This window comes from Ammospiza nelsoni, chromosome 5 (assembly GCF_027579445.1).
Source record: "Ammospiza nelsoni isolate bAmmNel1 chromosome 5, bAmmNel1.pri, whole genome shotgun sequence".
Taxonomy (NCBI): Eukaryota; Metazoa; Chordata; class Aves; order Passeriformes; family Passerellidae; genus Ammospiza; species Ammospiza nelsoni.
This window is the reverse complement of record NC_080637.1, coordinates 66759911-67336626: the sequence shown is the minus strand read 5'-3', so window position 1 is coordinate 67336626 and position 576716 is coordinate 66759911. Positions and strand designations below refer to the sequence as shown.

The window sequence follows — 576716 nt, the reverse complement described above, 5'->3', positions numbered from 1 at the left end:
TGTGGGGTAGACAGGGTGCAGGGTACTGATAGAGACAAAAAGGTGGAAACGTCAGTAGCCATCCTGCCTCCCAGCTCCTCTCAGAGTTCACCTCTCAGAGTTCTTCACTGTCAAAAAAGTACAATTTGAAGGCCTCTGTTTCTTTCCTCCTCAATGTCTCTGCATTTGGTATATCTCAGCAGTTCACTATTTTCCTTTTTTAATACCAGCTTGTCACTGCTGAGCCTCAATCTGGATACCACCCATGAAAATTGATGTAGGTGCCAAGTCCAGCGTGGCGTTTGCAGAGCAGAGCTGCCACATCAGGCTTTCATTGTGACCTCTGTTGTGACCCTGTGTCCTCAGGCTCTCCCTGGCAGTTTGCTGCTGCTGTAGCACGAACCACTGTGGGAGGAGCTGCCCCTTTTTTTGCAGCAGAGCTCTGCTCTCCATGAGGAACGAAAAATACCAGCGGTGGGTTCCAGTATGCCTGGCATGAGGGATGTGGCTGCCAAGAACAAAGGCTTGATCCTCGTGTTCCACAAAAAGAACAGCTCAGTATACTTAGCACATTGCTCCAAGTGATTAATCCAGAGAATAAAGGTGGGCTTTTTTCCTGAGGCACATGAATATTGTTTAAAAGTACAGTTTTATTCTCTTGGAGCAGCAAAGCCTTAGAATTGAATAGCCTAATTTTTACTAGTGCTATCATGACTTGTGATAAGGAATGGAAAAACAGTATAAAATAGTAGCCTACTGTATCAAACATATTCGTTCAATAATCTTTTTGATATCCAGGAGCTTATCAGAAGCCTTGTGTCAGGTACAGACTGCACTGGGTACAACCTGCTGTTCTTCTGGAGCAGATGAAGGCAGATCAGCTCTGCAAATTCAGAAAACTGCACATACTGCAGGAAGCATTAGGTATTTTCATACATTTGTATTATCAACTTTTCTTTTAATGTAGGGTTTGTCTCTTCACTCCAAAGTAACTCAACCTAGAGGCTATTTAGTGAAGAGCCTTGCTGGATTCAGGCCCACTGGAAACTATTTATCACTGTTTACAGAAGAGAAAAGCAGGGCTGCCAGATTAGCAACCAAATCTAAAACTGCCTTCAAAGTACATTCTCCGATAGCACAATACACATCTTTCAAATTTATGGACATGAGTGGATAGCTGAGAAAAACATGAAATCATCATTTATCCAAAGACAGCCTGACTTTCATGAGCCATGGGAACAAAGTAAATGTGCGTACCTTCCAGAAGCATACACTGTAGCCAGGTCTCAAAGGTAACTCAAATCTGACTAGATTAATTTAACATCTGTTAGCTGTATTTCTAAATCAAAACATCATTAGTGTAATATACATACCAGCTGTAAAGCTTTTATTTCTGGAGTGAAAAACCAATATAAGAACTAGAGACAGAAAAAACAACAAAAAATGGTTGGTTGTTCCACTTGGACTCTCCAAGGATTTGGAGTTTAGGAGAAAAAAATCATCATTGTATTTTATTTTTAATCAGAGATTCACTGGGTCTGGATTAAGTACATTTTGATACCAGCATTCCACTCTGATTTTTGAATGTCTAGTTTACCTTTATTTGGGTAATAAACCATATTTTTGTGCATACAGTTCATGGGATTGATAGTGGGGTAATGACTGACTTGAGTCTTTCCTCTAAGAGCAAATCAAAGTTGCTAAAATGTCATAGGACCTTTAGCTATGTACAGGCAAACAGCACTTAACAGAATTGAGAGAAATGGTAAGATTTAGCCCCAAAGAACTGAATAGTCAGGTAAACAGGAGCAAGAATTAAGTATAATTACTTTAGAAGTAGTCAATGAAGAGTTGGCCAGTTGGAAAAACAAAGTTTGCAAAAGAAATAGGGCTTGAAGGGCTATCCTTTGTATCCTCTCTTGAAGGATACAAAGAGAGCAGGCGAGAACAGTGTGTGCTTGTGAAGAGGGACATTGATCCAATCAAGGGGTTTGAAGATGGGGGAAAGATAAAAGGAATAAAACTAATACTCATGCAATGGGAAACCAAACAACCCACCAGGGATTTCAACCACTCTTTGATCTGTTTTTTAATATCTGGAGAAAGAGGATATGGCCTTTACCACCTTCTTCCAAAGTATGGTTTAACAAACAAGTGAACTGATGCAACACCTTACAGCTGAAAGGGGGAATATCTCCCTTCTCTCCTGTCCCAGTGTCCTCTCCTCACCCTTATCCCTGCTCTGCTGTTCCATGGCTCCCAGCTGAGGCAATGCAAATCCCTGACCTGCAGATAACTAGCCAGTCTTTTGGGGGGGTTTTAAAAAGGACATGAATACTAAAGCCCAAAGAGGGTAAATTGTGGAACCTGTGCCTGAAAGAAGGGGTAGGAGGAGGGAATGTGGTTTTCCATTTTCAGCAGTGCTACTTTGATATTACCCCAAAAAGCTCCTCTGCTGCCAGAACACCGTGAAATGCAGTTGTGTGACACCTGGCTTTGAGGCTTTCTTCCTGACTCAGTGTCCACTCTGAACACTAGCCCATGGCATTGCCCTTGATAAGAAAAAAAAATCACTTTTTCACTTTGTGTTGTAATTAGTTTTACTGGGTCAAAAAGAAAAAAACAAGAGGCTTGTGTTTGTTTTTACTTAGGCTGGTGCTGGAGCACAGTCACAGGTAATGGCTAATCTAACTGTAAAATCTGAGGAGGCACAGCTCCTGTAATTGCAGGGCCAAGCAATCAGGTGATGTCAGCACACCCCAGGCTGGCTGGTGTAACCTCAGTCACCCTGAGCTCCCAGAGCAGCGCCCTGCCTTCCCCGCGCGGTGCCACGCGTCCCTCGCGCTCTGCGCGGCCTCTGGGGCCTCCTGCGCGTGGCCGCGTGCCCTGGCACGGCTGGTGACGTGTGGCACGGTGACAGGGCACTCACCTGCTGCGCTGCTCCGAGAGGCAAACTCCCAGAGTGTAAATGTGAATGAGATGTACAGGGCAGGCTTATTGACAAGATCTTTTTTCTTTGCAGATTAAATAGAAATAAATTGGAGGAATACTGAGATATCAGAAACATTTGAAAAAACAAACATTTGTAATGCTGAAGCTCAGGATAAACAGCAAATATTTTGTGTTCTCTAACAAATATTTGCAGAGTTGTACACAGATGAATTAGGTAATCAGGGCAACTGCTGTCAGATAGCAACTCAAAATGGGTGAAAAACTATATGACACAGCTCTAATTAAACACTCTTGTTCTTGTTCTTGGAGGCTCCCAGAATGGCATCAGTGATCTGCCTGTCCTGTTGTCAGCATTTGGGAATTTCTGGGGTCTCCAGCTATGGCTGTAGAAAGGATGAAGCTAGATAACCAGTGTGTGTGCACCCTGAGAGGCAGGCAGCTGGCAGGAGACCAGCTTTGGTGTATTTGCTGCTCTACATTCAGACCTTATGGATTTTGTCTGCCAGTTTCTAGAGCAAAATGTACCTCAAGACATAAACAGGAGGTAAAAAGGGAGAAAGGGAGAGAATTATATTAAGACATGCAAAAGATAGTAACAATTTTTTTTTTTTTAATGGGGGAAAACCTGTGAAATAATTCAGTTAAAAACAAAATATCTGATAACAACAGTACACAGAAAAGAAGACTTCACAGGCTGCTCCTTAGACAAATTCTTGTTCTTGCCTCTTTTAAACCAAATATCCAATTTTTTATTCTGCCTCTTGCTGCATTTGGAGTGAATGAACTGATATGAAAAAGACAGTTTCTTCACATTTTTTGGGTTTTTTAACTGGAAAGACATTCACTCGGGGATTATTATGAGAGAAAAACTGTTTGGAAAATATGCTGAATATTGCAGATGTCTAGCTTAGAAAACATGCTTGATTTTCATCTAGTTCTGAACACAATTTCTATTTGCACGTTCAGCATCAAATCGTTTTGACAAGGTCTTGAGGTTTTCAGGAGCAAATGGAGCATTTCAGTCTTGGTTTCACTAAGGAGAGATGGGTCTTGCTACACAAGGATCTGTCATGTGCAATTTTGTTTACTTGGGACTGTTTGCTAACCTCCAGCTTCAATGAGTCACGGTATTTTTACTGCCATGCTGTCCATTCCATAGGCTTTAACACACTCCTCCACTTAATTATTAACAAAGTCCAAAGGTATCCACCCCTCTCCCACACAGATCTTCCAGCTAAACACAGCTTTGAAACCTCTTCTTATTTAAAATTGTTCTTTACGGTTTGGATAAATACAGTGTTAGCAGTTGATGCTTTCGTGTTGCTGCAATGACGTCCTTCCCCACGAAGCTCCTGCTGCTGTTTACATTCCTTATGCCCAAACAAGCCAGACTTGCCCACACTCCAACAGATATCCTCTGGCTTGGCTCCTCATGATCCAGCTGAAAATCACCTCCTTTCCCAGGATTCCCTGTAGTCACTGAAAGAAGCTCTTCCCTCTATTTCCTTATCCCTCAGGTTCCTTGCCACAGTCGCCTTTTCCATGTCCTTGGTGAGGCTGGACCAGGGTTTGGTGCCAGGCTGATTTCCAGGGTAGTGTAAAGGACCAAAATTCAGCCAGTGCTCCTCCTGGATGTGAGGCACATGCCATGAATTAGATAATGAAGTTATTTTTACTTTCTGCTGCTATCTTCTACTATTTTTCTGTGGAATAGGTTCCCTGATCTGGTTCACAGCACAGCCCTGCAAAAAGCTGGAATTGGGAACATTGAGGAGTGATGCAGCATGGCATGAGGACAAATAAGGTAGCATTCAATGCTGGGATGTTTCTGAGGCCACAGGATCAGAAAATTGTGACCTTTCTTTTGCTGGCCTGGGGTAAGCCAATAATGAGCTTGTTGTTAATCTTATAACAAAGTGTTTTCAACTCTCATCTGACCTCCCTCTTCTATGTTTTTTAACATTTTGTGTACAAATTATTTTATCAAACACTTTAAACAATTTAGAAGTACAGTCTTGCTTTAAAAAAAACCTGTCCAGGACTTGGTTATGAGCAGCTCCTATTCACACAGCAAAGCTGCTCAGTGTGAAGAGCAGTGAGAGGTATGTGAGCAAGAACGTGCACAGTCAAAGTTTAAAAGAAAACTGGTACCTACAAAGCAGCAACCCCATTATCTGTGCTTTTGTTTTGAAGTGTGACTTTTAGATGTGCAATGATTGAGCAGAGAGTCCCGAAATGAGCTGTGTGATTGTTCATCCCAAGGCAGCTGTGGCTGAGGCCCGGTGTATCAGTTGTGAGCGCTGGAAAGGGCTGGGTGTGTATCACAGCAAGGTGTTAATCACAGCCTGCAAACCGGCTAGGAAAACAATCTAAGCTCAATGGTTACTCAGCTAATTGCTTTGACTAAGTCTCACATTTACACACCCAAAGCACCCAAACTCAACATTTTTACTTGACAGTAGAAATACCTCCCCTTCTTCTCGAGGAGATAAGTACAAGCAGTACAAGGGAAAGGAAATGCTTGCATTAAGGACCCTGGAGAACTGCAAATCTGTGATTAGATGAGCTCTGGAAAATGCACTGGTGTGGACACACAGCACCACTACCAGCCGGGAATATCCTACTGTGTGCCACATGCTGCCAGCTCCGGAAACGGCAGCAGCCTGTACTTTCCCTTTGATTGCCTCAGCTAAAACCAAACAAACCCAAATCGGCTTAGCTTTGAGCTCCCCTTCAGGAGCCGCCGGACTTTGCACCAAAACAAGCACACATGCACGATTGGCATCGCCTCTCCTCAGCTGCTCTGGAGGTCGTACAATGTGTGCACAACCACTGCAGCTCCTTGGGTGCTCTGGCAGCAGTACAGCCTGTGCAACCACTGCACACCTTGCTAAAGGTGTGCTTACACCTCTGGTGCGTGAGGTGTCCAGGGTATGGAGGCAAACAGAAGCTGCAACTTCAGTTTTCATTTCTGCACTTGGACTGAATTATTTACAAAGCAAAATTATTTAGGACAAGCTGATATTTTCACAGCAATTCCTTCTTGAAATCTGCATAAAACACGAGTGAAGGCCCAGGAACTTCTGCAACTTACATTAAGGGTACAACTAAAGCTAGACAAGGATAGATAAGCACTGATGCTGGGAAAATTGACCAGTGCCAGCATAAGCTGATCAAGGCATGCAAGGGAATAAATACACACTGCAGAGGTGCATAGGAGGACACATTAAAAAGAAAACCAACCAGAAATTGCTAATAATTGTATTAGGAAACACAATCCACCAAACATTCTGTCTTGCTTCTTTTTGTGCTGTGTCATGCTCATGTACAGGCTGTGCAGGGAAGGAGCAGTTTCCTGCAGCATTGGTAAAGGACAGTAGAGAGTGCACCGGAGGTTACAGGAAAGGAGAGTTGGGAATTGGAAGCAGACATCGAAGGGGGTACAGAGTTGACGTAAATAGAAAAGAGACTTGAGAGGGGACAGTGAAAGTTGTTAGCGTTAGCTGGAGACAGGGGAGAACGAGGGCCAAAAGATGTGTTGCAATAGGCACTTGTGAGTAAGGTCTGAATCACCGTTATGGGGGGACAACAGGGACAGTTTTAAGTACATCACCCAAGAAGAGAATCTCAGTGACATGGATAAAACACCAGCTGGGAAACTGAGACTGGGGAAAGGGGGCAAAAAAGGCTTCACTGAGCCAACAAAACAAAAGTGGGAAACCTGGATCAGAAAGAAGCTCTTTCTTTGAAACAGAAAACATTCAAATAGTATTCAGTTCAAAGGACTGGAAATACAGGGATAAATAAATTAAAATGCTTTAAACAATTAAATTAAGAGTACATTTATTTCCGAGGATAATAGGGAAAAATCTGCCAAAAAAGGAGGAAACCTTTTCCCTCAGTCACACTATGGCAAGTACCACATTCATCAAAGAAAGGAAGGAGCAATCCACCCCAGAAAGAGAATAACAAAACTTCTCCCCAGCTCAAGATACCAAGCAGTGATTTGTTTTCTAAAAATGTATACATTTATTATATTAACCTTAACTGATTTTTTGCAGTTCTTGGAGACCAAAAACAAAAGGACAAATAAATCTGCTAAATCCTGCTGAATCTCGTAATGCAGTGTCCAGCACAAAAAGAAATGTATAGAAAAGGAATATTTCACTGGAGAGAGAAATTATTCAGATGAGAAGGTAGGGCAAATTTGGGAAAGAATAGCACAGCTGAGTTTTAATAGTAATTGCTTATTTCCATAAGGTGTTTTCAAGTCAGTAATTCTCTCTGCTTCCTCCCCATCCAGCATGGGCTCCCCCTCAGAAAAAAGATTTGGGACATCCTGCTTTCCTGTAAGCAAGAAAGGTGCTTGCTCTGCTAATAGTTTTCTTTAAAGAATTTTTTTATTAAAACAAAGAAATTAATCACACTGGCTGTAATAATGATGAGGGGGTAAACACTAAAAAACCTTAATTCACCAGTTCTCAACCTGGCTGGCAATCGTGTCATGAAAACCCATAGTGACAATGACAGCAGCAGCATAAAGAGAAATGAGAAAAATTCTAAACATTTTGTCTTAAGAAGGGTTAATAAGTTTAAAGCACCATGATCTTACATGCAACTGCTCTGAAATCTTTTTGACACGGGAAGAGATGAATGGACACCTGCAATGTTTGATCTTGACACTCTGACAAGTTATGAATTGTTTCAGTAAGTGAAGAGTAATGAGCGAAGTAACTTTCAAACATGAAAAGAGATTATCTGGATGACCAGAGCTATACCTTATATAGATGGGATGGCATGGTGAACATCTCTAACAGAAATTAAATATAAGTAACAGCTTCATTGCTTATTTTGTTGGGAAATATAATCTCATTTTAGATTTTTTTTTTTAATTGAATGTCTAAATAGTTTTGTGGAAGAGTAGGCTTGTGTAAACCTGTAAGTTGCATCCTGCTTCCATCCCAAACCTGTCATAGTAAAATGAGGCAGATGAGTCTCATGTGACTTATCTAAATGTTTTCATTTATCACCTTTAGCCTTAGAGCTTTGTTCTAATACAGGAGAGAGAGATGCATCTAAAAACAACCAGCCCTCAAATCCAGCTTGACTTAAAACCAACAGCAAAACAAAGCAGCACAGATATTTCTGTACCCAGACTGCTGTGCTCAGAAAGAGCTTCATAAGGAAAGCTCAGGGTGGATACATCTCACTGTGTCCTCTGCTTCACCAGTTTTCTTGGCTGTTGTTTGGGGCTTTTTAAGGGGCTTGATTTAATGAGAGAGAATTGTGCTTCTAACAATGATTTGCATAATGTGTATATTAAATAAATCAGATTTAATCCTCTCTTGTTCATTATCACATGGAACTTTTGGCTTTGACATATTTTGACCAGACATAAAGGGGCAGGATCCAGCATGCACAAAGTTATACAGAAAAAGAATCAAATTACACTCTGGCAGTTTTCTAGACTTCTGCTAGTGACCTCTGCTCATAAAACTTGTTGCTTTGTGATTGTCCAGGCTCTTCTATTCTTTTAATAAAAATGATCCAAATATTAATGTAATTAATTTTCCATTAGTACATGTTAGTTCTGTAAGGCTTCAGTAGGCACTCACAGAGAAGCAGAACCCTATGTATGCTATTTCACTGATAAAGTGCTGGCTACGATACCGAGTCTCTGCAGTTCCCACTTCCAATAAATACTCAAATGGGAAGGCTCTATGGCTCTACCAACTTTGTAGTGGAAATATTTCACCATGACCCAGCAAAACCAGGGCCCATTGTCTGTTAAAATCTCTACCATCAAACCAGCAAGAGAAACCACAGCAAATATTTGAGCGCAGGGTCAGCCACTTCCTGCATTCTACCCGTGGCTGGAGGAGGTGGTGAAGGCACTGCCAATTTTCCCTGGTATGGTCTGTCCTCCCAACTTGTGAATGAGTCTGTGCTGCCTTGGAGCTGCTCATCTGCTCCCACAGAATTGTTACGAGAGACTCCATATCTGGCCTTTAAATAAATGAAAAGGCATTTCTATTTTGTAAATGAAAATGTTTTGTGATAGAAATGCTGTGCACGGCTGTGCAGACCTCTGACAAAGCCAACTGGCTGCTGGAAAGATGGAAAATCAACAACTGCACAAATCTGGCTGCTTCTTCCACAACTGTCGAGCTCTTAGGCAGTTGTAATAAGGTTATTGCATATTAATAGAATATAACACTAATTCAAGGTTATTCCAGCTAAAAACCTAGTAGATAATCTAACTTCTGATTACCAAAAGCTTGCACATTTAAATAGCTAATGGATTTTTATATTTAGTATGGGATTAAGATTTGAACTGTGATATTTACACAATCAAATCAGTAATCTACACTTTAAAAGCTCTTTCAGTACAAAAGGAATTACTACAGTCTCGTGTGCAAATATTTTAAACATGGAATAGATTCTCCTCCTTTACCGCTTTCTGCATCACCAGTCATTTTCATGGACAAAATGTTTCCAAGTTCTTCAGAAGAATCACTTCCAGAACAGGGGTTAAGAGAGCTCTCCTCCATGCCTGGAGTGACACAGCCCTCCCTGCTGCAGACAGAGCTTGCTACATTTGGTGTGGGCTGAGGAGGCCACAGCTCATAAACAGGAAACAACCCACAACTCATTTTGAATTCCAATAAATATTTTGTGTTTTACTGCCTTTGGGACAGCGCTTGTGCATGAGTCAGGGCAAGATGAGGTATTGATAAAAAGCTGAGTCAACCTGGCATGCCTCTCACTGGCAGCTGTGGCAAGTGCCTCAAAACGTGCATATTCCCCAGGCAAAAGCCTGCATCCATTCCAACACCTTGCTCTAGAAAATTCTCCTGCAGCACTTGCATCATGTCACCTCACCTGTGGTGAAATATGTAGGTGTTAAACTGGGAATTAGCCTGCTAAATCAACTGATTCTTGTGGCATTGGGTGTTGGCCAGCTTGGGACAGACTGTGAGCAGCTGTAGTGGTTGAGAAGTCGAACTGTGACCAGAACCAGTTTGAAACTGTTTGAAATGCTTTAAATCAATATAAGGCTTTTATTTAGCTTCTGTTTTGCATGGTCAATATTGCCTTTTGCTGGCTGGTCCTGAGCCATGCCTTTGGGGGCTTTTCAGCCTCTGCTGTTACTGCTGTTTCTGCACCAAGTGCTCTGCTATTCAAACCCAAATTTATGAGAAATGTATGGAATTAAGTGTCGTGCTTGCTGCAGTAGTATGGACCAACCACCAAAACAGTGCTCTCTTCCCTGTCTAGGCCTCATTTAACTTCCCATTGGAAACATCTGAAGCGAGTCTTATTTTATCATCCCAGTACTGTGCCATTGACTACTCAGCTCACTAATTAAGTGAGATTCCTGATTAAATTTTGGGTTTGGTTGGTTGGTTGGTTTTTTTTGTCTTCCCCACATGGAATGCAAACGTGAAAGCAAGCACGCATTTATATGATTTTGAGAAGTGTTTCGTAGGGCATAGATGGATGGGCACAGCCACGGCCCCTCCTCGCCGGCCCTCAGGCAGCCGGGCCGCCCCTCCGGCCGGCGGGGCTTTATGCGCCCCTCACCGAACTTCCGGGGGGCTCAGGCTCGACCCGCTCAGCCCCCTGTGCCGGTAAAAATGCGGGGGCACGGAGGGAACGGGAGCCGGGAGGTTGTGAGGGGAGTGAGGGGAGCGAGAGATGTGAGGGCACTGAGGAGTTCAAGGGCAGTAGAGGGATGTGAGGGCAATGTAGGCAGTGAGGGGTGGGAGGGATGTGAAAGGACTGAGGGCAGCGAGGGGTGTGAGGGCAGTGAACGGAGTGAAGGCAGTGAGGGGTGTGAGGGCAGTGAGCGAAGGCAGTGAGGGGTGTGAGGGCAGTGAGCGGAGTGAAGGCAATGAGGGGTGTGAAGGCAGTGAGGGGTGTGAGGGCAGTGAGGGGTGTGAGGGTAGTGAACGGAGTGAAGGCAGTGAGGAGTATGAGGGCAGTGAGGAGTGTGAGGGCAGTGAACGGAGTGAAGGCAATGAAGAGAGCGAAGGAAATGAGGAGTGTGGGGGGTGTGAGGGCAGTGAGGGGTGTGAGGGGAGCGGGGCCGCCCCCGCCCCGCCAATGGCGCACGGCCGCGGCGGGAGGTGTGTGCCGACCTCACTTCCGGGACCTGTCACCGGCCGCTCCCGCCCCGCTCCCGTTCTCTCCCCGCTCCTTCCCCGCTCCCGCTCCTTCCCCGCCGGCAGCCGGGGACACGGCTCGGCGCGGCCCCGCCCTGCGCGGCCCGTGGCAGCGATGCACGGTACTGCCTTAGGGGCGGCCTCTGCCCGCGCGGTGCCCGTGTCCCGGCCGGGGCGCCGGCAGGAGGCGGGAGCGCCCGCCCGGGGTTGGGTGACGCCCCCGGCTCGCTAACGCGGCGGCGGCTTTGCTAATGACCTGTCCTTTCCTCTCCTCCCCTCCCTTGCCATTCGCTGTTACTTATCTCTCCGGCGCCGCGGTGTGAAGCCCTCGGCCGAGCGGCGGCGGACAGCAGCAGCAGGAGGTAGCCGGCCCGGGGAGATGCTGTAGCGGCTCCCGCTGCTCGCTCGGAGCGGAGCCCTGGCCCGGCTGCGGGAACGGGGCCGAGGGGCTGCGGGACGGGCAGAGCCGGCCCGGCGCAGGTAAAGAGACTCCCGGGAAGCCCACGGGGAGCGGGGTTTCAGGGCGCTGGAGGTGGGAACGGAGAAGGGGGTAATGCGAGGGGCTGTCACACGAGGGGCTGGTTGGCAACTGTCATGTGTCCCAAATGGAACATCTGGATGCCCTTAACCTGGAATGAACTCGGGCACGAGGCAGAAAGTGCGCGCTTGGAGGTGCCCGCTGCTGGCTTGGCTCGGTCCGGCGGGCTGTGCTGTTCCCGGCCGGCTGGGCAGAGGAGGGTCCTCTGTCCCGAGGGCGAGGAACAGGTCACTGGGAACGCCTCCGGGGCTTGCTTCTGCGGTTTGCCGCCTTCTTGGTTGTCCCCGTGGGGCTGGATACTTGCTTTTCAAAAAGCATTCCAGGAGTAACAAAGGAAAGGAGTGCGAAAAGGTGTTGCCTTGTATTCATATTAGGATTGGCCCAGTCTCACTCAATGACACGGGAAGCTGTTCCTAAGCTCTCTGATGGAAGTATGAGCACAGGATTCGTCACACAGGATTATCTGGAATGATAATGTTTGGCACTTTTGGCATTGGGTGTCTTAGTAGTACTGCACTAATAAAGGTGTTGCATAAGTTTTGTTGTGAAGGAAAATCGTGGTCAAACTCCTTGTATTACAGAACATGCACGGACTTTTCTCATTGGCATCTGGCACTGCTCACCTATTAAAATTTGCTTTGCAGGCAGCAAAACGGATCAGCTGTAAAAACGATTTCCTTTGTAAATTCTGAACCACTGACTTAGCACTGAGGCTGCTACCTGGTCTCGTGCTGAACTGAGGCACTTGTGGTTCATGTGATGTGGTCACACGTCTGCTGAACCCAAACCAGCACCGTAACTTCTGTTGGCTGGCATGAGCAGCCATCAGCTCCCAGTGACTTTGAGTGGCAACTTTGGGAATTTCAAGTAATACAATGTAGTGTGTGGGAAGGATGAGGGCATGCAGACCTTACCAGAGGTTTGTGGAACTCCCCAGACTGCATGCCTCCTGTCTTTTCCCATGTTTGGAAGGAACTCTTAGCATGGTCCAAAAAAACATTCTTATCAAGCTGTTGGTGCTTTATATTGACTGTCATCCTCTACAGTCAGGTGCATGGGGAGTTTTGGCTACCTGCTGGAAACACCTTGTGGGTTTGTCACTTGCTTTCCAAGTAGTTCTTTAGTGTCCTCATTTTCTGTTAATATTGTAGTCCTCATAAAGGGTGTAATGAATTTTAAACCATGGAGAGAGGGTTACACTTCAGCTGTGATTTTGTGCTGTTATGCTTTTAATATTTCGTGTGCAGAGTATTATAAAAATATAAGGGACAATAATGTCCTACAGGAGAGTAGGATATATGGCCTAAGATGCTAATCTTGTTCTAAAAAATGGATTCTAATGCTCACTGTTGTCCCAAGGAAACATAACTTTTCTTATTATTTTTTCAGAAGCAGCTTGAACTTCAGAATTACAAACAGCTCTATTCTTGTCCTTACTTTTCTATAGCTTTCCTGATGAGATTTGGGTTCTGACTTCTGCTTCTGTTGCACATGTCATATTTTTGCAAGGGGGAAAGCAGAGAACACCATACTTACCTTGGAAAACAAATGAAGTTGAATTCATATTTCTTAAATGTACAACCATATTTTCTTACATAATTTTGGATTTTAAACATTTTTTAAATCCACTTTTTCAAAACCTCTCTGCAGCTCTAATTTGTTTGATATTTTTAGCTACATATGCTTTTTTATAAATATATAGACCTTATAAAGTATATAAAACCAAAATCTCTACCTTTGAGATGTAAATCCTCAAAATAAAGGTCAGTTGCAAAGTCATCTCATGGGGCTGTGTGTGCACATTGGAAACTGTAACTGCTCTAAAGGTGTCCACAGAAAGACTTTGTGAGAATGCTCTTTAGAAGTAAATACTTTTACTTTAGAAGTAAAAATATTTTACTCTATAACAGATAATTAAAATAGCACAGGGCTGTCACCATAGTGTTCTCAGTTGAGTGGTTTTGAATTCTTTTAGTATGAAAGAAAAAAATCTGAATTATATTGGGATATACCAGTTATATTCCCTAGTTAGCTAGATGTCAGTGTGGTCCAGCTGTAAAACTAGGGACATATTAAAAAAACTCAATCATTTAAAAATTATCTTAGCCCAAGAGAAATGAAAGCTTTTTTTTCAGAAGAAGCATAAAGAAATATTTTTCTTAAGTGATATTACATCATAGCTATGCAAAATCAGTATTGTAAGCCCTGGGGAATTTTATTGACACTTTTTTTTTTCTTTTAAGAATGTCAGCAGCTTTTTATTGATGAAGAACTCCTTGTTAACACCAATCTACACATGAAATGGAAGGGGAAAAGATTCTGGAAAACAACTTCTGTTTCAGCCTTGCAAGATGCTGCTTGAAGGGGTGAGTACATACATGGACTGGGCACAGAATCTCTGTAAAAAGTGATTAATGTATAGTCAAATGACAAGGAAAGAAATCTGAGCATGTAGTGGCAGTAAATAGTTGATAAACGGAAAATAGTAGTACAGTCAGGAGAGCAAAGTCAAACTTACTTATAGTCTGATATCTTATAGTCTGATATCTTATAGTCTGATATCTTCCTTATAGTCTGATATCTGCTGCTGTCTTAGGTGCTAGTCAGTAGAATTCTGAATTCTTAATATTTTAGAAGTATAGTGCTCAGCATTTCAAAGGACCAGGTCTGTTAAATTAAACGTTGAATGACATTTTATGAAGTAGAAGGCTGAATCCTTCACTGAGGTGGAAAGCCTGGTAAAGTTAGGCTCTTCATCATCACAATGCTCAAAGCTAAAATCTCTCCAAGAGTGTGATATTTGACGTGTTGTAAAGATACTCAAGTAATGTGAGACTGTTGTGTGACCAGATTGCATGTGGCATTGAGATGTTGCCAAATCTGACTCCACTTCCTCATACCACTTCTCATAGTTTCTGCTTATGAAACAATATTTATTTATAAGTGCATTGCACGTGTCTTTAAATATCTAAGAAGTGTAATTTCTGTGTCCAGTGAATCTTCTCGTGCACAGATTACTATAAATTATAAACCACGGCTCCCTGGCACTCTAATCCTGACTGAGGCTGGAGCTGTTACATGACTGGTTTGTGTTTAAGGCTTTGCTAAGTCTTAAAATGTGTGTAAGGTGTTAAAATATTTCATACTTTGGAAAGATGCAAACTACAAAAGAGGCATAGTTTGTCCTGTGGTGCTGTGTTCATCTAAATTTCTTGGTTTAAGTTCAAGTTGTCTCATGCCTGTGGAAACACTAAGGGTAGGAGAGATTGACAAGCATTTGGCAAATTACCTATCCCTTTCTAAAAATGCTGATACACTGTCATGGGTTTTAAAAGATTAATAAATTGAGAAATTATTCCCTAAATCTTTCCAAATAGTAAAAGAAACTTGTTCCAAAATGTGTCTGCCTTGAGGAACTCAGAGCAGAGAGCTGGAGTTGTACTGAGGTAGTGCAGCTCTTTGGCATGTTTCCAGACAGATGAAATACATGTGAAAGCAAGTTAGTCCAATATTTTCATATTTCATATTTTTGTATCTCATGAGTTTGTTTTCATTTTGTTGAGAAGTATGTGGAGGGAAACCAGAGCTGCTGTTTGGAGTGCTGGTTGTGCAAATCCTTGCTCATTTTTGAGTGTATAACATCCTGCAGCTGAGAGAACTTATCATGGTGAATGGTTTAGAGTTTGATGTACTTTAAATGGAAAAATAATTCTGCAATGACTTAATATTATCTACATTTAACAACAACAAAAGAAATCATAAAAGTGGATCATTTGAAACTATTCTACAGCCTGTGGTTAAGATCTGGAGGCAGATCTTACTGTTTTGTTGTGTATATCCATACATCCAGCACTCTTATGCTGAGTAAGTTCTATTACCTGAATACAGGCTTGTATTGCCATTCTTTGTTTTGTTTTGTTACACAAAGAAGTGCTACATGCCTGCTTTGTTTTAAAAATTATTTACAGGAAATGATTGATATAACAAATCACAGAGCAAACCACTGAACATGAATGTTCAGAAGGTAAGAACAGCTCATGTTTTATTTGCAAAACCTTACTTGAAAGTGAAGGCTTGAATTACTGATGATGTTTGCTAGCCTGCTGTCAGTGTTACTGCTTCAGGAAGAGTTGTACAAAGTACCTGACACTGCAGTCATGGGGCAGGTTCCCATTAAACAAAACCAAACAAAACCAAGCCAAACTCTCTGGCATCTTTAGTCAACAGGTGTGGAAAACATTCCCTGGAGTAGTAAGGCTGAAGAATATAATGTGCAACCAATTGGATGTGCAGGGGAGGAGAAGGGAGAAGGTGGGTGCTGTGTCAGGAGGCTGCTTTGGAGGCTCTTGTTAATTAGTGCCTGGTGGCTTTTTGTCCAACAGAGCAGAGGAATCCTCCAGTACAGCTGTCAATTAATTCCTACACTCTGATATTAAAATACAATTAATTGCAGCCCACGGGACTGTTGGCTCATTGGCAGTTTTCAGTGGAAGATTACCAAATAGCCATATATATATATATATATATACATACACATAAAATATGTAAATATATATATATATATATATATAGCTACATATATTTATATATACATATAAAGTGCACACATGCTGTGTGCAGTTAAGCAGGCCAGTGTGATCAAATCAGGTAGCAGCTTTGTAAGTAAGAGACAAGCTTTAGTACCTAGGTGAGTGAGAGACAAGCAGCACAGGGTTACTGCCTCTGAACAAAGCAGCAGCTGTACCTGTGGTTCTGTGCTGGGGATGTACAGATGAAACTGTGCATAAACAGGCCAATATTTTCAGGATAAATATATGCTCTGGGCACCTGATTTTCAGCATGTATGAATGAACACATAAATGCAAAAAAGAATGGAATGTCCTCTGTCGGTGGTTCCTGACAGCCCTGCAAAGACAGGCTACAGCAAGAAGTGTGGCTGCACAGCATGGCTGGATCTGATCTGTGCTCCTTTCCCTCTCCCATCCGTGCTCCTCTGTCCGTCCCGTTTGCTGCCCCTCGGTGGGTCTGCTCAGCTCTCTGTAGCTGTCCGTGGTTTTCCTGTGTTACCGATTCAGTGAATGGAGCTGCGTCTGCGCTGGGGAATTAAACCGGCCAGGGACTGTTCCCGGAGCTGGCCCGGAGTGTCGGGAGGCAGGGAGGCAGAGCAGCGAGCAGCGAGCAGCGAGCAGCGAGCAGCGAGCAGCGAGCAGCGAGCAGTGCCCCGGCCGGGCGCTCTCCTGGGAGCCTCTCAGGCCGCTCCGGGCCACAGCGGTGTCGGGCAGGCTCCGGGGCAGCTCCGGCCCGGGGCATTCGCGGTGCCAGCGGGACCCGGCAGCGCCAGAGCCAGCGCAGGCGCCGGGGAGCAGCGTGGCTGGAAGGACAGAGGGACACGGCAGTGCCAGGGAGCTACTGAAGGGACATCCTTTTGATGTGTGTTACTTAAGCTGACTTGGCTAGGTACCCTTAAAGTAACCTTATTTTGCAGCCAGTAACTCTGCTTGGGAGAGGGACTGTGTGCTGTGTCCCCCATAACTGCTCTTGCAATGTCTGATTCAAGGCAGCTGAAATGCCTTACAAAGTGAAGTAAAACTGGAATATGAAAATACATACATGGCTTTAAAAAGAGATTTTATTTTCCTGGCTCTTCCACTGGACTCATATTCTTCCTCCACCTTTCTGCAGTTCAGATGCTTTCTTGCTTAGAAGGAGTGGGGTGGCAGATGTACAGCAGTGCTGGTATTGCTGTTAAACTGGGCACCAGATACCCATCACATCATAGAGGATGAGCAGGGAAAACATGGCAGGAAAACAATTGGGTATGGTTTGGCACTTTTTGATCATGCAGGAAAACAATTGGGTATAGTTTGGCACTTTCTGATCACGCAGGAGTGTGAGGCTTGTGATCTGTACACTGTAGTGAGTGACCTGATTTAGAGCTGTGAAGTCATGTGTCCCAAGTATATCCTCTATCTGACACTTCAGGAGCTTGCAAGTACAAGCACTTGATGTCCATTTGCCAAAAAATGTAGATTAATTGCATTCATGCCTGTTGCCAAGGCTCCTGTCAGTAACACTAGCTCAGTGTAAACTTTGGTTTTGTGTGATACATTTATCACAAAGAAAAACTTTTAAAGGTAGGGATGTCTGAATTGTCAGAGTAAAACTGAAGGCCTTTCTCTTAGCAAAAAAAAGCAAAACCACAAACCAAAACCAACAAAAAGCCCAGCAAGAAAAAGTGAAAGAATTTTGTTTTGCATTCCACTCTAGTTGTGGCATGACATTAAATTGAAGTTAGTTTATTTTTAGCAGGTTTCATTTGTTTATTTACTTAAACGTAATAGCTGAGCAACAAGAGGAAAAGTATTTCTAATGAATGAGTAAAATTTTAGCACAATAAAGAATAAGTGAACTAAAAACTTCAGGTGCTAGTTACAGATGACATTGGATTTTTATGTGCAGGTAGAAGAGTGTAAAAGTTAGCCCATTGGAATGACTCAATTTTCAGAAAGACACTTGCAAGCAGAAGAGGCCTAAATTTGTAACATTTTGTGAGGGTCATTATTTTTTAAAGGATATAAATCCCTCTGCTAAGCTGAATTTAATTTATCAAATAAGTCATGTTATTATGTCTGCACAAGGGAATAAAGTTTATCAGGGAAATAAAACCACTGAAAATACACAGTGGTGGTGTTCTCTGCTAAGAAGGCGAATTCAGGCTTCTTGAATGTCTTCCAGAAACAGATGTAAATTCCACTGTAGCTTTTCAGCCAGTGAATAATCCTGGTCTGTTATGGTTGGTGATGAATCATGCAAGGAGCTGCAGATGGTGAGGGGGGTGCAGCTGTGCAGATGCTGGAGGAGCTGAGATGGGAGACTGGAGCACCAAGGGGGTGAAGGAGGTGATTTGGGATGGGTTCATATGGGTGAGAGGGGAGAGGGAAAGACAGCTGAAAGAATATTGAAAAGGACTGTCACCTGAGATTTGGGATGGGGAGTGAGCTGGTGACTGAAAGGAGGTATTCTTGAGGAAGAAACATACATTTTTTGGAACAACATTTTTTGTTGTTATTGATCTTGGAAGCAATAATTGCAGTATCACATACCAAAGCAACTTGTCTTTTGTCCTGAGCCAAAAATAAGGAGCCCAAGCCAGAAGTTTAAGCTACCAATGAAAAGAGAAAACTAAGAAAGTTCATGTTTCTTTTAAAGGAATACTGGTCTTAAGTAGGAGAGCTTTTGTAGAAAAAGGTACAGATGCAAAGTTGTGGGCTTTTTTATTTCTATTTTTCTGAGCAGGACATGTGTAATGAGATCAGTGTGGCAAAATTTGGGAGTTTGTCAGATGGAGAAATTGTATCTGTCTAAGTCAAAATCCAGTCAAAATTTAGTCCCACGAAAAATGGGAGGTTGCAAGGTCTAATCACTAAATGGCAGGTAAGACTCAAATGGAACTTTTCACAGTCAAAATTTAGTCCCACTAAAAATGGGAGGTTGCAAGGCCTAATCATTAAATGGCAGGTAAGACTCAAATGGAACTTTTCACAATCTTAAATCAATATGCTAAACACATCTTTCAAATTTTTGAATTAAGTAATTTCAATTTATCTTTTTCTTATTTTCTTCTCCTTTCAGATTGAAAGTTTTGTTCCAAAACAATAGCTCTTTATTCAGGAAGAATGTTGCCATTAAGATGTCTGCAGGAATTAGGGGGTGGTGCAGGCAAATGTCCAGATCAGTCTTGGAAGAGAGTTTTCCTCCAAAACTGAGAGCAATTTTCAGGATTGTTTTCTTACTCTTGTGGTCTAGTTACCTGTCAGGTTATGCAGTATGTCTGCTGTCCTGTGCCCCCAGCCCAATAATTCTGAACCTACAAACCTTCTCAAATTAGAGAGAGCAGTAATGGCTGCCAAAGGCACTAAAGTTCTGTCATTTTCATGGAAGTTGTGGCTGGGAAGAGGAAAGGAAAACACATTACTGACCCTGCTGAAGAAGCGATGCAATGTGAATTCAGCAATTGTCTGTTCTGTTTGGCTCTCAGTTTCCAGCCAGCACAGGGGAACAAGCAAGCTCAGGCTGAAGCAGCCTCAGTGTGTTTGTGATGCTTTGGGGGTGCCATGTGGGCAATAGTAAACACCTGTGTGAATGGTGGCTCTCAAATCTGGGCACTGCCTCAGTGCTCCCAAACTTTTATGGCGCTATTTAAACTCACAAAACCACATGCAGCTGCAAAAATTTCATTGCCAGTCAATAAACTCAAAATTAATTGGCATCTGTCATATATAATGCATGGCCTTGGATGAGGTTGTTGTATTTATGAATGAGTTGAAGTATTTATGTCATAGGAGCAATCCATTGCTCTTCTTTTGAAGAATAAGCAAGGTTGAAATAATACAGGAAGGTTAAATATGCTCAGAAAACAAAAGATAATGTCATTATTTCTTATGCTTCTTTTATAACATTTCAGCTAAAGACAAGTATTTTTATTTACAACACAGCAAGCATTCTAATTTCAAAACAGTATGTTACTGCTATATGTTATGTTATAATATATATTATATATATATATGTTGTGATAACATACTAAAGAATATGTTATTATCAAGAATACATACCACTTGCTATCACACATAAAGTCTGCAGATAAAAGCCAAAAGGGATTTCTAGATCCTGTTTTGTAAGAACATTTGAAGTTATCTGTACTTACACATGAACCCTAAATATTGTTGAAATACCATCAGTTTCAGAAAGTGCATCCAAGTGGTTTTTTCACCTTAAGTTAGTGGCAATTGGCTTTTTCTTTTCCTAAATATAGTATGTCTGAATTTGCACATTTGTAAGGAGGAGTTACTAGACAGTTATGCTTGTAAAAGTTATGATGTTTTCATTGACAAAACATTCATGTATGTTATGTTTTTGTGGGTTTATTTGGTTTTGGGTGTTTTTATCAAACATGTGAGCAAGTAAATCTTCTGAGTGAGAGGTTTATGTAGCAGCACCATCAATAAGCCAAAAATTTTGCCTTGCACTGCATCTGTGTATATTAGATTATAATTTTAATTGACAATTTCAGTTGCACAGATGTCTTTGATTTGTTACCTTATGAAGTTTATTTTTACCATATGTAGTGAAAATGTATTCTGTAAGAGACTTAGCGAGGGACTTACATTTTATTTACTACAAGAATTGATTATATTGGAGATAATCATTTAGGCACCACTCTAAAATGCAATTTCTATTTGCCTGTTACCCTCTGATGTCTGTGTCCTTCAACAAATGAGGTCTCAGTGGAATATCAGGGCATAGTTAGAAAATTGTTGAGCACACACTTTTCATAACCTGAGATGCAGTAATCACATGTGTAAGGAAACAATTGCAGCATTGCAATTTAGTCTGAAGGATCTGGTTCCCAGTGAGCAGCATGTTGGGGCAAATGCGTGGGCTGTTTGTAAATGCTGGACATGTTGTAATCAGCTTTGACTTCACCACTCAAACTTATTGTTATGTATTAATTTTAGGAAAAAAACACCTGACTATGGCTTAGGGCATCTCATGTATGCCTGCAGTTCATAAGATGCAGTTTTTGTGGGATTTTTGGCTTGTTCCTTTTTCTTAATTCCCTTAATTCCAGCCATACATGCAACCAGATTTAGCCTCAATCTGAGCTCTGATCTCTGAAATGAAGGTGTCCCTAACTGTTAATCAATTCAAAAGCTTGGCTTATGTAATTAGCTCATCAGACATTTATACAGTATTGCAAAACTTGGAAAAACCTGGCAACTTCCAAGTCAATGGGCAAGGAGTTTTTGGGACACACCAAATAAATGGGCAAGGAGTTTTTGGGACATGTGAGGAAAGTAAAATAACTTGAAGTTCATCAAGGGGGTAATAAAAATAAAGCAAACACTCAGATGACACATTTGTGTGAACGTGACCTTGGCTCTTGGATCAAATAGCAAATACATGTATGTCGTGTTTGTCTGAATGTGACCTCTCCTTGGTTCCAATATCAGTCATAAATCAGAGCCCAGCTTTTGATGTGCATGCAGCAGGAGCAGCCTCTTAGATGATGCACCAGATCTGCATTTCTCAGCAGTTGTGGTCTCCACATGTCAGTGCTCAGCACACACACCCAGCATGTGTGGCAGTGTGTTCTCTCAGCTCCATGGCCTGCCAGGTGTTGTCACAGAGGCTTTAGAATCTGTAGAACTTAGAAGCACAAACTGTTGTGAATAGCACGTGTAAACTTTGGAATCTTCCTCAAGCGTGGAATAATTTGACTGGAATATTGGAATATATTCTCTTCAAGTCTGTTGGAATATAGACTTGAAGAGAAGCTGACATTGAACTGGACTGGATAAAGAGCAAAAGCTGGGGATTCATTTGGGAGGGGAAAGGAAAAGGGGGAGTGTGTTGCAAGTGCAAAGTGGTAAATGTAACAGTGGAGTGGGGTTTTCAGTAGAAGTTCTGGTGAGCTGTGAGCAGCATTGGTGGAACTGTAGTGAGCCTGAGAGGCAGCACATGGCAGAGAACACAGACTGCTCTATAACATAGAGGTTACTAAGATGATGCCATGGCTTAGCTTCTGGCAGAAAATAAATTCTTCTTGTCCTTTTGAGTCTCTTGTTAATAAAATATACTTTCTTCAGTGGTTATGCCTCAAAAATACTGGATATTATGAACTGCAATATGAATATTTGCTTTAAGTGCATTAACAACTAATGTAAACTGAATAATCTTCCTTCATACTGCTTTACAGGCTGATTTTTTTTAAACCATATTAACAGTAGTGTATTGATTCTATAGATTAGGCTGATAGTCAGTTTGATTATAAAAATGGAAACAGACACCATTACAAATTGAGAGGTTTTTAGGCCTTCCGTGTATCTGGACTATAAAAGTTGAAGCAAGACGAAAGACTTTTTTAACACAAAGTTTTTCACTTGAGTCTTTGGCAGTGCTTGCTTGGGCTTGGTACTGTCTAAAATTCAGATTGAATTATAATGTAGTTAAAAAATACAAAAACCTAGGAACTCAAAATACACAAAGCAAACAACAACAACAACAAAAAAATCCCCGAAGCCCCGCAAACAAACAAAATCCCAAAGCAACAAAGACCCCTCCAAAAACACTTCTTGAAGAAAACAGTAAATTGAAGGAAAACATTACAGGTTTTTCAATAACCCTGAGTATGGTATTATATGGTTTGTTAATTTATATTACTCTTGACTTATGCTGAAGTTCTGAGTAGACAGCTCTTTAAAGGATTCAGCAGACATAGATTTAAAAGAGATTTGAAAGCTTTACTTTGACATGCAGCTATTTCTGAGTCTAGTTTCAGTTCAGCATTCACTAGACAGAAAAGTCAAGTCTTCCTATTCCCAGTTACAGAAACCTCCAAAGCATTTATTTTTTGGATATGAGACCTCACATTTAGAGGAGAAAAAAACAAACCAAACAACCAAAACATCTCAGTCATGGTGGCATTCTCTGCAGACTTGAACCTATTTGAGCTTGAAGGCAGTTTAAACAACACCTCAATCTGCCCTCTTTACAATATGGGATTTTCCTTTATCAGAAGGGCCTTGATGCAAATTTGATTAATGCCATGTTTGATGCATCCATTTGTGTGGAAGAAAGCAAGCATGATTGCTGATAGGTGTAAACTTGAGGTGGCAGACCTGTAAGTCTTGTCTTTGGAGCCTGGAGGCAAAGGTTGCAAAACCTTCCTGTCCTGCTGCTGATGAAACCAAGTGTGGCTCCTGCTGCCAGAGGGATTGCAGGGGCTCCTTTAAACGCAGGCTTCAGATCCTACTGCACCCATACCCAGGAGCTGTGGTCTGCAGCTCAGCTGTCTGGTACAGGCTGGCTGTCTAATGGTGTGCATGAGATATGGTGCAATCTGTTTTCTTGTCTAATATGAAGCCAGTGTAAACATAAAGTGTTCTGAACAGAGTTCCTAGTTACCAGGGTCTTGAGGGGCTTGTTGAATTCAAAATTCTCCTTTAGAAAGCCACTTGATGCTGGGATGTTGCTTTATTCTTTGCCAGCAGCTGAAGTCTTTCTTTGAGCTAGATTCTACTCTCAGCTTGAGTTTCCAGCACTGGAACTTTAATTTCATTTTTGTAATTTATTTTTTGGATCGTGTTGTGTCACCTCAGAGTAAGTGCCTGGATCTTCAGGCATTACTGGATTTCAGTGGCAATTTTACAGCTGGAAGGTGAATATCTATGGGATGTGCACATAGCAGCCTGCATGACAGTTCCACAGCCCTGCCAAAAGATGGTAATACCCCTTAATGTAATAGAGGTGCTGTCTGATCTGTAGAGCAGTTTTCACCTCCCACAGGAGACCAAAGAGGCATTGGCTTCTTCACCTCAGGCAGTGCAAGTGCCTGCTCTGCAGACCCAGCCTGTCCACATTGGAGTCTGCAGAGGGGGTTCAGGCTCCAGTTATATTTTGGCCATGCAGCACGTGTGTCCCTCTTCCCAGCTGCTTATTTCTACTCTCTCCATTGAGCCAGCGCTAATATTTGTAAGGCTTTGCAGTGAACTGGATCAGGGAAGTGGTTGGGTTGAAAAGTACCTCGTTTTTAGTGTGTAATCATGGCCTCCAAGATCAGTCATGGCTCTGGAAATTCCATTGAGCTCCACTCAACCCAAACATGTTAAGTGAGCTGTTTGACATTAGGTGAGATTAATTACCTCTCTTATTTCTGTTTGCTGAAAATTAATTTCCTCTTTGTAGTTTTTTTTTCCATTAGTGACTGCATCTGTTGTGTGAAAGTGAGAGGGTATGATATTTGAAAGAAATAGTTTCATTATCTCCTGAATAATTTTGTTGCTGCCCTGTTATTAGTTAGTTCTTAAACAGTAATCTTGGCAAAACAAATTTCTAAAACTATTTAGTGTATAATAAATGTGTTACATAAGTGAAAAAGGGAAATAGTGAATATATAGTCTTGAAGGTCTAGAAATCAGCTGAAATGTTTAGTAACATTGTGAAGGAGGGTTTGAGTGGTCCTGTTCAGAGACACTGATCTGTAACATACACTAGCCAATGTAATTTAAAATCCATTGGCACAGAAAATCCTGGGTCCAAAGAAACAAAGCTTCCTAGCTCAGTAAGTTCTCCTTGAGTTTGGCTGAGCAAAATAAACAAACAAACAAAAAAATTTCCATGTTGTTTTTGTCATTTTGGCTGGGCTTAGCCCCAGGAGGCAACCAAGCCCCACTTGCTCACTCACCTGCCATGGGGCTGGGGAGAGAATTCAAATCAAACTTGCATAGAATTTTTCCTTATGTGACTTTTAAGATCCTGACTTTACAACTTTGCTGTCAGTTTTCAAAATTAGGGTATGTGAATTTTGATTTCTTTTGAAGGCAAGGATACCTATAAGTTGCATATGGTATCTTGGAGTACAGCTGAGTAAAGGGAAGAATGATGACATTTTTCTGGGTGAGTGTTTTTGAAGATGGGGTGTGCAACTGGCAGTCTTGATGAAGGAGTAGCTTACAAAAATTTTTCATCACATGCATAGAAAATGTTCTCTGACTTATGTTGTTAATACTTTTAAAAACAAAAATAATACAAGTATGTAAAGTTACAAACTATGAAAATTGAATAAATTATCACATGATAAATTAGAAAATATGCATCCTTTGCCGGGTGGAAGTCTGGGTGTCACACTGTAGGTACCAAATCTGTTTTCTATTTTTTGTGTTGAATCAGGATATTGGAAATATTCTACATATTCAAGGCTCTTACATATGTACATTCTTACATATTCAAGGCTCTTCCTATCCAGTGAAGTTTTCTAAAAATATCTATTGCAATCACGAGTTTACATGTGCTGTTTTCAACCCCAGCATTCTCCAAATGACCTAGAGGTAATGGCTGTTTCAACTTTAACCCTGGTATTTGCAAGCAAGCCCTTTACACGATCAATTTGTTTATGCAGAAAGATCAGACTTTGTTACTGTTCCCAGAGACCTTTGCATCTCAGAGACCTGTTTCCTTACAGAGATTATCCCTGGTGAGGCAAGTATTAAATGTGGAAGGGCTGGAGGTTTAGTATCCCTCCATCCCTTGCCAAAAATGAAGCAAGTAACTGATAGCTGCATGTTGAGGTGTTTTTCTTTAATAATCTGACTGATTTCTTTGGGACTGATTTCAAGTTGATAGGTAAGTTACTCAGTGGGTATTCACAGTGAGGTGGTGGGAAAGGACTTCTTGTGAAAATAGACATATTTCAGAGATAACAGGATGTGAGAGAGTAAAACCTGTTTGACCTTAAAACCATAATTACATGAAATGGGGTCCTTATTCTATGTTCCATTATCTTGTTTTTGGTTTGTGTGACTTGGGGATAAGAAAGGGGTTATGGAGACTGAATTATGGTGTGGGGAAACTGAGAAAATCCTCTGCCAATGTCTTTGTGGCACAGAATTTTTATCAATACTTAGAAGACACAGATCTTTGAGTGGAATCATCATGCTGCATCTACTACATCTACTGTTGCAACATGTACAGGGCTTTTTGTAAAGCTAAATTCTTTCTGTGAATATTAAATGAGCTTCATACTCATTACCCTTTTTTATTTTAGGAGTTTTTTTTTCATTCAAGCAAGGATCAATGCATCTTATGTGAAACCTGCCAGTGAAAGCATATGCATGTGCAAACATGCACTGAACACAAGAGAAGCCAGAAGGCACTGTACTGCATAAATACTAGGCATATTACTTACAGATTTTCTGTGCTTATAAAACAATTAATTGTCAGTATTGTGAATATTAGTATATTTTGAGTCTTCAGAAATTGTTATGTTGTTGCCATGCTTGCTTAAGTACCAGTTAATCATTGACAAGGGTGCTAATGATTAAGCAGCTGTAATTTAATTGTAGTGTTTGAAAGTACAAAAGGGTATGTAATTTAATAGTTAAAACAAGAAGCACTCCATTTATGTTTCACTAGCTATTAGGTTGTTTTTACAGAAATTTAACTAAAAAGGCTGCTGAATTTTACATATTGATTGTAGACCTGGAAAGGTATGGTGTGGTTTGGGGGATACCAGGCAGCTGTTGCCATGTCCAGAGGTCAGCTCTCAAGCCTTTCCTTTGCTTTCCTGACAGATAATGCCTATTTTGGTTGAGGGTAGACTTCAGTTTTCTCTTAATCTTTTCAAAATATGTGTGCTGGATGAAGAAGTGGTACTTGGAGAGATGTGTATGTGATTCAGCAGGGAACACTGGGTGCAAGAAGCCCAGTGCCTAGTGGAACCTCCCCAGCTATCCTGGGGCTGAGTGTCTGCAGAGGAATACAATCCTTCTGTTTTCCCCCATCACCAAATAGATATATCACACAGATAGGAATTTAACTTTATTTCCACAAATTACATACAAGGGATTTCTCTTTTCTGAGTATGTTCTGGTTATGTCAGGGATGTGAGTAGATAACCAAGAGCAAACAGCACAGTTAGCTCCAGGTGTTTCTGGGCTGTTCCCTGCTGTGTGTTCAGCTCTCACCCACCAGCACAGTGGGCACCGTAACATCCCTGTTGTCTGTAACTGGAAATCATGGATAAATTCACATACTAACTCTCCTACATATTCCTGCTTGCTGCACTATGTGACATAGAAATGATTTTCCTTTTCTGGATAAAACTATCCTGTTGAAATTGAGCAAATTGGGCAAATAGAGAAATTGAGAAATTGTGCAAATAGATCTGTACTAATGTTTCTGGTAGAATGAGATGGCAACTTAGTAATAGTGACAGCATTGCCTTTATTTCTCCTGCTCAAGAAGAGTGAGTAGAATATTGATGTTTGTTATAAGTTTTGGTGGGAAGTGCATAATGCCTTCTGTAGAAACACTTTTCTCAACAATGGAGAGAAAACAACCATCTACAGATTGACCTTGTCATAACTTTCATTCATCTTGAAGTCTTTGGGGGAATTTTCCCCACCCTGTGCTCTTGATGATTCATGTTGCATAAAGCTTCCAGAGCAACAGAATGTTGAATAATATTTCACTTTGTATTAGAAATCCTGTATTCAGTGTGCTGTAACTGATTCAAATATTTTTTTTTAATATCTGTTTTGGTTTTTTTTTAATTATTCTTTCACCAGTATAAAGAGGTTTAAGTGACTGCTCTACTTGATCAAAATGGTGGACACTGAAAACCAGCTCTATCCCCTCACTCCCTTGGAGGAGGAGGATATAGACAGCCCTTTATCTGGAGAGTTCCTACAAGATATGGAGAGCATTCAAGACCTGTCCCAGTCTCTAGGTGATGATAGTTCTGGAGCTTTAAGTTTAACAGAATTCCAGTCACTGGGAAATGGTCCAGGATCTGATGGATCTGTTATAACAGGTAAGAGTTTGGTTTAACATAAAACTTTCTTTTATAAATAGAATGGTAGAAATTAATAACTACTTTAATGCTGTAATTATTGTTTATGATGAAGTGACACTAGAAATATATAAGCTGATTATGGCACAATCTTAAAATACTTAAGGCTAAAGTTAATATATTAGACAAATATCACTGAGGAATGATTTAATATAGAGTTACATAGCCTTTAGTCAGAGGCTTTGGGAGATCAAAGTGGGAATCACTGCAGTGCTGTAGGACACTGGAGTTCTCAGTAAGGTTTTCCTGTTGAATCTGGGTGTTTGCAAGTCTTTTAGCAGGAGGACCATGTGAAGCAGTTTACTGTTAACCTTTTGGTTAGTTTGCATTATGCTTTGTTTTGGGGGGTTCTTACTTTAGATCAATTCCCAGCTTGTGATCCCTATTTCACCTTGGAATAGTAGAACTGAGGCAATTGAACAGTGTGGGTTTGAGGGGAATGGGGAGAGCTGCCTTCTGGCACTATGGACTGAAGGAATGTTTCTAGAACTATGATTTTGTTCCCTTTTGGTTGCAGACATTCTCATGAGAGAGATGCCTTGTACAGGAAAAGTTATAATGTGCTTTATGTGTGTATTTGGTTTTAACATGGTCCTTCAGGGGCTTTACAATTATTTGAGTGTAGGTGTGTACAAGGCCTACAATAATTCAGATCACCTTCTACTGTCACCTTCTCATGGAGTATTCCGTGCTCACTGCAAAATGTGCTGGTTTTGTGGTCAGAGAACATGCAGAATGTAAGCTTGCAAGGCTCAAATTCCATAAGGCAAGTAAAATGAAATAGCACTTTTAAAAAATCCTGGGGTTTAGGCTGTTCTTGATGACTCTGATGCCTGTGGGCTTGGCAGCACTAGCAATGGAGACTCTGAGTTCCGTGCCAAGGTTTTTTTTTCCAACATAATACTTGCTGACCTACATTCATGAGTGTTTCTTAATCTGTCTGTTAAAATAACACACCCATTAATTTGCTGAAGTCTTGTGGTGCAAGTTGCAAGATGGAAGATAAAAGAAATTCTGGCCTCAGAAAATATTTTCCTCAAACAAGGTGGAAATATTAATTGAAATAATTAAGGTTGGAACGTGTTTGTTTAGTAATGTGTTCATCCACTGGTGGCACGTCTGGTGAGTTTATTTCATTGTAGGATTCAGAAATGCTTTACCCATTAGAAGAAAAACACAAAATATCTGAGCCAGGTTATTTTAGAATCAGGCATTTGTGTTACCTTCCTTTTAACATCTGTTCAGCCTTTCTGCTGATGTGCAGGGCTCTTCCATCTGCTTTTCAGCCCTCAGTTTAGATTGTCATTTAAAATTATGAGCAGCTTTTCAAATGTCAGGAGTCCTTACATGTATCTGAAGTGTATCTGAGTGAGGTAAGAATGTGTCTCTTGTGGTGCTGCCACAAGAGATGCCCTGCTCATCCCTGCAGCACAAGAGATGGAAGATGCAAATCCAAGATGAGCTGTGCACAACCTTTCTGCCAAGAGCAGTGGTGTGGTGTGGTGTGTATTTATTGGATCCATTATCACCCAAATGGTTCTTGTTGCCAGAGTCACTTCAGTAAGGCCTTTTCCTTTTTGACATCCCATGTCACATCAAAATTAGCAAGGTACACCCTGTATTCTGTCTGTGTTTGCACTGGAAATATGAATTATTTTTCAAAGAATTATGATTAAACTGTTAGTTTACTTAATAACTATTAACACAAGATTATTTTTAGAATAAGCTCATTTTTTGTGTGATTGTTGGTATAGAAATTGTATCAATCTTGCTTATGAAGTGTTCCTTTTGTTTTAGACACCCTTTCACCAGCATCCAGTCCTTCATCCATTAATTTTGCCACAGCTCCAGGTAGCATAGATGAATCATCCAGTGGAGCACTAAACATTGAATGTAGAATTTGTGGGGATAAAGCCTCAGGCTACCATTATGGAGTACATGCTTGTGAAGGTTGTAAGGTACAGTCATCATTTTCTTCTTAAGAACCTAAATCATGTTACTTTATTTATGTTTATATGAAGATAAACATTTGATATATAAATGTTTCATTACTATATCTCTAGCCATTACAATTCCTGTCTGTGGTCTTTTTTTCTGAAGTAAGTCATGCAGATACCATAACTCAGACCTTCATCAGGCAGGAGCAATTCACAGTGCTAATTTTAATGCTGCTTTTCTGTGATTAGTTAGTGAAATACTAAAACAAAACACTAAACTGTGACAAAAAAAAAATCAAAACCTTCTTGCTCCACTACCATTTTGTGTTGGGAGTATGGCTAGGAGGAGTCTAACACATTCCTGTTATAAAACCAACAAATCCTGAGTTTCTCACCTCCACCACATGCTGCCTGAATCCCTGAGTCTTGTACTTCTTGTAGTTTTGGGGCCAGGGCATGTCTCTAGCACAAATTACTCTTATCATTAATGCATAATTCTTGAGATGATATGACCCATGAATTATAAGATTCTTTTCTTTTTCCTTTAATGTTTTAGATTTCCATCCTTTTCCTATATTAGAAGGTAACATGAGAGAAATAACAGTCTTTGTGTACAGCTTTCTTTCATGCATCATGTCAGTATGATAATTTGAATGTAAATCTTATGGAATAATGCAGAATATCTATTAGAGATGGGCAACCAGATCCTAGCCAGGTGTGTCCCACAGCCTAAATGACATGTTGCTCTGTGATGTGACACAAAATGTTGAGATGGCTCTGGATTTGCTGTCCCTGTGTGTGAGCAACCTTGCACTGCAGACTGGAGACATCCTGGAAAGAGCATTGGAGGTAGAGGCTGTTCTAAAATAAATGGTAAAAGAAAAAAAAAGAACTTTACCTGTATGATTGAAGCTTAGTAATCAGCACTCATTAATATTACATATTGTTTTTTTCAAACTTTTTATAGGGCTTTTTTAGAAGAACAATTCGTTTAAAACTCATCTATGATAAATGTGATCGCAACTGCAAAATTCAGAAAAAAAATCGTAACAAGTGCCAATATTGTCGTTTTCAAAAGTGCCTTTCAGTTGGAATGTCACATAATGGTAGGTAAGAGTGCCCTTCATTTGTTTGTTCCTACCCAGAGTCTGCTGCTGGAGGCAGGCACTTGGATAGCATTTTTACTTCACACACATGAATTGAACCTCAGATTTTTTATGGGATAGGTCGCTGTGGGGGTGCCAGTTTCCCTGGTGGGTTCATGTGGTTGATACAGAGCTGCCAAATGTGCTGTTATGAGCTTTACACAGTTGTACTACGTCTCATTTTGTCCATATGAATGTTCATTTATTTGCTTTCCTCACCCCAGAACTTTGGCACCAGTACTGCCATTGAAACAAATTTCAATCCTGGAAGAATTCTGATTAAGGGTTTTGTAGAAGAGTAGGAGGAGAACAACTGCTTTCATTGTGAGAGGGAGTGATGTAGGATAGAAATCTGTAGGAAAGCAGCCTTCATTATTTTTCAGGTTACAGTGCAACAGCTCTTGGGCAGATGGTTCAGAAAGTGGGGAGGGAGGGCAAAGGTCTATGCTGACTGTGCAAAAGGAATCTGGTAGGTTGTTTGTTAAACAGAATGGTTTAAAATTCAGAGCATTTAGATATCCAGTTTAAAAGTTATATTGTTGTTTGTGCTAGTGATTTAAGATAAGAGTGGCAAGCTTGTGGCTTACAGACCAATTTCAGCCCACAAGGCAGTTCTCAGTGCAGGACAGAGCTTGCTGAGCAGCACCAGTGAAGAGGGAGAGGCCAAGCCATGAGAAGCACATCTCACCTGGCCAGATGACAGTGGTTTTCCCTGCTTGGCTCTGATATTGTCCAGGCTGAACCTGGGGGAAGGTGCAAGGTGAAAGTAGGTAAAAACACTGGGTTAGGTGAAAAGCTGTGGGTTAGGACACAAATTTCCTAAGGAAACTATGCAGTTGGGATGGGAACATGACTGGGGAAGCTGCTTGTGACATTGTAGTCTAGAGTCCCAGCAGGAGGCATTGGGAGAGTTTACCCTCTGGTTCTGCTGGAGCCTGGCTCTCTTGTAGTGAGCCTTGACTGAGATTGAGGTGCATTGGAAGAGGGTTGGTAGTGTCTGCAAGACTGGGCATAACCATCCTCAAAAAGTGTACTGGGCAACAAAGTGACATCTCAGGCTGGGAGCTGAGCAGGGAGCAGTGCTGGTTGGCAGGAACTGACATCCATGTGAAGCTGTTTCATCCTACTAAAAACACTGTGGCCACCTTGTGCTCCATTTGAAGGGCATAGCCACAGTTTTATTGCAGCAAACATGTGGGAAAGGGAATGACTGCTGACTTGCTGGCAATACTTCTCAGGAAAAGCACTACAACTGAATTTACACTTATGTGTAAGGTCTTAAAACTGTAAGTTTTAGTTTAGAGCAGGTATTGTTCCACTTTTTCAACATGTTGATGTGACCACCTTAAGGGGAAGGAAGCACCTAAGCCAGATTCCAAACAGGCTTTCCTTGTTGGGCTTCCATTGAATCCACAGCTGTATTTCAGACCATGCCTAGAGTCACCTCCTTATGTCGTGCGAAGATCCCTGGGCACCTTGAAGGGCTGATGGTGTTCATGCCTTGAATTGGTCAGTGTAAGCAGTGAGGTCCTGTCCTCACTGCTTGGAGGCTGAAATGCAGTACAAGCAACTCACTGTATGAGCCATCTCAAACCCTTGCACACCTCCCAAGGGTCAAATGGGGCTGCCTTAGCTTGAAACTGAAACTGAAGAAGTGCCCATAAGTGGCAAGACCACTTGCCCAAAAACCAGGAGACCTCCATACCCAGAGGTGTTTTAGCCTTGCATCTTCTGCCTCTCAGAAGAATATCCCAATGACTGGATTGGATATTCAGATTGTTCTCTCCAGTCCTGAAGGGTTAGTCTGTTGGGAAAGCAGTATGGAGTGTGGAAGGTAGAGGAGACTTTGTTGCCTTTGAGCTGTAAATGCAGGTCTTTGGGGTTCCCACTGGCAGTACAGATGTGTTGAGTGAAGAACTGGATGCCCCTGCAGTGGGATTCAGGCTCCATTGCAGCTCTCCAGCTCATGTGTGTGCTTTCTGCCAAGCTCCTGTCACGAGTTTGTTTAGTGTTTTAAGAGCTCCCAAGGTGGACTTTGAGTTTCACACTGGGAGTTGTAGAACTCAGTAAGGAGAAAACAAAATACAAGTATATTTAGGTAATGCAGAAGGGAAAAGGAATGTGTTCTAGCCCACTGCAGATAGCACTTTCTGTTCTGAAACACCTGATTTCCTTCAGTTTAGCATATTAGTCACTGACTGTGTTGGGAAGGGAGTGATGTCTTCACCTCTTCACCTCTACCTGTTTTTCTAGACAGAAAAATCTTACTGCTCTGATCAGCAATGGTAAAAGGCTTAAGTTCTTGTATAATTTGTGCTTGTTTTACAATTATATCTTCCCATCAGCAATACGTTTTGGACGAATGCCGAGGTCTGAGAAGGCCAAGCTCAAAGCAGAAATTCTGACAGGTGAAAATTATGTAGAAGATTCAGAAATGGCAGATCTCAAATCACTTGCCAAAAGAATTCATGATGCCTACCTGAAAAACTTCAATATGAACAAGGTTAAAGCTAGGATCATCCTTGCAGGGAAAACCAATAACAATCCAGTAAGTACTTTTTCTGTTACTTTAAAATAAAACTGACAGGTGTATAAAGTGATTGAAATAATTTGCTAGACACTTTAGCAAATCTTTTAGAAAATAAGTATCATGGTAATACAGACATGAAATATTCAAAGGAAATATCTGTAGTAAATATGGTTGCTTTTAACCACTATCAGAATAATAAGAAACTATAGGAAAATCAGGTGATTTCCTTGTAAATGAAACTCATAACCCTAAATTATTGTTCTTAATAAAAAATGAAGTGATATCTGAATGTGAATACCTCTTGATATGTTCAAGAGGTTCAAAATTATTTTCCTATTATGACAGTGAAAAAAATGCATTTTTCTGTCACAAATGCCAGGATAAGTACTATTAGCTTGTAGCGTGTACAGGTGCTCTGCATGACTTTTCCTTTAATCAGAATAATATTTATAGCAGGAGGGGAAAGAAAACTTGAGTTTGTAATTTTTTGTTCACAGTGCTGGCCATTTCCTCACCCAGCCTTCCTGGTCTTTTCTGTAGGGTTCCTTTGAAAGGCAGAAGCAAGCAAGGTTGTGAAGACACATTTGCTGTAGAAGTTATTTTTCTTTCAGGGTAATTTAGCCAAGGTCTACCTAATTTGATCAACTGCTTTTTTTTAGTAGTGCATGGGAGAGTATAATCAATGTAAGGACTTTCTTGTTTCACTTTATGCATATTTATTAAAGCTCTGCTGTGATCTATGTTACTTTTATGTAAAAGGTAATTATCTTATATTATCAGTAACTTCAGTTTCAGTAAAAATGTGCAGGGAAGAAACTTTACATATGGCATAATGAAAACCATGTAAGTGTGGGGATGAGTGTTATCAAAATGGCAAGCAAGCTGTCTTCTGCATTATGGAATTTGGCATATAATAGTCTAGTCTAGTCTAGCCTACAGCTTTCTGCATTAGCAGAGAGACACATGAATTATCCCAGCCTTTTTCATTGCACTGAGAGGTGTGTAAAATGAGGCACAGGCTTAAACATTTTAGGGGTACAGGCTGACATGAGCCTACAGTAAATACCACCTTTAGCTTCTCAGTGAGTGGGCTTCTGCAGAAAATCAGTTTTGTGCTTCTTACCCTGTATCAGAACCATAAGCCACAGCTTGTGTCACACATGCAGGGATGGATCCTAGAGCACCTAATCCAGGTTCTTGTATTTGAATGTGTCCCACAGCCAAGGGACTGACCAGCCAACAGTAACCAGCACGTGTATGCCTGGCTGAATATGCACAGAAAAATCAATGAAGAATCAGCCCTAGGATGTTGCAAACAGGCTGCTGTCAATTTTTTCCATATGCAGGGAAGAGCAAAGGGGTTTTAGACTATTTCATACTCTCTTAAGAAAAAAAAAATTCTTTTTCTTTTGATTTTTCAGCAGAAAAGCAAATGTTAAAATAAGGTGGGTTTTTTGTTGTTAGCAACCCACCTGTTTCAGAACTGTGTATTAACAGCTAATTTCAGTGAATCCTAATTTTTGGCACCACTACAATTAATTTCAGAATGAATGAGCATTTTTCATGATGACAAGGTGTCATTTTTTAATTTAGCTCCTAAGTCCTTAGCCATGCCTCTTTTCTGCATCCTGAAATGATAATTTTTTTTTTAAGTATATAAGATAGCGTACGTCTTTTAAAGGTTTAGAGATGTGTTGTGTTTCTTGCTTTGCCACTTTCCACTCATATCCACCTTCCCATGGAAAGTTCTGCTCTGTGTAACTGTGCTGGAGTGAGATGGAATGTCCAGTAGCCATAAACATTTTAAAATGGAAAACCATAGGAACCTGACCTGTTGGACAGTTTTCTGAAGGAAACAAGTGAATCCTCTGAGTTCCTGACAGAACCCATGTGTTCCCCATGCTGTTTAATCTGAGCTGAGCAAAGCAGCACAAGGAAGGTGCTTGGTGTGTGTGGAACTGAGTTTCTGTTCAAGGTCAGTTGCTGTGAGTTTGCTAGGCTGGGAAGCAACTGGGGTTTGTTGTTTTTCTTTAGTGGATTGCACTTCATTTTGGTTGTTGCCCTGCAGATATATATCAAAATATTTTTGAGTTCTGATTGTTCATAAGAAAGTCTGAATGCTGCTTTTGATAATGATGTTTTAAGAGAGTGGCTCATCTGTTTGTAAAGCATGTACCTTTCAAAACAAATGGGATTATGGGATTTTGTGCTTTGCATTCTAGTAGGATTCTCTGTTTGGAGATGACTCAGTACCAACTGCAGCTAGAAAGTTGGGACAATTGGGACATTGTCTATGAGAATCTGATAATAAAACACAAGAGAAGTGCAGGGTTTACATTCTTAAGCAAATATGCTGCCCTGTATTGAAATTACTGCCTGTAATTTCCCCCTAGGGGACTTCAGGAAAGCATCATGATGTGCATCAAGTGTAGTTAGTTTAGGAATCAATAGGAGTGTAGGCAGAATAACCTGGACTTCTGGACAAGGTAATCCAAGTCTTTTGTGAACCCTCTGGGACTGGCTCTGAGATGGATTTGTGCATCCCAAGCACAGGAGTGCTGGAGCTTCACTGTAACTATTAGATGAAATTAAATTAAAGATATGCCATACATCTTTACATCTGACTATTTGCATTGCTGCTTGCAGGGCTGACTTGTTAGGTATTGCAGTTTGTCAAACACTGTCTTGATGACAAAGTGATAGTTGAGGACTGAATAGCATGGAAGTTAAAGTTTAGCAAAATTCTTATTTTTTAGCTAGAGAATGATTAATAACCATTATTTAGTGACTGAACTAGTGTTTTTTTTCTCTGTAGCCATTTGTTATACATGATATGGATACCTTATGTATGGCAGAGAAGACCCTGGTGGCAAAGTTGGTGGCCAATGGGATTCAGAACAAGGAAGCAGAGGTTCGAATCTTCCACTGCTGCCAGTGCACGTCTGTGGAGACTGTCACAGAGCTCACAGAATTTGCCAAATCCATCCCTGGCTTCTCCAGCCTGGACCTGAATGATCAGGTGACACTGCTGAAGTATGGGGTGTATGAAGCCATATTTGCCATGTTGGCCTCTGTGATGAACAAGGACGGGATGCTGGTGGCTTATGGGAATGGATTTATAACCCGGGAGTTCCTGAAAAGCCTGAGAAAGCCATTCTGTGATATAATGGAGCCAAAATTTGATTTTGCAATGAAATTCAATGCACTGGATTTGGATGATAGCGATATTTCCCTTTTTGTTGCTGCCATTATTTGCTGTGGAGGTAAGCATGACCCATTTGTTCTCTAAGGTAGTAAATTTTAATACTTCCCTCTCGTGAATTAAAAATTTTAATGGAAAAGCTTCTGTCCTCTGGAAGATTCAGTTCTACCACTAACTACACTTTGAGGAATCATTATAAAATTATGACATGTATTCTTTTGCTTGTTTTGAGAACAGATCGTCCTGGTCTTGTAAATGTAGGACACATTGAAAAAATGCAGGAGAGCATTGTGCATGTACTGAAACTTCACTTGCAAAACAACCATCCTGATGACACCTTCCTCTTCCCAAAACTTCTCCAAAAAATGGCTGATCTCCGACAGCTGGTCACAGAGCATGCTCAGCTTGTTCAGATAATCAAGAAGACTGAATCTGATGCACATTTACACCCTTTACTACAGGAAATCTACAGGGATATGTATTAAGGACTTTTAGTATTTTTTTCCACAATATTTAAAGACAGAGAAATACAGATGGGAGCAAAACTACTTGTACAGTTATGGGCTGTTCACTCAGCCCAGAGCAGGAAAAATCTAAAACTGGGGAACTGGAGTGTTACATTTCTTTTGGTTTGGGATCTTTTGTCTTCTTTTGAAAAAGTGCTGCAGAAAAATACTGGTCAGAGTGCTCAATGAAGGGTCTTACAATGGTTCTTTTATTTGGAAATTTGAAGATTGGTAAGGAATACATATTTGTATAATAAATCAGAATGTTAAGTAACAGAAATGAACAAAATTGTATTTCCTCTTGGCTTAGTCATTTTAGTATTAATGTAACAAATTCAGCACCTTCCTTCCAGGTATCTGCACAATCAGAAAGACAATGCACTTTTGCCTAATGGTAACTACTGAGAACCAGCTAACACTTTTTCTTAAAGCATTCAGTCTAGGTGTAGCAAATGGCTAGATATTACTGTCCATACACTTCTAAAAATTTGGAAAGATCTTTCATCCATTGTTGCTTTAATTCCATGAAATGATGTACAGCTTCATCTACTGTTATGTTGGCATACTTAGGGTGAGCAGGTTTAAAAGAGTTCTCTTATGAAATTAAACAAAATCCAAAGAGTCATCTAAAAGACAGCAGAGATGCTCCAACAGGTGTGTCTTGAAGAGTAAACAAGATAAACTGATGGGACCTTTTTGTTTCAAAAGTCTGTTAAGGAAATGTGAAAATATCACTGATGAGAAAGAGATTGTATACCCTGTATTTTTGTACAACTTGTAATAGCTCAGGATACAGTTTTGACATAAAAATACTATTTTGAATTAGCAAGAGTTTTGGAGAGACTGAGAAATCTGATCCTACCCTAGGAAAAAAAAGAATTTTAACTTTTCATCAAGGATACTGCACTCTACTGCAGTGATAATGACTCCAAAGGAATGATTGGATAGGAAAGGCACTGGCTTCCTCTAAGTGTCTTGGCAGTATAATTGTTTGGAGCTGTTTGCTTTTCTGATGAATGCACTGCTTCATTTTTTACCCACTTGGATATATTTCTATTCCTTCTTTGGCCTCATGGATAGAAGTATTTGGTACTTGTTTTCACCAGATTTTGTCCTTGTGGATAAGGTGACGGTAACACCAAGAGCAGCGTTTGTAGGTGTCAGACTGTGTCATGGAGTGGAAGGCAGCACAGCTGAGAGTAAGTTTATTGTGTTCCTAGGAGTAAACTGATTTTTTTGCTGTACTCCTGCTGCAAAAGCAGCCACAAGGAAATGGCTTCCTGACTTTGCCTCTTCATGGGCTCTTTTCAGAGAGCTGCCCAGAAGTGCCCAGAGCTGCATGCCAGGCACTCTGCTGTTTCCCTTTCATTTCTTTGATACAGTAACCTCGCATTATTACCACATAATTTTACTTTCTGTTTCACAACAACGAGGTCTCAGGAGCAATGCCAGCATTTTCACTACAGTAAAGCTTTCAGTGGCACAGGAGGACACTTTGTATTTGTTTTATTGTAGCACATTTGAAGGCACCAGAATCTTCACTGCAAGGATTGAGTGATGAAGTGAGAACATCACCTTGTCATTCCTATTTCAGTGGCAATGCTTGTTTCTGTCCAGGCACAGCTGGACACTGGAAAAATTACAGATTTAAAGGCAACTTTTTGGGGTTTATCTGGGCAATGATTGTGGCAGAAGTTATAGATAATTACAGATATATTTAGTGTAAAATATTGAAGCACAGGCCTCAAATTTGGTGAGCATCTAGGACAGGATAGAAATAGTAACTGCATGTGCACAAAACTTCCTCCCCTTCCCTGTTGCCAGCAGGAAGAACACTCAAACACTCAGAGAGGAATGTTGGTCTTGCCAGGAACCCTCAGATGAGAAATGGGCTGCCTTTTGTGTCCCAGAGCAGCACACAGTGTGCCCTCAGAATTAGAGGATTTTAGGAATGCTGCTGCTTTATTCTTCCAGCCAACCCTGTTTCACTGAGGGGGTTTGGGCCATGGAAATAATTGATCTGAGATATTGCTGATGCAAGAAGTTGTCAAAATAACAGCCATTCTGGGATGCTGTTCTGAAACTGTAGGAGCCAACTGTTAGTTTATCCTCTTAAAAAGGATAACTTGAAATATTTTTCCCCCAAAGGTCAGATTTTTTGCAAAGGGCAAATTTCAAAGTTGTATCCCATAGTTTAAGTGTACTGTAGGTTCTCAGGAAAAATCAGACACCGTCAGTGTGCATAACTATTTTTCCAGCTCTTGTTCTCAAAAGTGGCTAAAACACTTTAGTAACACTTTAAAACATGGAAAATTAATAATAAATACTTAAATTCTCAGCAAAGCTATACAGAATGGCAAATAGAGTAACTCAGTGAAAAATATAATATTTAGCAGTTTTAGCAGCTGCTTGTAACAAAGTCCTGTTATTAGTATGAGAAAAGTGAATAATTTTTTTGTTATTTGATAACTAGCAAGAAATTTTTGACTACTTCCTTGGACATTAAAGGTTTGATTTCTGTTTTAAATTAAATTTCAGACCCTGAATGAAAAAAAAAAAAAGAAAAAAAAAGAAAAAAAGAGAGCACATCTCTGAATTACAGAAATATGAACAAGATGTTAACACAGCCTAAAATTCTGGATGGATTCCACTGCCCACACTGCTGTCCCGTGCACATTCCCACAGTCACTTCAAAGAGTGGCACAGGGCACACAATTCCCTTCCCAAGAATTAATGGGCAAAAGAATTTCTCATTTCTACATTGTGCTTTTAAGGAATTACATTTGCTCCTTCAGGAGATGACTACAGCAGGTTTTGGCCAAGGAGATTTTAAAGTTACTCAGTTTATGTCCACTTTTTTTAAAATTTGGAATGCAAAATAGTCTCAGATGTATTTCTGACCAATTACTTCAGAAGCTCCTCTATGTGCAGATAAACTAATATTTTAAATACCCCATCTATGGAGGAAAGCAAATTGATCAGATTTTAGGATTAAAATGGATTAAAGATTTGCTGGCTCATCAGGTACAGTTTGGATCTGTTTCTTGCCAACATAACTCATTTTACTGTCATAGCATGGAAGAACTCTGGTTAGCAACCAGACCCCACAAACAGCTCAAGGCAAGAGACAGCAGATGGATAGAGAAATACCCTGGGAAACAATGGTAGGGCTTAAGTTTTCAGCAAACCTACAGATTACTCACTTTTGAGCATTGTTTGGAGGGAAAATATTTATTTATTTATTTATTTGTTCTGCTGCCCTAGGTACTTTTTGTCAAAAGCGAAGGGGGGAAGAAAAGGAAGGTTTTGTGCCAAGTATTAGGGAAAATCTGAGGTTCATTCTTCTCTCCTCCTTAAATATTTCCTTTAAAGCTGCTGTTTAAAAAAATTAGTTACTTTGTACCTTCCAAAATTTCCGATCCCACTTTTGCTTTAAACACAAACTGTCACCTGATAGGAAAGTTTCCATTTACAGCAACGACACCTTGCATTGCATTTAAAGAAAGCACATTTTGTGTTAGCTGCCATTTCCATGTGCCTTTGTGCTCTGGTTCCAGCAGCTGCTGCAGAGCTGAAGTGCTGCCAGCCAGCAGAGTTTTGCATTATTCCTGCCCGTGCAGATCTCGGAAATACCAGCAGTTGCACTAAGCCTGTTCTCATGAGAGAGCTGGCACAGGGCTGCACATCAAAGAGCTTATAATAAGCATCCAAACATTTGTTTGTTTATTCAAACTGCTGAAACCTGTGGAGATTTATTCATCACGAGAGCTGGGTCACATACGACTGAGTTTGAATTTCCTCATTGCTGACGGAAAGCCTGGACAAAGTTGGGCCCCATCTGAGGCAGAGCAGCTGGGGGATATCCTGCTGTGGCTGCAGAGGAACAGTTTCAGTCTCTCCTAAAAGCTCCCTGGGACTTCACTGAAAATCTGCAACTGCATTTGACAAATGCATTTGCAGCTGTCATGGTACTGCTTAAGCATAAGGTCTGCAAATAATGGTCCCTCTCAGAAACCCCTCGTCCTTTAGGAAGTGTTGGAATGTAAGGTGGAGCGTGGTATCTGTGCTTGCTTCTGTCCCAAGTGCTTTCCTGATAATCAGTTGCATATAATTTTTGTATTTAGGTTTAATCAGCTTTATTTTCCTTCTTTTACTTGAGATTTAAATAATATGTGGGTTTGATCTAAGATTATTGATATTGTTATGTGTTGTGGGATTTTTTTAATTTAATGTAATACCATTTCTTCATGTTTCAATTTTTAAAATACAAGAATATAAATGCAAGGTATAAACTTTCACTAAATTAATTACAGAGGTGCTTAAAGAAAAATGTGTAAATTATTTAATTTAAATATTTGTTACATACTTTATCTTGTGAACCCTTTGTACAGTGAGGAAGTATTTCCTTTTATGGGCTAAGAATGAAGGGGCTGATGTCAAAGACAATTTGTTATTTATTCCTGTCTGGTCTTTATTGCTGTATCATTTGTGAAGAACTATCACAAATTCTTCAGAGTTATCAGTGTTTGGTGTTGACCATTATAACAAAACTTTAAAATATATTTTCACATAGAACACAGACTTCCTTTTATTTAATTTTAATAAAAGAAAGTCTAGTTGAGAAATAGCTGCAATCCCAAAATTGAGTTTTTAACTCAAGTTCACCAATAGGAAAAACCATGTGTAGAACTGAGTTCATCTTTGTTTTGCAGCATGGTAGCTCATTTTCCTTTGAAAAGAGCTAAAAAGAAGCTGCATTTGGTTTGTGCACCGATGCTGGTGTTTTCTGTGGAGCTGACTTGTGGCTCACTGGGAATAACAACGTGTACTCAGGATTATTCCCTGCCATCTCCCTGAGGGCAACCTGCTGCTTTTATAGATGTATTTCAAACATGATTTGGCAGCACAAAACAAAACGTTGAAATGGCATTATTGGCTTCCCTGCAGGAGGGATTTGAAATAGAATTCAGAGTCTGCTCATAGGGATTCTTTGTCTGGTACATGCAGGTGTGACAGTCTGTGCCTACAGCATCCTTCTAAGGAAATCTGATATAGGAAATAAGGTACATTTCAAAGGTATCTACCTTAAATTTTGCTGTGTGAATCACCAAACACAGTAGGTAACACAAGCACAATCTATTACAAATGTTCTAGCTATCATTTGTACTTACTTGCTTTTTATTTGTAACATGTAACACTTTATTTCCTCAAATTGCTGCAACTTGGCATTTTCACTTCATCAGTGTCACCACACAGGTATGTTGTCCCCTGAGGTGTTTGTGTCATGTTTGCAAAAGCTCTGCTGGACTTCCCTGTGCTGACCTGCAGCCACTTCCTTTACCCTGTCACCTCATGTGACACAAACCCACTGTGTAACTGAGCCCACCCTAAGGAAGGCTGTTTCCTCCTTTCTTTTTCCTATTGTGCTCACAGGTTTTTTTAAATCTTTTTCTGTTTCTGAAGCTGGGCTGTGTTTTTTTCTTGAGCTCCTTTATTGCGTCAGTCTCGCCAGATTCCATTGCTGCGGATGTTTCGAAACAGAATTCCTGTTGCAAGGACCTCAATTGCAGATGAGCTGCTTCTGCCAGGGGATAGGCAGCGTGCACAAGAGACTGATCTGATTACAGGCTGGACCTTAAATAAGGACTGCAAGATCAAGCATGAGGTACTTGAAGTAGCAGTAATATTTTGGTGTATTTTCTCACGTTGGGTATGCAGGTGATCCCTGTTGTGGTAAAGACACCAGCCTTGTGTTCAATGCCAGGAGTTTCATGGCATTCTTTCCACGTGAAAGAAAAGAGATTGGCAGGATGGGGAAGTCCTGAGCCACTGCAATCTCGGAGACACAGCAGTCCTGCGTGTGTAGGAGTGCAGTGTCACCCAGCAGCCTGTGTGGGACGTGCTGCAGAGCTGGGAGCAGGTCACCACCCTCCTGCAGGTGACTCACCTGAGCCACCCCTGCTCACCTGCAGGGCTCCCATGGCTCATCCCCACACACACAGCAGCTCTCTCCATGGAATCACAGTGCCCTGGCCCTTGGGCAGAGCAGAAACCTGCATGGTTCAGTTACTGCTTTAGTAGTAATGAACCTAACCAATGCTTCAGTGTGCTCCAGAAACCTCAGAGTGGTTTGGCAAAGTCTGGCTTAGCAGATTCTCAGGGGACCTCTCTCCTGAGCAGCTCCTGCTGTTCCACAGCTCCTAAAACAGTTGCTCAGAATTTTCTCTAGGAATGCAGCACCACAGGTTAAGTGCCCCGGGATGTTGAAACCCTTCCTTGCCTTTTAAATGGTCTGTTATCTGTGTCTCTTAGGACACAAAAGAAGCACAGTGTCGTTAATGTTGCCAAGCCCTCATCAATAGAGCCAACAAGTATTTCATTAAATCAAAATATCAATATTAAAGAGAAAACAAAATAGTTATTGTTTCCAGTCAGCTGTTTTGGGGACATTGGACTTCAGTAAATACAGAACGTAGAAGGAGCACATTTCTTGCAAGGAATAGTCAAACCTAATTCTCATGGAATGCTTGTTTCCCAGTAAAAACCACTAATTCAAGCCAAGTTCCCAAGTTTGTCTCTGTTAGAACAATGCAAATGACACTTCCAAGGATGAATGGATGCCCTGGTCTCACAGGGATTTTTAGGAAGGACAACATATCTTGTACTTGTGAATGTTGAAGTCACATCTAGCTACACACGATGATGCATTCTCAAACGTTACCAGCCTACTGATCTAGGATGAAAAAACTTGAACTAAACTTTTTTTTTCTTTTTTTACATTCTGATTTTTTCTGCCTTCTTTATAAACAAGAGGTTGAATTCACAGTGTTTGTATAGAGACTGTAGGAACCTATGTGCTTTAATCCTTTCAGACTGAATGTAAACCAACTTAATTTGAAACACGGTTTTGCCTTAATGGTTTTAAAAAAATAAAATATTTTTAAAAGTGAATTTAATGACATGTGATGATCTTTTATCTCCAGGAAAGGAACTCACTGCAATGAGACATTCAGAAGGCAGCCTATTTGAAGCATCTTCATGTACTGATGCTTCCCTGTGCTCTGTTAGATGCCTTTTGAAGCAGGAGTGGTTGTGTAACATACCCAGAGACGTTGCATATACATTTATTTATATATATTTCATAAGTTTGATGTTCATCCATCATCCAGCTGTGATCTTTCACATTCTCATGGGTTGTATGGCTGGTTTGAGACATCCATGGAATTCAACAAGAGCACTTCTGTGTGAAATGCAGCACTGACTAATTCAATGACCACATCTTCAATTAAATCAGGCAAGTATGTCACAGGTAGTTGTTTTCCTTCCAGAATCTGGGGATATTTTCAGCTGGTAACAGAGTGCTGAAGTGAAAATTACAGCAGAGGAAAAAGACTCCGGTTTCTTCATAGCTGTGCTCAGGAGCATGGAAGACCTGATGCTGAGCAGCAGAAAGTACTTGAAGACCCCAATGAAAACAACCTGTAAAGGCTGTGCATCCATGAAGAGCAGAAAAGGCTGGCCATGGTATCATTCAGGCTGTGAAATCACATATATACCAAAATATGATGATACTGAGACCATAATGCTCATGTTCAGTGGGAATACAAGAATGTGGGATAACTAAGTTCTAACAGCTGGGCACAGATAATAATCCATTGTCATTCCAGGAAATACCAAGCGGAATGTAGGGCAGTCTCCTTTCCCTAAAGCATAAACCAGAGATGCCAGAACATATCTGCTGTCCCTCTGTGGTACCTGCTGGCTTTTCTGCACCTACCAGGTCTTCACTGCCAGGTAACTGTGAAGGAGAGGCATCTCTGATTTGGTTTTCCCTGCTGCACAATAAATAACTGAGCTGTACTGAGCCAAATTAAATATTATATAATTTTGCTCTGCGGTTCTGCTCCCTTTTAACCCTGAGTCCTTTCACCCTTCAGTTCAACATAACAAGTTCTTAAAGGCATGGAAATTTCTGAGGGCTTTAAATGACTCCTCAGTCATATTGTAAATGCAAATATAATGGTTGTGAATAAATGAGATAACTGCTTGTGCCTTAAAAGGGCACAGAGGAAGCTGAGCAGGAGGGAAAACAGGTCAGAGAGATGAGATCCCAAGCTCACTGACATTGGAACTGCACTAGGCAGGCTTTCAAAACCTGCTTTTAGGAGTACAATCTGTCATGAACAATGGGAAATCCAGGAAAAAACATATTTCAAGGTTTGCTGGTGTAAACATATCCTGTGGTCTCACGTAACCATGTTGCTTTGGGAGCTTGATTATAACACTTCAATTCCAAGGTGGGAAAGTGCTCTCTTCAGTTGTGGGTTTAGCACAGGACATGCTCTGGTGTTTATACAGAACAGATACAGACACACCACAGCTTTTAAACAGTGTTCCTAATGTGAAACTGAAATATAACACCACCCATCTTACATAAGTTTAGTATCACTTTCCCTGAAAGTGTAGTCTTTTGTAACTGCAAAAAGGAAGCTGAAATGTTGCCTCATAACGTGGATCTTTTTTTCTGCATTTAGAGACATACATATATTTTATTTATTAAAGCACTTAGGGCTTGAAAAGGCCACTAATAGGTCCAGTATTGCTCCTCCAGTCACTGCAAGAAATTTCAGTCCTGATCAGAGAGCACCAATATAGTAAGTTCAGAAAAAAGAAAGATTTTAGGATACTTCAATACAACTCCTTGAAATAATGTTGATTTCTTTTAACAAACACAGGTTCATTCTACTAAAATGATGGATTTTTGATGGATTATATGGATGGAAGTGTGGGAAAAAAGAGATGTTCACCAAAGCACTAACAAGTTCTGAAGCAATGACCAGCATTTACTTGAGTAAAAAAGGTGATTTTGTGATTAGGGAGCATTCTAGATGTATCCTCAAGGCATGTGACTTGGGTTTTACATAAAAGCCACCATAAAATCTTAAGAACAGTCAAAAGAGATAACTGAAGAAACTAATTTTTGAGCTAAACAAATTGCTGTTTCCACTGAGCTTTTTACCTTTTTACCTGAAACTGTGTTTCTGACATCCCTATTACAGCTGCAGTTTATTTGTCTGGTTCAGGAAAGAATTGGGCATATTAATGGAACTTTTCTATTTCCAGATTAACTGCTTTGAAAGTGAAAAAGAAGTCACCTTTATTGTAAAGCATAAGCCAAATGTATTCAGGTTCCTCTCCAGCTGCTGTGCTGACATGGACTGAAAGGCTAAGTGAAAAGTGACTGCAAGTGCAAGGGACTTCTAAATACTTTTATTGATTGCAGAAGCACCAACCTTCAAAGTCTCAAGTCTCAATGCTGTGATAGCACTAAGATTACCATATTGAGAAATGTAGGTATTATATTTAGGACATTTTCTCACAGCACTTTTATTTTGGACTTGAATTCCCTGCCTTATGTAATCTTACAGGCCAGCACTGCCAGATTAACAATTGGTGTACACTGACTTGCTTGGGTATATTCTGAATTAAGCCAGACCAATCTGTTTTGGAATTTCGTAACCCTGTAGGGAGTGTCAAGAGCAACACAAGGCACTAAAATAGCAAATGTGGAAACCTGGACACGGTTCCTGTGTCTGTGCTGTTTGGTTTCTTGCTGCAAGCATTCCACATGGTGACAGGAGGCTCATCTGCCTCTTTTCTGGCTTCTCATCAGCTCCGTGGCGCGGCGGGCGCTGCACGGGGATGTCTGAACCCAGGCCAAGGGCAAGGAAATGTGCTGCTCTCTCCAGTAGTAGTGAGCTGATGAAGGTCACTTCTTTAAAAGGAGCAACATGATAGTCTCCAAGCAGAGAGGAGAAACCCCAGCCAAAGAACTGTCACTCTTGGACCTTCAAGATTTATGCTTCGTATCCGTTTTTTTTGCAGGATTTCTGCTGGGGCTTCCTTTTATCCATGTCTTCTTGTATTTCCAAAGGGAAGGCCTTCAGGTTTTCTTTCATACAGGGGAGGCAGAAACTTTTGGAGTAGAACAGACTACAGTTCTGTGAAGAAAATAACAGTTCTGTAAGGAAATAACTAGCATTACTACACAAAATGGAAATGCTTACATTCCAGTCTCATTAAACTGCATTTATATTTATAATTCTACTAAAATGAATTATTCTTCTTCTGGGCTGAAATATTCCAGCAATTCACAACTTTTTCTTACTCAATAATTCTAACATGTGGTTAGAGCCAACTGGGTGAAAAATAAAACCCCCAAATCAACTGTCCCACTGCTCCTATTAAAGTGACCTTCACCAGCTCCCTGCTACAGGGAATAGCAACACCCCTCCTTAAGCTGCCTTCTCCTTCCAGCACCATGCATGGGTTTCCTGGCCTCCTCACTGGATTCCAAATAGGATTTCATGACTAAGCTGCAGCTGGTGTTGCTGATGGATTATACCTGGAGAGTGAATAAAGGTGTAAGAGAACCCATGGGTTTTACTGAAACAGCAGAGTTTTCCTCTAAGTCTTGCTTGATGAAGATTTCTACCTCTTGGGAAGATCTTCCAAATTCCTGCAATGGAGTGTGAGACTTGGAGCCTCAGCACACTCTTCCTCACCAATCTCCACAAAAATGGCCTAAAGACCCACACAAGTACCAAGTGCTGGAGGCTCTCACAACAGACCATCGTTTCTATAACTCCCAAAAACCTATTCTTATTTCCATTAACCCATGCACTTGTATTGTCCTAGGAGACTACTAAAAAGTATCACTATTATATCAATATCACAGAGCTGTCCAATAACCAGAGTAGTTAAATGAACTCCATTCATCTGAGACAATTCAAGTGAGATTTCATCCCTTACCCTCAATAAATGTACTCACTGGTTAAAACCTAGAACCACACCTGGTACTAAAGCTTGAGCTAGTGGCTCTCCTCTGAACTCTTGGTGGTAAAATATAAAAGCTGCTGTGCACAAATATTTTTTTTGCTATCCCTGTTCTGTTCACAGCTCATACAGACCCAATATTTTTTTTTCCCTGGAGCTGTAACAGGATGTTAGTAATTGAATAGAAAGAAGCAAAACTGACAGAACATTTAAATGTATTTGCAATACAGAGTTTGGACAACTGGAAGAGAAACTAATTAATGTATTATTCCTTTGCTCTGCAGCAAGACTTGACATCCCTGGTTCTCTTGATGTGCTGATCACCAAATTCCAAATAGGATTTCATGGGTAAGCTGGAATTGGTGTTGCTGATGGATTATTCTTGGGGATTTAAGAATGAATAAAGACATCAGTTTAGACAGAACTGGACAAATGGATTCCCTGGGTCTTACCTAAATAGTAGAGTTTTCCCCTTGCCATTGTCATTTGCAGCTGGCCTTTCTCTGGGAGCTAGGCTTGGCTATCCCTGTGTTCCTCTCCTTGTTTTTGTTTCTTATGTCACTATCTGGGTTTTAGCAGCAGACTCAGATGATAATTATATCAAAATCACAATCAGCCTGCTTCCATGTGACTTGGAAGCTTGGGGAACAACTTGTCTTCATCTATTGTCCTTTTCTGCATTGACTGCCAGGCCCTTCATCCTCAGGAATGAGTGTGAGGCCTCAGTCTCTGAAAAGCCCTGAAAGTGGATTTCAGTTGCACAACCTCCAAGCCTATTGTTTTTTGTCTCTTGGTATCCTTAATACATTAAGCTGCCAGTTTAAAGGGGGAGATTAGAGTTTCAGCTGGCCTGGCTATTGTTGCTTGCATTGCCAAATGGCACACAGGCCCCAATGTCCCAAAGGTGGCCACTGGGCCATGGCAAAGGGGGGGAGAGGCAGGGATCCCCACTGTCAAAATGTAGCTCCTCACAGGTAAAACAGGTGCTCAGCTTGCATTCTTTTGGCTGAAACGAGTTGTTAGTGCAGATTTTGGCCACCAGGAACTGGAGAAATCATGACTATGAACCCCTGAGCATGTAACCATAGTCCTGCTCTCTCTGTCCTGGGATTTTCAGCCTAATTTTTCTTTCAATGCCCTACAAATTAAACTTACCATGTAGAATTGAGCCCTTCTTTTAAACCCTTATCCTGATACAGTTCTGTGTTTAATCAGATGATTCTTTAACGTGTTTTCTCCCTTCCATGACCAAGGCAGGAGGGGGCCATTTCAATTCCAAATTTAATAGTCCAATTCAGGCAAAACTGCTGCCAAAGCATGCTGCCGTAGTTTATTTCTGTTTTGACATGAATCATGGCTGAAAGTAATATATATATAGGGATGGTATCTACCACAATACGTAAAGGAAAGGCTCTGCCTGTCCCTGTCCAGGGCTGACCCCACATGACTGGAAGTTGAGTGGGAAGCAGCTGTAGTATTACATTTATCACTTAATGCCTACAATCATGTGCTCAGTCACCTTCTGCTGAGGTGAGCAATAAGGGATGAAACTTGCTCCCTTTCCTCCTTTCTTCTCCAAAAGCCACCTTTTTTCCATGTCTTTAGAAAGTGTTGCAATAAAACAGAAGTAACTATTTTAAATTACTAATATGGTCAGATTACATAATTTCCTCTCCCCTTTTCTGAAGGAGTAATAGGAAGAAGGGCACTCAACCTGCCCAAAGACGTTTAAAAGCATTTTTATTATCTTCCTTTTTGTGTGGTTTTGGCATGTTTTAAGACATTACAAATAATCATTGGAATTATTCCCAGCTGGATCAGAACTAATGGCACTTACCAAGGCACTCTGATAAAGGACTTAAGCAGGGTGATACAGGCTACAAAATGATTGAAGTAAATTGAGTAAAGCTTCAGAGGATATTTGGAGATATTTAAGTTTATGAACACTATACAGAACAGCTCTAATTCATGACTTTTACTGGCACAATAAAAGGAAATACACTTCAGCTGGCATGGGTTGTCTCATGAAAACCCTAAAATCTGATCTGTCTCTCAAGGTCAGAAAAGTCTTAATTTTGCCACATGTTAGGTTAATTCTATTCTGAATTACCACAATTTAAAAAGCAACCTGTCACTAAAACCTTTCCAACTGGTCCAGCTTCTTTGCAAAGAGGCCCAAGAAAGTATAATTTTCTTCAGCTTCAATTCCTATGTTTTAACATTTAACTCAGTTCAGGAGTGAATTGATGTACTTGGGTCAAGCACAAGCAGGAATCACAGCCAATACAAAGATATTATTCTACCTTTGTCTCTCTCTATTGCCTTGGATAAGTTTTTCCTTCTCTGAACTTTATTTTTCTTACATGAAGAGGAATAGTATGTGTTTGCTTACTTTGTGGTGTGGGTGTTTAAAGCACTAATTATCATTTCTGCAGATCTCTTTCAATGTTACCTAAGCAGTATTGCTAAATTCGTTTTGAAACCATAGTCATATGTGTGATTCACTATCTGGCCTGGCCAGTTTGGTAAGAAATTCATTCTCAATTATTTACAATCAATGTTTTACTTTGAATGATACCATCAGGGGAATCTTGAAAACTCAGGTAACAAGCAGCAAATGACTGACAGATTTCCACAACAGGCAAAATAAGCAGGACTTTCAAAAAGATTAGAAGCTTCTATTAGCTCACTGCAAGTATCTTCCATTCATTGCCAAGGCCTAGGTTAACTGAAACAAACACATCTTTTCAAAGAAAAAGCCCCACCTTCATTCAGAAAATCACAGTGTGTGCAAAGACCCTGAGAGGCTGAAATGCTCTATTTCTGACAGTTGGAAATATCTGCTGAATCCTCCCTAAATTCAAGAGACTTGATTTGGGAATGAGAATAGTTAAATGTGCTCAAGTTTGTCCCAGATGTGTCTGTGTTCCAATTCCTCTGCTGTTAAAAAGGAAGGATAAACCTGGCATGTCAGGGCAGGAATAAAGCCCCTAAGCCCAAATTCTCTGAGTAGCTGCTCTTGGCTCCTCGTTGGGCTGTGTGGGAGGGAGTCAGCCCCTGCCACAGCAGGGACAGCAGGGAAGGTCCTGCTCATATCAGCTTTGCCTCCACACAACTGCCCTGAGAACCTGGCTCTGGAAACTTGAGCCCAGCCACCACGGCCACAACCAGAAAGTGCTGGCACTTCACCTAGTCACAGCCTACTGGTAGCTCCAGAATAGAAAAATCCAAACCAAACCTTCTGAGCTGCAGTCACTTTTGGTGATTTTCAGTCATTTAAATGTCAGAAGAGACTTCAGAGATAGGATGCTGAGAAGTACTCCCAGTGCAGGTAGCTCCCATGCCAGCTGCACACTGTGCCATGGATGGCAGGAAACAACTGGAGCCCCCATGCCAGGAATGGGCACAGATCCCTGCCCTAACAAAGGGCTCAGGGCCCTGCATCACAGTCTGGGAGAGGACTGGTCACCCTGAGACTCTGCAGGAGCCAGTGAGCAGCAGGAAGACCCCAGACCCAAATTTCCCCATGGGATCAGGTGCACAGACTGTAGGGGTATAAAAGCCCAGGGGTTTGGGGCCCCTCCCAGAGGAAGCAGCCTGAGCTGTTCCTGCTACTGCACAATTCAAGTATTAAACCTTTTTTTCCTGAAATTGGACCTGACAAACCTGGGTAAGAAGTTTCTTTAACAAGGAAATAAACCCAATCAGGAGAAAGGTGTTACTGCATGCTCCTCTCAGCCCATCCTTGGTGCTGCCTGCCACAAGTCAGAATAGCAACTAAACTGAGCCAAGTGTGCCAGAATCCTTCTGGCTGTGCCTGCCCAACTCCCAAAATCTGAGACTCACAGCAAACAAAGGGGCCAGTTCTGCACTGAGAACAAGGAATTAAGACAAGTAATTTTACACCACCTTTCTGGACTGCACTCAGATTTCACAGTTTAAGGTTTCCTTCCAGCTGCTACTTAAATTCATTCTTCCTCAGAGAGCAAGCATGGCATGGTACAACTCTCTTCCCTGCTCACTTTAAACATTAACTTTTGCAAATAGGATGAAGCCCTGTGCTGTGAATCTAAACCTAATAATCCCTGGACATTTATATTCCCTTTATGGAAAAAAAACCCCAATCTACTACTGTGTGTGATCTATACTATTACATTTCCTGGTGCTAAGAAAGTAGAAAAGAGCACTCCTTGTGCTTGAGAGGCTGGACTGTGCTTATCTGTAAGTAGAACACTCACAATGCTGATCATTTTAATTTAATACTGAGAGCTTCATCTGGTGGAATCCACAAGAACATACAATTGTGTGCAATTAACATGCAAATACTAGTAGGACAAAGGGAAATGGTTTCCTTTAAAAATTGATTGTTTGGGATTTTGCTGCTTGATCTTTCTCTGACAGTTCACCGGGACTGGAACAAAAAGAAATTATTGAAGTAGCTTGTTTTGCTTGTTATTTACTGTACCAACACACACTGCTCTGCTACACAAACTGCAATGAGACCTAATGATGAGGAACTTGTCCTTGCCAGGGGTGAAAGGATCCCTCATGACACAGGCTTCTTGCAAAAGCCTGCAAAAGAATAATTTCGGCCTTTTAAGTGTATACTTCACACTTGTAATTGATTTGCTCCTCTTGCTGTTGTGCATGAGGCAATGCAGCAGCTCTGCAGCTCCTTTTCTCTTCAAAACCTTCAACTCTGCAGCTGCCTTCAGACCTACACTGTACTTCCTTTCTTTTTTCCAGAAGCAGAGCAACTGGTGAGCCTGTCAGTGTCGTCTTACTAAGCTTTTCTCAATGCTCTACCTTAACTATCTTCCATTTTTTGTAACAGGTATTCCTTAGCATGGCCAACTTCAGTATCTTCAGTACCTTGTCAAGTTACCATTTCAATTGCACAGCTTTTAATCAGAGGTTCTCTTCCAAAGCTGTGTGCATGTGAGTATGAAACACAAAGGTTTTTTCTCTTGGTTATGTTGCTGCTGTAAAGCTGAGGTCCCCAGCTCCTGAGAGCAGAAGCTACCAGCACAGAGCCTTACAGACACCTCCAGTGTGCTTTCTTTATGTCACAGACTGTACTACTTGCTCCAGGGTGTTGAGGGAGTGCATTTAATAATAATTTAGCAACCTGCTTGGGAAAAACTAAAGCTTTATTTTTCTGGGAGCTCCAGGCAAAATAATACAGAAGCCAGTTGAGCATCTGTCTGCACAGGGCACACAGCAAGGCTTCCTCCTGGGCTTAAGTAAAAATTGGATTATGGGAATAATATGGATAAAAGGTAATCTGTCAACTAGTACTGCCTTCTCCTTGTCTCCACACACACAGAAGTGTGTGCAGGAGTGTGTCCAGCACTGTGTTCCTCTCTCCTTTTTCTGTCCACTCAAACAGAAAATGATTTGCCCAGAGCCTTCCACTGTTAGGAAAGATCAGGCATCTTATCATGGCAGATCACCCTGTCAACAAGCCCCTGGGATACAAAGGCAGGATTGTGTTTGCAAAGTTCCTCTTGCAGGATTCCCAGCCCTCATCAGTGCAGAGCCATTTGACAAAGGCCCCTGTCCAGCACATTTCCTGCAGCACTGCATTTGGGATGTGAGCAAGCCAAGAAAGATGGGGTGTGAAGCTGTTTCTTAAAGCCATCTAGAGAAGTGTGATGCTTCAGCATTATTCTTTTGCTTTTGGCACCTGAGCAATCCAAATAAAGCTGGGTGTTAACTCTGATTTTGGATAACCTAAATTAAGATTCACATTCAGACCCTTCAGGAATGGACCTGATCAAAGGTGAGCCTTTGCTCTGCTGAGTGGGAGAGAGAAAACAAGTAGCACTGTGGGGTTTGGAATGATAAAAAGACAGCTGCCCAAGGACAACAGCCCCAGCAGGTGGTGATTAACAGCTGTTTCCATTCTTTAAGAAACTGAACAGTCTTATTGGGCTGAAATGCTGAGTACATGCCTGACTTCCAGAGAATTCCTGAACAAGTCATTGTTGATCATGATGGCCTCCACCAAGCTACTCTTGCATTTAAAGCAAAGTGTTTTATTTTATGGGGAGTTTAATGTCTGCAGGCAAAGCTGTAACTGCATAATTCCTGGTCAAACTATCCCTATTTAGCAGAGATAGAAAAGGCTTTGGTCCCTGAAAATATAAATACATTGTGAGCACTCACACACCCTGATGCTGCATGGTCAGACAAAGGATTGTCCAATCCACACAAAAAGCACTGCTGGTCAGAACTCCACATCATGCCAGAGAGCTCTAATAAGTGTTTTTGCCATATATATTGCATTCATGCTGTGTGTATATATTGCTCAGCTCAGGGAGGCTCAGTGAGGGAAGGGCTATTCCCAGAAATACCAGGCTGGCAATCAGCAGTGTTCTAGCAAGAAAACATTGGTAGAGTAGTCAGGGAGGCTAGGAAATGGGTTAAATACAGATTTCTGCATGGTATTGAAGCAGGGCACAAAAACTTATTGTTGTTTTTCCTACCAGCACTGACAATTTTTAACATTCCTTCCCCTTGGAAAAAAGGAGATCACTTTAAGCACCAAGCCTCATGTTCAGGGTCAGTAGAGCACATTATTGAACTCATGTAGTGCACACTGCAAGGATTCTAATGCTCCTAGCAGAAATGAAGTCTGTGATCTCAGAGGGCACTTACACAATTGAGTGAGAGTTTGGTGACATCTGCCCATAATTTGTGTACAACGCTGATAACTCACACAGCTCATATCTGAACTCTCCTGCTGTCTGAACTTCTTTGGGAGCATCCATTTTTAAGCTACCTGCAAGAAACACACACACAAAAAAATCTTTTAGCCTCAAAATGCAATGCTGGGAACATATCTGCAAGAAGATTAAAGTGACCTGAGACATCTGGCTTTGCAAATTAAAACCCAAAGGAAAAGTGACAATTGCAAACCTTGATTAGTAAGTATTTTCTCCCAAATTAAGTTCATTTCCCATGTTCCAGTGAAATTTTCAAATTCCTTAGACAGGTCTATAAACTGCAGACTGGGAGCCTAACTATAAAGTTCACCTATTAATTTGGAAGATCCATGAAATAACTCTGGTGACAAAGCACAAGGCTGTGATCCCAAAAACCCTCTGCTCAGCTGAGGTCTGCACACTCTAAGTGCTTCCCAGGACACTGCTCCCTATCTGCTGCCATGCAGAATTCCAAGCCAGTTCTGCAATGCCCATCTCCTCCCTCAAACTGGGGCCAGGGAAGGGTTTGGGACCTCACTCAGGAGGAGGTACCAGGAAGGTGTTTGCAAAGAAAAGACTGTGTCTTTTTCTTTGCTTCTGGTTCACCTTGGAATAGAGTTTTGGAAGTTTACTCCTGCCTCCCTGTTCCCATCTGGCTTTCTAAGGAAATGAGGCCAATGGAATCATCCTATACTTTGATAAGGTGTTGGCCCATTCCAGCCACATGGGACAAAGGAGCAGTCACCTTTAAAAGAGTTTAGATACTATAACTTTGATGAAAACAGGCAGAAGGAGAAGACTGCTTCATCCTCCTAGAGAAGACCCATATATTTCTGGTATCCAACACCATGGTCCATGGTTTCTGTCTTACTAAATCACACTAGTTACTAATGCAGTAAGAAAAAAAAAAAAACAAACTTTTTCATTTTCTTCTTCCAGTATTTTTCCCCTTATTGCTTTTAATGAACTCAATTGGCTTGCAGAGGAATCCAACAGCTGCTAACAGTAGCACAAGGTGAGAGGCAGAACTGCAGCACCAGCAGAAAGGCAGGGCTGAGATGAGGGACCTGCACATCCCTCTTTTGGTGACAGTGGGCTGCTATTTCTGCTTGCCCAAGAGAGTGAAACTGAATCCTCAGAGCCATCTGCTGACAAGGTGAACTAGGGGCAAGGTGAAGCAGAGCTGGGACTACTTGTCATCTAATGCTCCAGAAGAACAGGGAGATCCTCAGAGGCTTCATGACAGGCATCCAATTCAGAAAGTCCTAGCCTGTTAAACCCTGAAACCTAATTTTGGAAATAATTTCCCTTAGCTCATCACTCCTTTACCACCAGCCTTTCCACAGCCATTCCTGGCATTTCAGTAGCACAGAGTTCTTCAGATGTAACACAAATGGGGCTGGACACTGGATTTATAAATAAATTCACCTTGAGAACACCTTAGGAAGCTATTTTTTCACAAATTATATGACCCTTGGATATGATGTGCTTTCCCTATCTCACAGGGATGATGGAGAGCATTTAATTAACTCAAGTGCTTTCAGATTTGTCAGTTAGTTGTATGACATGTACATGCTACCCATTTCTTCTCCCTGTATATTGTAATTCAGATTCTTCACACTATGAGCTAACTCAGTTAAGAAGTCTGCTTTTTGAACCCTGCATTTCTGTAATAAGTCTCCCTTAAAAAGGAGAAATCATTAACCTCAAAGAAGTAGAGTATGGAAAGTCGTTTGAATCAAATTGAGAAGACTATAATGCTGATTTTTTCTTTAAAATTGTGCAAAACACCAAGAACCACAACAACAAAAAAAGAAGTATTTATGGCAGTGAGGGTCATAGACTTTGGAATGAATGTGTCCTGATCCCAAGTTAAAATAACAGCCCTGGGTTGAGAGCTGAAGCACATTAGATATAGAAACACCTGCTCTCTCACAGACCATGGCATGTAGAACAGAATCTGTTCAATGCCTACCACTGGGAAGGAATGATATCTATGTGCAAACACATTTTTGGCTATGCCAGTTGAAAAGCATATGATCCTGCTTGCAAGGCACAGATGAATTTATGATGCTTTCCATCTTATTCCCAGCTTACAAGTCACTGGTAGCAGCTGTACCAAGTTTTATTTCACTGGGAACATCATTTGTCCTGAGAGCATGTCTACACATCAGCATTTGGGAAAGTTAAGGTTCCTAATCAAAGCTGAGGTCAATGAATGCACAGAGTTCAGAGTTAAATGCTCACATTCAAAAGTAAAGTTTGCTGTACAACAAAGTAAAGACATTTCCTTCTGAAGAAAGATATTTTATGTCAAGTTCATGCATGTGCTTCACACCTTTAGTCTAAATTGCCAGGCAGACAAGTCCTGAGATGCACTTTCTCACAAAGAGTGGCTTCCAAAAAGTTCATTTGCTTTGAATAACCATGGCTTTATGCCATAAACCCAGCTGAGCCAGACAAAGGTTTATCACATTGGTCAGCTCATTTGTTTGGCACTACATGCCATCCTAGCAGGATGTGACGGTGTGCCAGGTGTTTGTCTGCCCTCCAGACATGTGAAGCAGAGTGAGAACTCATTTCTCTCTAGCAAACCAGCAGCAGGATAAAGGACCTCTTGAGGAAAATGTCCCTTCTTAGTAATGACAGACAAATTTGTGGTCACAAGCAGCCCAAACCATCACCAGGTGCTACCACTATGGGGTTTTTTCACCTTGGAATGTTCTGAAGCAGCAGCATTTCCCAGTATCACATCACAAGTCCGTCTGGCTGACAGGTCTTTGACAACAGCTTGTCTAGAACTGAATTCTGCCTGAGCACTTTCCACTCTGACTGGAAGCCACAAGGTATTTTAACACTTCTATACCTGACACACATGCCCAGCTCTTCTGGAAAGAACACAGATATCCACATGCTTGGGTAACCACTGAACCAACAAGCTCTACAAAAGCTACTGAACTAACATGCTCCACATGCTAGGTCAAGCCTAGAGTGCTGCAGGATGTGTGTGAGGTTGGCTCACATATCCTGGCAAAAGGTGAAGCTCACAGATTTCAGTGCCATAGTAAGGAAATAACTGCAGTAAAAGAAAGGCACAGGTTGGGTAGTGCTGAAGGAGTGTTTCTCTGCAACTGATACCTGATAAAGACATGGGGAAATGGCTCTCAGTCCAGTTCTCTGGAGACTCCTAAAGATTTAAGGGCAATTCGGGTTGGAACACACTGCTCAGAGGCCTGGAAGGCATGCCAGAAATCATAAATCACCCTTAAATTGTCAGGGTCAGTGGCAGTAGCACAGATAAGTAATCTGATTTTCTTTGCTTCAAACCTCATTAGCACAAGTATTTACAATGCATAGGATAAGCCCCTCTTAATACTCCACAGGAGACTCCTGTATTTCTGAGTCACTGATAAACTAGAGAAACCATAGAAGAAACAAAGTACCTTTAAACAGATGCAGACTTTGATTTGAGAGGCTGTCAGATAAAACCAACACTGACACACCCTTAATCCTCTTCTATGAAACCCTTGTTTCTTTTACCTGCCAGGATTTTCCTGCAGAATTCACTGTTGATGACAATAATCTATTAAAATATCCACAACTCGATTTTCTACATGTAGGAATGCTCTCTAGTAGAAGGGCAGTCCATACCCTGGCATGTGTCAGTGTTTTGTGTGACAGATTTTTAAACACACTTCAGCACCACCAACTTTGCCTTCTTCAGAAAATCTGCTGCCTAATTGATCAGGCAGTAGATAAAACAGCAGAACCTTCTGACTTGCTAGTTAATCCCCAGGTGAACAACTTTCTTCCTCCTGTTCCTTCATGCTACAGCCCTGAAGGCATGTTCAGGTCACCTGTGGCTGCCTCCCTGCTCTTCCTTTGAGGTGACTTACCTTGGGTTCAGCATGAATTAGCCCAGAACTGCAATTTCACAAGGTGTGAACAATCAGAACTTTCATCCTTACTCCCTCTCCCAAAGATCACTTGATTGAATTAAACCTTGATTTGTTGCAGCACCCTTTTCCCCCAGGCTGGGGAGTTGTGCTGGCTTTCTCTGCTTGGAAGGAACAGAGATCCCTGCAGGCTTCCTTCTAGCCATGGGACACAGAGCAGCAGGATAAACAGTCTAGGTGGTCACAGATGTGAAAGCCAGTGTGTCTTCTGAACAGTTGTAGGGACAGAGGAGTAACACAGACAGGCAAATCAAACCCCTTCCTTAGGTATAAAGGCCTCTATACCTAAGATCCAGGATTTCACAAAGCTGAGAAACCAACACTCAACAAAAACTAAGCCCAAGTGCCCCTTACTCAGAGATGCCTACTCTAAATTAGGCAGCATTTAGTAAGAATCTTAAATTAGGTGAGAAGGTAAAGGTTCACACAGGAAGGCTGCACAAGGCATCATCTATCCATAACACAAGAGATCCAAACATGAAGTGTTGCTGAAGTGATCATCAGTTCTGGATCACAGAACAGTTATTCTTTGCCAAAATGGAAAAAACAGACCTGAGGTCAGATTTCATTAAATCTCCTTCTGGTTCAACCATGATAAAAAATCAACCTACAGCAATAGTAACCCTCTGTTCTGAACTCATTTTGTCTCCCTTCCACACTGCAGCTCCTTATTAGAAATTTGTTACATTAACAGCCATAGTGGGGAAGAGAAAGTTGCTCTATTAATATATAAGTGATCACCATTACTTTTTAAGTTGTCCTTAAAAAAAAGTTAAGTGCATGGCCACACAGGTACCACTGAAAGTATCAGCTTGGTTAAGCACAACCTAAACTTAGTGCAATACTTTCCAACAGAGTCTAAAAATAGGAACACCAAGATTTTGTGGAAATACAGGAGGAGAGGCTAACACAGTATTTCAGGAAATAAGTCACTGCCATTGGACATAATCCTAAAAGGAATAAATAGAGCTCCAGTGATTCATCTCCCTACAGAAAGCAAAGTTGGGACTATAAGGAAAGACTCAGCCCCACGACATGGTGTTGCATGTGACAATGTCCATGCTGTGGAGCTGGTGCCAAATTTCTCCTGTGACCAGGAAGATGTTCAGCATTAACATACCTGGGAAAGGGAATTTCTTCCAATGAAGTGTGACTGCAGCTCTCAGTTTGTTAGGACTGAGCTCGAGTTGGGAACTGCAGAATGAAGCAAAAAAAAACCCAAAAGAAACCACCAACAAAACTATCCAGAAGGAAAAGCAAACAAAACTACCAGAGGAGTGAAAGAAAGCCTGGGAATAAAGATAGGCATGTCCCTGCCTAAAACTTCTGCATGTACATGGCCCAGCACACCTTCTGCAGCCATGCTCATTTCCTCTGGGACATGCTCCTCAAGGTTTGTTATCCCATCTGGTGTGAACAGTGAGCACAGAAAAGCAGCAGAGAGATCCTCTGGCAGCATATCTGATGGAGCAAAGCCCACCATCACCCAACCCTTCAAAAGTTCTTTTCCCAGACACTTGCTGGGAATTGTCAAAAACATTTGCAGAGTTCCTTGTTTCACACCTTCACACCAACCAAACCTTCATTGGTTTCAGTTTACAGTGGAGGTTATGAAGACTTTTAGTCAGGAGTTAGCAGCTTCCAAACCTCCTGACATACACCTGTGTCAAATTCCTGTCTTCTAGCCAAGCAGCAATATGGAACAAGGTGAATCCAGGCAGGCACAAGACTTCCTGAATTTTTAGCAATGTTTTCAGGTTACTCTGTTTGCCCCTGTCAAAAGACTTGGCTTCCCAACTAGTACTTGGATTACTTTGCCCAAAAACCATGCAGGTACTGAAGCTGCACTTCTTTCAATACCTGATACATCAAACAGGTATCAAGGCACATATACAAGAACTACGGTTTTCTGTAGGACACAGAGAAATATTGTTCTTAGACAACTGAAGACCTATCTTATCACTGAGTGCCAGGCCATTCCTTTTGTGCATGCTCTGTACCCTGCACAGTCTGTTCTCCAGAGGGTCTATATTTATGCTCTTTCCTTCCAGAAGTTCTTTTGGACAAATTTACTTCTCTGTTCATCACAGGTAAAACAGAAGAAAAACGGCTTTTTCTCATATGACAAATGTAATCATGGCTGGAGATGTGTGGATCCTAGAATTCACTAAAACCAGAGTGGACTGCTCCTCCTGGGTCCCATGTTAGGAAGGCAGACACATAACATTTTCACAGTTCTGACCTTTTACCCAAGCAGCTCAAAATTCACTAAGAATTGGCAGCATCCTCATGTCACAGATATTTAATAAACTTTTCTTTGGCTTTAGATCTCCGTCTGTCCAGTACACACAGACAGGTCTGACCAGGATTTCACTGAGGTCCAAAAAGAAAGTGTAGGCTCAGAGTAGAGCTAATTAAGCAGCAAAGCTGATGGGGTCTTGACAGAAATTGTACGTTGCCCATGTTTTTCAAAGTTTTTCAAAGGTCTAGGAAGAGAAGGCTTAAAAACACTCTGATGTTTCATGCCACATTTAAATGTGTGCTTCTCTTCTGCACATACACATGACTCCAAGCATGGTTAATGAGTAATTACTTCACTCATGTTGGGAAAATTATGACAAAATGAACAAACAGCTGGGGGAGAAAATGTAGTGCAAAGTTATTATGGCCTGCAGTTAAAAGCAGACTTCAAGGGAGGCACCATGGTTCAGGTGTTAGATGGGCAGCAAAAAAGAAAACAGAGCAGGTGAGGACGTCTTCACCAGGCTCTGACAAAAGGAGCAAAAACCACTTGCCACTCCTTGATTTTTCCAGGCCTGGACTGAAGAATAAACAAGCCCAAACCATTGCAACCACATAGATAATCTGCTCCTTTCTTAATCCAAATCTCAGGTTTTGCCTATTGGGAATTTTGGGGCTTGTAACACCTTTTTTGGTGTAGTGATTTTTGTAGTAGTAAAAACACTGATTTAGTCAACAGATCAGTGCAAAGGTGATGCACAGGCTAGAGAGCTTGGTATCTCAACCAGCCTGGGGAGCACATCTCTGTTACAAGTGCCTTTATCAGCAGAATCCAAGTAGTTTCCTACAACTCTCCTCAAACAAAAACCATCTTTGGTCTGAACAACCTCAGACTGCTGCATCTGGGCAGAATAAAACTTTCAAGGGAGCCTTCATGTGGCTCTTGACAAAACCTTGTCATATTCGTAGAGATAACAGACTGTGTTTGAAGCAGGACACAAAGTGAGACGAGGTATCACTAATGCTTTTATTGTAACACGGGAAGTTAAGGCACGTGGAAAATATTTCTGGTATGGCACCCAGAAGCATGAAGGTCTTAAATTTTGTTTACATAAAGCATGCCACTTCAGTTGTAAGAATATAGTTCTATATCCTTACTACCTGCTAATGCACAGATCCACTTCTTAGGCTCAAAGGTGCCTGGAGCTGGAAGACAGCGACTTCTAGCTCGGGAACTGTGAGTGTCTCCCCGTCAGCAGTCCCCCACTCCCGGTTCCCCCGCCCGGATCCCGTTCTCCGCCCGGTCCCCCTTTGCCCCACAATTCCCGGTTCCCAGCTCCCTCAGGCTGTCCCTAGGTCCCCATTTCCACCCCTACGCGGAGCTCCCAATTCCTTTCGCCCCGTCTCCCATTCCTCGGTCCCTCCTCAGCTCCCTTTGCTCCCCATTCCCGGTTCCTCAAGCCCCCATTTCCCGCTCCATCTCGAGCTCCTGTTTCCCTCCCGATTCTTGTTTCCCGCTGGCTCCAGTTCCCTCCAGCGCTCACTTTCCACCCAGTTACCGGGGCTACCCCTTTTCCCCGTTCCCGCTCTCGTGTCCGGTTCCCGGTTTCCTTTCCCCGCTCCCTCACAGGGGGCGCCAGGCGGCCGGCAGGGGGCGCTGTGCGCCCGCGAACGCCTCCCGCCTTCCCTCATGCCCTGCTCCGGCTTTGGGGACATCCTGGCGTTCCCAGCGTGTCCCCAGCCCTCAGGACGGACACCCCGGCGTTCCCCTCTGTCCCCAGCCCTCAGGACGGACACCCCGGCGTTCCCCTCTGTCCCCAGCCCTCGGGATGGACACCCCGACGTTCCTCTCTGTCCCCAGCCCTCGGGATGGACCACCCGGCGTTCCCCTCTGTCCCCAGCCCTCGGGATGGACACCCCGGCGTTCCCGCGTGTCCCCAGCCCTCAGGACGGACACCCCGGCGTTCCCCTCTGTCCCCAGCCCTCGGGATGGACACCCCGGCGTTCCTCTCTGTCCCCAGCCCTCGGGATGGACACCCCGGCGTTCCCCTCTGTCCCCAGCCCTCGGGATGGACACCCCGGCGTTCCCCTCTGTCCCCAGCCCTCGGGATGGACACCCCGGCGTTCCCGCGTGTCCCCAGCTCTCGGGATGGACACCCAGGCGTTCCCGCGTGTCCCCAGCCCTCGGGATGGACACCCCGGCGTTCCCGCGTGTCCCCAGCCCTCAGGATGGACACCCCGGCGTTCCCGCGTGTCCCCAGCCCTCGGGATGGACACCCAGGCGTTCCCCTCTGTCCCCAGCCCGGGGGATGGACACCCAGGCGCTCCCGCGTATCCCTAGCCCTCAGGATGGACACCCCGGCGTTCCCGCGTGTCCCCAGCTCTCGGGATGGATACCCAGGCGTACCCAGTGTGTCCCCAGCCCTCAGGACGGACACCCAGCCGCTCCCAGTGTGTCCCCAGCTCTCGGGATGGACACCCAGCCGCTCCCAGTGTGTCCCCAGCTCTCGGGATGGACACCCAGCCGTTCCCAGTGTGTCCCCAGCTCTCGGGATGGACACCCAGGCGTTCCCGGTCCCGGGACGGACACGCCGGTGTTTCCAGCCCTCGGGGTATTTTTTTTTTCTTTTTTTGCTCTTACATCAGTATGTGCTCAGCCAGAGGTGAGAGCCATGCTCAACACGGGCATCACCTCTGCGAGCTGGGCAGAGTTGATAGTGCACGAGAAGCGAGGTCATGCTTAGCCACAGAACTTGGGTGGGAGAAGTATTTTGAAAGCAGCTTCTATTCAGGGACTGGCTGTAGTGGAAACTGTTGGCATTCTCAGTGGAATATGCAGTGGGAAATTCAATAGCAGTGATAAAAAGACAAGGTGATGGATGAAAACTTTCATGAAAATAAGTGCATTTATTTTAATTTTTGCCCTTCTCAGCAAGTTTTCGTTCATCAGCTTCCAAATGCTGATATTGCTTGGTGCCTCTGACATCAGCAAGTTTCAGGTATCTTTCTCAGTTTCTTCAGCTGTGTTAATCTCTACAGGCTTTTCCTGAGTTTCCATTGTGGTATCTTCAGAGTATCTTGGATGAACTGTGCTCTGAGTTTCTTCAGCTGAGTTAGTTTCCACAGGGTTTTCCTGAGTTGCCTGTCCGGTATCTTCCGAGTTTTTTCGAGGACCTGTGCTCTGAGTTTCTTCAGGTGAGTTAAACTCCACATGCTTTTCCCGAGTTACCCATCTGATATCTTCACAGTATCTTGGGCGAATTGTGCTTATAGCTGTGAAAATTAAGGTTTTCAGAATTGAATTGAAAAACACGTTCTGAAGAAAGGAGGTTCCAGACGCTATGAGCCACTCCCGGGAAGTCTGGTAGCCATAGGACAAGCCATAGAGCACGATGAAGAAGGATGAGAGCACGGTTATGGTCAGAACCAGGACCCAGGCCACAGGGACACACCACCAACACAGCAAGGGTTCACTCTCCGGGATCTTGCGGAGCCGCCTGATGGTCGTGCTTAGTCTCCTTACTTTGGACAAGATGCTCCCTTCTAGGATATTGGAACCTGGCTTCTGGGACTTATTACCCATCTCAGGGGAACTCTCAGGTGTCGTCTCCTCCTGTGTGTCAATTACATTTGCATCTTTTTCAGATATTATGCAATTATTCCAGTACCTAGAATCTACCTTTGGGTACATCTTAGTCACAACAGGAGGAGGATCCTTCTGGGAATACTTAAATAAGACAATTATTAACATTTCCACAGGGAGGGTAAGCAAAGCACATTCAATTCCTACTGCTATTGATCTCACATACCTCAGGTATATTGGAGCTTCGTCATCCTTTTCAGCATTAAAGAACATAATGTTAACAAGCATGGTGAATAACAGCACTGCTAAAAATGTACACAACCTTTGGAACCTGGTGAAAGCCCCAGCATTAACAGGAGCAAAAATTGAGATCCACAGATGGTACTCTGTCAGTCTCCTGTTAAAATGAATAAGGAAATAGTCAGCTTTGGGTAGAGGTGTCTGGGGGTCTGTGACAGAAAATTTCAAGGCTCGTGAGGGATGGTTCTTGTCAAGGGAAAGCCATTTTCTGCACAGGAAGAACCAGACCTTCCTGGTGGACATGTCCTCAACTTCAGCTCTGCTTAAGAACCAGGTTGAAGATTTGCCCTCATTATTGAGCCTGATCTTGAAGGAACTAATATCTCCCAATTTTTTTTTAGTAGTTATCAGAAAGCAATCAATGTTTCCCCGTTGGAAAGCTGGAGAAGGCCGGTGCCACAAACAACGGAATTTACTCCTGCCGTACTGGCCGATGAGCTGCAGGAAAACCTCTGCTTTGGTCCCAGCATTACAGCGACTGCCTGTGTACAGAGTGACCAAAAAGCTCCCATCATCAGAGGCCTCATTGTCTGGCAGAACAATAATGTACTTGATCTGCCTCTCAGTCCTGTCTTTTCTTATAGCCCAGCAGCACAAAAGCAAGAAGATGATAAAAATACAGAGCAGTGTTACGAGGGTCAGTGGGTTTTTAGGTATGTCTGCTATCAGGTTTCTCCCCAGATCTATTGTGTTGGGAAGAACTATTACTTTGGCTGCCAGGAAGCTGATGCTGGGTGCTGCAAGGGCTGACACACTCCTGCGGTATCGTGTGGAGACACAGATACAGTGCACCTGCTCCCAGTTGGTCAGGGGACCAATCACGCATGTCTCTTGGCTCCACTCACTTTCAATCCCATTCAGAAATAGGCACTGGTCATTAAAAATGTATATGCTCACCATTTTCTGGTTTGGGTACCTTAAGATATAGTGTGTCTCCAAGATAACAGTGATGTTCTGAGCACCTGCACCACTTTTCTGCATGATGTTTTCCAGCAGGGACTTTGGGAGACAGACTATATAGGGACCTTTAACGCTGCAGTCATCAATGATTGTCTCATTTTCACTTGCAATTGTTTTCCTGTTGTGAAAAGCAATAAATGAGGCCACGGGCTGAGCGTCACTAAGATTGGTACCTGTAAATATCAGCACCTTGAAAGTAACTTTTAATTTTGTCTTGATCTGGAAGTACACACTCGTGGCAGTTTCATTGATCTCAAAAAGAAATCCTCCAGTTGTGTAAGTTTGTGTTTTATCGGGTCCCATTAGTAAATTAAAAGTTGCAACTCCACCTTTCCTGGCAAGAAAAATGTCTGATCTTTCAGGCATGAATGGAATTAGATCCCCATCAGTCTTAGTCTCTGCCATTTTAAACCCCATGACCATTGATATAATATCTGATGTGTAACCTAACCATGGGAAGGGGCTCTCATCAAAATCAAAAACAGCAGTGGAAAACACAGTGTCCGGCGCCACTCCTGAAACGTTTCCTTTTCTTATAATTGGATAAAAACAATTGTGGCAGGTATCTATTTCAGGCAAACAATTTGTAATGTTCCAGGCTTCATTTTTCTTCACAGTGATATTCCAGTGTCCTGTTTCTATTAGAGTTTCTATTTCTTGAGGGACTTTTCCCCAGAAAACTATCTCTGTTACACCTTCCATGATGGAGAAAACATGTTGAATTCCATTTGCACTGACATTCTTGAGATGCAGAAGATCAGCTCTTAGGACATTGGCCAAGCATCTTAGTATTCCACTGGTCTGAATTTCTGCTCCCTCAGACCAATTGATCTGACTCCTCTGTCTCTTCAGAATTCCCGTTACTTCTGTCAGTTTCCCAATGGCAAGGTCTTGTGACCTAACATTCATTTTCTCAATTGACTCTGTGATTTCAGAAATAACAGCCACTACTTGGTTGATTTCCATGATGCTATTTACTGAAATATTCAAGGCTGCTTTAACCACAGTTTCCCGAAGGTGAGCCTGGGGGAGCTGGACAATTGGTGTGGTTTTAACATAGTTTAAGAGTGAGGCCGCAAGATAAATCAAATAACCACCTCTAAGACGATCGCTGAGCTGCTGAGCAGATGTGGACACGCTTAAATGGCTTGCTGAATCCAGCAGGTCATGAAACATACGTACAAGGGATTGAGTGCTGTGTGGCTTCCTCACATAGGCACGTAAACTCACCTGGGTAAATGCCCTGAACGCATCACGGACTTGAACATGAAGTATCACACGGTACCAACGAGAGGGCATTCCAAGTGGGAGAAAAGATGGAGGAGTTTTAGGCTCAGAACCAAAGTACAGAATTGTGCCAAATGTGTTTTCCACCACAGAACTTACTGTGGTAGTTTGGGGTACGTTGGAAGCTACTATCACTTTATATGTCAGAGGTAAATGGCTGTCAGAAAATCCTCTACACTTAACAACAAATTTTGTCTGAAAGGCAAACCCGTAGCGGGGTCTGATGTTACACCTGCCAGCCTTAGGTGGAGTGTTTACTGCAAAGGGTTTTCTGAAGGATGCAGACCTACCATCCCAGGTAGTTACACTTAAGTGAAGTACGTAGGTTGGATATTCAGGCTTCATGAAAGTCAGAGCATGTATAGACAGGTAAGCCCCAGACCTCCCCGTTGATGTTTTGGAAGCCCAATCAAAATCAATTTCTTTAGAGGTGTCTGAAAAAAGGGACCAGTAATATAGTGGCTTGTTGCTCGGTTTACAGTTTGAGCATTTTCCAGATATGGCAAATCTCTCTGTTGGAATTAAACTGGCACCACAGTTTTCAATGCATTTAATATCCAGAATGAGTGGAGGGCCAGGATCTATTTCTATAACTTGATCAGCATAAGCCATCCTTCTGCCCTTTTTAATCACCAGGCGAAAGTAGTATAAGGTGCTTCCTGGGAGGTATTCTGGTGGTATTGTTTGAATGGGACCTGAGGATGTTACCCATCTCAAATCCTTCTGCAATGGATGGCATCTGTTTTTCCATTTGAATCTCATGGTTTTATAGTCTGCAAAGTCTTTAGTGCAGTACCAAGTAAATATCATTGGTCCTTCCGCTGCATCAGGATCAGAGGATCCAGAACCATCAAGAGTCCATCTGTCAGAAAATTTCACTGTGCGGACCGAGCCTCCTGAGATATTTGCCACTAGATCAGCTCTCTCAACCTGAACATAAACCATATCATGGGCCTTGAGGACTGTTGAGGTCCTAATTAGGATTACCTCAGCAGTGAAATAAAACAGATACAACCCATAATCTAAACTATTAGCGGCAACAGTTAAATGTATCATTCTCACACCAAACATGTTAGAAGTGTCTACTGGGTTTGACCAGTCCGGGTCAGATTTTGTGTCCGTAGCAGGATAGACTTGCCACTGAGGCTTGATAGATATGCCAGTGTCGCACTCTATGTCCAACCTGACAAAGAGGAAAAATTCTAATGCCCTTTTCTTGTACAAGATATTGGAATTGGGAGTAGGTCTCTGAATCCAACACCTGACTATCCTACAATTTTTTTGCGCACAAACCACTGGTGCTTCTATGGTTTTTGCAGTACGGTTGTTGAGCCTGACACTTAAAAGAGCCGGTATAGGTGCACTGCTGGTGCAGTTCACTTTTGCCACAAACCCCGTGTATTTCTCTGCATCAAAGGGTAAAGCAGAGCGACGGACAAAACGCGTGGCATTTTTTACGTGGTCATTGTATGTGTACGTGCTACTCTGGACAATATGGTCTTTTTTTGTGCCAAAAAGCTGCAGATAGAAGGTCCACTCACACTGTAGCATTGGATGTTGGGTAGGGATAAACCACACTAAATAACTAAAGTTCTGCAGAACAGAAGGACGGGCACTGCTGAAAACGTGGACGTCAAGGTCTCTTTCTGCCAGTGACCTAATCAAAGCCCTCTTCTGATTCATATAAAGGTACATTTTGAACTTGTACCACTGTAAGGCCAGAAACTCTATGGTGAGTAAGTAGGAGAGCTCCTTGTATTGGTAGAACACAGTGTGTGTGTTAGGACGATCTGTGGAAAAAGTGCTGTTGTTGTCTTTAGATGTGTAAAATGTTCCCTGGTTGTACCTGAAAACGTAAGTGCTGCTGTTGGTCTTCCCTGGACAAAGGTTGACATGTATGGGAGTTTCTTTGCCAGCAGTTAAGCTCAGGGTACCATTGAGCAGGTGCAGTTCCCCCATCAATTCCTCAAACCTCTTTCCCTCAACATGGAAGTAAACGCTGGCCACCACCATCTCATCCAGGCTCTGAGGTGTAGAAATGGCACAGAAGTTGCTTGGCAGTGTAAATGAACTGTAGGAGCACAGCCACCCTCCTATAGCCTGTGTGTCCACCAGTCTGTAGGCAAGTATACTCAGGGTAAGGGGCTGAAGCCACCAGGACAAGCTGAGGGGCTGCTGAGGAACACTGAGGAGCTTGGAGCTGACACTGAGGACATGCACCAAGTCAGGCTCCACCTTGAGAGAGAGGTTGAGGCTTATGTGGGGCATCTGCTCAATACTGACCAAAGCAACGTGGATCCCGGGGTGCCTGTAGCGCACAGTCAAGCGGTAGCTGTAGTAGGTGGCACAGGTCTGTTCCAACTCAACTGTTGGATAGACAGCAGGTGATGTTGTGTCCTGGTGCTCACTGCTGGGAAGGAGAAGGCTCGAGGGGACACCACCCCGGCTGCTGAAGCGGTACTGCCAGGCAGCGCTCTTGAGACGTGCACACCAGCCCAGCTCCACGGGCTGCCACGCTTGGATAACGCGTGTCTGCGGCCAAAGCACGAACAGCCGCACATCCTGCTCCGCCATCTCGACGCTGACGTTGCGGTGAAAGCACTCGGGTGCAGCGCAGGAGGCAGAGGAGCACTGCACTGTAACAAGGCTGGAGGCCCCGGGCGAGGGAGCTTCTGTCTGCAGTACCACCCGGCCTGACCAGCGTGAGATGTTCCTCAGAAAGGCCGCGTTCAGGTACCAGAGGCAGCAAGGTGGGGATGGCGGCTGTCCCTCCTCCTCTACCTCCAGCACTGCTCCTGGGGCGGGCTGGTAATGCAGGGTCACGGTGCTGTTCCACAGGCACGACACCCTGTGCTCGTTGTCCTGCCGCTGGAAGACTTGGCCGTGAGGGCCCGGGCAGCTGACCCGCAGGGGTGACGGCTGGAGACGGACAGGGGACGCCACCGAGCCCCGGCGGCAGCAGGCGAGCAGCTGCATGAGGAGGAGGAGGAGCGCGGCCATCGCGGCCAGAGGGGACGGGGCGGAGGACGCGCGGCCTGCCGGGGCTGCTCGTTGGGGTGGCCCAACGGCTGGGACACCAGCCCGAGGGCACCACAGCCTCCTCCGCAGGGCAGCTGGTGAGAACGCTATTTAACCTCGGACATCGGGCCGGGCCGGAAGAAGGAACAAAGATTTGGGGGTCAATAATCGCCACCGAGCTGCGGCCTGCGTCCCTCAGGGACGGCGCGGGGGCTCCGCGCGCACCCGGCACGCACCGCCCGCCGCTCGCGCCGCTGGCGGCCCCGCCCCCGCCCCCGCCGCGTCGGAGCGGCGAGATTGCCCAGGGACCATGGCTGCGCTGAGGGACTGCAAGGTGAGGGCTGGGCTGGGGGGCGGCGGGGGGACCATGGCTGCGCTGAGGGACTGCAAGGTGAGGGCTGGGCTGGGGACTGCGGGGCGACCATGGCTGCGCTGAGGGACTGCAAGGTGAGCGCAGGGCTGGGGACTGCGGGGCGACCATGGCTGCGCTGAGGGACTGCAAGGTGAGGGCTGGGCTGGGGACTGCGGGGCGACCATGGCTGCGCTGAGGGACTGCAAGGTGAGCGCAGGGCTGGGGACTGCGGGGAGACCATGGCTGCGCTGAGGGACTGCAAGGTGAGGGCTGGGCTGGGGACTGCGGGGCGACCATGGCTGCGCTGAGGGACTGCAAGGTGAGCGCAGGGCTGGGGGGCGGCGGGGGGACCATGGCTGCGCTGAGGGACTGCAAGGTGAGCGCAGGGCTGGGGGGCGGCGGGGGGACCATGGCTGCGCTGAGGGACTGCAAGGTGAGCGCAGGATGGGGGGCTGCAAGGTGAGGGCAGGGCTGAGGGGCTGCAAGGTCAGGGCAGCGCTGAGGGGCTGCGGGGGAACGGCACCGCTGAGGCGCCGAGCCAGGGCGGCTCGGTCCTGCCCGTGCCCTGCGCCCACGGGTGGCGGGGGCCTCCGTGGGGTCCCGGAGGCTGCCGGCCGGCGGGCTCACTGTGGCTAGAGCTCAGCCTCATACACTCCGGTGGGTGGGTTTCGGAGGAGGGAAACTGCTGTTGAGATCTGGGAAAGGGGAAGAAGGGTCGCTGCACTCATCTCTTCTACTGGGGAAGCAGAGCCATGTGTGAGCATTTCTGGGTCTTGTTCCCACGGCACCCACCTGCCCCCTCCGTGGGCCTCAGAAGTGAGTCAGGCCTTCGATTAACTCTAAATCAGCCGCGGGTCAAAGGGTGCAACCTGCGGGAGCTGCTTACTGATTAAGTAATTTGAATGCTTTCTTTCTGATAAACTCCTTTTATGGTTGTGTTTTGGTTAATTAGGGCAGTGGCAAGTTAAAACAAAGTCTCGAAGATTGCGTGAGACAGGTGCGTGACTGACAGAGCTTTGGGGATCTGTCACGCAAGGAGTTCAGCAGGTGCTGACTGCAGCCTACGGAGAGCACAATTCTGAAAGCCAGCTAAGATTCTAGCAGGGGAGAAAATACAAATAAACAGTTGCCAGATCTCATGACTGAACTCTAATCTTAGAGCAGGGGAAAGGACAGGGCTTTGGTCTCACCAAGAAGCAGTGAGGAGAGCAAAGGCCATGACTGTCTAATACAAGAGGCAAGACTCTCTCTCGGAGTTAGAGAGAGGGCTGTGGGAGATCAATATAAGAGAACCCAAAGGCAGCCTCTGTGGGAAGGGGAGCTGATGAGCCTTACAGATTCTTGAGGCTGATTTTTGCCCACTCACACTCCCTCCTGGATTTCTTCAGTAACAGTCTGAAATCTCACTAGAGAGAAGCCCCAGGACCTGAGTGTCCCGAGTCTGGGCGGGACCCCTTATGTATGTCCTAGGGGACAGGGGGTGCTGCCTTTTCTGTGGTTCCAGTAATTCTTCAGCTCTCAGTTGGCAATGACAGATTAGGCTTGGAGTACATCTTTTACATCTCTTGGGAGCCAGAAGCTGCTGTGGCGTGGTTCTGCCCTGTAGCCCATTGTCCTGATGTGCTGGTAGTGGCACACAGTAGTGGCATCCCTGATGTGACACAGTCTTGCTGCCATTCTCCTGTTGCCAGAGTGGGAGTTTTCCAATGAGGAGTGAGTCAGGTGGGCTGCAGCCATAGCAGGACAGAGGCTTTCCAGAGGGGCTGGAAATAGCACATACCTCAGCTAGATCAGCACTGTCCTTAGAGATAGAGGCAGACACATTTTCCACTAACCCTTGTTCTGCTGGTTTGTTCCGGTGCTCACACACAGACTTCTCCATTTTTGTGAATCTGCATCAAGTCCCCTCAGAATGGGACATCATTTTCTGCTTGGCAAGCACCTCAGGCTGTTGTGTAAAACAGTGAAACAGGCAGTGATGTAGAGTCCTGCTCCAGAGGAAGCTTGTTTTTGATGACTGATGCTGAGGGTGGCTCCTGGCCTACTTTGCAGGGCACCATGGAAGACAGCCAGTAAGCAGCAAGCCTAACCTTGCTACCTGCTTGGATTTTCTCTTTATTCCTTTTCTGGATGATAAATGACATAGAGAATAAAAATTTTCAGCTCCCTTGAGGTTGCTGAATAGAGCTTAAAGACTAACTGACAAAAAAAGATGAAGGGGGGTATATATATGTGTATATATATAAGGTAAAGCTTTATATAGGTATATATAAACCTATAAAGGTATATTTATAAATATATATATATAAAAGATAAAGGTTTAAAGGTATGCACACAGAATTATAAACATGGCTGGAACCAGTGGAGAAACAGATAAGAAGGACTGCAGTGTTTTTTTTGGCAAGTTACGTAACACAGAAACAGCAGCACATGTCCAAAGAAAAAGTTCAAGGAAAGGTCACTTTTAATATCAAAGCATTCTGTAAATATGTCCACCAGAGACCCCTTTTTATGACTCTCCAGGGCCAGAAAAGAACTTCCCATAGGAGGAAGATGCATGCAAATTCATTCTAGGAATTAGTTCTGTGTATTAGATAAGAAGCATGTATTAATAAATATGTATGATTATGATGGATAAAGAAAGACCTTGTTGCAAAGTCTCACCAGACCCACAGAACAGAGTGTGTCCTATGCAGATAACAAATGCTTGCTTCCTAGTGCTTCAAATTGTGTTAGGAAGTTTATTCCAGCCAGTTTCAGTGTCATGGATATAGTATGAATTGTAAAGAAAATGGGTAATTTTAGATTCAGGTCTAGTCCTTCAGGCATGTAATTTGAAGACTCAATTGCTTTAGCTGTTGGAATGTGAGCCTTTAATCCAATCACAGTGGGAAAGCTTTAGGATATATTAACAAAGTTGTCTTTGCCTGGTTACTTAAAATTTTTGACAGATTATTATAGCTAGGAAATGCTTTAAAGTGTAAAATGAGAAGAGCTGAATTCTTGCAGCATCAGGAAGGACTAAGCCCCGTTAGGAGAAGTCTGAATTAGCTTGCCCCAGGTCTCTTTTTATAGTAATCTATCCTCCATATTCTGTGTACTGCATTAAAGTAATGCTGGAGTGATTGGGGCAGCTTCTCAAATGAACTCTGCTCACTTGCCAGCAGCCAGCCAGGAGATGTTGTGCCTCAGTCATGTTATCTTGCTAGAAACTATGGCAGCCCAATTCTGTTTTGCTTTTTAGCTTTATCCATTTCCCATGTTCCTGTTGTTGTTAGGCTTGTGTATAAATGATCCAAATTTTCAGTTGGTTAACTCCAGAGACTGAGTGGATTTGCTCTGCCAGGCTGTTTGGTCTGCAAGTTGATTCAGAAGAACATTATTGTTTGAAGAAGATTTTACAGATTATAGGATTTACAGATTTAGAGATTATAGGAGAACAGGGTTTTATTTTACCATGTCTCTACTTCACACAAGGTGTGCCTGTAGCAGAGGGACTCACCAGCAGCTCTAATGAGTTCAGAATGGTGCTGGGCAACCTATTTGATTTTCTTGGTAATTGTTGGTTTCTTTAGCTCCAACTAATTGAGTGTTAATGTAACTGCAACTGAACAAAAGGTTTGTTTCTGCCTCACACTGTACTTCCAGCTTTTCTTTTTAGAAGTGCCCAGCTGATGAAAATACCAGAACCCATCAATGTGAGCATCTGTCAGTGTCAGGAAGATGAGGGTGTAACAGGAGCACGTTTGTGTTTGTTTGTTGTGCAGGCCTGGCAGGATGCTGGACTTGTCCTGTCCACGACCAGCAATGAAGCCTGTAAGCTCTTTGATGCTGTGCTCACACAGGTATGACTGAAAATGGGATTTGAAGGGATTCATGCATGGAACACTCTTTACTGCAGCTGATATTTAAATTCCTCTCCCAGCCTCAAAATGAGGCCACCACAGGAGTTCAGCCTTTAGCTGGCTGCAGGAAACCCTTTTAGCAGAGGGCTGTACCAGATGCTGCAGCTGTGGTGAAAACCTCAGCCAGTGAGCTCATTCCACCTGGACCAACAAATCAGCCAAAAGCCCTGTAGAACTCCAGGGTAAATGTTTCTGCTGGTGACTGAATTAAATTAAACCCCAGTTTTTCTGGTTTTCTACTACACTAAACCTTCCCAAATGCAACATTTGTCTTTTAGTCATTTGCCTTGCTGTTGAATTTTAAGTGTGTGTGAGAACAAAAAGAAAAAATCCTCCTTACCATAGAGGATTTCTCCACCCTGTCTTTCTCTGTCTCTCTTACAGTATGCAACTTGGACCAATAATGAGAGCCTTGGAGGTATTGAAGGATGTCTCTCCAAGCTAAAAGCAGCAGATCCAAACTTTAGTGAGTATAACCTTTGATTCTGAGCATGGAAAGTGCTGGGTTAATTAATGCTTGTTGTCTTGGTATTTAACTGACTTGGTTGATGCAAGGGCAAGGTGATAATTTATAGAATTCTGTAAAACTTCCTCAAACTGTAGAGCAGGCAGAATGCTTTTGTGTGGTGTTTTTTTCTTTTAATTTCACATGATATTTGAGTGGCTGTCATGAAAACCTTCTGAGAACTTTAGGCTTGGGAGGCTTCCTGGACCCCTGTGTCCACAAGTGAGTTTTATTGGAAATGCTCAGCTCCTCTGGTGCTTTGTGGAGCTGAAGGCTGTGCTGTGGGCTCAGCTGGTGCTGTGCTGTTTCCTGCAGCCATGGGACACGTCCTTGCCAATGGCTTAGAGCTGATTGGCACTGGAAGGAGCGTGAGGCTCGACAGGGAGCTCGGCAGCGCCGTGACAGCCATGGTGGCACTTTCCAAGGCACAGCCACTGACAGAGAGGGAGAGGCTCCATGTGTCAGCGTTGGACGTGTTTGCCAGGGGGTGAGTCCTGTGCCACCCCGCTCAGGGGACTGGGAACAGTTCCTCTGTCTGCTGCAGGCAGAACTGAAGGTTGGCAGTGGTGGTGTGTCATGGTAGCTGACATCTAGCAAAGGACCAGGGTGGGGTGTCACAGATTGTCCCTGAATTTCTCTCTCCACCCCAAGTGCCATGTCTAGCTGGGGAGCAGCACTGTAGGAAGTAAAGTGCTCTATTGCCACCACTTCCTAGCATTAAGTACTCCAAGTTTAAAATGTGCAACAGATCCATCAGTTTAGAATTAGGAAATGAAGTATTTGGCTACTTCAAGTAGGGTCCAGACTCAGATGCACAGACACAAAATTACAGACTTCTCTCTCTTGTCTCCCTATGTCAAAACCTATTTCCCCTGTAAAACAGGGAGATAAGAGTGTCACACTGTGTGCTGTAGAGGCACACTGCTTCATTCCATATGATAAATTTGTATGAACTGCAGAACATATGGGCTAATGATTCACTCTCATTATTTGTTTGCCAAACAATTGGGCAAGCATGGGTTTGCCTCCCATCTCAGCAAAGGAAATGAGTAAGCTACTGAGGCCCTGCCACTGGGTTTGATTCCTACAAAAGGAGAGAGAAGGTGTCTTTATACATACAAAGTTCCATTAATTATGATGGGTCCCTCTAGGAACTATTCAGCCCTGGAGGAAAAGTTTTAGATTTATGGTTTAAGCTTGTTTCATTTTCCTTGTGTGTTACAGTGATTTGGTGTAACCCAACACGATTTCTTTCATAAGATTTCTCAGAAGGTGCCAAATGAAGATAATCCTATTATTATCTTAAAAAAGACTAAAGAATTCCCTCAAGGAAGAGAATAAGTCATTTGGTGCTGAATTTTCTATTTTTCAGCATAGTTTGAGTTCAGGACTAACAGTAGGGGCAGGCGTGTGTGCCTTCTTTGGTGATGGAAATAATTTTTTTATTTCTAGCCAACTTCCAAAAGCTTGTGAGCTATGGGAGCAGATTCTGCAGAGCCACCCCACTGACCTGCTAGCCCTCAAGTTTTCCCATGACACTTATTTCTACCTGGGGTACCAACGCCAAATGCGAGATTCTGTTGCTCGTGTTTATCCTTTCTGGACTCGTGATGTTCCTCTGAGCAGGTGAGTCAAGCTTCACTTGGAAATTGCTCTTTACCTGGTGTGCAAGGACTATGTGGTTTTTAAGTTCAGATTTACAAGTTGAGATCTTTTGGAAACAAGACCTGTAGACAAAAATCAGGAGTCTAGAAATTAATCAGACTTGACCATGGATAGAACATGTATCCCTCTTGACACTGTTGGTGAGGGATTTTTCCTAAGTGAGCTGTGTCTCACTGCTGTCAAATATAGCACATGGTGTGTAATACATAGGATAAAATCATGTCCTTACCCAGAGCAGTGGTAAAATTTCTTCATTTTTTCCAATAAAAATACTATTCATCTTGATCCATTAAATCAATAAGGTACACATAACATCCCTAATTTTTCTTTATTTTTATGGCTTAATTGGATGATTTACAACTAGTTTTAAGGGGCCACTTCATGTAAAAGTATCCTCCTGGTGTTTTGTGGGCACTGGGGAAAATGTAGATTACCTTGGAGATGCTCAGATAGCTTTGGTGACAGCAGTGTCTCACTTCTAGCCTTTTAATTCTGCATCTTGCAGCTGTTATGGAGATCAGCAGCTGGTTCTGTGTAGCTGGTGATTCCATCTCATGCAGAGATGGAAATGTCCATTCTGATGTGCATCTTGTCTCTGTTTGCCATACTGGTGTCTCAGGGTCACTCATTTCCCCTGGGAATTAGCTCGGTAGTTCTGTATCCTGTGAGCTCGAACCTTGTTGTAAATTGCTCTGCAAGGACTTTTTTGAGTTAAATGCTCTTTCTAGTGTGTTTTTTCAGTCCTGGACTAAACCTTGTTATAAATGGATGATGTGTTCTTTTTCCCCCTTCTGTTAGCTATGTGAAGGGCTACTACTCTTTTGGACTTGTGGAAACAAACCTTTATGACCGTGCTGAGAAGGTTGCCCATGAGGTAAACTGCCTGCTGTTGGTGCTGAAAGGCTTGAGGATTCTCACACAGGGTGTTGGTTCCTGCCAGTTGTCAGTCAAAGCAGCAAAGAGATACAGCTCACATGGAAATGCTCACAGACCTTTGTGAGACTTGTTGTGGTGACTCTTCTCACATCTCTGTCCCACCAAGGCAGTTTCACTGGGCTGTATTCCCCTCACTTGCTTATGAGCATGCCCTGTCACATGGGGTCAGAACACCCCTATAAAATCCACATATCAGCCACCTGCTGCTTCCCACATGTATAATTGCCTGTTTGCTCCTATTAAGGAATGTTGGATTGTTTTGACATAGTCTGCTCTTAACAATCACTCCTGCTTGGCTTCCTGCTCCCTTTTGTTTTCCTAGATGCTTGTTCCTGGATTATTGAACAATTAACTGTAACAATGTTCCTGGGGATCAGTGTCAGCCAGCCTGTTTCCTTTCTATGAAGATAGTAATTACACTTTCTCCAGTCCTCAGGGTTATCCCTGTCCTCCAGGAGTCTCAGACACAATTAATCTCTAATGGGTATTCTTGGCAAAACTTCTGTTACATCAAATTGCTGAAAGTGAAAACAGAGACTAAACCCTAAAATTTGACCTTTACTAGGTTCATGACAAACTTTGCAACATGCAAAAAGCCTAGTGGGAGTTTTGGGCCAAGGAAGAGGAATTGGCCATTTTTGGAAAAGGAATATCTGCAAGGCACTATATAATGGAATATATTGTGCCTGCAGTTCTTTCTTTGATGCATGTCTGTGAAATAGATGTCATTTCACAGTCATCATCACAGCCTGTGTTTTAAAGTTTTGCAGGTGTTGATCTCCCTGCAGCAGAAACTGGGAAGTGAAGTGAGCCAAGAAACATTCTCTTCCTTTTCTGTCCAAATCAGACTTGTGGACTGTGGTTAGTTGGAGTGGTACAAGGATGTACTTAACATGCAGCAAGTAAAAAGTAGTCTCTTGTTTCTAGATAAGCAGTGATAAATGTCTGCATTTGCAAGTTTGTAAGGCTCATTGTGTTTTCCTGTTTTTCTCTCACAGGCTTTGGCTATAAATCAGACCGATGCATGGTCTGTCCATACCATAGCTCATGTAAATGAAATGAAAGCTGAGGTGGAGAAAGGCTTAAAATTCATGAAGGAGACAGAAAAGAACTGGAAGGTAAATGTTTTTGTGGCATCTCTGAGGAAGCTATTTTTAGTTTTTCTTTAATTCCTGCAGCCAAGTTCTTGAGTCAGGCCTGCAGACCTGTTACAATCAATGCAGAGTTTGCACGTTTGAGGAAATCCTCCTTTGAGGTGCTGCTACTCTCCATGCAGCTTTTAAGCAAGAGGCAGGAAGAAGTGGCATGTTATGAGGGATGTGACTGTCCCCATTTGTGATCTGTTTGTGCTTATAAAAGTAAAGTGACCACTGATCCTTTCAAAGGCTTTCTACTAAGGCTGATGTATGCACAGTCAGTCATTTGAAGGACCTGGCTAAATCTCCTCATGGGACCTAAGATGAGATGAAAAATGACACAGTTAAATCAACTGTTTCAAAACACTAAAATACTTGTTTGCTTCTGGAGGGGGAGGGGATTTTAAGAACAAAGAAAAGAGAAATTATGCTCTTATGTATTTTCTAATGTACTAATTACTTTCTAGTGTGTCAGTTACCTTTATATATCCAACATGTTTGATACCATCTTTCAGAGTACTGAACAGGTTAATTAGTCTGTTATGTGGTTCTTTGCTGTAAATTAAGTTTTATTTTGTGTTTGATAGCATTTACCCAGTGATTAAGTCTGTTATATTGAGAGCTGGGAGCTGGGAGGTTTGCCTTTGCTAGAACCCACAAGAGTCTATTTTAGAGTCATCTGAGCTGGCTGTCCCACCTCACACCAAGAGCAGGACTGGATAGTGAGACTAGAAAGGCTGGGTTTGTGCTTGTTTCATTTTTTAAGTTTAACATTCAGATAGTGGGCTTGGAAGTGCAGACAGAAAACTCTTGCTTGAAGTTCACACCTGTCACATCCCAGAAAGCATTTTTTCTTTTAATATGTTAGTTTTAATGAAACAGTGATTGACAGTTTGGGTGGTACCTTAAAAACCCCAGTCAGTGATTTTTGGATCAATTTTTTTTTAAACTCTTGGTTCTTAAAATAGTTGCATGTCTCTGTGATTCTTACTCTTTATCCAAATAAAATCAAGTGCAAGCCCACTTGTCTCTAGCAGTTGAATCTTTTTTAGAACTCAGATTTAGCAGCAGGGAAAAGGTTATGCTTTATTTATTCAGGTAATTCCATGATCTTGTTTGTATGACATTTGGAATGGCAGTATGATATTCAACTTGATATTATCAGTGTTTATGCCAAGCACATAACTGCTTCTGCTGCTTGGGTTTGGTTTATGATTTAATATTAAACAAGCAAAGATTACCAGAATGTTTATCTTAGAAGCCCTGACATTTATTGGGAACCTTTACCTTTGTGCTTCCTGAAAGTGCTTGTTACAGCTGTCAGAATGACAATAAAGATGATTTTTCCACTTGTGAGACCATTAAGTTTAACTACAGAACCAGGAGAGAGTGAGAGGAGAGGGGTGAACCTTTCTGGTATTTTAATTTTCACCAAAGGATTATGGAATTACATTTGTCTGTTTTTAATGCATTCACAAAAATGAGCTGCAATTGCCTTGAGCTGCAGGCTGGGGAAGGGGATTTGAAGTTCTGGTGCCAGCTGGAAAGGACAGTGTGAAATTGGGGCAGTTCAGCAAAAATTCATCTCACCTGATGAGCTGCCAGTGTGTTTGGCATCTCTTGCAGCTTCTGGAGCCTGTAGTAAAACTTGTTTAAAAAGTGATTCCTCTTTGTCTGAGGTAGGTTCTAAATGGCTGGGATGAATAAAGCCTCCATATCCTTCTCTCTCCTCTATCTGGCCAGGTTATTTCAGACAAGATGCCTAAATTTTAGATGAGACAAATCTTACTCTTCTTAGAGATGTGGATTAAATTTCTTTTTTTAAAAGGGTGCTGAAGAAAGGTGAGTTCTGAGGCATCCAAGTGAAACTCTTAAATGATGCGGGGGAACCTTGGGTTTGAGATGTTGCCCTGAGTAGCTACAAGTGTACCAAATGAGAAAGTGTCCTGGCAGCTGATTTAAATTTCTTGTCTCTTTTGTGTCTCCTGAAGTACTCAGTCTTCCTGAAGGAGGAAACAGAAATCTGACCAGATAACTTGGAAAGGGGAGTTATTTTGTAATTATTTTTTTTCTCTCCAGAGCAGTGATATGCTTGCTTGCCATAATTACTGGCACTGGGCTTTATACTACATTGAAAAGGTATGAGATATTTTCATAAATGTGCTTAAAGGTCTAGATAAGTCATCTAAAGCTCTTTAAAAGGCAGAACTAACATTTTCTTGGGGGTTCAGCTATTTGAAGGGCTGTTTTTATAAAATAGCACAATTCTATATTTACAAAGTGGCATAGTCCTTTATTACTGTCATTATTTATTATTATTATTATTTATTACTGTTATTTTGAGAATTTTAATTGCATTGGTCAGCATTTTCAGGATCTTTCTAAGAATGTTGAAATATTGCTTTGAGATTATTGCATGTTTGAAGATCCAGTAGTCTCACTAATTACATTTAGCACAGTTATTTGATACCAAGATGAACATAGATCTCTAATTTTGAGACAAAAATTAACAGAATTCTTAGCAAATTCAGTACTCATTTTCTGGCCCAAAAATTTGCTGACTATAAAAAAAGAGGCCATAATCTCTAAATTGGGTTGCCAATGCTGTTATTGTCAATTATTGTTACTAATTCTTACTATTGAAAGCCTTTAGAAATGGTTGAAATTTTACCCAGCCTGTCAGAATTTCCTTGGATTTAATGCTTAGCACTCGTGGGGCTCAGCTTAATAGGGAGATAAATGTGGCATCCTTGAAGGCAGCATCCTTTGGCCAGAAGGCAGAGTAACACAGGAGGAACATAATTCTCCACAGGAGTCCAACAGTTTATTTTATTTTGTCACTTCCTATCTACCTAACTTTTTTGAAGGCTGCTTAAAACCATTTTTCCCCATCTCTTTGCATACACCATGGGATGCACTGATTTTTGCAAACATCTGTGAGAGGAACATTAGAATGAGAGGCAATATCTCCATGTGTCTCCTTCTTGCTCAACTTGTGCCAGTATTGGTTCTTATTCTTAGATGGAACCTCAACACACTGATCATTTTGCCTACTAAATCCAGGTTTTTCTGCTTTGAATACCTCAGGGTTTCTTTGGCTTGGTTCGTTTTGATCAGGCAGTCCTGAGGAGCTGTTATGGTGCCTGTTAATGTGTTTGTGTCTGGTTGCTGTGTCTGCACATTAACCCACAGTCCTCCTTTGCTTTTCCAGGGGGAATATGAAGCTGCTTTGACAATTTATGACAAGCATGTGAGTAGGGGCCTTTTTATCTTTACTGAGATCATGCAAGATCATGATGTGATGATGATGATGTGTGCTTTCTTCCTGCTGTGTGACATTGAAACCTATCACAGTGCATGATCTGTGTATAAATACTGTTCACATCTGTTACCACAGGCTTTTAGGGAAACAGCTTCTCAACACTTCTGGGGAAAATGCCCCAAGGATTGAGTGTTACATAGTTTGAGTGCTTGAAAGAGCTACAGTGGTACTGATTTCCATTCTGTCCATGTTTCTTATTCACACCTTTCAAAGGTAAATTAGTCAAGTCACCTCTACAAAGAACTGGTTTTGCATGTTAGGTACAAAGTCAACTGGATTTCAAAACAACCTTTGTAAATCAGCAGTATCAATTTAGATAACATAGCACATCTTTTTAAGGATTGTAAAAATACTGCAAGCATTAGGAAAGCTGCTGGGCAGATTTCTATCTGCTAACATTGATCCAGTGAAGTAATATTTATGGCAGAATTTTGGAAAAATAAAATACTGTGGTGACTCTCCATATTTACTGAGAAAAACAACACATGTAAACCATGTAAGTTTCTGTCATTGCAAATTCCTTTATTCAAGAAAAATGGAATTAGGACTATTACAAAACAAGTAATTTTGAATTAATAGAAGGATAAAATTAATTTAGAACTGTGAAAATAAGTTTGATAATCTGAGGAAGATTCTAGTGCATCACTTGGCCATCCTATGAGTACTTGTGATTACAGATTGCTCCTGTGTGCCTGGCAAGTGGAAGCATCCTGGATATAGTTGATAACTGTTCAATGCTGTACAGGCTTCATCTGGAAGGTAGGATATCCTCTGGCCATTCTTTTTTATAACTTTTTCTTTTTCCTTTCCCCTGCCATTCATGCTGGGGAAGTATTTCAATAAAATTACACAGCAAGTTCGATCAGTGTTTCAGAAGAAACTTGAGAAAAGCATCAGTGTGAAGTTCCTAATGTCCATAAGCTTTATTCTTACCAAAAGTTTCAATTTTCTATGCCAGTGTGGCATAACAGCTCCAGTGCATAAGCCTCTAAAAACCCATTGCACTTTCTGGATGTAAATTTCCACTCACATTCTTTTTTTTCCCTTTTGATCCTCATTGAAATAGTTAGTATGGACCTATCAGCCCCTGGCTTTTGTACTCCCCTCACTCATTTCCCCTTTTAAGTCAGTGTTTATACACGAAGGTTCATGACAGGGACATGATGGGCAGACAGTATTTCACACTGTTCTGCTAAAACACTAATGATGTATTGGGGTTTGTATTAAATCCATCTTCTCACTCTGTCTTGTGATTCCTACAGATGGTTCATGGTGAACAGCACCACCAAAACATTATGAGCAATCTCATAATAAAGCCAGAAGCTCACACAATGCAGACTAAAATAATGTCTTTAAACTCCTGACAGTCAAGAAACTCTTGGCCCACATAAGGCAGACTGCTGCTGAGCATTATTGCTGCATACATTTTGCTACATCAGGAAATGTTGAGTTCAGTGGGAATGCCTTTTATGCTGAGTGGCTGACAGTAATTGCAGAGTTGTACCTTCTCATGTGGCAATGTTATTGAGAGAAGTATTTTTTACTCTTAGGTGTAAAGCTTGGGGACAGGTGGAATGATCTGCTTGGGGTTACAAAGAAGCACACCAAGGATCACATTCTTCTGTTCAATGATGTGCACTACTTGATGTCTTTCCTTGGAGCCAAAGACCACAAAAATACTGAGGAACTTTTAACAACTCTGCAGGAACTTGCCAGGTAAGCAATGGAATTCCTGCACTGGGCTCAGTGAAAAGCCCTCTGAACTTCAGGGCTGTGATGTCTCTGGCTTGCTGAAGCTTCAACATGCTCCTCCCTGCCTTAGCATGTCTCCAGTTAGATCCAAATTATTATCTATTTATTGAGTTAATGTCTAGAGGGGTTCCTCATGTTGTTGAGCAGAAGTCTTTTGTGTTTGAGGTCATGGACATCACCTGAGCAGTTGCTGTCTGTTTCCTTTTAGTGGGGTGACACTAAGCTGTGTTACAGACAAGGAGTAAAGTGTATTAATAAGAACATTCTACAAGATATGTCAGCTGGCTGTGGTGGATCTTTTCTGCTCTAGTTAAAAAGATTAATAAGAGAACACTAGTTGGTAGTGATGTTCTAATGGCTACTCTTTGATGTGTTGTCAAGTCCATCTGCAGAATATTAGGTTTCAAGTACTACTAAAGTAATAATCTAGAATATTTCACTTTCAAATTAAGTTATTTGAAAAAGTTACATATTCAAGTACTGCATCCAAACAATGAAGGTTTTGTGTTCCCTTAGGTATTAAATGACTGTGAATTGCCTTGTTTATCTTTTTAAGGGGTTGATAAATAGATGCTTTTAATGCAATTTCTTCCCCCTACTAGACCCTTTTTTCCTCTGTTTAAGCATCTGTTGCTTCCTTTGCCTTTAAAAAGAAGGAAGGAAAGAGAACCTGAAATTGTCTCTATTCGTTCCTGACTATTTGTAGTTTTGAGGAATACTATAACTTTTAAGAATACTTATAAAAACAAATAATTTCAAAGCAAGCCTAAGTATGTCTCATTTAACTAAAGTAGAAAACAGCAAATATTTTTTGTTATTTATTCTATTATTTATATAAGTATGTCAGGATATATAAAGTATAGAAAACTGTCCACCAGAGGCTTTAATGAACATGTGTTCATATGTGCTTATTCTTTCACCCAGTGCTTCCTTTCACCTACTTTCAGCCTTAATAATACATGTGTATATTTTTAGCTGCAATTTGAAAAATTATAAAGCTTCATTTCATTATTTGAGAAAGCAGGCTGTGAGCTGAAGGGACTGTATTAATAATTGGATTAATTTACATCTATCAAAAATATGTAATATATAAATGATAGCCCAGAGGCGTTTTGTATGTGTTAAGAAAGCAGCGTTACACCCTGGGCACAAACATCCGGCATTGCCCCCGGATTTTTGCCTGGCCTTAGCCTTGGAAAGTTGCTGGGAATTTGTCGAGTGTCCCATGGCGCTCTCTGGTGGTTGGTGTCACAGGTTCCTTTCCATGGAAATGCTGGACAAAACGTGGAAATGAGGAGTTGTTCCATCATTTTCATCACTGGCTGTCTCAAGCTGCTTCAAATCTCTTGTGCACTTTTATCTTTCTAGGATGCCACAGTTTGTTTAAGGAATGATAAGCACATAGGGCAGTGTTGTCTCCTGGAAAATGAAGGCTGGCCCAGTGAAAGAAAAGGAAGTTTTGTAACCCTGATGTGAGAAGGAGCTGGCTTTGCAAGGTCATGACTGGGAGCTGTGTGCAAGGACTGGTGGCCACATGTGGCCAGACAAAGGACTTGCAGTAGGATGTTCTGGTGGGGTCAGCACAAGAGAAACTGCAGTTTTCTTACTGTCCTAGCCCAAACTGTTTATTGCAGAGCTGGGATGGGTTGGGCTTGTGCCTTTTGTGGGTGCATTCAGGAGGATAAAAACTGATTGCTGGATGAGTAACAAAAAGGTGAAAGTAGCATAACCACACAGAAAGATATGATCTAAGTCATGTACCTAAAACATCAGGCTTTGTACAGTAACAAAAAAATAAAAACCTGTCTGCAGGCAGGGGTAGACTGGCATTGAAATATAGCTATTTATGCTTTGGCTTATGGAAGTTAACCACTTTTTCATTCTACAGAGCACCTCATGAAGACCAGCAGCTTTCCCTGGCTCCTCATTTGGGGCTGCCACTGTGCCAGGCTTTTGTAGAGTTTGAAAATGGGAATTGTGACAAAGCTGTAGATCTGCTCTACCCAATCCGTTACGAACTCGTCCAAGTGGGAGGCAGTGATGCTCAGGTAAAGCAGATCCAGAAAAGACTTTTTGATGTGACTCAATCCCCTCTCAGCAGCCACCATGAAGCACTTACCTCATTCAGTCAAACACTGAAAAGCTGAACTCTGCTTGTGACTGAATCCTGTTTGCAAACACTTATTAGCAAATATTTATTTTTAATGTTGATTTGATTCCTTCCTGTGAATTTAACAGTTTGGTAACCAAGACACTGTAACGAGCCATACATTATAAATTAGTTACTAGTTTGTATTTTGCTGGTTTTTTTTCCAGAGAGATGTTTTCAGCCTGTTATTGATTCATGCTGCTTTAAATTCTAAATCAAAGGCCAAACAAAACCTTGCAAGGTGAGTATTTCCCCTGATAATATTTGTGGAAGTAGCACTGTTGCTGAAAGTAAGGAGTAATGAATATACTCAAAAAGTAAGAAGTAATGAATGTATTCAAACCACTAAATTTCAGGCTAAAATTTTGTGTTAAATGTAGCAACATTTAGCCAGGATAAAAAGTACAATAGCTTCCAATTCCAAAAGTCCAGTCTTTCAGCCTGGATGGATGATCTGTGTATGTTCAAGGGTAGTTGATTTTCAATGGTTCTGGATTTTCCAATGGTTCTGTCTTCAACTATAGCCTGTTGACCTTGTGTAAACTGCAACTGCAGTCAGTGCCACTGCTGACATCTGCTTTGCAGGGGTCAGAGATGTGCTCTGCCACGTGTGCTTGCCCCTCAGCACAGAGCACAGCCTGTTTGGCAGAACACACATTTATCACCCACTGCTCACCCTCCTGCCTCTCCTTTCCCAGGTGTCTCCTGCATGAACGTGACCTGCTGAGACCCAAGTCACCAATGACCGAGCGACTGATCAGGAAGGCAGCAGCTGTGCATTCCATGGCATAGGGCTTTCCTCCAGCTTCAGCTGGAAGAGCCAGGAGCTTCCCACAAAGCCTGGGAGCAGGGAGTGCAGGGGTGCTGTGAAGGAATTCAGGGAGGTACTCAAGCTTAAAAGATTTGAGAATTATTTCCTTAAAAAAAGACAGCTGTTGCATTTCTGGAGGTTGTGCCTTAGATGATTCCGCAAGGAAAGAAGAAAACTTGCTGATAATGCAAGCAAAACTTGCTGACAAAGCTTTCTGGAGCATCCCAAAGGCACTGCTGCTCTGGTATGTTTTCCTGAACATTCCTTCTGACTCTGATTATACACAGTGCAGTAGCAGTGCCTGGGTTCCAGTCCTTCTTTGGCCCAGTTTGTTAACTTGGCCTACATGTGAATTTTAGCTGCTCAGGTAATTCAAAGGGAGCTTTGAAATAAAGCTAATAGGAAGATGCAGGGCCAGAACCAGTACAGGCATGAACTGAATTCCATATTGATCTTCCAGCCCATACAGGCAGGAGTCACAGATCTCTCTGCATTCAGGATCTCTTTCCACGTGTACATTTTTAAACTTTGTCTCATAAAATGTTAAATTTTCTCCCAGCTCTCCTGGCCTCACAGGCCTGCCCCTCCTTCCTGTCCAGCTCAGGCTCTTCCCCATGTCCCATAGCCTTGTCCTACAGTTTCCTTTTGACCTAAGAAGGCACTTCCATAGCTGGCCCTGCCCTGCTCCTGGAGTTCCTGCATCGTGGAACAAGAGGTGGAAGTGCTTTGCTGACGTTTTGCTTTACCCAATCCTCCCCTGATGCAGAAATAGCTTATTTTTAAAGGAAGAATAATAAAACCATGTAAGGGATTGCATTCCTTGCCTTCAGGTGTTCAGGTTGATGAGCGTGCTGTTCAGCAGACAGCTTGTCTGCTCAGCCATGGTGGGGATGACTCACTTGGGACACCTTACAGTGGATTTTAACTATTATTTTTAAAAAGTGCACTTCAGACAACGACTTTAGACAGGTAACTTTTTACTAGAGGAATGTAACAAATTTTAAAAGGAACAAAAGCCTGAGAAAGCTCTGGCTGGCTATGCAGAGTGTGATCAATGTAATCAATAACAGCTCTACTTTCAATAGAACATGATTGAGAATTTTGTCTGCTTTGCTTTAATAAAGTCAAAGATGATCTTTGTTAAGCAAGCAAGTACATGACTTCTTTGCATGTGTGAAGCTTTTAAATGTGTTCTTCAGCCTAATTTCATAGATGTGTAGCAGTGTGCACCCACTTTGTTTCCATCACAGTGGCCAGAAGCACGCAGCAGTGGAGAGCAGCAGCATCTGTGCTTGCACAGGTCACAGCCCAAGCGTTAGGAGGAGGCTGAGGTGCCACAAGGTGGGTGAACCATTGTTTCTCTCTCATCCTCCTGCATTCAGAGTATGCATTTTCCAGCTTCCCTCCCCCTTCAGCTCAGTTACCCAGACTGCAGCTCTTCCCCCCCAGTCGAGCCCTCTGATGGAAAAGCCAAAGCCTTGTGCACCAGAGAGCTGCGTCCATCCCTGCTGCAGGGTGGGTGGGACCATGAACAGCTCTGCAGTTCCTGTACTGCTGTGTCCTCACTCTGTGCATGGTGCTCTGGACTGATCCTAAGCTGTCAGCATCTCACTGGCACCCTCCCCATCCGGGCATGGGGCTTTCTCCAGGTGCCTGATTTAGAGTCTTTAAAAGTTACTCATCTGCATATTAAAGAAGTGCATCCTTAGAACCTCTCAGTACCTCACTATTTTGAGATTTAAAGCCAACAGTTCTGCCACTACCTCACTTAATTCTTTCACCTTCTCTCAGTACTTCATTAACTGCTCAGAGCAGCTGTTTAATTACATGAAATCTAACCAAACTGCCCCACCACTTTAATATTAAACATCTCCTAGTTAGGAAGTTAACATACAGAAATATTCTCTCCTTAGCAATTAGCTGAACACCTACCCTACCATGGCAGTCCACATGTGTAGTTCTCTGATTTAGAAACACCAAAGGAACACAGGGAATGCAGGCAGGGGCTTGTTCACTCAGCATATTTAGTCTTGCCGTGTTTATGTAAAGACAAACTGCACACTGAAAGTGCCTGAACACAGGGTTTATTTGCAAATACAGCAAGCTCAGTAATTCAGGAATTCTACAGGCAAACGAGAAAGAAAGATCTTTAAAAGTGATAAAATCTTCTCCACGTGTTTTCATTTAGTTTTAAGTAATTTCAGTAAGATTTTCTGGATTTATCTTTTCCGTTCTACTTGGGAAGAACTTGCTATCTTTGAGCGATTGACAGATTTCTATCACAGATGCAAAAACCTTAGAGGCTACTGGCTTTCTGTAAAACTTATCTGAAGGTAAAAATTACTGCTCCTCTGTCCTCAGTCCCAGCTTCCCTCTGAACAGCTAAAACTGCCTGAATATGGCATTTTGTACAGAGGGCCTTCAGTTTGATCCACCTACAGACTCCCTGCTAACATCCAGTAGAAATTGCAGAGGTTTCTGACCCAGGATCACCCCCAAATCAGAAAGAGGACCCTCACTTGTCAGCACCCTGCCCCATGCAAGTGGGCAGCAGAACATGCAGACGGTACCTTGGGACAGCAGTTCTACCACTGGCCTCAGGAGAACCTAAGTGGTCTCTCTTGGTCCCATTCTAATCTGAAAAACGAAAATTACTGCACAAACAGGACAGAACATCTCCATGATCCTTAAGGAATTTCTCCTGTCCTACTGTGCTACGTGGACACACCCACTGGAAAGCCTGGCTCCTTGGGACACAGCCTTTATGTCCTTGTGCCATTAGTTGCAGCCAAACCACCACATTTTGGTATCTGCTTACTCACATGTGGTGGCTTTCACAGTTTCGGCTGAGCTCCGCTTTTGTGTAGGTTACAGCAAGTAACTGCTCATTTCCACAAAGAATCTGATCCAACAGCTTTCTGATCCATCTGCCATTGTACAGATGAAAATTCTCGAGAACTAACAACATGGATTTACAATATGCTTTTCCTTTTTTTATCATTTTAACTCAAAACATGTACCAGCATTAACAAGCAGTGCTTTGAAAACAAACTCAAGTCATTATTACCTACACTGAGTTGTTTATAATAATGATAGATGAGAGGATCAAGAACAGGTGAGTTCTGCACTGAAAAGAATTTCTGGCTACTAAAAACCTGACAGCTTCCTTTAAAACTACTGTAGTGTTAATTTTTCTTTTAACTGTTTGCAAAGAGAAGTCCTCTCTATTTTTTTAGACTATGCATTTACAATTACTTGCTCACAGCAGTCATAACATTCAATTTCCCATGCCACAATTCTGATTTTTCTATGGTTATCAAAATGTCTGTGTTTCGTTTAAGAGAGGAAGAGAAGATAAGGCAGTCACAACAAATGCAACATCTGCTTTGCCAGCCCTCCTCAATGCAGAAACTGGATTAACATTCTGAAGAACTGTATTAAAAAGAAAAAAGTCACTAAGTAGAACACCTGCAATATGAAAAACAAGATGATGGACACAAACTGCCACGTTCCTCTAAGATATGACACATTTTCTTTCCTGCTCTCTAGACCCTCTTGTTCCTGTCTCTTTTTGCGCACTTGTTCCTGTGTCTTTCTGCACACTTATTCTCTCCTCTCTATACTCTATGATGTACTCTGGGTAAATCTGGTGTTTTTCAAAGACAACAAAAACAGCAGGATTGAACTCATTATCCACACAGCTGTCATACAGCCACAGCTTGGCAGCACACTTCATTGGGGGCCGGACGTAGGCGGCGTTGCCTTTCACGTAGTCTCCAACCAGAACACGAGCCACGAACATGGAGTGTCCCTGCAGCGTGGTCTGACAGTAGGTGTGAGAATAGCAAGCATCTCTAGCAAAGTAACTTCCTAGAAAACGAGATGGAAACGTGGGTGTGAGGAGAATCTGTACAGTGACAGCACAATCTGAGCATCCCATGGGTTTTCAGGAGGTATCTGACTCAACTTTCAGGACTTCTCTTACTCGTTTAACGAATGCCACCAAAATTTTTGCAAGAGGGGATTGCATTATGTAATTTTCATTCACTATCTGCTATTTCAGGAGCCATTTTTAAAAGCTGTACAAATAAGCACAGTACAGGTCTGCGTGTTCTGATGAGAGGGACAGACAAGAAAACATGAGGACCTTCCAAGATCACACTGAGGGCATACACACCCCTCTGCTCCCTGCCATACAAACCAATTTGTAAGTTCAAATTATGATCTCAGACATCAAAAAATGCCACCTACAGCAAATCCCAAATCACTAATGCTCTTAACCATTGTGAGAAGACTTACCCCCAACTCAAAGCAAATCCTGGCCCTCTTCAGAAGGATCATAATACCAATTCTTGGGGGTTTTTTTCTCCTACAGTTAAAGACTTCAGAACCTTTGACTGCTGCACTATCAGGGGAGTCTCAGCAGACATCTCACTTTCTACATACCCTTCCCATAGTTAGTTCCATTGCTTCCACAAATTCTCCAGTCAAAGTTCTGACTGCAGATCGTTTCCATAAAGGCGACGTCAGCTCCGTGGAAGAGGCGTTTTTCCTGCACTTCCTTTCCTCCATTTTCCTTTTTCATCTTTTCTTTTTGCCTGATAAAAATGAAGGGGAGGAGAATGTGAACCATGGAAGAAAAGGGAAAGTTAGAGCAATGGACTGAGTTCATTGAGAACATACTGTGAACATACTCTGGTGCCCAAAGAACATGTGGCTGCCCCATCCCTCAAAGTGTTCCTGGCCAGGCTGGACGGGGATTGGAGCAACCTGGGATAGTAGAAGGTGTCCCTGTCCTGTGCAGATTGGATGAGCTTTAAGGTCTCTTCAACCCAAATTACTCCATCATCCTCTGGACTTGGCAATGTTAAACTCTGCCTGCTTAGCTTGATTACCTCATTGGAGGAGGAGAAGAAATATGCACTATTACATGCTTTGAAGTCTCTTATGTTTTGCCAGATAAAAAGGTTTTATGAATCAGTAGCTGATAACTTTCTGGATTCCGTAATTTTGCAGGTGAAAGCATTTATTTGAGCAGTATTTTTCTACTCCATTACCATTCCATACAGTCCTTGAATACTTAACTCTTGTTTTAAACTAGACAACTGTTCTAAGCAACAGCATCAAACTACATCAAACTAACTTGAACATGTTTGAACTCCAGCTCTAATCTGCTGGTATCCAGCTTGGCCTATGTACTTAGTGTTCAGTATCACTGATGCAGATGTTGAAAACCAGAAAGGAGCTCTGGAACTCAGAGATCATCAAGTTAAAACACAAGGATTCTTTCTCAGTGAATACTGACTTTGTTCAGCAAAACCACTGAAATAAATCTGACTGGAACAAAAAGGCCCAAGCAGCCTTTACTCTAAGTATTTCATGTACTCTAATGGATAAAGATGTGTAACACAGAGCACACATGCAGCAAGCAGTTATTGCTCCATCCCCAAGACAATCACTGTTCCACATCCCTGTAGGTATCCTCATCCCAGTTCTGCATCATGCATGTCTTTCTCTCCATGCTCCTCTCCCCCTTTTCCAAGGAGCCAGGCAAAGGGAACCTCCCCAAAGAGCATGGCATTCTGTGGAAGGCCTCAGACACCAATCTCACTCCCAAAATTCTAATAACAAAATACCAGTCATGTCAAGGCACAGGTGGCAACCTCCTTTCTTTCCTAGAAAGCACATACAGGACAACCTGTTCTTGGAGACTGCTTCCTCATAAGGATAGGGAAACGAGTACTAACCACTGAAACACCTTCCAGAGGGATGGGTTCTGAATCCTCTGTATTTTAAGGATGCTGTAATTTTTCATAGTCTGATGAAACAGCTGCTTTATTTCATTGTATTCAGAGGTTGTGTTGCTGATCACCACAGCCTATAAAATACAAACCAAAGCAAAAAAAAGGCATGAGGCTGCAGTGAGTCTGGAACATGTAGAAGCCTAACTCCAGCAGATACACTTTCAGAAGGGCCCCAAACTCTGTTTATGAAGAGTTATTAAATGCTTTAGGTCATGACTACATGAATAACCAAATACCAAGAAAATCAGTCTGTCACTCCTGCTTTGCATGGAAACCTCACCTCTCTTCAGGAAGGGTGCTGAAAGGTTTATCATCTCCAGGAGTTGACACCTGCAACTTTAAATCTCAATGGAACAGAAATTGCAAAAAGAAAATTTGACAGATTATTCCAGAGAGTGTCAGTTTTATACCTAAAGCTGATTAAGAACAAAAGATTTTAGATAACAGCATCATTTGTAACTAGACATTTGTGGGAGCTTCAGCTATTGAAGATTAAACAAACAAAACATAAATACCTTCCTGGCATTGTAGTGTCTTACCTTTTCAAAGTTAGAACTTAGCTTCACTTTAATATGGACTTCAAAAAAAAACCCTACATTTCTAAACAAATGTGACTTCCAATACCTGCTTAAACAAATACATCTCCTTTCCCAAAGTCTATTTAGCCATTATTTTTTATTTATTTATCCATACATTTGTGTTTAAAAATCCATTAAGAAATGCTCATTTTTCCCAAAGAGAATTTAATGCAAAACATAATTAAAACATTACTCGAGCTCTTCTGCTTGTTTATATCATGCATGAATTTTCCATTTTTTCTCCAAAGTAACTCATGTATTTTGTCTTCTAGAATCAACATTTATCTCCATAAACTGCAAAAGTGTGATGCTGGCAGGCTGATGTCACCTGGAGATATCAGGTGTAATACTTTCCACTTTACCACAACTCAAACCAAGTGAGAACTCAAGATTACAAAGTGAGATCCCAACATCCCACATTCCAAAGTGTTTTAAGCAAGAAAGCTGTGGCCATCCTAAAAGGTAACAAGGAAACTAACATCTTACCCTACCAGGCAGAAATTCCCTGTTTTAGAAGGCTGAGTTTAGAGAGAAAATAAGGTAGGATAAAATTTGTGTTTCACAGATACATTTAAGTACTTACTGATGAGGAGATCACCCACAGGGAAGTGTTCTAAAGATCAGCTGCACAAGAAATAACTATTTCTTTGAATTTATTTAAAAGCCTTTAAAAACTTGAGTGAAATTTCCCATGTCTCAATACAGGAGCATTTTCCAAAGCTTTACAGCACAGCACATAAAACAACCAGGATATGCAAGTACTGACTGCACAGTCTGTGGCACCACGGCCTGAATTGCTCACCATCACCTACAGGATGAAGATCACGTCTCTGTATTTTACTACTACATGTTTTATTTAGGATCACAGAATGGTTTGGGTTGGAAGGGATCTTAGAGCCCATCCAGGGAGGGCACGGACACCTTCCACTATGCCAGGCTGCTCCAAGCCCCATCCAGCCTGGCCTTGGGCACTTCCAGGGATGGGGCAGCCACAGCTGCTCTGGACACCCTGTGCCAGGGCCTCAGCACCCTCACAAGGAAGAATTTATTCCTAATACCCACTCTAAACCTACTCTCTGTCAGTTTGAAGCCACCCCCCCCTTGTCTTGTCACTCCAGGCCCTTGTAAATGATCAGCTCAGCACAAGGGGCATTCAGGAGCAGGACATGTCCAGATCTCACCACCAGCACCCCCAAGTCCTTCTCCCAGGGCTGCTCCATCTGTTCATCCCCAGCCTGGGTTGTCCTGGCCCAGGTGCAGCACCAGTACTTGTTGAACCTCATTGGATTCCCATGGATCACTTCCTCCACATCCCCTTGTATAGCCCTGTCCTTCAGGTGTGTAACCTACAGTGTTCAGCTTGGTGTCATCTGCAAATTTATTTATACATGAACAATTCCCACTTCAACTACAAATGTACTTTTGCTCTGCTGCATCCTTCAGGCTCACGGTGTGATGCTTGGGGTGTCCTGTGCAGGGCCAGGTGTTGGACTCAATGATCCCAATGGGTCCCTTCCAACTCAGCCTGTTTTATGATTCTTCTATTCTCTGATCTCTTCCTGAGGAACTGAAACCTTTCTAGGTAAAAGAGAGGGTCAGCTCTCTTACACAAGGCCTGATCCTGTAAGAAAAGTACTTCTATTTATTTTATATGACAACAAAGCTGTTCTCCTTTCCATGAAATCTTTGTGGGCTTGTCCTTATTTCCCCAAGGATGCTTCTAGTGCTGATAAAGGATCACAGCATCACAGTGCTGTTCAAGGTTGATATGGCATAACTACACAACTTCAGCATTTTTCACCTTCAGGCCTGAAAAGGAAATCCCACTGAGTGTGAGCATTTGCTACCCTGTTATCAAGGAGCAGAGTTCCCAAAGCAGAGAAGGAATCCCTGCTCTGGCAGCAATTCCCACCAGTGTATGACTGCACAAGAGCAGTAGCCTCACACCCTGAGCTCTGCTTCACTGGGGTGTTTGTTGGAAGGAGCAGGGTTGGTGGCAATGACCCCACCAGAAGTGACATCTATAAAATGGACATTCACTCTCCACATTGCATCCTGTGCCTGGTGCAGTGCAGCAATCCTTGGCCTGCACAGCCAGGATTCAGCAGCACATCAGCCACACAAAGACTGACAGGAAACCACATATCCAGTGCACAATTTTCTCAGTTGTACATTAAAGACACAATTTTAAACCCAGCAAGAAGTTTCAGGATATAATAAAATCTTTTTTTTTCCTTTAAAACATTTAAAAACTACTAATTCCACTTTGTGAAAACAAAGACAGGAGAAAGTCACGCCAACTTCCCAAACAGTGTTACCAATTCCCACTGTGCATTTTATACACTTCTTTCTACAGAACCATTCTCAATGACTTACAGATTAAGACATAGCAATACTCAAAAAATAAGCAATGTTACCAAAGCACAGATTCCCATTTTAAGCCAAGATGACTTTCTGCCTATCTCACAGGTTCCTTTTAAAAATGGATCACTTCCAGCGCAGCAGATTCTGCCAGGATTATTTGTCAATGTCTGAAGAGAAGGCAGTTCATCGAGTTGGAGCTGTCAGCTCTTACATGGTCACCACAAGCATGCAGAATCCCAGCCACTCCCAATATTACCTACTGCAAAAAAACAAGCTTAGGGTCCCACAGAAAGATTTCATCTAGCTCAGGCTTTCACTTTTAGTGCCAACAGGTATCATGGGCATTGTCACTTTTCCTTTCCTGTGAAAGGCACTCACAGGTTCAAAAGATTGTTCTTAGGTGCCAAACTGAGCTCCTTCTACTCACATATCCCCACAGGTACAACCAAAAGATACTATGGATCTGTGCACTGCATTCCAAAGCTTTCCACATTCACCCCAGTGACTCCAGAAACACCCCAACACATGTACTCAACTAAAATTCAGACAAGTTTTCAGAGCAAGTATGGGAAGCAATTTAAGTACACACAGCTCAAGAGACCTGAACAGAGCAGAGGTACCTGCCTTTCTGGCACTCTTAGAAAAATTTATGCTTTTTTGTTAAGATGCTGATAAGCCAAGGGAAGAGCATATTCCTTTGTTACTTCCACTGGGCTCCAGGTATCACAGGCAAATCTTCAAATGGGCTGCCTGCCAGATTCCCACACACTCATTATTATTTCATCTTTTCTTTATGAAAGTCATGACTCAACAGCAGGGTCTCTCTAGCAGTTTTATCTGACCCTGTCTATGCAGTAAATAATCAAGTGTACTTTGCTATCAAATCTTGTTAAACCACTGCCTCCTTCACTATCAAATTTTGTTAAATGGTGATTTTATATCAACATAACACTCCTCCTCTTTTCTAAGTGAAATGCTTTACTACACCCTGACACTGACACACAGCCACACACTGGTGCTCCTCAGCCCCCAGGGCATCTGTGCCAACACAACCTGGTCAGCTTCACACAGGATCCTGTGACACAGTCAACAAGGAAAACCTCTCAAAGCACTACACAAAAGGCCCGTGTAACACAAAAAAGCCCTTTTTTTTTTAGAGTTCTGCAGTACTTCCAAAACTGCTGCTCTTCCAGAAGGACTGCAGGACCTAGAAATCTAAAAAAACACCCACACATTTTGGTCTTGGTAGACTAAATAAGAACACAGACTTTGGGCTGATAGGGGTTGGGTTTGTTTTGTGGAAGACATCACTGCAATGTTTTTTTTATTTTATGGTTGTAGATCTTGATTTCTGGCACCTCCTGAGGCCAAGGTCTGCACTCATATCCATGATGTATGTGACAGTACTGGAGGATACAGAGATTTCCTTTCCTGAATCTCCAATCCAAATTTACCTCCTCCTGCCTCAAACTCAGTGAGTTTTGGTCTTGTTGTTGTGTGGAGTTCTGAGTTTTTGGTATGTAGATAAATGCCTGAAATGCAGTTGAAGTTCAAGACAATTCGGCACCTGTTTCATGAGCCCCTGGGAGATCACCTAGATCTTTAGCAAACCCACCCAAGAAATTACTCCTGTCCCTTTTTAGCATCCACACAATTACAGCTGATTCAGTTAAACTCTGAACTGTGCTTTTCCATCAGAATTACAAGAAGGGGAGAAAAAAAAGATACCTTATATCCGAAGTCAGGCAGTGCAGATGCATCCCAGTGACTAGGACAGCTCTGATTTGGAATAGAAGAATCCCTCTGGCTGCTTGCAAACAGAGAGAAATGAAGTGTTAGTAATTCTAGCACTGCTCCAGTCGGAGCATCCTCTTTAGCCAATCCCTGTATTTAATAATTAACAAAATAGACCACAAAGAAACTGGGAAATAGCCTCAGTCTGTAGGCTGGGCTCTGCATGCTGCCACTCAACCACCACAGGCCTCTTGCACTTGCTTTTATAAGTAACAGCTGTGGCTGGAGTACCTGCAGTAATCTGTACCCCAGGCAGCAGGTGGGGCACCACAACTGCAGTTTGTGACACAGCTTCTGCTCTTCAGTCCCATGGACAGGCTTCAGCAGCAGCACTTGTGTCTTTGTACAATTACTGCCAGCACTGGGACCAGTTTTGCCTTATGATTAATTCTAAAATATGAAACAACAACCTAAAGAGCACTTACCCTGTCTTTATCTTCTGCACATCTTCAGAAGACACGTATTTTGGTCGCCTGCAAACCTGTCTTCGAGTTTTAAAATGAATATTTGTCTGAATCATTTCTTGAGGAGAAAAAAAGAGAAGGAAAAAAAGTTATGAATAAGTCTACAAGACAGGGACATCTTGTCCTCATCAGTCATCCTTTAATGAAAACTGCATATTCACTGTCAATTCTACCTGCTGAGGAGTAGTTGCACACAGGCTGTATAAGGTTCCTGTCTCTCCTGTATCTCTGTGACTGAACCTCTGCCTATCCTGCTTGCTCCCTCAAGCCACTCAGTGCTCTTTAAACATTGCTACAGCAGCAGGAAGATGCCTAACTTGTATTTTTTACCATCTATAGTGTTAACTTACTTTCCTTAAAGTTTACTATGACTTTATGTGAAGACTATGGACCTTTACATTTCTGGTCAGATGTGAGTCTGGAGAGTGTCAATGAGTAAGGGGGGAAGGTTCCTTTTGTGAGGAATTTGCTCTGGGCCACCACTACCTCACTTCCAGTAAGTGAAACTGGTGGTGTCAGGAGAGGAAGTCATACCTTCTAAAAGCTGGAAAACTTTGCAAGAGTCTATGAAGCACTGCATAGCTGTAGACGAGAACCTTTAAAATTACTACCTTTAAAATTGAGCTCATACTGATGTTGGCCAGCCTGGAAAGGTACAATGGCACATGGATCTGCTTGATACAAATTCTCAATAATAGCAGAAGATGGTGAAGTCGTGCTGGTCCCTTCTTCCTTTGTGGGGAGAAGAGAAAAAAATGAAGGGAATGAGAAGTATCACAGTCAGGACTAAACCCTGGATAACTAGCTGAGGTAGAGGGAAAGAAGAGGCCAAGTGTAGGATGACAAGGAATCTACCCGGAATTACGGTGGCCTGGGCTGATTACTGAATATTTGTAACATAAACACAAATAAATAATTAGTAACTTTAAATTCCTGTAACAACTTGTGCTGGATTTGGCTGGGGTAGAGTTAAATTTCATCACAGTAGCTGGTAGTGGCTGTGGATTTGTTTTGGATTTGTGCTGGAACAGTGCTGATAACACAGGGATGTTTCAGTTATTATTTAGTTTAGGCATGCACAGAGCCAAGGCCTTTCCTGCTCCTCTCCCACCCCACCAGGGACAGGACTGGGGGGCACAAGGCCTTGGGAGGATGCACATCCAGGAGAGCTGAGCCCAGCTGGCCACAGGGACATCCCAGCCCATACAGCATCACTCCTGTATACAAAGCTGGGGAAGGAGGAAAGAGGGGACATTTGGAGAGATGGAGTTTGTGTTCCCAAGAGCCTGTGAGCTGTGATGGAGCCCAGCTTCCCTGGGATGGCTGAGCACCTGCCTGTCCAAGGGAAGAGGGGAATGAATGCCTTGCTTTGCCTTGCTTGTGCACACATTTTTGCTTTAGCATTTTTCACCTTCAGGCCTGAAAAGGAAATCCCACTGAGTGTGAGCATTTGCCACCCTGTTATCAGGGAGCAGAGTTCCCAAGGCAGAGAAGGAATCCCTGCTCTGGCAGCAACTCCCAGTCTTTATCTCATGCCATGAGTTTTCTCACTCTCTGCCCAGTTCCATGCCAGGGAAGGGGGTGAGGCTGAGCTGCAACCGGCTGTGATGGGTACACTCAACTCCTTATCAAACCAAAGTAATTTGGTTCAGGCTCCAAAGGAAGCAAAGGCCTAGGCCAAGAACTTTTCTAGTCTAAACACTTTTCTAGTCTAAAAACCCACAAAGGAACAGGGTGACATGGTGAGCATTGATGCATATGAGCTTGGAAACAAACACTGATGATGTGATTAATGCATGAATAGCAGGTGGTTCTTCCAAGACTTAATTTGCCAAGGAACAAAAAAATTGCAGGTGTAAGGAGTCTCACTCTTACCTTTTACTTTGCTTGTGATTTCACTATGAGCCAACCACTTCATTCCACAGATAGGAAAGCCTGAGTGAGCTCCTTGCAAGCTCTCCCTGCTAAAGAGCAGCTGGACAGCTGTGATCTCTCCTGGACCTGGGTCACTCCTTGAGGTTGAGTACTCTGTGAGGTTACTCTGAGTCTTTTAAACTCTGCTCTAGCCAGCACCTTTCTCTGTGTACTTTTCCAAGCCCTGGATCACCTTTGTGTTCTACCATTTGTGCTGCTATACTGTAAATCACATCTGTTATGAACAGATGTAGCTTCACTGCCTTACCTTACTGTCAAATTCAAGCACAAGGACTCCCTTAATTAATGCTGTTGAGAAAAGGGGAAAGGATGCAGAGGCCCCACATATTCCTGCAGAAGTGACTCAAAGCACAGGATGTGAACTCACCGGTTCTCCATATTCAATCCACTTGTCTTGGTTATTCTTCCAGTACCAAATCCACTGTGTGGTCAGCAGGAATGTGGGTTTGGTGACTGATGATGGTGTAGAGAGGCGTCGAACCAAAGAAGAAGAGCAGGTCATTGTCTGGAAATTAATGTTCTTACTTGGAAAGCTGTAAGGACAAATTCAGGTTTATTCTAGTTAGGAATGCATATTTTATCCTCTCATCCCCAGTTTAAGCTGGTGCCTTTTCTTTAACATAAAGTAACCACACCTAATTAGATCTGAAATAGGGGTATTTATTTCCCACAGCACGTGGCAGCTCTGAAAGCCATTTCCAAGCTTCAGAAGTGAACTCTGGCCTGTGAGACACCAAATGCCACCTCAATCACATGTGGCACTGCCAGCTTTACAGATAATGTCAGGCTCCAAGTACAGTGAGGCAAAAGGAACTTCTGTGGTAACTAGGTGTGGTTACAGTCTTTCTCAGTACAAAAGCAGAACGTGCAAAGTGTGTGACTGAATTTGCCAGCAAACAACTGCAGCCTATCAACTTTGTTCTTTTTCTGTGGTTACAAAGGATGCAATCACAGCAACCACAGCTGTGAGTTCTGCAAACTGTATTCATCACTGGAGCCACCTGGGCTCTTACTCCTGCAAGGCTTGAAAAGTTAAATTCCCAGGCAGGAAGACTTTGATGGCAGCCTCCTCTTGGGAATATTGCTTGTGATCTCCAGAAAACTGCCAATCAAAATCATCTGGTGCCCCAAGAGGCATGGACCAAAACTAGAATACTATTTTGTGAAGCCAAACTTGGGGTGCCAGGTCACTTTGAGTGGGACTTTTCAGAAAGGAGCTAAAAGGAAAACACACTCTTAAAATAGAATTAAAGAAGAAGAAAAAATAAATGGGCTGCTTACACAAAGGGCATTTCATAAAATGTCTCCAGGTACATAATAGATTACTATTATTGGTACTACAGATATTAGCTGTAGTAGGAAAGAAACAGCTGTAGAGAAGGACCAGCTCTGAAATGTTGTCAAAAGGCCCAACTTCATTACTGTAAATAAACTGATTAATGACCTGAAATTCTAGTATTTTAAACACTGGCTTTTTACCTTGTACAGAGTTTTACATGCAAGATATAGTTTTGTTACTTTTAGAAGACAAAACTAAAGTGGGATTTTCATGCAATCATTCTTTCTTTGCTTTTCTAAAGGGAAAAATTCTTATTTTTACATCCTCCCTTCTGAGAGGCTCAGTAACCAGAAGCTGAGAAGACATCTATCTTTAGGAAGGAAACACAAGTTTTCCTACACAGGTTCAATCACAAAACTCCAAGCAAGGAGTCCAGCATTACTACACCTGCTGTTCTTTGGGTCACAGTAGGCCTTTTCAATTTCCTCCATCATGGAAAGTTCTTTCCAGTTCAGCCCATCATGTACCTCCCATTTATATGGCAAATGGTAATGAACAGATTGGCATCTATCTGTAATGAAATCAGACATAGTCAAGAATTCTGCAGTCATTAACACAGAGAGCAAGACAAGAAAAAACCAAAATAGAACCAGCATCTCTTATACTCTGAGGCTTTCTCTCCTGGGCTTTGGTATAAGCAATGAAGACAGAGTGCTGAAAACAGAAGGGGAGTGTGTTTCTGCAGTCTTATCAAGAAAAGCAACATATATATATATAGACATATACACACTGCCAAATTTATTTGAAAGACACCTGTAGTGGTTTTGGTTCACTAATTTGAGATTTTTTGGTTAATCTACTAATTAGTGTGGTTGGTTTAGTGTTGGTTAATTACTAGTGCACTTACTAGAATGTATTGATTTATTTTTTTCTTGTGAGGTAGAATTAGGAGAAAAGTAAAATAGGCTGAAAACTTTAAAAGGGTATAAATAGAAAATAAATAGAAATTTATTAATAGTAACTAAAAGAGCAATAAGAATCAGAACACAATTTTTAGGACACTTCCCTTTACAACTTTTTTTTCTCATTGATAATGTAGAGAGACAAAACCTAAAATTTTTAGTTAGTTTACTACTTCTAGAATAGTTTTTCTTTAGTTTACTTGTTCATTTTATGGAGCCTTCTCTACAAGAAAATAGTTCGCTTGTGGCTCTTAATTTCTACAAATAGCATCTGTTTGGGGAAATTGTAATCATTAAATCTTTCTCATTTTCTATAAATTTTATCACAGTTGTGTTTATGGGCTATGTCATCTTATGGGGTATTGGTTTAAAGATGAGTTGTTTAAAAGCAGAGATTCTTAATATCTATCTCTGAAATTATCTATCTCCAGGACTAGAGATCTTTTCTTTCTTTGGGATACAGGATCTTTATCACTCATCTATCTTTTTCTGTTTAAACTTCTTATAGGATTGTAGCTACTTTAATACCTGTTTACTTTAGTATGGAGGTTTTTGCTTGATATTTACAATTTGCACACTTTCATTTCCTCATACTTAAAGTGTTATAGGAAAAAAAAGAGTCCTTCTCTATAGTTTTACAAGAGAATTTTAGCCTAAAACTAAAGGCATTTCTTCATCTTTCTTATTTGGGACTTGACTTCTTCTTCATCGACTTTGGTGTTTTAAAGTGCTTTGCCACAGAAACGTACCCAAAGCCTGCCCCCATCAAAAGGGCTGAAATAAGCTGGATTATCCAGAGGATAAAGGGTTTAACTATACCATTTGGCTTTTTTCTGATTATGTTTGTAATTCTGACAGTGTTTATTAATGACTTGGAAAGAAAAGAAACCACTGAGGAGGCACAACTGTCACCACTAGCCCGAGCCACTGAGCAGGAGTGCCTCTGCAGACAAGTCTTCAACAACTTTTCATAAAGCTTACCCTTGTTTCTGCAGTACTTCCAGACATAGAACAAACAGATCTCATCACAGTTATCTTTTTTGTTGTCCTTTGAAGCTTCATCAGAGGAACTGTTCTTTTTCCCTACAGCAAAGAACATCACAATCCATATTTGCTTTAGGAGAAAGATTCTGCATTTGGTACTTCATCCCAGAAATAACACAGATGTCAAATCCTTGCAGTAGCAAAGTCAAGCACTTTAAGGGTCTGACCATCTCTCATACAACCCAACAGAGAAGTCAGGGCTTTGTGACTGAACAGTAAGCCCTGACACTGGAAGGAGACTCAGTGAGAGACCTGACAAAGCCATATTCATTGTCTAGAGACAGCAGGCAAGGCAAGATCCTGCATGCACTGATACAATTCCATCACCTTCCTAGCTAGGAAAAAAGGTGTCCAGGACAGTACAGAGCACTGCACAATGCTTGGGCAGAAATTCCAACATGGCTCTGCTGGCCATCTGGTGCCATGGATTTCAGCACACAGCAAGGCACACACATAAGCTGCTGCACTCAACTACCAGTGGGAGCTGTCAGGCTGTGTGAAATCAAGGCTCAATGAAAACCAATGGTCTCAAGAATGGAGAATTGTAAATAATCCATACCTTTATCTCCTGCTCCTGTTGGCAACTGGTCTTGGCTGTGGGCAGGTGCAGTGCTACTGGGTGTTGAATTTGCAGACAACCCTGACATGGGAAGAGACGAGAATCTTGACTCCATGTTTCAGAAGGATGACTTATTACTTTATTTTATTTATTATATTAAAAGAAAATGATATATTAAAACTATACTAAAAGAATAGAAGAAAGGATTTAATCAGAAGGCTTGAAAGGAGTAGAAAGGAATGATAATAAAATCTTGTGACTGCTCACGGCCTCGACACAGGTGGCTGTCATTGGTCATCAAGTAAAAACAATTTCACATGCTGGGTGAACAGTTCTCCAAATCACATTCCAAAGCAGCAAAACATGGAGAAGCTGAAGCTTCTCAGGCAAAAATATCCTAATGAAAGGATTTTTCATAAAATATGTCAGTGACAACTGGGACCTGTGTGAGAAGACTGAATGAGCAGCACTGCTGGGCCACAAGCTCAGCTAGCTGATATCCCAATCTCTGTGGAGAATTGGGATATCACACGTGTGGAAAGTCACACGTGTGATTTGATATGAAACATTACACCATCCATGTGTGGAATAACTAAAAGAACCTCCAGTACTCCAGAAAATACTGGACTCTGACAAGCTTTAAAGCCAAGGTCCTTCTGCCCAGAAGAACAAGAGATTTACAAGTTGTTCTTCACTCACTGGAAGGTGTATCGAGACAACAGCTCTAATGACAAAGCTGTAGTAATTCCCTATGGACAGAAGGCAAGGAAAGATCCTGCATGCACTGATACGATTCTGTCATCTTGCTAGGAAGGAAAAACGTGTCTAGGACAGTTACAGAGCACTGCACAATGCTTGGGCAGAAATTCCAACACGGCTCTGCTGGCCATCTGGTGCCATGGATTTCAGCACACAGCAAGGCACACACATAAGCTGCTGCACTCAACTACCAGTGGGAGCTGTCAGGCTGTGTGAAATCAAGGCCCAATGAAAACCACTGATTTCAAGAATGGAAAGTTGTAAATAATCCATACCTTTATCTTTACCTCCCGGTCCTGCTGGCAGCTGGTCTTGGCTGTGGGCAGGTCCGGTGCTACTGGGTGTTGAATTTGCAGACAACCCTGACATGGGAAGAGACGAGAATCTTGACTCCATGTTACAGAAGGCTGATTTATTATTTGATGATATTTATTATATTAAAAGAAAACTATATTGTAAAACTGTACTAAAAGAATAGAAGAAAGGATTTAATCAGAAGGCTTGAAAGGAGTAGAAAGGAATGATAATAAAATCTTGTGACTGCTCACGGCCTCGACACAGGTGGCTGTCATTGGTCATCAAGTAAAAACAATTTCACATGCTGGGTGAACAGTTCTCCAAATCACATTCCAAAGCAGCAAAACATGGAGAAGCTGAAGCTTCTCAGGCAAAAATATCCTAATGAAAGGATTTTTCATAAAATATGTCAGTGACAACTGGGACCTGTGTGAGAAGACTGAATGAGCAGCACTGCTGGGCCACAAGCTCAGTCAGCTGATACCCCAATCTCTGTGGAGAATTGGGATATCACACGTGTGGAAAATCACACGTGTGATTTGATATGAAACATTACACCATCCATGTGTGGGATATCTAAAAAACCTCCAGTACTCCAGAGAGTACTGGACTCTGACAAGCTTTAAAGCCAAGGTCCTTCTGCCCAGAAGAACAAGAGATCTACAAGTTGCTATTCACTCACTGGAAGGTGTATCGAGAGAACACCTCTACTGACAAAGCTGTAGTAATTCCCTATGGACAGAAGGCAAGGAAAGATCCTGCATGCACTGATACGATTCTGTCATCTTGCTAGGAAGGAAAAATGTGTCCAGGACAGTTACAGAGCACTGCACAATGCTTGGGCAGAAATTCCAACACTGCTCTGCTGGCCATCTGGTACCATGGATTTCAGCACTCAGCAAGGCACACACATAAGCTGCTGCACTCAACTACCAGTGGGATCTGTCAGGCTGTGTGAAATCAAGGCCCAGTGAAAACCACTGGTCTCAAGACTGGAGGGTGAGAAACAATCCATACCTTTATCTTTACCTCCTGCTCCTGTTGGCAACTGGTCTCGGCTCTGGGCAGGTCCGGTGCTACTGGGACCTGTGTGAGAAGATTGAATGAGCAGCACTGCTGGGCTGCTCAGCCAGCTGATATCCCAATCTCTGTGAGGAATTATGTCCATCACACATGTGATTTTCCATTAGCATTCCACTGCTGATACCACAGAGGTGCAATTACAGTTACAAACCCCAGCTAGTCACCGTTATTGCCAGACACTCAACTGCTGTTTTCAATGCAGTACTTCAGGCAATAAAAGTGCAGCTCTCCCTCCCATATGACTCTGCCATGACTTCCTCCATTCTTGCAAGTGCATAATAGCAGAGAGGAAAAAATGTGTATATATTGCAAGAAGAGAAATACAAAAGCTGATTCCACAAGGAAACAGTTGGTACTATTATCTAGGTATTTACCTTTTGAAGGTGGCACATCCAGCATGCACTGCACTGTTTCCAAACTTGTCTTCACTTCTTTAGTCCTTCCAACTACTGGCTTTTTCAAATTATTATTTCTGTTGTTGTGTACTGAAAGCATCAAAAGGATGGTAGGGTTTAGCTAGGTAAGGCAAGAACAGTTTCTACCTCTATCAAACTCAAAATCATTATTAAGACCACTGTTTCTTGCAACTTACCATACACCTTCTTTGGTTCCCTGTTGAATTCCATATGCTTGTAATCACATATGGCCTGGAAGTTTGAAGCTATCTTCCCATCAATGCCTACAGTTTCCAACACTCTCAATGCATGGTCATCCAAGAGGTTATGGGACATTAGGCACTGAGGAAATTTACACCTCCCCTTGAGAAAATAGTAACAAACATGAAGCTTGTTGCAGTTGCTTTGATGACTGCAGTGACAACCTTTTTTGTTGTATAACTGGCAGGTCTAAAAGTGGAGAGGATACAATAAGAAATGGAAAAGCAAAATTAGAATTTTTGTTTGTCCTACAGGCATGCAGCAGAAAAATGGTGATTAAAAGTCATGTGTTTACAGTGACTTCTTTAATCCAGACAGATTTCTTGCACAGAAGAGCATGTATTTTAAGCTGACTCATGCATTTTCAGCTTTGAAGTTGTACATGTTTTGTTTCCAAGAAAAGCCAATTCAACAAGGTTAGGAGTGCCAAAAATGGATGCATAAAATGGATGCAAAACAGTTGCATAAAAGACTGGTTTACAGTTATTCTACTTTAAAAACCCCTATAGCATAATGAACAACAAAGAACAAATATCTCCATAAAAACATGTTTGCTGTGTCAAATGAGTTATCTTTTCATGGAGCTGAAACTGAATTTGCACTTATTTGTAAAGCTTATCCTGCATTGAAGATTTGAGCTTACAAAATTGTAAGGAAACTGCTTTGAGATTAGAGTACATATGGAAAAAGCAATGCACTCTTTATTCCTCTATTCACTAAAAAAGAGGTACACAGAGAATCATGAGGGATCAAATTACAGACCAAAAACTCCTTCACATTGACCACTAAGCACCACAGTAACAGTTTTGCTCCCAGAGCAGCCTGTAATAAGAAAGCTTCTTTGAGGAGGACACATAGATGTGGCAGAGAGCCCTAATGTCACACTGGGACACTCACAGGTCTTCTCCAAATCCCTCTTCCCAGGAGCCACCAACTGCTCAGGGATGATGGGTTGGGCATCAGTCAGTGGGTGGGAGCAACTGTACTGGGAACTACTTGTTTCTCTTGGGTTTTATTGATTTCTCTCCTTCTCATTACAGTTATTATATATTAGTTTATTTCAATTATTTTAGTATCCTTATCTCAACCCACAAGTTTTACCTCTTTTCCAATTCTCCTCCCCATCCCACCAGGGTGGGAGAGAGCAAGTGGCTGCATGGTACTTATCCGGGCTTAAACCATGACAATGGAGAATCCACTACTTAGCTACATCAAGAAAGCACACTGTCCCCTTGCACCGGCCAAGAAACAAAAACAAAAACCAACCAAAACAAAAACAAAATATGAGACCCAGAGAGGTGAGGGAAAGTGTGAAAACCCCTGATGTTGTGGTGCTGTTGTGTTTTTCTTACTCTGAACCCCAGTTCAAGTCAGAGAATTCCAAAGTGTCCTCTTTCTTGAGAGCTTCCTACATGCCATGTCTTCATGGCACACACAACCAGTCAGCATTTCTAAGCAGGAAACAGCCAAACTGTTTTTTACATCCAACCTCCAAATTCTCAGGTTTATGAATGGCCTTCACTGATCTCAGTTTTCTCTTCGTTTTGCCATTTTACTGCATGATAGGAGTTGAAGTGCTCAATTACTGGTAATTATTGATGCCTGCCAGGGGTGAGGGCTGAACAGATTTCTATTAATCACTGAAGGGTAATACCAACCAAGAACAGTTTCTACTATTTGCTCACTACTGGGAACAATTAGTATTCTCCTTGCTTACCACCACATTCCTTCAGTCTGCCAGTAAAACATACTTTAAAACACTACACAATTTAAAAGAAAAAAACATCTGCTTTGTCAAAGTCTAGCACTTTCACAGTGGGGAACAAAGAAACAACAGAACTGTTGTGTCAACAAATCTGTGGAGATTATAACCTGCAAAAGACAAGGGCAGTACTTTGGTAGTTTCTTCACCAGGAACAAGGTATGACTGACTTTCAAACAGCCATACCTTGAAGAGAGTACTGCCCTTATACACACATGCTGAACCAGAATGGAATGTTCAGCCAAATTTAACAAACTCAATGAGTGGCATACAAACTGGGCAAAGATTCCTTTGTAGAAAGCCAGTGTACAAAAACTCCCTGCATTTTGGAAGAGCCAGATTTGACACAAAACTGACTGCAGTCATTTGGTCATTTTCTCACAGGTTCTTCTCATCTCTTACACCCTCAAGCACCAAAATGTGTGCAGACCTGTGCAGGCCTACGTGGACTGGAAAAGGAAAGGGGCACTCACTTCCTAGTCTTCATCTCAGAGAAGAAGCAACAAACTGGGTTTTGGTCATGCCTTTAACTCAGTAAGCAAGTACAATTATTGTGATCTTTCAACTCTCTCTTGCTTATCTCACCTTCTGTAAACCTCTGGTGAAGCTGCTGACATTTCTGTTTGCTGTTTTGAGCAGCTTTATGGCCATCCTGTTGGGATAACAGAGCTGGCAACGAGATAGGCTGTAGCCTTGCTGCCCACCTCCTGCTATCAGAGGGCAGGTCTGCTCCTGACACATCCCAGATGACAGGGCCTTCTCCAGATGTGTCCTCTGGGTACTTATTGAACAGTTTTACTGCTGTGGGGGTGGTTTTTAAATTATTGTAAGTACACAGCCCTTTCACAGATCTGGCTTTTTGTTGTTTTACGTTGCCATTCCAATTCCTCCTTCATTCTGACTAAACCCATTTCATATCTTAACAGCTGGACATTAGGATCAGAACTCCACATTCTCTTGCCCTCTCCCATTCCTAATGAATGAAAACTTTCTCTTAAGAAACCTGTACAACTCACATCAGGGAGGAAGAATGCATCATTCTGGAGAAGCAGGACTTGCAGCTCATTCTCACTGAGGCCAGACAAATCATGATTTTTTAGAACTTTCCTGTTCTCTGCATTCATGATGTCATGCGAGTACTTACAAGAGCTGCAAGAAAAGACACAAAAATATCAATATGTACTCCTTTAGTCAAGTTGATTTACAGAAGAACCTCAGATAATGTACAACTTGGGAAAAGCCATGAGAGAAACGTGGCTTGGTGAGAGTCTCTGAACATTTAGATGGTGTCTGTAATTAGCCAGAAGATGGACAAACAGCAGAACTCCTCTGTGAAGTGTGGTGACCCCATCCTCCTCCTTTTAAACTCCAATGCAGGCTGACTCCAGGCATTCTTTGCCTCCAGGAAGAGCCAAGTCAAGTCACATGACCTAAACAACCCGAGGAAAAGTTAAATTTAAAGGAGTACACCAAAACTGCCAGAAGTTACAGCAGCCTTCATTTTGTGAACATAGAAGGTTGTTGTCCTAGGGATGGCAAGTAGAGAAACATGCAAGAGTCTGCACGAAACAAAAGCAACAGTGAAGCTGAAAACAACATATTTTGTTATCTTCAGTGGCTGTGATGTTTTATTAAAAAAAAAATCAAAAACAGATAAGAAAGTTTAACTTATGAGTTTTGATTAAGGAAACAAGCTACAATAATGAAGTCACTGCTGCCACTTACAAAGCCAAAAGTCTGATGAGTATGAATTAGAGAGGGAGATTGCAGGTTTTTTTTCATCTATTTGAAATGGTACAACAAATCAGTAACAGAGACATACAGTCAGTCTGTGCATTAATTTATTGCAGTAAAATGCAGCTTCCTCATGTCCCGCTCTTCAACACATAATGTGATACAGCTTTAAGATCAGACATACTCAACCAGTGAAAGTACCTGTTAATTTACCAGATTCAAGTCTATCCCTTTCTCTTTCAGCCTCTAGCTAACTCCTAAAGGTCTCCTCATGACAGTTTTACCTCAAGGTGTGTCTGCTCCAAGGTGTGTCTGTGTTTACTGATTTTTAACGCATACCAAAGTGACTTTAAATACTTTGTGCTATTGAGAGGGCAGGATGGCTGATCATTATGAAGGTAATGGCGTCATTGCAAACTTTAATTCACACATAGTCATCCATCATGAGTGTCTGCACACAAGGCATTTCCAACAGTGAACCCCATGGGAGCTTGCTCTATTGTCTGTAATGTAACAAAAAATAAGAAAATCTTATCATCCTAATGATAAGAGAGAGACATGGCTTTTCACCTCCATGCTATCCAGATCTTAGTGCACAGTGATCCATTTTTCTAGTTGCAAAGCTGGTTGCTCTTCTGCATTTGCCTTTGGTTTCCTTCATGTTTTTTAAACCAGGCACCACCTTAGGCCACCTGTGGCTAGAAGAGGCTGCCAGGCCTGCCCATCCCTATTCCAGAAACTGGGACTGATGCACCTGGGTGATCAAACAGTGCCTCTCAAAAGAAAGGGCCACAAGCCAAGCAATGACTTCCAGCAAAACTCAACTTTTGTAACTCTCTCGAGCGAAACCAGAGGGCATGTCAGCACTTTGCTTTTTCCTTCTGAGAAATAGGTGTAAACAATTCCACCCGGATGCCAGGAAGGGCTGAGCGACGCGTGCGGAGACGAACAGATTTAAACAAACAAAAAGGAAAGAAACAAAAAAAACCCAAATCGTCGGCGGGGGCAGGACACGAGTCCTTTCGGAGCAAGGATCCCCCACGGCTGATCCGAGGGCATTCCTGCCCGCTCCACCGGGGCACCAGGGCGGGAGGGCGCATCCAGCGGGGCGTGGGGTGTGGAGGGGGCTGTGGGTGTCAGGGGTTTGGGGGACATGGGGGTTGCAGGGTGTAAGGCGGTTTAGGGGGCATGTGAAGGCGTTTCGGGGGTGTGAGAGGTTTGGGGCTGAGGGCATCGGGGTCTGCCCGCGCCCCCGCGCTCACCTGGGCCCCAGGTGGCACCTGCCCAAGAGGTGCTGCTTGCAGAGGTGCAGCCGCTCGCAGCCGTCGCACTCCTTGCGGACACAGACCCGCGCGTCCGTCACGGCCAGGACCACCTGGCCGCCTTCCAGCAGCAGGAACCGCCGGGGGCCCGCCGCCGACAGCGTGTCCTGCAGCTGCGGCGCCGACAGCCCGACGTTCTCCTGCAGCTCCCGCAGCCCCAGCCGCCCGCCATGGGCGCACAGCGTCTGGGTGAGGAAGCTGGACACGGCCGGATCGCACATCCCGCTCCTCCGCCCGGGACGGGACGCGAACGGACTGAGGCGGGAGCGGGGCGGGAGCGGGAACAGCAGCAGGAGCGAGGCGGGGACTCGTCACCGCCCCTCGGCCGCGCTCGACGGGAATCGAAACCGAAGGCACGGGCGGGGCAGCGGCTGGGGGCAGGGACCTGCCCAGCATCGAGGCCTTCTTGGCTGAACGTCACACGGGAAGTAAATAATGCCAGAAGTGCCTGAAAGGACTGTGAGGTTTCCTTGTTATTATCACGGAATCACGGAGTGGCTTGGGCTGGAAAGGTCTTAAAGATCATCTCGTTCCGGCGCCTACGTGTGGCAGAGTCTCCTTCCACTAGACCACAACACTTCCAAGATGAGGCAGCCACATTTCCTCACCTTGCTAACTTTTGCATCTACACTAACACGAATCCAGTGCAGAGCGTTAAGCATATAAAGCAGGATAAAACACATAACATGCACAAATGACTCTAATACTAATTTATGTGGCAATGCCATTACTTTTCTTTCTTCCCGGCTGGCAGGGAGCTGCTGATTAGCTCTGGTTGCAGCTGAGTGTCGTGGCAGGGCTGTGAAGCTGTGCTGGTTTTGGCTGGGGTAGGGTTCATTTTCTCCAAGTGGCTGCTGTGGGGCTGTGCTTTGGATTTGTCCCAAACACAGGAATGATAACAGAGATGTTTTCATTATTGCCGAGCAGTGCTTGCACAGGCCAAGGTCTTTTCTACTCCTTGTACTGCCATGCTGGGGAGGGGCTGGGGTGCATGGGAAGCTGGGAGGAGGAAGGCTGGGACATTTGGAGTTACAGCATTTGTCATCCCAGCCCATGGTGACATGTGATAGAGCCCTGGTCTCCTGGAGATGGCTGAACACCTGCCTGGCCTTGGGAAGCAGGCAACTAATTCCTTGATTTGCTTTGCTTGTGTGTGCAGCCTTGGCTTTCCCTATTACACTGTGTTTATCTCAATCCAGGAGTTTTCCAGGTTTTACCCTTCTGATTCTCTCCCCAGTCCCACTGGTGAGGGGTGAGTGAGTGGCTGCCTGGGCTGGCTGCTGGCTGTGGTTAAACCAGGACAGAAGTGCCAGGTTTCTCTTAGTGTTTTAGTAGGGCTGAGGAGGGTCTGTGGGATGGGGAAGAAGCACAGCAAATACTGCCTCGAAAGAGGGTTGAGGATTAAATCCATTTGAGATTAAGTTTAATACTGAAACCCTTTGGAAATGTAAGTTTCAGGGACAGTATCAAGTGCTCCCTCTCGATCAGGAAGTTAACCTTGAAAATAAAGCAAGTGGCCTGTGTTGCCTATTGCTGATGGCTGATTTGAAAGGCATGTGAAACTACAAAGTCACAGCCACTGTTCAGGTCATGAAGAGAGAACCACCTCCAGGAATAAGGCCAAGATGGTAGTGCCTGTGGTATGCTGTTTCTTTGTTGTTGAAGGCTATGTAAGAACCTTTTCTTTGGGCATATTTCCCCATATCTCTCCCTTTCCTGTGAAATTTGAACCAATGAAATGATTTTTAAAAAGCAATAGAAAAGAAGAGGTAGGAGGAGGAGTTTGCCACGTCATAGCTTTAGAGAAGTAAATTGATAGTTCTGGGTTGGTTTATGCTCTAGGCGTGGATATTGGCATTCTCAGGTTGTCAACAGATCAGGAGGATAATAAAACTCAGATCCATAGTTGAGGTAGTTTCAGGACTGACTGATAAGGACAAAAATAATCCAAACATTGAGTCAGCAATATATTACCATCTTTAAACAGTAGATAATAATGAATCAGGCAAATTGCACAGTAATTTGCTTATATTTATTTGTCTTTTGTTCTTTATCCATCCAGTTCCAGTGAAAACATACATTTCTGCATTAATCCATCCAGAAATCTGAACTACTGGCCTGAGGAGTTTTGCTGCATATTTTGTTGGAACAATATTAACAGTATGGAGCAGTAAAGTGAAGCACTGCAAGCAGAAAGAAACCACAAATGCAGTCTTGGCAAGCAGGTTCTATTCTCCACTTAAATACATTCAAGAAGGGTTTTGGATCAGGCCTGAGTAAAAGCAAACAATGAAATACTGCTGGATTTATCCTGTTTGTTACTATGTTTCGCAAATGCAAATGCCCAAATGCTTCCTTAGCAACTTTAAACAGAACCAATTTGTGTGAAACAACACAACTGGGTGAGGCAAAAGGGATCACTGTATGAAAGAGTCCCAAAATGGTGTTATTTTCATGGTGGTTCCAACCTCAAGTATCAAGCCCTTTGCTTAAAGTTAGAAACCAGTGTGGCTAGACTGCTGTAACCTCTTGGTACCCTGTAAACCTTTCTCTCTGGTGGCCTCCACTTGCAGCTGTAGTATTTCCTGATTTGCCCTGACTCTGGTATTCAGCTGACTTTGTAGTAAACCAAATCAGCTTTCAGAGACTTGAGACTGCAATATTGATTGGTATGAGAAAAGTATGAATGGAAGTGGCTGTACGTAAGCCCCAGAAGAAACAGCAGAGCAAAGGTAAAAAGAATGACCTGTGTTCAATAACCAAAAGCACAGCTTCAGGCAGTAAAATTGAGAAATGAATTGTTTTTCTCCAAGTGGAAGTTTTGCATTCTGTAGCATAGACAACTTGTCACCAGAAAGTCCTACCATCTGACATGCTGGACAGGAAGATACAGCACATCACCAATAACATTTATTTCTTGTTGGTTCAACTGGGAGCAAACCACAGAACATGGAAACACAGAAAATTACCAAAGTTCCACGATGTGCATGGAGGCAGCAGCAGCGAGACTGTGAAGCACAAGGATGCCACCACAGTCAGTGCTGGGTCCCACAAGCTTTCACAGGCACTTTTCCCCTGCCAGTGGAAAATAACACAAGCAATAACAAAAGGGTGTGGTGGTTGGTGCCCATCTACCCTTTTGTTACATGCAACATGGATCCTGGTGAAACCAGCACCCCTCTGGGGTTGTGAGTATGGGGATTTGTGAGCAGAGTTGGATAAATGGAATGAATGTGAATGAAAGCTGGGGAACTGAGTGAAATGAATGCATACCTAGATGCAACTTCTGCAGGGTACAGATGGATTTTGAAAAATATGTGCCTTGTCTGATGTTTCTGCAGTGGAAGCGCAGGATGTGGTCACACACTGGATTCTGTGGAGCTGCCTGCTCTGTGTGAAGTAGAGGCTATTCCTGCTCTAAGGTTGATGCAGCCCAGCTACCCTGGTGGCTCTGAGGGCATCAGCAGTTTTTCCCTGCGGGAGATCAATAAACTATGCAGAAACACCCTGGAATGATGCTGTCAAACCGGCTTTCCCTCTTTTTTCTAGCAACTTCTTCCTCTTAATCCTGACAGCGTCTTCAGGACTGAGCGAGGCGGGATGAAGTTGGTTTCTTCTGATGAGTGAGCAATGAATTCTTTTTCTCTGAAAGATTTAGGTGTCCTGTGGCTGCTAGCTCGCTGAGAGTACCTCATTCCTCTCTTTTTAAAAAAGTATCTTACATAGCATAGTTTCTATCTTAACATTATGTTAGAACCTAAAACTATATTTAACACAGTACTTAAGAGAATTAATACAGCATTACTTTCTAACACAACACATATAATATTCATTTTAATATTTGCAAAAAGCCAATCATAAAATATGCATTTTTCACACTCCCCTATTTCACCCCTAAAATCGCCAGGCAGGATGCAGAACATGCGGGGGGAATCGATGGGAACCACAACAGGCTGGGGTTTGGGGGTGCCCCGGCATTTCGGGTTTCCATAATTTTCGAGGCTCCCTCATCACTTTTGGCGGGTCTTAAATAATTCTTGGGGTGTCGCAGTCATTTGCGGGGAGGGCTCGCTTAATTTTGGGCAGTTCCCCTGTCATTTTGTGGGGATTCCCGATCATTTTTGAGGAGTCTCAGACACAGCGGCCGTGCTTTACGGCAGCGCGGCGGGGCCGTGGCTGGGCTGTACGGCAGTGTGGCGCCGTGAGGGGGTAACGCGCTTTACAGCAGCGTGGTGATCCAGGTGGTTACCGCCCAAAAAGCCCTGAAAATTCATAAATTCTTAGGGAGGGCGTGTGTGTAAAATGCTAAATCCTGTTAAGTTTCTCGTTTATATATATATATGAACACATAATAGTAATAATTTATATAAAAATTGATTTAAAAATACCACACACACACCCTCCGCCCCCCCCCCCTCCCCCGGTACCGTATTACATACAAATTTTTAGAACATAAGAACTCCTTAAAAGATCCATAAGGCTGGAAAATGCAAATAAAACTTTTCGATAGATAAGTGAAATTAAAATTAAGGGCTTGAAAATGTGAGAATTTGTGAAGGAAACAGAAGTAGCTCTTTGTGGTGAGGAGAGGAGGAGCAGAGCAGTTGCTGAGCGTCATGAGGGGAACATTGAGGTGATCTGTAGGAGGCAGGTGGGGAAAAATTGGGAGATAAAGATTGTGTTGTAGAGAAAAAAAGAATAGCACACCTTGTTTTTATTTTGAGATAAAAACAAGGTAGTCATGGAGAAGTGGGGAAGGTTTGGGTGGTAAAATTTGATGTAATCTCTAGGGGAAAGAATGAAGGTAAATGAAGTTCTTAGTAGAGCACACTTTGGGGATAAAAATTGAGATAGGTTGGGAAAATGGGAAATGGGTAATAGTTGAGCTAATCTGTAAGGGACAGAATTAATTTATTTTGGGGGATAAAAGAGGTAATCAGGGCTAAACTGCAGGGCACATAATGAATACTTTGGAAGGACAATCTGATCTAACCTGTAGAGGATATTTTGAAGAAAGATTGAGACAATTAGGTGACATTTTGAGGGTAAATTTAAGGTTATTTTTAGGGGACAGGTAGGGAAAACCTAGGGGTAAAACCTGAGGAAATCTGTAAGGCACAGAATGAACTGGTTTTTTGTACAAGTGAGATAACCTTTAAGGGACAGAATGAACACCTTGGGTTTAATATGTCAGGTAGTCAGTAGGGGATGGAAGTAAAATTGGAGTAATCAGTAGGGAACATCTTGGGAGAACAACCTGAGGTAATCAGGGGATGTTTTGGGGATAAAATCTGAGAGAATTTTCTCAGGGACAGAAAGAACATTTTTGAAGGAAAAGCAAAGGTGGATTGTGAGGGGGAGCAGAGGTGACGTTTTTGAGACAAGTGCTGAATTAATATAGATGAAACAAAACCAGCTTTTATGAGTGCAGAATCTGGGGCACTTTAGAGAGAAAATAGAGCCTTTCTGAGAGAAAGTAGGGGACTGAATATTTTGGAGAAGAAATTTGAGGTAACCTGTAAGGGATAGAATGAGCATTTTGCAGGGAAAATTGAGGAAATTGATGTAATTTATGGAAGGCTTTGGGGTCAGAATCTGACTTAATCTACAGGGGACAAGTATAGGACATTTTTTTAGGGAAAAACTGAGGTAATGTGTTGGGGAGAGAATGCAAAAAAACCTACATAATCTGCAGAGGGGAATAAAATTAATATTTAGGAATGAAATTGAGTTAATTTTTTTGGAGAGAATGAAAATATTGAGGTAATCAGTAGACGACAGGGAAAAATTTGAGATAAAATTGAGATTATCTCCAGGATAGAGATACAGGAAGGAAGGAAGGAAGGAAGGAAGGAAGGAAGGAAGGAAGGACACCAGTTGCCACTAATATCGATTGGGACACAGAGCCCTTGGCTACAACCCTCTGGATTTGACCATCCAACCACTTTCTTACCCAGTCTAACAGCCAACTCATCAAATCCATCTCTCTCAAATTTATAGAGGAGAGTGTGGGGATCATGTCTTTACAAAAGCCTTTTACAGCTATTGTAATAACAAGTTATTACAAATGTTCATGATTCTATTTTTGTTCTTTTCATGCCACTGCTTTGTTCAGAAAAAGCTCCCTGAAATCTGTTTGATACAGGTGATGGTGAAAATCTCCTTTAACATCATCAATTTGGAGGCACCTGCCTCCCAGATAATTTATGTATTTGATCCAAACACTCCCTGTGTACACTCAAATTTTTGTTTTTAGCAGGTGTGCTGCTTTGGGTCATTTCCAAGGCTGGACACAAGCACACAGAAAGGACCTCACTGTAATAGTCAGGAGTGAAAATCATTTAGGTAAGCACAGGTCAGCCAGAGAAGACCTTGTGCTGAGAGAGTTAAACTAAAAATCAATTTTTTTTCAATGCAAATGGCATTCTCATGATTGCTGGTAGTAGGAAAAGGCAAAGGGAAATATTCAGCTCTGGGTAATGTTTTTCTCAACCTTTCTGAGCAGAGTTACTGGGGGAAAACTTAATGCAAACTTCAAGTGAAGTAATATTGAAACACTCTGAATGTGGGTATAACCTCAGTTCTAACTGCAGTCTTTTAGAAGATTATGGACCAAACTCTCCTGGAAATTCATTTACCATCCTGTTAAATAGGGAGTGCACCCTTCTCAAGCTGTGTGGAGCTGGGAGGAGCAGGTGCTGCAGAGAATTAGGCTTGTTACTCACAGGGATCTGACAGGGGGGGTAAATGGGCTGACAGTAACCCTGTGAGGGGGTTTGAATGAGTGACTGTAAGTCCTGAACCTGGAAGGGAGCAATCCCTTGCAAACATCCAGGCTGGGGCTGACTGTCTGGGCAGCAGATCTGCAGAAAAAAACCTGGGGGTTCCTGATGCTGTGGAGTCAGGGATGGAATGAAAGACTCCAGTCTTCAGAAGGTGGATCAGAAGGCAATTTAATGAAGGTAGTGTGTCTTTTATAATGTGACTTGCTAAGGTGAAACTTGACTGGTCTCAAAGTAAAAACCTCTCACACTATTGGTGAACTATGAATAGCACACTCTGGAGAAACATATCTATAAAGTACAGTTACAGAAAGAGAGATAATAATTATTTTAATTCTTTTCTCTAAGTTTCCCACAGCTTCCCAGGAAAATCCTGGGACAGCTATGACTCTCTCTGTTCAGAGGATATGTGATTACCACAGGTTCCTAGTGAACAACCAGTTGTGACGGTGTTCACAGGTGTCCCAGGATGAGGGAAGAGACGAGGATCTGACTCCATGTTTCAGAAGGCTTGATTTATTATTTTGTCATATATATTACATTAAAACTGTACTAAAAGAATAGAAGAAAGGATTTCATCAGAAGGCTAACTAAGAATAGAAAAAGAAAGAATGATAACAAAGGCTTGTGGCTCGGACAGAGAGTCCAGCTGACTGTGATTGGCCATTAATTAAAAACAACTTTATGAGACCAATCCCAGATGCACCTGTTGCATTCCACAGCAGCAGATAACGATTGTTTACATTTTGTTCCTGAGGTCTCTCAGCTTCTCAGGAGGAAAAAATCCTAAGGAAAGGATTTTTCATAAAAGATGTCTGTGACAACCCATTGCCCATCAGCCAATGCGCTTGTGGCAAAAAGCCCATTGGCTTCCTGGGATGATTTAGACAATGTAACTAGCAGACCCAGGGAACTGATCCTTCCTCTCTGCTTGGCACAGGTGAGACCACCTTTGGAGTTCTGTGCCCAATTTTGGGCTCCCCAGGATGAGAAGGATGACAGCATACTGGCACAAGAGTGATGGGAGACCACCAAGCTGTTTGAAGCTCTGGCACGTGACAAGTGAGGAAAGGCTGGAAGAGCTCAGCGTGACCAGCCTGGGACAGACAAGGTGAAGGTGAGACCTTGCTGTGTGTTCTACTATGAAAAGCATGGAGAAAGCAAATGGTTACCTGAAAGAAGGATCCAGACTCTCAATATGCACAAGGAAAGGACAAGAGGAAACAGACACAAACAAAAGATCTTCCAATTAGATATGGGGTAAAAACTCTTCCCACTGAAGATGGAGATTTTTTTTCAGCAGCCATTTTTACCAGTGGCTCATTCTCCCAGGTGGTCTTTACGAGCATTACCTAAACTGCAGCAGTTGTTAGCACAAGCCTGAATTCACAAGAGTTGATAGTACAGTGAAGACAGCATAGTGAGTCTCTTGAGCCCCTTGGATTACTTTCCAGTAATCCTCCTTGCTGTGAAGTAGTGGGATGCTGAAAATCAGCAGGAGTTGCTTGCAGCTTTTTGAGAAAGATTACTGTGACTTAGAGCCTGTGGAGAAAGCTAATAACAGAGGAAAATTATAAGAGTGTAAAGAGAAGGATTGATGAAGGTAATGAAAATGAAGCAAAACTCCAACATAAAGTAAATGTTTAGATTATTTTAAAAAAAATCCACAAAATTTCCAGTCATAAGGGATGGAAGCTGAATGAAGACATAAAATGTCAGGAGCAATAGGGAGGGCTGGGTTGTTCTCTGCTTAAAATCAGATCCACGACATTTCTGGGTTGTTCTCTGCTTAAAATCAGACCCACCACATGTCATGGTGTCAGTGCAAAGCACTTGGATCTTCCTATTCTCCTTTCCCACTCTCAGGGCCAGGTGTCTCACACAGCTGTGGTACCAGGCTGGAGCTTTTCTCCTCTGTGATGCTTCTGGGTGTCAATGCCTCAGAAAGGCAAAGGCTAAAAGACTGGTCAGAAATTAAACGACAAATAGGTGATGATGCCATAGGAAAAAGCATATCATGTCCTGGCTGCCCAGCTGCTTCTGGGCCCCTGGGAGAGGGCAGGGGATAGGAACAACCCATTTGAGAGACACAGAATATGCTGAATTGGAAGGGACTTACCAGGATCATGGATTCTAACTCCTAGCCCTGCACAGCTCACCCCAACAATCCCACCCTGTGCATCCCTGAGAGCATTGTCCAAACACTCCTGGAGCTCTGGCACCCTTGAGGCTGTGACCATTCCCTGGGGAGCCTTTTCCAGTGCCCATTCATGCTCTGGGGGAAGAACCTTTTCCTGATATCCAGTCTGACCCTCCCTGACCCAGTTCCAGCCATTCCCTTGAGTCTTGTCCTGGGAGTGAGGAGATCAGTACCCATCCCCTGCTGCTCCTCAGGAGGATGTTGAAGACCGTGATGAGTTCTCCCCTAAGCCTCCTCCAGGCTGAACAATCTGCTGGTGAGTTTGTAACCACTAGATGGAACTCAAACACTTTGCATTAATTCACTGATCGTCTGCAGGGAGTTCATCCTGGTTTTAGGTAAGGCTGTGGGTCTGGTAGCTCAATGACAACACCTGTGCTCAGTAGCAAAGGCCTTTTATGGAAATACAGCAAGATCTCCTAAAATATGGGTGAATCATTTCATTCATTCATTCTAGTGAGCAGGGATACTGAATATTTTATGTCTAAACCAAGGTAATGTTGTTGGCACCTACAGAGTGGCACAAAAGCCTCTGATGACTTGATGGAGAGCACTGGGATACATCATTCCTTAGACACACCACCAGCACATGATTTTGGGTGAGTCATTTAACCTGGCTGTGGCTTGGTTCCCCCTTTGCTGAACTGAGTTTTGAAGCTGTCTGCCTTAAAGTGTGCTTGAGCATCCAGTATAGTTATTCTTGAAGCTTTTTAATACTCCTTGGAGGGGTATATTTTGTCAGTATACAGGGGCAAACAAAAATGCAGTCATCTACACCAATCCTACATTCTGCTGTCCTCCAGTTTCTGAGACTCCAGACTTATTTTCTTACAGCCCATTAAATAAAACAAACTAAAGGACAGCTACTGTTCCTTTCTTAAAGGCTAAGGATATTTAATTAGAATTAAAGAATAACCAGTATTATAAAGCCTAGAGGCCCCAGGCAAGATCAGCTCAAGTGTTGTGCTGTGTCTTGTACAAACAGAGGAAAAGGAATTTCTTCCCTTAAGCAGGTTACAGTTTTCATAGGAAAAAATGTACCTGGGGACAAAGAAAGCAAGCAGTGCCCCAGTAACTGCAGAAAAAGCCATCACTTGACATGAGGGAATTCAGAGGTAAGAGATTAGCTCAGCAGCTGGTGTAAAGCTGGCATAGCACCATGGATGCTGTGAGTTTACAGCAGTTTATCCCAGCTGAGGTTGTGCCTCAGGTAGGGGAAGTGTCTTTCTTAATGTCAGATTCAAAGTCTAGCCTGGAGTTGATCTTCCAAATCCTGATCACAAGGCTTTGTGTTCATGCACTTGCTTCCTCACTGGGCAGCCCCTTGCTTGTCTCAGATTGTGCTGCTCAGCTGAAACATCACTGCCCACAGCTTGTGTGGCATTCAGTCCAGCTGGGATTTTAGATGGGCACAGAGTAATGTAGAGAAGGACTAGTTCAGATCTGAAACAGAGGAGACTGAAAAATTGCAATTAATTGTTTTAAAGGAGTACCAGCTGGAAGGAGAGTAGAGTTCTTGCTATTACCAAACAAGTTTTAAAAATAGTTCATATTCTAAATGATGCTTAATGATTAAGTATTGTCTTTTCTCAGCAAACACAGTATCTTTAGCTGTTATCAGATAAGTAGGTTGTGTATTAATGGAATATATTGTTCCAAATGCATTAGCCACCTTCAAAGTCAATAGAGATTATTTTCCTTACCTGCATTGAGGTGATACTGTGACTATATTAATAGTAGCAATATCCTTCAGAGCAATGCAGAGATATTTGATTTCTCAAGACACATGGGAGGCTCCAAAATATTTCTCAGTAGTTATTTTACCATTCATATAAAATTAAAGAAGCGATAATAAGGGTGACTATTCTGAGAAAAAGACTCTTCTTTATCAACTTGTATGTATAAACACCAAGAAACTAGTGAAAGTCATCAGAATATTGAAAATGGAGAAGGAAAACCTGCCCTGGTAGTAGGAGATTAATGATATTCTTATATACAGTGCTTCAGAGAAAGAAAAGACAGATTTCTTACAAGTACATTTTGCTGATTGTCCAAAGCATGCAAGGAAAGTAGTAGGGAAGTTGGTTCCTAATTTAATGTATCAATTAATTGATACATTATGTGAAATACATAAATACATAATCGATACATTATGTGAAATACAGAAATTGATAGCAGAACAATCCAAATCTGTAATTTAAAAGTTTGTACAGTGTTTTAGTCCTCTCAATACCAGGTAGGGTCACACAAAAAAGGTACAGAAAAAGAAAGAGAATGGGCACTCCCCATATGGAAAGCTCCTCCTGATTCACTGACCCAAGCTAAGAACAGTGCAGTTCCCACTTTTGGCATTTCTTCCTGTTTGTGTGGTGTTAATCAAGCAAGATACAAACCTTTTCTCAGTAGAAGGTGAGTCAAATGAGCTACTTGGATTGAGAATAGGTAGATGAGGAGTTTTTAATTGGAGTCTTGCCTTGCACATCAATTCTGAATTTCCTGGCTTTGGTCAGTGCACTTCTTCTGTTTCACAAATGCTAAGGACTGAACAAATCCATCCTCCTGCTCCAGGAAAGAAGCAGTTTGCCCCAGAGGCTTTGCAATATTCTTGGAAATAAGGACATAAACGAAATGAAGAAACAAGTGACTTGTAAAAGGGGATTAGCAGAGTTGTAGCACTCTTGGCATATGAGAGACTGTGTTTGTAATGATAAATTTTATTAACATGATATAAAATAGCAAAACTTTAAAACAGTAACTAACACTTAGCAACTCATTGCTGATCCTCCTAAGAGTAAATAATAAATGCCCATTCATCTGTTTCTTGACTTTCATAAAGCCATTTGCACTGACTATGCAGAAATAGTGTCTTCCAGGTTGATACTACTAACATGCATTCACAATTTGTGCTTTATTATAAAATCCCCATGGTCCTGGCTGAAAACAGTTTTCCTAGACTTTGGGCTTGATTATTTTGTGATAGGCAGGCATTTGTTTATGGGAGAGCACAAGTTACTGATGTGCAACATTCAGAAGTGATAAAGGTTTCACATTTTGTTTAATCCTCTTCCATCTATTTTGGCATAATTCTGCCTCCAGGAAAGGGCAAATATGAAATATGAAGTATAGTTGACTAACAAAGGTAAAACTGGAAGTTTTGGTCTGAATTGGATATCACAAAAAGTAAAAGGTGTCCCACAAGTTTTGCTAAGCTGTGGGTGACTGATGGAGCACAAGAGTGTGATAATTGTTTGCAAGCCTTTCCTGGAAACATCTTGACTGTTCCAAGACGCAGAAATTCAGTCTGAGGATGATGTAGCAGTAATCAGCATTTTACCTGAAAAATGTTACCAATGTTCTCTTCTTGGAAAGCTGAAGTGACAGGGAACATCCTTGCAGCATTTAACTCTGACTAGGCAGTGATGTTTTTCAGGCATGCAGACAATCACCAAGCCAGCATAACATAGACCAGGTTAGACCTGCAGCACAAAATTGGAATCAACATTTAAAGTTTTTACTTTTCCAACAATTTTCCTTTAGATTTTATCATTTCTTGGAAAGGTTTTAATGTATGTTTATATAGCTAAATGTCTTAAGAGCTTGTAGTTTTTTTCAGGCTGGCTTGGAGGGGTGACCTTAGCAATGATGTTGTTGGCTATCCCATGCCAGCAGTGTCTTGGGGACACTACACTCACCTGATTTTACTGATGTTTCTTGGGAGTAAGACACAGTTTGCATGCACCTGTGACATCCCACCCATAAGGGAAGGGAGCACCCAAGATTCATAGATGCTCATGGTCAAAAGCAACAATGAAAGTCAGAGGGTCTGCAAAAACATAAAAACACATTAGTAAATTACACCTTTGGCATTGAAGTTGGTAGGTTAGTCCCTGAGCTACTATATAAGCACACCTCAGTGAGGGTTGGACAAAGGGGTAAGATGAAAAGGAGGAAAGAGAAAGAGATCTGGCATTGATCCAGCCCATGGGATGCCCAGGGTCCTGGGGCACGCTGCTTGGGATTGGTGGGGATACCTTTTTATAGATAAGTTTTCTCTACCCTGAAGACAGAGTTTTATTTTCTGTGCAAATTACTTCTCAGGCACAGTCCCTTCTTTCAGACCCTTCTTGAAATGGGTAGGAGGGCTAAGGGGGTCTTGTTGGTGTTGATTCCTCCCTACACTCCATGACCACTCAGCCTCATCCCTGTGCTTGCTCTGTGCTGTGTTGTGCTTCTCTCCAGGAGCCAGAACAAGGGTGCTTGGCCCAGAGAAGTGCTGCCCTAGCTCCACATGGCCCCCTTTGCTATCCACACTTTGTTCTTTCCCTCAGCATGTTATTGTTTGCTATTTCCAGCAATCCTTGGTTGGCTCCACAGCCATCAGGCTGTCAGTGTTTGAGATACACACATTGCCCCTTCTGGGGTTCTGCAGCACTGGATGATTAACCTTGCTGGGAAAGGGAAGATTTAATCCCAGTTAAATTACTCCAGTAACAAGGTTGCAGCCTCTCCATTACCTGCAGTGCCCTGGGCATCTCTGAATGTCCCATCCTGACAGGCACTGGGCAGCTGCAGGTTGTTTCAGCCTGTCAGTGGGCAGGAAGGCTTTGCATCCAGCAGTCTCCCTCATGACTTGTGCCACATGCCAAGGTATGATATTTTTTAGCATCTCATCCATGGACAAATGTAGACTTTTGCAGTATAGAATGTGTGTGACATGATTGACTGGAGTTCTTCACAAAGATTTGCATGAATGAAGGAAACCTTTCTCCTGTCCCATAAGCTGTGTCACCCCTGGGCTCCCAGTGACACCTGCCAGCTTTGTCTGCTCACAGACAGAGTGCACCAGCCTTTCTCCAGGGCTTAGACTTTCCCCTATGCTGTAGACAGGCCAGCAAATTGGCCCCAAGGCATGGCTCTTGGCTTTCAGCCCTTGCCAGTTAGGAGAAGCTAACAGATGTTCTGCTCTGAGTTCATTACAGGTTTCCAGGCAGGGGAAATTAGCAAAGTCTCTTTAGCATCTGCCTTTTCCAGCTGAGGAGGAGTCACATGCAGAGGAGTCCTCAGCCCTGCCTATCTGATCTTATTTGGGCACAGATCCCTCTGAGTTCACCACCTAAACTGTCCCACTCTGCCACTGTGGTGGCCCCAGCTGGCCCTGCCTTTCTCTCTAGGTCAAAATGAACTGGCTGTGCTCAAGAAGTGTTGCTTCAGAGAACTTGTAATTGGTTTAGATGAGGAGTCAGAAAATAATTAAAAAAAAACCAAAACAACAACCTTCTAAGGTCTTCACAGAATGCCAGCATGGGTCAGGCTGGAAGGCACCACAGTGGTCATTGGTTCCACCTCCCTGCCACAGCAGGGCCATCCCAGAGCACAGGACTGTGTCCAGAGGGTCAGGAATATCTGCAGTGAGGAGACTCCACACCCTCTCTGGACAATCCGTTCAGTGCCTGGGCCCTGCCCAGGACAGAAGTTCTGCCTCATGTCCAGGTGGAACCTCCTGGGCTCGGTCCCTGCCCGTGGCTCTGGTGCCATTGCTGGGCCCTGGAGCAGAGCCTGGGCCCTGCTCTGAGCCTCCTGCACACAGGGACACCCAGGGCTGAGGGCCCCTCTCAGCTGGGGCTCCTCTCCAGCCTGCACAGCCCCAGCTCCCTCAGCCTTTCCCTGGCAGGGAGATGCTCCAGGCCCTAAACCATCTCTGCAGCCTCTGCTGGCCCCAATCCAGGAGCTCCATGTCCCTCCTGTGCTGCTGATCCCAGAGTGGACACAGCTGTCCAGATGTGCCTCACAGGGCTGGGCAGAGGGGCAGGATCACTCCTGACCTGCTGGCACTGCTCTTCCTGATGGACCCCAGGGTTCCACTGCCCCTCTTGTCCCCCAGGCACTGCACATGGTTCTGTCAATCAGTTGCCATGGTTATTTACTTTTCTTCAAGCTTCAGGTTCTACAGCCCAGTAATTGCATGAGGAACTTGATTCTTGCTTTAATAAAAATGATAATAATAGCTGCAGATAAAGGCATGGAGTTACTGACTCTAGCAGGCAAAATAAGAAAGGCTAAAAGTCCCCAGCAGAGGCAGATGGATGTGCAGTGAGGAGGGATGGCAGCTGGCTGGGCCATGTCCTGGGTGCCATGTCCCCACACCAAGTCTGATGAAGAGCAACCTCAGCCTCAATTCCTGTGCCCATGCCAGACTCAGTCATTCAAGGAGCAAAGAAACACCATCCCTTCTGCCAGGCCTTGCACCAAATGTGAGGAAGAGAACTCTTTCCCTCTCAGAGGGACAGGGGAACAACTGATTGGGACCCCCAGCTCTATTGATGTTTTTTTCTTGGTGTCCATCAGCAAAGGTGAGAGCAGAATTAAACCTTGTTTGAGGAAGGGAAGGGTATCTGAATTTGATATTGTATTTTTTTACCTGGAATTCTCCTTGGCCATGTTAAGTATGGTCCACTACTGTATGAATCCATAGAGTTAGGAAACTTAGGAAGTATCCAGGTGTCAGAACAAAAAGTAAGAATATCAATATGGAAGTTAATAATTCAGATTGTGTGAGTGGAAAAACATATAAATTGAACTTTGGAAAGACAAGATTAACTGTGTAAATTTGACATTACAACAGTGATCTCTGTAGAGTCAGTGACTGCTCCATACACTATGCCAAAGGCAACCCTTTATGGGCTACTTTTGAAATACTAACTGAAAGGCTTTATGGCAAATGGAAAAAGAATCCAACAAATGGTAATTAACCAAATTATATCATGGTCAAAACAAAGAAAAGATTAATCTCTCCCATTTAAAATTAAATCAAATGCCTTATAATATGACACAGATAAATACTTAACAATTATGGGATGCAACATCAGTGCCTGTAGGCAAATACAGAACAGTACATTTCTAATGGGAGACACTTGAGAGACTATTTATTTAAGCTGCACTAAGATTTATACTGTACTAATCTCATTATGACCCATACATAGGAAACATGGGCTGCAGCACTTTATAGGATAAAACTGGACCTTAAAAGATTATCACATTCATAAGGATCTTCTCCTAAACAAGGGTAGCATGACACTTTATATATTGCAACACTTGGCTCCAGAAAGCAATGCTGTTAGACTGGTTTAACAAGCAATTTGTCTTCCAGGATTCCTTTTTCAGCTGAAAATCACCATTAACACCTGCCAGATCCATTCAAAAATGTTCATCTTTCAAATCATGTGACCTGGTTTTATTATGGCTTATGTGCATTCTGAATTTGTGTCTCTGAGGGTGGTAAATTGAGTGAAAAAAGAAACCTTTTCTCCTGCTTTATGATAATATCTACTTCCCATGCTGTATTTTTCATCTGTCCATGCTCAGCTGCTTTATCACTACTTTAATTTTGTTTGGTGAGAAAGCTGTAACAGAGAGGGGAACTCAGGTGTAAATCCCCCCATGAAGGCACTGAACCCCAGGTTTTTGTGTTCTCAGGTCTCTGGAGTTGGGGATGGCACTGTTGTATCACTGCTGATGACACTGGGACAGTTTTAGGTCTGGCACTCTGGGGTTGGCCAACAATTCCAGGCACAATGGGCAAATTTATGATCAGCAGTGGGCAAAGTGGCAGCTTTGATTTAAAATCATGAGCCTGTTTAAAAGCACTGAGGAGCTGATCCTGTCTCTTTTATCAGCTGCCCATTGGCATTTGAAGGACAATTGCCCAGCTGGGCACTTCACCCACGGTGGCTCACTGCATCCAAGGAATAGTGGTATTTTTATAGAATTGTCAGACACATGATCTGTCTGTCTTCATCATGCCAGATCAGCACACTTCTGTGACTCTGTGATTGATTCTGATTGGGAAAAGAGGTGAAAAATCTCATAAAAACTAGTTTCTGGTTTTTATTTGGAGTGAAGCTTTTGTGTAGCACTCATACATATCCATAAAAATACTTTTTCTTAAGCAAACTGAAGAAAGTCTTGTCACTCATCAAGTATTCATGGCACTGACCTCTACAGTTTTAAGTGATTTGAGTTCTCTTGCACAAACTAGGAAGCAACTTCAATCAGCTTATCTTTTTGTCTTTGTAAAATAATGTGGCATTTGGCATCAAGCAAGGCATTTTAAATAGAGACAGCTGGTGGCAAGTGTTTCAGGGAGAAAGCCTGAACTTGTGATTTTCCTCACTTTCCCTCATTACAGATTTGGTATCTTTCAACCATAACATTTTTTGATTTTTTTCCCCCCATCCTTTCCTCTAACTTATGTTGGTTGGACTTGCTGGCTGGTGGTCAGCTAGAAGGGTTTGGGGCTTAATAAACAATGTAGAGGCCAGACTGTTCATTTGGGATCTCTGGAGACAGAAGTATTGTAGGGACTAGACAGGGGGAAAAATCCCCCACAACTATGCTATTTCTGTTGCAAAGATGTTTTGAGGTTTTCCAACTTTAGGAAGGTTTCAGAAAGGACTCTCTGTGGAAAGGTGTACCAAGGAGGGACATCTAGAACATGCTCTCTTCATCTCTGCTCTCCCTGCAGGTTTGATGGCAGACACTTCTACCTCTGAAGCACAAGGATTCAGCCTTGTGCATGTTTTTACCCACTCTGCTAGGGAGAGATTTGGAATCACAAAGTGAGAGAATCTAATCCCTTAACTTGGTTACGAAGAGGTGGTGGGGTTTTCATCAAATATAATAAATGAAATGGTATTGGTGAAATTTTGCCTGATTGGTGGGAGGAATGATGAGGAGGATTCCATGATATCAGAAGGCTAATTAATTACTTTATTATACTGTATTATTCTATACTATATTTCCCTATATCTAAACTGAAACTGCACAAGAACTCAACTGAACAAATCTCATGACTGTCCCCTGATCAACAGTCAATGTCACTATGGGACACAAAAGAACACAAGTGCAAACTGCTGTTCTCAAAGTGAAGAAAAAAAGAAGTTTATTTTCTGACTCCAACACTTATAGTTTTCTAAAAGTGACAGTGGATTGGAGGGTGACAGTGCCACCTCTCCAATGACACTAGACAAACTAACAGTCTATCAACTTTCTCTTCTTCTATAAAAGAATACAAAACAATGAGTTATTTACAGAAAGTGTGTGAGAAAGTCCACTACAAGAAAGTTAACATCAAAAAGCTTAGAATATCTTAAAAAACCAAAGTAACAAGTCTGGTATTCACTAGGCCCTGACAGGCCAAGGAAGCAAAATCCCATCACTTTGGGTAAACAATCTCCACATTGCATTCTACTTTGGCACAACACAGGAGAAGAAAATGAGATAAGAATTGTTTTGATCATTCTTTTCTCGGCTTCTCTCAGGTTCAGAAAATGCAATGCATTCATCTCCCAAAAGGAACACACATCATCTGAGCAAATAAGCTGAGCATGGGAAATCTTTTACTGGTAAACTTCATTTTCAATACTGGATGATCAAGTTGGGGAAAAATTGTGTGTGGGCTTTTCTTGTGTTTGGTTTTGGTTTTTTTTTGGTTTATTATTATTAATTATCATTACTATTGAATGCTTCATGTCATCAGTGTCAGAAAATGGCTTAAGCAGCAGTACCCCCAAAGTCCAGCCTTGGCACTGAGAGGCAGTAGACTTACTTGCACAAATATTGTCACCTGCAGACACACATTTACTGTCCAGGGAGGAACCACAGGCACAGTACAGCCTTGGTAGGAAGTTCCTGTGACGTTGGAATTGGTTCCCTTTCACGCACTGTGACATGCCAGTTTTGGCCATTGCTGAGTGTGATGCAAGATGCCACAGTTTGCTGTGGCTTCCTCTTCATCTGGGCAGATAGCCAGGATCTCTCTTGTAGATGGAAGTAGGAAAAATGAGTTTTTATGTGTCAAGAGCTGCTGGTTTTAATTTGGGGAAGCATATTTTTAGTTGCAAAATGGTGGGCATGGTAGATGTGTTTTTTCCTGTTAGCTTTTTGTCCTTTAAATAAATGAGCACTTGTTTATGGACAGGAGGGTAGATGAAAGGAAAAGAAGGGCCAGCTTGTTTTTGAGGAGTTTTAGAGATGCTACTGGAATTTTTTCCCCAAAGGGTAGCTTTGGAAGCTTAGGTTCCCAAAGTTCTTAGAGAGAATAGAGTAGAGTAGAGTAGAATAGAATAGAATAGAATAGAATAGAATAGAATAGAATAGAATAGAATAGAATAGAATAGAATAGAATATTTCAGTTGGAAGGGATCTGCAGTTGCCTGGAATCTGCATATGAGCAGGTGGGAGATGAAGCCACTGGCCAGGTGAGCTGGACCAGAGCACCAACACATCTGCAAGTGTTTGACCTTTGCATCCTTCACCCAGATGAGATCTCTTTACAAAAGCAAGCAGCCCAAACAGGCATTGTGTAGAGCTGCATCAGAAGGTGTAAATCACTGTCTCTCTTTACTGGGAGCTCTGAAAAGCAGCGTTTATCTCCCCTAGGTGTGCGAGGCAGATGATGGAGCTCAGAGCAGTCCTGCAGATGGAGGATGGTGCTGTTGGCAATGGCCAGAGGGTGGTAGCACTGCACAGCTCCTACTACTCTATCCTCCTCAAACTACAGTAAAACATAGCTGCATTTCCTCATTTCTTGTGAGGAAAAGAAGAAAGAAGAGGTGAGGAAAGGTGGAGATTTTTAAATGAAGAGGAACTTTTTCCTAGGCCCTAAAACATGATGCTAGCTCACACAAGGGCTGGTGGCAACTTTTTGTGCTTCTCCTTTTTCAGAGAATGCTCCTTTTGATATGACAGCCACAGGCTGTCAGGATTATAGTTTCTCTGCCATGGCACACAACTACCCCACCATGAGAGTGGTCATAGGCAGCTTCCAGGCAATTGCAGGTCCTTTCCAACTGAGATATTCTATTCCATTCTATTCTCTTTTATCTCTAAGGACTTTGGGAATGTAACAATATTTGGTGTCGTGGAAGTCTTCTGGTACACACATCTCTCCATTTTTGTCGTTGTAGGTTACCTTAATTTTTCTGCAGGTTGGAAAACTGAGAAAATTAATTGTTAAAAGGCACAAATCAATGCTAACATCAGAACTGTTGTGTGCACATGTGCTTGTGCAAATAGTGGTGTGTCTGACTGTTAGTATTATTTAGCTTGTAGTTTAAAGCATAGAGAGTCAAAAGCTCACAGCTTCCAAATGTCATTTTATGTGACATTATGTATTTTAGAGCTATAAAAATAAACTTGGGCTGCTGACTTCAATCATCTCTTCTTTTTCTCTCCTATGCCAGTGAGAACTGTGTGCCCCTGTCTGTTTACTCCCATTTCCAGTTGCATTCACTGTAATAGTTTAGAGCAGAATAATGTGTTGGCCTTGCTGTGTGACCATAGGCAGGTGGCTTCACTGCTCTGAGCCTCAGTTCTCCCATAGGTGAAACAAAGGTGATGATGCTCTGTGGAGGGCTCTGAGATCTCCAGCTGCTGTGGAAGAGACAATAGAGTGATTATAATTGCCCAGGCACTGTAAGACCCCCTGTTTGGTGGCATTTTTTTGTCTGTCTCCTGATGCTTCCAAATGCTGCCACATCTCACTGTTTTGTTCTCCCGCCCCACTGCTGCTCTTTCTCCTCTTGCTGGTACCTCTCCTCTGTCACAAAGGTCTCTCTACTTCATCTATGGACCCATTTTCCTCCTGTTGTTGGGTTCTGATTTGTCACTGCCTTTCCCTTCATAACCATTTGTATCAACAGTTCCTTCACCACCATCCGCTTTCCTGCTCCCCTCCTCCACAATTCTCCTTCAGCCCTGACACTTTCTCTAGAAACAGCCTCAGGCTATTTCTAACCTTCCTTCCCTCATCAAAGTGCTTGAAAAATCAGCTCAATTCCTTCTCTTGGCAGGGAGGCTGCCATGGGCCAGGCTGGGAACCAGGAGCTCCTGGCTAGTGATGGTGGCAGTGCCACTGAATCAGCACCCGGCCTTCAGCATGGCACTCACCCTCTCTCCTCTCCTGGCTTTAAAACAGGAGCAGTTCTTGTGTGCTTACCTCACATGGATGTTGTAAAAACTTAATTACCACTTGTAAGATGGTATCTAAGGGTGAAACATGACTTTATCTCTTGGTGTGGTAGTTGTGACCACTGCAATCTGCACTTAGTTCAGGCCCTGGCATCTGGAAGTATCTTCCACAGGCAGCTAAAGCCTTCCTTTCTCCTGGTCACAAAGGTCTCTGGGCCATAATCCTCTGACACAGAGGAGTCTCCCTGGCTGTGAGGGTAACAGGCAAGGAGGCTGAATTTCCATCCAGTCAAGGTCCAGCCTTTCCAGCCACTACCTGATCACTCTCTCCCGCTCTCTGCCCCCCTGAAATTGCTCTTGAACAAAAATCCTGCTCCTCATCACAACTGCCTTTTCCAACCTCGTGGGTTGCTTTGCCTTCCCTTCCTCTACAGCTGACAGGACTGGAGTTCAAGGTGCCCTCCCTGCTCCTCTTTCCTGGGTGCCCTCTCAGCCTGCCTTTGTCTCTTTGAGGGACAGCTCTGGTGGGAAGGGGCAGTGAAGCACATGCTGGGCAGGCAGCAGTGGTTATCCCACCACTGTCTAAGTAACAAGCCAGGGCAGGCCTTGGCATGCAGGTCCACCCACCTCAGCACCTCCTGCCAAGCTGATATTGGGGTCAGCTCAAATTTCCGGTCCTAACTACGCCACTCCCTACACGCACTGAGGAAAACCATCAGCAACCTGGGCTGATTGCTGCCTCTTTCCTGGGAGGGGGCAGTTGTTTGCTGTGATGGAGGTGCAGAATGTGCAGTGCCTGCAGAAGCTGCAGTCAGCCCTTCTGGGTGCAAGACGTGCCTTTGGGAATGGGAGACAACAAAAGAAATAAGGGCCACTTCAGATTAGGACAGTCCAAACCCAATAGGAACAGAAAAATTGTTTATCTTTTGTGTTCTTCACCAAAATGGTTTTCTTTGGAGTGTATTTGTCTGTATCTGAGCTCAAGGTATACTAGGACGTGAGGATGGAGTAAGACCTGTAAGTGGAAACTGCTGCTCAGCCAGGGAGAGGCTACTAACTCTCCATAATGCATGCACTCTAAACTACATCCATAAATGTCAGGCATGATTTAATAGGCTATAAAATCCTACATCATGATGCCACTGGAACTATTGAAAATAAAAGCAGATAAATCACAGTTCTGTGCAACAAGCTGTACTTGTGTTGCTATTTTTTTCATCTACCAGGGTCTCATTGTACCATTTGCTGAGCATACACAACTCTCAGCCCTGAGTTTCCATTTCCTTCTCTATTTCTAAGCTTGAGTTTTCACAAAGCCCACTGGCTTTGCAGCTGTGTGGTCACACTGCTGTAAGCCCTGGCCCCAGAGTCTGCAGAACTGCTCAGAAAGGTGCTGAGCTTCCACAGGCTCAATTTTCCCCTCAATACCAGGGGACACAATACCATTATGAGCAGATTGACTGCTGTTGCTCATACAATATTATTCCTCACATTAGGTTATGAGCATTAAATCTACTAGACAATTTTTATCAGGCAGGAAAACAATTTGTGTCACTCTTCTACTGCCAGTAAGACACAGAGTTACAATGACATTGATGACAGAGTGCACAGCACAACTTGGAACTGGCACGACAGCTGTAATCCTGTCACCCTGTGGAGAAAATGATGCTGAAAAATGAGGGAGGGAGGGGTGAGACTGGGAAAATATTACTAATTGAGGATTGGGTTTTTAGAAAAGTTTGCCTCACCTCTGCAGCTGAGGTGACTGAACTGAAGAAGTAAAATTCAACCATAGGACCTGCAAAACGTAAATCAATTTGGACTTACCTAGCACAGAATTTGAACCCTGTCCCTTCAGTTTCTATTTTCTTTCTTTATTTTTTAATGTTTCACAGTAACAAAATATAGCTTGATGATTTTTCTACTTTTACCTTGAGTTACATAATATAACTTAATGCTTCTTAATTTTTATGGTCCACATAATTTAATTACATATGAAATCAAAAGGCAGGTGGAAAGGCAAAAAGGAATAGAGAAAAATAACAGAGAAGAAAGAAGAAGGAATGAAAGAGAAGAAAGAAATTTTTTCGCATTCAAAATTTGTGGGGGAAGTTTGAAAACATGTACTTTACAAGACAAAATCTGGAGGCAGGAAATGAAATACACACACATACAATTCAAGGAATTTTCCAAAGTAATTTTTCCCCTGAAGATCTTGTGATTTTGAGGTGAGATGCAACTGACTCATTATTTTGAATTCAAGAGGCTGTAAATACTGACACACACTTCACTGTTCTGGACTGTGAAAAAAACCAATCACAAAAGTAATAGCTTTTTATGCCTGAAATTGGGAGCTGGGCATCTAGTGCTTTGCAGAATTGTCCTCCAAAAATCCTGTTTCTGGTAACCTTTTCTGCTTTCCCTTACTTACCAGTGCTTTGCAGAAACGATGAGCCCATGCCCACAGCAATTTCTCTGTGGTCCCTGCTCTGGCCAGCACAGCCCTGCCCCTGTCACTGCATGTCTGTGGTGATGCCAGGAAGTTCCTCACATATCTGCAGAGATTTAAATTCCATTTAAACAACCAGCCCTGCTGAAGTAGGTTGAGTGGGGAGATTTTGCCTGGTGCAGCCCAGCCTCTTGGAAGAGTCATCTTTGTTGAGGCCCAGTAATGTCAGCAGACCCATCAAGTCACATTTAAATCTGCTCAAACACTGGAAGACAAAAATAAAGCTAGTAATACAAGTGAGGCAAACAAGTGAGCACTAAATGAGTCAGTTAAGTTGTGCTGGGGAAAGATAAAGGGAAGGAAAAGATAACAGAGGAGAAGCAGTAGAATGAGTTGATAACTGGGGACTGGGAAGTAATGACTGGTTTGAAAATGAAAAGAGGAAAGGAAAAACCCTGCTATGAACAAAGTCTCCTTAATAAAAGTCAATGATTATTGCAAACATATGAGGCGTTGCTGTACACTGCTGAAACCAGACAAACAGTACACACAAAAGAAGGAATGAAAACCTTGGCTTTCAGCTCGATGGAGGTAGTCAAGTGTCAAACTCCTTTGGGAAAAAGGCTTCAACATCCTTCTGGGACATGTGAAAAGCCCCTGGTTTAGCTGCTGAGCAAGTGCAAGTAGAAGACACTGGGAGTCTTGTGGCTCTGAAAGAGGCCCAGGTGGCAGAGAAGCAGTGGAAGCTGCTGGGCAGCTGTGGACAGAAAATTATAAGTCCTAATGAAAAGATGGTTTGTCTCCTTTTCTTCAGGGTTTGCTCTGTTTTCAGAGACAATCTTTAGACTAGAAAATACAATACCAATACAATCTAGAGCCAGATCTTTCAAACCACTACAAGAAATACTTCAGTCTGTTGATTTTCTCATCCTGCTGCTGTCCCCCAGCACAGCACCCACCTTCCCTTTCTGGGAGAGCCCTCAGCAAGGTGGGTGCTTGGCCTCACCTCACAGGCCATGGCACCTTTTGCCTGTGTTAGTGTTGCTGACATCCATCCAAACAAAAAGTTAGGGGAATTCTGGCTGGAGTGTTGATGACAGGTGGCTCTGCCAGATCATAAATCCCAACTAATGGGTCCTCCCTGGAGATAAGCTCAGCAGTAGCCTCTAGGTGAGAGGGAAAGAAACTCACTGGGAGCCTGTTCAAGGTTAAATGCGAGCTAATGGACTTCCTTTCCGCTCTGTGCAATCTCCACGTGGCACAGATCTAAAGGGGAGCTGACAGCTCCAGCAGCTTCTTCTTACTTTTAAACCAGAACCACTCTCCTGCAACCACGGACTACCCTGCACACCAGGACATTTGGTAGCAGTTTTCTTCTCCTGCCCAGAGCAGGCAGGACCTTAAAGTTCTGTCTCTCAAGAGACACAACTAATGAGAGGAACTGCAAGAAATCAGGGCAGAGAAACAAGGGCAGAACCAAGCAGAAAAGCTAACACATGACACAGGGTTTGGCAGCCTTGTTCAAAGGGTTCAAAGGTGCTCTCCAGTCACCGTGTGTAGCACCTAGCCAGCATGGCTGAGGCAAACCTGCTTCTGTTGGCAAGGCACACCACAGGGTGGGGTGTGTTTTGTGCAGCCACATTTCCTTCCCAGCTTTCTCACAGCAACTTCAGTGGGATTGACTTGTGGCTGAAGAGGTGCTTCAATCATGGCTGTGGCCTTGTTCACCATTTCTATCCTTACTTTTTCTAGTTTCCATCCGTTGAACTCACATTTAGTGGAATATTGGAGAAAACAAACAGAATGAGCTGAAAGAGAATAGCTCTTGTACCACTGGGGAACAAAGTGACACAGACCCCCTTATGTGTCTTAAGGAAATCTCTTTATTGTAAAAACTGGCCCCTTTTTATACCTTTAATTTCAACCTGACATAACTGAAACCAAAGCGAGACTTAAGAGAACTGAACAGAAAGAAGGCATCCATTGGCTGGCTCAGCAGCCATGCTGCTCTCCACATGTTCTCCCATCTAATCACCTTCCTGCTCATACCCTGTCCACACATTCCTGCAGCCATCACAATCTCACTTCCAACTGAGTTTCTTCTCACTCATAAAGGCCTCTCACCTCTCAATCAACTCCCAACCATCCAGCCTGCAGCTCTGCCTTTCCCATGGGACCTTCCCATGACCATAAGCCATAGAAACTTTAATAATTATAACCCCACATCCTACAAGCTCAAATCAGGTTGTGGTCTTGGACAGATACTTGCAACCATCCACGCTGGTTGAGATGTTTGAGGGGATGGATCACAGCCTGTATTTATAAGGGCCTTTGATCAAAGTCTGAGGAAAAGCAGCTGTCAGTGATCCCAGAAGGAAGAGATGTTGAAACTCCAGGCAGAAAACTGAAACTTGGGATGCACATCTTCACCAGAATGTCTGTTGAGAAAACCAGATTGCAATGGAACTGCAAGAAGGAACACATCTGATTCAGAGCCATGTCAGGTGACAGATTCTCTACAAGCCTTTGAGGCAGCTTGGAGACAAAGCTGTGATGAGACACCATGTGGGTATCCATGGGCTGAGAAAATGATGGCCAATTGAATGGGTATCAAAGAATACCAATGACATAAGTGATAAAGTGGCTACAGGGACTGAATAATGAAAGGAGAGAAAAATAAAGGATGGTAACAAGTAGGAAAATAAGTGATACCTCTGTGTAAAACACAAACAGCCCTCGAGGAGAAAAACTGTTGAGGGGAGTACACAACGTGGGTGTAACCAGAAGTAATTGGGTGAAAGTCAATAAATGAAAATATAGAACAAATGATCTTCCTGACCATGGGACTTTCTGGGCTGTGAAACAGACTCAGAAAGAAAGAGGTGCAAGCTCCAGTTCCTGAGGCATTTAAAAGAAAAATCATACAAGTGCTGTAAATCCTCTACCATCAGGGATGCAGAGTAGATGACCTAACAAATCTTTTCCACTTCAAATTTCTATATTTGATATTAAGAATCTCAAAAACCTCCATGAGGTTTGCCATGAGACAGAGAATAATAACCCAGCTTTCAGGGAAAGCCAGTGGTAATCTCATGCAGGTAAAAAGGCAAAATGTCATGCTGATGAAACAGAGAGGATAAGAGAGGAAAGAGAAGCAATGCCCTGTATTTGGCATTCAGTTTTGGACTCCTCACATTAAAAAGGACAATGAGGTGTTGTGGCATGTGCAGAGAAGGGCAACAGGGCTTGTGAAGGGTCTAGAAAACGTCTTATGGGGAATGCCTGAGGCAGCTGGGGTTTAGTCTTGAGGGGGCTCTGGGGAGACCTCATTGCTCTCTACAATTCCCTGACAGGAGGCTGGAGGGGGCCAGTCCCTTCTGCCATGCCCTCAGTGAGAAAACGACAGGATATGGCCTTGGGCTGAGACTCAGGATTTTTAAATTGGTTATGAGAAAAAAAATGTCACAGTATGGGGGCATCAGGCCTTGGAAGGGGCTGCCCAGGGAGGTGGTGGAATCCCCATCCCTGGATGTGCTTAGAAGACATCTGGATCTGACACCAAGTGATACAGATTAGTGATTTAGGGGATACAGCAGTGCTGGGTTGACAGTTGGACTGGATGATGTCAAAAGACTCTTCCACAATTGATGATTCCATGACTCTGAACAGCAACAGCTCTACTTCAGCTGTTCACCTGTGCTGATGGAAGACAGTAAATATGAATCCTTCACTGTTGAGTTGGTCCTGTATTTAAAAAGGATCACTGGTTGCTAGGCTGGGGGTAGTACTGTCCCTCATTTAGTTTAAGGCCAAAATGAAGCTGTAAGAGGCTGCAAAGAGTGGGTCCTAGTTTGCAAAATGGACCAAGGGGTGCCTACAGCAGTCTGGCCTATTGGCCATGCAGGTGAACCAGCTCTGCATTCGATGCCAGCACACCACGCTTAGGGCAGGCACCACGAAACATGAGCTCAGCCTTGCGCTGAGAGCACCGCGGTTGGATTCCCTCTCGTTTGCCATTTTTGGTAGCACCAAATCGCTCACAGGAGCCTCCCCTATGGCAGCGCACAGCATCTTCCAGCAGCTCCAGAGGCAGCTCTGCCCTGCAGTCCTACAGGTACAGACAGAGCAGTGCCCTGCTCCCAGGCAGCTTCAGGCCTTGCAATAAAGTGGGTGCATCTAAAAACCAGCCAGGACCCCAGAAACTGCCCGTAAAATCACAGAGAGATTTGGACCAAGAGATGGCCGAGGTGTTTTTCACTTTCCCCCTGCTCTTTTCGCTCCCATCACGAGGGCTGGGGCTATACCGTGCAGGAGCCAGACAGAACCGGGCGCTGACCCCATCGCGGACGGGAATCACACACAAGGCAGGGGTGTGTGTCCACCCGCTGCGAGTGATTCAAACACATCCCTGAAACCGCTCTGGGGTCCGAACGCAGGGCCAGGCCGGGCTCTGAGCACGGGCACCGGACCGGGCCAGGCCGGGCTCTGAACACGGGGACCGAACCGGACAGGGCCGGGCCGGGCCGGGCCGAGCCGAGCCGTTGGCGCCTCACGGACGCCCCGTGCCCTCAGCGGTCGCGCTGCGCTCCCCGGCCGGGCCTGCCGGAGCGGCAGCGGAACAAAGCTCGCTGTGCCACCGGGGCCCGCCCGTCCCGCTGCCCGCCCCGGGACCGCCGCTCGCCGCTTAAAGGGCCCGCGCGGTGTCAAACGGCCCGGCCGCGCCTTTCCAGCCTCCCCCAGCCCTGGCCGACCCGCAGCGCACCCAGGGCCCGGCCAGAGGCAGCCGCACGCCCGCTCCGCCCGCGGGCCGGGGGCGCTGGGCCGGCGGTGGCGGTCGCTGCCGGCGCGGCCCCTTTAAGGGGCGGTGCTGGTGCCGGGAACCCACGTCAGTTTCGGCCCCGAAACTCCGGATCAATGAGCGGCGGCGCGGGGCGGGGCGCAGCACCCGGCCCGGCCCGGCCCCCGCTGCCGCCTTTCGGTTTCTCTCTTTTCCAGGAAGGAAAACACCGGTGGGGACCGGAGCCGCGCCCCCCGCCCCCCACTTCCCTTCCCGCGCCCTCTTCCCCTCTTCCCGCGCGCGCGCGCGCATCGCCTCTCGCGCGGAGCCGCGAGCACGCGCAAGGCGCACACGCGCGCGGGGTGGGGGGGCCTGGGCGGCCGCGCGCGCGCGCCCGCGGGGAGCGGCGGCGGCAGCAGCGAGGAGCGGCCCCGGCCCCGCGGCCCGACCCCCCCGCGCCACCCCGGCCCGCCGCGCCCGCCCCCGGCCGCCACTTCCCCTTGAGGGGACGGGCCGGGTCGGGCCGCGCCGCCGCGCCGGGAGAGGAGCGGAAAGTGGGGAAAGCCCGAGAACTTCCCGTCTGCCCGCCCGCGCCTGCCCCGTCGGGCTCCGCCGAGTCCCTCCAGAGAGATGTCCGAGACTCCTGCTCCGTGTTGCATCAAGGTAAAGCCCAGTCCCTCCGCTCGGCCGGCCCCTGTCAGCGCGGTTCGGGGCAGTGGGCTCCGCCGTGCTTTGCCCAGGGTTATTTTGGTGGAAAGAACTGGTTTTCCCTCTTCTGTTTTTCACGCGGGCGGGCGGGGGTCCTTGCCCCCGTTTGCGGGCGCTCCGGCCGCGGTGCCGCGGGCTGTCAGCGCCCTGCGCTGCCCGGGGGGGACACGGCGGCGGGCCCGGCTCGGCCGGCGTGGCTCTCCCGGCACGGAGCTGTGAGGGGGCCCCGGAGCCCGGCCCGGCCTCCCGCGGGCTCGGCTGCCCGCCGTCCCCGCCAGCAACTTCGTAGAAAGTTTCCTGCCGTCGGGGAGATGCAGCCGCTCCTGCTTCCGCCTGCAGTGGGTCGTGGGTCTTTCTTTCTCTCTGTCTCTTTCTCTCTGTCTTTAGTGAATTTTAATATTTTTCCCCTTCTCATCCGTATTACTGCTGTTTATTTTAGTGGTTGCGATTCCTGGCACCGCTTGCCGGTGGCAGGTAGGTGAGAGCCAGGCTGCCCGCCCGGCCCCGCTCCGGCAGGGGCTGAGGGATGTGGGATGTGTTTCCCCCTGCCCTGGCCTGCTGGAGAAGGGCTTACCCAGGGAAGTTTATCGTTTTAAGTGGAGGCGGCACGAAGCTGAGACAATGGAAACAAAATTGAGTTTCCTTTTTTGTCCAGACCCTTCCTATCTAGCAGCCCACTGCTTTCCTCTCGCCTTCCCTCACTCCCCGGCTTTGCATTTTATTTAGGAGTCGCTTTGTCTTCTTGCAAGCCAGGAATCTCCCTTCTGCTCCTGACTAACTGTGCCCGAGTAAGAAAGAGATCTTTAGTGGTTGTCCCTCCCTGCCCGGAAGAAAGAGGTGACTTCCAGACTCTCTCTGAGGGGAAGAGCCTGGAATAAACACTTATTCAGCATGATGCTCTTTTGTTTGCTTGTCCCGTGTGCGTACGGGGGAGTCTTGCCTTCTGGATGGTGGGAACACAGTTTGAAAACTTCTGGGTGTGTTTTCTCTTGCTGAGTTAAATGCAGTCAGGCCTGTGTCCCGTGAAGTCTCGTGGCTTAGAGTCTAGTTTGACTTTTCGTAACACAGACAGGCAAACTGGATAACGGGGTATTGTATGTGTGTTACTCTATGGTGAAATGCTAATGCAGGCAAAACGTGTTCTATTAACTCATTGGCTTCCTAAAGATATACAAAATGAGATATAGCTGCTGTTTTTTTCTGGTAAACCCCATGGAAAGATAGGACGTGTTCTCTGGACCAAAGAACACAAATATCATGAAAAGGTGGTGTCATATGAGCTGTATTTCCTTGTTTTCGACGTGTCATTTTGAAAATAGGAGGCTTCCTTCTGCTCTTACTGAAATCAACAACTATGCTGTTGATTTCAGGAACTGTAAAACTGGTCCTTACCCAGTGTCACTAAGGTATATTACAGAATTGTACTGTAAGAAATCAGTTTCCTAACTGGAGAGATACAAACTTTTCCTTCAGTTTTGACATTAACAAATGCCACATTTCCATTACATTTCAACAGTTACTGGAAAACTGATTTTTTTAAGAAGTGACTGATTGTAAACATGATCTGAGTTTATTTTTTAATGTACCTTTTGTCTACATGTAGAAACTGCTGTTACTGGCTTCTCTGTTACTGGCTATTTTAGCAGTTTCAAATTTTAAAGCTAAAACTTTGCAGTCAGAAATGTGAACTTCGAATGAAAGCATTTCTTCACCAGTGTAACCATTCTAGGTAGCTTTCCATTCAGCTTTCCTAACTATAGTTGCTTTTTGGACACTTTTTAAACCAGGTTGTAAAGGTGGTTGCATTCAGCAGCTGGATTTAAGAGAAGCTGCTTAAATGGTAGCTGATTATGTGAATGCAGCTGATAATTTCTTCAGTATTCCAGTCTGGCTCATGGCATGGAATGTGATACTGAGGCAGGGGGAAAAGCAGCACAGAGTACCCCAACTTCGCCGCCTTGCTCTGAAGGGTAGGGGAGTGTTGTGCTACGTGGGTGCCACAAAGTTTCACTGGGAGCCTGTGAACGGGAAGCAGTGGTGCTGGTGGGTGTGTTTTCTTGTTTTCTTGTTCTTTTCTTGGTTTGTTGTTGGTGTTCTTTCTTCCCCTTCCTCCTCCAATTCGGGACAGGGGTGCAGGCAGTAAATGCCACAGCACCTGGGGTGATGAGCATGGAAAGGTTCAGCAGAGAAGGTGAAGGCTGGTACTTTGTTTGTGCCCAAGCTGCTCTCATCGTGTTAGAGAAGTGCTGTAATCAGATTTGGGGAAACTTTGAGGAGGTGAAGTTTTGGTTTATATTTTATTACTGGTAATCAGTGTAAGCTTGCAGTAATATCTTGGATTGTGTTAAGTAGTTATCAGTATGTGTGTGTGATTGTGTATTGATGTGTGCTTGCTTTGCAGCAAGTATGTGCTGGCTGACTCCTGTGGGAGATGAAAAATACCCTGCTGATAGCCAGAGCCTGCCAGCACTTGGGTGTGTACTTGCCTGGCACGGCAGGCAGACCCACTGTGCGCCTGTGGCAGGCAGGTTGGGCATGTGTGTAGGGTCTAAAGCTGTGGACAGAACTCATCCTGGGGTTTAGAAGGTAAAATCTCAGGGGTGAGAGATGAGGATGAAGGTTGAGCCCTCAGTTTTTGCTATAACTTCGGGTGTCAGCATGCTCTGCATTGACTGGGAGGCTTTGGGGTTGTGGTGAGCTCCAATCTGAGAGGGCTTGAAGGCTTTTGCCTCTGAGGTCAGCTGGGAAGGGGCATCTGGTGTGGTTGTGACAGTCAGACTCTTTTTTCAGAGATGGAACATCCGTGTTGGTAGTAAACCTGCTCCTCTGATCCTGAGCCACAGTAGTTAGCTGATGATATTGTTGTAAATAGTGCCACGGTGTTGGCACTCATTACAGTACTGGCAAGTGATCCTTAGGGCCTCACCTCTCCTCCCACAGATGGGAGAACTGAGGCACCAGGGGAGTGTAAACATCTTGGCAAAGACATACACGGGAGCAAAAGCTCAAGGGGAGACAGACTAGCAGTTTAGGCACAGATGATAATTTTTGTGATTAATTAAGGTCCATGTGGTGATAAGTTCTGTTCAAAACCTCAACTGGAGCTTTCTGATTGTCAGGATCCCCTTAATTTTTTGCCTGAAATGAATATACCTTGAGAATATCACTGTGGTGTCATACAAAAATTCAAAATACAGCAGGCAAGTGGAGGGCTCCCAAAGGGCACAGTTTAATTTGTTTATTTTTTATAAATATGACACTTTCAGTTGCTTAGTCTGACTTACCATGAGACCATACAGTTGTGCTGGCACAAGTGTGGAGTTGTGTGGGAACTAAAACTGGGGATATGGGGACAGATCAGCTGCTTCAGGTCTTGCAGACCAGGAGCTCTCAGAGCCCAGGGTCCCTTGTGTGCCCTGGCTGATGCTTGAGCTGAGAGTGCTTTCTGTGGGCAGCACTGGAGGCACAGAGCCTCGCTGAAATCAGGTTTCACAACTGTTTCGGTGCAGATTTTATGTAGGTGCAAGCTTGGTGGATGTAGGTGCTCTCTCTTGTGCTGAGCTCAGTGGGGTGGCTGCAGGAGTCCTTCAGCACAGGATCTCATAGCTGAAGGGCTTCATAGAGTGCTCATTTGGATTGGAGGATTTACTTTGTAATAGTTTAATAAAGGCAGAGGAAAGAAAAGCTGAAGGGCAAGGAATCAGTGTAGTGTTTGAGTTTTCAATCTTTGTTTCCTCTGACTGACTTTTTCAATGATGGGTTATGTCTCCTGCTACCTTATTGATGCTTTTTCTCTCTCACTGAAGGCTTCCCGTGCTGAGGGACTGTTCAGCTCCTCATGGCCAGAATCTGCTGCCCTCAGCCAAGGCTGAGTATCTGCCAGTGCAGAGCATGTTCCTTAGTGTTTACTGGTGTACAGGGAGGAGGATCCTCCTTCTGTTAGTGCCAGTGACAAAGCTGTCATTAAATCCAGTAGTGGAGGATTGAATGGTAGAAGAGCAGTGTTTGGAAGTACATACTATTTAACACCTGATTAATCACTTAACTCCTTGGCACCAAGTAAATTGAATCCCTCTGAAGCAAAATTTTACTAGCACTGCCCCAATTAAACAGTGGTCATTAGCATTCACTGTGTCATTACAGGTGAAGTCAGTTTCCTGGGAGGCAACCCATTAAAAGAGCATCTTGAATCTGAAATGCCCCAGTGAAACAGAGTATACTTTAATGATAATTTATATGCATATTGCAGCGTGCATCCCAAAGTGCCTTGTGGAGGGAGGTGGCTAAACGGTGCTGTGCTGATAGAAATGATGATAAGAGGGACATGAAGTCTTCCACAGTGACACAGAAGCAATCTTTCTGCCTTTTAGAAAAGTTGAGTCCTTCAGTGCTTGAGTTCTGAGTTCTTCTGACAAAAGTTCTCCTAATAACCTGCTTACTGCAGGAAAGGGAGAGAACTGAGGTGACTGGTGGTTTTGGCCAGTAATACAGTTTTGACCTGCAGTCCAAAAATTGGCTAACTTGTTTTAGGGTTCTTTTTGCATATGTTTATTTTGGAGTATTTTGTAGTTCATTGCCTTCAGCTGAGCATCCCCAGAGTACCAACAGCTCAAAAGCCAGTGCTGAAATTGATCTGAAAGTGATTGCCTTGTCTTTTGCTTTCCCTATCTGTGAAACAAGCATAAAATAATAATAAATGTGCCTATGCAGGGCATTAGCAGGGCTAAGTACTTGTGATGCAGCATGGAAACAAACAGTGTTTACTACAGAAATCAGGAACAATGATCTGATTTGTACCTGGCTTTTTAGTTCACACAGTGCTTTGGGGGCAGGGATTTGGTGGTGGTTGTTTGGCTGTTGCTTTTTGGTGTGGACCCCCTATTTCTGCTGAGCAGCAGTTGGAGCTTCAATGTGTCCTGAGGTCTGGATCAGCCACACGTGGGCAGGGTGGTGTTTCTGTGCCCACAGCCTACATGGAAGGTGGCTTTGGAGGAGGCTGGCACGTGTTGCTGCCCCAATCCTGTTCCTGGCCCAGGGCAGGAGCGCCTGGCAGGGAGGGATGGCAGCCAGATGTGGCTGCCAGAGCAATCCCCACCGCCTTCCCCGACCACCGCCCTTCCCAGGGCTCCCTGGAGCTGGATGCAGAGCAGGCTCCATGCACAGTTGTTCCAGCTGTTAATTCCTTCCCTGGTGAGGACAGGATGATGATGACCTGCTAGCATTGCCACAATAATTAAGTTTTAAGTTGCAGTGTGTCCCTCCCAAAGGAAGGAGGCTGCCTGGAGCGGCCATGGTGGGATGTTCCTCCGGGCAGTTGTGGAGCAGCCGAACCAAACCCAGGTATGTTCAGCCTGAGCAAAGAGAGCAGAGACCAAACTTCTGTGCTTTAACAGAGGAGTTGTGCCTGTTGATTCCTGCTAGTGTGGGTTATTTTTTAGGTCTACAACCCATGCCAAATTTAGACATACTGGTTCTGATGTTGCTGACTTGTCTTCAGGCAGTGTTTTGTTGAAGCACAGAGAACTACACTCTTCATCTTCTTCTTTAGTAACATGTGGGACTCAAACCTAGATCATAGTGACTGCTTTTGGTTTTTTCTTTTATTTTCTTTTTTTTTCTTCTTTTCTTTTTTTATGCCACAGCTGGCAGGAAAATAAATGCAGAAAACTCCAGCGAAAGTTAAACTTGTTTGTGGAATGTCCTGGAGCACTGGTAAATAAAGGATTTTGAAAATGGTTAAGCTTTTCACTGATAGATGGTATCATCTGCTGTAATGCTATGAAGCTCTGGGTACAGCAGTTAAGGAAAGCCATAAATGATTTTTCATCTAAATGAATTTCCAAAGGTTATTCCTTGTTAAACCACATGCAGTGTCTTCGCTTCCGTGTTGTTCTTGTATAGTTTGCAAAGACTGTCTTGGTTAGGACAGTCTGGAGAGAAAAAGGGTGTGAAGGAGATTCTCGCTGCAGTGTGTGTTGGTGTTCTGTGGAATGTATGCACATAGAAATATATAGCATTGTAAATAATTTTCAAGATGTGTATATTGCCAAGAGTAGCATTGGGTGTAACTGCAAGAGATGTGTTAACACAACTCCAAAAAAGTACTTTGAATGTGGCAGCTGGATTTCACATATTTAACTATTAACAGCTGCCCAATATTAAATCCAGAATTTGGATGTTTAATTTTAAACTAAAGTTAAATATTATTATGAATAGGGACAATGAATGATTTCTTGGATTTTTTTTTTTTTTGCTTGTGTTTGCTTTTGTTGCAGGTTTTGTTTTGGGATTTTTCTAGCCAGCTCAAGTAGGGTCTGATGAAGAAATTGTAAATTATTCGTTTTAGGAGTTTATTCTGGAGAAACCCAATTGGCAACTACTAAGGACTGTCTTTAAACCTGATGAAATGAAGCAGAGAGTGAGGTTCTTTATATGGTTCAAATTTCAACTGAATGTAGCTGAAGTGATTTTTTTCATGATGTATTCAGTGGGATCCTCCAAAACATCTCTTAACAGAAACTAGGAATGTTTTCTACATGGTCTGGGATTCTGTGGAAATCTATGAACTTGGAGCTCCACTAGGTAAATAAAATGTCTAATAACAGTGCCAGAGATAGCAGTACTAAAATTCAGAGATGGATTTACCCAGATAGTAGGGCCACAACAAGGCATTCTGTAGCTGCAAACCATGTTTCCCCTTTATGTTCCTCATTTTTTCTTACAAAAGATTTCACATCTAGGTAGTTTCCATCATTGGTGGAGCCCCATGAAGCTTTGCTGATGCTCTTGGAGGTCAAATGCAGTGATGCCAGCATTTACAGCAATACTGGGGAGCCCTTTCGTGACCTTCTCTAAGGTCTACATCGTGATTTCCCCTCTCTATGACAAAACTAACAGTTTTTTCTCCTGGTGGGTTAGAATTGGAGATAGTTGTTTTACCACATTCCCTCTTGAATGGCTTGTTCTCATCTTCCTGCTTGCCTTGTGCTTTAAAACACAGGCAAAGCCAAGCGTTTTCTGACCTGGCCAAAGCTGAGCTTTGTAGAGTGTGAGGAACTTGAGGTTCTGGGCTGAGGCTTTTGGTTCCTCTTGTCACTGGAGGCTACTGAGAAAAACATTGCTCAGCAGATGGATCTTCCCTGGCACATCTGTGAGAGGCTGCTTGGATGTTTCCAGCGGGCACCACTGTAAAGGACTGGCTGCAGCCTAAAGCCTGCAGAGCCAAGGAGGTGGTGCTGATGGGCCATTGTCACCTGTGCCACTGCCCTTCCCCTGTCATGGTCCCAGCAGTGCCACTCCAGCTCCATGGGCACGGCTCCCTGCAGTTCAGAGCACCACTGCTGGCTTGGGCAGCCTGGTGGGGACACGTGCAGGTGTTGGATGCCCATGCCAGGCTGGGTGCACACCTGAGTGGCAGACCCACCATCTCCCTGGAGGTGAGGACATGAAGGGCTGGGCTGCTTTCACAGAGGGATGAGGATGCACTCAGTGCTGCCAGGGGTTCCAGGAAGGGCACCAACTTGCAGGAACAGGAGTGTTGATGGCTATGAATTCCATTCTCAGTTGGCAGGCTGAATGGTTGTGTCACTGTCTCGTGACTTGAGCAAATGTGCTCTCTGGAAGAGGACCTGGGGAAGAGTGTGGGAGCAGCTTCCAGGAGAAGGTTATGGGATGTAAACAGTAAACACTGGGCTCCTGTACACTGGAGATCCTGTCCCAGCAAACTGCCTCACAGCAGCTGAGTCATCAGAGCCATCCATGACTGACCGTGTGCTGGCTTCTATTACCTCCCAATGGGGACAAATTACAACCTCAAAGTGAGAAGAGAGTGAATTAATCATGTATGCAGAGCCAATTAGCACAGCCAAGTGAACTGTGTTGACAGGCAGTGGCTGCAGGCTTGGAGGAGTGGGCAGAAAGTGCAGGGATGGGGGTTTTCCTTGGTAGTTTTGAGTGGGGCACTTTCAAAACTTTATGCTTAATAGAAGCCCCAAGGTCTCTTTGAGATGTTCAGTACTGTTTGCTGACAGACCTCCCAGAACTGGTCTGGCACCTGGGATCATATTTTAGGAAATGGTTTGGTTAGTGAATGAAAGAGAAAGCTGAGCTCAGTTTTCCATTTGGGGTGAAATAGGCAAAAAAAAAAAAACATAGTGGGAAAGCAACAGAGAGTAAAATAGAAATTATCTGTATATTGCAGTTTGAATCTATTCTGTTTATCAGTTTTGATTACAGTGTGCCTTTCTGACTACTGGAAAATACACAGAAATGTGCAGTGGAGTTGCCTGGGGAAGCTTCTGTAGGAAGACAGGCTGCAGTGCCTAGGACTTTTTGGCTTGGAAAGGAGACTACTGAGGGAGATCTAATAGAAAATTGTAAAATTGCACAGCAGTGTAGGAAGGAGAGCAACTCCTGCTAGTTCATAGTTAAGAGCAGGCAATGACCTTACTAGCCAGGGAGATTAAAACAAGTGCTTCTTCCACTCTAGAGCTTTGGAGCTCACTGCTGCAGGGTTGTGTGGAGGCTAAAAGTGCAAATAGATTAAAAAAAGAGGGTGGATGAACATGAGGAAGATACTAAGACTAACAGCCTGTGTGTGGGGGAACCTCCCTCTATTTACCCTGGGGAAAGTTAGCTTTTTCTGTGTGCTAAACCTTTCCCAAAACAGAGACTTCTTTTGGGGATAAGATCATAGGCTTGCTCTGATGCTGTGTAGGAATTCAGATGCTTCCATATAAAATTTTGTACCCTGGAAGGATGGTCTTAAATACACTTCTCCATCAGGCTCTTGTCTATGAATCAAGACTGCCCCAGCAGTCTTGATTTCAAGAAGTCTAGTTAATTAATTGTTAATGAGAAGAGAGCTACGGAAGAGTTGGTGTCTGTGACTCGGAGACTCATGAAGTCAAGGTTGCTTGGACTAGCAAGAGATTGGCTTTGCTTCTGTTCTTACCCAGGTTCAGATGCCAGAAGGGAAAACTTTGAGGGAATGCACAAAACTGGAATTACAGCTCAGGATTTGAAAAAGTTTTCTGGTTTTGGGGAAGAGACAATTGATTGTTTCTAAGAGCCAAATGTGGGTTACCCATGCTTTTCAGAGGTTCCTAATTACCATTATCAGCCTTGTGAAATGTCTTGCTGAGGCATTAACTCCTTTGCACGTGTGTGACAAATGGGGTCCCAACTGGAGCTTGTAGCAATGGGCATCAGAGCTGCTGCTTTCACTGCCTGGCCAAATGTTGCAAACATTCACTCAGCTGTGTCACTTGCTAAGGAATGCTGTCATTTTTACAGACTTTGCATCATGCTTTGACTGTGTTTGTTTCTGGTGGGTATTTTTTTTTTTGTTTGTTTTTAAATGGCAAACAGAAGAATGGCCGAACAAAATCAATTCTGGTATTATTTCGCATGTGTAGTTTTTAGGTATTTTCCTAAAGAGAGAGTGATTCACAGTGTTGGATGGCCATTAAAATGTATTGATGTGCAGCTAAAAATGACTTTTAACCTAAATTTAGTTCTCCTCTGTGCTAATCTATACAATGCCCACAAATATCTATTTAAGTAATTGGATAGTCTCATAAAGATTTCGTTAGGTTTTTATTTTGGCAAATAACAAATTACTTTATTTGCTGAATGATTGATTTTTTTGGTAATAATTTTGCATGTTATTATGATTGGCTTTGCAGTGAAATGTAATTGCAAGTGCAGTGTCCAGCATCAAAATCTGAGCATTAAAAGTAGTTCTTAAGAAGAAAGAAAGGTTTACAATTGATGAAATGGAAGTATCTGGTGCATTTTCAAGTGATATTATGGAATAACAAGCTTTTTTCTTAAGCACATGAATTTTCATTTTTTTAATTGTACTGATTGTTTTCTGCAATGTTGATTTAGTATTAGTAGATTTTGTACCCTCACCTCTCACCTTTTGTTGACTGGAGGAAGGAAACAAGCTTTCTGTTTCTGCAGCCCTAAAGCATTTCCCAGCTTTGGGTGATCTAGTCTTTGTAATGAACTAATTGCCTGAACTGGAAGAAGAAAATCTTCTCTCCATATCTGTTACCAGAAGCTTTGCTCTTTGACAGGTTCAGGCTCTAGAGGTAGAACAGTGGGTCCCACTTATTTGAATGTGCTTTGGCTCTAAATATTGTGCTTGGGATTTAGCTTTAAAATTGTTTTCTCCTATTGTTGTTATACCTGGATATCAATACACTCTAGTTTCACATTTCTTAGTTTGTATTAAATAAAAAAAACCAAACCCAAATACCTTAAAATTTCAGTTTTTAAAGGAAGTGGCCTGGAAAAATTGTACATGTTGAGACACAATGCCTTGAATGCAGTGCCAGTCAGAATCTTTTTCTCTTCTCTGCGTGTTACCCTCTATACTGTTTTCATTTAATGCTTTAGTGGTGAGCTCCATCTTCAGCCACTGAGTGCTGCAGCAATGGATATCAGCTGATTTGAGAGATTCCTCCAGTTTGGCCTCCAGGTTTGGCTTTGCAAGCAGGAAGGGGAGCCGTGGTAGCTGCAGAACAGGCTGCTGGTTCCAAATGACCCAAACCCCTTATGGCAGCAGTGTTCTTGGGAAGAAAAGGCTCAGAAGAAACAGGTTTAGCTCATGTCCTGTAGTAGGGGTGCGATACCCAAAAGTCTCTGTTAGCTCCATGTTTGTGTTGTCCCTCCCCATGAGGGAGGGAGCCAGGGCTGTCCTGTCTCACAGATGGGAGCAGTGTGGCATCACGGAGTCCCTTGGTGCCCGTGGGCTGCAGCTCAGTGCCCTGTGCTCCACCACAGGGGTGTCCCCAGGCCCTTTGCCTGCAGGCTCCCCCCTCCCTGCTGGCTGGGCAGGTGATGCTCTGCTCCTCCATCACTCCTGCTGGCTCCTCCTGCTTGGGGTGACAACCTCATGGCCCTGCTGCATGTCCCCAGGAGGTGAAGGCTGATGTCACCATCGCTTCAACAAGTGGAGTTATGGGATGAACCTAAATACTGATGAAAGAGAGGTCTGTTTTCCTTCAGTCTAGACTGGGGTTTCATAATTCCCTGTTTCCCATCACTGGTCCACAGAGCACCTTGTCATATGAAAAATACCTGTTCAGCTCTGTAGGCTTCAGCCTTCTTTTTGTTGAACAAGAGAAGTCTTTTCCCAAGTAACAACTGAGATTCTGCAATTTTCCTAGCCTCAATTAAAAGATGAGCATAGGTAGACCCAGGTTGTTGGCAGATGGTTGGCACAGCAGTGAGGAAGGTGTAGCCCCTTCCATGATTTGCATATTGAGGACATTGAATGCTGGCCTGGAGTGAGGTTTAGAGCATATTTACATTTAAACACTACAGTGAGTCTATGCATATTTAAATCTCCATCTTCTAAAGAGGAAAAAACCAGCAAACCCCAAAATAAATTAAGGGATCTAATAGAGTAGAATTGAGTTGGCTGGAGTGATAACTTTTGGGGATGGAGAAAGTACTATTTTTGGGTTGCTCTCTACATAACACCTGAGAAACAGAGCCACTTTGCACTGACTGGTCCTCAAAATACTTTTAATCAAATTACTTGCTAAAACAAAAGAAAAAAACAACAACAAAAAAAGTGGTTTAGTTGGTATCTATGATTCTGGAAATAAATACATCTACTTGAAAACCAGACATTTTTGCTCAGAATTTGTCCCTGTGGATTTTCTGAGAAAACTTACCACAGTCTTCCAAGTTCCAACACACTGCTCACCTGCATGTTTTTGTGGCCACATGTTGATGGTGAGAGCCCAGGTGGGCTGTCCTGCACTTCAGGGCTGGAATTTCTCTCTTGATTTCCAGTGAAGCTCCCAGGCTGTGCTGCTCTCAGCCCACCCACCCTCACAGCCAGACACACAGAAATTTAAAGGTTTTCTGTGGCACTGCTGCAAGGTGAAGCATGGGGAGGCTCTCCACACAATTGTAGAGAGGGAGCTGTTTGAACCAAGCAAAGAGCTGATATCTGTAATCCTGTACACCTACTCTAGGCTGTGGGATTTGATGTAGTTGTAGGAAGGAAAACAAGAACCAAAGAAGTAGGGTGGGCTTGAAACTGAAGAAATTAAAAGCGAGGATGAAGAGTTTGCGATGATGAGCAGCAAGATCCATTGCAGACTCCTGTGGAAATCATAAAAAAATCATAAAAATCAATTGCTTTAGTCATGAGAGGCAGAGGCAGGGAGAAGCTGAATTGCAGAGGGTTATTTCTCATTGTATGGGAGGATCAGATGGAAGCACCTGGCAGTTTAGGAGAGTGGGAAGTCTGTTTTCATACAACATGCAGTGAGGTTCCAAAACTTGCTGCCAGCAGGTGTAATGTGGGGCCAAGCAGGCAATTGTTCTCAGCAGACAGTTCCTACTACACAGATTTATCCAGGACCATTCACTGCAAAGAGAACAGCTGTGGTCCTTGGCTCAGAAAAACCCTAACCTGTGGATGTCTGTGGGTGTGTGCAACAGAGAGTTTATTCCTTGTGCTCTTAGCCTGAGCATTTCCTGTTGGGTGTTGCTGGAAATGTGGTATTAGCTTAGACAGACCTTTGAGCTGACCAGGACTACTGTGTTTTTCCATTTTAATTTAGGACTTTCATATTTGGTGCTTGACTCTGTACAGATGCCTCTGACAAGTGGAAAAATAACAGGAAAACCTCTCATGTGAATCAGACCTTCTGCTCTGGTTCTTGATCTTGTTGTGCTGTTTCCTTAGCAGAGGTAACCTGACCATCTGAAATTCATGAGAGGAATGTTCTTCAGACTATGAAATGAATTTTGTTTGGGAAAATTCCTGGGGATTTTCCTATCCTTGACACTCCTCTTGGGCTGTGATGCTATTTATTGGCATAAAGTGCCTTGACCTATTTTATTTCTCGAGGCTTTTCTCAAGATTTGGCTGACAGAGGGTGGAAAAAATAATTAGATTGTTAGATAATTCAAATGCTGTGTGCTGTGTCAGGCACACCTCTTCTCATGTCTGATAAGTGAACACAGTTCCTTACATGGAACTTTCTTCAGATGGCACAAACATGTAAGCACATGATGAACAGGTGTTATACAATACAGGGACAATTCCAGCACTGCCATTAATTTATTCAGTTGGCATGCCTGAAACCTGCATGGGGTGACTATCTTGCTTTGACAGTTCAATCTTTTTACCTTTCAATCCTTGACTCTTCTTTTCAAATTCCTAAAAGTTGGGAAAATTGAGGAGGAAGTGTTGCTTACTGAGTGCCTGGACTTCATTTTTCTACACATAACTTAAAAAATGATCAAGCCAGCAGACAGGACCTTCTCGTGGGACTGTGTGTGCACCAAATGCTTTCCTTCAGTGCAAGTTGAGCTGTTTCTCAAATGGTGCTTGTCCTGTGCTAGTGCAGTTAGTGGGCAGCTGGAACTAGAGAAGGGAGCTGGCTAAAAAGGAAAAAGCTCAACCTGCAGATGCTTCTGTGACCTTTACAAAGCTCCCCATCTGGAATGGTGTCCTAGAGCAGGCAGGCATCCCCACTGTAACAGCCTGCTCTCACACTGTGTGTCATTGCCTGGCTTTAGGTAGGACTGAGTTGTGGTGCCTGTGAAGCACAACTTGCTCACCCCTAATTCTCCTGAGCCCCTGTCCCACTGCAGAGTCACCTCTGGGACCTTCCTTTGCTGCTCTAGGTGCTGGCTACAGAGCCTCCTCAATGTCTAAAGACATTGCACCTGCTATCAACACATTAAAACAGAAGCAGAAAGTCCCAAAAGATGCTGATAGCTGAAGAAATTCTATTTTTCCAGTGTTAAACACAAGGAAGTTAATTTTATCATTCCATACAAAAGCAAATTGAAGTATGTCTGTGTATCCAATGCAAAGTCTGGATATGCATTTTCCTAACCCACTGTGCAAGCACAACAGTAACATGACCAAAGGCTGTACTATTTGCCAGGTTTCATAGATAAATCTTTCATTTCTAACTCACTTGTACCCAACTATTTAGCTCCTGAATTTCCCACTCAGGCTTTGGGCATTGCTGGGTTCATGGTGCTGGAGTGCCATCAGTGACAGATGAGCAGTTAGTGGTGCATTCCTTAATGCAGAACTCACTTTAGGCTGGTGAAGCAGGGCTCAATTTTACCATACCTGCCTTTTCTAGTGCTCAGCCCAGCCCTTTCTCACCATTACAGATGGATAGCCCTGCACAGTCGTGCTGAATTTTTCTTCAGGTTTGTACCTCAAGTTTTACCTCACCCTTCATACTTTTGAAGCCGCAGTCCTTAAAAGGGGTGGTGGTGAGGATACTGGGAAAACACCACCCTGGGAGACTGAAGTGTTTGTTCTTCAAGTCACTTGAAATGGGAGCTAAATGATAAGCCTTGTTTTAGGAAGCAGAAGTATTCTATCTGATCTTGTCCTTCCAGTAGGGAAAAAAAAGGTGAGGATTTGATAATTTATATGGCAGTATGGTCCTAAACTTGGATTGATTTAGACTGCTAATGGAAAGTACTTTGACTTTTTAACTGTGTGGTGTCAGATGAAGGGATAATCTTGGACTGTCTGATTTCCCATTGCTGCTGGGTTGCACAGCATCTGTCTGAAATGAAAATGCAGTGTGCATGTACCAGTGTGCAAACATAGTGGGCTCACAGGGCCTGCCTTCCCTCCATTTCTCAGTCTCAGGTCTCACTGGTGTTCATTGTTAATTATTCTGGCTCTGGACTTGTTAAGAAACCCTGAAACCCAAACATTTTTCCAGGCACAAGTTATTTGTGCTGGGATATTTGTTTAACTAGTGACTGGCCTTATCTTGTTTTTCCTCTTACTCATAAGAGGTGAGGATCTTTGAGGATGATGAAAAGAAGAGTCCTGCTCAAAATATGGTGAGGCATGTGAAAATTGTAACTCCAGCAGAGGTTCTGGGACTTTGTTCTAGGTTGACTCTGCCAATTCCTGAATTATACAGCATGGCTGTACAACACTGTCACACCATCCTTGCCTGCCCTGACAGTGTCTCTGAAGGAGTATTTGCTCATATCCAGCTTTGAGTTGATCACTTCTCCATAAATTTTTAACCATTCTTTAAAGGCACTACAAAAGTGCACCACTGTTGTTTCACTGAGGTTAAAGTTTAATGAAGCTCTTAAGGTAAGGTGGTGGCACCCTGAAGGATCTCTTTCCACGCTTCCCCTTCCTTCTGCCATGGGCTGGCACAAATGGATGTGTGCATGGCAGGGCAGCAGGCCTGGGTGAAAATGGACAGCTTGTGCTAGGCAAGGCACAGTCTGGGGGGAACGTGGGGAGGGCAGGGCATGGTTTTGTGGTGGTGGTGCCAACAGATCTGTGATTAAAGCATTGATGAAACTCTGAATAAACCTTGGCTGGATCTGTGTTACATGACTTCAGAACTGAAGCTTTTAAGGATTCACACCTACTTTCTTTACAAAAGCTGTCCCTTCAGGCTAAGTAGATTAAATATAGGAAAAGTGGTCAGGGGTTCAGGAAAACTTGATGGTTCTTTTGCTGAGACACCATCTCAGCTTTAAAAAAAAAAAAAAATACACCAGGCATCTGAAGCAGCATGGGTTGCTGTTGGAGAGTGAAGGGTAGAGCTGTTTCCTGGAGGTGTGAATGAGCCTTGTGGTACCAGTGTGAGGCTCTGCCACTGTCACCTGCAGCCTCCCAGTCATCCTGTGGCTTGCTGTGTTTGAGCACACCATGGCTGAGCTGTTTCAGTTTCATTGCTTTAATAAAAAGAGGTGCTGGCATGTATTGAGCTTTCTGAGATAGACTGAGAACACTGAAAGCCAAACCTGCCTGCATTCATTGCAGATTTGTCTGTTCTGTACCACTGGTGCTGACAGTCTGGACCTGTTTAGCCATGCAGCAAAGCGTGAAGCCTCGCTGGGTCAGGGCAGGAAGCTTGTCCCAGGTGCCTAATCTACAGGGCATTTCAGAGTTTCAATTACCTCTTGAAATGATGTCCTCAAAGCGTGCAAACATGGCACTGATAGGTGCAGTCCTTGAGCTGTGCTTACCACAGCTTTCCTGGGAACTTGGTGCATGTGCCCAGTTTGGTGTGCAAGGTATCTGTGACAGCCTTTGGATAGAAAACCAGGCCAGCTCTCAGATCTTGTTTTACATTTCTTGTGTCTTCTGTGCTGGCCTTGCAACGTGGTTATAAAATACACCAGCCTGTGCATCTGCTCCTTATCCTGGACAGGAGGGTGGCTCAGGTTAAGGTCACTCTATGGAGGTACAGGAAGTTTTAGTCCAGCCCCTGCTCTGTCCCTGTATTGTCTGTGACCTTGAAGCCATTTAATGTGATTGCCACTTCATAAAGTGTTTACACCTAGCAAAATGAAGTCAGATGACTGGTAGAAACTGCTTGTGCTTCTGTTATACAGATAATTAATAAGATCTTGCCTTAATCTCCTGCTGGAAGATTAATGCTGCAGAATAGGGTTTAATAGTACTGGGGTATGGTTTTGGATAGTTCACCCCTTCTTTTTTTTGTCCCTCTAATAAAACTTTTGTTGTGAACTCTTACCTGAAAAACTCTGTAGATGCCACTGTGCTGCTGTGTTGGTTAATGCACAAAAGAAGGCCTGAATCAAGGCTAGGATAATCAACTTAGTTTAATGAAAATCAATATTGAAATCTGCTCAGTGTGGGACTAAGTTATCAATTCTGTATTACACCAAAGTTTTTGATTTGTATAAATTTTAATGGAATAGTTTCTTCCAGCTGATAGAAGTTTAGATGATGTTGTGGTGAAGACTTGAGAAGTTCTCCTCCCTCCAAAGTTATTTGAAAAGCTAAAGATTCTGCAGCTAAAGGAGAAATTATGTCATTCTTTGTGACACAGAGATTGTAAGGCAATTGTGTTTTATTGGACCTGATCTCTAGCCTTCACTGAATTCAAGAGGATTTGACTGAAGCCTGTAGTGATAGCTGAACAAGGGATGACTGATAAAGTCCTTATTAGTCAATGGCACTGGTCATAAAGAAAGTTAGAACAAGACACAGATGTTGTCACAGAGGTAACATCAGTAGTTCTAATTCATTTTCTGAAAGCTTAAATATGAGGAAAAAAGAACGCCTTTGGTTTCAAGAAAACAAACCCTTAGAAGTTGTGTATATTCCTAGGGATTATTAACAGCAAAGTCCACTTGTCTGTTTAATTACTATTGCTTTTATTTTGAGGTATTCTCATAGAAAGCAGAATGATTCAGCATTTCAGAACTCAAATAATTAATTTGTTTTTTCCTGACTCAGCTTGAAGAAGCTGACTGAAAGAATACGTTTCCCTCCAAATATAGACAGACAATAGGTTGTCTAATAATGATAATTTATGAATAGCAGATGATGAGAGCAGCAGCAGCAGAAATAGGAATTGGTGGTACTTTTTATTTTTCCTTTTTTTTTTTTTTTTTTCTCCTGAGCCTCTGCACTGCCTACAAAGTTGGAAAACTTAAATCATCTCATGTACTGAGGGAAGGTTTGTATCCCTCCCTCCCAGTAAAATACATTCAGAAGGTCTCTGGCAAATAAGAAATTGATGCAGGATCTAACTCATCAGTTTGGTTGACTGCTGTAGAAGACATCTGTTTTCTGTTCATCTGGCTGTTATTTCATCATCATCTCCTTGTGGGTACTGTAACAATTGAAGAAATCTCCAGTTATTAAATCCCTTTCAGGTTTGTTTGGAGTGGTTGTCTCTCTTGGTTTTGTGCCTTGTCCCACCTCAGAGGTATGATTTCCTCTTTATTCTGCTACTCCTCACTGAACACTTGACACAGCACAAAGAGGTGCCAAGGTAGGAGTGCAGACAGGCAGTGCTGTAGACTTGTTCAGCATGGGCTCAGTGGATATCAGACAGTGAAAAGGTCAGATGCTGAATGTTTTTTGTGAGTTTAATTTCAGAAAGGAAAGAGCCTATAACTTAACCCTTCCCTGTAAATAGATAGCCATTAGTTCTTGGGACATTATAATTAGTAGATAGAGCTAAATATACAAAAGTGAGATTTTAATTTTTTGTGGGGGGAAAGGCAGGGGAAGTGGTGAAAACAAATTATGTAAGATTAGAAATCCTTGATTTAGAAATGTATCTTCCACAGTTGCCCTGCTGAATGTCCGTGCATTGCCCTCCCTGCTTCTCTGAGTCCTGCCCTCTTCCCGTGCCCCTGCTGGTGTGGGCTCTGTTCAGGGACAGCAGCTCTGACCTGACAGGCAGCTCCCAGGCTTTATTCCCTTCCCTTTCCTTTCCTAGGCTGAAACAATCCATGTTTGCCACCTTGTCTGAGATCAGGCAGGTTTCTAAGCTGCAACAGCTGTTTGTTTGAGCTGATGCATAGAAGATTTTGGAGCTGCCCCTGCTGGGCTTACTAAAGTTTCTGAGAGTTGTTTCTGCTGTATCCATCCTTGAATTAGATCAGCTCAAGCAATGCTATTGTGCAATTTCTGCTCAGGACCAGTACAGCAGACAAGAAAGGTGTGTGTGTATGTGTGTGGGAGGTTTTCAGTCCTGTAAATAATAATAATAATAATAATAATCTCCAACTCTTCACTGGTCACTTCTTTCCTCTACCATTACTCCCAAAGAGTGTTCCTGCGTGTTTTACTGGTGATACAAGGTTTCCTTTGGAAGTTAGGTGCCAATTTGAGCTTCACTCAGAAGCTTTACCCAAAAGTTGTTGAAGTGCTGAGAGAGAGCACAAGCTCCCTTTGAGCATCTTGCCTGCCTTTGGGGTATCCCTGTGAAGAGCTGCAGGTTCTTAAATGCTTTGAGAAAGGGCAAGGGGATCAGTTCCTGGAAGAGTTTTCTTTCCCTGGGGGAATCTGGAGGAATTTTGCTTGTACTTTATATCCACTTAGCGGTGAGAACAAATGCACCTTGCTCTGCATTTCTTGGAACTGTGTCCTGCTCACCACTTACATCTCTAGTTGTGGTGCTGTGTGTTTTTGTGTACTCCTGACTCCTGTGATGGTTGTGGATTTTTTGCCTTTTGTGGTTTGAAGCAGAGTTGCTGAGGACTCTGTGTGTGTGTAGGAATAGCAGATTAGAAAATGAGAGGTTGGTAGGCTCAAAGAGCTTCCTGAAAGTGTGGGAGTGCAGGCCAGGGAAAGGAAGAGAAATCTTTTTGAAGCTGTATCAGCGCTTTCCATGGACAAGAATAGCAGGCAGAGAGTATTGACAGAGTGGTGTGAGAGTAAGTGTGGCTGCATAGCAAAGTGTTACTGCTGTAAAAATCACTGCTGTCCACTCATGAAACAGATTCTTCCAGTGTGAGTGCAGTTTTACTGGTCTGGTTGAGTCACAGCACATTCTGCTCACACAGCTGTGTTAATGTCAGTCAGACCCGGTGAGCACTGATAAGTCTGCAGGTGTCAGTAGTGTATGTGCAACCCTTAGAAAAATTATGGAGGTGATGTGAGGAGCAGCTCAGCTCACGCCTTGTGACAGCTCTGCCCCTGGAGGAGATGGCTGGGTGCTCTGTTGCAGGTCTGTAACATGTGTGGTTCATCACTGCTGCAGTGGTGTTTGTGCCCTCCCTTCAGCTTGTGGAATGTTCTTCCTGAAAACAATCCAGCTATTTACCTGAAAGAGTGGTAGTGAGTGTAGTGAGTGGTAACAAGGCCTTGGGTCCTTGGTGGAGCAAGGAAATATTTTGTTTTGTGTTTTAGCTGCTATTTCCAAAGGCTTTACAAAGCAAATCAGTGGAATTTCCTGGTTTTCTAATGGGGAAACTGAGGCAGAGAGGAGCGGGGGTGAGAAGAGAGCAGCTTATGTTGCACCTACAATCCTGATATGGGAATAGTGACCTGTTTTGCTTTAGCTTGATGCTTTGGGCACCTGTTCAGTAGAATATTTAAGCATATGCCTAATGATATGCATGGCAATAGCTCCCTTACACTTCCTCTTTTCAGAGCATCATAAACAGTGCTTGTCTGAACCCTTCTGCAGGGCTGTGCCCACTCATGCCAACCCACTGGAATCACCCAAGCTGTCAGCCAGGACACAGCTGTTGTCAACATCTGGCCTGCAGAACCTGTCTTATCATTAAGGATGCAGAAGGTGGAGCAGGGAGTCATCTGAACAGTGAGGAAGTGGTAGTAGTTGGGTTGCAGGAGATGGAAACCAGCTTGTTTGACAGGTGGCTCTTGGATGCAGTTGACTTGAGAAGAAACTCCTGAACCTCCAGGTGAGCTCAGAACAATCACACAGAGACAGCACAGGGTCACCAAGCAAACACTTTATTGCAGCAGTGTAATGACCCATGTTAACCATGCATTGAGTGTTTAAGCAGAACCTCTGTTTAAAAACAAACACCAGCCTAAACCAGCACCAAACCCCAACCCAAACGAGCAGTTACTGTTCCAATACATCTGCTTGACTGTCTTCATAGAGATTTTCAGTCTTTGCAATTATCCTGGCATAAAATGCTTCATGATTGTGCTAACAGGCAGACTTGTGTCAGCCCTGGAAGCTGCTTAATGAGCCCCAAGGTCTGACAGCCAACTTCCCTCTTTTAAGAGCAGCAATTTGTGTATCTCAAGAAAATTACCTTTTTCAGGATCTCAGCTCAGGAGGTGTTTGCAAGGTTGTGGGATTACAGTGCTTAGAAAGCATTGCAACTCTATTTGCTGCATTCTCCTCATGTATCACATGAGACACCATTCAGTTTTCTCCTCTGAGGACCAGCCTCTGCTCACTATATCCCTCTGGGCATGTTGATCATTCTGGGGCCTTTGCCACTGATTTTGGAAGGATATGATTCAGAACTTTCATCTGGGTTGGATTTTCTCGGTGAGATTGTTTATGAGAGAACAAATTTCAGGATCATATCCCAGGATTTTATATACTTTTGTTTCTTTCCATCTATAGATCCAGGATTTTTGTGAGTGTTGCAATCTTAGCATCAGGACTTAATCCACTCTGATTACAACCAATGGGAGTTTCCATTAGTAATTGCCACTGACGTAAATTCCAGCTCATAATGTATTATGTTATTGTAATATGCTGCATTAAGTGCAATATAGATTATATATATAAAATAATTTTATATGCAATATGTGTTGTTGCTTGCTACATTTACTTTTAAGTAATGTTACTTTCTAAAATTAGAGACTACTGTAGGCTGTCTAAAGAGTTAGTCTGAAGTAGGTTTTCTTTTTTTTTTTTTTTGCCCAATCCCAGAAACAGCTAGATTTTTTTATGAGTGAATCCTTGAATCCTTGCCTGTGCCTCAGTAATCCCTGCATTTAAGAAAAAAAATCTAATTTAGAAAATACTCCTCTGTTGTCTTGTGCAGCATTCAGCAATCCTCAGGCATCTTACACCACAGATCTTAGGCACAAGCCAGTAGTAACAATAGACTGATGCTATCTTTGATGTTTGGAACATGCAGATAACTTTGTTTTCACAGAGAAGCAAATTCTGTAAAGGATTGAAGAGAGTGAATTGATGTCTAAAGATGTGTAAAAAGAGCAACTATATGGAATGAGAACAAAATTGGTCACTGCTATAAAGGTGCTACCAAATTACTTGGCATTGACTTAACTAACATCTAATCCCTTAGCCAGAAGGGTTAAGATTTAACCTAAATAACATCTGCATAATGATTTTTTAAATGGCTAAATGATTTAATAAAAGGTTGAATTAAGTTTATTAAATGGTTAGCAGAAAGAGCTACAACACGAGGAATATTTTCTCATTTTTCTCTTTTGTTTTGGGAGATGCACAGGGCAGACAGAACTGGTGGTTCAGAAAGGGATTGCTCATCTCTGCAATATCTCAGAGGGTAGAGTAATAGAGCCCAGCTAAAGAAAGAAAGGAAGATACCTCTCCCCCTTAGAAACCTGCAATTTGTGATGCAAATCAAAGGGAGGCACACGTACCGATTTCGAAACTTCTCTTAGCTCACCCAAGGAATTGCCATACATGAGATTTGCATCAAAAATTTTATTAAACTCTCATAAACAGATTACCAGAGTTGTACAAAACTTCCGTGATCTAAGGTTCTGTGGATCCTGTAAATGTCTACTGAGATTTTCTGGACCTGAACTTAATTTTGGCCAAATATAAGTTGAGCATCTTCATAACTTGAGGGTGAAATAATAAAAAACTTCAGTGTTTACAGTGATGATTATAGCTAAAAGACTAGAACAACAGCTCTTGATCTGAACATTCCCAAATTTGGAAGTCTGAAATTCACATCTGGTTAGAATTTTTAGATGGAAAGATTTTATCCTTAAAAAAAAAGAAATCACTGATGCTGAAACTTAAACAATTGCAAAATACATCCCTCAGGAGATACAAAATATGGTATGGAGGATTTTTTTTTGTTTTTTTTTTGTTGTTGTTTTTTTTTTTTAAGGAATTGATTGCCGTGCTTCTCACCTTGATGCTCTCAGTTCACACTGTTATTCATATTGATTATGAATATTCCTATTAATTCATATTTTATTCAAGTTATAAAAGAGCACGGCAGCTTAAAGCAAGGTGCAGCTTGTACTTAAACAAGCTTTGGGAGTTTTGGACTGGCTGTGGGTGGGACAGCCAAGGGTTAATGGTTTGTTGTGTGAGCCCTTGGTGCAGAGATGCGCTGCTCACACACGGGAGCAGTTGTACAAGCGCGCTGTGTCTGAACGCCTGCAGGCTTGCGGCTCATTCTATGTGATTGGGGGGCTTTTTTTAGAATCCTTTTTAAAAATACACAGGAATTAAGCAATTTCCTTTACATGGTGCCTCTGCCAAAGCCCACTGAAGTCACTGGGAAGACTCCCACTGTTTTGAGCTGGCATTCAGATCCCTCTCTGCGTGTTCCTTGCGGCCTAGGCTGCGGCGAGTGTCTGTGGGGGAGTGGAACCATCTCAGTTCTTCTGGAAGGGCTGTCCTGCTGTACTTCAGTTACCATGGAATAGACTGCCCACATTACTAGCAACATAATTATTCTGCATCAAAAATACTTCAATTCCAGAATTGTCTCCATGTGGGGAGCGACTCTGGAATAAAAATCAGGCGATGACTTTGTCTGCAATAGCTGTGCTTCTTGCTTGCTTTTTGTAGGCAAGGTGTTTTAAACAGAGGTGAAAGGCACTAAAGTGAATCCCTTTTTACATCAGCACAGCCAGATGCTGTGAATCTTCCCTGAGTTGTAGTTGTTGTGATTTTTGAAATGGAACTAAAGTCCATCCTCCCCAGCCCCAGGTGTGCAGAAGTCCCTACTGTGAGCCCTGGCTACACTCCTGAGCCCACATTCAGGTCTGTGCAGGGGCAGTTCTGTGCCTGTGGCTCCAGTGGGACTCTCTATGTACAGATCTGATGACAGGACTGTGTAAGGAGTAAGGGAGCACAAATGTTACCCTTTGTTAAGGATCAAACCTATCCACTCTCACATTTTAATGGGAGCCCCATATAGAGATGCTGGAGTAAGCCGTGTGTCATTGCCTTTTCCCACCACTACAGATGAATCAAAGCACTCAGTAAATTAACTCTTTTTATAATGTGTATATAGATCCTGTGAGTGGACTTGGAGCAGACTTTAAGGTTGCGATTTTACAGTTTCTGTTTTTTTTATGGATCTAACAAGACCTGCAGGGCTCATTTTCCAAACTGCCATATTACTCTTGTCTTTTTATCTGTTCCTTTAACATCCTAACTTTTCTATTCATGTGAGTACTGGCAAATTCACTACACAGATGCAATATTAATTCCAGACATTTCACAAGACAGTTTTTAGACACTCACCCACATGATGATGTGTTAACTTTAAAGGATGTACTTCAGAAATAAAGAAGGAGTTAAGGAAAAAAAAAAAAAGTTAAAATGGAACTTATTCAGTCCCTTCTTTGCAATACATAAATTCATGTACAAATACGGAAATAGCAGGATGAGTTAGTGTGTTTCTGTGCCATTTTTTGTAACCACATGTGCTGCTACCTCTCTGTAGCATGTTTGTTACATAGAAATAGAACATGGCATTTCCCATGAAAAATGTCCAAAAAAAGGGTTTTTTTAAATATATCTTTCCTTCATGGTAGAAAAAGAAAGTTGGTTTTTAATTTAACTTAATAAAAGGAAAAAAAAAATATCTGATTTCAGGAGAAACACTTTTTCCCCCCCTAAATATAAGAACATATTTTGTTATCCAACCACAGAAAATTTGCCACTTCTCTGTATTACTTCCTATCTTTAGATCTCTCTTATCAGTCTGTCCTAAAAGCTCGTATCAATTAAAGCAGATATAGAAGCTTTTCATTATTGGACTGGGACAAATCTGGTTGAAGACCTGGTCAGACATGATGTTCTGCCTGCAATTAATCCAAACTGAAGGGGTGCTGCCTCAAGTATGTATCACCATATTATTTGTCCCTTCCACCTCCACTCCACCTGCCTACCAAAGGCTTATTTGCTCAGCTTTGCCTCTCTAGTTGCTTCCTAATCCAGTTAAATCAAAATTATCAGTTTTGTGTTGGTTTTTTTTTCCTTAATGTATTCTGTATAGCAGATGTATTTTAAGTTAGAACATTTTCATTAAATGGTGAAACTGGGAAGCTGAGATTTCCATCTCTGTGAGATTTAGCTCTCAGTGAACTTGGGGTCTGCTGTGATTTCCTGAACTAGATTTTCTCTGTCTCTGAAGCCTACTTTGTTAGTGGCATCTATATATTGAGGTAAAAATGTTTATTAGAAAGCAAAGGCGTTAGCACTGCAAACAAATTCTGTTTAAAAATAGCAGAGAATGTATTTTTCCATTATAGGAAAAAAATGGAAAGCAGATGGTGGGAATTTTTGACAGTGGGACTTACTTTATTTGTTGGTAGAGAAGGGCTTGTTTTGGAGGGTCAAGGAGACTCATCTCTTTCATAGCCTAAATTGTGCTGTGAGCTTACACACCCCTGGCATGGGGCTTGGGCTGGGTGCTGTAGGGCTGAGGGGCCATTCCCATATGGCTACGGACTGGGTTCCAGGTTCAGATAATTGAAATTAGCCCCCATCCGTGATTTCATTGCCACGGTGTATTTTGTGTTCCCAGCTCAGCTGGGCAGAGTCACTGCGTGGCTCCCTTCAGACCATGGTCCCTGTGCTGCTCCAGCACATTCTCTGTGTGTGTTCATGTTCATTACCTTGTGCTTGCCACATCTGCTGAGCTCCCTGTTCAGCCCCTCGCTGCCTGCCATGGAAGCGACTCTGCTTCCTGAAAGGCAGGGAAGGGAGGGAGGAAAAGAGGGAGAGGGCTGGTGCAGAGCAGCCCTTCTTCCAGGCCCTCTCTTTTGTACTAAATTTAGCAGTTGTGGCCGTGAGCAAGCTGGTGCTCAGCAGCAGCACAGTGCAGTCCCTAAACCATCTCTGTTTCCTGCTGATTTGATGTTTTGCTGGGAAGGATGTGGTGCAGGACGTGAGGCAGGATTGAGCAAGGAGCGTTAGTGGAATGACCCTGGGGAGAGACTGGCTGGTTCTCTCTCAACTCTGTCCAAAGGCAGGTGGCTGTGACCTGTCATGTAACAACAGGCTTTTCCTTCAGTGCTGGAATCATTCTCTTGTGCCATGCTTTAGTTGCCTCCCAAATTGCCTGATGCTGAACATTTATTAAGGACTCCATGATCAAATGTTTGCGGTTTGACAGAAGCAGCTGACACTGGTTTAAAGGGAAATATGTTGTAATATTACCTCCAGAGAGCCATGGAGGAGAAACTTTGGACAGGATTTATACTTGATAAAATTCTGTTTTGACATAGTTGAGAGAGGCAGGAAATTTCTCCTGTGACTTTTCATTAAAATGTCACCATGAGAGCAGCATCTTTCGCTTCTTGAGAATCTGTCTGTCCTTGCTGCTAATTCCCCACCTGAAATCTTAATTTAACATGGGTGACATGAGACACACTTCAGCAGCCGTGAAGAGAAGTGTGAACAGCCATTCCCATGGTGAGGATATTAAGAAGAGTCCAAGTTGTCTGAAAGCCTGTTTTTTTGCATGAAACTTGAAGAAAACGAGGTCAAGGTTCAGGTAGACTTTGGGGTTTTACAATGGAGAAGGAAATCTTGCCTCAGTGCAATTAAAATTTAACTGAAGAAATAACTTCTGGTTTGTTTGGTTGGTTTTTTTTCCTGTAAGATTTCCCCTCTTGGCTTCAAAGGTCTTTGAATGAAGAATTATATTGCTGCAGTCTAGCTGAACAAAAGCAATGAAACAGCACGTGACATTTACAGTTGGTACAATCATCCTTAATGTGCTCATATATCCCATGAAATAATCAGGTATGAATTTTTTTATATATAGACCTGAAGTTTTCTGAAGACAGAGTTGGCATTTTGCCCAAAGATTATATAGATGCATCAGAGAATCATAACCTCCAGTGCAGAGAGGATCCATGTGGCCTTTCCCACTCTGCTCTCAAGGTTCAGTCAGGTCCTGCTTCTCAGCCATCAAAGCTTATTTAGGATTTTTTTATTTGTATTGTGATGGCTCAGTGATAGTTAGCATGGGCAAGTAGTGTCTTTTGTTTAGAAATTAATCCCGTCTTTCTGGATGCTGAGGATTTACTCTTGGCCTAGATTTAGTGTTTCTTTAAGTCAGCAAAGCTTTTTTTGTTTGTTCTTCCCTTGTTCTCTGAAACAAATGTCTGAAATTTATAGGTAAAGAAAAAGATAGTTGTGTGAGTAATAATGTTCTGTAATGATACAATTGCCCTGTAAATCTGTGTCAGGGAACTTGCACCAGGGATTAACCTCATTGCTATACAAATTGGCTGGAAGAAGTTGAATAATTTGTGGATATGGGGAACATAGATATGTCAATTGTGCACATAATATATGATCATACAGATTGTATCACCTGTGCTAGATTTTTTGGAGTAGGGAAGTGTGGTGTGGGGTTTTTTGGTTGTTTTTGAATAGTGGTCTAGATTGCTTACCTTAAATAGCATTATTTAGTAGGAAGTGAGGAAAAACCGAACACCTTGAGAGACTGACCACTAAAGATTTATCCTCACTGCTCTGTCAGTACACCTGGTAACTCCCTTTCCTGTTTGCATACCCATCCTTACCTCCACTGGAGTGCTGCTTTCTTCTTGAGCTGAAGTGGTTGAAACTCCTTGTTTCCAAAGTTAGGAAAACAGTAGAGTGTAAGCCATGCCAGCTCCACTAACTCAGCAGCTGTGTGTAGCTAATCAAATTCCTCTGCTTAACCTGAGGGCCATTTTTGCCTGGGTTTGAGCCCCAGTGGCTTCAGGTGCCTCCTGGACTTTGCTCTGGGGCAGCTAAAGAGCACTCCTGCATTCCCTTTTGCCTAAACTGCTTTTGGATTGTAGCTCCTGGTGACAGGGCAGTGAGGAGCAGGAGTTAAATCCCTGCAGTTGTTCATTAAACCCAGGGCTTTGGCTACATGGGAATTTGTGGTCCAGGGTGAGTTCAAAGGATGTGATTACAACTGACTCCCTTTTACTAACACAGGAGAATATTTACTAGCCAGCAGTGACTTCAGGGTGACCTTTCTGGCTGGTTGTCCTGGGCTGATACACCACTGCTGAGATTAGTGCCATGCTGTATGTTTGCTGCAATGTCTGCTCTCATGAGTACTGAGATAAGCTGGTTCAAATTAATACAGGACAAAGGAGCTTCTAGATGACCCCTTGCATAGCAATGAGTTTTATAACAAGATTAGTGTTGAGTTGCATCTCTGTAAAGAATGGAGGTGGCTTTATCTAAGTAATTTTTCAGATGCAGCTAGTGTTGGCTGACCAAAAGAAATCTTGCAATTTTGGTTTAAAAGTTGATTAAAGTTGCTGGGGTGTGAGGGTGGAATAAAATGATTTTTCTTTTACAAAAAAAACCCACCTGCCTTCATTGTATTAATAGGACCTATATTCTGAATAGTGGAAACTCCATCTCTCCCTCTCATCTCCAGGGCTGTTCTTTAGGGCTTGCACAGGTGTTTGGATTTGCAGTTTTTTCTGAAGTCTGCATAGCTCTTGCCCTTAGAATTTGTATTTCCATGATGGGGAGGAAGGTGGGTTGGAAGAAGCCCCACCACCTTCAACAAAAACAAGATGTTTATGCTTCTTCTGACATTCACAGCTCTTGAAGGCAAGAGTCTTCGCTGCTTCTACAAACAAGGGGACTTGTGGTCTTTCCTCTCACTTCTTCTCATGGGTTTCTTGTATTTCCTTTCCTCACTGATATCTGATTCTTTTTCATGTTCTCTGCTGTATCTGTGAGATAGCATTATTTCCCATTTTTCTTTTCTCCCATGCACTAGAGAATTTGTGCCCCTAAACTTCCACCTGTCTCTTAGTAACAAGATTCCTCATTCTGTCTCCAAACTAGGAGCTCTGGGTACATCTGATAATAATTTCTGATGTGCCAAGCGTGATATGTGCATCTCCCAAGAGGATTGATGTTTTGGGGTTTTTTGGTGGTGGGTTGTGGGGGTTTTTGTTTGATTTTTTTTGGGTTTTTTTTCCCATCTGTAATTCTGTAATTACAGGTTTAGCTATGGCCAGGGGTATTACCACGCTGCAAGGTATCACAAACTATGTCATCAGGTATTGCAAGTAATAGGAGCAGGTAGTTCTGCTCCCTAAAAATTGTAGTATCTTTATTTTCCATGTTTGCAATTTCCAGTGCTTACCAAAACCCCTAGTTCTTGTCAGTAGGAATGTACATGCTTGCTCACAGGGTTTTTTTCACCTTAGTTCATGGAACATCAAATATTAAGATCTTGCTTTTATTTTTTCATACATGCTGGCTGAGGTGAGTTTCAGCACAGGTTTCTGATTAATACTATAATTTTTGGCATTAGGATTAAAGTTGAAATAGAGATATGTAGTAACATGCATCTATAGCATAAATGTATGTCCATACACGTGTTGAAAGATAGAAGAGCATTGCTTGAGAGACTGTCCACTATTTCACCTACATCAGTTAAGCCAGTAAAAAGTTTTAGGCTTACTCTGATTTTAAATGTATTAGTAGCTTTAATATTTCCATTTGGGACCTTGGATCATTGTACTGTGATTCCAGTTTGGATGGGGATAGGAAGAGGAGAAGCTAAATAAATTTAAAAATAGGTTTTATTTTTTTTTTGTGGCTCACAAAGTTATGTAATTTTAGCACTGGATTGAAGGCAGGAGGCAAACAGGGGTCTGTAGTTGACAGCATGACAGCTGCAGTTTGCTGCATGGATATCATCCCATCATGTGCCCAGTGTCTAATTCTGATTGGATTCTCCTGGTGTGAAGAATCACACTCCCATCAGTGGGATGTCCATCTGTCTGAGCCTGAAAGCAGCTCAGGGGTGCAGGCTGTAGAGGAGGAATCTGTGGGATGGCCTCACTGTGCCTATGAAGTCTGATGCACACGGTTTATAAGCATCCAGTCTGTTTTGAGGGATCCTTTCTTGCACCATGAATGCAGATATTACTGTTGAATTCCTCTGTGGTGGCCACTGAGGGAGCTGGACACTCAGTTTGCAGACATTGGAGGTGATGTTTCTGTGGAGCTTGCCAGTGTTAGGAGGTTATTTTCATTTAAGGTGATTTTAAGGACTCTCAACAGCTTTCTGATTTTAATTTTTTTTTGGTTGCAGGTGTGTAAGCAGTGGTGCCCATTCACTTGCTGTGCACTGAGATTGTCTATCCCTCACCAATTGTTTGTGAATGACTTTGGGCTCTCTGGCTGACAGGCAGGTCCTGTTAAGCCCAAGCCTCGGGGAGCTGAAGTGGCTGCAGAGCAGCAGGTGTGTCAGCTCAGAGCTACCCGTGAGGAGCAGCTGGAGGCTCGAACTTTGCCCGTTTGTTTGCTCAGGGTTTATCTCACCCTTTATTGTGCAGCCCGGTGAAAATGAGGGTTTGGTTTGTGGAGCCACAGCCCTTTCTGCTCTGGGGGAAGCTGTGCTTCATGTGCCATCACAGGACAGGACTGCTGTGGTACACTCCACTGATTTATTTCTTTCTTTTCTTCTTTTAATTTCTTTTAATGTCTATATTTTTTTGTTGTTGTTGTTCTGGGGGTAGATTTTGACATTAGAGCGCTCCAACAGAAAGCTGAACTTGCATTTTACTTTTAATTTTGCTCCAGGATTGTGCAAGTGGACAGCAAAATTAATATCAAAACAGAAATTTCTTCTGAATCAAAGGCCAAGTGGAAAGTGTACTCTTGAGTACTGCTGCACTCAAGATTGTTATTCTGAAAAAGACCAAACAAAACAACAGTCCTCAACATTTAAAAAAAAAAAAAACCCTATGTAGCAATTGAAAAGGCTATTTTTGGTGTAACATTTTGATTTTAGTCAGATTGCTTGTATTGAGGGAAATGTTTACTAACATTTGTTACCACTTCTGGTCTTCAGACCCCTGGCAGCGCACTTAGAGCCAGGCAATGATAAATAATTTTTTGCCTACTGCCTTATAGGAGGATAAAGTGGCATCAGTTTCTGGGGTTCAGAACTGTTTGCTGTTGGAGTTCAGGCATCCGTATCCCAGTACTGGTTGGGAATTAGACATGTGCAATGTACAAGTGACAGACTGAATATGCAGGAAACTAGCTGGTTGCTCAGAAGACCTGATCTCTGCCTCAGCTTACCTTGAGCAGTTCATTTGACTACTCTGTGTTTCATTTTATTTGTCAATTTATTTTTTCAAACTACTCAGTTTCCCATTTTATCTGCCATGTAACTTACCTCTTCAGCTGTTAAACAACTTAAAATGGGACTGCCACTATTCAAAACAGCTGTTCTACTTCAACACAGTCTTAATAATAAATGTAAACAACTATGGTCTTCAGATAGTCCAAATAAATTTAGGAGGATTCTGGTTAATTTTTGATTTTTCAGCTGTGTTACCAAGGGTTGATCTTTGGACCGATATAACCAAACTTTTTCCTTAGTTGCTTTCTGTTATTCTGCCTTTCGAAGGACTTTGTGGAAAAGAAAGCAGTATAAAAATCACACAACCGGTCTGGCAGGTCCTGTATAAACAGGAGAAATGCCAGGAAAAGTCTTATGTCTTTGTTGCCAGCTTAAAAAAAAAAAGGGGTTAATTTTCTCCTAATGAAAACTTCAGCTGTTGCTGTGTGTGAGGTGGACTGTGGGGATGGGCACTGGAAGGAACATTCCCTCAGATGCTGGGAATATTGTCTCAGTCACCTTCTTGGCTGTAGGAGCAGAAGAAGCATTTTATCATGGTTCTTGTAAGCAGATTTGGTTTTTTTGTTTTTTTTCCTTCCCCCATTTCCTCTGACGGTCTCACAGCTCAGCTCTGGTGTCAAACACACCCTGCTTGATTAACTGGGGGTGATTGATGTCCCCCTGTTTTGCTTTGCTTGTAGAGGAGAGAGCTGTGCTGGTATTGAAGATTGTGTAGCTGGGAGTTGGGATGGGTGAGGGAAACCTGCCTTCCCAAATGGATCTGTGCTGTTGCATAACCGTGGGAAGGGTTGGAGTGCCTCTGTCCTGATTCTTGTGGCAAAGGAGGGATGTGTTTCTGGAACAGCTTTGAAGCTCCCTTCTGATTTAGGCCGTCTCTGCTGCTGCTTGTGAGCCGAGAGATTTCAGTCAATGCGTTGACAAGGAGGAGAGTTAGAAATCAGAAGTTCCCTCCCATGAGGAGGATGTTTAAAATCAATGCTAAAATGCAAAATGAAATGCATTCTGAGAGCTTTTGCAAGTTGTCCATGTCATTTTGCTTCTCTTGTAAGTTCATCCTTCTGTTTCTAGAGCAGCAGCATAACCCCAGAACCATGGTTGTGTGGGTAGAGTGTTGAAATGGGATTTAGGAGACTTGCTGCTTCTTCCTGCACCTCTGTTCCTAACTATAAACTGGGATTCAAACTGGCCCTTCCTGTGGTGCTTCACTATCTTGAGTATTTTGGCTTTGAGCTCATCAGGGCTGCCCTCTGCTCACTATTTCTGGAACACTTTGGGCAATGGTGCAGTGTTTGTTTGCTTCTGAGTGCTGTCACTGTATAAATGTCAAGTCCTAACAGTCGAGTTCACAGCCAAACAGAGTTCTTAGGAGAACATACTGTTTTCTAAGGTGTCAAAGTAGGTTTTTCCTCAGCCTCTGTACCCTGAATGGGTACCTAATCTGTTAATGTTTTGGTCCCTCCACTTGTAAAGGTGAGTGTAATAACACTTCCCTTCATTGCAAGAAAGTGCTAAAGGTATTACAGGACATATTTAAATAGTGTAGTAATAAGGACCATGAAGAAGCCTTCAGATTGAGTCAAAATGGGCTTAAGACTTGTACTTTACTTTCTTTTTTAAATAAGTCTGAAGTTTACTCTATTTCAGCTGGCTTAGTTCCCAAGCTTCTCGCTTGTGTAGTGAGGCAATATTTGCAGGTCAGAGGCAGCCTTATGGTAAGGGTGGAGTGGCTCTCACTGCAGTGTCCATTCAGAGGTGAACCAGCAATGCTTGGTTGTGAAAACAAGCCAAAGATAACCAGAGTGAAAACTTCAGCACTTCTCTTCTGCCAGAAACAACATCATAACCAATGCTTCAGGATTATGAGCTAAAACAAAATAATAATTTGAGGAAGAACAAAAAGCGATGCAGAGGTTGAAAGGAGCAATTAAAACAATTGGGGATCTTAATGAACAGGAAAAACTGTGGCAGAAGGAGAGCAGCTAAACTGAGATTTGTCACAGGGCTTGACACACCTATGGACCTCAGCATTTATCCCACTGTCCTGTTGGCACAACCAAGGCAGTGAGGGCTGTGGTAGTGCCACAAGTTGTTTTGGAGAGTCACAGCAGGTCTGGGAACAGGCAAACTCGGGTCCTCACTGTTTCTCTTCAAACCTCTTGTGTGGAGCTTGTTTTATCCTGGCATCTGCCACCCAGCCCTGTGCAGCGCCCCTGTACAGGAGCTGATCCACTTCGTGTTATGCTGAGTGCTGGGAGTGCCCCTGGAATTTCCAGAGTGAAGGAATAAGGTCTGTGTGGGGTGTACCCTGTCACATGGACAGGTCATACCTGGAAGGCATCTCTTGTTTTCAGAGCAGTTGGGAAAGGATTGCTAATAGCTCTCCTTACGCAACACAATATTCACCTGCTTAGTTAATTACTTATTAGCTCCAGGCAGGGACATGGCAGATTTGTTAATAGCAATGGGCAAATCATTAGAGTGTGCAGCATTAATGGAAGAGAAAGCATTTAATAAAGAGCCATCACTTGACCCTGTCATTGTCCATGCAATATAGACCATATTGTTGAATTCAGGCTCTGCTCTTTGCCTGTCATCTACCACTTCTTAGAGGTGGTAGGTGTCTTGCTCAGGAACTTCAGCTTCTCTTAAAACACACATGAAAGCACATCTACTCTTTTGGATCAGATATGCAGTACCATGACCAGCTGTTTCTCTACAAATATGTTTAAAAACTCCCCTAAAAGTTCTGCCAATCCTGATGGTCCTGTGCTGGAAGGACCATGTTTTATAGGAAATAAAAGATTTTACTGTGCCTCACACTACCCCCACGTGGTTTGTTTTCTTTTTCTAAGTAATATTTTGGTGTCTGATGATCAGCAAAAAGTTCAGTTTCTTCTACTTTGCATTCTCATACTATTAGACTGCTGACTCTCCAGACCTTACAAAAGCTGTTAAATAGCTTGTTTAAAAAAAAAGTCCATTTTTTAATAGGCTGACCTGCTGCAGATTTTGTTTCTTTTTTATGTAACTTAGCTTCTTTCAGTGGTCTCCCAATGCATTGTTATGTTTTGATTACAGCTTCTTACTAGCTTATCCTTCTGCAATATGTTTTCTCTGTTTGTATTTCCTTTTGGATGTTGGGCTGTATCTGTCCTTTGTTCTGTCCAGCTCAGTGGTCCCTGTATTCCTTCCTTACAAGCTGAATTGTTGGACTCTTGTTAAACTTGCCTGTCTTGCATACATAGGGGTGGGTGTGTGTATGATGCAGAATGAAGAGCCTGCAAATGTGCAGGATGCAGTATTCTATTCTAACATTCTGAAATCCTACCAGCTGTTTTTTATATACTCTCCTTTGTCAGCTAGAGCTTCCTTTTCTAGTCACACTGATCTTAATGTTGCTCATATTGAAGTAGTTGGAGTAGGTGAAAGCATAGGGGGAGAGGAAGATTGTAATTTGATGTTTCTTCCATATCCAGTTTCTGTACAGTAGTCAAGGTCAGTGCAGGTATGGCCCTTTCTAGGAACTGCCTTTGCATTTAATGTGTTGGGAGTTAAATAATCTGAATCTTTGTGATATTTTATAGTGGCAGTCATCCATGATCCCTTGTTTTTGGACTAGCTTACTAAGGCAGTCTTTGAGAATGGGTATTTTATTTGGCTGTCTTCTCTTGTTGAGGATTCTGTTTAGTTTTACTCAAGTAGATCTGCCCATTTTTTCACCAGCAGCCCTTATTTTAGCTGTCCTATTCCCAGGCTGGCCTAGATTCTCTCTGGAAAATTGTTTTTACCTACTTAGAGGTGTTTTGGAACAAGGGGATGTGGCACACTTCCCTGCCATGCTGTGTGTGCTGGGTTACTGTGGCACTGCTTGAATCTTCAGGATTACAAACTGTAAGGTGCAGCATTAGACCTTGGCATGGCACTCCCAGGTTTCTCTGGGCATTTGGCATGTCCTTCTTCATGGAAAGTCTGCCAGAAGCCTGAAGTGTGGAGAAATGCTGTGGTGGGAATGCAGGGGTGCTGTGTATTCCAATGTAAGTAAGCTTAAGTTACAGAGAGACTGAGGCCCATATGTGGATTTTACTTCCACCAGTGTAAATCTGGACAAGAAACACTGTTTAAAAATAAATAAATAAATAAAATTCACTGAAGAATTTTGCAGGTACAGATGGGAGCAGGATCCAGCTGTGTATTGGGACCAAGAAGAGCAATTTCTTATATTTGTAAGTGGTATTTTCAAAATGTGTATTTCAGGATGTTGCAGCTCTACAGGAATTCTGTTTCCATCAGTGACTGAGGGTTAAAAGAAGCTGAGACTTTTATGTGAATTACTCTCCCATGATTTTTTCACTACTTAACTGATGGGCAGTTAGATATCCCAGGACAGTGAATAAGTTGACCTGGTCTGTGTGACAGTTCTGACCTGTGATTTGTGCTATGTAAATATTTGATATCCTGTTTTGTGAAGGACCCTGTTCACAGTAACTCTGGCTTCAGTGGAAATGTTCAGAAGGCAATGCTCAGCCATGGTAGGAAGATCAGAAATGCTGATTGTCCTTGGATGTGTGTTTGAGTGCACAGTAACATTGCAACTGTGACAGCTCAGTAATGCAACCAAGTACAAACACTTGTGCCATGCCAGCCCTGGGATGCAGAAGAGGAGCTTTCCCATAACTCATGAGAGGGCAGCTCCCTGTACACCATGTTTCCCCTTAGTCTGCCCATCTCAGTTTCATGGCCTGCAGGAGCCTTGCCCTGAAATGAGCACATGACAGCAGCAAGAGTGTGCAGGGTGTCAATTCCCACGCACGCAGGCAGGCTTGTACAACCACCATGTGTGACAGAGATGAGGCTTCCCAGCCCTGCCTCTTTTGGAAAAGAGAGCACAAAAAGTGCACTGAAATATCCCTGACGTGCAGCTAAGCCTGGAAAGTTCTTTGCTCTTGCCTTCCTTGCTTCCCTGCTGCTTACTCACTGGCCACAGTACTTCAAAGCCTCATGTGGGATTTTTTTTCCCTAGCTATACAATTAACTGTCTCTCTTGAGCCTTCTGTGGTGCTTTTTGTGGCGTGAGTGTACCAACAAATCATGGTATAGATGCCAAAGGGACCCTATGGGTTGCAGTAGTGGCCCAGCTTTTTCCATGCCCTGCTTAAACACAGGTCAGCAGCAAGTTCTGCAGAGGAGCTTTGCAGTGACAACCCCAGGATGCAAATTTTGGAGTTACATGTTGAAAAGGGCTGGGGGCAGATGGTTTCCTAATGTCAGGCAGTTGGATCCATGGCTGACTTCTGCCTTGAAGTAGTAGGTCAGGGGGCCAAGTTCCAGCTTTGCTGCCTCTCCTTGGAGCCTCGCTGCAAGGGTGGGTGCATAGATAAGGCTTTACCCCTGTTTGGGCTATGATGATTCTGCTTCCAAACTCTGAACCAGAATCTGCCTCTTGTGTATTTTCTGCTGCCTAACTGTGATATCTGCAGATGAAATTCTTTATTATAAATATAAATGATTGATCCTTTGATGAACTGTACTGAGCTTTTTGCATTAGTTTTATCTTCTAGTTTTACCTGATACTATCTGCACATAACCTGTTCTATGCTCTATTCCCCCATATTAGCAGCAAAAAAATACTTTTTAAGCGTGTGGTTAAGCTAGTTTTTTGCTGCTTTGATACTTGCTAATTTGAAATATTTTGGAGTGCTTGTACAATAATGCAGCTGTATCATGGCATTTCCAATGACAGCACTGACCTCCTCAAGCTGCCTTTTCATGGCACTCAAGTGCATTGGTATTGCTGTCTGTACAATTTTAATTTAATTAGGACAGTGGCTGTAATCACTATGGGAGAAGCATGAACTTCCCCAGTGTCTCTTTTCCCCTTCCCTTTGCGATGAACCATTGCACCACTGTGTTTGTTTTTTATTTGCTTGAGTAAGGACTGAGGCATGAGAGGAGAGCCATCACCTGCCCCTGTGCAGGGAGGACAGGCTGGAAGGAGGAGCCAGGGAGGAACTGAACTTCACAAAATTGCTGAGGTTACTGACACAATCTCTGCTTTCTGCCCAGGAAACGAGATGTTAATCTTTCCCAGTGCTGCTTTGCATAAGGTCCATTCCAGAGAGCTGTGTTTGTTTTAATTTCTCTAATTACTGATGGTGTGCTGATTAGGCTGCTATAGGTTTGACGTGAATTGCTGTATTAATGGGATCAGAAATTAGGAGATGTCTGCCATGGAAATTAAGAAGACGACAGCAGCTGGGGGAGGGGAGGGGAGTGGAGAGTTGAATTCATCCCCTGCTACTGCAGAGCTCCAGTTGGTTCATTTTGGGGTCTGAGCCTTTGTCCGTGGCAGAGGTTGGAGTATGCAAACTCTAACACTGACCAAGGTCCCCAGATGTGCCATTCAGTCCATCAGAGGCTCTGATTCCTTCCTGCTCCCTAAGTTAGACCATGGAACTCCTCTCACAGTGGTCTCTGGACTTTCATATCCAGCTGTGGTACTGCACTCAAACCACTGGTGAACAGTGCATCTGTCTTCCTTCCCTTTCCTCTTCTCCTCACTTGCTTCTCTAAGGATTGATTTGCTTGAATCTCTGGCTGATTTTCTCTGTGGCTGGTTTGCTGTCATTGTCCTGCTGGGTGCCCAGATGTTCAGGGCCTTCTGAATTTTTCCTGCAAACACATCATTTTCCCCCAACCACCCTTATCTTTAAGGCCCTTTTTCCCCCCTCTGCTTTGCTTGAGCCACCTACTCTTGTGAGGATCCACAGTGGGAAAACCAGACCCTCCCAGGCTGCCCCTGGCTCCTGGTCCCTTGGTCTGGCTTTCCATTTCATGGCACAGGAACACAGCACCCTGGGACACAAATGTGTGTCAGCTTTCACTCTCAATTCCTTTCTCCCTGTGTGGTATCATTATGTGCAGTACAGGAGAAAGCTTTTATTCAGTGATTAAGGTCAGCTGCCTTTTCTGTCCAGCACAAGGTATTTGCAGACCACATTGCCTGTTTTGGTTTCCTGAAAACTGCTGCATAGGTATTGCATTTCTTTGCTTTATCAATTTTAAAAAGTAGTTTTACTATGCCACCTATCCAGCTACTGAAATAATCATGTCAGTGGGACAACGTAAGAGCATGCTTAGCAGACTTTCTTGCGTGTTTTATTTTCATTTCTACAAAAACATGTATATTCTTTGTGCCTGCCATATGAGTGAACTTAGTAAAAGGACAGAAAGACTATTAGATTGCAAGGCTGTTGCATTGGAGTTTAGAAGGGTGCAATTCTATCAAAAGCTTGAAGCTGTTTTTATTTGCAGCCTCCCTCATCCTCAACTGCTAGACTTCTTTTCAATTTAATTTTGATACTTTGATTTTTTAATTAATATTTTTATTTTAGCAGTATGAATTATTTGTGTTCATGACAGAGAAAATTCTGTTCAGGTAATTTTTGTCAGTAAAGGATGTACCCCAATTCTTCAGACTGAAATCAGTGTGTCCTTTGATGGCTTTGGGAGTGCAGTCAGCTGTTAGATACATGCCTACTACATAGTCACAGTCAGTGCAGCTTTTCATTTACACAGGATGGCTTTACCTGTGGCATTCTCAGCAGCTGAATATTTAGTAAAGAGAAAGAACCCATATGTTCTCTTGATTTTTGGCCATGTGTTTCAGCCTGTCCCTGCTCAGTTGGGCAGGTGAAAGCATGTCCTGCTCAATGCAGACCTGGCTGCTTGTCCAGGTGGCCCCGTTGGAGCAGCAGCCACCAGAGTAAACCCCAGGGAGGGCTTTCCATGAAAACTGACTCAGTGTAGCTCCCCAATTACTGTAAGCAACGTGAAATTTCATGGTGAAACTTTCTTGACCCCTTTGAGCTGAAGAAACTGATCAAAAATGATGACAGCAAGCAATATGCCTTCTGTTTTAGTCACCTCTTTGTGGCTACTGGCAAAATGCTCAGGAGTTGCTATTTTGAAATTTCTTAGCTGGTAATTCTTTGGGGCTGAGCGTTTGGTCCCTTGTAGGTTTAGGTGTTTATAGAGTCCCCTGGCAGGTGGTGAATAAGGAATGTGGTAGTACCAAGCTCTTTCTTAGCACTCATCGCCAAAAATCTCACAGGACCACATCAAATGTGTATTGATTTGGTTTTTTTACCAGTACATTAAGCTGCAGCAAGGCTGTTTGCTCAGGAACACGCAAGGTTCATGCAGGTTCTACCAGCACTACCTATCCTTCCTCCCAAGCTGTGGCTTGAACAAGCCTACCATTCTTGGCCTTAATACAAAGGGAAATACTAAACTTGACTAGTTAGGAAATGCTTTCAATAAAAAAATTCCTAGTGGCAGAGTATCTGCTTGCATAACCTTAGAAGCATGAGACACCAGCCATGTTTTAGTTTGGTGGGTTCTACAGAGAGAAGCACTGGGCAGTCCTGGAGTTGTGGGGATTAATGCAGTCCCTTCTCAGTGGTGTGAGCACAGGAGGTGCCTCCTGGAAACGTGACTCCAGAAAGCCTCAGAGAGCCTGGAGGAGCACATGTGACCTTGTGCATGGACTGTGCAGGCTGAGCACTGCCTGTGGCTGAGCACTGAGCAGGGCCAGGCTGTAGAACTGGACTGGTGCTCGCAGTTCTGCTGCCAGCCACGTTGCTGCCCCATGCTGGAAACAGGGATTAAGCTCATTTTTTCCACAAGCCCAGTGTCTTGACCTCCCTGTGCCATTACCATTCCACACCTTTTGGAAATCTGTCCAGAGCAGCTCTTTCAGCATGCAATTGTTAAATGTATTGCCCTTGAGAGGCACATGCTGTCCTTTTTCAAGACAGCTTAACTCTGAAATTACTCAGCTCATTTGAGCTGTGCTCTTGCTGTAACTCAGGTTGTCTGTGTGTCTAATGAAAAGGAGGACTTACCTAATGTCTGTAAATTGCTTTGATATTTAGGCTAAAGGTGCTGACAGAAAAATGCAGGATTAGCAAGAGAGGGCATTTCAAAGGCACTAATAGGAATTGGATAGCTAACTCCCCTTGCTGCCTTGTAAAATGCCTTCTGCCAATAGTAATTCACACAGTACTGTGGATATCCAAGATGTGTGGGAAAAGTAACTGCAGTTCCATATCTTGTTTGGTTTTGGCTGTCCTGTCCTTATGAATACTAGGAAACAATGAATCAAATACATTTGTTTAAAACAGTAAACCTCAATGAAACTGCCATGGTATAAATGAAGTTGTGGTATGCCTTTAGGAGATTGATCAGTAAAGGCAGCACATACTGGAAGCATAATGCCTTGGTTTGATACAGCATCTCCTGGGTCTTGAGGGAAATGGATGGGTTCTGGATTTAATTTCATTCTCCACCTGCTCTTGGGCAGTGAGGAGACCCTTTGAAGCCACTTTGTCTTTGCAGTGGTGATTCAGTGAGCATGCAGTGTGACCTGAGCTTGGACTGTATCCTGCATTCTTCAGGAGGGAGGAAAAGGACTTTGGGTCTCCCACCTATCCCCCAGTGCCCATTAACAGAGGCAGTATCTGTGTGGCTGTGTTTCAGAGAGTTTCTCTTTTTATTAATGTCTCCATGAACACAGTGAGCAGCTGCAGTGTGGTTCGATATTTGTGCTGTGGATGGCAGCAGGAAATGCTGGGAAGTGCCAGGTGTCTCTGCCCTCCAGGGATGCTGTGCACCAGGGGCAGGGGTGATGTGCAGATGGGCACAGAGAGCCACCCCTCTGCAACAGGAAGCACAGAGTCAGCCACTTTGGGTCAGGGAGGGAGTTGGGGAAGCTGAAAAATCAAATAATGCCTTGTAGCTCCACAGGTGCATCTTTCATTGCATCACAGTGACCATCCCTGTTTGGTAACTGCACAAAACTGAATTCATGCTGGCTAATGGGTTGCCGTTGCCTGGCCAGTGATGAGTAGAAAGAAGCTGAGTTTGTGGGAGACAGGAACATAAGATTGAACAATTTCTCTTTAAAAAGTACTGAGCTGACAGACATAGGGGCCATACTTGCAGAAATAACAAAGTGATGGTGGAGTGAAACAAGCTTGTCTTCTCGCTCTGTCTAAACCTGTAATAGTGTGTTCTCCACATGCTGCCAGTCTTCTCTGCCATGTGGTTATAGGCTGTTGTGGTGGCACTCCTGATGTTGAGGGTAAACTTCTGGTTCTGCCTGAGCTTCTGACCAGCAAACAGCACCTTGCAAAGAGAATGAATTGGGCTTGCTTTGAAGCAGTGGCTGCACGACTTTCTAGGTGTTCCCTTTATTTTTGGATGTCACCTAATCTGCCTGCAGAGGGTTTTGCAAACCTCTCCTTCCCTTTGGTGGCAAGGGTGCTTACATTACATTCTGCAGGTGCCTCTATCAGCCTCAGTCTATTTTCCTGTCTCATGGCTGTGATAATGCTGTGGTTTGTCATGGTAGCAATTACCTTCTCTTGGTTCAGCACCAAATTTGTGTTTTCCGTTTGCCGGAGATCAAGGTCAGGGTGAGAGCCTGCACTCGTACTGTCCTGCAATCAGAAATTACCTCCTCCTGCTTCTGTGTGTGCAGGGATGTAAATCCATTCTTGCACTGGTGTGTCAGTGTTCTGGAGAATAACGTGCATTACCTTCCAGGAAGCATATAATAATAGCTTTTTTGTTTCTATAAAATTGTGGCTATGTTTATTTACAAAAGGTATATTTTATACTATGATTGGAGGCTTAGAATATGGAAGAATTTTCCCTTCAGATAACGTGAAGTTTCAGTCTTAGATTTCTCGTCAGGCACTTTCCTAGGTAAGAACCTAATTGTGACAGTTATGAAACTAATACAACATTCACAAGTTGCTCTTTAGCTCAATTTGACTGTACTTGGTTGCAAGTTAAACTACTTCAAAGAAGGTAATAGTAACTTGCTTAGCAAAAACAAGAGTACTACGTTACTTGATGGTAAATAGAGTAGTCTGGTGATGTGTTTTTCTGCAGCAATGACAAAAGTTACTGATTAATGTCTTTAAAATGGTAGGAAGGGGTATAGTGCTAAACACTTAGCTTGTTCAGATCATGACTGATTTGTTAACATAAGATTAAGTGGTTTTGGCACTTCAGTGGTACTCACACATGTATCATGGACTTGCTGTCAGATTTCCACTGACAAAAGCCCTCGGAGTCTCCCCTCTTGCATGTCACTTCCCCGTTCCTCCCTTGGCAAATTTCTGAGAAGGCCCTTGGAAATTTCGTGGCTCTCTTGAAAAGTAATCCTGCCACTCTAAAAGGTTCTTAGTCCCTTCTCAGCACTGGCTGCCAGTGTTCTGTGTGTGCTGTGGGGCTCCCTGGGCAGCTGGTGCACCACTAGTGCACATCACCAGGCACACACTTCCTTCCTTCCACCCACGTCCACCTCCTCTGCCATGGTTTCATACCTCTGTTCCAAAGTTCACGTTGTCGTCTCTCTTTCTCTCCCTCCCCCCCCACTTTCTTTTAACAGCAGGAAAGAATTTCGTACACACCTCCCGCGAGCCCGGAACCAAATTACACCTCGTCACCACTACATGTCCCGGTGCACCAGGCCATCAGGATGGAGGACGACACCTTCAGAGTGCCAGCACACCTGCGTGAGTGTCAGCACCAGGCTGCTTAAGCTCTTACACTGAGGAGGGGGTGGGACAGGGTGAGGAGTTGCTTCTGGTTTTATGGAAGAGAGCAGGGAAGTCCCTGGCTTTATACTTTTTTTGTTGTTTTAATAAGCTTTAGCTGGTTTGGTTTTCCTGGCTGTTGTTTTTAACTGAAGAAAATGATTCTTAAATACAGCATGCTGAATCTCCCCTCCCATCTCCTGCAGTCCTTGTCAAGCATTTGGGCTGTTTTTTGTGACAGGCACAAATGTGGGGCGTTTGTTCTGACAGGAAGTGCTGTGTTTCCTTCCACTTTATTGGAATGGCTCGGTTACGTTCTGCAGCACAAGGTCAGAGTTTCACCAGCTGTGGCAAGTGGAAGCTGTTTGTGCTGTGGCTATTTTCAGGTTCTGAGGGGTCTCCAATACTTGTGATGCCCAGGCTCTCTAGTGTAGAGCATGGTTGCTGCCAGAGGCAGTGGGAAAGGAGGAGGAGTGAGCTTAGCTGTGCACAAAAGGATGCTGCAAAGGAGGAAGGACATATCACTGACATTGGAACAAAAACTGGAGCTGAGGGCAAGATCAGAGCCAGGTACTTCCTTGCTGAGGTGATTTAATGTTTGACAAAGAGGAAAGGCCAAGGACTATTGGCCAGTCAGAGGTGAGTTAGGAGGGTGACAAGAAGAGTGGAATTTTCCTTTTTGGAGGGAAGCAGTTCTGATGGAAATAAAGATGTTTTAAGTAAACTTTTTTCAGGTGTTACATTCCTGGGGTACTTAAGCCACAATGAACAAGAGGGCCAGGAGCAAACAAAACTTTGTGCTTTGCCCTCTGACAAACGGGTTTGGGATTTTACGGGGGGAAGAGGGGGAAGTCCGTGTTTGTCACAAGACACCGTCATTGCTGTCTTCCACACAGACTCCTTTTCTGGATGCAGACTGTGTTTAAAGCATTTCTCTCGTCCTATGCTCGCTCCCTTGCTGGCCATGAGTTACTCTGCCCCAAGGTCACTGGTTCCCATGCTGTGTCACATGTCCTGTGTGGCCCAGTTCTCTGTGCTTCCTGGTGGGAATGGGAGCTGCTGCTGCTGCAGTGTTTCTGACTGTGCCTGGTCCCTGCCTGGGCATCCATGAGCTCCCAGGCCTGGCTGCACCTGTGTGTGGCTGCTCAGCTGTTCCCCTGCCTGAGGAGGACTTGGCTGCCACACTCACAGGGCATTTCTGTGCTTTACCCAAAGCAGGCACAAAAAAACCAACACAGAAGCAGTTTTTCTCCAGCAGTTCTTTTCCATACTGGCACTGTTCATCCCCAGATCTTGTGGGTTTTTTCCTCATTGCATGTTTACTTCTGCTGTGGGAGCCACTGTGTGTCCACTGCACAGCCAGGATCACAGCTGGGTTTCCAGTTATTACTGCCCTCCCCACTGTGTCTGGCAGATGCAGAAGGCAGGGAGGCAGAGACTCCTGATGCTGACAGTGGTGGTACAAGCTGTACCTGCTTCCTTCCCATCCAGCCAGTGTGCTGGATAGTGTTGGATTTATGCAGCTTCCTCTCAGTGAAGACTTCTCTCACAGTATTTTTAGAATGTGATCCAACCTTTCACATTGACTCTTGTTTTGGTTTTTCTGTTCTTTTGGTTGGCACATTTTTAAACTTGCAAGGCTTCTTTCCTTTCAGTATTTCCACACCAGTCTGACTTGTTGCAGTGTAAAAGCACAGATGATTAATCATGAAATATCTGTGAAATAGCCTTCCATAAAGTTAGTGTCTGAGGTCATAAACAACATGAACACATTTACATAGCCTTACTAATTGTCGTCAGTGGCAGTGTAGTATTTTGTAGCTCGGTATGCAGTCAGTATTGACACAAAACACTTGTCAATTAACAGACCACCCAAACACTGTTAAAACCACTCATAGCTTCATAGCTAGGCCAGGAGCAGACATTGTGAATTTCTCAAACAATCTCTGTTGATTTATAATCTCTATATCTCTTGTTACAAAACTTCATGCAGTAACTGCTGTGTTTAGGTCCAGCAACTGAGCTACAGCATGTGCAGAAAGATTTCTGCTCTTCATGTAAAAAACTTAAATGATGAGGAGGATATAAGGTCTCTAGATGTTCTTTTAATGCTTAATTATCTCCTTATTTGCTTTTTTTTAAGTGTCCTATTTATAGTTTGAATTAGTCAGCTTCAGTTTCCAACTATTAGATCTCATTATCGCCTTTCCTGCTAAATATTGTCAAAAGACTCCTCCTGATATAGGTGCTTTTAGGTTGTCACTTCTTAACCTTTTCTTGGCTAAACCGTAGAGGAAGGAGAGGTTCTTAAGGCTATCAGTCTTCCTGTTAAGCTTTCAGATTTCAAATTCTGTTTATATCACCTCTGTGAACCGATTGCCACTTCAGACATCCTTCTTAAAGTGAAGACAACAGACATGAAGATGATATTCCAGTAGTCTTGCTAATACTGTGTATAGAAATAACTCAGTTCCTTTTGGATTTCGTGTCATGAGGTTTTAAGAGGTATTAATATAGGGTTTTTCAGTTCCTGCATGGACTCCTCTCATTTATTTTTTGTTTATTTGTTTATTTTTAGAGTTGTGTCTGAGGTACATCTTTGATCTTAAATCCAAACTGCCTCAGAAGTCAGGCAAAGTAACTAATTTCTAATTCAGGCTGTGTGTAAAGGTTGGGTTTAGATTTGCAAAGTCCAAGGATTTTTTAGGTCTGAGTTTTTGTTATGTTCCATCCCTACAGTTGTTTTTGTTGATGGGAGATGTGGTCAATTCCTCCACTCACACACACAGATCCAATGCAAAGGTTGTCAGGCCTGCTCTCCTCCTCTTTCCAGGACATTCTGATGGTTCAGTCCCACCCCACACATCTTCATCTACCTGTGCCATAGGTGCAGGTGACCCAAGGGCAGACCTAGAAACAAATGTTTCACATGGAACACGTAGAGCACTCTCTGGATTCAGGCAGTTTTATGCCTTCTGATAAGAAATGTCACTGTTTCTAATGTTCCAGATCACTCTGAGAGCACCAGGCAAAAGTATCAGAACAATAAGTAAAGCAGTTTCCTTTGGTGTGATAAATTATTTCTCATTGCTTAGTGAGCAAATGAGCCTCGGGTAGGCTGTGCTGATTTCATCCATAATACAGAAACTGCCCAGGTATTGTGATACTGAAAAATTTAGAAATAGGTGGAAGTCTTCTGGAACTATTTACAAACCCTTTATCTATGGGGAAACACTCCATTTTGCCACAGAGAAGGTTAGTGGGGTTGTGTGGTGAGGGTCTGTGTTTTTTAAAATTTCATTTTATTCTTTGTCTCATCTGGTAAAATGTTATTAGCACCTTATTTTATGCTATGGCCTTGTAATAAGCAGCTCTTCGAACTGGATAGAGGATACAGCATGTAAGAAATGGATATTACAACCTTTTTTTTCTGTTTATTAATATGCTTTGAATTATGGAGAAAACAGCTTTTTTTCCCTTTTTGTAATACACAAGTTTAAAATAAGGTGCTTTGCTTGCTAAAACAGCAACTGTAAATGTGTGCTATGAGCTTCATGGTTTTCTTTTGTTTCCCTCAATATAAAACTTTTTCAAAAAGAGAGACAGAAGAAATCCCAGTGCTGAGAAAGGATTTGTTGCATGCTCTGGTCCTGTGCAACATCATTCCCCCTTGCATGCTTATGTTGATTTGTACAGATTGATATTTATCTCTGAAGGGCATCTTCTCTTGGGAACATGTGTGTGTTTGTTTAGGGAGAGTGATCTCATGGGCAGAGATTTCAGAGTTTTCTCTTGATACAAACATAAAAACAAGTTCATTTATTCTTCTGAACTAATTACTCTTCTCTCCTTAATGTTGGCATCCTTCACATGCCTGCAGCCCATTGTCATAGTAAGACACTCTGCACACTTTTCTGTGCACACAAAGCAATTCTTCTTGGCAAAACTAATTTTTCTTGCTGTTGCCTTTTTTGTGAACCCCCAGCAGTCTGCACTGATGTCCAGAGTGCAGTGATACACTTGAGATGTCACAGTACATGCATCTCCTCATAGCGGGGAGAACTTTTACTTGGGGGCTGCAGTGTTGTCTTGGCTCCACTCACTTTGGGGTGTAGTGGTGGTAGGGAAAGCTAAAGAACTGTTTGTAAAATCATCTGAGTGCTTTTTGTTTCAAGTGTAGGCTTGGGTTCTGGCCTTTGGTTTTCCAGTGTGTGATAGGTTCCAGGTCACAGCTGATTTGGATAAAATTCATAGAATGCAGGCCTGATCACATACACCTAGTGAGATCAATTTTTTATTTTGGTATCTCTCTGTCCTGTGTTATTATGGTCTGTTTACTTCCCTCATTAAGGACAGAAAGGAAATTTGTTTAGTTTTCTGCAAAGATTATATTGAAGGCCTTTACATTTTTAGTGAGTATTTCATAGGAATCTTTTTGCATGGCTATTTGTATTATTATTTGATACTCTGATTTGGTGAGAACTAGTCCAGTGCTTCTGTGTTGGTTTGGCATCTTTGTGACCTTGGCTGTACCAAATAGTGCAATAAAGTTCTGTGTGGGCATGAGTAGTAGGGTAGTTGAACAGGTAGTTGGGCAGTTTCTTTAAACTAAGGCATTTATTAGACCTGAAGGCAGTTTGTTGCCAGTTTCTTTCTTCTGATCATGCATTGTTGCTTATATGTATCATTTGTGTTTTAAGGGCACTAGTTTTCTTTTTTTTTTTTTTTCTTATTAAAGGAATGCAGGAAACAATTAAGAGAAGGTGGAGGAAACAACAACACCCGGGATTGCCAGGGATTCATTTTTTTCTGTATAGTGTCTATTAATTATGCTACTCCTTTTATTAATCCTTTGGCACCTGTTAATTATTCTACAATTTTGGCTAGCAGCTGGAAAGCCACTTTGAAGCATTAAGCATATTGTTGTTTAGTTACTAGAATATGCAATGCACTGAACTGAAAGTATGCAGTGAGATGGGAAAAAAAGCCCTTTACCCTAAGCCACATTTAGAGCAGCAAGCAATGAAAATATTTGCTTTGGAAGGATCTTTGTGGAACAAAACTGACTGACGCACATACAGGGAAAATAAAATAAAAGCTTCATATGACAAAGGGACTGGGAGAGGTGGCCAGAATGTCAAATTAGTGGCTGAGACTAATCCTGGTCCTGCTGAAATGAGTGGTTAAATTCCCACTGATTTTCGTGGGAGCTGGGCTGGCCTCTTTCTCAAATTATTGGCTTCTCCTGGACCTCTCCTTGCTCTTCTCTGACATTATGGCCACTAAAGCCTTGCTCTTCCCTCTTGCTGCCCTTGCCTTTTCTCCTAAGCTGCTTTTCACCTTACATGTAACCAGTACCAAGCCATGACAAAAAAAGAAAAAAATTAAGCCTGGCAACGGCACTGCTTGCTAACACCTTATTGCAGTATTTAATCTTGATGTTACATCTTTGTCTTCTGCCATGGGCTACTCTTGCACATTTTATTGTGAGCTATTTGGAGAGGGTCCATCCAGCAGTGCCTCCTGGTCTTTCAGTTTGTAACTGTTAATAATCTGCTGGCAGGCTGAGTGGAGTGTGGAAATCCCAGCCAGCCATCCTGTCAGCCTCAGAACCCCTTGCTTTGGTTAACCCCAGCAAAGCTCCTTCAGGACTCTGAGCTGTGCCCAGTTGTTGGGCAAACAGGATGCAGAGCATGCCTGGGGAGGCACTGATTGTGCCTGTGACCTAAGGCAGGCTGTTCCACAGGCACCCTCTGGGGCTCACCTGAACTGAACTCACCTGCTCCACCCTGCATCCCAGGGGCTTTACTGGGAATCTCAGGCCAGCCTCAAAGAGATCCTCCAAACAGGGAAGCGCAGTCTGAGTCACTCCTGTGCCATGGCTGGGGAGGACATTGAGATGTTTGAGTGCATCCAGAGGGGGCAGTGAGGCTGGAGAGGGGCTGGGAACACAAACCCTGTGAGGAACCACTGAGGGAGCTGGGGGTGTCCAGCCTGGAGAAAAGGAGACTCAGGGGTGCCCTTATCACTCTCCACAACTCCTGAAAGGTGGCTGCACTCAGGTGGGGTTGGGCTCTTTCTCCAGGCAGCACTGACAGAGCCATAGGACGCAGTCTCAGTCTGCATCAAGGGAAATACAGGTTGGATATTAGGAAAAGTTTTTCACACAAAGAGTGATGAAGTTCTGGAATGGCCTGCCTGGGGAGGTGGTGGAGTCACCATCCCTGGGTGTGTTTAAAACAGACTGGATGTAGCACCGGATTCCAGGGTTTAGTTGAGATGTCAGGGCTGTGTTGGACTCAATGATCTTGAAGGTCTCTTCCAACCCAGTTATTCTGTGAATATGGATGCTAATGTTTTATATGGACTGTGTTGCACTGGGAAGGGTGAAACACCATTACTCATTCTGCTGGGAAAACTGTGGTTTTTGGATCATGAAGATTCTGCTTTGCATTTTTCTGGCATGGTCTTTGTTCATAACCTGTAGGAAACTAACCCCCTTGTCACTGGCTTTGCACTGGGGTGACACAGGGCCCCTTCACTTAGCACTTTTGCAAACAGCTGGTGAGTTTAACCCTAAATCTGTTCACTCCTTACTGCTGCCTGGTGGCTATGGCAGAAGCATCTGGGTCAACTGTGAAAACACTTGTAAAGGAAGCTCACTTGCTGTGAGCTGCTTTCTGCTCCCTGAGAGATTCTAGAATCAAGTGGTTTATTTTTCCCAGTGTGCCTGGTTGTTGCCCTGAGTTAGCAGCAGTTTCCTGCTCTGACCATTCCCAGTGGAAGCGTGGGGAGGGGTAAGAGCCTTCCTGCCTCAGTGGGAACCTGCAAAGCAGTCCTGATGTGGGAGGTCAGAGAGACCTGTGCTTCAGGATCTGGAAGGCTGGCAGTGTGGGTGGGAGTCCCAGTGGTGCTGAGCCAGTCTTTTACCCTTTTGGAGAGCTTTACTGGAGGGTTTTAAATCTCCAAAATACACATTCCCCTCTATTCAGAGGGGAAAGGAAGCCATGTCACTTTAATATGGGATTCAGGCTTGATCCCTTGTGGAATTCCCCTGGAAAGTGTGGAGAGGAATAAGAAGCAGAAGCAGCAGGACATTTATGGTATTGCTGGGTTTGAAGCATTTTTAGCTTTGTCTTAAAGGGACATTGTCACGATCAGTGTACCTAAAATTAGCTTGCTTTTCTCTTTCCATCCCAAATGTCTGTTTGATTTTTCATTTGTATTATGTTTTAAGTGCTTCTATGCTCTTTTTTAAAAATTATTTTTGTAAGAAGTAAAATGAATGCAAAGAATGCAGCGTTCATAAACAGCCGTACAAGCAGAGAGAACACAGAAGAGAAACTGCGTGTAAGCCATGACTAACAACTCCACAATAAGAAACCATTGTGTGGTGAGAGCCTTGCAGCAAAACACAAGTGTGGTAAAAAACCCTGCAGAAGCAGCATAGCATCATGATCTTTTAGCAGAGATGAGCTGCTGCCTCTTGGGAGAGAACAGCTCTGTCCAGCACTGAGAGGGACATGCAGTGTCTGAGGAGAAAGCTCCTGTAGCTTTGAGGTCCCAGGAGTTAATGTGGTAGGTCATGTGTGTACACACACAGAAAGAAAAGAATTATTTGATGCCCTTTATGAGAAGCTGGATTTCTTTGTGCTGTACTTTTATGTCTTTCCTCTCTGGTGCTGTCACTCCTTCGGGTGCTTAACAAATGCAGCTTGGTAAAATATCCATTAAATGGGGGTTTATGCCATTTTTAGAACTCCTCATTTTACTGCTGGAGCAGAAGGGCTAAATGATTCTTGAGTTTGTTGTGGACATTTTTGGTGAAATGATTCCATCCAGATTTGGAGGCCCATTCCCAACACCTCAGCCAAGAGCCTCTTTGCAGTATCATTCTCCAGAGGTTCTTGGGAGGGTGGAGCTCTTAATGCATCAGGCATTCCAGCCTTGTGTAATGCTTGTGCACTTTTATGGGATGAATACATTTGAATATGCTCACTTCTCATGTAAAATGTTTTGTGCAGTTCTAGCATGGCCCTATTAATGTAGCAGTGATCCTTGTTCAAGAAGTTATGAGTTAGTTATAGATTTAATAGGCATATGGTTGGTGATGTTGTGAGTTAATAAACAATCACCACTGACTGGCTTTTGAGAGTCAAAGAATTAGGAAACTTGCTTAACTCCAAATCTTTCCTCATGAGCTTTTGTGCATGGAAGTCATACCCCAGGAATAGCCTGAAGCTCCCTGCTTTATTTACTCCATCTGCCTGTCTGGTTTTGATCTCCCTATGCTTTTGTATCCCACTGAAAAAAAAGGGTCTGCTCTGCACAGGCAGCATGGTCAGGTAGCTCTGTGGCAATTATACAGACCAGAAAATGAAAATGTTAAATTATACCATGACAAGTAAAAATTAAATTAATGTCTCCAATGATTAACCAAAATGTTCTTCCTGCCTTTGGAGCCCACAGGAACAGTATGGGCTGTTCTGCAGGCAATGGAGAGTAAGGATAAAGGAAATTTCTTGGTTATGGGGGTTGCTTTGGAGACAGTGGAAGTTTTCCAGTCTTAGAGCTTAGTGAGGGGCTCTTTGTATGTGGAGATTCACTATCCCAAATCCAGAGCTGCTTGTAGCACTGGACCCCACGGGCTGTGAGCACCTGAACTGGTCCTGCAGGAAAGCATTGTTCTCCCCATGTCCTGCATGGCCCCTGCCCTGACCTGGTGCTGTGAGGTGCAGGAGGGTGTGCTACCCCTGTATGGGTTTTTTCCGTCCTGTCTCTAAGGAAGAGTGATAATTTCACTGAATTTTGGACTGTGCACCACTCCTGCCCTGAGGGTGCAGGGGGAACATAGGAGCTGAGCCACAGAAGTTCAGTCAGGAGGGGCTGGGAACTTTACAAACACACACATTTCAGAGTTGGATCCTGTAGCACTGGTAATGAATTTGCACTGTCTCAGCATCCTGATAAAAAGGGTTATTTTCATACTATGTTCTCAGCATTCTCCCTCTTCAAGTTCTCTAGGAGCATTTTTTCTTCATGTTTCCCTCAGGTGTCTTAAAGCTTCTTGTTTGCAGAATAAACATCCCAAAGGGGCTGTGAGCTGGTCAGAGCACTGACATTTTATTTTAAAATGCCCACCAGCAGCAAAAAAAAACCTACAGAATATTTTTGAAGGGAAATTTCCTTTTTGGGTTTTTGTATCCCTGAAAGAATTTCCGATGCAGGCAGATAGTAATTCCCAGCTACGTACTTCCTGATAAGGAAACAGCTCCAATAAAGGCAGCTATAAATAGCTTCCTTTTTATTTTTAAAAAATGTAGGGAGATCTGTTTAGCTTTTACTTCAAACTACTGAAAGAAAAGGACAGTGTACAATAAAAGTCTTAGGTTTGGTACTCATTTGCTTTCCAGATAAGTAAAGTTTTTAATCTGTATTTATAGATTTAATTTTGTAAAGTCTGGATGTCTGTTTATTTCTGTTCATCCTTCTCACAACACTGTAAAAGAACAAAAAACACCTTTTTGTATGGTAAACATAAATTGCATTTTGCCTCTTTCTTGAAGGGAAAGTGTTACCTGCTTTGTGCAGAATTCTTTGTGCTTTTGCTTTATGCCTATATTTCAGAGCTTCTCTATGTGTAGTTTGTTAAGGTGCTTTGTCATCTCAGAATAAGTAGTGTGATCTTCAGCTGTATTTCTTTCACATTTGCTGTGGATAGGCTGTAGCAAATGCATGGTTAGACTGAAATTCCTTTTTTCTAAAAGTAACTTGCTGAGACGATTCCGTGCAGTTAGTTTATAAACCTTCTGAGTTTTCTGCATTATCTTCCCCCTTTTTACAGTTGTTTCATGTATTTTTAATTTCATGCTTTCACTTTGGACTTCTGCTAAAATTTTCCTTTGCCAGTCCTACTTTTTTTTGTTCTTTAAAAAGCAAACACCAAACATGCAGTACCTTCAGAGAAACAAATAATTATTTACCCCCACAAAAATTTACAGAGATGAATAAATTTACTGCAAGAGCTAATGTGAAAATGTCTTTGAAGGTTAGATTTCAAGCTAACTATAGCAGTCATTCAGATTACAGCTGAAAATACATACATGTCCACTGCCTTGAGAGTTGTGTAGAGGATGAGTGCTTTGTAAATCATCTTGAGCAGCACTTGGGCCTTAGTCAGTCCCTGGTTTCTGTGCTGCAGCAGGGAAGGGTGTGTGCAGGCTGGCATGTCCTGCATAGCTCTGATGGATGGGGGTCTCCAGCACAATTGTCACTGGGGGTGTTGGCAGCTGGGTTATCCCCTTTCCCACTTGTTCCTGTCCTGAGTGTTCCCTGGTTTTCCCAGGAGGTGGTGAGGTGGATGTGCTGGGCTGGATGTACAGCCCTGCTTGAGCCATGGCCAAAGCCCCTGCAAGGCCACACTGCCACGTCCTCAGAGAGCTGGGCATCAACGCAACAGAGATGAGGTGGAATAATCCCCCTTTTCCTCCTCCCCCTTTCTCCTTCCAGCCATTTCACGGGATCTTGTGACTTGTGGCCAAGCCCTGCCCGTGCGTGAGGGCCCTCAGCTGCCCTGGGCTGCTCCTCTTGGCCGCTGGCTCACGGCTGGCCCGGAGCCGAGCGATTGCACAAGGGCGCAGCTGGTGGCAGATTCCCCCGTGCCCCTCTGGCTCCTTGTTGGCTGCAGTGACATGGCAGGGCTCAGCACGTGCCCTCCGCTCTTTGCTTTACACTGTCTTCCTCTCTAGGCACCCAGAGGGGTTTTACCTCCCCTCCTGAGCTCCTTTCTTGGCTGCAGCAGCAAGGTTGATCTGTTTGTGTGTGCAGGCCTTGCCACACCTCCCCAACAGGCCCGTGGAACATGCACAATTAATACGGCATTAATTAATTATGGGGAGAACTCACTGCTGGCACAAGAACCAAGGCTTGCAGCTTATAAAGTGAATCCTTTGATGCTGAGCTTTAAAGAACGTTTCTATCAAGTCAAGCCAGCAGATAGATTCTGTGATATTTATACCCTCCCTCTGCAGAGGCTCCAGAGCAAGGGTTTGGCCACCCTGGACACCAGCAGCAGAAGTGGTGGTGCTAAAGGACGAGGGTTCAGAAAGCATACCCAGGGCTTGACCATCAGCAACAAAATTGCACAAGTCCTGGGTGAAAATGTTGGGGTTGAGCCTGCTCAATAGGTGTGAAAAGTGACCTACTGGACTTGAGAAAACAAACAGGAGTTGTCTCACTGTCTCCAGCAGTTCCCACAGTTTTATCTTGAACACGTGTGTGTTTGCGAGTAAATTTGTAAGCTTGTGCTGTGCTTCTACTTGCTTGGCCAGTGTTTGGGGGAAGAGATGAAAGAATGACTGCGCCTGTTTGGTTTGTGCAATACTGAGAATTTCTCCCTTTGTACTTCCTCCTTCTCGGTAGTGCAGAAGGAAGTAGCCCCAGTTCCTGCTGGTCCACAAACCAGTTGCTCATTTCAGTTCTGCCACTTGAGTGGGTCCTTGTGCATTTCCTAGTAGGGGAAATCTCCCTTTATATATATAAGTTCCTCCTTCCTACTCTCTCTTTTGTTCTGATTTCTTCCAAGCAACCTGTCTCCTTCAATTTTTAACTTCTTTGCTGGCTTTCGCTTCCTCTCCATGATTCAGTGAAGGTGTTTTGTCAGAAAAACCCTCTGTACAAAATACTTCTTTGTTCCCTTTTTTGTTTGTTTGTTTGATTGATTTTTTTGTTGTTTTTTTTTTGTTTTTCTGTGTTGTACTTCTTTGTATCTTGCTTCCCTGGAAAGTTCCTTAGTGGTGTTACTACCTCTGGGCTTTTAGCTTCATTACTCTAGGTAGTCATTACTGTGTTGCCGGGTGTGTAATTGTTCAAAGCACCTTGTTCTTTTTATTAGAGGTTTGGTTTCTTTTACTGCTCTTTAAATACTAATAGGCAGTGGTGACAAATGTTGTTATTAAATACATGGGCTTGTCTCATCGCTGCTGTACAGCTTGCTTGGTGGTTTTTTGCTTGTTGAAAGTGAGCATAACCAACTCAGAGGAGTCGTTCTCTACTTCCACTTTATGTTCTCAGGGATGCAGTGTGTGGTGTGGAGTAGTGGTGAACTGGTCACATGCAGTAGGTTTAGTGCAGGATTTGAAGCCTTGGAGCTCAGCAAAATAGAAACAAGGGATAGTACTTAATGTCAGTAAGAGCAAAAACATTATAGATCTTCAATTTTTACACCCCCTCTCAGTTTTAAAATCATGCAGAATGAAAAACAAGCAGAGGAACTGGGAGGGACAGCAGAGGTAGCAGTGCCAGTGAGCTGAGCTGTGTTTGTGATGGGCAGACCTGGAGCAGCTGGGCTGTTAAAGGAGTCAGTATTTGCTGCTGGCCTCCTGCCACACCATTATCAGTGTGTGCAATAGCAATGGCTGAATCTCACAAGGTTTGGCGCTGATTCAGTTCAACAGAACACCCAGAAGTAAATCCAGATGTCTTTTAAATTGGTTGGATCTGTAGTGTTATGGTGAGTTCTCCATAATTATGATTTTCTTGTGAGAGTTCTGGGAGAATATACCTAGTCCCAAATAACCCTCAGAGCACAGCTTCTCACGCATGGCCTTTCTGCTGCTCCATCATTTGCACTGAGAACATGTGTGCACAAAACCTCCACTGGAACTCAGACAAGAGTTAACAATCAAAATTTATTTTAAAGCTGAGAAATTTTGATATTTTATTTTTTTTTAGTCTGACACATGTCTCCATGTGCATGTACATATTTAGATCCTGTGGAAAGGAGGCTTGCTCAAGTACTTAGGTTTTATGCAGAGAGACTGCAACTTTTCCTTTTCCTTTTGAAACTAATTAACACCTAGAATGCATTACAACTATTTCTTTTAGGCAGAGTTGTAAAATTACTGTGTGTGATGAAACAAAAAATGGGTGCAGAAAATGATAGAAGGTGCCTTTTGTGTCACAGGAGTTTGTAAGCAGGCTCAGAATTGCTGTCCTCCCCACATCTCAGCAGCAACCAGCAGACACAAGAGGGTGAGGCTGTGTTTGAGTCCAGAGGCTTAGGTTTGAAGGGGTCTTTCAGTCTGTTTTTACTGGTTCAAGTAGAGTCAGCAGTATATGTGTGAAATCTCCAAGTTGGCTTAAAATTGTAGCTGGGGCTCAGTCAGCTGTTTTTAATGCTTTCTTACTGCATGCACTCCATAGGCCACTTCCTGAGGAGGACTAATATGAAGTCTAATCCACAAATAGTCTTGGCACCAGCTTGGAAGCTGAAATAATCAGAGTATTCTAACCTATTGTGAATAAAGGTAGCTCACCCTGATAATTTTATCCTGAAATTACTTGGCCCCACTCTGAAGCATTTTCACTGCACAGTTCTATAAGTCCATGTAACATCAACAACAGAAAGGCTGTAAAATTATCATTTGCTTTACAAAACATGTCTCTTGGTCAGCTATAAATTACACATAGGCTTTAAATAATTTGAGCATCATGACAGTTGCATTCAATAGATCCTGACAGTTGTCAAGAAGAGCAGGGACATTTTCAGTAGGAATAAAATCAATTTCAGTAGGAATAAAAATTAACTGTTCAGTTAATTTAGTTAATTTCATTCAGAATTGGGATGAAAGTAAACTATTCTTATTTTGATAATTTTTCTCAGCTTTTCATATGGGACCACAGTACAAATCAGTCTCATTCAGAAGGATGTTGTGGTTGTTCAGCAGAAAACAATTACTGATGTGAGTAGGTCATGACTTTTTCATGTGGTTTTACAGTAATACCTATGAATGTCCCTTGACAGTAGATTAAGCAAAAATATTTAAAAATATTCAATATTCAAATATTCAAAAATCCGTCACCAGACTCCAATTTGTATAACAACTGTGCATAGATGCCACAATTTTGCACCAGAATTGTTAGGCAGTTGAAGTTCTGACACAGGCTTGTTAAAGCTCATGAATTCCTAGGGAGGTGTCTTAATGCTTTGTATTTATTCAAACTCTGTCCCACTGTGGGTGTGGTGGTCTCATCCACGTGGTCATTTTTAGAGTGCTAGGGAACTTAGAGCAGACAACTTCCCCAGTCCTCCTGTTCCTAGGAATTGAGAAGGGCAGTAGGACCCTGCAGTTTAAAGAAAAGGTAGTTTTGTAAGTGAATGGGTTTGCAGGGAGAAAGTTATAATGTGGCTATGAAATCATACTTGGTATGGAGAAGGTGACCAGGAAATGATTATTCACAGTTCCTGACAGAACAGCAAATCCAGAGATCCAAGATAAGTCATTGGGCAACATGTCTAAAAGAAACAAGAGTGAGGATGCATCGCTACATGAAAGAAATCATTGCAGGAAGATGTTTGCAGGGCTGAAAGTGTGGATGGATCTCTGAAAGGAACCAGACAGACCTGTGCAGAGGGATTGGCCATGTGGTCAGTAAAGAAACAGCGGCCTGCATGCAACCACAGCTCATGAATTCCTTAAAACACAGATTAACAGAGGCTGAGATATGTAATCTGTATTATAGTAGAGATTGCTTCATGTTTCCTTGTTCCTTTCACTCTTTGCTTATACATCAACTGCTGTAGATGTTTGGGTAGATGGGTTGGGGATCTTTCCTAGTATGGTAATTTTTATATTTTTCCCCATGTCATAACCATCTCCAGTGCTTTGACAGTAGTGTGGATGCCATCCAGGCAGATATATATTCAGTACGCATATGCTACGCCAGAGGGCTCTTTTAGGTGATAACTAACTCATCAGCTAGAGGCCACAGAAAAAAAGTTAAGTGGGGGGATTTGCCTTTAAGCGATTCTGACAAAAGTCTCTTTTACACAACAGCTGACTGGATCGATGAATGTAATGCCAAGGGCAGCAAGAGAGGGGAAAAAAAAGTCATGTAAATGAGCTGGCGAGGGAACAGGGCAAAGCTATCTGGTAAGGGGGGGAATGGCAGGGAAGGGCAGGCAGCCACCTCCTGGAGCTTCAGCTTTAGGGACCAGGTTTGCTCCAAGGGATTGAAAAACAAATTTTGAAGTTGAAACTGGGAAAAATGCAGAGAGCCTCTCTCCATAGCATATAAGCCTCCAGCGGATTGTAGTCACCCCCATAGGCAGTTCTGTTATCCCTGGCATTTGTTTCTCCCATACACCCTCAAAGGATTGCTTTCATTTTTCTGCTGTTGTTCAGTCCAAGATCCACTTTAACCTCTGCCCCTTTTTATGGGCCTGTCTCACATCCATGTAAATGTTAACATGAATTTCAGTTCTGCTTTCTCTCTTGCCCCAACCAACAGTTTGGGTTTCTGGGTGTAGTGATTAAAAAAGTTATCCAGTATTATTTGTGATTTAAAATGGTAAATTAAAAACTAGCTGGAAGACTGGTAGTGCTTCTGATCTGTATCCCTTTGCTAAGGTGCTTCATAAAATACCCTATGTTGTTATTCACTCTGGCCTGGATGTTCTTGGCTCTCTCCCACTTAGTGATTCACAAGATGTCTGTGAGATTCATTTTTGTAAATGTGGTTCTCCCCCTTCCCGCTGTATATCCTCCCCTCCCTTCTCCTTTGTTTTCGAGCTCGTTAAAGGAAAGCCACGGTACATGGAAGGGACAGAGTGCAGTCCCTGAGATAGGCTCTAGAATTTTCCCCCTAATTTTCAAGTGGGAGATTACAATAGTTTGCAAAGCTTTTCTACAGCTCCCCCTCCTCTTGCTCTGCTCTTTGGCAGCTCTGTGTGTCCTGTGCCTGTCTCAAGATATTTTTTTCTGGTAAAAAAGCAGTGCCTTGTGCCCTGAGAGCACTCCTGGCTGTCCCTGGGGAGAGGGGAGCTGCAGGGCAGAGCTGCAGTCCCAGTGCAGGCAGGGCTGTTTGCGGGGCTCGCATGCCACAGCCTCTTCAAACAGCTCTGCTCAAAGGCATGAGCTGGGCTCACTTCTGAGGGAAATTTCCTTTTTGGGGAAGTTGCTGCAAAGGAATTTCCTGTGTGGGCAGACAGAGCTTCCTGACTTGAAGGCTTCTTGGAAGGGAAACCGTTTCATAATGAAATGATAAATTAAAGACATACCAGCCCTGGTTCGCTTCAAAACAGCTATTGAGAGAGATCAGGCGGTGCACCATTATAGTCCTGCACAGAATGAAAATAAATTGCATCCTGACAGGATTCTCCATAGTAGACCATATCCTTCCCCCCAGCCTTCCTCCCTGTAGGTCTCCCTTTCCCCCTCCTTTCCCCTTCCCTTGCTATTTGCTTCACTGTCATCTGTCCTTTGCAGCCCCCTGTAACCACCAGGGGCAGGAGGTTGGGGAATGTTTGCTAAATGTGTTCCTTCCTCCATGCAGCAGGCAGCTCTGGTTTAAGCCCTGCTGTGCTGGCTGGCAGGAGGAGTGCCCTGGGTGGAAGTCACAGGAATGGCACAGGGCTGCCCTCAAAGCTGGGTGCCATTGCTGCTGATGCAGTTGTGGCAAGGAGAAATTCGAGATATCCTCAAAGTTTAAGTCAGTGCCTGTAAGGAATGTCTTGGTGGGGTTATGAAAATATCTGGGAGGAAGTGTTGCAGATAACTGTTTCCTGTTAAATAAGAGGAAAAAAAGGACTTTTGCTCCATCCTGGTCAAGACACAATGGAGGGAGGGCATGGCCAGAGCTGTTTTCAATAGGCACCAACGAGCTCATTGCATTTCCCTGCTCTGCCCTGTCATGGTCTGTGGGGAAGGGGAGTGCTTGTGGGTGTCTGTGCCCCAGGGGATGCCCAGAGCTGTGAGCTCAGCTGGGCTGGGTGAAGAGCTTTGATCAGACTGCTGGGGTTGCCAAATATGTGGTACCTGCAGATGGAGGATATAATTTCAGATGGCACAGGGGTAAAGGGAACAAACAAGTGAGAGTTTCATGTTACCTTTCTTTGTCTCAACTGTATTGTCTCTGAACTTGATGGGTGATTCTGCCCACAGCACCTAGTTCCACAAAGTGATCTGCCATGCACTGATACAAATGTTGCATCAGGATTTTCTTTTCTCCCTGGAGAGAAAGCCTTTGTTCCCTGTCTCCTATTTGGCTGGCAATCAAAGCTGTTTTAATTCTTTGCAGGACTCCCCAGAATTGGTGTGTGTTATGTGCCTTGCTGCTCCAAGGCGGTCTTATCCCTCTCCATTGCTTAGTGAGTTCCTTTGGAGTTTTGAAACTCTAAAATCACTGGCAGACCACTACATGATTTTATAATAAGTGCTGTAGTTTTTGGGAAATTTTTCTTAAAAATGCATATGACAGAGTTAGTTCCATGACAGTGAAAGTATTTGAGGTTCTTTTTGTATTTTTTAAAGCAAGTTTTTGGCCTATGTAAAGAAAAACTAGACAAAGTGGTTCACATGGCTCAGAAGTCAGGTACAAAGGACCCCAAAGTGGATAAACACTGGGCTCATAACTTTTATGTTGTCACCACCGCTTGATAGCATTAAATAAATGATTAAAATCAATAAACTACATTCTGTTTGCCTAAGTTGTTCTTCTTTTGTCCTTGCTAATGTATCAGCTAATCTCCACCCAAAGTAATGTCATTGGACTTTGTATATTGCCTGCCTCTTAGATCAGGGTGATGTTCCCTTCTCTCTTTGTGTGCTTGGCACAGCCTCAAACAGCTGTGGGGTGTTTGTCCCTCCTTTCCAAACCTGAGCTCCCATTATCTTATCTTCCCCCCAGACAACATGGTGCTCATTTCTGTCACCTTTCTGAGCAAAAGCTACACAGAATTATTTCTAATCTACTCAGGAATAAAATCCAGGTGGCATCCTGTAATGGTGGCAGCTATAGCCATGCCAGGAGGAAATCTGAGAGCACAGTGATGAATTGCTTATAAAATAAAACAGTTTCACCAAGGTTTTGTGTGTAACAGGTTTGCATTGTTAATTAGGTGCCACTCCAGTCACTGTTCAGCTTCATGATAGTTCCAGTAAAATGTGGGTGGGAGGACACTTCATTTGTGCTGGTTTTTTATTGCTTTAAATGCACACACTGCTTGTTCTTGGCTTGATATCAAAAGAGTGCTGGAAGGAAATGAGGTAGAAAAGGGACATGAAAATCACAACTGATCTCTAAAGGTATTGTTCCTGCTTCCATGTGGAAATCTCAGAGATTCCTGGTAGAAATTCTTGCTGGTGTAGCAGAAGGGGGAAGTCTTACATTTCACTTCTGGTAATCGTGGGTCAATAGGGATTTCTCTAATCAGCTAAAAACTAGCCATGATGAACTTTAAATTGTAGGTAATTACTCCTGTCATAGGAATAGCTGTGGAAGACCAATGCAAGGTCTTTGGGGACAAAGAAAAGGCTGGAGAGATGAGGTTGGATGCATCTTACTACCCTTACCCTTGCAAATGATGTTTTAGGGCCTTGAGCTCTGTCCCTCCATGTAGCCTGTATTTCTGCTTGAAGTTAGAAAGCTGGGCTATGGTACATGTCCCTGCTCCAGAACAGTTCTCTTCGTTGTATGTTTGACTGCTACCAAATATTTGTGGTCATTTCTCTTGCTAAACTGTTTGCTTCTCCTACAGTGCAGCATGAAATATATGCAATGTTTGTGAAAGCTCAGCAGGTTTGGTATTGGAAAAGTTGGGGAAAGAATAGGAAAGCCAAAGATCATTTCCAGGTAGCTGTTCTTCAGATTCTTCTACTGTTTTGAGTTGTGGGTTGTCAGGACAGTAACTGGTGTTTTATCCAGCTGGATTTTGTCCTGATCATTTGAAATGCTTCCTTTTTCACCTCAGTGTAATTTACAATCACAAATCTATTGCAGCAAGAAATGTTAACAGGAAAGAAATGTAAACACTTCAACTGTGTTTTACTTCCTCTAAATATCTATATGTTTGTGTTGAGAGAGCTTTAAAATTAAAAATAAAATAAAGCTTTCCAGGCAGCTCTGGGAGCTGAGATAGGTTCATCTCCTGAGGATCTGGAGAGAGGTGTGCAACAGTGCTGGTTGGTATATTGCCCAAGCAGTGACCGTGATGGAAATTCAACATGGAATTTCAACAGAGGCTGTCCTACACCAGCTGCTTTTGCTTCCCATGAGAAAGTTGGATTGGTGTGGAGAGGTTGAAAGAGAAAATTAGGGACATGAGTTTCCTCTCTTGCACAATCCCTATTTAGGCATTTTCAATCACTGTGTCTGACTGTATATGAAAGGGTTTGACTTCTTAACTGCTGAAGGATGTAATGCTTTTCTCCGGGAAATTTGTCTCTTGGTATTTGAATAAATGTTACTTGAAGGGAAAGGGTGAAAAAAGATGTGGCTCCTCATGGAACTTACTTTACTAAAAGATGGATAACATGGCAGTGAAGGCCTGAATTAAAATACAGCATAAGGTGCAGATAAGACAGGCAAAGTCAAGCTCTTCATAGTCTTTAGTAATATGCATCCTTTTTTTTCCAATGCTACTCTTATAATTTTTTTCCAGGACAGGTTGCAAGCAGAGTTCAACTAAGCAAGGGGTATTGACAGTAGGTTTACTTTTTCAATTATCTTTCAAAGCCTCCTTGGAAATACTTTGAAAGACTTTCTGAAATCCATGAACTAGAATTTGAAAAGGAAAATATTTGTCCTTTTTACAGAATGTCTTTTCAGTTCAGCAGTCTCGAAACCATAATTATTTGCATTTCCCTTGACTCTTTTACACGTGTCAGAGATTCAGCTCTGCCTAGCTAGACTAATGTGACCATAACTCTGTCTGGTTGAAATGTTTTTGAGGATGGGCAGTCAGCTTTTTTGAAGTGGGTGAAGGGATGTGATCTCTCTCTTCACACTGACACTAAGATTGTTTATATCTGTGAAAAACTAAGAGATACAAAATTATATTTTTCTTAGGGAAATTTCCTTTCTAAGGAAGTTAGTCATATGAAATAACTATTATTATTTTTAAATCCAGTATGAGTTGAGGGAGTGCCCTGATTACACATTTCCTGGAAAAGGCCGTTGGTGACGTACCCCTGACTAATGAAAATGGCCACTCAGAAGGAGCTCTTTTCTATTAACTATTTGAAAAGGAAAGAGTGTTTTAAAAGCACATGGCATTGACATTTCCTTGTTATTTCTTTTTTAACCCACCATCAGTGGGCCTGTTTACATCATTGGCAGCTACAGATTCATGGCCCTGGTTGGAAAACACGAAACCATTCTGATATAACAAAATAAGTAAAGCCAAAGCCTTTTGCTGTTATTTGCCGTTAGTGAGGGTGTGCACTTTAATGACACAGCCTAAAATTCAGAGAGGAAAAAGAGAAGCACAAAGGAGGCACAACAAGCAGGACAGTAGTAGATGAGTTGGATTTGCCATGAAAATCAGGATAATGCTTTTATCTGCTGGTGAGCAGCAGCCTGCAAAGAGCTCTGTCCAGGGGTTAAGGATGGAGTTTTGCACATGTATGAGAAACTCTGGTCAGAAAAGGAAAAAGCTGTAGGATAGAACTTCTATATTTCATTGTTACTAATTCAGGTTTTTCTAGCATGTGTTAAACTAGTGACCAGGAAATCTGGGAGCTGATGAGCCAGAACTACTAAATACCATTTTAGCTGTTATGTCTAAGACTCTGGGAATTGTGTTGCTTATGCTCAGAAGAGCATGACTTGTGAATGCAATTTGTTCAACTCAGAATGACCTCTGAGCCTTACTGGAAGTCAACTTAAATCACCCTCCACCCCCCCCCCCCCCCCCCCCAAAAAAAAAAACCCAACACTAAAGTAGAAAAGTATAAAAATATACCCCCTCTTACTAATACCATAAGAAATTGTTTAGTTTTCAAATTATCATCCTGCAATATTTTGTTTTGAGTTTAACCCCAACAACATTGACATGACAGAATTATGCAAACAAGGAAATTTCCATGGGCTGAATTGCACAATTTCAAGAAACAATCTGAGTTACTAAATAAACATGAGCACTGATGCATCAGCATTGAAGGGCTGTGCATTCTCTGTAGCTGTTGGAACAGAGAGAATAAATACACCTTTCTTCTTCCCTGTTCATTGACTTAACACAGGGAGGGTAGGAGTAATACCTGGCTAAGTGTGTGTGCAGTGCCAAACCACAGGAGTTGTTTGGAGGGCTGCTGCCTGAGATTCACCATCCAGTCAGAGAAGTAGCACTAAGGGAAAATACTCACAACACTGCTGCTGGTGTTAAAGCTGTGCATTGAAAGTCTAAAGTTGTTTCCCAGTGCTTTAAAGATTTTCCTTTGTACTTTCATAGGATCCTGTATGGCCTATGGCAGCAGCTACTCTGGGGTATAGAAAGAATTTCCAACTCCACCACAAATATTTCTGTGAAAGGTGCAATGAAGGCACCAACCCAGAAAGTATGTACATTCATTTCAGCAACATGCTGTACTTAAATAACATTGTGTTCTTACCTAGAAACTTTAAGCCCACCAGAGTACATCCTAGGCACTCTCCCATAGGTGAACCACCAGGTTTGTATTGTTTTACTGCTGTTTCCACTCTGTAAATTCATCTCAGGCCCTGTTATGCCTGTAAGGGCAGAATACCTTTTTTGTCTTTCAGTGCTACAGCTTCCATTATTACAAGGGTGCTTGGCTGTTGTAGGGATGAGTCTTACAGAAATTAAGATAATTAAGTGATTAAGGTAAGTAAAAATCCAGTACCAGCCTCTGCCTTTGCATGAGTGAAAACCAAAACCGGTAATGGCCATGAGCACGTTGATGTGGGATATGTCAGATGTATACCTGTTGGAGGAGTGGGATTCTGGAAGAATCATCCTGCAGGATTAATGGCTGGAGCAGTCTGAGGAGCTGATGAAGCTGGTACTGTCTTAAACAGGATTAGTGTAGAGAGGGTTCACTTTGGGGATGCTTTCTGAAGGGTGATCCTCTAATGCCCCAGCCTGCTTGATGGTTTTAGGGAAAGATACTTGGATTTACCCTGGGTGGTGCATGGGAGAAACAGCCCAATTCTTAGGAGGGTCAATAACAGGTTTTACTTGTGAACTTTAAAACACTCAGGTAGAATAAAGTACATTTTACAACATCCAGGCAGAGTAAGGCACTCTGCCAGCTCAGCAAACTTTAACTTATCCAATCTTGGGCCATTCCTCCAGTCTCCTACAGATCCACTTAGGGGTCTCTTCTAAACCTGGAGGCCCTAAAGCCCTGTGTGCTGCTCATGTGAATCTGGAGTTCTCAGAAGAGTTTTCCAAGTCATGGTTTATGAGAGTGCCTGAGATGTGTGCAAAACCTGAGATTTATTGACTTTCCTATGGTTATAACTTGTCACAAAAACCTGTGTCCCATGCAGACTGAACATGTGTATATTTGTGGAAGGGATTAGAGCTCAGACTGAGAAGATGAGAGAGAGAATTGATAGGAGCAAAAGGATTATGTGAGGAGTTAGGGAATTACAGAGGTGCTTTCTGTGAACCCAAGAGTGGAGGGTACACAAGAGACCTTCAGTCTACTCTGTGAAAAAGAAAAACAGGAATCCAGACATAAGCTACCTGCCCTGGGATAGAAAACTGGCATATTTGGCATCATGTGACTTGCAAATGTGTGCAGAACACATTATTCCAGCAGAAACAGTTGATTTTTTTCTGAAGGCTTAGTCAATGAATATAAATGAATCAGTATGAATCAGTATAGTCTTACATTTTATTGGGTGATTATCAACTGGTGAGACTCCTCAGCAGAATGATGGATGTGGTTTCTTTATCTGACTGTCAAACAGAGAGTTTACATGTCATTCTTCACTTACATGAATTTGCCCCAGGCTTGCATTATTGGTAAAAACTGTTCTATTTGCTGTATTTAATGATCTACAGGTTATCAAGCCTTCTGCAATCTTTTACTGGCTGTGACAATTCATTGCATGATGCTCCTTACTTTTCCTATTTAGAAGAAGGTCCTTTGCAAGGATAAACACATGAATTTCTAGAAAATATGTTTAAATCCACCAGTGAAAGGTGCTTATTTCCATTATTCCAGGGGTTTAGCAATAATTCTGTCTGAAGAGGATGGAAGAATAGAGAATGTGAGTCAAAAGGCATTGACAGATAGAAGTTTATCTATCTAACAGCTTGCCTTTAAAGAGCATTTGAAGAAGGGTAACTGGATGCAGCAATGTGCCTTTGCCCTGAGCAATGCTGAGAGAAGCTGGAGCCCCACAGTGCCTTATCCCAGCACATCTGAGTTTCCAAAGTCAGCACTGGATGGGTGGAAAGCCTGTAGCACACAACAGTAACTTGGAAGAGCACCGAGAGTGAGCAAAACATGATCTGGGGACACATTTCCTCAGTTGTAGTTATCAGGACTTTGAATGTGTTGTTGACAACTTAATTCTGCTCCATGGTCCATCCCCCAGATGGTCAGGGGAGTCTGCAAACACTGACAGACAATGGCTGCATTTTGGTAAAGGTTTCTGGTGCTACTGGTCTAAACAAAACTAGTTGGTGTGGTTTTTCACTTCAGTGGTTGAATGCTCATGCTGGGAACTTCAGAAAGAGCTGCTCTGACTTTGTTTCCCCTGTGGGATTTTGCTGCATGTTCCTCTTCAAGCACATAGAAACAACAGCAGATTTTCTGTGGTGTTTCATGTAGTATGAAAGGCAATGTAATTGTAATTCATTTTAAGAGCCGCTGATTTGACTACTTGATGTAAAGGGGTTTTCTGTCTTCCTGATGTCATTTCAGAAGGATCTCACTGAAAAAGATCTTCAGCAGTGCAAAACTTGTGTAAAAGGAAAAGAGAATTAAGCTTCAGTGTTTGAGAGCAATACTGATATTTACCTTTGTCTTATTTTAAAGGCCTTGGCACATGTTACACTTATGTAACAAAAGGGAAGTACTTCACAATAGTGGTGTTTTACTGACCTGGGTGGTTTCTGTCAGTCATACATTTCCAACTATTTACTTTCCAGGTAAATATAAAGATGACTACTAACTATGTAAATATAAAGAGGTGGCCATTAAAAGACAGTAGCTGTCTTTGAAGAAACAAATTCCTTGGTAGTGCCACAGAGGTGTCAGCAACTATAGAGGGGCGAGTTAGGAAGGACATAAAGTTGTTGCTCGTTGAGAGCCAACAAAATTAGTGCAGTAATGCATTACAATTTTCAGCTTAAATAAGCAATTTTAAGTGGAGGACATAAGCTCTGCATAGTCCAGGTATCTTCAAGAACTTTAGAAAACAAAGAAACAGTGTTGCTGGGGTTGGTTCAGAGCCAGCATTTCCAGTCATTTCTTTCACGTGAGGCTCTCTGGTGTTCTTAATGCTAAAGGAAATTAGGAAGTTCAGTCTCATTCTATGACTGGTGTCTGTGATTGTTCTGGACCAGGTTCTGCTTTATCACATTCCATGCTTGTAGTGCAAGAAACAAGGTACTAAAACAGGAATCCTTGCAGAGATAATAAAGACGGATGAGGGAATCTCAGGCTGCACTAGAGAAATTGTTCCAGTGAGATGATCCCTGTCCTCTGACTCTCAGCCTCTCATGTAGCCACAGACAGAGACATGCAACAACTTCAGCTATGTAAGGTCTGGTTGCAATACATGAATCTGCTCTAACAGCTTTCTTCCCTCTCTTCCCAAATCTTCAAACACACCAGAATTCAAAATGTTTTGGTGATGGAGCTTGTTGTGCCTTATATCTCCTGTCTGTTGTGTTTTGGGGTTTTTTTTAACTTTTTAAATTCTGCCTTTTTGGTATAGTTTTTTTTTCATAAAGCACCACACCATCTTCACTTCTCCAGAACCCACAGGTATGAAGACCATGTACCATGCATTAAGGACCCACTAAGCATCAATTTTTGTTTCAGTCACAGAACAGAGTAAGGAGAAGAATGGGGAGAAATGGGCCAGTGAGAAGAGAGGACAGACTGGATCAAGGGAACATGAAGAGATTTGGTTTGAGTCCAAATCATACAAGCAGTGATCACAAATAAACACTTGGTGGTGATTCAGTGGTTTTTGCTAAGTGAATGGATGATATCTGTCCTCTCTTTGAAGAACTGTCCATGCACATCCATCTATCATTAAACTGCAGGTGTATCTGTGAGCTCAGGTTATCTGCCAGACCTGGAGGAATCAGAGAGCAAAACAGGTTCTCAAAGCTCAGAATGACCTCTGTGTCTCAGGGTTATCCCAGGCCTGAGGCAGAGTCACGTAAAGTGCCTCCTCTCTAGTCTGCATAGTAGAGACTTTGTTGGTGGCTGGTGTTTCCTGCTTTCCCAAGCACTGACTTCCCTGCCGATACAGAAGTGTCATGGAAAGTGATAGAGAAAGCTAAACTGCATGGTGCAGCATCAGAAGGGGGAGGGAAGCCAAGAAAAAACCCACTTGTCAACTGAACAAATTAAAAAATTAGAAAACTCAGCATTTTGTCAGTCACTTCACCCCCCGGCATTTCCTTCACAGTTAGGACTTTAATCATCAGTAAAACAATAATAACAAAACATGTACAAGGATTCCAACCATCAGCTATTATAATTCTCTTCAACACAGCAAGGAGCTCTTCAGCAAATAACCATTAAGAGATTAAGTCTCTTTTATGAATAAATTGTTTGGTATGCTGAAGGCAGTGTATTGGGTGTATTTTCACAGGCTTAGGGAGTGGAAGACCTTGACAACATGCTAATTGTCTATACATGCCATAGAGGCAATATGAAAGCCTTGGTAGTGTTCTGTGCCTTGGACCATGCAGCATTCACTGGGGATTGTTTGCTAATGCAGCCCTTGGTTTGGCTGCTGATAAATGTGAGTGTATGTTATCATGATGCTTTCCCACCAAGATCCTGAAATACCATGTTCACTGAGGGACTTGCAAAACTTCTAGAGTTCCCCCAGAGGAAGGGGGTGTTAATGTTATTTCCATTGTCCATTCTGGAGAAGGGGAAATGGAGGCTCCAGTTTCACCAGATCCAGTAAAGTAGGGTCATGTAATGCCCCTGCTGAAAATGCCAGTCTTGCCCTTCTGCTGCTCTGGCTGTTATTCCCACCTGCATGCTGGCTGCTGGCAAAATTTCTGTTGCTCAAATATTCAGACTGAGAAATTCCTCTGGGTTAAAACTAATGTTGGGAGAAAATAGTCAGGTTTGGTTCTTTAACCTTGCTAATTTCCCTGATCGGAATGTTTGTACAGCCACTTGAACACTAACAAGTTCCAGGGGAGCTGTGTGAAAACTGGAACATGAGATCGGAGTAGGTAGGACTTTGTTTATTGTCACAGTGCCACTTTAAACCAATCCAAAGTGCTCATAAAACTCTGGCCTGAGGTGCAGGTAGATGGCCTTTTGAAATGTTTGTTGACATCACTCCTGGGGGCTTCCCCAAGTCAGCTTTACTCTGGTTAAGCTGACATGCACAGGGTCCCAGCAAAGGCACTCTTGTGGTGCTGCATCTGAATTTCAGCCAGCCTGCCCAGCCCACAGAGGCCACAGGTGAGTAGAAAGTGCAGAGGTGGCACCAATAGTGCAAGATGCAGAATCTGGTAATCCCCATCTGTGCTCCCCAAAGCAGTGCAAAGACATTCCCCACAGCCTGCTAGTAGTACTTAATTGGTTATGGTGGTTTTTTCCTTTTGTTTTTATAATGGCTGACTGATCCATGGGCGGGAAGCCTCTGCTCCTCAAATATAAGAGCAGCCAGGGGAAAAAAAAGGACAAGGAAGCAATTTTTCCTGAAGCTTATTTCCTGGCAAGGCACAGTTTTCAGCTTCAAAAGGATGTATGAGGCAGAGAGAAGTCCTGTAAACAGGTTCACATGTGCCAGGGTTCCTTCAGCTTTTGTCTGAATGTCTCCCAGAACACACTGACTGTGGTTCATTGTCCTCTCATAGGAACTTGGTATTAAATTGTAAATTCCAGATACACACAAGACAAAAAGAAAACAAGTGAGGCTGTATCATAGCTCTTAAAAAACCCCCAAGTCTCCATTATTTTCTCTCCCTGGTTTCTGAAATACTTTTAATCTGAAAATCATGAAAGGTGTGATCATCCCAATGACAATTAGAATAAACACAACTGTACAAGGTTCCTTAAGGAGCATTCCAATCACCTGCTGCTGTGCTCCTGCAAAAGCCTTCCACCTTATCTCTGCAGCTGAAAGGGTATCACCAGAAGAATGAGACTTCACTTTTTTAGAGGTATGATAGGGATCAAAAGAAGTCAAGTGGTAATAAGCTCTGTGTCAGTGATTTGCTTTATGATTTAATGGTCCAGCATCTGCTTTTTAAACTTTTTTTAAAGTGTACTGCAGGAAAACCATTGCTAACTTGCATTATTAAGGCAAGGTCCTTGTTTCATTGCATTATAAAAATACTGGCTGGTGCATGAGTAGTCTTTGCATGTGCAAGGACATGTTTAACTTTGAACATTGAGACACAGGGTTTTGACTTTTGCTGATGATGCCATGTGAATAATGTCACATCCCTCTGAGGTGGATGCAGAGGCAGATACCACACAGCTGGATAGCACTGGGGATGTCCTCTGCAGCTTCTCAAAGGAAGCTTGCCCAAAATTCAGGAGTTCATATCTCTGGTGCTGGTCATCTCTTTAAAGGCAACCTCATCCAAGGTTCTGCCACATAAATGATGGGTGTTACAGATTTTAACTTAGCAAAATGCCATCAGGAACAGAGACAAAAAAGCTCTAGTATTTTCCTCCTACCAGTTCTGTTTCCTGGTGGTTCCCTTAGGAGGCACATTTTGGTGGTTGCAGGCAGTAATCTCTTAGGATTTACTCTGCTCCCCTCTCAGAGAGCTTCTTGCAACGTGACCACTGCTCACAGCTCTAAGCACACTTAATTATGTCTCAGTTTCTGTTCTGTCTTTCAGTTCAGGGGCTGTGCTGAGAAATACTTGGGGTTGTTAATTTTGAGCTTTGACTGTTAGGACTTCATTCTGAGCATGTGAAGATTTGTTTTCCTGAAACAGGAACAAGGTGCTGAATGAGGTCACCACATCAATAATTCTTCTTGCTTATTGATTATCTGCACATGCATTTATCAACAGCTGATGAATGGAGTGTTGTTGTGGTGTAGATCACAGCAGGTCTCAGAGTCAGCCAGCCCATTTTAGTCAGTGAGATCACATGTGCACCCAGTGCATCTATGTTCTTAGCTCACACCTGTGTGTGCTGATGGAATTCATGAGGTCATTCAGTGTGTGTGTCTGCATCTGCTTTGTCAGCTGCTGGTGATTTGCAGAAATTTGTTGCTGTTTTAAAAGATTGATTATGACCAAATAGCCAGTTATCATCCTGGATACATGATGTATTTTTTCTTTATACTATGCACTATGCCTACTTCATCCTGTGCTACTTTGCACTAGATTTCTCTTTCTTGGTTAACTTGCAGATGGGTGTGTTTAAGCATGTATTTAAATTTCAGTGCTTTTATGTCTCACTGTCTGAGAATGGGAGAGGAAGATGGGGAATTGCCAATGAGGAAATAGTGTCTGAAAGCTAGAAGAATGGAAATAGTGAGAACTCAGGCACATTTTTAGGGAGGTGTAAGGGGGAAAATAAAATCCCAATACAAATCTAAATGTCCCTAAAAGTCTTGGAAACCTGAGTGGAAACCAACCCTGGGTACTTGCAAGTGTACAAATGATCTGTGTATAAAATTCCAAGTTCTCTATGGATTGTACAATGCCCACAGCAGATTTCTCAAACTGCACAAGGGTAATGACTTTTACTGGACAGGGTGTAACATTGGCACTTTCAACATAACAAATTATCTGGTCCAGAGAGCAAAACATTCCAGGAAATGGTGCAATTGTATATTCAAAGTATAATAAATAGATCACTAAAGCTTTTGTGGTATTATTAGATGTTCAGAAGAAAAGTAAGCATTAAACTCACTTGAAGTGTCCCACTGGCAGTCCTTGGTGTCAGGGCCTAATCTATACTGTAGGACAGTTCTGTGTCACACTGCCTTCCTTGGAAGGGGGAAATGTCTGTTGTAGTACCTGCTGGATTAGCTCTGGCACTTCTCCTTCCTGCCCTGGGTTGGCTGAGTGAGGAGTGAGCTGCAGCCATCCCCCCCAGCCATGAGAGAAGTGACTGCTGAAGTCTGGGTGTTGTGCTTGTATCTGGATGGTCCATCACTCCATCCCTGGTGGCTTCCTAGCAAAGCTTTGTCCCACAGCAAGGTTAGCTCTGACGAGTCTTTTCCTTGCCTTGGGGATTTTTTTGTTTTTCTTTTTGCAAACAACTCCTCTAAAGCACATCACCTCTAAAAAACAAGTTGAATTCTTAGTGATCTCTTTTCCTTAAAAACTAAAGGAAAAGCTTTGCCTCTGAACCTGCATGTTTGAATTCTTGGTTGATCAGCTCTAATGTTTGATAGTAGGATATCATATTTCTGATGGTGGCATAGAAATATATAATTTTTCTGCCGTAGTCTCACAGATAGGCCAATCCTGCAATGCATTAGGCAGAGCCTTGCCTGCAGATAGAGAGAGGGATTCTTTCCCTCTGCTCAGCCCTGGGAGTCTGTACTGCAGTGCTTTGTCCAGTCCTGGTCTCCCCAGTACAGGTAAGAAATGGCCATAGGAGGAAGTCCAGTGAAAGCCATGAAGTTTATTTAGGGACTGGAGCATCTAACATGAAAGGAGAGGCTGTGAGAGCTGCAGCTGTTTACCCTCAAGAAGAGAAAGCTTGGGTGTGTCTTGTCACTATGTATAAATATTTGATGGAATACAGTGAAGAAGACAGAGAAAATGGGCACAAACTGAAATACAAAATATTCCATTTACGCTGAGGAAAAACTCCTCTAGTGGGCCATGACCAAGCACTGCAACAGGCTCCCCAGAATGGTTCTGGAGACTCTGTCCTTGGGGATACTCCAAACCCAAGTGGATGTGGCCCAGAGCAGCCTGCTCTGGTTGACCCAGTTTTGATCAGGACTTGGGCTTGGGGGATGCCTTAAGATACTTTCTAACCTCATTTTTTCTGTGATCCTGTGCTGTGTGCAGGCTGACAAACCCCAGGAAAAGCCTTTAGGAAGGAATGTCAGGTTACTGTTGACTGTTCTCCTTAGTCTGCTGTCAGGATAAATAAGCCTAGCAGAGGAGCTGGTGTAGGAAGAAGAGGACTGAAGGGGCTGTAGTTGCTAAGTGAGTTTCAGAACAGTTTGGAATCATAAGCATTCACTAAATTATTTGAAAAACCTCGTTTACAGGATCTCATCTGTTCCCCTTTATTTTCATTGAAGTTCATTCAAAAATTCTGTCTTTTATTTGGGATAGTAAACTCTAACTCTGCTCTCAAGTAGTGTCAAATTAGAACTTAAATGGTAGTGAGTTGCATTTACAGAGAGATTTAAGACCACAGAATAATTCATGTCCAGAGGGACCTTAGGAGGTCTCTACTCCAACCTCCTGCTAAAAGCAGGGTCAGCTCTGGGGCCAAAGTCCCTCGGTGCTTTGTCAGGTTGGGTCTTTTCAGCCTCCAAAGATGGAGACTGCACAGGTTGCACACCTCTAGGCAGCTGTCCCAGCACTGTCCTCATAGTGAAAAGATTTTCCCATCTGAACCTTTTGCTCTTAGACTTTTTTCCCTTAGGTGAATGAAGGTAACAAACAGGTGCCTTTTGGATTTTTCAGGAGTGTATCTGCAGTCTAGATCTCTTACTCTCTTGAGCACTTCTAGGAGTTCCCCTATGCCCTTACCTTTATTTTGAAGCATGGAAAGGCATCTGAAAATCTTATCTGATGTCTCCTGGGCTTCATAGCTTTAAGAATTTGCAAGATTGAAACTGAATTCTCTTCCTATTCTAAAATAATACATTTCTTGTGCTTCTGAGGAATGATTTAGGATTGGGAAAGTCCTTGATTTGCTGCAGGAGGGTGTGTCTCCTCCAAATACAACCAAAGCATTTCTTTTTAAGCATTTCCTTCTGTTAACTCTGCTGATAATGATGTGGTAGAGATCAGAGCTAGGGCCATAATTACATGAAGTTTGCAAAGAGAGGAAAGCTCCAGAATTCCTTTTACACTGCCTAGCGTATTTCTAGGAAAATGCATCAGTAAAATGTTCTAAAAGGGAAAGAGAACTTGTGTGTGGAATCTTAAAAAACACTGTATCTGTGTATACCAAAGAGACTTGTTTTCTGAATCACGTCTAAGGTAGCAAACCTCCCAAGTCAGCTCCAGTGGCATATTTTTTCATGTGTGACAGAGGTTAATTTGATCATGCTTGTTACTCTAACCATAGCTGCCTTTTTTTTTCCTTTCTTTGTGGCAGTGTTTGCATATTTTCTTTGTCCATTTCTTGTTGTTCCTAAGAACAGATATTTGCCAAAACAAATGTATGTGAGTGATAAAAGCCAAGAGGAATGTCTGTTGGACCACAGGAAATTTCCTGTGCAGGAAGAGATCTTAGGACTTCCTGTGGAACAGAGCATTGTGGGTCCCTTGGAAGAAGTCCCTTTACCACAGCTGCAGTTAACCAGAAGAGGGTGGAAAATAGTTGGCACTGCCTTTTGCAGTCACACAGCTCAGAAGAGCCTGAACTAGACACTTAAAAATCCACAGCATAAACAAATGGGAAATCAGAGTGGGTTTGCAGATCATTACTCTCAAAACCAAAGAAAATAAGAATGATGCAAAATTTCAGGTCACCTCTGCTCCTACTCCCATGCTTCCTGCCCACGTGACAGACTAACTTGGTGTACATGGTAGTGTCCCAGAGTTTGATGCTGCTAGAAGGAGATCTCTTCACTGAAATGTGTCCATGGTACCTGTACTTTGTACCCCACTGTACCTTGCAGGATTTACAAGACATTCCCAGTCACCCTTTACTCTCCAACAGAGTTTGCCCATATCCCTGCATGAGGCTTCCCTGTGGGTACTTGCAGGCAAGTTCAAATTGCCAAATAAGCCATGTCCCACATGTTGTATTAAATCAGTGTGATGCCAGAAACTTGTGCTGATTGCCTGACTTTCAGCATGGAAGACCCTTCTTTTTGAGTGACCTTTATTTTTGCTTGTAGCAGGTGTGCATCTCTTTCCCCAGCCCTCTGAAACAACACTTGCAGGGAACGGGGGATTTGTTTCTGGAGAGAGGAATGAGGAGACAAAAAAGGAAGGGCACAGGATGCTAACATAAAATGCTGTAGTAAAAAAGAAGGGAAGAGACAACTGGATAATAGGAGGAAATGAGAGTAGTTCAAAGGGCAGAAAGAGTTGAGGACAAAAGAATAAAGACACAAGGAGCACAAATTTTATAAAAAAGGAACCTGGCCAGTCTGAAGACAAATGTATTTTTTGTAAGAGTGTGTACAGAGCATTGTTAGATCCTACACAAGAGGGGATTTGTGATGCAGGGGGTGTCAAACCCATTACTAGGTGATGGCAGAGTGAGCTTGATATGGACATTTGGCACTTCATGCTAGACTGCAGTCACAGCTTCATCTTTGGGGACAGCTGTGTGCCTCTACCAGTCCTTGACCTCACTGCCACAGAAAAAAAAAAAAACAGAAATGGTGCCTGTCTGTGCTCAGTGTGACATTAAGGCTGTTGACTCTTCAGAGAAGTCAAATAGAAGCTGACTGTGACATTTAAACTTCAGCCTTGTGAGCCAGATTTGACCACAATGGTCTCACCTGGGAATTTCGGAGCCCCTCAGGTAGCTTGGTGCTCCTCTCAGAGTTTGGGCTGTGACCTGGTGCCCCTGCCTCTGCTGCTTCAGCATTTGGTGTTTTCCTCACAGCTGTGTGCATGTTCACTCTTCTTTTGTACCAAGGAAACTCTTTGTTTGCTTACTGAGTGCTTCCCCACAGGAAATTTCCTGTGATGGAAAACTCTGGGGAAGCTTCCTGTCAGAGGAGAGGCTGCAGGGGGCAGATAAGGGAGGACTGGGGGCCACAGACCGCAGCGGCTGAGGAAGCGCCGTCACCTGGCCAGGGAGGCTGGGGCAGGAAGAGGCAGCCGCTGTCTGGAGTGATCTGGGCTGATGGGACAGGGGAGCTGCTCACTGGAAAACCCACAGCTGCTGTGGGCTGGCTGCTGGAACCCTCACTGAGCTGGCCACTGTAACTTGGTGGTGTTGAGCCCAGGTCTCTGGAAGCTGTGGATGAGTTTTTGTCATGGGAGCCCCCATAGGTCAGTTAGGTCAGCACCTACTGGGCTCTGAAGAAAGTCTCTGATAAAGTGTCCCACTGTGAGCTGGGTGGGCTCGGAAGCTTGCAACCAGTTGAGGAAAAAAGTCATTGCCTAATGGGAAAACAGCACATTTTGGTAATGTTGCCTATCTCCTACCAGTTGTTTTCCTAAAGAGGAAGGGTCCCCTCTTTAGGTACCATTATAATTTTTGACCCCTTGGCTGACCCTGGCAGTCTCTGGAGAACCACTTTGTATCACTTACTGGGATTTTGTCTTGGTGCAAAAAGGATGCTCTGACTGTCAAATAACTTACTGTGAATGGCACTCCAGGCTCCATCAGAGATCTCTTGTCATTTTGTGCTGGGCAGCACTGGAGCTTGGTGAGCTCTTAGGACCTGCCTGCAACTCTTAGCTCTTCAGAACTGGCCTGCAACTGCCAGGAAAGAAGCAAAGAAACAGCTTCAGAGTTAGAGGTAGTCATCAGTCCCTGTTTTGTAACTTGCCATGGATCGAAAGTATCTGGGAAAAATTGCAGGCTCATTTTCTGGGGTGAGTGGTTGATCCTCTTGTTTTTCAGGTTTCCAGACAGTTGCCAGTATAAGAACTGGGGTTTGATAGGTTTTCTACTTCTTAGCTGTTGCAGTTGACAATTTCCTTGCCAGGACAGAGATCAGTACATTGATGTTGAACTCTCAAAATGTCCAGTGCCCCAAGACCTGGAACAGACTTGAAGAAAGAGAGGAATTCTCTCCTGACAGGAGGGAAGCCTGCCTGTGCACAGGCAGCAGTGAGAAGAGCTCAGACTTGGGGTGGGGCAGAAGGAAGAGCCTGCAGCCAGAAGGCTGGGTCAGAGAGATCAGCATTGCCCACTGGCACAGCTAGAATTCCAGAGAGAGGGATGTGAAGTTGAGCTAGGAGGATGGATTTCTCAATCTCACCTTCCTTTGCTGTCATATACATCTGCTGCTGCACAACTTGCTGGGCAAATGAGCCAGAGTTATGGCAGGGTGTCTGATGCTCTCCTGGAGTGCTGGTTCCTGTAACAAATGGCAGTATATTCCTGCTGGTATCTCTTGTCCCTTTAGCAAAAAGTGCCAAAGGTGTGAAAGTGGGCTGCAACAGGCCCAACCCTCCTGCTGCTGACCCATGCAGATTTCACTATGATGCCACAATGGAATTTCTGAGGTGTTTTTCTTTTTCACCACTACTCATACTTAAAAGACAAGGGAAAAAATTACACTCATTCTATTTATTCTGCATTATAGCTCCTAAGGTTTTAAAGGGGAAGAAATGTCAGAATTAACATTGCCTGTGAGAACCTTGATCCTCCAATTATACAATCCTTGCATGTGCATCAGCACATGCAGGGCTTGCAAAGTGTGGGCTCTGGGGCTGCATGGATAACTTCACTAAATACTGATAAAGAGGAAAGGGGTTGAACCTTAGTCAGTTGAGGGGATAATGGCAGGAGAAAGCACTGTATTGTTCATTAAAAAACTGTCATTTTGTTTTAATAATTTGTAATGCTAATGATACGCTAGGAAATCTGTGATATAGTGTGTAAACATGATAAAGTATTGGGAAAATTCAAGTTCACTACAGTTTGGCTATTAAATATTTTCAGTGAAGTAAAGTGAAACAGCTCAAGGCTGCAAAGAAGTGCTCCAACTGGCAGATTAGTAAACTGAGAATTCACACGCTTACTTTGTAAATATAAATAGTAAAGTTCAGAACTGAAGTAATTAATAGACCTTATCTGTCAATAAACTTTCTTGACATAAATTTTTAATACTATAAAAGTAGTGTCTTTAAAACAAGTTCTTCCTATGTAGCATTTTTGCTGTTTTTCTAAAATATTCTAAATTGAAATAAAGAACTTTTAGAACTGGCTATCAAACTGGTTCTTGTAACAATTTCTGAAAATATTGCTTACTTCAAATTCTTTCTTACTCCAAAACTCAAAGTAGACCTTAGAGTAAGTGTTACAAAACCAGAACACAAAAGAGAACTTGCATCTTGACTGCAATTGGAATGCAAGTGGTTGGATTAATGCCAACCTTGGAATACTGCAAATTTCTTCCATTTTATTTTTTCAATGGGTCTGATTTTGTGTATTCAAACAAACTTTGTTGGGGTCTCACCATTCTCCCAAGTATTGTAAACTCTCAGTTTTCCTTTTCCCCTCAATACTGCCCATGGAAATCAAAATACTGCCTTCTATAGTAAAATCTATGGTGTTACCCCATCATTTCTCCTTTGTTAAGCTTTCATGATCTGGGGATTTGGGAAAAATAAAAATAAATTACATCCTTTTAATAGCTCTGCATGGAGATTACAATCCAAGGAAGCTCTCAGGACAAAAAGAGTATTTCTCTCCTGTTTGTGCATTGCCAAGCACACTGTGGGGTCCTGGTTTATGATTGCAACTGAGACAGTACAATTATGCACAGTAATAATGCAGGCCTGTTGAATTAAATGATGGAGGTCATTTGATTTCAATTAGGATTAGCATCTCCTGGCCCTTCACATGGACCAGGGCCTTACAGTATGAGCTGCTGTAGGTAGGGAAATAACTGTGTTCTGTCTTTCTGTACAAACAAGGCACCAGGCCCACTGATTTAAAGATACTTAATATTTTAAACTGCCATGAAAAATAAGGCAAAGGTTTGTTTTGTTAGGAAGAACTTCAAAATGTGTTCAAATTTCAGCATGGTCCTTTCCAGAGTAAAAAAATCTGGAATTAAGGTGACACAAAAACACCACAATAAAAATGTATATTTTTAAGAAAGAATTTGAGTAAGAGGAAGACAGGGTTTTCAGTCCTTTCTTTTCTTGGATGGCAGTTATCCAAGTGAGACACCCCACTAAAATCACTGGAACTGCTCGCAGGAATATGAGTTAAACCATGCAGCTCTCAGGGTCTTGTTTATTACTTAAAGAAGACTTAAATTAATGCAACTTGGTATTCATCTTCCTTTCCACTATTTATGGGGGTTGCTTTGCAATTTTACATTTATCTCAATTTTTACAATGAAAGTATGGATATCACTTACACTTTTGTTTAGAATTACTTTTAGTTTGAACAAATGTCAATTGTTCATTTAAAAAAAAAAGTAATTAGTAGGCTTTCTTTTAAAAACAGAAAGAAAGCACACAGACATTTTGACTGAATGTGAAAGAAACTTATAAAGAGAAAGCAGAATTCTTTTTGCACTAACAGTATAATTTTCTTTGTTTCACATTGTGTAAGAATAGAGTTACCAAAATGTACACCAGCTTTTTACAGGAAATGAAAATAAATTAGTAAATGTTTAATAGAATGAATATTGGGATTAGCTAATATAAGGATTTCGCAGTGCATCTCTGGCACATGGAGAACTTAGAGAGTGAAGAGAGAAAGAAAAAGAAGAGGAAAAAATATATGCAAAGTAGGGTTATGTAAATGACCTTATCAGGGCAAGCAAAAGGCCTCTCCAGCATGCCTGCCAACTCGGAAATAACAGCTATGGACACACTCAGCTCCCTCTTCCTGAGGACATGCAGCTTTAGCCTGGGATGTTGGCAACCACACCATGAAAGGAGATTAAAAATTGCCTCCTCTTTTATGTCTTTTTAAGAGGTTGGCAGAGGTGTTAAATGAATCCTGGAGAGGGCAAGCACCCTGACGATATCCCAGTACCATTTTTTCAATTTCATACGGGTTCTAGCAAATGAAAGGAGCAAGGAAACCACTAGGCTTTGACAGGGGCACAGAACTAGTCCCAGATTTCTTTCAAGGTGTTGATATCCACCCATCCTGACTTCCAGTTTGAAGGGAGAAGGCAAGAAGAACCATTACCATGTTTTTCACAGGAGATGCTTTTCAAGTTTGAAAGCCAGTGTTTTCAAAACCTTGGGCAGGCACTAATTGGTCTGCACTTTAACATTCAGCTGGCTGGGTTGACTTTTTGGTCAATATGACATATTGGTGAGGGTTTTTCATAGCTGGGGTTGGACTCATGTCAGGAGGCAACCAGAGGGTACAGTCAGATGAAGGGGTTGGCTGAATTGTTGATTTTGGGTTGGGTGCACATGCTGAGGTTACATCCAGAGTGTCATTGCTGCTTTATTCAAGTTGCTGCTTCCCAGGCTTAAAAGATAAACTATGTGTGCAGCATTACTTAAAGCAAAAGAGTAAAGACTGAAAAGAACCAGGGGGCAAAACAGTAACTGTGCCGTGATTTTTTTTGTACAATGCATGCTGCTCACTCCTGGTTTTCCTTCTGATAACACCAAGGCATTTACGTGCAAACAAAAGGTTCCTCTTGCCGAGTCAGCCTCCTCCTTCTCCTCCTCCCACCTGATTCCGTCAGCAGAGTTGCAAAAGCATGACTTGTGACAGTGCTAAATTAATAAGGCTGAGGTTGGGTTGGCAAGAGGAATCCCCTCTTCACACATCAGGGGTAGTGGGGGGAAGAGAAAGTCTAGAAAAAATCCCAAATGAGATATCACAGAACATTTTGTTAAGAATCAATCACAGTGCTTTCTTTTGAGACTTAATCTTAGAGGGAAGTAGTGTTTCAGGACCTAAATCAACAAATTTGGTCACAGCAGGGAAGACACAGTACTGAACAGGACCAATGGCCATTCCAGCAGCTTTGGAAGAAGGTATAAGAAAGAAATACTGTAATTTATTAAGGAATAGGCCAGCTCAGAACTAAACCTTTTCTGAATTTCCATTGTTGGTTATCCAAACACCTGAATAACAAGGGTGTAAATCTTTTGTGAAACTGCATTCTTGTCCTCAGAAACTCTGCATGGTCTCAAACACGGAGGACTCTGTTTTCATGAACATTCAGTACTTGGGTCCATATGCTCTGTGTTTATTATCTGCCAGAGAGGTGTGAGACATCTAGTTTGCAGATTTTCTCAGGGCTTCACGGGAAATTTTTGACACTTTGCATTCCCTAGTGTCATTTTGTGTGAAATTGCTGAAGAAGGCTTCTCCCACTCCTCAAATTGACAGTGTGCCCCTGTCTGCATTTCTGCCCCGTGTTGTCAGTGCCAAACTGATTGACCCCAGTCATGGGGGTGGGGGAGGAGGGAATCACATCAGTGAGCAAAGTATTTAGAAAAGTAGTTTTCTACTACTTGAAACTTGTTAAGAAGAAAGAAAAGACGTGGGAATGTCAACTTGCTTTGTATTTATGGGTACCAGAGAGCTTAGTAATTTCTGTAATGTAGGAATTATAAACGCAGGCATGAAGGGAAAAGCTAAGGCAACCTGAAAAGTTAGGTTAGAAGGTGTCCTTTCTTCAAAATGTAGTTCACCATCCTTTCTTAATGTTTGTGTTCACTTCACTTCCAACCTTCTTAATTCTCCAGTCTGTCTTTTTTAAAAATGATGTTCCAAGCTTTGCAAGTTGGTTGTGAGTCAGTCTTCCCAGGAGAGCGAAAGCTTGAGATGATTTGGAAGTTATGATACAAAAGAATGAAGCAAAACTGGTTCGGACTTTGTAAACTAAGCAAGTTTTAATCATTGGAAAAATAGAAGAGAAATTACTTCATGGAGACACCTCTGTAGCTCTCCTGCCTTCAATGTCATTGTGATTGTCTGAGTTTTTGTGAGTACAAGTGGTGTGTGAACAGACAGACCTACAAGTCTGGATTTCTGCAATAGATAAGATAAAATAATTGGACAAATGTCCTTCACAGAGCTGACTAAAACTTGCCAATACGGGGGAGCACAGCTAAGACAGTTTTAATTAGACAGATTGGTGAAAAAGCATTTCAACTTTGTTTTCTCAATAGCTACATAATGAGGTGTATGAGGACTCCAGTAGTTTCCTGGGGTTGGTTCCTGGGGACATGGGCATGGTATGCACACCATCATGCTGCTATTCTGAATCCCTTCCCTCTCCTGTCTGCCCATATTGTAATGTCCTCCAGGCAGGTGGTTCTCCTGCCTCAGTGTTTTGTGCTGCCTGGCACAGCTGTCAGCCATGTAAAGAAGCATTAGATGTTGTTAAATATTTCTGACAAGTGATACAATTTGATTCTCTTTCCCAGTATCTAAACTTATTTAACCTTATTTAGCCTCACCCCTTCAAGAGATGGCCCTGTTAGTGGGGCTGAGGGGTGAGATCCTCACTCCTCCCTGCTGTCACAGCTGCCCAGCCCAGCTCTGGGGCTCCCAGCACACAGTGCCCCTCTCCAGGACAGGTGTCCCCTTTGCCCTGGCACGTTTGCAGTAGTTCTTTGATCATAGCAAGCGCAGGGATGGTCATGCTTCCTGTGGGAAAGGAAGGGTGGGAAGGACAGAAGTCCTGGAGATAGATTCACTGGTGTTGAGGTCACTGAGTGTCTGTACCAGCACAGTAGGATTATGTGGCACTAGGAATTGTGATTCTGGGATAATACAGTTACCCATCATTACTAGGTGCCTGCAGCCTCTCTCACAGCACCTTTACAGTGGCAAGAAACCCTAAAAGCAGGATGAGACACAGCCTTCTTGTGATTTAGCTCATCCATTTGTTTTTCCTTTTCATTCAAAGCTTGATCCTTTACTGGAACTGCATAGGTAAATCATTTGCCTCTATTGACATTGCAATCATTTTTCCACTCCTGGAAGCAAGCCTTCCTCAGTGACATCATCCAGATTAAACTCAAGTGATGCAGCAAGCCCATGCATTATTTTTCAGTGGAATGACATGTTCTGTAACAATACCAGCTGAAGCTTTTTCTCAATTTTCTGCTACCACATCCAGCTGTTACACTTTTTGCAATTTGTCACCTCCCTGACAGTTGTGTTGGCCTAATTGTTAGTACAATTGTGCTCTTAATCGTGTTCAGAAAGCTGATCTGGCAGAATCCAATGTACAGATATACATGAACACAGATTCTCTCTCTCATCAAGAACACAGCATAGCTCCTTCACCAAATGCACTGGCACATCAATGTAGTGGCCAGAAAACATGACAAAGTCAGCAGAGTCACTAAACACTACATATTGACCAAGCTGTTACCTAGAAAAAGCTTGTTTGAAGGACACTGTACTTAATGCAGACATCCCAGCACTGAGACAAAAATTATCCCAAACAGGATCTTGTCCCAAATGATAAAGTTCATTTCTTATTCCTTGTAACAGTATTTTCAAGTGATCCTGAGTAGAAATACTAGCGCTCCAACTTTGTATGACTTCCATAGAAATAATAAATGCAAGCCAGTTCTTTGGGGCCCTGATATGAGAAGTTAGTGGGTATGTTGACTAGCTTCAGAGCAAGAAGGAGTTAAATGCTGGAGAGGAAGCAATTCTCAAGATGCAGCAAAGATAATCATGATAATTTATCATCTGATAATCAAAGAGCACACACTTAATTCATTCTCATCAATGTATTTCAAGCACAAGTACCTCAGTACAAGAGGCCTTTCTGAGCACAAGTTGCACTGGAAGGTTAAAGGGCCCCATGGAATTGTAATGCAGTTACTTCTCCTGCATGGGTCATGTGTTATAGTGCAGCTTGGAGTCCATCTCAGTGGCCTCCTTGTCCCCTGAATGTGGAACAGGATCTCTGGCATCTGGAGCTGTTCTTTGAAGCTCTTCACCTTTCTCTAGTACAGCAGTGTCTTCTTGGAGAAATGACTGACAGTCTGTAAGAGCTGTAGGGATTTGGTTCATTAAGGAATCTTCAAGAAATGAAGCTAAATCTGGACTTTTTAATCATGTCAGAACTCCAGTTTGCAGCATCTTGGGAGCGAGAGATGCATGCAGCATGCTAAGAGTGGGCTTTTACCTCCAAAGATGTGGTTCAGAACTAAGTACACTGTGCAGTGTCCAAAGTTGGAATTTGTACAGTTTCCACCAGTAATTTAATATTTAATCTCACCTGAAGGCAAGTCTTTGCATAAAGCACAAAAGAACTCATGTACTGGTGTATTGAACCAGGCTGTCATAGCCCTCCTGCATTAGGACTCCACAAAGCCTGAATGAGCAAGACATCCAAAAGCAAAATCACTTACAGTAAAAGTATGACATACTTTTACCACATGCTGATGGCAATTTTTTTTTCCTATGGTGATTTGCTTAATGATTACAGGCAAAGTGAGCCATGGTTCTGGTCTGTGCTGCCAAAATCTGCTTTTACAGTAGCAGCACAAGTGCAGCTGCAGCTCAGGAGCCCCAGTGCAGAGGAAGCCAGCCGATGACATCTCGCTGTTACAGCATGGACTGTTCTCTGGTGGAGCTGGCCCCATGTTCCCTGGAAACAGCCTGGGAAACATGCTCTTTGTGTACACACTCACCCCTCCCCAGCTCTCACAGTCACACTTGAGTTAGGAAACAAAGTCCCAGCCAAAATTCCTCAAGGGAAAGGGACCCAACTTCTTCAGGATGTGAGCCTCTGAGAACAAAATCTCCCTGTGAGAAAAAGGCAGCTTCTTATTACGGAGGATTATAATGTTGGTGGTGGTGTTTTGTTGATATGTGAAACTGAGATTTCAAAACTTTCCACTTGATTTCAGCTGTACAAAAAGGACTCCTGACCCCTCTCTTACAGAACTCCAGGATGTCTCTAAATTTGCATCCACCAGATCAAGGTGTAGTTGATGGTAGGTTAAAGTGATAAATTGCTGAAAGGAACCATCTTAATTTTTGTGTATTTATTGCAGCTTGCAACTATTTCTTCAGTTTTTCAAATCTTTCAGCAGTGTTGATCAGATTCCTAAACCTGGAGCTTCCAGTTTGGTTACCAGCATTACTGCCACATAGTGCAAGCATGGTAATAATCTGAGCACTCTGCTGCACTGTACAGCAATTAGGTAGCAAGCAAAAGACTTAAATAAAACCACATGTAGGTCAAGACTAACCAGATCAATTTATTTTTAATTACTTTCAAATTTTCAACCCCTCAGCCAGAGATCAAGGCCATATTGTGTTAAAAGAAAGAAACAGCATGTATTGACAATTCCTTCTAATACAGGATTGGGTTGTTTACCTTAAAATTACTGTTGCCAGGATGCATCAAATAATTGATACAAGAAGTGGGAAGGTAAAGTAGGTGTAAAGGATGTAAAGATGCTCTGCATGTGTCCAGTTATAAAGAGGAGCAGAACAGAGTTCCTGGATTTGATCCCTCCGTGTATGGGCAGGCATCCAGTGCCTTTGTGCCTCACATCTGTAAAACAGATATAACAATCTAATTTGTCTGCAGTTGAAAGGCACTGTGTAGTATAAATGTGCAAGTGTTACTTAATATCAGCAGTGGTCATAGCCAGTGCAGAAAAAATGTAAAGAATGCTTTTTCTACATGGAATTTTGACCTGGATGAAGATATAATTGGTTTGAAACAATAAAGAGTTGCTAAGAAGAAAATGAAAGTTTTTATAATCCCTTGATTTCTACTGGCAAAACTGTTTGCTTCTGGCAGCATTGTCTCTTGAGCTAGCTACCCTGTGACATTGTCAGGGCTCAGCTGCTCTTGTTTAGGATATAGCTTTTGCACATACAAGGAAAAAAACGACAGACAACATTTCTTTCAGCTCCTTTTGGAAGGGAGCAGTAAAAGAGCAATGTCTGCTCCATGGACAACAGCCAAAAATTGGTTGAGAAGTCAGGAGTAGATTAAGGCTGTAATAGGGAGGGGGTCCAAGGCAGCATTTCCCCCCTCCCCATCCCACTGCTGGTGCTGCACTGGCTGCTGGGGCAGCTGTGGGAGCCAGGCAGTGCCCTGCTGTCCATGGCTCCCTGACCCTGCTGCACTCTGGCCTTCGCTGAACGTGCCGCCCAGATGGAAAAAGCCAGCCTTCACCCTGCCCTGCAAGGAAAGCTCTTGTCAGGCTTCTAGGAAGGCTTTGCAAACAACATGAAAGGAAGCTGGAGCCGTCTGCAGAGTTCTTAAAAGCTCTTGGACATGGCTCATGGAATGAGTGCCTAGAAAACCCACTGGTCTTTTCATCACCTCTGTGGTTGCTCACTTCTTTGGTAGCTTTTCCCTTTCAGAACCTAAAATCCAGCTTCAACACACAAACCAGTACCATTATCTAGACTGGTTTGTCCTGGCCTGGGTGAATTCTGTTTCAGGCTACAAACTGCTTGTCATTGTAATATTTTGTGTTTCTGACTAATCCCAAAGGGAGGCAGCTCACAGGGGACATCCTGATTTCCACTTATTCTATAGGTTCATTCTGGATGATGGAGTGGAGACAGAAGGGAGACCTAGTGGCTGCTGGGGGTCAAATGTGGATCTGTTATAAGAAACACAGCACAGCTGACCACATTAAACCATTGGGGTTGCACTGGGAGCTTTAGTCTGACATCAGGTACAACTCCAGGGACTTCAGGAATTGGTCAGCAGTGTTTGGGGACTTTTCTGACTTGCTGGGGCTGGGGGTCTTAGACATAGTTGAGTAATTTTGTCTGAGAGAGTTACTTCATTTACTGACTTGTCTCTACATAGAAAGGGCTTGGGCATAGAGTGAGAAAGAATATATTCTTCATTTTGAATTCTGTAGTGTGGCTTCAAATTTGGTGGGGTTTTGTATTGATGACTTCATCTGCCATCATTAATCAGTGAGCTGTCTCAGCCCAGCAAGCTGATTTAGAGTCCTGCTTGTGCATTTGATCAGCAAATGCAAACCATGTGTAGTGTCAGCAGGTCAGGCGAGGTGATGGAACATGGGATTTTCACCTCAGTTCCAGAAAGGGCCATGGTTGCTTCCAGGAAGCTGAGCTTGGCACAGGGTGTGGGCAATTGAAAAGATTTATTTCCCTGTATGAGAGCTCGTTCTAATCGAGCATTTTCCAATCAATATGTTTCTTACAGACCTTCCAAAGGCTGCATTAGGAAAGCAATTTTATTTATTTTATGACCCCGAAGCCCTGAGGGATTCAGATGTGTCAGCTTCCCAGGTCTCTGTAGAGACAGCGAAAGGACAAGGGCTGGGTCACAGGGCACCACACCAGCAGTGTCAGCATGGCAGGAACCCATGGCAGAGCTTTGCTGGGTTGGTTTCTGCACATGTCTGCACACATGGAGGCCCCAGAGCAGGCACAGTGCACTGAGCATTACCTGCACTTGTGCTCTACCTCCAATTCCTTGTTCAACACGACACCAGGAGAAATAAGCTCTGCCTTTTATTTCAGATTACTACTGAAAAAGCTGCTTTGCCCTCTGTTCCCAGCAGTGTAGGAGATTCCTCAAAGCCTTGTCATTCTGATTACAGGCACTTTTAGACCTTCTTAAAGAATGTGCAAGCCTCACTTGTGGTGTATTTTCCTGCCACAACTCCTGTGTTCCCTATCCAATCTCGTTTTTCTTCAACAAGACGTGTAAAGGGGCATTTTTATCTGCTGCCATGCATTTCCTTTGTACCACTTCATACTCACCTCCCAAATAATTCTCTCTGGGGATTAGCCAGGATTAACCTTTTTCTTCATTTTCTACCTTTGCTTATCTCTGGGCCTGGGAAGTGCAGAGCCAGCTCTCCACTGTAGGATGAGGCAGTCCCTGCAAGCCAACAGCAATGAGAGGCCACTGCTTCTCCACTGCCTGGGTCAAGGGCACGTGCTGCAAAGAGCAAGGGGTCAGGCACATCGCTGCACACAGATTTCTGTCCCCTACTCTTAACAGCAAGTGCACAGACCACCAGCAGTGCAGGATTTGCCCTGTGGCTGGGCTGCATCTCCCACATGTATGTAACCCCAGAACAGTTCCTGAGGGCCCCTAATTACACTCTCCATCCGCATGGGAATAGCTAGGCATGCCATAGATCTCTGTTAGCTCTGAGGAACTGGAAAAACTTCCTGAGAAAGCAAGATCTTTGCCCTTCCTGCCTTTACCTTCCACAGAAGTGATAGCTCTGAAGAGCAGCCTGTGGGTGCTGGGTGCTTTGGGGAGGTCTCTTGGGTTCAGAGATGGATGCAGCAGCGCCAGCAGAGAAAGCACAGAATTGCTGCCTCAGTTTGGAAAGGCCTTCAGCATGATCCCACACTGCTGTTGAGCTCAGCACTGCCCTGCTGGGCAGCAGTGTGGTGGTGATGGTGGTGGCTCTGTCATGTCCAAGCACATACCAGAACAGGGCCCCTGGTCTGCAGCAACCATCAGTGTCTCCAAACAGGGAACCAGAGAGCAGCACACACAGCACCGTGGCAATGCTGAAACAGGGTCTTTGAAGTAGCTGTGCAGCAATTTGCACTTCAGAGCATTTTGGATGTTAACTGGCAAAGCACTATGACACCTCTGCATTTTGGCAGTCCAGCATTCCAAACAAAGATGTGAGATGGGAAGGGACTTTAAAAAGTTGCTCTGGCAGAACCTGAGAGAAGGATTTAAATCTAATCATATGCTTTTCTTCCAGACTGTGTTGCCTTTATACAGAAATTAAGACCAAAACACAACCTCGTCCACCTCTCCTGCTTGACATACACCATCGCATGCAGAGGCACATATTATACTTCACAGCTAACAAGGAAAAATTTTGTTAATCAATAACAAAGAAAGAGACCACCAGTTCCTAAAGAGTTACTTGATAGGAGACATTCAAGTGTTCTGAACTTCTCCAGCATCATTTTCCCACTAAAGGCTCACAGTAGCCAGAGACTTGAGCTGGCTTCTCTATGCTGCCAGTGATGATGCATCTGTCCCTGGGTGTTTGGAAACCAGCTGCTGATTTGCATGCACTGGCCCTTTGCTGTTTGCCCAACCATGCTAAGTAGTTTTTGGCGTGGGAGTGTGAACAATTCTGTCTGCCCTGCAGAAAGCAGGGATAAATGAGAGGTCTGTCTTTAGCCCCTTCTCACACCATCATCCTGCCTGCCAGGGGGAGGATGGAGAGCATAGCTGAAGTGGAACAAAAAGTGAGACAGAACTTGCTGTGAATGCTGTTTTCCATGTGCGTGCCGTCCTGTGCCTGTGTCCTCATCTCGAAACTAAAGCAGAGCAGCAGCTCTCGGTGGCACAGTGCATCACATTTTGCATTGGATTTGTGTCCTCAGATTGTTCCAAGATGAGTCAAGGTGAGAACAGCCTGTGGTACTTTATACTTCACATCTTAGGTGTATCTGTTGCATTCGCTGAACACAGCAACTCATACTGTAAAATGCATACTCTGTCTTCCAAACCAAAGAAGGGGTTGCTGAGTGCAAGTGCTTTGCATGATTTAAGATTGGCTACATCTGTTCAAAAAACAGAGTTGTAAGCCTACCAGAAGTCTGTGGTCAGGTGAAAATATTGCTGGCTGTGTAGTTCTAAGTGCAGAGGTTATACTGCCTGAGCAGAGCACTCTGTTTTTCTCTCCTCAAAGCCTGACCATGCTTCAGTTTCTTGAGGGACTCTCTGTCAGAAGTGAACTCTTCAGAGACCATCACCCTAAACTGTCCAACAGACCAGTACATTCCTGTTGGTGCTTAACAGGTTTACTGGCTACTCCAAAGTGTAAATTACCCCATCAGTCCCTCTCCATTGTACTTTGCTTTGCTGCTTGGGAATAGAAAGGAGCAAAGAGTGGATTTGTCCTGCACTCAGGCTGGTTACCAGCTTGTGCCCTGCAGTGTGAGAATTTATTGTCCTCATCATTTATAAGGTCACCAGAGTAGCAGGTGTGAGAACCAGGACTTCAGGTGAGGAGTATCTGCAGAAGTAGATAATCTATTGAGACACCAGTGCATCAGCCTGCAGCGTTAGAAAGGTGAGCACGGATTTTGCTCCCTGTTTAATGCATCTAAAGCTGTCAGTCTATAAACATGTCAGTAAATTACTGTTTTACTCTGCTGGAGGTGGTGCTTGGAAACTGACAGAAGACAGAGAATACATTGGATCTCATAGAGTCAGATTTTGATGGTTTGCTTGACTTTGTCTAACCTGCTTTAGCAATTGAGTCCAGGAAGTTTTTATTGTTGTTTATTTTTGCACTACACAGATAGGGAGACCATGATGGGGACTGCTTGCCAGATTTCAACCAGAGGTGCAAAGGCAGAGATGGGAGCAGAGCCAGGTCTGACTCTTAGGTCAAAAATCACCCTGGGAAGTCCATGGCCACCGAGAGGGCAGGCTGGTGGAAAGGCAGCATCCCCCATGTCTGATCTGCACCTAGTGAAAGCAGCAAAAACTTCACACTGATTTCAGTGTGGTTCAGCAGGCAAAACTCTGCTGTCTTTTTGCAACACAGCTCTTGTTTTCCTCACTTTATTCTTCTTGGTAAATATCTTTGTTAGTTAAAGACAGTGCTGTTAGCTTCTGCAGAGAATAAAACCAGAGAGATAAAAAGAGCCCATTTTCCTCCACTGTGGGCATGACAATAAAAGAAGATGGAGAGAGGAAAATAAGAAACAGCATCCAGAGAAGAAAAATAGTATAAGTGGGATTAGGTTTTCTTCCATGGACAGTACAGGAAGGCATTTTCATTACCTACTGATAGCAGTGCACACTGTGCTGTAAAATCCCTTCAGCTGCAAAGCCAACCATCTCATGACCTTGTTTTCACAAAACCAACTGCTTCTTCTTAAGAAGGGTCAAAGAAGGTGGCATTCAAGTTTAGTAGACACTGTACTGATCATGTAAGAATTATTTTTTGAATGACAGTTTCTGAGGCACTTTTTAGCAACACTGCTGTGCACCCCTAGAAAAGCCTCCTGAGACTGAACTGGTTCAGCCTCACAAAACAAATGGGCATGTGGTGGGGGCATGTTTTTTTGAGAAACTAACTTCCCAGGAAAGCAGCAGGGCAGGAAGGGAGGGAAGTGAGAGAATAAGAAATCCATCTAGGGAAAAGCAGTTTACTTATTTTATGGCACCTTATGTTTTCCAAACACAATGTAGGTATTTTAATTATGGGATCACCCCAGGGGTGGAGTGATGTGGCACATCCACCCACTCAGTTTAGCCATAGCCAAACTGAATTAGACTGGCTGCTTGCTGATTTCTCAGTGATTTCAAGCCAAGTGGTCCTGGGTCATATTACTTTGGGGCTTTTCTCACAAGTCTCAGAGGTGCTACTGAAACCCAGCAGAGACCTCATTTGCAGTGTGAAGTGTTGGGTCTGTTTCAGAGCTGCCAGCACAGCTCATGGGGCTGCTCCCAGTCTGTGTAGCTTATTTGGATGTTCTGGGTCTAGCACTCATCAATCTAAAGCTCTCTTTGGACACAGTACTTTTGTACTAATTGAGCAGAAGGCAAAAATGTGCTGTCACCTGCAGGTGGGAAGTGTTGATCTGTGTTTGTACAGGGAAAGATTTATTTATTACATTGTTATCTGTAAGGGAGCATACACCTCTTGTTGAAATTGTGGTACAGCTCTGTCCTTGTCAGCCTGATTTTCACAGTGATGTTCCCTTTTGTTTAATGCCTCATCAGGTGAAGTACACATCAGAAGGCCAGTTAGATTTCCACACAACAATTCTCCTTTGGGCAATTTATTGCTTGCATGACATGGCAGAGAGGGAGGCAAAAGAAATCATACACAAGCATTTCAAGCACTCCTCAGATGGTCTTGTAAAACCCTTTCCTATGTTGTGGTCTGTCTGCATCATGTCTCACCTTTCTCTTTTAGCTGCAGCAACAGCCTGGGGTCTGGAGTGTATTTTCTGCAGGAACAGTCCTTAATTCAGCAGAAGATGAGCCTCACTCTGGCATTTTAGATGACAGTTTCCATGTCTCTGAGCAAATCTACACCTCACCCCAGTCCCTTCAAAAACAAAGGTCCTACAGAAAATTCTGACCTCACTAAGCAGACCCTAATTCATAGGGGGAAGAGAATTTGCTTCATAAATAATTAAAGGCTACTGCTTGTTTCTGTAGTACAATAGTATGCCACAGTTGAGAGCTAATGGAAATTCTTGCTATGGCCATGCAGGCATCCCTTCCTTAGGTCAGCTCTGACCCTTTCTCAGGCACAATCTCAATTCCTCTTCTGACAGAGATTCAGTTCTGTATGCAGCTGTGGCTCTGGGACTTTCCAAAGCCGTTGTCTGGGAATCTGGCAAAGCAGCAGAATGCAATTCACTTCATGTTACCTCTTGCTAAAACAGAAATAAAAGGGTTGCCTATCTGTTAAAGAAGTAAAAACCAAACCCAAACAAGAGTGGTACAACTCTCTCAGGCTTCTTTTAGTGCTTGGTAGGAGGAGGGTAATCAGATCTCAGAGGATGGTGTGCCAGGAAGGAAATTTCTTCCCATGTGCAGTGTACAATCAGCCAGGTGCAATATAAGGAAGGGAGGTTCGTCTTCCTCTGAAGCATAAGGTATTGGCTCCTGCCAGAGGCTGTGTACCAGAGATCTGATCAGATATGGCAAATTTTATGTTCCTATGCACAGTGGGTAAGCTTTGTAGCAAGTCAAACAATGAGTCATCTCATGAGGGGGAAAGGAAAATAAAGCTTTTATTGCCCATTGGATTGGAGATAATCTCTCAACTTGGGTATAAACAGCTCTTCACTGTGCTGCCTTCTCTCCAGGGGAAGGAAGCTATTTTAAATTTTTGTGTAGAACAGATACTGAATTGTCATACCTCCCAAGCTTCTCTGCCCGGGCCCAATAAAGGTAGCAGACAAAATGTCTTTGATAGTAATGTGGTTGGGCCTCTGTGGGTAAACACAATAGCCTAGGCTGTATAAACTGTACAAACTGGCTGGCAGAAAGGCAGTGCCAAATTCTCCTTGGCACCTTGGAAAATCTGTCCCCAAACCAAATATTCCTACTATTTTACTAAAAAATTGTCTACCCTCTTACATGGACCTAGTTCCAGTGGTAATATTTGATTGCTATACAGGAAACACAGGCTAAAGCAGTGCCAAAGGGGGCACAATCTTGGCCCTGGCTTTCCTCTCCAGTGTGGGAATGGCACCTGCTCACATAATGGCACCTGGAGAAGGGGTGGGCCTGTGTGAATGCACCTCTCTCCACAATACATGTGCTGATAATCACTCTGTTACAGGGGCTGCATTCCAGCTGCCCTTCCTTACAGACCCCACCCCAGCCACCTGGAGAGAAGCCATGGCTGTCGTGCCTTTGACAAATTTTCCTCTTCATTATTCTTGATCCATGAATGTACATGGGTGTGAAGAGAGAGCTTTCTGTAAAAAAAAGAGAGGATGTGCACACCAAGGATGGATGGCACCAAGGACTTTTCCTGCTGCTTGCTCTGCACATCAGAAGGAGCACGTGGAGGAAAATCCTTTTGCACAGTGGAAACCCGGAATGAAATAATGTCCTGTGAGCTTTCTTCAGGCTGCTGAGTCAGTTCTTGGTTCTCAATGTGTCTCAGATAAACCAAAGTTCCAAAGTATTTTGCAGTCCAGTGCTTGGAGTAATCCTATACCAACATGGCATTGCTCTCCTTCCCTTTGCCCTGAGACTCTGTAGGTTATGCTGTGGGGAGAAAAGGGGGATTCAGTGATGTCTGCCTGTTCCTGTGCCTTGTCTCAGTTTGGTAACAGAACTGTGCTCTCTTTCTGCCCAGGTTTGCAGCCAGTTTACTGGAGCAGGGAAGATGTGGCCCAGTGGCTCCAGTGGGCAGAGAAGGAGTTTTCCTTGAGGCCCATTGAGAGCAGCACCTTCGAGATGAACGGCAAAGCTCTGCTGCTCCTGACCAAAGAGGACTTTCGATACAGGTCCCCTCATTCAGGTGAGGATTACTCACAGAAGCTGTCATTGCAAAGAGAGAGAAAGCTGCAGCAAAAGCTGGAGAGGGTCAGAGGAGGAAATGGTCACATTTGCTGAGGTGGACTGGGAAAGGGAGGGGAAAGGGAGGACAGAGACACTTGTATGAGGCAAGGACTAAAAGGACAAAGAGAGAAGGAAATCCTGATATACCTGAGTTGTAGGCATATTTGAATGCAAATTCAAACCCAAACACCCAACCTGTTTATAGTTAAAACTTCCTGCAGAGCTCCCAGAAAGTGAGCTGCTCTGGCAGCATTTTGTGACTTCCAGCTGTCCCTGTAAAGGCTTATCTGTTCACAGACCCAGCTACAGCAGCAAGTCAATCAAGTGCTCCAGCCTCTTTAAGCAGCCTGTATTAGCATTTTGCCTCCCAGTTGTCTTGGCTGAGGTGCTGCTAAAAGTGACTGCAAAACTCCTTCCTTGGGGACTTTGCCTCTGTTTAACAGCCCCTGTGGGTTTTGCTTTGCTTTTCCATATTCTCACATGTGCTGGAGTCCAGCCCTCAACAGCACAGACAGGTGTGTGAATCAGCCTGCCTATTGCTCAAATTATATCTTCATTTATTCACAAAGGAGATTTAGAAATGTGTGTGTTGCCTGCCTGTATTTGTATCCCCTGTGGTCTGTCTGCTCCAGTTGTACAGTCAGAGTAAGCCTCTGCCCTCCTTTGTCAGGGATGTTTAAATATGAGTTGTGAACTTTGTTTTTTGTGACCACACGAGGTACTCCTGTCAAATAGAAAGGCTTGCACTTCAATCACTGTAGGTGATTAAAGAGCTTGGACCAAGTGATGACAGAATTGCTGTGAGGAGGCTTCCAGTGCAAGGCTCACAAGGTGCAGGAGTACAGCTGGTGCTGCTGGGATCCAGCTGATAATCAAACTCTGGGGCTGATTCTGCACCAACCTGCTTGGCCTCTCTCCACAACCATCCTCCTGCAGAATCTGCCTCACAAACTGTTGCTTATGTTTAATATATATAAAGTTTTTTAAGGATGTGCTTCAAATCCAGGATTAATTTTGTATGGAAGAGCCCAAACATTAATGTCTGTTGTCACTGTAATACATTAGTGAGAACTAATGCCTAGAAAGTCTCTTTCTTTATCTTTTTTTTTTTTAATCTGGTACACCACTTGGTGTAAAAATTAGCCCTGCTTGAAGCAAAAAGAGTATTGAGAGCAGGGATGTGGGCAAGGACAGCAAGGGACACCTTTATGTATATTGTCTGCAGCTCCTCTTCCTGCCTGCAAGTTATGTTCCTATTCTTCCCCTTGTGTGCTGTGAGGGCACTTGAAATAAGCAGGATTAAAAATGTTTCTAGGCTGGAAATAGAGTGTTCCCAGAGAAGAGCCTTTGACTTGCAAAATCTCACTTTATTCAGAAGGTTAAGCTGAATTTGGAACGAAATAACCCAGCTAAAGGCCTCCTCCCTTGCATTTTGTCTCTTCCTTCCCTCCAGGTATTCCCTAGATAATAAACCTCATGGAGGTTATCTGAGTCAGTCCCTAAAAGTTGAGATAACTGTAGGTGAAGGGACATTAGCTCAGCATTTCCCAGAATTAACTGTACGTGAAATTGAAGAACTGTGAAATAATGTTTGCCACAGAGGCATTAGTTTTTCCAGACTGAGGCCACATGAAAGCTGTATCATTTCCCCTGATGGTTAAAGCAGGAGAAAGGCATCACTCCCACAGTCTTGCCAAGAAAGGGGCTCACAGCTCCAACACTGTTCTGTTCAGGGCTGCCCAGGGAGGGAGAGAGTACAAAACATTTTTCACCATCTTAACATTGCTGCATCTGAGTGATACAGAAATCTCAGCTATTTCATTAGGTAAAAAAAAAAACCCAAAAACACAGACAGCTTTATGGATGTTTTCACTAGTCTGTCCAGTCAATCAAAAGAGGTACAAATTTGCTACCTTACTGCTCTGAGTGTTACAGCACTAGTTATTTATGATTATGCCACTGTTGCATTCAACGTTGGAAATTATGTGGTAAAATCACTTTTTAAACTTCCATGTAACTGAATGCTCAAGGCTTTGTTTTTAATTAGGCTTTCAGATATTGCAATCACCTTTTAAAAATGCCCTAAAGTCACTGCTGAGACAGTAAAAGCAGCCTAGATGTTAAAAAAAAGGAAACAGAACTGTGGAAAGCAGTATGGCTTTAACTGTTTCACAGCAAGAAACTCAAGTTGCCCACAAATTAGAATATTGGCAATTTATAGAGACAAGGGACAAGTAGTACAATCTCATAGAAACGACTCAAAATAAACTAGTAAAAAAAGCCCATGTCTGAGAAAACTCTTCCAGAAAATCTAAGGTTTCCTAAATGAAGCTTCACTAATTTGGTTTTCAGATAATATGTAATTGTTGCAGCCTGTTCCTCTGTAATATGAGCAGTGACATACAAAAGAGCTGGCAGAATGAAAAGTCAAGAGACTTCCTATCCTGTGATGTGCAGTTTCATTTTGAAATGCACAACCAGTTACACCAGACCAAATGCACAAGTACCTTATGTGTTTGGTGTAGATGTTGGAATAAGGTCATCCATACAAGATTAAATTTATAAAAGGCACAAAATAAGCAGTTAGTCCACTGGTGTCCTGGATATTGTGGTGTTCTGTGCCATTAGGGAAAGATACAACAATGATGGTGCCAGGGAATGTTGTTCTGTTTTGCCACAGTCACACTCAGAGGTGTGATGTGCCTTTTTTCCCTTTCACAGGAGGACTTTGCATAGCAGTGAAATGCAGGATTTTACTGCTAGCACTTTTGGGTCTGAAAATAGCACCCAGGAGCCATGAATTCATGCATCAGATGGCTAAATGAGTCTTCTCATCAGTTATTTACATTTTCATTTCCTTTTTCCTGCTGTTTGTCTTTCAGGTGATGTTTTGTATGAACTCCTTCAGCAAATCCTGAAGCAAAGGAAAGCTCGGATGCTCTTCACACCCTTCTTCCACCCTGGGAACTCTATCCATGCTCAGCCAGAGGTCATATTGCACCAGAATCATGATGAAGGTAACTCTTGTCTCATTCTTACAGGAGCTGCCTTTACAGAGGCAAATAGGAATTATGTCATTTTCTTGACCCAAAGTTACTTAAATAAAGCTGCTCTCCTCTCTCTGACTCCATAGCTTTGGAACAATCAAGTGGTCTAGTGAGTCAACAAGCCCTTCTCCATTTATCTTCTATTATTTTGTTCTGTCTCCAAAGCACCTTTAAAAGCTATGTCTGATACAGATTTAAAAGCAGAGCATTTTATTGACCCTATTGATTCATTTTTCCTCACACCTAGTCAGGTAGACAAAGTTGCTTTGTGGACTTTTAGTATCCTGGAGATGCCGCTAAATGCAGTTGTTGGCAGGGCAAGGGAGGTCAGGCTCAGAGGGGAATATCCAGCTCCCAGCCACTTCACTGGCAGTCTGTCAGGACAGCATGCCAGAGCTCCTGGCACTGAGCCCATCACATGGCTCAGCTGTTGGCCTGGTTGAACAATTCCTGATGGGAGAAGTGGGCTTCTGCAGGTTTTCTCTCATTTTTACTATCAGAATTACTTGCTTAGGTCTAGTAGTGTGCACACATACCATGATTATCAGAGGTGATGAAAAAAGAATAGTTAAGTTTGTGGAATTGCTTATTTGGGCTTCTTCTACTGGAAAATGCAAGTGTGCTTCTTTTCACTGGAAAATTGAGGTTTTAATTTCTTTAAAAATACACATACTGAAGTACTTCTTGGATTTCTTGGGTATATCATAGAAAAATATAAAACTCAAACTTTTTCAGAAGTCCTTTCCACGAAAGTATCAGGCAGAAGAATATTTTTCAATTAAAAATGAATTCAGTTTTCAATTTAAAAATCGAGGAAAAAGTAGTGTTACTCTTTTTTTGAGTAAACAGGAGAAGAGAATTTGAGTTAGGATGTCACCCTGGTCTTTGCTAACTGGAGAAAAGGTGTGCTTATCCTATTTGACATGAGTCTATTTCAGGATTCAACATGAGATTGCAAGAGAAGATTCAGGGGTGCTGTCAGACCCGTACAAGTTGCCTGTGGCCAGTCTGAGGTAGCCAGAGTCAAATGGCACCAGCAAAACCCTGAGACTGAGCCAAGAGCAGGACAGCAGCAGGTGGAAGAAGGACACTCCAAAGTGTTTCCACACAGCTGTGTAAATACTCCAGGTTAGCTGGGGTTCACTTGGCAGAGCTGAGCCAGAGACAGTTTTCCACTGTATTCAGACCATTAGCAAAATCTGTATTTTCCTCAAGCTTGGCCTTCACCCATGAGTGTTCCCACTCTAAATTTCAAACAGAAATACTAGCTGCTCTCTCAGACACTCCTACATTTAACATATGGAGCAACTTTGACTAGAGAGGATTTCACAGAGATAATCAGTTGGTTTCTCATGTGTGTCATTTAAAAAATATGTATTTTACAATCTAGTGATTAAGAAACAACTTCGATTTCTTCCTTACAATACTCTGGCTGCTGATAACAGCACTGCTTTTCTCAGAGAACTCTGTGTTATTACTTAAAACTTCTCTTTATAATGACAAAAATTAGTTCTTGGTTTGCTGTGAGAAGAACTTCAAAATAAGCAAAAGAAACTACAGCTTGCCTGCCACAAGACTGAGCAATCAAAAATCTCTATGCCAAAAATTTACAGGCAGGTGAATTTGTTTATTTTGACATTACTCCTTCTTCCTGTTTCACAAAGTCACTTGGGAGAAACTATCACAATTGAGTTTTCATTTTGCCTCAGCAAAATACAACTTAAAAAAGGAGAATGAATGCAAGGAGCAGAACTTAACCCAGGCTAACTCACAGACTGACACTGGGGACAGATTTTACCCTGGCCCCATTTTGAGTGGTTAAACTTCACAGGTGATGTGTATTTATTACAATCTCTCCTTACTGCAGTGATCTTTTCCATCTTCTGACTCTTTTGCCTGTTTCCTAATGGATTATACTTATGATCCTGCTTTTAAATGCTTTCCCTCTAGTGGTTTCTTACTAGGCTTAAACAAAGGGGGTTTGGCTGTTAGAAATCAATTGACTGCAGTTCAGGATATTGGCTTGGAATGGGCTCTGTCCCTGCAGAGGGATGAGCAATGGAAAGTGAATTACCTTCATCTCCAGTGGTCCCTGTGACAGAGCTCTGAGTCACTGGATGGGATGCCATGCAGGAAGCTTTCACTGTCATTCCCTGCACTTCTTTCATGGCTAAGCAGAGTGCCAATCTTTGGGACTGCCATGCCAGCAATTGCTCACTCCCAAAGTGCAGCCCCACCCATCCCTGCATGGGTAGGTCAGCAAATTTCCTGGGAGGTGAATTTCCTTTCACAGCTTTGTCTTCAAGAAAAGACTGTTGCTCATTTGGAATGAAGATCCAGAGTGAATCCAGTGCTGCCTGAAATTATATACCATATGTGCTCAGCTTACAATCACCAGATGTGCCAAGGAATGAATGTGATGAGGATTTTATTCTGTTCAGGGTCATTTTTAGCAGTCCTGCTTAGAGCTGAGTTGGAATTGTTTTATGGCAAACAGCATCTTTGGCCATGAGAGGATTCTTTTGTTAAGTACTTTAAGAAAAATATCTTGAAGGAAAGTGGTGTTTCCTCTTCCTACTTTTCCCAGAGTTCCTTGGTCTCTACTTTCTGTCCTGTCTGTCCAGGTTCAGCATCACCAGGGTTTGGAAGCAGACAGGTAGGAACACCTCTGTTTGGAGTTTCCCAGCTAATGTTTCCAGAGAGCTTGGTGAAAAGCACAGTAGGGCATTCCTTTCTACTTTAAAGTTAGGTGCTCCCTTCAGCCAAGGCATTAAATAAATTGGACAAACAACAGAATATTCTGGTCTGTATTTACAGGCCAAGAATGAGCCCAGTACATTTGAATGTACAGTGATGGGGGTGGATGGTCTGTAGAAGATAGGACACAGTAAAATTTGGGAGTTGATTTTCTTTCTGTTGTGGCAAAGAAAGGGGACTTTAAGGAAAGACAGCCACACAGGGTAGGTACAGTTGTAAATTTTCCCTCTTTGATCTTCATTTGGGCTATCCCACATTTGCTGGCCAGATTGTATTTAAAAGTGTTTGAGTTTAAGCAAGAACAACATATAGCTCAGGAGTTTCATGTCTTCCAGCTGTTCCATTTTGAGTATCTTGAACAGCCCTACAAATGCATTTTTCTTGTCTGGGGCCACAGGTGTGTTTAATAAGTACTCTAGAGCAATGTAGGTTCTGCCTAAAATTGCAGGTTTTCCTGTCAACTTCAGTGTTCTGGTACAGATGCTATGTCACTGCCTGGCACTGCATTTTCTCAGGACTTGAGCTTTTCCTGTTCAGGTCTTTCCCTGGGTATGTGCTGATCCATCTCCTGATGCCTGCCTGGCTTCCAGAGCAGCAGGAGCCCTTCAGTCTTCACCTCAACAGGGTTTTCAAACAGGTATCACTGCCTTGGCAAGACAGCAAGAGAATAATTTCATATTCAGAGAAAATGGAGTGAACAAACAGGCAGCCTCAAATAGGCAGCTGCTTGTTTCAGTTGTTGACACGTACCCAGAAGTTTCCTTCTCTTATCACCCAAGGCTTTCAACAAACAGCACTGAAATTTGATCTTTGTTTTTTCTGATAAAAACCTGTTAGTCACTGTAGCTCTGGTGGTACTTTCCTCTTTGTCAGTAGTTTCCCAAGTCAAAATTGATGGCCTTAGCTAACCTGAAAGTCTACGCTGGCAAAAATTTTAATTTTGTGAAAGGATTGTTAGTGATTTATCTCCTTACTAGTGTTAAGCATCACAGCTGGGAAAGTGTGTTCATGCAAAAGTGTTGCTAGAAGTCCTCCTGCTGAAGACATGTAAGTGCTTATGTGGGGCAATCCATCAGTAGACACTACAGACTAAATAGAAGAAAATGAAAATGTCCTTATGAAGATGTAACGTGCTCTTTAAATTAAGGCAGGGATAAAGTAGAGGGTTTCATAAAGAGCTTCCTACCAGTAGGGTTTTTTAAACAACCCAGTTCATATTTCAGACTGAGTTATTCTTGACCTTGACCTAAGCCTCTACCATCTAAAACTTAATACCCAGTATTTTCCTGGAGACATTTTCCCTTTTTTTCTTTCCCTTCTACCTTAAAGTGCTCATTATGGTAGTAAGAGCAATGACACAGAGAGGCATGAATGGCAGGAGAAGAATTTCAAAAAAATTGTGCAGAAACCCATTTTCTTCACAAGTGTTCATTCAGCTCCTCAAAATGGGATTTCTCTTAGTGTGTTTCCCAAGGAACTGTTTTAACATGGTGGTGGAGGGAGATGGTTTTCACCGTTTTCATTCTGTGTAGAAATAATAACTATCTGCATTTATGCAGAACTTTACTGATCACATAAATAAAAAACATTTACAAGTTGTCAGCAGTAGATCCTACACCTTGATCACGATAGACAATCTGTATTTTGGGGCTGTTTTTTTCCTCCACAGATAGCTTTGTGCAGAGAACCCCGAGGCCATCTGCAGAGGCAGTCCACCACAACCCCCCAACCATTGAACTGTTGCATCGCTCGCGGTCGCCCATCACCAACAACCACCGTCCATCGCCAGACCCCGACCAGCGCCCGCTCAGGTCCCCCATGGACAGCACCCTGCGCCACCTGTCCCCGGCCGACAGGATGCCAGGGACAAGGCACCAGCATGAGAACAACCAGCAGGAGCCCTATCCTCTCTCAGTGTCCCCAATAGAAAACAACCACTGCCTGCCTCCTTCCGAGGTGCTCCAGAAGCCCTCCAGCCCTCGCCAGGAGAACACCAGGGTCATCCAGCTGATGCCCAGCCCAATCATGCATCCTTTGATACTGAACCCCAGGCACTCCGATTTCAAACCACCGAGGTTGTCTGAGGATGGGCTGCACAGGGATGTGAAGCCCATCAACCTGTCCCACCGAGAAGAGTTAGCTTATATGAACCACATCATGGTGTCTGTCTCCCCTCCCGAGGACCACGCCATGCCCATCGGCAGGATAGCAGGTAAGGGACATTATTCTATAGGCTACACCAAAGCTGTGACTCTTCATTCATAACTAACCATGCTTTGTTTTAAGGGTTTCTTCTTTCCTTTTGCTACTCTGTGACATCAAGAGTTTACTGGCATTGTGCAAGTTTCACTACATCTGTGGCTTAGGCAGTGCAGTATTAATAAATGAGTTTCATGACAGGTAAGCAGAGGTGCAGAATGACTTGCCTGTGACCACAGAATGTGTAATTGCTATTGAAACATTTGCATCCTGACACTTGCTACCTCTCCACCCACTAGCAATCCATTCATTTCCCAAAATACCTATCTCTGAAGCCTTGCTCTGCAAAGAGAGAATTTTCCAAGAGTTCAATTCACATTAGTGTCCAGCCCTGTGGAAATGAAGAAACCCTCTGTCAGTGGCTTTTGAAATAATGCAGTGTCAAGGCCATTATGAAGCTGGCAGGACTAATGAAATACCACCTCAGAGTCCTACTTCATAGCCTTTCCTGGGCTCCTCACATCAGGACTGTCCCTTTTTACAGAAATGAGGTTGGCTTTGTCCCACACAAACCACAGCATTGTCTCACTTTTGTTATCGTAAATAACTGACATCACAACCACTGAATCAGGAAGCTGAGGTTACAGAAAATGTTTCTTGTACTCCAGTGGGAACTGTAAACAGGGAGAGGGGGAAGAGGAATCCAACCACTTCAGAAATACGCTGAATACCCCAGTAACCAATTTCTTTTGAGAGATGCAAATACACACCACACCCAGAAAGATTCCATGCAGTTGTGTCAGCAGTGACCTGATGTGATCCCCAGCTCCTGTGAGGTATTACACATGTCCACAGAGCTACAAACACCTTGTTCTTTTTTGTCCTTACATGCCTTAAATTTGTTACAGATGTCATGCTGCCTCAGTTTTAATGAGGAAGATTTTCTGTTTTCTTAAGATTTGCCACTTTAAATTCCAAAGATACATATCTTACTATCTAGTCAAGATCAAGCACAGCAAGGACCATGATCCTTTCACTAACAGAAGGATGAGTTACAGAAATTAATCCTTTGACATTTTTGCCAGGCTGACATTTGTCTCTCTCCTTTTGATTTTTATTACCCACAAAATTCTCAGCAGGTTAATAAATATACTTAAAGTTATGGCAGACAAAATACCCTACTGGTCACATCACTGGTGATTTCCTTCCCAGAAAGTGTTATTGGGAGATCAAGGCAGTTAATTTTTATTTTCCAGAGGAAAACATTCTTTAAGAATAAACCCAAGTCTGAAATAAATGTAGGAAAAAATATGGGGAGTATGTGGTGGTGTAATTTTTCTACTTTACTCTTATGAATTTTCTTACATAGGAAAAAATATGGGGAGTATGTGGTGGTGTAATTTTTCTACTTTACTCTTATGAATTTTCTTTGGTTTCTGCACGTTGTGCAGTGGGTCCAGTGACACCAGCCCCAGTAATTCCCATATCCTTTCTATCCCTATGTGGTTTGCAGGGCAACAGAGCCCAAGCCCTTGGAAATCTGGGCCTAACACAGTTGCTTGGCAAGTATGTGTAGCCATGAAAAATGTTTTCCAAAAGCTAAACCTGTAGATTTAGGTGTTTTCACCTTCAGGCCCATGTTTTGGCTGAGACTCACAAGCAAGGGTGGCATACCTGAAATAGCTGGTGAATTATTTAATGCCAGAAAAACCTGGAGTGTGTTCAAGCATTTGGTTCAGATGAGGGCAGTGTTTTATGGCCCAGGGTTGGGGAATTACAGAGCTCATGGTTAGATTGATTAGATTTCTGCTGATAAATTGGCCAGTGTACTTCTATCGGTGCCCAAGTCCTTTAATTGCAAAAGCTCACATGGCTCATTTGCTGCACAGGTACAAGCCACTGCTTCTCTGGTTGGATTGTAATGGCCCCTGAACTGTAGAGACACCCTCTAAAGAGCTCACAGCTAATTTATAGGTGATAAAAACTGGATTACTACCAAGCATTTAGACAGCCCGTGCTTCGTGCCTGATGTTAACTTCACTGGAGCTGTTGAATTCAATACTTTGGCCCCCTAGAAAGAAAATAGCTTTCTACCTGCTTCCCACCCATCTCTCTGCTCTTGCCAATAAGTGTTTTATTTTTTATGTCATCATAAATGTGTTTTTCATCTCAGTGTCCTCACCTTTACTGCCATAGTTAACATGGAAGTGCTTGACCAGCCATGCTTGCCACTTCAGTGTGAGAGAGACCATGAAAGGTGTGAGATGTGGCTCTGAAACTGCAAATGTACATCAGTGCAGATGAATTCTTCAAAGGGGCTTTTTAGAGATCGCTGGCATTGCTTCCATTTGCTTGATGAGGGTGACTGATGGCTTGGGCAGTGAAAAGATTTACCAAGAGTCCAGTGCCAGAGCTAAGTACTCAACTGTTTACCCTGGTGAGGAGAGCCTTGACTTCCTATGGCTTAACCACTTGGATGCAGGTGATTTTCAGGGAGATGGTGATGAGGAGCTGCTAGGGAAGCCTGGTAGGCTGCTGACTAAAGCCTTGGGCTGTGCTCCAGAACATCTTATGTTCCCAACTCAGATGTTTTATACTGTAGAAAAATTTTCCCTGGACTTAAGACACCTAAGAGCCTCATGAATCTGTTTACTTGTAGATTGAATGGGTTTTTAAATGCAGCATGCAATTAGTTGGTGCTGAGAACAAAATAATGTTTTTGCTTGCTGCTATACACAATGCTCTCTTTTCAGGAGGTTGATCAATAAAGCTCTGGGCTTTCTGTCAGACAAAACAATGACCTCTACTCACTGGCTGACTAATCTTTCCTACCTTTTTATGTAATACCATTTTTCAAAATATTAATTTTACTGGTAAAGCACTTTCCCTTTTACAGCAAAGGATTTCAAGTTGAAGGTCTTATTATCTTTTCATCTAAGGCCATTAACACTTTTCTAGCAAAGCTGGAGGCATAAAGTATCTTTATATTACTCATTAAGGTCACATATATTATTCATTATTGGCTAGAGTTGATTTTGAAAATCGTGGTTAGCTATCTTCTCAACACAGTGTGCACACGTCTTTTGCATAACTTTGTCAGAACTGGGGGTCATCATGTTGAGATGACCAAGAAGCAAGTTTGCATCCCCTGTAAATACACCAGGCAAGGAATAAACAAAGTAACTCAGGCATCAGTAGTTATCTACTTAACAGCATGTGAAAATACGGCAAATATTAAATACTCCCCTCAAAAGGGGAGTTCAGCACAGCAGGGTAATGGAGAGTTTTCCCTACTGGAACTGCTAATTCAAAGCAGCAACACTTTTGGTAGTCAAGTCCTAACTTGGACTCTAGCAAGCAGATTCTGTATATGGCTTAGTGTTTCTCAGTAGTCAATCTTGGTTCCCCACAAACTATCTCCAAGGATATCTCTCCCCGTGGCATGAAAATAGATACCTTTTTTTCTTTTTCTTTTTCTTTTTTTTTTTTTTTTTTTTTTTTTTTTTTTTTTTTTTTTTTTTTTTTTTTACACAATTGCAGTTTAAGTCAAGATTAAATTAGCCCTTCTGCAGTTTGGAAATTCTACTCCCCATGAACCTCAGACTGTGAAGGTTTTGTTATCAAGGATTTTAGGGCTTTGATATCTTGTAAAAGGTACTTCCCCAAGGTGCAAGAGGCAGTTATGGGACTATCCAACTATAACAGGATTGGTTTCATCCTAACCTTTATCACACAGAGGTTGAATGAAACATCATTCAAACAATCTTAGAAACATCCAAATTAAGGTAATGACGTGGTGGTATTTACCTCACTTTTGATTCAGTCACTTAAAACTCACTAATACAATTCTGGATATTTCTTGTGAGGGGGAATACATTGCTGAGCAGGTCCCTGAGATTTCCCGCTCCCAATGCTTTTTCTGTAGCAGGTCTAGGACTGAAAGACTTGTTCACTAATCCACAGCATGCTGAAATCTTGAGGCAGTTGAGTCCTGTGCCTGGTGTTATCTATTGGCTGCTCTTATCAGCTGGGTTACCTTAGCAACTGGGCTGTATCTGACTTTATGAGCTACTGGATTTGTTTCTTCCACTTCAGGAGTGTGAGGAAAAGCCAGGCAATGTTTAAACTGTTGGGAGCACATTGTCACTGTGTTGGTTAGGCACATAAAGCCATTGACTGCTGCTGGAATGAGGATGGACAGGATTCCTGCCCTGCTGAAGTCATGACAGGGGGTTGCCTCCAGACTTGCTCCTGGTTTACCTCAGCCTCTCATTGTGTCACACATCCTGAGAGTACAGGGGTGTAGCATGAGCCCCATGGACCTGTGGCAAGGCATGTGTAAGTGGCATCTCAATAAAAACAGTCTGATGGCCAAAACCAAAAACGCAGTCCCATGGTAAGAGCCCATCAGCCATGAATGACTCACATTGTGCTGAAATCTGCAGAACAGCACCTGGGATGGGTGTAGGCTCTGAGCATGGGGAGGTCTTCCAAAGGGGTTTGATCGTTTTGTGTGGGGATAGAGTTTGGAGGAGGAACAGAATCATGGATTCTCCTCCTTTGTTGGAAAAAATTACTTCTGTGGGAGGGGGAAAGACAGGAAGGGACACTGGAATACCCCTGTCACAAATACTGTGCTTTTAAAAAGTGCAAATCAACTGGTAAATTTTTCTGTTTGTACTCTGCAGTTGGGCTGGAAAGCTTTTAAATGAGGATAAGAAAAGTTCAGCTGACTGAGCTGTCAGATTTGTAACAATAGACATTTAGAGTTTAAACATGAAAAGACACCAAACTTCAAACCACTGCACCTCAGCAATGTCTCCTCACTCCTTAGCTACTAGGACCAGAGCCCCAGTGCCCATGTCTGCTCCAGATGTGTCCATGGGACATTTACAACTGTGTCATATCATAGGATAATCTTCTGGGGTTTTTTTTACTCATGCACCAGCAAAATCCTTTTTGCAAATGCACCACACTGGTTTATTATTTATAATGTCTTACAACACATTAGTTTCTTTTTCTTTCTGTACAAAACAGCTGTACAGGGACAGTTTGCTATGCAATGGCATATGCTGGATAGTAGGGAGGGAGGGAGGGTGGGAATGGAGGCACAGTTATGCCTCTGTAGTGAAGAGGGTAAAAAACAGCATCAAAGCACAACTTAGTTACAAGTTTTGTAACTGATACCATTAGCCCTCACAGAAGGGCTGGAAAAGTGAGGAAAAAGTTAATAATGGGTATTGTTGAAAGATATTTAAAGAATAATGCAGACATCAGGCACAGACAGTCATAAAGGTAAATATCTTTTAACTAATTTGCTATCTTGGTATGGTAAGGTCACCCAGCTAGTGGACTGAGGGAAGGTGGTGGGTGTAGTTGTTCTGCATTTTAAGGAAGGCTTTTGGTGCTGCCCCTCACAGCAGGGTGGAGTTGCATGGCTGTGGGATGAGCAGGTTCCCAGTATGCTGGGTAAAGAACTGTCTAAGGGCAGAGCTCAGGGAGTTGTAGTGCATGGGGCCACATCTGGCTGGCAGTGTTCCACAGGGCTGTTCCACAGGGCTCACTTCTGGGGACAGTCCTGTTCAATGTATTTATCAGTGATCTGGATGCAGAAGTCTAATGCACCTTTAGCAGTTTTACTGATGGTGCCAAAGTGGGGAGATGCTGTTGGCTCTCTTGAGAGACAAGATGCCTTGGAGAGGGGTCTGTATAGATTGGAGCATTGGGCTGTGGTTGATGGGATGAAGTCTGACAACTCCAACTGATAGATTCTGCACCTTGGGTGGAGCAGTGCTGGGTACAAATAGAAATGGGGAGAGAAATGTCTGGGGAGCATCCCTGCACAGGGGGTCTGGGGGTGCTGGCCAACACCGGGCTCAGCATGAGTCAGCAGGAGGGCAAACCACATCTGGGGTGTATCAAACACACAGCTGATCTTCAGTGCAGCACATAACATTGCTAACACCATTGGAGCCTACCTATGTACCCACCTGAGACTGCCAAGGCTGTCTTCTCCACTGTCCTGAGTGATGAACCCAGCAGGATGTGACAGCCCAGAAGTGGCTGGTGGGGCTCTGGTGACACTCAGACTTTGGGGGGCAGCTTTGACAGGATGGTTGCAGCAGCTGAGCAATTTCAAGTTACAGACTGGCAGCCTGGAGAAAGCCAAAGCAGTTCTTTGGCAGTTCTAAGCTATAAGTGGTAGAAGTTCTGGTAGTAGCTGTTTTCCAGGGAACTGACCTTCCTTCCTGTAGGGCAGCAGCTCATGCAGACAGATTGGAGCCCTGCAAGAACATGAAAGTCCTCGTGTAATGCTGGCCTGTCACTTCCATTTGGATATGACAATGATAATGTATACTTTTACATTTCCACTACATGCCATGTCTCTTGGAGCCCCTGTGGAAAGCCAGACTTCTGGAGAGACTGAAGTGTGGATGACAGTCAAGCTCACAGAGCTCATATTCATAAGAGTTTTCATTATAACCTTGAGAGTCTTCTTAACATGGCATTAACAATTAATTTGGGCATGAAAGTGGGCCTTCCCTGCCAATTTAACTAATGACAACTCTAACAATGGGTGAATAGCAATGGCTTGGATAGGTGGTTGTAGATTTTCTGTGAAGTGTCTTCACAGCTATCTCATTCTTACTGCACAGTTACAGGAGCAGAAATTGCAGGCTGGGCTTGTTTAGATATACTCAAAAGCCAGGACTGACCAAGCCAGAGGAAAGCTCAGGCATTTACATTTCATTCTTCTCATTACTGTACTGTAGCATCCATTTGCATCCCATGGCTAGGCAGATAAGTGGCTTCACAGTACCCTAAGCATCCCTTGGGGCAGCAGGATGTTACACTTTCTTTTAAGAAATTTGCCTTTTAATGGAAACAGGTCCCTTATTTTCCCTGTGTACTGCACACTTCCTTCAGGCTAGAGTTGTTTCAGTAATTCAGATTTTCTTCTACAAAGCAAACTTGGATCACTTTGAATCCTCTTAGTTAAACCAGGAGAGAACACTGTTTGTTTACAGTGTTGACACTTCACTGTCTCCAGAGACAGGCTTGTTTAAATCTGGCTTTAATACCAATCACTTAGAAGAACACACATCAGTTTATGTTCCTTAAAATGCAAACATTAAACTGGTAAGGCTGTTCTCCATTGAAGGGAAGGGAAGGGAAGGGAAGGGAAGGGAAGGGAAGGGAAGGGAAGGGAAGGGAAGGGAAGGGAAGGGAAGGGAAGGGAAGGGAAGGGAAGGGAAGGGAAGGGAAGGGAAGGGAAGGGAAGGGAAGGGAAGGTTTGGCCATGTCTCAATGTGGAGTTTTAACCCCAAGAGGGGAAGGTCACATCTCAGTGTTTGGCAAGGGACCCATCAGAAGTCACCAGTTTATGGCTTATGAAGTCCCTTCAGGAGGGACTTTCCAGGAACAAACCAGGAGCTGTGTCCTCCAACCATGCTCACACCTCCCACAGTACTCTGGGCTTTCTGAGAGAACACAGAAGTGAGGTTCATAGGGAGCACTCTATCACAGACAGTGATTTTCTGCACTTGGAAAAAGCCAGAAGTCCAAACCTAAGACTGAACTGTCAGAAGATAGTAGAGATTCTCACATTGTGGGGTTAAAAATTATTGCCCTTGTTGGGAATGCCTTTGCCGCAATTAAGTAATTCCTGCTTTTGCCAACTTCTCTAAAGTACAATTCTGAAGGTAAAACATCATTCTTAATTGTTAAATTCCCATCATTAATGTGTTTGGCTGGTTTTCTGATGTCAAAGAGGTTGTGAGGTGTTTGTAAGAAGTGCATGTGAACAGGCAGAGGTTGAATTTCTTTTCCAGTCATTGCCTCTCATGAGCAGTAAAGCTGAGGAAAAGCCACAGGAGAATCAGAGAATCAGATTTCTTTAGCAGGATTCTTTTCTGCCATTGTGGTGGAGCAGGAAAAGAACAGCACTTGAAGATAACACAAAAAATGCCCATCTATTTGGTGGGGATGGGGAGATGGAGCAGAAGAAGAGGAGAGGAAGAAAAAATAGCAAAAATACAGTATTTTTTGTAAAGATAGGTACAACTGTCTTTAGCTTTCAAAGTCTTCACCTATCCAATGGTCTGCGATCCATCTATTACACATTCCTTGTAATTTCAGTGCTCTTTTCTACAGCCATATGAGGTGTATTTTGGATCCTCCTTCCCTGTACAAGTTTTTATTGCCAGAGACAGAGCTTGGCCTCATCTTGCTCTGTTATTTTTACAACCTCACAGTACAACTGTTAGCAGCATGACTGTCTCAGGTTTCCTCTCTCCTTCTGCCTGATCTCCCACTTAGTGTTTGGGTACAAAACAGAAGTAACATGTAACTGTTGTATTGTGTGATCTGGCAACCTCTTTGCTCAGCCCCAGCTTGAATTTACTGAGCTGAACAAACAGTTGTCTGTCAAGAGGTTTCTCCACACAAAAACATTGGCTTTGCTGTACTAGCTTACCACCCTGCTTCCAGCAGCAACATTCACAGAAAGAAAACTGTTTTCCCTCAGTGACCTGGACACGGATTAACAGACATTGATGACCAGGATGCTCCATCTCAGGAGTGGTCAGTGCTCCCCCAGGCCTCAGAGCCTTTTGAACCCTTAACCATGAGACTTGATTACTTTTTTCTTTTGGTTTTCTCTGCTAAAATGAACATGTCTTGTTTAGATCTTGAGGTTGGACTCTATCTCAGCACAGCACCATGCTCCTGCAGCATGTCTTAAGGAAACTCCCCAGTCAGACCATTCCTGGGACTCTGACAGTGACATTCCCAAGGTCAGAGACTTTCTGGGACTGAAAGCCCTTCCCCAGCTCCAGTGACTGTGAATTACATCAGGTCATCATTCTCACACCATGAGCATCACCATGTTGTCTTCACACACACTTCAGGTGTACTTAGAGAAACTAAAGTGCCACAGAACTTCCACGGTTCTGTTCATGAGTTTCAGTTGTGAACAGCCATTGTTTGCTTCACTCTGAACAAAGGCAGCTGAAGCACAAATCAGCTTGTAAAATAAATGGGGCTGAGCTTGGGAGAACTCTTCAGCTGGCAGAAATCACAGAACCATTTAAGTCAAATGATATCATGCTGGAGAGATTTTAGGCTAACCTACACAGCAAGGGGTAAGGCCTCAACTGATGTCAGAGGGAGTATGACAACATTCCTTTGGCATCTCTTCCTGTGTGGAGCCATGTTGGGCTCCAAGGCAGTCATCAGCCAGATCAAACACTTTTTATGTAATGCTCTCCAGTGCAAGATGTGGGTGGGTCTCACAAAACATTTCTGTGGTTACAGAGGGTTTTGGTAGTTACTTCATGAAGAGGGCCAGCTCTGCACCATGGGTCCCATTTAAACAACAGAGAGTTTGGATAGAGAGTGTGCTTTAAGGAGTATTTCAGTGGTGGGGAATGTTATATCCTGAACAAAAGATAGCATGCATATGTCTATATTGTTAACAGCATTATTTAGTCCTAGGGAGCACAGATGTGAGACCTCTCACTACTGCAACATGAAGATGACCTTGGCCAAATGATACTGGAGAAGTCATTTGTAATGGCTGGACAAATATCAAAATACGAGGAACCTAAGATCCATAATGTTTCATTTACAGATCATTCTGAGATGGTATTTCAATTCTAAGGGATATTTATTACTATCATATAGCTATTAGGGAGTATTTATATGCTGGTATTCTTTAGGTGTGTATTCAGAAGACTCTGCCTAATCAACTAATAATAACATGGTTTTTATTAGCAGGAGTGGGAAACTGCTGCCTCTTGCACATGTAGGGCAGTGCTTATGGCAGACAATCTGAGAACCAGCTAAGCACTCTACACCTTATCACTACCTTGTACATAACTGTAAAAGTCCCTCTGGAAGCATTAGCCAGGTTGTAGCCATACCTCTCCATTTGAAGCTGCAGTTTGCTCTAATTCCCAGCTAATTACACAGCTCAGACTTGCTCAGTGTTACAGCTGAGAAAATGGTAGGGCGTGGAAGTGCCAGTGTTTAGGAGCCCTTTCCACATTGATGAGGCCATTCACTCACTCCCAACTACACCACCTTAAAGCCTCTCAGTCCCAACTCTATCTGCTGCAGAATGTGCAAAGTTCAACCATCTGAGTTCACTTTAAAAAAAAAGGGTTCTGTGTGCTAGGGTTTCCCTGTGCTAGGGGGGCATAGTTGCTTTCTAAGTAAGCTTATTTTAGCCAAAAGGCAGGAAATCACAGCATGCACAAACAATTTAGGTACCAGCCCTGACTCAACTCCCTGATTGAATGTCCCACACTTCTAAACTTGCTTGGCCTCAGCAGCATCCATGTGCTTTTTGCTGTTACTCACTAGCCAGCACACACCCCTCATGCAGCAGCTCCTTCAGAGGCCTTCTGACAGCCAAGGAGGAGATTGACTCTTCATGGAGTCATTTCCACCATCCAGACTTCCCTCATACAAGTGATTGACATTTACAAAACAACCAGCCACGTACAAGTCCTTCTCTCCATTCCCTCTGTCCTTCCTAAAAATACACATCACACTTTTGACCTTCCTGGAAAATGCAACTTTCTGTATCACAGAATCATAGAGAATCCTGAGCTGGAAGGCACCCACAAGGATTATCTAAGTCCCACTGCTCGCCCAGCACAGGGCAGCCCAAGGGTCCCACCCTGTGCCTGAGCACATTATCTGTCATTTCCAGCAGCCTTTTGTGGAGGTGCCTCTTTTCCTAGCAGAGAAGCTCCTTTTAAAAGCATTTTCTAGCATCACCTCTTCTTGGGTTTTGACCAGTTTCACAGGCTTGCAGATGGGCTCTGCTATAATCCAAGCTCTAAGAGTTCCCAGGTAGCCTGGACTCATTGTCTCTAATGTCCTGTTAAAGATGGTCTCTGCTGGTAAATTATTTAATTAGTGATCCTCTGTCAGTCAGGGAGAACCCTCCACACCTTGTATTTTTTACTGTGCAATCTGTGCAGAAAGAGATGTATGGCAACCATTTGTGGCTGAAAACAAACAAAAAACCTTTGAGTGCCTGTGCTCAAGTTCCTAAAGGTGTCCCAAGTGAAACTAGAAGGAAGCAAAGCTGCTTTGTCCTATGCAAGCAGAGCTCATACACAGCTAAAGTGTGCTGGTAAGAATCAGCTGCTCCATGAGAACTAACTGTGTGCTTGGAGCTCTCAGCTCTGGGGAGAAGAAATGCAGTGAGCCTGAATCTTTCCTACTGGTGTTTAATGCCTTTTGTTTCCTATTTCCTTGAGACACAGTTACCACAGTTGCCCTGATGCTCAGTAAATCACTGCAACTGAGTCATGTATCTGAATTTGCTGATAGACAGCCATATGGTTAGAAATCAAGTTTTTAAGTGGTTGTAGGAACCAAGCAGAGTTTTCAAGGATTTTCAGTTTTATTGTTGAAGCAAACAGCAGACTCAGATACTTGGGTGGTTGGGGTTTTTTGTGAATTCCACCAGCCTGCTAAATACCTCTGCAAGTCTGAGCAGCTCAGTCAGTTGAGAATATGGGATGGGGCCCTTGATCACTTGGGATTTTTCTTGTGAAGATCTCAACATGCAGATCTGTTTCTCTCATTTGAAGTGTATTTATATTCAAGCTTTGTCTGAATCCATCCTAAAAACTAATTGAACAATAAAAAAACAAATCTGCACTTGAATCCTAGCTCTTCTTAGCATCTGAAGCTCTCCTTGTTTCCACCTGGACATCTCTGGTTGATTTTTTTGTGTGCTTCTTTGGTTTTGTGCAGAAGGGGGCCCAGGGTGTGTGTTTGAATGTGAGAGAGAGAGATTAAAAAGAACATTGCCTATTGCAAATCATGAGGTGAAAATAAAGAGGAGTGTAAATCATATCTCTGCAGAACTGTAAATATGATCTGTAATGTGCTGTAACTGGAGGTTGTCTGCCCTGAACATTCAAGAATATGACAAAGCCTGACATTGACTTGCTGCTTCAGGAGCACCATCCCTCCAGCTGACTCCAAGGATTCTTGCACTAAAAAAGACATTTTTTTTACACTTCTTGCATTGAAAAAGTTCTGGAATGAATTGCACGTGTCAAAGAACCATTTAAGCAGGACCTTACTACCCTTTTATCTGAAAACCTCCCACAATATTAAAAGGCACAAACCAGAAGAGCAATATAATCTCCCTTGTCTTGAATCATAAATGAAGTGTAAAAAATAAGCTTTTTCTTCTCTGTGAGTGTATGCAAAAACACTGACAGAAAGGCTATGTAAGAATTGTGTTTTGTGAATTTGTGAGAGGGGGGATGACAGAAATTCAAGTGGCAGAATTCAACTTCAGTTTTCAGACCTCTCACTTAGTCCAGGGAAATTTGTGCCCAGATTTCATTTTTTAAATTGAAACCTAGAAAAATCCCAAATTTTTAGGGATGGACATTTTTCTATGGAAAATGTTTTTCTATGAAAAATGATAATGAAAAGAAGGTTTTTCCTAGCAAAAAGTTTTGTCTCTTGCCTTTCACATTCCTCCTCTTGGGGATGTCAGGGATGAGGTGACCCTTCAGCCAGAATGGGAACCTGTGATTTTTGCCAGATGCCATCTCTTCAAAACAAAATGCTTTATTCTTTGTAAGACTGGCAGGGAGAGAATAAAGCAAGGGCATTGGCAAACTAAACTCTGGTTTTAGAGACAGTACTAGTGTGAGATACTCTTTGAAGTTTGGAAGTGGGAAAATAACTTTAAAATCTCTGTCCATTTCAGGTGTGATCATTAAATGTGTTATTCATATCCTTTCTCAAAAAGTATTTTATATTCCCGTGTCATCATGCCCATTATAACACGTACCAGCCCCAGACAGACCAACAGCAATAGAAAGACAGGCTGACAAGAATCCATTTTAGCATTTAGAAGCTGAATGTCTTTGGTTGGCAGCCCTTGAACAACTTTAACAATCCATTTCTCAGAGGCTGGTATTGCTTTCAGAGTAATATGCAACCCCACAGCCACTTTAGAAATCTGGACAGCTGAGCTGTGAAAACCCTGTTGTTCCTGACAGCAGCAGTACCCCCACCTCTGTACAATTCAATTCCACATTCCACATTCCCAGTTATTCTGTGCTGCACACACACATTGCAAACAGGAAGTAGGAGCAGCTCAGTTCTTGGCTTCCTCAGTCTCCAGAGACTGCCATGAAATTGAAAAACACTAAACTAAAACTTAAGTGTCTGTTAGACCTTTAATTAGCGACCTAAGGAGTGTTTGCCAAGAGGAAATTTGAATTCAATTATCCAAATAGAAAGTATTTAACCTCTCAATAGCACTCAAGTAATTATAATACTTAGGTGTTGTTTCTTTTCAGGAACCTTAAAAAGTAAAACAAAAAATGAAATTGCAAATGGGAGAAGCTGTCAGTTTTATATCACATGGAACCTACAAAGGAAAGCTGTAATATTGCCCATGCTTTAGACTCACAGGTTAGCACAGAAAGGGGCAGCCTCAAGCAGGGAGAGCAGGTTGCAGGGTTTGTGATTTCTCCACTAAAACAGCCAGCAACAGCATCAGGGCCAACATGTGAGCTTTATGTGCTTCAGTACAACCATAAACACACAACTAAGACCAGCAGGTCACCTCACACAGCTTTTGATGAGATGGAGATGCTCTCTCAGTGTCAGGAGAAGTGGGATGCATCAGAAGGGGCTGTATATTCCAGTCCATTTTGCAAACATTCCTCAACACCAGCCAAGCCATTTTCATTTCAGGTCGCAGCAGCTGTTCCAGCCCTGATCCCAACTCTCCTTTCACTATACATCCATCCACTCAAAAGCCTTCCACAGTTAATCACAAGGGGAAAAAAAAGGAAAATTAATTCTTTTCTTGCTTCTCTCTTCACAGACTGTAGGTTGCTTTGGGATTATGTTTATCAGCTGCTTTCTGACAGCCGGTACGAAAATTTCATCCGATGGGAAGATAAGGAATCCAAAATCTTTCGGATAGTGGATCCCAATGGGCTGGCCCGGCTGTGGGGAAACCACAAGGTAAGGAAGCAGTGCCACTTTGCCTCTTGTAGCATCACAGGATTCAGTTATAAGCAGGGAGCAAGAAAAAGATGGCATATAAATGACTACTGGAAAACTGGAATCTTTTATTCTATGTACATTAGATATACAAAGCATCCATCTTGAAGCACTAAAGCCTATTCTTCATATAAACCAACTTGTTGGTTTGGTTTAAAGGCCTTTAGTTATAAATGCATGTAATTAAAAAATTATAAGGAGTGCAAGAATGAACAATCCTTCCCTCTCAAGGCATCTTACTTCTTCTCAAAACCTGATGCTGAGGATATTCTGGTGAGATGTAGTTTACAAGGAGCTCTGTACTGCAGAGCAGGAGCTTCATGTGTTCTTGTCTGCAGCAGCTCCCAGATTCCACAGGCTGCCATGTGACAGACACCAAATGCTGCAGGATTATATATTTCCTTCTAAGAGGGCAGGTCCTGGTTTGTTCTCTGGAAAGCCATTACTGATTTTGATAGTTTGAGGCCGAGTTATGCATGTTTCTGTATATGTGTATAAGTACATTCATTTGAATGTATGAATAGTCAGCATGGATTTACAAAAGGGAAATAATTTTTGACCACTGTGATATCCATTTACAACAAAATGATTGGCTCAGTGGATTCAGGGAGAATGGTGAGTATAGCTTATCTTGATTTTAGGAAGGCTTTTGAAACTGTCTCATAACAGCTTCAAAGACTGACTAATTAATGACCAAGACAAGAATACAGTGAGGTAGATTGAAAACTGGCTGATCTGCTGGGCTGCAAAGATGGTGATTAATGGCACAAAATCCTGCCACTAGTCATTTTACCCCAGGGATTGATTCTGGGGCAGTGCTGTTATGTCCATTAATGACCTGGATCATGGGACAGATTCTCAGACAACACAAAACTCTGAGAGGAGTGGCTGACATACCAGAGGGTTGTGCTGTCATCTATGTGGTTCTGAACATGCTGGAGATATGGGCTAATGGGAATTTTATGAAACTTACCAACCTGCACATTAATAATTGGGCCATGTCATCAGGTCTCATGCTGGGTGTCTAAAACTGAAGCCTCTTCAGATCATTTGGGCAACACAGTGGCCTTTTAGCATATAAGAAATGGAAGAAGCACAAACAGTATTTCAGGGAGGTTCCCAATGAGCAGCCTAGGAGATTTTGCAGGGAAAACTTTGTCCCTGTCAGTGTTCCATTGCCTCAGGAGTTCTTGATGACCTCCCATTGCAGAGTTATTGTAGTCAGGGCAAGCAGAGGGGTCTGCTCTTACTGGGGGTTTGGGCAGGTGTATCAGTCTCCTTTGATGAAGCCACACTCCTGACATGGAGACTCCCAGAACAAAAACGTGCTTCTCCTGGTCCGGCGTTTCCTGCCCATGGCAGGAATTAAATTTAAGACACAACTTTGCCAGCAGAGTTGTGTCTGCTGGGAGTCTCTGCCAGACAGCAGCCACTGCTCCTTGGTGTAGACATAGCCTAAGGTGCTCATCCTGCTCTTGCAAGTCCCTAATTTGGGGACAGTTCTGCTGTCAGTGCCTATCACTTTTTCCTTCTGACACTCAGCTTCAGCAGAGCCATCTCCTCTGGGGTCTGAGGAAGGTTTTAATGAATCATCTCACACTTCAGTGTACCTCAGTGCTCTGGCCATGGCCTTTGGGGGCAGCAGCTCCCAGAGTGAAGGGGAGATCTGTCACAGAAGCAGATGTACAACCCAACTGGTTTCTTGGCTTACACCAAGAGGAGAAGCAGGCTCAGTCCCCACAAGTGCTCTGTGAGCATTAACTAGTTAATGCAGGGGAATGCCAGAGGAACAGTGCTCCAAGCAGGGATTGCTGACAGATTCAGCCTATTAGCCACTACTTCCAGGCTCTTACAAAAGGTGTTTTCATTAAGAACAGGCCTGTCACATCCCACTTGGCATGAGCATCTCCCTCCACCTAATGTCTCCTCTTGTAGTTAATTCAGTCTTTTGTTAGCTGTATGCCAAGAAACTGTAGAAAAGCCTTGCTTGGAATTCTTGTTAAACTCCTTATGTAAATTGCCCTGTGTGGAAGGAGACCCACAAAACTCAGGTGATGAGGGCTGTGGGGGCAGAGTGGGCCTGCAAGCAGCAAAAAATGGTACATGTAATTTCTTGGACTGTCCTGGTTACTTTAGGCAGCTGTGGTAGTTCTGCCACTCATTTGGGGCTTAGGAAGGTTTTAATGAATCATCTCACCACTTTTTTTCCTTTTTTCTTTTGGAAAAAACAGAACAGAACAAATATGACTTATGAGAAAATGTCCAGAGCCCTACGCCACTACTACAAATTAAATATTATCCGGAAGGAGCCAGGACAAAGGCTTTTGTTCAGGTAATTTTCTTTCTCTGCCATTTCTTTCTATGGACAGTTGGTCTTTGAGGATGGAAGATGGGATTGTGTATGGGATATCTCATTGCCACAGTTATAACACAGGTGAACTTGGCCATACATGTAAAAGCTGTATAGAGCAGTGCTTCCCAGCTTTTAAGGCAGCCCCACCAATTTACAAAAAACACAGGCTTGTCTCAATGATCAGTGGAGACAACAGAAGTCTTTTCACTGCTTTGTGCAGGCTATGCCATCGTTTAAGACCTTAGATAAATGGGTTCAGTCAAACTGCTGCAAAACCTACTCCAAATGGACTTCTCAAACACAGCTGCCTGTGAAAGCTGAGCAGGGATCAGGCATTTCCTCAAGGACATTGCAGAAGAGAAGCTCTCAATGACCATGTCTTTGTGCTGCCTTGAAGAGAGGGAGCTGCAAGAGCTGTTCATAAATCAGCACAGCTACAGCAAGAATTTAGGAAACAGAGCCTGAAACAGCATTAAAGCAGGGAGCTACTTGTACAAGCTTGAGAGTGAGAGTACTCCACTCCTCTTCAGACAACACTAGAAAATCCTAGTGCACATCTGACCCTCAGAGCACTGAACTCAGACCAAAGACTGCTTTGCTGTCAGTGGCCTGGATCTAACAGTGTGTTTGGACGTGATAACAATAGGAAGGCAGTCTTGGAATTTGTTTTCTTAAATAGCTAACAGAACTGCATTAGCACTCAAACTCCCTTCAGCTGAAAAGGGTTCTCTGGAATGACTTGTTTATGTCAGCTCTTAGAAGGAAACATAGGGATGGAGAGTGAAGGAAAGAAGCAGCCATGGGCAAATTCAAGTGTTCAGTAGTAAATTTTTTTTCTGGTGGAAAGCTAAAACAAGGTTGCTCCATAGTACCAAGGGTACCTGTATCTCTGTGGCCTTGTGTGAAGACTGCTTTGCCCTGGGGGAATTCCTGATGCTGAACATTGAATGTGCTTCTCTTGAAGCCTTCCTTTCAGTGGGGGCATACACAAAACAGGGCTCCATCTCTTCTCAACCAGGCTGCCTGTTTTCTCAAAACCATTGTAGCTTAATGCCCTTGGAGACCTCAGTTGCTCTGTCAGACTTGGCCAATTTGACCAACAGACTCAAAGGTCACCAGAGAGCATAAAACATGAGCTATATAAACTTCATTTCCTTTGGAAACTGGGAAAAAAAACCCAGCAAAACATTTCTTTGCACAATTCCCAATAAAAACTTTTTGATGTTGTTTTCTTAGACCTATTTATATCTGAAGAGAAAAAGAACAGCTGCAAAAAATCAAGTTATTAATGTGCCTTTCTTGGCTATTCCTTGCAAGCAGAGAAATAATAGGAAATGTGACTTTACGTGCAGGCAGTTGTCATCTGCAGATATCTGTATGGAGCTTTAAGTAAGATGGAGTCAGAAAAGGATTTCTAATAGGTTGGCTGGGTGTCTTCTGCAACAAAATAGATCACAGATAGTGTGTCTTAATTTTCATGCAGTTCTGGGTTGGGTTTTTGTTGGGTTTTTTTGATGTAATCAAATGCTCTTAGAAATGCCCGCAGTGTGGTTTCCTTGACGTGGCTTCAAGCACAGACCAGAAGGAATATCCAGAACCCTGTGGTGCACTCACATCAGCCCATGCCCCTCATGGAAAGGGTCCCAAGGCAGTGGGACCACTCTGTGTTTTGATTTCATTGTCATGCAAGATCAGCAGGACAGTCACAGGGTTTAAATCAGGGCACAGTCTGGCCGTGGGCTTTGGTGCAGTGTGTAGCCAGGCACTGATTCACCACTCCTGCATACAAGGTTTTCACCACTGTAACACTGTTTGTTGCAGCAGCATTTTTCCAGCAGTGACACAGCAGTGAGTCATAGCCCTTTTTTTCCCCCTAAATGCATATATGCACATGATTTCCAAAATTAGAAGGGAAGGCAAAAGGTTAGTTCCAGGCTATGCTGTGTTTGCTGAGAGGCTCTAGCAGTGACCATTCTGAGTCAGTGTTAGTAACCAGGCTCCTGCTGGTTGTTTTTGTTTTCACTGGGGCAAGGACACTGAGCATATCATCAGCCTGAAATAAAATCAGCTCTTACAATTAACACATTTCATACTGCTGCATGTTAACCAGTACGTTGTTAATGAAAGACTGTGAAATTTTGTACCACTTCCAGCATAAACATCTTTCATCCTAATTTCTCCAGAAGTGCTTGGGAGTTGGGAAACTGATTTGTGTTGAAACCAGTGTTTCATCCTTCCTGTGCTACTCTCTTTTCCTTTCAATCATAAAATTGAAAATGAAAAACAAGAGCCTTTCTGTGCTACCTCTGTGCACAAGTGTCCTGGCAAAAACCAAGACTGCAGACTTGAACTGCAGGCTGGTGGATGTCCTTTCTCATTCCCTGCTGCTGCCATGCCTCCCCAGAGGCAGTTTCTGTCCCAGCACCCTGCAGACTTACTGCCTTGAGACACTGGTGCTGGGAGCCGTGGCATTCATCACAGAGGCCTCAGTGCAGCCACACTTTGTACAAGCACACAGGAAGAGACTCTCTTTGCTTACAGTTCTCTAGCCCTAAACCTTTTTCCTTCAGGGCTTTTTCCATTCCTGGAGCTTGTTCTGAGTTGGACCTTGGCTTTTTCCCCCTCTTTTTGTTTGTTCTCACTCACCTAACGCAGGCCTGCACAAACCTGTAACCCTGTGCCTCCCCACACCTCGCAAGGGCTTGTGCTTTGAAATGTGCTGATCATCACCACCTTTCATGTCTCTGTCACCAGACACCACACATGAGTGCACCTGGGCCAAGCTGCCATCTGACATGAAAACAGCAAACAATATGAGGGAGAAGAAATAAATATAATTCTTGGGGGAAATCTGTGGGTTTTGTTCAGATTTAGGCTCTCAAGAAGTCAAGGTAAAGGCTGGTGATTTCTTTGTTTCCTTTCAAGGTATGGAGGAGGGAAGCCACCTGGGGGGAAGCTGGGAAATACCAAGGCTTTGGGAGGATATAGCAAAGATTATCTTGGGAGTTGGAGAGCTCAGGGCTCTCAACATCTGCTGAAGATAAAAGCTGAGACCCCTGAGGAATGGACTTGTTTCTGTGTTTTGCAGGTTCATGAAGACCCCAGACGAGATCATGAGCAGCCGGACAGACCGCCTGGAGCACCTTGAATCCCAGGAACTGGATGAACAAATATACCAAGAGGATGAGTGCTGAAGGAAGCAGGCGCAGCACCTCTGTGGGTCCAGGGGAGGAACATCAGCCTGACGGTCGGCACGCTTTGGGAGGGGCAGCAACAGCACAGGAGCAGTACTTGAGGTCACTGCTTAGCTCGAAGACCACGCAGGACCTGAAGCACCTTAACAAAACAAACTCACCGGCAGAAGTGGTGCGGGCAGGAAAGCCAAGGGGAGAAAGCCTGGACTTATGCACTACTTCACTGTTCCTACAAAGTCTCCCTTGAGTTTTTTCTTTCTTTTTGGTTTGTTTCAGTTTTGGGGGTTTTTTTGTCATTTTTTTTCCCTAATAAACATGCAGTTTGACTTTCCTTATCTCACATAGGACAAGACATCAGATTATGCTTCTTCTTTTTTTGTTTTTATTTTTTTGTTTTTGGAAGGCTTTCCTATGGAAATAGAGTGCTCTTATTTTCTGTGCAAGTCTCATGACACAACACTGCATAAACAATAGCAACACAGAAGGGATTTGCTCAAGGCTTCCAGTTTGCTTGGATCAATTTATATGTGCTGCCACTGGGAAATGTGTTGAAGCTACCAAAAGAATTTCTCACACATACCTGTCAAATGAAGAGGAGACACCCTTGACATGTAGGCTGGGCTGTCATCCCAGCATAGCTTGGGCTCACAGAGAGCACTCCGAGTGGCTGTTAACTGCTGGAATATGGACCAAAACCAATCACCTAAGTGCTCCAGAGAGGAGAAAAATAAATGTGACAAACCTCTGCAAGTGACTATCAGTTAACATTTTCCCTCCTTCTAGCAAAGAAGTGGTAGAATGGAGGAGGGGGAAGGGAGGGTGGGGACAAATACATATATATGTGTGTATATATATCTAAAAGTTCCATATATATATATAAATATATATGTAATTCCCCCCAGTATATTCACAATGCAGAGTTGTGAATTTCAGTTCAGAGTTTTCTATAAAAAGAAAGACTGAAGTCTCTGTAATTACAGAAGGAAAGGGTGTTTCTCATACCTGCCAGCAATTTTGGGGTGAAAGGTGAAGGACTGTTCCTTACATCATAGGGAGAAAGCAAAGGGACTCATCACATGGTTTGTATTACTCAGAAGCCTCTCCAGGATCATTTTGTGCTGCTGGAGAGGTAGATGATTCACCACTCCAAAATCTGATGTTAGAGAACTAGAGACCAAATAGCTATACTTATATCTTGTAATTGATTTTGGCTTTGTTTTGGGATTTGGTTTTTTTTTTATGCCTCCCACTGCCCTCCCCCATCCTACAACTCTGCCATCAAGGAAGCTTGTCCCAGCTTGCCTGTTTTTAATATGATTTAAGACAAGAGAAAATCAAACCCTACAGCTGTGTTGCTTTCTTGGTTTGGGGTCTTGTTCTGGGGTTGCAAGGTGCCTCCCTTTGGTTTGCTGCACTGAGGGTGCTTGGCATGAGGCAAAGAGCTGTGCCTAGTTTGGTCACAGAAAGCTCAGCAGTCCTTGATGGCCAAACAAGAGAAACTGCTGGCCTGTTTCATTTCACAGCTTGGACCACCAGGACAGGAATATCTGTGGTGTCCAGTGATCCATCAGCAGGGGTCCTTTGAATGGAAGGAAGACCTAGCAGGAGAAATGATGCTTGCAGAGGGAGAAGGTTGATAGGAAAACTGCAGGAATCACATGGTGCCTGAAAGAAAGCACGTCCACAGCAGTGCATTAAAAGCAGAAAGCCTCTTTAATGGAAACATAAAAGAAACTAGATCTGGAAAAAAATCAAAAGGCTAATCTAATCCATTTCAACCAAAAAACAAGGTACATTCCCATGATAGAGCTTTTATCAGCTATAAAACCAACACGACATTTGCTCTTTCCACATATTTAACAAGAGGGTTAATCTATCCAGGAAAAAATGGCACTCTGCAATGAACAGTGTCCCCTGTGTTTAAACAGAGATAGGCCAATCTCACCAAAGACTGAATATTGAGTCACAGGTCGTAGAAGGAACAGCTTTGTTAAGGGTCTAGATAAGCATCGTACAACGAGAGATTTTTCTGAGCCAGTATCTGATGGGGAATGACAGGGTGTACATTTCTCCCTGAGCTTTTCCCAGCCACGTTTCTCTATAAAATCACAGTCAGTAAGTTACAGGTCCCAGCACACCACGTACTTGATCTGTTCTGCCTCACAATAATGGACAGGGGAATGTTTTTTAGCAATGTGTCACCTGTCTGTGGCGTGACTCTGAAGTCCTTGGAGCTCATGAGGCGTGAGATTGGGAGACACTGTGGGACTTCAGCAGTGACAGATCTGAAACCCAAGGTCCCTTGAGAGCAAGGGCCCAAGGAGTTGCTCTGTCACGTTGCTCAAGGGCCCCAAGTTGCAGCCAGGTCTCAGGAGCTGGAGTGAAGTGGTGGATTTGAGAGATGGAGTGTGATCAGAAGTACCAATGTAAAGAAAGGCTCTAGCTGGGTCTTTGGGTGTCCAGTGGTAGAAAGAGAAAGTTTTTGCAGAAGGTGATTCATCCTCTTTACTGCTCTGGTCTAGACAACTGCATAACTGCATTATTTTCTTCAGCCTGCTGTTACAAGATGGTGAGGGACCAAAAAAAACAATAGAGACTTTCTGCATAAAGTGCTCTGATGAGTCACAGCTTTTTGTCATGGCCAAGGTGCACACTGCAGAGTACAGAGAACCAGAGACAATCCACCCATTTCCTCACCATTATCTACCAAATTAAGTCCATCCTCAGCACTGGGTAAGACAGGAAAATCACACATTGTCCAGTAGGGAAGCTTTATAGTGGACATGTTCACCTTTACAAAGAAATGCAGTCACTTCCACTTGCACAATGTAAATCAAAGGGGAAAAAATGTTTGTGGCTGTTGGAAACTCTTCCCAGTTCACAAATAAAGGACATCTTAAGGTCATCACAGCCGCAGAGAAGGAGTTCTCTCAAGGCTGATGCTAGTTGGAATGAAAGCAGCCTTTGACCTTGGAACAGGCCAGTTGCACAGAGGCCCTTCCTGTCTCCTGCCAGGTCTCCAGGTGCCAAAGGGAACAGTGTGGGTGACACTGGAGCTGCCAGGACTGCAGGGCCTTGGGGCCTGTTGTGGGAACTGCAGGATTTGAACTGCTCTTGGGGTCTTGAAGTGAGTTTATGAGGTATGACTAAAAATAAAAAAGAAGTGACAGGCTAGAGCAGCTGCAGGGAGATTCCCATTGACCTCACATCCACTGGCAGATCCATGGGAATGCAAAGACAGCATTAACATCCTGAGCCATAGGAATGCGTCGCTGCCTGCCAGGGCTAGCAAAGGTAACTCTGTCTTTCCACCAACACTGACACCTGCCTTCCTCCCCTCCCCCAGTTTCTGATCTCCCAGTGTAGAATTTGCCAGCAGCAAAACAGCCAAACTTTCTGCCTTTGCCACCAGAGCAAGTGGGGAAAGGGAGGAAGCATTTCATCCTTGGACACACACAAAAGTCACCTGGACACGGTCCTGGGCATTGTGCCTGGCTGGCCCTGCCTGACCAGAGGGGTTTGACCAGATCCCTGCCAAGCTCAGCACCCAGCAAAGGTTCTGGGTGGTTAAGTGGTTATGCAAAGGTTAAGTGGGACCTTCATTGGCATCACCTTGCTACAAGCCTCAGCAAGCCACAGGTCAGTCAGGCAGGACACGCTGCAGTTCCACAGCAGAATATTTTCTGGATTACAGTTTGAAGCCTGTTGACTGCCTCTCCATCCAGAGAACACTACTGGGGCCCTTTCTGTGAACACTAAGTTGCTGCCATCCTCCCCCTATTTCCAACTCCACATATGCATTCTCCAGATCTTTTTTGTCAGACTGCAACTGTACGGGAATCCAGAGTTTGAGGTCTTTTTTTAAAAAAAAATAAAATTCTAGTGTTTTTATTGATGATGGCTTTTGTTTTTTTAAGGTGTGGGGCTAAGGGACTGAATCAAATGAATGTAACAAAACAAAAACAAGCCTATTCTCAGGGCCAGTGAGTTGCAAATAATTTTTAAAATGCTTGTAATTACATCATCTCAATAAAAAAATTTAATATAAAAGCAGGAATGCCAAATTTGTTGGTGCAATCATTGCTACAAGGCTATTTCTTTTTAAGAGCCACGGTATCTAAGAGTATAGCACACAGCAGCTGTTTTCAGTCAGGAGATGAAACCTGCAGGCTCCCCCTGCCCAAACACGTATGAGCAGTGCCTTGATCTTCCCTGGGAAGCTCAGAAAAGTTAAGGCTGTCCCTTGAAATGTTTACTTGGTTGTCTGTCCTGAGAGATAAGCCAAATACTCCTCTAATGACTGGATGTGTGTACCTGGTTCTCCTTCCTTCTCTTGGAGTGGACATGGAAGAAAAAGAAAAAGCAAAAATGAGTTGCTGTGATGACTGATGCATCTTTTTAGCCTGCTTAACAGGCCAGATCAAAGACTGGAGAGAAAGATGTTTTAAAGAATATTCATCTTTGCAAACCAGTCTAGAAACCCAGCCCCTCTCTTCCAGCATAGCAGGACTGTATTTTCAAGTGGCCATCCCTAACCAGGAGGTGAGGGGAGAGCAAGATGAGGTGACACAATCTGCTCCCTGCTGTCCCTGTCTCCTGCATGGTGGGATTCCTGCTGCTTTGGACAGTGTGAGGCCTCTGGAGGGTTTTTGAACATCCCTGCTCCAGAGATGCCACCAAAAGTCACACCAAACAAACACATCCTTGCTCCAGAGAGGTGCCATCAAATGCTATGGCAAATAAACAAACATCCCTTCTCCAGAAAGGTGCCACCAAATGCCACAGCAAACAAACAAACAAACAAACACAGCCCTGCTTGAGAGAGGTGCCACCAAATGCCACAGCAAACACATCCTGTCAGTGGCACACAGCCCACAGCCAGTGCTCTCTGCTGGGAACAACTCAATCACAGAATGGGTTGGGTTGGGTTGGGTTGGGTTGGGTTGGGTTGGAAGGGACCTTAAAGCTCATCTCATTCCACCCCTGCCATTGACAGGAACATGTTCAGTAGAAATCCCAGGGACACCAAGCTCTGTCCACCCTGGCCTTGGACACTTCCAGGGCTGGGACAGCCACAGTTTCTCACCATCCTCACAGGAAAGAATTTCTTCCTAGTATCTAATAAAAACCTACACTCCTTACGCTTAAAGTCATTCCACCTTGTCCCATCACCTCCATGCCCTTGTAAAAACTTGAACTTTCATGTAGGCTTCCTTCAGATAAAGTCAAGTCTTTTCAAGGTCCCCCTGAAGCCTCCTCCAGGCTGAACAACCCCACTCTCATCCTGTCCTCTTAGGAGAGATGCTCCAGCCCTCTGATCATCTTTGTGGCCCTCCTCTGATCTCATTCAACAGATCCTTATCTTCATGGCAGGTTAAAATGTTTGGATCCTGTCTACAGCTCAGGATGACCCAGGACAGTCTGGCTGATGTGTGAGCTAGGAGCACTCAGCTGCTCCTTGCTCAGTATTTGTTTACTTTTTGTTTCCTTTCACTGGTATTTTTAAAACACAGAGGCAAAGAGTAAGCAGTAAGCCAAGACATCAAGCAAGAAGGAAACAAGGTGTGTTCCGCCATAATTCAGTCCCTTAAGGCCATTTTCCTTTAATTTTAGAAGAGGAAATAAATGCATCCTACACCTTGGCACAGCTTTCTTTTGCACTCTGAACAATAGCAAATGCTGCAGGTCAAAGGCAGTGTGGAAGCAGTTCTCAGTGGTTTTGGGTATTGTCCCAGTGAGGATTGATCTCAGTTCAAGAACTAGTCTTGAGTCCAGAGAACATCCTTTGGATGCTCTGGGACAGAAGAAGCACAGCAGTGCATGTTCAGGCTATCTTCCTTCCCATTTTCAAAACTGACTGAGCTGCAAAGGAAAGCTCCCAGGCCAACACCAAGCACAGGGAGCATGGACAATGCAGAGGTTTGCAGACTACAGCTGCCACAAGCATGGTGGTGCACGATTCCTCCATCTGGCTCCCCAGCACTGACCAGGAGAGATTTTGCAAGGCTGTCAAAGAAGACCTCAGTGACTGTCCACACACCCTGAGGACCTACAGAGGCTGCTGACAGCATTTTTTAATTATGTAGGAAGAAAGGTTTTCATTTCTCCCAGATGGGACGCCACCTCTGAGACACAAGCAAACAAGAAAACGCTGACCTCAGTTTGAAACCCAAGCAGCTTCCAAGCAAAGCAGAAAGAGCCACTTAGGAAAGATGTGAGGAGAGAAAGGATGCACTGCCACAGCATGAAGCCCAAAACCAAATATGCTTAATTAATCACCTGAAAGAAAAGGTTGGTGTGTCAGGGTAATATTCCAACAGCACAGGAACAGGTGGATCTACCACATGTCAGGTCTGTTCATACTGGATTCCCACACACCAGGGATCTGCTGGTTACCCTGGGTTCACCACAAGCACACTTTGCTCAGCTCTGCTGCAGCCTCCTCACCATGCAGAACTGCAAGGTGAGCTAAATTATATGCACCTGATGGGAGAAAGATGCAACTTCATGAGCTACTTCAGAAGAAATGTCCCACTGCACACTGCCATCCTGCCATGCCCAGCCAGGAGGAGGCTGCAGAGGGAAGTAGGGAAAGTTTGCAGCCTGGTTCAAGCTCTCACCACCCCGAGCAGCTCTTAAGAGCCCAACAGAGAGCCAGGTGAGGATGAACTTCCCAGGACCCACTTCCAAAATAACCAAGGAAATGAGGTGTGAAGAAATCAATGCCAGGGCAGCCAGAACTCCAGCACAAAATATAAGACAGGATTGTGCCAATGGTGAACAAAATCGCATCAATTTCTTCATTCAAGGTGTCCCTACCTGTTTTCCCCAATCAATAGAAAAGTTTTATGTCATTTTGAAGTCAGAGAAGAAAAAGAGGGGCAAGAGCCTGTCTTCCCACCTTCATCCCTCTTTCCTCACCTTGTTGCCTTGAAAAAAAGGGAATGGGGTGTGGATGCTCAGCAATGAGCTCAGCCTGAGCTGGGTCCAACAGTGCCAATGTCACCAGTTAATGAAACAGCCTTTTTCCTCCTCCCCTGTGGCAGTACTGTTGTATCCCTGCTGTAGCAGCCCTCATTTGCTCAAAAGGACAGCACTTACAGTGCTTAATAACCATCTCCCAGGGTAAGTCATCATAACTCAGACAACCTGTCTATTATTGACCATCTCTCCACCCCTGGCTAGATGTCCAGTGAAGGGTAAGGCTTAGGTTGTCGCTCTGCAGGACATCCATTTCTTGTGATTCTTGGCAGACTAAATGTATAAATGGGAAAGAAATAATCTGGCAGTTGCTACCGAGAATTGAAGCAGTACACCTGTTTTCTTCAGTGTTGTCCATTTGTCAACAAGTGTGTGCATCTCCTCCATCCTGAGTGCCAGCACAGGAACCAGACTGAGATACCAATTTAAAACCAGGCAGACCCTCTTTGTGTGACTGCTGCCACAAACTACAACCAACATTTAGGGGGAAAAAAGGAAAACACAGTGCCCTCCCATAAGACAGTGGAGGTCGTTATGGCCGATAGGATCAGTTGTAAAACCTGCAGGGACACATCAATCTCTCTGCCTCCTGCAAACACCTCTGCATAAAGTTTCCCAGCATCTCAAAGTGCTGGAGAACAGCCACAACAGGAAGAATGATAACTGTTCAGGAACTAGAATTGATCTCCTACTGCCTGATAAACACTGTAAGCCTGGGGTTGTTGACTTGAAGCCAAGTTCCGCTAAATGGACAAAGTTTCCAAGCCAACCCTTCCTGGTGTTTGACAAGGTGAAGGGAAGGAACTGAAGACAGCTCAAACAAAGCAGGTATTGTTTCCAGTAGGCTGCAGAGAGATGTGAGTGCACGACCCGTCAGAAGAAAGTGAGGAAAAGAAGCCGGGGTTGCGTGAAAGCTGAGGCAAGCCAAGAGTCAGTTTGGATGATCCGACAAGGAAAGCAGGGAGTGTTCACCACAGGAAGGGCCAAGGTCAGTAACTTTCACTTGGCCAATGTGTGCTTGCAGGATCTGAGCAGGCCTCTGTTCAAAGCCCTGCAAAATGAGGACTCCTCATCCTCTGTACCAATGGTTAGTCATTTCCTGCATTCAAATGTGTCCCTTTTTTTTCCCATTTAACTCCATCTTAATTCTGCTTCCAACCAGTAGCTTCCACTGTGCTTCTCTTCTCTAACTTCTGTAAACCACAGTATTCCCACATGGAGATCCTTACTCCATGTAAGGATCCTTACTCCATGTAGATCAGTGCAACTCTTACTCTTTTTTCCAGCTAAGTGTCTTAGGTTGCAATGCAAGATGTAACCAAAAGTATGTATTCTATTAGCATCTGTTAAACCAGGTGGGGCAGTTTTCTTTATCTCTTCCACAAACATCCTCCCTCCAAGGGATATCTTCTGTTCATGGGCCATTGAGTCTCACTGTATGACTGATAAAATTCCATCGTCCCATTGTGAGATGCTCCGCCCAGGGGGAGGAGCCAAGCATTCCTACCTGGATAGAATCTGACATTTGGAACACCAGAGACAGCCTTTTCCCACTGGATTCACAGAGGAACAGCTTTCATTTCCACTGGATTCCCAGAGGAAGACCAAACCCATCTACACCACCACAGGACCTTCAGAGGAAACCTCCATCCTTCTACAGGATTCCTGCTGCAACAGAACCACCCCTGTCACTGCAGAAGGACTGCAGCCACCATTTAATAGGACTGCTGCCACCACCCTGACCAACTGGGTGTCAGCTTGTATTCTGACTCTGTCAGTGGTTTTTGGGGTTTTTCTGTACTACTGCATTTGTATTTTAATTTTCCTAGTAAAGAACTGTTATTCCTATTCCCATATCTTTGCCTGAGAACCCCTCAATTTCAAAATTATAGTAATTTGGAGGGAGGGGGTTTACATTTTCCATTTCAAGAGAGGCTCCTGCCTTCCTTAGCAGACACCTGTCCTTTCAAACTGTCCAGACAGTAAGCAAGGGAGGAACTGAAGCTCCTTAGTGGCTTCCTGGAGGGGCTGCTCCTGGCCCAGAGAGCTGCAGGACACATCCACACTTGTTTCTTGGGGTGCTGAGCAGCTCTTTCCTGCAGGAAAGGTTCCAGAGAGCACATCAGTCTATTGAGAACTGGCTGATATGAAACAGAACGGGGAAAGGGAGGAACACACATTGAGGTGTCCTTCTGGTGCCATGAGAACCCAGATAACCCAACAATCATGCTTCTTCCAACCCTCCAGCTAGGGTGGGAGGTTCCCTCTCCACTTGGGAATGACCTGGGGAGATTGCCTGCAAATACAGTAGCAAACACTTCAGCAAAAGAGGCTGCCTGTGTCTTTATTTTCAAAATATTCTTAGTGTTGGTGAGTGCTCTTTGGAACCTGCTCCCTCACAGATTCTTCCTCCTCAGCTCACATTCTAGATCACTCCTAAAATTTCCATGAAATCATCAAGCAAGAATAATTAATGGGCAGACAAATTTCACATGCTCAGGACTTCACCTAGTTAATTCATATAATCTGCCCCACCACTGAAATTTCCTCAACCTTACACAGAACAGGAGGAAAATGTGCCTGTGAGATCTGCCATCCCACAGTAACAATTTCATGCATGAGGTGACACCTTTGCTCTGCTAAAGCCAATGGAAATTAGGGCTGTATAAAGTCTGTGCAACACAGAGATCTGAGCAGTGTCCATAAAATATATCCAACCCAGGAAAAATTGAGGGTTTACTACAAAAGTAAAACTTAACCCTCACAGCAACCTTCTCAACCAAGTCAATTCTCACCCTGAAGTGAAAAAACACAGCAATTTGTTTTGATGGTTCTTTGCAGAGACCTGCATTCAGTTTTGACATCCATCAAATCCCAACACAGATGGAATGACAGTACAAAATCAGCCTCAGACCTAAGGCCTCTCAAGGACTGAGCATCCAGTGTTGTCAAGTCATGTATTTCCCAACTGGAAGAGCTTCAATAAAGATAATTTCACAGCAAAAGGCTGTTGTACAAAACAAAGGACCCACTTAAAAAAAAAACAAGCCAAGTCCATCTCAAGACTTAGGACACTTCCTAAAAGACTGATTAACTTACAGTTTTCATTGAAGCCAACAAAATCCATGGATTTTGCATGGGAAGGGGCAAAGGAGAGATGCTCAGTCCCTGCTGAAAAGCCTGCAACAGAACATGGCTGCAGGTGTGAGAGGAAATTGTGAAAGGGAAAATGGTTATCCAAGAGAATTTCACAAAAAGGAAACATTTTTCATTCAGCTATAAGTCTTTCAGGAAATTATTCATTTTCCAAATGAAAACATTTTCTTTAAATTCAAAACAACTGTTTTTCTCCCAGCTTTTGTTTACAGAAGAGTGAAGTGTTTCAGCTCTGTCCTGTTTCATCCTTCCTCCACAAAATGTCAACCAAGCCTTGTGTCTTGGGTTGAGAAGTCAATTTTCAGAAAAAAAAAAAAAAAAAAGTGCTGTGAGGCTTTGCTAAACAGCTGTAGCTACTGCAGAGGAGAAGGGGAAGGAAGAGAAATTCTGCTCTTCTTCCCCTGTTAGTGATGGGCACAAGGCTATTTGTAATGAGCTCGTTAGACCCCAAGGCTTACTGCAAGAAAAACAAAGGGGAAAATCAATTCATTCACCTCTTCAAGAGCCATTTAAGCAGTCCTAATCAGAAAACAAGCATCTAGTTCACTTCTACTTCTTCCACCTTGATTCTTTTCATGTAAGACAGATGCCTCCTGTGGGTCACAGCCTCATGTGGTCTGTGTGCAATGAGTGAGCAATTTCCAATCCACAAAATAAATGTCCTGTTGTCTTTTGCTCTTTTGATCTCTTGTTTCACTGCAGTGTTGCCAGCATCCCTAGGAAGCCACATGAAAAATTCACAGGCTTTGTGGTAAAACTGAGTCTCTCCCTAAGCCCAGTTTTGCCAGGAGTGGGGACATCTCAGAGGTGACATCTGCTCCTGTGCTCCACCAAACTAAGAGCTGTGGTCATAAGGTGACCAATCAGGCAAATTATTTGCTTTTAATGCTGAAAAAAAACCAAATTTGAATAAAAATCACAGGCCATGGACACAGGAACTGTCTCTGAGTGTGCTGGCTGCCTTTTACCTCTGTGAAAATTGACAATGTCTTAATGTGTAACCAAATTGAGAACATATTGGTAAATCCATCCAATTACAGGAATGGATGTGCCTATGTGGGGAAGAAGAGGTGTCAGCCCAGGGGCAACCGTGAGGAGTTGTTACAAAGCAGCAGGAGACAATGCACTGCTTCCAGGAGCACCTGCAGAAAGCAGAGGAACACACAGCTCCACCTGAGAAACAAGGGAAAAAAGGATACAAACATAGTAAAGAACCAGCTCCCCAGCTCTTTCTGCTCCTGTTACATGTCCTTGGGAGCAGCCAACACAACCTGCCTCACCTAATCTACAGTAAGGAGTCTCTCTCTGCAGCCTCAGATGTTAGTCTGATACAGCCAGGTCCTCCCACGTACTCTCACCCCCCTCCTGGTGCCAGCCCCAGCCCTTTGGCAGCTTCCACACACACTGACCTGGTGAAAATAACCTGCACAGAAGGAAGAGGCTGGTTTTCATCTCCTCAGTCTGACTCACTGCCCAACCACACAGCAGCAGTGCTGCTGAAAGATGGATAGTGGGAAAAAGCATCCCAAAGTGGGGAGAGGAGTGGGAAACCACAGCCCAGCTGGATCCCACTTGGGCCAGCTCTCTGTGGCCATCTGCCTCCCATGGTGCTCCATGCTGCCATTCCCTTTTTGCTTTCTGCCATCTAACCCCACACACCCACAACTGTTTTCACTTTCGAGCAAACCAGGCGGGAAAACTGAATTCCTGGGGCAGTCCTTGCACACTGTCAGACAGTGGGGCTGTTCTGCTGTCTGTGCTTCAGAAGAGCTCCTGTGTGCAGAGCTCCCTGAGGCTTTCAGCTGCAGCCCTCACCACTAACTTTCTACCTGTCAATTGTGACCTCCCCAGCTGCTCTGTGCAGCCACCTGAGAGTGACCAACAGTTTTGTTTCACAGGAGACTGTAGCTCCTTTGTTGGGGGGGTTCATAGAGGCAGAGGAACAAGAGTTGGGTAGAGGAACATGGAAGACAAGCAGCATTTCCATGGCTCATAGGGAGCACCCAAATCCTCAGAGCCAGCCCCTGCTGTCTTTCATTGGTGCTGCCCCTTTATTCAGCCAGGAGCACCATGGATCTCCAAACAATACAACAGGGCTGCCACTGCTGGCCTCCTGTGTCACGACCACCCTGTGTGCAGGCTTCAGAGAGAAGCCCCATCCCTTCCAAGATAAAAATCCACTGGAGAGAAAGTTAACTTCCATACCCATTATATCTGATTATGCAAAACACAGCACAGCCTCCTGGATGCCTCCTTGGCAGTGTGACACACACTTCCAGAGCCATCTTGTCTTTGATGAGGAGTTGGCCACAGGAGAAACCACCTCCACACAAGATTGCTGAAATTTCCAAGCTCTGAAATCCCCATGATATTCACTTGCCAGCTCACACCAGCATTTTGATCTTCACAGCCTCAGTGAAGATGAGCTGGGGGAAGATGATGCAAGGCAGGTGGGTGTTGCTCTATTCACAGAGGCAGCAGGTACTTTCCTAATGTCCCTGATTGCCCCTGAGACATTTCCCCTCACCCTGAACCCTTCTGGTCCTTTGCTGCCTGGTAAAGTCCAAGAAAGACACTGAGGGGATTTTGGGGGTTCAGTTTTGTCATTTAGCAGCATGTGAGGAGTCATTAATTAATTTAATTTAACTCTGCGAGCTGCTTTTTTTTTTTTTTTTACATCTTTACACAAGTATGACACTAGGTGTGCAGATCTTTGTTTGCATTGATAGTCAACAACTTCAGAGCCCTACAGAAAAGCACAAATGCCTGCCAAAGACAAATTGCTTTCGTTCTCTTCACTCCCCCTACAAGGAGGCAAGAAGGATAATTGCAGTAGGTGTTGTATTCCCCACCCACATTTTTTTCTCACTGCCAAGCACATTGCATCAGGAACAATTAGAAACTTTTTCCTTGTGTGGGCCCTTAGCCTATATATAAAATGCACAAACATTTTTCTTCTTTAAAACTAAGCAAAACAAAATCCCACCTCCTATGTGGACTCACTTTCAGGGAGCCGGTTCAGCTGATAGGTGAGGAACTCAGTGGGACAGCTACAGCCACAGAGGCAAAGCTGATCTCCCAGCCTTAGGAAGGGAGAAAAGGATGCTCAGGGACTGTTCATTCCATCAAGGACACAAAGATAAAATGAGAAAGAGCTTTCTCAAAGTTACAGCTGCACACACTCACCACAGAAGGATTGCAGAAAAACCAGCTTAGATCTGCAGCTACCTCTGCTTCTGCCAGTGATGGTGTGTTGCTCCCCAAAGGAGCTTCCCAGGAAGCAGGGGGTCTGTAACTCAGTGTGATAAACTGGCACAGCACGACTGAAACCAGGTGGACAGTAACCACCTGACCCCAGATGGGAACTGAACATCCATTACCAACCCTGAATGCAGAAGCACCAGCCCAGCAGCCATCATCAGCATGAGAGCCCAGCTAGGATCAGTGCTTGGCACTGACCAGACAGGCTGAGAGCAGTAGGTGATGCTTCATGTCTAGACATCAAGGCAGGTGCAGGCAGTGCCTGTCCAAAGCAACATCCTCATCTAGAAGAGGTGCTTCAATCTCAGCTGTGTCTTGGGATGTCCAGTCCAGACAAAAAAAAACCCACAATGCATAATCCTCCACGAGCAATTGCAGCAAATATTTCAAACAGCTACCTTAATTTGTGTCATGCAGTCACTTTTTAATGCTGGTTAGTGCTCAAACCTGTGCTGCATGCCTGATCGGCTACGCCCTGTCCACCACACAGCAGGAAAATTGCTTCTGGTGTGCTGACCCAAGTCAGGTTTTGTTCAGGATAAAATATGTGTGATATCTATATTCCAGGGCCACAACTGTGATGAGGTGGAGCAGAGCAGGGCAGAAGCCCTTGCTGGCTGCTCATGTGCACCTTGAACCCGCTGCCAAGGGCTGAGCCCAGCAGCCTTCCCCACCAAGCTGCTGTGCCTGCCCCAGGCTGTGTTCCCCCCACCAAGGGTTCTCTGGGGTCTCCTGCATCTCCAGCCCTCACCATCCCACCCAGCACTGCTGGCAGCAGTGGTGGCCCCAGCAAGAAGCACCAATCTATCACAGTGGGTTATCACTTTCTCTCCTCTGACACAAAATAAAATGATCCCCACCTTGCTGCCAGCAGCCTTAACCACATCACAAACAGGGAGGAATCTACAGAAGTATTCAAAACATCTGGATGTTGTGCCACCACGGCAATTAAATCCATGCTCACTTTCTCACACAGTGCCTGGGGGGAAACCGACAGCACAGCAGGGCAGAGGAGGGCATGCCGTGGTAATTTCGGCTTCCTCAAAGCCCAGATCTTTGTTGCAACCTCTGAAAAAACACTTCTAGTGGCAGGCCTTGATCCAGGAGCTTTGTCCTCGCTGTACGGGGGGGTTCCCTGTCTTTGGAGGACAATCCATGTACCCATGGGGGACTGCAATGCCCAGGGCTGCCTCTCCAGGGCTGCCTTGAGCAGCCCCTGTGGAGCTGGGGAGAGCAGCAGCCAAGCAGGACTGAGGAAGGGGAACATCCTCCTACTCGTGGCTAGCAGAATCATAGAATCATGGAATATCCAGTGCTGGGAGGGACCCACAAGGATCATCAAGTCCAACCTGTGGCCCTGCACAGACACCCCGACAGTCCCTGCACAGACACCCCGACAATCCCTGCACAGACACCCCAACAATCCCTGCACAGACACCCCAACAGTCCCACCCTGTGCATCCCTGAGAGCGGTGTCCAAACGCTCCCGCAGCTCTGGCAGCCTTGGGGCCGTGGCCATTCCCTGGGGAGCCTGGGCAGTGCCCGACACCCTCTGGGGGAAGAACTTTCCCTGATCTCCAGTCTGACCCTGCCCTGACCCAGCTCCAGCCGTTCCCTGGCTCCTGTCCCTGGTCCCAGAGAGCAGAGCTCAGGGCCTGCCCCTCCTGTTCCCCTCAGCACAAGCTGTGACTGCCATGGCTGCCCTCAGCCCCCTCCAGCTGAACAGACCAAGTGCCCTCAGCTGCTCCTCACACGGCTTCCCCTCAAGGCCTTTCACCATCCTCGTGCCCTCCTCTGGACACTGTCTAATGGCTTTATGTCTTTCTTACATTGTGGCACCCAAAACTTCACACAATATTCAAGCTGAGGCTGCCCCAGAGCAGAGCAGAGCGGCACAATCCCTGCCTAGCCCAGCTGGGCCTGATGCCCCCCAGGACATGGTGCTTTCATGCCAGGCCAGGATCCTCTCCCTGCTCTGGAGCTGTGGCTGGAGGAGGAGGCCGGGCAGGGATCCACAGTGGGTGGGCGAGGAGAGCAGAGCAGCTGGGGCGCTTCCCGCGCTCTCCCCTCACAGCCTGCCACAACAGGCCCGCCCGCTCCCTCCTTCCCCCTCTGCTCCCTCCTTCCCCCAGTCCACCAACCTGCCTGCAGTCTGCCTCATAAAAGACTTCCCATGGATCTCTAGTCCATCAGAAAAAACAGAGCTTTTGTCACAACACAATGGCAGCAGTGCCTCAGCTTGTTGGCACCTCAGGGGGTGCAAGGTGGGTTTCCCCCAGCGCCTTGGGCAGCCCAGGTGAGCTGCCTGGGTCCCCGCTCCTTGCACGACCTGCAGGTGCAGTGTGGCTGATCTGGGGAAGCGGCTGGGCTGTCCAATGCCCAAACTTTCCAACCCTCATTCCATGGACCTGTCCAAAATAATCCTCTTGGAAATTCCTCATCATGACCACCAATACTGACTTTTATTTTCTGCATCACGCACACAAAAGAAAAGAAACTGTAAAAGTTTAAATCATTTAATTGGCCACATTTTGACATCCAATCTTTTCTATCACCAGCACCAAGTTTCCAGTGAGAAAGTTGAGGAGAATAATTACACCACCTTGAAGTCAGGTAGGAGATTCCTGCTGCAAGGTTCCACAGGAGCTCCCCAGCAGTTACTGCCTGTTATCCTTGAAGAAAATCCCAAACCAGTATCCATACCCAGCTCATGTTACCTCCCAGTCTCTCACCCTTAGGCTCTTGTTGCTTTCATTGCCTTTGGACAAGGCACATGCTCTCTCACTTATCTTTTCAGCAGAAGCTTCTAGTCTATTTGCAGCCTTCAAATACCTTTTTGTTCCAGCTGATTTCATTACCTGGTGAAATGAAATATGCTCTTTGCAGCATGGGTGAGCTTGGCTTTGCATGGATGTGTGCTGCCTAATGCAACAGGGCCCTGCTTACTCACTGCAGTTCCTAGAAGTTCATTCAGCAGAAATAAAGAACAATTTAACAACTTTGCTACCAGGCTACAGGCTGCTGGCTAGTTTACAAATCAGTAACCAACCAGATGAAGCTAAAATCCTCTGCCTGGGTTCAGCTATTTTTGTGAACAGTGTATTTTCTGGGAAAAAGCCATTTCAGATGGATTGTCAAGAACTGCAAATTCAGGTCAAGTGAAGCAAAGACTTCCAGCTGAAAACAAGCAGGAAAAAAAATTGTAGCATTGAAAAAGTTTAGTCTGGCATCCCTGAAAATTATTTGTTCCAGAAATGTCAAATGGAAACTTTTTGCTTTTTCACTTCAGGATGGAAATTTTCATTTAAAGATTCACCTAAATTTCTATAAGGAAGATATTAATTAACAGGAATAAGAAGGAGACTATATCACTCTGGATCATGTATGGCATTTCAAGATAATAAAAAATGCTTGGCTTTCTTTTTTTTTATTTTTCAAGAAGGAAAAAAATCCTGGTCTTTGCCTTGAACCAGCACTTTTCCCAAAAACATTCACCTTAGCCACTGAGCAAAACTATGACCACCTCCCTATGGGTGTTGCAAACACTAAGATCAGCTCATAGCATGTCTTCAAGACTACTATTTTTGGTGTGTACAACAAGGACCACAGAGAATTTACTGAATATATCCAGGGACATAGGATGGGCAAGGAGAATAAGAAGAAAACTTTAGATCTTTTGATACACATTTTCCTGAAATACAATAAGTATGGCTGTCACTGGCAGGGATCCTTTTTCTCCAGCTAAATGAAGCTTAACTCTCATCCCAGGGTCCACTTGAGGAACATTTTAGAGTCACAGTATTACCAACAAGGGAAAATTAAATGCAGAGAGGTTTTTGAGCTGTGATTATGTAATAAACAGCCTGAAAATTCGGGGCGCCTGTGCTTTTGGCTGCCCGACTTCAGATACCTGCAGCCTGATTTGCATGAGCATTAACGCACCCAGAACTCCTACTGAGATCAAAAAAACACCTCAGTGCCTCTGCAAAAACAGGTTGCTGGCATCCAAAAGCAGAGGCACGTGCATTTTCCCAAAATCTGGGTCTGCACCTCTCATCTGAGGTGGCCTCTGAGCCAAAAGCGAATTCAGACTCAGCAGCTCCTGACAAATTCAACCCAATTTCTACCTCCACAAAAATCCTGTGAAGCCCCTCTTAGAACTGCAGAGAGAAAATTTACTCTGCTCTCCTCTCTCTTTTGTTTTGGGTAGTTTGTTTGTTTGTTTTTTTAGTTGTTTTTTTTTTTTTTTTTTTTTTAATTATTCTGATTTAGCCATTTCTTCTAGAGCTTAGAGGTACTACAATTGATCCACACCCATTACAGGCCATTTACATGTGCATACACATACCCAAACACAAAAGCAGTCAGTTCATAGGAGACACCCAGAGGTATCACTGAAGAGCAGACAAGCACAGAAGTTTGACAAAAACCCATCCTGTCCACAGGTAGGTACTGACCATCCACGTTCTGCAGCCCTGGGGTTGTCACTGCCAGAAAGCCACAGCAGAAGGGGGTAAATGCATCCATGTGCCATCAATCTGTGGCCAAAAGAAGGGGGGAAAAAGCACTTCCTGCTTTTCTCACAGCAATATGGACTCCAGAACATTCTGCACCAACTGTGTGCTGTGTCTACCTGAGGAGTTTTGCATTTTGGAGTGATTTTTTCAAGTGGATGGAGCCATCTCTATTTGGCTTGGAGAAGGAGCACACATTGCCAGAGCTTGGAAAGGGCAATGTCATGCCCAGGGAGCACAAGATGCTGACAGCCTGACAGTGACTCCATCCAGCTGTGACAGGCTGCTGGGTGCCTGCACTCTTGTGCTTTTTGTTTCATGTTTATCACCCTGGCATCAGAGCAGGGTGATGCATCTCAGTTCAGCAAGTGCTCTCTTCTCAGGAGGAGGGCAAAGGGTGAGAGGCTGAGTGCTTAAAGAGGGTGAGGTAGGTACACAAATTAGCCAAGCAGATTTCATCTAGCCTTGTTTTCTGCTCTGATCTTCATCAAACACTGCTTGATAGCAGGCAAATTACTGCAGCCCAGAGAAAAGTCATCTCACTGGGACAGCAGTGCCTGGGGCAGCAGTGCCAGGTGCTGATGATGCTGCAGAGGGACCATTTCTGAAGATGTTCAGCAGATTTGCACCCTTTGTCTTTCTCAAGGCAGCATTAAAAGCCACGCTTCCCTATGGAAGAGCAATGATGGACAGAAAGCCAGTAAGGAGTGTTGAGCAGAGAAATCTAATAATTTATAAGAGCAGCTTAGCCCAGGTGGCCACAGGTACTCTGAAAATCTGTTCTGGGCAAGAATTATATTTCCTGTGAGTGCTTACATTTTGTCAGTCTGTGTTTCAAATCGACTTTGACACAACCTCAGCGACAACGGCTTTGAAGTCTGAACTAAATGTGCTATGGAGAACATTATTCATAACCACTCAGATGGAGAGGGAATATTTTCCTTTTGAAAGGTCCTGCCAAACCTGTCCTGTGCTTTGTTTATTTTCAGAGGCACTGTGGTCATTCCTTAGGAGGAAAGGAGATGAAGGAAAGAAAGGGCAAAAACAATCTGGCAGAGAACAGCCTTCCAAAATCACAGATCAGAAATTCAGTAAAAAAGTACAGGGACCATTCCAGCTGAAAACAGCTGCTTTGTGTGGACACAAAGCCAGAAGTCTTGGATCCAGCTCTGTGACACCTTGAATCTGTATCTATTTTATAGAGAGTTAAGCTGCTGTACTTTGTAGGTCAGTGGTTCTATTTGCAGTGGCAAGGTGCAACCCAAAGAGCGAGTGTTTACATACTTGGAGAGCTCAAATCCTATTCAGTCCCCAGAGGGTGCAGCAATCATCTAGGATTTTACAGTGCAGGGATTGGCAGGGTTGGGGTTGCATACATACAGATCCACAAAAGCTTTGAAGATACACAATTTTTACATAGGAGTTATGAGAATGAGTTCTGGCTAAAGTCTGTGCAACAGTCATTTTAAATGCTCCAGGCCCAAATCTGCTCCCACTAAAGTCCCTGGAAAGACTCCAAGAGAGCAAGCCAAGACCCTTGGTTTCTGTGCCTACTCTACTTTTAGTGCCTTTCCTCTGTTCATTTGTCCTCCACTTACAGCTCCTTTTTTTTTTCTTTCCTGTCTGATCATTTCTGACATTGGATTCAACCAAGCCTTCCTCTGGCACAGTGTCATTCCTTTAAAGTTTGTGAGAATTTGTTTCCTGAACTCACTATCTTTCATTCCCCTTCCTCTTCCCTTTCCCTTTCCTCTTCCCCTTTCCTTCCCCTCTCTTTTTAGTATCACAGCTGGCCCTTCTACCCCAGACTCACATTTGGTCTCTTTGAATGTATCTTTCCTTCCTGGTGGCTGCTTCCTTCCTGCCCACTCCCAAACACTCTGATAAGAATCATATTGCCTCCTGCTGCTCACTTCTCTTTTCCTTCCATGTCTCTTCTGCAGTTATCTTTCCTCCACTTCCATCTCCTAAGTTTATTTCTTCCTGAGGATCCTTTCCACTACCTCATCTCATTTCCTGTTCTTCCTTTCACATCACCCCAGTCTCTCATTCTCATCTCCTCCTTCCTCCCTGTGCCTGCCTATCCTTACCACACACATAATTCCCCAACACTTTCTTTCTCAGAGAAGAAGCTGGGCATAGAGAGGAAGGGTGATCTTTTTGTTATTATGATCGGGGGATATATTTGTTTCCTAAGTTAGATAAATAAGCTCCTTATGCAATTGGTGGAAAAGGGTAGGACAACATAGGAGGTTTATTGGATGTTGTCTTCCTTTATTGACTCTGTAGGGAACCTAACTAACTCCACCTGATTTAGTAGCCTGAAATTAATGAAGTCACATGAATATCCTCTGCACAATCTCACTTTTGTTTAGGTTCATGTGAAGGAGAGAGGGAAGGACAAAATATCAGTACCACAAGGACAATATTTGGCACTGACCAGGCAGCCTCAGCTCCTGACATACCTGGTAGGTGCTGGTGGAGTGTGGGGAGTGGCAGCTTTTCAGAGATCCAAAGGAGAGGAAAATGTTTTTGCAGACACCGGGGAGGAATGTGTCCCAGCCAGAATGGGGTTTTGGGGTGTGACAGCCAGGTCACCTTTGCAAAAGGCCCCTGGGGGATAGATTTGTTTCACATGAAGGGTAGGGCCAGCCAAAGTGGGAAGGAGTCATCCAGCAAAGTAAGCAGAGATGAGGAATGAAGTGGTCAGAGCAAGGAGCTAAAAAAGAGGTTGTTGTTTAGTTGACTTGAGAAGATCAATGTTTCTGGCACCCAGGATGGTTCAGTAAAAGGGTGGCCATATCAAGGTCCCCTGGTCTAGGTTTTCACTGTGTTGGCAGACAGACAAGGAGATGCTGTATTTGAGAGATGATATACAGAAACCTCAGGAATGGAACACAGTTTGGATGCTGGAGTCCAGTGAGAACGCTGAATCAAAGATGAACAGCTTGCTATTTCAGTTCCTCACTCTGGGGACCTCCACTGACCATCTGTAGACCTGGGTACCCCTCTGCTGTTTCCTCTGCTTGATTTTCTATGTACCTACCAGGTCCTGGGCTACAACTGCTCTTGTCACACTTAGTGTGTGCTCGCTGAGGACAGAGCTCAAAGGAGCAAGATGCTGCATCCACTTCAAAGTCATAAAATATAGCTCTAAACAGGATAATGATTAGAAACCTATTGTTTAGCTTCCCATGTTTTCCACCTCGTTTGCCTTGACAAGCCCACTGAAAACCAAGCAGGGGGGTGAGTGAAAAGGAATATTAGTCTGGGACAACACAAAAGCTGGTGGACAGGAGGGTAGGAATCTCAAAGGCTGAGCACCCTTCCACAGCTGATGTCTCCATTTTCACCGCTATATCTTTAGATGACTTCCAAGGCTATTAGACAATACTCTCTTACCAAATCCATACCTATTAAACAATATTAGACAAACCCCATACCTATATTAGACAATTTTCCCCTACCAAACTCTTACCTTGCATCTCAATTCATTTCCACTTACATCTCAATTCATTTCACCCACACAGAAGTGTTAGATTTTCCCTTTTCTTTTAATGAAAAAGAATTTGCTAAGTCCAGCTTTTCCCTGAGATCTGATAATATGCAGGGTAAGAATGGTTCTGGGAGGGCTCTCAGGACTCTCATAGTGAATAAACATGGGGATTTTTCAAACCAATTAAGATCCAAAGAGGTGCAAGAAGACAAATACCATGGAACTATGGACATTTCAAGATAAATCAGCCTTTGATCTGAGACACAAAACAAAACTTAGAAGTTTCTCAAGGTAAGTGTTTTTCCTCCAATCCCGCTATTTTCAGCAATGTTATACAAGCACCTTGCTCTGTCAGATGTACAAAGCACTTGGGAGAGGACAATGCATCCCAAGTGACTGCAGAATAAAACAAGAAAAACCTTTCAGCACAAGGATTTGTGTAGGCGGGGGCAGAACACGAAGCACAAACAAATGCCCTGTGAGAGCCTGAAGAAGAAGCTGCTTTCAATGTGCAGAGAGAAGGAGCCCTCACCCTTTCTAGGGCTTTCTCAATGTAGCTGCAAAGCTCATCTCTGACTTCCAGCCCTGTGAATTTCCACTCCAGCCTCGCTTTTACAACCAGTACACAAAGCCCTTATCTCCCAAGCACAGCTTTAGATTATAGAGAGGGCACACTGTCAAGAGAGACTGTCAAGGCTAATGAGCACAGGGCTAACCCAGTGCTGCAGCAAAGGGACACCTCTGCAGCAGCTGCTCCAGGCTGGTTTGCAGCACAGCCAGATGCACATTTCTGTCTTTTTCCACTCTCCCTGGTTAGCTCCTATGGCTCTGAAACTATGGCTCCAGCACCTGATCTCGCAATACCCAGGGAACACTGAGAGCCTTCAGAGCCCACAGGGATGCCCTGCTTGCTGTGTGCCCAGCGGGATGGGGAGGCACTTCCACAGAGGGAGGGGTGTGCTATGCAAAAGATCCTGGCTGCAAACTCGTTTTTGTTGCGTGTATTACTTTCTGTTTGTCTTTTTGTAGGCATAACATGGCTTTTAAGCATTCCAGTCAAACAATCAGGGTGACTCATTCTGGCGGCCAATTTTAATGGCAAATGCAAGTGGCTCCTGACCCATGTGGGAACTGATAAAAGCCAGGAAAAATCCTCTCTGTGAAGAACACCAAGCTGCTTCCCAGTGAAGGAACATCATACTGAGGTGACACCCACTAAGTCAACATGACCACCTTCTGCCCTATGTTTTGGCATCACTCACCCAGAAAATGAGATTTTCTGACAAGACTATTGCTTATTCTGAGAAAAAGCCTCCCAGTCCTCTGTGCTCTAAGGTTATTGCTTCTCAGCACAAATTAGGAAAGGTACAGTTGGAAGAGTGGAAAAAAGAGGAACCTTTTGGGAATAGATTGGTCTCTCGTTACTATAAATGAAAGGCAGCTTAAGCCTGTTGAATGTGGAAATCACAAACATCCTGGTACATATTTTCCCATTCATATCATACATTCAGATAAATTGAAAGTGATCTTTTGTATCATACTTCCCCCGCCATCCAATGCAGTCATTTCCCCTAATAAACTTCCTAGTGCTTTGTGTGGTCAAGTGTTAGATGTCCCCAAGGAACGAAGTTTCCACCACTTCCTTGCAAGGCATTGCACATCTCTCCATCAAGGAGATTCCTGAGATTCAGTTCAGTGTTCCTTTTATAGGAACACTCCCATTACTCCTGATTATCCCCCTGCATACATCCTTAAGTAAATCTGTTTAGCATTTACTTTTTTCTAACACTGGCGACAGTTACCACATTCCCTCTTTGTCATCTTCTGACTACTTCATGAAGAAAAACTTAGGAATGGGATATTCAGAGACAACATCCCCCCTGTTTTTTGGTTGTTGTTCTTGAATCCCCTCCAACATGCCTCTGTCTGCCTAAAAGTGCAATACATGGAGTTCAGAGCAATATTCCACATGCTCTGCCTTCCCACATGTAAGAGGGTGCCTTCCCACACATAGCCCACTTCTGCAGCTTAAGAAATACCACTTCCAATCAGCTAGCTGCTATCATTCCTAGATCTCCTCAACACAATTTATTCCCCCTGCATATTTGAGTTTCAAGTTGTTCTTCTCCAGTTTACATTTTTCCAAGTTGGAACTTGTACTGTTGTTTTCCAGACATTCTTTAATCTCTCTTGAATTGCTTCATATCACTTTCCTGTTTATAAGGGTGTTCACAGTCTTTCCCAGAGCAGCATTGATGTTTTTCAGTTCTTACCAAAAAAAAAAAAAAAAAAAAGGTAAAAAAAAGTGTTGTTACACAAAGCATCAGAACACTTCGATATCTGCAGTGGAAGACTACATTTGCACAACACACAATGCTCTGCTCTACCTCTATTCCTCCTCTACTGCTCTGCTTGTTTTCTAAAATTCAAACCACCACTACAGGGCTCTTGCAGTGTTAAGTGAATACACCACAATCACAAGATCACCCATAGATTTCATGGAGTGCTGCTTACTCTGTTTCACAGTGGAAAGAGGCGCCACCACCAACACTAGTTCCAACACCACAAGGACACTCATGTTGGTAGAGCTCATTCCCAAAAATTGACAATACCAAGTTTAGGAATAAAGCTTGGGTGTTCCCTGCAGAACATGGTAAGTCAGCCTGACTTTGTCCCTGAGCCCTGTAAGCTCTGAGCTTACACACCTACCCCACACCAGCCTGTTGCCAGAGCACCACACTCCCAGGCCTGGTGTTGCAGGCTGGCCTTGACTTCAGGGCTGATCTGGAGGTAATCTGAATGGGGATGGTGTGAATTCCTAATTCCTCACCTGGTGGCAGGGGCTAAGACTCCAAAGGAGAGGTGATGTGTGGCTGCACAGAGCCTGTGCAACAGCATCTTCAACAGCATCTGTGTGTGTGTGCTGTGCAGAGCTTGCTGCAGCACCAGTTGTGCAAAGCACTTGAGGCACAATGAGAGCAGCTTGCCTTCCACCACTTCCACCACAAAAAAAACCTCAGCATTTTCTTCTCTTAAAACATTTAGACAACCTTAGTCATGTCATCTTCCTTTTGGGATCAGTATCTTGAGGTCTTCTCAGCACCTCTGCCGAGGGATGACACCAACTATCAAAGTGTTCAGTGAAGGATATTGCATATCCAGAGAAGGAAATTGCATATCCATTTCTGTCTATCCATTTCTGGAGCACCAGCTGACCAATACAAACCCATTTGGCACATGTAAGATCACAACTCAGACAGTTTGGCACGTCTTTGTGCTCAGCACCTTAACTTGTAGAGATCATGCTTCAGGATAATAACTAGACACTAGATCTCTGGCCTTAAAACTCCACCTCAGTGGCTGCTGTCTGATAGAGGCTGGGAAAGGTCCATGGATAGTTTGCCCAGAAGAAGCAACTCAATTTTAGTGTTCACAGCAATCCACTTCCAGTGGAAAATATCTAGATGTTCACCCCTTTACATTAAAACCACTGCCCAAAATAGATCTGTACTTGTGTCATAGATGGCAATAAGAAACCCTGGGTGGGTGAGCAAAGTAAGAGTTTTCTGAGTAAGCAGTTTCAGAGTTAGCTGCTTCCCTAACTGGCAGACACAGAGGAATTTTTGCTGCTTTGCCTTACAGTAGTCTACTTGATGAGCACTGTTACTCACAGCTGGCCACTCACCTTTATCACTTCCCAGGGTCCTGTGAACATCACCTGGGCAATTATTCTTCAGAAAGAAGCACAAAATAGTGTTGAGGGGTTTGGGGGTTTGGGATTTTTGTTTTCTTGGGTTTTCTTTTGTGGAAAAGAAAGTATCTGTGAAAAACATGTATTCCCTTCTGTTGTGCAAGTCTCAGAGCTGGGGAGACTGGTCTTGCAAGAGGCTCTCTCCATGTGCTTCTTCATGGCAAGCACAACAGGTTTTTAAAGGGAGATGGCTACTGCCAGCAGCAGTTTCAGAAATGGCACCACTTTGAGTTCAGTTTCACAGGCACACTTGGAAATTGATCCCAAGGATGTGAGATTACCAGGCAAGAGAAACAGGAGCTTTCTCCTTCTCTGCCCCCATGGCTACCAGGGCCCTCCCCAGACTGTTGTCCTGTTGTCCCTGCTTTCACATTCTTCTTTTCTCAGTGATCTCTGCAGTGCCCTTGCTGCCTGAGGAGTTGATGGAGGAGCTTCAGTGTCTTCTCCCCAGGAGATGAATGTGCTGTCCCACAGGCCTTGGGAAAGCTATCCTGGCTGTTTGTGAAGCAGTCACTCCTTCCAGGGGACAGGTTTTATGTTGGAGGTAGTGGGGGTTGTTTGCTTATTTACTTTTTCTCTATCTTTCCCTCCTCTTTTTCCATTTCCTATTTATCTTTCCTTCCAGAAACCTTCAAACCTTTCCCTCATTAGAGAAGGCCTCCTGGAGTAGGAAATAAAAGCTGAAGAGCAATATTATCAAGAGTTTGGAGCCAAGGTTGAAGAGAAATATATTGTCCAGCAGGAAGAAACAAACCAAATACAGACAACCATCCTGGGACTTGGGCAGGACAGTACCTTTGGACTCATGCCCCTATGTTTGTTTGGGGTTTTTGTTTGGGTTTGGTTAGTTGGTTGGTTTTGTTGTTGGGTTTTGGGGGTTTGTTTTGTTTTTAGTTTTTTTTTTTTTTTGCTGTTGGTTTGTTTTAGTTTGTTTTGGTTTTGATTTGGGGGTTTTTTTCCCTATAGAAAACTGCCAGGACATGTTTTGTTAACGTGCTTAAAGCAACAACAGCTTGCACCCAGGCAAGCAGCCTCCAGCAGCAGTGCAGCATGGCATGGGGTCCTGTGGCGGAGCACACTGCACCACCTCCTGCTTAACAGCATCACTGCCTGCCGTGGCTTGGGTGGCAGTCTGTCCTTGGAGGCCTCCTGTCCACACTCTGATCCAGCCCAGCAAGGCCCAGCTTTGACAGGATCACAGCACAGGGACACACGTGCCTGCAGGCAAATCCTCACACCCGAGGCTGTGACATGACAGGGCTGGGAGTTAACCCAGGCACCACGGGGCCTGCCGTGGGTGCAGCTCTGTGCCATCAGAATTAATGAAGTGTCTGCAGCACAGCTGGCACGTAGAGGGATCATTCACACCCTCCTCACATCCACAGCAAGGCAAACCCAAGCAGCCTGCTGTGCAGAGGTGCTGGTGCCCATCTGCCAGCCTACCTGCCACAGGCAGCACAGAGAGCAGCAGCACAGCCAAGTGTGAACCAGGAGACCAAGGCTACACCAAAATGGAAGACAGCACATTAACAATGCAGCACTGATCTTCCTGAGCTGCTGCTGCTGATTTATGGAGCCAGCACAATTCATTTATCCAGGCTGCCTTCATTTTATTGTTATTAATTGTTACGAGGTTTTGTTGGCAGGGATGGAGAAGCTTGTCTGATTAAAAATAGCTTTGGGGACGGCAGCTGGCAGAGTCACAATGGGAGAAGGATCCAGCTCCAGATCTTTCTTCAAAGAATATGTTCCTAGCAAGTAATTGGGTGCAGTCAAATGCAGAGATAAACACTAACACTTCCCAAGGTGTAGCTCAAGGCTCTGAGAGTCACTGCTTGCTGGCAAACATTCAGAAGGGTCAAAGACCTGCTCAAGTCTCTCAGACTTTCTGGCAGGACCAGTGTCCTACTGCTTTGCAAGGCTGGAGAGAAGAGAGCATTCTACAGAAACCAGGATGTCTGAGCATGGTGGGATTTCAGCTGCACAAAATACATCATAACAGTTTCAAAAATATGCAGCCTTAAGGGCTGAGAATCTGGTTTCATGCATGTGCATCTTCCCTCTGTGGATGGTGCATGTGTGCTTCTGCAGAGCCCCTATCCACATGCTCCAAGCAGTTTCCACAGCATTTCTCACCTTGCATTCTGTATTAAGCAGGTTTCCACAACTGGAAGAATGAGCAGGATGCTGAAGGATGGACACTCTAAGCGAACAGTGAGTGTGCTGAGAACTACAACTACACTTTCCCCATTTTTGATGCCAACAGTTTAAGTGCAGATCCTTACTCTCCATTTCCAGTACACATCAGACCCACCTAAACACAAATATGAGCTTGTTCCTATGTCGTACACATTTTGATTTTGTCTGCCTGAGCTACCAGTGTGGTGCTGCAAGAATGGCTTTCAAACACTTTGAGTGAGCCAGTGTTTCAGCTGCAGGAGAGCTGTGCTGGTAGGTTCTGGCTGATGGAATCCAAGATCCTTGCTGCAGGACTGAGCAAGCCAGCTTTCCAGCATCCAAGTGCTCACCCCATCATCCAGCTTCACTTCCAGCCAAGCCAGAGAACAGCAGGACTTCTGGAGAGCTGCCCTCATCCATAGCCTTTGAACTCCTCATGAAGGACTCTGCTGCTGCCACCACTCACTGGCTCTCTGAAGAATTTGCTTCTCGTGGCTCTTGGGCTCAGGAAAATCATGTTTTGCAGCCCCACAGAGCAGGAGAGCTGGTCTGCCTTACTATGTTGCTTTCTAATGTGTTTTTGTGCTCACTTCCAGGAAAGTTTTGGCAATCTGTGAGGTTCATTCTTTGGAAAACATCTCACACTATGTCATTAGGTGAAAATGGCCTCTGGAACAGCTGAAAAATCAAAGTGCTTGCCCACATATCCTATTTGCAGGAGGAAACTGCCATGCTGCATCTTTTTGTTGGCTTTTATTTTTTTGCTCAAGCATGTATGAGGAAAACACCTGAAACTCTTAGAATTTATATAGGCAGATCTGACAGCCTTTTGAATTTTAGTTGAACTGTACACAACCACTGAATTTCCGAGCTTGCTTGCTTGCTTCTTGAATATGCACTCGGCAATCAGACCAAGTTTTAGCAGCTCCCACAGAAAGCACGGCTGCCGTGGTGACAACAGCTCGCTGCTGCTGTAAACCAAAATCCAGTGCAGTAACACGGAAATCAATAACCCACAACAATTCATCATCATTGCTGAAGTTCCGGCCCTGTCTGTTGATTTTTTTTTTTTTTTAACGGTTTTCTTCCTTTGCCGCTTTAGCACGTTTGCTCAGGACTGCCTGGATTAAAGGCAGCAGCACATCGTGCCCGGGAGAGCAGAGCCCTGATCAGGGCAGCGAGTGCCACCTACTGAAACACGAGTTTTCCATCACCGGCTGCTCCCCCACCCCGCTTCCCCCCCAGCTTCCTCCAGGGATACACTTCCAAAAAATACAAAAGAGCGGGAAAGAGGATTTAAGTTGTTTATAAGGCCATAACCCCAATTTTAGCAGGCAAAACCTGGGGGGTGGAGGAGGGGGGAAGAAGGGGATTTGTTTTCCAGGTTTTTGGTCTGCCTTAAGCAGAAAGGTACACAAAGAGGGGGAAAAAAGTCCCTGCTTGAAAAACATTTCCTTTTAAATGGCATGATATGCCTTTAAGGGGTAGGTAGTAGGCAATGATCCATCTTCACCACATACAGACTAGCCTTGTTCTTCCATTTCTGGCTGAGTGATAAAACGTTAAATGTCATTTCCTGTATCAGTGGTTAACCACTAGATGCTGGATCAGTGATTTACCAGAAGTGCAATATTCAAAAGTGGACCTGCTGCTTTCAATAACCCTTTCTTGCACCCTGTGGGAACCGTTTAACCTTTGAGAGAGAGGAGAAGGAAAAAAAAAACATAAAGGGAAAACAAAACAAAAATACCCTGGATTTTGGTAGGGAGAAAATTCTTGAGCTTAGCATCAAGGGCTCACACTTCATACAGGCACAGGGAAAAATCCTTCCCCAGCCCAAAACCCAAAGTTTATGAGAAAGGGAAGAAACTGGGCTGTGCCTGAGCCCATGGTTCTATGGCAGCAGCTGGAGATCAGGCACGTGGGGATGCAGCTCTTTGTTTTGCACTGATTTTCCTCCACTAAAAGCCATCAGATTTAGCAAACAGACCGATACTGGCATCTAAAACATGCACTCCCTACCAGCCCTTACTTTCTTTACCAGCCTTACATTTTACATGCAGAGGAGAGCAGTTTATCTGCCCAGGCCGTATTCATTTTATCACCGTCATCACAGTCAGTTTTGGGGTTGCAGGGATGAAAATTCATTTTGGGAAGAGCAGCTGGGAGAGTTAGGAGCAGATAAGGAAATTTCAGTTGAGGCTGCATTTCTGAAGGCTGAATTTTGAACATGTGGTTGTGCAATTGCCTGCGCAAATAGAGGGTTATTTTCCTAATTACATAATATTTGTAAAGCACTTAGAACATGAAATGGCTGAGCACACATCAAGAAATGTTGGAGAAAGTCGTAGCCAAATAGTGGTGGACAAGAACACAGAAATAATAGCAGCAGGTGTTTGGACACACACCTGATGTCCAAACTGCCTGGGTATGGCACTTGGCTGCAGCAGCACCCCTTGCTTCACACTCCAGCTCCTGACTCCCTGCTCTCAAAGGGCTCAAACAACTTGCCTCAGTTGCAGAACACCTTTTTTCAGGGTGGGGAATGGCTCTGCCTTTGCTGTGTGCATGTACCTTGCACAACACAGCCCTTGCCCCTGAAGGCAGCCTGCAGGGAGTATTGCAATGGAAATAATAAATAGTAATAACTTCAGAGTGGAGGTACCTCACTCCTTTCTACCTCTGCCAACAGGAAACCCCCACATTTCTTCTGTCATTCCTATTTACTCATTTGCACGGCAGCAGCAGCCAGCTGACTCAGCCATGAACCTGACCCCAGCCATGGTAGGTGCTGTGCAAACACTCTGTGGCCACACAGTCCCTCCCTGGCAGGGCTGGTGCTCTCAGACATGAAAGGGAAGCACTCCCAGCATCCCAGGCCAGGCACAGCCTGACCACAGGTACCCGTGCCCTACGTGGAGTTTGGCTCCTGAAGCAGACTCAAGGAATTGCACCAATCTGATCCTGGACTGTCCAGGCAAACAAGGGCAGAGCTCAGTGTTTGCACAGCACAGCTCGTGCTGCTGCCACAAACAAAGCTGAGCCCAGGGAGCAGGCTTCTGTGCCACTCAGGGAAAAACTGGGATAGTGGAAGATCCAGGACGATTCCCCCAAAAGGCAAAGTGTTTTTATCCCTCGCTCCAAAAGTAACAGGAAATCTCCAGATTACTCATCCTTTCCCAGGAACCCTGGCTGGAAAAAAATCCAGGGGCCTTGCTATTTTCCTCTACACACACACACAGACACACACACAACGGAGCCCTGCAAAGACCTTAACACCAGCTGTGCTTGCCCTTGCCAGAACTTCCTGAATCCACCCCCAGTTATACCCTGGCTTGCCAAGCAATGCAAATATTTGAGAGGCCACCTCAATTCTGCAGTGCCTGGTGTCAAAATCCTCATCAAATCCAAGCAGTAAAAAGCTGAGGCTCACAGCAACTTGGCAGCCAGAAATCTTGTCAGGCAGGCCAAGGTTTTATATAGCAGGAGGTCACTGGAACACACTCTGGCTCACCTATCTCATCGATCAGAGTGCAACTGCTTAGAAACATCCCCTGCTCGCCTTCTCTTTTTAAAGTCCAGTGCTAAAAAGCTGCTTCCTAGTGGGCAGAGAACAAGATGGCACAGATACAGAATCTCAGGGAAAGAAAATCTAGTTTCATCTCAGCAACTGCTGAAACTCACAGCACAAATGAATTCTGCTGTGCAACCCAGAGGCTGTAGCCAAGAGAAACTTGAGTCAGAGGACCTGATTTCAGTTCCTGCCTCTGCTAGTGACCCACCGTTTGATCTTGGGTTAGTCACTTAACTGCCCCTGGAAATAAAGACTTCCTTTGATGACTACTGCTTGGGAACAGCCTGGACACTGTCAAGGACAGGGAAGGGCTAGGTGACATCTGCAGCTGAGGCACAGACTGGCCTCTTGCTGCAAGGTATACGTGGAAGGTGGGTGGTGAGGAAGGACTAAGGCAGAATAATGTGTGTGCAAAGCCTTTGAGGTGTTAAAAAAAGAATTCACAAAATGGGGACACCTCTCCTCTCCACATCTATTGGGAACATGGAGTTTCTGGGCTTCCAGTATGCAGCACAAGCAAGACAAGCCTCATCAGAGAGCCAGGAGATGACTTGCCTGCCATGCTCCAAGGGTCAAATCTCTGACCACATCAGCAATCCCACACATTCAGGAACTGTGAATCAGGGCTTCAGAAACTGCAAGTCTGACTTCAACTTCCCAAAGTTTCCAAAGCATACCCTTGCTTACTGTTTCTTTTTTTATATGAGTACACAGATTATTTTCCATATTTAATTGACTCCAGAAGCTGGAATTAATGATCTGTTTGTCAGCATGTAACGCTCAGCACAGTATGGCCACCCCTTCATGCTTCATATTTGAAAAGCTTTTTCTGCTCCTCTGTAGTTCTGTGATGGACCACACCTACTGCACAGAGGAAATAATTTCTGACTAAAGACTAAGAGGAGACATAATCTCTTGAGAATTTTATTTTAGGTCTGATTTATACCTCAGAATTGTATTGACTTTAAGTCAGTTCATGGCAGACAGGACACACAGATTCATTAAACCATGTCAAATCAAATGTCTCAAATTTAAGAGCCAGGAGTGTCAAATTTAGCCCTCAACACCTACATTTTCATACACAACCTCTCAAGGTGGTCTCTCCACACAGCACACAGCTCCAGGCTGCAGCTTCAAGCCTGGCTTCCCTCTTTGCTCACAGAAATGAACTGCACAGATCTGTCTCAGAGGTGAATGTGCAGCCTCTGTCCCACGTGTGTGCTGCCTTGCAGCAGCTTGGCTGAATTCTGACCCAGCCCCACTTCTCCATGCCTTCACATCTGTCTTTTCAAATATCCCCTGCCAGCTGCAGGAAGGGGTGGTGGTGCCCTCTGAAGGTGTTTGGAGGCTGAGGCCAAGGAACCCAAGAGAAGCACAAGGTGAGGCTGTCACACCCCTGGGGCTATCACAAGTAAACAACCCTTTGAGCTGGCTTTAAGCAGGGAATAAAGGAACACAGAGCTGCCTTGTCCACAGGTTGTTTCCACAGCTATAGTCATAACAATCCCCACAGCAAAAGCAAGGAAAACCCAACAACATTACGTTTATTCATGAAGACTTGTGTTGGTGTCCTCCTGCAAGGCCCCAAGCTGAGCTGTGGTGATTTTTTATCCACCAAAAAGCAGCAGGAGAAAGCAGCCAGGTGTGTGTGCCTTCTACCTTATGCACTGTGTATAAAATTTAGGTTTATATTCTTTGGATGGTCAAACATTGTCTTAAACATGTGAAAAAAGCCTTGAGGGCATAACATGGATGCAAAAGACCCATTTCCAGGGTCGAGACTTCCAGGAAGTCCAAAGTGTAGCTATGGTCACCCCTGAAATACAAATCAGTTTCTTGCTCAGCAGTTTCTGATGTACAGAGATTTTAGCATTAGAAGATGACAGGTTTGGCTGTCTTGAGGTTATTAAACTAAGGGCTGAAATGGTGAGCAGCTGAGTTATGCTTGACAGTTTTTAATTTGCCAAAGGAATGCAAAGATACTGTTATGGGGGAAAACATAGAGCTAGGGTTTTTAAGAAAAATGTCTTGCAGAAGGGACTCAAAATTAGGAATGGATACTTTCAGAGATTCTGAGAAATTTAATTTTCCATTATACTCTCTATAAAGGGCAATATTAGTGTCATTTTTCTTTTAAATCTAGATTCTTCTTTATTGCTGCAGACCATGCTTTGCAGCATGCCCATTCTTATCACTGTGCATGGATTCAACTAGAAGTTTGGAAAGCTGTGACCTAAGCAGGGAGAAATGTGCTGAAATGTAAACTATCACATTTGGTGGGGATGTAAGCATCTCTCTTAAGAGAATGGGCTGAGCTGGAGCTGTGCAGGCTGGAGAGGAGCCCCAGCTGAGAGGGGCCCTCAGCCCTGGGTGTCCCTGTGTGCAGGAGGCTCAGAGCAGGGCCCAGGCTCTGCTCCAGGGCCCAGCAATGGCACCAGAGCCACGGGCAGGGACCGAGCCCAGGAGGTTCCACCTGGACATGAGGCAGAACTTCTGTCCTGGGCAGGGCCCAGGCACTGAACAGATTGTCCAGAGAGGGTGTGGAGTCTCCTCACTGCAGATATTCCAGACCCCTCTGGACACAGTCCTGTGCTCTGGGATGGCCCTGCTGGAGCAGGGAGGCGGGACCAGGCCACTGTGGTCCTTTCCAAACTGACCCATCATGGGATCCAGTGTAACACAAGAGAGTTACAGAAGTTATTATAATTTTGCAGAGAAGCAGTTCCTTCCATGATAGTGCAAACCCTTAGGGCTTATACATCATGGCTCCAAAAACTAAAACACAAAAATAATTCCCATCATATTTTTAAAATTCACTTGCTACAATTTACAATTTGAAGATTTTCTCTTGAAGCACCAGAGTTATGAGTTTGCATTAAAAATAAAGTAGTAGTTTAATTGGGTGATTGCAGGAACAAGGGTGTAATGGGGGAAAATCCCCACACTTTTCCAGTATGTAGCTCATACAAGACAAGCACCAATACTTCAAAAGCAAGAGATGGGCAGACACAAACAAGAAGTAAACTGGGGAAACTGGCTTTTGGGGAAAAGAGGTGTACTGGGCAAAACTGGGAGGGTTTCACTGTCAGGGGCTCACTGTGGGGTGACCTGTGGAGCCCATGAACTGCCTTGGGCCAGGCACAGCTTTGAAACAGATGGGACCAGTCCACAGTGAGCAAGTGTCCAACCAAAGCAGAACATGGCACCTCCACTCAAACATATTTAAGGATGAGTGGCAGCTGTTAGGAGGGAAGTGAGAAGGTGTGTTTAGATTCAGGTGAGGAGATGCAGGAAAAACACAGAGAAGATTTGTGTAGAAGAGCAATAGAAGGATGTGGAGGGTGAAAATGTTGAGGGCATGGCTGGAGACCCACTTTCCAAGAAGGCAATTTTCACTGAGTCAGAGCCACCCCTGAGTGATTGCCTTCAGTGGAGGTCCCACCCCACAGCAGCAACCCTGGGAAGGCAGGAGGAACACTGCCTGGGAAGCAAATAAAAGCCATTAAGCATTGAACTCCAGTGCTGTGTGCCACCATCCCCTCACTGAAAAGACTGGGAGGGACTGTGTGTAACCTGCAATGAAAACTCATTTCAAAGGCAGCTGAGCCTTTGGACCAGTGAGGAAAAATCTTTGGCAGAAGATCAGCTTGGGGGAGGAGAAAGAAAGGTGAATGACAACAGGGACAACTTCTTTTCTCTGTTCCTAAAAACAACAATAGCTCATAGCTTATTACAAGAGCTGAGAAACTGTTTCATCCTGCTCCCTGACTCAAGCTGCAGTAAAATGCAATTATCTAGGATGCCTTTCTAGGTCTAGTGCTCTAAACTTGGTAAGCCAACCATCTATTCCCTTATAAGGTTCATTTTGCAACTACCCACTTCTTGCAATGTCTCCCTGCCTTCCAGCTGTTTTATTTTCCCCAAACTTTCCTTACTTCTTTCCAGCAAATAGGGCAAAGTCTCTCGAGTAGCTTTACTTCTCTGAATTCGTCACTCATTCCCTCACAGACCTGAAATTATAAACAGCTGTCTACAAAAACACAATTGCTTCTAGAGTAACCAATGTTAAGGACTCCTGGAGAGGGTTATGACTTCAGCCTGTGCACAGGGAGAGGGACGGGGTGCCGGAAACAAAGATGCTGTGGCAGTGAAGTTTCCCTCAGCCTGAACAATAGAGGGACACGTGGGACATGCAGAGAATTCCTTATAAAGAAAACGCCTCTGGGTTTACTCAGGAAGCTCCAGGAAACCAAAGGGGAATAAAAAGCCCAGCAAAGCAGGTCCCCCACTGTGTCCCCCAGGTATTTGTGACAGCAAGGAGAGCGACCCATGCAGATGGGTCCAGGGAGCCTGCCAAGGAGGAGATGCCTGGGGCAGTGAATCAGCCTCTCTGGGCCAAGTGACTCCATCCAAAAATGCTGAGGTGAGGGGAACAGGGTCACTGGCACCAAGTACCTTCAGAGGAGCACCTGGCCACCGTCAGCTATTTGGGCAAGAAATGTTGTTGCATTTACCCACATTAACTGCTCAGGAGTTGAGATTTTCCAGACTTACGCATGAGCAAGTAAAAGCACAAAGGTTATTTTTGTTAGCAGAAATTAGCTCCAAATAAAACCCAAAGCGACTTCCCTGCAAACTGTCAGGAACTTCCTGTGGAGAAACCCAAGTGCTGAATGAGAAAACAAGATTGACTGTTAGTGTGGATGCTTTCAAGGTTTAACTTCTCCATAACTGTTTATGTGAGTGTATTCATGTAGACTTGAATTTTTCCTACTCAGTGGTGATGACTCAGGCCAAGCAAGACTCAGTGCTTCCAAAGTGCCAATATGTAGGTGACCTCAGCATTCCTATTCACAAAACCACTGTCCACTCTGGTACTCCCACCTGCCCAAAGACAGCTTGCAAACAGAGCATTCCAGATTACAAACAATTGTAACAAAATCAGCAGCAAACATCACCATAAAAAGCAAAGTCTGTTGTCTGCTTTCACACTTTAAAAACTCTTTATATTTTTGGTCATGAGACAAAGCACTTAAACTTGTGCAAAAGGTATTCTCTAAATGCAAACCACTGTCTGGTAGACAGATCTCTAGCAAATTATTTTTCTGAAACAAATGAGCATTCATTTGTTTTGCATGCAGGCATGAATCTGGATGCAGAGTTCATCAAACTATCCATCACAGCATCACTGCCTCACTATAAAGATGATTCCAGCCTTGGAGCGTAGCGCCATCTGCAGAAGTGCTGCTTTCCTTGGGCTTACACAGGCCATGCAGTGTCTTGTGAAGAGAAGAAACATCTGTTTTCAAAAGCAACATCTTCACAAGAATCAACAGGGCACCTTTCCCCCCTGCCCCCCTCTTTAGGTCCATCTGTATTAAGGTCTTTCTGTATTTTGCCACAGGAAGAGGAGAGGAGAAGGGAAAGGGAAGTAGAAAAGGCTTCTCTGTTCAAAGGTGCAGCACTAGAAAAACAATCTAGGAATAGAACAACCATATTTTTAAAATTGAGGAATTTGGTTTGTCTTCCTTCCTTCCTTCCTTCCTTCCTTCCTTCCTTCCTTCCTTCCTTCCTTCCTTCCTTCCTTCCTTCCTTCCTTCCTTCCTTCCTTCCTTCCTTCCTTCCTTCCTTCCTTCCTTCCTTCCGCCACTTCCTTCCTTCCTTCCTTCCTTCCTTCCGCCACTTCCTTCCGCCACTTCCTTCCGCCACTTCCTTCCGCCACTTCCTTCCGCCACTTCCTTCCTTCCGCCACTTCCTTCCTTCCTTCCGCCACTTCCTTCCTTCCTTCCGCCACTTCCTTCCGCCACTTCCTTCCGCCACTTCCTTCCTTCCGCCACTTCCTTCCTTCCTTCCTTCCGCCACTTCCTTCCGCCACTTCCTTCCTTCCTTCCGCCACTTCCTTCCACCACTTCCTTCCGCCACTTCCTTCCGCCACTTCCTTCCGCCACTTCCTTCCTTCCACCACTTCCTTCCTTCCGCCACTTCCTTCCTTCCGCCACTTCCTTCCGCCACTTCCTTCCTTCCTTCCGCCACTTCCTTCCTTCCGCTTTTGAAGACATTGATACCACCACTTCCAGCTCAGTGGGAAAGATCAGGAATGTCTAGGTGTGGAAGATTATGTCTCAACTACTTTCATGTCAAGAGGCCTTGGGGTATCTTTTGACACACAAGTTAGCAGTACCAGTTTTAGCTGATATGGACACTGTGTTCCCTCTGTGCCCACGCTGTTTGTTCCTGTGCCCAGGCCAAGTCCTCTGTTTCACTTATGCAAGTGTTCGGAGCATGGAATTGATCCCGCTGAAGACTAACTTCCCCCCCTCCCTGCCCTCCTGCACTTTCTGTTTTTCCTGGCTCTCAGCTGGATCAGATCACTTTGTGTGCAATCACACAAAGGGTGGTGCCAGCAAGTGAGGCTGGGAAGCAAAGAAGGGGTTGCTCCTCTTGACGGCAGTGGCAGCAGCTGGACTGACAGTGACACTAGAGGCACACACAAACCACTGTGCAAGAGCAGGAGAAAAATCATTGTTCATTGTTCACTCACGCTGAGGGACATCCAGCTCCAGGCAAACACCCATAGTAGAGGAAACTTTAGAGTAAATCAGTTTTTAAATAGACTGACAGAGGACACTGCAGCAGCACTCCTCAGCCTCTGATAGAGGAGGGAAGGCCACGCTCAGCTGTGAGCTGGGATGGAGCTGTGCAAACCCCTCTGGGCCTGCTCTGCTCCAAGGCTCCTCTGCTGCACCATCCCACAAGGAAGGTCCTTAATATTTGGTGATGGATCAGCTCCTCCAGCTGGGTAGAAACTGCTCCCCCATGGGGTGAGAGGTGTGAGAAGGCAAACTTTGATCCTAGAAATTCTGTGGAGCGAGGCTTTAAACTAAAATTGGTAAGGAAACAGCAAGGCACAAGGCCTGAACAGATGAACAGACAGCAGGCAATGGCAGCCACAACCACAGTGTGTGAGGCAGGAGCAGGGAGGCTGGAAAAGCTGCCCATGGCTAGGCACACACATTAAACAAGGCAAGGTTTCCTTCCAATATAGAAAAATAAAAACACCTGTTCTCCCCTTCACAAAAATGGTTAGCAGCAAAATGTGTCTCCCTAAAGCACATCCACCGTACCTTGTCTCTCACAGCTTCACCACGACGCAGCCCAGTGTGAGGGGGAAATGTCACGGGTGTGTGTTCTCCAGACAGAGGATGGGATCCTATGGGAGCATGGAGGGAATTTGGGGGTGCTGAGGAGGGTGCACAGGACCCATGAGGGCAGACGTGCCTGTGTGCAGCTGAGGGGCAAAGCCACACTCGGGGTGACCAACACCCCGGAGCCGGCCTGCTCCCCAGCACCGCACTGTGGCACCGCTGTCCCTCACGGCCACTGCCCCGGGATGGCCTGGAGGGAGGCTGGAAAAGCTGCCCATGGCTAAGAACAAACATGAAACAAAGCAAGGTTTCCTTTCCAATGTAGAAAAATAAAAACACCTGTTCTCCCCTTTCACAAAAATGGTTAGCATCAAAGTCTGTCCCTCTAAATCACATGCACCATACCTTGTCTCCCACAGCTTCACCACAACGCAGCCCACCGTGAGGGGGAAATGTCACGGGGTTTATGTTCTCCAGACAGAGGATGGGATCCTATGGGAGCATGGAGGGAAATTGAGGGCTGCTGAGGAGGGTGCACAGGACCTGTGAGGGCCGGGGCAGATGTGCCTGTGTGGAGCTGAGGAGCACAGCCACACTCGGGGTGACCAACACCCCCGGAGCCAGCCTGCTCCCCAACACCTCGCTGTGGCACTGCCGTCCCTCATGGCCACCGCCCCGGGATGGCCTGGAGGGAGGCTGGAAAAGCTGCCCATGGCTAAGCACACACATGAAACAAGGCAAGGTTTCCTTTCCAATGTAGAAAAATAAAACCACCTGTTCTCCCCTTTCTCTCCCCCCTCAAAAAAAAATGGTTAGCAGCAAAGTCTGTCCCTAAAGCACAACCACCATACCTTGTCTCCTACAGCTTCACCGCTGCTTTTGAACTGATGCAGCCCATGAGAGGGAAATGTCATGGGTTTGTGTTCTCCAGACAGAGGATGGAATCCTACTGGAGGATGGAGGGAATTTGGGGGTCTGAGGAGGGTGCACAGGATCCTGGGGTGTGCCTGTGTGCAGCTGAGGGGCACAGCCACACTCAGGGTGACCAACACCTCCAGAGCCGGCCTGCTCCCCAAAACTGCGCTGTGGCACCGCAGTCCCTCACGGCCACCACCCCGGGATGTACCCGGGGTATCCCAGCACTGTGCCGAGGGTGTCCCAAGGGTACCCCGGGGTGTCCCAGCACTGTTCCGAGGGTATCCCAAGGGTACCCCGGGGTGTCCCAGCACTGTTCCAAGCGTGTCCCAAGGGTATCCCAGCAGTATCCCGGGTGTATCCCGGGATGTCCCGGCACTGGCCCTTCCACTGACGCTTCCATGGCGCCATCTGGCGCCGCCGCGGGAAGGGGCGTCCTCGACGGGAGCCTCTTCCGAGTCAATTAAAATTTAAAAAGTAATTAAAACGAAATTAAAACAAAATTTTGACATGCAGTTAAAAAATAATAAAAGTTAAGCAAATCCTTGGCCTGTGTCCTGGCTTTTGCTGAGTCCTCCTGACTGTCAGGCAGCTGTCAGAGCAGCCATGTCACCTTGGCAAGCAGTGGATTAAAGCACCTAAAAGTGATCTTGGTCTTTCTAGGAATTTTCCCATTAAGAAACACAGTGCTGTCACATGAGGGTGGATAACACCCCAAATTCACAGAGGAAAACCCCAAAGAAAGGGGCTTACTATAAACCTCCCATCCCAAAGCCTATGGTGGGAACTGCACTGTTACCCTCTATGTCAGAGCATCCCTTCCTCAGGAGCACCCACCAAGCCCTGCCTGTTCAGCGGTGCTCGCAATATTGTCCACATTATCATTCAGCTAAGAATTTCCTTTTCCTAAAACATGATTTTAAAGCCATGGTGTCTTTGGAACCATCAGTATCCAGTTATAGAGCTTCCTAAGCTGAATTCTAGCTGAGACTTCAGTGGAAGAAACACTGCATGAATTTCTGCCTCTGGCGGCACCTAAATAAACACCCCAGATCTGAGGATGACAAGGACACTTGCAACTCCCATGTAAATAATTCATGGATTGATCTATTGCCCTGTGATCTGTACAAGGCTGGCCATTACTACACACTGTGCTGCCAGTTTCTATGGAAAACCAGGGAAATAGAGCTTATAAAGCAAGCATTTATGAATACATATTTATATCTATATATATAAGATAAGTATAGATATGGTAAGGTAAGATATACTTGCAGGACAAGTATATCTTACCATTTTCTGGAGAAGCAATGGTTCCTTCTGCTTTCTCTGTGCTGCTCTCTTCTGGCTTTCCAAGATGCATATGAAGGAAGAGAGAAGTAATGGAATTTCCTCAGGCATCAGCACTTCATGACACCAAAATGTTAATTTGCTCAGCACTCATTGATTCTATATTCTACACTCACCAGCATCCAAAGTGCTGCTCACCTCTCCAGACTCCCTCCAGTTCCTGAGCAGAGGGTACAACAAGGCAGCTGGGACTGGTCCTGCCTTGAGTCATCACAACACATTCCCTTACAGCCCTCAGGAGGTTACAGCACTGGCTCTAGGACAAATTAAAGTAAGTTAGGTCCCAGTTAGAATTTTACTGCCTCACCCTCATTTTTCAGTGAGACAGAGGTCTTTGGGTAGTGCTAGAGCTGGTTTTTCAACAGAGGAAGAAGGGGAAAATCCCAATGAATTTTGTGAGGAGAAAGGGACGAGAAATTGAATGGTTCGTGAATGTTCAGACTGCTTATGTGGAGTTTGTGAGGGGAAAATCAATTTTTACTTGTCAAATTGCTGGCAAAGAGAAGTGCCCCTTAAACATGCAGGTTTCAGTCTCAAGCTCCGGGCAAGTGTGCTGTCCTGGCCCAGCTTCTCCTGGCTAGGCATAGTCGAAAAGCTTTTCTGTAGAACGAAGCCACAAAGCACCGGGCTGTGTGCGCAGCGCTCAGACTGCCAGGGGAGGGTGGCTGCCACTCGCCTGCCTCTTCAATCGACATTAGCATTTGTACGGAAGGAGTTCATGGACACCTTCCCTGTGCTTCTACCTAGTCCTCCTCTAGCGCTCCGTGGACATTCCTGCACTTCCCTTCTGACTCCGAGATCCAGAGAACTCACTCAATGGCAGCTGGAGAAGAGAAGGGTGGTAGAGAGAGCACTGCTGAGTTTGATGTGGTTTACATGGCACAAGGGGAAAGGTGCAGCCCATGGCTGGCTTTTACTCCTACAGCCTATTGCTAAGGGAGCAGCTGCTGAAAGATGTCAGGAGAGTTGTGAGAGTGAAAAATGGGACAGCACGTCTTGCTGAGAAGGGGAGTGCCTTTCTTTTGGAGAAAGAAAGCTTTGTGTTCCACAGAAACCTGCCACAATGAATGTTTAATAAAGTGCTTATGTCCGTGTTTAGAGATGAGCTCCCACGGCTGCAGGTTACATTTTCAAGAAGCAGGAGCACACGCAGCTGAGTGTGCCTGTGAATGAGCAGTCACTGGATTTTTGCAATTCCGTTCGCTGCACACAAAAGCCTGGTGCTCTGCTGCTTCATTCCTCACCTTCTGTGATCTGCACAGGACTGATGCTCAGTGAGAATATTCAGCTTTGCTGCTTTTCAGAGTCTGTGCTACCGGTATGCACTGTGACATCTCTCGGGATCTCTGCCTTTGCCAGGCTGGAATGTGCCCGCTGGTACAAAGAGCTGGGGAGGAACGGACAGAGAGCACAGCGGTGTGACAGCAGTTCGCAGGCTGCCCTTTATCTCCTAAAGTTATAAAAGATGGTATTTGTCACATAGCCCTTGAGCTGTGATTGGGACTGGCAGGAACCTCTCAAGGTCCTTCATACCATCCTTCCCTCTGTCACAAGTGGGCTGAATCGATCTTATTACTGAAAACAAGTACAAGGTAGAACCTCCAGGGCACGAGGGCAAATACTGTCATGAGAAAACCATCATTGTCATTTCCTGGCATGGAAATACCTGTTGGCAGAGGAAAGCAGCACTGCTGCTCACTCCAAGAGTGAACTTGGATGGGGGAAATGAGGTGTTCTTCCTCCTGAGATGAAGAAATGTAGTAGATGATCTTACTCCGGCTGCAGTGACCAAGAGCTATTAACAAGCTGCTCTTTTCCCTCTGCTGTGACACCAGTGCAAAAACAAGTCTGTTCCCAGAATGGGGAGGTTGATCTTTAAAAACAAAAGGCTCAGGGATTGTGGGGAAGGGGCTCTGAGTCTTTAAAGCCAGGCATGGAGGAGGCTACAGGTTATTACTTTATTTTTATAGCCATTATTATTTTCTGGATTTTTTTAAAAATGCAGATGTTTGAAGGGCTTAAGCAGCCCTCAGCAAATAAAATGCTCTTTTCTTTGCCAGTGACTGTAAGATTTCCAGGAAAGGATAAGTATCATCCCATGTGTGTGGATGACATTCAGCACATAATAAACATAACCTGAATATAAATGATTGGTACAAAAACTGGTAATAGCCTGACTTGGTTAATAGTGTTATTACTAACACATTCTAGACACAAAAACAATGCTTCTTTAAAACCTAGATTTATATATATAAAGAATCCATTATAAAGCTAATCTCAGGCAGCTTTCAGAAAATCTCTTCAACATTTTCAGCATCTCTATTCAGTGAATAGAACTTATTGAATTTCTCTTTTTTTTTACCATGTTAAGAAAAGAAAGCAATAGTCCTCAAAAATTGTACAAACCTACTAGAAATAGCGACACCTGAAAATCCTGTCTGTCAGGAGCTGTCAGATACATAACAACAACAACAAAATCTTCTTACATATAGATGCACAGATTTCTGTTAAAATAAATGGAAAGTCACTTTGAAATTCAGATAGTTCTCACTACATCTGTCAAGAGACTTCAGCACAGAAGTTGACTTACACCTGATATTCTACTAATTAAATCAAATAGAAAGTCTTCTCCTAATAACTAATTAGAACCCTAATTTCTATTTTCAGTTTTTTGGGCACTTCTGACTGCAAGCTGCTTCTGAAAGTGAGACTTTGCCTTGGACCCTTATGAATGTAAATACCCAGCATCATTTCTCCAAAAAATCCCAAACCCCCACCTTGCTCTCCAGAGCACGTATCCCTCTGCACCCTGAAGATGACATTTCATTTCTGTTGTACCAAAAAAGAAGCAGCAGAAGGCACAGAATGGGAATGGGGACAAATGGAAAATGGAATTTCAAAGTTGTGTGAATTTCTGTTATTTAAGTATCTTGCTTTCTCCCAGTTTTGGATGGATTGCTGTAGACAATTTTCCTTGAATAAAATATTTTGGGTCAAAGCAAAGTTAAGTGTTTTACTTAACTCCATTTCTGCATTTCTGGACATTGCCCCCTATATGTAAGCAGCCCAGCCAGAGAGGAGAGGTTGTTCCTTAGGGAACCAAACCCAGGGTTTGGTCACAAAATGTGACCTAAACTACAACTCCCAGGAAGCAAAGCAATACCTGATAAGGCAGTTGTAATGTAATTTGATTTCAGTGTGATTGAAAACACATGTCTGAACACACCTTAGACCAAAGATAAAATACCACCATTTGGTCTGGGAGGGAAAAAGACATTTCAATTTCATATTCCCTTGAAGAGGGATTTTTTTCAGTATTCACCAAAGCTGGAATAATATCAGTGAGAAGCTTTCCTGGTGAGCAAGGTGTTCTGTGTCTCCATGTAAGTAAATTGTGTCACTAAATAACCCTCACAAAGAGCCTCAGATCCAGTTTCAAAGGACCATAAAGCAAATCACAATGCTCACTAAGGATCTCCTCACTCCTTGAGAGACCAGAAGTTCCAAACATTGTTTGAAATGACAACATTGACTCTTTGCTATCACCTACATCTTGGAGTTTCCAGCTGGAAAAACACATAGAGGACAACACTGTTATCAGCAGAGACCATAGCCCAGGCCTCAGAGCCACTGACATTCCCAGGAATGTTTTCCACAGCCCTCCACCAAGCCCACTGATCCAGCCCCTTAAATTCATTTACAGAATGAAGTCCCTCATGGTAGCAGGGAGTTTTGGAGATTTACAGCATCACAGGAGTGCTAAGCCTTATGATTAATGGAGTAACAAGTGCCAGAGAAGTGAGAAGATTGGAAACTCAGTAACCCTGTCTCAGAGGAAAAGACCCTTATGCACAAGGATGATTGGTTTCAACTTAAATGGAAAAAGCAGCTTTTGTTTTTGACCTTAAAAAAGGGTAGTGAGTCCAAAAAGGATTGCTTAAAATGGATATCCCAAAATTCAGAAACCATGGTTCTTTCTGAAGAAGTAAAAGATTTTAACCTACATTTTCCTTTGGGAAGTACTATCTTAATTTCACACAAAACAATAAATTCATAATATTTCAATTATTGACGCTTATAGATCTGCCATCAGTGTTGACCACCAAGGTTTCTTCCACTTGCTAGTAGCTGTGGAAATCATGGCAGTTTAGCTCACTTAAGGGCACTTCTAATTCTGATACAGCATTTTTCTCTGACTGGAAATCTTGCTAAAATACTGCTTTTTTGTTGTTGTTGTTTTGTGTTTTTTTTTTTTTTTTTGAGAAAACCTGATCAAAGAATTGATTCCATTATTCCATTTGACCTGTGAGAAAAACTAACCAACATAGATTGCAGCTGTGTCAGCGTCTGAGCCTCTTGATTCAGATGGTTTCACTCAGCCCATGATTTCCAGTCCCACTCAAAACCATTTTTGCATTCACAACCATCAGCTGCACTGTCAAGCCGTGTAAGAACACTGTATGTATTTTCTGCTTGAAGCTCATGAAAGTTTTCTGTTCTACAAAGGAATAAAACCAAACCCCATGCACACTTACACAAGGATGTGTTCATACCATCCCAAATGTCAGCAGTGAGCAGGAGGAATGAAAACTTCCCCTTGGGCTGAGTTACCTGATGGACAGTGAGTTCACCTCTGCCTGCTGAGCTGTGGTAGCTGCACATCCATCCAGGCAAATCTTTTTATCTACATGTGGAAGAAAATATGTGGGAAGTTACTGAAACTCTCTCAGTGTGCCTCAAGAAATTAGGCAATAAATGGGATCACAGAAGAATCATGGAGTGTTTTGGGTCAAAGGGACACTGCAGATCCTCTAGCTCAACCCCTGGCCATGGTTAGGAACAGCTTCCACTATCCCAGGTTGCTGCAAGCCCTGTCCAACATGAGCTTGAACACTTCCAGGGATGGGGCAGCCATCTGGGCAACCTGTGCCGGATCCTCACCACCCTCATCCTTAAAAATTTCTTCCTTATATCCAATCTGAACCTGCCTTCTTTTATAAACCATTTTTCTTTTTGCTGTACTGCAGGATCTGGTAAAAAAATCCCTCTCCAAATTTGTCTTTGCCCCTTCTATACACTGAAAATTCCCAGTAAGGTCTCCTCAGGGCCTCCTCCAGGCTGAACAACTCCCAACTCTCCCAGTCTATCTTCACATAGGAGGTGCTCCAGCCTTCTGTCCATCATTGTGGCCTCTCCTGGACTTGCTCCAACAGATCCATGTCTTTCTCCTGCTGAAGGCTGGATGCATCACTCCAGGAGTGGTCTCACCACAGTGGAGTACCAAGACACAATCCCTCCCTCACAAACAGGAATGTACAGTAGTGGATAATTCAAGAATCTGAAACAGCTCAGTGACGTCAGGAAATGCAACTCAAATGAGAAAATACTTTCCAGAGACAGCTGTATATTATTTTTTAGTCAATGCCTCTCTCATATTTCACTATTAATCCAGAAATTTACACATTTTGTGGTTTGGGTTTATTCTTATAGAAATAAAGGAATTAAGAAAAACTTGCTTAGAGGGATTTTGTCTCAGTGGCTTTTAGGGAAACACTACTACATGTCTTATTGAAAAGGCTGGGAGTAAAGAGGACGATACTCAAATGTTTTGCTGATTCCCATGCTCTGGAAAATATCCTTGGCACTCACGACAGATCACAGCCTACAGTATCCTACACCAAACTGGTTAAAGGGCAGGGTGGTGGGAGACTGCAGTGTCTTTACCTCATAACACCTGAACTGTGCTGACTGCCAGTCAGAAGGAAGACAAAAAGTAGCTGTAAATAACAAGAAAAATAAAAGTACACAGATTTCACCCATGCAGTGTACCAAAAGAAATCCAGTCCACAATTACTTTTCTACTGGCAGCTTCACGGCACAGCTTGAGGTTTCTGAGAGCCTCGGTGCCACCGGAGCAGGCTGCTCCATAGGAAAGGGAGCCAGGAGCTGGAGATGACAGAAGGCAGCTGGAGCAGCATCCTGGTGGGCACAGGAGAGCCCCCAGTGCCTGTGCAAGGTGGGCAGGGCTGGCTTGGTGATCCCTGGGGCAGCCAAGAGGCTCAGGAGGAGCCAGGTCTGGACTGGCAGAGCTGCAGCACCAAGAGTGAGGGCCTGAGCGAGATGGGACCCTGAGCACAGCAGGGAAGATGAGACAAAACACTTCAGAAAAGCTCCATCATTTGATAACTTAAAAAAAAAAAAAAAAAAAAAAAAAAAAAAAAAAAAAAAAAAAAAAAAAAAAAAAAAAAGAAGAAGAAGAAGAAGAAAGTTTCCATCTAAATTTTCCATCTAAACCAAAGAATCAAGGGTAGCAGCACTGCTCAGAAACACGCTTTAATGCGTGATGTATCTTTGTGTGACCTCCCCTTGCACATTTCATTTCTGCTTTGGCACAGTGACAGTGCCAGGAGGGGCACTCAGCCGCTTGTCGGTGCCTCGGTGTTCCCTGGAGCTCAGCGTGTGTTTCACGGCTCTGGCCGGGCAGAGCAGCCTAAGCCCTTCACAGCCGGGTCGGGCTCTGGCTCTCCACGGAACCATCCCGGCCTGCGAGGGCCGATTCCGAGCCGAGCGAGGGCGGCTCTGCCGGGGCCTGCAGCCGCTTCTCCCACCGGGTGTCGCTGCCCGACGCCTTTTCCCGGGCCGGGATCGGGGCCGGGGCCTGGACGGGGCTGGGTCGGCGCAGGGCACAGGCTGAGGCCGGGGCTGCGTTGGGGCAGTCCCGGGGCCGGGGCCGGGTTGGGGCTGGAGCAGTCCCGGGGCCGGGGCTGCGTTGGGGCTGGGCCTGGGGCTGGCCGAAGGCGCTGCTCCAAACCCCCCGTACCCCCGTGAACTCTTTAAAATTCATGTTATACGTGTTGTGTTAGAAAGTAATGCTGTATTAATTCTCTTAAGTAGTGTGTTAAATCTAGTTTTAGGTTATAAAAAGTGTTCAAATAGAAACTATACTATGTTAGGATACTTTTTTTAAAGAAAGGACTCGCAGCGAGATAGCAGCCACAGGACACCTAAATCTGTCAGAGAAAAAGACTTTATTGCCCTCTTATCAGAAGAAACGAACTTCTTCCCACCTCGAAGGCGCTGTCAGGATTCAGAAGAAGAAGTTCATGATGACCAGACAGAATCCTGTATTTGAATGGAATTTATGCATCATGTATGAATATGCAACAGGCTGTTGTTTTTAAGGGTTAATCCTCTGTTAACAGGGGTCCTTTTTCAGGCTTGTGCTGCCCAGAAGAAGGTACCCAGACGTCCGTAACTCTTTGTCTCTATTGTCTCATATTGTCCTAATTCAATTTGTCCAAATTATTGTTACTCTAATTGTATTACTATTTTTATTACAATTTTATTACTATTAAACTTTTAAAACTTTAAAAACAAGTGATTGGCGTTTTTCACACTGGCATTTGTTGGCAGGTAATGTGTGGAGGCACCGCTGACCCGCCCGTGCCCAGCTCTGTGCCTTGGAACCCCTGCACTATTGTTGCTGGTGAGGAAAAGCCGTAACTCAAGCCTTTCCATCTCTCAAAAGAAGTTCTTTCCCTCTTTGATTCATTTTTCCCTCCTGGAAACAAATATTTCCTGTCAGCAGAGCTCACAGTCTCTTCCCATTTTTAAGGGGAATCTTCTTACACTTTTGGCTTGATACATATCATAAAAATCAACATAGTTTTAGTCTTAATGTGAGAAACGTCATGAAGAGACTGAGAAGCTGAAGAGAAACCAAATGTGAACATCATGGAAAGTGGGGAGTTATACTGCCAGAATGTTTGCTCTTCTATCTTCTTTCAGGAAAGGCTCTTGAAATAAATTTTCCTTGTGAGACAAAACAGTGGGATGAAAATAGATAAGCACAATGAAGAAAAAAATAATTAAAGCACATTAAAAATTATATTGTATTGTCTCTATCAGAGTTTCCCCTTTACATCCATCTTGCCTACTCTGGGGCAGTTTCCAGTTCTGTTTGAAAAAGCTACTGCTGAAATGAGTCAGATCACACCTTCCCTTACACCCACATCCACTCAGGCTGGCTGTAACACGTTTAGAACTATCTCTGTTCTTATACTGCTCTATAAAGGACAGTCAGGTCCCTCCACCCAGAGGTTTTAGAAACCCAGAACTCCAGCCAAGAAAGCAAGCTGGCTACAGCTTCTCCTATGTGCAGCCAGGGCTGGCAATTTGCAAACATGGGCTGATGCACTATTCCCTAATTACCACCAGAGATTTAAAAGAATCAAGGAGTTTTGTTTTTATTTTCAGTTTAAAACCATGGCCAGAATGGCCATCTCAAGGGTGTATTCTGAGGTGGAAAGTGGCAGAAGATCACAGGTGGGGTGAGTGGCTGCATGTTGGAGGAGGACATTGCTCCATGGGTAGTGATGCTGCCTCAATCCAATCCAATCCAATCCAATCCAATCCAATCCAATCCAATCCAATCCGATTAAAGTTATTCTTTGGCAGTATATTTCAAAAGTTATGCAGGACAATAAATACAGCTGTGGTTATAAGATCAACACAAATGCCAAGTGAAAAATGGACAATTTTCCCCATTTTTGTTGTGATAGGACACGGAACAAGGCAATAATTTCTATGGGAACAGGGTAGATAAAACGGGGCAGAGTTGACATTAGTTTGGCTTTGCTCAATCTTCTCTCTTCCTGACTGTTTCTATAAAATACAAAAATACAAAACTTCACCTTTAAACCTGTGATTTAGTTCTTTTTTCCTGTTCCCTTCAGGCTGCCCTTCCCTTTACTGGGCCTCAAGTACCACTTCCCTTTCCCCCCACCCCCTGCCCTCCTTGTAGTGCTGGAACAAATATATTCTGCATCAGGATATGGGGTATGTTTGAAAAGAAAACAAAATTTGAAGTTTTTGCAGTTCAGGGCATGACAGATCATTAATAATCCTTAATATGCAAGCTTTCCATCTGCTATTCTTGCTCTGAGGTCAGCTGGTCCAAGGAAAGCAGGAAGGAAATAGGAAGCTTCAGTGAACATGAACAAAAAGCCTTCTATAAGCCTGCAATGTATATGTGAACCCCAAGCTGCTATTCCCTGGAAAATCCAAAGTTCATTCTGCCCATATTTCTATTCCTACTAGTAAATTCCTCTGTTGGAAGGAAAGGCACCAGGATGAGCTCATCCATGGAACATCCTCAGATGAAGGTGCAGCCTCAAGTGCTTTTGTTCTCCTGGTCCAGGACAAAACAAAGAGATGTGCAGTCAACAACCATGTGAAGTTTAACAAGGGCAAGTGCCAGTCATATTTCAGAGTGACTGGCCATGCCTTAATTTTACATTAATCTTTCACAAGACATCTTTGTGTTCTGTTGTAGGACCCTCTGGTGCCTACTTGGGCTGTTCCTGCAAAAGGCAGAGAGATTTATTGTTAATACAAGAAGTGCCACTAGGGATTTTTCTTGTGTATCCACTCAGATCAGCATTAGTACTTGTTGTATCAGCAAGCTGAGGTTTAAAACTTGCTGATTGCATGGCCACAGTGTTCCTTGCTCCAACAAGTAAGCAGGAAGCAGAAATACTAGAAAAAAGCCTTCAGTCAAACCCAAATATTTTACTTGCCTGTTGCTTACCTTTGCTCCAGCTCTCAGGAAATGATATTCATGAAATAAATCCAGTATTTCTCCAAAACCAGGCTGATGAGTCATACAAGGCATCCTTGGTTCTTCTCACAGAATCACACAGTTTTCTGTTCAAATATGACATGAAATGAACAACACCCACACGCTGAGATGTCCAAGGCAAAAAAGGCGTTTATTTCTGGACCTCGATATTTATAGAATTCCAAAAGTGACAATGGATTGGAGGATGAAATTGCCACCTCTCCAACCAACAGTTCATCAATTTTCTCTTCTTCCAGAAAGGAATGCAAATCAGAAGACTTAAAAGAACTTTAAAAGAACAGAGTGACAGTCTTCCCCTTCTTAGGCTGCCCAGGGGTGAGCAGGATGCTGATGCTGCTCCCAGCTCCTGTGTGAGTGGCAGAAAGGCAGCAGGCAGCAGGGAGGTGAATTGCAGGCAGGCACAGAGGGGAACAGCTCCATTCCCCTGTGCTCAGGCACTTGTCTGAACGTGGATTTACTGCCTGGGACTTTGCTGCTGCACGGGCTCATAATCTGGAACAAGCTCAGGGTTAAAAGTTCACAGCTGGGGTGTTGCAGTACGAGTGAAGGGTGAGAACCAGGCACAAACCATTAGAGCTGATGCTGTGCTTGTCTGTTATCTGAATCAGGGATATTCTTGCCAGGGGTGGTGCAAACTCCAGCATTGAGTCAGGAATTCTGGTGCTGTGCATGAAATCTCACACAGCAGGTTGTGGGATGGAGTTAGGAGACATTCTGGGCTTGCAGCTACTGCAATCCTTCCTAGTCAGCCCTCAAGAAGGTTTCTCCTGTGTCCCATGTCTTGCTCCACTGGGTACCTGCTGCAGCCAAAGTAGAAAACTTTTCACTGTACAAAATGCAGAGATGATGCATCTTCCTGCCTGGGGAGGTGGAAGTGATGGGTTCCAAAAAGATCTTGCTGAAATCAGCAGCTTCACTGACTGATATTATCTCTATGCTGACTTTTAAGCTAATCTCCCCCTCATCTTTCCACCCCAGAGTCCTTTTAGCAGACCCGTGTCAAACATGGCTCTTTTCTCTTAGGGGAAGCTCAGATGCTTCCCAACCAAAGCTGGCATGCTGAAAGAGAAACCAACCAAATTCATCCCTGGTTATTGGAGGGAGATAAATTTCAGAAGTCTAAAACCCAATGTGGAACTTTCTGTCTTGCCACTGCAGTTGTCCTGCCTCAAATATTAATTACACACAGCACTGCAATGGAAACTTTGGACTATGCTTATGGTATCTTTCTTATTTGAACTTGGATTTTCTTGAATGACAGCACAAGGACAGCCCAGCTCCCTACCACCTCAAGCCTTAAAACACAATACACAGAGCTCCATTATTAAGCTTAAAACTTCCCAATATCTCACTAAATATATTTTTCTGCAGCTTGGAGAGTTATTCTAGACAAGTGTTAATACACAGACCATTGTTCTATTTGTCTTTACTTTTCTACTTTTTACATACTTTTTCTGCTGACCAATCTTATGGCTAAAGCTTAGCTCTAAGCACAGTTCTGCTGTCTCTGAAGCCTGCCTTTTGCAGCTTTCTAAAAACCCTCAAATTTTATAGATTCCCACAACATCTACACCCCATCCCACATCCCTTCAGCCCCAGCTCCCTCCTGGTTTGCTCCATCTGTACACCAGTTTGGAAGAGTGGGGCTTCCTTTGTTAGACTTCCACTGTGGCCAGGCCAGGGTAGCTGTTGCTGAACCCTCCCAGTTCTCAAAGAAACCCAAGGGCTGCTGAACACCAGAGGTCTGTGCTGTGATGAGGACCTGAGTACACAAAGACCTAAATTTAGTCATGAAAGATGACCCAAACCTTGCATGTTTAAACCCCAAACATTGAAGGTTTAAACTCCAAGCCTGAAACCCAGGCTGGATATTTAACAGAGCACAAAATATCTCCTAGATCCTAGGTCCTGCCTGAAAATGGATTTCTGTCCCCCCAGGAACTGCAGGTGCTCTGTTGTGCCTTAGCATGAAGCAATGTGTGAGAGTTCTAGCAAGGGCAGAGTTCAGGGCTGAGGTCACCCCTCTGCTCTCAATTAAGGCAATTAGGAAAGACAATATCCCATTTTTGAGTGCTAGGGCCTGTCATGTTGGACACAGTGTCTGCATTCAATTAAAGAACACAAATTGGCCCTTAGTGCCAGAAGGGAAACCAAAATGAGGGCAAGTTTGATGGACCAAAATAAAATGTGAGACAGGAAAGATTTCTCACCCCCACAAAAATGTTTGGAATACACACTGGAAAGAAACTTCAAGAAATTAGTGGAAATGCTTTGAAAGGGGTGTGACTCACCATCACTTTGAAGGCTAAGTTTTCTTTTTGCCTTCTGCCTTTGGAAAAGGTTTTAAGATTCAGAAAGTGTATTTTGCTCTAAGTGTGGGGGCCTGGGGTAACTTTCCTTTCCCCTCAGCACCCCAGCACCTTGTGTTTTGTACTTCAGCTTTGGGGAAAGGTTGAGGCTGCCACCTCCTCTCCTGCTTGGACAGAGCACAGGAAAATGCAGACCCGAGTGGAATCACTCACCAGGGCTCTCACACAAGGAAAAGGAGCAGGAAACCTGCAGAACATCCACACTGCCAGCATTAAATACTAGGGGTGTTCAAAAACAGGGGTGGAAGGGGTCATACTTTACATACAGGTAGTAGCTGAAGCAAAGCAAGGATGAAACTGGAAACAACTCTGGGAACAACTCTGGTGTTAATACCATGCATGTGAGCTCCAAGTTTATTCATGAGGATTCAGTAGGGACATTATCAAGCATCTCATCCTTAAAGAAAGTCAGCTAATTACCTTCTGGCCTCAGGGTCCCTCCTTCTAGCAGCCCAAGGATGGGTGAAGACTGGTGCTCTCACAGCTATCACAGAGCTGAGCATTTTGCTGTAGCTGTTCCCAAGAAGGATGGGATGTCAGCTTCTTGTGCACATTCTGAAATGAAAATCTACATAAAACCAAAAATCCACCATCTATGCTCTTTTCTGAAAGAAAAATGCAATAAAAACAGTGGAGATGGCTGAGATACACACACACACACATATATATATGATATAAAATACATTCAAACCCCACAAAGAAGTAAAAGATGATAAGTTCAGATCACTGAACTTATTATGTCTGGAAGGAACCAAAGCAGAAGTCATTAACTATAAAACAGTAGCAATGCAGAAGGAAGAGAAAGAACATTGAGAGGAACATTCTTCTCTTGATGCTGCACATGAAATTCAATTCCTTCCAAGGACTTTCAGACTTACAAGAAGCAAAGTACTTTTGGACATAGGGGAGGGATCTTAAAATTTAAAAGAATCTTTGCTTGCAGTGCTTTTTGCTTTTCACCAACTCTTCCATGTCACAAAATAACACAGGAATAGGACTGGCCGGGGATAATTTCAAATATTAAGTGGTCTCACACAACTGTGCAATAGTGAAGATCATCTGCCAAAAACAAAGCCAAAAAAAGCTCACCCTAAATCCTTTTCTCGGGAACAATCTTTTTAGTGACTTACAGCTGGCTTCCAGGGCATGCTGGAGATTAAATCCACCAAGAAATCCACCAAGAAATCACCAAGTACCTGCTGACAGCAACTGCAGTTAATTCTGCACAATGACAAGTGCCAGCTCCACTGGAAAAAGATGTTGGAGAAATCCCACATTAAATCATGGATCTGAATTGCCAAGCCCTCCCAGCTCTACAGGTGCTTTGCCCATTATCTTTTACACTCATGGAAAGACAGAATTTTTATTACCAACATAAAATTAACTCAAAGAAATTAACAACTGGGACATGATGGTTACATCTCTTGTTCTTTTTGTCCTCATTTTGGAGCCATGTAAAGCTGAAGGACAATACAAACATTAAATGAGAAGAGGAAAGAAATTCCCATGTGGCCAAAGGAGCCAGGTATCCTAAACAACAGAACTCTCATTTCTTCCTTTCCCACCTGTTCCCACGTGCCCTGTGCTGACAGAGACCTGCAGCTCTTCCTTACCTGCTGCCATTTGCTAAAATCTGTCCCTCTAGCTTTATGACAAGCCCATGCTTCTAACTTTTTACTCCTAAGCATTTTTTGGACCTTTTTAGGAGTCACAGAGATGCCAGTGAAGGAGACAATTGGTAACCCTTCCCTTCCCTTTTCAAAATTTGAGGAAATCTTCCACTACTGAAGTTGCAACACAGAGTAGAGAGGACCTGTGGCCACTTGCCATCACACTGGAAGGTAAGAGAGAGAAGTGCTTTTTTTCAAGTCCATCAGCCTTCTTTATTAGTGCTGCTGGTTGGTGGAACAGTTTTCTATTAGAAGCATCTGAAATTGGGTTTTCTTCCATCAAATAATGAATCCCTCACAGCTGTGCTTCAGAAGACCAGCCCACATTAGGCCATCTGCACAGCAATACTGCAGCCACAGGGTTTCTTAAAACATTTGCAGCATGGAAAGAATGCAGTGGCATTTAGGGGGGAATCACTCTGTATCAAACAGAGCATTCCCAAAAACCACAAAGTTAGGAAAAATGGATATAAACACCAATAGATTTATATTTTTTAAGCATCTATTGCCTCATGAGCCATTTAAATAAAAAAATCCTCTCCAAACTCTTCTCCTGTCCACAGTGGGTGTCATGTTCTGGTAATTTCTTCCCTGACTTTTCAGCACAGGATGTGTTTATCTAAAATCTGGCTGAGTGTCAGGACTCCCCTGCTGCTCCCTCTGCACAGGAAGCAGAGTCAGTGCCAGCAGCACTCCCAGGGGTGTGATTCCAGAGCCAGGACAAAGGCTCTGTGCTAAGGAAGGAGCCACAAAAGCTCAGGGAATGCCCTTGGAGGCCAAGGTCTGGTGCTCCTTAGAGAGGCAGGGGGGTGTAAGGAAAGAGGCTGAACACAGGTGCAGCTCACAGGGGAATTTTGGGAGAGGGAAGGGCTTCCTGAGGTGTCTCACATCATTCCCAATGCCATCTCCTCTTCCAGCTTGCCTGCTCCCCTCTGGCTGGCCCCAAGCTCTGGCAGCTGGTCACCCTTGTCCCCTCACTGTCATTACACAACAAATTACAACTGCACAGACACTCAATGTAGAAAATGAAGAAAAAAATAAAGGAAGGGCTCTTGAGCCTTTTGCAGCCCAGTAGCAATTCCCAAGTGGCATTTTTAGAGAAAAACACAGCACCCTGCAGCTCCAAACTAATGGTTGTTTTCCAAGGTGAAATCAATGTAACACATTGAAACAAAGCAGGCACAGCACCCTGGCTGAGGGTGAACAGGAGGTGTTTTTACACTGCTCTGTGAGATTGATAAATGCACACCCTGACTTACTGATGTGGGAAGTGGGTGACTTGTCCAGGCCTCCATGCAGAAAAACTGGAGCTGCAAAAGAATCTCAGTACAGTCAGATACAAACTAATACAAAACCATGTGATTTTTTCCAAGACCAGTGGATGCAAGTGGAGTGGAGAATTCCACTCCAGAACTGGTTCTTCTCCAATTACTTGTTACAGCAACAGGATGAGGGGTTGGGGGAATTTCTTTTACATTTTGAAGTTAAATGCTTCTCTCTTGCTGAACATTTCAACAGAAATTTCAAGAATCAGCAGTGTCCAAAATGGTCACCTGGCACCTGATAAAGATTCATTTGGTAAAACAATCTGGTTGTTATTATCCTGTGAACCAATCTCAGGGATCAATAACTGAGACTTTAAGCTTTAAAAGATCATCACTTGCACTTCAAACCCATGTGTCTGCAGAGCCTTCTACAGCATTAGAAAACTCAGCCCATTCTGACTTTTATGGAAAGCAAAGACACACATTGTACGTTTAATTACCAGTCCTCCAGATGCTGAAATAAAATGAAACATAATTCTCCTTTTTCACTCTTAGTTTTATTATAAAAATCAACATTTCATTTGTTACAACTCAGTTTATAGTAATAATTGGAAAGGATTTTTGTACAAGGTTTATATACACCGTACAAGTAAAGCACTTTATTTTACAAAAAAAAAAAAAAAAAAAGTTAGTGAATGAGTGAATAGGGCTGGCCAAATGTTGGCCATTATAATATAAATACATCCTTGCAAAGCACCATCGTACTGAAGTTGATGAACAAGAGACACCAGCTGGCTTTAAGACAAAGACAAACAGTGATTAAAGCTTACCAAAAAAAAAAAAAAAAAAAAAAACAAACAAAACAAACCAAAAACAAAACAAAGAGTTAAAATCTGAAAGCAGCACCAGATCCTTCACTTGCAAACAAGGCTAGCTCAGCTTAAGCCTGGTGGTATCCTCTTTGCAAAAATCCATTTTTCCACTGACTCTCCCTGGATGGTTTAAGGCTGCAGCCATTTTAATCAGGGCTTCAGAGCTGCCCCTGGTTCATTCAAAGAGGGGAACACAGGGTCTCCAAGAGTTTGTAACAACTAGGACAATCCTGAATAAAACACCAACATTTTACTCACCCTGCCCTGCACAGATTCACAGGTGTGAATCACCAGTCCCTATAAATGCTACAAATCCCTTCCCTTTTTAAAGATGGAAAAGAAAGGAAATTTTGGATCACTACTGTATTTTGACTTCTTTTAAAAAAATAAATCTACTGTTTTGTAGCCCTTTTCAAGCTATTAGTTCATTCCTAACTTATTGGCAACATTTATCTGTCACCAGCTGTCAAGTTAAATGTTAATTTTCAAGCCATACCAACACCAAAATGCAATTTAAAAAAATCTCATTGCTAAGAAAGCAATTTCTGAATAGCAATGCTTAAATTATTTTTGCACTCAATGAGCCAGTTATTTTTCTGCTGCAGAACTAATCACAGTACAGGTTCAGAAGCAGATTCTGTCACTAACAGTACTGTGTAACAAACATGCTCAAAGCAAAAAGGTCAGGAAAACAAAGTGATTGATTTCTTCTTAAGAGGTATTTTGAAGAAGTCATCTGATCCAACAGCACGTGTGATCAGGGAGTTCTGTAGCTCAAGCAGTTCCCTCCAGAGTGGTCCTAATTAATTAATTAATTAATCTGACATTTGCCAAGTAATTAGGAATGGAAATAATATTCAAGACAGTGGCCTTTTCTTCATCTTAGCACAGGTTTAACTACTTTAAAGCTTAAAGTGTGTTTAGGACTTACCAATGAAGCCATCTCTAGTGAATAAATAGAGAAGCAATGCAGAGCTGGAGACCACAGCACCATCAAGGCCCATTAGTGTAATAAATAGGAATTTCAGGGATTTTCCATGTGCACCCTCACTTGCAGCTGACTGCAGCACCTGCCATGCCAAGCAGTTTGGGAGCAATTTTCATAATAATTACTCTAGGGCTGAAGCAGACTGCTTTTCATGTCCTACAAAACACAGAGGAGCTTTACTCATCTGCAAAATGGACTCCAAAAGTAGGGGAGCAGTGTAAGAAATGTGCTTCCTCTCTGCAGGCCCGACAGAGGATTAAGGATTCAGGTGTTCTGCTGTAAACCTGGCCAAAAGGAGCCCAGGGCAGGTGAGACACAGCAGGACAGCACTCTGGCAGTCAGGGAGGCTGAATCCATGCACAAGAGAAAATGACCAGCTTTGGGTTAAGTGCCTGGTACAAAGATTTGGGTACCTGCACATGGGGAGGGAAATGCTGTGGCAGAAATACGGAATTTACAGCACAGAAAGTTCCAACTCACAGCAAAGTGAATCCTTTGATATCAAATTATGTATTCTGCATTACTGTAAATATTTAATTTAATGTATGTACACAGGTTGCATTAATTTATACTCATGGAAAGCATCCTTTATTTCAAATGCAGATGCCACGTGCATGTTCCATTTATCTCATCCAAGTTATTTCCTAACAAATACCTTGGTATCCAAAAGCAGTAGCCATGAACTGCATGCACCATGACATGCCAGGTATACCTTTAAAAGGTAGACTTAGCTCTCATTAATGCTGCCATTTAAACATGCAAAGTTGGTTTTCAACAAATGATGCTGTAATTTGTTGATTATGCTGTAATTATGCAGTCTTGTTTTGTTTTTTAGCTACAACAGACTGGGCATGCCAGCTGTTCCCATTACCAGCCAGCTCAGAACTGCCCAGTATCTAGAGAGGAAAAAGCACAAAAGGTCCCTGTGTTAATGCCCTACTGAACCTGATGCTGTAGGATAAGGAGCTTTATGCTTAACTGGCAGGACAAGGAGCAATTTCCAGTGCCATCATGCTACAAACCCACTTCAGCAATGTCCTGGATGGGCATATCTGTGTTATCTATGGTCCCAATACCTCAGTCAGCTGGAGAAGGAGAAAAGATGATCCTCACTGAGGGAAGGAGAGGATATGAATCACAACTGGCTCAGTGCCAAAGGGCAACAAAGAGAAAATGTTCAGTCTCAGCATTTATCCATTGATAAAGTGTCAGGTGTGGGCATCAATGCTTTTGTAATTTGGAGATCTGCTCAAGAGGAGCTTCACAGATCAGCACCTATTTCAAAAATTTACTCCAGATTTACTGAGAAAATACATGTATTTACAAAATCATATCACAGCTTCCTGCTCAGAAGAGGACCAGCCTGTTCTCTATGCTGGGCATTTTCAGACAATGGAAAACCCCAGCCTGTCCCTTCCCCTCTCATGAACCTCCCAGAGGCACCCAAAATATTTGATGTACAAATTGAAACATCTGTATCAGAAAAACCTGATCAAATCCTACATGGAATTCTATGGCAACGCCACTGACTTCAGTTGGGATATGTGGATGTGAACCAGCACAGGAGGCAGCAGGATCCATATGCAGAGAATGTCTTTCTTTTAAACAAATCCTTGCTTATAATTAGCACAGATTTACCTGCAGGAAGCTCCCTCCAAGGGGATGCCTCAGTGAGCTGCACCAGAAAGAGGATACCACTCCTTAAGCTCAACCATCCTGGACTTTTTAAAAAAGAAATTGGCACACTGAGAAAAAAGCATTTTGCAAGAAGAGACCATTGCCATTGCAGTACAAGCACTTGGACTGAGATACAACAATACAATATTCTTCTGAGTTCATTAGTGCAAGTTTCCACATGTGAACCCCACACGGAATGCTGCACATGAAAAAATGTAAACAACAGAGAAATTCTAATTCTCATTGGTGTGCCAGCCTCACCCCCACCCTGACACACCCACCCTCCCCCCTTCATATAAATGGTTTTCAGTTCCCTTATGGTTCACAACACCCTCCTCAACATCCATCCTGCTGGACAACACAAGGAGGCTTCTCCACCAGCAAGGAAGAGCCAGAAGAACAGCTACCACAATTCCTAGAAACCTAGAACGAAGCTGGGCACAAAACCCCTCAGTACACCATCTTCAGAGACCAACAGCAAGAGCCTGGAGATCATCAGGCTTTTTAAAGGTATTCTGGACTAGAGGAAAAACTCTTTGTTACAGATGGAATCCCAATGAGAGTTTTCCTTGGAGCTGAAACCAAATGAGGATCCAGTGCTCCAGATGAGTGGCAGCTAGCAAGAATAACTTGTCACTAATTTTGTCAACAGTGTCAATTGCAAGCCCATGCCATATTTTCAGATAACTTCTCTTTTAGGTGAAACTGGCTGGGAAGGAAGCAACAGAGAACAATGAAACCCCAAAGGTGCCTCTGGAAAGTTGCTATCCCCATTCCATAGCCAAAGGTGAGGAGGCAGGAGCTGCCAGGACCTTTGATTTGAGAGAGAAGACTCAGAGGGCCAGTCTGTGAAGGCACTGAGCACCCTCATTCTGTGGATGTGATGTCAGAAGAAGGTGCAAATGCAAATGCCATCTAAGACCAGGTATACTGTGTGCTCTACTGCAACGAAACAAATTCAAAGCACTGCACTGGAGTCCAAGAGGAGTTAACAATATCCTAGGCTGCCCCTTAAACCACACAAATAATGTTTTCACTTGATTAATAATCTCCCTGTCAAAACCACCGTGGTGAGGCTGATGGGAGAAGGGGCTAAATATGACAATATACAAAAATAGAGATGTGAATATAAAATGGTTTGGTTAAGAATATCTTAAAATTTGACATTCACAGCTGTTAATACTTAAGTATTAAACTCACACCACGCAAAAGAGGAGGTATGTCAAAATCATACTGAGAAAAACTGGCTTTACCTAACACAAAGAAAACATGAGCAGTTAATACAGCAGGGGAACCCCTTCCAATGATCAAAACATCTATTTTTCTTATGGACAGTTGTTCCACTGAAAGTTAAATGCTTCCTTACTAGGAAAAAATAATATATATATTTATATATATGATTTGTATACTGTGATATCAATATACACTGAAAGTACTGCAAGGATATATTATTCATTTACAGTAAAACTAACAATCCATGGTTAAATTTATAGATTATAAATATGCTGTCTATATTATATGTGGTATAAAAATATTTGACATTTTGTGGGCACTAGGTCAAAATAAGATTTTCTTTTTTAAGGGACTAAAAATCATTCAGGTATATGCATATTACCCTTGTCAATGATGTGAGAATTGTACTGACCTGGTACAAAACAGAGTCCTACCATGCTGGCAAAATGAGGAGGGTAATGTATAGCATGATTAGCATGATAATCACTGCATGACAAGGCTAATTAGGAGAAAACCCGGCATTTACAGCAGCCCAGTTCTAGCAGTACTTTAAATAGAAATATCATGAATTTAAGTGACACAGGCAGGAAGAAAGGATGAAGAAAAGACAAGAAAACCTAACTGGGATTAAAAACCAAATTTTAAGATACGCCCAACAAAAATAACTGAAATTCCAGACGAGGGGGGAAAGCTTTAAACGCTCTCATTTGTTAAATGCATTAAGGAAAAACAGAGGTGCATTAATTTAAAAATGTGTGCAATTGATTTTCTGGATTCACTGCTACGACTGCTGTATTCCTGTAGAAAACAAAGCCCTTTGTGTAAGGTTAATATCTGTCCTGACTGCATTTTCAAGTTTAACTTTAGTTGCTGGCCCTCTGCAGTTAACATAGAGGTTATTTGGCTACTTCCAAGTATCTATGGTATGCTGCTCTGAGACGGACTTCTTTATTATTAATTACTTTAAACATTTTTGGTATTGACAAAACCCACGTATCACCTCACCGGACAAGAAACACATCCCAGTCCTTCCATTTCCTTATGTGCTCAGTCACTTCACTGGATTAAGGCATGTTTTTGTGTTCCATTTGCAAAAATAAAAACTTTTTGTACAAACGTCTGGGTTCTTTTTATACAAAAATTTCATTTCTTCTTATGGCACAAGCAGCAGCTGCTGTTTAAGAAAATATATAAATATCCTTTTTTTTTTTTTTTTTTCTTTTTTTTTTTAAATTCTTCTGTACAAATATCTTCAGTGCTCCTCCCCACATTACCTGTACACGCTCGGCTCCCTCCCCCCGTCCCCGGCGGAGCTTTTTGTATTTACAGCGCGGCGGGCTCGGGGCGGGGGGGCCGCGCCTCAGGACGAGTCGGTGCACGGCGACGGCGGCGGCGGGTACAGGTGGTGCGAGTAGCTGCGCTCGGTGTACGGCGACGGCGGGCAGCTCTCGCAGTTCTCCTCGGCGGACAGGTACTGGCTGCGGGGCGTGGGCGGCGGCGGCACCGGCTCCGAGTCGTAGTTGAGGTCGCTGGTGTAGCCCTTGGCGGCGGGCGGGCGGCGGCTCGGGCCGTAGTCGCTGTCGCACACGTCCGTGCTGCAGGGCGTGGTGGGCGGCGCGAAGTGCCGGTAGCTGTAGGGCCGGTAGCTGTGAGGGGACACGGCGCGGGGAAAAGGGTCAATTTTCCTTTCTCAAGGTGGAAACAGAAAGTGATAAATACAGGGAGACCTCTGCGGTAATGCACGGCATCTCTGTCTAAACTTCCCGGTGTGAAAAATGCGTGTGTTTTATGATTGGCTTTTCGCAAATATTAAAATGAATGTTATATGTGTTGTGTTAGAAAGTAATGCTGTATTAATTCTCTTAAGTACTGTCTTAAATATAGTTTTAGGTTATAAAAAATGTTCAAATAGAAACTATGCTATGTAGGATACTTTTTTTTAAGGAAAGGACTCGCAGCAAGATAGCAGCCACAGGACACCTAAATCTGTCAGAGAAAAAGAATTTATTGCCCTCTTATCAGAAGAAATGAACTTCTTCCCGCCTCGAAGGCGCTGTCAGGATTCAGAGGAAGAAGTTGAAGATGACCAGACAGAATCCTGTATTTGAATGGAATTTATGCATCATGTTATGAGGTGTATGAATATGCAACAGGCTATTGTTTTTAAGGGTTAATCCTTTGTTAATGTGTGTCCTTTTTCGGGCTCATGCTGCCCAGAAGAAGGTACCCGGATGTCTGTAACTCTTTGTCACTATTGTTTCACATTGTCCTAATTCAATTTGTCCAAATTGTTATTATTCTAATTGTATTACTATTTTTTTATAACCATTTTGTTACTATTAGACTTTTAAAACTTTAAAAACAAGTGATTGGCGTTTTTCACACCTGCAGAAGTGCTACAGCGTTGGGCTTTACTGGTAGAAAATTGATTTTGTGTTCCAGACTGCTGGGATTGGGCAGTGGGTGTAAGTATTCTGTTATCATGTTTGGGTTCATTTAATCCATAATGCTGTGGGCTTCTCATCCCTGGAGGTGTGCCAGGCCAGCCTGGACAGGACATGGAGTAACCTGGTCTAGTGGAGTAACCCTGTCTAGTGGAAGATGTCCCTGCTCATAGCAGAGGGTGGAACTGGATGGGCTGGTCGTTCCCTCCCAGCCACAGCATTCTGTGATGCCAAGGTCACTGCAGAGCCCAGGTTTGCTGAGTGCTTCCCAATCTCCAGATGTTCCCAGTGACCCTGGCACTGCTCAGAGATGCAAGGAGCACCTGTGAGAGCTTGTGCCTGGGAACAGTCTCTCACACAGCAGGCTCCCTAAGGACTTAGGTAGAAAAATGTAACAGCTGTGTTGCAGTTATGGAGATAATTCTGTTTCCATTACACAGTTTCTGGATACTAACTTCCAAAGCCAGATAGAAGGACTGAAAATTACCTGGTACACACAGAGCACTCAGGACAAGCATTCCTTAAAGAAGTAACTGGGATGAAATTCTCAAAGGCTGCTACCACCAAACATCTTTTAAAATGAGCCCAAGACAGTTTCAAGGAAACAGATTAGAAGGGGAAATGTATGGTAACTACAACTCCCAGCATCACAGTCAGGGGGTGGGAACACCAGGGGATGCAGCTCCTCTATAGTCGAGTCAGAATATTAGGAAAGAACTAAGATCAGAAGCAGCAAGAGCAGTGTTTATTTTTGTGTGAGGGAGCATTTGGAAAATATCAAACCCTCTGCTACATCCCTAATATAATTTATAATACTGAAAGTCACATCAGCTAACCAGCAGATGACCCATGCTGGTGCCTGAATTTGGTTTCTTTCATTAGAAAATTACTTGTAATTTTGAAAGACTTTTCATATGGCTGCGAGGGATCATTATAAACATCTGGTCTGACCTTCTGCACAACAGAGGCCATATTTTCTGCTAATGGAGAAGAGATGTCTGTTCAGCCCCAGAGACCTCATTACCCAGAGCCCCCAAAGGCTCTGTGTTAGGGAGGCACATCTTTCAGACAAACACAGCACTCTCTTCTCACTGACCACATCCACTGGTGATTTGGGAGGGGAACCTTTACACCCTTGGGTAGCAGGGGTCCGTTGCTCTATTTTTGGTAACTTGTTATAAAATCATAACTAACTCCAGCATTCTCACAGGGAAAGTAAGAAAAATACATTCAAACAGAGATAAAATGTGTGCTCATAAATTCTAGTCAAGAGAAAATAAAGCAAAAGGTTAGCAATCTTTTCCAGATATTAACCCTTCATGTGTCAAACTAGAAATTCTGTGCTTTATCTAGACAACAACATTAATGTTACTTATGACTTATTAGCCTTTATATTGCCAACTTTTTCTCAACAGGGTATTTGCTTATAATTTCTGATAATTACCTAACAAATTATTTATAGCAGAAGTCTAAAAAAGGCAGAGTTCACTGCAGGGTAAGTTTTTTTGGCTCAAAATACTCATGGCCCTGCATTTCTTTTGGCATGTAGCTAGTTTTGTGATGAGGAATATACCCCAGGGATGTACCGCTACCCCCTCAGTGTATGATTTACCTCAAACAGTGCTGCACTTCCACACAGGCAGCAGTGCCATGGTACAATTTAAGCACTAGTGCTTGCAGAATTAGGGCCTTTGATTGCAATTCTTATAGAGCAGAGGCTGCCTTTATTCTGCATTTTCTACACTTACTGCTTTGATCCTGACAGAAGCTATTGTAGTAGTAATTACCTGTAGGATCTATGAGTGGATGGGCTGTTTGAAGAATAACCAAATTCCATGGTGTAGTGTGAACGTTCAGTGGCTGGTGATGGTGGTGGGTTCAAAATCTAAGGAGTAAGAAAGGAAAAAAGGCACTTGAAAAAAAAGAAAGATACAAAGGGAACTTGAGAAAACACCAGTTTATAGCTTTTAGTACTGTCTAATAGGAACCTTAAGTAAAGAACTGCATACCTAGCCCTCCCAGCAAACTGGATTTTTTCCTGTTTATTCCCCAGCTCTTAAGCAGACCCTGGAAATGCCATTTGTTGCCTTTCCTGTTAGTTACTACTAAGCTCTTCTCAAAAAACCCTGACTGCTTTGGCCATTTTGACACAGCCAGTGCTGAGAAGTAAAGCTGCAGCAAGCTGTTCAGTTCTGGATTGTCACTAGGGCCACCACGGCCCCAGGCAGACTGGCAGATCTCTGCTCCTGCCAGCTGCAGTCCCCAAGTATTGCTCTGCTCACAACACTTGCAGAGTGCTGGCCAAGGCAAGCATCCCTCCCCTATGCAGGCATGTTCTTACTCCATGTGTCTGGATTAATTTAAAGCTGATTTAAAGCCTGATCAGTTGATTCTCAGAACTGAAAACCAACAACTGGATATTCCAGCCTTCACTGACCAAGCATGGGACTCTTTAACACTCAACAGAAGCTTGGTGAGCTCCATAAAAATTCCCAAACCAAGCACCAGAGATGATAGGAGTGAAGAGACAGGGAGCCCTCTAGGGCTGGCACCAACTGTTACACAGCACTTAGTGCAGCACACCACACATTTGTGATGGAGCTGCAAAACACTTGTTTACTTATTTACCTGTCACTTGTGAGACACATGACACAAAGCTTCATTTTAATTCCTTGAAAGGTCTGTGCAGAATCAACCTTAGTTTTACCTTCAGAGGAACATGGCAGAGCATAATAAAGGAGATCTCTCTGCCAGAGCTGCTCAACATCTACAGGGATTTTTTCATCTCTCCAGACATTCAATCTAATATATTTCTTCCTGGCACTGAGCTCTCTCACAATTTTTTTTTAATTAAGTGAAAATTTCTAGACCATTTTGGAAAAAGACAATCCTTTTCCTTTCAAAATCACTTACTCCATATCCAAACAAGTTTATTAGACTAGAATTCTAAATCAAAACATGAATCTGTCAATTGATTAACCTTTAGAAAGACACTGTCACTTCCCTGAAAGTTATTAAAGGTTTATGAACAACAGAATGACTTACTGGAGGAAAGTAAGTGCCTTTGGTACTTGAAGAGCTGCTGGAGGAGGCTCCTGTAACATGGGCCCTGTCATAGGGTGGGCCACTGCTCCCTCCCATGATGCTGAGGGAGCTGATGACAGATTTACCTCGAGACATACCTGAGGAACAGAGATGTATGTCAGTATTCAATTCTTCCTCAATTCACAGACAAAAGGAAGCTTAAAAAATAATCTGGAGGACAACAGCAGTATGTTGTCCTTGCAAACCCAGAATTAGTTATCTTGGTATTAAAACCAAGTTATGCTCTGAGAGCAGCCTGCTGGATCTCAAAGCCACAAGTTACAGTACATATTTAATCAATTAATATATACAGAAGCAATGCATATAGATGAAGTGCAATGTTGTGGTTAAGTTTTACTTTTTCAACAGCAGTAGCATCATGTGCTTGGACTGGTATTGGAAAATTCATCGTTAAATGAAATAAGCTGAGACCAAAGTTATTGCTGATCATTACAGACTTGGCAAGAAGTCTCACCAGCATACAAACCTAGACTGCAGACCTACCAAGAATGATTACATAATGTTTAAAGTCTCATGAATATAACTCTGTGTAACTTTACCCTGTACTGTTGTGAAACTTTGCTGATGCTACAATAGCCCAAAAAGGGGATTCCTTAGCAGCAAAAGAAGAAAATGCACAGTGTGTGCATTTATTTAAGCTTAGGTTTTGCTAACTACCTAAATGCTTGGGTAAAATAGCAGTTCATTATTGTGAAGAAGGATGGCAACAAGCCTTGGCAGTCCTGGCTTCTCACAGCTTCCAAGAACTGCATCTGGAGCAGACATTTCCTGCACACAGCATCCTCAAGTACAGCTGTGGGGTGCCAGGGACAAGGATCACCCCTTTACTCACCAGGCAGAGAGCCTGACAGGGAGCTTGGGTGAGGCACGTAGCCCAGCGGCACCGAGGGTGGCCCCTGCACCACGTAGTCGTTTGTCATGGTTTCCCCATCGCCCTTCATGCGTGGGCACAGCACCCTCTGGCAGATGAAGTACATTGCTCCCACCACAAAGACTGTAAGGATCACGCCAATGATGGAGCCTATGGTGTTGTTGGGCTGTGGGGCAGGTTCCTCCGTTGTGTCTGAAAGGGAAAAGGAAAATCAGACCATGGAAGTTGAGACCAACATTAGTTTTTCTTGCATCTTTCCACTTTCCTGTTCTGTAGGTAGACAACAACTTTCAAATTAATATATGGGAGGAACAAACAGGCCCTAGGTCTGTTCAAAGACTCTGAGTGTCCATAAGGGCTACCTGCAGCCTCCAAGATGAGCTCCAAACATGCCATGAGGTTTTTTGGACCACAAATGACAGGAAATGAGCAGTAAGCACATGCATGTGCAGGGGGAGTGATGGCCCTGCTCTTGCTTCAGGCTGACAGCAGAGCTTTCCTTTGAACCTGATGAACAAGACCTGCAGCCACATCTCCAGATGACACTCTGTGCGTGTCTTGTGCTTTTCTTGTCACTGAAGATGGCAACAACTGCTTTTCATGTCACCCTCGCCTATCAGGGTAACAGACTGGCGCTCCCTTTTCTCAGCAGTGTAACAATCACTTATGGTGCACCACCTTCACTGTTCAGCAGTGATGAATTTGGGGATTGTTGCTGTTTATTAAGCTACCTAAACTATTCCACATCGGACCCACCCTTCTGGTTATAGATACAGCTGAGCATCAGCCTGAGAAGTGCCACCTTACGAGGAATCTGTACCCAAAACAATTATTCAACAGTCAAAATGAGTGGCTTTCCCTACAAGACCAGTTCTAAGCAACGACAATTCTGGGAGTAACTGACAACCCCCTGCCTGTGCTCATGAATTTGACAAGAAAGGCAGACTTTAAAGTATTTTCTGTTCTAGTCAGTGTTTTACATCTTAAGCATTACTGAAAGTTTTTTTTTCTCTACACATTTTCTTCTCCCTGAACACCAAACCCACACTTGAACCAGCTTGTCACCGTCTACAGAGATAAGTAAACAGACTTCTGATCATAGTGAAAGAGGGATGGTGACAACTGCCATCTTATTCTGGGTGGGCCAATTTTCCATCCTCTGTTGAAAAACTGGAGAACACACAAGCTCTAACAAAGGGAACTAGACAAGCCTGTGATAATGTCACTAGTGACTTGGTAGCATGACAGAACATCTCTTAATACTCCTTCTTAAGATCAAGGGTCCAACTCTGGCTTTGCATTTTCAAATTATCTGTGTGCCAGCTGTGATACGTGGATCTCTAAAACAAGACAAGATGTCCCTATTTACAATTTCTTTTAAAGCACCAACAGTGAAAGTGAACTTTCGAGTTGGAATTTTGAAGGCAGTGGCTTTCTTGTAGAGCCCTGGAGATTTCCAGGTAGGGATATCACATGTTACAAATCAGAAATCAAGCTCAGAATTACATCCTTTCAAGATAAAAAAAAGAAATTTTAGAAGGTTTACTCTATAAACAGAGTGCTCCTCTGATTCTAAAAGCACCTGCTATTAATTCTCTGGATGAGAAAACCATGAAGCAGAGAAGTTATAGATGAATGCCTCATGCCAATAGATATTTTTTAACATTGCACCAACTCAGCATATAAATATTATAGTAAAACAAACCTTTGATTTCTTTTAAAATTTAAAAAAATAACAAGAAAAATGGTAGGCATTCTCTGCCTCAGAAACTTTTTCAGAATATGAATTATTTTTGTTATTCCTATTCCATCACATTAATTGCATGACAGCAGTTATGAAGCATTAATTCTGGGAACAAGTAATTCAGTCTGCTTGGCAGAATAAAATCAAACTCGTAGGAAAGGTGAGAAGCAAATTTTGCATGCTGCAAGCAAGTCTCCAGTGTCAGACAGTACACTTACAACATCCTTGCTCATCAGAGCTGTCACTGCAGTCCAGGTTGTGGTCACATTTCTTGCTTTTCCCGATGCACTGCCCACTGGCACAGCGGAACTGATCCGTTAAACACAGCACTGCAAAGAGCCCCACACCAACAGTCAGCACCAGAAACTGCTCTTGAAAATCATTAAGAAATAAAGACATCAAAGTATACAATCAGGAGCTGTTTGGGAGAGCTTGGAGTGCTGCAAGCTTCATTTCTAGAATTGGACAGTGGCACACAGAGTCCCTCATGTGAACTATGCAGAGCAAGTGACTCTGTTCTGTTGAGGATGGTGCACACTGGTACCTGGGCTTTACTGCCTGCCCACAGTAAGAACACTACAAGATAAAGTGACCCTCATCTAAAATAACACAGAGGCCATTGAGAAGACAGGCACTTCTCAGGACATGGTTATTGCAATATTACTATAAGGATCTCCAAATTCAAGCATTTACTGTAACATAAAAGAGAAGAATTAACTTATGAAAAATAAACCTGCCAAACCATGATAATAAAATTGTTTAAGAAAGATAAATGTCCTTCTTAATGTCCTTGTGCTCTTCCTGTAAACCAGAGAAATCCTCAATCATGAGACAATATATTGACTTGATATTATGTTTTTAAACTGAAATGAAGGTCAAAAAATAAAACTGAAGCTTTGCCAGTACACTGAAAAAATAAAAGATGCTGCAGGCAAGATGTTGGCTGCTGCTGTTTCCACATATTCCTGCCTCCTGTTTCTCATAAATCCAGAAATCCTTTTTTTGTCTTCAGCTGAATTAAGAAGTTAAACTAAAGGCTTTTCTGATTTGTAATGAACTTGAATACTCTCAGCAACAGGACCCCTTTGAAGGTGATAAACAGCCCCTAGTCTGCCATCTCCAGTTGCTGAATGACAACTGGAAGTTAACTTGCACAACAGATTTTCAGATGTCAGCATCTCAGCTGGCTAATAATCACCTTTCAGCACACAGGAATTTCAGCTCTATGGTTTTGTTTGAGTTGGAGCACATCTTTTGGAAAGAAATTTAGCCTTGATTTAAAGTCATTTCAACAGTTTCCCCAAAGAAGGAAAATGCACTGAAAGGATATAAAGAAGAAGCATCCTTTCAAGCTTACAAGCTGTCCCTACAACTCTTCACTACATTTGCAATAGGGAAAGGATCAGTTTGCTCAGATTTCATGTTCTGTAATGGTGGGGCAGTTCAGATTTCACCAGCAAAACCTGCCCTTTCCAAAATGAACTTAATTCTCATTGTGCTGGCAACAGCACTTCCCTCTGTAAAGACAGCTTGAATACTCTCTTTTGCTGTGCTCTACAGGAAGAAGAGGTCTCCAGAAATCTCCTCTGTCTCTCATTCCTGCTTACTCAGAAAAGCTCATTTTGTTCAGGTACTGTAAAATAAACAACCCCAAAACCTTTACTCGGTACGAGGCACACAAAAAGCTATGACAAGGATTTGCTCCACTTTGTAGTTCACTCCCAGATACTAGGTTTTTAGAGCTTGAAATCGTGCCATTTTTGATAGGACTTTTCACAAACAGCATTTAAGCCTCTCTGCTGGAGATCACTCTTAATTTCCACTTCACAGGTAGAGAAACAAAAGTATGGAGTTATGAAATAACTTCTGTTTAACAGACCAGTTTAAAAACTACCAGAACTTTGGTTCTTTTCAAATCCTGCTCAGCAGTAACACTGCTACTCATCCCTGTTCCTGTGACAGGTACATTCCCATCCCAGTTGGCAGCATCCCCCGTACCTTCGCAGTTCTTCTCATCTGAGTTGTCCTGGCAATTGGCTTCCCCATTGCAGCGCAGGGCACTGTCTATGCACTGCCCACTCTCACACTGGAACTGGCTCTCAGAGCACACTGGGCAGTTCTTCTCATCACTGTGGTCCTCACACTCGGTGAAGCCATCGCAGCGCCAGGCCACCGGGATGCAGTCAATCTCACCTGTGAAACAGGTGAACTGCTGAGGGGAGCATGTTGGTGGTTCTTGGGAAATCAAGCAAACAAACAGAAGTTAAGAATCCAGGTGAACAAAGAGAAGGACAGGTAAGGACGAGAGCTCAGCTGCTTTCCTATATCAAAGTCAAGGTCACTTCCACAGCCACTGTGTTCACAGCCACTTTTGCAGACCTCGAGGCCAGTGTGACTGATGCAGGCTCACAGCAGCAGAGGCTTGACAGATGAAGAACAAGAGGAACAGAGAAACATGCACACTCAAAACACAATTCTTCCCTTCCCATTTTAGACTATCACACCTTTCTCACAGTAAGATCTCATGTCAAAGTCATTGCACTCTTTAACTCCCCCTTTGCTGCAGCACCACTGTGTACACAGCCAATGGCTTACCCTCTTTTTCATGCTTGACAGTCATTGTATAGAAGATGTTAAAAGGATGTAATTTGCTGCAGATGGATGCACTGTGTGACTCAGTGTCTAGTTATGTGCCCTTCACAGCTCTATTCAGTCAAAATTATTTTAAAACAAAAAACTGCTCCATCTAGTCAAGTTCCACTACCTCAACACATCTGTTAGCTGTTATTTAACATTTACTACATTAACTGTTAATCTCAGGCAGTAAGGAAGTGTGGATCTTTTCTCTTTTTTTAATCTCCCTTTCCTCCCACGGCTTTTTGGCCTGGTATTAAACTTGCTCTGAGAAAATATCTGGATTATGTTAGCTCTTGTTCCATTGTGAGACCACACGTCGCCTCGATGGCGAGATGATTGCATAATAACCCCATTCAGCCCAGTGGCACCAAAGTGCCTGTCCTGGCCCCCATTCCAGCCCCACCCCAGAGACACCAGGGCGTGGGCTACAGTGGCCATGGAAGAAGGCAACTCGCCCTTCTGGGGCTGCAGTTCACAAAGACACGCACAGGGTGAGCTTGGGGAGGACAACAGAGAAGATCAGAACAGCACAGACTGTGCAATGTGCCAGAATGTGAGAATCCACCACTGCCTGAAAAGGCAGAACATGGGGAGTGACAGCAAAAAGTAATGAAAATCATACAATTAAAGAATCAAGTTGAAATAATTCAACTTAAGTTGAGTCTTAAGAAGAAAGGGTGAACAGAAATCCTTATTCAGCAGTTAGGGATTTTTTTCCTCTTCTTTTACTTCTTCTCAATACTTGCAAATTTAGCTGGAGGGTGGAGGGAAAGAGGTGAGTCTGTACAGGTGTGTAACAGCACCTGGTGCACTGTCACATTCCTTGGCTCAGAAGCCATCCCTGAAGATGGAGACACTCCCCAAGGCTGAAGCCAAGAGCTCAGGGACACAGAAGTGGGGAAGGACTCACCTCCACAGGACAGCTCATCCTGCAGCAGCACCAGGTGCACGGGGCAAGAGCAGCGCGTGGAGCCGTCCCCCTTCACAATGCAAATGTGGGAGCAGCCACCATTGTCCTGAGAGCACGGATGCTGTCCTAGGGTTTTAAAAATGAGACAGGGACTGATAAGAAATCCCCAACTATTTTATGACCTTTCAGTCATTTCTTCATTACTCCCTACCCCCTGGGGAGAGGATTAATGAAAAAATCTCTGGTAACGTTGTATTTTGTTGTGTGTATTTCTCCATTTACACACATCTAAATTTATACATTGGTAACTCTCCATGATCTGAAACTAAGAATTTATACTAAAACAGTACTCAAAGCATTTTGCTTCTTGTGTGAGGTGGCAGTAGTTCTCTGCAGCAAATGGCACATTAATAACACAAAAAGATATCTTGGATTCCCTACTTCATTTTCTCTACCAAAGACCATTAAAAAAATAAACTTTTCTAATTTACGAATTCTGAAGCTTCCACACAATCTCTGAAACTCAAATTAACATGCTCTAGATAAATATGTCTCTTCATTTTAATGTTTAATAAGGACAACATACTTCTCTTGGAACTCCTGACAGATTTACTAAGATTAATAGCACACAAAACTAGTAGTAGTCTGCACTGATGTTTTAATTAAACATCCCCAGACATTTTTCTACATATTTCTCCAAGGCATGCACCAGAGCCTACTAACCAGGCCTATTTCCTCCAGGATGACAGCAACTCCACTGCTTTAACCATTCATCTCCCACCACTTCAAGCATGTGTGTGTGGAAAGGTAAGCAGAAACTTTTTATAAGTGCAGCCATGATCAACACAAATTGCTATTTAATACACACTTCCCTTTGTGCAATGCAACGTTGCTCCTCTGTCAATTCACTTTCAGTATGAAACACCACCACCAAAAGTTGTTCACTTTGCCTTCAAGGCAGGCAGTCCACTGAAACATTGACAGCTGGTGACAGGCCCTGAGAGCTGTGCTTGCCTAAACAGTGAACACCCCATAGCAATGCACTAGCACGATCCAGAAAGTCCTCTATTAGGGATAACAGGATGTTTCCACTGTGTCTAGAGACACTCAAATGCCAGGTGCCTGCATGGGACTACCAATCAAGTTGTCATCAGCAACAAAACACGATGCTGGGGTTGTGATAGATTTCCAGTCTGTTGCCAAGTGCCTGAAGGAAACAACCTAACAGCACCGATACCAACTCCTCACCCCCTCCATCTGCACTGATGTGCATCAGCAACAAGGCACAACAGGCTCATGTCTCTTGGCTCCAGTCTCACAGGCCCTGCTTGCACCTGCAGGCAGGGATTGCACTCACTGTATTCCTGCAGGTTGAGCTCCTTCACAGCATGGATGTCACTGAGTTGTGCAATGCGAGCCTGGACCTTTGTGCGTCCTTCTCGACCGGTCATATCAATCTTCTCAATCATCTGCTGCTGCCTGTCAATCCAGTAGAGCCAGTTCTCAAAGACAGTCAGGCCCACAGGCTGCAGGATATTGGAGTCTTCCAACACGATCCGGTTAGCACCTGCAGAAGGGAGACGGGGCTTGGTTCAGCTAGGCAGAACTATCAGAAACATCTCCTACACCACTCACACCATTATTTTTTCACTACTTTTATGCTACTGGGTAAGCCTACTACAAAACCCCAGGCAGTTCTGGGTCCTCTGATGCAAGACTGATGCATTTTGCAGACAGATGATCAAACTATTCTTTCTGCTTTCACCAAGAAGAGAGTTTTTGTGCTTAAAAAATATCTAGTGTATTTAAGAAGCACCTGGAGTGGAGGGGCTCATCTCTCATGAGCCTTTCCAGTCTCATCAATATGATGGAAATCAGGAGCTCTTTTCATTCCCCTTTCCCTTTTTGAGAGATTAATTGCTTTGTCTTGCCATACAACAGGGAATAAGAAGATGGATTATTGGCTTCAGCTAACCCATACAAGATAAATTCCAAATGAAAGCAGGGTAATTAGGACTTCTCACATGAATGATGAGATTAACACTTCTGACTTCCTCATGTTCTTTCCTTTCAGCTACATTACCTTCACTAAGCTATTAGTGCTAAATGGGGAATGCTCCTTTCTTTCTTGCAAAGACTTTCCTGAGTTCCTTCAGCAGTCACCAGGAGCAGACAAGAGGCCTTACACCTCTGAAGAGTGGTTGTTGATTTCTGTGCCAGATTTTCTGGCATTAAATACAGCCAAGAGCAACTGTCACATTTCATGGTTAACTCTCCACATGAATAGAACACAGCCAATAGTTGTTTCAAAGGTATCACTAAAGTCTGTCTGAAGACAGTGAAGACTTTGTAACTCACACAGAAGAAAAATGTTAGTTAAAACCTGAGGGCTCAGGAGGGAGGCTTAATCCATGCTTCCTTTATTTAACAGGATGACGTGGTCATTAAGAGTCAAACATTCAGTGAGTTGATCAGATTCTGAGCACAAATTACTTGCAAAGCACATGGAATCTGCTTCAGTTTTGAGAAGCTGAAACAGGATCACACAAGTCAAGCTAAAGCTTGAAAATTTACCTCTAAATCCTGGTATGTGAGCTCACTGCTGTGCTTTTTTTCACTTCTACTACAGCAAACAATATCTTTACCTTGTTCATCCATAGAATTATTTAGCATAAGTTTTAATATTTTTGTTCTGTACAACTATACTGGAGTAACTGAATACCAGGGGAAGAAAATCTACATTAGCCACACAATATAACCTTACAGGACAGAAGACACGTGCACTTCATGATTTTCTACTTCAAATAAATTCTTTCTATCCTTTGTTTAGTAGCACAAAGGGGTTTTTTGCTCGTTGAGAATTTAATCAACATTATGACAATGATGATGACTTATAAACAAATTCAGCTATGAAAAATGTATTTATCACCTTTTCACTAAATGCACAGAGAGCTCAGAAGTTAAGTAACCTTCCAGACATTTACCAAGCATTAAAACCTGAAGGAAAACATGGGAATTCAAATCAGCTAGGCTGAGCTCTCACCACCACTTTGGAGCAACACCAGCAATGATCTGATTAAGAAAAGACGTTGATGAATTCTGAAGGAGGTTATACCCAGACTGATGTAGAAATTAATAGACTGAGTGATGTAAGTCAACCTCAATAACTGCAACCATCTATTATAAACTCCAATAACATGACTAATTCTGACAGGAAAAGGTAAGAAACAGAAACCTGCATCTTGAGAAATAAAGTTAAGCTGAGAATAGGGCAAAATGCAAGGAAGACAGGAAGGAATACAAAAGGTAAAACCTTGACCTACCCAAATGGAGTCTCTACATGCCCTGCTCTGCCATGCCCACGTCAATCAAAATGGCGTTTTGCAGTATGTTCCTAAAGCTCTGAAGCTTAATATTTTCATTCCCTTAATGTCTTAATCTTTCTTTTTAATATTTGTGACCAAGTGTAACTGACTATTTCTGACTAAACTGAGACATTAAATCCCTTCTTCCATAAACCAACAATGAAACCCGAAGCTGACTCATCAGGGTGCTAGTCTCCTTTATTGGGAATGTCAGATGAAAGGGAGACATGATTAAGAGGAGCTTTGTCTCCTGGCATCACCATCCCCTTTCCAGCAATACCATTTCCAAAAGACTTAAAACCAACCAAATAAATACAGAAAATCAGGACACACCCATAGCTCATTCTGTTTCCAAATAAAAATTACTTAATTCCAGAATCATTAGACATTTCCAAATCACACTAATTATTCTGGAATAGAAGAACTAATTTCCAAATAGTTTCCATGGTAGGGAGCTAATTCCAGTCATCTTTTCATAAACAACCCCTTAATCATATGAAGAATCTGGTTAACTTCAATAGGATCTCCCATTTGGGCAGAATAACCAAGTCCTAACTGCATGCCTGAAGGACAGGGAGGAAAAGAAGGACTACATCACATAAAAGGCATCCTAGCTGTCCTTGTCTTTATGGGCACTGGAATCTACAGAATTGACAGAGCAAGAGACAATGTTTTTAAGAAGCTAACATGCAGAAAAATTACTCTGCTGGTCAAAAGAGCTTATTAATCAGCATTCCTAAGCACAGGAATGCATCTCAGCAGTCAGCAATTTATCCTGGTGATTATAGCAATCTATTTGTGGTGCAAATGCCAAAAAGCAAGAGAGGTTTTGGAACAGTTTTTTTTCAAAATATGGTTTATAAAGCAAATCTTTTACTACATAACATTGGTGATCCAACAGCCACATCTTTAAGGAAAAAAAAAAAGGAAGCAGAATCATTAAACCTAGACTGAATTAGAATTTAGACCCATCTCCTTGTCTGGTGTCCCAATTTCAGGCAGAGAACAGAAAGACAGAAATAAAGCACGTGTAATATTCTCCTGCCTGTTACTCTACTCTTGCTAACCCTGGATCTGGGACAGCTTGGAATGTACCAAGCAACGCCACAGCACTTTTTTTTTTTTTTTGGTTCTTTAATAATTCACTAACTCAGGTTGTGTCTTGCATTTTAAAACAGTAAACAATCATGATATCACAGTTCAGTAGTGACCTTGAATCTTCCAGTGACACACCACAGAAAAAATTACTGTCTTTCTGAGCTTTAATTCCAACCATCTAGGAAAAACAAAACGTTTTCCAAACCAAAAGCTTATTCTAGGAAGTTAACAAAAGGCTGAAAATCCAAGTGGTGTCAACAGGGTTACATGCTGCTGCTTTGAATGAAGGTACCATGTCATAAGTGGAAGACATTACCACAAACATTATTGCAAGCTGTCATAACTCCTTTTATGTTTTCAACTCTCACTTCCAGCAACAACATCCAGCCCAATCTGTATCACAAATTGGTACTGATGTTACATGAGGCAGCTGAGCTGATCCAGCACTTTGCTGGATTAGGCTGGTAAATGAAAGACATTTGTCTTTCTTACACAATCTGGACCATATAATTTTCCCCTCTTCTCTTACTCCACTTCTGGTTGCTTGCTGGACTCTTTCCTGAACCAATGCAGCTTTCCAAGCCAACAGAACACCATTCTCTAGTTGCCTTTTTCTGTATAATGTTGTTAGGATGTTGTTAAATGGGCTGAATGAACTCAGCTCATAGAGGAGGTCAGACAAGCAGCATAACCAATCTTGGGGAGCAAGCAAAGAGAATTCCACAGCTGAAAGAGGGAGGTTTTTGTCTTTTGACGACAGAGAGATGTTACATCTTCTCTATCCTTCTCACATCTTTTCACCCCATATGACAGGTACAAAACTAACCTGGACACCTGCTGCTTCAACTCTGCAGGACATATTTTTCCACTAACAGGGAACTTTCCTCTGATTGACAGATTATTGCACCAAAAGCAATGCCTTTAAAAACAACTCTTTTTCTTCCCTTTCCAAAACTGCTGCTATTTATTCGTCAGCTGACTTTGGGAAACTACACAAAGATTTTGCAGTGAGAAACCAAAGTAAATAGCATGTGTAGCAATTAATAATGCAAATCACAGAGTCATGAAACTGTAAAGACACGCTGCATGAATCATGCCCATTCCCTGGCTGGGAATTCAGGGAGTGATTAGAATCATAGTACAGACTGTTTATAGTAGGAAGGAAAAGATGACACCTTTCTCTGCATTCCCCCACACCCACACCACACACATGAGTCACTGAATTAAGGTGCTACTCTACCTGAAAGGTCACTGCTTTCAATCCTGCGCAGATCTGAGTCAGCCCAGAACAACTTGCCCAGCTGGCTGTCAACAGCTAAGGCGATGGGCTTGCTCAAACCACTGAAGAAAAGGACTTCTCGCTCAGTTCCATCCAGTGCTGCTCTCTCAATTTTAGGAGATCTCTCCTGGAGGTTGGTGAAATACATGTATCTGGAACAGGAATGATTAGAGGAAAAAAAAAGTTTAAAAGTTCATTTGATCTTTCCACATTTTTTGCTATAAATCCAAGACATCTTAACAAATATCAAAGTTGTTTTTCATTCTGCCAAACAGAAAACAAGCTGCAGCAAGAAAATAACTTGATTCTCAAAACCCTGGGCCTGAGTTTTCCTACATACCCTTTCTCTGGATTGACCACAATGGCTCTGGGCCTATCCTGATCCCCCTTGAGCACCACTCCCATGGGTCTCCCATCCAGGCGAGTGACATTGATGACGTTGGTGGCCTCGCAGGTCCAGTAGATGTAGCGGCTATAGATGTCAATGCTCAGGTCATAGGGCTGCATATCCAGGTTCTGATTGGGAACTGGACTTGTCACAACAGTGAGGCTCTGCAAAGGAAAGAGAATCAACACACATCTTAATCTAATAGCAATAATTTTATGTGCTATGGATGCACCATTTCTACTGCTCAGAAAAAGGAGAGAGCCAAAATATTAGCATAAAGTAAGGAGAGCCCCAGGTTCTGTTGCCACACCAACACCTTTGATAAGATAGAGGCACTTAGTCCTGATGGTTTGCTGTAATGGCAATCACACAAGCTGACTGCAGCTTGTAAGACTTTGCAAGTTTGACCAATAAGTCCAAATTCAGCTGCTGTATTTCCTCTACTTTTTTGACAACTCAGGAGTTCAGTTTGGATAGACCCAAACCCAGCACATTTAACACTCTACAATAGAAATGTGCCACCACGAATTCCCAAAGCTGCAGCTGAGCAGAGAAAAACAAAGGCAAAGTGAGGCCAGACAGCACTTGAACACTGGCCTCATTCTTCTCCACCATTGCTGCCATCTCAATTGGAGGACATGAGGGTGGTTAATAAATGGAAGGCAGCTCTGCCAAAGATGGAAAGGACATCAGCCAGTGTACAACACCGACTTCAGAGCATTTCCAGCTAACATCTTACTAGTTCAAGGTCTTGCCTTCTACTGGTCTAGACTTCTGGAGCATGCCTTTTTCTTCTTTTTTAATTATTATACTTTTAGAAAGTACCTCATCAACATATTTAATGGATTTTTCTAAAATTCTGAAAAGGATTAATAAATCAGTAAACATGGCCTACATAAACGTTTTGGAAGCCATGGTTATGAAGTGAGCAGCCTCTACCCTCTCATCCCCAAATTAAACTTCACCAGAAAATTTGCCTAACTTTATTTGGCTTGTCACCTCTATGAAATGGTGTGCCTGCAAGTCTTCATTTTTTTATTCTGCTGAAGCTGGCAAAAACATGGTGGCTTTGACTAGTTTTGGGTATTATTTAGATATTCCAAAATTAAAAGCATTGCTAAATTAAGAGTCAAGGCTGAAGGGCATACAGCAGGATCCAACTACTACCACACCCACCACCAGAAACCACACTCTTAAAATTCAACTGAATATGGCACCTCTCTTGTGTTGTGTTGCTCATCTTAGTCTCTCGCTTGCCCCACATTCAAAAAGTCAGGAAGAAAAGATCTATTTTAAAATGCAAAATTGAATAAGCAGTCGCTGGTCACAGTTAACCTCACTAAACTTCACCATTCTACCTTTGGTAGCTATATACCTTCCTTTCTCTTCCTCTCTCTTTTTCCCCAGTTCCTTCTCAACGCATTTTGCTGTGGCCATTCAATAAAGGTACATTGGTTTTTGATTAATACTGCACAAACCACTGGGGTGTTTTTTTGCGTTCTGAGATCAATCCATGAAGCATCACAAAACCCATTTGTAAGGCTGGCTTGTGACAGCAGCCCTGAGGATACCTGGCTGCCATCCTCCTGTGCCTTGCGGATGATGTTCTGCCGCGAGTCGATCCAGTAGAGCTGCTTGTCCAGGGGGTCGTAGTCGATGGCGCGCACGTTGCGCAGGCTGTGGATGGGCAGGATGATGTCCGGGCTCTGCTGCTCGTCTATCACCATGCGGTTGATGGCGTTCTTCTGGCTGAACAACAGGAACGTGGTAGGAGCTGCATGGGTGAAAAAAGAAAAGCGGTTGAAAGGGTCACGTGTGGCAATAACACCGGGCAATAACATTTTTATGTTTAAGAATGACAACTACAATCCATAACCAGACATTTATTTCATTCCCCTTTTCCCCCTTCCTTTGCCAAAACCAAACAAAAAATCAAACATTACAATCCCGCTCTCTGATGAGTACGAAGTCTTTCAAATTAACTTTTTACTATAGATGTCTGTATGTGAAAGTGATAGGCAAAGATCAGATTTTTTAAGTGGCAGGACTAGTGAATGTGAAGACTTCTGTCAAAAGCAGTAACACTGGGCATTTTTATGTTTAAGAATGACAACTACAATCCATAACCAGACATTTATTTCATTCCCCTTTTCCCTCTTCCTTTGCCAAAACCAAACAAAAAAATCAAACGTAACAATCCCAATCTCTGATGAGTACGAAAAGCCTTTCAAATTAACTCTTTTGACTGTAAATGTCTGTATGTGAATTTGATAGGCAAAGATCAGATTTTTTTTTTTTAAGTGGCAGGACTAGTGAATGCAAAGACTTCTATCAAAAGCATCTCAAAGAAGAATGGTCAGATACGCCTCTCAAAGAACTGTCCATTTTCTTTCTAAAGGGGTCTCAGGGAAATGCAGCTCCACTATATTGAACTCTTTATTAGGTGCACTTATACTTGAAGAGGAAGGTAAGAAAAATCCAGCACTCATTCCTTATTTAGATGTTTCAGGGGAAAGAGATTGACAGTGGTTCAGTCCTGTTCCTACAAATCCTTTTTCTGCCTGTACTGGAATGAAACAACTAATTCATAGGAAAATTTCTGAACTGTGTGTGAGGCTGTGTTTTTGGAGAAAAATGCATTTGCTCTTCTCAAAGCTATGTATCTTTACTATTTCTAGGTGGTTATCTGGGAATGACAACCTACAGTGAGAAAAAGGAATCTCATATTCTGCCCTGCAAAAATTTCCTGGACAAATGTTTGTTCTTTGTAATTAGAAATACCATCAAAGAGCAGAAGGTAAGATTTCAACACCCTATACAGCTGTAACTTACAGTAAATACACAAAACATTTAATACATCATTGAGAAAAATTATCTCTGTATTACATAGCTGGGTCAGAAATCAGAGAAGGGAGTGAAAGCATTTTCCTTTTTCAGAGGTTTCTTTTCAATAATGCTCTACCTGAAGCCACTGCTTGTGCAGATGGCACAAGAGCAAATTGCCAGAAATGCAGCTTGAAGCCTCCCTGAAGTTTGTACAATCAATTCTCTACAGCTCAAGCCTGTAGAGAGATTAGCAGTGGGACACTGCATTCCTTTACCAGCCTGTAAAACAGGTAATGCAGCACCTGGGAAAGGGGAGGAAGCAAAAGTCTCCTAGAGAACATCATCACCTTGCTTTGCTTTGTTATTTTAGCATAGGCTTTGAACAGCTATTCTGACTGCTGGGGAAAAAAAAAAAAAAAAGCAGGGAGGAGTTTCCTTGGAAACCAACACTCTCTCCTAACATCCTATAACAATCAGGCCTAATTGCAAGGTATTTCTGCTTTCTGGAAAATCTCTGTTTTCCTTCCAAGCATTTCTCCAATAATTTCAGCTGCCTTCTACTTAACTCTAAACTGTGTAAGAAAGCACAAAAAGAAATAAAGTGAAGATAAGTTTATATGAATTTGTACAGCAGAATAATGGATTTAGAAACATCAGAATTCTTACCAAGAAATTATGATAGAAATGGAAAGGGAAAAATCTTAAGGTAAAACAGTGCAGGTAAACATGTAAGCCCTAAAATTATTTCTACTCTTCCCCAAAGATACCCTCTCACTTTCTAAGACTGCCTGGCTTACAACTTTGAATTGATGGCTCATTATAAAAAGCAACAGCAGAATTTCTCCCCTTGAGACTCCACATCTCTGAAACAGTACCAATTTCAGAAATCCCTTTCCAGTTTTCATCATTCTCCCTCCCAATAGTCACATATTTTAACTGTACTTTTGGCAGCAGGCAAATGGAGTGCATTGAGTATGTCTCCTGTGTAACCCTGCCTTCCAACTTCTTGACACGTGGTAGGTCTGAAGAGATCTCACCAGAGTATAATTAAAAGAACTATGCATGCATGAGCAGGGGATTCTGGAAGGGAGGACCTCTAGACAGGGCCTGGACTAATAATGTTCAGGAGGTACATAAGCAAGTAATACAGGCAAAAGAAAGTTAAAACAATTCATGCTCCAATTATAGTGTCCAAAAAAAGGAATTAAATTATACACAGAGAGGCCTAAATCTCCAATTAGCTACAAATGAGAAGCTGGAAATTTCCCAGGTTTGAATATAGAGGAGGAAAACTCCTAATACCACACAAAGAGCCCTGAACTGTACCATGGGGAAATGGTTCTATTTGCTTACAATATATTTCCTGTATTTTGCTCCTTGCTCTGTTTCCAGGAGCATTTTCACAAGAAAAACATGACCTTTGATTATTCTGCTACTTTTTCTCCACTGCAAGTCAAATTCCTCCACCTAGAAGATCACAGTCCCTATCAGAGAGGTGCCTCTAACTTCACAAACATGTGAAAGTATCAGGGTGCAAGAATCCAGCTGTCATGCAGGGGCCATTGTAATAAAAAAAGGAGACAAGAACTACAGAACATATGGGGAGTAGAAAAGCACAGTTTTTTGAAAAGCATGGTTTTCAAAAAATGCCATGAGGTGGCATTTGTGCAACAATCTGCCCAGCTTTTGGCTTTAAGACAACAGTTGGATGTCTCTACTCATGCATAATGTGGATGAGATACAATCTGTCTCTCTGTACCAGGAATCTCTTCACCCACTGACTAATGTGAATGACACCAGTGGAAATCAGCCATCCAGAGTTGCTGCCAAAATTATGAGAGCTTCACTGCAGCCAGTTATTGAGAGATGGATAAATTATTTGGTTAGAAACTAATTACACACAGCCTGAGGGGCCTTGTGGTTTGTATTCTGCACAACAATAAAGAAAAATGGGGCTTGGCTGCACTGAGATCAGGAACCAGACTGCTGGGGAAGCCATGGAGCCCAACCCATCCTCACTGAGGAAAAACACTTGTAGAGGTCCTGAGAGTGGCCCACCTCAGCATCTCATCAGCCAACACAGCTACTGCAGAATGAAATCCTGACCTCATAAAAGCTGCACAAAGTCTGGAATCCAGACTAAAGTATCACATATCCTTTATGCCGGGCAAGACTAGGAAGATATAAGCAGATAAATAAACAAGCAAGTAAGCACTTGAAGAGGGTCTGACAGAGACACAGAACCAAAACATTTTTGGCTTTTGTGTTTACACAGATGTAGCCAAGCCACTGGAAAAGTTCACTAACAGCCATTCTTCTTATTTAATTAAGATATTGGTATGTTGCAAGATTATTTTCTTGGGGTTTTTTTGCTTTCAACATCCTATGTTGTCTTAAAACTCAGTAAGATATTACTACAGGAAAACTGTAAAACTCTTCTTTCCTCCCAGTACAATGCTGGCATGGGTCACTAAACACATGTGCTCCTGCACTTCCTGTTCATTCCCTATGGCTTTCTGTCAGAACCCAGGAAATTCCTCTGGCTGCCCTGGAGGACTCAAGCCTTGCCCAGGGGGCTCAGAGACCTTGGCACAGAGCCCAAGACCCCTGTGCCTTTGATTTAGCCCTTGGAAAAAACAATTACCAACCTTATATGAAGAATTACAAGCCACGAAAGTTTAAGTAGAATGATAGTGAATTTATCACGGGGCGAAAAATAGATTTTTGGGGTTTTTAGAATGGGGGTTCAGGGGGCAGGCAGAGTGCCTCTTGCTGAGCAGACCTCGGCAGGACAGGAGAAAGAATTTTATAGATAAGATACAATAAACAACCTTGAGACTGAAAAATGAAGAGTTCTGATTCCTTCTTTGACTGCAGGGCTGGGAAAAGAGACTTTCTAACCTGTGACAGTGTTCACAGGGGTTTGAGACTGGGGAAAAGACGAGGATCTGACTCTGTTTCAGAAGGCTTGATTTATTATTTTATGATATATATTACCTTAAAACTATACTAAAAGAATAGAAGAAAAGGTTCTCATCAGAAGGCTAGCTAACAATAGAATAGAAAAGAATGATAACAAAAGTTTCTGTCTCGGACAGAGTCCAAGCTAGCTGACTGTGATTGGCCATTAAATAGAAACAACCACATGAGACCAATCACAGATCCACCTGTTGCATTCCACAGCAGCAGATAATCATTGTTTACATTTTATTCCTGAGGCCTCTCAGCTTCTCAGGAGCAAAAATCCTAAGGAAAGGATTTTCCATAAAAGATGTCTGCGACACTAACCTATCTCAGGGTCACTGTGAGCAGCTAGAGAACCCTATGGCTTACCACTGCAGGTCCTGTTGTCAGAGTTCAAGGAATAGTGAGCTGGGCAGCCGCAGACAAAGCCTCCCACGGGGACAGCCAGGCACAGGTGGGAGCAGTGCCCGTTGCTGGAGGCACACTCGTTCCAGCCCGCCTGCCGGGAGGAGTGGAATACCAGGATGTCCATCACGTAATCCAGGTGGCCCTGGATGATGGTTCGGTTCTGCCCGCTGGTCTTGTTGGCGCGCTCGATGCTGCGGCGGCTCCAGTCTGTCCAGTAAATGTAATCCTGGTACTGGGTCAGGCCAAAGGGGTGAGGCAGATCGTCAGCTATGATCTCACGGTCCAGGCCTGTGTAAAACAGAAGGGACAGAAAATGGGGTTACGTGGGCACAAGCAGTGCACTGCTGAACGCGTCCCTGCCCAGAAAGGTTAGCACGCAATTACTTTAAAGAGTAAATGACAAAGTCATGGACAGCAGTCAAAAGGAATCTCAGCCTATCACAGAAATGTGCCAATTCTGCTTGCCATTCACAGAAAAATGTGCTTTACTGAAGAAAAAATGTCAATGCTGAAAGGTATGAGGGGTCTCAGAAAGATTCTGTCCGTCATGTCACGTCATATCTCATGACGTGATAAACAATCTCCAACCACATTCCAAAGCAGCAAAACACAGGAGAAGCAAATGAGATAGTATTGTTTTCTTTTTCTCTAAGGCTTCTCAGCTTCCCGGGAGAAGAATCCTGGGCAAGGGGATTTTTCAAAAAATATAATGGTAACACCCTCCTTCCCAAACTGACAGGATGCCTCTCAATCTAATGCAGGATGCTGACACTGTATTTCCAGTTGAGCATCTCTTGCACCACACTTTCCCCACTGCTTATAAAAAGAAAATTGATATGAACTTAATGAAATACTCCATTGCATTATGAGAAAAATTAAATGTACAAGGCTAAAATAACTTGTCTATGGAATGTCACAACATTCCAGAGCAGCCAGAAAGTCAGGACAGGGAACAGCTAATTGTGTATACCATGGAAATGTTAAGAGATCTTAAGGAGCAAGAAATGGCAGGGGGAAATTATTTCAACTCTGTTTTATTAACTACTTCATTACCATAGTACCTCCTGCTGTGTGCTCACACAAAATGAACAGGAGATTATGAAGCACAAAGTCATTCCCTCTTTGCACACAGAAGTCAAGGATGCACAGCCCCACACTCTGCTGTCACCAGCCACAGGCACAGGGAAAAAGAGGCTCTAATACTGTTTCCAATCCCACATTTCAGAGGGAAACATGCAGCAGGCCTCCACAGCACACCAAAATATATGAGAAGCTAAAGAAAAGCTTTTCTGTCACACATAATTCCCATATTGCATTTTCCTGTTTTGATCTTTTTCTAGCTTTGTTCCACTACTGCAAGCATACTGTTTAAAGTAGACTAACTCCTTTAGCATTAAATACTGGCTAATTAATAATGCTTAAATATTGGCTATTGTTAATGCAGTTCACTCCTGTGGGTGCTCAGAAGTTAAAACTAGGTACTGTGCAAATCTGAGAGGGCCTAGGTCCTCCACACAGTACTCGGAACAGTTAAAGAACAAAATATTCCCCCACCATTTAGCTGCAATTACCAGTTTATAAAATCATCACAGACTCCAGCACAAGAGAACTCTCATGCTGATAAGCACTAGCCAGGAAAAGGTCCTCAACATGCAGGATACAGGGGGAGAAAATGTCTGAGGATACTAACAAAGATATAAAACCAAATTGTATTAAATTTCATGCTGAATAAGATGTTATCTTCTTTTTCTTTTTACCTTTGTTAAGTATTTTCTAGTGCTCTTGAGAGTAGCATAACAAGACTCTCCAAAACACTGCAAGATGACATCTTTGTCCTACATACAACTGGAATTATGTACACCTTGTGTAATTTTAACTGTCTGAGATACCCAATCACAAGAAAATCGAGGCCTTGCTAACCACAGTGTCGCATGAACATGAATTATAGAAGCAAACATTAAAGGCGTGTGAGGTTGGGAAATTTTATTTCTGTCTGATGATGTGTATCTTTGCATTATTTAAGCCACAATTTGCCACAAGGGAGCTGCAAAAAAGCAGCATGGCCCTGAGGATGCTGCCCAGGGCTCTGGGGCTCACCTAACATGTTGGAGGACTCGATCAGGTTGGTGTCCAGGTCGGTCCAGTACAGGCGCCTCTTGGCGTAGTCGATGGTCAGGCCGTTGGCGCGTCCCACGTTTGGGACCAGCGTGGTCCTCTCACTGCCATCCATGGCAGCCCTGTCAATCTTGGGCTTGCCACCCCACTCAGTCCAGTACATGAACCTGGTTAGGACAAAAGAAAGAAAAATAATTGCATTCAATCCAAGAGAACTCAAGAGGAAAACCAAAACAAAAATCCTTAGAAAGCATAAGAGAAAAAGAAGAGCTGTAAATTCAAGCATTGTGCTAAATTAGGTTGGTTTTTTTTCCAAAGTGTGGTCAAGGTTCCTCAAAATGTTTCCAAGATTATTTTTTCCCACTTGGACCTGGATCTTCACCAGCAAGTTCTGTGTGACAACACTTTGCTAGTAACTAATCTGTGTATGTCATTTAAGAGGCAGAGGCTGGCAGGCAGGCACCTTCATTTATACCTGGTTATTTAGCAGGGTGTTTTTGCAGAGCACTTATCTTCTGTTTCTAGTCAGTTGTCTCTCAAATGAAGGAACACAAAAAGGTAGATCTGCAGGGCACTTTTGTTAAAAGGTGCCACCACTCATGTCCACACAACTAAGTCATCACATGTACACAAGTGACTTACATCTCAGCCAAAACACACAAATCTGTGTGCAATTTCCACTAGAGCAAAAATACAATTATTACATACTCAAATACCAGCTTATGCCTCATCTGGAAGAAGGACAGACTTGCACATGTCTACATTTTCTTTAGGCACTGCACAGTAGAGTAGGATGTATATTTGTATATTATATACTTGATGGCTAGTTAGTCACTTCTTCCAAAATATGAGGCTGATACCATTCCAAAATGAAAGTGAGAAGCAGCTATCCAATATTTATACCTTTGAGTTTTAATAACTCTAATAACAACGCCCTGTGAAGCCTTTTAGTTCCAACCAACTGCACAATAGGAAAGGTTGCCTCAGACACTGATGATCAATGGGGAGAAGTTCACTGAACACCAGGAATACATGCAAACTTTTCTTAAAATTTTTGCAAGTACTTTGGCTATAAATTTTGCAAGTTGGACACAGCATGGAGCCAAGTGTTAGAATTGCCCCCAGGGCAGCAATGCCTTTAAAACTTCCATTTAAAGTACAACTATACTGTATATTTATATAAGTATACATAATATATAAGTATAGATAATCTATAAGTATACAGCTATACTATTGCTGTAAGGAAAAATGGGCATTCTGACCCAAGTAATTTTTTTTCTGATCTGTGGTGAAGAGACAAAACACTGAATGATGATAATCCTTGGGAAAAACCTACTTCCAGTATAAAACCAGAATCATCCAGAGCAGCCTTTTGTTACAAATGAGTAACTGGATCTAAGAATCTGATGTGGAATTCTCATCCAGGCAACCCCTGGCACATCAGAGCTGAATCCAATCTAAGATCCCACTGGAGGTGACCATTGCCACCACCTTGTTGAAATAAAGGAGAAAGAATGTGTTTCAAGTTCTCTGTGTTGCTGTAGCTCTCACAGTGTGACTGGGAACTGTGATAATGTCATAACCCTTGTAAATGAAGTTCCTTCATTTGGAAAAGAATGCAATATTGGTATAACCTCAAAAAAATTTTGCACTAATTAGTTATTGTCAAGTGAGGATTTCAGGGTAGAAGAACTATTTCAGAAGCTGAACAGTTAGCTTGAGTTGCCCCATTCCTTCCTCCCTCTCCTTGTTTATTGCCCTACTTTTGCTATCACACTTCAATCCAAGTGAGAAATTTCTTCTCAGAAAATCTTTCATTTGGGGCATAGGTGAATACAATTGCTTCCATTCCTTCTCTGTCCTTCTTCCTTTGTCTGTACAAACGAAAAGGTTTCCTCATCTGAAGAAATAAATACCTTCCTTATGCTCAGACCATAAACTTTGCTCTCCCACCCTCAAATTAAATCATTTAATACCTTCATTGGACCCTAACTTGTGCTAAAAAGAATCCTAATTTCTAAAATGATAAATATATTCCTTTCAATGCTATAGTCCTTTTCTGATTAATGAATTCCATAAACCTAAAACTACTTTGATTCTGTGGTTAATTAAAAAGCTAAATATAAATCCCTTTCTAATGAGCTGCTCTGATTTTTTTTTTTTTTTTTAGTGTTTTTAATGATTATTCAGGACATTAAGAGTGTATTTCTCTAAATTACCAGGTTGTATTCCCCAGCTCAGTTCTCTCAGGGTTTACAGGCAGCGCTTCACTACCATGCCCTAGAGGAAGCATGGCAATGCTGTTTTTCTCTGTTCACAAACACAGAATTAAACCAGCGAGTTACCCCTCGGCAGGGTCGAGTGCCAGCGCCCGGGGGCTGTCGAGATCCTTCCAGACGAGCACCTGGCGGTGCTGCCCGTCCAGCTTGGACACCTCGATCCTGTTGGTGCCAGTGTCAGCCCAGTACAAGTTCTTCCCCAGCCAGTCCACGGCCATGCCCTCGGGGTAATCCAGGCCAAACTCCACCACGTGCTCCAGCGCGCTGCCGTTCATGAACGCTCTGCTGATGGTCTGCGGGGATGCAAAGATACACAGGCAAATTAGAGAACGAACCAGTCTGTCACTGTTTTCTTTGTTGGATTTTAAACACTTTCAGATTTTAGACATCTCATAGGAAAGAGGATCTTACAATATGCTACTTATTTGCAAAGCAAACAATGCTGCTAGTCAGAAGTAATGATTTACTGCGCTCTGTGAATGTATTCTGTCTCAATTACAATAGCATTTCACTGGGGAAATAAATGGGATAACTAGTCTGCTTGAATTAAGCATCTACATGACAAAGTGACCTTAATAACTCAGTGCCAACTTCGAGGGGGAAATATTTTGGCTCTCCCAGGACTATAAAAAAGCATCAATGTTATAGCACGGAACACTATTTAAAGCAGCCTAATGAAACAAAAGTGCAGGAAAGAACAGCAAATAGAAGAAAACAACCAAACAACTGATGAGCTCAGTAGCTTCAGTACTGATGGCTAAATTTAATTTCACTAAACACAATCTTTTCCTGGACTTTTATTCAAAAGACTTTTTTAAACTCTGTTCTCAGGATCAGCCTGTGATAGCAGATACAGCCAGAATTCCATTTTAATAATATATTAGAGTTTAGGCATTCCCTGATAAGCCTGAAAATGTTAGAATAGTACAGAATTCTTTTGGCAAACATGGGCTACCTTTCCATGTCCTCAATATTTTTATCTGCACGCACTCCTCATGCTCACAACCAATCTGAAGTTAACAAATCCCTGATTTTGGTTTACGTCCTAGTTTGAACACAACATGCTAATTATGCCAGTTTGTGACAGCAGGGCAGTTTACAGATCAGTCATCATGTGTATCACTTATGCAGCTCAAAAGAATATCATGCTTAGGTAGTTCAGCCAAGTCACCTCTTGCAGACTCATTTAAACTCCGTGTTTTTAACTACTATGATTCTCCAATTGCAAAAGTCCGTAAGTTATTGTTGGCACATGTCTCAAGTCAGTTGCAGAAAATGTAATTTAAAACAAAACTCTTACATATCCCTTGAATTTTGTAAACCCCATTAATCAACCTACTCTTAAAGACCTCAAGGAGTGTAACAGCCAGCCAACATGGGCTGAATCTCTACCTTCAGTGAAATGTCAGTCCAGTAAATGCGATTGTCTGTCACATCAAAATCCAGAGCAGAAGCCTCCTTGACTCCGGTGAGCGGGATAGCAACGTTGTTATTGTTGGTTTCGAGGGAGATGCGCCTGATGTCTGCTCTCCTGGAGAAGAGCAGGAAAGCTTCTGGCACAATGCAGGTCCTCATGTCACTGATGAGCTCCAGGCCGATGGGGCAGGCGCAGCGGAGCCCTTGGGGTCGGTACAGGCACAGGTGGCTGCAGCCCCCGTTGTCCTCTGCACAGGGGTTGGTACCTAAGCAGGCAGAGAGGAAAAGCAACCATTGCAAACTGCCTGCAGGTGAAAGGTGAACTAGTCCTCACATGCATCAGCCACACTATGAGTCCTCCAAGCAAACATGTAGTTTTTCTCCTTGTATTCTCTGATCAAATTATTTTTCATTGATTTCCTGTAATTTTTTAGACAGACCTTACTCACCTCTCCTCATGCCAAGAAACAAACCCAGCACTAGGGAAAGGGATCTGGGCTTCAGCAGCTACTGATGATCCCAATTCACAGCACAAACACTGAATACATGGTAGGTGTATGTTCTGCTGCCTTTTACAGTATACTGGTCCTGCCACATACCCCCTTGCATTCCTGCAGGTAAAAAACTTGCAGAGCTATTTTCACATGCATTCAATGGCCTCTCCAGGATGCAAGTGAAGCAGCTCTTTGCAGTACTCACTTATGTACCTGCACATGCTGGAAATTGAACTAAGAGAGGCTTGGCACTAAGGAGTTCAATTGGCCAAAGAGTTGCAAAGAGGGCTCCATTCAAAACACGGTACCTTGGGGCATCAGCCACACAAAGATATGTATCAACTACATTTTACTCCTTTCCTGCAGTACAATCCAGACACAACAGCAAGAAGCTGCAAGCCTTATCCATATAGCAGGATACTCAGGTACTGTGATGAGTTCTGTGATGCTACAATTATACTGCTACCAGTGCTTGGATAGCCTAGGATAGGCAATTTAAGGCTAGATACTGCTTTTTTACACCACAAGCACTACAGGGCAGAAAGTATGTCTAGGTTTTTTTAAAGATAATTTTCTAATATTAACATAAAAACTATTGAACAGACTAAAACTGACTCATTCTTAGCTTTTGCATACTGGGAACACATGTTCAGCTTGATATTCTTCCAAGCTACAGAACTGAAGCTCCTCACAGAAGACCCAACCTATTGTATTTGCTGGGAAATGTCCCAACAAAGGCAGGAATGATGGATCTGACTCCATGTTCTCAGAAGGCTAATTTATTATTTTATGATACTATATTATATTAAAGAATACTATACTATACTAAAGAATGCAGAAAGGATACTTATTAAATGCTAGAAAGCTAATAATGAAAACTCCTGACTCTTTCCAGAGTCCTGACACAGCTTGGCCCCGATTGGCCAATGAGTCAAACAACTCACACCAGAATCCAATGAAACAATCACCTATGTTTTGTGAAACAGATATATTCTAGATGAGCAAAACACAGGAGAAGCAAATTAGATAAGAATTGTTTTCTTTTTCTCTGAGGCTTCTCAGCTGGGCAAAGGGATTTTTTCAGAGAATGCGAATGCTACACTAACCCACCCACTCTATCAAGCTGCAGCCTGCATTGCCACGGGACTGAATTCTGCCCATTTCTAAAACTCTGCAGTACAGCAGTGCTGACATTTTCCATCCCATTGTCCCTTGGGTGATTAGCAGCCCACTCACCGATGACCTGGTGGACATTGGTGGCTTTCAGGCCCATCAGGTCGGGCAGCTGATCGATGATGATCTCCCTCTCTGCCGTGCACTTGTGCACGCGCTCAATGCTGCGCCTCTGCCAGTCTGTCCAGTAAATGTAGTCTCCCAGCAGAGTGAATCCAAAGATATGAGGCAGCTTGTCCTCCACCAGGACTCTCCTGCCAGTTCCATCAGCATTCATGACCTAGGAATATAGACAAACTTTTTAGATTTATAGAATAAACTTGCCACTATTTGGAAGATGAACAAACTAGCTGCTTCATGCTCAGACTTCAAATTAAAAAATAATCTCCTATGCATTATAGTGTCATCAATGTTACACAGCACCCTAATAAAAAAGAAGAGACTCTTTATTAACAGGTACTTACTCTAAAAGCCTTATTTAGAAGGTTAGTCTTGTAACCAGATCTTAGTGTGGAATTATGACACAACACTCGTTACCTTTGCTTTAGGAATTATTATTATGTAATAATAGCTACTTCTGTTATGACTCTCATTTCTGACATGAGTTTTGGTTCAGTTTTAAAGAGGAGTCACTGTGTTTTACACAAATGAAGACAAATTTATGGCCAAGGAGTTCTGGCTTAGCATCTTCTAGTCCACAGTCCTCCCAAGTGAGCTCTGCCCATATTACAGAGAGCATTGAGAGGAGATCCCACACAAATACTGGGAGGCAAACACTGAAGAAGATCCACAGAGTATATTTATATTCCCCAGTATATTTCTATTCCCCAGTCTGAATAAGGAACCAGTTTTACATTCTTCAAAATTAAGTACAGTAATTTTTTTTTACTACAAGGAACAGCTGTGGTCTGTAAATAATTGCATGCCTTTGATCGAGACACTTGAATTTACTATGTCATTTTTCTCTACAGCTAAAAAGGAGTAATACCTAACTTCCTCAGTGAGGCACTGAAAGGATTAATTAAACATATGTATGCATGTTCAAGTGATGGAGTGCCTTATGAATGCCAAGTATTATTATAAAATGTACCATACTGACAGGGGTAAAGAGTCCCATGTTTTAGGACAAGCTTAAAAATGGTTCAGTGCTGCAATTTTTCAGGAAAAAAAATTCTTCTGAAATATTTCTACTTGTTTCAAGGCCATAGCTTAAGTTTACAGTATGTATACCACTCTTCCAAAACCAGGAAAAAACCTCCAACCAACCTCACTATAAAAACTTTCAGAAAATGTGATTGATAAAATCCAAGGTAGCATGACAATCTCTGAAACATTAAAGCATCCTTCCCACCACCCAAGTATGTTCTAAGTGAATGACTGAAAAGGGGTAGTTTATTAAACCATTGTTTTCAAATCTCTCTCACTTATGGAACTGAGATAACCACAACCAAATCTATATGGCTTCCCATCTTTCCCATGGCTCAAACCCAAAGATTTATGCAATGACAACCTTCAGGATCAACTGGTTTAGTACCTCAAACTAGACTGATGATAGCTGGTGGCCAAAATATCTTCCCAGATCACAAGAAACGTAAAGGCTAGTTTGGAGCAACTCCTACTCAGACACATATGAGAAGAGAGGAAAGGAATAGAGAAATTAAACTGAAACACACACCTTTCCCAGGACACAGTATAATAAAATATGTGTAAATTCCCTTTAAAAAGTGGAAGAAATGCTATAATCTTAACAATAATTCAATTTCTCCTTAAAACTATACCTTGTCAAACTTCCCAACATTTTGGCACTTACTCTCAGTATATTAAAACAGGAACTGCATCTTTATGTGCACATTTCCCTAAAGGGACACTGCATATTTGCTGGATTGTAGGAATAAGCTCCATATTTACATTTGAAGAAAGGTCATCATTACTTGATGGAATTAGCTTATCAACACACTTCAGTCCAGCAGAATATACAGCATGCTCCTACAAATGCTCTAATGTCTCAAAAATAGATGACTTGTCTGTGGTGACTTGTTCCCCCTCCCCCTTAAACTACAGAGATAAGCCATTTGTTTGCAACTAATTAATACATGGCAATTAGTGCTTGCTGAGCAGACCAAGAAGATCCACAGAATGGAAGGATGTTGAAAAGTGAACCAACTAAAACCACACAGTAATAAGCAATAAAACATCACCATCACAAAGTAGCATTTTTTTAAATTACATTTTTTTTGCCTTGTATTTATAAAAGAAAGAAAATTATTTAAGGGAGTGCTTAACTACTGACAAAGAAAATTAAGTTGGAAAGTGTGGGGTGTGAGATGAACTTTCTTTGGCAAACTTTAAGAGTTGTTCAAATAAGCTTCCCCCTATACTGAAATGAGTCAGGAAAAGAGAAGGTACTTAAGGATTAAATATCTGCTTTTAATTAATTTTTGGTTTGACACAAAGGCTATTTTGAAAGACAGCTTTACACCTCCTAGACAAAACAAGCACCTTTCTGTAAAAGTATTTACATATATCTGCCACTCTGCTCCTGCTGCAATCTTACCTGATATAGACATACACACACACATATATGGTAGCAGCCATATATGTGTGTGTGTGTGTATATATATATATATATATATAGATATATTTCAAACATATATATATAAAAAATTTTTTTCCATGGCACCATGTTGTCTGCACTGACTTTGGCTGCCTGTTAGGTGACTTCAATAGAATTACATCCATTGGCTACAGAATCAAAGAGTCTGGTGTAAGGCAGAAGGGAAGTGGCAAGGGATGTAGGGGTGATACATACAAGAAGAATAAAGCAAAGAGGAACAATCACCTAACAACCAGTTTCAATGGATTTCAGCATCACCTTTTCACATACTCAAACTCAGACAACAACCAAGTCCCAGGCTATAATCTTTGCTGGATTCTTCCCCCTTCCCCAGCTCCACATGGATGAGGCTCCTCACAGTGAAGCTCCACAGAATCCCCCACACAATAAACCCACCTTCAGCTGCTATGAGGCAGTGTCTCCAGAGCTTTATGCTGCTTTTAACCACAATGTGGTGTGAGTTTTACATTCTGAGGCCATTCTGAATACTGCAAATCACACTGAGAATATAGGCTACAACAGGAAACAGATGTGGTGTAACCACAAACACCACCTTTACTGAAAGAGCGAGTAGTTCCATGAAAAAAACCTCTAAAAGTGCAAAAATTAAATGGCCTCAGACAAAATACCAGATATCCTGCTTGAAGAATAAGGGCTTTGTTTATCCTACAACAATAATGAATGCCAACCTATAGCCTCATGAACACACAGCTTATTCAAAGTAAGTGAATTACTGCTGAGAATGTAGTCACATTTTAAAATGCTGTACTTAGTGATCAGCAGAAACAATAAAATAACAACTTTGAAGCACTACTTCTAATTTAAAGTTACAGTCTGGAATGAACAGTGACATATTCTAAGGGTCTTTCTTGTTAGAAAGATACCTTGCATTCAATTCACTTCTAAGTAGCAGTAATCACCGGGATAAATAGGCTAATGCAGTGAATTTACCTTTCTGATAATCTGGGATTTGAATATATGGCAGTTTAAACTTGTCACTTGACTGCTTTAGGTCTAGAGTTTCATCATGAAATCTATCTCATTTATGAAAATCATGTTCAGCTCTGCATAGAGCCTGTGCTGGGGCCCTGGCAGCACTGCAGACCAGCAGTCCCCTCAGGGGCAGTGCACCAAGGGCAGGAGACACTGAGCAGATGTGACAGGTTTATGTGCACTGCACTGAGGAGATGCCATCACAGAAAGGGTCTGTCCCTACCAGGGATGCTGAGCTCAGTACCAAACTAAGAGCTCAGTCCTACAAGGTGTCAAGACTGAGATGAAGGTGACAGACTGCAGACTTAAGATCTTTCATCTTAACTCATAAGCACAGCTGAATGTTCAGTACAGAACCACAAAATCATAGACCAGTCCAGGTTGGAAGAACCCCTGAAAGATCATCTGGTCCATTTTTTTGTGGGAAAGAAGCCTAGATAAGATTATCCAGCATCCTGTCCAGTTACATCTTAAAAACTTCTAGTAAGGGACTCCACTACATGCCTCAGTAAACTATTTCTTTCTTATATTAAAATGAAACCTCCCTCAAGGCACCTTGTACCAGTTGTGCCTGTCCTCTCCAAGGTGGCACCATCCATGTACCAGGAGAGCCTCCCTCCTCCTCCGTGAGCACTGGATAAATGTGAGCCTTCTCTTCCTCATGGAGAAAAGACCAAACCCTTTCTGTCTTTCCTCACAGGGTGGGAGCTCATCATTCCTTTAGGTGCTCTCCACTCTCCCTGCAGCTCTGTTGGATTTGGGGACCAGAGCTAGACACATCCCTGAGTGGGATATCAATGTGCCCATGGATGCAGCCCAGGACCCTGTTTGTCTTCACTGTACATCATTTGCCCTCAGTAAACCTGCACTGGCTTGTCCCAACCCCCTGCTTCCTTTGCCCTGCAGGTTTCTAGGAGAACTCTCTCCAGGGATTGGAATAACACTAATGGGCCTGGAGCTTCCCAGCTCCTCTTTTGGATGTACTTGTAAATGATCAGAGGGCAGGTTAAATATTATGCATGCTAAGCTCTGTCTCTGGCTGACAGGAGCAGAGGAAGTCAACAATCAATGAAAACTTATAAACAACACCTGGTAACACTATGTTCAAAAAATAGATTACTTATGAGCATGGAATAGGCCTCTGTGATGGACTGTAAGTCCCCAGCTACACTACAAGATGTTGCCAAAACATTATTTCTTTCACAGACACACATCAGTAAAACAAAAATCCAAAACGAACAACTCTTCCAGTAAAATCCATATGCTCCTCTAATTTCAGATACTTGAACCCAAGCCCTGATTTTTAAAATCAACAGCCTGCTTTTGGACAAATACCTTAGCCATTACTGATTCCTGATCTTAGCATCTTTACCAGCACCACCTTCCTCATCATCAGAGAGGCCAGAAGACCTCAGTTAATATGCAGGACCTCAATTGCTCTGCTCAAGTACTACTGCCATCACTGCCCCAGCTCTACAACATTTTTATCAGGCATCACAGCTGGAAAGCATCTTCCCCCACTGAGTCACAGGAAAGATGCAATTGTAGCATTCACCTTTCTTCTGGAAGGAAAAGGAATTAGAAAGACTTCTGAACCCATGGCATAACAAACACTACATAAATAAGATTTATTTGATTAAAGAAATTTGAGCAGCATCTCTCTTAAAAATAACTCTAAAAGATAACTGGAATGCCTTATAATCATTATATTTGCATTTTTTGGACTGGGTTTAAGAACAATGTATTTTCAACTTCTCTAAGACAGACTGGAATGATTTCACTGTTATGACTGCAACAATATCATATAATTAACACATGTATTTACTGCAAAACAGCTGCTCTAAGAGAGAAACAAAGAGATATCTTGTCTAAATTTCCAATTTTATTAGTCAAAAAAGTCTTGATCAACTATACTCTCTTTAAGTGAACAACTGAAGCTTTCAACTCAGTTTGAAGAAATCATTCTGTCATTGTCATTTATTTACTATTAACAGCATTTCTCCTCAATTCTAAAACATTAAGGAATGAAATGGGAAGTCCTCTCTTCATTGTGGTGAAATGCTGAGGAATCAGCAGAAGGGATCCCTGGAACCCTTTGGATTTGCTTCAGAAACCAAATGCCTCCAGCCAAGTCCATGATTTCTTACTGTTAATTATTTTATAATAGCTGTTAACAATTCCTAATTTAACAGTTCCTCAGCACCCTCAGTTTCCTTTAGAGCTCCAACAATTTTTCCAAAGAATTCAAAATATATTTTTTCTGACCATGGATAATATCCTAATAGGACTGCCATGAAGATGAATATGTACAAACAGTCCAGAGATAACTTCATAAATACCCTTTCTATCAGGCTACACACACACTCTGTTAACTAATTTCTTTCACAATAGGACAAACTCCTTAGTTCACTGACCAATGCCAACAACAGAAATGTTTTAGAAACAAGTGGTTCAGTTTTTAAAGAAATGGTTAAAGTCAGGTAAAGTTACAAGTAGGCAGGGAAAAGATTTTAGAACCACTGTGACAATCACAGATGACATCTCCTAGGCAATCACATGCAACACAAAAGAACCCCTGCATTTGTAAAGAACAGGCCAACACAAAAAAATGAGCCAAAATTACAAATAAGATGAGAAGAGAGAAGGAGCTCCTCTGAAAAGATTCAGTGGTAAAACAGGTGACTAAAACCACTTTACTACAGAGATTAATTTTGGTATGTAATCCATAGGGTGGAGAGGCAGCAGTCAGGGAGTGTTCTGTTACCTGGCCATAGGCTGTGGGGGCAACAAAGAAAATTAATGACTGCATTTTGCAACTTACTATTTAGCAACTAAGACCTGTGGGCAGCTGCACAAAACACTCTGGAGAATGTAAACCAGACCAGCCAAGCCCAACCTGAAACCTCACAGTGGGTTTGGGGGAACAGTTTTACAAGCTCAGCACAGCAACTCCTGATGCTCTTGCATGTGGGCAAAAGCCTCTGTGCTCTTCTTTCCCAAGGTTCTTTCTTTCAATGCCTTGCCCCAGAAACTTATTTTTCATTTGTTCTCTAACCTGATGTTTTCCAGACTCTTTAATAAGTGACTACAATTGTTTTTTCATAGAGGGGAAAAAATGTTGGAAGTTTTCTACTGTTTTACCAAGTCCAAGTTGCTCAGGCAATAGTGCAGTGAGAGACTCAACCAGTTATGGGACAGTTTTCACCTTTGGTGGCAGTAAGCTTTCAAGCTGATTCAGTTGCTCCTATTCCCTAAATCACTTTGATTCCAAGGGTCTTGCATGTCCAAGAGCTTGGTTTTCCACCTTTTTCCACAGGCTCTTTGCCACACTACAAGATGATGCATGGTACCAGAAAAGATGTTCAGGTTAAGACTACAAAATCTCCCAGCAAAGTAAGAAGCCTGTGTGAAGAAAGCTAAATCATTATTGAGAGTGATTGGAGGTGAATACTTCCAAAGAAGCCCAGGTCCATGATCAGTACCAGGTTTTGCACACTAATGCAACTCAGCTTGTGAAAAGGGGAAAAAAACAAAGACAGAATTTCAGAGACTAAGGGATGATAGTAGACAGACAAACAGAACTCAGCTGAATCAGAAACACAGACAATAGCCCAGTATCTCTTCACATTGCTCCCCAGCTTGCCATAAAATATTTGATGTCAGACTCAGCTGAGCTGATGACTCTGGCTGGGTTGGTTTGAGGGATTTCAGTGTTTTGCCTTAGGTAACTGATACTGGCTGCTAGCAGAGGCTTGTTGCTTTCTAGGTGAGACAGCTGGGTAAACCAAAATACAATTTCCTAACTCCAGTGTGAAAAATCTGGGAAGCATCCATGACATAAATGTAGATCCAACAGTTATACTCCAATCAGCTGCATGCTGGGCCATGGGGACCATGAGGCTTTCAGAGCTATCAGCAGCAAACCAGCACTGCTCATCTTTTAGCAAAGGTTGTGAGAAATGTCTCTCAATTCCCAGTGTGAGCCAGTCAGCACAACTTTCTGCTCAAATGTGTCTCAAGCATGGGTACTTGCCTCTGACATGGTGATTCCAGGCTCTCCTTAGAGGTAACAGGAAAAAACCCAGTGCTTTTAGAGTAGGACTCATCTAATCTATTCTAAACATTTACAGTGTGGAAGTGCTGATTTCCAACATTTTCATAAAGGAGTTTAAATGAGCTGAATGTGCCTACATCTCATGAGATGAAACCCACTACAGATTTCAGGATGAACTGCAGATCTGTGACAGAAGAAATATTTGAAAACTGAATGCCAAAATCTTTTCCACATAATTTTTAGGGCAGTAATTTCACTTAGAAAAATACCATGTTTGGTACTCAGATCAGAGGGTCAAGTTACTCTTGGGCAGGAGTTCTGGCTCCATCTCCCCAAAAGCTTCCCTCAGAAGCCTCTTTGGTAGGAATGTCTCCCTGTCCCATGAAGCACAACAGCCTGGGATAACAGATTCCCTCAGGACTTCTTGGAGAACTCCTCAGCACAAGTGGCTTGCAATGTAAGGTCTCAGTCTCAATCATCATACTTTTCACATCTGAATTTTGTTTAGGTAATCCAAATTAATCAAAAGTAATAAAAAGTTAACTTTTATTGTTCCAAATTTGAAACTAGCACGGATGTTTTAACTGATTTTATTTTTGCATTAAAACACTGGCGGTTGACTAAATGATCTCTAGAGGTCCCTTCCAACCCTCACAACTCTATGATTCTGTGAAAAGGTACATCTCTAAGTGATAATTCTGTAGCCCCATGTTCAAAAGTCAAAGCAAAAAAGGAGATTTTTTTAAAATAAATAGTAACAAGCTTGCCAGTTAGGTCTTAACTCAGCAAAGGAGTGCATGACAAGGGACCATTCAAATCCTTATATTCAGCTCTGCAACAACCAGGAGACTTTACTAATAAGTTGTCTGTGGCTGCCATTTGTTTGCTTTTTAATAAAGTTTTACTATCTTGGTCAACTTCACAAAATTTCATTCAGAAGTTCAAAAGAAACCTGTCAAATGCAAACTACACCAAGTATAAACTAATACTGGTTTGGGTTTTTTTTTAAATAAATCCTTACTCTACCACTAATTTCAAAAATCTATATTTTTTTCTTAATACAGGCTTAGTAGGTGTTAAGAAATAGCTGGAAATACCCCAACAAAGTAAGTTTTAAATTTCTGAAACTGGGATGGAGTACAGGGATCTGTCCCTACCCTCTACAGTACATACTTGTTTTTTGTTGAATGAAATTCCCAATTGCAAAGCAAAAGTAAACAGCAAAAGCAACTTCAGGTATTTGTTTCAACTACCTTACTTCTCATACTTGCAAAAGTTTAATGCAAGTACACAAAAGCAGTTGTGTTCAAGGACTAGGAATATAATGGATTTTGCTTCTCAATTTTCAAACCTGTGCTTCAAGTAGGCTGGATGGGGTAGGATCAGTAACCAGGCCTGCAAGTCATCAGCATTTCACAGCACAAAGAATAATGGTATGAGACAAAAAATTCCCAGTCAGAAAATAATTGGCGTATACTTAGAAAACAAAATTTCCTTATTAGGGTGGCAGTAAAATTGAGGGAGTTGTCATCGGAGAAAAATACAGCCCTGCAATTTCGGGATTAAAATATGAATTGGAGCATTCTCTACATGCCAGACTATTAGCTTCTAGGTCAAAGACAAAAATGTCCTCTCTGTTCAAGATTTCTGTGCTCTATAAAGTCTTAGCAGCATCTGCTTTTCTGTTGTCCAGCAAGGCTGAGTTCTGAACACTGGTGTGTACTTAGGCTGAAAAACAGCAGGATGTAATACTTTCCATATTAATCATGAGGATTACAGACAGTAATGCCAGGCACAGCTAATAGATTTGAGAATGCACAAACACTTCAAGTTGGAGCTGCACTTAAAAATCACCAGATAAAGGTTGGATCTGAGCAGGAGGGACATCCTTTCTCTACACTCACCACTAGTAGGTGTTAGTGGGTGCCATCTCCAGCTCTGAGAATGGAGAATAGGAGAGGATGAATGAAGAAAAACGGAGCAGAGATTGAAAAACTATGAGAAATCAGCCATATCATCATGACTTCCCCGTAACACACACAGCCACACATGCATGCAGCCATTTCTAATTGTTTTATCAATATCAGCTTTGCTGACCATTTAAAAATCCAACCTATGCTTTAAAACAGGTAGCGTACGTGTCAGGAACACAAATGTTCACCAGAGCAGCAAAACACAAGACCAATTCAACAGAGCAGATCATACATTTTTAACCTCATAGCACGGCAGGAAAATGCTTTAAACCTGTAGCAAGTCAATGAGAAATCTTCCCCACTGGTAAGCACAATAGCAGCCATCCATTTCAATAGAAGTTTATCAGCAGTGAAACCTGACCGAGATAAATGACGAAGCTGTTGAGCCACAGCCTGCTTCTGCCTGCTGCAGGCTGCCAGATAAAATGGGAACAAAAGCTCCCTGCTGTACCCCCTACCAGCCTCCATTAACCCCTGCTGATGCTTTATTATCGTCTGGGGGCTCCAGAACAGCATAGCATGAATCAGTGGGTAAAAAATAAATAATAAAAGCTCCTATGTAGCACAAACAAACCAGAAATGTGGCTTGTAAGAATGGTATTCGGTTTGGTACCCCTGCAATTGAATAAGGGTTCTGAGGAATCCCACATGCAAAGGCGAGAAAAATGAGAAAAGCACAAAGTATGTAAAATCATGTATGAAAAAGGCAATAAAGGCAAGTACACAAATGCATTTCTCCTGCTTTTACCCCCCTTTTCAACTATACACAAACACATGAAGCAAAGCAGGGACCAGGGATTTTATTCTGATGCCTTCATGTCCAATTCCAAGTTTCATCTTTGGAACCTGTCACAAACACCTTTGTTTGCTGCACCTACGCCAGTGTCCTTTCTTCAAATATAAGTTTAAAACATTTACTGAAGGCCAAAGCATCTTCTATTACACAGATATTAAAAAATGGATGGTGAGGGCATGGAAAGTGCAGCAAATCTCCTCAAGATTCCTGGTTGCCATTGGAGAGTGGGCAGTGTGAGCAAACTTGAAATGTTAGTAGTATTTTAGCTATCACAGATTAAGATAGGAATGCACATTTAGCAAAGGCCACCTGGTTAGCTAACATCAGAGGCTCTACCAGTCCAGCTGGCCCTGCCTAATCAAAATCTCCACTGTAGAAGGGGATAAAGTCCTTGTGGTGCCTATCAGGAATGTATTAGGGAAGATAGTTTGGATCAGCTCTGCCTCAAGCAAAGACAAACTCATCCATGGGGTTGTTTTTGCTCAAGACTGGGGTGCACTTGGTGGGTGATGTGGAAACAAAATGGGCACCTCAGGGGGATTTATTTTTTGGGTGAGAACTGTGTGTGATGTTGAGCTGTATAATATTGGTTGCTGAATGACACTGTCGCTGCATGCCATAACTCCATGGACAATGAGGATGGACTGCTCCAGACACACCAGTCATGAGCTCCTGATGTAATTTGCAACCAGCCAATGCCACAAGAGTCCTCTTGTCCTAGAAGACACTTGGGACAGATAGAACCCACAGCCATGGACTTAATTAACTCAACAGACATCTTGGGGGGATGGCCACTGACTACAGAAATGAAAGCTATACTTTGTGTGTGTACATATACATGTATACATGATGTACATGGTATAAAATAAGGGGTAGGACATGTCCTGGTTCTGGCCAGAACAGGATTAACTTTTGCAGTAGTCAGGAGAGGGCATGGCCAGGAGCTGGAGGTTATTCTGTACCCCCTCAACTCATGCTGGGAATGGGGAAAAGGGATTCTCTTTCAGGGAGAAGGGGTTCCTTCAAATTGAGGAAACATGGCAGAGAGAGCCATCCAGTTTTTTCTCTTGTCAGGGATATTCTGAATGAATAATTTCTTTCTGTCATTACTATTGTGCTGTTACTGTTAGTTTTCTTATCTCCTCGCTGTTTTCAGTAAATTATTCTTATCTCAACCAGTGATCTTTGCTTTTTGTGCCTCCAATTCTCCTCTCCATCCTGTGGGGAGAAGCGAGAGGTGTGTGGCCTGGAGAGTCTCGACGGGAGCACTAAACTGGGGAGTCCCATTCCTTAATCATGACAGGTGTGGATAAAAATAAAATCCCCTTTAGACTGAACCATTCTCTTGGATAGACACCCCCACTGCATCCTACAGAGCCCTTCCATGCTTTACTCACTGCAGAAGCCACACTGAACATGTGTGCTGATCATCACCAGGGTCACTGATTTTTAGCCCCTTTCTGCCCCTCTGAAGGGCAGTTAGCAAGCAGCAACATTGCATCTAAGGAAGAACATGACAGAATGGCCTCAGCACAGCAGAAGAGAGGCTGCATGGGTTCCATCCAAAGGTCTACCCATCCCAGTAGCCTTTCTCAGAGAATAATCAACACTTACAGAACTGCATAACTGAAATGCATACAGAAACTTTTCAAGAAGCCTCCTTTCTTCTACAGCAATTTACAGTTCAGTGATTTGTAGTTCAGAGGCAATTTTATTTGCCACTAAATTGTAGTGGAATTCCCTTCCACAAACCTACCCAGTCTTCCTAGTAATGTGTCAGCTTTTAACATCTACAACCATTTCCACAAGTTACAACATCAGCTTTTGCTTGTTCTGCACCCACCACCTAAAATTAGTTACAAGGACCAACATCTTCTGTCAAAAAAAGTGTCTGTGTGGGAAGTGTTGGCCACCTTATGCAAAATTTTATATATCTGTGCCACATATGCCTAAATTAACACCTTCAGGAATCAAAAAATACAAACCCACAACCTCAAACAAAACCAAAATCCAAAAGCACCGAAGAAAAACTGTGGGAGAACTTTTTCTCTGTTGCTTTAAAAGTTTTAGCCCAACTGTTTCAAGATTTACTGCAAGTTGATAAGAGTTAACTTTTTATAAAAAGCAGCAGCAGTAATATAACTAACACTTGGAGACTCATAGGAAAAAATAACTAGTAATTCTGAAATCTTAGAGTGATGAATCTTTTCTGATGCCCTGCAGAGATGGTACATGACAACCTGGAACAAACTCGTTTTATTGGCTTACACTGATTTAAGAACAATGAAATGGAAATTGTCCCAAAAAACCTTTGTGCCAAATCAGATATCTTCTGTCCTGCCACAGACACTGTAATGTTGACATAAACATTCTATGATGTGTTCTAGCCAGTTTGACAGAGTTGCAGCAGTGAGCTCATGCCTGATCTAGATGAAAATTTCTGCCACAAACCGATCCAGCACTGAATAGAATCATTATTAATGAATAAGGAATCTCAGTGTTCTGGCAAACATGAGGGTGAAGAATGCCTAACTTTCCTTTTGCAAAACACAATCAAGGCTGAGACAGTATCCGGGCTGAAGTGCTCAATAAATAAATCTCTACACAACCCTCAGACTATTTTCTCCTCTTTTCACAGAGTTGGTGTAATATTGGGTGAATTACAGACTATAAATCTTGTTTTCAGGACAAAGAAAACTCTGCTCCACGAGGCTCTCTCAGGGAGTCCTTCAAAGCAACTCACCTTGCAGGACTGGAGTTACTTTGGCTCTAAAGGAGAACTAACAGTTGTGTGACCTTCCAGCACATGACTGTGACTTCACCTTGACTTATTTGTAGTTATAAATGAGTAAAAACAACTTTGTAAGTCTAGAAAAAGAAATGATTGTGCCAAATATGATAAGTGTTAAAAGTTATTTGCAACAGTTAGGAATCAACAAGGAAACTGTAATTCCTCAAAGGAAGGCAAATCTACCAGGATATAGCACAGGCAGACCTGAGCACCAGGTAGCAGTCAGGTCTCCCACTTCCAACAAAAGCTTTTGACAACAAATTGATCAAATGCTAAACAATACCATTTTCTCAAAGACTGACAGATAATAAATGCCAAATTTGTTTCGCAACTGTTACACAACAAAAATAAATGCAAGACTTTCAATGTGGGAGAGAAGAAAAAAGTGTCCTTTTTTTTTTAAATCAAAAGTTTCAATTGGACATGTAAGAAAATAGGAAACTCTATGCTCTTGCTGAAACTCTAATTAAACAAGGGAGATGCAAAGTATAAAGGATTTCTGGAAGTATAAATAAGTGCATGTGAAAAAATATTTATTTCTTTAAAATATATTTTACTAGGCTCTAAATTGAGCAGTGCAAAGACTGAAAGATGATTTTTTTTTAAAACTACATACATTAATTCCAGTAAAAAGCTTTTTCCCCTAATGACCTAAGAATTTACTTATTTAACAAGTCCTTATCACACATTCTTACAAAGACAGCTCTACTACAGGGATATAATTTCTATTTTACACACAAAAAAATGAGGGAAGAATAGCAAGTAACTTGCCCAAAGGCTGAGAAGAACAGAGTTGTTTCTAAAAGCACAACTCAACCACCATCCCATCACCCTTTTCAGCTGTATCAGAATATGAACACCTAGAAAAGCAAAACTACATTCTATAACTTCATGGAATAAAAAATGCAGGTACAGTTACAAACCTCTATTTTGTCTGTTTTGGCATCTCCCCAGTATATTTTGCTTTCTGCATAATCCAGTGCCAACCCATTTGGCCAGCCAAGCGAGGTGTTCACCAGCACAATTCTGTCTGAGCCATCCAATGCTGCCCTCTCAATCTTTGGGATTTCTCCCCAATCTGTCCAGTACATGTACCTGCAAAGGAAACAAACCTTATTAATCCAAACCTCCAATATTCTTATAAACCTCCAATATTCTTATAGCATCTTCTGGACTACTCTTCCCCAAAACCACATAGCCTGCAAAAAGCTACAGAAGCCCTAAACTAAAAGTATTTCCTTACCTAGGTAAGAATGCCCAAACCATTCAGAAAGAACTGGCATGCAAACATACAAAATTCCTGTACCAGTCTGCTCAGCAAGACAATATAACCAGGGCTATTAGCTAGAATAAACAAGCTGATTCACGCAGTCCACAAAAATATTTTTAAAAATCATAAAATATAGACACATAAGGTGACTACCCACGTGGTGAAAATAGAGCAGTAGTGCTTGTGCCTCAGAGATTCCCATTATTTTCATTTGGAAAGCTCAGAAGTTTATCACTGCATAGATAGAGAAACTATGTAGATAGTTTACCACTATCTAGATAGAAGCAGACAGAGATATCTTCTTTGCATGACAAATATGTTAAAAAATGCTCCCAAACAGCTCCTCACCCAACCATGGGATCCAGCACAATGGCTCTGGGTTCTTCTAGGTCCTCTGATATCAAGATTTTCCTCATGGTGCCGTTGAGCCTGGTGACCTCGATGCGGTCCGTGCCCGTGTCCGTCCAGTAGAGGTTGCGCGCCACCCAGTCCACGGCGATGCCGTCGGGGTGCGCGATCTGCGCCGTCACCACGAACTGGCTGCCCGAGCCGTCCAGGAAGGAGCGGCGGATGGCTCTCACTTCGTCGTCTGTCCAGTAGATGTACCCTTCCAGAGGGTCGAAGTCGATGGCGATGGCGTGGCGGATGTCCTCCAGCGGCAGCACGATGTCCGTGAAATCCGGCGTGTCCAAGGAAATGCGCCTCAGGTCCGTCCGGCGGGCCAGGAGCAGCAGCGCGGTGGCACCTGCAGGAACAGGACAAACACCTTGGAAACATTCCTGGAAACAGAGAACCTGAGTCTGTTCTTTCCCAACAACATGGTCTAGCTACCTTGATTTCACAGTGTTAAAAATCTTGGGTTTCTGTGGTTGATATGACCCCTGAGGTATTAGAAAGTTTTTTTTTTCCCAGCTCCATTACCACTGAAGAAGTTGAGATTTGTTTGTTCTGTTTTTCAAGGTTGTTTTTTTTTTCTTATCTATTACATTCCTTCTCTGACCTGCTGAGATCTGTCTGGCAGGTTGGGTTGTGGCACAGTGACTGCCCTTGGGGTGGTGATAACTTTTTATACTACAAACTATGAGTACTTTATTTACAATAATTTTCTAATACCTATCACCTATGTTAGACAGTCTGTCTCCGCCCTAAACCAATCAAACAGTGTCACCATCCCAGCAGAAGATGGAGGACAAGAAGAAGGGGAAGGACAGAACATGCCCAGATTCCTCCATCTTGCCTCTTGAATCCCCATAATTCTACTTTTCCACCCTGTGACAAATTAACTACCATTCTACTCAAACTCTTGTGGCTTGTAAATCTTCACACAAAGTTGTTAATTGTTTCCATGGGCTAAAATCGAAGGCACAGGTGTTTTTGACTCCGTGCCAGGGTCTCGAATCACCCAGGGCAGCCAGAGGAATGTCCTGGGTCCCGACAGTTAGAAACTGTTGTAAAATAGTTGATAGATCCTTAAGCATGTACTGTTAGTTTGGTTGTTATATTGTAAAAGGGGTTAAAAGAGTAATACACCTCAATAAAGTGCACCATGCCCCAGGTGAAACCAGCCAGCCTGGAGAGAACTGTAATGGGCCAATCAAGGCCTTAAACCTTCATGCAAATGAAGGATCCAAAAAGAAACCAATCCAAAGGGACAAAAACCAAGATTGAAAGGGGCTTCTGAGCCACTGAATTTGTGCCACATCGGGGACATCCCCAGCGCTGGTGTTGGTTGCAGCATCCTCGACGGGAATGCTCCTGCTTGGCCCACGGACCCCCTTGCTTTAGGCCTTTCTTTTTTTTTTTTAAATAAAAGCTGAAACCACTTTAGTACCAGGAGCCTGCTCTTGTTTTTATCAACAGGACCTAACCAAACTGCTGGGTACCAGCAGAGAATTCCACTCCAAATGTGAAGCTGCTCATAATGTCTCTGTTTACTCTTCTTCAGAACAAGTCAGATGTGTTTACAGAGAAAACTCAGTGGTCCTTTCCCAGAACGTATCATGTTGCTCATATTCTCCATCCATATCATTCCCTCCAAATTACTGAAATAGATATGCAGCAACTATGCTGCTATTTCATGCAAATCAACAGATGGCCTGCAACCTCTTAGATGAGAAATTAATTATTTACTGTTTGGTGCTATTAGTGAGAGGACAGCCATGACAAACAAGCTGTATGTTTCAACAATGCCCGATAAATGGAAAAATTGTAACAGAACGCCATGAGTAAACCTCTTTTGAGAAACTCTACTTGGAGGAGTCAGATTTGGGAACAGACCACTGTGCAATGACCATGCAGAGCAGGAGGGCTGTCACCTTCTCCCACATTTGCTAAGAACAAGCTTATTGAAGACATGAAGATAAATAATAGTGTCTTATAAAATACTTTTGAGCCAAAGCACACAAAAGCCTTGCCGGCTTTTGGGTCAAAAGTCAGAATCACAATAAATAACTAAGATCAGCTTGCACTGCAGAAAATGTTTTCACACAGGCAACTCAGCATGTTTAATGGTACTATCAATGACAGTTGCCCTTATTGTCTAATCGAGTTCATTTTCATTTAATTTTCTATTCTATGTCCCCAGTTTTCAAGGTAATGATGGATAAACAAGCACCACACCCCATTCCAATTAAACTGGCTTATCAGTTTGGAGTCTTAGGGAGATAAGAGCAGCTCAGGCCCGAGGGAAGCCTGAGCTAAGGTGAAAAATGCATGTATAATTGCAGGGAAAGTGTGGTGCAATGGCTCTCCTCAAAGAGTGAGAGGACAGGCTTTGGCAGGGACTGATGGAGGATGAGGGGGAGGGTGGAGAAGGCTTAGGAAAACAAATGCATGAACATGCAGTGAAAATGAGCAATTGCCAAGCCACATTGTGCCCATGTCTCGATTTTGGTGTGTAAGAGGTATAAATAAGAGCTAGAAAACTGAAAGAGCTAAAACTGAAGGAAGCTGGTGATGAAAGAAGAATTTTGGTGCCTTATGCCAAATTTGTTTTTTTTTAAAAGACAGTAATTGATGTCGGTGCTAGCTGAAACCTCACTGCATGCTAAACCTTGGAAAGATGCCAAAGCAGCCACTGCTTCATTTACAGCAAGTTTTAGGTGTTAAAAACCTCTAAGACACTTCCACAGTGCTGCGGGAAACAGCATCTTTCAACAACTGAAGTTGAGGATATTATTACAAGTCTTTCTGATTGGTAGTCCAGAATGGACTAAGATCAGCTTTGGGATCCTCTGCCCTAAAACACCTTGTGTTCAGAAATACATGCACACAGTGCTAAACTGTTCTTCTAATGAGTAAATCCTATGCATTAATTAATCAGGAGGGGAGAAACCTGCAATTACATGCCTATGTATCCTTCAGAATATTGTAAAGCATGACACAGCCAATGGGAAAAGGGCCTGTTAGAGAGGTTCGTGGGGTTTTTTTTTTATAATTACAGAAGCAATTAATCTTGACACAGCAGTCTCTATGTGTATCTGTATTTGCTGCTACTATGTACAACAAAAAATTCAGCACTGAGATTCAAGCAGACAGGTGCATTATGTTCATAGAAAGTACATCACTAATCCCTACAATTTAAGTTCAAGGAAGAAAGAAACCCCTACTACATTTTCTTAGCAACTTCAGTCATTTATCCAACATAAATGGATTAAACATGATAATGACAAACATATTAAAAACACCAAACAATTATATCTCTTGTGCATTATGAAGTAAACCTAAGGTTGAGCAAATGCCCTAACCTCAGAGTTCAAAATATATATATTATCTACCATATACAGCAATAGTGTAAAGCATAATTTAAAAATAATTTGTGTGTTTTGGCTGAAGTTGACAGTCATTTCAAAGAACCAACGCCAGGTTTCCAGAAAGGCTCAGTTCAGTATAACCATACCCTTGCTCAAACTCACCCTTAAAATTGACCAATTGACCTTCCCATTCTTCCCAAAGACAACACATTTCAACAGCTTCAGTATCCTGTTTTCAGCCTGCAACCCTGTTGTTTAGTCAAACAACCCATGTGTTTAACTTTAATTCAGCACTGGGAAATGAGTGGCTTTCAGCTACCCCGTGCTGGACTCTGGAACCCCGAGCTAAGAATTTCATGCTTCTTATCTGGCGGCTTTGCCAGCATTCCAATCCCTCCATCAAACACCAGCCCTGAGCCCTCCAACCAGGCAATAAAAAGTTGAAAGCTTGCTTCAGAGCTATTACCCAAACATTTGCAAACCAACACCTCAGCTGCTTAGTTAGATCAGCAGCCATTCAGCTCAGGAAAAAGAAACCAGCAGCAGAGAAGCATCACACCTCCAGGCAGGCTGAGGGAAAGATGGCTCTGAATAGCTCCAGGCTCGTCCTGACAATAGCAAGGGCTGGGAGTATTTATAGACTGATCCCGTTACCGCCTTGAGAACAGGCAGGGAACAGAACCCCAGGTGGTCTCAGAAGTGTGGCCAACCCCAGCTGTGCAAAGTTTACCTGCCTGGGCACTGATCACCACTCACAAGATGCTCGAGGTACTCAAGGGTATCAGGACATGACAAAACCAATCAATTTTGTTCACTTCTACTCCAAAGATCAGTTATGAAGCAGAAACTAAGATAACAGCAGGATCTCCAGACCTCTTGCCTTGCCTAAGAAAAATCAAGCCTCTAATGATGAGCATGAGGGAGAGAATATCACGAATACAGAATCGTATTTCAAAAAAAGAAAAAGACAATACAGGTTGCATGCAAGCATAACTTTATTTTTGGCTTTAAAAAAAATAATTATCAGCACTTTTTAGGGGAACTGGAACAAGTCACAAACGTATAAAACTTCTCAAACCTCAGCTGGCTCGGATGCTTTCAAAGGGCACATGGAGGCTGCAGCCAGAACTCTGATCTCACACACATATGCAGACCTGAGGCAGTTTTCCCTCTGTTTCTAAACCATTCAACTTGTGGACTAAGCTCAGGATTCTTTTCAGCAGTGCCTCAAGTCACAGGATATTCAAGAGAGTTAGCAATTTTTTGAAAGCCAAGTCCCTTACTTGTCTAAATATGGACATATAAGCCTTACTACTCCAGACTCTTAGTTTTGAGAGCTTTAGCCTACTTTTATTAAGCACTTTGAAAGCTGGGATTACAAGCTCACGGACGGTGCATTACATTAGTACTGGAACTAATGCTTGCCTCAAAAATTCACTATTAAAATTCTAAATAATTTAAATCTGTGTGCTAGCTGAAGTCAAGAGAAGGGGGAGAAAGGGGGAATCAGAGCAAGCACGAAGATACATGCAATGGCACAGCTTTAAGTCCAATGCCCTTCTAACCTTTATAATTAATTACATCTTCTCAATGATATACAGGCCTCAGTCATTTGTAAGTTATTGAACTTTAAAACCATCGGTGGTTGCTGAGCTACACAGACACATGCTCAGGAATGCATACAAAAGAAATGCTAGACCTAAGACATGTATAATGCATTCCCTGTATCTGAGAAATCATGATTTTTAATACATCCCAAATAGAATTGCTTCACATTTGACCAAAACATTTAATTCCTAGATTTCTCCCCTAGTTTCACAATAGTGACTAGTTTTGAAGTCACTATTGTGAAAGAGTCCCTGATACAACAATACAAACTAGAGTCTTTCATGTAAGCTCAACCTTAAAACTACAAAGGCAAAAGAACATGCACCTGCAATTAATTATATATTTCTTCTTTCCTCTAAAAGAAATTAAATAATGAAGGTGTGAAACTAACATCTTGATCTGTGCTGACAAATTGGGATCCTGGCTATTCCTGACAAAGCAAATTAGGCAGTGGACTGCCCTAAATTGCAAAACAAAGTGCAAAATTCTGCTTCCTGCCTCCAGGCCTATCAGGGAAATAGAATGTGAGTATCTATGGGGAAAAATAAAGATTCTTTTCCTGGAAGAGAACAGAATGGCCAAAGCAAGGCTGAAACTGAAGTGTGCAGCACTGCTTTTTCTTTGTAGTCAACTCACACCTCCTTGCTCAGCTGAAGTTGCCACTGGTTTTCTCAGTTTAAACCACATTTCACTGTTGGCAGAAGCAACTGCAGGACACAAATCAAACTCCTTACGGGCAAAGACAGAAGCTGAGCACATGGACAGAGAGATCTTCAGGCAGCAGTAAGAATCTAACTCCAATGACAAACTCATTTATATAGGAAAATTCAGGTTTGTCTTACAACTGTCAAAAGATCATTTGAATGTAGCACTGCCAAACTCAGAACAGCAGAACACACAATACTGAAAAAGAAACTGCAGTATGTTGCGCAGAAGAACAATACATTACCAAGAATATGACACAAGGTGGTAAAAGCTCTCTGGCAGAAGCCCCAAGTCCTGTCTGGGTGCTCAGAAAGGACTCTTTGTTTCACATGTCACTGAGAGAGGACTATCTGGCCATGAAATAACTTACTTGGCTCTTTTGCTTGAGGGACAGGGATTTACAAACTTTCACCTAGGGAATGGGGGAGCTAAAACCTCACTAGAAGCCCACATCTCAGTATACTTTACTGTTTTGATTTGTGTTATCAGGTATTAGAAAAATAGTTTTATTCTAAGGTATCGCCCCCCTTCCTGAAACACTGTGGAGAAATCTTTCAAAATTGGAATGTGTGTGTTATTGTATTCACAGATCTTACCAGAAATAGTAAAACTCCTCGAAGGTATGATTAAAAAAACCCTATAAAAATAGAGAAACTAGCACTGGGAGAAAGGCAAGGGAGGAAAAGATTTCCTATAAACCAAGATTATTCAAAAACGCTAGGTTGTCATGGAAACTGCTCAGGGAGGTCAGCCAGCCTCACCTTTGGCTGCCAGCATCATCTGTCAATGCCAAAGCACTGCAAACACCACAAACACACACTCAAAATTCACCCATCAGAATCCCTCCAGCACAGCCCAGTATTCTCCACAGCACAGCATGAAATAAAGCTCTCTCCTCAAAGAGGCTCATTTCACCATGAAACAATTTGGTTTAGGAACCAGGTTGATTTTAGTCTGCTGCTATAAGACAAAACCATCTTAAAGAAGAGAAACTCAGTCTAATTTTTCACCTTTCTTCACTTCTCAGTCACCAGTCTCTCCCATGGTCATGTACACATTCTAATTGCAAATGGGGGTTTAATCAGCACTGCAGCATTACAGATGTACACTGAAACTATCTGAAGTAAAAAATGTTCAGTTCTCAGGGTTCTACTCTAATTTCACAGCAGATATAGAGAACAGGTAAGTACAAGGGGAAAAAAACAGCCCAAGAAATTAGAAACAATCCCCCACCATTGCACACCTGAAAATGAGAAAACAAATTTACATCCCAGGGGTCCTGGAGGAGCCTAAGAAAGGAAATCCCCACAGAGACAAGTCCAGATTTACATCCTGAACTCTGATCTATGGCTACTCTGGCTCTGTTCACTTGCCACGCTCTCCTCCCTCCCCCAAATCAATAATTGCAGCCTTTGCACCTACAGGAAGGATCTGTGCCTGGAAAAGCTCTGGAAAGTTGTAGGTCACTCACAAAAGCCCTAAGTGTGCTTAGGGATCTGCACTTCCCTTCAGGGAGAGAGGAGTGAAAAACAATCACTGTTTTGGGGCATGCTCAGCTCTAAATGCTGAACTTGTTGCATGAGTATGTCAGAAATTAGCTCTGCACAGGATCAAAGCTGCACAAAACCAGTGGACCTGATGAATAATTTGAGTAGGTTGTTTCATCTGGGTTATGTGCTGTCTCCTTTCTAAAACCAAGTTAAATAAACAGTCTCAATTTTCTCCTCTCTTCCCACTCTTTTTTTCCTAAAAAGGCAGAGGCAGAATGTGCCAAAAAGATAAAGTAGCAGAATGGTTTAAAATGCAACATGATATTGACAAGCAGAAGAGAAATGTTCCTGAATAAATTTTTTTGCATACAACTGGACAAAATACTGTAGCAACTTGGTTAACAATATTTCTAGTACAGTGGGGGCTTATGTTCTGTAAATTAAATACATGTAATGGCTGACTGAGAACAGAAAATTTGGCTTCTCATGTTCAGGGAGTGGGAGAAAAGAGCAACAGTTATAAATTCTGAGACATAAGAAATGGCTAAAAAAGTGAAATGATGATTCTGAATATATCTGCATGAAAAATCCTTTTAATAAGGTTCTGGGGTGGATTTTTAATATCATTCTTCTACTTACCCTTGGTAATTTACTTTGATACACTGGAATTTATCTGTGCATATCAAGTATTTTTGAAAAAGCACATGGATTTGTGTCACATTCTGACTGCATACAACCAACCCAGAGCAGTATTATTAAAGCTTCTTCTTAGACCAAGGGAAATGGAAGAAAAACATCTTGTTTGTGTATTGGGAAATTCTTATAAACAATCCTGCCAGGCTAAATTGGGAGCTGCTTTTCACATAAAAGCAGCAATTTATTTTAACAAGGTTCACAGAGACACTCAAAAATAATCAGCAGAGAGCATGAAATAGCATGAAATTAAAGAAAACTCTGAACATAGCTGACAAACCTGAAATAATTTTTGAAATATAAAACTCCAATTAAAAAAATATTTCTGTATCCATTTTATTTGGCTTATTTACACTAAGCTCTGCTGTATCATTTCTTCCTCTATTTACTTCTGTCCTAGGGAGATGATCTGCATGAAAGATGCTAATTTATGATCCAGCTAATTATCTCCCAGTGTTAATTTTGAGCCTGTTAGTGTGCTACAGCAACCACAACACAACATCACAAGACCTACACTTAAAAAATATAACAATTTAAAATCATATATATTAGCCCACAATGAGAAACTAAAAGCAGTTTTTGGTCAGAGCTTGCAGCTCTAAATCTTGATCATGTCTTGAGTTTTAGGGCATTTAGCACGTCTAACAACATGCCATTATTTTCAGAGAGAGATGTCAGGTGTAAGTGTGTATAATAAATGGAAATCAGACTTAAAAAAAAAAATTAAAAAGGAGTTGTTGTACAATCTAATTAGCCAAATACTTCAGGATCTATGCCAGAAATATTTAAGAGACAACAGAGGATGTAGGTATCTTTTTCTCTAAGAAAAAACAACAACAGAGCTCCCCAAAACTTGCAGAGAGTTAGTGACAGAGATAGGACTGCAACTTAAATTTGGTAACTGGAGGTAACCTGCCCTTCAATCATGAGAATTCTTCCTTTTTACAATGTAAAGGGCATTTTCCAATCACTTTTATCTGTACTGCAAAAGCACACATAGTTTCATTACTTGCCACCCCTAACAGGCATCATTCACATAGTCCGACTGGAAGAACCCCTTCCCTCCAAAAGCTACTTTGTGCTTAATCTAAAGGATTTTTTAAAAACAAAGCCTACCATCTTTGCAGGTCTTTCCATTCTCAAGAAGTTTCACACCAGTGGGACATGCACACTGATAAGAGGGCTTGGTAGGAGACATCAAACACAAGTGGGAGCAGCCACCATTATTAGTTCCACATGGGTTTGTAGCTGTTAAACATAAATCACACAGATTAATGCTTCTGATAACGAATGACCTCATATCATGTGTTAAGACACAAATGGCATTTCAGTGATGGAATCAGTGGCAGCAACACAGATTAAAGGAGGAAATGATAAACACAGAACAAGTAAAAATTACTTCCAAGTGTTGAGTAGTGGGGTACTTATGGTACCAAAATGCACTGATGTTGAATATTTCCCTTCTTGGGAAAGTAGCACTTGGCTCTAAACAAGAACTTTGTTTCAGCTCTGCTCTTCTCATTTTTACAAACTCTTCATCATACTGGTGCTGAATGTATATATATAAAAAAAAATACAAATACAGTAAATTAACACAATGGTTAAGACAGTGGTTACTACACTAATATATATACTTTATATATACACTATATATATATTTATATATACTATACTAACACAGTGGTTACTACACTACTACACTAGACCTGCTTAATATCATCTGCCAAATTAACACTACTTTCCACTCAAGAACTACCTCTTAGAAAAATAAAAATATTGCGTTGCCTGAAGTTATGGTACAGAAAACAGAAAAATATCACAAGAGCATAAATGTGTTGGGCAGAAAAAAAAAGAAAGGGAGGAGTTTTCTTGCACTTAAAAATCCCTGCAAAAAATGCAGAGAATATCTGGTTTCCCTTTGGATCTTTTACTATTCTCTGCACTGGAAAAATTGCATCATGACGTGGTTGAAGCCACCCAGCACCATCCAGAAAGACTAATTAAAGATTTTTGCAAATCAGTTCCAGATTGCAATTAAAAAAAAGGACAGCAAGACAGCTTACCATTTGGCTGCCTCTTCTGGCTGAAGGCATGGATATCCATGGGGGAGAAGATGTTGGAGTGGATCTCACGCAGGTCCTCCCCGGAGTACTTGCTGCAGGCCAAGATGGAATGTGTGTTCCAGTCCGTCCAGTACAACGTGTCCCCAAACAGTGTCAGAGCAAAGGGATGTGGAAGGGAGCCTTTAACCACTGCTTGCCTAATAGAGCACAGGAGAAAATGAATGTTCAAACACAATTCGTAACACAGTTTTGCCTGAACAGAGCTTCAGTAAAAAGAAGTTTGGGTATTGTTGATCACAACATTGTATTTATTTATTTCTGGGAAACAAATATACTGCCCCTGCTTTGGGGAATGATATGAAGGAACAGCACAGGAATAGTATTTTCAGGCTGCCTAGTGGTGCTGAGAAGCCCAAGAGATGCTACCTGAAATCCTTACTGAGATCTGTTGGTCCTTTTTATCTCTTGAACAGCCCATGCCTGTAGTGCTCTCTGCCACCACATGAACACCAGCTGATTTGATGCAAGTCTGACTGCTTCCTGCTGATACACCATGTCCACCAATTCCAGCCTCAGCAGATTTCACACTGAGACAAAATGGTCAATTAGCTGTCCATCCATCTCTTCCAGCTCCTCTTTTCAACCATCAAAAAAATACTGTAAAGTCGTTTTTCACTCTAAAGAAATCCTTAAAGTTACTTCCATTATTATGATAATTATTAAGCTATTGTTTTCACTATAAGCAGTGCCATTCAACAGAGTTCTAGTGATTTTCTGCCATGGTAATGATATAATTTCTGAGCAAACTGGGTCACTGCCTCTCTCCAGGTTCACAAACAAAATTAGGGCATATACTCATATATTTTATGTATATATACAAAGACATGCTCATTAGCCATCACAAAAATGCAGCACAAACATTACTGAAGACAGTTTTTCCAGGTTCTTGTGATGTAGAAACTAATTATCTATACCTAAGATCCTCAGAACTGGAATTAAGTAGCTCAAGTCTTATTTTTATTTTATTCACAATCACAGAGAAGTTTAAGATGGAGAGGACTACAGAGGCCATCTGGACCAACACAAAGCACGACACCACACAAGTACCACTTACAGGAGTGCTTCTTCCCACCTCCTTTCTTCTTAACTGCCTAAGTGGAAGTGTGTTCCCACCTAGGCAAGGTCCTTCTGAACAGTGGGGATCACCATCCCTTTCCGGGAATGTATGGATAATCATCCATACATTTACTGAGAAAACGCCATGACTTCTGGAAATAAGTCTAACTGAAGTGGTTTAACAGACGACAAAAATACTCTTATTTTCCAAATATTTGCTGTTAAAATGTAACAGAAGAGTATATTAAAGCAAGAAGTTTGAAGGTGTCCTCTGAATACAAAGAAACTATAGTCATTACTGTCCTTTCACCTTAGCTTCTGGAAAAAGATGCATTATCGTTAAAGTTTTTATTTTTTTTCCTTTAGATTCCCTTGCTTATCACTCTAGTGTTCCAATTCTACATGAAATTAAATCTATTTCTTGGTATTTTGCACTCAAAAGTAGGACATAGTATCTTTTCTTTCTTATCTCTGTCTGGAGTCAGGTATATATTTGCTTCTAATTAAATGCACCAACTAAGCATCTTACAAAAGACCATTGTAACATAATTTAAAGCTGAAACCTGCCAGCCAAACAGTGAAGCCAGAATGACATAACACATTCTGGTAACAAGTATAAAGGCATTCTAAAATTGCAAAGAGTTTAACCAACTCTACTCCCAAACTCTAAATATCTTCAGATTTGAGTTTTATTTTAGAGCCGGCTAGGGGACTAAGTCTTTATGTATGACATATTGTACATTTGACAAATGACACCTACAGCATTTTGTTATATGAAACAGAAGCAAAGACCGAAACTCTCACTATAACCAAACCTGCACCAAAGGCAGCATTCCCATAATAAAGGAGCCACAGTTTCATGAAACATTCTGACTAACTTTAAAACAAAACTGACCAACCAAAAAAAAACTCCAAAAAACACCAAGAAATTTTACATGTGATTTGTACCCACCCATAAATCTTTGAGTACAATAGCTGCTGTTAGACATACCTAACTTTCAGACAACCCTCTATTCATATGACAATGCATCAGGTGAACTGTGACCCTTATTCAAGCCAGCCCTTATCTGGAGAGATTCAGAATCCTTTCATTTGACTGTGCTGTCAGTCACAGTCTTGAAGCAATTACTGCTCAACTTGTATTATTTTTCTCAGCAGATATAAGGTTGCAATGCATGAAGATGGCTTTGGGTCCAAACACAAGTGTGTATTTCTTGCATCTCATTAAGATCACTATTACCAGGAACATGTACTCTGTAATCTTTGTTTCCAGCAAGCCAGTGCAAGGTGATAGCTCACTTCCAACCAGCAAAACCAGCAGGGCTTTTTCCCAGGGCTTCAGCTGAGCTCAGTGAGTCTCCACACCCTAGTGGGGAGTGAGAAGAAGGGACTGGAGAGCCCAGCTATTAGAAAACAGGAAAAGGAAGAAGAGAGGGAGCAAGAAATGACCTTCTGATGGCTGCTGTGAGCAGCTGTGCTTTAGCACAACCTGCACTAGGAACTGCAGAGCTTTCTCTGCTTTTGGTGAGCAAGATGAGGGGCTCTGACTTCTGCCTAGACCAATTATTTATTAAACACACCCAGGTGGATGAAGGTGGCCAGTGTCACCTGTAGCACTTAGCTGCTGCACAGTGCTGATGGGAGCATGTAAGAGCTGAAATGGAGGATGTGAGACTCCAGGCAGCTCTCCAAAATGCAGTTTATTACATCCAAGGTGTCACAGCAGTCCAGGGTCATGGGTGACAGGGCTGTGCCCACAGCTGTCAGCTCCAGCTGCAGGCAGGCCTGGAGACCCTTTGGTTTTGGTTACAGTGCATTATATACTTTTCTTTGCTGAGCATCCTAATACAGTAGAACCAATCTATACCTTAACTTTTATCTATAGCCTATCATAACTACTGTAATTACCATATTCATGTTACTGTTCTCCAATCACTAAAAGTCAGTAACATTACAGTTTAAGCTAGAAGTTGTTTTCCAGTTTTCTTGCAGTGGAAAATTCTGAGACCTTTTTTCTACTTGCAACTTTGCTAACTTGTTCACCTGTGCTATCTTTCTGCTTGGTAAAAATATCTTGCTTGTGGTGGGTTTATTCTTTGCTCTAAGTCATAAAATCTCCTTTCTAACTAACACACCCTTTGCTTCCTAGGTTATCCAGTAAGACTGGCTCAGCAATTCTTTTCTTCTATATCAAAACTTGCTTCCATCTCTATTCCTTCTTCAGATTCTACATTCAAAAATATTTCTGCTAAGCATACATATCTGTGAGACTTTCTGGTCAAATTTTCATCCTTCCCAACAGAAGCAGGTGCCTCCCACCTCCAGGGTGGTTCACAAGCACCCACACAGGGTTGGGGAGCAGAGAGGTCTCCCCATTCCTGGCCCTGATGGGTTCCAGGTACAGCCCTGCAGGTGCAGCTGGGCTGATGGGGACCGACAGCTCCTTGCCAGGCTTCACTGCAACAAGTGACAGGACAGCAAAAGGCTCTCCACCCTCTTATCCTTCATCAGGCTCCTTGGATTCCTCAGACTGCTGCACTTGTGTCATTAGTCTTGTTTAAAAGAGACGCCAGAGACAATGGGAAAGTGGGAGCTGGGGGTAAGGAGTAATGGTATTCCTTCAGGAGACATCTCCAGGGCCTCAGCAAGATGCAAATTGGATCTAAATTAGATGGAACCAAGCACACACAAACTTTAATAATCTCTGCACCAGGCATAAAATCACATAAATTTGCTTTAAAAATCTGGATGGCGATTGACGTTTAAAAGGCCAACATCTCTGTTGAGTTGGCTGGGAAGGAAATGTGTAAAGGGACAGCAGAGAAGGAAGGTGAGGAGAGAAACAGAGAGAAAAGATGGAGATTCCAGAGAAATTAAATTCACTCTGTGTTGAATATCATGATTTCCCAAATACAACTATTTATCATCACAGTAATCAGAGACGCCATTACAATAAATATTTGCTATGGAAGAGTTTTCTACTGTCTGGAGAAAATATAGAGTTGATTTAAATATATTCACCTTTGTTCTATTTTTATTCTGTGAAGAGTCCTGTGAAACACTTGGTGAAGATAAAGGAAACAAACAATAAACAAGTTAAAGTGGGAATTGCAAAAGGAGCTCAGAAAGTGACAAGTGGAAATCTTAGCAAGTGGCCAAAGCACTCAGAGCATGAATCAGATGAAGCAGGATGAAAGATTAAGATGCACCCATAAAATACCACACCAGGGATGCCACAGGGAGGGCAGGGAGCTCTGGTTCCCTCAACTCACAGGATCTCCTCTCCTGCCAACCTGACAAAAACATTTGCAACACAAACTCAGAAAAGTAATGCATTTTTATGTATTTTTATCATGGATGCTTGTCCAAATCTTCCTATCAGAAGACAAGCATACTTTTAATTAAAAAGTAAGCAAGAAACATGATTTGTGGGATATAATGCTCCCTTTTTCAGGCTCAAGTGTTTTTGTCTTTTGCCACTTCTTTAAGCCACAATTGCCATGTGTTTCTAGAAAGAATATATAACAAACAGGTCTAACCGTGACATTTCAAAGCCCACCTGCAATGAAAGTCTGGAAAAGTCAATCAGAAATCAAATTATAGTTGAGAAAGGAGGTCATTCTGTGGGTCGCTTTTCAGGCAAACAGATGTTTTGAAGCTCCAATTTCTAGCATTTTTGTTTTCAGAAGTACCTTGGGGAAGAACCAAGAAATTCAACCTAGCTCTATGTCCAAATAATCTAATTAATTCTGTTTATGCAGGATTCTCTAGCAGTTTTAATTAGGGCATTATTTGGCTTCTGCACTGGCCTGTGTTGGTGAGGCATTGAAACAGGCTTCTCACCACTGACTGGTTCTTCATTGCTTGAAGGTGTTAAGCAATTTCATCACCCAGAAATATACAGAAAGACATGAACAGAACATGAGATTTTATACCTTGTACATAATGTCATGTACTGTACACATTATAGGCAAATAAGGAAAAAATCCTCTTCTAAATGCAGGGATACAGTATTTTCAGTGTTTCAACACATCTGCAACTAATCATCTGGCAGACAGACATGAGCTGATGCTTGAAAAGAGGAACTAGAAAAAAAAAAATCAATGCTCAAGTGCAAACTTAAGACATTCACCTCTTGCAAGAGCTTCCCAGCTTTCTGACAGTTGCTGAAAGTATGTTTTCTTACAGTGGCCTCAAAAACCATCTCATTAGCACAAACAATTCCTGGGGGACCTTGTAAGTGCATTTCCCTTCAGCCACTAACGTGTTAACTTATTAATTAGAACTGCTGCTGCAGGGTAAAGGAAGGGGAAATTAATTCAAGAACTGCTTTAGCAGGCCAACCTATCTTGGGGACTCTACTCACAAGAGAGCTGTCTGCATTTCAGTTTTGTTTAATTAGTCCCACAAAAAGCAACTGCTCCTTCTGATAAGAGCAGGGCAAGAGCTGCAAAAAAAAAACAAAACCACCTCTTCTATGCATCAATTTAGTTCTGTAATTATTGCATTCTGACATGAAAAACTGTTCATTCCTTTCTCTCACTGGCAAATCAAGGGCATTAGTCATCAAGTTCTTTGCTCTTCGTCTTTATTCTAATGAGCCCAACACTGGAGCAGCTAGGGCTAGTAAATCCCAGGGCTAGCAGGTAATGAACCATAATCATCCCTGTAAAATTTGCTAGAGAGGTTTTCTCACGAATTTATGACTCTACCACGTATTTAACTGAGTACTATTGCCAGAGATGTCACGCACACTGCTTTAGTGGCTCACTGTGACTACTGGAAGATGTGACAAAAGCTCCACCTAACCCCAAAAATCAAGGCTTATAATTTGTTTCTCTCTCTACAGAATCTTCCCACCAGCCTACTGTACCCTTTCACTTTCCAGACCCCTGCAAACAACAATTGAAGGATTCATGTCCATCATGAACCTGGGATGGGGCAGCCCTGGACACACTGGAGTGAAGCTGGACAGCAGTGCCAGGGACAGGGACCTGGAGGGGCTCCTGGTCAATGGCCAGGTGGACATGAGGCTGCAGTGTCCTGGAGCAAGGAGGGACATCCCTGTCCTGGGGACATCAGGCACAGCTGGGCCACAGAGGGACTGTCCCACTCTGCTCTGGGGCAGCCTCAGCTCAAATATTGTGTGGAGTTTTTGGGTGCCACAATGTAAGAAAGACATAAAGCCATTAGACAGTGTCCAAAGGAGAACATGAGGATGGTGAAGGGCCTTGAGGGGAAGCCGTGTGAGGAGCAGCTGAGGGCACTTGGTCTGTTCAGCTGGAGGAGGCTGAGGGCAGCCATGGCAGTCACAGCTTGTGCTGAGGGGAACAGGAGGGGCAGGCCCTGAGCTCTGCTCTCTGGGACCAGGGACAGGAGCCAGGGAACGGCTGGAGCTGGGTCAGGGCAGGGTCAGGCTGGAGATCAGGGAAAGTTCTTCCCCCAGAGGGTGTCGGGCACTGCCCAGGCTCCCCAGGGAATGGCCACGGCCCCAAGGCTGCCAGAGCTGCGGGAGCGTTTGGACACCGCTCTCAGGGATGCACAGGGTGGGATTGTTGGGGTGTCTGTGCAGGGACTGTCGGGGTGTCTGTGCAGGGACTGTCGGGGTGTCTGTGCAGGGATTGTCGGGGTGTCTGTGCAGGGATTGTCGGGGTGTCTGTGCAGGGATTGTCGGGGTGTCTGTGCAGGGATTGTCAGGGTGTCTGTGCAGGGACTGTCGGGGTGTCTGTGCAGGGATTGTCGGGGTGTCTGTGCAGGGCCAGGGGTTGGACTCTATGATCCTTGTGGTTCCCTCCCAACTCCATATAATATTCCATAATTCAGATCAAAGTACTTCTCTGAGATATAAATCTTAAAAGTTTTAATTCTTGTGTAGTGTCAGGTGTAGAGAGCTAATATTCAGAATATAAGAATAAAAGAATAAAAAAGTTTCAGATTTCTTACAGACTTAGAAATACATCATTAATTTCTAGGGGGAACTCCTTCCAAATTTTAGATCTCTGAGGTCTGAACTTCAATACTTTAATACTGTCGGTGACATCAATTAAAATATTTTCCTATTTACACAGCATTTTTTCATTTTCCAAGCCACAAAGTCAGTTTTCTCTAAACTGTTTGAATTTTTTTAATACAAGGATGTTACTTGCTACCAAATTTTTCTCCCAAAGCAATTAAAACTTATGCCATCCTACTTTACATGAAGGTTTTACAATTGCTTACCTGCTACAGACTCTTTCCCACCTCCTGTCATGCAACAGTAAAAAACTTGAGAGATCACCTCTTTCCTCATCTGCTTCCTTTTCTAAGTTACCAAAACTACCCAGATGACCCAATTTTTATGAAGATCTGTCTTTCAATAACCCATTCGCCTTTTTCATTTCAATAGAACCAACTTCCAGAAGCATGTACTTTCCCAGACATGACATTAGATAAGGCATCAGAAAAATTAGTAACACTTCACAAGGATAAAAGAATCTATTCTGATCAAGAGAAATTTAGAAACAAAAAACCTCAAACCAACTAAGTATAAATATAAAGCAGCAATTTAGAAAAATGGTCTAAATATCAAGGTAAAAAAATGACCAGAACTGGCAGTGTCTAAATAAACCAGAGTCTGGTTCAAGTTAGATTAGGCACTTGATAATGATCTTGTTCTCCCCCACACTTAACTCTTAAGGAAAAACCCCTAACTGATAGCCCTCTTAAGAGCTGGTGGATAACTGTAGGTGGGGTTATTTGCTGGTTGTCCTTTTTTTTTGAGGGGTTGGAGATGGCTAGGAAAAAAGACTAAAGGCTTTGTGGATTTGGGGTGGTTCAGTGGGATGGTTTTTTCCACTGAAAAGCAAATCTAAAAGGCTTTTTCTTTGGCTGCAGAATTAGAAACTGTGTTTTCTTTCCTAGTATTGATGAATCAGTCAGTGAAAAAGATGAACAAAATAATTAAGAGATAAAATACGAATTACAGCTGTAAAATATCACATTGAAAAAGCCGAATTTGTTGGATAGCCAAAAGACAGTATCTACACAAAAAAACCCCCAACACTTTGGACATCCCCAGAAGATCTTTTTTCTTAATACAGGCAGAGTCTAAGAGGTCACAGCAGAAAAGAAACCATCCCATAAAATCCCACTGCAGAACAGCCTAACTTCTGCAGTTCTCTTTTCCCCCCTTATGATGTAATGGCAAAGAATAAAAAATGAAACCAAAATGCCTCGATACAGATGTTGACTGCTTTTTGAATCTCCAGAACTTTCTCACATGCCTAGGGAAAAAACAGGTGCTGTTAGTATTGGTTTGTGCCTCTGAGTGCTTAAGGGAAGTCAAATGTGCTTTCCTTTCTAGGAATGACTTCCCCTTCTGCCCCTCAAATAGTAATATATTAGCATACTGCCACGACATATTCCTGGTACTGAAATGTATGAATTTGTATGAAAAAGAAACTTAACCTAAAGCATTGGACTGCTTTGGGTTTTATGGCTGTGTAAGAAAGAATTAGTAGATCTAAAAATCTAAATTACTTGTCTATACAGGTCTTTATTAGAGGCTTAAGTAATTCCAGAGAATTTAGTGTGGAATGAGGTAACTGCTGGGACTCAGGTGATTTCAATTGTGTGCCATGAGGCAGCTGCTGGACACAGCTGTGTATGCACAGACAAGGCTGGTCAGCCTCTTGTACCAAGACAATTCAGCACCTCCTCAGCCTTATCCCCCAGATTAACCCAGGGCAGACCAGGGAATAAACACCATGAAAATAAAAACAATATACCCAAGTATATTTACACCACTGTGCAATAGATCACCAGCAAGAGACAAACTGCAAAGAAGTCAGTAGCAAAACAAGATTGAAAAAGCAGAACTGCCAGAAGGAAACACTGAAGTAGCTCTGGAACAAGAAATGCTGGAGACACCAGATAAAATTAAAAATACTCAAACTTCTACCATATATGATAATTTCTATCCTTTGCTCTCAATCACTCGAGAACTTATGTGACAGTCATTTTTTTTTAAAGAATCTCTAGGAAATATTCTGTCTTTTTGGTACTGAGTTTTTTTCTTGTGAAACAAACAGCAAATGAACGACTACTTCAAATTAGATATCCACAATCCATGTTTTTTATTAACCAACCTAGTCATAACACATACCCAAAGACACAAATTTAAAATTGCATCCAACTCCAGGTACTTTCCATGAACCATACTGCATGAACTTGTGATCACTTAAAAGGCAGAACTTAGGAGAAAAGTGATATAACCTTTCAAACCAGCATTACAAAGACATTGTGGAGTTCAAAATAAATATCACAAGAAGACAGTGGGCATGTTTCATACATGTTGTCTGTGGTCCTACTTGTCAGTCCACACAAAAGAATGATCTTATCAATAGAATTAATTTCTTTATGTCAAATTAACATTTGTGGTAAAAGGTGGGCAAGTCCCTAAGAGGCCAGAACAAAGAGCATAAGAAAAGATATTTCACACCCATCTAAACTAGCTGAAACATCACAAAAATTTGCAAAGAATAACCTCACAAAAATCATCTCTCCATATGACACCTTGGGCACAAGCTGTGATTTGTGTATGCAAGCAGTAATCATCAAACTCATCTAATGGAGAGAGTCATCACCCAAATTAGAGATGAACACATATACACAAAGTACCAGTTATACCCTTAATTAAGAAGTAGCCATGATTGGATCAAAAAGAATCACTTGATTGCTATAAATCTGTTCAAGAAAAAGTCATTTTGGCATAGCTCTCCTTTAAGGACTGTTTTCCACTAATTTCCCAGCACCTAGGATTAATGAAACTGAAATATTAATATATGATGATCCATTTTCTCATATTATCTTCTGCATTTCTGAATACCACAGCAACCTTGCACAGAACACCTACTGAAAATAGACAATTCTGCTATTTAGTCTTACACTATTAAGAGCAGGATTTGAGGATTTTTTAATGGAACTGGTTCTGAAAAAAGTCATTGGGAGAGTTACAGGATACCCTGAATAGAAGGACACATTCCACTTCACAATGCTGGAAAAGTGAGGATGATGAAGGATAAAAGTTTCTGACAGCACTGGTTTGCTTAAAATTTTGTGAGTGCTAACGTGACAATTCGCTGCAACAGAAATTACAATATTGCTTAGGCAGCATCTTCTAAGAAAATCCCCACATTACACCCATAAACCAAAGACTTCTTACCTATGACTTCCATCCAGATTTGATTTGTGGATGAAATTCAGTTTAGCATCTGCCCAGTAGAGTTTCTGTTCCTCATAATCCAGTGTCAGTCCGTTTGGCCAATAAATGTCCGTGTTAACGATGATGGAGCGGCTCGAACCATCCATCCCTGCTCGTTCTATCTTTGGTGCTTCTCCCCAGTCTGTCCAGTACATGAACCTGCAGTTATTTGGAAAAAGACAAAAAAAGAAAGCAATCATGTACAAATCTACACCTTTCAGTAAAGGTACTCTCTGTTTTGCAGAGACAATGTCTGTAGAGCTGTGCTCTACTGGGTAAGGGGCACATACCCTGGGAAACAAAGCAAAGTTACTTTACAAAAAGCTGAAGAAAAACAACTTAAAACAAACCCACAGTACTATATCAGGTTATATTTCCATGTTTCCTTCTTTCCTTGGGTAACAGAGAAAGTTGGAGATATCCACCAGATCTCGACAACCATCTCAAAATTCATCATTAAACAGCAAAGGCAGATATTACAAATTGTCATAAAAGTACAACAGCTCCTCTAATATGTGTCAGAATTTAGGGGGGCACAGAAGAAGGTGTGCAGACTTATAGCAGACATAGCTGCCTGTGATGCAGTGAAGTGGTTTTGATGGAAGATCAATTCATGTTCTTTTATTTCCAGACAAATTCCAAGACAAGCAGCTACACCAACATGTTTAGAAAAACAGCTTGCATCCAGTAACTGAGAAAAACACTCTGTAAAATCTTTTAAGACTGGACAAGCAAGTTTTAAAACATTTAACATGCATCAATTTTTAAACATTATTTAACAAGTAGTGGGGAGAGGGAAGCTATTCGGTTGCATTTAAGATAGTGGCAAAGCAAGGGAAATCACTTTGTTTTGGCTGGAGACTAGCAGGGGGTAAGAATATTTGCCCTTTTTCTGCAGGTGGTAGAAAATGGATTTACTTTTGTGGGTTGTTGACAGAATGCATAAGTAAACTGAAGTAACACAGAATACAAACAGATCAGCCAAAGTGTGTCCATGGTGCTTGCTCTGTTTTGTTGTTGCAGCTGGAACAGACTACTGTCCTAAATTGCTTCTCATAACCTCATGACATCTGCCAGCATTACCTGCTCCTATCTGTGCTCCAAAGCCTGGCTCAGTCAAAACAATCCAGATTAGGAAAGACCTGAAGCCTTTAATCAAACTCAGATCATCACACAACCACAACAGGTCCATGTATGGTAGCCACATGTGAGGAGGCCTAGCCACCCATCCTCTAAAGAAAAACAAATGTGCAACACATTGAAGAAACACTTGCAGATGAAGTTATTCTTGGCAAAGATTTTTTCTTATTCTTATTCTTATTCTTATTTTTATTCCTATTCTTCTTATTTTAAAAATTCAGGAAATTCCATGTTATATCTTCCCCCTTAATTCATGTCTACAGCATGTTTGTTTTAATGTGCAGCAAAATCTGTGCAATATAGAAATGCAGCTGATTAACACAAATATTATCCCAAGTAAGTCATTCTTCATGGAGCAACACGTTTAATATCTGAAGAGAACATGTGAGATTTCTGAAAACACAAACAAGTGCCTCAGATAAACTGGTTTTTCATCAGGAAGAAGGACAAACACCACATAATTTTCAGATGGGTAGCACAGTAGCAAGGCATCTGGTCAAGCTATGCAATAAGAAATCACACTTGAAAGAAGAAATGTTCCAAAAAGTCAGGCAGCATTTCACCAGTGAGCATGTGAGAAAGAGAAAAACGCAGCTTTACTGTTAACTTCTTTAAGACAGCCCTGCTTTGCCCCAGCTGTCAAGTCTTAGACTTACAAATCAAGGTTAATGGGTTCCAAGGCTCTGACCAGCCTGCTGGACTGATTTTTTGGGGCTGAAACAACTCATTAATTGCTGCACAGCCTCATATTCTTCCCTGTCTCACTCTCACCTCTGCAATTACTGAAGCAAAAGCAGGTAAAGGTAGTTTGGTAAGAAAGTAAAGGCTTCCCAGACATCACAAAACCAGCCCTATTGCATTTGTTAAGAGGAAGACACACATACAGAACTGGCTTTAAGATTCAGTAATATTTCCAATCAGCTCCGGTGACCTCTTGTGCATTTTCTTCAAATGTTTGGGTTTTTTCACTATCAGGTTTGTTTTCCTCCACCCTGCTTGAAACCCTGTGGGTTTTAATGTCTCCATTAAAAATCTCTGGAACCAGCCATGCTCCAGCTGATGACAGCCATGCAGACAAGGTAAGGGCCATTCTCCCTCTTCCCCATCCTCTTCAAACACATTTTGCTATTTCAATTAAAAAAAAATTTAAAAGCCACCACCCAAGCCCATGGGATAGAGCAAAGTATTAAGAGAAAAGTAATGTCTTGTGCTAAATCAGCTAATTATACCATGCAATACAATTAAAATCCAGGAATCTAGATTTTAATTTTACCAGCAGAGGCTGGAAATGGTTGTGAGATGTTATAAAATCTAAAAGCAGAAGAAAAACAACAAAGTGTATTTCTTTTTATATGTGCTTATAACTTTCAGTATTACAGAGTCATGCTGCCCTCCAAAGAGTTAAGGAACATCAAGTGTTTGATATACACTTATAGAAGAGAGGAAGGTTCTTAGACTTCAATAAAAAATATTAGTTGGTGGGTTTTTTTGACTGTGGCTGAAAATGTTGGTTTATATTAAAGTTTATCCCATCATTAAAAATTATGAACAAATAGAGTTTTGATAGTTTTTCCCTACAAACTGTTTTCTATGCCTCTTTAAATCTAACAATTTTTGGGTTTTGCATTCTGTTGCATAAGGTGAATCCATGCAATAAAACTTCCTTCTAAAAGGCCCCTTTGCACTGTATAGTTGTAACTTCACAGTTTTGATTGCCTCAAATAGAAGGTTTTGCCATGGGAAAACAAAAACCCAACCTAACAAAAGGATGAAACAGCATGTCACAGTTCATTCTGCTTGATGAACAAATCTAATAAGTAACAGAGATTTTTTTCCAAAAAGCCTATAAAGTCTAGGCACTCTGATGGCAGAATATCCCCCATACAGAGGAGGAAACTCAGACTACCAATGCCAAGATTAGATGCTGTAATTTAGTACTGATTTCTGACAGTAAGCAGAGAAGGAGACAAATTTATTGCCAGCGCCCATCAGCTTTGCAACTTTCTGATCCACAAACACTCACTTTCCTGAGTGTTACTCAGCTGCTTAATTAGGGCAGCTAATTATTTGGTGAGGTCCTTCACAGTGAAGGCCCCAACTCCGCAATTATGCTTGGTTCAGGGCCCTAAGAACTTGTGGGCTCTACAGGGAGCTGCCAAACTTCAGAGCTTGCAGCAGCCCCTGTGGAGCTCATCAGCTCTGCAGTGGACTCTGCTCCAGCTCCAGCTCTAACAGGACTGGCATTCCTGTAACCAATAAATCCAAAGTTACACACAGTTCAGGAAAACTATGCACTATAAGTATGTTTGGTTATTAAAATAGCTCTTGACTTGAGCAGAAACGTTCAGGAGTTTACAAAAAGACATTTGAATCAAGCAACCCTCCAGGTAGCTCAACAGAGACTCTTTCTGAGGCAAGTTCACAGAGGGAGGAAAACTGCAATCCAGAAGCACACAGCAGCAATGAACAACACAGAAAATGGATTTTCAAATAAGTATGACAGAAAGGTTTTAATAACAAGTTTCTCAACCAACTGCAAAAGTCAGAAAATATTTTCGGTCCTCCAGGAAAAGCAAAAAATGTACATATAAATTAAATATGGAAATAATTCTTCATAAAAGAGAGGAAGAAATATCCTTTGGGGATACAATCAAGATAAACATGAGAGAAAATATGTTTTTAGCTAGCTGAGAACTGTGCTCTTTTACAATAGCTTGTCTCTCTAAATAAGTATATTAGTTGATTGACTAGATTAGTTGAATGTAATTTTCAGAGCTGCTTTACAACAATATCTTATGTTAATATTCAGTGCAGCCAACATAATTTTCTGTGCAAATTACCCTATCTGCAGCCTTTTGGTTGCCTCTACACCACTCTTGCACATACTAAGAGCAGCTATGTGAAGAATAGATGTGAATTAAGCAGGGAACTGTGTTAATACCCTAACACACTGAATCTTTTACTTTTTATCCTTGTTTTGGGTTCAGAAGCCAAAGGGTTTCCAACAGAGTTTCCTATTTCAGACAGGTATGGCTGGCTCTGAACCACCTGCCTTAAGCAATGCTATGTACACTGGACAAAATCAAATCAAGATTTCTTAAACTGAAAACCAAGGCTTCTTTTATTTCACTATTCTGCAAAGCATCAGTGTGTCTAGTAAATGACTAAATGAGCTAGATGTGCTGAAAATGCTTGACAAGCAAGAACCAGTGGGCCCCGCTGTGCCTCTGCCACTGTCCCCACCCTGACCCTCCATCCCCATCCCTTGCACCTCAGGGAGGGTGGAGGATGAGCACAACCCCACAGGTGCTTGGATCTCAGCATGAATTCCACAGCCCAGACCATCAAACATGCACAGGGGTCTCTGTGCAGTGCCTGGAACACAGTGACCTGTGACAGGGACACCTCAATATGGATCACTGCTCACACAGCAGGAACCTGTGCAGGAACAGGGATCATTGAGGATAAATTACTGCAGCCTCTGCAGCTCACCTGTCAGGGATGCTAAAAGACTCAAATGACAAGTGGGAGAAACCCATGTGTAAAATTCCATGTGTACGTTTACTATACACACCAGGAAAAGCTCTACTGGGACTTCTATTTTTTAAGGCATACAAATATTTTGCCCAGTATACTCTATACTGGTTCCCTCAAGATGAAGATGCTGTTCTGGTGACAGAACTTTAATGCACATGTCTGCATTTATTCCAGGACATCAGGCAAAAACCATCTGTAACCAGAATGGCAATGTGAGGATTTCCACTTTGGAGCTGGTTTTACTCCCCTACTCAGACCTTATCTAGCAGGAGAAATAAAATCATCACCAGACCTTCCCTTTTCTTGGAATCCATTTCTAAAATAAGGGATAAATGCAAACATTCCACTTTTGGAATGAAGAAAAGCTGTGATGAAGAGATCAAAAAGGTGATGCTCTAGCTCAGCATCAAGAATGAAGTATAAAACTAGAATGAGATTTTGTAGATGGCATTCATAAACCCTGAAAATAATGCTTTGGAAAAGCCACTGAAAACCTTTCATAAGAAGTCAACATAGAAGAATAAACCTACATGATACTCTCATTTCATAACCAAAAAGAAAAAACGCAGTGTTCAAGCTAGTTACCATGGCCTCTATTTTCAGGTATTTCAATTTAAAGAAAATGCTGGGCAATCTAACAAAACAGATGAGAGATTGTTTTTCATTTTCACCCAGTCATTTCTGAGGCTCTGTAGGAAATAAGGTTTGACTTAGCTGTCAAACCAAACACAGACTGATGCACTGCAGAGCCTCATGCATATGGTTGTCCTTTTGGCCACAGACCTCCAGGAAAAAGAGAAAGATATTCATTAAAAAACAAGAAGCAGCTATTTTGTTTTTTGCTGAATGCTCACAAAGGCAGAATTTTAATTGTTTGAGCAGGTGGAAAGGTCTCCTGCTCCTTGAACTTGTAAATTAACCTTTGCTATCTCCTGACACAAAAGGTCTAATGACATGCCTTCCACAGTTAGGAAACAAAAGCCATTTCTTGGTTTCTCCTAGAGCAAGCAGGAAATAAAGCTTGTTAGAACTAAGCAGCATTTGCAAAACAGTATTTGAAACAACAATTTTCCCAGTTTATGCCAAAAAATAGCGAGGGATACAATTTCCTCTCTCTGCTACCAATTAACACCATCCCTAGACTCTTGCTGACCTCAAGACAGAAGCAAGATCCAAATGTGCTTTGGAAGGCTCCAGCCAGCCTCTTGCACAGGAGCCTCTCCAGATATTACACACCAGATCCTGGCAAGTTCACACAGCAGGTAAGCCAACAGAAAAACAAAGCATTATTAATGTAAAAGGAGATGGACAAAATAGGATAAGAAAATTCCTTGCCTTCCAACCTATCTTGGTTCTTCAAATATAACAGGAAAATAGAGGAAAGAAAACCAGCTGGCAGACTTTCAGAAAAACCAAGCACACAAACAAAAATACCACAACCAACAACTGTGACAGAGTCTCTCAAGAGGCCAGGAGAGAAGCTGAGCCAGGAACATGTGCTGGGTAACTCTGCAGGGCTGAGGAGTCTCACAGAGACTCCAGCATGGCCCAGGAGGAGCCCACATACACAAAACACCTTCCAAATAGTTCTTTAAGAGCCTACCAAAAGGTGCAGATCTCTATGCACCTGTGAACTGAACTAAATTGTAAAAGCTAGTACAGAAGAATATTTAGCTACATTAAAACTACAAGTGAGTGAAAGCAATGAGAAAATGGTGAGATCACAGTTCTTAATATTTCTCAGATGAAATTTACCTTCTTTGTACAATGAAACAAATCTGTTTCTTTACAGGGACTTGCACTAAAATATAAACATTTGCATTTCACATATTTAGTTGGTAAATGAGGATTTAGAATTCTGCAATTTCAAAGAGCTTTAGGTTGAAACTAGACAAGTCAGCTGCTGCAATAATTTTTCACTTGCTTTTTCCGCTCAATCAAAATCAAACTTGTTTCTTATTCTTCAATAAAAAAACTGGGAGAATTGTTCTCCATATCTCCCTATACATCCTGAAGGCAGGAAGGGCAGAAAGATTTTTCCCTATACTTCTATCTTAAACTGAAGCCCTAGAACTTCTAGAATTGAAGCCCCTGAACTTCTCCATGGCAAGACAGCACAGTCATTTATGCCAGTTGTGTTGCTCAGTGAATGAGGGCAAGAGATAAAAATCTGCCATTTGGCATTCTGGGCTGTTTCTCAGAAACACCAATCTAGGCATACCCCACTGCTGTGCAAGGCTTGGAGTGATGAGCTGCTCCATTCCAGGTACCCCACAGACACATCCCCTACACCCAGCAAACAGAACATTCTGCTATAACCATCCCAGCAAAGTCATCTTACAACGAGAACAGTTTTTAACCATGACTACTCACTCAACTTTACTCACTGATTTAATGGATGTTTACTCTAAGTGGAGTCCCATCAATCCAGCTGTAGTTCACCTTAACATCAGAGGGTACCAGTGCTAAAACATGGATGGGCAGGATGGCACAGCCAGGAACAAGAGAAAATTAGGTCAAAAAAAAACTATCAGACATATGACCTGTCTACAATCAACTGAAATTGGGGAACATGTTCAGTATCATGAGATCTTTTAATCAGTAAAATATCCCCTTGTTATTCAGCCCCTCTATCAGGGCACAGCTACAAACTGGATGATTTTTATGTTCTTGATTCCTGACTCCTCCAAGAAGCCCTACAGAACCTGAATGTTCTGCCAAGCCACGGTGAATCCTACCCTCCATATCACATTTCAGCACCCTGCTAATTCTTTTTTCATAGTTTTCATCCTATTGTCTGCTATGTAAATCAGGCTTACTTACACTTACATCATTCCTTAGGCTTTTTTTAAAATTCAATTAACTCATGTCATCCAGGGGTTCAGTACATTTTCAGTGCAGCTCCTGTCCTTGTGATTTATCAGTTTGTTGATATGGAAACCAACCTGATGCCACTTTGATCTTCCACCAGAATCACTAAATCACTTATTCTCTTGTAAGAAAGTGGCACACACCAATTAATCTTTTCACACCAGAAAATTACATGAAATATGGCCTTGTTTTTAACCAAAAGCTACATGATATTCATTACAAAACAAACCGCCAAAAAGGGGGTGGGAAGACGAGAGATTTCTCTACAGCAGGTAAGAAAAACAGAAATAAAGGGATGCATTGTAATTAATGCATAATGAGACAGGTTACATTACACAAGATTTGGTTAGAGACCTAATTCTGGAGATACAAATCTAGGTAAACTTGGCTTAATTGAGAAGAAACTATGTTTGTCCAGAGCATTTAGAAAGGTCCACAAAATGTGGTCTGAATACTGGCCAAAGGCTTCATATACAGATGGAACAAACACCACTTCATTTCTGTACTGAAAACATTATGATAAAATAACCTTACTATAAAAATAATAATAAAATAACATTATTATAAAATAACTGAGATGTCTGAGACTTCACTCAAGCTTTTTCTAGGTTAGATTTTGCTATAAAGGAAGTAAGAATTCTTCTACTTTTCCATTCCTACTGCAAACAGCTAAATATTAAGTACTTGGATTCAATTTTTATGGAAGAAGTGGCTATGCATTCTACAGCAACTACTACACACCTGGAATTCTGAAGTTAAAAATCAATTAACACAGTTTTAAACCCAGGTCATTAGCTTTTTCTCCCTACAGGCTTCTTTTGCAGGTCACTCACAGCTCTTCAAGTAAGAAGAGCTGTGAGTGCATACAAATTGCATACAAATTGCTTCCAGCACAGAGATACATCAAAAGTGGGAAAAAATTCCAAATCCTTGCCCTAGTACAAGCCTCATTCACAAGGCACACAAAAAATGCCCACCAAATATTACACTAAGGGAAAACCCCAAGTATGTTTCCAGTCATGCATGACAGGTCTCAGGGTCTCTCACTTTGATAAGTTCTGGTCCATTAACATATTGGAGTTAATTGTCCAATTACAGATTTAGGTTATGAAGTCCCATCCTTTATTGTTTTTCCCTCTTCATTCTGCCATTGTTTACGCTCTTGGGCCCAACATTTGGATCAGTTGTCCTTGGACCCCAGCTAGAGAAGAAATTGTTTTGTCTCCCTGCTCTGTGAAGAGAGTTACTATGCCTTAATATGAAGCTCAGAACTACACACTAAAGCAGTCCAGAATCTGAAAAATATAAAAGCTAAAACCTGAGGCATCACTACTGATGATCTTGTGTTAAAAACATCTTGATACAACCCCCAGAACAACTGCACTTCAACAGCAAGTGAGGGCCAAGCAGAAGAAATGCCAACTTAATGATTAGTAATTTAATTCAGAGAAATTGCATTTCTCAATATGTAAACTTGTGCCACATTCTGCCCTGTAATCTCTATGCTAGGCAAGATCAACTGTTCTCTAAAGCACAACTGCAAGAGCAATGCAAGAGAGGTGCTGGTGTCAGCTGCCACAGAACTCCTTCCTGACCACTCACACACAAAGGTGGGGTGCAGTCTTTTTTGCACTGCAGAATTGCATTAGTGGGGTGACTGGAAGGATGCAAATTGTCAAATTTCTCATCCCTCAAACCACACTTTATTTATTATTGCTCTCCCACTATATCCCTGTTACACCCAAAAGCAGATGTTTTAGCACTTGGTGTAACACTGGTCCTCTCCACTATAAATTAGTTGTTTCTCAGGCTGACTGAACACAGCATCTATTTGCCATCAATGCAAGGGACCATGATTCACTCTCTTGGAATCACGACAGCATTAGTACTGTTTTATTGAGGAGGACAAAGCTCTTGTATTCCAAAACTCTTACAGTCACACTCTTCAGATTTGCAACCAAGCTGTAACTTACTGTATAACTTACAGTTTTTGCTGTATATGTCTGAAAGTAAAGTATGGTAAATATATCTCTGTTCTGGGTTTTCCTTTAAGCTTACATCTTTCATGTAACATGATCAGCCAGTGCTTGTAGAAAAACACAAACAAAATCCCCCACGATGTATTCATGGATGTTCTTCCCCTCAGGAGCTGAGTTTATGTCCACCAGTGATCAAATCAAATCTCAAGTGCAACAATTTCTGAAAACTGACTGCATACACTTCCAAAAAAATTGTCTTTTGCTCTACATTTAATTTACTTCTTTCATATCAGGTCCCCTTTTAGTCTGTCCATTCCATGGTCTGCTTCAGATAATACTTTCCTTTGTTATAAGTCATGAACAGTAATCCCTTCACGGTTGTTATCCAATTTTACCAAAGGCTTTAATCTGCTTTATTGACAATAACTCTTTAACTACTCTTCTCTGAATTGTAGTAAAATGGATCTGCAGTTCTGCAACTGAACAAAAAACCCCAAAACCCCAAACAAATCAACAAACAACCCAGAGTTTAGAATCACCACTGAGGACAAAAATATGTTTAGAAAATTAATGATATGAAGCAATTCAAACAGAGTATTTCTAATAATATACACAAGTGGTAGCAACAGTAAAAATTTCCCAAGTGTGTAAGAAATACAGATGGTTAATTGATTCCAAAGAGACTTAACTCTTTATAACCTTGCTCTTCTTCTGTTCCATGGACTGCTGTGAGCAGATTTTGCAGGATTAGCAGTGAGGAAACAGAGGACCAACCCTTTAGATAACAAATGGCACAGGGATGTGTGACACAAGGAGGTGACCAGACACTCAGAGACAGCAGTGACAGCCCCCAGACTTTCCTGCTTAGACTGAGAGCATTAAAAGACCAGGGTTTCCTTTGTTCAGGGCCTCAGCTCCAGCTGTTATTTAGCTGTTGCACCAAGATAAAATTATTTTAAGGATTGATGTACGTGACACTGTGCTATGGGAAACCTGGTCTGCCTGGGTGAGTGTGGGGCTGCAGCTGGAAGGAGATTTGTTCCCAGCTCAGGTGGTGCAAGAGCTTGAAATGGCCCTGGATGGTCCAGCAGGGAACTTCCCTCAGCACCAGCCACTAAGAGCTTGATAGAATCACACCAATTGTATAAAAGGGATGGCTAGACCACAAAGAAACTCTGTTACTTGATAGGGGAAACAAATGCATATTTAGCTTAACTTTACTAATTAAAAATGCAAGAAAACAGGCACTGCAGCTTTGTCACAACATAAGGAAAGAAAATTGACTTACTGACAGCAGTAGATATCTCCTAAAATCTTCTAATCAACTCCCTTCCCACACCAGTAACAATGCCAGTCTCTAAGTCACAACTCAGAAATTTGAAGAAAGGGGTAGGGGTATATCAAGGTACTTTTTCCACCTCAAGTCTAATTGACTCATTTCTACAGGATCAACTGAGTGAGCTGATATAACTACTTGCCTGGGAAAGGGCTTTTCCAGTGCAGCAGGAATTAATTCTGTAAACAAGCCCTTTTCTAGGATAGTATTCAATTCCATGCTCTGTACTCAGGGAAGCTAAGAAGCTGAAATTCCAAGTAATACATAAAATTACAGGGTTGTACATACTGATGACTTTATTATCCCCTTAAGATTTTCAGCATAAAAATCTTCTCAGAGCTCCTCAGTGCTCCTCTACACTGGGCTGCAATGCTTGAAAGAAGATTTTCCAAAGCAAATTCAGACATCGGTGCATAACAACCATGAGGACTCCTATGAAAAAGGGGATGGGGAGACTCCACACCCTCTCTGGACAACCTGTCAGTGCTCAGGCACTGCCCAGGAAAGAAGTCCTGCCTCATGTCCAGGTGGAACCTCCTGGCATCAGTCCCTGACTGTTCCTCTGGTGCCATTGCTGGGCCCCAGAGCAGAGTAGGGTTTTTTTTTCAACACAAAACCCAAGCAAACTTTTCCTAGATCATTTAAATAAAGTTCACACAAAGAGACCGTTACAAGAAAACATAGTAGCAGAGATCTATGTATTGCTTTTTCTGTTGTGCATCCCCTGCAATGAACTGGATGTTGCCTCATATTGACTAATGGGCAGAACCTCTGAAAATAAACAGAAAATGCCCATAGGAACTGGATCTGTGAACAATGGAATGAAGAAAATTTGATCATCTAGAAAGAGGCACATCAAGCTAGATTCCTTGAAGTTTAATGGAAACAAAGGCACTAAATGAAGCACGTCCAGCAGGTGCAGCACTTGGAGGCCACTTCATCTCCCAGTGGCCTCCCCTGTCACAAACATGCAGCTGGGGCCCAGCTTGACCAAAATTGAGCAACAATTTCAAAGGTCAAATTGGGAGTTACACAGATACCTGCAGTATTCACACATGCATCATATATTATCTACTATTGGTGCTTTTATTCCTGTTTTTAGGCTACTGTCAGCTCCTAGATCCGTCAGGTTTTTGTATGCATGTGCTCAGTGTTAGTTTAACACAACCCAATCTCAGCCACTCAATGTGAAAAGCTGTGAATAGAATACTGCTTTTCTCAGCTGCACAAACCTCAGATGCATAAATCTGTAACCTCAGAGGAGCTGATGAAGAATACCACAAACCCTTTCCTTTGCACTTTTCCATGTGACCCAAGGTCAGGAGTGAGAATTGCCATTTATCACCAACTAACAACTTTTGGCTTTTAATCACACTGGCAGAGGTAGCAAGAGGCTCTACATATCCATGCATGAAATATGTGGAAAGCTAGACAGGCAGCAGAGTTCTTGATGAAACTTCTTGGACAGAGGCACATTAGCTCTTGCAGCACCCTCATGGGAATGGCTTGCTGCTCTTTGTTCAGCCCTCCATGGGAAGCACTAACCTGTGTCCAGATTGGTTTTGAGCTGGGCATATTTAAGACAAAATTATCAAAGAGGTATTAGTTTGCAGAATAGCCTGTCACTAACTCTGCCACTCCACCACAGCAGTGTCCAATCCCCACACCACTGAGCAGCTCAAACACTCAGTTAACAGCTGCTCTGACAAGGCTGGAGTGGTACATGAGGCCCATGAGCTATTTATTTTGGCATAAAGTGATGCTACTTCTTTTCTGTTCTCCCAATCCCACCTGTAGAAGCAAGAATGCATCCTTTGCTAGAAGCTGATGGAGCAAGAACATCCACCAAATGATAAAAAGGGTCTGCTAATAACTGTGTATATTTCCTCTTTTGCATCTGCTCCTATATTTAAAGACAATACAACTTTTACAAAGCTGCTTAGTGCTGAGACAAAAGATGAACAAATCACAAAGTGAATTGGAAGGCTGCTGTAGCAATTTATTTAGTGACATTGCTTTTGATAAGTAATAAAGTTAGATGTTTGTGCATTTCATAGGGTGGACCTCTATTAGTCAGCAAGAAAATCAGACCTTTAAATAGGGATACCATGTAACTAAAGTGTCTTCAAGTCTGTAATAACCTTAGAGAAAAACCACCAGTGAGCAAAAATCAGAAAACTGATAGGACAGCTTAGTACCTATTAACAGAAAGATTGCCTATGAGAACAGCAAACAGATAAATACCATTCCTGTTATGTCAGTCAGATCATACAATGGAAGTATACAGGTCAACAAGCACAGGAAGATAAAACTTCTGCCAAGGGGAAGAGGTTCCATCTCTCTTCAGCTGCTCTGTTTCTATCTCATGAAAAAAAGACCTCAAACCCATATTTTTATCACCCTCTTGCCTTCTAGGGTCTACAAGACAGGTATAAAAATTCTGGTGAGCCTGACAAGCCTTGATACACTCTTCCATCCAGGCAACACGCAGTGTAGGACAAATCACAGAGCCAGAATGAGGAAGAGCTGACAAAGGAATGAGGACTGGGGATGTGGACAGGGCAGTGTGTTTTTTCAAAAGTAGGAATTTCACTGCCATCTAAGCATTGCTTAGTTGTCACTGCAGTGGAACAGCATGTGACAATAGCATTTAAAACTGAAATATCAGTGTGGATAGAAACACCTAAGAAGAGTAGGACCACGATGCTGCCACACCTGAAAATCCTCATCCACCTTACCAGCTACCCATGTGGAACGACTGGAAGAGAGCAGGGAACTCAAGGCTCCCTCCATGTGACCCAGGATGCCACCCTTATGGAAAGCTGTCAAAACAAACGTTCCACCAGAAAGGTCAATTTTTATGAATCAGATTCCAGCTAAAATAAATGGTCAGATAATTCTAGACCAACCTCAACTACCTGAAAATCCTTTAATGAAAGCTTTAGCTCTTACTTCACCATTCAGTTTATATGATTTATCTCTTCATTAGGAAAAGATAAATCATATAAAATTAAGACAGGTCAGCACCTGTTTCTTTGTAGGCAGTTAAGCAGCACATTAGCATCATGTTTTATACAGTCTTAAGGATGCAGCACTGGCAAAGAATGCTTTTATCACAAACATTCCTAGAGTTCATCTCAGAATTTCCCAAAGCATTCCCAAAAGTGCTCACATTAATTCTAGGTTTTGAAACACATTTTTACTTTTGCCTTTCTAATTCATCTGAACTGTTTGACAAGCAGTGCTGTTAGAATGAATATATAACAGCACAGCTGCTGCACCACACATTTTAAAATAATCTCAAAAGGCTGGCACAGCTTTGGCCCAGGCCTATCCCATTCAGGCAGAGAGAATCTCAGCACCTCTTCCTGCAGAAATCTGCAGGAGTGGAAGATGGGAGAAAGAAAAACAGAGAACCATACTGTGCTCACAAACCAGCTAAATAACATTAAATGTTTTGAAAAAGAAAGTTAAGTCAGAAATAGTGATTTGCTCAGGATTTGTCATCAAAAAACCACTAAAACCACAACAAGCCACACAAAGAAGAATCAGAAACAAAATTCTCAGCTTTCCACCCCTTGAAAAATGTTGTAGTATACAGAGAATCTGTTCTGTGATACACAAATTACTCAGCTATAGTGATAGGGCAGACTGCACCACTACTAAAACTCTTGTCTTTTAATATTACACCACTAAATGTGCTTTTGTAAAGTTACATGCTTGTAACTATTGCCATTTCAGGGCATATAGTCTTCAACTTAATCAGTACCTAAACATTCCTTATCTAAAGAAGTTCTGAAGCTCAAGTGATGCAATGCTACCATAAACAGTTATTATTTTCTACACACTGACTTCCTTGTGTAAACCAGCTGTTGGCATTTTCAGAATTATTTCAGATTATGCTGTCTGGATGCCTGATACTTTATATCATGGCCCACTCTGCTGCAAATCACAGGAGCTAAGCATCCATTATAGCAAGAGTTACACACAGAAACCTTCCTTTGAGACATCATCTATTTATCTATGCAAGTGGTTTGACAGCTTTTAACTTGAATTAAATTAAATAGCGTCTCACCCTCAACTAAAATATTCAGTTGCTAGATTTCCTGACTTCATTTCCCAGGTTACATTTGGACTTTTACAACACCAAAACCTCACAGCTGTGCCCTTTTGGGTGACAAACCATCAATTAAATGCTCTCTTAAGCAATTGTCTATTTCAGGCTTTGTGCTGTGTTGTAATTTTTGAGCTGTCATTGATATAAAATATCAACATAAATATATTTTATGTATTATAATAAATATATATTTATAATATAAAACCACTACCCATCAACTCAGAACCAAGTGCAGGTGACAACAGATGCCCCCAAGTGGAGCCTGGGTCCAGCCCAGCAGCCACCATTTCCATGTGTGGGTGTAACATTACCCACACTCAAATTCCAGAAATCACACAGCTAAGTGTTTCTATGCAAAAAGAACCTACACATTAAAAAGTGCCTCAGTCTCTGTGAACAGCACTCCTAGTAGAGTTTACATTTACCTCACTCACAGTCACCTTGGCAATGGTCATGGATTTTATTACTGAAAATACACATCAAAATTCAATCAAATGGTACTTTTCTCTGGCAGCAACAAAAATTTGTCTGTGGGATCATTCAGCTTAATTTTGCTGCCACGTTTTGCCCATTCTTGTGCTTCCAAAGAGATAAATAAAATAACTTCTTCTCTAAACAAATTCATCCAATGCACTCTGTAACACATTCAAGAGTGACACAGACAAAACACAATGCAGAATAAAAGCCTGAAAGAGCAGAGGGAACTCTTAAAAAGTGGAAAAAAAAAAGGTTAGCTTCCTCTTATGATATGTGAAAGCAACCCTACTTCTCACTAGAGGAATAGGAGTAAAACACTTGTGTTGAAAAGAAGTGGTAGAAAGGAGGAAAAACAGAAGTTGGTATTCACATGTGTTCGTGAGAAACACCTTGATCAGGTCACACTGTCTTCACTACTAGGTATTTTTATTTAATTTAAAACCTCCAATCTTCTCACTCCACTCTCATGCGTTCCCACTTCTTACCATGGTGATAGACACAAACTTAAATTCAGTGAAACTTGTGAAAAACAGACCAGGACTAGAATTGATTCTTTCAGAATTCAGTTTTATTTAACTCCTCCACTACTAAACTGCAGTTATACCCTCACTGAAGGGCAGCCCTGCCCCAAACCAGAACCCTGTCCATGCCACTACTGTCTCCAAAATCACCAGCTGACTACAGAGAATTTCAGTATTTGAAAACAACTTAAACCACTTTGAATCCTAAAGAGGGTAACAAATCTATCCACAAAAAAGTCAAGGAAAAATAAGACACTCTGAATAAAACTGGGCATGGCCATTCCTGTCAAACAGTTCCTCCTGCTGAAACACTGAATGAGGTGTTGTAATCAAATTAACTATATAACAGGGCATGTGAATTGCATAACCCAGTCTACAAATGTCTAGGTGGAGACTGCACCAGGCCCTAAATTACCACTTCCTTAACTTACATGATTTCTCATCAGGCATGGAAACACAACTACATTAAAATGGTGTTGTCTTCAGTTATGAAAGACAGGGTAATTCTAGGTGAAATAAAACTATTTAAAGTCAAAAGCTTTATGTACACAGTTTGCCTAGGAATTTTTGTTGATTTTCTAGATATATTAATCAATAAATCAATATCAAATATATCCCATTATGATTTTGGAGCATTAAACAGTTTTATTTTTTTTACATCCTTAAAACTTCACAGTTAGCAGCACAAAGAAAAACCAAACTATCTCTGTGAAGATTAGTACACAGCTCTCAACAGCATTGAGAAAATAGATGCCAGTGCCTTTGTAATTCCAGAGGGACAGGCTGAAATGAAGAAACAAGTCATGTAATATCTTCAAAGTCAGACATAAAAAAGCTAATTGTTCCCATAGATTTTTCTTATTGTTTCATTAAAAAGGACCCAGAACTTTTCCATCATAAGAACATTAGTCAAGCATTCACTCAATATATGTTTGACAAGCTTTGTCTTACACTCATGTGAACTTCTTGACCATGCTCACACCAAAGGAAACCCACCTAGAAGCAGCAGAGCATAATGAAAATGGCAAGTTTCATGGTTCACAAAAAACATACATTTGCCACAAAGATATATGTGCAAAAGAAGAAAGTAGCCATTCCTTTTGTTGAAATGAATTTTTAAAAACTTCAAGCATAAAATTATTTACATACTTGTTTCTCATTATGTAGCTTGGGCATTTTTCAAATTCCCAGCTAAACTCTACTTCATTAACCAATTTTGGCACACACATAGGGGAGAGCAGTCATCACACTGTTTTAAATGTGATTTTGGTCAGAAAAAATACATAGATTAAGCTTAATTGTATCCTTTACCATCTGAAGGGGAAAACCCTTGAAGTTCATATTCAGCAGCTCCTGAAAAGGAGTTTTATATGGTATCTAGGGTCCTGCACTAAGAAAACAATCATTCAAGTCTGGACACTGAAATGCCACCAACTTTTTGTACAAAACCAGAGCTCTCTACCTAAACAGCATGGTCAACACTGTTATGGCAAAATAAGGATTAATACTGTGATTTTATCTGTGCAAGCTGCATGGTCTACCACAACAAGCCAGCCTGAAAAACCAGACAGGTCACAGGACAGATTCTAAGGAGCATCTGAAAGATAGTTGGGAAAGTAGAACTTGAGAAAGAAAAGCACTTAAAAAGCCACAAGCCCAAAGGATATCCCTAATGCTTACATTACACACATTCCCCCCAAAAGCTGATGGCAAAGCACACTTTGAAAGTCAGAAAAGTGGATGATGTACATGGTGGAGGCAAATGGAGGGGTGAGAATGAAAGGAGAATGGCACAATTACATGATCTTGATAAACATGTATTCTAAAAAAGTCTCATCTTCTTCCACCTCAAAACCCACATATTTGCTTCTAACTCGGTGTTTTTAATGCAGAAACTTCACTGAGTAACCCTATTTTCAAAATACTGCATGCTTTTCCATTAGCAGAATTTTTTCTTTTAGTATGTTTACTCCAGAAATTCAGTTTATAGATAACTGGCTCTGCAGATTCTTTCACTGCTACAAAACATTTTCTTTTCCCTAGCTAAGCAGGTAGTTGTAAATTTAGGAACAACAATCCCCAATCAAATTTAGCCCTGAAAATCAGCAATAGAAGAATGATGCCAAGTAATTAATGAGTTTAAGATCAGACAGGCAGTACTCAAAGCAAGGTTTAAGCATCAAGTAATTCCCACAGATGACTTTTCACCTGATTTTAGGACTGTCTTCATCAAGCCTGTTTAATTATTTAGTGTCACTGTATTTGTTTTGTCTTTTCTTACCTTAAATATAGGACGTCTATACAGCATTTTTCAATATGACAAATTTTACTTCTCATCTTCATGAACTGACTTTTAGAGTACCTTAAGGAATTTTTCTCTCCTCCATCTTCTCCAAACATCCTGATAGCTGTTCCAGTCCCTTAGCTCCAGGACCACAAAGTGTGAGGTGAAACAAGCAGCAAGGAAGGATGCTTGTGAAGGCTTCCAGATAAAGTCCAAAGACACTGTGGACTCTGAAATATTTACACCCAAACCAAGCTGTTCTGCAACTACATTCTGTTTTTAATGGGTTGGCATCTGTAACACATTTCAGGCACTTCTTACTCATAGATCATTTGATATCATGTGTACTGCTAACATTATACTGGTGAACTTCACAGATAAAATATCCAGCAGTTGTTTGCAGAGGTCACTCTTTGCAAGCAGAAGAGTAACAAAAAACTTTAACAGGAGCCAGAGCTTGAAAATCTAAAACCTCTCACCCTATTGCACAGGTGGCCCTTGGGCATCTGGAATCCTGTTCATACTGGAGAAAGCATCAAGACTCTCTCTTTATGGATGACCATAAAGCCCCAAAACACAAAAATTACCAAGCCTTTCTTCCAGACACTGCTTGGCTCTATTTCAGGTGTGTCCTGCTGGACATTTAAAATTGCTGATGCATAGAAATCCTCCATGTTCTGGAGTCTCCTTTTTTAATTTTCATAATCTAATTATCTGTGTGTGACAGCAGCCATTTTATTCTGAAGAGGGATACACAGAAGACAGGACTTGCAACAATAGGGCCACAGTTTAATGAGAATCTGCCCCAGACAGGGAAACTTGTGACTCCAAGCAAGGAGAACCTGTTTACATTTCATGGCTATCAATAAGGCTGCCCTTTGTCTACTTAAACAGTGGGCAAAATGCTCTGGTTATGCAAGCTGATGAAAGATTACCATTTTTAATTACATTAAAACAAATACATTTATATTAAGGACTCAGTTCTCCAAGTCTCATTTCTTTAAATAGAAGAATATTCTTTTATGCAAGGAGACAATTCTTCTCAAGTTAAGTAACACATTTCTGTCAAACCTCAAGAACACATTGTACTTTCATGCTTTCATAGTATCCATCATTTAAATCCAAATTTGGTTTGTAGTTATAAAATGTTGATTAGGACTATATAATTTATTTAATGCTAAAGCTTTTAGTGGTTATGAGCAGCAATCAGAGCTTTACTAAAACAAATCTCTGGTTACAGTGCTGACTGGTTGGCCAAGCCATCCTACAGCTGCCAGCTCAGCACTGAGGGCTGGCTGGGACACCACATCCAGCAATGCTCCTGCTCAGCCAAGAGATTGTCTTTACATGTGTGGAGAGACAGGGCAACAGAAATGCTCACCAGAACCTCCAGCTACCACTGCTGGCCACAGTAAGCACATTATAAAATACTGATTAAAACAGCATGGCACCCTTTTGCAATGAAACAACAAATTGTTTAATCAGGAAGGCACAGTAAAGTTACAGCACAACCCGGCATCTCATGACCAGGTGAAGCACCAGTTCAGCAACACAAGCAGGGACAATAAACCAGACTGCTCTGGACTGTTAACAACTGCCCAAGCTCCATCACATCCCAAGTGTTTACAGTAATAAATAGACAGGTTTTGGTTTATGTATCTCAAAGTTCTTCCAGGATGAACTTACAGTTCCCCTGCTTTATAAACCATATATCCCTCTGGAATAATTTCCCTCCCCTGTTTAATTTTTACACCAAGTTAGCCAGGCTTATAGCCAGATCTAAACATGCACTTCACAGAAACAATTTTTTTTAGCATATACAAGAAAAATGCATGCTAAAATTCCATAGAAGTATCAAAATAGTATCTTTTAGTACAAGAGTAAGTTTGTCAGAATTTAACCTGGAGGTTAGATCATTATATAAGGCACAGCTTTATTCTATGACAAACATCTTGTTAATAGCAAAAGAATCTGCTTCTGCTCAAGAATTAAAGACATTTATATGCTTTGCTACAATACACAGCAAAAGAATCACAGAAGCTTACACAATCACACAAACAAGACCATTTTCTTGAATTTTAAGGGAATTGTCAAACAATGGGCTAGAGCAGAGATCTTACTTATCCGTTGAATAAGAAAAGCAAGTTTCACACTTAACACAGATTTATTTAGAAAAAAAGCTCTTAGACTTAACAGTGCTCTTAGCTGCATAATTTCCTATCTTTACTACTTCTTGCTTGAAGTGACAGAGAAAACTTAATACAACTAATACTTTATGCTGAAACATGAAATTAAGATGTAAAAGTGAGAAACTACACGGTTCCCATGAGAAATGAAAATGAGAAATGAAAATGTAAAGTATGTGTTAAACAACCCTGGGGAAAGAAAGGAGGCGGGGGAGGAGGGTGGAAGAGAGAGGCCCAGAGTACTGACTTTTTTTTTTTTTTTTTTTTTTTTTTTTTTTTTTTTTTTAGGAGAGTGGTATTAGAAGGATTCTAATTAAACCATTAAGGTCCAGAAAATGTTTTACTATTCTTTATGTTTCTACTCCTCAGTTCAAGGGGGGAAAAAAAGGTTCCATATTTATGGACACTTATGGTTTGTTGTTTGTGTTTGGTTTTTAGGTTGGGGTTTTTTTTTGTGGGGGGGTGGGAAGGAGATGTTCTGTCTGTTTGTTTGGATTTTGGGTTTTAAGGTACAAACCAATTAGACTGTTTCAAGTATGAGATACAATTAACTAGACACAGACACCACAAGCACATATTACATATACATTCTCACCCACACATATGCATTTAAAGTACAGAGTGTAAAATCTAGAGCAATACCATGGAACAGCATCACTGGCTGATCTAAGTGACTCTGCTCCCACTGACAAGGCTCAGGTTTTTTCTATTACTTTCCCTCGTTACAGAACACCCACAACTGAGCCAAAATGTTTTAAAAACAACCTAGAAGGGGGAATCAACTGCCAAACAAACAGACTAACCAGAAATTCACAACACAAAAAGGAGTTAAAAGGAGTAATTTCTTTCTCCAAGTGTCAAGCAGAAATCCAAAGCAGGAACTTTTGTTTTGCTCAAGCTGGTCTTCATGGCATATATACACAGATCCTAAAATGGTAAAATAGTCCTGGTTCAGATATAGGCTTAACTAACAGCCCTGACATCCTGTAATGTGAACCAGCTCTAATCTGCTCCTGTCCCAGGGTCACTGCACAAGTTCTCAAAATGCTTATTTAGGGATTTTATTAGGCCACCTCAGCATTTGTCCCTGCTATGTCCTCCTTTCTCACTGGCTGCACTGTAAAAGCTGCATTTGCTAAACGTCCTCCATACAATGTATTGTCCTGTAACATTTTATCTGACCACTTTACAGAGATGTCAGAACTGGAACACATTCATTCTCCACAGGGACAGTCTTATTTTTTTCCAGGAATGCAGCCAAATAAAGATGGTTTTTCTCATGACTATTTTCTTTGTTAATAATGCCAAAATTTCATACAGCTGAGTGCTCTGATTTTCATTTAAAAAAAAAATATAATCCATACTTAAAAAATATAATCCATTGCTTAAAGAATATTATCAGTCTGTTTCAAATCATGCTAGCAAAAGAATTTATCAGCTTTCTTCAAGAAATGAGCCATAAATCAATCTTTTTTTTTGTCAAGAACATAAATCCAGTTATCAATGTCCTCCAGAGAAACAAAGGCAACTTTCTGCTCCACTTTCTACAACAGAGACCAAAACCTTTGTTCTAAAGTTTGGACCAACTTTTACCTCTAAAATGAACACATTTCAGTAAGTCCCCAAAACACGGATGGAGGGCACACCCAATCCACAACCAACCAGCCCTACTTTAATTTTAAATGAAGGAAATTAAGATTTCTTCCATCTGTGCACCCCATGAAAAGGCCAGACATCACCACGCTCCTCTGCCCTGCTGTGTCTCAGGCTGGCTCTGCACAGCTACAAATGGCCCTGGCCAGCTGTACAGGTGTATTGGCTGACACAGCACAGCAAGAACTGTGAGTATCATTTAATTTTATGGCACAAAGGTGTTTGTGGTGCTGCAGCTCACCAACAAAGCCATGAAGATGTTTGCAGAACGCAGAAAAAAAAGTTTAAACCTCACTGCAATGAGTTGTAATCACTAAAGGCTAATTTTGTCTCGTGGTGCAGATCTGCCTTAAGACACACTGTGTGCAAGGCTCATCATAATTTCTGAAAAAATCCCCTCTGTAATATCCTGCTTTGAGATAGTAAAGAGATTACAAACAAAACCTTTTTCCAAGATGAATTATAAAAGTAATTCCTTGTGATGATTAAGCTCAGTCAGCTGCAGTGGTTGCAGTGAGCAATCACAAGCTCCTGGCTATGAGTCTTAACAGCTGCCATGGATTCTGAAGTTATGATTTCCTGACAAACACTGCCAACTTAGATAAGTTACATTTGGGGGAGGGAAGGATTATTTGTAGAGTTTTTGCTTTGTTTGGGGTTTTTTGACTTTTTTTTTTTACTCTGGCCCCTTCCTCAGAAACTGCAGGGACTTTCCTTTAAAGCCTCTCCACTTCCTTCACAAGCAATGCTACTTTGGAATTCTCAAGCAAGAACATAGAATGAACAACTTACCAGATTATAACTCTCTGCTGTAAATTAATATGGGCCCTTTGAGTTTCTGTTAAGTTATTAAAAGTTATCTTCATATTTTCATTTTTAGAAGTGTGTGAAAAAATATTTTTAATTAACATAATGCAGAACAGAAGCTTAAAATCATGATTTTTCTTTTTTTAAATACAACAGGTCTTCATAGTCTAGACTTGGATACTAAATTATAATTGCAGGGACTGAAAATGCAGATACAGAAGCCTGCCCAAAGACTCATCACCAGATGTTATTCATGCAGAGCAGAAATTACTACCTCACTTTAAATACTTGGTTCTAACTTATTAAATAAACACTGCATGCAAATCTGAAGTATACTTTGATACATGAATACTTTATAGCAAGTTGCATGAAGTTAACTAATTCCTGTCACCCTTATCACTACAGCACTGACCTGTTAAAGGACAGGATAACTCATACTCTTGAAAGTTACCTTAAATTGCCAACAGAACGTCATTTTATACATGTCTCACCCAAACAAGTCTGAAGCTGAAGATAAAGTGAAAAAAAAAAGCCAAAGAACTGTTCTGACAAACTCCACAGTGCTGCAAGATGCTCCTGACATTCACAGGAAGGTTTGCAGGAGCTGGAAAGCACAGCTCCCAACTGGTCCCCTCCACAGCCTTCTTTTCTAGCCCAAGAACTGAATGAAGGAGGTAGGGATGTAAAACTATTTTCAAACTTGCCTACAGATAAAAGCACCTACAACTTTGTTATACAAGTCTATAAGAAAGATGTTTGTCAAGCACTGATCAATTCTATGCACTCTGGTTTGATTTTTAGCTAGCCAAATCTCTCCCATCTCCTCTCACAAAGAAAAAACCAGGTAAAACAACTGCAAAATAAAGAAAATATATTAGCAAGCATGTTCCTCTGAGTTCTTGGCAACCTCTGGCAGTAGGGTGAGGACAGGCAGACAGTGGCAGTAACATCTAAAACCAGCACAGCAAGATTTACAAGAGAGGTCACCTCTCCAAGTCCTCACTGGTTTAAGTATGTGGGTTTCTGGTTACCTTCCTTCACCTCCTCCTTCAAAGACGATGAGGAAGAAACTAACATTTTGAGCTGTGCCATAAAATGACACCTTTACAATTTCTGCATCAATCCAACATGGAAATATCCTAGCATAGGACTAGAAACTAGCACAGACCATACAAGACCAATCTCAAAGAAACTTTGCAAAGTTTTGCCTGTCAATGAGATTAAAACTAAGCAAAAAAACCCCCTAAATAATAACAAACAACCCCCTAGAGTTAAAATTCAAGGCCATTACAGTAAATGAATGTCTGCTCTTATTCCCAGTAGCCACAAAGACCTTCATAGGACCAAGAGCCAAACTGCAAACAGCAGTACCTGAGAAGCAAAGGGAGCTACAGCAGTTCTGGGGCAGGGGGTGGCAAGGACATTCCAGATGCTGTGCCAGGCTCCTGGCAGTAGAATCCTGGCCTGGGCAACCTTCCCTGCTTTGAAAGGCCATGCCTGCAGATTACAGTCAACCAGCAGTGCAAGGATCACCCACCTGTGAGTGACAGCAGAGCTGCATTTTAGATCTTCCCAGAGCTACATGCAGCCCCTTCAGCTGCCATAAAAAGTGTTGCAGCTCTTTGTACTCTAATTCCATTCATTAACCAAGGTAGGCCACTCCTGGGGCAGTTTCATCAGGACAACCTCTGCAATACTGTTGCAATCTTGAAGTAATGAAAAAGTACCTTGTGGATTGTTTAATATCCCAGCTATTACCTGAATTTAGTGATGTATTTGCAATCATGAACATCAGCTGATCAACAGAGCCTCCTTAGGTGAAGAAAGATGAAATACACCTTATAAATCTCTGTGCCATCAGAGGAGTCTGCAGATTTCATATCACCTGCCTACCTGTCACCTGTAAAACCTCAAAATTACCTCCTTGGTGCACAGGCCAGGCTATACAGAAACAATCAGCTGAGTGCACTGATCTGTCACCTGTGAAGCTTAACTGTCAGCACAGGAGCAGCAGAAAGATTCCCAGTCAGAAATCATCTACTCAAGGGAGAGGTGGCATCAAGCAAGAGAAAGTATGAAGCAAAGCCTTCAGTTATTTGCATTATTTTGAGAATTTACATCCAAAGTACCATTTTATTTAATGTTAAAACAAAAATATACTGTATAAAATATATACAGTATATTTTTGTAAAACATAACTGTATAAAAAATATACTTGCCTGAAAACAAAAATATACTGTACAAGTGAATTTACTGAGAAATTCTGGGATTTTTTTTCATTTTTAAACTGTTTTTTCCCCAAATCAAAAATACTGTAATTGTTAATAGAACTGTTCATTTCCCTTTTCTTATTCTGTTGTACAACATCTATCACTCAGCAAAAGTACTACCACTTCCCACAAATCTTTTGTTGCAATGCTAAGATGTAAACCCTGTACTACAGTTCCTTTTGTGCTTGACATGCTCAGACACAAGTTTTCAACTTTCAAAAGAAGTAGGTCTATAAAAAAGTATGTGTTCCCTACAAAATTTTGCATGAAAAAAATGCAAGTCTGCTGGGGGAAGGGTACCCATTAAACCTGAAGATCTTCCCTAACATTCAAAGTACTTCATCCAGAAATCAACTTCAGCTGCCATAAAAAGTGCTGTAGCTCTTTGTACTCTAATTCCATTCATTATCCAAAACCCTTTACAACCCAAAAGTTTTACAAGACCTTAACAATTAAGGTAACTCTATATAGTCACTTGATTTAAAACATGTACTGAAAAGCAAGCAATTAGTCACCACTTCTAGGAGACACTTAAGATTCCCTTTGTGGTGAACAATACACACATAAAAGTGAGAAAAGCCAGCTCATTCTGACAGTGCTCCTCATGAAGAAAGTTGATTGTCTACAGGGTAATTTTTGGGGAATTGAAACTATGATAATGAAGTCTTTACCATAATGACAAAAGGGCTGCTCAAATTAAAAAGCAAAAATAACCAAAGATACCAACCCCTAATAACAAAAAAACAACAATACTGCACTTGAAAGCTGTACTTGCTCAAGAATCTGGATATGCCTTTTTTTTTTTTATCTTGAGTGCTGAAGCAGAAAAATCTCTTTTCTACTTGCTCAACTTTCATGTGAGCTGCTCTTAAATACAGTGCTCTCCTGTGCTTGGTGACCTAACACTTGGTCTTCTCCTGGAAAAAGTCACCAGTAAAGTTTCAGTGTCATCCCCACCTGCAGATTTTTATTAATTAATTATTTTAAAGGGTCTTGTGTTTAACACCAGTCAGGAAAACAGTTCCAGAAAGGATGGATAGGACCAAGGAGCCTTCCTGGAATGTGCCAGCTCACTTCAAAAGAAGGCTAAACTAACACCCCATTCCCCTCACTTTCACCTTGGGCCCTTCTCTCTCCTGCTACACACAGAGTATTTTATTGAGTATCAAGACAAGTAAAACAAGGAAGTTGTAGTGTATGAACATAAGGAATAAGAAGCCCAAACCTCAGGGTATATATAGTAGATAGCCAGGGAGAAGAATATAGATTTTTAATTTTTTTAATGCTTTCCTACAGAAAGTGAAAAAAAAAAAACCAACCCAGACTTGGCTGCTGTGCCTCAGTTACCAAATAAGAAATATTTTCCATTAGTAAATCCACTGCATTTCTTATTACTGATATCAGACACGGGAACCAAGTCCAACTTGTACTCCAGTATCTCAGTTGCACACAGAACCTCACACACAATCACCTGATGGTTTTGGCAGTGAAGTAAAGGCTGCCCAAATCATTTATTCTTTAATGCCTCAGCTGTTTCTGTAATCTGCTCTAAAAGAGCCCAGTGACATTCCTCCAAAGCATCACAGCACCAAGCAGTGACCTCCACAGCCCTGGAGTGTCCTACAGCAGCAGCTGTGAGAAAGACCAGAGCACTGGTGAAACACTGAAATTTCACTATGTGAGACACTTCCAAGAAAATGCATTATTCATCACTATGTATCTCTGCTAGCTTATACTGTTAACATTTCATTTCCAAGCAGGCATTCTCATATTTTCAGCAAGATAGATGCATTTAATAAATATACATCCAACCCCAGAAAATAATAATAATTTGGGACTTATATCAGCCTTCAGCTTTTTCATGAAACACTTGGTGCATGCTATGTTAGATAAACTATTTTTCACAATTTAACTTTGATGAAAAACTGAACCAATCCGTAAAGATGACCTTAGTGTAAGTTTTGCTGCTAAATTATTTCTTTTCATGAATTGCAAGTTTACAAAGTTGTATCTGAAACAAACATCATCTGAGCATAACAGGAGGTGGATTAGACTGCAGGAAAACGTGAGTGGGTTTGCTTTTCCAGGTTTCATATTTTATTAACTGCTCTTAGAATTTTTTATGGCTTACTCCTACCACTATTTGCCAGGCAACATCTTGAAACCAAAAGACAATTACAGGACTAAAAAAAATGCAAATACTAGTGAAAGAAGCATCCATACACAAACAATTTGGGGAATTATTTTTCTTTTCAAATTTGCATCTCTGTGCTCATGTCACCCTTCCACCTGTATTTCAAGCTTTGGAGGGTGTTCTGAAATGTAATCAAATTTATTAAAAGCTGAAAGGTTTTCTGCTTTAAAACAGCAGGTGAGAACTGCAATTTTTGCACCTGCAAAATGGTAAACCAGAAAGTGGTTTTACTGCTGTATTACCTTCTTAAAACATACTCTTCACAAAACTTAGAAAGTGACCTTCAAAAATTTAGAAGAAAAACTATTTTGTCCTTAAATTACAGTTGTTGGAGGGATTTTTTTGTTTTGGTCAGAGGGATTTTGCTTGAGTTGGGGAAGGGGGTTTGGTGTTTGCTTTTTTTTTTGCTTGTTTTGGTTTAAATTTCAGCATGTTTTTAGGAGTGTTTACTCCTACTGCTTTAACAGATCATCAGTATGGAGAAAGTTCCAGGTTTGCTTTACTTCTGACCTATTTCATTTTTCTTCTTTTATTTTCCTCTTGGTGTAAAAGTATTAAGAGTAAGGAGTATGCAAACATCAAGCTGGGATTGCTGGGCATACTACTCTGCACACTCAGAAAATACAAACACTGTTCTAAAAAAGACCAACTGGCTCCACAACAGAGCTTTACTCCTAACCAACCAGAATCTCATTCTCTCTGGTTACAAGCCAAATCAAAGCCACTGTCAATGTGTGATTCCTTCCTTTTTCTCTCACTTTCAGGATGGTGGGTACAAAAGACATGAACATTACACTTTCCTTACACTCTTAAAGGGTTTTAGAGTCTAATAAAATACACCTAACACTATCATTGCCTCCAATTTACAAGTTGGGAATACATGGAAAAAGCATACATCCATACTTTTGTTATTTCCAAAGCTTGTAATATAGGTACCAGAAAATAAACACATCTTCTGTTTATAAATTGTCAAAGAACTATTGGAACTGTAGAAGAAAATACTCAAGATATAGTGTTTCTATGAAGTTCAGGAAAGAAGCTGTGTTTTGCAGAGATTTCTTCTTTTGGACATAAAAAGCCAAACAAAAATTATAATGCAAAGAAATGGCAGCAGTGAAACACAATCCTCATCTTTCCAAAGAAACAAGGCACCAATTTGTCACCCCTAAAAAAGAGTTGGCTGAAAAACTTATGTAAAATGGCAGTACAACAGATTAACTTGCTTGATCAAGGAAAAAAAATACAGTAAAATCTCATTCTATACTACAGATATAAAATATTTCCAGAAGGTTACACAGCATCAAGGATATTCCAGTAGTATTCCACTTTGGCTCTCCCAAACACCTTGCCACAGATGACTGCCTTTGGGGTAACCTCAAGCCAGCCATTCATGTAACATCACCAAAACTCCACTGAATTTTGCACTGTTGGCAAACACTGCTTTGTCCCAAGAACAGAGCAAAAAGAGCCACATCCAGGGCTCAAATGAGAGCTGAGAATATAAATTGGTTCTAGAAGGAGCTGAGACAAAACCACAGGATTTTTAAAACAGGAGTTCCCCCAAGGGTGGGGAAAGGAGCCTCTCTTGTAAATTTTCTGATTAAGCTTCAAAACACATCTCAAGTTGTTATTAATACAGTATGTTGACTTCTCCCATTTCTTCAGATGCTTCAATAAAGCATGAATATCAACAATGAGTAAAGCTCCAAAAAATTTCATTTCCTGACACTTCAGAGAGGCACAAGTCTGTCTGTTCACAGGCAGCTGACACAGCTTTCTAAGGAAAGCAGATTTTATTAAATTTTAGGTTAGAACTTCTCCATTTCTGCTAATCTTCTGCACTACAGCCAAACTAAGTTTCTAGTACTGTTTTCTAAAGTCTGATGATTCCTGATTGTTCACAAACCAATATGAATGGAACTTCACAAGTCTTAAAATCACACCAACAGAAAGAGAAACAAATGATGCAAAATGGCTTAGGATAACTCTAACAACAGCATTTGAAATCATTCAACAAACAAGTGCTACAGTAGCCTCTTCCAGCCAGGTTTCATAAACTCTTGGAGGTCTATAAAACATCCAAGATAGTTCAGCTACCCTTGGAGGCATAAAAATCAGCAGGATGGCTTCTGTTGCAGTGTTGAAAACAAATATATTTAATAAAAAGGCAAAATAACAAACACAGAAAACCCAAGCCAGGTGCCAGAGGTTCTTGCTCCTGGTGAAACACCTTACAAAAGTGATTAGTTTCTTTGTTCACTTCTTTTTCTAGTAAATTGCCCAAGTGAGACTTTTTGGCTCCTGTCCAATTAACTATCCTTAAGTCTGAGGTGAAGTCCCCTAGTGTAGCTATGACATCTTCTGAAAAATCCTTTCCTTAGGATTTTTCCTCCTGAGAAGCTGAGAGGCCTCAGGAACAAAATGTAAACATTGATTATCTGCTGCTGTGGAATGCAACAGGTGCATCTGTGATTGGTCTCATGTGGTTGTTTCTAATTAATGGCCAATCACAGTCCAGCTGTCTGGACTGTCTCAGTCAGTCACAAGCCTTTGTTATCATTCCTTTCTTATTCTTGCTAGCCTTCTGATGAAATCCTTTCTTCTATTCTTTTAGTATAGTTTTAATTTAATATATATCACAAAATAATAAATCAAGCCTTTTCAAACATGGAGTCAACATTCTCATGTCTTCCCTCATCCTGGGACCCCTGCAAACACTGCCACACCCTAGGCCTAAGAGGTGGCTTTTTCACCTAATCGGAGAGAAACTTCTGGGCTTCTTTCCTTTTTGGGGAGACAGGGATAGTTTTGTCACTCTGTCAACAAGAAACAGTACAAATTTTGGTATTTGTAACTATTTTAAAATAGACTTACCCTCTTGCAGGATCTAAGGCAATCGCTCTGGGTTGATCCAATTCTTGCCAAAACAAAACTTTCCTCAGTGATCCATCTAAGTTAGAAACCTCGATCCGATTTGTTTCCGAATCTGTCCAGTAGAGCTTCTCCCCCAGCCAGTCACAGGCCAGCCCGTCAGGCGACAGCAGCCCAGAAACCACCACGTTCTGCACGCTCCCAGACCTGTTGAACTCTGTCCTTTTGATGGCCTCCTCGCTGACATCACTCCAGTAAATCAAGCCCTTGAGGAACACGAAGTCCACGGCGGCCGCGTCCTCCAGGCCGCCCACGATCACCGTGGCGTTCTCCTTGCCGTGGGCGGCGTCCACCAGCCGCAGGTCCCGGCGGTTCGCGTACAGCAGCAGCGGGGCGGCTGCACACGGGACAGAAACGGGGACACACACACAGACAGGTGTTAGCATCACTCTTATCCATCACAGCTTGCACTGTCGGGTCATCAGGAGCTACAGGTTTAAGATATCTTTACAAAATTAAGAAATAACGGAGAGCCGTTTTGAAGTTGACTAAAAAGCACCGGCTCGAACCTTTTCAACTTGGTTACGAGTCTTGGTAATGGGCAGCTCGCTATTCTGGGTTGTGCATTATTAAAATAACATTAAAGAAGAAGGGTGAGAACAAAGAAAAGGGAGGTTTGAAGTGCCCAAATGACACTGGTCTGTAGAGAAGGATCAGAAAGACAAGAGCAAAGCAGTTTTCTAAGCACTCAGTACTGACTCACCTGAGCAAGGATTACTTTTCTTGACAGAATTTAGTAATATACACCCCACCTCTATAGAAACATAATTCATGTAAAGCTATCAGAGCCACCTGCATGTCAACATTCCCTGAAATTATGTATCTCAGACATTTTACATATAGTACATAAAAATACAAAATTCATTGCACAGCATGAGGCAAATTTTGGTTTAGAGTGTTGAAGGTAGAATGAGGAGGTAGGGAGAAAAATAATTCCACAGGAATGGACAACACAGTTCTTTCAAACTCAGCTCTACCATTCCTGATTAGGTCTCTAACACAAAGCTTTCATTTTATATGCTTTATTTGCTTACCCTGTCTGGATATTTTTCATAACACCTAAGATGACTAATGTAAAGCAGTAACCATGAAAAAAGACAGCTTCTTAAATGTAATATGCCTGCTTAATTGTCCTTAACCACAAGCTATATATAGCATTATGAAAATTCCAGCCTCATTCCTACTTCAACAAAAGGTTCAGAAAAATACTACATTTGTATAAGGCAGACAATGACACCCTTTAAACCCCACTACCAGAAAACATTTCTGCCTTTCACTGCATTTATTCAGAAACTGTACCACCAGAGTTCCATAGAGGCATTTAGATCTGTAAACGCTCCTCTACCTGTCACCACACAGGGATCCTGCAGATTTATTCTTCAGCATAGGTGGGCACTTCAAATCTGCAGCAGGATGGATATCCTAAGCAAAAGGTCAAAATTTACAGAGCCAAGGACATGCATGGCTCAGGAATGTCAAGGGCCACACTGCCAGAAGAGGAACGGTTCCCTGTATGTCAAACACACACTGAAACTGGAAATACTCAGACTTCAGTAAACTCAGAAGTTGGTTTCCAAGATCAGACTACTCCTCTCATTATCTTATCACGAAATTTCTCAAAGACCTTGTCACATGTGAATTGGGAGAAGTTGAAACAACTAAGAATGTTCATTCATCTACCTGCAATTAAATGAGTTCTATATATGTTTTGGGGTGGTGGGAGTTTTGTTGGTTTTTAAGAAAACTGAATTGCTTAGATTGTCATCCTAAATTTAGAAACACTGAATATAACATGATTTATGCTGAACTTTAGATAGAACAAGAGAGGGGTGAAACTTTGTTGGTTTTAATAATACCAAATTTTTTATTTGTGTTCCCTTCTCCAGAAAGCAATTTTTTATTGGGGGAAAAAACCATGCAAGTTTAGAAATTATCCTCCCATGGAGAAAGGGTAGACTTTTTAAAATTAGATGGAGAATCTTTATAGTAAAATAAGTTAATAATAAATTCTTAATATCTCCTTCCCTTCCTTGCATAATTTCCTACCCCCTAAGATTTAAAATTAATTACAGTACATTTTCTTGAAGAGCAGATTGCTTATGAAGACCACATGTTTCAGAAAAAAAGTATTCAATAAACTGCAAGGTGTAAAAAATTGTAATACCATAAACTACAAGGTGTAAAAATTTGTAATACAATAAAAACCTTTACTTTTTAAAGCCTGCCTTCAACTGTAACCTGAAAAAATCTAGTTAACAGCCAGCTCAGTGTCATCCAGTGCACACAGGGGTGTGCAGCCAGCTGGCACAGCTTTCTCTGGTAAGACAGCGTGCCCAGCATTTGGAGAAAAGTAAATCCACACAGCAGTGAGTACAAACTTCATGACTATGTGCACCATGGAGCAGCCATGCACACAGCATGCCCTGAACTGAACACCAGGTAAGCAGCCAGGCCTGGAGGCACTGCTGAGCCTCCCACAGCCATGTGCACAGGTTACCCACTCCCTGCTGGGGCTCAGACTGGCTGAGCAGGGACCAAAGACAACACCTCTGCATCAACCAGACCGCTGAGCTGAATGACAACTCGGGAGAAACACAAATACCTCTGCATCAACCAGACAGCTGAGCTGAATGACAACTCAGGAGAAACACAGCCACACTTAGGATGTGCAGCTTCATGCAGATTGATACAAAGCCTCAACTTGTAACACATTCCAAAGGGCTGGCACGTTCAGCTTTCCAATTTGTTGCGACATTCAGGAATGAAGCCCGCATCACCAAAATAATAAAAACCAGGTTTGTTCCCCACTGCCTCCAGCCCTTCCCAGAACACATTAAGGCTGCAATGGGCTATAAAACCCAGTCACTGAAGTTGGCAGCATTAGGACTGAGTACATCTCTGCAAAATTGTGCCAGAAGATCCCACCCTGTCCCAGCTCCAAAAGCACAGGACACTGAAGAGATGGAGAGATGGCTTTCTTGAATAATGAAGTTATGACCTGTGCTAATAACCTGGGAAGAAGTCCAGGAGCATCTTCTGTCAAAGCTGGGCAACTATTTGGCAGTTAAGTTACAATGGGGCAAAAAGATACAATTTAGATTTTATTTTAATAAGCTGAACTGTTTATATGTTTTTATTTCTCTTTCTATAGACATAATAATAAAATATAGTGTAACTACAAAAAAACTACAAGACATTGAAGAGAAGCACATATTCTTGAAAGACAGAAACACCTACCCTGGAAATCAAGAACAGAAATACTAATGAATATCACCATGTCCTCTATGACCTGAGAGGTCTACATGCAGGTAATTCTTCTAATTAAAGTATCCAATACTTTGGGTACTCTTACTTACAAGAGTAAGAGTTATGCTTAGTCATAAACTAAGGGATTTTTTTTGTATCCACCAGCAAGAAAAAAATGTTTCCTTAAAGAACACAAAAATTACAAAAGCTCAAGTTCAACACATTTCAACCGCAACAAAAATAAATTTCATGGTAAGAAACTTCTGCCAGTAGTGGTCACTGAGCCTGTAACTGTTTCTCAACTCCAATGTTCAGGTAAGACCTTTCTTAAGTTTACCACAAGCAGTATTAAAGTCCAGACATTATCTTTTTTTGCCTTACTTTTACATCTAGAATTCTACCAGCATCCTTCTTCCCACCACCAAACTCCAGTTCTTACACCATGTATTTCTCTTGGCTGCAGCTCCTGTCTCTCTTACTGAAAGTTGCTAATCCCCAGGACACTCAAGTCTTGTTTTATGGGCATCTTGCTTTATCTAATTTACGGGCATAAAAATGCTGCTGCCCACAGGATGCAAAGTGACAAACCAAGATAAAATGAGCACTTTACCAGCTAAAAAGGATTTTTAATATTTTTGGTGTTTCAGTGGGCAATTTTAAGCTGTCAGAATTTGTCATGCTTTTCTTTAACTAGTCCAGCGGCCTTTTCCACAAACTCCCACTTTCTCCTTTCTATCTTCAGCGATCCAGGACAGCTCTGGGTGCCATGAGGTGAGAGCAGTGCTACCTTCAACATGCTCATTTGTCACAGACATGTTTTATGAAAAATCCTTTCCTTAGGATTTTTTCTCCTGAGAAGCTGAGAGGCCTCAGAAGCAAAATGTAAACATTGATTATCTGCTGCTGTGGAATGCAACAGGTAAATCTTTGATTGGTCCATGTTGGTTGTTTCTAATTAATGGCCAATCAAAGTTCAGCTGTCCAGACTGTCTCAGTCAGTCACAAACCTTTGCTATCATTCTTTTTCTAGCCTTCTGATGAAATCCTTTCTTCTATTCTTTTAGTATAGTTTTAATATAATATATATCATAAAATAATAAATTAAGCCTTCTGAAACATGGAGTCAACATTCTCATCTCGTCCCTCATCCTGGGACCCCTGCGAACATCACCACACTCATTCTCTTTCACTGACGTGGAGTTTAGCCTGGCTAAAATAACTAGCAGACACTCTTTTCCCCCAAATCCTTATTTCTCAGTCCCAATCCCCAGCAATAGTGTTCTACCCCTGCCTCAGTTAAGGGCCCCCTCCCAAGCTGATCCAAATCCCTACGTCAGCGAAAGGTCTGACTGGGTTAGCAAGCTGAATCAACTCAAGAAGTACTTCAGCCAACTCCAAAGCTGACATAAGGCGAGCAGCAGGGAGCTGGCAGGGGGAGCAGCTCTCCCCCCCTCCACTGGCAGCCTGCTCTATCTGCTCAAGATGTGACTGCTTTCTCCTTTCTCCCCAGCTCCACTTCCAGCTGTCGGTTCCCGACCCTCTTTTGCGCTGGCTCAAGCACTTGTCCTGTGCCACAGTGCAGGAGGGACAGTGCAGGGAGCTGAACCAGCAGAGGGATACTGAGCTCTCCCCATCACCTGCCAAAAAGCAATTTTTAGCCAGCCATCATCCAGAACCAGTTCAGACCAAAAATCAAATCAATATAAACAGTAGCACAGCAGGGAAAGGAAGGACTGCATCAGCTTTGACTAATTAGCTGAACCAGTTCCTCACGAACCTCCAGTTAAGGAACAGGACTCAGAGCAGAGGTGGCCACTGATAAGTTGTGGCAACCTGCCACAGAACCACAGTGTGGATACCACTGAGCAGCTGCTGACATTGTGGAAAGGAATAACCATGTTGAAGTCACGGGAAGAAACCCCTGGACTGTCACACTGAAAGATGATGTCGTTGAGTTGGGAAGGGAATAATCCCCATCTTTTAAAAGTCTTGCTGAGGAATTCTGAATGTCTAAAGTGAATTGGCACTGCCAAGCACACTGCTATGAGGACAGCAAATGTGATGAGTGGAGAGAAGAGGAGACAGTGATGAGATGTACCAAACAAATACATGCTGACCTGGAAGAGGCACAGTAAGCAAGGACTCCAAATGTCTCGTCAGAATGACAATGCACTCACATTCAGCTCACAAGAGAAGGAAAAATAGAGAAATGGACATAGATAACCAGCAAAGAACCTCCCTAACACCATTCAACACACAAAACTCCTTGTATGCAATACAATCATCATCCCCAAGATGTCCCACAGAGAACCAACACAAGAATGTAAGGAAAAGTTTCTGGACTGACACAAGGACTCTGGAGCAGTCAGTTGTGAGGACTGTCCCTTCACTCCCTGGGTTTCAAATTTCTTCATTGCTCCTCATGCTTCCAAAAAAATTCTGTATATTTATTTTCTGCAAATGTTTGAGTTTTGCTGCTCAGTTTGGAGAAGCAAGAATTAAAAGATTGAGGTGGCATTGGGAATAAAGCCTGGGAGACTTGTATCAAATAAGAAGAGAGACAATTAGAAAATTAACATAAATTTTTCCAAATAGCAGGGAATCAGCCTCAAAAAACTTATACAGAGATGGTTTATATTTTCAAGTAAACAATAAAATCATCAGGAAATACATAAGAGTTTTAAGCACAGCAAGCAACAGGCCAGGATTTTGCACCTAGTTCTCCATCACAGCACTTTCCCAGTTTTTTCCACACAAGACACAATTCCATAGATTTTTAAAAATAAAAATAATTAACTGACTTTCACTGTGAACCGAGAGCACTCTTCTCTGTCAAACTCCTTACTCTCACAAATAAACTTGCAGGACACAGCAGGCAACAAGGAATTTAGTAAACAAGCATGAGGCAGCCCAAACTTGGCAGAAAGGAATTTTTCTCCTCTTTTCAGCTAACCTAAATATATTCCTCAGGTTAAATGTTCAGATGGTAACTCAAAAGGTCACAAGAGCAGCAGGCCAGTGAAGGAGATGAGTAGCCATATCAGTGCAACAGCAAACACACCAAGCTAGGCAACAACAGCATTTGGATTCTGCACTAAACTTTACTTTTTTCAGGCCTTTGGCCAGATACCAGCCTTGCAGACCAAGACATCCTGCAGGACTAGCTGGTACAGAGGCAGTAAGTCACCCTCTAGCCTGCTAAATGAAGGGAAAAAAATTACCTTACTAAAGCTAGAAGGATGGAGACATGAGAATGAGAGGAGGAAAAAAAAAACAGAAAAGAAAAGAACTTCAGGAAAGCAAAGAAATACCAGGTCCAGGCATAAAAAGCCAACAGACCTGCCAGATTATAGCAAAAGCACTCATCACTGAAATACACCACGAAGTCCCAGCCTATGACAGGCAAAAAACCTTCTGAATAGCAGGAATCACCTGCCAAATCATCCCACTGGCAACAGAGCCACACAGCAGGATTACCAGAGCTGGGCTCTTCTCAGTGCTAGGCAGCACACTCACAGAGACCTTTTGTACACCTTGCTGTAACATGGACTCCCCTGTCCTGAAGTTCTTTTGATTGCACTCTCATGGGGGTGGAACACAGCACTTTAGCTCTGACATTTTTCTAACTTTATATTCTGAATCTACTTGGCTGACAACAGGATGAGCAGAGAGCTGATGCACCATCTTGCAGCTGCACTGCCATGAAACACTACTAAAATGTATCACCACACACTACCATCTTCTTCCATGACCCTTCTGGTAACAGAGCAGCAGCAAAATAAAGGTGACCTGGCACTTTCCAGGGCAAACTGTAGGCTATGGAAAGCAGGAAGGGATGTTCAATCAAGTACTTCCGTGATCCACATTAATGTCTGCAGAACTTCAACATTATACAGCTCATTTTCTCAGGTGTCCTCATAATTTTCCTCCAACACTCTTCCAGCCTTTCAAACAGTTGTCAGAATAACACACAGGGCTGCAGATGAAGTCATTCCAGTTCCACACACATTGGCAATAGTTCCCCAGTTCTACAGGCAACACCCATGTTTAAATCGACACGATCTGTTTAATGAAAATGTGAGTTAAAAGCACCTCTGCTCCTGCAGAAAGGCCTTGTTGGGCTCCACCAAGGAGAGTCCCACATCTCAACAGGGATGGCATTCTGCAGTCTAAACTAAGGGAGGAGAACTGGATCACACTGAAACAAAATACTGCCCTTCACTCCTTCTGGCACCACCTTTTCCTACAGTGCTCCTTTTCCTAACAGTGACAAACAAGCCAAAAGCCTTGACCATATTCCTCAGGAAGCTGTTGAAGCTGAGTCACTCCACTGAAGGACAGCACTGAGACAACACTGTGCTGCTGGGACAGCTGGAGCCCATTTCCCAAATTCTAGGATGGCTAAAGGCCACAAGACGCAGGTGGGAATGCCCCAAGGTTTGTTGCTACTCTGGAGCAATTGCAGCTCATGATGTGTTCCAGCCTAAACAGCTCATGTTTGAGCGTGCAATCCAGTCCAGAATGGCCTGGAAGTGTCACTCGCTGTCACTCCCACCAGCTCACTCACCTCCTTTGCTGGAGTGTCACCCAAGCACATGGGGACAGCCCAAGCCATGGGGTCTTACCCCAACTGCTCTTAGTTCCACAAGGATTAAAGAATTCACACCCTCAGCAGCAGCACCCTTCCAACAAACAAGGCTTTTCTCCACACTGACAAGAAGCTCACAGGCAATGAATACTCTCAGACGACTCTTCCAACAATTTATCCAAGGTCGCACAGCAGTCTAAAAGATACTCAAAAAATATTTCCTGAAGTGTGTCAGTTTGTCTCACCAGATAAAAACCAAATCAAACAAAACAGCTAATTTATTCTGTTTTGCAGGGTTTTATTTTTTTGTTAGTTTAGATTTTTTAAGCACTATCAGGAAGTTGCTGTAAAGTAGGAACATAGAATTTAGCACAAAAGACCCCATTTAGAATGAATAGTTATGGACTGGTTTTAATAGGTAAGGAAAGATGTGCACATACTTCAGTGATTTTGAGAATTATTGCACATTTAATTTTTATTTTGTGAAATAACTGTTGAAGCATACTTGTAACTCTCATACTTTTAATATCCCAGCACTACTAATGTCAAATGTTCAACAGGCTTACATTAGATGTAATGACACATAGGAAAAAAAACAAACAAACCACCCCATGAAAACACACACACACACATGCAGGATCCCTTGGAAAAGGTGAATGACCTTGTCTTTTTCAAATTGAATGGGACTCATTCTGGAAATTAAAAGAAAAACAAACAAACCCATATATACAAACCCACCCAACTTGGAATTACATTACTCCTTTTACCATTACCTACAGGGTAAAAGGGTAACTGCTGAGATTCAGTTAAGTTTTTGAGTTATAAGAACATCATTGCATTTTCTAAATGGACATAGTAAGACTCAAGGTTTTATAATTTGTAGACCTTGTATCTTATAAGGTCTACAAAGACCTTATAAGATACAAGAGCTACAAATTCCTACTCCTCTATTATTCTTAATATTCTTTCTCCATTAATCTGTGCGTGGACAAGAGGATTCTTGGATTTCCAAAGTGTTAATATTTTAATTAACACTGTAATTAATTTAATTTTAACTAATACTATGAGTATAAGTAGGAGTTTTATTCCCTGCTTTGATAGAACAACTAAGGGAATAAAGTTAAAAATCCTATAGTACCTTAAACTTCTGTTACTTTCCACATATCCTTAACTTCCAGAATTCCAGCAAACATCAGCTACTTTCTATAAGCCTGAACTGACAACAGACAGAGGAGAATCTTTGTTATTAAGGAATTCTAGAGGCACAAATGGGTTAAAAACCTCAGCACACTACACACAAACTGTATTTTTCCTCTGGGGACTAACTGGGCAGAGAGGGGAGGAATAACAGGAAAAATATAAAGGTATCATAGAGAAGAAAACAAACCATTTTTGATTATGCAAAATTATATAGCTAGCTGATTAAAATTTTCTGTCTCAAATATGATTACTTTTCAAATTGGACATCAAGAACTCACACATGGCCCTCATAAACAGAATTAACACTATAATCCCATTATTGCTGCATTGATTATATCACAAGGGAGTAATTCTATTTAGGTAATGTGATCCTGTAACAAGATACTAAAAAAATCTGTATTAATGTTGCCATTTTCCATGTCCGTTTATACCAAAAACATTTCCTTATTGTTCTCTCTTTATAAATACTGAAGCTCAAAAAGCATTCCAGCTTTTAAACTAACATGCTTCTATCTCTAAGTAGTTTATAACATTTTGCAAAGGAAGCAAAGTGTTACTAACTAAAGTATTGCCTCTTTTAACCTAGACTTTGGTTAGTTTCTTAAAAGTCTATTAAAAATAAGGTATTACAAACAAAGGTATTAACAGTATTCCCATTCTATTCATACACTGGTATGTTTGACTCCATTTCAAAATCGGTGGGGAACTGTTCCAACTACATGGAAATCAAAAGGTCTCTAGCAAGATAATAATGAGACAAAAACACCACCCTATTTTCATAACCATTTCACCAGAGAATATATCCAAAAGCAGAAATGACAACAAGATCATTTCTACTTGCAAATGCAAGCACTGTGTTCTGAGCAAGTTTGTCCATGTGGAGCAAACAGCAAGCCTTTCACATTGTGAATGTCCTGACATAAATATTTATAAACTACAAGGATATCTAGAGAGTTTAATGAAGGCTCTCTATGTCAGCTTGCCTGGTAAATATATAAATTGGAAATTATTAATATTTAGGATGTCAATACCCAGCATTTATTAATAATCTGTTAAAGATCCAAAGCTTTCCCGTTTCAAGCCTTGGACAATTACCACAAAAGAATGACACAGCCTCTTTGTTTGGAGCACTGTGCATTCTGTAGCTCTGCAAGTGGTACATACTCTGAAGCCACACCTGATGTGTGAGCTGAAAAACTAAAGGTTATTAGGAGAGCACTTCGTTCACTGAACAGCAATTACACTTTGGAAGAGTCATCACTACAAAGTGCTTGGCACAGAAGGAGCGGAATCACTGCTGGCTCATCCCAAACCTCATGTGCACACACCAACAGTCACCCTTGCTGAGCCACAGCTTTTAAAACTCCAGGGCTCAGTTTTAAGTGGGGAGCACAATCTGTGAACACGAACAGACCATCCCTGAAGCCTGCAGGGCAGATGCATCCCCTCCACATCTTTCTAAGCAACTTACACCTCTGACTGCTACAAGTTCACCTGAGGGAAATTCCTTATCAGCCTAAATTCTGCCCAAAGCTCTCAGGTGAGGGGGCTGAAGCATGAAGGCTCCCCAAGAGAGCTGGAGAGGAGATGAGCAGGCTCCCAGACCCAGCAGAGCCACCAGCTCAGCCAGAAGCAGGAGTGTGCAATAAAGCTTCAGCTCCAACTGCGCTTCTGGCACCACAAACAATAACATGGACCCCTCCCTACAGTACAAGTAGCTTTGGAAGATAGCACCAGCAAAGCAGCCCAAGTATTTAACATTTCTTAGGAAATTAATGAGGTTAAATATGTGGGGGACAAAGAACATAGTAATATTCTTTGAATATAGAATATATCTGCAGACTTGCTACCAGAGGAGATGAATGGTGACAAACCAGAAACTGAGACCATTTTCTCTCTGTTTTCCTGCCCTAGCCCACTCCCTCAGAGGGAAGAAAAAATATCTTCACTTCAAAAATAGTTGGTTTAAACAAAAAAGTAAGTCCCATATTACATGCACTGCAGCAGATATTTTTGAAGCTGGCATTTTTGAAATGTGACATCATCTTAAAGGTGAATTACAAATGTCCAGAGGAATCAGATTTCTCCAGCTCCCAAAGACAGAGCTTGAAAGGTTCCTATATGCCCAATCCTTTAAAACAAAATTAAAAAAAAAAAACAAAAAACAAAACCCTTCTACATATTCTATCACTTATAGCCAAATTCCTTACCTAAAACTCTGGGAATGCAGATTGAAGCAACACTCTAGGGAAAAAGTAAACATGAATACAGTTCATGCCCCTCTAACCAGTGTTGCTGTGAAACAAAAACAAAGCTTTCCACATGAATACCTTCACATAACTCATGCTGAAGGATACAAGAAGTCCTTTACCTGCATAAACCCTGACCAGACCTTCCCTATACCTTCAGAATTTCCCTATATCTTGTCAAAAATGCTACTTTACCTCACCTCCAAAACAGTAAAAACTGCCATCAAACTTTTAAGTCCTAATTTTTCAGTTTTAAATAAAAGCCAAAGCAATCTGATGATAATTAAACTGTATCACAGAGATGCAATTGAAAGAACTGTAAAATTAATAGTGGATTTTGGAACACCTTAGATCACACTAATTTTAGACTATTCTATGAAAAGATGAAAGAGGAAAATGGCAGACAAGGGCACACTGATTTCTGAGGAATCATACAATGAAGAAACATGACTAGAAAATGGTTGATTCAAGCTTGGAAGCAGAAATAGACCATGATTATTAAAAAAATATTTACAAGTCTTATTGCCATAGTATTGTACAGTCTCTAGATGAAGAGACCCTTCACCTGAATGCAAAAACACAGCTCCACCTGGAAATGCCACATCTGGTCTCCAACCTGAGTGCTTCAGGAGTGACAACCTATTCTTTATCCCCTTCTCTGACTTCTGGTAGAAAAATATGTGCACACAGCACCAAAGTTTAGCAAAGTTTTGAACATCAAACTCCTCTAAACAACATGCAAATGGATCTTAAAAAAACAAAACACAAAAAACAAAGGATCTGTTTATGAAAACAGAAACAATGGATTAACAGATTAAAACAGTAACAATATTACAACAATAATAATGGATCCAAACAAATTCTCTTCTGAACTCTAGGAAAGCATAGTTTGAAAACAGCCATTACCAAAAAGGCATTTTCATTTCTTCACTATCTGACCCTAAACACCGAGGCCTGCAACATTCAGCAAGTTTTTACAAATATCTTTTATAAGATTTCTATTCAAGCAAGAGCTTTATACACTGCCTGCATGATCAGGGTTTAAAGCCAAAACAAAGCAGCACTTGCATGCTGACTGGAGAGCTATTTCAGGAAGAAAGCAAGCCATGAACACTGTGGAGGAAGAACTCTATTTAGCACTTTTTAAAAAGTTGAAACCTCAGTTCCACAGTTATCTGCAGTGTCCTGACAGATATGATGACACTGCTCTTGCCTCTCTGCAGCTGTCAGTTATTTAACAATTCTCTCTCTCACTGGTTTCAGAGCTGTCCTGAAGAACACCTCAGAGTGCCATGGAGCAGCTCTGACTCCACTGCTCTGGAATACCCTGAGGGAGTGACTTCACTGTTGGTCAGGGGTGGAAGCCCAATCTCCCAAATCAAACCATGGGCCAAAAGGAGACAAGAGACCAGGGACATCGTTCTTCTAGAAGCTAGAACATTAAAAAAACCCCAAGCCCAAACCACAGAACCTCCACAGCATGCTGTCCTAATGGTAACCTCCTGTCCCAGAAATTCAAACATCATCAGTAGGATCTGGTTTATTGCAGTCCTTGGATGATTTTTGAGACAGGTGTCTCGCCCTGTGCATCAATTTCTAGCCAGTAACAGCTCCAAACTTCTTCAAGTCCTAATGCATTTCCAGGTACTGATTTTTTTTCCTTTCTAGACAGGTAAGCAAATTACCAGAGTTTCTTCAGAGTAATAATAGCTCAGCTGTCATAAACCTTTGTCCATTTGCCTTTTCTATGAGAATGGGAGGCTGGCTCTGGAAGAGAGAGGATGCTGCAACCCACAAACACACGCCACAACATTCGCTGGGTTTCTGTCTCCAGCACTGTCAGCCTCTACAGCACTGAATTCACAAGTGAACTTCCTAACTTCAGCTCTACTTTCATGTATGAGCTTATTCATACTCATGCTGGCACTGCCTCTGCCTCATTAAGGAACTGCTGACACCTCTCCTGAACTCAACACATCTTACTCCAGCCTACTCCACTTGCACAGATGCTGTTTATTAGGGAGGATGTGTGCATTAAAATTTGATTTTTGTTTCTTCACGGTTCAGCTGTTCCTGCTGTTTATCTCTATGTAAAGTAACAATTAGCCAGTAGGAAAATTACTGTCGTGTCACAAACAGAGGATCACAACTTCAGGTAGGCAAGCTAACAGCAGGGCACCATGAACACAGAAGAAACAGAAATGCTGCTGGGATACAAATGTCCTTGGAAATAGACAGAGGTGAGAGATGAGAAAAGGAATGACAGCCATATGATTTACAGACTTAACGTTTCTTCAAAGTGTCCCATTAAGCATGAAATATACAAAAATTTGCAAAAGTACATGCCACTATTTTGAGGTTAATTTCAGAAGTTACTGTAACAATATTCTGTGACATCACAAACAACAGCTATTTCTGGGCTGTCATTTGAATTAGACTGAACATCAAATTAAAGCCAAATACATGGCATATTAAGCATGGGTTATGATTGTTACTTATTAAAATAAACTAATCAGGAAACAGTTTCTCCCTATACTGGAGAGCCAACTTAACTTTTGAAATTTGGGGTTTAACAGCCACAATGTAAGTATGAAAAGTTACACATGCTATTTAAATACGTATATTTGTATCTCTGCAAACAGGATACAATATGGCAAACAGATGCACAGGGTAAAAAAAAAGGCTATGGATGAGATGAAAATCTTTGTTTTCCAGATTACTGAGCAACTGGAAGCTGAGCACTTACTTCAACCTACCCCACCTTTAGACTAACTTTCATCAAAACACTCTAATGGGGAGGAACTCTCTAAACCAAAATGTGGTTGATTAACTGTTAGCAGTTAATCTCTTGCCCATCTAGTATGAAAAAAGTCCAAATCAAGTAAACAGAAACATCATGTATGCAAGCACCACAGATGATTTCTTCCCAGAAAGACTGAACAGAGATAATAGTTACTGTAGTTAGGTCTACAGCATTTTTAAAAAATATATAAATAAATAAAAATCCTGTTTTCTTTCAGAGCGTGTCCTGTAAGATAAGAAATTTTGTTGGAGCAAAATTCTCAGCTGCTTTAAGTAACATCCCCTCGTAAGGCACTCGACTGCTCCTTTAAAGCTTGCGTGAACATCCGTGGTGAAACACAAACTTCTCCCAAGTCCCAGCGCAGCGCCGGCCGAGCTCAGAGCCGAGCCTTCCCTGCTGCCCAGGCTGCGGGGCGAGGCTCGGAGCTCCAGCAGCGGCTCCCGGGCATTCCCCGCTCCGCAGCCGAGCCCGCGGGGGCTCCGCGCTCCCCGCACGACGGAACGGCGGGGGCTGAGCGGGGCCAGCCCGGCCACGGGCACAGCGGGACCAGCCCGGCACCGGCGGGGCCGAGCTCTGCCCAGAGCCCCCGGCGCCCACGGACCGCCGGGCTTGCAGGGAGACACGGCGGGAGCGTGCGATACTTTAGGGGGATCCTTAAAAAATAAAAGAAGGGAAAAGAAAAGGAAAAGGGAAAACTTGAAAACAACAATGGGGCGGCTCGGGACGCGGCCGGTGGCCGCTGGCAGGGCGGGCTGCTCCCGGCGCGGCTCGGGAAGTTGCTCAGGAGCCGCCGGGGAGGCGGCGGCGGCCGGGAGGGAGGGAGGGAGCGCTGCCCCCGCGCCGGGCCCCGCGCCCCGCCGGCAGCCAGGCCGCGCCGCTCCCCTCCCGCACGCCCAAACATGGCCCCTCGCCACCAACCCGGCAACTTTCCCCCTGCCCCTCCCGCCGCCACCCGCCCCGCTCACCTCGCATCAGGGAACAAAAACTGCAGGCGAGTAGGCTGCGCAGGACGGCCCCCATCTTCCCTCCCTCCTCGCTCTCACCGGCGGGGAGGCGGCGGCGGGGAGCAGCACCTCCGCTGCCAGTTCATGCTTCCAGGCGGGCGGGGGAGGCGGCGGGGAAAGGGAGGGCGGGAGGCGGGGAAGGGCGGCCGCGGAGATCGCCCCTCGCCGGTCCCTAGCAGGCCACCGGCCCCGGCGTGCCGCCGCGGGAGCGGGCGCTGCCCTCCATGCCGGCTGCTGCTGCTGCTGCCGTCTCACCGCGACCGCCGCGCTCCTTCCCCCATCCACCCCTCCGCCTCCGCCGGGCGCGCACAGGCGCAGGGATACAGTCCTCCTCCTCCTCCTCCTCCTCCTCTTCCTTCTCCTCCTCCTCCCGCGCCGTGCCCGGCCGGCTCCCGGCGCAGCGCCCGCCCCCCGGCACCGCTCCCGTCGGGGAGGGCGGGAGCGGAGGGGCGGGGGCGCGCAGCTCCGCTCTCCCGGGCGGGATCGCGCACACCCCCGGCAGCTCCGCAGCCGGCAGAACCCCGGCGGGAAGCGCGGCCCGGGGGGGTTCCCTAAGGGAGGGAGGCGAGCGCGGTCACGGCACCCCCCGAGCGCAGGGACGGGGCGAGCTGGGGGGCAGCCGCATTCCAGCGGGACTACTTTGCCTCCCCTCGCCCCCTCCGCCGCCTGCGATGCGTTCAGCCCTGGCCCGTGAGGACGGGACTACTTTCTGCCACAGAGCTGCGGCGGCGTCCGAGCGGCAGCACAAAGGCTCCGATCCCAATCCCGATCCCCATCCCGGGACGGGCCGTAATCCCGGAGCATGGCCCGGGGGGCGGCAGGCAGGCAGGATGAAGTTACGGTCCGTCCCCCCGGTGTGCGGGCTGAAAAGCGATAAATCCCGGCCTTTCCCGGAGCACAGGGAGCAGGCGTTCCTTATCAGCAGGAATTGCCGCCCGGCTGATGTAATGATGCGTGATTTATTTCCCAGAGATTTTGGGGGTGCCCTGCGTTATCGTCCCCCTTGCTAAATTAAATGTGGTGGGCTGGGTTTGGGCTGCTGGAGTGTTACCAATAATATGAGTTTAAACGTAGTCTTTTTCCCCTCTTGCATAGTTCAGATTTTGTAATACACCCCCAATTGAAAGGAAAAAAAAAACTTCCCTCCTTACCTTCTTTGTTTGTTCCTAATAAACAATGTAAAATGCAATTTTCTTGCATTTCCTCTAGATGAGAAAATCTTCATGATTTCAAGGTTTTCATTCAGTCTAGACGTCTACATCACAGTCTCCCTCCCTCACAGAATGTGACAGCTGGTGAGTAGAATAATGATATGGAGTAGAACAACTTAGAGCAACATTTGAGGCACTTCCATTCCAAAATCAGTATAATTTTCAGGACTATTAGAAACTCACAGAAACATTTAACTTTTATCTACTTATGTGTTCAACATATATTTTCATAGATTTTCTTGTTATTACAGTAGGAGATAACATCTGGGCCAGATTAAAGGCCTGGGCATTGTAGGCTGACTCTGAAGGTCTCCTGGTGTCATGTGATATTATCAGACTCTCAGCTTTTACTGGGGAAAAAATTTTAAAATAGAAGAAAACAGAAGGATTCTTTAAAATGAAGTGTATTCCCAACCTTCAAGGTTGCAAAAAAAAAATTTTTTTGAAAATGTAAACAATTCAGCTCAACAGCAATATCTGCCTGAGGCCAGGTCTACATTACAAAATTTGTCCTTGACTGTCTGCTGGGTGAAATAGCCCCCTCTGTTACTGTGCTGTCAGCTGGGAGAATTAGCAAACTCGAGCAAGATCCACGTGGATAATGGATGGGAAGACTTGCCATACAAAAATGTACCCTGGAGAAGAGAGAACCTGTGTCCAATCCTTGTTTGTCACCTCTAGATTTTGTAGGAGCATGCAAAAGAAGCACACTTTTATATTTATTTTCACCCTTTAAAAGGAAAATGAAGTTGTTGTTGATTTGGGGTTTGGGGTTTTTTCCCCTCACAGTGTTTCCTTATACTTTTTCCATACTCACAGTGTTGCACAATCTGTCATTAACCTCTTGAGAAGTATGGCAGATCTGTAATGAATTCTTTGTATCTTAATCATACAGTGCACAGCTGGGGAAAACCTCAAGCCTGCACCCCTGCATCACAAACCCACATTTCTCCACATGCCATTCCCTCTCACATCTTATCTGTTTCTGCTGGAAACACTCTGGTGCCTTGACTACCTCCCTTGGGAGCCTGATCCCCTGCCTGGTTGCTCTGACTCTTCAAGGCATCTTCCCTGCTGCCCAAGCTGACTGGTTTTATTTTTAGCTTTTGAACATTTATATGCTATCACTGGTGCATTTTGCCATTTTTCTATAATTCAAACCCTTTCCTACTTGGATTTCCTCTAGGCCAGTTAATGATTATTGGCTTCAACTCCCTTAGCCTAGCCCCTTTCCCCACAGCCTAGAATCCTCCTCTGTTTATTCCAGCCCAAGTATCATAAAATCATAGAATCACAGAATTGTTTGGATTGGAAGGGGCCTTAAAGAACATCTAGTTCCAGCCCCATGCCATGGGCAGGAATACCTTTCACTGTCCCAGCTTGCTCCCAAGTCTAAGTCCAGCCTGGCCTTGGATGCTTCCAGGGATGGGGCAGCCACAGCTTCTCTGGGCACCCTGTGCCAGGGCCTCACCACCCTCACAGAGGAGATTTTCCTGATGTTTGGCTTAGATCTGCCCTGTTTCAGTTTGAAGCCATTCACCCTTGTCCTGTCACAGTATGTTCTTGTAAATAGTCCCTCTTCATCTTTCTTATAGGCTCCCTGCAGGCACTGGAAGGTGCCATTTGTGTCACTGTCATGGTTTAGGAATGGTGCTCCTACCAAGACTCTCCAACCCGTGCACTGTCACTCACTCCCCCAAATCCCTTTTCCCCTCTGCAGCAGGATGGAGAGGAGAATTGGAGGCACAAAAGGCAAAGATCGTGGGTTGGGATAACAACAATTCACTGGAAACAGAGATGAGATAAGAAAATTAACAGTAACAGCACTCTAGTAATGACAGAGAGTACAAAGAAGAAACATTCTTGCTCACTGCAGTAGCCCAACAACAGACAATAAATTGTTCCCTCTGGCTCAGAACCTGGGCCTCCCTACTTCTCTATTCAACTTAGTTACTCCACTAAGTAGGAGTTACTCCACTAAGTAGGAAGGAGCCCCTTCTCCTCAGAAGAGCTCCCTTCCCCTCACCCCCAGCACTGATAGAAGGTGTTAGGATAACTTCCATGTCCTTGCCTTGTAGTCCTGGCTACTACAAAAATTAACCCTCTTGGGTGGGAGCAGGACAGTCACCCTGAAGCCTTCTCTTTTCCAGGATGAACATTCCCAGTTCTCCCAGCCTTTCCTCACAGCAGAGCTGCTCCATCCCTTTATTCATCTTGTTGGCCTTCTCTGGACTCATTCCAACAGGCTGATGTCTTTCCTGTGCTGAGACTCCACTTCCCATGGGCCACTTCAGTCCAGGTCCCTCTGGACTGGCCTGTCCTTCAGGTGTGTCCCTGCACCCTCAGCTTGGTGTCATCTGCAAACCTGCTGAGGGCACACTCAATCCCTTCATCTGTTATTAATTAAGATATTTAAAGAACTCTGGTCCAATGTGGACTCCTAAAGGACACCACTTGTCACTGAGATACATCAGGACTCTGAGCAATTGATCACTACCCTGAAAAAATGGCCTTTTTTGAACCTTTGTCCCCATCAGTGCTTAGAATTCAAGACCAAGTCTATCTCCTAAGTGTTTGTCAGCTTTACTTCTAATTCATCCATGTAGCATTACCTTCATAGCAGAGGCTTTTACAAAGTAAAATAGGAGGCAAGATTACCACGCACAAAAAGCCTCCAACAGGCATGATTTCTCTGAGGTGATTATGTTCCTTTATTTGAGTTTGAAGTCAAAGTAAGTGGAGAGAGAATGTCTCTTTTATTTTAGTAAGAAGCTCCCCTTGTTGGTCACAGTTATTTTCATTCACCTTAGAAAGAGAAGCCTTGGTTTGCTGACTCAAATCCAGCTGAGGCTGAGAAACCTGGACAGCTCTTACCTCTGAGCTTGGATGGTGGCTCGATGACACAAGAGTTTTCATGGGATTATTTTTAAACTTGGGCAAGTTCCCTGGTTTAGTTGGTGGCCCAGCTTCACGAGGAGTTGTGTCAGCTCTCAGGACAGCAAGGGACAGCAGCCAGAGCTCATGAAACCAGCAGTGACTGCCAAAGTCCCTCTGCTTTTGAGCTGTGCCCTGAGTTTGAGTGGAGTCAGTGCGATCTTCTGTAGAACCAGAACCAAAGTCCCTAATGAGCAAAAGCTGTTAGAAGAAGATGGATGCTCAGCAGTTGAATTTGTGGCTGCCCACATCACAGAAGCCACTATCATAATTAGCTTTCTCACGGAATGTTTCCACAAGTATTAATGGGCATAGCGTGCTGAAATGCTGCTCCCTCTGAAGGCAATGGTGAAGTTCTCACTGATTTCAAAAGGTCCAGGGTTTCATACTGAAACTCAAGCTCAAGCCCTCATGCCCTCAGCAGGAAAGTCTGCAGCACAGGAGCTGGGGAAATGGGATGTAATGTTGCCATCCAATGATGCCTGTTACAAGCATTTCACAGAATAAAATAGGACACCTTAAACTGTGATGTCATCATCATCATCTCGCCACATTGCTTAGGTCATACAGTTTATAAACAAAAATGTTTCATCCAACTCTTCCTCAAAACAAGGCCAGTTCTAATAAATGTGATAGAAATGTCTGACACAGTTTATCCTATTCCAAGAGAGCAATGGGTTCACCACAGCATTCCTTCTTCAGGATCAGATCATAGAATAATAATTTCTTCCTTCCAGCTGGAAGCCATTCTCCCTTGTCCTACCAGTAATGCCCTAGTGAAAAGCCCCTCTCCATCTGTAAGCCCCCTTCAGGCTCTAGAAGGCTTGAAGCCTCCTCTTCTCCAGGCTGAACAACACCAACTCTCTCATTTATGGCTCCAGACCCGAGCTCATCCTTGTGCCTCCCCTCTGGATCCAGCAGGTCCACATCCCTCCTATGTGAGGAGGCCAAGAGCAGGATGCAGGACTCCAGGTGGGGTCTCATGAGAGCAGAATCACCCCCTCAGTGATCATGTTTTCCCTCTTGAAGTTCAACCACAAGCATTGATACTTTTCCCCTCACTTTTCCTCCCGTGCCATAAGAACTGCACCTTTTTACCAGGGTATAGGTGCCTTATAAGCAGATTTCTTTGAACAGAGAGTCATCTCTCTAGTACAGCAATTTTCTCCAAGCATCAAACCTGACTTGTTTTTTGCTATTACTATCACCACAACCAAATCACAGCAAAAATTATCACTTCCACTAATTCTTGGGCAATTTTCCCATCAAATTCCCCTTTTTTATCACACATGGAGTTGCATTTTCTCCTTGCATTTCAGTACTATTTTATTATTCCCCCAACTCTCCCCTCCCTCTCCCCTCATTCTTTCTTTCCTATCTTCTCTACCAGAAGAGGTTGCCTGGTGCCCAGGATGAGAACTGCATTTCTTTGTGGCTAAAAAAAAATCCTTGCAACAAAAACTTCACAGAGGAGAAGGTGCTTGAGTTCAGCAGCCCATACAGGCAAGCTAGTCCAACAGAAATCCAGCAATATCCCCACAGGGAAATATGAAATAAGATGACCTGGAAGGCTTGGGCATTTTCTTTGTGACTTTGGAGGAGTGTTTGGACTCCTGCTGATGGGGCACTCAAGGTCAGGCTGTCTACCTAGTACCTCTTTTCTCCTCTCCCATCTCCCAGGGAGTTGAAAATAGCACTGCCTGAGGATACCCTTCTTCAGCAGTCATGTTTTTTAGTGTGAACCATGCAGGATTCTGATTTTAGTTTGGCACTGCCCACCACCAGACCACAGGGCAAGTCCAAGACTTTCCTCAGGAATATTTAGCTGTGGCTACATTTCAAAGCCATATTACAAAAATGTCATTTGAGAAAGTTACTGTTCTAAAATTTGTAAAGTGCTTTAATGCTATGTTGATACAGCAAAAACATCCTTTTAAAAGAGCTCACATTTCAGGCTGACAGACACCAAAACACTATTTCGTTTTAGCTTGCTCAGCTTTTCAAAACCAGTCAGCATCTGGGCTCTATTAAACATAACGTGCGTGCCTTTTAAGCAACAACAATTTAAGAATATTTCCTTTTCAACCCCCTTTCAAACCCCTTCAGCATTTTGCAATATGCATAATATTTAAGAATTCTGCTTTGCACTACAGCCTTTGAAGTTTAAAAATTAGTTACTGGTAAAGCCTTGTACATTTTCTTGCACTCGTTTTAGTCACAGGGATTAGTGACTAGAATTTATGCCTATGGTCAGGAAAGGTAAGTCACTGTGTCACAATAATTAGCAGTCTTTCCTACAACAGTTTTCTATCTTTATGTATGTCTTATGGTGTGCAGAGAAGAGCTCATTTTCCACCTGCAGTAGCCACTTCTGGGCTAAAGTACTCTACCACAGAGTGCAGTGTATGGCAAGTAAAGAAACCATTCCTCTTCACTCAGACTTTGTGAGGAAGAGTCATATTCATATTTCCTATTTGTATTTCATATTTGTGGCCATGTTCATGTTATATTTGTTGGTATTATTATCTTAATTTTTATGTTCATATATAAATTAGTCTGCAGTTCAGCATAGACACTAAGCACCTCAAGAATGTGGATGTGGAGCATCAACCCTGGTATCTCTTCAGGGGTGTTGTTTTTATGAGCTGTCAGTCAAGCTCTCAAAATAGGCTAGAAAACCATGCTGAGTTCCTCAGAGCAGGAAAGATTGCCCTCTAATGGTTAATCTCTAGGTTTAATGTCTGCAATATTTTATGAAGTGCTCTTCCATGTGATTTGTAAGGTAAGGCCACACAAATGCAAGATGTTGGAACAATTTATTACTTCAAGGAAAACCCAGATCTTTCTTATACTCTTAATTGATGAATAAATTAATTATTAAAAACGAAGATGAAGGCATATTCTTAGTAACATTTTCATTAAACTACCATTAGCCAGGGTCTCTCAGAGGAAGAGGGATGCCTCTGACAATTCAGAGCTATTACTCACACTGGATTTGACAAATTCTATATTTCACTGTGGGAAATGTTTCAAGGTCTGAAAAAACAGCATGAAATATATCCAGTCTATTTCAGTATCATAAAAGTTATTGTGAATGCCCTAGAGATTGATCTCACTCTTGCAGGAGTAAACTTTAAGGAATAAAATTCTTAAAGTCTTTAAATCAACTAATCACAAGGCACTGCCTGTTAAAACAGGAATTCATGTGGGTCCTTAAGCTTGCAGTGGCTGCATCTATAAAGGTTTCTGTGGCTTATGGCTGTAACTCATCCTTCATGTGATGAGGGGATAGAAGAGGCAATTATACAGAGCTGAAGTGTCTTTCACTGCCTTTCCATTTTCATCAGTTCTTTGAATAATTTCCTGGCAGTGTAGATTTCAGTAAATGCTCTTCCAATATAGCTGGCAACTAAATGAAGATAAATGACAAAGGAATACTCAGAGAAAGTAAGACCCAGTTCCCAAATATATTTATTTAAAAAGTAGTGGCTGCTATGAAGGCATTATTGAAAGATAATATATTTTGGAATAATTAGATTATATTTTCTCCTTTCAAGAAGAAACAGTGATTAGAGTGAGGTTACCCAATCCATTCCTCATCCTTCCTTTTTTCTACCCTATCCCCAGTCAAAACCACAAAGATAGTATTTGGTCACATGGATCTTTGCATAAAAGACAGGGAATTGTGTCTGAATAGCCCTGGCTAATAAAGCTCCTTCCAATGCCTTTTTCAGTGTCAGAGCTTTGCAGTTAATGCAACTTCTACTATTTTTTTTCCTTATTGCAATTGTGAAAAATCTAATACCTTTACAACCATTTGAAAAGGGCTTACACAGAGCAAAATCCCCATTTAATCTCAGCATATTAAGAAATATATATTTTTTTTTAACAATACATTTAAAGTGCTATTTTCCCAAAACACTTTTTTCTTTCAAGATAACCAAAGCTCTAAAAGTGTTGAAAGGAACTATGATTTAGAGTCCTATCTTCACTTGTGGTTTAAGAATCCTGCCACTTTAACAGGAGGAAACAGCTAGTGTATGTGTGGCCTAAGGTACACTGTAGCAGCAAATAATTCAGTATAGCAAAAGGTGTTCCAGTCACCACAGTTAAAAACCCAAAACAATGGGAACCACAGACCAAAACCACTTAAAGATAGGAGACAAAAATGTTTGCAGACACTTGGCCTTGTCGAATTTCTGCCTCTGACATTTGTGGTTTAGGCACCCATTGCTTTCAGCCTGTGCACCCCAGAGACTACAGCAGACTCTTTGGCATTACATGGGAGAGCTAAAAAGCCTTTCCAAGAAAAGAGGGTAAAATGAGTCAGCTTTGGCTAAGCTGATTCCAACTGATGCTGGCTTTAGCTGTATAAGCCCACTGTTGGGTGGAAAGGTTTGCAGGCTTCTGCAGCATGCACATATTATCTGATTACTACTCCTGGATATTATTGGTCTGACAGAATTTTCAATTTTCTTCATCAATTTTCTATTAAAACAAAGTGAACCAAAAAGAAAAAGGATCAGAACAGCTTGAACATGCCATATCTAAACTCTTGCCTCTTACAAAAATGACATTTTATAGGCTGGTAGGAGAGGAGTAAGAGAAAAAGAGAAAAGTAATGCATGGCCCTCACACCTTTTTTTTTTTAATTAAGTGAGCCAATATATGGGAAACAGTGATACAGCATAGTTGTAGTGAAGGTTAAAAATACTTTTATGCATTGTTTATAATACCAAACACACAGGTGACAAAGAGCAGCATTTTTGTGCTTTGTGCTTTGACATCCTCAAGAAGTGTAGAGACCTAAAGGAAAAAAAGCAAATTTAGACTGTGAGATTGAGTGTAGGCTTTCTGAAGAGGAAGGAAAATGTTCAATATATCCATGTTCAATATTTCCTAGCCCTTCAGGGGACATACCTATCAAGACATTGGGAAAGCATCTGGACTTCAAGGATGAGGGGATGCAGCCAACTACCAGTGAACAGGAATTCACTGAGAATTAATGTGGAGAAGTGCATTACCTGTGTGAGAGGATAAGTAATGCACAGGGAGAGCACAGCTGTCCAGGCCCATTTCAGGAGGGTGACAGGAAGAAGTCCACAGGAGTAGAGCTCTCTGTGTGATGGACACTGCCTGGGAACTGCTGACTGCAGCACTGGCACCTTAAACTCCACGTTTTTATCAGCATGGAGTGTGGGATCAAAGCATGTCATCAGATTCAAATCCACTGAGATGGCTTTGCAAGAGGCAGGAAAACAAAATCCAGTTTTGAAACTGTCTTCTCATGTAATTTTTTTTTTGGTGGTTTTATTTCCTTGTTTGTTTGTTGGGTTTTGTTAGTTGGTTAGTAACTTGAAATAATCCTAAGTGTAAGGAGTTAAAATGAACTGAAGCACTATTTGCAGAGAACACACCATTCTGTTTGCTGCCCTTTGAGGGAGGGACTTTGCACCCTTCTCATCCATCTCAAATACAGCTACAATTTATTTCTTTACAATTGTTTGCAGTGGTTACAAAATTTGGGCTATTTGCTTTACTGTACAATACCACAAGACAGTTTTGTTCATGGCAGTCTATATTTACACACCTTATGTTTGCTCAGCACTGTAAAGCAACAAGAAAACAAGCAGCTACAGGATTTATGACACTCTCCAGGTGACAAAAGTCAATCAGCTTTTGGCCTGCTGCCATACCAGAACTGGTTATGGCCAGAAAGAGCCACCCCAATGTGAGACTTGTCATCACAGCGTGGTGATTAATGATCCACTTCCATGGGTGGTGCACAGTGAAGACCACAGGAGATGCCAGTGGAAAAACAGAAGAGTGCACAGAAGTTTTAATGTTGGAAAGCATAACAAACTGGATGGACTTTTTTAGTCACTTTGTCTCACTCCTTTTTGATTCATAATACAAGTGCATTATCCAGGCAAATAAATAAGCTCCAAAAATGCATTTAATAAATCATCATATTCAAAAGAATGATGATGGGAAATCTCTGTCTTTCTCTGTTAACTGGAAATGCCAATACATGACTAATAATGCAACCTGATTCAATGTTATTAAAATAGACAATATGCTTAGTTTTGTTGTCTTCTATGTTATATGATGCAGTAAAAAATTTTTAAAATGTGTGTATATAATCCTCCACCCAAACCCTTTTCAATAAACAAAAACCTTTCCTATAAAACCTTTCTGCAATGAAATAGCCATAGTTTGGGAAGTTAAGAAAAACCAATCTTACTAAAACTTTTAAAAATCATCAAAAATCCTCATAACTTGTCAATTCTATTTAATAAACTGTTGTTGCCCTCTAGTGTTCAAACAGTTTGTAAAGGCCCCTCTGGAAGGATCCAGACTGGTCAGCTATCAATTAATTCCCTGATAGTTCTTAATCCAACATGTATTCTTCTCAGTATCTAATCTAAACCTTCTCTCTTTAATTTAAAGCTACTCCCCCTTGTCCTATCACTGCATGTCCTTGTAAAATGCCTCTCTCCAGATGGATACATGACCTGTGCTCTGAGCAACACTGAGATACATCTGCTGGTTTCTCTTGAATATTTTGCTACTGTACTTTAACCATATCAATTAATACCAACCACCTTTTCCTCCAACAAATTATTTATTGCAGCAGAAATGCATAGTGAGCACTCAGGGGTTGTTATCAGCACCTCTCCTGCTGTAAAGACACCAGCAACACAGAAAGTTCCTCATGAAGGTTGCTGTTCTTGTGAGAGAAAATTATGGTAAACCTCAGATCTGCATCTGCATTTTTACAGCTAAGACTAGTATTATCATTCAGTGAAGTAATTTCCCAAAAATGTTCCTCCTTGTTATGTTCCTTGACAAGAAACCTCTGAAAATAGCCATTAAAATGAAAAGGAAAAGAAAATGAAGTTTAACAAAGCACAGTCAAAAAACAAGCTAAAAGATAAATTTGAGGTACATTTCTAAATTTGAGGTACATTTCTCCTGTAATTTTGTTCACTTTTAAGAGGTTATCCAGACTGCTTTTTTTTAACCATTGTCAGACTTAAACAATGTGGCAGACCAGCTGTTTTTATATATATAAAGCAATTTGCACCCTCCATAGAGTAAGAATTCAAGTTCTTGACACAAGGAACACTGACTTTTCTTTGATCTCTGAATAACGGAATTTTCAGAGAATTTTCTGCATTTAGTTATTTAGAGCTTTCAGAAAACTTGCCTTGAGGCCATTTTATGGATCACTCCTGCTTCCCACCACACTAAGCTCGACAGATCTAAGAATCTCTTGGATGTGAGTCAAATTTCATATTTTGTAACAGAATTGTTTCCTTGTGTTTGTAAGGCACCCTTCTTTCTCTGCTGTGACATTTGCTGCTGATCATGCCACCTGACATGAACACTTTGAAATCCAGCCTTTCATTCTAAAACCAGGTTTAGACTGACTGCATATGAAGGGAAATTTAAATAACATGAACTGGAAGTTGTGTGGCAGTAGATGCTCCCACTTATTCTCCCTGTTGAAGAGTTAGGAAAACATAAAATCATAGCGTTGTTTAGGTTGGAAAAAAAACTCAAATATCAAGATAACTGTTACTAAGCAGCCATGCTTATTACCAGTCACATGAAGGGGATGCTAGAAATGAAGAGGGTGTGCTTTGAGAGCACTCACATTTGCAGTATGTAGTTTTAAGGATACCTGTGATGTATGCAGAAGAAGAACTTTAAAGATATGTATATAACCATAAGCTATATTTAGGTAAGAAAAATTAAATTATGCCATATGTAATACATTTTTTTCCTGTTTGTACCTAAAATCATTTGGATGCAAAGCTCTATTACTAAGTATTTCTTTAAAGCAACAAGTAGGGTAAATAGGATTGTACCAGCATTTGGTGCAAATAGCATTGAAAACACCCATGTGCTGCACAGGTACTCAATTTATTAGGTGCACTTCAATTTCACTAATCTTGTCACAGTACAGATTAAGCTCGTGAAATTCCTTTTATGCTTAAATATAAGGTCTTCTTAGCTTAACTTGGATTTAGATGTTTACTCTCAGGATTTAGGAATAAATCAAAAATGACAGACATTACAGTTCAGCACAGACAGAGCATTCCTTCTCACCACCAAACCCATCTCCTGTCTCCTGCTTTCCCATTAGAGCCCCAAAAAGGAATCCATCCTCTTCTGAGATTTCAATATCTATTGTTCCATTTCAGAGTTCTCCTCTCAAAAGTGAGAGGTGCTCTCCACAATTTTATTCCCTCTCCCAGTCAGACATCAGCATAAATTCCATTGATCAAATAATCCAGCCTGGTGTAACGCCTCTTCTGAAGAGATTCATGGATTTTCCTCCCTGTCAGCACAATAACCAGCAACAAGAACATCATCCCAAAAAACAAAGCTGCTACAAGGCTGCTTTTTTCCCCCAGCTGAAAGACACCTTTCCCTCTCAGAACACCTTCTGACAGGGAGCTCTCTGAGTCAGATGGGTCATAACCTTGAAGGTCGTTTTGGGAAGATGCAGGAGAATCGCTGGACAGAATGAAACCTGGAAAAGAGGGCAGGGTCCCATGGCTGGTATCACTGGAGGAGAGAACTGTTGGCTCAGGAGCCATGGCTGGAGTCCTTAGCCCTGATAGGGCAGTGGCAGATCCAGAATTCGTGGTGACCTGCACGGTTGTAGAAGGAAAAGCAGAATTTGTGGGCTTGGAAAGAGGAACATGATGAGTGGCAGTGATGCTGGAGGCAGGGACAGCAGGATTAGCTGCAGGAGGAGAGGCAGCTGTGGTGGGGCTGGCTGTGGTTGGTTTGGCAGCACCAGGATGCAGAGAGGTTGTAAGAGACTCCAGCTGGGCAGTGCCTGTTGGCAGAGCAGCAAGAGGAGCACTGCTGGTTTCAGGGGCACCTGCCTGAGCAGAGGTGGGGAAGGAAGCAGTGGAGTTTCCAACTGGAGCAGCAGCAGGAGTGCTGGGTGGCACATTAATTCCCTGCTGCCTTGAGATGGGGTCCAAGCTCTCAGATTCTTTTGCTCTTTGAGGTTCAGGAGAAACTGTATGAAGTTCCATGTTGTCCAAATGCTTGCCTATGTGGTTCAGGAGCTCAGATGCCTGATGAAAGACAGACTGCTCCAAACTGGCAGTGTGATTCTGATGGATGTCCTGACTGTGAGAAATGAAGGTTCCAGCATCCAAAGGCAAAGAATGCTCATCTGAAGAAAAGTTCTCAGTCTTGATGGATTTATCCTCTGAAAACAGAAATACTCATATTTAATTATGAAATCTATTTTTGACTAATGTAGGCATACTCTATTTGTATTTCTTAGAAATATTTATGTAAGGGGGCTCTAAAGAGATAATGACTAATGAAACTCCCTTTGTTTAAAATAAGCACAGTGACATTTAAATTCTATGTCATAAAAACTGTCAGCCTCAAGCCTACTCACATAACAGTGTTCTGTGCAGTAATACCATTCAAATAATAACCCTAAAAGCTACCTGATTTTACTGTATTTACCTCAGGTATTTAGGTAGGTATTTACAGGTATAGAAAGTACTTGGCTGAGTAATTGTCAGTTCATATTATATATATAATTTTATAATTTTATTTATAAAATTATAGAAATATATATAATATATTCATTATAACCATTCAGCTGCTGCACAGAATATTTAAAGGGGAACATGCTCTCAAGTAGTTCTGACTCTCATTCATTCTCTTTTTAATACTGAAACAAAAAGGCTTGTTAAATGCACTGAAATTGAAATAAATAAAGTATCTTTTCCCCTTTCAGTTTGGTTTTCAGTGTAACCACATACAGATTCTCATATGAAAGAACAAAGTTTGAAACATTTGTTGCTACCGACACTGCTCAGGTGCTACCTTTGAAAACTTACCAGGAACATTAAACAAGCTAGCATAATCTTTCTGCAGTTAAATGCTCACAGAAGATCAAGTCTCCAAAAAGAAAAAGAAGTGTTAAATGCAATCAGATTGTTCACTCAGCATTGCATTACAAAGAAGTGTTAAATGCAATCACATTGTTCACTCAGCATTGCATTACATGCCGAACAAAAGCACAAGCATGATTGCATTTCTTGTTTCTTTGTTTGAAACCCCTGATGTTCTTCTAGGGGAGAAAGAGCTGGAGAGAAGTTTAATTTTAGTAATAATTTTACAGAAATGCAGTTTGTTTCTTGCACATTGCTTTTGCATGATGCCTGTGAGATTGGGCTTGCACAAAAATACTTGGTAACATTACGAGAGTAATCTTTCTCTATTTCATACTGTTGCCCCTTGCACAGTTCCTCTTGGAAAAGTTCTCTTTTCCAGCAGAAGTTTGGTCTCTCAAGCAGCCATACAGAAACCACCTTGACATTATCAGTTTCTTATCTGAGCTGTTCAAACAGGTCTGGTGCAAGTCAATGTCAATCAACAAGTAGGTCTTGCTGTTAAAAAAAAACAGCACAGGCCAGAGAGCAAGAAATTCCAGAGTGTGCAGCCCACATGCCATAAAGCTCTAAGTTTAGAAAGTTTGCTTCTGCACTCCAGGTTCCCTAACTGAATGCAGAAAATAATGATTATTTATTATTTTTATTATTGCCAATTATTCATCAGTGTAGCATGGGTCCTTTAAATACACAGCTGGCTACAAGGGCGTGGTATTTCCATTGGTTTTCGTGATACTTTTCAGTATTATATACAGGAAATTTTCCTTCCTGACTACATCTAGACGGAAGCACTTCTTTTTGTTTTAAGCAAGGACAAATTATGAGGATTTCTGAATCTAATGTGAAGGAATATTATAAGAGTTGGGACATTATTCCAAACTGGAAGTGGGGCCCACAAAGGAGCTCACCACACACCTGCCCATCCATCCTCCACAATGAAAAAGAACAATATTTTTAAATCATAATGCTTGGCTTAGAACACTTTGCTAAAAAGATGACTCCCCAAACAGTTCCTGGTCACTACAGAAAGTTCACAGGTGCAAAAGTCATTTTGCAGTGTGGTGTGGGGGCTGATGGCTCTCACTATTATTTACCTGTAGTTATCCTGTAGCTCACAAGTCCTGTTGCAGGTTTCATTGGACAAGCCTCAGTGCTAGGACAGTGAAACAAGTAGCAGTTTGGATATGTACTTGTTCTTGCAGCATAAAAAATAATCAAATTACACTTCTTGTCTCCTGCAAAACAAAGTAAATACCTGTTTCAGCAGTAAGAACTTTTATAGCAGTATGGTAATGCGATCTAGTTTGTTAACTTTTGGTCATGTGAGTAAGAGGAAAACTACTAACACATAACATTCCTACAGGAAAAAAACCGCCAAGGACTGCAGAAGAATGGCCCAGGGCCAAAATATGAAAGGTCACACCTTCCTTTTCCCGTACAAATAAAGTTGGGGAAATTATGAGTCTAATCTCTCATCCTCCCCTCACGCATACCACACCGGCACCACTTTATACAACAATTGCTTGCTTACAAATCCTGATAAATCTGAAAATCTCCTTGATATACTCATGGGGAAGAAAATTATTTAAACATTTTTATTACATCCCAGGAATCGCTTGGCTAGTTTCTGCTTTGGGGGTCACCTTCACCACTGCCATTTCTACTTGCTGCTCTGCCTCCTACTGCTCCAAGAGCTTGATTCAAACCAGCTGTCTCACAGGAGGGTGAGCATTCTCATTTTTGGCTAAAATTAAATACAGTGCAAAGTGTCAGGTAGTTTTAGTGCGTTTACTAAACACAGCTTATGCACCTTCGGGGTTCAGGATTTGGGAGGTTTTGACACTGTTTCTGTGATGCAACTATTTTTCTGAACGCTACGCGGTCTTGCCTTATCTACTGGCAAAAGAAGGTAGCAGCCGCCAGCTGGAACTAAGCGCAGCCTGAATGAGAGGGTAAATCCCGTGCTGAATAGGGAGAACGCCACCCCGAGAGCCCAAACTGCAGAATAATCGTCCCAGGCGGTGGCGGAGAAGGAGGCCGGGGTTACCTGCGAGCCGGTGCTCCGAGCAGCAGGCGCGGACACACGCACCCGCGCCGGGGACGCGCAGCGGCTCCGCGCCCCGCACGCCGCGGGGCAGGGACAGGTCTATATCGATGATGGAATTCTCCATCTTCTCCGCCGAGCACTCCTGGCCCAGCGCCGGCCCGGCCATCAGGCAGGCGGTCAGCAGCAGGCGAACCGGCCAGCGGCTGCCCCCGCGGGACATGGTGACCCGGGCCGGTCCCCGCGGGGCTCCTCCGGGACCGGCGCCGAGGGGGCTCCGCTGATCCCGGGGCGGGAACGCGTTCCTGGGACACCTTCGGGGTCGGGAAGGCAGCGGTGGAGCCTGGCCCGGCTCGGGGGAACCGCGGTTGTCCCGGCACGTCCGGGAGGAGGGGCCCGGGGAGGCGGGCCCGGGACGCCTGCTGCCCTTCTCCTCCTGCCTGCCTTCCCTCTTCCTGGAATTCCTGCTTACCTACCTACCTACCTGCCTTCCTGTCCTCCTCCTGCCTTCCAGCCTGTCCTCCTCCTCTCTTGTTTCCTTTTCACCTGGAATTCCTGCTTACCTACATACCTGCCTTCCTCCTGCCTTCCAGCCTGCCCTCCTTCTCTCTTGCTTCCTTCTCCCTGCCTGCCATTCTCCATTCCCATTCCTGCCTTTTCTCCTGCCCTCCCTCCTTCTCCCTTGCTTCCCCCCTCCTGCCCTCTTCCTCCTGCCTGACCTTCTCCTGCCTTCCTCCGGTCCTCCTCCTCCTGCCTCCTCCTCTCTGCCACTCGCCGGCACCAAGGGTCCTTCCTTAGCATCAGACACAAGGCAAAACCACCTAGAGAAGCTCTTGGTGGTCAGGCTGCTACGGCTTTACCCACAGTCACTCTTTTCCTCCACCTGAGAACTGGTTTTGGGAGCTGTAATGAAAGAGATTAATATGCATATCCTGGACTAAACGGATATGGACATAGTTCTGTGTGTGTGTGTGTGTGTGTGTGTGTGTAAAGGACTCCTTGCTACCTGAGTAATCCTGTTCAAATCATAACCAAGCACAAAGTGTTTGTGGAATGGGGAAAAAAAATGAACAAAAAAGCCTGTCTACTGGGACCCTGACTGGTGTCTTGGCCATTCTTCTGTGAGCTGTCTCAGTGCAATTGCTTGCTTAAGTCATGATTTTGCTTGGAAATTTTTCATTTCCGCTTTTTAGGGTTTTTTCCTTACTATTTTGGGGTTGTGTTTAGGAGTAAAAGTAGACCAAAGGAGTGCAAAGAGTAAAAGGATTATAAGACAGATTCCTTCTTTATCAGGAAAGAGACCATTTTCTTTTCAGAGATGTGCATTACCTGAAGAGATCCCGAAGGGCAGGTTAGTTTATGTATTGTAATGGTTAGATGCCAAGGCATGGGTGGCTGTCTTGTTTTTCATGCCCAGTCAGTCCCCTTTGTCAGTACTGCTGGGTGTTGGCTTTTATTTGGACATGAGTGCTGTAAGAGACTGAGCCCACCATCTCATTTTGCACCCCATGGCCATCTTGGGGCAATTAATAATGTTTGTGATTCTCACAGTCTTGGAGGGATGGTTTCTCCTAAAATTTTCAGCTGCACTTGTTTAAGAAAATGTTCCTTTCTAGGTAAACTGGTGACATTATTTTCAATGTTAAAGTCCCAAGAGAATCTGAACATTAAGGCGTTGCCTGCTAACTGCATTACACAGTGAATGAGCAGGGGAATGAATACTAAAGGCAAGCACAGGTATTACCCCTGCTATGTATTAGACAAAGTTGCAGCTTCTACCTGCCTTTGCTTAAAGTAGATGTGGTGGAAGAAGCCAAGCATAAAGAAGCTGAAAAATAAGGCTAAAGGTCTGGCTGAAGTGGTCAGAACAGTTGAGGAAAACTGGTTTTTCACCTGAACTGTTGGGATGGTGAATGTGAGAATATGCACAGAGACTGGCATCTCCCAACTGCCAATAAATATCTCACTGTCCAAAGCGAGATCTGGAATGATAAGGTGGATTTCTGACTGACAGACATCTCACTTTACAACTATAAAAACCACACCAAACTTCCACAAAGCAGAAATCTTCTACATATTTCCCTGGGATTGTGGGGAGTTTCTCCCCTGAGCAGGGACACTGCTTTGTGGATACTCTCCTGGAGGCTGAGTGAAGGAATCTGTGAATGTTGTTGACCTTTCAGTGGGAAGTTACACATCACTCCTAATATTATTTCTTTTGCTACCTTTAATAGAGGCACCTTGATATCGTGCACTGTTTTGTGTTATGCTGTAATCTACCCCTAGTTGTTTTAGTTTTATACTGTGTAATAAGTAATTCTGATTAAGATCTTTTATCTGTTTATCACTTGTCTGTTCAATAAATAATTCATTTTTATAAATAGACCTGATCTGCCATCACTAGAACTTGCAGGCCAGAGTGAGTCCTTACATTTAAATAGTTGCCAAAATCTGAGCAGAGCTTATCTGAAGCTCCCACTCCTCCCATACACTCTTCTTATAGGAGAGATGCTCCAGACCCACATCATCCTCTGCTAGACCCTCTCCTCACCACAAACTGGGAAATGAGCTCTCTCACCCAGTTTGTTAGGTTAGAAACCCGACATTACTTTATTCAGCACACAGGTACATGGGTATTGCCTCATCAAACATGTTAGTCAGTTATCAAAACTTTTGACTATTTATACATTTTGGTAAATAAAGGAATTAGTATTCATTGGTTACTGGTAATGTAGTTCTTTTATTAATTAGTATTCTATCTTCTATTAGTTAATTATTCACTTGCTTTTCATGTTAATTAGTCCACATGTGTCGCAGACATATTTTATGAAAAAATCTTTTCCTTAAGATTTTTCCTCCTGTGAAGCTGAGAAGCCTCAAGAACAACATGTAAACAATGATTATCTGCTGCTTTGGAATGCAACAGGTGAATCTGTGATTGGTCTCATAGAGTTGTTTCTAATTAATGGCCAATCATAGTCAGCTAGCTTAGACTCTCTGTCCGAGGCAAAAGCTTTTGTTATCATTCCTTCCTATTCTATTCTTAGCTAGCCTTCTGATTAAATCCTTTCTTCTATTCTTTTAGTATAGCTTTAATGTAATATATATCATAAAATAATAAATCAAGCCTTCTGAAACATGGAGTCACACCCTCATCTCTTCCCTCATCCTAAGACCCCTGTGAACACCATCACACACATGCTCAGTTTTTCTCTTCTTTTGGGTTTAGGAGTTTCTTGGGTTGGTGGTCTGTGATCATTGGTTGGAGATGCCCCCTACCAGAATGACCTTTTCCCACTTGGAGCTGATTTCAGCACAAACACTGAGCATCCCTGGCTGGGCCAGGAGGGGATTGTCCTGCTTTGCTCTAGGCTGGGGCAGCCTCAGCTTGAATATTGTGTGAAGTTTTGGGTGCCATAATATTGGAAAGACGTTAAACTATTAAAGAGTGTTCAAAAGAGGGCACAAGGATGGTGAAGGGCCTTGAGGGGAAGCCGTGTGAGGAGCAGCTGAGGGCACTTGGTCTGTTCAGCTGGAGGAGGCTGAGGGCTGCCATGGCAGTCACAGCTTGTGCTGAGGGGAACAGGAGGGGCAGGCCCTGAGCTCTGCTCTCTGGGACCAGGGACAGGAGCCAGGGAACGGCTGGAGCTGGGTCAGGGCAGGCTCAGGCTGGAGATCAGGGAAAGTTCTTCCCCCAGAGGGTGTCGGGCACTGCCCAGGCTCCCCAGGGCATGGTCACGGCCCCAAGGCTGCCAGAGCTGTGGGAGCGTTTGGACACCGCTCTCAGGGATGCACAGGGTGGGATTGTTGGGGTGTCTGTGCAGGGATTGTTGGGGTTGTACTCGATAATCCGTGTGGATCCCTCCAAACTCAGGATATTCGGTCATAGGCTCTTTTTTAAAGAAATATAACTTGTCCGGCAACACCGAGGAGCACAGAAAGGGACACAGCACTACAAACATCGGCCTCACTAGGGAGAGCAGCGGAGGAGCATCCTTCCGTACCACACAGATCGCCGCTCTGCCGCCCCGCAGGCCCTGGGGCGCCGGTTCCGGCGGGGCAGAGCGGGGCAGATCCGAGCAGCCCCGGCGCCGAGCGGGGCCCCGCCCGCCGGGCGGAGCCGCCTGACCCGGCGCAGCCGGAACCCCGTGGGCGGCGGCGGCCCCCGCGCTGCGGCGGGCGGGGGACGGAGGCAGCGCCATGGGCGCGGAGCAGAGCGCCGAGGCCGAGAGCCGCCCGGGCGAGCCCAGCGCCGCAGGTCGGTGCCTGGCGGGGAGCGAGGGCTCTGCCGGCACAGCGGCTGCGGAGAAGGGCACGCACGGCCGTTTCCTTGGGAGGGACAGCGGCTGTGGAGAAGGGAAGGGCGTGCAGAAGGGAAGGGCTGTTGCTGCGGGAGGCAGCGGCAGCGCGGCCCGGCCCTTCCTGTGACGGCGCGGGGGCACCGCCCGGGCCGGGCATGGGGAGCCGGGCCGGGCATGGGCAGCGCCCCGGGCGCCGTGCGGAGCTGGCGGGGCCGTCCGTGGTGCAGGTGTTCGGAATCAGCTGTTCCCCCGTGGGGAGAGGGAAGGGAGCTTAGAGCCCTTCAGTGGGCGATGTGCTATAAAAAGCCTGCCTGTGCAGTGTTGAATAGAGCAATATTCGCATAGGGTTGGGTTCTGGTGTGGTTACACTGCTTATAAAGGGTTATTCCCTTTCCATCCAATATCCAGCATCTCCGTTGCCAGCCAAGCAACGAGCAAAAATGGACGACATTGTGGTCGTAGCCCCAGGAACACAATCCTCACGGAATGTCAGCAATGATCCAGATGTCATAAAACTGCAGGAAATTCCAACTTTCCAGCCCCTTTTGAAAGGTAAGTGATTATTCTTCCTCTGTTTTTAAATGCCTTCTTTTTTTGTACCTAATGGCATTTGTGCATCCTGAGGTTTCTACTGAAGTTCATATTTCTGTCCCTGTTTTTCACTTCCCTCTTGTTTTAAACCTGACTCTCTTTTATTATGCCATGATTAATCCCAGCCTTCTAAACAGTGGGTGAACTAGTTTAGAGGTGTGCTGGTAATGTTCTCTGCAATGGAACCATCTACTGTGAAGACAGAACAGATCCAAACATACCAGCTTGCCCTGTACCACTGGTTGATGAGAGATGCTGTGTTATTTTCTAGTATATAATGGATGGCAATCTCCTGTTTTACTCTAGTCTTTTAAAAACAGACTGTATGTTACTCTCAGAGTCATAGCTACCTGTGTGTGTGTGTTCAGCTGCTTGAAATCAAGGTACCTTGTGGGAGTTTCCAATACAGAGCAGGTTTTATTCTTGTTTTTTTGTAGTGGGGTAGATGGGCTGAGACTTTTCTTTGTTTCTTTTCCTCCCACTCTATTTTTTTTTACTTTCATCCCTTGCACTCATTCTTTGTTTCTTCTATCGAAAGGAAAGTGAAGATTTCAATCATAGTTGTTGAGCCTGCAGTTTAACAAAGAACAGAGGTAGCATCACACCACCACTTTTTGGACAGAAAGTAATTTACTTTTTGTTTGTTTGTGTATGCTTACTGCATGAGGGTACTGAAACATGACTAAAACTTGTAGACATTATTATAGCCTACTGGGCCGTGCATTTAACATATTATTGGACACTTTATTTTATGAGTGTGTTCTGGGTGTGCATGGCACTGACTGCTGTTTACTGCAGGAGGGGCAAAAAGATAGAGGGGCCATGAAAAAAAGCAGAACATGCTTTGCCTGTAAAGCACATGCTTTGTCCTGCTTTGTATGTAAGACATAACCAGGGTCATGCCAGTGACAGCTTGAAGTGTAAATGCTGGAATCCAAATCCCTAAAAGAAATGAGGAAGTTTTAATATGAGAGAAAAAAATTTAGAAGATGCTACAACATCTGGCATGAAAGTTGTTGTGAGTGTGTAAGAATGTGATGGCAGAGTTTCAGTTCCACCCAAGCTCATGAGCAAACCTGGGTTGCACAAGGCCTGTGGAGGGAAGTCCTGGGAAGTGAGACTGGTGATTACTTCCAGAGTTGGTGTTCCTAGGAGTCTGTTAGAGTGTCAGGGTTCCAGGGCTTGAGGTGGGAAGAGAGAACAGAGAGCAGCAGCCATGTGGCTGAGATGCTAAGGTTGGAGGGCACTGCCTTAGATGACCAGTCCAGGTCCTTCAGCTCCTAAAGTGCACCCTTTAAGTTGTCTTGGTGACTGAGCTGCTTTTTCTGGCCTTTGGACCTAAAGCTGTGGATGTATGATAGAATCATTCTCTTCTGCTTTTGTCACTTGGCTGCTTCCCCACGAGTCTCCTGAGACCTGGTGACATCTGGTGACTGCTCAAGAGTTTTGCATGCTCAATCACTTTTGTGATCAACTTTTTCACCCTCAAGTACTTGTTATTACTTGAACAACCAGACTGATACTTGTGTTCACTACAGAAGGCAGTGTGGGCCTGTTGAGTGAATTGACTCTTGAGAGGTGGCAGATCTACCACAGGCCCACTTGAGAAGCTGTTCTGTTTTGGACTGGTCTCTTATCTGTATTCTTCCCATGCAAGATTGTTTCTGGAAAGGTTGAAGAAGTTTCAAGATCTTTGAGGAGCTTATTTTAAAAGCTTGTGTCTTGTGTCCAGCTTGCAGGTGGACTTCATTGTTCTATTCAGTTTCTCCTTGCCTAAGCAAAGCCAATTGGTTTTGTGTTTCAGAAGGGGAATAATCATTAAATAAATGGACTGGCAAAGTACATGGTCATGTAAACACTGCATGTTCTTGAAAAACAAATGCCCTTGTTCCTCCTATCCATAGTGAGTGGAGCTTACAATCAGTGAACCTGGAAATCTTTACCATTGTGCAGTCTCACTTGGCAGAAAATGCCAGTGTCCTGTCCATTACATCTTTCATGCTTTCCCTTGACTTCTACAGTGAGAATTGCACCTCAGAGGTACAGCTATGACCCCTTGTAGAGAGTCCCTCTCCATATTTCTTATAGGCTCACTTCAGGAACTGGAAAGCTGCTGTCAGGTTGCTCAAAGCTCTGTCCAACTTGACCTTGAGGACTCCTGATCTGGACAGCCTGTTCCAGCCTCATCATAAAAAAAAATTTCTTTCTTATGTCCAATCTAAACCTACTCTCTTTGGTTTAAAACCTATGTCCTTGCTCCTTCATTGCAGGCCCAGACAAAAAATCTCTTTCTTTTCTTACAAGCTTTATTTGTCTCTGGAGGCTTTTTGGGGAAAGAAACGTTTTCTCACTTATGGCTAGAATTGTGCACTGGTAAAAGGTATAGAAACAGAGATTACTATATGACTGCAGAGGCACTGTGTGAGCAGCAGAACCTTCTCTACATACTGTGCCTCCTCCAGTTCCCATAGGATTTTGTGATTAGTTTCCTCTCCAATCTCATTTCATGGTTCTTCAGGTCAGCCTGGTGTTACTGTGGCCGTCTGAGAATCCTGACTGGGTGACAAAAGCTGCCAGGTAGGCAGTGACTGTCAGCTGCTGCTGGCAGGTCAGGGAGGACTGTGACCTTCCTCTGGTGGTTCTTGTACATCAAAATTAACCCCTAACTAAAACAGCACCTGTAGTAAGTTGAAACAAACTTTTGGTAACCAGTCCCCTGTAAATACTGGTTATATTTTTGTGCTTTCCCTTTTGTGCCTGCCCTTTCCTTTGTTGTTTCCTCCTTGTTTGGAGGAAGCTGTTATGGCAGCATCCCTTGGAAGCCTCATACTGAGTATTGAGCATACTGTGAGTTCACTGAATATGGGCTTGTGGTTATTTAGACATAATTCAGCAGCCCCTTTTGTGTTCTGACTTATTTCTGGAGGAAACTTTAGTACTAAAAGAACAATTTTAATGCTAGATATTTAGCTGTTGAAGCTGTTGATGGTAACTGCTTGGCTTTCTGCAAGAATGTGATGATACTTTTCTTTCTGTTTTGTTTTGTCTGATGGTGTTTGGATTGTTGTGTGCAGGTTCCCAGGAGAGCAGGGATTGTTTCTATGAATTAAGCAATATGCTGATGTGCTGCTGGAGGCTGGCCTATGAACAGTTCAGCTATGTCACATGCAATTTGCATTTCTCATGTGCAGCATGTCTTCTCTCACAGGCACTCCTGGTGCCTCAAGCCCTGAGAGTAAAAAGGTCAGCAGAGGCTGCTGAGGCTCACCTGCATTCCCAGATGTGTCACATAAATGTCTTTTTGCAGACATTCAGCAAGTTACTTGTGCACTCCATTCCCCTTTGTTTTGAAGACCACTTTGTAGCCTTGTGAAGGGTATTGTGTGCAGCTCATCCTCTAGCCCAGAATAACTGGATTCTTGTCCTGCAAATAATCCTGCTGTTTTTCTAAGAATAGCAAGTAATGGGAAGAGGTTCTTCAGTAAGGTTGTGGCATTTCTGCCCATAAAGTTGTTTAAGGGTATATTGAGCAAAGCTCTGTCAGTCATGAACTGGAAGTAAATTAAGTAATTACATTAAGGAGTATACAGTGAGAACTTTACTTACTCTGCTGCTTGTTACCCATATTTATTATTGTTATTTATGAAAGGCATTTCATAAAGAGCACAGTGAGACTTTTACTCTGAGAAGTCGAGGCTACAGTTTACCTGGAAGCAGTGCAACAAGGAAAGCCAGGTTACATGGCAGAAAGAGTAGGTCCAGCACAAGGAGTTTCCTTTTAGGCTCAATATATTTTGAAGTGGCAAACTTGTCATATATTACAGCTGGTGTACAGCTTCAGCTGAGAAGAGCAGGGAGATGCTGAAAAATCTGGGGTGAAACTTGTGATGCTGTACAGATGCTCTGTGGTTCTTCAAGAAGAAGAAGCTTGTGTTACCTTGAAATGATTGTTTATACTTTCATAACTTCTTTTATGAAGTTGTTTTTCAGGTAGGAAAGCTACTTGTCTAAAAAAATACCACTGTATTTTTCTTTCTAGCATAGTGTATAAAGGAAGGACGGATGTTTAGACTTTACTGCAGTTAAAGCAAGATTTTGTCACATCTCACTCTTCAGTATTTTCTTCCATCCTCTCTTCTTCCCCTTTCCTTGCTGTATGCTCCTACTTCAATTTATAGTGTAGGGAATTTAGCTAATAGCACATGTCAGTGAGCTTTATTGCTATAATTCTCTACACATGCTACTTGAATAGTTTTATTAATCTGCCCCTGTGCCTTAAAAGGAGGATCTGCTGCTTGCAACTGCTGAGGGTATAGGCCTCTACCAGAATTTGAAACATCCAAGTTTGTTGGATGGACCCCATGCCCAGTACTTGTAACAAAATGTGCATGCTGGATGGAAAGAGGTACCAAGAGTGTGAGTACATCTGCCTGGTGAGTTTGAGCTTTTTTATTGTTATTTTGTTTGTTAGTGGGGTTGTTTTTTAGGTTTGGGTTTGGTGTTTATTTGGGGCTTTTTAGGGTTGTAGAGCAATATTCTGTATTGTAGAGATCTGTCTCTCCATTTTGAATTCATGACTTGAAAGTAGCTCCTGAAATCAGAATCTAGAAGGTGCTTCAGTTTTGGGGAAGGGAGCTTTCCCTTCAAAGGACAGCTGAAGGAGTGGATGATGCTGTCTGACTTCCATGTATTCCTCAGTTGTTTGTTGGCTGTTTGGAGACCTGAACTAAGTCAGTTTTCTGTGTGAGAGGATTTGGGTCTCTGGTTAGACATTATCCAGTCAATATGCTCCATACCCACAGGGAGAGCATTAGGAACTGCAGATTCTCTACCTTTCCCTTCCCTTCGCCAGCTGTTCCACACCCCTTGGTGTAGTTTGTGTGTTGGCTCCTACCTTTACCTTCACAGAGCCTGGCAGAGCTGCCCTTGGGGTACATTAGAAGATGTGCTGAGCAAAATAACCATGTGGGAGGGAGTTAACTGTGTCCTGGCTTATCAATTTGCCACAGACTTTAATGAGGTGTATCTGCATGCTGGTCAGTGTGCCTTGAAATCGCTGTTAACAGGCTAAGGTGAAAGGCAAATAACTGCTTACAACATCCAGAATATCCAAGTGTAATCATAAATGCTAACAGAATGTGTGATCTCTTTATGTTGGGAGGAGACTGGAAATCAGATGCATCTGGTTGATTAGGCAGAGGAGCTGGAGTGTGTTCTGCTGGAGTGTAGATAGTGAATCTTTCCAGACAAGGATAAGCATGTAATGGGAAAGCACATGGAGAACTCTTTTGTCCTCAAGGATTTTAGGCATCAAAGTCTGGATGGAATTTTTTCTTTTTTTCTCTCTCTCTCCTTTACATTTGTGTATTTTATTCAGCATTACTGCCTTGTTCATAAGCTAAGACTTGATTGAGTCTTTGGCTGAGGGGCCAGTTACATTTCTCACTTCTTTTTAATGTGTCTCTTGGTCTCTTTCTCTGATGGATATCCATCTGTTGAACTTGATGTTTTCTGTCAATGAAAATTGCATGCAATGAAATGTTCATGTCAGAAACATGTTTAGGAGATACATTTATGCCCTGTACATCTGTACTGTTTTGTAATTTATTTCAAAGGCACAGGGAGCACTGCTGCTAGTTTAATTACTGTATTAAATTTGGTGCTTCTCTAGTTTTTTACTTGCATTTCCAGAGAAGCAGAGGAAATAAGAATTTCAGCAGACAGACATTATAAAAGAGGAATTAAGCACTGCATCTCTGGAGGAAGGATCTGTAGATACCAGCTGTACATGTGTAGGTTGCTTCATGTGATGCTGTGTGACCCCCCCTACCCCTGTTAATATTCTTTCTCTTGACTGGTGGCTGGTTTTGGAATGTTTCTGTCTTACTGCTGGACCAGCATTGCATTGCATTGCATCACTTTTGGAAATTGAATGTTTCTGTTGGATCTTAGGCTTTATAGGAATTAATAAGTTTATCCAGGTTCAGAAGGTTATTTGGTTTTGGGTCAGTTAGTTTATTGAGAAATGTTATGCTTACCCAAGAGGATGTAAATTATTGCACCCTAATTATTGATTTTTTTCCCCTCTATGGGTGCTGATTCAGTCAAGTGAGTATGCCAGAGGTAAAAGATGAGAGGATGCTTCTGTATGTTCTGCCTGTCTGCAGTTAGCTGCACTTTCTGTAACATCACATCATTCAAAAACTCCACTCTTGTATTTATTTCCTGCCCAAACACTATCAGCAGAATAAAGAGCAGATTCCAGAAAGTCATATGTGTAAATAATATGCCCCTTTTCTAATTAGTGTTTGACTTACTAAAGTATTATAAAAATGAAAAGGGTTTTAAGGTACAAATGAAAGAGCAGGTCTGCTCCAGCCCTTAGCCTTGTTATCAAAGCAGCGTGGTGGGAGCTCAGCTTTAACCATGTTCTCTCTGGATGATTGTGTAAGATGAGATCAGCAGCTGACCAATAAAGCACAGGTCAGCAAGCTCATTGTTATGAAACCTTGAAGTCTAGAATCAAATTTGATCTGCCTCTCTTCCTTTCTTAGGGCATCTTAACAAAAGGGAAAATAGGAATTTTGTGGTTCATTTGGCTTAAACAGTGAGGTCTGACACACTGAATATTCCCTCTATTTTCCATGTGGGGCTGGCCATGGTATGCTTGCCTTGTTGACACCCTTGCATGCATAAACCAGATGATGTGCAATTGCAGATTGCATATTGAACCCTGAGATACAGATGATCTCCTGGACACCCTGATTTTCAGTTTGCAGTGGTAACAAAGTGATGAGTAGTAATGTTAGTAGGGAGTGGAGTTGCTGCCTGTTGTAGCTGTGCATAGGCACCACTCTGCCAGCATGCCTGCAGGCTGAGCTAAGGGCTCCAGGCAGCCTTTGGTGGGAGCTGCTGAGACACTGTGGTCATCCTTGGAATGCTGTGATGCTTATTGGTGTGGGAGATTAGTGTTTTCCTTTTTTATAGTGGAAATTCTTATCTTTCAGCAATCTTAAGCCACTTGAGAAATTCTGAGGATAGCACTGAAGCGATGTGAGCACCTTCTGTGCGTGAGCTGGTATCTTGGATGCTTGTGGAGTTTTTTGTTTGAGGTTTTCCTGTGTGTATGTGTATGACTGTTTACATGGGTGTTTTTACCTGTGTTGCACATGTCTGCTTCTCTCATGTTTCAAAATATTTATAATATTATAATTACGTGTGTAATTGTGGCAGTAATTTCAGAGAAGACACAATATGCCCAAACTGCCCCTTGATGTATTCATTAAATGCAAAATATGCCATGTCTCCTGCCTGTTGTATTAAAGATCTACTATGAGTATGTTTCTTATTAAAGATACACTATGAGTATGTTTCTTCATGTGGTAAACAGTTGAAGGGCAAAATTAAGTGCACTTGCTACTTACGAGAGGTTTTTTAGAGGTTAAGGGCAAACAGTAAAAATACCAGGCTGCTCTTTGAATACACTTGTATGGGGTTTTTGTTGTTGTGGTTTTTTTTTTTATATGCTGATATATATAGAAATGACACTCATGAAAAGGTGGATGAGTCTGTACTAACACAGTGAAAACTGAGACTTTGGGATCCTGTGCTGCAGTTGTTAGTTAGGATGTCCCCTGGAAGTCACTTGTGTAACTTAGACAGCAGTATTGAAGTGTGAAGTGTCATTCAGTGCTGCAGTAAAAGACCTGAGAAGCTGAGGCATTAAAATGAGATTATTTTCACCATGCTACATCAGCATGGCAGTGATGTGTTTGTACCCAAGGGAAAGATGTAACAGCAAGTGGGATACTGGGACAGCAGTGGGTAACTGCTGTGCAGGAGAAATCTGTGCATTTCATGCCTTGGGAGTAAGGAGATGCACCAGCAGTCCTTCAGCTCAGGCTTGCAGTGTCCTTTCTCTGTTTTCTGACCTGCTGTTTTTTACCCCTGTAGTTAAGAAAATGGATATTGAGATTGGAAAGCCTGCAGTCTAGGTAAGTGCCACAGGGTGTCAGTGGAATACAAAAGAAGTAGCAGGCATGGTTGAAAAGGGGTGGAAACCTTGCTGAAACAGCACGCTGGAAACTGCTGTCTCTTCAGGCTCTTTCCATGAATATTTGTGTTCCGTTTGCACTGGTACCAAGTGACCAAGGTCTTGGTGGCTTTGCTGGGTTTAGTACACAGTTGATCCACACAGTGCTTTTTGCTGAGAGGCAGCTACAGGCTGAAACAGTACTAGGTATTTGAGGAGGAGATGGTGCAGTGATCTTCAGCTGAAAACCTTTCAGAAAGCTTTATGATCTTGCAAAATAGAAATTTTGGGTGCCACTTATTTTTGGTTACTAGCAGATTTCTAAGTGTGTGTGGTAAGAAAATGTGTGTATAGATCAGCAGTAATTCAGGTGAAAGAATTTGAGGTTCAGAGGCTGTCCATGGCTCTTGATCCTCACCTCAGCACCATCTGTAACAGGGAGTTGAGTAATTTTTTTCTTGACAGCACTCTTTTGATCATAGGTGTGTTGAAGACCAAGGTGGTCTCATGCCAAGAGTGGTGCATAGTAAATGCTTCCCTGTTGGCCCATTGTGCTGAGAAAAAATGTTTATCCAGCACAGGAGATGGAACTCCAGAACTGTGTCTAGAAAATGATTGCAGCACTCTTCCCTTCTCCCCAGCTCAGAAATGTTCAGTTCAATGAGTCTTCTTTCCAGTTCATCACCAGTCCTACAAACCAGTGTTGGTGCAGGAGTGCAGATCATGGGATGAACTGGGAGAGAAGTGATCATGGGACAGACACAAAGTGAGAAGGGGAAAGGGGAAGAAATAACCTGTCTGTTAAGAGATAGCCTAAAATTCCAGGCTTTTACTCCACCTTCCTTGTGTATGAGTACAGGTAATCTCACATAAATGAAGACATTTGTTTGGGAGAATCTTTGTATTGATCACATATGTCTGTTCAGCTAAATCCAGTGCTTTGCTAATTCCTAAGTTATTTTTAGGAGAGGGAGTGTGGAAGAGGAATGTCTTGAACCTTAATCTCTCTTGCCTTGGAAATGTCATGAAGGTATCTTGTGTCCAGTCTATCATGGCAATAAAAGCCCTTTGAGTTGGCAAGGGATTTATGTGATTCTCTTCTCATCAGTGCATTAACAGGAGTCTGTACCACAACATCTGGACATCAGCTGGAGAGTAGTGTTCTTCACTATGTGCTGCCCAAACCTTTAGGTGCTTGGGAAGGTTGTTGGTGCACACCAGGAATTTAAGATTATAACCTATTTGCATATAACCACTTAAAAAAATTTAAAATGCTAATATAGGCAATGTTACTGCTTGCCTAAAGTTGTTCTCAGTGAGACGCCGTGCAAAATTACTTGGGCATGTTCTCCTGCCCCTGATCTCAGCTGTCCAAAGTGAAATCCCTGGCAAGGCATGCCTCATCAGCACATGATGAGCTTTTACACATTTGGTGTAAAAGCACTGGAGTCTGAGTTTCCTCGTTTAAAATTCACTCTTTCTGCAGACTTTTTCTAAATTCCTGTGCCAGCTACCATAGATGGGAAGTCATGTTTCAAGTTAAAACAAGAAGCATAGTGCCAAGGAAAACCCTTATCCTAAAAAACCCTTTCCTTTTCAGATATTAGCTGGCCGCACAAGTGATTGTCTCTTCTTACTGTGTTTTTACTCTGCTGTGTCCTTGTTGTGGTGGGTTTTCTGCTGTGCATCCTCCACCTTCTGTCTGACTGTTGTGTGTCATTGGAAGCTGACCTGGGATCTGCTGGACTGCAGGTACCATTTGCAGTTGTGGTGCTGTAAATGGAATGCTTCCAAGGAGCTCCTTGGAAAGTGTGATCTTATGGACCAGGGAATTATAAATCATGGTCATCAAGAGATCTCAAAAAACATAATTTTCATCTGGTAGTGTTTCAGTGAGTAACCCTTTGCTTTTAGTTCTTAATCAGACTAAGATGGTGTTGATGAGCTCCAGGAAGAACAAATCCTGGTGATGCTTCACAAATTTTGGATAAAATTAAAGTGTTCCTTTTGATACCAAACACAAAACTGCTGGAGAGGCACTGCTGGCACTCCTGGTGCTGGCTGATCTCTCTGCAAGGAATGGCTCAGGGTTGGTCTCAGCTGGCTCAGGAGGAGGAAGGGAAAAAGGTTGGTCAGAATTTTATCCATTCTCATTCTTTGTAGTAGGAGTCTAGGAAGGTTTCTGTCAGCTAAACAAAGCCTGAACCTAAAAGGGAAGCTTGATTTTCCTTTTAACCCTGAAGTCTTGACTTCATCTGATTAAACAGAAACTTTATCTTTAATAGGAAGTGGAAGAGATACTGGAAATAAAACTTCTAAAGTACTGCATGCTGCTTTGCCTCCCATGAGAGCAAATCTTTTTCTGTGATGTGAAAGTAGCAAGATGCAGGTGACTGAAATGGAGGTACATGTTTGCATTTATACATTTGCAGAAACAGGACAAATCAGGATAGGATACTTACTCTTGGTTTTGGTTGTCTCCCCTTCAGGGAACTTGTCACCAGTTTTAGTATGAACTGAAATTTGGAGTCAGTTTGGGTGGTGGCTGAATTGCTTTTTTTTTGCAATAGTTTGCAATTCTCCACTGTTGTACATTCCCTCAGTTATTCATCTGATTTATTATATTCTGTGGTAGAGAAGACAGAATTTGTAGATTAATCACTTGGAACATAAATGATTTCTTTTGTCTAATGATCTCTATTATGACAACTGATGATTAAGCTGCAGTGGTGTTTTAGACTTTCACTTCTTTATTTTAAATGCCAAATGCCTTTTATTACTATCTGAATCCAATTACTTTTGTGGTCAATGTTTGCATATGTATTTAGATGAGGAATGTAAAGGCTTGGCCTAGATTTTAATGCCAGGCAACGGGACAAATGTGGTTGGAGCAGAATTATTTTTCATGTCATAGCTCTTGCTTGTGCAGAGAAAATGGTGGTGGTCTGTCAACCTTTCTACCACCTCAACTTGCAAAAGGAAGCCTCTAAAAAGCTTAAAGTTTTGATTGCATCAACTGTTTAAGATGTAAGTAAAAATAAAGCAGTTTTCTATGCTGTGAAACACAGGAGTGTGAGTTGGATACTGAAGTACTGTTCTGCAGGAGTAGGATTGATGTGAAAAAAGGTGGTTTCTCCATAAAGATACAGTGAAATGGTTGAGTGAATTGGCTAAAAATGGGCTGTGCTGATCTGCCATCATGGTCAATGTGCAACAAAGATAAGGGTAGTGCATTCAGGACAAAAGAAAAGGTAGGAATTGTTAATATTTAACAGATTTGGTAGAGTTTTGGGAAAAGATAAGAAACTGAGGATGTTTGTTTTCCAGCCTCCAATCAATTAATATTTAACTAGTGGTCTTGAGTGACTCATCTCTACTCCTTGTAAACAAAATTTTAAGATGAAAGGAAGAGAGGGTGATCAATGTGACCAGGGAACTCCCTGGGAAACAAAAAGGAAAAGCTTTTCTGATAGGCAAGGAACTTGATTTGGCTCACCATGGAAGGTGGCAGGCACTTGGGCTGGTGTGGGGAGCAATCCCAGGGGTTGTGGACTGAGGTCACCAGCTGAGATCAGCTCTGCCAGCTGTCCCAGTTAGGTACTTTGGGACTAAGGCAAGCACATACCCAAAATTAGCTTCTGGACTTGGTGCAGGAGAAGATAACATGGGCAGGATTTATTGAGGCACTCTGGCTTCCCACAGAGTGTCCCTTTTGGATTCTCTGATGCTTTGCTGACCAACATACTGCTCAGGAAAGTGGGGCAGGGTGGTTATGAAGCACTGAGTGGTGATGCTGTGGCAGGAGCAGAGACAGCTGGACTGGTGGACTTGCACCTTTGGGCATTCTGTACAAATATTTTGTATTCTGCTCTTTAATCCTCAGTTCAGTTTGGTGATTTTTCCAAGAGCAAGGGTGAGCAGAGCAAGCTAAACCTAATGGCTTTGGGACTCTTTTCCCTAAAACCAGCAGAATTGGTCTTTACTTTGGAAAGCTGTCATCCAGAAGGAACTGAGGTTGGAAAAGATAAAACATGCTGAGACTGTTCATAAACTTTTTGTTTAGAAACTGTTTTGATGCCAACTATTTTGATGGTTTTGATTTTCCCACTCCCTTATCTTCTTAACTGAAGGGGCATGGTAAGAAAACAAGACCTGTACTGCTTCTAATTTTTAACCCTACTGAAGTTTTTCAGAAGACTGATCAAGTTCTCTGCTATGCTAAACTGCCTCTTTATTATCCAGATTGCTAGGCTTATTTTTCTTGCAAATCAAAATAAGGTACAGTGAAATCAAGATAAGCTGAGGAGCAGATGGGCTGAGGGCACACAGGTTGGGGTCCCCCTCCTCAGCCACAGGGCTCTGTGCCTCTTGCCATGCTGAGGTGGAGCAGAGACGGCCAGAAAAGCAGAAATAACTTGGGATGAGATGCAGAGGGGTTGGTTCTCATTTTTGAGCACTAGGGAAAGCATCAGTGCCAAAGTTGTAGGTTGTAGCAAGCCTTAGTGCATTTCTACTCCCTCTGTGTAGTGATAAAGTAAGGTAGTCACAATCACAAACTTGCTGCACAAACTCTGTTGTCTATCTAGAGCTGTAATTTCAGGGAGGAGTGAGTTCTGCTGGTGAGCTCTTAAGTACTGTTTCATTAAACTTTGGTTGAGCTATTGCTGTACCACTTTGGATTTTCAGCTGTGGGATATTTTCTCTGGAAAGTAAGCCAGGATGTGCTCACTTGCACAAAGTTGTGTGCAAATGCCTTTTTTTCCCCTTGAGCCTCAGTTATCAAAGTTTGGAGTTCACTGTACCTTGTAACTATTTTTATTAATTTAACACACTAGGCTTGTTCCAGCCAAAATGTTGGTCATGAAACAGTGCTAAGAAAGAAAATTTTGTATTTCTTCCACAGGAAATGTAATAAGTGACCTTAAAATAGTGTCTTATCTCATGTTTATACTGAACTTCAACTCTTGTTTATCATTATTTTCTTATGAAAGGAATGAACATTATTTCAATCCTTAAGGATCAGAGAGCTGAAAGACTCCTGTGTTTTTCTTCTTCCTTATATTTTTTTTCTTCACAGTGACATTTTAGGACTTGCCTACCTGAAGAGCTTTATCCTTACACATCCTAATGAAGTTGTATTTTATTGGTGAAGGAGCAGCTGCTCCATTTGGGGTTCCCTGTGGTTCCAGGGACACTGAGAGCCAAGGTTGCTGCAGCTGGAGGAGGCTCTCATCTGAGCTGCTCCCTCACAGTGATGGTGTAGGTGTTGTTCTTGTTAAACAGGTCAGGAAATGGAGATGTGCTGCATCACTGCCCTAAAAACCTTAGTTTTGCACATAGTTTGGGTCAATACAGATGATTTCTTAACAGATGAGGTGCCTTGTTGGGTTTTATTGAGTTAGGTTTATTTTTTGGCTTTGGTTTCATCAGTGAGCCTTTGAAATGAGACCTGGGATTTCTGACTGTAGTAGAAAAGCAAAAAGTTTAGTAGCTGGTTTTGGTTTTCATAAATAATTATCATTAGGCAGAAATGGGTCATGAAGACTTCTGCACATTAGGAAGCAGTAGGACAAATGACAGTGCCAACATTTTTATTTTTGCCTTATTCTTTAACTTTATGCTCCATGGGGCAAAAGACAGAGCCACTTAACAATGGGCCCTAATGTTTTAAATGGCCTCAAGTTTCATTGTGGCAGCTTTTTATTTGGAGCTGAGCTAGGGAGCTCACCTCAGTATTCCTGTCCTTGGAAGGACAGTGTTCAGCCTTCACTGAAAAGCCCTCACAGGAGGGTGATTCCATCAAGGACTCTAAGATTTTTAAGGCATTTGTTGCCTGAATGTAGGTAGGGGTTAACCAGTGGTGAAATGTACAGATTAGTTCACTGCCTTACCTTCTCATTCTCTTGTGAAGTGACCCTGTAAATGTACTGAGGGCATCTCTTCTGTCCAGGAGGGCATACTGCCCAAATCTGGAAAGGCAAAAAAAAAATTTAGATTGATTTTTTTTTTAATTGTTGGGTTTTTTTGGTTCTTACAATGTAGAAGACAATTAATTAATTAATTGCTGTAGCCCCAAAGAGCTCTGCTCTTCTGAGGTGTCATTGAGGAGTTTGGCATGACACTAAATATGCTTGCCCTCAGGCATGTTCTTGTTCCACAGTTAATGATTCTGTCTAAAGGAGATGCTGTAGCTGATGGATTTTTTAAAAACTGTGTGGAGCAGGTTGTACTTAACTCCTGTCCTCCTTTTTTGGGATAATAATCATAGGTTTGTGTTAGGAAGCTGTTCTGTATTGAGAAACTTGTTCCTCAGGTGCAATAACTTAAACTTCTGACATATCTCTGTTTAATTTATTTTTTTGTTTTGAGATGTTGGCATCTTGCAGTGAAACACATGAAGGTGACTGTTTGTGATGTGCTTTGCTGTCTCTGCTTCTGGGAACAGTTAAATTAAACCAAAAAAACCACTTTGCTTTTAAGAACATCCTAAACCACTGCAGTCTTTTATTCAGTGACTATCTGTCCCTTTTCAGTGAATGTTAAGAACACAGTCACAAAGTTGAATTTTCACTGTCCCCTGCTTCTGATGCAAAGAAACAGTCATTGCATACTTTTCTGATGTCTTTGAAAGGAAGCTATTTCTGCAAAGTGAATACAATCTCTGTTATCTGAGTGAGCTGCTATCCCAGTGCATGGCTGAATCAATCCTTGCACAGAGAGGATGCCTGAAATGTTCTAGATTCATCATTTCTTAATAGATGGATCAGACTGATGCATTAGTTTTGCTTTTTGAGCGCATCTGGTAAACCAGCCCTCATGGAAGATGTGGAAAAGTAAAATAAGGAAACATGCTACTTTTTTTTCCCTTCTTAAATGACCATTTGATTCCTATCAAAATAACATTTGTTGCCTTGCAATCATATAGCCCTGTATTGAAGTGTGGCTATCACTGAAGAACTGCAGGTTTAAAGGCTGTTAGCTCTGAAAACTTGCAGAAAGCAAAATTCCTCTGGCCTGTGTGTGGAAAGAGCTTGGCTTGGGCTCTGCCTGGAGGATGGGTACCATGGGGACTGTTGCTCACTGCTTCTGTGCAGGTTGTACCTGGGGTTCCTGGAGTCCATCTGCCTGTGCTGATGGGTGGGAGAACATTAAAATGGTGCTGAACACTGCGTGGAGGGGCTGATAAGAGAGGCTGATGGCTCCTCCAAGGCCGAGTGAGGCAGTCTGGCTCCTCAGGGTATGCAGTGTAGCTTGAGCTGATGTAATAGCTCCCTCCTGTCCAAGGAGGAGAATACACCCACCCACATTCCTCCTTGGCATGTCCTCCATCCTCAGCGAGTCTGACATTGATCTGACCTGTGTGAAACTGATTTGTGCTGCTAACCTGGCAGAGAGCTCTTGTTGTGCCAGGTGAATGTTCCACTGTTAATAACCTGCTTTGGTCTATTGCTCTATCAGACAATGCCAGGGCTGGTACAAGAGAGGAGGTGGATGCAGGGCCACCACCCCTTTGTGACAGTGATGGACCTTTGTCACTGAGGGAGCTGATGGAGCTTCATGCCAAGGCTTTGCTCCTCTGGTACTGAGTGTTGCTCTTTGATGACCCCATCCCTTCCCTTTACTTTGTGCTGCTGCCAGCCCTTGTTTGGGTGATGTGCTGAAACACACTGACACTGCCATGAAACTGTGATCTCTAGGTATGATAAAAGAGCTTTCCTTGTTTTTTCTCTTGGTGGGAATCATGTTTCACTGATGGCATTAGCCTGGCATGTGTGTTCTGGCATCCCATGGCACACACATGCTGTTCCTGCTCAGAACTCCAGGGTGCATCCATACCTTTAGATAAAGTCATGGCTCCCACATCTGATTGCTGCATTTGCTGAGTAAAACAGGTCTAATAGATCATACTTCTGCCATTTATATTGTCAGCCACATGTATATTGTCCATTTCAGCTGAACTGTTTATTTTTGTCAGCAAACTACAGTAAGAAATTTGGACCCAATAGTAAGTCCCTGGTGGAATGAAATTAGATTTTTTTTTTTGGCCATGACTGAAATTGTTCTGGATATCAAAGACACTCTTAAATTCTTTTTTGTTTTTAAAGACACTGAATAGCCATTCATTCTTGGCTGTTGTCTTCTATTTCTCCCCCTGTTAAGTGATTGCACAACTTGACATTAAAATCAATAATTCCTCATTGATAATTGCTCTCAGGCTATGACATCAGGATTTTCTGGAAATATAAATCCATAGTGCTGATAGAAGACTATATGATTTCACTCTGGGAACTGGCCAGTACAGTTGGATTCCCTGATGTGCAGGAGATGATACAACACGAGTCTGTGTATGTGCCTGACACATTTGGTCTGTGTTTTTGAGGGACTGATGTGTTACAAGAGCCCAGTTGTGGGATCTCAGCACCTCAGGATGGAGGTGCAGAGAGGCCGAGACCACCCTTGGGGGGCTCGGGAGTCCTGGAATGTTGCCAGAAGTGTCTGGTGGCAGGGCTTTGATCCTACACAGGAGACGACACCTGTGTGAGGATGGGAGGATTTCACTGGGTGAATGGTGAAGGGATAAGTTAATTAGAGTGTAAAACACAGGGTTTAGGGTTTCTGTACAGAGGGGTCTAAAGAAGTAAGATGGAGGGATTGGGGCGTGTCCTGTTCTTCTTCTTCTTCTTCTTGGCCTCCATCTTCTGTGGTGATGGTGGCACTTTGGGATTGGTTATTACTAAAAGTGCACCGGTTAATAAGGGTAGAAGGTATTGGGGAGAAATGATAAATATTGTACACGTAACTTCGGGTATAAAGATAAGTGACCGCCCCGGGGGCTCGCAGTGTGCTCATGGCTGACTTGCTGTGCAGACCTCTGTCGGGCTGAAAGAAAATCTTTTAGATAAACAATTAATAAACACCGAGACCGAGAAAAGATCTGAAGTCTCTTCTCGTCCTTTGAAGCGTCGGCTCTTCAAGGCCATCCCTGGGCCTTTCCAGGCCACCTAAACAGCTGAGAAACCAACACCCAGTCTGTAATTCAGGTGTGCTCTGATGAAACCAGAGCACCTCCTTGCTATGAACTGCTGGAATATTTTGCTGTTCTTATTCAGCTGTCCTGTTTTCTGCCTTTGCATTATTTATTTTTGCTTAGCAGAGTGAATAAGTGCTTCTTCCAAACATTGCTGCAGGGATTAGTGTGCCATAGGCTTTTTCCTTCTGGCATTCCCAGCGTTCCTGGCAGTTTAATGCCTTCAGGAGGCCTGGTGCAGACCTGCATTGAGGCAGTGCTCTGCTCTGGAGCAGATGTGTTCACAAGGATTATCAGGAACATTCCTTGCTTGCACGTGGGTGGAGTGGGCTCGGTGTTTAAGTGAGACAGACCGCGGCAGGCGGCTCCAGAAGTTAGGAATTGCAATTAGATGCTGGAACAGTCAACCACAGGATGCTGCTGGGGCCAAGAATTTAACAAGGTTCAAAAAGGAGTTGGATGCTTGCTTAGGGGTTAGGAATAGAGGGAGTTGTCAGAATAAATGATTACCAAACGTTTTGGAGGGAGTCTCATACCTTGTATTTCTGAGTCTGTGCTGGCGAGGTTACCTGTCTTCTGCTGATGCCTGGGCTCCTAATATTCCTGTTAAGGAGAATTAGTGTGATCAGTATTACTCATTCCTCCTAGGGTGCAATGCAGCACTAGTCAGCTCTCTAGTTATGATCCACTTTGGCAGTTCTCTTTTTGAAAACTATGCCTGGGGCTTTTGGGGAGCTGGGAAAATGAAATTTGCAGCTTTGGCGTGCAATGCAGTTACAACCTCTTGGTTTTATGCACTTAGGGGAGCGCTGCTTGTGGTAGGGAAAGGTACACACACCCAGCAGTAATACCATTGCTGTGAACACCCAAACTGCCTTGGGAAGGAGCAGGTTTGGGTGTTAGGGACTGACTTTTAGGCAGTGCAAGGCAGTGTCAGGGAGTCTCAAACCAGAGTAGTGGGGCAGAATCATTCTCAGCTAATAAAGTTGTTGCCCTGAGCTCGGGCTGTGCATTTCCCCCAGACCTCACCCTGTATCTTTTGCAAGAGCCTGTGCTGGGCTCTGTAGCTTTGCCTGCTTGTTCAGCATTGACTTTTACCTCTTCAGAAAGCTTTTTAGATTTAAACATGTGCATTGTACACACCTCAGGCACTGCAGTGGTCTTTGGGGAGTGGCATGAGCACAGCAGGTTTCATCTCCTGACCTTCCAGCTGGCTCGCCAAGTTCACTTGGAGCTTAAAGCTGCTTGAAGGCAGTCTTGTTTTCCCTACTCCCTTGTGTTATCCCTGCTCTCATGCAGCCAGACAGGGAGCTGAGCCAACTGAAAACTTAACCCTACCCTCTCTAAAACACCACTGGTTTCTCTCAATCTCATTTCCCTGAACTACTTTTCTACTTAGCTGTAAAAGCAGCAGTGATGTAAAGGAGAGGTCAGTATAGTGTATTTGGGTTGCATGTGGGGATGTAGGACAGCAGCTTTGGTTTAAGTTGACCTGCCTTGTATGCTGAAATACAGGGTAGAAACCAGCAATCCTGAATGCAAATTCAAAAGAGAAACAAGTTTGGGGGTTTATACCCGTACTTTAAGTGTTTGAGCTTAGGTTTCCATGAACTGTCCTCATTCCTCAGGAGGTTATTTATTTATTTAGCTGACAACTTTAAGAGAAAAGAAAATAAGTAAAAAATCCTATGGGTTAATTCCATTGCTTTTAGATAAAAAGGACAGAATTTTCATTCTCTTTCTATGCTTGCTGGAAAGCCCTGTTACAAACAAGGACAGTGATATTATTGAGGGCTGTTCATTAATGTTTCCTATAGCAGCAGTATAATTTCTTGATAGTTAAATGGTAGGATTTTACACTGTGCTTCTACCAGTTTTAAAAAATTTCCTTAGGAAATAAGAATAGGATGGAAAGAGACCTAAAGGATAAGAAGAAGATGGAAAGATACTTAAAGGATTTCAGGGGTGAAAGAGTGGATGAAAGAATGAATGAAGCCTTGCAGGATATGGTCTGATGGTTGTGGGGAAGGTGACATTTGGCTGTAGGGAAGGTCACCATTTTAAAAATCATTTCAGTGATGTGAGTCAAAGATGTGGTACCTTCAATGTAGTGTAGTTAAAGAAGGAAACTTGAGTTTCTTTACATTGTGATTTTTGTGCTGCAGCCATAGTTGAGAAGTGATTTGTTCTCCAGAGTTAGAGTTTTCTGCCCTGTGTTTCCAGCCTGTCTTGGTGCCTGGCAGTGGCTGGGTGAAGGTTAACATCTGGGATGCAAACTGCCTCCTCTTTTCCAGGTTCTCTGCTTCCATCACCATTCTCTTGCAGTGAAACCTCAAGGATGCAGACAGAACTCCTCCCCTCCTGCCCCAGCTGGTTAAACCAGGACAGATTGGTTAAAGCATGTGCAGAAACGATGGTGCTATGGCAAAATGTTCAGCCCTCACTTCTCTTTTTTAAATTGTACTGAGACATGACAGTGTTCTGGTCTCAAAACCAGTGGAGTCTGCCAGACATGTTTTATGGTGCTAGTCTGGTGGAGAAGAGAGTGTCTTCTTAAAGACTGAACATAGGCAGGTTGGAGATAAATAGCTGTGAAGTTTGGTGTGCTCTGAGAGGGGAGAGGTTGGGTTAAATGAAGCAAAGAAGTGACTTTCAGTCAGAGATCTTGGAATGCTTTTGGCAAAGAGCACCAGAGCAGGGCTTCATGGCCTTTGCTTGGAGGAGAGAAGGGTGAAGCTGCTCCTGTTGGAAAGACAAGCTCTGTGTGATGGTTGAAGCCAGTGCAGGTGGCAGGAGGTGCATGACTCATGCAGGAGGGGGAGTTGCAGCTTCTTCCTGTGTGACCTCGGGGGAGTGTTCCTGTGCACAGCTCCTTTGGATGACAGTCATGCGTGATTTTGAACAATTTGCGTGGGCATCACAGAAATTGTAAGTTGAAACGCCTGTGTTTACCTTAGTTCCCTCTGAGGAAAGACTTGATGTGGATTGAAGTGTTGTGGTTGAATGACCTTTATCAGCCACAAGCACTGAAGACTTGCATGCTAACCACAAAAATTGCCACTTAGACATTTTGCTTTGCAGACAAAAAATCAGAAGGCAAATGGAGAAGTATGGGAAGAACATGTGTTTCAAGCTCTCTGAAGCCAGCATGTCTAGAAGTACAGGAGATAGTCCTATAACTTTGCTAGTGCTGAAAGAAAAAATACTGCACATCCTGAAATTAGCAATGCAGTTATGGAGGTAGCACTGAGTCTCAGAGTGTGGGATGGGTGCATGCACACATTCACATGTACATTAATTACAATGGCCTGATACTGTGTCCTGGCCACAGTGAGCTTGCTCCATTTCTCAGTAACTAAGAAAGGAATTTGGCCCTGTGAATGAATTTGAAATGCTGTCAGAAGCATTCTTTCATGTTACAGGAAACATGTGCATTCTGTGGTCTCAGGCAGTGATGGCCATTACCAGAATGCAAATGATGGGCTCCTTGCTGCTGCTTCTCCCACCCAGGCTGCACTTGGCCAGTTTGCATTGACCAGGTGGGAGAAAAGAGGCAGAGTGCAAACACTGAGTTAGAGCTCAGTGTAAGTTAAAAGTTCTGACCTGGTAGCATTTCCGTGGAGCTCTTTGTTGAAAGGATATACAATGATCCTACTGCAAAGGGGTAATGTGCTGAGAAGTTTTGTAATGTTCTTTAAGAGTAGCAGAGATTACAGAAGCACTGTTTGCAAGTCATCAGTGCCCTTAAAGACCCTAACATTTGTCTTTGCCCTTGCTCAGAATTGCTGAAGGTGGCTGGTGCCTCTGGAGACACACTAGTCCCGTTTCCCTGTACAAAGCTAGGACAGCAGAAGTGGATTGCCCAAGACACTGTTTGGTTGTGTTTTGAGTATCTCCAGGGATGGAGATTCCAACTTCTTTGGGTACCTGATCCACTGTTGGATTGCCTTCATAGTAAAAAAAAAATCAACAGAACAAAACCAAAAGAAGCTTATGTTTGTGTTTAGTTTTTGTCCACTATGTCTTATCCTTTCACTCCACACTTGAGAAGAACCTGACTCCTTTTCTGCCTCCCATCAGGTGTTTATCATAGATGGGATTCCCCTCCATGCTTTTTCTTCCTGAGGAGATAAGCAGCTCCAGCTCACTCAGCCTGCCCTTGTAGGACAGATTTGTAGCCCCTTAATGATCTCTGTGATCTTTACTGGACTTGTGCCAGCCTGTCCATGCCTGCCTTGTACTGGGAAGCACTGGGCACAGCACTGGGCTGTGCTGGCCACAATGGAAGGAACACCTTCCTTGATGTGCTGGCAGCTCTTCCCCTGCAGCCTGGGATCTCTTGGCTGCCTCTGCTGCAGAGGCTTGCTGTCTGTCTGTCTGTGAGTCCTGCTCTGTGAGGCTGCTCTCTCCCCCAGCATCATCTGGGGCTCAGGGTGGCTGCTCCCCTGGTTGTTGCTGAACTTCATGAGATTCCCATCAGCACATTTCTCCAGCCTGTCAAGGTGTCTCTGAATGGCAGAGGTGTTTTCAGCTATTTTATATAATCTGAAAGTTTGCTGAGCAGGCTCTGTCCCTTCATCTAGGTCATTTATAAACATGTAAAACAGGATTGGCCCCAGTATCACAGTCTGGAGTCACACCACCAGTGACTGTCCTCCAGCTGGACTTCATTCCACTGACCACAACCCTTTGAACCTGGCAGCTCAGCCAGTTTTCAATCCACCTCACTTTTCTCCAGCCCATTTAGAGGTGGTATGAAGTTAAAATATGTGTCAGTAAAGACCCATTGAACCCATTGCTAATTAAAAGGTCCAGATAAATATTTTTTAAAACAGGAAATTAAAAGTAAATAGTAATGCATAGGCAGAGACAGAAGGTTGCAGAAGAGCAGGGAGAGGAAATGAGGTGGATAAAAGTATGGTTTTGGGTGGGAATTCTGCTAATGAGCTGTGGCTTAGCTTTTCCTTTGTCTGTAAGAGACTTTGGAAATGTGGACTCATTTTTGGAGGAGAGCAAGTCAAAATGTTAGGAAGGAAAAGTTCACAATCTTGTTTGGAGATCTCAAAAAGCTGCACAGAAAACCTGAGCTGTGCCATGGCTCAGTTTCACAAGGACAACTGGCTGAAATAAATGTACTGGATTCAAACCCTTCTTGTCCCCATAGGAGAAAAACTTTCCTTTGATTATTGTTGATTTATACAAACTTTTCTCTCTTGAGTATGGGAAATGATCCAGTACTTCATTATTAGGCATTGTGGACCTCAAGGTTATGCATGCTGTGTGTACACATTTATCTCAGCTGGTTCTGTTTCAATTGATACTAATTGGTTTTGTTGAAAGAAAAACTTCTGATAAGATGTCTTGTTATCAGGCTTCATTTGAAGCTAATTAAACCCCTGAGACAGCACTGCTATATGTTTTTTAATTCATTTTGTGAAAAAAATGTGTTTATTTTGTTCCCAGGCATGTGAATTGCTGTATTGCAGCTCTCACCTCCCTCGTTGCATGGGGTGTATCCAATGGAGGAGAGCTCTGGCAGTTTCTGCAGTCTGTCTGTCTGCTGAAACAAACCAGCCAGGGAGGTGTCTGTCAGCCAAGCACCACTAAAATTAGATGGTTAATTATAGTCAAGGTCGTTTGGGAATTTGTGTTCCTGTCAGTATTTCTGTGAGCAAACATCCTATTTCTGGGTACTGGAAATACTCCCATACTTCAAATGCTCTAGAAAAGATAGCCTAGAAAAGAACTCAACCCTAAAGTGAGCACAGGAGGGACCTGGCACTCAGGTTTCCTATGGAGCTGCATCCCTACTTGTCAGCCAAGGCTTGTTTCACCTTTAGGACAGCAAAACAACCACTGATGGGGTAGCATCAAATGAAAATGCTTCTCTATCCCTCCAAAAACACTCCCCTCTTTTCCACTCAACTCTGTCTGGACGCTGTATTAAAATATGTTTCAATGCAAATGCTTGTAAGCAATTTTGCGCTAAAAATGTTCTTTGTGTATTCTGGAAAATCAGTCTTTTAAAATTTTTATTTTAAGACTGCTGTGTATAGTTTCTGTTTGTGTGAGGTTTTTATGGCATGGTTGCCTGTCTGTTTAGTCATGGAAAGGGACAGGATAACCTTGAGGGCAATCTGGTACAGTGGTGGTGTAGCATCTTATCAGGCCTTCAAGGCAGGAGGAGAATTCCCATTTATTTAGGCTGCCTTATTGGAAAGAGAGAGGGGATCCCAATAAGATTAAGCACTACTTTGCAAAATTTGTATTTGATGGCTTTATTTTTCAGCTGCTACTAATATTTTGCAATTTTGAAATAACTGTTAAGAAAAGAAGAAATAAGACCCTGATCTTCCAAAGCACCTCTCTACAAGATGGCAACCTTCTCACTGAAAATTGAGATTAAAAACTCTAATTTGTTGATTAAAGTTAATTTGAGAGCCTGGATGTTGCTTCCTCATGGTTTGAGAACATATTTCTTCCCTGACCTTGACTATGATTATTACTTGTACTCTGCCTACTTCCATTAAAGCAGTCAAGGCTTTTAGAAAATCAGGTGATGAGGAGGAACTGTCTTGTTTGATAACATTTTCTGCATGAACTAGGAAAAAAAAAAAGGGAACTACACAAGAACAGAGCTTGCTGTTATGTGAGATGTTGCAGGGACCCCATGGCAGCAGGTACACTGGGATTTGTGAACTTGCAAGAGCAGCTGGATCCAAGTGATGTTAGAGACACCACTGAGAACTGGGAAGGTTGAAGAACCCAAGGACAGGTTGAGGGCCTGTCTAATCACTGGATTCCTGTGCTTTGCTTGAAGCCAGGTTGTCATCTTGCCTTTCTTCTCTCTACCTTTCTATGTTACGGTGGCAGGGCAAGGAGTCGTTCCCTGTGGGTTTTTCTGGGTACTTCTAATACATTAGTACAGCTGGCATATGTTCATGGTAATATTCAAAACTAATTTTTTTTCCTTACCTTCTTTCTGAAGGTACTTGTTGCTCACTGTGTCACAGAGAAGCTAAAAGAACATTGTTTTCATGAGCTCTAAGAACAGTTGCAGCCTTTTCCTGAGCACTGGGGGAGATTTTAGGATGGGTTTCCTAGAAAAGTGTGAGACTGCAGGTTGGTGCTAGCAGAACATCTTCCATTTACAGCAGACCTTTCCTTCTGGATAAGTGTACAAATGGATTTTTCCTGCTCCCCAGTGACCCAGGAAAGGATGCAGTTGTAGTTGCAACATATCAATTATCAATTTGTAGAGTGCTTGCTCTTTGATGGAATTGTATGTAAGAGCCAATCAGGGTAAAAGGTGTCTGTTTCCAGTCTTTATTCACTGCTAAACATTTCAGGGCTCTTGACCTTTACTCAGCCCTTTAGGTTTTGTCAAATTTACTCTGCTTCTTGCTTTAATAGATTGTCCATGGGCCCATGGACAGACAGCAAATGCATTTTGTTCAGCACTAGTTGTCTGAAGACACAGGTTGATGTACTTCAGATAAATGTCAGCTTGGGTAAGGGAAATGGAGAACATACCTGGAAAAGGATCATTTGCTTCCCTTTTCTCCAGAAAAGGGAAGAGGATGTGAGAAAGGATGGATAAAGGAGGGAGGGGAGAAGAGGAAATCACAGGTTCTCCATCAGGTGGGAGGAAGGGACACCAGCCCATTAATCAGCTATGGCTCTTCACTAACTTTAGAGCATGCTAGGAAAGGATATAAGAAAATCTGTTAAAAAAGAAACCTAAGGTTAAAAAGACATTGGTCTGCACTCCTAAATTTTTTTTATGTCTGTCCTTTTTTTTTTTTTTTTCTTTTGCTTCTCTGCAGTATCAGCTTTTTCTTGTTCACAGAGAGACAAACAGACTCTTGTTCCAGGGGAAGGGGGTGGTGGGAGACCCGGGTAAGCAGCAAGGAATGTCCTGTTCACTGCTCCAGGTCGGAGACATGCAGGGGGGAGGATTTTAATGTATAACGAGCAGCAAAGTGTCAGCAAACAAACAACAATGAAAGCAAAACGCAGCCAGTAACCTTGGGGCTCTGACACTGAGCAAATGTTTATCAGAGGAAGATTCTGCTGGACATCACCGGATAAGAATGAGTTGATGTCACTCTTGGCAAGGGAGGGAGCTCGTTTTTTTCCACACAAACAGCACAACACAGCAAGAGGAAGGAGAGGGAACGGTGGGAAGGAGGGGAGGGGAAAGAGGAAGAGGAGGAGAGAGCTGTTTGCTATAAATTGTTCTAATAAAAATGTACTAAAGCATGGCTTGTTTTGTTGGAAGGGGTCTCAGTGCTGCTGAGACATAAACAGACAGAAGTTAAGGATGGACCAGGGCTGCTCCTGCACTGTGGCTCTGCAGACCTGTACACAGATTCCTGACAGCTGTTGCATCATTTGCTTTGACTTGCTCCCAGTCCAGAGTGTGCTACAGGCTTATTCCTGTGGCCCTCATTCAACAAAACCTCATTTGGCTTCAATGGGAATTTCTGCGTGAATAAAGAAGTTCAGCTTTTGTGACCTCTGGTAGTTTCTGTGCCTGGCCAATGAATAGGAGGACACCCCCTCACCCTCAATCTCTGTATGTCCTTATTTTGAAACTTCATCGTATTTTATACTTCAAGTAATGCAAAGTTTGCTCTGTAGAAAAAGAGACTTAAATCACATAGGCAGCAGAACAGTGAAAGCTGCCTTTCAACAGGGACCACTTGCTAGCCAAGAAGCCACAACTCATAGGTATTTGATGAATTTCAAGGTGAGCAGTGTTGGAAAGCACCTCAGAAAAGATGTAAGTATGATAAGTGGATGTAGTGATAGAACAGTTCTAGAAAAAGCTGTTCCTAGAAACAAAACAATCTTCTAAAACTGAAAAACCATGTGAAATCTTTAATAGCATCTAATTTATGGGTTGTCTATACTGAAACATCTACTGCTCATCATCCCCTGTATGAATGCTCCTGCAGAGCACAGAAGTGACAGGGAGTCTAAGAAAAAGTTGATTTAAAACATATAACAAGAATAGGAGTTGTATGGTGCTTGCTCTGTGTTCATGCACTCTAGCTCAGAGCAGACCATTTCTAAAGTGGCTCAAGTTAAACTAGACAAGAGCTCTCCTAGGCTGGAAGAGGTGCCAGTACTGAACCTTCTAGGAATATGGATGTGAGGAACTTTTTGTGTCTGTATCCTTCCCTTTCTCACTCTCACCATGTACATAGGTTGCCATCAGCAACCTGAGCTATGCAAACATCTCTGAGGTGTTTGTGTGGTTACCAAACAGCCCTTCAGGATACTGAGCACTTGTAGGAGATGGGGCCATTCTCTTCCAGAACCTTACAGGGTTTAAGGGCTTGGCTCTTCAGAGCCCAAACTTTTCAGATCAGTTAAACAATGTAATATGTCCAGCTGGCTCTCACCACCAGCCTTGTGAGGAGGCAAAGCTTTACATTTGGCCCTCTTGCTATGGGATTCCTTAGGTATGTGTGACCCTCTGGAAGCTTTTCCATGTGATCACCTCCTGCTAGACCACACTGTGTCCTTCAGAGCCCTCAGCTAACTTGGTGTGGGGGGAGCAGCCTGGCGTGTTCTCTGGTGAATGACCTTGCTGGACTCGTGTGCACTGGAGGCCTTTGCAGTGACTCAGCTCTGGGCATGAGCAGAGAACAGAGCATCAGCCCTCGAGGCACCCTGGACAAGGAAAAGAAAAAGCTGTTGTGTTTGTGTTGGCTGGAGCCTTTGATAAGTGCAGGCAGCTTCACTTGGGGAGGAGGAACAATCAGATTTGTTGCATGTTCCACTCCTTTACCCAAAGCTTTCAGAATCAAACAAATAATTTAGCTGCTGCTGCAAGTGCTGTCCTCCTCTCCTAAATTAAGTCAAAAGAAGGGGGGAAAAAAAAATCACACATTCATTACCTACACGGTTGCATGAAAATATTTAAGGTTCTAGTGAATTTTTAGGAGATTCTTAAGAAGTAAAAGCTCTGGGCTTTAAAGTTCTAACATGTCCTAAATTGTTTTATACCTTAATTTTAAATAAGTTGAAGAGGCAGATACTGTTACATGTTGCTATTGCTTGTATTTATGTAGAGCTGGTTTTCCTATTTTTTCTTCTCCAGTCCAGGAAGAGATGCAGATATGCAGATATGTGTCTGCACTACCACAGTTTGTTTCCTTACTGCTTTTAGTCTTTTATTGTTAGAGCAGAGATGTGGAGTCAACATGTTGATGTGTATTTATATTAGTAAGAACAAGAAATGCTTCATAATTTCAGAACAAAAAATGGTTCTTCTGTCATCACCCCTGTGGTTACAGATGATCCCAGATGATCAAAATTCTTCTCCTACAACTTCAGTATGGCCTTTACTGAAATCTACCTGTCAGTCTGCTTTTGTCTTGTTTGAAAAAGCAGTGCTAAAAATCACTGCAAAACTGAAGATGTTAGCATAGGGCCTGATATGAAAACAACATCTGGAACAGCTGCTTTCTGTTAATAGCTGCAGAATTAATTGTTGTCACAAACCAAGTATTGTTTCAATGAAGAGAAAGTGAGCTCTGTGGACATGTATATATATTAATATTAAACTCAGCAGCTGAGTAACTGTTCGGTGTTTGTAGTTCTATTTGGCTGTTGTGCATATTTTCTAGTATGAGGAGCATCTGGTATTAGTATGTCCTTGTGTACCACAATTACTCTCCTTGGTGGTATTCCATAACATGATCTTCCTCACAGTGCAGGAGGATTATGCCAAGAGTGAATTCTGTGCTCAGGGAGGTGCTTTTATAAGTTTGCATGCCAGACTCTGCCCCAGACTGTGGAAGAATGTCTGTCTGTGTGTCTGTCTGTCTGTCTCCAGAGCAGGAGAGTCGATGTAACAGCTGTGAGGAGGGAGGACACACCTGTGGCTTTGTGTGAGCCAGCTTGGCTCAGGGGGATGAGGAGAATCTAGGAGGGACAAGTAGGGAGTTTTCTGGTAGGGCTGAATCCATCTGTGCAGGAGCTCAGTGAGAGCCAGAGCTGGAACAAGAAAAGCAAGGAAGGATGGCAGAGCAACAAGATGAGTTCCATTTTCAGGTCAGCACCCCAAGATCTACTCAGGGTGTAATTCTGAGAGTGTCTTTAACAGGGACTGGGGACTTTTCCAACTGCTAGGAGGATTTGCAGCTGGAAAGGCTGTATAGGTAGTGTAATGGACCTTATAAGTACCTTTGTGGAAACTTAGAGTATTGGCAATATTTTTTAAATTTGTTTTGGGATTTTTACTTTTAGGGGAGCACTGACTTTGACTTTTATTAATGGAGAAAGTTTCTTAGACTTTAAGACAGACTAGAATCTACAAAAGTGTAAAACAGATAATAGAGAGTAGTGTAGGTGTACTACTTAGATGAAAAAATTAAGTTTTGAGATTTTTACTATGTTGTAAATAGAAGCAAGATAGAAGACACAGAGTGTCATCCTGGGTTTCTTCTTCATACTTCTTCCTTCTTCATGGGTTAGGGTGGCATTTTGTAATTAAGCAGAAAAGTCTGCATTACAGACTCTTGGGAATCAGTTATTGGGTTAAAAGGGAAAATAATCTAAGTGTCAGTTCTTAATTAAATAGTTTAGTCTTAAAAGATCTTTTAACAAAAACTTGTTTACCATTTTGTACCTTCTAATGAAAAGCTACCAAACTCACAGTAATGAAACTATTTTACTAATAAAAATAATAAACACTTAAGTCCAAACATAAACTACCATCTCAAGTGCCTTCAATCCAAACCCAAAGAAACCAACAGCTAATACCCCAACATACCTTGAGGCAGATGTGATTCAGGATGAGCAAAACTCCACCTGCCACTTATTTAAAACCTTTGTGGTGACTTTTTGCTGTAAAATGACTGATCCTTTCCATGACAGACATAGGAAACTGGTTCATGCTGTGTGTGAGCACACCATCAGCAGGCTGGATATAGAAAAATAAAAAAAATAAGGGGGGATGTTTTGACAGCTGCCCTGTTTTGAGGGGGTTAAGTGGAGGAATGAATGAATTGTTATATTCTGACTGTTTCTAACTACAGAGAAGTGGTGCACGCACTCCTAGAATGCAGCTGCCTAGAAGGACAGGATCACACACATGTTGTCATTAGGTATTCAAAGCTTGCTGAAGTAGCAGCTTATTTTAATAGTGAGATTACTCTCTTTCATAATATTTTTACTAATGAGTTCATTTACTGAACTGCAGAAGGAATGTAAACTGAGGAGGTGCAGTTTGCTTTATTTTTCTCCCCCTTCTTCTGAGAATTTTAAAACACTTTGTGCTAAGGATTCCTTTTTGTGCTTTGTCTTTCTTCAAGGCACATTGCACTTGACAGTATTTGACAGAAGATGATAAATACAGAGGTAACACAGAGCACAGAGAGCCACTTACTTCTATAAGTGTAACTGTTGAATGTTTTAGGTGCCACAATAAGGCCCTCCAAGCTGAGTGATTAGTTTCTTAAAAATAATGTCAGAAGTAAATAGAGTGTGTGTGTTGTAGGCTGCTTCCCTCTCCAACTCAACTTTTAGGTCCTTTCAGTATCCTAAATTTGTTGTTATAATTTCATGCCAGCTCCATGTTTCCCTCTGGATACTTTAGTAGATAACCATTTACCCTAAAAAACAAGAGAATCCAGTTAAACTTGTTATAAGAGCCATTTCCTAATTTCTGTAAAGTATATGATGTATGAGCTATGTATGGATGGATTACAAAAATCAAATGTTTCCTCAGCCCCACTTGGACTTTGCTACTCCTGAGTAGTGCAGCCATTTCATGTCAGGCTGGTAAAGCCTTCAGAGTAGAAAAGTGTCATTCAAATTAAAATTGCATGTGACATGGAAGCCCACATTGCTAGCAAAACTGCTGAGTGATAAGTTGGGTTTCATGTGAGAAAAGAAGATAAAGTAGAAAATGTCAACTTTGTTGCATTTACAAGTTTACTCCTGTTCTTTGCTGTATTTTCCTGAATGCCCGCGGCAGAGATAAATTACTGTTCTTAGTACCTGTGGCTAGAACATGCCAAAGTGTATTTTAGACAGTGCTTCTTTAATGTACATTCTAAATAATGCTCTTGAAAAATAGGCAAAGGCCATGATATGGCCATAATTCTTTTTATCATGGCAATGTGCCACCCTCTGTATTGTGTGGGTACAAAACTGATAGGAAGTAAATGAGTTGGAGCTGATGATTGTTGTGAGTCCCTTCCAACTCAGAATATTCTGTGATTCTGTAAAAAGTACCAAAGAGGAACTGTGTTTCATGAATATAAATGATGGTTATACCAGCACCAGCACTGGGTTTGGTTTGCAATTATAAAGTACTGATAAAACATTCAATTATAAAGTACTGCTAAAACATTCACCCAGAGATCCTATTACTTCTTTAAAAAGGAACTCTTTTTGTGAAGGTTTTCTCCACCACTTTTAAAACAGTTTTCTCCATGCATGGAAAAGGACTGAAATCTTGGACTTGCTGAACCTGTTGGTAAGTGTTGATCAGTCTTGCTCCATACTGTGCTGTGAAAATAAATTGCAAACAAGACTCTCAGATTTACATCTGAACTGAAGAAAATGCCCAAAAGTAAACTTACACTGCTGTCTGTTAATTTTCTCCAAACTTCTGGGCTCTTGGTGTAAGCAGCACAGTGCATGTGCCCCATTGTTTACCTGGGGTTAGTGTGGGTACACAGGCTGGAATAGCAATTATTGTTTGTTATTATTGAATTATATTATTTGTTATTGTGGAATATTATTGTTATTGTGGAATAGCAAATGTACCCCAACTTCACATGGGTGCCCTTGTACTTAGAAGTGATTTTAGATGTCACCTTTTCTCTAAACCACAAAATGCTGGTATTTTGGGGCTTTTTTTTCCTCCTGGTATGGGCTATGTTGTGGATGAACACCCCTGCACTACTGCCTAAAATAAAATAAAAGTTGCTGTGAGGCTTATCTTTAATACTAGTAATAGAATCAGTTGCATGGGTTTTGGCTTGTAGATTTTTTTAAAAAAATCTTTAAAAGAAATGGAGTTTATTTGATCCTGCTGTCCCATTTCTCATCCATCTACAGCCTAGAAAACTTTGCAGTGAGAGAGACTGTAGAGACTGAGAAAATGTAGTTAAGGTCCCATTATTTTAAGGAAAATGGATGGGCAGGTAAAGTTGAGATTCACTCAAGGCTTTGCACACATAAACTCACTCACTTTGCACACATAAAATAATTGAAGTGACATCTTGTTGCTGCTGGAGCAGATAAGTTCTCCTCTGTCCTTTCCTTCCCCCTCTCCTGCCTCTCCTGGGACTAGCTCTAGTGTTTGATCTTGTGGTGGTCTGATTCCTTCTGCTACCCTAGAGGAAAGAGAAAACCACAGGATTAGTTGTCTGTGGTTTCAGTGGAGTGAATAATTTTCTGTGCAAGAGCTGTGGTGAGGAAGGTGGGAGTTGGATCCTCCTTTCCGTGGAGCCTGAATTTGGGAGTCAGAAGGAAGAATCTGTTGATTTGGCTCTGGCTTTTATGAACCTTTAGTAGATAATCTGGGAATCTGTGTGGGAGAAACTGTGTCAATGCTCAGTGCTCAGCCCTTGTGTAGGAAATGAGGCTCCTCTGCTGCTTGTCCCTCTGGTGTTTGGAATTTGAAGGTCAGAGAAGGGGAGGGATGTTCTGGTGCTGAAGTCATCAGGCCAAGGGACAGCAGCTTCCATGTGGTCTCAGATAAATGGTCTAATGTCTTGGTGTCTCAATTCCTCATCTTTTAAGATGCTGTTAGGCTTGTAGCTTTTGGGTTTGCAGATTAGTCAGACTATCAGCTGCAGCCCTTGGATATGACATCTTGTCTCATCAGATGATTGTACCCCATGGGTCTCTCATGGTGCATTTTCATTTAAAAAAAAAAGGGTGTTGCAAAGCAAACACAGTTCATTGCACAGCACAAGAGCATTGTCTCTCACTTCCCTGTGAATAACCCTGTCCTTTTTTCCACCCTTGTGTCTATTTTTATACTTTGAGGTCTGTTGCAGGAAGTTGAACCTATGATATTGGAACTGTGTAGTCAAAACCACTTATTTTCCATATTCTGTACTCTAGAAGTGAAAAGTTCATGGGGACATGGCCTAAGTAGGATCTTGACACTTTTAGTTGACAAAATGCAGCTGTGTGCTTTCTTCAGAGTATATTATGTACCTTTTTCCCTACCAGAAGTTTCCAGTTTTGTGGCACCCTCTAGGAACTTTTTGAAGGTGTAACCCCTGGGCAATCTCATACTTGCAGAGAGGCACATCTTTAGTGACTCCAGACTGAAATCTCAGCACCTGCAGATGGTGCACTGCTTTTTCCTTTTCTTTTGGACATTCAGGTTCCTAACAATCTAAATGAGGCAGCAGTTCTGATTTATTTCAGCTTCACATATTTGGTCTCTGTGGTCAGAAAAGTTGCCTCTTAAAGGATTTGACAAGAGGAGAGTGAGCCCATGTGTCACCCATGCAGAAGTAAATGCTCACATGGTACCCACTCCAAAGTAGAGGGAAAATCTGCTGCTGCAGCCAACATTCTTTGCAACAATACAAATGTGTTCTTTGCTCACACAATAACTATTCAGTTTGCCTACAGTCATTGTGCTCCCCCACTAAAGTTCAAAGGAATTGAAAATATACACAGGCAACAAAGCCAACTTTTGTTTTGGAGTGAATATGTGTTTTAGTACAAGGTAATTTTTTAGTGAGATTTTTAGAAAATTAATTGCTCTGAGTAAAATATCATGAAGTCATGAACACTTCAGCTTAAAAATTTCTGGATGAATAGTAGTGATTTTATTTTTATTTCATTTTCAGCTTCTTTATGATTGACTTTTACTAACTGCCTTTTTCTTAGGGGTGGCCTGAGTTTTCAAATTTGAGTGTATAAATATTGATGTTTCCTAACTCAAGTGTTCTTAAAAGCACACAAACAAACAAAACCTTCCTCAACCAACCAAAAAAGCAAACCATCCAAAACCCCACAACAAAACCAAAACAACCTTCAGAAAAGTTATTTTAACTGTTCAGGCTTTGCTGAAAAATTTAATCTTTTCTTGGTTTTTGAGAATGAGAGAGGAAGTACACAATTAGAATTCAAAGCATTTAGTAAGAGTCCTGTAAATCTGATTACAATATCTGTATGCAAGTATTTTAATATCTTTTATTGTGCTGCACATAGGTGTGCAATTCTTTCTTTTCAGCAGATGATATATGAAGTGCACCTGCATAGACAATATATAGAAATGAGCTCTCTATTGCAGCTAACAACAAAATCTGCTGCCTCCAAACATGTGCAAGCAGCAGTGGTCAAGAAACAAGACTCTGTCTTCAGGGATGTAATTTCATCTGTTTCTTGTGTGGATCTTTTTTTAGTACTTGGGAATCTTGAAGGTACTGGCAAAACAATCTTCCCATGCAAATAGCAACGAGGAAGACAATGATGACAGTGAATCTGTGGCCAGACTTTATTTAAGAAGCTGACCAGACTGGGCAGCTTCTACCTAAGAGCTTTAGAAATGCTTGATGAGGCATGTTGTGGGGTTGATAGGTTTTAAATACCCTTGGAACACAGAAATATTCCTGGAGACTTGAAAAACATAGTTATTTTTGAGCTGGAACTAATGCTGCCTTGATGATAGTAAATGAAATTACTCTTTTATGTATACTACATTATTATTATATGCTGTAGTAACTGTAATCTACTCAAATTTATGTGGAATAGAAGAGCTGAAAGATTTTACTGTCTTGGAATAATTTTATGAAGTGGAATATCATAAAAAAAAAGAGAGTGGCAAGAGAAGTGGGGAATGGCTGAAATAAGTTTCAGGCAGCACAGGTGGGTTTGAAGAATGGTAGAAGGAAAAGCAGTGTAGTTAAAGCAGTATGAAGGGACCTGTAGGCAAAAAGTTACCCACACTCCAAAACAAACAAAAAAAACCCCCAAACCCAAATAAAAAGAAGCTTGTGTTAGGAGAGTGAAAGATTAAAACTGTACTGGATTACTTAGGGAATCATCAGAAAAGCAGAACAGAAATCTCCTTCAAAATGACTTGAAGGAAAGCCATTTTCTACTTGTGTGTACTTAATAAAAAAAAACCCAAAAGCTTTTTGAGTTCTCTAGAAGCTTGCTGGAGAGTCTGTGGGATTGCCTTCAGAAAGGACTTTCAGAAAAGCATCATTCTTTACCAGGATGAATGAGAAGTTCACTGAAGAGGTTTTAGAAAAAATGGTAATGCCCATTGTAATAACCCTCCAAAAGCAGGCACCAGCAGCAGGAATGCCTCTGTAAAGCTGAGGAGCCATTGCTAACCATGGTGTGCAATCTGATGCTTTATTTAACCTTGGGAAGAAGTGATGCTGTGCACTGTAATGCACACTCTTAAAAAGGGTGGTGGTGATTAGCAGGTCCTGCAAAGGGGTAGCAGTTATAAAAGCATCTGCATTTTTTGTGACCAGTATACTCTGGAGAAGAACTGACTTGGCTTTTAAGGAGAAAAGTAAGGTCTCAGGTTAGAGATGTTTGAAGGTATTACAGAGGTAATCAAAAAAATTCAATTATCTGTGGGAGAGGAGACTCCAAGCTCAAAAACCCCACTGGATCAAGGATGTTGGGATGAAGTACAACCTGCTCAGACTTCTCTCGGGTCACAGCACAACTACAGAGCATAAAGCAAGTGAGAAGGGGTTTTTTCATGCTGTGTAAATAAGCATCATACTTATTGTCACAAGACATTGTGGAGATAAAAATACACCTTTCAAAAAGGAGTAGTGAAACTCAAGTATCCACAGCTTCACTGAGCACAGTCTTTTCTGCCTGAAATTTTTATTAATATCTTATGAGGTATGAAAAATATGGTTTTTTTCCCTTAATATTCACTGTTGTTAGATGTTGGAAGCAGTATTCTGGGCAAGGCAAATTTCTGGCCTGATTTAGGAAGGTGTAACTTCTGAAGTCCTCTCTTATATTCCACAGAAAGATTGGCTCATGACAGCAACTCTTTCCGGCCTTAGAATTAGTAACAAGACCCCACAACATCATATGCTTTGCTGTCTGTAATAATAAATTAACAACCTACTGTTTTTCTTTTTGTAATGCCTGCTGTTACTGGTTGAAAGGGGGACTGACAAGTGGAAGTACAGAAGTCAAAATGAAATATTAATGCTTTTCAGGTTGGAAAGCACTCAAAATGTTGTTGGGATTGCCCACTAAAGCAGCAGAACATAACCATGGTGTGGTCCTGTGTTCTGTATGTGTGTAGAACCAGCATTGCGTGAAAAGCTTGCTTTCAAGAACTTCACTTCTAGTCATAAAAATGCTTTTTAAACTAACAGCTTTCTTCTGCTCAGTAGGATATGATTTGTTGGACGTGTATGTTGACCTGGAACCAGCAAGGAGATGACTAAGTAGGAGGAAAATGGTTTTAACATGCCTCTGCTTTGCCAAGGAATATGGAAACAATAACAGATTTGTCAAGTCTGTGGGTCAGCTAGCCTTGTAGTGATATATGATATTTCTCTGTGCACAGCATACTTGGTGTATTGAGCTGTTTTTTTCTGAAGCATCGTTGTGCTTTAGAAATGTGACTCTTTCTTTGTCCCAGCTGCTGTTTGTCACCTCCTGGTCATGCTGTTTGCTGACCAGATGTGTGGGTAGGTGGGAGATTTGCTGTCTCGTCATCATGGCAGGCACAGAGGTGGTCTGTGGTCTTCCTTGTTTTATGGTGTAATTGGATAGCCAGGACTGTGCAGTGTTTGGCACTTGCCAAACCCTTCTGCTCTGCACTGGAGCTGTGCAGGAGCCTTCTCCTGTTCTCCCATTCCTGTTCTCTCCAGCCACAACACCCCCGTGGAGCCCTCCCTCCTCATGCTGGGGTGTCTTGTATCGCTCATGTGCCAAGGAGCCTCTTCCCAAGGCTCCAGACAATCCTCCACACAGAGGATTCCTGGTGTGCTTCCTCCTTTGGAAGAGAACCAGCAGCTTGAAAAATGAGTATTCGGTTTAATAAGAAATGAAAGCTCTCAATGCTGTTTTCTTTTCATTTAAGAGCAGAGCTGTGCTCTTGTGGGGCTGGGAGTAATAATCCCACAGAAGAAATCCCAGGAACACCATTTCCTCAGTGCAGGAGGGATAGTGCAGCAGTGGTTGGTTGCTCTGAGATGTGCTGGTGGCCAGGTTCGAGTTCTGGATATTTCAGGAGCGAGCCTGAACCACTCAGTGACCTCTGTCTCTCCCCTTTTTGGCACTTGTAAGAGTGACCTAATAAATATGTTATTGCAACAGATGTGATCTCATATCCTCTTACAAACCACATGTAGACCAGGCACTGAGGGATGGCCCTGTTCAGTGGAGAGGTCAAAATGTGGGACAAGGCTTTAAGAAGGAAGCAGTAATTTTTAAGAGGAGAGATTTTTACTAATATATTATATTAATATAAATAAGGTTTACTAAAAACCAAAATGCAGCAAATTAATTAAATCATAGAGTGGTTTTGGTTGGCAGGACGATCAGATGGTTGGGAGGTTTTGGTCAGGAGGATGACAAGATGGTCTTTGAAGATCATCTAGTCCAACCTCCTGTCATGGGCAGACACATCTTTCACTCCCTTTCACTAGATGATGTTGCTCAAAGTCCCATCCAACCTCACCTTGAACACTTTTAGGCATGGGACATTCAGCTTCCCACCACCCTCATGTTTACAATGTTTAAAGACATGTTTACAGTGTCTTCCTTATGTCCAATTTAAATTTCTTCTTGTTTAAAACTATTGTCCCTTGTTCTGTCACCTGGTAAAAGTCTCTCTTTGTCTTTTTCACAAGCCCCTTTAAATATTAATAAGGTCTCCCTGGAGGTTTCTCTTTCTCAGGCTGAACAAGCCCAGTGCTCTTCCCTCCCTGGAGAGGTGTTCCAGCCTTGTGACCATTTTGTGTCCCTGATCCCTGTCTGTCTTGTGCTGGGTCCCCAGAGCTGGATGCAGAGCTCCAGGTGGGGTCACACCTGAGCAGGGCAGAGGGGAATGTCAGTAAGAAATGTTAACATTTATAGTGTGGTTAGTAAGTGGTTACAGTGAGCAGCAAAAAATGGTGGATTGACCTTCTGACAATGGGAGTTCCTGCCAGGCTGCATGGCCTTTTGGGGCTCTTGTTTACTGTACTTTTTCCTTTCTTGCAAGTTGAAAATAAGCTAAACTGTTCTCTGGCATTGTCAGCATTGCCCCAGAGGTCTTTGGATAAGCTAATTCCTCTGGTTTCTCCCTACTGCATCACCCAGAATAATACCATAGTCTATCTTTATGCAGCATATGATGTTTGTTTTTTATCCCTAGTCCAAACATTTGTACTGGATTGTATTTCCCCTCTGCTTCTTATGAAGGCATTCCAGCTGAACAGGGAATGTCTCCCTTCACTTGAGCTTGTGTTTTTCAGGATAGGAAATGAGAGGCTTAGGTTTATTAATTTTTGTTTTAGCATTATATAACCTGTGCAAGGCTGTAAGTACATGAGTTTAAGTAGCATGTTCTTTATTAGCTCATTTTACAGTCCTTGCCCTGTTCCACTTCAGAATTTTCATAAGCAGCATAAGTTGGCCAAAGTACATACTTCATGTTAATTAAATCTCTCAAACAGTGTCTAATTTTCTTTTTCCTCTTGAAGTTGGTGAGAGATTAGTAATAAAAGAAAATTAGCTGGCTGATAGCATCATGTATTTGATCAGTGCAGAGACAGGATAAGTGCCTCAGGTGTATGGTGAACTCTTCATTCCTATGTGAACATTCAGCATATTAAAAGTTGACAACATTATTTGAACATTTGTCCTGACAAGATAATATTGTAAAAGATCCCAATTTGTGAACTGAGGAAGCACTAGAATATGAAACATAAACAATTTTTATAAAGTCTTATTTCATTCAGTGGGTTTGCTCCTGTCACATTTTTGTACTTTACCTGAAAATAGATTTGAAAGATCTGCATCTAAGATGTTGTTTCCCTCCAAAATATAAAAAATAAACCTGATTTGTTGCTAATACAGGGTTTTGAGACTAAATGGTTTGTTTCCTCTCCTGACCTCTTGACTGAGGCAACACAATTGTAGTGGACAAATCAGTAAAATTACCTTTTTTTAAATCCCTTGTCATGAGGTTTTGTGTGGAGAGCGATTGAGAGCATCCTGGGAGAAAAAGATGTTGAGTGTTGATGAAATGTAAACCTGCTTCTTCTCCATATTTGATGAAGTTACTGTCCTAGTTTTATTTTCATTTTGGTCTGCAAATGTTTTCAAAAAGGTTTAGCTTGCTCATATTCATAAGATATTTCTGACTTGCTTCTTGGTTTCTATTTTGTTCTTGAGCTTTAGCTAGAGCTCAGTGTCACCAGTTGTAGCTTCCAATAGGCACGGGGGCCATTCAAAATACTTTCCATTTTCCACTGAGGTACATTCTTAGAAGAGCTTTTCCAATCCAAATAACTGGCATTTATGACTTTTTAATTGCTTAGTATGATACTTGCTTACATTTGCTGTTTTAATGTCTTTTCCTGTCTGTAAAATGAGAGTCCCAGGGGGCACATGCGTGCAGTCACTGAATTCAGTTTACATAGCTTGATGGATGTTTTGGGAAAAGCACATTGTGTGTATGTGCAGTTTGTCACACATGGTGTCCCAACAAGAAGAGAGTTGTGCTAATGCTGAAGGAAAATTTTTTCCAGCTGCTGTGGGGAAGGTGGTCAGTGTGGCACACACATGCTTGAGCTCACAGGCATTCTCAAGTTGCACTATGTAGGCAACAAACAATGGGCAGGAGAAATTTCTCTGGGCAGTTTTGCTCCTCTGAATATTACCAGTGTCCCACTTTTAAGTACGATGTCTTTTTTTTTTTGGTGAACTTTTTTGTGAAACCTGGTCATGAAAGTAGGTAGGGATCTTAATTCCATACTAAAGAAACAAAAAGAGGTATATTGCTAGTCTTTGAGAGTGTAAAGTAAAGCCTTAGAAGGTAGAAGAGTTCTGAAGCTTTAAAAAAGGCAAGGTAGGGAAAATGCAGACAATTCACCCTTAATAATTTAACTTAAGGTGGGCCATTTGTTTGTTCAGGTTTATTTTGGGGGAGCAGTGAATTTTTAGAGCTCTGGTCTTGGCAGTGTGAGTCTGGTGAAAATAGTATGACTCCAGTGCCCTTCTGAGAAAGCAGATTTCAACTCCTTCCTCTTCTGTCTTACATAAAGTAGGAGAGGGCTCATTCTTCACAGTTTAGGATTGCTTGTGGAGGAGAAAAAACAGGACTAGCATATTGCTGAAAACTGAGGAGATGTGCATGATGGACTTACATTTAGTGTCTGTTTAGGCTCTGTCAGGGAGAGCCAAGCTTTGTGACAAACTGTTCTATGCACTGCTGTAAATTCAAAACATCCTTAAATGATTCTGAATTAGCTTTTCATCACCCCTCACAAATCTTGTCCGCTGGGTTTGTTCTGTATTGTATTGTGGGGTGCCCTGTGGCAGGAAGGAAAAATTGATCTGACTCCATGTTCTCAGAAGGCTAATTTATTATTTTATGATACTCTATTATATTAAATATTATTATATTATATTATTTAAGATACTATATTATATTAAAGAATACAGAAAGGGTACTTACAGAAGGCTAAGAAGATAGTAATGAAAATTCGTGACTCTCTCCAGAGCCCCGACACAGCTTGGCACTGACTGGCCAATGAGTGAGAACAATTCACAGCAGAAACCAATAAACCAATCACCTGTGGTAAACAATCTCCAAACTCATTCCACATGTGAGCAAAACAGAGGAGAAGCAAATCAGATAATGATTGTTTTCCTTTTTCTCTGAGGCTTCTCAGCTTCCCAGGAGAAAAATCCTGGGCGAAGGGATTTTTCAGAGAACGTGAATGCCACTCTGCTGTCTCTTGGGTCGCACTCAATCAACAGCATGAGCAGTCAGATGAACTCTGTGCCTTCTTTTCTCTGCAGGACTCCTCAGTGGGCAAACATCCCCAACCAACACCAAGCTGGAGAAGCTGGACCCGCAGCAGGTGCTGCAGCTGTGCCTGCGCTACCAGGAGCATCTCCACCAGTGCGCCGAGGCCGTGGCCTTCGACCAGAACGCGCTGGTGAAACGCATCAAGGAGGTGAGGGCTGGGCAGGGGCTGGGGCTGTGCTGGGCATGGTGCTGGCTGAGCTGTGGCATCCCAGGCACGCCAGGGCAGCCCTGTGGCTGTGCCCTGCAAGCTCAGTGCCCGGGCTGGCACTGCGGCTCCTGCCAGGGCAGCTGTTGGGAAGGATGCAAGTTTGACAAGGAAGCCTCACAGATATGTATGCCTGGCAGAATGTAGAGTCTGATGAAGGAATAGAGATGGAAGCAAGTTTTGATCTAGAAGAAAAGAATTGCTGAGCCAGTCTTACTGGATAACTAAGGAGGCAAAGGGTCTGTTAGTTAGAAGGGGTTTTTATGGCTTAGAGCAAAGGATAAACCCACCCCAAACAAGAAGATATTTTTACCAAGCAGAAAGGTGGCACAGGCAAACAAGTCAGCAAAGTTGCAAGTAGAAAAAAGGTCTCAGAATTTTCCATTGCAAGAAAAGTGAATAACAACTTCTAGCTTAAACTGTAATGTACTAACTTTTAGTGATTGGAGAATAGTAAAATGAATATGGTAATTATACTAGTTATGATAGGATATAGATCATAGTTAAGGTTCTGGTTCTACTGTATTAAGATGCTCAGCAAAGAAAAGTATATAATGCAATGTATCCAAAACCAAAGGGTCTCCAGGCCTGCCTGCAGCTGGAGCTGACAGCTGTGGGCACAACTCTGTCACCCACGACCCCGGACTGCTGTAACATCTTGGATGTAATAAACTGCATTTTGAAGAGCTTCCTGGAGTCCCCACAACCCTCATTTTAGCTCTTACAGGCAGCCCTGTGGCTGTGCCCTGCGAGCTCAGTGCCCAGGCTGGCACTGCGGCTCCTGCCAGGGCAGCGCTGTGGCTGTGCCCCAGGAGGGCTGGCCATGAGCAGTGGCTGCTCCTCTGTTGGAATGGCAGGTGCTGCAAGCAGCTCTCCAAGAAGTAAAAGATGAGTGAAGTTTTAAGGTAGCGTTCCTTATTTAGGTCTGTACAGCATTGTGGTGCTGTTCACAGAGGTCCCACCATGAGGGAAGAGATGAGAATGTTGACTTTGTTTTAAAAGGCTTGATTTATTATTTTATGATATATATTATATTAAAACTATACTAAAAGAATAGAAGAAAGGATTTCATCAGAAGGCAAGCTAAGAATAGAAAAAGAATGATAACAAAGGCTTGTGACTGACTTGGACAATCACAGCTGGACTGTGATTGGCCATTAATTAGAAACAAGCACATGAGACCAATCACGGATCCACCTGTTGCATTCCACAGCAGCAGACAATCATTGTTTACATTTTGTTCCTGAGGCCTCTCAGCTTCTCAGGAGAAAAAATCCTAAGGAAAGGATTTTTCAGAAAACATGTCTGTGACACAGCATAGATTGTATTGTGCTCCATGGCTAGCTTCTAATTTAAGGAAGGAAGCATTTATCTGAACATCTTCTGTGGCTGGACAAGGTAGTGCTTCAGTTGATTTGTTCTCAAAGCCCATAACATGCCATCTCATTTCTGACCTCAATGGCAAAAAGGTCTCCTGTGCTGCTGTTTTACCACTAAACCATCATTTGGAACACTGATCAGTTGAAATATTGAATGTTTGATGTTTGATGATACTGTTTGGGAATGTATTAATTCCTGGGATAAGCATCCTGCAGTGAGGTTGTCTTTCTCATGTGTGACTGCTGATGTTGGAAGCAGTAGAATGGCTGCCAGATTTTTTTATTTTCTAAAACCAAGAGTCTGGCATGACAGGGAAAGGTTGCTTCAGGTGTTTTCTCAGATACTTCCAGACGTGTAGAAGAGCTGGTGAATTCTGCATATCTCAAAAGTCCTTGAGACCAAATACCTTTTCAGTGTCAAAAAAATGTTTTTGAGCATGTGGTTAATTTATATTCACCAAGTAAAAACACTGACCTTGATTTGTTGTTGCTCTGTTGGCTTAGAGTTAAGAAAATCCCACATGACAATCTGGGTAATAAATTTGATTCATGTGCTGTTTGGAGAAGCTGCTGTCATCATGAAGTTGTAAGTCCAAAATAATGTGGGAAGCATTAAAAAGGCCTTTTTACTTTGGTGTATCAAGATCTGAGGCCAGCTATTACACAAGATGTAAAGATATTTGCAGGTGTTGGTGACTCAGATCACACAATCTCAGAAATGGGATTTCATTGCCAGCCTAATGACAGTGTACTGCATTAATCCAAGCAGATTGTAATTCTTTTGGCTGTTAAAGTGTGAGAGGGAATAGTGGCATGATTTAAAGTCATGGTAGACACCACCAGAGCAATATTCATTAATTGGGATTGCCTTCTGTAGGGCAAGTGGCAGAGTCCCTTTCAAATTAGCTATGCTGGTTTTCTTCTGCTTCATAAAGCTTGTGATTATCTTTCATCTAAAATAAATTAAATTATGATACTGATAGTCTCACTAGCTTCTTTATTACAGCCTCCTCTGACAAAGTGATGGGGAAATGAGGAATTCTGTAAGTCAGAGAACTGACAAATCAGCTGTGGTTTAGTTTTGGTTTGTTTTTTTTTTTTTTTTTTTTGGTCACAACTTCTAAGCAACTTCAGATGCTTTCAGTCTCTCTGCCAGATCTGGTGGGTTTTTACTGTTCGTTTTCCTAATAATTTTTAAATATTTTTCTTGCTTTGGCTGTTCTGCATGTGTGTTCTGGAGGATCTGGGTGGGACCCACTTGGCTTAAATCATTCTTTCCAAATTGTTTGGGCTCTCCTTGATGCACTAAATTGAACCACTGCTGACAGTTGTTGACAAGCCAGGGTGCAGCTGAACCAGAGCAGGGGATGTCTCTCCTTACAAGTGCAGACAAAGGAAATTGCCTTTGGCTTCACCCATTTGTCAGCAATGATTTCGTTTTGCCATGTACACAAAACTTTGACCCTTAGTAAAGCTTAAAAATGAAAGAGAAAATCAAGTGTATTGTGAAAAGCAGAATGTGTGCACAAGCTGGGACAGTAAGTTCTTTTATCCTCATTTGGGTAGCCAGTATTTCCCTTTCCCTTTCTTTAACCCTGTAAATACTGAAGTGTTTTTCTTCTGATAACAGATTTATCAAGTGATGATACTGATAAAACTGATGGTTTTAACTTTCTACAAAATGTTGGTCAGCTTCAGTCTCTGATTTCTTACTTTTTTTCTGAGTTATGTTCACTTCTCAGACTCTAACTCTACTAATATTCCTGCTGTATAATATGCTGCACTCACACTGCCTGCAGCCAGGATTTTTTTAGTCTTTCCTTGACAAAATGTCCAAGAGCAAATATCTTTTGTTCATTGTCTGTGTCACCAGGAAAGAAGTTTCCTGGATTCTGCCAAAACTCAGAAGTACTGCTGTAAACTAATTGGCTCTCAATAACTCAGAATTAAGTGTGGTGGTTTGCAAATCAGCACACAGAATAAATTACAATGGTTCACACAGAATAAATTACAATGGTTCTGAATAGGAAAGAGAATGAGCTAAATAAAAATAAAAAAAAAAAAAACAAAAAAGAAAACTACTTGCATGACAGTGACTGCAGGTCTGAGCAGAGCCATCTGTGCCTTCAGGGAGCAGTGCAGTCTGGCTTTGCTCTCCATCCCGTTTCCCAGTGCAGCCAGAATCTCTTTGCACTGTTGGCTGGATCCATGCCTGCTCCTAAATGTAGAACCCTGTGCAGCTTCCAGGTGGCTGTGACTGTTCTCTCTTGAGCAGAAATCCATTTATCCAAGAGATGCCTTGAAGGGGAAAGAATTGAAGACAGGATGGAAGGTGATTGACTCAGGTGCCTTTTTTCATACCAGAATGAGTTTTGCTTTTGGAAGGGAGTGATTTACTTGTGACAACAGATTTTGTCTTCATTGTCAAGAAAAAGAAAGAGGATGTGCTTGCATCTTTTTAGGGAAAATACTATAGATTTGCACTGTAACTCATTGGAAGTTTTGAGGAACTCCAGCTGCTGTGGATTTGATAGAGCCGCATATGCTCTCTTCACCAGGAGTGTCTGCTCCAGTTCTGTGATCTGCAAAACAGGGTTTTGGACAAGATTAGTTTGAAGGCAAATGTTGACCAGCTCTAAAGGTTTGAATGGGGGAAAGCAGCAAATAAGAGAGGATTACTTTACATTAAGTCCTTACCAGTGGAGGATATCTGTTTTGGGTGCCAGGGAGACAATTTCAAGAGTCATGTGGTAGGGATGGTGAATACCAGGGACTAGGAAACAAGTAGAATAGGTAAAAGCTTGGGAGCAGAGCTAAATTTTCAGAAAGGGCCCATGGTTTTGTGTGCCTTCAAAATAGTCTAGTTTCAGTGCCTTAAAAAGGATTGTTTTGTTCACAATGTACTAAGCTTCTCAAAAATCACATCTTACAAAATATCTGAAGGTAAGCTTACAAAAATTACTTGTCACATGTGAAAATTGAGGCCTGTCTTCTTTCTTTGAAAGCAGAGAGGAAACTGAAAGCCCTCTAAGCTTCTTTCAAAGAAGCTTTGAGTGAAAAGATCTTCAGCATTTCTTACTAGACCTCCAGCATTGTCAATGGGGTTGTGTTTTTGAAGTATTTGATGTACCCTTAAAGGCAAATGTAATTCCTGCATACTCCATGCTTAAGATGTATTTGGAAATGGGAAGGCTCTGATGCTTTGCCTTTAAAACAAATGTTGATGCAGTGTTATTTGTAGCTTTTATTATTACCACAGGAATCCCAGACTACCAATAATTTTGAAAACAAAGCAGTTTTTACAATACAAAGTGAAATTTCAAATGTCTCAGTCTAAGCTGGCACGCATCTATGGGTGGGAGTTGGGGGAAACCCCCCCCACGTTTTAAAATATAATAAATATTGCTTTTCTATTTGTGATAGTTAAATGAATCTTGTCCAGGCAGGCATTATGGCTTCTTTCATACCTGTAAATTCTTTGGGAGGGCTGGCTGTGGTAGGGACACCTTGTAGCAGTCTGAAAATTGAAGGGCAAGGTCCCTGAAGGTGATGGTAAAGGGAAAAGCTGCCCTAAGTGCAGGAAGCTGTTCCACCACCAGTAATGAATGAGATCTGGGCCAGGAACTTTGGCAGGACTTTGCCTGGCTGGGGACAGTGTCAGGCACATCTGCAGTGAGACTCAAGGTGCACACTGCTGTAAGCACACAGAGCTTCTGCTGTGTGAGACACCACAGGCACTCTCCTACCTCCATCCCTCCATGGGCAGAGAGATCTGAAGTGCCTGGGATTCATCCCATGCTCCAGTCACAGCTGGGCTGTGTCCCTTCAGGGAACAGACTCAAATGAAGAGCAGGTTTCAGGGAGGTGTTTTTTGCCTGGTCTTTGGTTTGTTTTGTTTCAGGACTCATCTGAGTGAGGTGTTTATTGCCATTTCCTCTTAATTATGGTTTCCCTATAGGTGGTTTCAGACTTGAGTTTCCAAGACTGTGAAATCTATTTTCAGCAGACATGTCCTGAGAACTTCTGACTAAACTAAATTAGTCCAGGAAAAGATGAATGGCCTTACTAAGTCCAAAATGCATCTTCAGCTTCAGGCCTTTGCTTTAAGGCCCATATGGAGCAGCCCATGAAGGAACCTTTCAGCTCATTAAAAGGAGGGCTCAGGGAATCAAAACTAAGCCTGTTAAAAGAAGCCTGGCCAAAGTGAAAGTGGAGTTGTGTTTAATTCTGACACAGTATATAAAGATGTTCTAGATGAGGCTGTGTTAACTTGCAAGCAATATTGGGCCTTTTGGTTCACAGACTTAAATTACCAATGCCTCAAATCCAGGGAAAGGGGTCTGAGATCCCTTGTGCTATAATATTTCTGAAAAGGGGAAGAACCTTGGTTCAAATGCCACTTGTATTTTCAAGGGATTTAATGCCACACTGCCCTTTAGAAAAAAATAGGGAACATTGTGTTCTATAAGAAATAAATACCTTAAATTTAGTCTTTGGCATCGTGGAAGTTGATGGATGAGGACTGTGACAATCTGTCCAGCTCTTTATGTCTCCTCTCATCAGCAATGAAGTGTTGTTTATAAAGACTGGAATCTCAACAGGCACCATCATGCAGAAATAAATGCACAGGATTATTAAGCTGGAAACATGTTAATCTTCGTGTCCTTTAGTTGATCTTGCTCATTTTTCTCCAGTCTGCTGTGCAAGTAGCTTGAATACCTAAGTGGTGGGGTGGTGTCTTAACCAGCCAGCACCAAAATGTGAAAATGCTCTTGAAAAGGCTTCTCAATTGTTGTTCAATATAGAGAATTAATGTCTAGCAGTGTATGCCTGAGGCAGATGGCCAGTGCTCTGCTATACCTGAACTTTATGAAGGGATCTAGCAGTTATAAAGGAAGAGGAAAGATTGTTTGCACTGGTGGCAGTCTGAAATCTGTTTTGCTGACATGCACTGCTTTGTATGGTGTCATAAAAAGAGCAGTCCCTTGCTCCTAGAATATATGTGTGTAATCAGTTCCAGCATGTTCCCTTCTCTTGTGCTTTATGGCCTTTTGAGAAAAGATCTAAACTGGAATCCTTTCCACAACTGAATTTCCAAGGAAGAAAATTAAGCTTGAACAAGCATCTAGCAGTCAGAAAGGTTTGTATTATTATAGAGCTTAGGTGCTTAAGAGACTGTCACTGAATATCCCAAGTCTGGCATGCAAAACCTTTTAGTAACACTTTCATTGGGATTAGTGCATGGAGTTTATGTTCATCAGGCACCAGAAGGAACATAATTCACTTCCTTCTCACAGGATTATTATTAATATATTAATTAAACTAGGAAACTGGATTTCTTATTCTAGCCTTCTTTTCCCAGGTGGAAAAACCCTCCAACAACCCCGTGCCCCAAGTTTGTAGAACTTCAGATAGAAATACGAAGTGCTAGATTTCATTGCAGAGTGAGCAGACTTGATGGTGGACTTGGGCATGAAAGGGGTTTAAGATAGGAAAAAAAGAAGTATCAACCTGGGGTGAATCACAACTTGTACTTGCAGGAGAAAGCTGAGGATGCTGATTGTCTTGCACAAAGCTGGGATCTCATCTGACACACTGTGGGCAGCTCTCATAGTGCTCAAACACAAGGAAAGGGCTGTAGGGATGTGTGGGGAGTAGGGAGTTTCCTCGGGGAGGAAACTGGGAAAGCTTTGCTTGTTTGGCTTAGTCAAATGATGACAGAAAATGATAGGATTTCTCTTTCTAAATCAGTTTGGCATTAATGTAGACTAAAAATGGCCTTCTCCCTCCCTGAAGGACTGTGTTGATACAGGAAAAGTCAATTCACAAGTTTCATTCTTAACTATTATGTCCTCTTGCAGTGTTGCATTGAAGTTCTCAAGGTGTCAACTCTGCCCTGAAGTGAGAATTGGCCTGGAGTGTGGAGGTGCCAGGAATGTTGGCTAGAAGCTTTTCAGCAGTTGAATCTTTGTTTTAGACAGGTTAGCCAGCCTTACTTGCAAATATTTGGAGTTGCACTGATGACTTTAAGATGGTGGTTGGTACTTGAGGGAGCAGGGTGGACCTTGTGTTGGCAATCCCATAATGAGCATTGTGGCAACAATCAGATGTGATCTGCAGAGGTGACTTCATGTTGAAAGCATTACAAAACCTTAGTGCAAGTAATCTGCCCATCTTGCTTTTTATGAAGGGAAGGGTTTCCTAAATGTTTCTGTGCCACTGGGGCATGAATGCCTCTACATGAGAACGTTTATTTGCCATTATTGCAACACTGCTCTGAGGTATGAAACATAGGATTTACTATTAATTAATTCCTGAGGGCATTGCTCCTGACTGGATGTGTCATCTACCTCTAGAAGCCTGGATAAAATGTTGAACTGTAGTATAGTAAAATTCCCTGTAATCATATGTATGAACTATGCCAAAACTGTAGTGAACTGGACAAAAAAAATAAAACTTTTAAACTTTTTTTTAACTGGAACAGCAAGTGATGCATTTGAAGAGTGGCTGCTGGACTTGCTGCAAATTGTCTGAAAGATAAAATCCCCAATCAGATGAGTTCCAGCTGAAAAAGAGACTCAGGTAGCAGTTGTAAAAGAAATCAACATAACAGCAGTCTATGGTAAAGAATATATAAGAGTTTTTAATGTCAGAAAGAATTCTTGGGTTATAGCTTTTCCTTTTGCTTTATCCAGTCTAGAGAATTTAATTCTTCCTTATGCCTGACATAAGACTACACAGAAACTGAACTACTTTTCAATTACAAGTCCTTCTACCTGACTGTAGTACAAATTTTCAAATGCCTTCTTGTATTTGACCAATTTATTCTAGAGATTCATTAGTAGACATAAAAAAGAGGAAAGAAATACTCAGATTTCTGTGAATCTTGGGGCCACTGCACCTGAATACAACAAAAATGAATGCTCAGAGTGGATCAGAGCTGGCACTGCTGCCACACTGAACTTTTGTGTGAATCTCTGATGGTTTTGTACTCTTGTTGCTGTATTTTGAACAATACTCTATAGCCTCAGAGGAGCTTGGTCTGTAAATGATATACAGTGCTCAGGATTTCCTTGAGGCTTTCCTGAAGCCAAAGATTTACTGTCCAGATGTTGGGACCTCCAGAAAATTGCTGGCATGTCTGAGCTTCAGCATTGTGGAAGTTATGGTGGAGTCAGCCTTGAAAGTCTCTCTTCTGGGAATGAAGGAGTAGAACCTTCCCTTAACATCACTGGGGTGTACTTGGCTCATTTCATGTGGCTTGCAAATGTAATGGTGCTGACTGTTTTCACTCTGAAATGAGAATGGTGTTTTCTGAGAAACATCTCATTAATGATAATGGTCATCTCTTTTCAAATCAAAGCTTACTTGTGATGGCAAAACCAACTTGCTTAAAGCTAGTCATACTGACATGTTGAAAGTACAAAACTGAAACTTATTATAAAATTACACCCTAAATAACATAATAAATAACTGTAAATAACATTTATAATTGCTGTTGTCCTGTAGCATTCAAGTAATGTGTCAGCAGTGTAAAATCAAGAAACTAGGAGATTGAAGGTTGTGTTTTCTAGCAGAAGTTTTAGGTAGCCTGAAATAAGAGTTGTGCAAGTTGTCCTTTAGGCAAGAGATCTGTAACAGATAAGTATTTGTTCTTTTCCAGGAACAGCTGATTAAAGACAGATCAGGAATGTGTTATTAATTACTGTGGAATTATATTCCACAAAAGAGAGGTTTTGTGAGAATATTGCACACACAGGTGCAATAATCTTGTTTGTGTGGCATATTTGTATTTATTTTTCTTAAACTTGGTTATTTAGAATAGGTATGGAAGCATGTCTAACGTTCAGGATGTAACTTAGCATTTTTAGCCATGACAAATTTTAGAGATGAGTTCTTAGATGGATGTAGATTGTTCTACAAAAGCAGCAAATGACAGCTCTTATTAATCAAAGACAATGAGCTAGAAATTACTGTGACCTTTTCTTGGTGACAGTTTAGAAGGCTTACTAGTAAAATTTGATCTTTTGGGGTTTTTTTTCCTTTCTGCTTTTTCAGGAATCTCGTGCATTAAGTCTGATACAGCCACAGCAAAGGCTGTGGAAGCCAGGATCACATGCAGGGGGAGAGATGGTGCTTTTCACCGTGTGACCCTGCTGGTTTGTGACTGTCAGGCCAGCTCCTGGGCCAGAACACCAAACCGCTGAAGAGGGAGGCTGGGAAGACTGGGAGGTGAGGGAGGGACAAACACCTCCTGTCTGATAACACAAGAGGCAGGGAAAGACTGACATAAAGGTGGAAAAGCTTATTTCAAGAACAAACCTTCTTATTCTTTGGAATTCTTAACACTTTTGTGTGTCTGAGGCCTCCCAGAATAATCAGATTTACAGGTGCAGCAGCTTATGTTGATACATGTTTTCATGTATCTACTGTAGACCTAAGGGGCTAAACATGTATTTAATTTAGATCTTTAGGAGTAAGGGTCTTGATAATATTGCTATAATTCAGTTCCAGAGCCACTTAAAATGGTTACTCTTCATTCTCTAGCTTGATTGTGATCTGTGCAATGCTTAGACAGAATAACCCTTGGCGATTATTTACAGATCACAGAGGGAGCAAAAGGAATATTTTGGCAGTGGTTTTGATCTTAGATAAGGAAATCCTAAACACAAACTGTAGTTGTTTATCTGGCAGGGGGGCAGAGGAAGGGTACAGCTCCATGAGAGCTGAAGCTGGGATCTGTGGCTGGGCATCCCTGGCACAGAAGCTGCCCAGTCAGGCTGTCACTTCCCAGTGTGCTGGGTGGGAGAAACAGGGGATGCTCCCAGCATCAGGAAATCATCATGATCTATTGTGCTGGCTTTGCGTGACACTATCAAAGAGAAGGGGGAAGAGAAAAAAAACCCCATTCATGGAGCACATTTGTTTTCAGGCAGTGGAGAAAGAGGAGCTGTCTTCAGTCTGAAGTGTGTTGATTGAAAAGTATTTTCACACCAGCACAGGGTGACTAATACTCCATGCAGTCGTGTTCCTGCCTGCTGCCTTCTGCTGTGGTTTGTGTGCAGCTGCAGGAAAATGTTCCTTTAACCCCAGTCAAGCACCTGACAATGGGGAGGAAAGGCTGCTTGTGCTCAGAGTGCTGTTCTAGAAAAGGAACTTTCTGGAATAAGGATTGCACCTTTAGAGCTGTATGTGTTGGAGGGGCAGCCATAGGGGAAATCCACAGGATGGATTTCCAGCTGAGAGGAAATTGTTGGGACAGAAGGACACATGCATGTCTGGATGAGCTCTTGAAGGCTGTTACTAAATGTGGGGGGAAACAAAAACATCATCTTGACTTCTGGGCATTTGGGAGGGACTGGAGAAGCTGGGAATGTCCGAACATCCTCTTAAGACATGTATTTGTTTTGTTGTGAATGTCAGCAGTGCCTCTAGAAATTTGATTCCAAGTTTAATGAACTTCTGATTGCATTTGCTTGTTCTGCAACCAGGGAAAATGTGTCTAGCTGCACTTTTCAGTCTCTCAGTCATTGAACTGATAAGATATGACCTCTGTTTCTGGGAGCTTAGGAAACTCATGTGCCCATGACAGGGGTACTATAATTCCATGCCAGGTAAGAAGTGTATGTATATATATATATGTGTGTGTGTGTGTGTATTATATATATGGGCACTGGTTTGTTTTCAGTGTGGTCTCTTGAAAAGAATTGGGCATTGGCCAGTGCTGACCTCAGTCTTTTTGTGGGCTAAATTAATGTCTTTATTCTGCTTGGCAGTGTGGGCCAAGAAGAATTTTTAAATGAATGCAAGAATTTATGGTGTGCAAGATGTCTGACAGTATCCTCAGTTGTTTTTGTGTTTCATCAGTGTGGTGTTACAAATGGGCCTGTGTAATGCAGAGGGGACTCAGGGCTGACAATGTGAATGGTGTAGTAGGAGGGGCTGTGCTGGGGCCCTTTTAAGTGAGGAAATATCCATCTTGCAGTGTTGTTGGAAGTAATTATTAATCTGGTTTCATTTGACGAAAGAAAAGCCCAGTAGATGTCATTTCATGTTTAAATGTGAAGCTGAGGCATAAGTTAGTGTCCTGCTGATGATAATCCACAGAGGAGGCATGAGCTTTGAAACAGAAACAGACACAAATTCTGAATGGAATTGGCTGTACAAAAACAGTGTGTCATGATGAGGGTGAGTTTTAAGCTTGTCCCTTTTTATGGACCTGTGCTTCTGAAAGAAAACTGAAGAAACACCTCCATCCTTTTTGATGTAGGAAGGGCAGAAAGATCCTCTCTTCTGCTCTGGGCATGTCCAGCCTCAGGTTTACTGCTTTGACAGGAGGAATGATTTTTGGAAAAAAAATAACATTTGCATTAGGAGCTCTCACCCCTTCATTGAGAACACATCTTTTTTCCTCAACTCCAGATGGGGCAGAACCTCTTGCTTTGATGAAAATTAGGACTCTGACATCACAGGCTGGGCTCTGCCCTCTGCTTTGTTCTGTTGCTTCTTAACAAGCTTCAGTCTTTGAACTCTCCAGAAGCTTGTACACCATTAAGCTGGGGATGTTTGTAGCTTACTGAGTGGTGATGTTTGAAGGACAGGTTGGTTGTCAGGGGCTGGTGACAATGCTGCTGCTTCACATCTGTCACATCTGATGGGTTCAGGGCAGTAGGATTCAGTTTTCTGCAGCTCTGGTGGCCTGGCATGGTAGGGAGCTTGGAGGAACCAGAGCAGAAACAATGGCTCAAATAAACACTCTCAGATTGTTTTGGGACAGTGAAGAACTGCTGACTCTGGGGTGTCTTGCTGGGCTTCCCAGAGAGCTTCACAGTCTGGGATGGCCAAGAAGGCTGAGAGTTGAATGTTTTCCAGATGAGAATGTGCAGGGCTTTGTGGCAGGGATGTGAGAGTTGATGGGAACTGTTCAGAGAAGGCAACTTCACTCACTGACCTCAGGGGTGTCTTGGACTGCCTTGGCTGTAGGCAAAGGACCAGACTCTCCTTCAGCTCCCCCTTTTCAGATGCTTTTTATTGCTCCTCTATGATATATAGAATTAAATAGATAGGAATGAGGTGCATTCTTATGTGTGTTCCCTGCTCATTATGGATTCCTGCAAGCCAGTGTTAGTCCCTGTGGTGGGTAAACAGGGCTGACCTTCAGAACCTGAAAGCCCCACCTGAGTGCCAGAGGAATGGGACTGCATGCCAGGAGAGATAAAAGCACAAGGTCTGCCACTGGAGGAGCTCCCTTGGAGGGGGAGGAGGTAGGAAGGATGTGAGTGTGTACTTAGGCCTGCTTCAAGGAAAGCTGAGAGAAACATTGGCATTTATCTCCAGGAATTAACATGTAGCTTCCTTTTTTTTTTTTTTAATAGTTAAAAAGACCAAGTTCAGAATGAGTAAAAATTGACCTTTCCTCACAATTGCTCCATTTCAGTTCTCCCTGTTGTGTCTCAGGCTGTGCAGCTGCTGTGGCCTCCCTCAGCAGGCAAACTTGGATGTAGGTGTAAGGAAATACTCACTTCCACCCTTTCTCTTTCTTGTGAGGCAGCTTTTTTATGGCTCTTGTGAATGTGTCCAAAGTGCTTGGAGGCCACTCTGCATTTCTTCTTCCTACTGCAGGTCAGTATCAGCTTCTCCCCTTGTTCCCCATCAGTAAGTGGATGCTACTCATACTTACACAAGGAGCATAAAGTCAGCAGATGGAAATTATTGGAATGGAGAGAAAGGGGGGCCTTGGGTGTTTTTTGCTGGGAAGCTTGGTGGGTGCCAGCTTTGGTGTGAGGCCACGTGGAGAACCTGCCAGTAGAGGAGACCTTCAGAACCAGAGGAGGATTCTGCCTGGGTCCCTGTGCTGGTCCATTTAATGAGGCATGCTGGCTTTTGGCAGCTTTCCCACTGGCTGCCCCCCCAGGCCACTGTCCCTCATTAGGTTGGATGTTTTTAGGCACTGGATTGAACTCGCTGGTTGGTGGTGGTCTGCTTTTTACACACTGCTCTTTACAGAGCTAGTGCCAAGCTACTAAATTATTAAGCTGGGGTTTTAATAGAAACCCCTGTGTAGGCTTAAATTGTTTCCACTCTATTTGGAGTTTCCTGCTCTGCTGGTTTTTATTTTGTCCCGTGCATGAAGGCATGGAGGAGGGAATTCACAGGAAAGCACAGAGGCAAAGAGGAGGAATTCAGCCTGAGAGCAGTACAAAGTGCAGGCAAAATAAAAGGTCAGTTGGTACTGTGTGCAGCTCTAATGGAGGGGATGGGGGAAAATGCCCCCTAATCCTCATGACAGTTAGCAGAAACTTGTGTGTTTGTTTCCAATGCTGTTTGCAACTTAGGTTTCTCACTAAAATATTTTCTTGCCTGTTTTTGACTTGACCTCTTCCCTAGGGCTTGAAAGGGACATTTGTGAGCACACCCAGCTACAGCAGTTTATCCCCAGTGCCAAACCCTGCTGCTACCAGTGGCATGGCAGAATTCTCTCTGCTGCCCTCCCTCCTCAGTGGGGCCTTCCAGTGTTGTACCACTTCCACCCACTCCTCCCTTGTTGCAGGTTCTCCCCTACAGCACTGGACAGGGGGTCAGGATTGCCCCTGCTCAGTGCTGTGTAACTCAGGTCAGGGCAGCACCTTGTGTTTTCTTAGCACTGCACTGATAAATGTGTGCTGTCCTGGGTGACAGGTACATCTGGGGGATACAGTGTGGGTAAGTGAAGGTGGTATAGAATGTGATCTTATCCCCTAAAGAGTTGTAGCTGGGTTAAATACTAAAGAGTAGGAGCAGGCCTGATGTTAACAGGCCACACCTGTAGCCAGTTAAAAGAGTGGATTGGTGGGAACTGGAGTCAGTTGGTTGCTGTGGGGACAAGGGAGAGTCAGTGCTTAGAAGAGATGCCTATAAGAAACATCAAGGAGGTCGAAACTCTGGCAATTTGGGACCTTTTGGAATGTAATATAATGGCAACAGGTACAGTCACTGTCCTCCAGCAGGTGGGTTGACTCTGTCACACAGTTCAGGAGAGGAATGTTGTTTGAACCTGTGCTTCTTGGTAGACCAGGAGTTCTCAGCATTGGTTCCCTGAGGCTGCTTCATCGTGAGCAGTGACCTCCTTCCTCTGGGAGCAATTAGATGGGAAAGGTTTGGGAAAATAGCGGTGGCAGTGGGCTAAAACTGCTCGGTGTGTGTCCTCTCCTGTCACTGTGGGCTTGTACTGAGTGCCAAGCCAGGGGGCTGCTTTCCACAAAGACATCCTAGCTGGAAGTGACACTGGAGTCACTGGGGTTGTTAAGCTGCAGTGAGCCAAAGTAACTGAGCTTGGAGTGTGCATTGAGGGCTTGGAACAGCCCTGTTACTGAGCTCTTGGAACATGTGGTGCATATCTTAGGGTATGTAAAGGATATCTTAGCATGGTTTACAACTTAAACCACCTCACTGGGCTTGTGTGTAAGGTACTGGCTGAATCCTGCCTGGAGATTGCAGGTCTGGCTGGACAGAAGAATGGGCTGTGAATTATAAAGGCTGCCTTCACCACTCAATGGCAGGAACAGCACTGCAGTTCCTGTCATTGTCATCATGCTTGAGCCATGTTTGGGTACTGACTGTGTTTAATTGCATGGCTAATTTACTTAATGTCTCTCCTGGGGTCACTTATAACACTCTTATTTTTGGGTTTCAGGGAAATTAGGGACACTAGCAATCCATTGTGGTTCTCTCAAGGCATGAGTTTTCCAGATGATGGCAATAACAGCTGTGGCTTAGTTGCAGAGTAACCTGGCTAAACTGAGAAAAATTAGCACTGGCAACTGTGGTAGAGCTTAATGCTTGCAGGTGAAGGATCTCCAGTAAAATATAGTTCAGGTGTAGGCAGAGGCCACGGGTCCCTGAGTTTGGATAACTTGGAGGATGTGTTTGTTGGTTTACTGGGAAAACCTCAGCGGCACTTGTTGGCTTTCAGTCCTGCAAATGAAGAATGTAGATATTTAGGTATTTGGGTGGAGAGCTGAGGTCATCATATTTCTTCCTTGGTAGACAACTATGAATCATCCCATTCCATGACAGATTGGTTATGTACCTTCCAAGGAGCTCCTCTGTACCTGTTTCCTCCTGTCAGTGGAGCCTCCAAGGTGGTTGCTTTTGGGAAGGGCAGTGTGCTGAAAGCTCTGTGACAACGGTTGGCCTCATGAGCCTTGCTGTGCTCCTTGTTTTTCCCCAGATGGACCTGTCTGTGGAGTCTCTGTACAGCCTCATGCAGGAGCGCCAGAAGAAGTACGCCAAGTACGCGGAGCAGATCCAGAAGGTCAACGAGATGTCGGCCATCCTGCGGCGGATCCAGATGGGCATCGACCAGACGGTGCCGCTGATGGAGCGGCTCAACAGCCTCCTGCCGGAGGGGGAGCGCCTGGAGCCCTTCTCCATGAAACCCGAGCGGGAGCTGCGGTCGTAGCGCTGCGGCAGCGCCCCCTCCTCACCTGCCTCGCTCCGTGGAGGCGCTCCCGGCCGGTGCATTGGGAGCGGGCGGCGCTGCGGGCTCTGTGCCGGGCAGCGCAGGGAGGGAGAGCGGCGGCACTGCCCGAGCCGCACAGCCAGGAATGCGGGAGCTCCAGGAGGAGAGGATTTACCGCTCTCAGCTCCCTCCTCTTGCCCTCCTGTCTCCTCTGCCGCTACACCGCCTGTGCAGACACATTTGTTTCATTGCTGTGACTAGTCGAGGTTTACAGAGGAGGAATTTCCTTTTATCTGATTTAATTTTTTTACTAAAAAAATTCAAAGGGATATAGGGTGTGATGAACCCTCTAACATGTTTTTTATGCCATTGGGGTTTAGACAATTAGATGGCTGGAAGATCCCCTGGCCTTGGAAATGTGTATGTTTTATGAAAGTGTGAGAGCCAGGAACTGGCTTACTAAAATCTGGCCATTATCATAATTAATGTGGTTTGCACTGCAGGGTTTTGGCATGTCCTTGAGGCTCCTGTTCCTGTGGGCTCACTAATTTATGAGGCTGTAAAGGAGTAACTGTTCTAGATATGTCTGCCTGTTAATGTAAAGCAGACCTTAGTGCTCCTCTCCCCCTTGCCCTGGCAATGTCCCCATTCCCCAGCTGGTGGCATTTTGTGTCCCTCTGACAGGCACTGGTACAACCTGGTCACTTTGCATCTCAAAGTTGCACACAAGGTGTCTTTTTTTTATTGGGACACTCAAGTTATCTTGGTGCTTTTTTACCAGTGGGTTGCAGCTGCTTCTTCAAGTGCATGAAGGTGGAGGGGAGAGACACAAGAAGTCCTTTGGCTCTTTGTTGGTTTAGCTGCCCTTGTGCTTGGAGCTGGTGGTGGCACAATGCTGAACAACTGGAGCCATGGGGCCCTCCTCAGCCTCCTGCTCCCAAGGCAATGGGATGTTCTTGCTTCCTGCCAGGCGAGCCAAGGCTGGAGAGCCCATGAACCCCAAGGGTTATTGTGTATCAGGAGTGCAGTTCCAGCAGTGAGGACAGTCAGGGACAACCCAGCTTCCAGGACAGTACAAGGTAGGGGCACTTGCCAAAGGCAACTTGCTTCAATATTTCTTAGTTCTTAAGAGCATTTATTAAGCAAAAGGTTGTCTCTGAGCATTTGGAAGTAAAAGTGCAGTAGGTTTTTGACTGTAATAATTATTGTCTGCTGGCAAGAAGTAACAGGCTGTTCTCTTGTTGCATTCCCAGAGATCATGTAGTGTGAATTTTTGTCATGCAGACTGCAGCCAGCTTAGATGTTCATCTGAACCATGGTGGTGGCTGGATCCCAGGGCCTGCTGAACACTGTCTAGATGCAGAGTCCTGTAGAGGTGCAGCCCCTTGGAATGATGCCCTGGGAAGTGGGACTGACTGCTTCAGGGAGGGCAGAGAACTCAGCAGGAGGATTTTTAGCAAAGGCAGCAGGTTTTCTTGCCTGCTGCTCCCACCCCAGAGGTTTTACACAGTTTCATGTACATAGGCATATGCTGTGTGTTGCCCAGGATAAAACATTAGAATTCCATCCTTGTTCAAGCTTCCTGCCATGTTTTACACTTGGATTGTTAAAAGCTTACATGAGACCTAACCCAGGAAAAGCTGCTTGTCATGGCCATGCCCTTGTGGGTCCTCGTTGTCCATCATGGAATGTGTCTCTGCCTCCCACCATCAGAATATTGAGCTGCTTTAAATAGTGGCTGCAGCCATTTTTGTCCCCTTTGTCCAGATGATGCTGTCTGGATGTTTAAAATGTGTGACATTCAGCTGTCTGCCAGACGGGATCAGGAGTGTCCCACACCCTGGTGTGCTGGAAGCCTGTGCCAGTGGGAAGGTCCTGATTCTGGCTGTCAAGGCAGATGCTCTCTCCTGTAAGACTTCTCTGAGGCTGGTGGACATTTGACCTCAGGCCATGAAGTATCAGATCAAAGCACTGCTCCCTGCAGTGCTAATGAGGGCAAAGCAATAGTGTTCCCAGCTGAAGGCTCCACTGCAAATCAGTTCCTTCCTCATTTGCCAGAAAACACCAAGGCACTGGGATGGGAATGGGAGAAAACCTTTGTTCCTAGGAACAGTGCTCTTGAAACTTGTGGCTGTGCTGCTGGGCCTCACGCACTGAGCTTCTGGAACAGCAAGGGCAGGTTGTGGAAGGTGTAATAACTGAACTAGAAAGAAATTAGAGCTGAAATGTGAAGGCCAACCTTTTCCAATGCTCACATGTCACCACCTTCATTCCACAGGTGATAGTCTTATAGTATGGGTACTATAAGAAGCATGCACCCTGTAAATGCCCTTGAACGATGGTTTACAGTTTTATTTAAAATATTATCATTGCCTGCAAGAACTATAAGTCTTTGGCCCTCTTGCTGAGGGGGAGATGTGTCCTGCCACATTTTCTTGAGCTGCTGTTTGTTGCTTGGCTGCTCCCTGTTGGCTTTGCTCCACATGCTGCTTTCAGCTTCAGCTCAGATGAAGGTGATGCTCAGGGTAAGACTGAGGCTCCCCTCCCAGGCTGTTTAGCAGGAGCTTGGAGATGTGACTGGAATCACCTTTCTGCCTGTGAATTTCCTTTTCCAAGCCAAATGCTCTTGGAGGAGGCCTCAGGTATCTCTGGTGAATGTACCAGCTGTTACTTCTGTCACAAATTTAGTGCTGTGAACAGTGAATAATCTGGTGTGCTCCCCTGAAACCAGACACTGCTGCCCTTTTCTGCTTTCTGCTGGTGTGTGCTCTGGGTACAGGCTAAGCTTCTTGATACCTGATCTTGTGAAAAGCTGAGGAGCAGGACAAGTCACTGGAGTTCTCCTCTGCCCTGAGCTGCTCTGGCCCTTCCCTGACTCTGCTGTTGCAGCTCCCTCGTTGTGCTGCTGCTGGTGCTCCTTGTGTCTCACACTGGTCACTGTGCTGCCCATGCAGAGCAGGTTTGCTTTGTTGTTTCCGTTGTTTTTGTCACTGTATGCATTGACAGGGTGCTAAAGTGCCAGCCTACCTGCAGGGCAATTCCTGTGAAGTTCTGCTGAAGGGGAGAGAAAAGAGTTTTTGTTGTTGCTTTTTTTAATATATGTATTTTAAATTAAATATATTTAAAGATCCTTAAATATTTTAGAGTGTGTTTTCCCCTCCTCCAAGCTTTTACACAGTAGAAATACACATTTTCACTGGCCCATTGGTTTCATGAGCCAGCCCCTCTCTCAGACTGTGTGCCAGTAGTTTCCCAGGTGCTGCTGTAACTTCCCTCCTGTTCCCAAGTGCCAGGGGGTATTTTGATTGCCAGCCTTGTGGCTGAGCACTCCATGGTTTATGGGTGGTTACCCTGTTCAGCTTCCTACATGCTCCATGTTCCACAGCTCCAGCATTAAAACTTCTGGTGTGGCTCTTTTCCAAGTGTGTTGTTTCTCCAGTTGCCTTATTGCTCATTCTTCATTCCCACCGTGGTGTCTGGGCAGTGCAGGCTGATCTCAGCTTTACTTTGCACCCACTCTGTGACATGGAGGTGGCAGATTTCAGCTGCCCTGGGGCTGCCTCTGCCATGGGATTGAAAGGAAGCATATCCCCAAATGAAAATAAATGCTGGTTGGTTTGTTCCCTCCCATGCTGTCCCAGTTCTGGTTGGCAGTGATGTCCAGTTTGAATAGATGTGAGCAGTGATGCTTGGCACTTGGCATTGGGAGAGCAGAATGGTCATGAACTCTCACCTGCACAGGTGATATTGAATAGAGAGGCAGATTTACAGGGTTTCTTTTCATTTTGCTGGTGTTTTGTTTTTGCTTTTGGTTTTTTTTTAATGGCCTGATGGCCCAGCCCCATTGCTGCCTGTAGTGTCACACTTTGGCTTTGTACAGTAGTGGAGCATGATGAGGATCCCTGGAGATGGCAGCTGAAATCCACTCCTCAAAGTGAGCAATCCCTTGCAGCAAGACAACTCTCCAGAAGTGTTTGGCAGCATTTTCCATGCCAGGAAAGCAGCCCCTTCCCAGAGGGGTGGGTGTTGCAGAAGGCAAGAAATAGCTCCCTTTCCTTTTCTATTTATGGTGAGTCTTTATTAATATTCTTGAAAGTGCAGAACGAGCTCAAGGCTTTACTGCAGAAACACTTCAGTTTGCCTCAGAGCAACCATTTGGACCTGAGGGCCAAGAAGTTCTTTGCAGGCAGCATTCAAAGGGGCAAGTGCTGTTGCCAGGCAAAGCTGATGGATTAGGAACACTTCTATCTGAATTCTCAGTTGTGGGTTTGTGTGTATAAGTGTGTTATTGTGTATGTAATGCTGTCTAAAATTGCTAGAATAACTACTTCTATCAGAGATTAATAACAAATGCAGACTAGGTGTATGGCTGCCTAAGTTAGATGTCTGGCTAGGTACATTTGGTTGAATCACAGTGATTTTGGTTTTAAAAAGTAACAGTCTTACCCTAGTGCTGTTCTCCTTGTTCTGGGCTTTTCATGCCACCACTTTCTGCTAGAAGTCAGTACAGCTTGTGCTGTGAATCACAGCATATTGAGCACCTGATTACCACATTTCTACTCTCTTATCCTCTCCAAACATAATCCCTGCTGGGAGGAGGTTTGCTGTTTTCAGTTCACTTCATTCTGGGAATGTCATTGTGATGGTTACATCAGGAGCCTGGTGACCTTGGGGACCTCTTCCCAGTAATGCCAGGCAGGGAAATGAAAATGAGGTGTTGGTGACATGCATGAGGCAGATTGCAGTTGCCCCTTGGGTCTTTACTGGAGGTGGAGTTAGACTGTCTCTTCCCACAGCTGGCTGCTGGCAGGGCCAGGGATGCAAAGCAGGCAGGAGGAGCGCTGAAAGCTGAAGTGAATGCTTCAAAAAACAGAATTTGAGGGAACAGAGCTACTGCAATCAGAAGTGGGCTTCAGAGTGGGGTGAACAGCTAAATCTTAGAGGATTGTCATATCAACCTTTTAGTGTAGGCTCAGCAGCTGATGATGCCATTTGATTTGCATGGTTCTTGTTTTGTTCTCTAGGAGCTGCTAGATCTTGTTTGTAGAAAATAAGCACAGAAACTCACACAGGTTGTTCCTTGTTGGTTTGGTTTCTTTTAGAGAGGCTGAAGATTTTGCATTTCCCTTTCTGGGATTGTGCTTTGAAATTCTCAAAAAAAAAGGCTTTGTTACTGCACCCTGTTTGAAGCTGCTGTTACATAAACTCACAGCTTTCTCCTATAAGGATAGAACTGTGGTAGCCCTCTTTAATTCTAATCTGTGCTATATTTGTGTGAGCCGTTCTCTGAAGCAGCAGTGAGAGGTGTGCTCCAATCTCACTGAGCAGAACTTGCTCTGAATTTTTCAAGACTGACAGCATCAGTCAAAACAAGTATTTAAACGAGTAATTAAATTATTCTTCAAATAAGTAGTATGGGAGGGAGGCAAGAAAAAAGCATGGGGTTCATTCTGGGTAGCTTCAACAATTTGAAATAGTTGCTGCACCAAGACCACCCCAGCTGCCTGAGGAACTGCTTCCTCACATCTGGATTAGACAGTGGGGGTGTTAATGCACACCAAGTGCCACTGCTGCTCATCAGTGGAGCAGAAGAAGGGGGATAATCAGGGACAGGTAAGAGCTCTAAATGGTTACTGGTGCTGTAAAATCACTACTGCCTGTGAGAAGTGCTCTAAAGCTGCTGCTGCCATTGATGACCACACCTGCAGGGAAGGGGGTGTCCCATAAAGGACAAGGCTCCTGCTCTCCTGGTCCTGCTGCAGGTAAAACACTCCACAACTCCTTTCCCAGCCTTCTGTATAAACAGGTACCATTTCTGATTTTATTTCATCATAACATACATGTAATGCTCATGACACAACAAGATGAGAAACTCACATCTCTCTGAACCATTTCACCAGCTTGCCATACACCAAACATGCCAGGTATGCCACACACCAAATGCCATACATTATATTCATTGTGAATATGTACACATTTTTCCCTCTCACATCCTCCACTTTGCTTTTCAGCCTTCTACAAACCATTTCCAGTATTGTTCACGGACAGGCCTCTAGTTCAGATACGAGCCAGGGCACCACCCTGTGCAGGACATGGGGTTAAGGTTTCCTCCCATGGGAACCTGCCCTACACCTTGGATTCATCCAGAACACACTGGGAATCACGAGGAGCCACCAGACCAGATTTCAGTTCTTCAAAAGGCAATCAACCAAACCAACCCCAAACACACAAAGAAGGGGAGCACACACATGTCTGAGGAAGCACAGAGGAGGAAGAATCAGTTTCTGTCCCTAGGGATTGATAGGTGTTCACTCCCATTAACTGGTTTAAATCAAAGCCACCCGCTTTTCCTGAAATGTGGCTGAGAGGAGCCCTGCTCAGCTGTTAACACAGGCAAACACTCACACAGCTGAAAATAGCTGTGATGTCATCACTTCCACTGCAGATGTAAACAGAGACAAGAGGCAGCACGTTCAGTGAGCAGCCAGCACCTGACACAGTGGCCAGGCTGCTGTGAGCCTCTCCCTTGCCCAGCCTCTTGCACACACAGCACAAAGAGCTGAGCAGAGTCCTCGGGGCTCAGGGACTCCTGGCGCCTCCTCTCTCTGTGCCTTTTGCACTTTTTAGGATCAAGTTAATCAATGCTGTAGCTTTCAGTGCTATTTTCAACAGTCCATTGTAGGAAATTAAAGTCACATCCTAGCCACAAAACAAAACAATGACAAAAATCTTCTCCACTTTTCAATATAGTAAAACCTGAGATTTGAGTCACAAACTAGCTAAACTTACAGTAAAAAAACCCCAAACATAACCCAAGCTGCTGACTTGAATTAGGGCTTCAGTTTGCTGCTGACAAATTTTTTTTTAAAGCTGTTGGCCAGGGTTAATTATTTGTTACTACGGTTTTCAGCTGCCTGCACTGAAATGGGACAAAAGAACACAGCCTCTCCTCAAGGTGTTCTGAGGGTGCTGGGAAGGCCCTGGGGGCAAGAAGGATGCAGCTTTACACAGTGACTCGGTACCATCCGTCGCTGAGCTGACCATTAACCTCATGGCAATGTGCACAAGGAGCCCAAGGTGAGCAGCAGCCAAGGTGAGAAGGGAAGCAGCTGGGTCACTGTTAAAAACATGAGAAGGGCTGTGCCTCGTCTCATGTGAAACCTCCATCCTCGAGATGGAGGTGTCTGCCCTGGGTGCAGAGGGGGAGGATGTGGCAGAGCCTTGAGCATCTGCAGTTCCACCCTGGAACTGCTCAGTTAAGGACAAAACCCACCACAGCTCATTTTTACCTTAACAAAACCTCAACCTTTTGAATTGTTTTTCAGCAACTGAATTGTTAATGGGCAAGAAAAATGTGTTGTGGCCACTCGTACCAGCCACTTCTCTTGCATTTAGCTCAAAATACCAACCACTTTTCTAGAGCTTAGAAGCCAAAGCAGCTACCCCTCTCCCAGAAGCCAGTTTAGTATCAAAAATACAAATACTTTATCAAAAGACTGGGGGGAACAGTCCTAAGTATGGTTCATTCATCTTTTAAGATTAATTGTTGCTGAGCCAACTGAAACACTTGTGCGTGGACAGCTTTAAAAAAAAAAATTAAACGTGGCCAGTCATTACTTGTTCACATTGTTTATGAACTCATTACCAGCATGTGGCAGCCATAAAGCCCTAGTTTATTTTATGTATTTTTGAGGTACTGGGGTTTTTTTTTTCTCTGAAGCAGCTCTCTAGCGAATCACCTAAAGCCTATTCATTAGAACAATAGTTACACCAGTATTTACATTTGTCTGAACGGTGTGTTCAGACCAGCCTTGCTGTAACCGGTCCCTATGGCCTTTGGAATCGCTCCCAGTCTCCTTTTCTTTTAGGAAAAAGGTCTCCCTCCAGAGGTTGGCTCAGTGTCAGGGCTAAGGTGCACTGGTGAGGACGTGGGGCACGGGGAGGGAAGAACACAACTCGTTCTGACAGGTAGGAGCGTGGTTTAGTGGGAGCAGAGAAAGGGTTTGATACCAGGAGAGCTTCCTTGTTAAAAGCCACTGAAAGGATGGGCACAGAATTGCTTCCTCTGCCAGGGAAAGGTCTGTGAAATGTTCTGCCCTTCTCCCGGAGAGGAGAGGAGAAAAGCCCAGCAGCAACCTTGGTCTCCGTGCAGTACCACCCTTTCCCTGGCTCCCAGCAAAGCCTCCGGTTCTTCCCTCCCCGCACCTTTTTACCCAAAGTTTCAGATTTACAGGGACCTCTCACACGCCGGGGGAGCAGCTCTGCCACAGTCACAGGAGCCTCGGCCCCTCAGGACACTTCAATGATTTCCATGCTGCCTGAAAAGCTGGACTGACTGCCCACTTTGCCCAGTTCCTCTCTGGACCTGTTGTCCGCCAGGATGCTCTCCCCGAACTCCATCTGGCAGCTCCTGCGCTTGAACTGCTTCTCGAAGGAGCTCTCCTCGTGCCAGCTGCGCCGGGAGTCGCCGCGGTCGGCCTGGCGGGCCCGGCGGCGCACGGCGCTGGGCTGCTCGCAGCCCGAGGGCAGCTGGCTGCAGCTGTAGGCGGGGAAGGCGCCGCCGCCCCCGAACACCGCCGAGGCCGAGTAGAAATGCGAGGAGGACTCGGCGGCGAAATACCAGCTGTTGGTGAGGGACGAGGGCTGCGGGGCCAGGATGTCCGAGTGCCAGCCCTTGAGGCCCAGCCCCGCGGCGGACTTGGCCAGGTGCTGCTGGCTGGTGGAGAGGCCGAACACGAAGTTCGTTCTGTAGGTGTCCTCCACGCTGCCGCTGCGGTGCAGGGGGTACAGCAGGGGCCGGCCCGCGTGGGGCCGGGAGGCCGCGCTGTCCAGCGGCCACGGGCCCGGGGCCTCCTGCGGCCGCGCCGCCTCCTCCTGGTCGGGGCTGCTCTCGGGGCTCTGCTCCGCCACCTCCTGCACCGGGGAGAACTGGCACAGCTTGCCGCTCCCCTCCAGGGCAGCCGCGTGTTTGTAGTACTCCAGCGTGTCCTCGGAGGAGGCGAAGCCCTGCACCGATGCGGTGACGCAGCTGCTGCTCGCCGAGTAGGACACGGATTTGATATCCAAGGAGAAGGAGCGCTTCAGGCGGTTGCTGTCCTCCACCTTGTCCAGGGAGACGTGCAGCCCGTTGATGCCCTGCACCAGCGGGCCGTCCTCCAGCGGCGCCGGGTGCCCGCGGGTGTCCGTGGGCTTGGGCTCCAGCAGCTCCGAGGCGGCCGAGAGGCAGAGGCTGCTCTGGCCGCCCTCCAGCACCTGCTCGCTGCTCTTCTCCAAGTGCAGCAGCTTCAGCTTGCTGCTGATGGGGCCCGGCTGGCCGCTCTGGTTCTTGAGCTTCTTCTCGAAGTCCAAAAGCTGGCCCAGGAAGTTGAAGTTGGGAGAAATGGTTGGCCTCTTTTCTTTCACAAATCTGGTAAGAGGGGACAAACAAAGAGAAAATTAATTCAAGAACCTGTTGCTCAGATAACCCTGCACTCAATGTTGTGAATGTCTACAGCCTATTCTTGACTTGGACTAGGGTTCAGTCAAGCACAAGTGATTTGAGGATGGAGTTTTAAAAAGGCAGTTTAAAGCAAAATGATGCTTGCTGCATGCTCTAAATTGTCTCTGTGAAAAACGCCAATCACTTGTTTTTAAAATTTTGAAAGTTAATAGTAATAAAATGGTTATAAAAATAGTGATCCAATTAGAGTAATAACAATTTGGACAAATTGAATTAGGACAATATGAGACAATAGAGACAAAGAGTTACAGATGTCCGGGTACCTTTTTCTGGTCAGCACAAGCCTGAAAAAGGACACCCCTGAACAAAGGATTAACCCTTAAAAACAACAGCCTGTTGCATATTCATACATCTCATACATGATGCATAAATTCCATTCAAACACAGGATTCTGTCTGGTCATCAACAACAACTTCCTCTGAATCCTAACAGCGCCTTCGAGACAGGAAGAAGTTCGTTTCTTCTGAAAAGAGGGCAATAAATTCTTTTTCTCTGAAATATTCAGATGTCCTGTGGCTGCTATCTCGCTGCGAGTCCTTTCTTTAAAAAAAGTGTCCTACATAGCATAGTTTCAATTTTAACATTTTTTATAACCTAAAACTATGTTTAACACACTACTTAAGAGAATTAATACAGCATTACTTTCTAACACAACACATATAATATTAATTTTAATATTCGCAAAAAGCCAATCATAAAATACACATTTTTCACATCTCTGTAGTTTCATTTTTCACATCTCTTCTTTCCTACCTGTCTGATTTGCAATACAGATAAATAAGGACTTTGCTTTTAACAGGCTGCACAACAGAGGTGCCCAAATCCCTCCTCCTCCAGTTTTGGTTTTTTTTTTTTTTTTTTTTTAAGAAACATTCCTGGAACTATGCTTAACCAGATGACAAGAGAATTAACAAGGAAAGAAACCTTGAGGAACTAAATCTAGTACAAACACACATATAATGTGCCACTGGGAAAATTAAATACTATTAAAAATGAAACCTGTCTGAGGAAGTGTACAGAAGATGAGTGTGCAGTCATTAAAAGCAGAGTGAGAAAAATGGAAAGGTGTACTTGTGTATGTGAGTACATGCTAGCACATGAACAAAGTCAAAACTTGGATTTTTTATTACTATTTGCCAGAGAACAAACAATCCTAGGAGTAGTCAAGCTGACACTATGACCTGGAATATCAGATTGCATGAGCTGATAGTGGAAACTTCCACCCAGAAGTGTAACACTGGCAAATGGAGAAATCTAGTGAGTGTCCTCAGGAGAAACTCTGTAGTTTGTCCTCTTAGCATTTGATGTGAAAGTTTTTAGCAATTTGCCCAAGAATTCATAGTCTTTGTTCATTTTTTTCCAGGCCAAACTGTTGTACTTGGGTTAGTTATTAAAGGAAGGTCTTTCTTGCTTGTGGCCTGGTAGCCTCCCCAACCCTGTTCTTTCCACTTTCTCCTCTCTATCCAAAATACTGGGCAGTCCCAGATTTAAACCAAGAATTTTAAAAAATGAAAATAGTAGAGAAAGCATGCTGGATCCCCTGACAAGTTCTACAGATTTGCAGGCTTTTTCATCTCAAAATATGCATTATTTTTTCTAATTGGAAAACATGTATAATTTTAAATTCTTATGTTTATTTCTGTTAAATAGTCCATTATACAAAAGATTTTAAAAGTTTATTTCTTTGACTTTGGCTTCATGTAATAGTATCACCTTTTTATCTTTGTAATAATGTCAGACAAACATTTTATCTAATGACTTCCACTAATTCAAAGAAAAGTATTTTTCTTTTAAGCTTGGCCAACAAGAGATCCCAAACCAATGAGTGAAATGTTCTGCAGATGATTCTCCCTGAGCCATATCAAAGGAAATATGACAGAATATAATCTAAATTTCACAGCAGTTGCTCACTGCTAAGAGAAAAAGACTTATTGGGATTAATCCTTCACACTCTGTTCATGCTTTTGATTAAGATACAAATTAGAATTTAATACAGAGATTTCCTGGAGGAATTTAGAAGCTCCCTGAAGAAGTTCCTTGAGGTGTGTGCATTTTAGCAGTGTTTGGTTCTCTACAGCTCTGCCCTCAGCCACTACAGCCTGAGACCAGGCAGGTTTTTCACTGAGCTCACACCTTGCACAGTATCTGTCCATGCTGACTGTAATTCATGTTGTTATCTGTACCTGAAAAACTGAGCTTTAACTTCTTAACCAAACCTGTTCCCTGCTGGAATTCCTGCACAACACCAAGCCACCAGCACGCTCCAGTAAGGAAATGTGGGAAGTGTCCCAACACAGCAGGAGAGAGGTGCAGCTCAGGCACCTCTTACATGCAGTTTTTTCAACATTCAACAGCTTAAAAGAAAAGTTTCAGTGGAAATCACGCTCCACATGGCAATACCCAGTGCTCATCTCTCTCTCCTCATATCCCTGTTTTAGGGATGGTGGTTTGGAATCACACACAGGTGATTCCAAAGGGGCTCCTCTGCCCCTGCTCCAGGGCAGTTACTCAAACTGGTTCTGCATAACTCCTTACAGTGATGCCCTAGCTGTGCCAGGGAGCCATCAAAAAGAAAATCGCCATTTTCTGTACAACACAACAAAGCAGTTGGTTAAAGTAAAAAAAGTAAGAATCCAATCACAATCCAAGTAGATATAAAATGGTATCTGTAAAGGAGGAAAGGGAAGGGGGTCTCCACAAACACTACCAAATGCCAAATGAAGTGATACTTCAAAATGCTTTCCCACACAGTTTTTGACTGACTTCGAGAGCAACAAAGAAGCTTTCTCCATTCCTGGGCATTTCACTTTCAGGCAGCTCTTTGTGAGCACTACCAAACTGCAGGAGACAGATCCAGCCCAGCATTTGTCCCAAGTGTGGCTCTAAATACCAAATCCCCTCAGTTCTCTCTTCAGCCCTGACCACTCTGCTGTCCCTGTGGCTCACAAGATGCTATTACACACACGTGTGTTTGTACACAACAGCTGTGGGTCAGCAATGGTGCTCCCACCAAAACACTCCCAGACCATGCACTGCTCCTGTGCACCAGGATGGAGAGGAGAGCTGGAGGCACATGGGCTGAGATAAGAACAATTTACTGGAAGCAGTGATGAGATTAGAAAATGAACAGTAACAGCACCATAGTAATGGCAGAGGGGTGAGAAAGAAGGCAAATGATTCACACCGTGTGGGAGCCTCAGAGTACCTGACCCTGCCTCAGAAGGGACCCTTCCCCTGCTCCCAGCAGTGACAGGAGGTGGCACAGAATAACCCCCAGGTACTGGCCATGCCTCTCCTGGCTACTGCAGAAATTAGCCCTGTCCTGGCCAGAAGCAGGACGAGACACATACCTTGAATAGGCAGTTTACATTCCATGTATTTGCCTGCTTGGATCAAAGATCATTCTGCAGTGGGCAATTAATATTTGCTGTGTAATATCTATTCAATACCATTAATTTGTTTCTGGAGGAAACCTATGCTTAAAACAAATGTGGCCAGTGAACTACCAGGTAAAATGTCTCCTTCTACCCTTGGTCATAGAACCTTTTATCATCCACCCTAAAAACAAGGCAACAGGCACAAGAGTTAGTAGGAAAGGAAGATTTGTCCCTACCTGTAAGCTTCATCCAAGGACATATCCATTCTTTTCATGATGTATGCAATGGCAATTGTGGCAGAGCGAGATATCCCAGCTAAACAGTGCACCAACACATGGCCATTGGATGCTTTTGCTTTCTCTACATGGCAAAAGAAATTGGCAATTGTCAAACTCAGCAGCATCATACCAGGATGAAAAGTTTTTAAAGAAAGCAGTGTTACTGAAAATTATTCAAAGCTTCCAATTGAACTGCTAATTGCAAATCTCATGGAAGCTTGAAACAAAACTCACTTATTTCCTCTAGCACTGTGTAGTAGCATTGAGTATCGAAAAAGCATGACTACACACAGGAAATATCCTGCAGTCACAGCATAGCTCATTTTAATGTGCACATAAACAGCCCTATTTAGATGTCTGGGAAAGGTGATTGTTTCTAATTTTATATGCAAGTAAAAAGCCAGCATTCATGATGGAACAATCTGGCCAGTTCAGACATGGCTAGTGCACTTCCCAAAGGTAAAGGCAGAAGTTGTATGTCCAAATTTCTGACCCACTCTCTGCAGACATACATCAGGCATCTGAGAGGCTGCCTGACAGCAGCTCTGAAGTGTCTTTGTTCTGTAAAGCAGCAACATGCAGTGGCACAATCTCCCCACTTTTTGCTCCTGTGCTTATAGAGTGATGCTGATCATGTCCACAGATCCTGAGGGCATTTTCACACTCCCCAGAAAGAGCTCTGGGCTTCTCCAGCCAAAACAGCAGAGCAGACACCCAGAGAAACCCAAACACTATTTGAGACAGAGAATTAAAATTTTCTACTCACCTATAAAATCCACTGATTTATCCAACCAAGGCAAAATTTTCTCACAAAAGCTGTCATTCACAGGCACTCTGAGGAAATGGGATTCTGGAATAAAATCAGGCTTTGGACAAGTATTGCTGGCATTCAGGACATAGCCAATGTCGTTCTGCTGCATCAGCTCCTAGGAAAGAAAGGAAGATTAAGTCTAGAAAAGTCAAATGGTACCTTTGGCACATTACAAAGCTAAAGACCAAACTGAAATTTGTGTTGGAATTGCTCAAGCTGTGTAAGGGACATTCTTCTAGGAAAAAGAGAACTCCTCAGCTTTGAATTCTTCTAACAACCTCTAATGAGACATCCAGTGTGTCCAAGTAACATATGGCCTGCAAATCCCATAAAAATGAAGTTAACAAAGAACAGAAGTAATGGTAGAATACCTTCTGCTACTCTGAAGCATCACTTCCAAGAGAATGAACTTTTTGCTACTTTGGTTTAAATTCTTAGCATGCAAACTGACAACAAACACTTCCCACATGCAGTTTGCTGACCTGAATATGTGTTTTCCAGATCACATATCTGGGACTGAAATTGCCCCATCACAGATTTTGGTGGGAAATAGGAAATGAAATGGATGCCTCCTGCAGTCACCTCTCAAGTCCAGGAGTTTCTTGTTTCTAAGGGAATGTGCAAAACTCTCTCAAAACCTCAAGGAAAGAGATTAAGATCTTTAATTAAACCATTTCCAGACAGCACTGAGTGGCATTTTGTAGGAGTCCTGCTCTGTGATGTACAATTTCAGTTTTTAGTCTCTAGGTCTCTTGCCTCTCACAGAAATGTCACAGGAACAAGCAAAGACTCTCAGTGTACATTTAAAAGTCAACTGGGCTTTTAAGTAAGTCAGTTTTCATGACTGAAATAAAAGAGAGGCACCTCTTTTCTGCATCTCTCCATATGGATGGTATTCAGAGTTGTGCAAAGTAGTTTGGGATGCAGTGGGCAGCTTAGTACAAAAACATATGGAAGAAGTACTGGAAAAGTAGAGATGGCTCCACCACAAGCCATCCAGTCTCCTCCAAGGAAGCATCTTGGCACAGAAAAGCACTTTAGCATGTTGGACTAATGCTTATCAAAGTGCCCTGGTTCAGAGAGGATCTGGCAGTAAGTGACATGCAACATGGCTTGGACACTACTTACACTGAACATAAACACTGGGGAGCTTCTGGCCAGATTTCTATGGAAACTCTTATCTCAAAATAAACATTAAGAAAAAGAAAACAACCCAAAATCTGGTTTTAATCCTTTTTCTTTCATAGCAGATATATAATAAAGTTTGTCAATCCATAGGAGCAGCAGCATGAACGAATTCTTATACTGCTGCTTTCAACTGGAATACAGTCACAGAGCCAAATGATTGATTTTTCCCCATATTCTTTCTGCAAGCATAGACATCTTTTAGTGAGGAGAAACAGAGAGATGCTTATTGAGCAGAAGAGCCAGAACTCTGACTGAACTCTGTCCTGTTCAGTCAGAGCAGTCTAACCTGTGATGTTGAGTTCTGATAGCCCACACTCATGGCGCAGCATGGACAAATGGACTGCCATGGTCAGGTTTGTTAGGAACATAGCTAAGGGGGGGTGATGAATTGGGAAGAATAGAAAACCTTATTATTTCTTTTAAAACACAACCATTGATGGGCTGCAAAGTCCAGCCATCACAGTTATGCCAGGTTTTTGATGTAGGATTGATTATTCATATGGAACAAGAAGGCTGCAGATGCCAACGTCCAAAATCTGCAAGCCAAGAAAACCACCCCAAAATATTAGTGCTTGTCTTTCAGACTGAGGCTAAAGAAAGAAGTTATGCTTCCTTCTGTTCTGAAGAATCAATCATTCCCACTGTGACATGCTCCAGTGTAATAACCATAACAGTGCCTTCATTGTAAGGCACCCAAGAGGAAAAAGTGAATTACGATGGGAGGAAGATCCAGAAATCCTAATACTAACAACTCTGTGAAAAGAAGGTAAATGCTCTTTTGTAAGCTTATTTACATTTTATGACTTGTTTAAGCTGAAAATTAATAGCACCTTAAAATGTTATTTTGTTCCAGGAAATAAAATCCAGGTCTGGAAGAAAAGAATAGTTATGCAAGTGGGAAGGTAGAAAGTTATACATTTTAAATGCTGGCACAAGCCATGAAGTGTAAGTAGGAAGCTCCTTCAGGGCCATAACCACACCACAGATTGCTTTCTGTCACACTAAGTTTCAGAAAGGACACTGTCACTCCTATGTAGGTTAGAATGCAATTTTTCCTCTCTTTCACAAAGAGCAAGGAAGATTTTCTGTAAAAGTAAATACTGTCTTGCAATGCCACCAGTCTATCACAGGAAAATAACCACAATGTAGCACACTGAGACCCAAAACGAGCAAACTTTCCTTAGAACTCTTAGGGGGTTTAAATGCTGTTTTTTTCCTACCACTTGAAGGAAATACTAAAACCAGACAATCTTCCTTTGTCCTGCTGTAACCACGAATATAATTGTGTCAACCTCCAAGACCTGCCAAAACAAGCGGGTCAGAGCTGTGACAGGAATGCACTTGACCTGCTGTCATGGCAGATGTGACAGTAGGGTTGACAGGTTCCTGAGGAATGTACCATTCCATCTGCCCCAGCATGAAGGAGAGAGACACCCAAGTTTCATATTACATGACCCACAGATTAATTACTTGGTGTGTGGATCACTGCTTCTCCCACAGCTTTCCATGGCTTGTGCATTACCTGCCTCCACTGCTGCTGTTTCACAGCTGTAACAATGCCCCGTGATGGAAGATCCCTGGAGATCAGATACTCCTTCCAGTGACCCCATGGCACCCAGAATGCCCACCTTGTTGAGGACATTCAGTGACCCCATGGCACCCAGAATGCCCACCTTGTTGAGGGCATCTCACTGAGGACATCCAGTGACCCACATGGTATTGCCCTGATTTTTTAAGTTCTTCTAAGCCTTCTGTTGTTTACATTCTTGTAACAAACTTTCTCACGCACTTTATGTAAATAACTTATTGTTTTGAATTCTTTTATGGAGGAGGAGAAATTTGATGGACTGTTGGTTTGTCCAGTGTCATTGGAGAGGTGACCCTCCAATCCACTGTCACTTTTGGAAATCTATAAATGTTGGAGTCAGAAATTAAAAGTACTTTGTTTACCTTGGGAGAGCTGCGTGTCCATGTCGTGTTATTTCCATGTCCTATAGTGACAACATCGTACCCAGAATGCTCACCTTGTTGAGGACATCTCACTGAGGACATGCAGTGACCCATGTGGCACCCAGAATGCTCACCTTGTTGAGGACATCTCGCTGACACCCAAGGTAGAGATGAGGCAGGATTCTAGTTGGGCCAGTGTTGGAAACAGGTAGGCAGGGTTGAGAAATGCAAGTAGGGATGAGTGTGGATTTTCCTTCACAGAGACCAGGGAAAGAGCTGGAGAACTCAGCAAATCCACCTGTGAGAGGAAGAGCAGGTATTTAATTTACAAACGTGCTGGTGCCCGTGCCAGTTCTGGGAGAGCAGCATTTAGCATGGGAGATGGGGAGGCACTGAGGGGCAGCAGGAAAGCCTTGGCAGAGAAGCTGCACATGTGCCTTTCCTTAGGTCAGCTTTGTGGTTCTGCAGACAAAATGGGAAACACAATAATGGTTTTTCAGTTTTTCCTTGGTTTTTCAGTCCCTAGAATATGAGAAAAAATACACATCTTTCTGTGGAACCATACATCAGCAGCCAAGGCCTGGCTACGTATTCCCACTCTGTCTGGAATAGTTATTTCTCTCCCTCCACTTCTCAGAAGTTTTTGATCCTTCTTCCCATTCTTAATATGTGGAAATGATTCTTCAGAAAAACAGGCACAGCACCCACCACACCATAAGCTGGCACACCTTTTAGTCTCCACCCTACCAAGGTGCTTTCTAGACACTTCCTTCTCCTATATCAGCTTTATACTGAGAGCTCATTAAAAAAATTCATACTTACTCCATTTGGTAAAAGCATTAATATGCATTTGGTAATGCTTACTTTTAAAATCCTACATTACTAATTAAAATCCTACAGTACTAATTAAAATACTGCAACCATTTTGTGGGCTGCTCCATAAGTAATGTATTTCATCCAGGACACTGGAAGAAGTTTCATCTTTCAAAACCACACCAAGCCAAGGCTTCTCCCTCTCGAGTGGGGGAGGTGAAGCAGAGGGAAAACTCACAAAGCACAGTGAAAATTCCCAGCTCTTTCCTCCCAGATGAGCAGAGTTTTAACTGAAGGAAGAGTAATTATAACCTATTCAGCATGGAGCACCTTTTTATCATCAAGGAATTGAAGCACTGACATGCTCAATCTGCCAAATGCTATGTTCACTATGATTACAGTTTGAAGATGTGAATTAAAATTGCTCAGGAATAAGCTAATGTACTGTTTTGCCAGGGCTTGCATTACCATTGCCTGAATTATTCCAATTCTTTAGCTTTTAAAATCTGTATCATTAGTAAATGTTGAAATACCAAGGCAATAGTGTGTAACAATCCATTTTATCTAATAAAAAAGCCAGCAAGCAGATTCTAGAGCAATTTTATGAATTAATTCCTGTTCAGTCTCCTGAATAAATAAATAAATGAATGAACAAATAAAATAAATAAATGACTATTTTGTGAGACAAGCTAAGGCACTGTGCATCAGGAGCACAGATCCTGCTTGTTCCATCAAATGAGAAGAGTTTGCAAAACAATTCTCTCACATACTTGCTAAATTTTCTTCTGTATAGCCCAGTGTTTTCCTTTCTGTTACAGGAAGCATTCCTTGAATTGATAGGCAGTGTATACCTCTGAGATTGAATGTAAGCAGTTATTTGAGAGGATAGTGAAGAAGAAGAAATCAAGGATTTGCCTTGGTTTCATTTGCTGATCCTTTATTTTCTGGGAGCTTTGTTGGCTGCTCTGTGGATCTTCTCACTGACATGGCTGGAAATAGAGAACTCCTTACAAAGAAGCTGCAGAAGCAAGGATTTTACATCTGTGCTATCTTTGCAAAAGACTACATGGGAAAAGTTCAGCAAAAAAGGTCTTTCCAACTACCTAGGGATTGGTCTCATTTCTGTGTGAAACCTGTGGCAAGAAATTAAGCAGGAAGCTAATGTGCAAAACACCTGAGATTTTGGGGAGATGGAACCCATGCTCTGTCATCCTAAGAAAATGAGCACTCTATTTTATTTTATTTTTATTCCAGGACTCTTTCAAGGCCAATTGAAATGATTCAAGATTAGATGCTTCAATACTTCCTCTATGGCATTCATCTTTTCAAAGTCATGTTTTGTCTTTTCCACTCATGCTTTCCTAGTAACATGTTGCTTCAGGATCTTTACAACATGAATTACACTCACAAAACTCTCAAATCTTCAAAGTCTGACATTACACTGCCTGCCTTTACATGTGCACCAAGTGAACCCTCCTTTCCTCTGAGCATATTTTAACCTGGTGTTAGTATCTGTGCTGAACTGAGTTGAGAAAGCACAAACCCAGTGATTTGTTTCAAATATTAAGCTGTCTTCCCTGCCATCCTCTAGGACCAAGTTTCCAAAAGGTTAATAGCTTTTGAATGAATCTTGCTTTGCTTTCTGGCACTTTGCAATATGAAAATCCCTTCTAGGTCAATGTGTATGGAAAAATTGCTTTAAAAGCCCACAAGCAAGCAAATCCCAAACCAAGAAAACACACTCAGATATGCATCCTGCTTAAGTACCAATTTCTTTAAGTGCCACAAACTATCAGGGGTCTGGAACAACAGCATCTACATGCACAATCTCTAAGCTGTCATGGCATTATGAGACTCATTTCTGTTCAAAAGAACTGTACTCATCACTCTTTGCTTGCACTAACTTATAAAATATACTTATTTTTAAAATACACAGGGAAATGTATTAAAAAAACCCTCAGCACCTAAAAATGTATAGAGAAAAAGGATTTATTTCAAATGTCTCTGTTTTCTAACACAGATAGTGGCTCCCTAGATGAACTCTATGACCAGTCCACATGAGGAGCCTCTTATGAGGAAAGTGTTTTAAGCACTCAGACCACCTGTACACTTCTGCTGTAAATGAAGCAGTTTTCAAAAAATAAACATTTGGAAAATTAATTTAGTCTACAGGTAGGAATGCAGAACAGAAAATTGAGCCTTAAAAGAAAAATGGGACAGGTTTTGTTTCACATTCCATAATTTGGGGATGACCTTTGCAAGAAGGCAATTTTTTTACTTTAAATCTCCTTACCTACCTCAGTTGGAACAGGGACATTGGCAGCACTGTGCAGTTTGTTTTAATTAGAGAAAATACGCTTTTCTTCTGGAGCTAGTTTTTAATAACACCCTTTCTCCCAGCACTGCTCCAGCCTCACGTGAATAATAAATCAGTTGCAAGAGCATGTTGAAACTGTGGGGGGGAGGAAAGCAAAAAATCCACACATCATTAACAGAGCTGCTGGGTTAATAGAGTTTCACTGAATTCTTTGATAAATGTCACTGGGCCTTGGAAATACATGACTGACAAATAACTCCAAAATGCTCTCTCCTCAATAGCTCTGAACCACACAGGTTTTCTGTATTCTTAGTGGTAAGCTGCGCTGAAACAGCTCTCTTGACATTCAACAGGATGTCTCTACAAAACCATGTCAAGGTGCCAAAAGCTCTCTGCTTTTGCAGCCCTTGTGTGTGGCAGACAACCCAACACCTCCCAGTCCTTACAGCAAAGTGTTTCTTGCTTACAAGCCTCCACATCCATTAGCAGGAATCTGGCAAGAGCCAGTAAACCACTTGATTGCCCTGTTGCTATGGTTCTGCAAAGTGGGGACTACAGACTTCCCTTTGATCCAGGCTTCCCTAACTACAGCTGGGATCATAAAGGTATGATCTCTAAAGGAATCTTGGTATCAGAAGTGTCAGCTCCCTTCTCAGCCAGCTCAGGAAACAAAACAGGGCCAAACCCAGAATGGATGAAAAAAGTTTCAGCAAAATTCTGTGGTAAAAGTCATTCCTCCTTATAGATTCACTGCCTAAGTCCTTATATAAACAGAATTCCCAATTAACTTTGCTAGAAACAGGAAGAGGCAAGGAAAGAATATGGGATCAGGAGGCGACAAATGATAGAGAAATATTTTTTATTTGGGAAGAGCTTCCTTTCACTGAGGGAATGAAATCCATCCAGATCCTTATGATTAATTAGTTTAACTACCACTAAACACAAATCACAAATTAATTCAGAGGAATGGCTCCTGGGAAGCACAAGCAGTTACAGCAGCTCTTCTCTCTGTGTTCTGTGGAAACAGAGCAGGAGCATTCCAGTGCTGCCAGCTGCCCTGCTGCAATCACAGACAGAGCTCTGCAAACCACTCTGCAGGATCATCTAAGCCCCTAAGCCAACACTTAGGTGTTCAATCAAAAGTTGTGAAGTGCAGATCATATTTCATAGTTTTTACCCAATGCTTAATAAAACCTTTCCAGTTAAATGACACCCTGACAGGACAGGTGGATGGTTCTTACGTTCATTCCATGTTACACTGGTTTCTCTTCTTCCTCCTGGTCTTTATATTTCCTTCAATGGGATATCAAACCATTCAGAGATGTGACCATAATTAGACAAATTCACAGAGAACATACTAAGTACTGATTTGGCCCAGGGAAAAGCAAAAAGGTTAAATAGAAGCATCAGTTACTACAAAAACACTTTTCAAAATGCAAGCATTGTTCCTCATTCACATCACAGACCACAGATGCTCCCTCATACATCCATCCTATCTCTCAAATGTATTTCTAATATATAGGAAAAAAAATCATCAGGAGGCATCCTAATATCTCTTTATAGTTGCTCATAACATTACTCTTTAAACAGCCAATTCTTGAAATAGCCAAGTTCCTTTTCATCATGAAGTGTCTGCAGAGATATTGACACCAGAATTTTTATCCTTAATCATCCAGAGATGCTCTTGCTAATCAGGCATGTGCATACTGACAAAGCAGACAAAGGAACAGAGGTCTGACTGTGCTTCAGAGATAAGGTGAGAGACACAGAAAACATGGCAACCCCTAAGAGCTTGGCTTCTCTAAAACTCCAGGCTAAGAAAAGTCTAAAAAGTGTTTAATACAACATCCCTGCAGCTCCAGCTGGCCCTGCAGCTCCATGTGCCTCAGCCAGGAAGCACAGAAAGATCCTGTCTGGTGCTCCTGATGGAGATGTAAGAGACAATGGATGTGTCCTTTTTTCACATGGAGTCTGCTGGAAAAGACCACAGACAAGGCACACTGGTAACAGAGTAAACTGGCATTTTTCTGAAGTACCATTTAAATCAGATATTGCTCCTTTCTTCCCTGTTTTGGATTCTGACTGTTCTGAAAAAGCCAAAGGGAGAAATTGGTTTTCTTCAATGAATTCTTGAAAACAGACTAGAAGCTACTTCCTTCCTTTTCCCACAAGACCTAACTGTCTGCCAGTATATCAGTGTTAATTCAGCATCAAAACCCATTATTTTAAAGCAGGGAGTGGAAAAGGTCTGAGACCCAAGTGATGAGTCAGAAAACCAAAGACTACATGCATGGACTCAGACAGCACTGCAAGAAGGAGAATATGAAGCTTGTGGATTTAACAGACAATTCCACCTTCATTAAATCCAGAATTTTCTTCTTCATTACGGGCTCTAATTATTCACAATTTTATATAACCACATACTAATAAATCTTATATTGCTATTCCTTTTTAAAAAGGAATATTGCCATCCTTTTTTTTCCCTTTTAATTTAATTTTACCTTCTAAAGGAAATAAAGAATAAAAAAGCAGGAAAAATTGCAGCTACCTCTAAAACATAATATTTAGGCCCTATGATTCTAAGTAAGCCTCACCAAATGCCTGTATTCACTAAAGGTATGCAGTGGAGTAACTCATATTTAGCTTTTGGAGGCTTTCTTTTCCTCTCCTAAATAGCAATTAGAATTTGTTACTGCAAATACTGATTAGTGCCAGGGCAGTAAGGAAACATTACCAAAAACTAGGCTAAAAAAAAATCAAACAGCACTACAGCAAACACAAAATATCCAAACCCTGAAGTTTTAAGTTTGCTTTGCCTCAGAGGCTCTCGGTGCTCTTTCCCAGTCACATTCCTGTTGAACATTAACATGTTTATCTAAAAGCTGCAGTATAGATTTTTCCCCTTGCCTTAAGGAAGGAAAGCTGTAAACTTTCTGACTCACAAGTTTTATGAATCTGCAATGTTTCCACTCTGTTTAAACGAGGCACTACAATTGCCGCATTCCAGCCCCGCTCCGCAGGGACCCGTGCCATTTTCCATTACATAAGCTCAGGCTGGAGAGCCCTGTTGGGAGGGCTCCCATCCCATTCCTGTCCCCCCTCCTTCCACAGGATCCAAGGTTTCAGAGTTTGGGGAAGCCAGGGGTGTTTTTATTCCAGTGGTGCCCCGTTATTCCAGGTGTTTTACAAGCACAGTAGCAGGGGAAGTTCTTTGCCCTGGAGGGTTTCTGCCTTTGGTTAAGACAAGGTTAATAGGCAGGTTAAGCAAACAGGGAAGGGAAGATGTGTGAGAATGGGGTCAAGCTTCCCATCCCACCCAAGTGCCATATTCCATGTGGCATGGCAAGTACAAAGAGCAGAGTGGAGCCCCTCACTCGCCTTTTCTGCCTTTAAGGGGGAAAAAAACCCAAAAAACCTTCACCATAATTTCAGTCAATTAAATTTCACAGGCATCCAGAGGTATCCAAAATAAAAGCAAACTTAACAAGTTATTCTTGGGTTTGAGAAACGTTATGTGAGCTCTACTTTAGTCAAACCTTGCTTGCTCTCAAAAGACAGGACACACATATGAAAGTAATAAACCCTACTCCCATTCTTCAAGTGCTTAAAACAATTATGGCACTAAATGAACACTGAAAATTGCATTTTAAGTACAGAGGGTGGGAAGATAGTCAGAGGCCTGGCTGTAGCCAAGGGTACTTGCTTTTCTAGGCTCTCTTAAAAACTGATGGAGAGGGAAAATTTTCAAGGGGGTGATTCAGAGCTAAGCTCCTATCTCACTCTCACCTCCTCCCTGCCAACACTGGCTGTACTCCATGGGTTATGGGACCACTTGGGAATACTGCATTCCCTCAGCAAGATTTTTACTTTTCTCAGTAGAGGCTTCCTTCTGATGGAATCAACCAGTCAGAATGCCAGGAAAGCTGGCATCATTGTGCTACAATCTCTCCTCCTCCAAACAGAATATTGGCAGGATATTTAACAGCTCACTCCCACTACATTTATTTCAATTTGCAGATAACCTGATTAATGTAATTGGTGACGTCAACATTTTGAGGTGTGCTGGGGTACTCTACAAAGACTTCTATGCAGGAAACACTCAGAATATCAGTAAGCCATAAGTGAAAGTTACAGAGCTCCAAATCCAAATGTTAAAAGGTGTCAGGATGCTTGCCAGGACTTTATCAAACCTTGTGCCTTCTTTCAGTCCACACTGAACCACCCATACTTGCCGTAGGGGACTGCAGAAACTGGGAATAAAGCCCTGTGTAACAGCCCTGGTCCCTTTAGCACATGGAAATGACCAGCCCTACAAGAGAATATTCTTCAGATTTCCTACTCCCCTGCCACAGGGAATGGTTCCTTGGAGATAAAGCACTGGGCTTTCCTTATCTAGGCTTTTCTTTAGGCAAGTAAGACAACACAATGGTGAATATACCCTAGAGATACTTCAGTATTTTTACACTAAAGGTTTCTTTAAATGTGAATATACCCTAGAGATACTTCAGTATTTTTACACTAAAGATTTCTTTAAATGGGCTTCCAATTTCAAATATTTCTAAAATGAACAGCAGGGTAAAGAAGACAGAAGAAGAGTTCCTGACTGGCTTCCTTCTCCTGATACCTTCCATGCCAGTCTTCCATTTGGTATACACACTTTGTCAGGTGAGGGACAGGTTGGGGGAAACATGGAATTGGGAAGTTTCAGCAAAAATATACCTTCTGCCACACTCCCTGGGTAATCACTCACTGCTTTGTTTCCAGGACCTTTGTCAAATCTCACTGAGCTCATTCTGCCTAGGATGCCCTTCACTGTCCATGCATATAACCCCAACATTTGTCATTGAATAAAAAACCAATAACTTATTTATTTCTCCTTATTATTCCTTCTCCTAGGAAGAATCCACTACATCCCATTACTGCTGATATTTTTCATAGGCAGAAGGGTAGCAAGAGATTAGAAGGCAAGTCCCCACCAACCATTGCTTTGAGAGGGAGGCACACAGTGTTTCAGTGTTAGGCTATCACAGTTTTTAATGACACTTTGTACATATAGAAGGGTTTTGTTTAGGTTTTTTTTCTGTCTTTCAGGATGCCTTCCATTTAGGCAAAGTGTTCTCAACACAGACCAAAAAAAGTTTTTAAAAAAATCAACACAAAATAAAAAGCTGGGCTTCACCTTCACAGGAAACATTTGAAAGGTAACTGTCTGAAGACATCTGTGCTTGAATGAGCAGAACTAAGCCAGATTAAAAGCAGGGGAGAACAAGTACTTAAGGCAAGTAGAATATGAATGCTTCCATTCACAGAGTGGAATAGAATTTAATCAAGACTCTTGATGTTTACTGCCTTAATTATGATCATTCAAGCAAAAATCACTAGTCTCTCCTAACTGTTTCTGCAGAGCAAGCAGGAAAATCATAACGCTACTAACTAGGAAAAGAACTACATTGCAAGTAAATCCAATTCTCAAACTATGAGAAGGAATCAGGTGGCATCTCTGTGTTTAAATCTTACTTAAGTCAGAGTAGAAGATGCCATGATGGGAATAGAATTAAGCCCTTGGTGCCAACATATCAGTATTCTGTGCTCTGTTAAAAATTAAGTACCACATGGAATATTTAATTCCTGAAAACATTCCTCACCAAATTATAAGTATTTTTATGAGGTTATATCAAGATCTTAAACTAATTGGTAAGGGTTCCTTTGAGGTCTTTACAATAATTACTTCAATCAAAAACAACCTCCGGGGCAGAGCACACCTTTATGACAACCTAAATCAAAAACCACCTTACTGAGTGCTCAGTAATGGGGGGTTTCAACAAGAACAGAGGCAGGAATTTCAGATATTTGTTAAATACTCCTTATTCCATCCCAACAAAAAATATTTTCCTACCCCAAAATGTTTATTTAAGGTCACTGTTTTAAATAAACCAGATTTAGTAGCATATGGAAAACTCAAGTCCAAAGGTTCTTCTTTTTACACAGTACACTGACCCCTGCCCTCATTATGGGCTATAAACATTTATTAGATTTCATCATCAGCTTGCTGAGACAACATATTTTATCTAGTTTCCTACAGCCACATATCAATAAACTCCAAGGAGCTTTCTGCAAGACTGAATTTACCCAATTCTCCTTCACTTCACATCCTGCAAGGTTTCTTGAGTGTGCATTGAGTAGCTAGATTTTTATCAGATGTAAAAAAAGTACATGAAATAAACACTGAACTGTAATAGATCAGTAGTAAATAATTTCCTTATATTTCCCTTTTTTTCTTGTCCTCCTCTTCCACTGGTTTTAAAGCCATCAGTTGTTTCTGCATTCATAAATATCCCCATCCTAGCTATAAACAAAATTTAACAAATATATAAACAAATATACAAAAAAGAAACAAATTTCCTCTTATATAAACAAACACAAGAGGAAATTCTCAAACCTGATGTTTGCCATTTGACACGCTAAAATAAAAGTCCTGCTTTTTATGAGGAGGATTTTGACACATTAGATTCCCAAACTAACCCTTACCAGCTGTGTGTGGCTAAGTTCACCCCAGCTCATGTGCACAACCATCCTGCTTGTGGCTTAGGTGACATTTTCATCTTGAACAGAAAACACCCACATGCTGGAAATGAAAAGAAAACCATTTCTCCCAGTACCATTATGATACATGCAACTGGTGATTGGCCAGATGATGCACTGGGAAGCTGGGAACAGCTGGGAACAACTTCCCTTCCTGGTCCTGGGCATTCCTAGGAGAGCCACAGGCCAGTCTGAGAGTGGAGACTGAGCACCTCTTTCACAGGGTCCAGCAGATGAGCCAGAAGATCAAAGACATGTCTCACACAAGTGAGGAAGGGAAGTTCTTGACACTTTCCTGTGCTTGGCCCCTCCCCAACACCTCCCTGCCATGAGGTTTAATTCTCAGTTGTAAGAGAGGTGTTTCTGTCATGGAAATTAAGTTGAGGATAGTCTGATTCCTGCCTGGAGCTGTAATCTGCTTCAGGTTATTAAAAAACAGCTGAGCAGAGTTGGGAATTTGAACAAGAAAAGGATTTCTGAGGAGATACTGTTTCTAGACTGGTTTCTTTTTCAAATACCAATTTTCAGTTTAAGAGAGTATTACCCACTTATTTCAGCACTTTTGCATTAAGCATTTACTGTGCCTACACACCACACAATTCTTGGTAGCTCATATGTAAGAAGAGTTACCTAATCTAATACTGTCATCCACCACCCACAGGTGTAATTCTTACCTAGACAGCAAAGAAAACAAATCACCAACCCTAGCCAAAGCAAAACCCACTTGGCTTACTGTAAGTAAAGCTCACATGAGCACCAAACTCACGTCCAAGTGTAGAAATTATTCATTTTCTCTGCAATCACTTTCAAAACAAGTTGAGAAAAGTTCTCTCAGTACCACAACCTCTCACACTGTCATGTGAAGTCACTACAAACTGTAGTGAAACCCTGTTGCTAAGAGGAAGCATCTCTCAGGAGTTATTTCCTCTCTCACCATTATTCAGTGCCTGTGTTTCAGCATTTCTCAGACACAAGGTGTACACCTCATTAGATCACTGATCCACTCACTGCAATGGATTTCCTATTTAAATTTGTCATTCTCTCCTTTCAGCCTTGGATCTACTTCATATCCCTCCTTGCTCCTTCTTGTGAACAGTTTCTGCTGTTCCATGACTGAAAAAAATGGCACTAACACATACTGACAGCAGCAAATCCTGTGTTATAAGGACTTGAATTTCTATAGGTGCTTTGACCTGGGATTTAAAATAAAAAACAAAAACAAAAAAGGAGGGTGAAGGAAAAGACCTAAATGAAGTGCTACCACTTAGGGAGCTGAAGTTTAAAATGTCACACAAACTAATCTCTGTAACTCTGGGAGATCATTTCCTTTGTTCCTATTTTAGCAATTACCAATTCAGTAAGGAAGAGATTTTCTTCCTACCATGTACAATACTTAAAAAACCAGGGAAGCCCATTTTTTTGCTATTTTTTGACCCTGAAGTAGAAGACATATGCCTCTAAAAACCTCTGCATTGCTCCATTTCCATTTACACAAAGTAATCCCCTGTAAGATGCAATTTCTAAGCACTGCATGTATTCTGAGTGTCACTATATGCAAAAAGAACTACAGAAAAGTCTCTGCTGTAACTGAAGTTTATACCTGCACTTGCAAAACTGTACAGGTCTGCTATACCAACAGCATTTTCTTTTTTCTCTTTATTCAAGTGTTTCAGAGGTTTCTTTTGGTACATGTCACCTGAAAGGTGTTTCTTTTGTTACATCTTACCTGAAAGCAGATACACAGAGCTGAAGTTCTTCTCCAGTTTGCCCAGGAGCACAGTAAGAAAACAGTCAGATGAGAGAGAGGTCACATCTTTAGAACTTTGGTCATACACCACCACTTCCTGCTTGCAATCAATTTCAATCTGAAACACAAGGAACTCAGAGTAAAACAGGAAGGAGGAAGATGATTAAAAGCCCCACATTATCACCTCCATCAGGGTTCCCACATATTTGCTATAAGAGCAGTTCAGATATATAGATTTCTTATGCACTTGTTCACTTAACAGTTTTTATTTTATACTTCATAAGCCCTTCAGATTTAATTCCCTGGAGAGCTTGTAAATTGATTATTTGCTGCAAGCTGAAGCCCACTCCACAAATTTCTATCATTTGGTAATTTTATGTCACTTGTGAATTGCTCTACCTTCAGCTAGGATGGTGAATTTGTTTAAAAGCTGAGCTTTTGAGAAGGTGGCCCTGCCTCACTTCCTGCTTCTGAGTGTTTTGTACATAAACAGTAAAGAGACCTTAAACTGCCTCTAAGCCACACACATTTTGGTTACCTGCACAACTTTATATATAAAATAAAAAGCTTCATTTTTAACATGTCAAAGCAACAACATAGTAGATTATTTTTGTACCCAAAACATGTGAAACAAATATCAATGGATAAAAACCCCAATATCCCCTCCACAGACACACACACACACACACATTAATTTTAAACAGCATAGCTATTTTCTTTTCACTGATAACACTCTTTGGAGAAAACAACACCACTCCTCCCAAATAAACAAACAACAAAACAAACACCAACATTCATCAAACTACCCCCATGAAAAGCCTTTTAAACAACAAGTAGGAGCCAGGACTGACAGAGAGGCAGTTTCTTTGCAAACCAAATGACCACTTGCTAAGCAAGCCCCACCACCACAGACTCCCAAGAATCCTTCAAAGTTTAGGGGAGACTGTTTCCTGCCTTAATTACATACATTTGAGAGATTGTGCTTTGCAAGACACACAAGAATCCTGAGAACATTCTTTCTGAGTAATTTCTAAATCTCTCCCCTTAACTCTGTCACTGATTCTACAAAGAAACCCAGTGATAAACTCAGTAGTAACGAATACTCTCTTTGATCAGGTAACATCTCAGTCCTCTAATCAAGTTGGGTTTTGGTTGTTGGTTTGGTTTTTTATAATTATTTAATTAAATATTTAAGGAAAAATTATTACAAGTTTCTTTCCAGCCACTCCTTTAAACAAATACAAGGAACAAGAGGAAAATGACCCCTACCTTGTGTTTTGCTGAGTGCTGAATGAGCTCTGTGATCAAAACTTTGTCCTGCTGCAGCCTGCGCTTCATGAGCTTGGAGCAGTTGATGTTGATGGCATCCAGGATGTGGGAGGTGTTGTACTCCACAAAGGGGCGGCTGTCAATCAGCAGCAGCTTCTCTGTCCCACTCTCCAGCAAAGCCACCAACTTCTCGGGGACAATGAGCTGGGTCCTGATCATCTCATGGGCCATGACAACAGCGAGGCCTCTTTCCCCACCGCCCTCTCTAATTTGCTGCGATGATGTAATGGCTGTGTACTCAAAGGCTTAGCCACACCATTGTGCTAGAAGTGTATGAGGTCATGCTGGTAGTGACTGGCAAAAGAAAAGTTAAATCCATTTTCAGAGAGAGCTGTTGGACCGAGCGTCTGCTCCTGCTCCCGGCTGATGTACAAAGGGTTGGCTCCACAAAGCGCCCCTCACGTCTGATTCATCGGGACATGACTACGGAGTGGCCATTGCACAATTCACACAAAAGATGCTTTCTGGCTGCTGCTGCATTACATCATTCTTTACCTTTGCTCCCACCCATCAGCTTTACACCAGATTGAGAGCCTGTAAGAAGGGGAAGATGAAAAAAAACAAAAAACACAAACCAGATGAGGCCATGAAACTTTGCAGAACAAAACATTCAGCTCTGAGGCTTAGCTCTACAGTGGGTCATACATGGAATAAACACATTCCTGAGGAGTTCTCCTCTCTGCTGCATGTGCCAAACACCTAGAGAGAGCATTGGCAACTGCAGCCCCTGAATCCATTCCAAAGATCTTGCCTGGACAATTATCTTGTATTTCAGGCAACATACCCAGCCTTAATTGCAGACTTTTGTTGCCACTAGCTCTGCCTCTTCACAAGACTTTGTTAGAACATAATTAAGAGATGCTGCCCTAAATCATGGTATTCCTTTCAATAGCAAAACTATTTAAATGCATTTCAGCACTGCACTGCTTAGTAAGAAGTAAAATTTGTTTTTAAAACACTTAAACATTTTAAATATTAAACATTTCAAAGTTTAATGACTTGGAAAATATTTCACAAAACAGCACTGCAAGTTGGGAAACTGAAACTACACAAAGCAAAGGACCAAACTTAGATCCACCTCTCTGAAGGAAATGCTTGAATAGAAACCAGGACAAGATGGCACATGAGGACACAAGCATTTTATTTGAATTAATCACCAGAGATGGATGAGGTCTCACACTACTGGAAAGAAAAGCAGTGAGCACTCTTCTGTTCTTCCTAGAGCTGTGTGATACTTACGTGAGATGTGTAACCCCCAGCACTCTAATCTTAACTAAAGATTATGCTAAATAATCTTTGAAACAAACTACATTTCTCTAAAATTAGATCCTGACAGCATCAGAACAACATCAGCTGAAGGAGTGGCAGCAGCAGAGCAATAAAACCCCAACACCTTTAGCCCCCTCCTTGTAGCACTGCCTCACCTGCCTTTAGGCTTCTCAGAGTGTCCCAAAACTTGTTCTGATGGCACAAGTCCTTGTAGGAACACTCCTCAGAAAGGAGCCACCACAGGGCTACAATCTTGGGGGATTTAGCTCACGTTTGAACTTAGATTTTATAGTGTTGACTTGCTGCTTCCATTTGAAAGGTTTGTTGTTTACCTTAATTGCAAGAGAAGTGATGAATACTAACCATCAATAGATTTATATTAAAAGTCCTGTTATACCAACAGGCCAGTTGCATTTGGCACTGGGAAATCCCAGGACCGATGTTTTACTCTTTAAATATATTGTACAAATCTACATTTACACAATGTTAAGCAAAATAAATTCTGCAAAAAGTACAAACTTGATGTTAACAACCCAAAAGAGGAAACTGGAAGTTGTTTCATGATTTTCACGTGGCAATGCAAGAAAAACACCAGCTTCCACATAGACAGACATCAGGCTGACAAAATGTGATCTTCCATTTGTCCTGATTTAGTGCTGTTGTGACAGTGCTGTTAAGCTTGCCCAGATAAATGGAAGCACATAGCAGTGAAATGCACACTGCTCTAAACTACAGTAAAATATTGGAAAATGTACTATACCAAGTTTTAATTAAATGTTTTAAAGAACCTGGTTGGCAGGTGTGCTCCCCCTCAAAGAGCAGTCATTATACACTAGTCTCAGGAAGGTATCAAAAGACAATTGATTGTCAAAATGACATTATGCAAGTGGGGGGGAGGTGGGGGAGGAATCTTGATAGTTATGTTGAAATTTTCCCACCCAGGAAAAAAGTATTCTGCAATTTTTAAAATTTCTCTTAACATGTCCTGTCACAAATCTTGATTCTCTTTTATTCACATCAAAGGTTGCCAGATACCAAATCCACTGAACTCAACGAAAACTTTTCCACTGGCTCTAGTGGGAATTGGCTCCAGCTCCTTTGCAAGCTAGACAGTTTGTTCATGAACTAGACAGTTTGTTTTGATGGATAAATTGCTGACTTAAAGCTCAAGTAATAACAGGAAAACATAGCAGCTGAGAAAGTACAGAACTCTAAAATGGATGCTGTTAGAAATAACTTAATCTTTAATTTGCAATTTTCAGTTTGAGTATGCTTCTTATCTTCTAAAAGCTTGCTGTTTGCTTTCTCAGCCTTCACTTTCATACAACAGAGGTTTGTTTCAGAAGACTCTTGTGAAGAACTCAAACCAGTCATATCTGGTGACAGAGTAAAGAGCATGTAAAGAACACAGGGCAAGTGGGCTTCAGTCAAGAATCCTTTAAAATAGCCCTATTACCTTAACATACCAAGTACCTTGAAAGGATTCTGCCCATGGCGTGAAAGCAACAAACTTAACAGTAATGTCACTTTGAGTTATTGCAACTGAAGTCCTGTTTTGACAGGAACATCTCAATGGTGCTGGGGAGAAACAACATTTTATGAAGTACAGGATTTTATTTTAATTCCCTCAGTTTCTGGAGCTATCAGTGTTTGGGTGTCTTCCCTGGGACCTATCTAAACAAGAACTGGCAGCCTCTTGCTTTAGGTAAGCACTTGAGCACTCATCCCATTCCTCATGACTGCTCTTATCATTCAGCTTCTATGAGGTGTTGAAACATCTGCTTAATTTCTAATGCATTTGTAAAACAGATAAAATTAAATTTCTTGACTGTTCTCTTTCTACTTGTGACTTAGATCTCAATGGTATAGTATCTCTTAAAATGATGTCATATAATGCATTGCCCCAAACGGGCCATTGTGCTGCTGACCTTAAAGCTAGGAAGCCATCCTAGTCACAGGGTGTTCCATGCTGAAATCAGGATTATGAAAAGTGATCCATAATTGAGCCATGAGAATCTCCCACAGGGTCATTCATGTACCCACTGGGAACACTGCATGGCTGCTTCCTCCTTCTAGAGGGACTGCAACACTGGCACTTTTAAACAAGAAAATTAAACATCTAACTCACTATGAAAGGAAAAAGGTCTACACTTTTCCAGTACCTTTACAGCTTTTCCTTATTGTTTAAAGAACCAAACCAACAATCCTCCTACTATCTTGCACACAAACAACAGTGGATGACTAATGTTTACATGTATGTTTAATTTTATAGGATCTCTTCCCTCAGGGATTCCTGTCCTCATCCCAGCTGGTTCAGATGCAGTGAAATAAGCAAGTGCCACATTTTTGCTTATGTGGTTGTGTTTGGTTTTTCAGTCACTATAACTCACATTTTGTATGCACTCCTTTAATTTTTACTGCTATCACTTTGACTCCAAGCAATTCCTTTCCATCACAACCGGATGATTGTTTGAGTTCTCAGGCTTTAGCTCATATAGAATCATAGAATTATTTAGTTTGGAAAAGACCTCCAAGATCATTAAGTCCAGCTGTTAAAGTAACTTGGACATTGCCAAGTCCACCACTCAGCCATGTCCCTAAGCTCCACATCTTTCAAATGCTTCTGGGGATGAGAGGCAGATGTGTTAGGAATATATTTTAAAAACTCTCAGAACAAGAGTCTCTAATTATACCCCAATTAAGGAACTAGAAAAGAGCTTCTTAAAGCCTTGCTGCAATCTCTGAAAGATTCTGCCTCACTTAAGAAGATAACCTTGAAGTTGAACCTTGCTGTCATAAATGTGTGGCTACGTCACTAATCCTGCTTTGTCAGGAGCCTCAGCAGTGCTCCCACGTCATGCATAACTGACAAAATCACTTTACAGCGCCTGAACAAGGTCCTGATGGGCAGCCTTTATGGACTCAGCTGAAACACCTGACAGAGTTGGCTTTTTTGAACTGTGTATTTTTCTATTTTTAACAGGCAAACACACATACAAATGAGAAAAACATTATCATCCCCTAGAGTCCTTTTCATGGTTCTTAGGGTGGGCACTCTTGTAAAAGAAAAACTGAAAAGCTGAATTAAAATGCAAATGTAGACCATCCCAAACTGCAGGACCCAAGCTACTGCTGGCTGTTACAAAAGGGGTATTTGCCTTCAGGGTTACTGGGAGTGGTCAGTGGTTCAATAGCTGATGCCAATACCACCAGCACCAGAGCCACATGTGATACTGGACAAAGAAACACAAACTAGAGAAGAACTGCAGATCCAGGGACCACAGGGTGAATTCCTACTCCTGCAAGAACCATTCCCTCACCAGACTCAAAAAGATGGAAATAAATTGTGTTCTGGAGGGTTCCTTTTCCCAGTGCTACAAGAGATTAAGTGACAGCTGAGAGAAGTCCAACCCTTGCTCAAGATGCTACTCAGTGTTAAGAAACACAGAGTGCCTATGGAGCACAAGGGAAATAAAATTTTTAATTGAAATTGAGGAATAGCTGTTCTTTTGAATGCAGCAAGCAAGCCAGTAAATTACAGAGATCAACAAATGTGTAATAATGTGCAAAGACTGGGGGAAAAAACAGTAGCTAAAGTTAGAGAAGCACACATGTATTACTTGCCATTGTGCAGAACACATAGGAGTGAGATAACAAATGCTCATCAATTCAAAGAGCTCTGTTAGCAAGGGCTCGTGCCATTCCCTCAGCTCAGGGGAATGAGGGTGTCTTGGGCTTTTTTGGATGAGTCAAATAAGCATCACTATCTCATAAACACATCATTTCCTCATGCTTCCTGGCAGGGAGGTTGAAGAACAGACAGTTTCCACCACCCTCTGAGCACTCTTCACTGTGGTGCAAGATTGGACAGCAGCAGAGAAAGTGACTTAAACAGAAACACATAGGTTTAATTTTTTTTAAATGTCACTCATGTACCATGTTCATAAAAAAGAAGCAGTTTTAAAAATTTCACCCTGTTTTCCTTTGCTTATCTATGGGTGTTCCCTCTTCTCCTACTTTTAACATACCTATACTTTTATCCTATATATGCAGTCAAAATCTATAGTGTTAATTTTCTCTTGCTTGTAGAAACACCAGCCACACACATTGTAGATTACACACTCTACCACCATGAGAAAGGCAAGTGTAATGCATTGGAAAAACTATAGATGAGGGTGGATTTTCTGTTCAGTACTCTTGTCCTTCATCCTGCTTGACATATCACTCACTTTGATTACTAGTTCTAAAGAAAAGTCTCTCCACTTCTTTGTGCTCACCAATGTGAAAACAGACACAGAAAGAGTCAGAAAGGAAATCAACCTCCCACAAATACACTGCATAAAAGACATCCAGTTAAGATCTTTAAGCTCACTCTATTTCTACACCTACTGCTCAGCAACATTTTTATCACTGGCACTCTGAGACAGCTGGGCTAAGCAAGAGGAATGGGCCTCCCATTTTGACAAAAGGCATTTCCTGTCACACAAATAATCATATTTGAAATAATATATTGTATTATTTCAAAATAAAACCAAAAATCACACCAAACCACCACATGTTGCTGACCTACTCAGCATAGCTCTCAAACATTTGCAATGTTCTTGTAAATATCATCCATGCACCATCACCATCTCTAAGCAATAAGCCAGGTTATCATCACTTGTTTTTACCAAGGAGCCAATCTCTTTGACATTCCCAGTGAAACAATAAACATTTATTAAATGTGACCACAGGGAAACCTGACTGGCAGAATGTGGCCTCCTGGGAAGCATTAGAAGATGCTGTTGATATGTTACATCACTCTATTCAAATGACACTCAGACTTAATCTGGGGACTCCCTTCTCCACCCAATTGAGTGAGAAACTCTTTCCATTTCAAAATAATTTTTCACTGCAGGTTCACAGCATATAGGTCTGTGGCAACCAGAATGAAAGATTATTTAATTTGCTTCAAACATATACTATAATACATTACTTTTGTTAGGTTCCTATTGCCCAGGACACTAGACAACCAGGAAAAGTGTCAATGGATTTTTTAAAAATGGTTTTCTCTCTATGACCTCCAAGTCAATGCAACAGAAAATTCTGGAGTATAATTTTTTAATTTTCATGTCAAAAGCTGTTACTCACCTACATTTAAGTCCAATTTATATGGTCTGAACAGGACAGAAGGTGGTCCACATACAAAGGCCAGCAGAAGGAATTACCTAAACACAGGAAAATAATAATATTAATAATAACAGTAATAAAATCCTTATTGCAAGATTTAAAAACACCAAAAATACTCGGACAAACACCCCCCAAACCCAAACCAGGAAATGGATTTTACACTTCCAGTGCAGTCATTTGCTGTACAACTCCCCCAAACACATGAAAACCTAGGTGAGAAGTTATTTATGAATGCTGGCATTCATTTATATGGAATGGGTCCAAAATAGAAAGTTATGCTACACTGATTTTCTCAAAGAAAAGAGGAAAAACCCACCACAGCAAATCCTTCTACTATCTTTAAACTGAAATTAAAAAAAAAAAAAGGTGGAGATGCTTTAAAAAAACCCAAAAAACAAAAACCAACTAGTGATTGCCTTCCAAACTCTGACACATCTCACTGCTAGAAAACCAATGTACAGCTTAGCATTAAAGATGATGCATTTGCACAGAATTAAACAAATTCACAATCGCTTGATCAGTACTTATTAATGTGAAAGATTGCCACAAGTAAGTGTGAATACAGCTGTATTTTGCATGGACAGAGACCAGTGAAACAGGACATTTGTGTAATTAAGCCCACCTCCTCACACTCTAAAAAAGCCAGCACTGGAAAGCGGTGACACTAGAGTCACCAGTCATTACACACAGTCATACCCATACAACTGCTACCCAAAGCACCTGCTGTTCCATCAGGAACAAATTAAATTACAACTTTTACACAGGGAAGCAAAGATAAACACATCAGCGTCGGTTCCAAACTGTTTCCTGGGCAGCTAAGCCCAAAATTCAAATCATGGCTGCCAAGACATGACGGCTTCCCTTAATCACTGTGGTATAAACCATGACAAGAAATTCTTGCCAAGCAGTGGCTTGCTGTGAGATCCAGGAGTGGCTCTGAAGCACGGAGTAAAGGATATGACAACTGAGAGGAGCCATACCAGCAAAGGGCTGGGGGTGTTATGGTGAACAGCCTGAAAATCCACAGCATCCCACAAGGAAAAGAACTACAGGGATCAATCACCTTTCTGTCTTTTTCCATAATCCATTGGCAAAAGCTTGGCAGAAGGCAATAGAGAACAAAGAAAACCCATCCTAATCATACTTGTTGCTATCTCTTTTTCTAATCTCATCCAGAAATGAGCACTGAACTAATGCTCAGCACTGATGAGGCCCTGCCTAGAGACAGGGCACTATGATCTGAGACCGCCTTGCGACAGCCCAAGGAAACAAAGTCCTGAGCCAAAAAGCATCTCCCCTTTTGTTCCTTAGCGCTCACATGCAGCTCCTCAAGTCCCCTGAAAGCTGTCAGGTGTCCTTCACACTCAACAGTTCCTGCCTCTCTGTGCCATCCGTGCCATGCCATGACTCCTTCTGCCAGCCACACCTCTCTGATGTTCTTACAAATAAATCAGCTCTCACCTCAGGACACTATATTCTGTTTTCCCAATTTAAATACATGTAAATCAAGTGTTTAAAGCAGCCCCCAAGAGGGGTCATTTCACCACAGGGAATGATTAATTCTGCTGAAGAGCAGATGAGAAACAAAGCATATACTTAATTTCAACACAGTTTACTGGAAGGAGGTGTCATATTTTAAGAACAGGATCCACTCATGATTGAAGACTGAACTGCTGTAACTTCAGCCATAAGCATTAAGCATATTTGGAAATTCCCTGGCAAAGCTGTTTAAGGAAAAGACATTTTCTGTAATTTTCAGAAACATTTTATATCCCTCTCCCCTCCCCTTTTCAGTCTTGGTGGTAAGGAAGGGAAGAGAGAGAGAGAGAGAATACCATATTAACATTAAGTGAAATATGAATGAGCCACCCAAGTTTAAAGTGGAAACTTCAGCTATTTGTGCTTAGAAGAAAGTTTAAAAAAAAGTCTTTCATCATTAAGAGGCCAGGATTTTTCTGCTGACTTTAGAAAAAGAAATATACATCCTTTCAATTAGGGTGAGTTACAGAAGGATATAAACTTGTCTTTATACTCACTTCTGGCAAATAAGAAGTCCTCCAGGCCTTATTTAAATACCTTTTTCTCTTTTCCAGAATTAAAAATTGAAGCCTTTTTTTCTCCTCTCTTGCTCAGGGCCTTCCCTAAACTGCAGCTAAACAAACCCAACCAGTGGGGTCACGCAGAGCATTCCTCTCATGGCAGAGAGTGAGGAGAATTGAGCAAGAGAGAAGCCAGGGAGAGATGGAACAGTCAAATGTGACAGCATCCCTCTGAGGACATGACCACCTTCCTCTTTCTCCCAAAAATCTAACCTTATATGAAGTATCTGGTATAATATTTATAAAATTTACAGTAAGTTAGAAAATTATTTCACTTATCTATGTAATCCAAGTCTGAAGAGAACCAATCCAAAACTACAGCATATAACATGAATTCACAAACCAAATTAAAACTGAAGGACAACTGAACTGAAAGACAACTGCCTATCCCCACAAAACACACCACAAGTGCTACTTTGGCCCTGCACATCAAATGGCAAAGATTGATCAATTGTGTGGGCAATTAGTGTGACCAATTGCGCACACCTGCCAGCCTCTACCAGCAATTGTATGGTAGATTTCAAAGGCACAAAGAAAACAAAGTAACACAATGAAAAACTTAAGGTGTTGAACTAATTAATAAATCCTCAAGCTGTTGCAATTCCAGCATGTCTTTGCTATTTGTATGACATGAGTGCTTTACAGCAGCATTTTTTCACAACACCAAGGTTTCCATCTCCTACACAAGCTTCATGTTCTGAATCACCTGTTCCGTAGCTCTGCAGACCAACAAAAACAGAAACTTCTGTATTCTCATGGTCATCTTTTTGCTGAGAAACAGATTAAAAAGAGGAGTGCTCTGAAGAGTAGTGCAAAATAAACATCAAGCACAGCTGTTATAATAGTCCATGCTACTTCTTTCAAAGGCTTACCAGGAAAGAGGGTAAAATGGGATCCCAGATTCTTCAGATAGTGGTTAACTTTTAAATATAAGGCATTCTGCCTAGTGAGAGCCTTTGAGGGGAAGACATCCAAATAACATGGCCCTGCAAATAAGGAGTCAAAAATTTGATTTAAAAAAGGGTAACTCTGATCTACTTTGTGGTCACTGTATGATAAAAACAGGAGGTGGATCTGAAAACCAAGAACTAGGACGGATTAAAGACGGGATAATGATGGCAATTCTATTAGGGAAATTAATCAGAATAGCTTCTGGGCCAGGCAGGGATGAATTTGTTGCAGCAGACTTTTTACTGACTCTTCAATTAAACTGAATGACTAAAATGAGTCAATCTCCTTTAAGGACAGAGACTTGTAATCTGCTTGCATGGTATGGAACAACGTGGGTTAAAGCGTTCTGGTCTTTCACCCATTTGAGGAAATGACACCAGCTCTCCCGGAAGGCAACATGCACATTCAACCCCTTCACATCAGGGCATGAGAAAGTTTGAAAGGAATTTATTTTTTTTTAAACTGTCAACATTAATACTTTGTTTCTTCCTGCTTGTGTCTGAAAACACAGTGCTGCACTGCGCTGCATGCATGTCCTGTCAGCTGTACAGGGAAATATCTAGAAGTTTAAAAAAAAAAACCTAATAAAAGTGTTGATTAAGTTTGTTATCAAACTCATTTTAAAGCCCTCTGCATTCTTTATGCAAAATAAATATTGCCACTAGTGTATGCTACATAGTGATAAAAACATGCAGAAGCATCTTCAGAAGGGAGGCTGGGCCAAATAAAACATTGACATTACACATATGTAAGCTCAGTCCTACTCATTACAGCAGTTAAATTTAATTGGGTTTCTCCTTAAATGACATTTACATGGCAAGGAAACAGAATAGATGCCGGAAAACAGCAAGTCCACAAACAGGGGACAGCCCAGCTATCTTCAAGTGGGAGTAGGAAAGGAAACTTTGAGGAATATGCTGTACAGCAATGGCTCACAATTAACAAGCAGAAATAAATCAAGTTGTTATATGTTCCCAGAAATTAAACAGTTGCAGTAATCCTGCTCAGAGGCCTCCATTCTGGGCTGTTCAGGCTATGATATGGAGTGATGGCTGAATTGCAGATGAGGCACAGAAAACAAATTAACAGACCCCTAGATCCAGATGATTGTGACTCAAATCTCTCACCATGGCGTAAGACTACTGACAGCTCACACTCTGGGAACAGAACATGTTTTCATACCTAATTTGTACCCACAAAGGTAATTATGATGGCTTGCTTATTAAAATTGCTTTCATATATTAACTCAATTGACAAGATGGTACCAACAGGGCCTCAGTCAGGAACAGAAGCAGGAGTCATGGTACCTCACTGAGCTGTGATCCCAGTCACATCCTCTGGTGTGTCTTTCCCAAAGGATCCCACATGTTTCTTTGGATTTGAATAACGTTATACAAGACCTGCAGCGGGGCCAAAGTCACATTTCTAACATGGTAACCACATGGCTGAAAAGAGAAGCTGCACACATCTGTACAATGGGAGAAGGAGGGCAGAGGATGACTTCTGTTCCCCAGCTGTGCCTCTTGTATCACTACAAACATTACCACTGAAGTAGAATCAAAGAATGGTTTGGGTTGGAAGGGACCTTAAAGTCCATCTCATCTCAACCCCCCTGCCATGAGCAGAGACACCTTCCACTATCCCAGGTTGCTCCAAGCCCTGCCCAACCTGGCCTTGGGCACTTCCAGGGACGGGGCAGCCACAGCTTCTCTGGGCACCCTGTGCCAGGGCCTCACCAACCTCACAGGGAACAATTTCTTCCCAATCCCTAAACAGACCCTGCCCTCTGTCAGGTTGTAGCCATTCCCCCTTGTCCTATCACTTCCCACCCTTGTAACATCTCTTGTAGGTTCCCTTCATGTGCTCCTGCCTGATGTAGGGAATGAAAAGTGACCTAACCATGAAATACAGAAATCCCCTCAAGAACAACTGACAAAATGCGACCACCATTTTATGTAGTGGCCAAGAAGCAAAAGGGACCAGGATTTTTGTAATTTTGAAAGGAAAAAATGCACAATACCAAACTAAGGGAGTAAATTATGTTGTTATTATCTGATAGGCATGTTACTCAAGGACTAGGGTCAACAAGAAATGTTTTATAGCAACCTCTCTGGTTTATAACAGAATTCTGAATATCAAAGAGAAACTAAATATACTCCCTCTAAATACACCCATATTATCCCATGAGATGTGTGCTTACATGTATGCACAGCTCCGTACAAAACTATAAATGTTACATTTCTTCAGAATCTGTAGAAGTGTCTTGTTTTACAGCCCTTTAAAAAGCAACTGGAAAGGCACTGACTGTTGTTGAAGTAATCCCAAGCTTGGAGAGCTTATAATACTTCTGCAAAAATTGAAATAATAGATCAACAGAATGGATCAACTTCAGGGCATGCAGAGCCAACTAAAATACTTGGAAAGAAGTTTCTCATCTGCAAACTGCAAGATCCTTGTATTTCTTAAGTATTCAGCAATGGAAGAAGCATTGGTTCCTTGTCAACAATCATGGATACATCAATAAATGATACTGATTGGTTTTATAACAGCTTACTCATTCTATATAAATTCCTGCTGATACCCTTGGCACGTGTTCTGGCAATTTGCAGACAGACTTCCAGTCTGCATGTGAGCAGCCAATAAGAACGAGTTGGGATTTGGTAGCAGTCCTGAGGTTTTTACCTCCAGAAACTGATCCTGAAGGATGAAGGTATATGATGGGTGGTCCTTAATCACTTCCTTTATGTGAAAACTGAGGTCAGAGTAGAAAAAGAGCCAAGGAAGGAAGTCTGCAGCACCCCTCAAACGCCCCCACCTTCCTGAACGACTCCTTTAACAGTTTAGAGGGTTAACTTGCAGTTTAAATGTAGTCGTCAGAGGTTGGGATAGAAATAAACAGCTTGCACAAGCAAGATACTGTGCTATTAAGTTTTTATAAGTGACTTAAAAATTAGGTCAGTCTAATTTGTGGCTGATACTTTGTTCTTTCACTACTATGAACTCACAATGATGTCAGTCTCATGTTCAAACATGCCACATTTAGCAGCGCACAGGCTTCCTGAGAGACTCTCTCAACCTTCCTTTGTGCAAAAGGCTTCTGCCAGGTTCTTAGCTCATACTTCACTGACTCAGGCATGCCACTCCAGTTTCAAGGCAGTTACACTGGCTTCCCATCAAATACTGCACAGTTTGGGTTTTTTTTTCCTTCCTTTCCTATTTTTTTTTTTTTATTTTCTCTAACTTTACTAACTAGAAGTTTAGGAATATGTGTCTGTATTCACGTTATAATTTCAGGCCTCACCTTCCTCACAACACCCAGAAAAGAACCACTCACTAAAAGGTGCAGGAAACAGGTGTTTTTGACTAATTCAGCCCAATAATTTCAATAATTAAAGGGGGCCTACAAAAAAAGTCAGGGAAAGGCTTTTTACAAGGGCATGTAGTGATAGGACAAGAGAGAATGGCTTCAAACTGAAAGAGAATAGGTTTAGATTAGATATTAAGAAGAAATAGAAATTCTTTCCTGTGAGGGTGGTGAGGCCCTGGCACAGGTTGCCCAGAGAAGCTGTGGCTGCCCCATCCCTGGAAATGTCCAAGGCCAGATTGAACAGGGAACATTCTCCCAGACAGACACAATCAGATTTTTGTGTGAATATCCTCTTAAGATGAGGGCACAAAAATTCTTAGGTGAGAGTAAAGGAAAGCCCTCTATAAATACAATGGGAGGTTAAAAAAAAACCCACAAACCAGGTCACTGTTTAAAAATGGTCACCTGCAAGGTTTTTCTTAGCAATCCCAATTCTCACCATTTGACTCAAGTTTGTGCCTGTCACTAAACAGCTATACTAAACATTGCTGCAGTGAAGATGCACACAGTCTGTTTCCCACTGCAGAGACTTTACCTATAAACACCAAGCTGGAGCAGAAGTAAAAGAGGAAAAAGTGGCCATTTTTATGCTGCTAAAGCATTTCTCTTGGGGCTATACTATGAGAGATGTAATGCTAGCCCAGGCTCTCCCACTCTCATTCATGAGGTCATGTTCATAACTTATACAGACATTTATATTTTGGTTTTTTTGGTAGATTGTAAAGTATCATGCCAGTATGTTCAAACCTGTATTACATATTTATGCAACAATGCTATTGCATGAACCCTTAACATCCTTAGAAAAGCATCCCACTCTGTCTCAGGAAAAGGCACATCATCCCACAATCATTTCCAGCACCACAGTAAATCCCAGGTTCTTTATGATAGAAAACAAACAGATGTGGTCCACAAGAACTGCGTATCCAACAGATCCCCGCTGTTCCTGCTGCATCTGCAAGTGCCCAAGGATACAGGAAAGGCAGGTCTTGCAGGGAGAGGTGATATCTTTTATGAGAGGTTAGTATGAAGTGATAAGGAGAGAGAGGGCGTGAACTCCAGATGCACAAGCCCTTCCTCACATGCACTGACGTGAAACAGAACCAAACTGTGACACAGAAACAGCAGCCAAGGCTTCCAAAACATCTCCACATCCAGCCTGTCCCTCTTCCCAAACAGGAAAAGAAGTCCGAAGCACATCCCCAAGCATGTCATAAATTACACAGTGAATCATATTCTTATGGAAACTGTCTGGCTGAAGTCACACCACTGGAAATATGTGATAAATGCACAAAGAAACCTAAAAGATAGCCTCAAAGAAAGAATACTCTCCCCACCCAAATTCTTGGAGTTAATATTAAGACAAGAAAATCCTGGAGTCATCATGAAGTTACTAGATTTTTGGTAGATTTTTCCCATAAACAAACTTTTCCCTGGATTATAAAGTTTATTGCTATTAATTGACACTTGACCTAGCTTTATATTCACTGTTTTTTTTTTCAAGACTTAAGTGAAGTTTGTGTTCCTGAAACCTTGCCTGTTTTCAGTCAAATTTTGTCAAATAAGTCAGTTGAAACCGAAAAAATTCTTCTCCTTACAAACGCTTCTTGCAACCTATTTGAAAATACAAAAATGTTTGTATTTTCTGAAAAAATAAACAAACAAAAATCCACCCAAACAAATAAAAGCCCTCACAAAATCACCATAGGAAAATTACTTTCCTTTAGAGTGTTTTCCAGGTTACTGCAAAACTTTGACCATTTCTAGATACAATTTAAAATGTAGTGCATTAATCAAAATTCTAGAATTAGAAGTTTCATCCTGCAATGCAATGAGGAGACATTAATAACTTAATAACGTAACCTAATAACTTAGGTATTTTAAAGTAAAACAAATTTTCTTCTCCTGGAGTTCCAAGCTGACTTAGGTAGCAGTGACAAAGACAGCAGGTGAGATTAAGCATATTTACCAAAGATAGCAGGGGAAATTAAGCACATTTACCTTTATAAAGTCATGACAGATATAGATGTAGTTGATGTGTTTGTTACCTGGGGTCATTCTGCTCATTTCTTAAACTTTATTTGAAGTGTTATCTGGAACTGGTTTGCCCCTGGGAATGGTGTGTGCAGTTAGGTCCTCCCCAGGAACACCAAGTGGCATGAAAAGATTAACCCTGGTGCTTTGAGCCACAAAGCAAAAGGAGCCAATCCCTACCAATAAACACCAAAAGCATTTCAGACGTGCAGACTAAGGTGATAAATGTTTTCCAGCAGACTTCATCCCTGACTGCCCCCCTGCCCTCTCTGATAGGATTCTAGCACGGGTCAGAACGTGCAGGAAGAGAGCTGAGCACACGCACAGAAGCGGAGGCCACCAGGAAAGGGGGGAAGGAGAAGGGCTCCTCCCACCCTCTTCAGCCTTCTTCCTCTGCAGCCACACCACTGGGCTCAAGGCAGAGCAGGAATGCCTGGGGCATGTGCTTCCAAAGGCAAGTAATCCGCAGCCTAGGAGATGGCAAAGATCAAGCACAAATCCAAATAATTCTTTAGAACATCTATGTTTTAATGTAGATTAGACTGCCTTGGAAGAGGCAAAATAAATAAAACCTATTACTGAGTTCTAGAAGAAAATGTATCTAGGCTGCAATGCCTATCCAGGACTAAAACATTCTTCCTAAACTTGTTCTCACCATCAGCTTAAAGCCCAGTCTTGCCAAGGTTTAGCTTTCTGTCACTCTATTGAAAGCATAACCACATAAGACCTTACTGAGAACCAGCCTTAGGTTTGGCAGGGAGACCACCTGACATCAAAGATATGCTTAAGGCCATATCCATGAATTTTAGTGAAAAAGCAAGAGGCTGCAGGTTTTAGAGGTTTTTTAAATGGTTTTGGCAGCTAAACTATTCTGATATTGCATGCATGCTTTGGTGCAGGACAGCATGCAGGGGAGATGCTTAAACCAAAGACTTATCAGCTACCTCTGAGCCAAACCACCAGTGTAGTGCTCAAGCCAGCCTTGATAAAAAGGAGGGTTTATTTGTGCAAGCTCACCTCATGGCACAGCTAGAGAGCTTTACATACCCAAGCTAAACCTTTCCTCCTTAGCAATCCACAATGTAGGGCAGATGGACTAGGCTGAGCATCTCTAGGTGCACCATCCCAGAGTGCCATGTCCAAAATTATTTGGAAATGTAATGGCAGTATTTGCTGCCATTACATTACCAAACACTGGACAAAGCAGAGATCTCTAAGTTAGTGTTATTTCCCCTGCTCAGATACACAAAGAGTGTAAGGAATGAAAAATAAACTTGCCACCAGCACACACAGGTTGCTGCAGACAGCAGGGGCGGTGTATGGAATTGAGTGAGAAGCATGCTGGAATAACTGAAGGAGAGGAAAAATACCCTAGTGCTCCAAGAAGATCAATTAATCTGTAAAATGTACAGTATTCCCCAGGATACACCTTTGGTTTTAATCAAAGTATGCACTGCTTGGATGGGAAAAGGGAACTTGGCCACACAGAATTCCCACTCCACTGGTACAAATGGATGGTGCCTGGGCATGAAGGTCCAAAGCCCTGCTGCACAGTCTGAAGTACAGTATTGTCCCACATGCTGGACTGCCATGGATTTTTGGCGTGTTTGAGGTAAAACTGAAGTCAATAGTGCCTTTCAGCACAGGTCGGTAGAATCAGGTATGAGCCAGTCCCAGCGTGATGATTGCTCACAGTCTCAGCACAGCGTCCTTGTTCTTACACAGCACAATAGGGACGCTCATTATTACATGAGCACCTCCCTCAGGGCTGTTCCCTCAAACAAGGAGTAATTATTTAACCGCAGTCCCATCTCCTTTGCATTCCCGTTAAAGAAAACCTTATGTGGAAAGGTAAGAGCTTGGCTACCAGTCCTTGGCCCAAACATCCTCCTGCTAGAACTGTTCTGCTTGCCAAGGCCTCACTGTTTTTACTTCAGGAGTTTGCAGCAGACAGACTGTGCCAAATCCAAAGAACTCTGTCATTAAAAGAAAAAACTAACAGTAGCAAGTGCTCTCCATGCTTTGCTAATCTTGTCAAACTGTACAGGCAATTACAGTTAATACAAGTATTCTGAGGAAGCTTAATGGCAGTTTTAGGGCCAGAGTAACGCTGCTTCAGGTAGACTGGTATGAACAAAGCAGCAGGGAAGAAACTATCTCTTGCTGTACCTTTAGCCCCACTCAAACAAGAAAAGGACTCCCAAGGGAAACTGCCCTACTTCAGATAGCAATTTAAGTAGCACAGATCTACCCAGGAACATCAGCTTCTCTCGCTGCCTGCCCAATAGAAATACCCTTGCTACCAGCACCTGAGCTTGTAACTACAGAAAAAGCATGATCCTTCTCTGCATGAGCTGCTTAAAAGCATTTGAGGTCTTTCTTCCAAAAGAATAAACAGACAAAGTTCACCAGCTCCAAGAAGAACATGTGAAAAAACACTCACCCTGTCCCAACTCAACTGTGCAGTAAAATGCCCTGCTCCACTACACTTGGCACCTACTACTGCATGTGGCACCTACAACTTAAAGCAGTGGCTCCCAGATGGGGCAAGGAATAGTCTAGGTAAGTATCTTTTAAGATGTCTAGCTTGGAAAAATCATAGTCATATCCAAAATTCTTTTGGTGAGCAACTGACATCAAGTGAAAGATTTACTGACTTGGAAGTCATGTTTCTTTTTAGGGATAAATGATCACAGAGAACCAGACTAAGAATTTAAATATGGGTGCCTTTTTGTATTTTTAAGGCATGGTCAAATCCTCCTGAGGCCTTTCACAAGCTGTATCTCTATCCAGCAAGACTAAAGGCAATTCCCATGGTAATCCACCCCACCCCTGGGTTTTTCAGACATTCAAATGCATTCAGGTCTATCCCTGAGAAAGCTTTTCTAAGGAGCAAGTTCCCTGTCTGAACCCAGCAATTAGATTACTTTCAGACACAGACAAAATTGCAAAATCCACCTCCAGACTACTGATGCCCCAAGCAGGAATGGTGATGCATCCACCATGGCAGAAGCATTTGAAACTCCACAGAGAGAGCAGCCTGGAGGAAACAGTGCCATCACTTTGCTGAGATAGGCATCTTTTGATTGTCTCACAACAATTAAGAAAACCTTAAAGTTAAATAATTATGAAGGAGAAGAGCAACACTAGGCCACCTTTTATGATTCACAGATTTACGCTAAACCATAAAGAACAAGAGATTAAGCCTCCTAGAAGGACTGGTAATTTTGTTACCCTATTTATACTGTCATCATGATCAACTGTGATTTGATTTTAATTTTTGAATCCAGAGGAGTTATTTAATCTGCTATAAACTATACATATAGGTTAATTGTTTGAGGTTGACATCCTCACTAAGAGAGAAATAAATCTGTGGCAACATATACAAACAGTTCAGTGAATACCCAGCATTACATATTAGCACTCAAAAAGACACAGCCAGATCTGAAAGTTCCATCAGAAGACTTGGCCATTTGTTGTAGCTTTGAGTTTTCTAAGAAAACCAACACCCTGAAAATAAATCTCCATTCAACACACAGCATCTGCACTAAGTTCCCAAGATACCACAGCAACAGCAGTGGTCAAGGGATTTGTCCTGATAGAGAAGAAACAAGTTTACATTAAATGTTTTAGGGATTGTCAGCAACCATCAGGTGTAAACCAATCACCTTGACAGCTCATCTCATCTCAGAGTGGGCATCAAAATTCAGCTCTGTTAAAACCTCTACAGCAAACCTAATCACACATTAAGAAAACCAGTACTGCTTGTAATACAGTCTCAAGAGAAAAAGCAGAAAGACAGGTATTTACACCAGAAGTTACAGAAAAAAAATGTGGGTTTATTTAAAGACTTACTTTAAAAATGTCATCTTGTGCACGTCAACTGTTGGCATCATCAACAAAAATAAATTCTTGCTTTTAACAGAAGTAACTGAAAAGACAGACAACTTAAGATGTCATTACACTTTCTCCTGGATTTTAACCACCACATGTTGCAATAAAAGCAGTGACAGAAAGAAAACATGATTGACTGATGGCCAGTCTAGAAAAATGCAACATTAGGTAATGGTGTCACTTTCAAAGCAAGTCAGTGCACATTCAAAAAATTTCCAGTACCCTCCTGAAGGAATTCAGCTACCTGCTACAGCCAACAGGTTCCCTTTTTTCAATTTTCTTCTCTTACACCATTTTATGTGATGGATTTCTCCCCAGACTTCTACATTGAAGTTAGAGTTCTTCTCATTTTTCTACTTCATCCTAAGACACTTCAAACACACAGAAGGATGAGAGATGCTCACCTAGGCACACGATATCTTCTCTAGTAGCACAGTAGTGTTTCTTTTTGCCTTAACTATGCTGCTCACACCTACACACTGCAGCAAATGTAATTTTTCAGACCTGTTCTTAGACCAGATGCATCTTTATTTTCTTCTTAAGCTAGCTAAAACAACATGAGACTGTCACCTCTGTCACACTCCCTCCAAACCATTATTTGCCTTATTGTCTACAAGGACTTTGGCCTCAGTACCAAGACTTTTTGTGCTGACCAGAACTGCCTAGGTGAACACTTTGCCTCTGAGACCACCAAACACAGCAGTCCATGGTCTGTGTCTGGCCTCCTGGGTTCTGTAATAAATCTCTTTAATACTGTATGGAAGGGATACTCTAAAAAAGTGTACACTAAGTAAAAATAAGCTGTGTCTTTGGTTTTGCATGCCAAAGCAAACAAGATTAGTACTCCACAAAGAAAATAACCAAGTTATTTACCACTTTGGAGTTTTACCAAGTATTTGATACAACCAAACTAAAGCTGAGGATTTTAGGATATTTTCATTACAACTTGTTTTTGAATAATTGGGTCTCAAGACAGCATTATTTTGCACAAAAAAGATGCAAGCTCCAATACCTTTTCTCTACTTTTGGAGTAGAACTTCTTAATCATTCCATTTCACAACAGTGATTAAAACAAGATGAAGAAACAAGTATTTTGATAGCAAGGTCTCTGTGTTCAGCGTTTCATAACAATTTTGTGGCTGCAGAGATGTCATTCCAGACAGAGTGTATCTCAAAAAGGAAACTTATCCAGAGGGAAAATGAAATGAACACAGCTGACACAGAAGAAAGAGTTCACTCTCCTGCAGCCCAGCCTTCCTTAGTTCCATTGGTGAAGTGGCACTGAAGTCAACTGAAGCCCTCTGCACACAAGGAACCATAAATTGCCATGAGGACTGATGAGGTAATGTCTTCTCCTAAGGGAAATAAGAACTAACCAACTCCCCAGAGAGTCCATCAGGGGAGGAGGGGAGGAACAACAGGAAGGAGGAAGAACTCACTACGAATCTGGCATCTTTAATTCAGGAAAACATCAGAGCTCTTGCAATTCCCACAAACTAAACAAGGAATCACACTGTGGAAAAGGGGGAAGGGTCCAGCCAATTCTGTTTAGAGAAGGAAGTAAGGGGAACACCGAGCCAAGCCAAGAGGAATTTAATTTGATGGAGAATCTACATTTCAATTTAGCCATTGAACCACTGCAGGTCATGCCAAGGGACATTTTTTGTTCTGTGCTTGTACTTTACCTGGCAATAGGAAAATAAGCTTTTCCCCTGCTCTTCACTAGAAAGATCCTACAATATGTTGGAGAGGCAGGTCACTGCTGAATGCCAGTGCCCATAACACAACCAGCTCACCACGTTCCTGGAAGAGCTCCCACCAAAACCCCTGCCATGCTGCTGTGCTTCACAAACAGTGGTTTAGACACTGCTGGTTGGTCCAAGGGATCCTCAATTTGAGAAGGGAGAGGAAATGAAAAGCTGCGTGTTTAGCTCCCAGCTGAGTCTGGAAGTTGTGGAAGGTATACATACCACTTCACAAGGAAAGGGAACAGGAAGCCATGAAAGAAAAGAGTCATTATGTTGAAATGGTAACATTTTCTTGAGGTTACACAGGCCAAATGAGCACATCCCAGAAAAATGTGAATCAAAGCCTCGGTAAAGAAACAGAAAGCAATATAAGTGACAGCAGATAGAAAAAAAAGGGGAAAAAAAAAGAAAAAAAACTTTAGAAGAACAGAAAGTATCCGATATAAGAAAAATCCTAAGAGCTTATGCAGAAAAATCAAAGAGTGCAATTAAATTTGATATCAGGAACTAGATAATAATAACTGAGAAAGCAAAACCAAGTTTCTTTGCAAGGGCCTCTCCCACATAGGGTGCTGGCAAAAGGTAAGTTCAAGATGGATTAAGTCAGGACTCACACAGCAGAAGAAGAGGGGAAAAAAAGTTGATTAACTAAGAGTAAAAAAGTTGATTAACTAAGAGTAAGGCATCATGTTCTCAACATTTATGAGGGGATTAAGTATTTAAGGGTTGAACAGAAAACAGAAATATGTAATGGCCACTAATGGTCACAATAGTCACAAAGCAAGCTATTCCAGCACAGGTACAAAGTGTTTGTAGAAAGTGCTATACATGACAGAAAAGAAGAAAAAGACTAAGATTGTTGAACTTCAGTACCAGAACAAGTTAGTTAAGAGCAGCCACACAGAGCTTCTGACAGACCTTATGACAGGCATAAAGGAGGATATGGCAAGAAATAAGGGAGGATACAGAACCACCCTTCTCTCCCAGACCCAAAGACACCATTAAATTTCCTCATGTGTCTTTGAGCATGTCATCTCCCATTGCTTGAAGGGTCTTTATGTAGACTTTCTAAAAAGCTCACTTTGAAGTCTATAGCAAAAAGTTTAAAAAAAAAATCTAAATTTTAAGATAAATGTAATATTTACAACCATGTGCACTCATTCCCCTACCCAAGGAGGTGGGAATAAACCCTCAGTAGAGTGGTAGAAGGGGAAAAACCCCCAAATTTATGTGTCTGTTGATAGTAGCAACATTGGATGGAACCATTGGGAAGTAACCACTTTAGATTTGCAACTGGCTGAAGGGCAGAGCTGTGCTGACATGACAGACAGGCTATTTCAGTTAACTGGTTTGCCAGACTCACATGGAAATTTGGCACAAGTTAGCAAAATGCAGTCTTAATGATCTGGCAGAAGGAAAAAAAACCTCTTCCCTGAATGACAAAAGCCTTCAGCTGACAAAATGTCACCACTAATATGACTGGTCCCAACATGCTGTAGGGATGGCAGGCTCACCAGTAGGATGTTCTGGATTCCCATGTGCACAAGACAAGATTTTCTGCAACACCATCTTTTCCAGTGTGGACACCGTCCCATTACAGCAGTGCCATGCAGCACCAGGAGCTCAGCAGAGCTCCAACAGAAACCTGCAGAACCCTTTTACTCCAGGCAGGACTCCAAGAACATGGTCCTGGTGTCACCATGCTATTACTTAGAGTAAATGGAAGGAATACTCAAAACCCCCAAATGGTTGAGATTGAAACGATATAAAAATACAGCATTAGGATTAAAAAGAAATCAGACACCACCACTTGAACAGGAATGGGAATGCTAAATGGAGTTGTAAGTTTAATCAAAACTCCCCCCAGAGCAGTGGGCAGAGATGACACAAGCTATTAACAAGTGAGAACAGAGACAACTCTGAACACTAGCACCCTTTAAGTTAATATGAAAAGGATAAAAAAAAAACAGGGTTAAAAATGAATAGACATTACTAGCTATCCATTCTTATATCAGAAAACAGATTTTTCATTTTACCAAATAAGTATGATACAAAGTAAATGCTTTTGAGTAGGAAGAGGTTTTTATTTCACTTTTGTTTGAAAGATAAGTAATGAATATGCTTGTGACTTCTGATCAGACAGACACACCATAACCTACCAAATGTACAAAATTTACCTGCCTACTTCAGATAGCTATGACACTAAAACTACCAACTACATGAAGACAATGTCACCAGATTTTCTCAATTCATTATCCCTAGAAAGAGCCTAAGAAGCCTTATCATCAGCAAGGCTATTTTGTTCTCCTAGCTAATTAATTGCTTTAATTAATAATTTTTCTTGTCATATGAGCCATCAAAAAAACCAAAAAGAAAGTCACATTGAGTGAAAGCTTTATAAGATACAAACTCTGGAGGAGTATATGGGTATATATTCACATGTGCACATTCATGTACATGGTTTGTATGTGGATGTGTACATGAAAACACATACACATATATGTCTGTGTCCTGGCCATGTTTTAGAGCAAAAGCATCCTGACAGAACCCAAGCTCTGAATTTGTCAGGTGGCAAACAAGAGTTTCCAATGGAGCACAAAGCTCCTGGAGCCCTGGGAAGCCAAGACAAGCCAACTTGAATGCACACTGGCAAACAAAGAGTAATCAGCTTAATAGCCTGAATCAATGGCTCCAGCCTTGGTTTCCAGTGGGTAAATCCATGCCATGAATATACTTCTTGCTGCCTCTGCAGAAGACAAGCTTGAGGGGGTACATTCCATGGCAGCTTAAAACAAGTGAAGTCAGGGCTACCAGTGAGCAGCCTCCCTCATGCCAGCTCCCAAGTTAATCCAGCAAGCTGACTCAAAGAGCTACAGCAGTCACAAACTGACTGTACAACCAAGTAGAATAAACAAATGCAGCAGTAAACGACAGCCAAACAATCTTCAGGCATTTCTGGTTCCCAGCTCTGGCTCACTGTGGGATCTTGACAGCCATTAGAGAGTGAGTTTTAAAAGAAAGAATCTCAGTACCTGCAAGGCTTTGGTGTTACTTGCCACAGAAATGCACTCTGTGTCATCCTCACGTGAGAGAGAGAGCTCCACTACTTTCAGCAGATCCATGTTAATGTTCTCCAATTCCAATTTTACTGTGACTGAACCCACTTCTTATGGACAACAAAGGTAATAGCCAGTTGGGCAGAACACAGAAGAAAGGAAAAGACAGCATACAAAGTATTTTACTTCTAAGATTTTGAGAAGGCAGGTAATTTAAGGTGTGGCATGGAGCAAACAACCACCTAGAGTCTATGGAACAAACAGTATGATGGATTTCTGGTCTGCTTCAAACCAAACACAAAGAAAATAGGCTACTTGTGAATTTATTCCCCAGCTTGGCCTCGAATGAAGTAAAAACAGTCAGACAAACTACCCTAAGCAGCAGGCTTAGGGTAGCAGCTACAGGCAGAGGGACTGGGTCAAGCAGCCAGCTGTGGTAACCTTGTCTACATGCACAGCTGGAAAAAGACACTTTGTCAATAGTCTTTAGCTGCTGTTCTTCTGCTTTGTGTATTTAGGTTCAGGCTCCTTGGGGCACTGACTACTTGTACTTACAAAGCATTCCCACCAATGGTACCATTTAGCATAACCCCAAAATGTTAGAAGACAAACAGCAAAGGCCTGGGGGAGCTGGCACATCTGTATCTACAATGTATTTAGAGGATATCAGCCTCTTGTACTCAACATATTCTAGAGGCAAACACAAAATTTGCCAACTTTTTTCTTTAATATAAGTTTCTCTCCTGTCTGTAATAACTCCATACATACCAGATCTTAAAAGAGCCAACAATAAATCACTAACAGCACGAAGACAAATAGCAACTTGTAACAGAAGTATTCAGACAGATCATTTTCACACTTCTTCCCATTCCCTCAGTTGCACTGAAAGACATGTCTTTATGTGGACTCAGGAACATGCTATTTGAAGCTTAAGCCTCTGAACTGTAAAGTTTTCAACATGAAGGTATGGTTTATAATGAAAAGTTCTGAAATCAACTCATTCTTTAATATTTACAAATCCCTAGTGATAAAGGCCAAATACACAAACCCACACAATGTTATTTTCTCAAAAGCCACCACATAATCTCACCCAACATTTCTAGGTTTTAAGGTGTATCTTCAGTTACATGAATTATAACTATTTAACAATCTTCAGAAGATATTTTCTAGATGCACAAATAGTATTTACTACTATGAACCTATTAGAAATTACACCTTTCCCTGTACTTCCTGCAACTTGTCATTAAGACTTTATTTAGACAGCCTGTCAAAAAGGCTTCTCCTCATACACACAGAAAATAACTCTTCTGTTATCTACTCCTGCAAGCCTAGCATTACCAGCCAAAGTGGAATGATCCTATTCTGTTGTCAGACAGAACAGACATTACAACTACAGCTTCTGTGATTTAAATGAAATGTCATTTTCATGTGCAACTAGTGCAGAACTTTTCTTCCTTCTTCTTAGAAATACTTTTAATCTCTTTTGACTCTACCTTCTTATTTTCTTCTTCCTTTATTTAATGCACATAGGTATATTTTCTCAACATCTCATCAATACCTCTTTCTATTGTGCCCCGTCCTTTCTCTCTCTCCAGTCCTGTTCCTTACACACATCCTCCTTTTCTAGTATTTTCACTATGACAGAAGTTGACCTTTATAACAGACAGCTTTTGAAACTGGATAAACTGTTTGAAACTTCAGCTTGAGAAAGTGATAAGCTTGAGTATTTTTCCACTGCAGTGCAATTTAACTTCATTTTGAGTAAAAGCAGGATCACAGCTCTATCCACAGACATCAGAAAATAAAACTACATTTCAAGTTAAACATTTAAACATAAATCAGAACAAAATGTGCAGAATTTGGAATTCAAGGAAGCCCATTTTCCTGCTGTTGGAGAACCTGAAGGATGTGGTTACATGTTGGTGGTTCAATTTCTTTATCAACATCTTGTCCCAAAGCAGCTGATCTACTCAACAGTCATCCCACTTAACCTTAAAGAAAGAGTAATTCTATTTTCTATACTACTCCAGCTGTGCTTTCAAACATAACAACTGACATTTGAAAGGGAAAGACATTTCAAGGAGGAAGTAAGATTTGTATATTCTCATTTTGCTACATAAATTACAAGAATAGGTAAATAAGTAATAAATAGCTAGGTAAGCACAAGGTATGACTATACAGAAAAGCAGTACCACAAGCTGAGCCAAATAATAAACACTCAATAGAAATGCCTTACTTTGGTGGGTATAGCAAGAAGATTTTTGTAAGTGCACTTAATAATTCAGTTTAGCGAAGATATATAAAAATGCTGCTACTGGATATCTGCTCCAGAATCAGGCAGGTTCTAGGTCAGGGAAAAAGCATATTAGGTGATGTCTCTTTTTTCCTTAGGATCTCTAACTTGTAACTTGTAGATGGTTTGTAGAAAGGTTTGCTTTCTTTCTTTTCTTTTTTTAACCAAAATTGAACTGGAAATCACATGTCAATTCTGAGGTATATATATATGCTTATTATGTACATACACAAAAACTTATATGCCCAACATTGCTCCCGAGTTAATTCATGACATAAATTCTTGGCTTTGAAATACTGAAATCATCAACACAGTCTAACTTTTTTTTTTTAATTATTCATCATGCCACAAAAGTCATTTTCCCATCAAAGTAGACAGCCTCTACAGGGGAAAGGGGGAAGGGGAATAAAATGAAAAAAAAAAAAAAGAAGTGGGAAAACCACCATCAAACAGCTTGGCAGACTTTAAAAATTCCCAAAACAACTCATCTCTCTAAGCCAGCATCTGCTAAGTGTATCCAGCTTTTTTCTGTGCCAGCCACTAAGCAGCTCATTCAAAGATACAGTCTCAAAGGCTTCTGAAAGGCCAATACCTGAACCTTTACCATGGATCATCTACCAAGGGAGGTGGTAGAGTCACCATCCCTCGAAGAGTTTAAAAAAAGACTGGATGTGGCACTTGGTGCCATGATCTAGTTGAGGTGTTAGAACATGGGTTGGACTCGATGATCTTAAAGGTCTCTTCCAGCCTTGAATTTCTGTGATTCTGTGATCAGTCCCCACTTCCCACCCACCCACCTTTCCTACTGCATTACCTCCCTATTGCTGACTTAAACAGCAGACAAAGTCAGTGACTGAAAAGGACATGCTCCTTTTTAATGCTAAATCCTCAACATCCTCACCATGACTCAACCAGAAAGATTAGATGATCATTGGTTGAACCCTCAATATCATGTAAGTAAAAGAAAAAAATTTAGCGTTAAACAGCAGCTGTATTTTCACTTAGCTATGCAGACATTTCATAGCCACTCTGCCATACTGGTTATGTCTGGGGGTTTGAATAAAAATAGCTGATGTGCTTGCTTGTTACACCATGAAATGAAGTGCACAAAGCAATTGCCAAGTCTGGTTTTGCCCATGAAAGGCAATGGTCATTAATAGCTTGTATTTGCAGAAGCCTGTCAGAGGAGCAGCGTGCCTGTGCTTCCTCCAGTTTTCTATAGTTTAACCATACATGAGGCAGCAGGGACAAATGCACCACACATTTCCTCATTTCACAAGAGGTCATGCCTGCAGGAGAGATGACAAGTCATGCAAGCCACAGTTGCAGAAAAATATTCAAATCCTGTAAATTTGAGGAGGTGGAAAGATGTGTGTCTCTTCATGGAAATAGTATGTTGGGAAAATGTGCAAGGACAGTAATAGTTAATAAGTATTTCATCACTTTCTTTTGCTGTCCAGACCAGTATCCTGGAGATTTGAACTCCTGCTCTTTTTCATACCTGTTTTTCTTGAAGGAGATAAATTTCTTTCAGTAATATTTAGACAGGAAACAGGCAAAAAAATGGGCTAGTCATACAATCATGTCTGGGCTGGATAGGCAAATTTTTCAGGCATCTTCAAAGAGGTCTACTTGGAAATCCCAGCAGACAGCAAAGTGAGCCACACTGAGGAAAGATGCTTTGTCACCTGGATGGTAACCACACATGGATCTCTATCTATGGTTATTAAGTGTGGCATTCTATCTCTAACAATTATCAATTATCTAACAAGCAGAACAGAGTACTGAGAAGATGACAGCATGCCCACACTGTGTCACCCATGAGAAGTCAGGGATTTTCAGCAGCTGGACAAGAAAAAAAGGACCAGGAAAATCAGACCTATTCAGCTGAAAAGTTACATGCAAGAAAAACCAAAACAAAAAAGTGACATTTTGAGAAACAAACAAGGTAGCAGCAGATAGTACAAGTACAAGCAGCTCTCTTAGCTTTATTAGATTTCATTGTAAGTCTCCTAGCCAGGAGAACATGAAGTTTACCAGCCCTCATAAGGGTGGTGCCTTCAGCTGCCCCTGCCTTCCTGAGACACAGGAATGTGAACATACAGACCAGTCCTTGGAGATGACCCTGCTTCAGTAAGGCCTCCCAACACCCACTGTGTAAAAGCTGGAGAGCTTTTAGGAAACTGAAAGGACATGGGAGAAAAGGGAAGAAGGAGAAGAGACTTACCATCAATGCAGAACTCCAAGCAGACTATGGGAAGAGTCTTTCACAGCCCATCCTCAGTTTGGAGCACACCTGCCTTAAACACAAGGTCTTCTGACAGGTGGGGAGAGCCCTCCTAAAGTGGTGACACCATTTGCCTTCTGCTGATCTGGATTCAGTCTCTTGCATGTTTTGAAACTTACTAGAATCCAATCTGGATTCAGACTATTGCATATTTTGAAATTTACTAGAATCCAATAACATGTCAACCCAATGCACTAAGATTACTGCTGTACTTCTCTGCTGTAAGCTGCAATAGTTTTCTTCTTGCTTAGAAATTGGAAAACATTTATGAATCTTTGTAGAAACCAAGCTGAAGCTTATTCTGTTTGCTCCCCAATCGTTCTTAGTAAGAAGTCTCTACCTAAATTCCCTTAGTTTGGAAAGGCAATTCTGACTGTGATGGCATTAGAAGAAAGATATGTAACACAAAGTTTCTTCCCTCTCCACCTCTCTTCCCTCCCAGTTTTCCAGAGTTCAGACAGACTCCTATGAAAGTCAGGGAGAGCAAAGCTGGAAGGCAAGAGGAAACACTGTGTCCCAAGCAGGAATTTTCAAGTAGGGAGGTATGAAATCCCAACACCTAAGCACTTGTAACATAACACCTGTGGGAACTGGATAGGTGATAGGTGCTATATCTATTGCTGGTGGCATTAATAGAATGAGCAGAAAGTAACCCCATGCCTGTTCTTAAGGCTTATTTCAGTGGCAGGACGGCTGAGAGAAGCCCTGCGAAGCATAGCTCAGACTCTTTGCATGTATTTGTAAGATGGTGTTTAGAAGATGGGTGTCCTGCTTTAAGGAACTGCACAAACTTAGTGAAATATGCACTGTGGAGAAAAGTACACCCCTGCAAGGACCATTTTGCAGGCAAAATCCCAAGTTCTAGCATGGGATTTGAGTCTACCAAGTCTGGGATGAATGATTCTTACCCCTAGCAATCAAGAAGCAAAAACAACATGCAGGCTATTAAAAGTGTGGCATTTCTATCTCTAACACTATGAACTATTCAGCCTAACCAGAACTATAAAGCCTAAACATGCTTTCCTAGGGGTTCAGTAGGAGCAAAATGCAGCACTGAATCAATTTTATCCGGAATAGCGTGGGAGGAGGGAGAGTTCCTTTCCTATTTTGAGAGCAACATCTATGCTACACATGCAGAGCCAAAGCCTTCTAATCCAGCAGGCTGAATACATACTAGTTATTCAAACTCAAGAACGTGTGCATAAAAGGAATTTCATACAATTAGTCCCCGTTGTCCTCCTCAGTTCACGCTCTCTGTAAAGTTCTCATGCCAGTGTTGCTACATTACACACTCAGACCCATCTTTTTGCCTCCCACATTGCCTTCAGTAACATAAAAACATTAGATAAGCAGGCAAAGATGTGTAAAAAGAGTATCTGTACAGCCACTGATCTATCATTTAGTCAACAGGCTCCATTCATAGACCATTTTAGCAAAGCAAAAATCAAGTGAGGCAGAATGAAAACGGGTAATGCTATTTCAGTCTCAATATTGGGAAATGTGTCAATTTTCTGCCAAATGAATGTAATGGAACACAGTTCCACTATGATTTTATGAAGATTTTTTTCATACTATTTTAGCAGACCATCACTCTGACTCGTGTGTAAAAAGATCTCATGGAGAAAAAAAATTACATTTATTCTCAAGTAATGAAAGCTTCTGCACATCTCTTTTATACAAAGATACAAACTTTTGTATCTTTATTTGCTAAACAAATGATACAAGTTTATATCTTAAGCTTGAAGGCAAAGAAGAGTGCAAATGTACCTGAGGAGGTCTGAGCAAGGAACTGATCCTGGTTTATGGGAAACATCATGAAAACTCACACAGCACAGGGAAAAATTAGTTCCAAAAACACACTTGGAGAGAAGCTGTGTGAGTCACTGGCAACATAAGTATCATATTGTAACCAGGAAAGAGAAGAGATAACTAATTCCCCTCAAAGAAGAACCTTGTTTCAGGAGTTCCTTTGATACCTTCCAGCTTGGGACAGTGAAAGCACAGAAAAGCAGCACAAAGGGAGCTTGGGAATGTTCCCACCGAATCCCTGCAGCCCCACTGGAAACCTCCCATCACTGAAACAACACTTTCCCCTCTTTCCTTGCTTGCCCAATTATTAATTTTGGTGGGTTTTTTTTCAGCTGTTGGAGCATTTCATAGGGACACAGCATGGAAGGCTGCCAGCCTTCCCAGAGCCAGCTCTGAGTAGAACACTCTTGGCTCAGCAGCAGACCACAAAGTGCAGCAGAAGGAAACACAGGGCCTTGAACTCACACCCATCTTGCTCTTGCCCTCCATTCACACCCCCTACATGCAGCTCATGTAGGGAGCTCTGAGTCCTGAGCAGTAATTCATTGGTGCCCAACACCATCTCTGCTGGAAACCATGGTACCTGCCAGAAGGCCTTTGATAGAACTGCCTAGTTAAAACTAGGCAAATCTAGAAGTTGAGATGCCAAACTTGACCATTAATATCTATTTTTTGCTTGCTTCAGGAGTTACAGGAACTTACAGAGTAACTATAATAGAGATTCCCTATTTGGAGCTGACAACACCAATGCAAAGATCAGGCATGGTGGAGCAGAACAGTGGTGATAGGAGCTGCCCTGTTGCCATGCCTGTCCTCAGCAGCAGGAATACTGCAGGAGCCCAGGGCATCCCAGTCTCCTGCCTTGCTCCACAGGCAGTTTCATCTCCATTGGCTTTAGTATTGGGGTGAGGATATCATTACAATAGTGATGAATTCCTGGGGATAGGATACCCCCAGAAGCAGCCTGTACTTAATGTTCACTTCACTTTCTTGCCAATGACCCCTGGTCTTCAGTCAGTTAAAAGCTTAAGTTTAGAACAACATCCTGACACCCACCACCAGGCCAGCCATCACCTGTGGCTTTTGATTTGTGCAGAAAGTAGAGGTCATGTATGCAACTGGCAGCCCTAAAGGATGATACACTTCCCTTTGTTTATGAGTGGGGTACAAACAAATCACAGAAATACTAGCAATACTGATATGTACTTATTGGTGTTTAAAATATTCTACAGAAATCCTCTGTGTCACAATGCTCATTCTGGAAGCCATCCCTAAGGAATTGTAGGGAAAGTGAATGTAGCATTTGACACATTAGGGACACACTTTCTTCCCTATTACCAAGAAAACCAGCTTCTTGAAAATTCTTAAATAATCAAGGATTTAGCATTACACAACCATGCACAAAATACTACAAGATTGCAAGAAGCATTTAGTCACTATCATAACAGCAAATCCATAGGGGCAGATTCAGTGGAGTCACAGACCAAACCCATGCTTCTTTCAAAGGCTGGAAAAAAAACATGGAAAAGAAAAAGGAAGGGATGTGTCAATCCTTCCACACCTCATCCTTTGACAGTAACTACTCTATGCCATCTGGCTATTAAGGACTGTCAGCACTTGAAGAATATCCATGATGCTTTCCTGACTGCTTCTATAGAAAGGAAAAAGAAAAAAAAAAAGTCCTAGAAAATTCAGCTGACATGCTACAAAGTGAAAGCTATCATCCTGCTGCCTCCTTTTCTTTGGGGGGAAAAATACTTCAGCTGCACTTACTGTATTTTTTTTTAGCAAAATTGCATTTTGAAAGCAGTGAATTTGCTGAATTGGTGTGAGGATTATGGCACTGAATGTTAAAAACCCAGGTGATGGAGCAAAGCCCTCACCTGCACACACCTCTTACCGCCCAATGCGTTGGAGCAGAACTCACTTGAAGCTAAATGCAAGTAACAGAAACCAACATCTAACTTGTCTATTTGACATTTCTTACGAAGGCTGGCCTTACAAAGAGAGCCTGAATTCAGCCCCCGAGGGCTCCGGCAGGCCTACGTGAATCTCTTATCTGATAGGCAGAGGAGCGCCTGGCCCATCTCACACCCAGGGACTGCGAATGACTTCACTGCCGCTGTGGCAGCAGCACAGGGCTCGCAGGGCAGAGCCCATTGCCAGGGAAGGTGCACAGGCACATGGCAGATCCAACCACAACTCCTCCCACGGGCTCAGCCAGCGCTGGCATCCCGCCGGGGCTGCCTTGGGAGACGGAGCTCCCAGCGAAATCCATTTAACACATTCCTGCACAGCTTCTGCCGATACCGTCCCCATGGTCAGGACAAGCTAAAAACAAACACCCCTGCCCGGCCAGCTGTCTTTGCTGGAAGAGGAGCGGGCATTTTTACAGAAACAAAGATAACTGAGCTTGCTATCTTCTACAGAAGTTTTTCTGGTGTGATTTTGTTCCATTACATTTGCTTGGGTAGCTAACAAAAGCAGAGCTACTGGAGCAAGAATGTACTCAGGTATCTTCATACATGTTACATTTTTAAATGCTTGGTTTGTTTTTCTGGATCTTCCCATATGTATTAAACCAAAGCATTTTGAAGCTACTATCTGTAGCACAGAAACTGACACATTCTCTCGTGCCTTTATGTGTTTGTTCATTTAAAAAGGGACTTTTAAATTGTGTATTAAACAAGTACAATAAGCGGAACTTACTACAATTCACATATTTCTTATAGATTCCATCCTCAAAATATTAATGAGCATACTCAGTAAATGCAAGTTTTACTTGTGAGTACCACTATTCTTTGTATCTTTTGTCATTAAAAATGAAAGCTAAAAATACATGTACACCTCCCTGCTGCATACTTCGGTCCACATTCAAGCAGAAACTCCCAGACAACCAACATAAACAACTGTGATTAATGTTTCAATCTCCAATGGGCAGTGGGATGAACACCATAAAAAGAAATTAAGACTTACTATTTTTCCACCTCCCCTCAAAACACAAGAGTCTAAACCAACTCCTGTTTGGTCAGTTGTGACTTTATAAACTCTGTATCTACCAAACCACACACTGCTAGGAATAGCATAAATCTCAGAGCAAGGATTACAAAATCATTCTCAGGTTTTGGTTGGGGTTTTCTCTTTTAAGAACCCCAAGAAACATCCTTGCAAAGAGAAACAGTTCAATCTGCTTTTAGATTTCAAAACTAGCACAGATCTATTTTTTCTGCTGAGTATACACTGAATGTTTGAACAGAAGAATTAGTCATAGGTCAGACAATATAGCTTGTTATCACTACACCCTTCATTTGAAGGAAAACCAAATAAATTGGTTTTATATTTCAACCAGCTGAAACGACGGTAAAAGAAAGTAAATTCTCCTGGGTTTCCTTTTTCAAAAAAAATTTAAAAATCAAAATTAATTTTAAAAAAATTAAAATCCCAGCTTCTCATCTGACATGTAACCAAATGTTTTTTGGCCGCTGAAAAATCCTGCCATTGGTCAGGCTCGGCAATAGGCACATCCCATACACCAGGTGATGCGCGCTCAGCCCCGCATCCCGGCCCGGGGGGGACAAAGCCGGGAGCGGGGATCTGTCAGGCCGCGTCCCGGCGCCAGCCCCGGGCCGGCAGCTCAGGCGAGCGCGATGCCAGGTTAACAATTTGCCTCCCTCCTGGACGCCGCGGCAGCCCTCCATTTTGTCAGCCGCCTCAATTTAAACGTTTTCCGAGGCGAAGGCAGAGCTTCAGCATTTCTTCAGGAGCCCTCCGGAGCTTTAAAGCATCCCCGACCATTTTGCGGAGCCGGCGCTGCGGGCTAAGTTTAGCAGGGCAGCGGCGCACGCCGCGGCTCACGGGCAGCGCCGAGCCCCCCGCGGGGCAGCCCGCGGGCTCCTTCCCATCGCTTCTCCCGGCGGCGCCTCCTCCCGCCCCGCGCTCCGGCGGCGCACGGCTTCCTCCCCGCACGGGGAGAGGCAGGTGGATGTCGGGAGGAGGGCAGGGAAGGGACGGGAGGCAGGAGCCGCCGCGGGCAGCAGGGTGCCGGCAGCAGGTAGGGAGGGCAGCGCGGGGCGGCCGCCGGTGCCGTGCGGTGCCTGTGCCGTTCCCCCTCCCTCCGGCCCCCGTTCTTACCACCTGCGGAGGCGGCCGGAGCCCGCCCGGGCCGGGGCAGCGACCTGTCCACTGCGGGCGCTCTCCTCCGGAGGTGAGGGGGCGGCGGGGAAGGGCATGCGGGAGGAGGGAGGGAGGGCTCCCGCCGCCCGCCTCTCCCTCACCTCCCTCCCCCTCCTCCTCCTCCTCCCCGCCCAGCCCGGCCCAGCCCGGCCCGGCCCGGCCCCCCCCGCGCCCCTCGCCCCACTCCCGGCTTGGCTCCCGCGGTGCGGGCCCGGGTCGGTGTCCCCTGCGCCGCTGCGGCACTTACTGTGTCACCCCTGCCAGTCTGGCTGCCTGTCCCCTCGGCGAGGATAAAAGCAATTGCCCACTAGCCTCGCCGCTGCCGCCCGAACAACTTTGTCCTCTTCCAGTCGCTCTTCTTTTTCCTTCTTCTTCAATAAGGAAAAAAAATAAAAACCAACAAACCAAAAAAGCGTCCTCTCTAAAACAATAACCAAGCCTCAGCAAATTTAAAAATTAGAAAAGAAAAAAATATATTCGGGTTTTTTTTTTTTTTTTTAAGAGTGGGAAGCGTGAAGGTGGGAGGGGAGAGGAGCAGAAAAAGGAAGCATTTGGAGCTTTGGAGCTCTGTTTTCCCTCTCCTTCCCCCCTCCCAACATGGCTTGAAAAAATTAAAAGGGGACAGTGGTGAGGGGGACACACACACCGAAAAGCTCGGGAGGAGGGAAAAAGTTTGGGAGGTTGGGGGTTTTTGTGTGTGTGTTCGGTCTTTTTGTTTGTTTGGGGGTTTTTGTTTTGTTTTGTTTTTAAAGCCTTAGAATGACAGAAGAGACTACAAACACCCGGGAAGAGCAGGCACAAGGAGAGGAACGAGCGAGAGAAAAGAGTTTTGCTGGTCAGTAAACTTCAAGCTGCTGCGATGAGGTCATTGGTGTAAATATAAAGCGATGGCGTCATTTGAAACCAATCCCAGTGAATGAACTCAGCCGGGGGGTGAAGGTGGGGGGAGAGGGTGAAGGAGAAAGAGGAGGAGCAGCGAGAGAGGATCCCTGCGGGGCCCGGCGGCAGCGGCGGCCGCGCAGCCCCGGCGGCGTGAGGCGATGGCGGATGGGGAGGGGGGGGGGTCTCTCACTGTCCCCAGGGCAAACTCGGGCCCCGCTGCCCGCGGCCTCCAGCGGCAGCCGCCGGGCCGCCCCTGGGAGGAGCCGCGGAGCGATTCAACGGAGCCGCCGGCACGGCCCTTCCCCGCCCCTCGCCCGGCCCTCGCTCGGCTCCGGCCTCCCCTCAGGCCCTCCCCGCCCGCGGCCCCTTCCCCGCGCGGCCCGGAGCCCGCCCGGCGTGTGGCGCCTCACGACGCCTCGGGCCCGCTGCCGTGTCCGCTCGGCCGCTTCTCCTCTCCTCTCCTCCTCTCTGCCCTGCGCCAGCTGAGGGGGCATCCGTGAATACCGCCCTGGCCTTTGCTTTCACTGTGAGCCGCTGTGCCGTGCCATGCACAACCACCTGGGTGTGAAGGCGTCACATCCTCCTGTGGTAGCGCTATGAGATTCTACATCCACAGAGTGTCTGAGGGAAGGGAAAGGAACTTAAAGTCATCCAGGTCCAACCTCTGTCACTGAGGTGGGCAGAGCACCCTGTGGGTCATGTGGAACACTGGGGGCCTTTGCCCTTTAAATAACCTTCTTAAAGAAATTTTAAAATCTGAAATCACACAGTGAAAATCTATGCAGATCCACAGAAGTATTGGTTATTTTTGCCTGACATGTATCTGTTATGGCTAGTACCAATCCGAACTGGCAAGGTGCATCATTCAGGGGCTGCATGGGTCCTGTCTGTCATGCATTCTTCTTCCAGACATGATAGAATATCCTGCAGTCCTCTTTCTCCCTTAGGGGCATCATTACTATGGGGACCCTGCTGGCACTGCTGGGCATGCAGGACAGCTTACACACCAAAATTCAAACTCCAGTCCATTACCTCTGACAGCTTTCCCTGTGCCAGAAACCCTTAGAAGACAGCATGAGAATGAAGATTAACTACATGGGTCCTTACGTTCTTGGTGGCTGCCTCTTCCAAAGTGCCATCAGAAAAGCACGTGGCTATCTCTCACAGTAGAAGGGTTTGGGTGTTTGGTGTTTCAGGAAGAAGGTAACTTAATAAATCGTATGGGGCGGAGGAGGCTCTGTCCTGTCAATATTGACCATGAACCACCCTGATGAAGGCCCTTGTGCTAAGGAGTTGTGAGCTGTGTCATGAGAATGCCTTGTTAACACTTGTACTGAACAGTCACGTCCTATGAGAGGGAGTGCAGAGCAGGCAGGGAAGAGGGAAGCCCAAGCTCCACGACAGAGACAAAAGCAGTGAAAAAATTATGGTAAAGCAATTAACATTGGGATGTTCACCGTTTTGCACGTGTCCCTTTCCAGTATCTGAAAAGCAATTTTGCCCTTCTGTCTCAATAAAGCAGTGGCCCCAAAGATGCCTTTCTCAAACCCCCAAAGTGCCCACAGCATTAAAAATCTGCACAATTAACTGCTGGTTAATGGAGCTAGAAGTGACCCATTTTGATGAAGGGGATCAGAGAGCATGCCAGAGGAACTGGAGGTGACAGCCAGTGCCCCAGCTCTTTCATTCCAGAAAATTGCAGGAACAAACAGTTCCAGCATGGTTATTCTCACAAAGAGAAGTGGGGAGCAGTGGAGAGAGGTGCATGGAGAGGAGGAAAGACATTTCAATTCTCTCTTCCCTTTTCTCATCTCAACTCAGTAGCACCTTATGTAACAGGTTTGGGTTTTGTTTAAATTGTGAGGCTGTGAAAATTTCCTGACTGTAAAACTGTAACAATAAGAAATACTTGTCATCTTTTGAAAATATTTTTCTTTTTAGCAA

General features: G+C 42.7%; 10 protein-coding genes across 21 annotated transcripts; 4 read left to right on the top strand and 6 right to left on the bottom strand.

The window, feature by feature from the left end:
• The first annotated feature begins 11122 nt into the window (after nucleotides 1-11122).
• PPARA (peroxisome proliferator activated receptor alpha) lies at nucleotides 11123-44313 on the top strand. Of its 3 annotated transcripts, XM_059471792.1 has the most exons (10): nucleotides 11123-11218; nucleotides 11422-11576; nucleotides 13878-14000; nucleotides 15603-15658; nucleotides 27759-28003; nucleotides 29840-30000; nucleotides 30947-31085; nucleotides 33470-33672; nucleotides 36470-36917; nucleotides 37094-44313. In XM_059471792.1, exons 5-10 carry the CDS (start codon nucleotides 27796-27798, stop codon nucleotides 37339-37341), a joined length of 1407 nt encoding a protein of 468 aa, XP_059327775.1. In that variant the 5' UTR covers nucleotides 11123-11218; nucleotides 11422-11576; nucleotides 13878-14000; nucleotides 15603-15658; nucleotides 27759-27795; the 3' UTR covers nucleotides 37342-44313. The 3 variants fall into 3 exon arrangements, with proteins under 3 accessions (XP_059327775.1, XP_059327774.1, XP_059327776.1); XM_059471791.1 differs by lacking the exon at nucleotides 15603-15658; XM_059471793.1 differs by lacking the exons at nucleotides 11123-11218; nucleotides 11422-11576; nucleotides 13878-14000; nucleotides 15603-15658 and adding an exon at nucleotides 25671-25815.
• A 2906-nt stretch (nucleotides 44314-47219) lies between these two features.
• On the bottom strand, nucleotides 47220-54971 carry CDPF1 (cysteine rich DPF motif domain containing 1). Its single transcript, XM_059472632.1, has 3 exons — nucleotides 54859-54971; nucleotides 52659-52770; nucleotides 47220-47363 (listed from the first exon to the last, which is right to left on the bottom strand). The coding sequence occupies exons 1-3, from the start codon at nucleotides 54969-54971 to the stop codon at nucleotides 47220-47222; spliced, it is 369 nt and encodes a 122-aa protein (XP_059328615.1).
• Nucleotides 54972-63744: 8773 nt separating this feature from the next.
• On the bottom strand, nucleotides 63745-70232 carry PKDREJ (polycystin family receptor for egg jelly). The gene is given in 4 exon segments (XM_059472631.1): nucleotides 63745-63942; nucleotides 63945-64044; nucleotides 64046-64109; nucleotides 64277-70232. Coding segments are annotated over 4 exon segments (6318 nt in total).
• Nucleotides 70233-70248: 16 nt separating this feature from the next.
• On the top strand, nucleotides 70249-87931 carry TTC38 (tetratricopeptide repeat domain 38). Of its 2 annotated transcripts, none has more exons than XM_059472065.1 (14): nucleotides 70249-70584; nucleotides 74370-74447; nucleotides 74892-74973; nucleotides 75328-75499; nucleotides 76465-76638; nucleotides 77476-77551; nucleotides 78612-78731; nucleotides 80829-80888; nucleotides 81961-81999; nucleotides 82749-82830; nucleotides 83622-83787; nucleotides 85712-85871; nucleotides 86140-86213; nucleotides 86671-87931. In XM_059472065.1, the coding sequence occupies exons 1-14, from the start codon at nucleotides 70561-70563 to the stop codon at nucleotides 86762-86764; spliced, it is 1401 nt and encodes a 466-aa protein (XP_059328048.1). In that variant the 5' UTR covers nucleotides 70249-70560; the 3' UTR covers nucleotides 86765-87931. The 2 variants fall into 2 exon arrangements, with proteins under 2 accessions (XP_059328048.1, XP_059328049.1); XM_059472066.1 differs by lacking the exon at nucleotides 70249-70584 and adding an exon at nucleotides 71012-71035.
• Nucleotides 87932-88851: 920 nt separating this feature from the next.
• Nucleotides 88852-111432, bottom strand: LOC132073550 (zinc finger CCCH-type antiviral protein 1-like). Of its 4 annotated transcripts, none has more exons than XM_059472645.1 (16): nucleotides 111120-111432; nucleotides 109140-109272; nucleotides 106298-106550; nucleotides 106080-106190; nucleotides 105640-105708; nucleotides 104601-104687; nucleotides 103567-103647; nucleotides 102945-103046; nucleotides 101449-101572; nucleotides 100090-100255; nucleotides 98399-98519; nucleotides 97749-97845; nucleotides 97258-97339; nucleotides 92531-92661; nucleotides 91230-91381; nucleotides 88852-90653 (listed from the first exon to the last, which is right to left on the bottom strand). In XM_059472645.1, the coding sequence occupies exons 1-16, from the start codon at nucleotides 111398-111400 to the stop codon at nucleotides 90298-90300; spliced, it is 2346 nt and encodes a 781-aa protein (XP_059328628.1). In that variant the 5' UTR covers nucleotides 111401-111432; the 3' UTR covers nucleotides 88852-90297. The 4 variants fall into 4 exon arrangements, with proteins under 4 accessions (XP_059328628.1, XP_059328629.1, XP_059328631.1 ...); XM_059472646.1 differs by having other exon boundaries at nucleotides 97258-97336; XM_059472648.1 differs by lacking the exons at nucleotides 88852-90653; nucleotides 91230-91381; nucleotides 92531-92661 and adding an exon at nucleotides 93248-95788.
• A 28364-nt stretch (nucleotides 111433-139796) lies between these two features.
• Nucleotides 139797-264686, top strand: ETV6 (ETS variant transcription factor 6). Of its 2 annotated transcripts, none has more exons than XM_059472765.1 (8): nucleotides 139797-140017; nucleotides 182148-182274; nucleotides 232814-232978; nucleotides 235902-236036; nucleotides 240493-241035; nucleotides 254905-255047; nucleotides 257318-257418; nucleotides 260528-264686. In XM_059472765.1, the coding sequence occupies exons 1-8, from the start codon at nucleotides 139985-139987 to the stop codon at nucleotides 260631-260633; spliced, it is 1353 nt and encodes a 450-aa protein (XP_059328748.1). In that variant the 5' UTR covers nucleotides 139797-139984; the 3' UTR covers nucleotides 260634-264686. The 2 variants fall into 2 exon arrangements, with proteins under 2 accessions (XP_059328748.1, XP_059328749.1); XM_059472766.1 differs by having other exon boundaries at nucleotides 139817-140017; nucleotides 182151-182274.
• Nucleotides 264687-316476: 51790 nt separating this feature from the next.
• On the bottom strand, nucleotides 316477-433004 carry LRP6 (LDL receptor related protein 6). The gene is made up of 23 exons (XM_059471981.1): nucleotides 432695-433004; nucleotides 417587-417980; nucleotides 387302-387499; nucleotides 376984-377180; nucleotides 376037-376168; nucleotides 367021-367417; nucleotides 366326-366497; nucleotides 352245-352461; nucleotides 350491-350780; nucleotides 349165-349391; nucleotides 346802-346986; nucleotides 344666-344992; nucleotides 340078-340280; nucleotides 338459-338670; nucleotides 338080-338270; nucleotides 333734-333943; nucleotides 332377-332502; nucleotides 330828-331064; nucleotides 329048-329158; nucleotides 327047-327277; nucleotides 326155-326291; nucleotides 324897-324994; nucleotides 316477-322311 (listed from the first exon to the last, which is right to left on the bottom strand). The coding sequence occupies exons 1-23, from the start codon at nucleotides 432747-432749 to the stop codon at nucleotides 322026-322028; spliced, it is 4833 nt and encodes a 1610-aa protein (XP_059327964.1). The 5' UTR covers nucleotides 432750-433004; the 3' UTR covers nucleotides 316477-322025.
• A 492-nt stretch (nucleotides 433005-433496) lies between these two features.
• BORCS5 (BLOC-1 related complex subunit 5) lies at nucleotides 433497-515306 on the top strand. 5 transcript variants are annotated; one of them, XM_059471698.1, is made up of 5 exons: nucleotides 433497-433677; nucleotides 433943-434028; nucleotides 453573-453716; nucleotides 493820-493977; nucleotides 509623-515306. In XM_059471698.1, the coding sequence occupies exons 3-5, from the start codon at nucleotides 453605-453607 to the stop codon at nucleotides 509851-509853; spliced, it is 501 nt and encodes a 166-aa protein (XP_059327681.1). In that variant the 5' UTR covers nucleotides 433497-433677; nucleotides 433943-434028; nucleotides 453573-453604; the 3' UTR covers nucleotides 509854-515306. The 5 variants fall into 5 exon arrangements, with proteins under 5 accessions (XP_059327681.1, XP_059327683.1, XP_059327680.1 ...); XM_059471697.1 differs by lacking the exons at nucleotides 433497-433677; nucleotides 433943-434028 and adding exons at nucleotides 453045-453121; nucleotides 506965-507035; XM_059471700.1 differs by lacking the exons at nucleotides 433497-433677; nucleotides 433943-434028 and adding an exon at nucleotides 448425-448543.
• Nucleotides 440332-449238, bottom strand: MANSC1 (MANSC domain containing 1). The gene is made up of 3 exons (XM_059471695.1): nucleotides 448867-449238; nucleotides 447914-448054; nucleotides 440332-446116 (listed from the first exon to the last, which is right to left on the bottom strand). The coding sequence occupies exons 1-3, from the start codon at nucleotides 449084-449086 to the stop codon at nucleotides 445143-445145; spliced, it is 1335 nt and encodes a 444-aa protein (XP_059327678.1). The 5' UTR covers nucleotides 449087-449238; the 3' UTR covers nucleotides 440332-445142.
• Nucleotides 515307-515645: 339 nt separating the features above from the next.
• On the bottom strand, nucleotides 515646-573926 carry DUSP16 (dual specificity phosphatase 16). The gene is made up of 8 exons (XM_059471919.1): nucleotides 573849-573926; nucleotides 546144-546220; nucleotides 539685-540278; nucleotides 538395-538533; nucleotides 527091-527254; nucleotides 523774-523933; nucleotides 522966-523089; nucleotides 515646-519259 (listed from the first exon to the last, which is right to left on the bottom strand). The coding sequence occupies exons 3-8, from the start codon at nucleotides 539913-539915 to the stop codon at nucleotides 518143-518145; spliced, it is 1935 nt and encodes a 644-aa protein (XP_059327902.1). The 5' UTR covers nucleotides 539916-540278; nucleotides 546144-546220; nucleotides 573849-573926; the 3' UTR covers nucleotides 515646-518142.
• Between the last annotated feature and the right edge of the window lie 2790 nt (nucleotides 573927-576716).

Excerpts from the sequence above, each read along its gene's own strand:
- LOC132073550 (XM_059472645.1), bottom strand. The coding sequence starts at position 111,400 with ATGTGCGATCCGGCCGTGTCCAGCTTCCTCACCCAGACGCTGTGCGCC. Across the intron at positions 103,047-103,566 it reads AACAGGAGCAGGAGATAAAG|GGAAAAAGAACAGTTCCTCT; the intron begins GTATGGATTATT and ends TCTTTGCTGTAG. Across the intron at positions 100,256-101,448 it reads TGTGACCCAAAGAACAGCAG|CTTTCCAAGTAAGAACATTA; the intron begins GTGTAGTAATGC and ends TTGTCCTTACAG.
- PPARA (XM_059471791.1), top strand. The coding sequence starts at position 27,796 with ATGGTGGACACTGAAAACCAGCTCTATCCCCTCACTCCCTTGGAGGAG. Across the intron at positions 33,673-36,469 it reads GGAAAACCAATAACAATCCA|CCATTTGTTATACATGATAT; the intron begins GTAAGTACTTTT and ends TTTTCTCTGTAG. Across the intron at positions 36,918-37,093 it reads TGCCATTATTTGCTGTGGAG|ATCGTCCTGGTCTTGTAAAT; the intron begins GTAAGCATGACC and ends TTTTGAGAACAG.
- BORCS5 (XM_059471696.1), top strand. The coding sequence starts at position 453,064 with ATGGGCGCGGAGCAGAGCGCCGAGGCCGAGAGCCGCCCGGGCGAGCCC. Across the intron at positions 453,122-453,572 it reads GGGCGAGCCCAGCGCCGCAG|CATCTCCGTTGCCAGCCAAG; the intron begins GTCGGTGCCTGG and ends TCCAATATCCAG. Across the intron at positions 453,717-493,819 it reads TTTCCAGCCCCTTTTGAAAG|GACTCCTCAGTGGGCAAACA; the intron begins GTAAGTGATTAT and ends TTTTCTCTGCAG.
- CDPF1 (XM_059472632.1), bottom strand. The coding sequence starts at position 54,971 with ATGGATGCTCCCAAAGAAGTTCAGACAGCAGGAGAGTTCAGATATGAG. Across the intron at positions 52,771-54,858 it reads CCAAACTCTCACTCAATTGT|GCTTTTGCAAGAAGCCTGTG; the intron begins GTAAGTGCCCTC and ends ATTCTTTTGCAG. Across the intron at positions 47,364-52,658 it reads GAGCAGTGTGTGTTGGTACA|AACTGTAGTCTGTTCTACTC; the intron begins GTAAATAACAAG and ends TTTTCTTCACAG.
- DUSP16 (XM_059471919.1), bottom strand. The coding sequence starts at position 539,915 with ATGGCCCATGAGATGATCAGGACCCAGCTCATTGTCCCCGAGAAGTTG. Across the intron at positions 523,934-527,090 it reads AGCGAGATGTCCTCAACAAG|GAGCTGATGCAGCAGAACGA; the intron begins GTGAGCATTCTG and ends TTTCTTTCCTAG. Across the intron at positions 523,090-523,773 it reads TAAATCAGTGGATTTTATAG|AGAAAGCAAAAGCATCCAAT; the intron begins GTGAGTAGAAAA and ends TTTGCCATGTAG.
- ETV6 (XM_059472765.1), top strand. The coding sequence starts at position 139,985 with ATGTCCGAGACTCCTGCTCCGTGTTGCATCAAG. Across the intron at positions 241,036-254,904 it reads GCCCATCGGCAGGATAGCAG|ACTGTAGGTTGCTTTGGGAT; the intron begins GTAAGGGACATT and ends CTCTCTTCACAG. Across the intron at positions 255,048-257,317 it reads GGCTGTGGGGAAACCACAAG|AACAGAACAAATATGACTTA; the intron begins GTAAGGAAGCAG and ends TGGAAAAAACAG.
- MANSC1 (XM_059471695.1), bottom strand. The coding sequence starts at position 449,086 with ATGTCCCGCGGGGGCAGCCGCTGGCCGGTTCGCCTGCTGCTGACCGCC. Across the intron at positions 448,055-448,866 it reads CTCGGAGCACCGGCTCGCAG|GAGACAAGAAGTGTAATTTG; the intron begins GTAACCCCGGCC and ends TTTGTTTTGCAG. Across the intron at positions 446,117-447,913 it reads GAGCTACAGGATAACTACAG|AGGATAAATCCATCAAGACT; the intron begins GTAAATAATAGT and ends TTCTGTTTTCAG.
- TTC38 (XM_059472065.1), top strand. The coding sequence starts at position 70,561 with ATGGCTGCGCTGAGGGACTGCAAG. Across the intron at positions 75,500-76,464 it reads TTGGACGTGTTTGCCAGGGG|CCAACTTCCAAAAGCTTGTG; the intron begins GTGAGTCCTGTG and ends TTTTATTTCTAG. Across the intron at positions 76,639-77,475 it reads CGTGATGTTCCTCTGAGCAG|CTATGTGAAGGGCTACTACT; the intron begins GTGAGTCAAGCT and ends CCCTTCTGTTAG.
- LRP6 (XM_059471981.1), bottom strand. The coding sequence starts at position 432,749 with ATGGGGGCCGTCCTGCGCAGCCTACTCGCCTGCAGTTTTTGTTCCCTG. Across the intron at positions 349,392-350,490 it reads GGACTGACATTTCACTGAAG|ACCATCAGCAGAGCGTTCAT; the intron begins GTAGAGATTCAG and ends GCATCCCCGCAG. Across the intron at positions 324,995-326,154 it reads AAGGCACTTACTTTCCTCCA|ATTTTGAACCCACCACCATC; the intron begins GTAAGTCATTCT and ends CTTACTCCTTAG.